Here is a 497500-nt window from a genome sequence, read left to right as displayed (position 1 = left end):
CTCAAACAAAGTCATTTTGGGGGTGAACTATCCCTTTAAGGAACAATCCTCACTCACAAAATAAATGCTCCGCTTTTTTAATTTACCGCAGCAGCAGTCAAACGGATATGTTTTCAGCTCCTCAGGCTTTCTTCAATGTTTGCACTTTGGATTGTTCTTCACAACTGTTATTATATGATCCTCAGTATTGTGTTGTGTCTGAATAATCCACATTTGGACCCATACTGTAGGTGAGACAGAAGGTTTTCTGCAAGCTCCAGCAAGCCTGGCAGAGTTACTATACAGTCTCTCTTGTTTAGAAGAGATTTCTGATATCAATAGGGACTTCCTGGTCAAATAAAGGACAGTGTCTTTGTCATGGGGACATATTTAATCCCAACAAAGACTTTATTTAGCAAAAAACATCAATAACAAAGCGTATGTGGGAGTTTAATACCAGCCTAGAAGTCAATGTATTGTATCTATAACCCCTCCAGATAATCCCAGGTATGCAATGACTTTATTGGAATTATTCATGTTCAGTCTCGTCATGTACAACTTGTGAACAAGTCAGGTGGATGTCCAAAACTGTTACTTTTCAGGAAATGGATCCAATGTCGTTATTATTTGGTTACAAACTCTTGTTAAAGGGATAGTTCACCCAAAACAAATATTTTTTTTCTATTGATTAGTCACCCCATGGAGATAGAAAAAAAGTCAATTTTGGGGGTGAACTATCCCTTTAATACTTTTTAATTGGTGCAATATTTCTAAAATCCACAGAAACACTTTCAACCTGGCATAGGCCTATACCTATTTTGGTAGGCCTGTTGTTATAGGCGAAAATGTTGAAACATTTTCTTTTCTTTTTGGTAAATGTTTTAAAAATAAAAGTTAAAATAGCATCTACAAGCTCTCAATGTGTTGTATTGTGACGCATTGTGAGCTTGTAGAGCGGCTATTTTTGCTACTTTTTCACGACAACGTCATACGACAAAGGACAAGGCCTTGTCTTAATTCTACTGGATCTCTTCTCCACTCGTCCCTCCCTAACATTTTAGTCTAGTTTTTATTTGTTGACGAAATAGGCTCTATGCACAGCAGCCATATTGGGAATGAATTGGGCGCCTTCCTTACTTCCTTCACAGGTGTTACCAATGATACTAATTAAGGCTCTGTTCCATTTAGTGTGGCACAGTGGTCTCTTATTTTCAAGGACCCACATAACTCTGAGAGTGTACAAATGGAACCATTTGGTTCCATTTGTACACTCTCAGAGTTACACACCCACCATAAGGTGCCATTTGGGAACCAAAATGGAGTGTTTCCAGTGAGCCAACATGCTCAATATCAGCACCCTGACCAGAATGGAACAGAGCCTTCATTAGTATCATTGGTAACACCTGTGAAGGAAGTAAGAAGAGGCCCAATATCTTTCCAATATGGCTGCTGTGCATAGAGCCTATTGTCACTATATTTAGTCATAGCTTTAAGTCATCTTATAGCCTACGTTTTTATTTAGACTTTATTTTGTTTTTGTCAGTCGAAAGTAGGTCTTCACATCACGTTGAGAACATTTCTGATAATCACGTGGCGGCGAATGCAACATGGAAGCGGTACGCCTCAGACTCAGACAGTTCCTTATAATGTGTATATGAGTTCAGACACTCAGAAGTATGAAAATTGCACGCTTTTATACTTCAAACAATGTTGTCCAAAATGACACACAATCCCATCCAGTTAATTGCTTCAGATGACTCGGCTAAAAGCACTTCACATCTATATACATCACGTTAATGAAAGTCCTGGCAGTACGAGTGTGACATCAGTATTTTATGTTAGGATGAGATGTTGCCACTTTGGTGCACTTTATACAACCAGAACCAGGATGACAGTGTCATCAATACAAGACATACAAAACACCCACAGACGTAAACGTATCAATACTGCAAATAGAATACTCTGTAACAAGTAAAAGTCCAGAATTCAAAATGTACTTGAGTAAAAGTACAAAAGTATTGGTATCAAAATATACTTAAAGTACAAAAGTAAAAGTACTCATTGTGCAGAATGTCCCATTTCACAAGTTCAAAATGTATAAACAATCGTTTTTAAAAAGTAGCCAATCTACAAGCTCACAATGTGTCACATCGCGACGCATTGTGAGCTTGTAGATTGGCTATTTTCAAATGGCAGAAATATATAAGGGCTGTGTATGATTGGTAATAATAATCAAAATCTACAAAAAAATAAAAAAATAATTGTAGTGGAGTAAACGTACACTATTTGCCTCGGATATGTAGTGAAGTAGAAGTAAAAGTATTGAAAATTGCATGAAATACTCCAGTAAAGCAAAAAATACCTCAAAATTGTGCTTAAGCACAGTGCTGGAGTAAATGTACTTAGTTACTTTACACCACTGCCTGTGAGGCACAATGCAGGTCAATAAGAATTGCATTTAGTAGTTTATGTCTTGTAACCAAACACCCCAGGTTTAGCTTCCGCCTTCGGTATAGGATTCATAGTCAGTGCAGAGCACTCCCAAGGTGCTGTTGAATCACTACTCACCAGATGTCTTACTTAAGTAAATGTATCAATACTGCAATGTAGAAGTACTCTGTTACAAGTCAAAGTCTGGAATAAAAATTTTACTTGACTAAAATTACAAAAGTATTGGTATCAAAATGTGCTTAAAGTAAAAAAAAAGTAAAAGTACTTAAATGTTTGAAAATAGCAGATCTACAAGCTCACAACGTGTCGCGAAGCGACGCGTTGTGAGCTTGTAGATCTGATATTTTCAAATAGCCTAGGTATAAAATAGGGCTAATGTATGTTTCATAATATAATAATGTAAATCTACAAAGTAACTAGTAACTAAAGTTTTCAAATAATTGTAGTGAAGTAAAAGTACAATATTTGCCTCTGAGATGCAGTGGAGTAGAGGTAAAAGTATTGGAAATTGGAAATACTCAAGTAAAGCACAAATACCCCAATATTGTACTCGAGTACATGTACTTAGTTACTTTCCACCACTGAGAATCAGCTTGCTTGCAGCCCTCGAGCATTTATAGTCAGTGCGGAGCACTCCCAAGGCGCTGTTTGAATCACTTCTCACTCAGTGTAACAACGACAGAAAGAGGCTTGTTTGACTCCACAACAACTGCTCCCTTGCAAATAAACAGTGATGGGTGTGTTGAAGAAGCGGCTGTGAATGCACTCGGTGGGAACTATTACCAGTATGGATTAGAGGAGTTGCTCGGGGAAAAAAAAGTATAGTGACAGGATTTTTAGGCAACGGCGTCGTTTTTTAGGGCGTTTAGCCCTTTAAGACCGGGAACGCATCTGTGTGCCGCGCTATGAGCTTGTAGATCTGCTCTTTTTTTGTTTTTATCGTGCAAATGTATGCAAATCTTTCAATATATATATATACATTGTTTTAAAAGCAAACATTTTTAACTAAAATCTTTGCTTCTGGGGGGTGCCTGGAACAAAATATATATCAGTGGTTCTTAAAACTTTTTCATGTCAAGGACCCCCAAAATTATATGTATTTGGCCGTGGACCCCATCTAAAAAATATAGTTCCAGGGACCCCCCCAGACGCAAAGATTTGAGTAACACATTTTCGCTTAAAAATATAAATATATTCAAAGATTTTCACAATTTTTCTAAAAATAGCAAATCTACAAGTTCATAGCGAATAGCCAAAGTATAAAATAATGGTTAAAGTGCTTTCCCGGTCTTAATGGGTTAAAAGTAATTCAGTGCGACAGGCGGGCGAGGTTTGTAAAAAATCACTAAAGCAAAAAAACAACCAACAAACGAAAGCATCAATTTGGGACGTGCATTGTTATTCTTGCCGAACGCAACGAGGCCTCGGCGAAGCACGTGAAATTGTGTCTTGTACCAGATGTCTGTTATTCTACTTGATGTCTCTATTGTGCTCGACGTCTAGTCTTGTACTCGGCAGTGAAAGAAATTCTGACACGGTGAAAAAAAGCGGTCTTCTTGACAAATTGAGGGCAGAGCTTAAAACAACCGAGACAACACGGAGAAAAAACAGACGAACTTCAAGGGAAATGGGAATCTTTCATACAAGAGGGGGAAAAAAACAACGCCCCCCATTCAAGGCATATTCTGAAAACACAGAAACTATGCTAGTAGACACAGGGACTGTGGTGGAAAAAGTACTCAAATGTTTTACTTAAGTATGAGTATCAATACTGCAATGTAGAAGTGCTCTAGTTACAAGTAGAAGTCCGGGATTAAAAATTTACTTGAGTCAAAGTACAAAAGTATTGGTATCAAAATGTACTTAAAGTACCAAAAGTAAAAGTACATTTTTTTTTAAAATAGCAGATCTACAAGCCCACAACGCGTCGCGATGCGACACGTTGTGAGCTTGTAGATCTGCTATTTTCAAATAGCCTAGGTATAAAATAGGGCTAAAGTGGTTAATGTATGTTTTATAATGTAATCATTCATATCGTTAAAGTAACTAGTAAAGTTTTCAAATAATTGTAGAAATAAAAGTATAGACAATTAGAAACACTTCAGTAAAGTAAAAGTACCTCAAAACTGTACTTAAGTACAGCACTTGAGTAAATGTACTTAGTTACTTTACACAACTGGACTAAGACCACCTGTACATTGAAAGGGAGCTGTTGGGTACGCTATTCTCCAGTTTCTTCCCAAACATTCCGGTTTAACCGCTCAGATCAGTTGCTTCTCACACTTTCTTTTGGAGTCTGGACCCCTAGATTATTTCAAGGACCACCCCCACCCACTCACAGCAATATATGATGTCTTTCATCCGGCACTGCTTGTGTTGCCTATTATTATAGACAGCCTTGGTGAGGTATATATTTTCCAGATGTCATAGTGAGCCACCTGAAGAGATCAATGCCACGCTCATTATGCTTTGAAACTCTCCTCAAAGTTATTGTGTTCTTCCAGGACACATGGCAGAATTGATGATGATCTGTTATATGTGGCAATGCAGAGGTCAATAATATGGCCATCAGTGGTGTAAATAACTGAGTATATTTACTTAAGTACCGTACTTCAGTACAATTACTAGTTACTTTGTAGATTGATTATTATTACAAAACATACATTAATCACTTCAACCCATATATAATACATTTCGGCCATTTGAAAATAGCAGATCTACGAGCTCGTAGATCTGCTATTTTCAAATGATTTGTATACATTTGAAAACTTGAACTACTTTTACTTTTGGTACTCTAAGTACATTTTGATGCCAATAGTTTTGTACTTTTACTCAAGTAGATTTTGAATTTCAGACTTTTACTTGTAAGAGAGCATTTCTATATTGCAGTATTGATACTTTTACTTAAGTCAAAAATGTGAGTACTTTTTCCACCACTGATAGTCATAGACTGTCATAGACCAAACCTTGAGGGATTTGTAGTCTCTGCTTAAAGGAGGAGTTCACCCCAAAAAATACTGTACTTATTTTCTATCAATTGCACACCCCATGAAGCCTTGAATTCATGGATTATTTTTTTGTTTTTGTGGCATTCCTAAGCCAACAATTGATGACCAGGTGTATTTCCGGTAGGAGACACAAATAATCTACTAATTTAAGATAAATTATTAGCTTAAAATAAGTCATGTTTTGGGTGAACTACTCCTTTAAAGTACTCTGCCTTCTTGGATGGGGTGGCTGTAGCTTTTCTCAGTATACCGAGTGCCTGATCATAGATTTATGAAGTATTGTTTATACATACTTTTGATACATTTAATGAAGGTATACTATATATATATATATATATATATATATATATATATATATATATATATATATATATATATATATATATATATATATATATACACACACACTATATGTGTTAAACCTTGTAAAAACATTTTCCATGGACCGCCTGTAACCGTGCCATGGTCCCACAAGCGGTCCGCGGACCGCCGGTTGAGAAACATCGGCTTATAGACTATGCTTTCATCTTCGGGCAATTTCAGAACAAAAACCTAACAGCCTAAAGCAAACAGCCAGCCCAGCCAGTGAGGCCGTGCTCAGAGATAACAAGCTGTTATTTCTGCAGAAGCACAAACACTGAATTGATTAATGCATTTCGACCGGGGGAACGCTTCTGTGTCATTTTAGATTGTAACCACTTTAAGCATTGTTTTATACTTTTGGCTATTCAAAAAAAGCAGATGTACAAGCTCATAGCGCGGCACTATGAGCTTGTAGATCTGCTATTTTTTTTTAAATCATGAAAATGTGTGAAAACCTTTGAATATATAATATAAAGTGAAATTTTTTTTTTACTAAAATCTTTGCTTCTTGGGATTCAACAAATGTCTTCTAAATCCTAAGAGTTTAAATATATATATATATATATATTGCTATAATATCAGCGGTTCTCAAACTTTTTAATGTCAAGGACCCCCAAAGTTATATGTATTTGGCCGCGGATCCCCATCTCAAAGTATGTTGTTCCAGGGACCCCCATGAAGCAAAGATTTGAGTTAAACATTTTCGCTTTAAAAATACATATATTCAAAGATTTACAAACATTTTCACGATTAAAAAAAAAATAGCAGATCTACAAGCTCGGTGCCGCGCTATGAGCTTGTATATCTGCCATTTTTGAATAGCCAAAGAAATCTTAGAATGACACAGCGTTCCCGGTCTTAAGGGAATAATCCATTTTGGTGGAATGACACACTTGTACAAAGCTGAACATGAAGTGTCTGAGAAAGTCTGTAACGAAGGAAAACAGTTCGATATAGATTAATGCAAGCACTGCTTCTCACCTCTGCCTGCGGAGTCATCTAATACACAGAGAAAGCTATCAACATGTCTTTTTCAGAAACCAGAAACCATTTTTACAGAAAATAGCAGATCTACAAGCTCGTAGTGTGGCACCGAGTGCCGCACCACAAGCTTGTAGATCCGCTATTTTTTTCTTTAAAAAAAAAAAAGTAATATTTTTTTTTAGCTAATCTTTGCATGTATATGTTTTTTAAAGCACTTTTTTTTCAACTCAAATCTTTGCTTCTGGGGGATTCTACAAATGTCTTCTAAATGTTGCTATCAGTGGTTCTCAAACTTTGTTCATGTCAAGGACCACCCAAAATGAAATGTATTCTCCGTGGACCCCCATCTCAAAATAATTTGTCCAGGGACCCCCCAGAAAAAGATTTGAGTTAAACATGTATATATATATATATATATATATATATATATATATATATATATATATATATATATATATATATATATATATATATACACATATATTGAAAGATTTGCACACATTTTCACTTTTTTCAAAAAATTGCTGATCTATATGCTCGTAGCGCGGCAATCGGTGCAGCGCTATGAGCTTGTAGATTTTTTTTATAGCCAAAGAAATCTAAAGTGACACAGATGCGTTCCCGGTCTTAACGGATTAATGACAACAAAAGTGCATTCACCAAACTCACGTCGAACACATTAAAAACTAGAAAATGTGCTCCTCGGAGCACAGGTCTCCGCCAGTACTGTTCCTGATTAATCCTGTCTTACCTCACTTCAAAAGATATAAATGATCTTTTGAAGTGACACACCTATTTATAGGACTCTATTTCATCATGCGTCTCGCTAGCCAATCAAAGCACACCCTTTCAACATATTATTGTCACGTGTCACGTGAAGCTTGACCAACGTTAGCTTGGTGGACACACGGAAGGACGAGAACGAAAACATAGTCTCCTAGCGGAGACAAAAAGAACCATTCACCACAAACAATACCGGCAACAGCAAAGAGCTAGAACTTAACGCTGTCACCAATTTGTCCATACATGGTATGTCTGGTTGAGGTTAGGTTTCTTATGCATGAATAAATCGGCACAGACTATTCGTGACATCACTATTATGTCACAAGTATAAATACAGTTGGTATATAATGTAAGGCACAAAGATTTCAATTAGACCTTCAATGTCAAATGTCCTGGTCTTGTTATCCATAAATTAGGGTTCCCCCTATCAGTATATCGAACAAAGTTCGATTCATTTAGCAAACCTTGCCAATGGAGTCCATTAAGAGTAGAGGTGGGCATAGATTAATTGTTTTAATCTAGATTAATCTATCTGCAATCCTGGAGTTAATCTAGATTAATCTAGATTAAAATGGCTCATTTGAAGTCTGCCGAAGGCATTCAAAATATGTGTGTTCTACCCAAATAATGACCAGAAGTAAGTCCTTACTTTTTCTTTCCTCCTTACGTTTCTCAGGCCAGGTGGCCCATTACACCATAAGCCCATCTCCCGTTTCCAAAATGCATCACAGACTGTTTGAAAAAGCTGTTTTGCTATAATAATTGGTAATGAAATATCAAAATAATGTTCAATAAGATGTACTTGTGTTTAATAAATTGTTTTTATTTATTCAGAACACAAATAATGTCACCAGCACAGTCAGTGAGAGTAGCTATGTGACATGGCTTGACTCAATCAGTCCAATCTCTACTTCTCCTTCTTCCACCAGTCACTCAGGCAGACCAGCTTGTTCACATTGGCTGGTGACAAACTAGCCCTCTTCTTCTGTACAATATGGCCTGATAAAGAGAACAGTCTCTCGCATGGGACAGTTGAGGCAGGGGTCCCCAAGTACTTCAGGGCAATGTGGGCCAGCTTACCATACACAGCAGTGTGGTCTGACCTTCAGTGGACACTGATCCAAGCTGGCACTTGGCTCTACCTTGTACCTCTCCACAGCATTTTGTACTGGTGTGTCGTCATCCGACTCCGACTCAGATCCGATCAGTAGAAGGGCTGTTCTCTTTTTAGGTGGCTCAGGGTTCTCCTCCCTCGGCGGCTGCGGAGCAGGTTCTTCTCCCTTCACCAACTCACTCAGTTTTACCCACACTGGCGCCCTCTCTTCTTTGGGCAGGCATTTGAGGCCTTTAAATCGTGGATCGACAGCAGTAGCCACCTTTGATGAACAAAAAAATAATATTAATTGATTGATGAAAAAAAAAAGTAACTTTGCAAATCCAACCACCATATTTCTTCATGACTCATTCATCTATCCATTGATCAATCTACTGGCTTAACAGTCTATAATGGTCAGACAATACAGTTATTTTCTGGTCAGTCTCACATACCTTCAGCCATTCCAGGTTTGTTTTCTCCCTCCGCTGGTTGAGATCCTTGGTGAAGGCATTCTTGAATCGCACGATGTAAGCAGGATCATCATCTGAGATCTTCATTGCGTGCTGGAGGTGGCGCAGGGCAGGTAGAACCACAGAGCAGGATACATACTTTTCCCCACCAAGGAGCTCAGTGATGTACCTACACACACACACACACACACACAAAATATGGCTAATTCATTTAACTCAGATTACACTTTTTTTAAGTTCTGAATCTCACACACACACACACACTCTCACACACAGGCCCCTTTTCCACCGGGGTTGAACCGGTTCAGGTCTTTAAAAAATAGCAGATATACAAGCTCATAGCATGGCACTCGGTGCTGCGCTATGAGTTTTTTTTTAAAGAACTGAACAGGTTCAACCTCGGTGGAAACATGGCCGGCCACACACACACACACACACACACACACACACACACACACACACACACACACACACACACACACACACACACACACACACACACACACACACACACACACACACACACACACACACCTTTTAACTAAGATTACACTTTTTTATGTTCTGACTTCTGAATCATTTACACATTTAAGGGCATGCATTTCTTAATTAAATACAAAGTGACTTTTCAAAGAAGTTGTATGCCAATTTAAGAACACTCTATCTTTGTAGACCATACCTGCATGGCTCCAGCAGTATCTCCAGCTTTGCCAACTTCTCATATTCAGCATCTGTTGGGAGGACCAGCTTGTGTTTCTGCTGGGCCAGCATTGCGTGCACTGGGAATCTGTTGCGCCTCAAACGCTTGATCATCTCGAGGGTGAAATTCCAACGTGTTGGAACATCTTGCACGAGTGACTCTGCCTCTTGTTGATTGGATGCTTGCTGGACATTCAGCTCATCTGAGTTGGCCGGACTGTGTTTGAAATGTCCGACCACTTTTCGACACTTGGCCAGGACACCATCAAAACCACTATCCCGAAGTGACATTACAATGGCCCTCTGTATAAGGTGCGCAACGCAGGGCATGTGCTCGAATGGCAGTATCCTCCCTGCTGCTATCATGTTGGGAGCGCTGTCTGTCCCAATGGTGGTGATTTTGTCGGTTATTCCCCACTGATTAGCGACGTCCAGAAACTGCCTGGCACACGCTTCTGCAAAGTGGCGCTCCTCTGTTTTAATCACACCTAAATTTAGGACAGAGAAAGTAGATCAGAATAAGTTCGCTAGTAGTAGTCAACTAAAAATCAGCAGGCTGGCAGGGGTCTTCAACGTTTTCAGACCAAGGACCCCCTAGCTGAGGGAGAGATAAAGCAGGGACCCCCACTATATCGTATACACTTGTGTTTCAAATTCAACATTTTTTGTTTACGTGGTCTGCTCTTTTCCCCCTCTACTACACCTATGCCTCTTTGCCAAAAATAGCAGATCTACAAGCTCACTGTGAGCTTGTAGATCTGCTATTTTTGGCTAAAGTTCTCCTCAGAAAAGTGATGCTAGGGTTCAAGTGGTTAAGGTAAAATAAGAAATCCTATCACAAAGATTTGGCGGACCCCCTGTAGTAACTCTGAGGACCCCCTAGGGGTCCCGGACCCCCTGTTGAAGACCCCTTGTCTACAGCAAACGTAGCTAATGTTGTTGGCCAGTGGTAAAATTAATCAATCGATCCCTGATAACGTTAGCTAAAGCTGTGTAAATGTTAACCAACTTCACCGTGGTAAATTAAATAAATTAAATGACATAAACGTACCCAAGGCGAACGAGTGAAGTTCCCAGCTGACATCGATGAAGTGTACAGTAACGCCTAGGTAGTTATCGTTGCTGACAGATGTCCAATGGTCCCCAGTCAGTGCTACACACGCCGCCCCGGCCAACTTCTCCTCTTTCACGGCTTTCTCTGTTGCGTGTTGGTCATGGATTCTCCTCATGATAGTTCGCCTCGCAGGTAGTTTGTAACACGGGTCGCCTGTTGCCGCCCGGAGAAGAAGCTCGAGTCCATCATCTTCCACCACGCTTATAGGCCGGCAAATGATTGCAATCCACTGGGCTAGGAGGTTAGTTAGCTTGGCTGATAAATCTGTGCTGATGGGCTTGCCTCGGTTGCACTCAAACATTGTAGTTTGACGAGCACTTTTCCCCGGTGCAGCAGTGCTTGGCCCGGCGGCGGCAGCACCTTCCTTGCTAAGATCAATTTGATGCTTTTTGCTTAGGTGATATTTCAGACTCGAGGAACTCCTACAGTAAGACATTTCAGCTTTGCACAAAGTGCAAATCACCTTGGTCTTGTCGAGGTTTCCATTGGGAAGCTTTTTGTAAATAAAATTGCCCTGAAGCAAACCCGGCTTCACACTGCTCACAGCGTCCTCCATTGTCACGCAGCTGATGTTTGTTATGGTAATTTTTCACCCATGACCCGCACCGCTCGGACTTGTTGTTGGAAATTTTGTACGCACATTCCCACCAGGCCGAGGAAGAAATGCCACCCTTTTCACATTGGTCTATTATAGCGCCACCAGCAGGTCTAATTTAGCAAAACACATTTTAGAACAAAATGCCTGAAAGCAGTGTCCGATTGCCGTGAAAGGACTAAGAAGAAATGGCACCCTTTTCACATTGGCCTATTATAGCGCCACCAGGAGGCCACAATAACGTACCTGACCTGGCGGAGACCTGTGCTCCAAGGAGCACTTTTTCTAGTTTTCCTTCAAGCCCCCCAGCTTACATTTGACAAAAGCTGAAACCTCCCCACACGCACGCGCATACTTTTTCAGACATGTTAGCCACAACAAGCTGATCTACAAGCTCATGAGTTATTTCAGTTAGATGTATGATACTGATTTATGTTTGGGACTTTGAGTGTTTTGTGTTTGCATCGTGTTGGATCTGTTATGTTCTTGTACCACTCCCTCTCCAAGGTGTAGCCCCACTCTGCCCTATGTTCTACCCAGTGGTGTAAAGTAACTAAGTACATTTACTCAAGTACTGTACTTGAGTACAATTTTGAGGAGTTTTTACTTTACTTGAGTTTTTCCCATTTTCAATATTTTTACCTCTACTCCACTACATCTCAGGGGCAAATATTGTACTTTTACTACACTACAATTATTTGACAGCTTTAGTTACTTTGCAGATTTAGATTATTATTACAGAACATACATTAACCATTTCAGCCCTACATTTCAGCCATTTGAAAATAGCTGATCTACAAGCTCACAATATGCGTCGCGATGCATACATTTGAGAAGAATAAGAACATTTGAGAAGAATGAAAAGTTGAAATGGGACGTTCTGCATCATGAGTACTTTTACTTTCGGTACTTTATGTACATTTTGATGGCAATACTTTTGTACTGTTTTACTCAAGTGCATTTTGAATTCCAGACTTTTACTTGTAACGGAGTACTTCTACATTGCAGTATTTTTCACAATATTGCTTTTCACAATATTTGCCTCCGAGATGTATTGGAGTAGAAGTAAAAGTATAGACAATTGGAAAAGCTCCAGTAAAGTAAAAGTACCTCAAAATTGTGCTTCAAGCACAGTACTTGAGTAAATGCACTTAGTTACTTTACACCACTGAACGGAAGAGCCTCCTGCTAAATTTAGGGCCTCTACTGTATCAAGCTATTCTGCGCTCAAATCACCGAGGTGGAGGATGCAATGCATGCTGCTCAGTTAGTGTTACATGGACAGATGCATTACCGACACTTGACTGACACCGTGCAGGCCTTTGTGAACAATACACTTCAGGCGGAATTCTCGGCCAGTAGTTTGCTCTCATCTACATAGTCTTAGGTCAGTGGTTCTCCATTTTTATTATATTTTTTTCATGGCAACCCATTAAGACCGGGAACGCATCTGTGTTATTTTAAGATTTCTTTGGCTATTCAAAAATAGCAGATCTACAAGGCACAGAGTGCCGCGCTATGAGCCTGTAGATCTGCTATTTATTTTTTTTAATTGTGAAAGTTTGTGCACATTTATTTATTTATATATTTTTTTGTTTGTTATTTAACTCAAATGTTTGCTTCTGGGGGATTCTACAAATGTCTTCTAAATCCTAACAGTTTTTTGAAAAAACTTATGTTGCTATGCTATAATATCAGTGGTTCTCAAACTGTTTTCATGTCAAGAACCCACAAAATTATGTATTTCGACACGGACCCCCATCTCAAAATGTGTTCCAGGGACCCCCCAGAAGCAAAGATTTTAATTGAAAATGAATATATATATTCAAAGATTTGCACACATTTTCAGATGTACAAGCTAATGGGTTAAGGACCCCCAGTTTGTCTTTCTTTGGGCTTTTTACCCCTTTTTTCTGCAATTGATTCCTCCCCACACACATTTATGAGTTGTCAGAGTGTGCAGTAACTACATTTTTGGAGGGTGCATTTCTCCTTTCCGACATGTCGCCTTTCCGACGTTGACGAACCCTATACCTAACCCTAACCCTTAAAGACTTAGTTAAACAGAATGTGAAATCATAAAGACCTTAAAATTAAAGAGTAACAGGATCCCAAAAATACTTTCTTTCAAAGGTAAGATGGCGAGAGCAAAAATTCCTTGCTCTGCCTTTTTCTGAAAGGGTGATCTTTCTAAAAAAGGCTTAGCACTGAAGTCCAACCCTAACCATTCCCTAACCCTAACCCTAACCGCACGCGGAAGCCACTAGTCGGAGTGGTGAGATGTCGGAATGGAGAGTGAACACCGTTTTTGGACACACCGACTTATTTGTGTATCCCAAAGGTCAAATTAGCCTTTTGTGATTTTGGGGGATAAACAATTACCTCAAGTCAAGAACAGATGTACAATTAGTGTAATATCACTTATATGCCGATATCTCATTTGGCTGACCAGTTGAATCACTTTTAAACACATTTTTTCAGTGTTTTTTTTTTCGTAGTTACTGCACTTTGGCTTTGTAGTTGTTTTAATAATTCGCACAGACATAACTCGATAAATCAGATACACAGCCATGCATATTGCAAACTTCAAAAATATAGCTAAGTGATGTGGATAAATAACCCATTTCTATCAGTGTGCACATAAAAGACAAAACGAGACACACTTCAAGGTATAGGTTGAATAACAGTGACGGAAGAAGTACTCATGCATGTTTTACTTAAGTAAAAGTATCAATACTGCAATGTAGATATACTCTGTTACGAGTAAGTCCCGTATTCAATATGTACCTAAGTACAAAATAATCGCCATCAAAATATACTTAATGTACCAAAAGTAAAAGTCATTTCACAAGTTCAAAATGTATTAAGAAAATATTTTGAAAATAGCAGATCTACAAGCTCACAACGCGTCGCAAAGCGACGCGTTGTGAGCTTGTAGATCTGGTATTTTCAAATAGACAAAGTATTTAGGGCTGAAATGGTTAGTGTATGTTTTGTAATAATAATTGATATACTAAAGTAATTAACATTTTCAAATAATTGTAGTAATTGTACAATAGTTGGAGTAAAAGTGCAATATTTGCCTCTGAGATGTAGTGGAGTAGAAGTAAGAGTATTGAAAATTGGAAATACTCAAGTAAAGTAAAAAATACCTCAAAATTGTACTTAAATACAGTACTTGAGTACCCGTACTTAGTTACTTTGCACCACTGTTGAATATGAAACCATATTATGCAGTATGGACATCTCAGACATGATCAAATGATTGCCCAGACCAGACACCGCTCTATTCCCAAACCTGTGAAAGGCTTTCAATTTCCTCAAAAACGATGAAGACTTTGACAAGAGAACAGAATGACAAGTGGTTCATAACAGCATACCTTTTCTTTACTTTATTATGGATCTTGCCGAAGCATGGCTATTCTTTCCTGGAGTTCATCACACCCCACAATACAAATCATACACATCCACATACTATTTCAATACAACAAACAGACCTATAAAAATTAGAATCTGCATCTGGTGCACTATAGAAAAGAACAACAACTTTCAGAGAATTTCAACTTTTTTAATTTTTAATTTCTTAACCCATTAAGACCGGGAACGCATACTGCTGAGTCATTTTAGAGTTTTAGCTACAACCATTATTTTATACTTACTTAATGGGTTAAAGGACGACTTCACCCATTTTCAACCTATCTTCATATAATAGGTCCTCACTAATGCTCATGATAAAATGATAAAAAATGTTCTACTTGGTCTGTGTCTCATAGGAGGGCTGTGTACAGTCCAGAAACCCGTCTACCAGTGACATCATCGTTAGGCAGGATTTTTTTTCCAAAAAGATTACAATTTTTTGATTCAGATTTGTATTAAAGGAGACATCCGTTCATTTTTAGTGTTATCTTTGATATGTGGCAAATCACTTACCAACGTAGAAATGCCCATTGAGTTACTCCACAAATCCCCCTGTAGACCCCCACCGTTGGCATAATACGAGGCGCGAAGATAGCCCAAATTGTTTCTGTTTTCTTCTTGTTTCTCTCCGAAACCTGGCAACCTGGTGTTGCCAGGCAGAGAAACAAGCAACGAGCGTTAGCGCGTTCTGTTATTAGCGGTTAGCTTGTCGGGACTATCATCGCCTGTAAGGGTCTCATGGGGCTCCACAATGAGTGCTAGGAGAAAAAAAACAGACTTTGCATTTGTTAAAATAGGCGAATTTGGGCTATCTTCGCGCCTCGTATTATGCCAACGGTGGGGGTCTAACTTTCCAGGAATACAAAGCCTGCAGTTTCTATTAGCTTGGATTCCCCATCGATGAGACACAGACTGATTAGAAAAATAATTGTACCATTTTATCATGAGCATTAGTGAGGACCAATTATATGAAGATAGGTTGAAAATGGGTGAAGTCGTCCTTTAATGAATAACCAAGGGTTTTATTTATTTTTATTTTTGTATGAGTTCTTTCTCCCCACCTCAAAAAACATCTTAAAGGGGAATACCTCTCATTTTCAACATTGAACTATGTCTTTAATACACCTTAGAGCTGTTGTGTGGAAATAAGAAAAAAGTATACCCCCCCTCCCCCTTCTATGTTGCCTAGAACTGGATAATTGATTGAGGTCATGTGATCAGTGACATACGCAGGGTGTACTTTTGACTCCACCCCCTCAGCCGGAAGTAAAGCCTGCGTATGTCACGGATCACAGCATAAAAATGCAAAGATATGCAAACATAAATAGGCTCTATGCACAGCAGCCATTTTGGGAATGAATTGGGCCCCTTCCTTACTTCCTTTACAGGTGTTACCAATGATACTAATTAAGGCTCTGTTCCATTTAGTGTGGCATAGTGGTTGTCTTATTTTCAAGGACCCCCATAACTCTGAGAGTGTACAAATGGTTCCATTTGTACACTCTCAGAGTTACACACCCACCATAAGGGGCCATTTGGGAACCAAAATGGAGTGTTTCTAGTGAGCCAACATGCAGATATCAGCTCCCTGACCAGAATGGAACAGAGCCTTCATTAGTATCATTGGTAACACCTGTGAAGGGAGTAAGAAGAGGCCCAATTTCTTTCCAATATGGCTGCTGTGCATAGACCCTATTAAGACATTCTCCATATTTCTGTCTATCAACTTTACAACCATAGATGTATTGTAGATGCACCACAGATGCACCATAGCACCTACTTTGTGTTTTATCTCATGGGGGCATGTTTACGTATACACTCCTGCATGTGATGCTAATGTTCTAAACCAGGGGTCTTCAACAAGGGGGTCCTTAGAGTTACTACAGAGAATCTTTGTGTGATTGCGGAACTTATTTTTTTTACTTTAACCCTTACATCACTGTTCTGAAGGGAACATTAGCCGAAAATATCAGATCTACAACTCAGTGAGCTTGTATTTACCGCAAAGACGGTTTGGTGTACAGGGGAAAAAAGAGCGGACCAAGTACAGAGCCAAAGGTCAAGTTTACTAAGTATTGAGGGTTTAAGTAGTTAAATGTCTGAAAATACACGTTAACATGAATCCAACATATTAATAGAAAAGATTATGGGTAAACAAACAAACAAAAAGTGTAATCGGCAACACAATTTTATACAGTATAGTGGGGTCCTTGGCCTGAAAAACATTGAAGACCCCTGTTCTAAACATCATCTACATACCTGCTACTACTGCATATGCTATCTGTAACAGTATGTAGTGTATCGGATACATCTTTGGATTATTGTCTCCGCCAGGCCAAAAGGCGTGGCGAGAGAGTATGTTTTGCACCCTGTCCGTCCGTCCGTCCGTCCGTCCGTGTGTGTATCTGTGTGTCCGTCCGTCTGTGAACAGCTAATCTCCTGTATCGTTGGCTTGATCGCAGTGAAACTGTGCGCACACACTCCCTGGATGCCAATTCAGAACCTCTGCCCCAAATGTTTCACAGGGCCTGTTATAGCGCCACCAGGAGGCCACTTTTTGCAAAACACATTTTGTGATAGTACTCCTACAGATGTTGGCCAAACGTCATGCAAATCGGTACACCTATAGTCATGTGATCAAGGCGGTTAGATTTTTCATATTCCATCCTGATTGGCTAAGATTGACATCTAAAGCTTGCAGGAATGCTGCAAATCATGAACCGATTGCGGTGAAACTTTGCACGCACATTTGCACTGCGTTGAGGAAAAAATGCCACCCTTTCCACATTGGCCTGTTATAGCGCCACCAGGAGGACACGATAACCTACCTGACCTGGCGGAGACCTGTGCTCCGAGGAGCACTTTTTCTAGTTTGACCTGTTTCTGTCATGATTTTGTATTTTCTCTCCTGCTCTCACTCTACCTCTCACAAAAACACTACAAAAACAAAATTATAATTTCACCCACATCTTTACACCAGTAAACCTGTGATGTGACAATAAAGGCTGATTCTGATTCTGTAATACCACAGACATTTCTGTTTTGTCCTAGCTGCCACTTTTGTCAGTTAGAAGCTCAGGATTCTGTTGTGTGCATCGCATTTGAGTCCAAAAACTAAAACTGGTCAAAATGACACTAGTTCATATGAGTTCCCTTTAGACAGCCATGGACGTCAGTAACTTACAAAAGGAGAGTGTCTAGTCTAACATTACAAGAGGAAATAATGGATTCACTTCAGCCGTTTCAATTGAAAGTGGTTCTTTCTGTCTGCAGTGCTTCTCCCTACAGTACATGGTTTGGTTGTTGATATTTCAGTTGAAAATCGAATTACTAGATAACTGTCCAAATGTCCTCAGACAAACAGATGGCAGTGTCATTAACCGTCATTGAATGGGGTGCAATACGTTAGTCCGACAGCGCATTCCTCCAACAGCGCAGTGCTCCGACAATAAAAAGTAAACCCGAACCAAACCCGCACCCTAACCCTAACCGCACGCGGATGCCACATAGTCGGAGAAAAGGTCTGTCGGATTAACGCATGCCTCCCCATTGAATGTTGGTATTCTAAAGCAATTGTGTTGTGTTGTGTTGTGTTGTGTTGTGTTGTGTTGTGTTGTGTTGTGTTGTGTTGTGTGATGTGATGTGACAATGAACCAAGTTTGTAGACAGTGACAAGCACAGGTATACATTTGAGCTGACAGAGAAAACAATGGTTAAATATCAAAATGGAGGAACTAGCCAGCCTATAGCGACTTTACACTTTGTACATTTGTAACTTTTGATGCAGAACTCGCTAGCCTCCTCCTGGAATGTAGACTTACTCTTTTACACAAAAAGGGTTATTAGTTTTAGTCACATTTTAGTCATTTCTATCTATCGTTTTAGTCTAGATTTAGTCTAGATTTTTTTTTTCTGTTTTACAAACTGTAGATTCAGCATATGGGGCTGTTTACCAGTGTTGCAATGTCTGCTTATAATAAGCGGCTTTGGGCTTATTTTGTGTAGTTGCTTATTATTACGGGGCCAGAGCTCAGCTCTGGACCTGTTTTGTTATTGGCAGTATTCTGTCACTTCTTCTTCTTCTTCTTCTGCCACTTTTCGCAGTTCTGGCTGAACCGTGCTGTCGCTTTTTACGAAACTCGGCCATATGGTAGATGGTCATGAAAAACGATCAAAAAATAATTCTCACAATCTTTCGTCAAAAGGTGGCGCTATAGCACTCAATTGAAAATGCCAACTTTGAACAGGTACAACTCATGCCCTGTTTGACCTACAGCCATGAAACTTGGATACACATGCGTCTCCTCATGCTGAACAACTTTCACCCTCTGACTTTGGACCTCTGACCTTTAGATCTCCCACCATTTTGAATTATATGAAAAACAGTCATTGGCTCCTAACTTCTGCATTTTTTCACTTATGGAAAATCCGCTCCCATCATTATGTCGGCAGAGGTCCAAAGTTCAAGTGTTAAACGTTTCGTGCAGATTGCTCCAAAATCCCAGGATTCCATAGATTTTAACTATTGCAGTTTTATGAAAATTATTCATCTGCGCCTAAAGCATACATGCAGACTCACATTTCTTTGAAACGTTGCAGAAATATACAGGGTCATTCCAAATATCACTGAAACCAATCTTACTCCAATTGGCCAAAGGGGGGCGCTATAGCAATTTTTTGAAAATGCAGACTTTAAACAGGCATAAGTCATGCCTCGTTTGGCCGAAAGTCGTGAAACTTGCTTACACATGTGCCTTGACTCATGAGGAACACACTTATCGATTTGACCATTAAGCTCCGCCCTTAGATTTTCCACAATTTTGAGCAGTTTGAAAAATACTTGTTTTTGCCAGTTCTGGCTTAGCCGTGCATACGCTTTTTACGAAACTCGGCCATATGGTAGATGCTCATGAAAAACTACCAAGAAATAATTCTCACACTCATTCGTCAAAGGGTGGCGCTATAGCACTCAATTGAAAGTGCCAACTTTGAACAGGTACAACTCATGCCCTGTTTGACCTACAACCATGAAACTTCGATACACACATGCGTGTCTTCATGCCCGACAACTTTCGTGGTCTGACTTTTGACCTCTGACCTTTAGATCGCCCACCATTTTGAATTATATGAAAAACAGTCATTGGCTCCTAACTTCTGCATTTTTTCACTTATGGAAAATCCGCTCCCATCATTACGTCGGCAGAGGTCCAAAGTTCAAGTGTTAAACTTTTCGTGCAGATTGCTCCAAAATCCCAGGATTCCATAGATTTTAACTATTGCAGTTTTATGAAAATTATTCATCTGCGCCTAAAACATACATGCAGACTCACATTTCTTTGAAACTTTGCAGAAATGTACAGGGTCATTCCAAATATCACTGAAACCAATCTCACTCCAATTGGCCAAAGGGGGGCGCTATAGCAATTTTTTGAAAATGCAAACTTTAAACAGGCAAAAGTCATGCCTCGTTTGGCCGAAAGTTGTGAAACTTACTTACACTTGTGCCTTGACTCATGAGGAACACATCTATCGCTTTGACCAGTAAGCTCCGCCCTTAGATTGTCCGCAATTTTGAGCAGTTTGAAAAACACTTAAACCCAGGATTTTTCAGCTATTTGCGTGAAACTGTATCATCTGTGTGATCTCCTTTGTCACGTGTCTAGCCTGTTGGTCCAATGGCTTCTCCCTTAAGCGAGAGCCTCACAACCACAAGGTTGCCAGTTCAAGCCTCACTTGATGCAGACTCATTTAAGTTGAATTGCAAAAAACATGACTATATCAATGAATACATGTGCAAAGATAACCTGAAATGCTTATTTGAGAGTACGTTTTTTCAATGTATGACGTACTTCATTGTAAAGGCAGCTGATCTACAATCTCACAACTTTTCAGATACCAACATTTTTTGAGCTTGTAGATCGGCCGCTTTCACTGGTTTCGGTTTCGAGGAGACACAGATACAATTTCTCTATTGGTAAATGGTTTGTGAACGAGTGATCTTAGTGTTGGCTTGGTTCATGACATAAGGCAAGAGTTTATGATCTTCAACAGACAACTTCAGCCTGGACAAAGCTATAGCAGTATAGTTAGTGTTGCAGCCTATTAGTCCGAAGGTTGAGAGTTCGATTCCTGTTAATGGCAATAGATTGAGATGTCCAATCAATCCATTCTGTTTCCATCTCTCTCTCTCATCAATCTGTTCCGTTTCCATGTCTCTCTTCAATCTATTCCGTTTCCATGGCTCTCTTTCTCTCGCTCTCTCTCTTCAATCTATTCCGTTTCCATGTCTCTCTCTCTCTCTCTCTCTCTCTCTCTCTCTCTCTCTCTCTCTCTCTCTCTCTCTCTCTCTCTCCAATCTATTCCGTCTCTCTCTCTCTCTCTCTCTCTCTCTCTCTCTCTCTCTCTCTCTCTCTCTCTCTCTCTCTCTCTCTCTCTCTCTCTCTCTCTCTCTCTCTCTCCTCTCTCTCTCTCTCTCTCTCTCTCTCTCTCTCTCTCTCTCTCTCTCTCCAGTTTCCATGTCTGTCTCTCTCTCTCTCTCCAGTTTCCATTACTGTCTGTCTGTCTCTCTCTCTCTCTCACTGGCCCCGTATTATCGCTGCTTGCAGCTATATTTGTGTTTGAATTTCTTTTGACTTTGTGTTTGTTTTTTTTGTTTATTTGTTTATTTTAATTGGCTTAGTTTTCACATTTTCTTTTTTATTGTATGGATTTGTCACGGGCAAGATTTAACACGGTCATAAAATAGTAAAAATATCAGAAACATGCAGACAACTTGTGCTGATGCAACACATTGTCAGCATGTAGATCTGATATTTTTGAAGATTTTTGGTAAAGACTTAAACTAAGGACATTTTCTCTAATAGATTTTAAGTTTTGTAAATAAATAAATACCCATGAAACCCTTCAACTGGTGCGTCACGTCATCAAACATCATTCTGATCAAAATGAACAGTTAGACAACATCCGTAATGTCTGCTGACCCGTCAACATTTTGAACCAATCACAATCTTAAGTGACATTATGTTGCCTTTTACAGAGAGGAAGTGTATAAGGTGTTATGAACATTTCCTACTTGTCAGTGACTGAACCAAACCTACACCGAGACACGACACATCTTCTCCTCAGACAGAACCCTATAAACAGGTAAGACTACATGAACTTAGAATGTAAAATATGGAAAAAGAACAGAACAGAATATTTAAATTCAACCTGGGTTGTGTGTGTTGTTTAAATTGTGATGGAGTTTAACTTATCATTATGTACATCAACTTAAAATGAATGATGTAGAAAGTACCTCAAATACAGCAACATATTCATTACTGTTAGGCATTTGTTTTGTATTACTTAAACATATTTTTTTAATGAAGAAACATCACAGTCCGTCGACATACAGACAACACAGGAAGTGTTGTCTGTGTGTCGACAGCCTGTGGTTTAGTAGAGATATATGCAGCTTATTGACAAGAGAAGGAAAGTGAGAATAATAAACTATGTCATGAAAAGTACTAATTTATCCAAAGATGCTGAACATATCCCATCTACAAAACACATTCTGTATAAATATATATCATAGACGATACAGAGTCACCTCCCTAACCACATGGTAGACTGGGATCCATTCACTTTACAGTTTGTATATCCTGTCTACACAGGATACGGACACAGTCTGTGTGTGTTCATGTATGTGTGTGTGGAAATGACAGGATACAGTAGGCGGACTGTAGATCAGATATGAACACTGAACATAGACTGTAAAATATGGACGTAGGCAAGGCAATGCATGATTATTTGTATAACATTTAAACAACATGGCAATTCAAAGTGTATAACATACAACATTAAGCATTAAGACATTAACACAGAGCTTTAAGAGAGTGCAAAAAGAACATGATGTTACATTTGAATATATTAATGAAAGAAATTATTTAATATTGAACAGGAGATCCAGTAGAACTAAAAGGCAAGTCATTTTATGTTTGGTTGCGCTGTGGTTTTGTGCTCTGAAAATAGCAGATCTGCATGCTCACAGCGCGTCTGTTTAAAGTTTGCATTTTCAAACGATTGCTAAAGCGCCCCCCTTTGGCCAATTGGAGTAAGATTATTTTCAGTGATATTTGGAATGACCCTGCAGTAATGTATTACTGCAAAGTTTCAAACAAATGTGAGCCTGCATGTATGTGTTAGGGGCAGATGAATAATTGTCATAAAACTGCAATCATCTGTTCATAAAAGCTTAATGTTTTCACTTTAAAAAATCTGCCATAATTCTGTCGGCATAGGTCTAAAGTACATGTGTAGAAATTTTCGTGCAGATTGCTCAAACATCCCAGGAGGAGTTTGATTTTAATTGCTTTTCATATAATTCAAAATGGTGGGAGATCTAAAGGTCAGAGGTCAAAAGTCAGACCGTGAAAGTTCGGCATGAGGAGACGCATGTGTGTATCGAAGTTTCATGTATGTAGGTCAAACAGGGCATGAGTTGTACCTGTTCAAAGTTGGCATTTTTCAATTGATTGCTTTAGCGCCACCCAATGGTTGTGAGTTTCGCGTCTTCACCGTTTTCCATGACCGTCTACCATATTGCAGAGTTTCGTAAAAAAGTGAAAGCAAGGTTAGGCCAGATCTGCGAAAACGGCGGAAGAATAATAGAAAAAGTGTAGAGATGCAATAAGGGTCCACGGCCCTAAGGCCATGGCCCCTTAATTACAACTAATTTAACAATAAAGCAAAAAAAAAAGCAAAAGCATAAAACAACATTAAAATAATAGCAAAAGGCAGTGAATCAGGCAATACAGTGAGGTCATGGATAACAACACAGAGATTTAAAAATCAACCAAAAAATCAACTAAAAGCAAGAGTAAAGAAGTAGGTCTTGAGCTGTGCTTTAAAGCTATCCACAGCGGCTGCCTGTCTTAGGTGTAATGGGAGTTTATTCCACGCTGTCGGTCCGTAGAAGCAGAATGCTGTTATTGTAGGCACCTCGAGCAGGTCAGCACTTGAAGACCCGAGGGGGGGCGGTTTGGAACATAATATAGGCAGGCAGTCATAGAGGTAGGAGGTGTCAGACCATTTAGAGCTTTATAAACTAGTAAAGCTGATAGGCAAGCTGTGTCAACAATCTTGGACCGTGTCAGCTGTGTGAGAGAGGCTGTGCGTGCAATTATACATGGCAGAGTCTGTTAGTGAATGTATTCATGGTGAAATGTAATGCTGAAATGAAATGTGATGAGTACAAGGAATGGAAATAACGTTAAGTGAGACACTTTTTTATGGGCCGGTGACAGTGCCCCTAAGGTGAAGCCTGTCCCGTTAACCCATTAAAACTGGGAAAGCATCTGTGTAACCACTTTAACCATTATTTTATACTTTGGCTACTCAAAAATAGCAGATCTACAAGCTATGAGCTTGTAGATCTGCTATTTTTGAAAAATCATTAAAAAGTTTGAAATCTCTGAATCTATATGTTAACTCAAATTGTTGGGCGTACCTGGAACTAAATATTTTGAGATGGAGTCCGTGGCCAAATACATAATAATTGTGGGTGATCCATGACATTAAAAAGTGTGAGCACCACTGATAATATAGCAACATAGGTTTTTCAGAAAACTGTTAGGATTTAGAAGACATTTGTAGAATCGTATCTCAGGTATTAATGGGTTAAGCCAGTGCCATACTATTTGTTGGAGCATTTTAAGGAGTAGTTCCCCCCATAAATTACTTATTTTCTATCAATTACACACACCATGAAACTTTGATTTGTTTTGTCACATTCCTGAGCCAATAATGTGATGACCGGGTCATCGATCAATACTCAATCAATACTTCGAGTCTCCTGCCGGTCATCAAATTATTGGCTTAGGAATGGGACATAAACTAAAAAAAACTCAATGAATTCAATGCTTCATGAGGTGTGTAATTGATAGAAAATACTTTTTTTTTGGGGGTGAAATACTCCTTTAATAACTCATAAACATTTGAACTGTGACCCTGACTAAATACACATCAAAACCACCAAAAGGTTTAGTGAAGTGTCCTCCTCAAAATGAGTGGAGTGAAAGTATGAAGTAGCATAGAAATACACAAGTAAAATGACAACTCAAAATTATACTCAAGTACAGTATTTGAGTAATTACTTTCCTTGGCTTGTTCCTAATTTACTTTCCTCACTGAATATTAACATGTTCCAAATAGTGTATCTGAAAAGACATGCTGTAATGACTAAATGAAGAAACCCAGCACCCGACCACCCTGCCAATTAAACTATTTATACCACTATTTATTGCCACTGGCATGGACATAAACCACGTAGCCAAGCAGTATCAAGTGAATGTTGGAAGTATAATTTTACAAGTTTATTTTTATGTGTACAACAAGAATTAAAGGACCTTGAAAGGCAACTCCTACTTTTACTTTCTGCATAGCATGCAATGAACACGTAATATAAGGCATGCTGAGATGGTTGCCACGCACCCATTGCAGAGGAGTTCAGCGTTCCATTTAGTGGTGAGTGAGACTTTATCTGTCCTTCATAGTCATATAAATGTTTTAGAGATGTTAGTTATTCATAGTCGTATAAATCTATCATGTTAGCTATTCATTTTTAAAATGACTCCGTACATAGTGCCACATAGCGACAGACATGATCCGAGGTTACAGACACTGAATAATGAGTGGACAGAATAATTTATGTTATATTGAACAATTTAAATGATTGATTGTGTATTATTGTATTTATAGTGATATGGTTTAGGTCAGATTGGAATCAACTTTTGTTCATTCATTTTTATTTAGACATTTCAATTATGTTATGATTATTTAAATAATAATTTACATTGTGTGTGTTTTTACCAGATACTTTCTTAATCTTAACCAAGTAATTATTTGGAAGAGTACTTTTACATCTACTAGAGTTATTATTCGTTTAAAGTAACAATATTTTTTACTCGAGTAGAGTTTGGCTAGACTGCCCACCTCTGAATGTACCCTTAATTCATACAATGGAATTAAAGAAGAAAGACATATAGCATTGCTTCAGTACAAATTAAAAAAGAAATCATGATTACAAATTGTATTAAATCATCAACTAATGTTAATGTCCTCAAAATGATGTGTTTTTTCCACTCTTAGGGGTTGCACTCAAGATTCTACTTCTACTGGTAGTGGGGAAAAGTGAGTGTTCATAATTTTTCTAATAAACCTACAATAAGCTATAACCATAAAAAATAGTCCTACAATGATCTGCTCAGATCTCAAGTCAGCAAAGGCATCAACACCATCTATTTGTCTGTCTACAGAAAGCCGCCACCATGAGTACGGACGCAGAGATGGAGCAGTATGGCAAGGCCGCCATTTATCTCCGTAAGCCAGAGAGGGAGAGAATGGAGGCTCAAGCTATGCCCTTTGATGCCAAAACTGCAGCATATGTGTCTGATGCTAAGGAGCTGTACCTCAAGTGTAAAATTATAAAGAAGGACGGTGACAAAGTCACTGTGGAAACACTCTTGGATAAAGTGGTAAGTAGAGGTGTATCTAAAATCAAATAGTGGAACAGTACAACTGTAATCACAATACATTCTGGAGTTGTGCTTTTTTTTCTTTTTTAGGAAAGAACTGTAAAGGAGTCTGAAGTCACCCCTATGAACCCTCCCAAGTATGACAAAATTGAGGACATGGCCATGATGACCCACCTCAGTGAAGCCACTGTCCTGTATAACCTCAAAGAGCGTTATGCAGCATGGATGATCTATGTAAGGTTTTCTACATACTGAGAACAGTACAGTATTGCACCTGTCGATAGCAAAGAAAGAAAAATACAGTGTACAAGTTATATCATCAAGTGAAAACCATAGAAAAACGAATGCAAACAAACTCTTCTGAAGTTAACTTGCTCATTAGTTGATGCCACTTGAAACTCGTGACTGTAATATCAGCTCTAGTGATCCGTTGTCCCAGATATGTGGCATGCTCAGTGCTATGTTGTATGATGTTAATGTTCTCTCTCTTCTCCCCTTCAGACCTATTCTGGCTTGTTTTGTGCAACTGTGAACCCCTACAAGTGGCTCCCAGTGTACGACCAGGAGGTTGTAAATGCCTACAGAGGCAAGAAGCGTATTGAGGCTCCACCCCACATCTTCTCTGTCTCTGACAACGCCTATCAGTTCATGCTGATGGGTACGTACTACTCAGGACAATGTCAAAACAATAATATAACTATAATGGTTTTGTGGTGTATCCATGACTGAAAGTTTGCTTTACATTTTACAGATAAAGAGAACCAGTCTGTCCTGATCACGTAAGTTTCCCATCTAGTAGGCTTTGAAAAAATAACATTGTACATCAATTCACTAACTGCATTTCTCTGAATATGTGTATTTATAACCAGTGGAGAATCCGGTGCTGGAAAGACTGTGAACACCAAGCGTGTCATCCAGTACTTTGCAACAGCTAGTTCTGGTGGAGAGAAATCGGCGGCCGATAGCGGTAAAATCAAGGTATATGTACAAGTTTTTAACTTCAACAAATACATGTTTTTGAACATAAACCATTTGTATGCAATATAGCAATTCAATTTAAAATAATTCTGACCAAATTTTCAATTGTCTAAAACATTCTAGGGGTCACTGGAGGATCAGATTATTGCTGCCAATCCCTTGCTGGAGTCCTATGGTAATGCCAAGACTGTGAGGAATGACAACTCCTCTCGCTTTGTAAGTATAAATAATGACACTATGAGAAAACCTGCAACAATTCCACAGTGTAGATGCAACTAATTGTGCTATATCAAACAGGGTAAATTCATCAGAATCCATTTCGGCACAACGGGTAAACTGGCCAGTGCTGATATTGAGACATGTAAGTATGAAGTTCTCAGATGATAAATTATACATTATACCTTCATTTGAGGATTACATTCTGAGTTATGTATAACCCATATAGATTATTATTGTTGTTGTTGTTATTATTATTATCATTATTATGAGTTATGTGCAACCCATATAGATCTGCTGGAGAAGTCCAGAGTGACCTACCAGCTTAGTGCAGAGAGAGGTTACCACATCTTTTTCCAGATGATGACCAACCACAAACCTGAGATTATTGGTAAGTGGAATTACTGATGATGCAGCGAGCAACATAAATGAATGAATAAAAACACATTTTCACCCTTTTTTAATCCCTTTTAAGAAATGTGTCTGATCACCTCCAACCCCTACGACTTCCCGTTGATCAGCATGGGTGTGATCACTGTGGCCAGCATTGATGACAAAGTGGAGCTGGACGCTACTGATGTCAGTGAACATTTTTGTTTCTTTCTAATACTCACTATAGTGTGAACTGCAGTCAGTTGCTCTGCAAAATGTATTTTATAAAGCAGTGGTCTCAAAGTTTTCAGGCCGTGACGCCCCAAACTAATCCTATTCGAACTGGGGACCCCCCCATCCTGACAAGCACTTGGAAATGTAGCAGTGGAGGCATTACATTTAGTTTGACTCGGTTCCACAGATAAATATTGTGCCGATCTACAGTACATGTTTTAATTTTTTTTACCTCTTTCTTAGGTAATATTCGACAATTTGGCCAATGTTTGACAATTTGAATAGTATAGTTTGTTCATTACTTTTGATGCAGTAATGGTCTTATTTGTTTTATTTCAACGTACTTATTGTATAGGTCTTAAAAGTCCTTAAATTGTCACTTTAGAAATGTGCAGATACCATGTATATACACTTATACTGTATGTTGGTTTGTTAACTGTTGAGTTGTACACAGTTCTAAATTATGCCTGCAATAATCTAATGCTTAATCTCAATCTTTTGAATACATCTCTGCTTATTGACATCAGGATGCTATTGACGTCCTGGGCTTCAACGCTGAGGAAAAACAGATGATCTACAAGTTCACCGGTGCAGTGATGCATCATGGTGTCATGAAGTTCAAACAGAAGCAGCGTGAAGAACAGGCAGAACCTGACGGCACGGAGGGTGAGCTAATCTTTATTATTATTATTATTATTATTACTATTATTATTATTATGTATCATTAACAAGGAGGGTTAGCTGCATCTACTAGCTGTATTTACTTACATTCTAAATGGACCAAGCTAAATATATTTTCAATATATTTCCATTATTATTATTGTCTCCGCCAGGCCGAAAGGCATGGCGAGAGAGTATGTTTTGCCCCTGTCCGTCCGTCCGTGTGTGTGTGTCCGTCCGTCCGTGTGTTCGTCTGTGAACAGCTAATCTCCGGCACCGTTGGCTTGATCGCAGCGAAACTGTGCACACACACTCCCTGGATGCCAATTCAGAACCTCTGCCTCAAATGTTTCACATGGGCCTGTTATAGCGCCACCAGGAGGCCGATTTGTGCAAAACATATTTTTTGACAGTACTCCTACAGATTTTGTCCAAAAAACACGCAAATCGGTACACATTATCTCTATAGTCATTAAACAAAACCAAATCATATTCCATCTTGATTGGCTAAAAATGGCTTCCAAAGTTTGCAGGAGTGCTCCGTTTTGAACTAAATGCCTCAAATCATGAACACGGCATGCAATTTCCTTGAAATTGTGCACGCATATTTCCACTATGCCGGGGAAGAAATGGCACTTGAAAATGTTCAAATCAGCCTCATGGTGGCGCTATAACAGGCCGATTCGTGTTTTTACCTATAACTGCACCGATCTGTGTAAAACTTTGTAAGCGCACTCCCTAGAGGTCAAGGAAAAACCTTTGCCCTGCATTTTTCACATCTGCCTTTTATAGCGCCACCAGGAGGCCGACTTATGTAAAACACATGTTTTGATATTAAGCCTAAATATTTTATGCAAATTTCACGCAAATCGGTACACATGATCTCCATAGTCATGTGATCAAGACGGATGTGTTTGATTTTTCATATTCCATCCTGATTGACATCTAAAGTTTGCAGTAGTGGCTTGTTTTGAACAAAATGCCGCAAATCATGAAAGCAGCATCCGATTGCGGCCAAACTTTGCACGCACAATCACACTATGTTGAGGAGCGCTATAACATTGGCCTGTTATAGCGCAGGTCTAATTTAGCAAAACGCATTTTTTGAACAAAATGCCTCAAATCATGAATGCAGTGTCCGATTGCCGTGCAAGGCCTAAGAAGAAATGGCACCCTTTTCACATTGGCCTATTATAGCGCCACCAGGAGGCCACAATAACCTACCTGACCTGGCGGAGACCTGTGCTCCGAGGAGCACTTTTTCTATTTTTTTTTCTATTTTACCGTTTACGGTGGCACGGTGGCGCAGTCGGTAGCGCAGTCGGTTGCGATGTCGCCTCACAGCGAGAAGGTCCTGGGTTCGATTCCCACTGTGGGCGCTGGGGGCATGTTCTCTCCTCCGCGTCATCAGTGCCCATACCCTAGGTGGGGTTGGCGAAAGGGCCTTTCTGTGTTGAGTTTGCATGTTCTCCCTGTGTCCCCTATGGTAAATAAATGTGTTCCTTCCGCGCGCTACACCCTTCCGGAGAAACTCCACACACGTCAGGTGATAAGAAGCGGCCTGCTCACTCCTCATGCATTGAAGGAAGCATGAGCTCAGTTCGGGGCTCTCCCCAAGCTGGCAGAGGGAGAGTAGCACCCAGGATTAAAGCTTAGGCAATTGGCACTGGGTAAAAGAATGGGTTACAAAAATCGTGGTATAAAAAACTATATATATATATATATATATATGTTATACTGTTTAGACTGATGATTATTTGGTTTACCTATGATCCTAGATTACTATCTCTATGCATTTGATGTATTAATTCGTGTTTACCTTGCTTACTGTATATCACACTCTGGATTAAGAGCCTAAATTGTAAATTGCAAATTGTATGAACATTTCAGAGGCTGACAAGATTTGCTACCTGTTGGGCATAAACTCAGCAGAGATGCTTAAGGCGTATTGCTACCCCAGAGTGAAAGTTGGAAACGAGTATGTCACTAAGGGACAGACTGTGCCACAGGTGAGTAAATTACATTATTGCCATGTTCTGATTTCATACGCACTTTATATTCTCAACACAGCATACCATTAGAACTCTAATATCTTTTTGAGTTGTGTCCAGACTGTCTTAAATCATCTTCTGTAAAAACACCCGGGACAGACTCTTCTCCCTTCTGGCTCCCAAACTGTGGAACAAACTCCCCATTGCAGAATCACTCCCAATCTTCTGCCGTAATCTGAAGACTCACCTCTTCAGACTCCATAGCCCGTAGAACTTACCGTAGAACTTGCCCTAGCCTTGATGACCTTGCAGGCTTATGCAAAGGCTAAATGTAATTTCGATGGCATGTTATGTAGACAGATGCCAGGTTAATCTGTAGACCTGGCATCCAAGTGTATTGTTTCAACGTGCAGATTATAGATTGTTTTAGATTATAATGTTTAGACTGATGATAGGTTCTTGGTTTACCTATGATCCTAGATAACTAATGCAATGCATTTGATGCATTACCTCGTGTTTTCCTTGCTTACTGTAAATCACTCTGGATTAAGAGCGTCTGCTAAATGCCCCTACTAATAACGTTCCTATTTCCATAGGTAATGAACTCAGTTGGTGCCTTGGCCAAGTCCATCTATGAGAAGGAGTTCTTCTGGATGGTCATTAGGATCAATGAGATGCTGGACACCAAGCAGCAGAGAAACTACTACATTGGTGTGCTGGACATCGCTGGTTTTGAAATCTTTGATGTAAGCATGGACTTGTTTTAAGTGGGAGACTTATTATTTTTGTCACAATTACACAATTACAAGAAATTGGGCTAATGATATTTCCACTCACAGTTCAACACCCTGGAGCAGCTGTGCATCAACTTCACCAATGAGAAACTGCAACAGTTTTTCAACCACACCATGTTTGTTCTGGAGCAAGAAGAGTACAAGAAGGAAGGAATTCCCTGGGATCTTATTGACTTCGGCATGGACTTGGCTGTCTGCATTGAGCTAATTGAGAAGGTATTATTATATTTTATTACACGGCTTGGTTGGATGCTTAATTCTGATTGGTCAATCACTGAATTCAACGGTGTGTTATTTCTGGATAATGACCGATGAGCTCAATAACAGACCGCTGTCTAATCAAAGGCTCAGAGCACCTGTGCTAGTTGATTTTGTGCACCTGCGCTAGTTGATTTTATGTAAACAAAACACAATGTCATTTACAGCTAAACATTGATCTCAAGTGAAGAAGCGAAGAAGCGAGAAATAGAAATAGTAACCGATTGAAATTTGATCAACACTTCCTTGTTTTCCGAGGTGACCGTGTCCGCACGGCGTAACACTTTTGGAACACTTTCATTACCGTAAACAAGGACATACTGTACTTTGTTTTCTTGTAACTTTTGGTACATTTATTAATTTATTTATTAAAGGAATTTCCCCACAGTTTTCTCACCTTTTCTATGATGTTATGATATCCTAGGATGAGTGGTACAGTAGAAAAATGTCATAACTCCATCCCGGGTCCGTCACAGCTAAAAACGCGCGCCTATGGCCGTTGCGCTAAATCGCATATTTGAATAGTTTTTTTGTTTGTTTTTTCTTTGGTGAGATCAGACGTTCATAGTGACAGAATACTATCCAACGTGACTGTCTTGAATGCGCCCCACCGAAATTCTCGCTAGACGTGAGAAATCTCGTTTCACTTTAAGTAGCCATTTAATTAGCGGGATGATTTATGTTGTCTAGAGGACGGGCGGGTGGACAGACTTCACAAATGTAACATGCGGAACAGCGAGGTGCACCATTGCCCTGATCCGCACCAAACGTGGCACCAACACCGGTCATGGGTCTGCCATCAGAGTAGACACAACAGGGACCACATGTGGCACCCAGTGGGTGCCACAGGCGCACCCTTAGCCTGCCCCCACCTATTGGCTGTACTTTAAACAGCATTAACTCCACTTCCCAGCTTGCTAAACGCCCCAAACTTGGTAGGTGCTCTTAGACGGTCCAATAAAGACAGGCTGTAATTAATTAATCCCTGCCCCCTCAGTGTTCCTATTGGCTGGGCTTTAAACAACAATTATTATTATTATTATACTATTATATATTATCATGGACTTGACTGTCTGCATTGAGCTGATTGAGAAGGTATACAATCATTATTATACTATTATATGTTATCATGGCCTTGGCTGTCTGCATTGAGCTGATTGAGAAGGTATACAATTAGTATTATACTATTATATATTATCATGGACTTGGCTGTCTGCATTGAGCTGATTGAGAAGTTATACAATTATTATTATATTATTATATATTATCATGGACTTTTTCTGCATTAAGCTCATTGAGAAGGTATTCAATTATGTTGTGCTTTAATGGACATGATGTTAATATAGTTTTTGTCATTGGCACTTCGTTTGTGGTGATTTGTCTCTTTTGTCTCCTTTACAAAGCCCTTGGGCATCTTCTCCATCCTTGAAGAGCAGTGCATGTTCCCAAAGTCTTCTGACAAAACCTTCGCCGAAAAGTTGCTTGACCAGCATCTTGGGAAGAACAAGGCCTTTGAGAAGCCCAAGCCGGCCAAAGGCAAGGGTGAGGCTCACTTCTCCCTGGTCCACTACGCTGGAACTGTGGACTACAGCATCACAGGCTGGCTTGAGAAGAACAAGGACCCCCTGAACGACTCAGTCATTCAGCTGTACCAAAAGTCTTCAGTTAAACTGCTGGCTGTGTTCTATCCACCTCCTGAGCCTGAAGGTATGTTTATTAATAATAATAATATGATATAATGTGTTCTATCCGCCTTCTGATTCTGAAGGTATGTGTATTAATGTTATAATATGATATAATGTGTTCTATCCTCCTCCTGAGTCTGAAGGTATGTTTATTAATATAATAATATGATATAATGTGTTCTATCCTCCTTCTGATTCTGAAGGTATGTGTATTAATGTTATAATATGATATAATGTGTTCTATCCTCCTCCTGAGTCTGAAGGTATGTTTATTAATATAATAATATGATATAATGTGTTCTATCCTCCTTCTGATTCTGAAGGTATGTGTATTAATGTAATAATATAATATAATGTGTTCTATCCCCCAACTGAGCCTAATACTAGAAACACTCCGAATTTTACAAGAAGGGAGGAATTTTCATTCTGGATATCAAAAAATATATGTCTGTTGACTTTAACAAATGAAGAAAAGGAGGGATGCGGGAGAAACTGTCCACTCATGATTCTAACCAATATAAACAGATAACACAAAGAAGGGCGGCAAGAAGAAGGGTGGTTCCATGCAGACTGTGTCTAGTGCTTTCAGGGTAAGAATATTTATTAATTATTATCAACATTATATTCCTGTAAAAAATAGGCATGATGAAAAGACATGCCTATTTTTTACAGGAATATAATGTTGGGGGGGAAAGTACAATATTGTCGTACTTTTTACTAAAAATAATTGTCTCAATAGGCGAACTTGGGGATGCTGATGACCAATCTGAGGAGCACTCATCCTCACTTTGTGCGTTGCCTGATTCCCAACGAGTCCAAGACTCCAGGTAAACACTGAAAATAAACATTTAAACAAATGATTGTGAGGTGGCCATCGTTGAATGCAACTTTGGCCAGTGTGTAATTATTTTGTCCTAATAATAATGAAGCAACATCTTTACAGGCCTGATGGAGAACTTCCTGGTCATCCACCAGCTGAGGTGTAACGGTGTGCTGGAGGGCATCAGGATTTGTACAAAGGGCTTCCCAAGCAGAATCCCCTATGCTGACTTCAAGCAGAGGTATTCATTCCCTTTTCCAGCAACTTTTAGTTCCACACCTATTAAAACAAAATGACCCACTTTTACAAAACAGGTACAAAGTACTGAATGTCAGCGCAAAATGACCTTGAACTTTAAAAAACAGGTACAAAGTACTGAATGCCAGCGCATGTCCCGATGGCGCGTTCATGGACAACAAGAAAGCCTCTGAGAAGCTTCTTGGGTCCATTGACGTACCTCATGATGAGTACAAGTTTGGACACACCAAGGTAAACACACTGTGAACCTGGTTTAACATTATCCAGGACTTAAAGTAGATTTTAAGGTTGTTTAGTTACAGTGTTGGTAACATTGTGTTCAGGTGTTCTTCAAAGCTGGTCTGCTGGGTGTCCTTGAGGAGATGCGAGATGAAAAGCTGTTTGCTCTGGTCACAATGACTCAGGCTCTCGGACGAGCTTACGTCATGAGGAAGGAGTTTGTCAAGATGATGGTTAGGAGGTAATATGAAAACATCAATTCAATATTAAGTAAAATTTGTAAGTAAACGTTGTCATTGCTGTTCAATAAAATACATGTAGAGTGTAAAATCACTATAATAAAATAGTAAAAATCGCCGAGCAAGCTTTTGATGACGGTGGCATGGACAAAAACTCCCCTTAAACAGGAGGAGAAACCTTGAGCAGAAACAGGCTCTAGGATGCCATCCGCATTTACCTTCCTGGGGGTTAACAACAATAATACCAACAGCAATAATAACGACAACAATAGTAACAGCTATGACACAATAATAGCAGCTATATTAACAGCCTGCAGTTGTATTACTGACACTGAAACTGTTTTCCACAGAGAGGCCATTTACACCATCCAGTTCAACGTGCGCTCATTCTGCAATGTGAAAAACTGGCCATGGATGGGGCTGTACTTCAAGATCAAGCCTCTCCTGCAGAGCGCTGAGACTGAGAAGGAGCTGCAGAACATGAAGGAGAACTATGAGAAGATGAAGACTGACCTGGCTGCTGCCCTGGCCACGAAGAAGACACTGGAAGAGAAACTGGTGGCTGTGGTGCAGGAGAAGAATAACCTTGCACAGTCAGCGGCATCAGTAAGTAGCTACAGTTGTACAGGAAATGTTGATAATATTTCATATTGTTCATCATCCTATCTTAAATCTTTTATCTAATGTAAAATGTAGATATAGACCATGGCAGAGAATACCGGGTGGTCGAATGGCAGTTGGCATCATTGTATAGCTACATGGGTACCAGCACAAAGGCCTGACCCAATTTGTCGTTCTTCTGTGGTGGAGGTTGAATCTGCATATGCCACTGCTCCTCACCCAGGCACTACTATAGTATATCATTTTGGAGGAGGTTGATAGCCTATAGCTTCTTCCTTGTCCTCACCTCCGCTACCGCCTCCGTACCGTCCAGGCTCTGACAATGATAGAGCCTGCCTTCTTCATCAGCTTGTTCAGTCAGTTAATCTCCCCTGTGTTAATTTAGCCCCCCCCCCCCCAGGAAGAAGCAGCTTCAAAACAAATCTCATATATCTCACCCAGAACAAATGCTGCAACAATTTCCCTCACTTATCTTTTTCATTGACAACCAGGGAGATGAAGCATTGAATGATGCTGAGGAGAGATGTGAGGGTCTTATTAAAAGTAAGATCCAGTTGGAGGCAAAGGTCAAAGAGACGACTGAGAGACTGGAGGACGAGGAGGAGATCAATGCTGAACTGACTGCCAAAAAGAGGAAGCTTGAAGATGAATGCTCTGAGCTCAAGAAGGACATTGATGACCTGGAGCTCACCCTGGCCAAAGTGGAGAAGGAGAAACACGCCACTGAAAACAAGGTTCAACATTATACATAGCCGTCTTATCAAGTTATAGAACAATAAAGATCCATTCATGATTATACACTCAAGCCGTCTTATCAAGTTATAGAACAATAATGAACCATTCATTCATGTTATTCAGGTGAAGAACCTGACTGAGGAGATGGCCTCTCAGGATGAAGGTCTTGCTAAGCTGACCAAGGAAAAGAAGGCCCTCCAAGAGGCACATCAGCAGACTCTTGATGACCTGCAGGCAGAGGAAGACAAAGTCAACACTCTGACCAAGGCCAAGACCAAGCTGGAGCAGCAAGTTGACGATGTGAGTTCATCAAGTCAATTGGATGTTTTGAAAGTATACGGTATGTCTATTTTTGTACTGAATACTAAGACAAATATATTGTTGTGCAGTTGGAGGGTTCTCTGGAGCAAGAGAAGAAGCTCCGCATGGACCTTGAGAGAGCCAAGAGAAAGCTTGAGGGTGATCTGAAACTGGCCCAGGAATCCATCATGGATCTGGAGAATGAGAAGCAGCAGTCTGATGAGAAGATTAAGAAGTAATGTGGACCACAATATGAATAATTGATATTGTTATTTTTATTCATATTATGTATTATTAATATTAAATGCCATGGATAAAAACTACCACTAAAATATGATTTACTGTATTCCACAGGAAGGACTTTGAAGTAAGCCAGCTTCTGAGTAAGATTGAGGATGAGCAATCTTTAGGAGCCCAGCTGCAGAAGAAGATCAAAGAACTCCAGGTATTTATTTTATTCATCTTCTTTAAAATCATTGATAATAAGTAAGTGTAAATTAGGATTTTAATATGTTCATTAATTTGAAAGGCTCGTATTGAAGAACTGGAGGAGGAGATCGAGGCAGAGCGTGCCGCTCGTGCCAAGGTTGAGAAGCAGAGAGCTGACCTCTCCAGGGAACTTGAGGAGATCAGCGAGAGGCTGGAGGAGGCCGGTGGAGCCACCTCTGCTCAGATCGAGATGAATAAGAAGCGTGAGGCTGAGTTCCAGAAGCTGCGTCGTGACCTCGAAGAGTCCACCCTGCAGCATGAAGCCACTGCTTCTGCTCTCCGAAAGAAACAGGCGGACAGCGTTGCAGAGCTAGGCGAGCAGATCGACAACCTCCAGCGTGTCAAGCAGAAACTGGAGAAGGAGAAGAGTGAATACAAGATGGAGATCGATGACCTGTCCAGCAACATGGAAGCTGTTGCTAAGGCAAAGGTAGAATAGAATGCTTGTGTGTAATTCTTTACAGATACAAGAATTACTAAAACAAGGGAATACATTGTAGTTCAATGATTGAATATGTCCAATGTTAATCAACAGGGAAATCTTGAGAAGATGTGCCGCACCCTTGAGGACCAACTCAGTGAAATCAAGGCCAAGAGTGATGAGAATGTTCGCCAGTTGAATGATATTGGAGCTCAGAGAGCAAGACTGCTGACGGAAAATGGTAAATGTTCATCGTTAAGTGTAGTAGCCTACATGGTTTGTCAATAGTACTTGAGCAAATTCCATAATTAGAGATAATGCTTTGATCAGCAGTCATCCCAGGACTTTAAGGAATATATATTCAACAAAGATTCTTTAAATGTTTAAAACTAATATTTCAATTTCTAACTAGGTGAGTTTGGTCGTCAACTTGAGGAGAAAGAAGGTCTCGTCTCTCAGCTCACCAGAGGCAAGCAGGCCTTCACCCAACAGATTGAGGAGTTGAAGAGACTCGTTGAAGAGGAGGTTAAGGTAAGGAACAGCTGCCTTTTTTTTTTACAAATAGGCTTATAGTTGTCTTTTTGTAATTGTATCCAGCTGACATTACTTTGGCATTTTTCTTTTGACAGGCAAAGAATGCCCTTGCCCATGCTGTGCAATCAGCTCGCCATGACTGTGACCTTCTGAGGGAGCAGTTTGAGGAGGAGCAGGAGGCCAAGGCCGAGCTGCAGCGTGGAATGTCCAAGGCCAACGCTGAGGTGTGTCAGTGGAGGAGCAAGTATGAGACTGATGCTGTCCAACGCACTGAGGAGCTGGAGGAAGCTAAGTAAGTGATCAGTGTTTTTACAACATCAGGTACCATTCACTATACAAAATATTGCTGACAATAATATGATTCCATTCAAAACTGATCAACAGGAAGAAGCTCGCCCAGCGTCTTCAGGAAGCTGAGGAGCAAATTGAGGCTGTGAATTCCAAGTGCGCCTCTCTGGAGAAAACCAAACAGAGACTCCAGGGTGAAGTGGAAGACCTCATGATTGATGTGGAGAGGGCCAATGGTTTGGCTGCCAACCTTGACAAGAAACAGAGAAACTTTGATAAGGTGCTTTGACATACATTATTTTAGAACAAAATCATTCTCGCCTTCTTAAACTGGGGTAAATGACACATTTCGTTACAAATGCTGTGCAGGTCTTGGCAGATTGGAAGCAGAAATATGAAGAGGGCCAGGCCGAGCTGGAGGGAGCTCAGAAAGAGGCTCGTTCTCTCAGCACTGAGATGTTTAAAATGAAGAATTCCTATGAGGAGTCTCTGGACCACCTGGAGACCATGAAGCGTGAGAACAAGAACCTGCAACGTGAGTTTTATTTTAGTTATTTTAATAACATCATAAATATTCAAGATCAGGCTACAACTTTATTCAAATGAAAATACAAATGCAAATAGTTTCTGATTTGTAAAGTTCCTCATTCATTATTTTCAATCAACTGCAGAGGAGATCTCAGACCTGACTGAACAGATTGGTGAGACTGGAAAGAGCATCCATGAGCTGGAGAAATCCAAGAAACAGACAGAGACAGAGAAGTCAGAGATCCAGACAGCCCTGGAGGAAGCTGAGGTAAAACTTTTACCAATTGTCTATATCTTAGATGTCTTTAAATAAGTTTTATATTATAAAAAGAGACTGTGTCTCAACGTGTAGCAGTATATGATCGATTTTACATTAAAAGGTTCTACAACCTTTTGATCCTGTATTACATTTTAGGGTACCCTGGAGCACGAGGAGTCCAAGATTCTTCGCGTCCAGCTGGAGCTCAACCAGATCAAGGGTGAGGTTGACAGGAAGCTCGCAGAGAAGGACGAAGAGATGGAGGGGATCAAGAGGAACAGCCAGAGGGTGATTGACTCCATGCAGGGCACTCTGGACTCTGAGGTCAGGAGCAGAAACGATGCCCTGAGAATCAAGAAGAAGATGGAGGGAGACCTGAACGAGATGGAGGTTCAGCTGAGCCATGCCAACCGCCAGGCTGCTGAGGCCCAGAAGCAGCTGAGGAACGTCCAGGGACAGCTTAAGGTGCAAAACATATTAGTTAGACACATATTCAAACAATGAAACTGCACTGAACAAGTCACAATCTGATGTTTCTCTCAACGTGACCACCTCAAATGTGATTTATTTAAGGATGCCCAACTGCACCTTGACGATGCTTGCAGAGGCCAAGAAGATTCGAAGGAGCAAGCTGGCATGGTGGAGCGTAGGAATGGCCTCATGGTTTCTGAGATCGAGGAGCTGAGAGTGGCTCTGGAACAGACAGAGAGAGGCCGCAAAGTGGCTGAACAAGAACTAGTGGATGCCAGTGAACGCGCTGGCCTGTTGCACTCCCAGGTAAGTCAATGGAAAAACTCTCAACATATTTAACATACAAGTCATTTATACTTGCATTGCTAAACTGAATCTTTATTTTAGAACACAAGCCTTCTGGGCACCAAGAAGAAACTTGAGAGTGACCTGATCCAGGTCCAAGGCGAAGTGGATGACAGTGTTCAAGAAGCAAGGAATGCTGAGGAGAAGGCAAAGAAAGCCATCACTGATGTAAGTTAGGATGACCACCCCTTATCCAATATACCAGGACAATTAGACATCCTTATGGCATGCTTAATATAAACATACAATACAATACAGCTCGCGCATGGCATGCACATGTTGAAAACCATTGCTCTATAATAGGCTACAACAATGCGGTACAATGAAGTATATTTTATCTTGTACAAACATACAAGAGAACTAAATGCTAAACTTGTCTTATTCAAACAGCCATGATGAAGATCATGGGGAATAAACTAAGGAACATTGCAATGTTCAGTCTTTATATCAGAAATGTGTGCTCAGGGAGACAAAGAACATTCTGAACCCAGCATTCTGAGTTGCTGGCTCAGGCAGATGGTTCAGATTGCTACAGTGCTAATCTCTTTAGAACACATTTTGCTCTGCGTTTGAATCTGTCGGTAGCCGTGTTGACAACCCGTGCACATTGGCTACAAGTGGCCGTGCCATCAGATCAGGAAGCAGGGCACGCTTTACCCAATCAAATGTAGTGGGCGGGATTTACGTGTGTGCCGTTCGTTCCCCACTGGAAACAAAGCGAAACTCATTTAACAATAGCGTCCTCGAAGCAGACGAAACCACGTAAAGTTAGTAACATTTTAAATTGCTCTTTCATCATAGAAACAAGTGGGCTTATAAACAAAACGATCCATGTTCTTTGGGAGAAATGGGGTTTGTGTTCCGTGGAGAAATATTGTTAGTGGGTATGAAAACATAGTCGCACCACTGGATATTTACCTGGTTTGTTTCCTTCCGGTCTTATGACACTAGTATCTGTTTATTACCTTATTATTACCAACATTTTAATGAGCTATTTTGTGAATGTATTTATTTTATTTTAGTATGATCTATGTACATTATTTGTATATTGTGATTTTCTTGTGTGTGATAAAGCAGCATAATACAATGAAGTACAATGAAGCATATTTTCTCCTGTGCAAACATTACTCTCCAGGCTGCTATGATGGCAGAGGAGCTTAAGAAGGAACAGGACACTAGTTCTCACCTGGAGAGGATGAAGAAGAACCTGGAGGTCACAGTCAAGGACCTGCAGCACCGCCTGGACGAGGCGGAGAACCTGGCTATGAAGGGAGGCAAGAAGCAGCTCCAGAAACTGGAGTCTAGGGTAAGATGTAGTTTACTTCAACACAGCTTATAGTCAATAAAATAATAAGAAATAATTTCATTGTGCATCATTCCATTGTAAAGGTGCGTGAACTGGAGGGAGAGGTTGAAGGAGCACAGAGAGGCGGAGCAGACGCTATTAAAGGTGTCCGCAAGTACGAGAGGAGAGTGAAGGAGCTGACATACCAGGTACTGTATGTTCATTTAAATAACCATCATGCCACTGATTGAATTAAAATAAATTGCTATAACTAATGTTATAAATTCACTTCAGACTGAAGAGGACAAGAAGAATCTTGGCAGGCTTCAGGATCTGGTAGACAAACTGCAGATGAAGGTGAAGGGCTACAAGAGGCAGGCTGAGGAAGCGGTAAGACAAATATACAGACAAATCTTTAGTTGTGGTTGCCATGGGCATAGTGTTGTTGTCATAGTTTAATTAATGGAATAATTAAAGGTACTAGACCATACCCGGTCGACGCATGCGTGGGGGAATATGCGCACATGATCTGGCAACCCGGGAGGCAGTTCGTCCCATAGCTGGGCAGCCCCGTAACCATGGCGACAGTGTTTTACACAAAAACGCTAATAAGAAGCTGAGATTTGATGAAATTGAAAAACGGGCTTCACAGTTAAGTTCAGATGGTAATGGTCAACGGCTGTGTACAATATCAGAGCAATTGGTCCAGCCACTGAGGAGAACCGGGTAGCTTCACCTACCACTACAAACAGACAGACAGACAGAGGTTACTAGAATTATAGTAGGATAATAGGAATCAGTTGTTAATATGACCAACAGCAGAGCATTTTTCAGTGTCCATCTTGCTGCTTTCCACAAGCGGAATAGTAATCTCTAGCTTGCCATGCTTCTGCAGTATAGCATGCACACGGCGGTACTGCAATACACTGCACACATGGGCGTTGTGGAAGCTCTGACCTTATACTGTAACATGGGTGCTGAAAGGAAAAGCATGCACATGCTGCAGACGCAGTGTTTCAGGCCTAATGGTAACATTTCCAAAATGGACTACAGAAAGCAATAGACTTTGTTTCCGATAATCTGCAATTTTTGGCTCGGGGTGCCAAACAAGAACAAGAAAACAGCCATGATTGTGCCATTCCAATGAGAACCTGTCAAGGCTCACTCATAAACATGCTACATATGCCATTGTATTTGCCACAACCACACATTACAATTTCCTGAAATTGTCTTGTTTGGACTACAATAGTAAGATGCTCTTTTCAAATATTGAGGCTTTGAACCATCTCTATCATATTGTAGGAGGAAGCAGCCAACACTCACCTGTCCAAGTGCAGAAAGGTTCAGAATGAGCTGGAGGAGGCTGAAGAGCGTGCTGACATCGCTGAAGGCCAGGTCAACAAGATGAGAGCTAAAAGTCGTGACTCCAAGGTAATACATGTTCAATATGAAGGTTCATTATGTTGATTATCTTTAACTAAGATTTAACTAAAGATTCATGTTGAATATCTAAAATTATATTCCTATTGTTACAGGGAAAAGACGCTGCTGAATAAGTTCTCCAATTCAAGTCACCGTACAAAGTCATAAAATATGACCGATTGTATTCAATAAAGGTGCATTCTTGTATTCTTGTGTTTCTTGTATTCACTACTTTGTCTTGTCATACTTATTTATTGTGAGGTTTGAATTCTGGGTCCAACTCACATGTCCACTATACCATTTTAAATAAATATGTATATTATCATCTGAATTGTTTAAAGCTGGGCCAGACTGAAGCCATTCTTTTTGGGTCCAGAATTAACCCCTGCAAGGCCAAAGACTTCACGGTCAAAGTGGTTGACAATTTTATCACAAGGAAAGAAGAAATTACCTACCTGAGTTGTATTTTATAAATCTTTCCAATGAAAAAATAGCAACAAAAGTAATCAGGAAAGTCAACCAAAGAACAAGAATTTTGAGTAGGATTTCTTTGTTGGTCAGTAGGAATACACTGAGGACACTAGCTGGAACACTCATCCAATGTCATTTTGACTGCATGCACCTCATGGTAGCATAGCACCACAAAAGGCATTACAAACAACGCTTCAAACCTTGCAAAACAAACTGGTCAAGTTACTATTTGGCCTCACACCTAGAACTCACCTAACCCCTGCTCATATATGCTAGGGTGGGATGGCTCAGGGTAGAGGACAGAGTACAGCAACTTGCAATGGGCCTGATCTTCAAGATACTCAAGTCTACAGATACACCCATGTATCTGTGAAACTATTTCAATAACGGAAAAGGCACACACAACACCAGAGGGAGCTCCACTGATCTGGTGTTGATGATTTCTCCATCAATATCATTGTATATTATTGTCTCCGCCAGTCCGAAAGGCAAGGCGAGAGAGTATGTTTTTCACCCTGTCCGTCCGTCCGTCCGTCCGTGTGTGTGTGTGTGTGTGTGTGTGTCCGTCAGTCTGTGATCAGCTAATCTCCAGCACCGTTGGCACGATCGCAGCGAAACTGTGCACACATGCCTAAATGTTTGAAATTGTTTATACACTAAGCTATCCCCGTCAGTCCCAAGTCCTGAGGGCTACAGTAGGTAGGCTAGTCGACTCTTAAGTCTACTACATTTATTTGGACTTATATTTTATATTTGAATCTCTTGGTTGTAATTGAGTTTCATGCCAGCTGTGCTGCTAAACACCTGAATTGCTATGTTGATGTGTTCCTTTACTATTATTGATATCCCTGCCTACATGCAGCACAGTGGCCAGAACTTAACGCGCCCCAGGACACACTGGGTAATCTTATATCATTTGACATAATACACTACAAGATTTTGTAGATCTGCTATTTCCGCAAAATCTTTGCCCATTCTCGCCTGACATGGCCTGAATATGAATGCTATATTCTGAATCATTCATCAGTGGAGATAGTTATGGGACAGGTTATTGCTACTACTGTCCTGCAACTCTACCAGTGATGAGGAGGGTTCAGCATTTATTTATTTATCTAAAAAGCCATTTTATAAACTATCCTCTCAGTCTTGCTTGGAATGTTGGTAGTATAGCTCCCCCTGCAGGTTACACAACTATGCGCACTAGGAGCCCAAGCTTATGCTGTATTTAGTTTTTTTGACACAAAGATATACAATAAGTTAATATTCTGGTGCTAGATTGCACCTTATATGTATGCCTATTGCCTACCTATATGTATGCCTATGCCTATTGCCTATCTTATATGTAGATATTGTTTGTACACTGTGCTATCTAGGTCAGTCCAAGTGCTAATGGCTAGGACAGACTGTGGCTGTGCTACATGTTTTACTTTTATATTTTATATTTATTTAAATCTTAGTTTTAAAACTTTTGTTTCATGATAACTGCAGTGCTGCTATGACACCTGCATTTCCCAAGTGGATAAAGACCCATCTATTAATGTCATAAACATTTGTTTATGTATTTTTATGATATCCCTGCCTACATGCAGCCCAGTGGCCAGAACTTAACGAACCCCATGGCATACTGGGCTACGAGTTGAACCCCTCAGAGCTGAGCCCCACTGAGGACAGTTGAACTGTAACCCATTCACACAACCCAGTCACAGAGGTGCTGCGGTATTAGGGGTAACCGTCTGTCTCTGTTCCCACCCTACTAGAGAGACTCATCTGGTATGCTTCCCTGATTGTCGTCTACATCAGCAAAAGGCTGGTACTGTGCCATTCGGTCCAGTTGGGGGACCACCTTGCAGCCCCCCACCAGCTGCACCCATTAGACCACGTCTAACCGTTTGTTCAGTACAGTACACGGCCCAGTCCACAGTGACGCCCCCTTTTTCCAGGAGGGAACACCCATACCCATGTCTGCAGAATCGAGTCCGTTCCCGCACATTGGAAATCATATAGGCCTGCTTCTGGCGGGCCCTGTACTCTGCAAGCAGTCCCTACATCAGTTCATGTGTCACCTGCAATATCTCACATAGCTGTGCAAAATATTCCAATCCAGCATCCCCCTTAGTTCTGGTTCAGGTGGTGGTCCGAACACAAGGACCACTGGGGTTCACAGCTATCCACCAAGCACTGGGATTGACTGTGTTGCCTGTTGTTCTTCTTGGTTCATTTGTCTCTCACTCATACAAATAGGCCTACAAGTAGTGAAATGTTGTCTCCACAGACTGCCAACAATAATGATAAATAACAGGATAATACTTTTATACTGCAGTCCAGTCCAATGTGAACACAGGACCAGGGGCAGGTGGAGGTCCCAGTCCTGCCAGCAGACAGTGAGGATGGTGAGTTGGGTAGCCAGGGTGAGGTTGACACACTCGACCAGCCTGACTGTCACTCTGGGGATGTAGGGGAGCGGTCCTTGTTTCCAGACATCCTGGAACCCCCCCAGCCTCGAAGTTGCACCCTGGTCGCTGTGGAGAGACAGAACTTCTCATCAACCAGTTTGTCCACCATGGTTTCCACAAACTGTTCTAGAACCATATGCCTTTGGCCACTTGCTGAAGTAGTCCATGGTGACAATGACGTAGTGGTCCCCATGGATTGTGACAGGAAATGGGTCCCAGGATGTCGGCCTTCACATCCTCCAGGGCAGCCCCTACCTGGTATTGTTAGCGGGGCATGTCAGTGTCTGTGGAGTGTGGAGCCTTAGCAACAGGTTGTTAGCAGCGCTGTTCTAGCTTAGCTTGCTCGCTAGGACAACACCAGCTCGTTAGCCTCCTCTGAGCCGGCGTCTGTACCACGAAGGACGAGACTATACGCCGACATCCAGCGTGAGAGCTCCTGGATGAAGAGCAACCGCGAAAAGATTCATCGGGTGCTTTGAGACAGATAAAACGTTTTCATAAGAGTATGTTGAACTGTTTATGATGTTTCCACTGTCTCTGTGCTTTATTTTGTTCCATTAAAAATTCCCAAAATACGTGTTGATAACCCCCCCTTATAAGCCCAAAGCGCTTGGACTGTCCCTTGGCGACTTTCCAAACGTTGCTGGGATAAATTCTAGACATGCTTGAATAAAATGCAGGTAATATAAACCTTACTAGCTGATCAGCTAATAGCTAAGAGCTACCTGTAGCTAGAATAAGCTAAGCTAGGCTAAGCTAAAAGCTAAACTACGCTAAGCTAAAAGCTAAACTAAGTAGCCCGGCCACGCCGGTTTCTACCCTCTGTCCACTAGGGGGCGCCAGAGCGTCACTGTGGGACGGAGGGTTCACAAACGACCGCCGGGTCAAGGGTCGGACCCAGAGACCCGCCGTGTTTACAATCTGTTGAGTACCGTGTCACGCCAGCCTCTGGAGGGCGACAGAGCGCTTCCTTCAGGGAAGGCGGCTCCGTCGCCTCCTCCATCCAGGCCAAGGGGCCTAGATAACTCAGTCACGTGAACCCCACGCGCCTACCGTCAGGACCAGCGCTACTTCTTCACTGTCCCTAACGGTGGATTAGGTGTCGACGTCACCTGTTTCCATGGAAACGGATGTCAACGTCTCTTCACTCCTGGTGAGTTAGCCGTCACCAGCTTTGGTACCTGCTAGGTTAGCATAGCCTCCAGTCAGGCTGCTGTTGTTTCACTTAGCGGCTAACTAGCCTCACTAACATCAACACAGTTAAAGAGCAGTGTTGTTTTGGTGCAACGCTTAGCCAGCCCCCCCTAAAAACAACGCCGCGGTGGCCATAGCTCGCCTTCGTTCTTAGCCAAACAGCTTCAGGTAGCAGCTAAAGGCTAAAAGCGACCTGTAGCTAGGCTAGACTAGGCTAGGCTGAGCTTACAAGCTAAGCTAGTTAGCCCTTTGTCTGCACTACCACGATGGAGGCTCCGGTTCATCGGGTGCTTTGAGACACACATAAAGGCTTTTCATAAGAGTATGTAAAACTGTTTATTTTGATTACAATGTCTCTGTGCTTTATTTTGTTCCATTAAAAATGCCCTAAGATACACAAGCACATTATCCAGCCCCGGTCAGGAGGTCACGACGCTAGGGGTCCCAGGGGGTCCCCGGGTCGATAGCCTCCTCTGAGCACATTGTGCTTTGAGACACACATAAAGGGTTTCCATAAGAGTATGTTAAACTGTTTATGTTGCTTTCACTGTCTATGTGCTTTATTTTGGTCCATTGAAAATGTCCTAAAATACACAAGCACATTATCCAGCCCCGGCCAGGAGGTCGCGACGCTCGGGGTCCCAGGGGGCCCCCGGGTGTCGATGGCCTCCTATGAGCCGTTGTGCCTGTCAGACCTGTTTTCACAGCATGGTAGACACTAACGGACGCCACAGTACGAGTCCACTGGACCGCGTGGCGACGTCATCGGTCCCAGTGTTATCAGTCCCGTGCACGTTGTCCACGGGACTGATAACAGCAGCGCCCCCTCCCGACTCGCTCGCTCGGTGAGCAGCTTTTGGGAGGGTTGCAATCCGAATCTGTTTACTTTCCCAGTACATGAGCGTTGCACTGTGTTTTTACTGGTTAAGCTCAATACAGCAGTAACACACTGTGGTTGTACTAATCAGCTCCCCTGAACAACAACAACAACACATTGTGGTTGCACTGGTGTGTTTTCCATATGCCTTGTGTTACTTCCTATGTCAGACGAGTGTTTCTCTCTCATGCGGAAGATAGAAGCAGCCTTGACTCTGAGAGAGGAGGTCTCTCTCCTGAGCAAGGCCGTCATCAGAGAAATATCTACGAATCAGAACCAACTGGGGTTTTTCTGTTCAATACTTTTTTCTGATAAGAAGAAAGGGGGGGGGGGGGGCGTACGGCCCTCTCTGAATCTGAAGGGCCTCGACAAGTGCCTAATGGGTTCCTTTTCAATGTTGACGACCGTGAAGCCGTTGCGAACGGTACGTCAGGGGCACTGGTGGACGGGCATCGACCTCTAGGTTGCTTGCCTCCACGTTCCAATCTGGCTTCCACACAGAAATTTCCTGCACTTCGGCTACAAAGGGGAAGTGTACGAGTACATGGTTCTCCCTTTTGGTATGTCGTTGAGCCCGCGGGTGTTCGTAAAGTGTACCAATGCGGCCATTGCTCCACTACGGAGACAGGGAATCCGTCTGTCGACCTACATCGACGTCTGGTTAATAGCCGCGGGCTCGGAGGGGGAGGTGGCGCGGCACACGGCCGTGGCCATCTCCCACCTGACGTCACTGGGTTTCACAATCAACGCCCAGAAGAGCGTTCTGGTTCCGTCCCAGCGGGCCACCTTCTTGGGGATCTCGCTGGACTCAAACACGCTCAGGGCACGCCTATCCAAGGAGAGGATAGACAGCGTTTTGGCTTTTGTGAGGTCTTTCCGCCAGGGGCGTCAAGTTACTTACAAACAATGCATTTAAGCGGTGGGTCTCATGGCTTCGGCCACTCACTTAATCCGCTAAGGCAGGCTCTACATGAGACCTGCTCAGAGGTGGCTGAGGGCTCTTCGGATCCCGCCCACCTCAGGTCGTCGCTCAGTGACGGTGTCTCCATGGTGCATGGAGGCTCTCAGACCATGGTCACGAGCAACCTTTCTGTCCCAGGGGGTCAGTATAGGAGCTGTGATTTCGTGGAAGGTCATCACCACGGACGCCAGTTTGGCAGGCTGGGGAGCCGTCCACGAGGGCAGATGGGCCAGGGGCGTGTGGAACCCGACGCTGCAGTCGGCCCACATCAATTACCTGGAGCTGCTGGCGGTTTTCCTCGCTCTCAAACATTTCGAGGCTCGGATCCTGGGTTGTCATGTCTCGATCAGAACGGGCAATATTACAACCATGAGTTATATCAACAAGCAGGGAGGCTTGACCTCCCTGGTGTTGGACGGTCTAACACGCAAGATGACGCTATGGTGCGACTCACGACTCGCATCCATACAGGCGTCTCATGTGCCGGGCCTCCAGAACCGCGGAGCGGACCTGCTGTCCAGAGGCGGTCTCCGGTACGGAGGGTGGTTTTTCAATCCGAAGGTGGCGGACCGAATCTGGTGCAGGTTCGACCGCCCCCAGATCGATTTGTTTGCTTCCGAAGAGAACGCGAAGTGTTCTCGTTTTTTCTCAGTGAAGGTGGGGGACCGCTCCATGGGCATGGACGCCTTGGCACACAGTTGGCCGAGCGAACTGCTTTATGCCTTCCCGCCAATGGAGTTGATCCTTCCTACGTTGGAGAGGGTCAGACTCCAGGGTTTGTCGGTGTTGCTGGTGGCCCCAGCGTGGGGCACGTGGAGATCGGAGATAACTCCGCTCCTTTAAGACGTGCCTCTGGCCCTCCCTGTCCTCGTGGTCCTGCTGCGGCAGGGAGGGGACGAGGTGTTCCACGGACACCCTCAGGACCTAGACCTGTGGGTTTGGCCCGTGAGAGGGTGAATTTGAGCTTGTGTGGCCTCCCCGCTGACGTGGTGGCTACCATTCAGGGCGCGAGGGCCGTGTCCACGAGGAATGCTTATGATGTTAGATGGAATATGTTCGCATCTTGGTGTCTGGAGCAGTCACCGGTGGTGATGGCTTTCCAGGGCTCGGTGTGTAGCATTCTCACTTTTCTACAAAAAGGTTAGATCGGGATTTATCCTTCTCAGCAGTAAAGGTGTATTTAGCGGCCATTTCGGCTTGCCACGAGGGGTTCGATGGCAAGACGGTGGGCCAGCATCCCTTAGTGCGCCGGTTGCGGCGCCAGGAGAGCTAGACCGGTTAACAGGCCGCTGTTCCCAGTCTGGGATCTGACGGTGGTGCTGGATGCACTATGCCGTCCCCCGTTCGAGCCGTTTGAGTCTGCAGATCTGAGGGTCGTTAGTCTCAAAACGGTCCTTTTGGTGGCCCTGTCTACGGCGAAACGGGTCAGTGACATGCACATGCTCTCGATGAGTCCAGAGTGCATGAAGTTTCTGAACAACGACAGGAGGGTTTTGCTTAAACCTAACCTGACGTTCGTTACGGAGACCGGGGGGGGTGGCCCCGGATCCGGTTGAGTTGGTGGTTTTTCATCCGCCTCCCTTCGTTTCGGCGGAGGATAGGCGGCTACTTCGTCTCTGTCCAGTGAGAGCCCTGAAGCTCTATTGTCAGAGGACGGCGGCCAATCGTTCATCGACGCAACTCTTTGTCTCTTTTGGCGTGGGGGTTCAGAGGAAGGCGGTCACCAAGGCGACGCTTTCTAGATGGATCTGAGATGCCATTAAGCTGGCTTATGTGAGTAGTGGTGTCCCAGTCCCGAGGGGTCTGAGGGCTCACTCTACTAGAGGCATGGCTACGTCCTGGGCTCTCTACAAGGGAGCTTCGATCCAGGAGATCTGTGCAGCCACAAATTGGTCGTCTCCATCGACTTTTGCGGTTTTCTACAGCCTGGACGTGGCGGCGTCATCCTTGGCGCGCGCGGTCCTAGGCGTAGCAGATGCCTCCAGGCCAGTGGAGGGAAGGGAGTAGGCTTGGGGCTTTTCTCCCTATCTCTCGACTTCCTCTGGGGTTTCCATGGGACTAGCTGGGCTGGCTCCCAGGAGATGGGGCCCTGTTCCTCATATTGAGTTATGAGGCAGGCCTGTGTCTGCCTGTTAGTAAATAGGCGGACTCTGGAGTCTGTCAGGGCCTAGTCTTTATTATCTATCCCGCGCCCCAGCCCGGTGGGTTGGGGGCGCCCGTGGGGCCGTAGGTCACGTCCGTATGGGCGGGACCTAGGGGCTGAGGGGCGTGCGGGCCTGTCAGGGTTGTGTGGCTCATTACCTCAAGGGGGGTTTATGAATCCCATAGTGAGTAGTAAACGGAAAACCGTGGTAAAACTAGAGGTTACGAATGTAACCCCGGTTTTAGTAGGTTTGGAGTTTACTACTCACCCGACACCCCTTTCTCACCCCTTTCTCATGCAGAGAGGAGAGAGGAGAATGTTAAGAGGAAGAGCCTATGTCACGTGGAGCCTTTGTACTCCAGGGTCTTCCGGACTCGTGAAATACCCTTAGCCAATCAGTAATTGGCATCGGGAGCGTGTGTGTTGCTCTGTGCATCGCCTGGGGGCGCTGATATCCCATAGTGAGTAGTAAACTCCAAACCTACTAAAACCGGGGTTACATTCGTAACCTCTAGTTTTTTCTTTTTCTTTTTTCTTCATCCCAAAAGTCCTCTGTAACCAAATGGACTCTGTGTTTACTTAACTATACAATCATAAGCAGCGAGCACCGCGGTGGGGGGACCCACCCAACCTGGGGGCCCCCACGGTGGGGAGACCCCGGCTGGGGGCCCCCACCTCGCGGTGGTCTTGAGGTGGGGGGACTGGACTGAATCATAGAGGACACAGTGTCTTTTAATTAAACAGGCGCCGGCACCACTGACGTCTCTATGAATTGAGTACAAGGACCCCATGTGAAACAAGCCATTATGCTTTCATGGGCTTTTTAATCCTATTTAGTTGACCTTGTATTTGAACTGTACTTTCATGTGTTTGCAAAATACTAAATCAAGTATTCTATCGATCAATCAATCAATCTTATTTTAATGACTTTATATACTGTGACTCCTCCCCCATGCATCCTAATTTACATGTTGATTATATTTTAATCTCAATCTGCAAAGTTATTAAAAGTAAAACATAATGTTTTTTAATCCTTATATACTGTAGATGTAAATGTCCTTCATCATTCTAGTGTAGATCAATGATGATCTTAATGTTTAAATGAAATATATTGTTACTTCTTACATTTAAAAGGATAGTTCAACCACACATTACTTTTTTTCCTATGTATTACACCCCCCATGGAGACTTGTATTCATGGAGATTGTTTTGTTTTTGTCTCATTCCTAAGACAATAATTTGGTGACCGGCGGCAGCTCTGGTAGGAGACACAAAGAGTCAACTTTGTGTCTCCTACCGGAGACATTAGCATCTTTCCACCGGTCATCAAATTATTGGCATAGGCATGAGACAAAAAACAAAAAAATCTCCATGAATGAAAGGCTTCATGGGGTGTGTAATGGATCGAAAATAAGTCCTTTTTTGGGTGAACTATCCCTTTAATGATGTTATATTGACACTGAAACATTATCATTGTCATCATTAGTTACGGGGCCAGGCTTCCAGCATGGACCCGTTTTGTTATTGGCATTATTACGGGGCCAGGCTTCCAGCATGGACCCGTTTTGTTATTGGCATTATTACGGGGCCAGGCTTCCAGCATGGACCCGTTTTGTTATTGGCATTATTACGGGGCCAGGCTTCCAGCATGGACCCGTTTTGTTATTGGCATTATTCCATTTCTTCTTCTTCTGCCACTTTTGGCAGTTCTGGCCGAACCGTGCATACGCTTTTTATGAAACTCGGCCATATGGATAGATGGTCATGAAAAACTATCAAAAAATAAATCTCACAATCTTTCGTCAAAAGGTGGCGCTATAGCACTCAATTGAAAAATGCCAACTTTGAACAGGTACAACTCATGCCCTGTTTGACCTACAGCCATGAAACTTCAATACACATATGCGTCTCCTCATGCTGAACAACTTTCACACCTTTAGATCTCCCACCATTTCGAATTTTATGAAAAACAGTTAAAACCTATCTCCTCCTGGGATTTTTGAGCAATCTGCACGAAACGTTTTACACATGAACTTTGGACCTATGTCGACAAACGTTTGCAGCGGATTTTCCATACGTGAAAAAATTAAGCTTTAATGAGCCAATGAATATTGCAGTTTTATGACAATTATTCATCTGCCCCTAACTAAGTGTTTATCAACCGCGGTAGATGGTACACTAAGTGTACCGCGGGTACTTGCGAGGTGTACCGTGAGCTTTGAAGAACGTGTGAAACCAGCCCCTCGAGAACAATGGCGCGTCCGTCAATCGATACGGCCATCATCCGTTTCACACACAGCCACGGCCGAGTCCATTCAGTGTAGGGACCATCACTCACAGGAATGCAAATATGTTGTCCTGTGCAGCCACTTCTAGGGTTGCCTGCAGCCTGCAGCCTGTGAGAGTGTGTGTGTGTGTGTGTGTGTGTGTGTGTGTGTGTGTGTGTGTGTGTGTGTGTGTGTGTGTGCGCACGCACGCTTGTTGTGCCTCGTATAAAAAAAAAAGAATCCAGCAAACAGCCCAAATAAAGTAGTCCATTGAAGTAGATAGGGACAACACTTATTGTCGAGGTAAGCACAACATTTTAGAGAGTTTAAAACTATCAATTCCCGCGGAGTTTGATGCTAGCAGTTAGCGCATGGCAATGACATATGGTACTTTTTTTGCCTTGAATATTCATGAAAGGCAGAGTGACATGGTTTGTTTTTTGCCTTGAAAGCAATGAAAGGCATACAATGTTGCTATACTCAGTGTGCCAAAATAGTATGGCTTTCATTCAGACAGTATATATTTGTAGGCCAAAGATGTATATATTTGTAATGGTCAAGGTTTCTTTATACCTGCCCAATAATCTGTGTGTATATATATATATATATATATATATATATATATATATATATATATATATATATATATATATATATTATATAATATAATATATATATATATATATATATATATATATATATATATATATATATATATATATATATATATATATATATATATATATACGCACCATATATCTAGGTGTACCCTGGGATATTTTGGCTAAGCCAGGTGTACCTTGGCACCAAAAAGGTTGATAAACACTGCCCTAACACATACATGCAGACTTACCATTCTTTGAAACTTTGCAGAAATGTAAAGGGCCATTCCAAATATCACTGAAACCAATCTTACTCCAATCGGTCAAACGGGGGCGCTATAGCAATTTTTTGAAAATGCAACTTTAAACAGGCAAAAGTCATGCCTCGTTTGGCCGACAGCCATTAGACCTGCTTACACATGTGCCTTGACTAATGAGGAACACATCTATCACGTTGACCAGTAAGCACCGCCCTTAGATTGTCCGCAATCTTGAGCAGTTTGAAAAACACTTAAACCCAGGATTTATCAGCTATTTGCGTGAAACTGTATCATCAGTGTGATCTCTTTTTTCAGAGGATTGTCTGTTGGTCAGATAGCTTCCCGCTTAAGTGTATGTCTCACAACCTCAAGGTCACAGGTTCAAGCCTCACTTGGTGCAGACTTCATCTAAGTTGCATTTCACACAACATGAGTATCAATGAATACATCTGCAATTGTTAAAGATAGCATGAAATACTTAATTGAGGGTTTTTTACATACTTCATTGTGAAAAAACTGAAAAAGCTGATCTACAATCTCACAACTTTTCAGATAGCAATGAGAGTATGTTTTTTCAATGTATAACATACTTCATTGTGAAAATAGCCTATGTACAATCTGACAACTTTTAATGGTTTGTGAGCTTGTAGATCAGCTACTTTCACTAGTTTTGGTTCTGAGGAGATGTACAATTTCTTCATTGGTAAATGGTTTGTGAACGAGTGATCTTAGTGTTAGTGAAACAGGGGCTTGGGTCATGACAGAAGGCAAGAGTTTGTGATCCTCAACAGACAATATCAGCCTGGACAAAGCTATAGCACTATAGGTAGTGTTGCAGCTACCTAAGAGTGCCTCATGACCGCAAGGTTGCCGGTTCAAGCCTCACTTGATGCAGACTCATTTAAGTTGAATTGCAAAAAACATGACTCAATCTATTCCGTTTCCATGGCTCTCTCTCTCTCTCTCTTCAATCTATGCCGTTTCCATGTCTTTCTCTTCAATCTATTCCGTCTCCATGTCTCTCTCTGTCTCTTCAATCTATTCCGTTTCTATCTTCAATCTATTCCGTTTCCATGTCTCTCTCTCTGTCTCTTCAATCTATTCCGTTTCTATCTATCTATCTCTCTCTCTCTCTCTCTCTCTCTATCTCTCTTTCCACGCCAGCGGGTAGCAAATGTGTCGATGAAATGAAATTTGTCCCTGAGCAAGACTCCTAACTCCTAATTGCTCACAGGCCCTCACTGGAAACAAGACCGCAAGGACTTTCATGAACTGACCTGTTAAAGGAATTATCATTTCTCTTTCTCTCTCCTGGCCCCGTATTATCGCTGCTTGCAGCTATATTTATGCTTATGTTTTTAAATGAGTGGTTCCCAAATGTTTTCACGTCGAGGACCCCCATAATATGCATTTGTCCACGGACCCCCATCTGAAAATATTTCGTGCCAGGGACCCTGTAAAAGAGTTTTGTTCTGATGAGGGCTAGGTGGACAGAATGGACAAACCAAATGTTCAATAATCTGGATTTATTTTCAATAAATGTTTCCAAAAATAATGTTAAAAACATTGTTTTAAAAAAATGCAATTAAAAAAATACAAAACGATAACTTACATGCTTTCAAGCAAGCAAGCAGTCTAGAGCGTACACTAGGCCTAATCTAACCTGGGCCTCTGCTTAGTGGCACCAAACATCTGTCTCAAAGGACAGGTACCCTCAATACCTTCACCTACATTGCTAGTGAAAAATCAGAGTATTTCCAATTTTCAGTACTTTTACTCTTACTCCACTACATCTCAGAGGCAAATATTGTACTTCTACTCCATTACAATTGTTTGAAAACTTTAGTTACTAGTTACTTTGCAAATATCAATTATTATATTATAAAACATACATTAACCACTTTAGACATATTTTATACATGGGCTATTTGAAAATAGCAGATCTACAAGCGTCGCATCGCGATGCGTTGTACCAATACTACCAATACTTTTGTACTCTGTTTACTCAAGTACATTTAGAAAAGAGTATTTCTATACTGCAGTATTGATACTTTTACTTAAGTAAAACATATGAGTGCTTTTTCCACCACTGAAAGTCAGCAAAGAAAACATTTCCCAAACCTTACAGAAATCACTATAATCCACAAGGTAAGTATTGCTCATGTTTTTAGCAACACAACTCTTTTCCTCCAGAATATATATTACACAGAGAAATACACACTCCCCTGGCAAGTGGTATGCCCCAATTACCAGACCCCTCTATATAAGGAGCACTGTGGTCATGTGGTACTCTTTTCAAATCCTCAGACCAGGAAGAGGACATGGCAAGTATGTGTGTTTGTTTAGGAATGATGATGAGCTTTAAACTGTTGAGATTAATAAAGTGGTTATGTTTCAACCAACCAATTGCATCTGTGTTGTTGTATGTAACAATGCAATGAATAAGAAATTATGTTGATGTATTGTACTGGGTCAAGACGTGATTACAAACTCCCTGATTACCATGTAGCTAGCATTGTAGCAACCACGTTTGGACCATGAGGCTGTAACAAAATGTCATGCTGAAATAAGTAGTATGATAAGAATGCATATGGTGAATGGAAGATAATATGTAATCATGAGAAATGTAATGGAACATGTGAGGCTATAACGGTAAAGTGGGAAAGGCAGTCTCTGTCTTTACCACAGACCCCCACACAAGCTGTGTTAAAATGTTTCAAACATTATTTTCTTTCCCAATATTTTTTTCCCCAATATTTTTTTTTAAATAGATCTACCAGCTCACAACGTGTCGCGATATGATGCGTTGAGCTTGTAGATCTGCTATTTTCAAATAGCCGATGTAAAGTGGTAGAACTTAGTTGCTTCTTTTGGGCTTGTTTTCATAGACCTTGGCCGCTTGTTTTTCTTGCAAAATCTGGCAACACACTGATTACCTGCACTATACACCTGCAGCCTACTGGGGAGGAAGTGACCAGATATTGGATGAAGCAGCAGAAATGGGCAATGGCACAACATAGGAGAAGAGCCAAGAATAAGGTGAATAGAGCAGGCTTCATGGTCCAGCATTCACAGAATATAGCTACACTAATCCACGGAGCGCTGCCCTGTAGGTGGCGCCACCATTGCTGCGGTGTCAGACTCAGTCAGCTGCTGCTCCTGCGAGTGCTGGAAAGTAACTAAGTAGGCTACATGTACTCAAGTACTTTACTTAAGTACAATTTTGAGGTATTTGTACTTTATTTGAGTATTACCAATTAAATTATTTCTTTTTACAAAATTGTCAATATATTTAGTCATAGTTTTAGTCATCATAGCTATCTTTTTATTTTGTTTTTATTGATTTTTCGCCAGTGAAAAAAGGTAGTCGGCAGATATTTTTTTGTCAGACAGCGAAATAAACACGGCCTGGAGATGTTTTTGGATGTCAAAAACAGCCAAACAAAACCAAATTAAACCAGGCTGCTGGGACTCGGTGTGTTCGAAAAAGATTCTCGGGGTAGTTTAATGTTTGTAAAGAGTAATATAGCACTTATCCTGTTGCAGCGCGCCGTATATTGATGCTGGGCACGCAGTCTGTGCTCTCAGGGGCATAGAGAGAAAGTAGCTTTTCCTAGAAGAGGCAGAGATTTTCGCTAAGATGCTATTGACAAGAGAGCCTTACTGGATCTATTCATTGAACGACCTTGGTCCTAATGGCTTTAATGTTTTTGATTGAAACAAATAACTTTTCTTTGGCATTTTACAGAGCTTATGGTCGAGCACAGTGGTTCTGAAACGGTTCCATTTCAAGGACCCCATAACTCTAAGAGTGTACAAAATGGTCCATTTGGTTCCATTTGTACTCTCAAGAGTTACAGCCCCGTAAGGGTCCATTTAGAACCCAAACCCCTCAAGGAACACTGACTTTAAGAACCACTGGTCTAGCACAATGTAGACAGGAGTCTTCACTCTATCTTGTCTCTGAACTTTTCATATACTTTAGCATTTAATACCCTATAGGGCATAGCTGTGGCGGCCATTTTCTGGTTCCACTTCAAAATAGTCAATGCATTTTTCCCATTGACATTTCCAAAAATATTTATATCAATTAATTTAAGCCTAGAATCAAGCCATCCATGGGGGTCCTGGTGAATCATGACCATAAAACATTTTTTTCTGTGATTGTATTTTATTTTATATTTAATGATATACTATATTTAATAAATACCCTTTGTTTTGCCTTTTTCAACAAAAAAAACAAAAACTGAATCAAACGTTTTATGGTCACGATTCACCAGGACCCTGCATGGCTTGATTCTAGGCTTAAATAAATTCATATAAATATTTTTGGAAATGTCAATGGGGAAAATGCATTGACTATTTTGGAGTGGAACCAGAAAATGGCCGCCACTGTTATGCCCTATAGGCCCGGAGGCGTCTGCTCTGCCGTCCGTCCGTCTGTCCGTCTAAACCTCAGTAAAACAAATACAAGAACCGCTGGGGCCGAGCGGTCCACCAAAAAAATGGGGGCGAGTGGGTGAGCGTTCCAGTTGCCTTCGAGACCCTCCGCTGTTTTCTGATTCTGTGATATTTGTAAGATGTTGTTTGATACATTTCATAATCTAAAATGCATGTTAAATGCACTGTTGAGTTGATGTTTAGTTGGCATATGGGTGAATGATTGACTGGTCCCTGAGGTGATGGTTGATTGAGGACACTCTTCCCCTGATACAACACACCTGTGTCATGACCCCTTTAACCAGTGGTGTAAAGTAACTAAGTACAAGTAATGTTGAGGTATTTTTTACTTTGCTGGACTATTTCCAATTGTCGGTACTTCTACTTCTACTCCACTACATCTCAGAGGCTAAACATAGGCTTTTTGAAAATAGCCGAGCTACAAGCTCACAATGCGTCGCAACGCGTTGTGAGCTTGTAGATCTGCTATTTTCAAACATTTCAGTACTTTTACCTTAAAGTACATTTTGATACCAATACTTTTGTTTCTACTCAAGCAAATTTTGAATTCCAGACTTTTACTCGTAACGGAGTATTTCCATATTGCAGTATTGATACTTTTACTTAAGTAAAATATCTGAGTACTTTCCCACCACTGCCTTTAACTGATTTAAAAACACACCTGTGTCCCTCCTGTCCCCTAGATATGACTGATGAAATGATATGTCCCTCAAACCCCTGAAGAAGACGTGTCATGTTGAAACATTGGTAGCTTTTATCAAAAAAATATCTTGCATTGTGGCTTCGACTGTGTGCCTGCCTTCCTTCATAATAAGAGCATAAACCAGCTAAAAGTGTTGGGTTCATTTCATTGGTGTAAAGTAACTAAGTACATTTACTCAAGTACTGTACTTAAGTTCATATGAGGTACTTTTATTTTACTGGAGTGTTTCCAATTTTCAATACTTTTACTTCTACTCCACTACATCTCAGGGGCAAATATAGTAGGCTACTTTTACTCCACTACAATTATTTTGAACTATTATTGTAACTTTAGTTACCAATTACTTTGTAGATTGATTTGATTATTATTACAAAACATACATTACCCACTTCAGCCGTAGGCCTATAGGCTATAGCCTACATTTCGGACATTTGATTATTCCGGACTTTTGCTTGTAACAGAGTATTTCTACTTTGCAGTATTGATACTTTTACTCAAGTAGCTAGTAGTAACACTGGTCTCTGAACACTCAATAAACTTCATCACGCGCACGTCCTTTGGCGCACGATCGACGCCACGCACGGCACGGACACGGCTTAGCCCCTACCGAACCTCTCCCTCCGCTGTATGGCTCCGAGATGAGGTTCCTCGTTTCCCGTTGCCGTTTGAGCAGGACATTGTCACACATTTTCCACGTTACATGTTTCTTACCCCTTTCTGCACATCGTATCCAAAAAGTAAAGCTTTTCCCCCATTCTCTCAGATGTTTTAACTTCTAGCGCACCATAAAATCTATCCAACGAGTTGAAAAAAGCGTTTAATTCGCCTCTCTCCTCAGCCGGTTACATGTTTTTAAGACATTGCGCAAGAGTTGCGCCCGTAGAGATAACATTACTGATTCCCCTACTGGTCAAATGTTGAATTGCATCCTCTAATGCAAAATATTATGGAACCGGATGAAGACCGAGGCAAATTAAATACTTTCTTCAACTCGTTGGATAGCTTTTATGGTGCGCTAGAACTTAAACCATCTGAGAGAGTGGCGGAAATGCTTTACTGTTTGGATACGATGTGCAGAAAGGGGTAAGAAACATGTAAAGTGGAAAATGTGCGATAATGTCCTGCTCAAACGGCAGAGGGAAACGAGGAACCTCATCTCGGAGCTATACAGCGGAGGGAGAGGTTCCGTAGGGGCTATATGCTGAACACTCAATAAACTTCATCACGCGCACGTCCTTGCAGAGCGCACGATCGACGCCACGCACGGACACGGCTGTGACGCACAGTCTCCCATCCAAACCCCCAAAACCTCGCCATTCACTTTGGGTCGCTTTGGAGAGACAGACCGAGTGGAATCCAGTGGATCATCATCATCCTCCTCCACCACCAAACAAACTAATCATATTCAGAGCGTGTTTTTCACACATTTTTAAACATCCCAATGAACGACGATCGCTTGTTTTAATAAAATTGCACTTATAGATCTAATAAACCCCAGTTAATCGCGTTGTTGGGAATGTAAAATTACGCACATTTTTCGTGCGTCCTCCTCGCGATCGTTCCGTTCTCAACCTTGGGACGTGTGATCGTGCTTGTTGCTGACCCCCCCCCCCCCCCCCCCCCAGAGCAGAGTGGATGGGACACAACATCAGGGACCACCTCAACATCATCAGCTCATCCCCGGACCCCGTCGGTATACGAGCTCTAGCTGGAGTGGAGTGGGACGATCTGGTCCACTGTGTCCAAAGCGGTGGATCGGCGGTCGGGACCCGTTTTTTTGGGTCGCGGAGCTAATGTTATGGGTCGCATGTCATTTCGATTTTGTTTTGAAATATAGGCTAAATATATTATTTCTAAAGATTGAAAAAAAGAACAGATCAGAATACAGAATAAATCACAACTTTTAATCAATTAAAAACAATTCCGACATGAACCAAATAAAATTATAATTACCATAAATGAAAAAAATAAAACGTTTATTATAGAAATAGCAGATCTGCAAGCTTGATCTGCTATTTTTGGAGACCAATAAGTGATCTATAGGCTATATTCTGTCCTATATCTACGGTTCAGTTAAACTGCAACTGCAGGCTGCGTGTAGAGAGAGAGAGTCGACGCGTTCTCTCTCTCCTCCCCAGCTGTTCCCACTGTGAGATCCAGTAGATCTCCACCTCCTCCTCCTGATCATAATTTCATTGTGTGTGTGGATCTAAACCGGACAGAATGCATCGCAAACTGCGGGCAGAGAATGCGCAACGGATCTGTACTCTGGAGATGATAAACAGCCTGGATGTTGGATTGTTCTTCTGAGACACCACCACTTTTTTTCCCAACCTTATATTCCTGTTATTATACCTCAAAGATGGTTTTAGCAGCTGTTCTCATCATGCTGTCCATGCTGGGTGAGTAATCTGACGTTTTTTTTAGCCTCTATGGCAGGGGTCTTCAACGTTTTCAGGCCAGGGACCCCCTAGTTCAGTGGTTCTCAAACTTTTTCGTGCCAAAGGACCCCCAAATAGACACTTATTAGACCGCGGGCCCCCATTTGAAAAGATAAGCCAGGGACCCCCATAATAGAAGATTTTTACGGCGCTCTAGCAGTGATTTCAACCATTTTAATTTCAAGGACCCCCAGTTTGGCATGCATTAGGCTACGGACCCCCTTTTAATGGCATTTCTATCTCTGGGACCCCAATTCATATCGTAAAATCAATGTTAATTTAACTCTGAGTGTACAAATGGAACCAAATGGACCCTAACGGGTCCATTTGGTTCCATTTGTACACTCTCAGAGTTACAGACCCATAAGGGTTCATTTGGTCCCTGTCCATCATTTAGCTGGGGACCCCCTGGAACCCCCTCAAGTACCCCTGGGGGTCCTCAGACCCCACTTTGAGAACCAATGCCCTAGCTGAGAGAGAGAGATGAAGCAGGGACCCCCTCTGTATTGTATAAAATTGTGTTTCAGATTATACCTTTTTTTAGGTTTACTTGGTCTGCTCTTTTTTTCCCTCACCTATACCTCTTTGCCAAAAATAGCAGATCTACAAGCTCACAACGCCTCGCAGAGAGCGAGGCGTTGTGAGCTTGTAGATCTGCTATTTTTGGCTAAAGTTCTCCTCAGGAAAAGGGATGCTAGGGTTCAAGTCGTGTAGGTAAAAAAAATAAATCCTCACACAAAGATTTGGCGGACCCCCCTGTAGTAACTCTGATGACCCCCTAGGGGTCCCGGACCCCCTGTTGAAGACCCCTGCTCTATGGTTTTAGCCTACTCATAATTATGTTGCATTATGTGTCAAAAACTGCTCTGATCCCTGGTCATGTACAGTTATAGTATAGGGATACAGGATAGGTGGGCACTATAGGAATATCTCTGTGTAAAATATGCTATTTTGTCCATAATGTTGAAAAATAAAATATTTGAAAAAAATGGTCTTAAGTAATGTAAAGCAGTGGTTAAAACTTTTTCATGTCAAGGACCTCCAATATTTTGTTCCCCCCAGAAGCAAAGATTTGAGTTACAAATGTTCGCTGTAAAAACATAGGCTATTCAAAGGTTTGCACACATTTTCATGATATATATATTTTTTTTATAGCAGATCTACAAGCTCATAGTGCGGCACTCGGCCACCCTGTGAGCTTGTAGATCTGCTATGTTTGAAAAGCCCAAAGTATAAAAGGTTAAAGTGGTTAAAATGATTGCGATGCTATATTAACAAAATTTGCTGGGGACCCCCTGGAACCCCATCGACCCCTGGGGGTCCCCTGACCCCACTTTGAGAACCAAGGATGTAAAGTATACATGATGTGGACATGCACGGTACATCATTATCAGACTTGATGTTATCCTTCAACTTCTTGTTTATGCCCCAAAATGACTGGATATACAGGTTTTGTAGCAAATTGTAGAAATATTAGACCTTAATTGTCGAATGTTTAAGCATGTTAATCATGTATACTTTTCTTAAGATTATTTTTCAATTATTTTTATTTTTTAAATTTTGGACAAAATAGTCAATTTTACATTGAGGTGCCGAGATGTCCCTAGTGCCCACCTATCATGTTACCAATATAACGTCTTTATTAATATGTAGATTAGGGCAATTTTGGCTACAAAATGTGCTTTGAGTGATTTGAATTTTAGTATGTATTTATGTTTTGCCAAAATTGCTCAAGGAGTTGACTGTGTGTGTGTGTGTGTGTGTGTGTGTGTGTGTGTGTGTGTGTGTGTGTGTGTGTGTGTGTGTGTGTGTGTGTGTGTGTGTGTGTGTGTGTGTGTGTGTGTGTATGGACCTAAAGTCAAAACAAAATATATATATAGGCTATCACTCGAAATTTTACATTTTGTGAATTTAATGAATTTCCTCATTGGTGTAAAGTAACTAAGTACTGTACATGTACTCAAGTACTGTACTTAAGTACAATGTTGAGGTATTTTTTTTTTTTACTTTACTGGAGTATTTCAAATTTTAAGTACTTTTACTTCTACTCCACTACATCTCAGAGTCAAATATTGTACTTTTACTCCACTACGATTATTTGAAAACTTGTTACTAGTTACTTTGCAGATTTAGACTATTATTACAAAACATACATTACCCACTCCAGCCCTATAATCATTTTGGCCATTTGAGAGTAGCAGATCTACAAGGTCACGAAGGTGCCACGGTGCGATGCATTGTGAGCTTGTAGATCTGCTATTTGCAAAAGATTTATACATTTGAAAACGTGTGAAATGGGTCATTCTGCATAATGAGTACTTTTACTTTTGATACTTTTAAGTACATTTTGATGCCAATACTGTACTTTTACTCAAGTACATTTTGAATTCTGGAGTTTCACTTGTAACGGAGTATTCCTGCATTGCAGTATTTATACTTTTACATATCCCTTTAAGACTGGGAACGCATCTGTGTCATTTTTAGATTTCTTTGGCTATTCAAAAATAGCAGATCTACAAGCTCATAGCGCGGCACCGAGTGCCGCGCTATGAGCTTGTAGATCTGCTGTTTTTGATAAATCTTGACAATTTGTGCAAATCTTTGAATATATATTATGTATCTTTTTTTAAAGCAAACATTTGTAACTAAAATGTTTGCTTCAGTATAACAGTTTCTTGAAAAACGTATGCTTCTATAGCAGTGGTTCTCAAGGACCCCCAAAATGATATGTATTTGGCAGCGGACCCCCATCTCAAAATGTTTTGTTCCAGGGACCCCCCCAGAAGCAAAAATTTGAGTTAAAAATGTTCGCTTTACATGATTTGACACATTTTCAAGATTTTGAGTGGTGCCAGCCACTCCTACACTTGACCGTGTGTGTGGTTCCGTCCGTCCGTTTGAGCGCGGCCTCAACAGCTGCAGCTGATTGCAACACAAGGATGCAACCAGTTACACTAATTTAAAGACACCACTCTCTTCACACTGGGTGTGATTTAAAAAAAAATAATAACAGAATGAATCTCCTTTATAGATTCAGCATCCACGCTAAAGGGTGCCGGTGGTGACGGAAGAACCACGGCCTCTCGCTCCTCGGCCCACCTCCCCGTCCCCCCGTCCCCAGCCCATCGCCTGGACTGTGTGAAGGCCAGCGAGCAGTGCCTGAAGGAGCCCGTCTGCTCCACCCGGTACCGCACCATGAGGCAGTGCGTGGCGGGCGGCGAGAGCGCGAACAACGGGACCGCCGTGACGGCGCCCGAGGCGCAGGGCGAGTGCCGGAGCGCCATCGACGCCATGAGGCAGAGCCCGCTCTACCACTGCCGGTGCAGGCGAGGCATGAAGAAGGAGAAGAACTGCCTGCGGATCTTCTGGAGCATCTTCCACAGCCTGCAAGGTATTATTAACAGAGTGGTGGATAGGCTCTATGCACAGCAACCATATTGGGCAGAAATTGGACCTCTGCCTTATTTCCTTCACAGGTGTTACCAATGATACTAATGAAGGCTCTGTTCCATTTAGTGTAGATAGTGGATAGTGGACAGTGGTTCTAATTTCTAGAACCCTCATAACTCTGAGAGTGTACAACATGGAACCAAATGGACCCTTACGGGTCCATTTGGTTCCATGTTGTACACTCTCAGAGTTACACACCCGTAAGGGGGCCGTTTGGAACCCCCCTCAAGTGTTCCCAGTGAGCCAACATACACAATGTCAGCACAGACTCTGTTTGACCAGAATGGAACAGAGCCTTAATTAGTATCATTGGTAACACCTGTGAAGGAAGTAAGAAGAGGCCCAATTTCTTTCCAATATGGCTGCTTTGCATAGAGCCTATTACCAGTGGTGTAAAGTAACTACTGTAGGTACGTTTACTCGAGTACCAGACGAAAGTACAGCTTTGAGGTGATTTTACTTTACTGGAGTATTTCCAATTTGTCTGTGCTTTTACTTCTACTCCACTACATCTCAGAGGCAAATGTTGTACTTTTACTCCACTACAATTATTTGAAAACTTTAGTTACTGGTTACTTTGCAGTTAAAATTATTAAACTATAAAACATACATTAACCATTTTAGCCTTTTATACCTACGCTATTTTCAAACATTTTTGAACTTTAACTTTTGGTACTTTAAGTATAAAAGTATTGGCATTAACATCTACTTAAAGTACCACAAGTAAAACTATTCTCATTGTGCAGAATGTCCCATTTCTTCACAAGTTTAAAATGTATAAAAAATATTTTGATAATAGCCGATCTACAAGCTCACATGTGACGCATTGTGAGCTTGTAGATGGGCTATTTTCAAATGGCAGAAATATATATATGAGTGGTTAATGTATGTGTTGTGATAATAACCTAAATCTGCAAAGTATCTAGGAACTAAAGATGTCTTGATACTGGAGTAAAAGTACAATACTTGCCTTTTGAGATGTAGTGGAGTAGAAGTAAAAGTATCGAACATTGGAAATACTGAAGAAAGTCAAAATACCTCAACATTGTACTCAAGTACACTACTTGAGTGAATGTACTTAGTTACTTTACACCACTGTAAGGGGGTCAATATTTATATCTGTACATTGTATTGTCGTGCAACTAAGTATTGATTAGGGGTTACATGTGTGTCTACTGTGTCTTGGTTGTGCTAGAATAATCCATACTTCACTAAACCAATACCAGGGATTAGATAGCCTACTTATTTTTTTTTAAAGAACAAAGAAAACAGGATTTTGACATGAAATAAAAAATGTAAGTTTATGAATAGCTTATTATGAATACAATGAAAAACATGTGTCGTACTGTAGATTATCTCGCCCCCTCACTCTGTGTCTATCTATCTATCTATCTATCTATCTATCTATCTATCTATCTATGTCTTTCTCTCTCTGCGCTAACTCTCTCTTTGACTCCCTTCCCCCGCCCCAACCCCCCTCTCTCTCGCTCTCTCTCACACTCACTCACTCACTCACTCACTCACTGTATCTATCTATTTATCTATGTCTCTCTCTCGCTGCGCTCTCTCTCTCTCTCTCACTCTCTGTATCTATCTATTTATCTATGTCTCTCTCTCTTTGACTCTCCCCCGCCCCTCTCTCTGTATATCTCTATGTCTCTCTCTCTCTCTCCCCCCCCCCTCCCACACACACACACACACACACACACACACACACGACCCGATGCCCACGTGTTATTGATTGATTGTCCACTGCTCATATCCAGGCAATGATCTGTTGGAGGAGTCACCCTATGAAGCGGTCAACAGCCGGCTGTCAGACATCTTGCACTTGGCTCCCATCATTTCTGGTAAGAGATCTAACGTCTCCTCAAAGATGCCTACATGCTCCAAATTAGGCTCTATGCACAGCAGCCATTATTGGAAAGACATTGGAGAAGACTTCCTTACTTCCTTCACAGGTGTTACCAATGATTCTATCTGATGAAGGCTCTGTTCCAGTTCGTGTAGCACAGTGGTTCTCAAACCCTTTATTTGCAAGGACCCCCATAACTCCGAGAGTGTACACTCTGAGTTACACACATTTTAAGGTGCCATTTGGAACCCCCTCAAGGAACCATGAGGGTCCCTGGACCACACTCTAAGACCCACTGGTGTAACAGAGTGTTTCCAGTGAGCCAACATGAACAATATCAGCACCTTTCACTCTGTTTGACCAGAATGGAACAGAGCCTTCATTAGTATCATTGGTAACACCTGTGAAGGAAGTGAGAAGAGGCCCAATGTCTCTCCAAAATCCCAAGTCATGACTTTCTTCTTATCACTTATCCACCAAACGTTTCTTACTGATAACTGAGGTGATTCCCCTCCCCCGCTCAGTAATATGATGGAATTAAAGGTAGGGTAAGTGATTGTCTTTGGTTAAAATACATGTTTTCGCGATTGTTAACACGGAACCCACATAGCCGGCGCCACTGCTCCAGGCCATGGAAAAGGCTTGTGGCGACGTCGGTGTTGAGGCCTGTCGGGGGGCGCCACTCGAGGCATTTCTTCCAACGCTGCTTGGACAGGGAAAACATTGCCTGTGATGTGGATGAGGCCCTCTGGCCAGACAGGAACCAGAGGCGTGATGCCTAAATCATGTAGGGCTTCATATTTCTGTGCTGTTTAATGTTTGACTATGAAACAAGTATAGGCCTACACTGAGTCATTTTACAAAAGGAGAAATGTCTCATTCTCCAGAGTCATTGTCATTCATATGGTGTGTTCCATTTCTATGATTGTCTTTTCAATTTTGCACTTCAGTGTGCTGTAAAATGCTTGGTAGTGTGCAGCAAATGCTTAGTTGTGTGTACTGTAATGAATGGTGTGTGTGTGTGCGTCATTTGAAAATATGGCTGTGTACCGAATGAAAACACAAGTTCCATTTTGTGAACAGATTTGATGGCAAAGAGTCATCTTGCGAAGGCAGTGTAGGGTTTAGCATTTTGTATGTGAGGTTTTCAGTTTTGTGTGTGCCGTTTTGAGAAAGCCGTTATTGTTTTGAGATAATTGTGAAACAACGTGAAAAAATGGTGACAAACTAAATAGCTCTATATTCTGATAGTACTCATTGCTATAGAGTGTTTGTTCAGTAACAGGAGTCTCCATGTCTCTCCCGCTCTTCATTAAACACTAAATGCATTTTCAGGTGGGGATACCAATGTTATCCAATCAGGATAGAGAACTCAGTCAGGATACAGATTAAACAAGTGAAATTGGAAGTGGTGACACAAACAAATTGGAAACTGGAACACTATGAAAATGAAGCTGATAAATGGGCACTCTCTCCTGATTGGCTGACATTTGCAACCCACCTGAAAATGTATTTTCCGTTTGTTAAAAAGCTGGAGAGACAGGGAGACTCCTGTGACTGAACAGACACACTATAGCAATCGAGCTTTAACCTTTTAACACAAAACGTTTTGTTTCAACCGAAACGTATCACTCACCCCTACCTTTAATGACACCTGTGTAGCTTGCTTTGTCCTGAGCAGTTTGTGTACATCTAGCGTGGATATTGTAATACCTGGATATCGGACATTTGGACATTTTGTCACAGAGGTGGGATGTGTTGCTATTCTTTGACAGTTTGTGTTTATGCATGGCCACTAGAAGCGGACAAATCCTTGCCTGCTTCCAATAGACCAATTATTTGTTTACCAACATTGAGACTGGACGCACAGGTGATTGTTTCATGCAATCAATTCTCAACCTGTTGTTTCGGGGTGCGCTGGTTTCAGCGCACCCCAACCCCCTCTTGTGTGTTGGCTAGTGCTGCGCACCCTAGCGAGACCTGACAGAATGGGTTCCATTTGCAACCGGTATGACGCTTGCAACCTTTGCGCTGGTTTCAGTTTATTCAACCTCCTCTCGTGTGTTGGCTAGTGAGGCGCGTCCTAGCGAGACATGCCATAATGGGTTTCATTTGGTGCCGGCCTGCACGCGCATACTGGTTCTTATCAGTTTGACGTCGTCTGTTAAGGGATCTATAGACGCCTTAACAGACAACGTCACACTGATAAGAACCAGAATGCGCGCGCAGGCCGGCACCAAATGAACCCCACCTCTCATAAGATGCAATGTAAAAGTGGTCACAGCCTCACGTGTAAAAATGCACCCCATCAAACTTTCAGATGTTGTTTTTCTCCCAGTGTGGAGGAAGAATGCTTAGGATTTTTACTGTGATCTCTCGCTCATGAAATATATATTTCTTGGTTTCTGTTGTGTGTAAACAATAATAGCAATTCAAAGCAGTTGTCCTCAAAACCCCGCCTCCAATGGCTGTAAAGTGTGTCTCTACCTTTGAAACATTACTGAGGTCTGCGGTTCTCAACCATAGGTCTGGGGACCAAGGATTTTACAGTGTATTGGTGATCGGAGTCCCACAGATTTAAAAAGAAGCTATCAAATGGGGGTCCGTGGCCTGATGCCTATCACACCGGGAGGGGTCCACAAATTTCAAAAGGTTGGAAAATCTCTGTGCTTAAGTGACCACATGTAGGTAGGTGCAAAAAAATGTGCTCGGTTCTGTCAGCGTTTTTTCCATTTTGTACTGCAGTCTGCAAGGTTTGTCAGCCCTCTCACAGCCCTCCATTACCGGTTCCCTAGCGCCTTTTTTTTATCTGCCGCTCTGACCTGCTCTCTCTATATATATATAAAACGCAGTCATTCAGTGCTGTTTCACTCTCAGCTCTCTCTCAAAGTGATAATGACAGGTTCTGACGCTTCTTTTTTTATTTATTTCTTTACCTAATGGCTAGTGTTACCGATGGGAGGAGTGCTCATTTCCGCCAGTATAGGACGGGGTTTTTGGGGGATCAGAGATGCTTTCATGAGCTGGTTGTCAATGAGCTTTCATTTTCGTGGGAGATGTCTGTTTTGTTTGTGGCTGTGGTACACACATTGTTTTTGAGTGGTGCTAGCCACTCCAAGGACTGACTTTGTGTGTGTGTCTGTCCGTATGTTTGAGCACGGCCTCAACAGCTGCGGCTGATTGCGACACAAAGATGCAACCAGTTACACTAATTATACACAAACAGGAGTGCAACGCACGCACGCATGCATGCATGCGAGCACACACACGTGCACGCACGCACGCACGCACGCACACACGTTTGAGTAAAAATACTTAAAATGAGTAAAAATACTTAGTAAAAATACGTAAAAGATGCTAAAATGGGTAAAAACACTTAAAAGTCAGTAAAAACATTTTAAAGTACTTAAAATGAGTACAAATACTTTAAAGTCATCAAAGTCTGTAAAAAGTGACTAATTTCAGTCAAAGCACTTGAAAGTTACTAAATGGAGTAAAAATACTTGCGCACGCACATTCACACACACTTTTTTACTAAATGATGAAAGATGTGAAAGGGGGCGGTAGAGACCGTATGGCAACCGGAAGGTTCCCAGAGCGGGAAAGCGTCTGTGTCATACATAGATTTTTTTTGGCTATTTTTTAAAGATCGTGAATATAAGTATTTTTAAAGCGAACATTTGTGACTCAAATATTTGCTTCTGGGGGATTCTACAAATGTCTTCTAAATCAGTTTTCTGGAAAGAAAAAAAACGTACGTTTCTACATCAGTGTTTCTCAAAACCCTTTTCCTGTCAAAGGCACTTCTAAAACAGTTTTCTGGAAAGAAAAAAAACGTACGTTTCTACATCAGTGTTTCTCAAAACCCTTTTCCTGTCAAAGGCACTTCTAAAACAGTTTTCTGGAAAGAAAAAAAACGTACGTTTCTACATCAGTGTTTCTCAAAACCCTTTTCCTGTCAAAGGCACCCAGAATGATATGTATTCGGCCACGGACCCCCATCTGAAAATATATTGTTCCAGGGACCCCCTAGAAGCAAAGATTTGAGTTAAAGCTTGAAAAAAGACAATATGTATATTCAAAGATTTGCTGTTGTTATGATGTTAACAATTTAAAAAAAAAAGCAGATATACAAGCTCATCTTGTAGATCTGCTATTTTTTGAATAGCCAAATAAATCTTAAAAATGACACAGATACGTTCCCGGTCTTAACGTGTTAATAATGGCTGCAGTGCTGTTGGCTGGGAGGTGCTCATTTCCGGCAGTATAGCACAGATTTGGGGATCAGATGTTTTCATGCGCTGGGTTTCAATGAGTTTGTGTATTTTTGTGAGGAGATGTCTGTGTTGTTTGTTGCTCGCTTGGAGCTGCGGCAGGGGCTATTCATCTTAACACATTCTTAGGTGTACAGGAAAAGAACAGGCCAGTGGAACTGTCTCTCCCTCTCTCTCTCTTCTTTCCCCCCCGACACGGTCGAGGCAGAAGGCCCCACCCCAGAGCCTAGGGTCTGCCTGACGTTTCTTCCAGTTAAGGGTCGAGTTTTTCGTTGCCACTGTCGCAAAATTGCTTGCTCAGGGTGGGACTGTCGGGTCTCTGCTCTACATGTAAAGTGTCTTGAGACAACTTGTTGTGATTTGACACTTTAATAAAATTGAATTGAATTGAATTGAACTATATTATTGTAGTGAGTTTTGACATTCTCGATCACAGGTTTTCAAGAGTGGGGGGGGTTGTGGTCCGTGGACCCCCAGCAGGCGCCTGGAGTCTCAATTGTAAAAGAGAGAGGGGAGCGGGTGGTGTGAAAAAAATAATTTCACACATTCAATTCAGTTAATAAGATGATTGTGTCAGTTTAACTCCTTCCAACCTGACGACCCTATTTTGTGAAAAAACAAATCCCAAACTGTCCAACATAAAAAAAGAAAAATCTAATATTATTGAAAATAAACAAGATCTACAAGCTCTCAACGTGCCCTGCTTCGAGCTTGCTATTTTACCTTTTGTATTTGTTTGTTTTACTCCCTTTTCTCCCCAATGTGGTCGTTATGCCAATGGATTCCTCCCCTCACACATTTGTGTGTCGTCACTGCTGTCGCATCGTTCGTATAGACTCTGGACAAAGCCAGGTGCACCGTGGGGGAATCGAACCCACCACCTCCGCGGTGGTGGGCAGCCACTTTAACGTAAAAAAAAACATAGCATAGCATACTAACATGCTAATACATGTCACCGACAAATACAAATAACTAGACGTACAAAGGAGAAGAAGGAAAAACGGCGGCAGTGAATGACACCTCCTGGGAATTCAAATCTACCTCCCCATGTTATTTTTTAAGGTCAGTTTTGAAAGAAACCGGTGATTCACACCCTTTAATAGATGATGTGAGGGCATTCCACATTATGATGGCAGAGTAGTAGAATGAGAATTGTTCCCATGTTTCCCCATTTGATACTACTTTAATATATACTTCATACACTGAAGTATAAAATACAGGGCTTACATTATGTGGTCCACAACTTGTGATGGACCACTTCTATTCCCTGCTGCCGAGCCATTTAAGTCGAAAGACCCATCGACTGTGGTGTCCTGCTACGTTTTCCATTTCTTATTGTCAATAAAGCGTAATGAAGAACGTCTGAAGCGGCGAAATGGAGTTCACGGCGGAGGCTGGCTGAACGGACCGTTGTCACGTTATTGTTACATTAACCCCTGAGCCGCCGAGCGTCTCACACACACCGTGCGGAAAATCATCAAGGTCGGGGGACATTCGTGCATTACTGCTACATTTAACCCCTGAGCAGTGGTGGAAAAAAGTACCAAAATGTTTTACTTAAGTAAAAGTATCAATACTGCAATGTAGAGATACTCTGTTACGAGTAAAAGTCCGGAATTCAACGTTTTCTTGAGTAAAAGAACAAAAGTATTGGTATCAAAATGTACTAAAAGTACCAAAAGTTAAGGTAATAAAATGTTTGAAAATAGCAGATCTACAAGTTCACAACGCGTCACGATGCGACGCGTTGTGAGCTTGTAGATCTGCTATTTTCAAATAGGTAGGTATAAAATAGGGCTGAAGTGGTTAAATGTATGTTTTATAATGTAATAATTTATATCTGAAAAGTAACTAGTACACTCTCAGAGTTACACACCTGTAAGGGGCCATTTGGAAGCCCATGAGGGTCCCTGGACCCCAACTGTAGACCCACTGGTGTAACAGAGTGTTTCCAGTGAGCCAACATGCACAATATCAGCACCCTGAGTCGGTTTGACAAGAATGGAACAGAGCCTTCTTTAGTATCATTGGTAACACCTGTGAATGTCTTCATAATATGGCTGCTGTGAATAGAGCCTATTTACCTGTTGCACCGCGGCCAGTGGGATGATGTTCACATTTTATTTTGCCGTTGTCGATAAAGGATGTAAGGCAGGGGTTTGACAAACGTTCGATGCCAAGGACACCTAAATTAGCCTGGCGTAGCTAGACTATATCACTGACTGAGTCCAATTTTTTTTTGCACTCGCAGATTCGTCTGGTCCCAGGCTACACCTAATTTTGAATTCCGGACTTTTACTTGTAACAGAGTACTTCGACATTGCAGTATCGATACTTTTACTTAAGTAAAACATTTTGAGTACTTCTTCCACCACTGGAGTTAAAGGAGCATTTCACCTCTGGAAGAACTTACAGTCACCCAATGTTAATAATATTTGTAGTAGATAACAGTAGCAAAATTTGAAATTTGCACCCTATGGCCGGAAACATAGAAGTCTGTGTGTTTGACTGGGGTTTGACTGGACTGCTGCATTACTACAATGACCATAATGCTTTGGGGCACTGCCCTTCCTTGTGGGGAGGGGAGGCTGCGTGGGGGTGTGGTCTACATTGTAGTCAGGAAATAAGGTGAGATAAAGAGACTATGAGTCAAATGACTCATAGTCTCTGAGGATATGGATACAAATCTAAAAATACAGATAAAACACAAAAAACACACCAGGATCATGTTTATGGGTCCTAGACATAGATAAAAATAGGGGTTTGATGCGAAATCGGCGAAATGTCCCTTTAAGTCAAACACCCCAAGAGTTAGAGAGTCTGCTAAAGCTGCTTCCGAAAACCACTGTGGGGTTACAGCGAGGTTAGTGGTGAGATTGGAGCTCTCTTGGGGTGAAACGGAGAATTCATTTTGTTTACAAGTCAGACAGTGGATAATTCAGCTGCCGGACAGCATTGGTAAACAAAATGTTTTTGAAGTCGCTCTGCCTTTTGCGAGTTTAATCTAGCTCCTGGGCTTTGATATCATGTGAGCCAGAATAAAGCTGTTTATGTTGAACAGAGGAACTCTGAACAGCAGAGTTGGTGTGAGGGTGTGTTATCATCAGCGGTGGAAGAAGTACAATACAGATTGGACAAAATTACATTTGATTTTATTCATAAAAAAGTGACATAGTGCCACTTTAACCCATTAAGACCTGAGGCTATTCTTAAAAATGTTTTCTAAATCCCAACATTTTTTTCAAGATTTTTCAGAAATAGCAGATCTACAAGCTCATAGCGCGGCACTCGGTGCTGCACTATGAGCTTGTATATCTGCTATTTTTGAATAGCCAGAGAAATCTAAAGTGACACAGATGCGTTCCAGGTCTTAATGGGTTAAAGACGGGGTGCCGTGATTTTCAGTGATTCACCCCCCTCCTAAAACATAATCATCAGGTATTATGGTTATACTAGGAGGAAGATTTCTTTCAAAAAGTGTACAGAAATTGATAAAATTATGTTTTATGTGGACACGCCTCCAGTTCATTAAGTATACCTGGTTCTCACCTTAGCACCTCCTCCACCACCCTAGCACCACCCACCTGTCCTAGTCCCTCCTCCTCCTCATGCCCACACCTGTTGTGTTATGATAATGAGGGGGAGGGTATGTTTTTACTATGTCACTAAAGCGCTGTTTCTCTATTGGCACGTTTGACCCTCAAGGTTTCAGCCTTCAGGTAGAAACTCAAAATAGTCAGAGAAGACATAAAACACCATAAAAACATCACCAGGGGGCTTAATGAAGTTATACCAACCTCATAGACACATGAAAAACAGAAAAAGTGCAAAACCATGGCACTACCTCTTTAAGTAAAGGTAGCAATACCACAATATAAAAATAGTAAGTATTGACATCAATGTATACTTGTAAAAGTACATTTTGTTTCCAATTTATATGTTTGAAAATGGCAGATATACAAGCTCGCAATGTGTCGCGACATGTTGTGAGCTTGTAGATCTGCAATTTTGTTGTACGTTTGAGGTCCCGGGGAGACACCACATGTCTCTTTTGGGTCTTAAAATGTAAAATAGCGGACAGTTCCTCGAGGCATCCATAATTCAGCACCACAGTGCTGGACAGCTCCTTAACTGATGCAGTTAGTTTGAGCTAAAGTCCATTATTGACAAGGGAGAGATTGATCAAGTGTTTTTTAATGTCACATGGATGGTAATAGTACAGCTGGCAGTAAACATGGCAGGCAGGACAATTCCTCTACTGTATGTCCAGCTTCCTCTACAGTGCAGATAAAAATAAACAAAAAATACAAATGATATAGAGCTGATATAGAGCAGTGGTTCTCAATCTTTTGAATTTAAAAGCTCATAGCGCGGCACTCTGTGCCGCGCTATGAGCTTGTAAATCTGCTATTTTTGAATAGCCAAAGAAATCCGATGCGTTCCCGGGCTTAATAGGTTAAGGCCTTTTGGATAGAACCTGTGCCTCAGGCTGATGGATCAGGACTTCGGTGTCTCCGGTGCCGTTTTTTACAGAGGATAATGGAGTGCGAGCGGTCTATTGTTGGTCGGGGGCGACTGAGACGAAATGTCGTGTTGGAAAAATGAGCGCTGTACAAGATCTAATGACTTTACTTTTTACTTCAAATCCCTATAGGGCGCGCACGCTGAGAATCGTCTTTATTCTCGCATAGTAGCAAAATAGCAGATCTACATAGCATAGCGCAGCACCGAGTGCCGCGCTATGAGCTTGTAGATCTGCTATTTTTGGAAAAATCGTGGAAAATTTGTGCAAATCTTTGAATATAAATATTATGTTTTAAAGCGATTTTTTTCCCAACAGGGGGTCCCTGGAACAACATATTTTGAGATGGGGGTCTGTGGCCCAAAACATATCATTTTGGGTGGTCCTTGACATGGAAAAGTTGGAGCACCGCTGATATAGCAACTGTTAAATTATGTATTTGGCCGCGGACCCCCATCTCAAAATGTTTTGTTCCAGGGACCCCCCCCAGAATCAAATGCCTTCTAGTTCTCAAACTTTTTTTGTGCCACAAGGACCCCCAATTTGATATATATTTGGCCGAGGATCCCCCATCTGAAAATTTACGCATTGTGAGCTTGTAGATCTGCTATTTCCAAAATATTTGTATACATTTGAATAGTTGTGAAATGGGACGTACTGCACAATGAGTACATTTTGAAGCCAATACTTTCATACTTTTACTCAACTACATTTTGAATTCTGGACTTTTACTTGTAATGGAGTGTTTCTACATTGCAGTGTTGATACTTTTACCTGTCCTAGTCCCTCCTCCTCATGCCCACACCTGTTGTGTTATGATAATGAGGGGGAGGGTATATTTTTTACTATGTCACTAAAGTGCTGTATCTCTATTGGCACGTTTGACCCTCAAGGTTTCAGCCTTCAGGAATAAACTCAAAATAGTCAGAGAAGACATAAAACACCATAAAAACACCACCAGGGGGCTTAATGAAGTTCTATCAACCTCATTACACACCTCATGAAGCCTTGAATTAATGGAGATTTTTTTTGTTTTTGTCGCATTCCTAAGCCAATAATTTGATGATCGGCGGAAAGATGCTAATGTATCCGGTAGGGGAGACAAAGGTGTCTCTTTGAGTCTCGTACTGGATAGACCACCGGTCATCAAATTATTAGCCTCGATCTCCAGGCTTTTATTTTTTTGTTTTGCTCAAAAATAAGAGCCTGGACCAGCCTGTTGACGTTCCTGGAATAGGAAGTGTTTAATTTCCCCGACCAACCAGAGTGCAGTGAGAGTCGCTCCAAATGTTGTGACGTCAGGGCTCTAAAAGCTGCACATTGGGGGAGGAGGAGGGGCATGGGGCGGGCCGGGGGCTGACAGACAGATCGGTGAACCAATGGGATCTCACAGAATTTTTCTCAGGTAGATTTTGAACCCGCCCCTCTAGACCAGATATCAGACACGCTAGGGCAGCCTATCAAATTATTGGCTTAGGAATGCGACAAAAACAAAAACAAAATCCATGAATTCAATGGTTTCATTTGGTGTGTAAATGATGGAAAATAAGTAATTTTTTGGGTGAACTACTCCTTTCAGATGTTAAACTCTCAGTGCTAAATGTGACCTGTTAAAAAAACTGAGCTGTGTGAATAAATACACAATCTCTATTACAATTCTAAACTACCTGAAAGTGCAATATGGCTCAAGTGCAACAACCGCATTGTCATACTGTATAGGTCCAATTACATTAGCCACAGACATGATGTGGCCATATATTAATAGTCCGGGCAATGTGATGTTCAGTAGATGGCAGCCAAGAAGAAAGTGCTGCATAGTATTTTTGTAGTGAGTGAATGCATGAATGAATGAATGAATGAATGAATGAATGCATTAATTAATTAATTAATTAATTAATTAATAAACACATGAATTAATTAATTAATTAATTAATTAATGGGAACATGGATCATGGACTGGATTTATAATGGGATTACTATTACACACTGTTGTAAAGTTACTGAGTGCATTTACTCAAGTGCTGTACAGTACTTAAGTACAATTTTGAGGTTTTTTTTTTTTTACTTTGCTCCAGTATTTCCAATTGTCAATACTTTTACTTCTACTCGACTACATCTCAGAGGAAAATATTGTATTTTCTACTCCACTACAATTATTTGACAGCTTTAGTTACTAGTTACTTTGCAGATTTAGATTATTATCGCAAAACATACATTAACCACTTCAGCCCTATATGTACATATTTCGGCCACTTGTAAATATCAGATCTACAAGCTCACAATGTGGTGGGATGTGACACACAGATTTGTAAACATTTTGAACTTTTGAAATGGGGCATTGTGCATAACGAGTACTTTTACTTCTGTACTTTAAGTATATTTTGATACCAATACTTTTGTACTTTCGCTCAAGTACATTTTGAATTCCGGACTTTTACCTGTAACATAATATTGCTGCATTGCAGTATTAATACTGGAGATTTTGGGTTTCAACAATATGGATGGGGGCCAATTCAACATCATGGCTACAAAAATATATTATTTCACAATCACGTGCACATTTTGACCCGCTTCTCTGAATCTAAAAAGCTCTAAATGATGTCCCAACTGTCCAGCAGATGAACTCTGCTGGACAGGATGAACTCGCCGAGCGGACGCTCGTGTCTGGATTTGGTACGATCACAGGGAGCTCAATTAAAAAAAGTCCATCATTGACAAGGGAGAGATTGATCAAGTGTTTTTTAATGTCACATGGATGGTAATAGTACAGCTGGCATTGTAAACATGGCAGGCCGGACAATTCCTCTACTGTATGTCCAGCTTCCTCTACAGTGCAGATAAAAATAAACAAAAAATACAAATGATATAGAGCTGATATAGAGCAGTGGTTCTCAATCTTTTGAATTTAAAAGCTCATAGCGCGGCACTCTGTGCCGCGCTATGAGCTTGTAAATCTGCTATTTTTGAATAGCCAAAGAAATCCGATGCGTTCCCGGGCTTAATAGGTTAAGGCCTTTTGGATAGAACCTGTGCCTCAGGCTGATGGATCAGGACTTCGGTGTCTCCGGTGCCGTTTTTTACAGAGGATAATGGAGTGCGAGCGGTCTATTGTTGGTCGGGGGCGACTGAGACGAAATGTCGTGTTGGAAAAATGAGCGCTGTACAAGATCTAATGACTTTACTTTTTACTTCAAATCCCTATAGGGCGCGCACGCTGAGAATCCTCTTTATTCTCGCATTGTAGCAAAATAGCAGATCTACATAGCATAGCGCAGCACCGAGTGCCGCGCTATGAGCTTGTAGATCTGCTATTTTTGGAAAAATCGTGGAAAATTTGTGCAAATCTTTGAATATATATATTATGTTTTAAAGCGATTTTTTTCCCAACTCCGATCTGTGCTTTAGGGGGTCCCTGGAACAACATATTTTGAGATGGGGGTCTGTGGCCCAAAACATATCATTTTGGGTGGTCCTTGACATGGAAAAGTTGGAGCACCGCTGATATAGCAACTGTTAGATTATGTATTTGGCCGCGGACCCCCATCTCAAAATGTTTTGTTCCAGGGACCCCCCCCAGAATCAAATGCCTTCTAGTTCTCAAACTTTTTTTGTGCCACAAGGACCCCCAATTTGATATATATTTGGCCGAGAATCCCCCATCTGAAAATTGACGCATTGTGAGCTTGTAGATCTGCTATTTCCAAAATATTTGTATACATTTGAATAGTTGTGAAATGGGACGTACTGCACAATGAGTACATTTTGAAGCCAATACTTTCATACTTTTACTCAACTACATTTTGAATTCTGGACTTTTACTTGTAATGGAGTGTTTCTACATTGCAGTGTTGATACTTCTACCTGTCCTAGTCCCTCCTCCTCCTCCTCATGCCCACACCTGTTGTGTTATGATAATGAGGGGGAGGGTATATTTTTACTATGTCACTAAAGTGCTGTATCTCTATTGGCACGTTTGACCCTCAAGGTTTCAGCCTTCAGGAAGAAACTCAAAATAGTCAGAGAAGACATAAAACACCATAAAAACACCACCAGGGGGCTTAATGAAGTTCTATCAACCTCATTACACACCTCATGAAGCCTTGAATTAATGGAGATTTTTTTTTGTTTTTGTCGCATTCCTAAGCCAATAATTTGATGATCGGCGGAAAGATGCTAATGTATCCGGTAGGGGAGACAAAGGTGTCTCTTTGAGTCTCGTACTGGATAGACCACCGGTCATCAAATTATTAGCCTCGATCTCCAGGCTTTTATTTTTTTGTTTTGCTCAAAAATAAGAGCCTGGACCAGCCTGTTGACGTTCCTGGAATAGGAAGTGTTTAATTTCCCCGACCAACCAGAGTGCAGTGAGAGTCGCTCCAAATGTTGTGACGTCAGGGCTCTAAAAGCTGCACATTGGGGGAGGAGGAGGGGCATGGGGCGGGCCGGGGGCTGACAGACAGATCGGTGAACCAATGGGATCTCACAGAATTTTTCTCAGGTAGATTTTGAACCCGCCCCTCTAGACCAGATATCAGACACGCTAGGGCAGCCTATCAAATTATTGGCTTAGGAATGCGACAAAAACAAAAACAAAATCCATGAATTCAATGGTTTCATTTGGTGTGTAATTGATGGAAAATAAGTATTTTTTTGGGTGAACTACTCCTTTAAGATGTTAAACTCTCAGTGCTAAATGTGACCTGTTAAAAAAACTGAGCTGCATGAATAAATACACAATCTCTATTACAATTCTAAACTACCTGAAAGTGCAATATGGCTCAAGTGCAACAACCGCATTGTCATACTGTATAGGTCCAATTACATTAGCCACAGACATGTGGCCATATTAATAGTCCGGGCAATGTGATGTTCAGTAGATGGCAGCCAAGAAGAAAGTGCTGCATAGTATTTTTGTAGTGAGTGAATGCATGAATGAATGAATGAATGCATGCATGCATGCATGCATTCATGAATTAATTAATTAATTAATTAATTAATAAACACATTAATTAATTAATGGGAACATGGATCATGGACTGGATTTATAATGGGATTAATATTACACACTGTTGTAAAGTTACTGAGTGCATTTACTCAAGTGCTGTACAGTACTTAAGTACAATTTTGAGGTATTTTTTTTTACTTTGCTCCAGTATTTCCAATTGTCAATACTTTTACTTCTACTCGACTACATCTCAGAGGAAAATATTGTATTTTCTACTCCACTACAATTATTTGACAGCTTTAGTTACGAGTTACTTTGCAGATTTAGATTATTATCGCAAAACATACATTAACCACTTCAGCCCTATATGTACATATTTCGGCCACTTGTAAATATCAGATCTACAAGCTCACAATGTGGTGGGATGTGACACACAGATTTGTAAACATTTTGAACTTTTGAAATGGGGCATTGTGCATAACGAGTACTTTTACTTCTGTACTTTAAGTATATTTTGATACCAATACTTGTGTACTTTCGCTCAAGTACATTTTGAATTCCGGACTTTTACCTGTAACATAGTATTGCTGCATTGCAGTATTAATACTTTTACTTAAGTCTCCATGTGGAGGAGATTTTGGGTTTCAACAATATGGATGGAGGCCAATTCAACATCATGGCTACAATTCAGAAAAAAATATATTATTTCACAATCACTTGCACATTTTGACCCGCTTCTCTGAATCTAAAAAGCTCTAAATGATGTCCCAACTGTCCAGCAGATAGGGAGTTGGATGAACTCGCCGAGCGGACGCTCGTGTCTGGATTTGGTACGATCACAGGGAGCTCAATTAAAAAACGGAGGCAATTAACCATCTGTCTTTCTGTGGAACAGGGGGGTTGTGTGACAAGAGCACTGGACTACTTGGGCCTACATTTCCCAGCATGCTCCTGGCCTCGCTCAATGACATACTGATGTCTTGGACATGATATGGGTGTGAGGCATAGGAACCATATAGTCTATATACTGTACTGTACATTGATATAATAACACCCAACCCCAACACATATCTTTTCTGTGGTGACTCAATTTCTCAGATATCGTGCACATTCTAGTTTGGGCAGTTGTAATTACACATTATTTACCATCCCCATGGCGCTATGAGTGCATTTATTTTAGACTTGTCCATTTTTGGCATTATTATAATTTAGGGGGACGTGGTAGCATTTTGATAGATTTTCAGCCATTTTTCCCCGCATTTTTTCAATTTCATGATCTATGTTTACATATGAGTATACTAAGGCACCAATACTTGTCTCAGATGTTAGGTATTATGTAGTTCTGACAGTTTGAGAGAGATTTGATGTTGCCAAAATGTATCCTACTATAATTCTAGTAACCGTCTTGAGTAGGTGAGTAGGTGAAGCGTAGGTGAGTAGGTGAAGCTACCCGGTTCTCCTCAGTGGCTGGACCAATTGCTCTGATTTTGCACACAGCCATTGACCATTACCATCTGAACTTAACTGTGAAGCCCGTTTTTCAATTTCATCAAATCTCAGCTTCTTATTAGCGTTTTTGTGTCAAACACTGTCGCCATGGTTACGGGCTGCCCAGCTATGGGACGAACTGCCTCCCGGGTTGCCAGATCATGTGCGCATATCCCCCCACGGATGTGTCGACCGGGTATGGTCTAGTATAACTAAATTTACAAGCAAAAACAGCAGCACAATATTTTTGGTATTCATACAATAAACTTAATGTTTTCGCAACATATACTGTGTCTTTTGCACTGGTCTTGGAAATGAGATTGCTTCCGCATTTTCTTCTTCGTTGGTCTAAACAATGACACCGTTGCCAGATTTTTGAGAGAGAAATAAGCAACCAGGTCAATGAAAACAAGCCCAAAGATTTAAGTGACTATTAGGCTACATGAGCACTCTAAACCTATATGCCTCGGATATTTGAAAATAGTAAATTTGGAAATAGCCGATCTACAAGCTCACAACAAAATAATAATAACAAATAAAATACCAATATTTGCAAGCAACTTTACAGAAAACGAGGTCGCTTATAATTAGTATACATGACAACACTCGTTAGAAACAAAGCGTGTTTCATGAAAATAGCAGATCTACAAGCTCACAACGCGTCGCCGCCTTGTGAGCTTGTAGATCTGCTATTTTTGATTGAATACTTTATTTAGAAAAGACATGAATGAAACAAAATGGACCCATTTGGGTATTTTTTTCATGTAAGCCAGTAGTGAAAAGGGCAAACTTGCATTTATGCATTAACAACTCAAGCCCTGTTTTAAACAGTGAAATTAAAAGACAAGTTGTGAGCTTCACTTTTATAAAGGCTAAATAATAATAATAATAACTTTAGTGTCAACTGTATTCTTGACTGGTTATGCAAGAATGCACTAGTACTTAGTGACCAAGTACTCCAGTTAATTGTGATGGAGAAAATAGATCTTTCAAATAGGCCAATTTGCAGGTGATCAGGTGCAGATGAATGTAACATTGTACCTTTGTTACCTACTGTATGTTTGCAAATGTTTGAGATGATGTTTTTGCACAAAGTTTTTTTTTAAATTTGCACAGTCAAGATTTTAGTCTGGTGGACCACCTTGATGTTCAGTGGCCGTGGTGTAAATATTTTCAAACATTTTAGTACTTTTACTTTTGGTACTATATGTACATTTTTATACCAATACTTTCGTACTTTTACTCAAGTCAATTTTGAATTCAGGACTTTTACTTGTAACAGAGTACTTTTACATTGCAGTATTGATACTTTTACTTAAGTACAACATTAGAGTACTTTTTCCACCAATGTTGATGTTTTTAACATGACTGCCCTGTTTGAAAATGAATGAATAAACACCAATAACCAAGGTTACTGTAGCAACATTTTTCATGTAAGGTATTATGCAAGTAGCAACTAAGTCACTTTGTGAGCTCCCTGGGAGCTGAACTCCAAGCTATCAAGTTTCAATGCACCCTTGGACAGCAGATGCCCCCCTCAGACCCCCACCTTTCAGCAATGCATGCTGGGATAGGTGTTAACATCTCACAGATCACAGAAGAGACACTTTGAGGCCTGTTTCCTCAGTTCAATGAATCTCACTGAATCTCTACAAGGCATCTTTCTATAAGCCATATCTCGAAAACTGGTGGGTCAAACTGCACGCAAGCAATATGTCAATTTGTAGCTATGATTCCCTGCTTTAATATGACATGAAAACGAACAAAAATGAAAAAGGCCGAGAAGACTTATCGTTTATCGTGGGGGGTCACATATTAATTTGATATAGCAATGTCACTGCAGTGCAAAGGTACCGTGTGAGCTAATATCCTAATATCCATTGTTCCCTGTCACAAGCAAAAGCTGTATATCTGTTAACATCTTTTAAAAAGTTGTTTTCATGCCCCTTTAAGAAACTGTAACAATGTGGAATCGAGTACTCCTACTTCTTGCCATGATTGATGTTGTCATTATATCCTCCACTGTAATGACCAAATATGGACATCCATGACATGACTTCCTCCCGTGATGGGAGCATAGTATAAAAGGAACGTGAAATATCTTTCACAGATCACATGAGCAATCATTAAGACCGGAGAACCAAAGTGCTCAAATAGCTGTCTTTGCAATTACATAGATAACATTTTAACATTTAAAGTGAATTCCCTGGACTCTGCATTCCTTTGTTTCCGAACCCTCAGCCTGAGTATTGGTAAAAGTTGTGAGCTGAAACCCCTGAAGTGAAGTGATCGCTGCAACACACGCTAGTGATCTAAATCCATTCCATCGTACAGTGAGTGGCAGGTGTGGGAATGCTGCGCTGGACAGTTCATCTGAAAGGAGGACGGAAGACGAACCATGTTGCTGTTGCAGTGGAGCACAAGGTGTACTCATTTGGAGGCTGCTCCAGCATGTCCTACATGGCCAAGTACCAGATTGAAGTGCACATCTTCCACACAGTGTCTTTGGACTGGATGAAGTTAACCCCAATGACATCTGGAAGAGGAGAACATCCCCCTGAGGTTCCCTCCAGGCGTGTTGGCCACACAGCCGTTCTGGTAGAAGACGTCATCTACATCTGGGGAGGGAATCCTTACTGCAACGCACTTTATGCATTTGATGTGGACACCCACAGATGGTTGAAGACCAAGGTTTCTGGGTCCGTTCCAGAGGGGAGGTGCTACCACTCAGCCTGTGTCTTGGGGAAGGCTGTGTACATCTCTGGAGGCATCAGCCAGAAGCAGACTATCACTAATGACATCTACAAGCTGGACACCACCACAATGGTCTGGTCTTCAATTAATGCCAAGGGCATTCCACCACATGGTTCACAATATCACTCTGCCAACATCATCGGGACAAAGATGTTTGTATTCGGTGGCGGGGGATGGTGGGAATGCTACAACAATATCAGAGTGTTTGACACAGAGACCAACTGCTGGCTGAGCACGTCTTCTGCACAGCTTCATTCACAGGATCAATGGCATCATTCAACATTTACCTACAATGGAGAGCTGTATATATTTGGTGGCAATAACACTACCCAGACCTTGAATGATCTGAATGATATGTGGAAATTCAACCCAGAGACCTTCCCCTGGAAGAAGGTTGAGCCCAAGGGGACACGCCAGGTTCTGTATGGGAGGGCTGGTATGTGCTGTTGCATGGTGGGAGATCGTATCATCCTCTATGGAGGATACAAACACATGTACTCCACACACTCTGATGACTTGTTGGTCTTAGACTTGAGTCCTAGTCTCAAGACGCTATGCAAGCTAGCAGTCATTCAGTGCGGTCTGGAGCAGTCGGAACTCCCACACGACGTCAGGTGGGAACTGGTGGCCATGACAACCAACAACAACAGACACAAGAGTTCCAGACAAAGGAACAAAAGAAAGAGAGAAAAATGATGCAAAGAATCAACAATCAAGAGGGTTTATGAACAAGTAGTGAAATGTTAGTGTGACAAGATCCTCAACACTGTGCTAACAACATAAATACAATATATCGTATCATACAGTATCATACAATATATATAAACTCCTAAAAGGTTTGGAAACATTATTTTGGTTGGTTATTTCTTCCCTTCAATAATTGTGTTTAATTGGAAAGCTTGATTAGTCACCAATACAACGAGGTACAACTTGTAACGATTGTGCATTCGTGGAATGAGCAACACAGCTAACCATGTGGGTATATTGCCCCCCAAAACAATTGCCAAATCCCCCAGTTGATCTATTGCAGGGTGCTGCTTTACAATGAAGCCAACATGTTCCTATACTATACTGAAGAAACCCTTAATATAAACCCCTGACCAAAAAGAAAGAATCAAAATACAATTTACAAACCTACTTACCTAAACCAATAAAAAACAGGAACAAACTAACCAAACAATAGTGATCTGCTATTTTTGAAAAATGGGTCCGCGGCCAAATACTGTACATATCATTTTGGGAGGTCCTTGTTGAAGTTTTAGAACCACTGATATTATAGCAACATGCGTTTTTTTTTTTAACTGTTAGAATTTAGAAGACATTTCTATAATCCCCCAGAAGCAAAGATTTGAGTTACAAATGTTTGCTTTAAAAATATATATTATTCAAAGATTGGACGATATTTCAAAACAAATTGTCATAATCATAGCTATTTAGATATTTGGCATACATATTAAGGAATGTTTTTTTTTTCCGCAGCCTCACAATTTGCAAGTAGAAAGTAAAAAAACAAGTGTTAAATTGAACGGCAAGTAGAACGTGGCATTTACTTGCCCGACGGTCAAGTGCCTCGGAGTCCTTAATGTCAACCCCTGCATTACTGATGATTACCATGATCTCATTGTGTAAATATTTTGTGAAATTGCCAGTTGTCATCCCCACAATATCGTCGCAATATAAATATTGAGGTGTTTGGTTGAACTTATCATTCTTGATTGTGTCCATATTCGCCCAGTCCTAAAGTGAACATGATTCTATATTTTAAATGCATATTTTCACTTTGTTAATGTTTGGTTTGTGTTTTTTAAAAGGATTTGGAGGGCAAAATAGGGTTGAAGTTTTACTCATATTATATTATGCACATTGATATTCATCTCGTCTTAGTGGCTGACCAGCGGTTGGGTCATTTTTGTCTTTTTTCAGAAGGTTATGTTAACAGACTGTGATGGTAATGTGTGTAGGCTTATTCCATTCTATATCTCTGTGTGGCACTGTGGTCAGCGCAGGAAAAATGAGACATGGAAGATATGACATAGTGAAGCAGACTCAACCACACTGTAAGGCATCCTCCTTTTTTTTGGTATGTGGTATGCATTAAGATTCTTTTATACTTCCTTGTGTGCCTGTGATGCGCGCCGAAAATAGCCAATCTACAAGCTAAGGCATTGTAAGTAGGGATGCAAATGATCGATTAATTCATTAATTGTCTCCGCCACGCCGAAAGGCATGGCGAGAGAGTATGTTTGCCAGACCCAGAGGGTCGGCCTATATGAGGCTTTGTCCCTATTTCGTCCATATATGGGGATACATGTCGGTCTATCTTTTGTCCCCCTTTCTCCATACATGGGCATAGAAGGGACCTCGCATGCCGTGACTTCGCATGACCCGTCACACGAAGTCCGGCCATTCAGATTTCAACCACTAGGGGTCTGGCAGTACCAGGTCTCCTGGTTCCCTTGTTTACCCCCTGTCCGTCCGTCCGTCCGTCCGTCTGTCCCCCTGATTTGAGAACAATGCACCCTTGGACAGCAGATGGCCCCCCTCAGACCCCCACCTTTCAGCAATGCATGCTGGGATAGGTGTTAACATCTCACAGATCACAGAAGAGACACTTTGAGGCCTGTTTCCTCAGTTCAATGAATCTCACTGAATCTCTACAAGGCATCTTTCTATAAGCCATATCTCGAAAACTGGTGGGTCAAACTGCACGCAAGCAATATGTCAATTTGTAGCTATGATTCCCTGCTTTAATATGACATGAAAACGAACAAAAATGAAAAAGGCAGAGAAGACTTATCGTTTATCGTGGGGGGTCACATATTAATTTGATATAGCAATGTCACTGCAGTGCAAAGGTACCGTGTGAGCTAATATCCTAATATCCATTGTTCCCTGTCACAAGCAACAGCTGTATATCTGTTAACATCTTTTAAAAAGTTGTTTTCATGCCCCATTAAGAAACTGTAACAATGTGGAATCGAGTACTCCTACTTCTTGCCATGATTGATGTTGTCATTATATCCTCCACTGTAATGACCAAATATGGACATCCATGACATGACTTCCTCCCGTGATGGGAGCATAGTATAAAAGGAACGTGAAATATCTTTCACAGATCACATGAGCAATCATTAAGACCGGAGAACCAAAGTGCTCAAATAGCTGTCTTTGCAATTACATAGATAACATTTTAACATTTAAAGTGAATTCCCTGGACTCTGCATTCCTTTGTTTCCACACTCTCAGACAGAGTATTGGTAAAAGTTGTGAGCTGAAACCCCTGAAGTGAAGTGATCGCTGCAACACACGCTATTGATCTAAATCCATTCCATCGTACAGTGAGTGGCAGGTGTGGGAATGCTGTGCTGGACAGTTCATCTGAAAGGAGGACGGAAGCCGAACCATGTTGCTGTTGCAGTGGAGCACAAGGTGTACTCATTTGGAGGCTGCTCCAACAAGTTCTACCTGGCCAAGTACCAGATTGAAGTGCACATCTTCCACACAGTGTCTTTGGACTGGATGAAGTTAACCCCAATGACATCTGGAAGAGGAGAACATCCCCCTGAGGTTCCCTCCATGCGTGTTGGCCACACAGCCGTTCTGGTAGAAGACGTCATCTACATCTGGGGAGGGAATCCTTACTGCAACGTACTTTATGCATTTGATGTGGACACCCACAGATGGTTGAAGACCAAGGTTTCTGGGTCCGTTCCAGAGGGGAGGTGCTACCACTCAGCCTGTGTCTTGGGGAAGGCTGTGTACATCTTTGGAGGCATCAGCCAGCAGCAGACTATCACTAATGACATCTACAAGCTGGACACCACCACAATGGTCTGGTCTTCAATTAATGCCAAGGGCATTCCACCACCGGCTTCACAATGTCACTCTGCCAATATCATCGGGACAAAGATGTTTGTATTCGGTGGCGGGGGATGGTGGGAATGCTACAACAATATCAGCGTGTTTGACATAGAGACCAACTGCTGGCTGAGCACGTCTTCTGCACAGCTTCATTCACAGGATCAATGGCATCATTCAACATTTACCTACAATGGAGAGCTGTATATATTTGGTGGCAATAACACTACCCAGACCTTGAATGATCTGAATGATATGTGGAAATTCAACCCAGAGACCTTCTCCTGGAAGAAGGTTGAGCCGAAGGGGAAACGCCCGGTTCTGTATGGGAGGGCTGGTATGTGCTGTTGCATGGTGGGAGATCGTATCATCCTCTATGGAGGATACAAACACATGTACTCCACACACTCTGATGACCTGTTGGTCTTCGACTTGAGTCCTAGTCTCAAGACGCTATGCAAGCTAGCAGTCATTCAGTATGGTCTGGAGCAGTCGGAACTCCCACACGACGTCAGGTGGGAACTGGTAGCCATGACAACCAACAACAACAGACAAAAGAGTTCCAGACAAAGGAACAAAAAGAAAAATTATGCAAAGAATCAACAATCAAGAGGGTTTATGAACAAGTAGTGAAATGTTAGTGTGACAAGATCCTCAACACTGTACTAACAACATAAATACAATATATCGTATCATACAGTATATCATACAATATATATAAACTCCTAAAAGGTTTGGAAACATTATTTTGGTTGGTTATTTCTTCCCTTCAATAATTGTGTTTAATTGGAAAGCTTGATTAGTCACCCATACAACGAGGTACAACTTGTAACGATTGTGCATTCGTGGAATGAGCAACACAGCTAACAATGTGGGTATAGTGCCCCCCAAAACAATTGCCAAATCCCCCAGTTGATCTATTGCAGGTTGCTGCTTTACAATGAAGCCAACATGTTCCTATACTACTGAAGAAACCCTTAATATAAACCTCTGACCAAAAAGAAAGAATCAAAATACAATTTACAAACCTACTTACCTAAACCAATAAAAAACAGGAACAAACTAACCAAACAATAGTGATCTGCTATTTTTGAAAAATGGGTCCACGGCCAAATACTGTATACAGTATATCATTTTGCGTGGTCCTTGTTGAAGTTTTAGAACCACTGATATTATAGCAACATGCGTTTTTTTTTAACTGTTAGGATTTAGAAGACATTTCTAGAATCCCCCAGAAGCAAAGATTTGTGTTACAAATGTTCGCTTTAAAAATACATATTCAAAGATTGCACGATTTTTCAAAACAAATTGTCATATTCATAGCTATTTAGATATTTGGCATACATATTACGGAACAACTCTTTTTTTTTTCGCAGCCTCACAATTTGCAAGTAGAAAGTAAAAAAATAAGTGTTAAATTGAACGACACAGACACACACACACACACACACACACACACACACACACACACACACACACACACACACACACACACACACACACACACACACACACACACACACCTCCCCTCTGCATTGCTCTATAGGGCATAGCAGTGGCGGACATTTTCTGGTTCCACTTCAAAATAGTCAATGCATTTTTCCCATTGACATTTCCAAACATATTTATATCAATTAATTTAAGCCTAGAATCAAGCCACCCAGGGTCCTGGTGAATCATGACCATTAAACATTTTTTTCTGTGTTTTTGCCTATAAGTGAGTTTTGGACACCGACCAAAACATTTGTATACCCCCTAACCCTTCCATTGTTAATGCAAATCGATACTTTTGCAAAGTCAGCCAATCACATTACAGCTAGTGTCATCACCACTAACTGTAATGTGATTGGCTGACTTTGCAAATTCAGGACTGTGATTGGCTAGCGAAACACATGACACATGTGCAGCCCTATGAATAGCAGTATGGACTTTAAAAAAAGTCTTTGATCCTTTTTTTAAAGTGAGTCATGTTGTGATGACCACACACCGCCCACTTCACACTGGGTGTGATTTTTTTAATTTTATATTTAATTATATGATATACTATATTTAATAAATACCCTTTGTTTTGCCGTTTTCAAAACAGTTTTTTCACAGAATCAAACGTTTTATGGTCATGATTCACCAGGACCCTGGATGGCTTGATTCTAGGCTTAAAATAATTGAAATATTTTTGGGAGTGTCAATGGGAAAAATGCATTGACTATTTTGATGTGGAACCAGAAAATGGCCGCCACTGCTATGCCCTATGGAGTGTGTCTCTTTTCTCTCCAAAAGCCCCTGAATAGGATGGAATATGATTTAGTATTACTGTTATTTACGGTAAGCTCACATTTCACACACACACACACACACACACACACACACACACACACACACACACACACACACACACACACACACACACACACACACACACACACACACCATACCTATAACTTTCATTAGCTTCACCAAAAAATCATTGTTTTTTTCTAAAAGTATTATTTTTTTCTTTTTTTTTTCAATTCATTGAAATTCGATCAATTTAATCAAGTAAACTAAGAACGGCAATTAATCGCTTATAGATTGATTGTTAACATCCCTAGTTGTGAGATTGTAGATCGGCTATGTTTGCCACAACGTATGAATCAAGTCTTTTGAGCCATGCTGTCGCCACGATGTCTGACTCCTCCTGTGCATTATGGTTTAGAATAGCATCTTTTACCACTCAAAAGGAATCCAGTAAGGCAGACCTCATTCTGACCACCTGATCAATGCTGTGACCTTCACTGTATCAAGACTAAAAACACAGAATAATGGCAGTTCATCGAGGCCAAGGGAGACGGCCTCATCCGCAGAGTGCTGAGAGTTGGTGTTGAAGGTCACACCTCTCAAAGGAGCACTTTAAGACACATTTTCCAACCTATGTTCATCTAATTGGTGAAAAATCACCTATCCAGAGACCACATGGGAAGATAAATGCAATTTCCCATAGAAATGAGGTGTCATTCCACTGCTGCAGTTTTCACATTTTTTTTTAATGCTACGTTGATGAATTGAATACATATGACCACAATGGAAACAAGTCCCCAGGACGTTTTTGTCTTGATCTTTTTGTTTTTGTGTTATCGTCTTTTAGCCTTAAAGGGATAGTTCACCCCCAAAATGGCTTTTTTCCTATGGATTAGTCACCCCATGGAGACTTGAATTCATGGATATTCTTTTATTTTTCCTAAGCCAATAATTTGATGACCAGCAGCGGTTCCGTTAGGAGACACAAAGAGTCTCCTTTGTGTCTCCTACCGGAACCGCTGCCTAACGGAACCGCTGGTCATCAAATTATTGGTTTAAGAAAAAAAAAAAAATCCATTAATTCAAGTCTCCATGGGGTGACTACTAGATTTTTTTTGGGGTGAACTATCTCTTTAATGTCTGACCATGCCACGCGCTGTTTCCATTTTTGACTGATAAAGTATTCAACCATTAAAAAAAAAGATACGGTTGAAAATGGGTGAAGTTAAATGACGTTTATGTGAACATGTAAACTGCGGTCAAAACCCGACAGTGTGGACCGTCGTTGTTCAAAATCTGAATCAACTCAGCGATAAGTTTGAAAACCCGCAACTCTTTCATCAAATCCAGCTCCTTGACAGCATAACGACTTGCAGAGCCCTTTTTGACCGGAGACTCGTCAAACTTAAACGCGAGCCGTTTCTCCTCTGCGTTCCGGGGCATCGTGATGATGTATCAGCCAAACTCCACGTCGGAGGAGAGAGCAAGACGGATAGCGATGCGGAGATGGTTATAGAGTAGCCTGGTTAATGTACATAGCAGTCAGTAAACAGCCCGAGGAGCTGTGAGGAGAAGAAGGGGGAAAAAAGGAAGAATATCCACTTAACGGGAAATATTATTCATAAATCCATTTGCCATAAGGTGACCTCGTTCCTGCTGTGTAACTAAGCCAGGCCTTGGGCAGAGTGTGCCAAGATAGCTCTGGTCCACAAGTTCACACAATAGAGCTAATTGGCTCAAATTGTTAAGACACGCCATTCTCCTCGGTTTAAATTGGAGATGTTTTGGTTCCTTCCAGTATTATTGGAATACAGAAATCCATTGTGTCGCGTTAATGTTTAGCGGTTCTTTATGGCGGTGGCTCTTCAACGTGGGGTCCGGGGACCCCCGGGGGGCCCTTTAGGGGGGTTCTAGGGGGTCCCCAAATTGTTAATATGGCATAAAAATCTGTATATACAATTATTTGAAAATAGCCGATCTACAAGCTCATAATTAATGTTTTTGAAACACTTTAACGACGCAAATATTGTATGGGGGGCACCTGGCACCAGTGGTTGAAAAAAAGTACTCAAATGTTTTACTTATGTATAAAAATGTCAAAAAATCGTTTGAAAATAGCAGATCTACAAGCTCACAATGTACATGGTGAGCATGTAGATCGGCTATTTTTAAACGGCCCAAATGTAGGGCTGAAGTCGTTAATGTTTGTTTTGTAATAATAATCAAAATCTACAAAGTAAGAGATGTAGTGGAGTTGAAGTAAAACTACAGAAAATTGGAAATACTCCTGTAAAGTAAAATTGTACTCAAGTACTGTACTTGAGTAAATGTACTAAAAGTTACTTTACACCACTACCTGGCACAATGATATGTTCAGCTGGGGGTCCGCAGCCAAATACATGTTAATTCCGGGGTCCCTGACAGGAAAATGTTTGATGGTATAACGATGAGTTGAAGGGACGTGTGCGTAAGAGTGCGTATACATCGACACACTTCAATCCTTCTGCTTCCTTCACAGATGTGACCTGATTAGGATTGATTTGAACAGTGCAGGAACAGATTGCCCACTCATATCAGATTTACAAATGGATGACTGAATTTCACGTGAGACGAGACAGTTAATCGAACGTATTGATTTAATTGATTCTAAAAAAACTAAAACAAAACAAAAAGATTATACCAACTTATTGATTTGAATAAATTATGCTTTTTTTTGGGGGGGGGGAATATAATGTATTTGTATCATTATAGGCGGGGAAAAAAAGAGAACAAGCTCCTGGTGGAGATTTGTTTTTTTAAATTAATGAAAAACACGCTTCTTGATTAGTTTTCCAATAAACAAGTTTTGTTTATTGGATTTTCCACAGAAGCATTCAACATAAAAAAGTTGGTACTTACAGTATACAGACACGTACAAGCTTCCTCCAGTGCAATCCATCAAATACAAAACATTACAGTAAACAGATATCGCCCCGAAAAAATATCGCCCAAAAAACTCAAAACATACAGGAAATTCTGGTTAAATTAAAAAATTCAATAAAAAAACTACAGATCAACACAAACAAAACAACATCATTCAAACCGTACATATCCATGACACATCTAAAATCCGCACAACAGCACAACACCTCACGTGTCACCAATCAGAGATGGATTCAAACTCTGGACGAACCGAAATAATGGACCCCATACCTTCCCAAACGTACTGGAGGAGCCACTTAATGAGCATCTAATCTTTTTTTCTAGTTTTAGACGGTGCAAGATGTCTCTTATCCAATGAGTGTGGGAGGGGGAAGTAGGTGATTTCCAATTAATCAAAATGAGTCTCCATAGCCAATCAGTGGCGACTGTTCAGCAAACGCTAAGGTATGGCAAGGTTAGGGTTGCCAACTCCTTGCCAATTAATTAAAATAAGGGACACCAATCCTGTGACCCGAAATGCATAGACAACTATGCATTATACCTATAACCATACTCAATAGGCTCTATGCACAGCAGCCATATTGGAAAGAAATTGTGCCTCTTCTTACTTCCACACAGTGGTTCTCAAACTTTTAATTTCAAGGACCCCCATAACTCTGAGAGAGTACAAATGGAACCAAACAGACACGTTTGGTTCCGACGACCGCAAGGGTCCATTTGGTTGCACACCTTTTAAAATGCACAACGGTACCCTGACTCTGTTTGACCAGAATGGAACAGAGCCTTCATTAGTATCATTGGTAACACCTGTGAAGGAAGTAAGAAGAGGCCCAATTTCTCTCCAAAATGGCTGCTGTGCATAGAGCCTATTGACGCCCCTGTAGCCAATAGAGTGACACAAGCCAAAACATCCTTTTCCAATTTAGAGAGCGAGGGCAGTGACGGGAAAACCCCACTGCCTCAAGGGCTCCACTCTTTGCCCCACTATCCCCGATATCAGGGGCAAAGGACACCCTCACTCTCACAGATCCGTGATTTCATACCCCCCACTTTTAGAAAAAAAAATAATAATAATAATAATAATAATAATATATCTTTTTTTTTGTGATAATAAATCGGTAAAATCAGGCAAAAATAAGAATTAAATAACCTAACCCTAAAACCGAAATAAAGTAACCAAAACATCGGAAAAAACAACCAAAATCCGCCCAAAAACATTTTTGAAAACTGAAAATGTGTTTACTTTTGACAGTTACAAATGTTCACTTGAAAAAATATATATATTCAAAGATTTGCACAAATTTTCAAGATTTTTCAAAAATAGCAGATCTACAAGCTCATAGCGCGGCACTTGGTGCCGCGCTATGAGCTTGTATATCTGCTATTTTTGAATATAAAATAAGGGGTATAGTCCACCACTCTGTGCCGCGCTATGAGCTTGTATATCTGCTATTTTTGAATATAAAATAAGGGGTATAGTCCACCGAAAGTCCATCCCCCCCACCTTCTGAGAGCCTGTGACGTCCCTGCTTGATATAGAATGAAAGACCGCTTCTTGATTATTTGATTAATCAAAAAAAAAAAAGCAATCCATAGAATAATCCCTTAAGAAAATAATCAATACATAGTATCAGCCCTAAGTACACCATGCTTGTCAATAACCGGCCCCTCCCTCCCTCGCCTCCCGCTGCGCTCCTATTGGCCCAGCACCTCTCCAGTGAACACAGTGTTTATAAGCTCATTAATCCAAAGCAGAAAGCCGTGTGACGCTCCGTCGTCCAATGGCCCGGCAGGAATAAATCCTCCAGGAAAAAAGGACTGTGGAATTAACCAATTTAGGCCCGGGAACGCATCTGTGTGTCATTTTTAGATTTCTTTGGGCTATTCAAAACTAGCAGATATACATATGAGCTTGTAGATCTGCTATTTTTGAAAAATCATGAAAATGTCTGCATATATTTGAATATATATATATTTTTTAAAGCGAACATTTGTAACTCAAATCTTTGCTTCTGGGGGTCCCTGGAACAACATATTTTGATGGGGGTCGGTGGCCAAAAACATAATATCATTTTGGGGGTCCTTGACATGAAAATGTTTTGTTCCAGGGACCCCCAGAAGCAAAGATTTGAGTAAAAAATGTTCGCTTTTAAAAATATATATATATTCAAAGAATTCCACACATTTTCACAGTATTTTTTTTTTATAGCAGATCTACAAGAGCTTGTAGATCTGCTATTTTTGAACAGCCAAAATGATAAAATAATGATTCTAGCTAAAAATCTAAAATTACACAGATAGGCTCCCGGTTTGAATGGGTTAAACGCTGCCTCATTTATAAATCAATGAACACGAAGGGCCTTGAGAGATGATGCAACACGACGACTCGACGCCGGGCCTGGGTTTCTGTGTTCATGTGGGCCAACGGAGCGCAGCGCGCGCGTGTGTGTGTGTGTGTGTGTGTGTGTGTGTGTGTGTGTGTGTGTGTGTGTGTGTGTGTGTGTGTGTGTGTGTGTGTGTGTGTGTGTGTGTGTGTGTGTGTGTGTGTGTGTGTGTGTGTGTGTGTGTGTGTGTGTGTGTGTGTGTGTGGCAGTGGTGTAAAGTAACTAAGTACATTTACTTAAGTACTGTACTTAAGTATAATTTTGAGGTATTTGTACTTTACTGGAGTATTTCCAATATCCAATAGTTTTACTACTACTCCACTACATCTCAGAGGCAAATATTGTACTTTTACTCCACTGCATTTACTTGAAAACTTTAGTTACTAGTTACTTTTCAGATATAAACTATGATATAACCCAGCAAGCACAGTCAGGACCCGGACCAATCAGTGACGTCTCGATTGGGGCTAGATCAAGTCAAACCAAGACAAGTCAGATCTGGCCCAGAATATCACCTGATTTCAACCAAAATTTATCCTGACCATAAAAACGTCACTTCCAGGACGTCATCTAAACACATTTCTCATCACCCAAACTTGCTGTCCAAATGTCCATGATGTCCCGGTGATGACGTCCTGTAAATGACGTAAAGATCATCCCCATATGGGCTGTGATCTGGCCTAGTCCTGAACGTCATCATGACGTCATTGTGCTTGCTGGGAATGAAACATACATTAACCACTTCAGCCCTATTTTATACCCAGGCTATTTGAAAACAGAAGATCTACAAGCTCACAACGCGTCGCATCGCGACGCGTTGTGAGCTTGTAGATCTGCTGTTTTCAAACATTTTAGTACTTTTATTTTTGGTACTTTAAGTACATTTTGATGCCAATACTTTTGTACTTTTACTCAAGTAAATTTTGAAATCAGGACTTTTACTTGTAACAGTACTTCTACATTGCAGTATTGATACTTTTACTTAAGTAAAACATTTGAGTACTTTTTCCACCACTGATGTGGGCCAACGTAGCGCAGCGGTGGGGAGTGTGTGTGTGTGTGTGTGTGTGTGTGTGTGTGTGTGTGTGTGTGTGTGTGTGTGTGTGTGTGTGTGTGTGTGTGTGTGTGTGTGTGTGTGTGTGTGTGTGTGTGTGTGTGTGTGTGTGTGTGTGTGGGTGGGTGGGTGGGTGGGTGGGTGGGTGGGTGGGTGGGTGGGTGGGGGTTGTACGTGACGTCCTTTATGCTTCTGAGAGTACACAGTGGTCCGCATGGCGCTGACCGCTATACCTTCCTCTGGGCTGGAAGAAGTATTTAGATGTGTTACTTAACCACTTAACCACATTAAGGCCATGGAAAGCATTTTTGCAAAACTTTTATATATATATATACTATTTTTAAAGCGAACATTTGTTACTCAAATCTTTACTACTGCGGGGGGGGGGGGGGGCAAGACATGTTCAGATGGGGGTCCGCGGCCAAATACAAACCAGAAAGAAACAGGATTGTGTCAAAGGTCATGTCTCACCTAGACACAGGATCTACAGTAAATGTCTCAATAGAAGAGCAGGGAGACAAAATACAACCACCCTGGTTACATATAAATAACATATTAGTAACACGCTCTACCATACAGATTGGACAACATTGCATTTTATTCATTAAAACAAAGTTGCATAGTGCCGTTTTAAGTAAAAGTAGCAATACCACAATACGAAAATACTCTCAAAGTCCTGTGTTAAAATGTTTACTTGAAAAAGTGCAAAAAGTCCTACAAATCTCAAAATGTGTCAAACATTTTTTGGGGAAAATGAAAACATTTAAATACAATAAAAAAATAAAAAATGAAAAAAGTTATCGAAAAAACACGGCCCCCTCACGTATTAGGAGGGCGGGGTGAGTCACCAGAACCAAGGACGGGTGTTTTTTATGAATCTAACATGTTAAAAATTGAGTTTGAAGTTATAATGGGTTTGTATAGGAAGGGGGCGTGTCTGATAAAATGAATATCAAATATCTAAATGCTGAATCAAGCAACTAAAAAACGGTCTGGGGGTTCACAAAATCCTGAGTAGATGATAAAATGACAAAAAGTTGTTTTGAAAGTGAAATATCCCTTTAAGTCAAAGTACTAAAGTATTAACATCCAAATATACTTAATGTACCAAAGGTTAAGAGTGTCAGTTTCAGAAACATGTGTCATTGGTACTGTCTGAAATGGAAATACTCACGTAAAGTAAAAGTAGGTTGAAATTGTACTTAAATAAAGTACTTGAGTACATGTACTTAGTTACTTTCCACAGTATTTATTGGACGGGTTGAAATAAAATTATTGGACGGGTTGAAATAAAATGCATCCATGTGTTTTAACCCATTAAAACCAGGAACGCATCCGTGTACCACTCCATATTTTATACTTTGGCTTTTCATAAATAGCAGATCTACAAGCTCATAGCGCGGCACCGGGTGCCGCGCTATGAGCTTGTAGATCTGCAATTTTGTTTTAAATCTTGAACATTTGTGCAAATATTTGAATATTTTTTCAAAGGGAACATTTTTGACTCAAATCTTTGTGCTTCTGGGGGTCTCTGGAACAACATATTTTAAGATGGGGGTCCGCGGCCAAATGCATACAAGTTTGGGGGTCCTTAACATGAAAAAGCACCACTGATATTATAGCAACACACGTTTTTCCAGAAAACGGTTAGGATTTAGAAAACATTTGTAGAATCCCCCAGAAGCAAGCATTTGAGTTACAAATGTTCTCTTTCAAAATATATATATTCAAAGATTTGCACACATTTTCACGATTTAAAACAAAAATAGCAGATCTACAAGCTCATAGCGCGGCACTCTGTGCCACGCTATGAGCTTGTAGGTATGCTATTTTTGAATAGCCAAAGACACAGATGCGTTTCCAGGATCGAAGGGGCTAAACCAGTGTTTGTTACGAGGGCCAGACGTTCCCTTATTGTCATGCAGACGTTGTTGTCGCCTCTCTGCTGTACTCTTGACTTTGATCCGTCGCACACGTTTCTGTTCTGCTCAATCTCTGCCTTTTTTTTACCTTCAAGGACCCTCTGTTTGATATCGTGGCTGTCGGGCAGAAACCACGTATCTCCATATTTTTGACTTTGTATGTCAGCGACAGCGGACGATATGCGTTAGACCGAGACCACCCCATGACAAGCACTTGGAATTGTAGGAGTTGACTCAGTTCCACAGATGCATGTTGCGAAAAACAGCCGAACTATACAAGCTCACAACGCATTCAGTGCTGGGCTGGAGCTCCGCCTCCGTTTAGGCCTGTCACATAATTGCATAATCGTCATTGATTGATTGATTGACTGACATTTTTATTAGGCAAAATAATGTAACACAACACAGTTACATATAATACTTTTGTCTAAAAGGTCCGACCAAAAAAGTCCTTTGGGACTTGTTTCAGTTGGGGTCCTTGAATTAATTTCATAGACATATATTGTAGCAACCAAACAGTTCAAAAATCAACATAAAAATACAGAGAAAAAATACCACTATGTACAAAAAAAAAGCATGAAAAATGAAAAATATATACAAAAAAAAGGGGAGGTGGTCGTCTGTCTACCGGGAAACTGGTACTACCTCCTCTTATGGCCTCCAGTAAGATGAGTTTTTAGGGCTGTTTTAAATGAGCCCAGCGAACTGCATTTTTTGAGGGATGGGGTTAGACTATTCCATACCTTGGTGGCCGTGCTGTAGAAGGAGAATTTGCCCATGTTTGTTTTATGGGTCATAATCGCTTCCACGTTGAAAAATGTTTGTACATTTTCCAACATTTTCCAAAAAGAGCCGGAATAGCAGATTTACAAGTTTACGGTGTGATTTTTTCTTTAAAGGGATAGTTCACCCCCAAAATTACTTTTTTCTATCGATTAGTCACCCCATGGAGACTTGAATTCATGGATATAATTTTTAGTTTTTGTCGCATTCCTAAGGCAATAATTTGATGACCGGCAGACGGTTCCGGTAGGAGACACAAAGAGTCTCCTTTGTGTCTCCTACCGGAACCGCTGCCTACCGGTCCGCTGGTCATCAAATTATTGGCTTATATCCATGAAATATCCATGAATTCAAGTCTCCATGGGGTGACTGATAGATAGAAAAAAAAAAGATTTTTTTGGGGTGAACTATCCCTTTAAGTATAAAAATATGAAATATGTCAGATATTATGTATTTGTATATAAGTTATAGTTATTTGTCATATCTGCCCTGTGCAATTTCTGATTACGAAGCCTGAAAGGCAAACAGAAATTACATTTGTGTACGTTCCAATGCCCACTGCCAAAAACACAATTACATTGTTAATCGCAATTGTTTGTGTGACAATTAATCGTCATTGTAATTATTTAATTTCGTAATCGTGACAGTCCCTGCCTGCAATGTGTATCACACTCACTGAACCGAAACACAGCATCGTTGACTGACTGGGTCAATCGGCTGAACGTCCCCTCAGGCTATGGCATCCAAACACCAGGCAGCTCACGTTGCGTCGCGCTCTCGAAATGTGCCTCACGTTTCAATAATGTATGTAACAGCTTTATTTGATTGACCAATGGCCCCAAACGTACGTTGATCTCCAGTGATTGGCAGTGGTGGAAAAAGTACTCAATTTCTTTACTTAAGTAAAAGTACCAATACTGCAATTTAGAAATACTCTGTTACAAGTAAAAGTCCAGAATTCCAAATTTGCTTGAGTAAAAGTACAAAAGTATTGGCATCAAAATGTACTTAAAGTACCAAAAGTAAAAGTACTAAAATATTTGAAAATAGCAGATCTACAAGCTCACAACGTGAGCTTGTAGATCGGCAATTTTCAAATAGCCTAGGTATAAAATAGGGCTAAAGTGGTTAATGTGTGTTTTATAATGTAATCATTTATATCTGCAAAGTAACTAGTAACTAAAGTTTTCAAATAATTGTAGTGGAGTAAAAGTACAATATTTGCCTCTGAGATGTAGTGGAGTAGAAGTAAAAGTATTGGAAATTGGAAATACTCAAGTAAAGTACAAATACCTCAAAATAGTACTTAAGTACAGTACTTAAGTAAATGTACTTAGTTACTTTACACCACTCTGTCTGTGTGTGTGTGTGTGTGTGTGTGTGTGTGTGTGTGTGTGTGTGTGTGTGTGTGTGTGTGTGTGTGTGTGTGTGTGTGTGTGTGTGTGTGTGTGTGTGTGTGTGTGTGTGTGTGTGTGTGTGTGTGTGTGTGTGTGCGCGCGCGCGCGCGGCAATGGCTGCCTTTTCATTTGTGTGGATCATAAGACACAGGAAGATGTGTTATGTGACAAAGGTTAATTATCATTTCAGTGCACAACATCAGTATCGACCAACAGTGTGATGTGAGAGTAGCCGACAATAGCCAACACCAGCTGCATCGCTGCCCTCCACACCCTCCCGTGTAGCATCAGCAGGGTCTTGAGCTCTTGCTGTTAGCGCCGCTAGCTGCGCCACAGTGTGTCTACGTGATACATGGGGGGCCCACGCCTTCACTTAAAAGGGGAATTTTGGACCACGGTTTTCTTACCTTTTCTATGATGTTATGATATCCTAGGATGAATGGTACAGTAGAAAAAAATCATAACTCCATCCCGGGTCCGCCACAGCTTAAAACGTGCGCCAATATTTGAATAGCTTTTCTTTTTTTCCCCCTTTTTTTTTAGAACTGACGTTCATAGTGACAGAACACTCTCTCTAGACGAGATTGAAATCTCGAGATTTCAATCTCATCTAGCGAGACTTTTTTTTTGCCAATAGGCCTTTTCTAGCGCAAGGCCTATTGGCGCACGTTTTAAGCTGTGGTGGACCCGTGATGGAGTTATGAAATGTTTCTACTGTACCATTCATCCTAAGATATCATAACATCCTAGAAAAGGTAAGAAAACCGTGGTCCAAAATTCCCCTTTAATGCGGCCCGCAGGTCAATATCAGAATACTGATATATTATTGATTTCAGCTGTTACAATTCCAAACATGCAAACATGACCCGCTTGAATTACTTCAGTCTATATTAGTAGCTTAACGACTAGTATTCAAATGATGTTGCCTGTTTTATGTCCAAGGTATTTGTACTTAAGTTCATAAAGTTAACATAAGTATAACTAAATGCATTTGAAATTCAATAAAACTGTTACTTTTCAGGATTCTAATTCAAAAATATATTTAAAAAAATCAGGAGTCCAATTCAAAAATAGCAAAAATAGCAGATCTACAAGCTCAAAACGCGTCGCAGTGCGACGCGTTTTGAGCTTGTAGATCGGCTATTTCTTTCGGCTGTATTCAAAAGAACCAGTGCTCTAGTATACCTGCGTTCTGAATGTGAGACGTGAGAGAAGCAGAACATCCTTCCCAGAGAGGAGTAGAGTTATGTGGCTCTGCTGTGAAGGTGAACATTAATTACATGCTCATTTCGCTGTCCCCTCAGCCATATTCTGCCTGTCCTTTTGTTGTCCGCAGATAAAGTGAGTTGCCCATAATTGTCGTGGCGTTGTTAAAGTGCATGTAATAACTCGGCGCAGGTTAAAAGATTAATGGCGCGTCGTTAAGGAGCGGCGCGGCTGTCGGCGTGCATAAAGTGCATTTTGATTGTTTGTTATTAGGACTTGACTTTTAACCCATTAAGACCGGGAACGCATCTGTGTCATTTCTTTGGCTATTCAAAAAAATAGCAGATATACAAGCTCATACCGCGGCACCGAGTGCCGCGCTATGAGCTTGTAGATCTGCAATGTTTGAAACATCGTGAAAATGTGTGCGAATCATTGAATATAAGCATTTTTTAAAGCGATTTTTTTTTTAAACTAAAATCTTTGTTTCTGGGGGGTGCCTGGAACAAAATATTTTGAGATGGGGGTCCACGGCTAAATACATATAATTTGGGGGGTCCTTGACCTGAAAAACGTTTGAGAACCATGCACTGATTATAGCGACATACATTTTTTTTTTTTTTTAAACAGAAGCAACGATTTGAGTTACAAATGTTCGCTTTAAAAATATATTTAAAGATTAGCAACATTTTTTCATGACATAAAAACATAAATAGCAGATCTACAAGCTCATAGCGCGGCACTCAGTGCCGCGCTATGAGCTTGTATATCTGCTATTTTTGAATAGCCAAAGAAATAAATACAAAATGACACAGGTGCGTTCCCGGTCTTAATTGGTTAATATCTCTCTGACGCTATGGTTTTTTCATGCTCGCTAAAGACTTGTTTACAAATATGCAAGTCGTGTATTAAAAGTTTTCGAACGTTATTTCTTTCTACATATAATGATGCATTTGAGTGCAGCGAAAGATAATATTTTTTTCCATTTAGCGTTCCAAGTGTATTGTGTGATATTGTATGCGTCTGAAACCCTGGCATTATGAGTGCCATATGCTTTACGACAGGCGGTTCACAAACATTTCAGCTTGAGACCCAAACGATAAATTTGGACCCGAACTTACGAAAATACATTATGAATTTAGTAGTTAAGCCCTGTTTAATGCAGCGTCGCGATGGCGCTTCGCAGCAAGAATGCATTATTAGCTGATGTACAAGCTCAGTGGGACCCAGTGCCTCTGTGCTTGGAATTCAGCATCAAGGGTTTATCTTCATTTTTGAGTGGTGCCAGCCACTCCTACACTTGACCGTGTGTGTGGGTCCGTCCGTCCGTCCGTTTGAGCACGGCCTCAACAGCTGCAGCTGATTGCAACACAAGGATGCAACCAGTTACACTAATTCAAAGGCACCACTCTCTTCACACTCGGTGTGATTTTTATTTTCAACGCACTTTACATTCTTGCAAATCTCAAAGTGCTACCGGGTTTAAAAACATGGCATAAAAACAGCATAGGCAACCAAACAATTACTTGGGACCCAACTAAGACAAAAAAGAGGCCCAAGAATAATTAAGAAAAGCTTTGTTAAAAAGGTAGGTTTTTAGTCCATTTTTTAAAAGCATCAGTGGACTGTGGTGCTCTCAGGTGTTTTGGGGGCTGTAGAGCAGAAGGCCCGGTTGCCCATCATGCGGAGCTGGTGTTGGTGACAAGGAGAAGGTTGGTGTTGGAAGAGCGGAGGCTTCGAGTGGCGGGTTTTGGGGCGAGGAGTTCTTTGAGGTGGGGGGACATGCACTGATGTAGCCTGGCATGGCCAGACTAATATCACAGCATAGATATTAGCCTGGAATCTCTGTGTGGAACCTGCATTTCCAAGGGGCAAATGCCCACATGGCTCCGCAAGGCTTACTACAAACTCACGACGCATCACAATGTGAGCTTGTAGAGCTGCTATTTTAGATTTTTGTTTCGAAAAATGTGGAATAATCTTGAAACAATAAATCTCATGGGGGTCCCTGGAACCAAATATTTTCCATCCAAGACAGTTTTTTTATTTCAAACATTTTTGTTGACAGGAAAATGTTTCCTTTTTAACGTGATTCAGCAAGACACAAGAAGAAGGCTTGGATTTCACTGAGTGAAACTTGTACTTTGCGATGAGAAATTGAATAGTCAGCTCAAGGGCAGTGGTTCTCAAACTATTTTTCATTTCGACGACCCCCAGTTTGCTGTGAAAGCACTGTTAATAACTCCACACGCACACACGCACACACGCACACACGCACACACACACACACACACACTCTCTTACACTCACATTCATAATCCCATTCTCTCCATGTATGCGTCAGTGACTGGAAAACAACAGCTTCTTCCAAGAACTGTGACAGCATTGGTGGACTCATAGCCTCATTCTTCCCCAAATACACATACTGTATTTGCGCACGCACGCACACACACGCGCACATACACACACACACACACACACACACACACACACACACACACACACACACACACACACACACACACACACACACACACACACACACACACACACACACACACACACACACACACACACACAGACAAACTCTGTTCTCTTTGTCTATGATGCCAAGTGCAATATCGTATCTAGTGGATGGTTCCCCGTTGTCTCCCCTTATTTTAAGATTGCAAGATTTGTATCCTAAAACTTTACTATGGTATGTATTATGGCTAGGTTTTTTTTAAGAACAGACTATGGTGGTGACTTAACTATGATGGACTAACAGTTTATGGCATAATGTTGCTCCATCTGTATTTCTTTGTTGATGCTGCTATTTGTTTTTAAGTGGGTGCATACATTTCTATCTCTGAGACTGGGACACCAATCTACACAGTAAAATCCTCAGAGTTAAAGGGATAGTTCACCCCAAAAAATCTTGTTTTCTATCGATTAGTCATGGAGACTTGAATTCATGGAGATTGTTTTGTTTTTGCCGCATTCCTAAGCCAATAATTTGATGACCATCGGACCGGGTATACAGGCAACGGTTCCGGTAGGAGACACAAAGGAGACTTTTTGTGTCTCCTACCGGAACCGCTGTCGGCCATCAAATTGTTGGCTTAGGAATGCGACAAAGACAAAAAAATATCCATGAATTCAAGTCTCCATAGGGTGACTAATCAATAGAAAAAAAAACATTTTGGGGGTGAACTATCCCTTTAATTCAATGGGTTCCATTTGAACACTCTCTGAACACTCTCTGAGTTACAGACCTGTACGGGTCCATTTGGTTCCATTTGAACCCTCTCTGAGTTATAGACCTGTACGGGTCCATTTGGTTCCATTTGGACACACTCTGAGTTACAGACCTGTACGGGTCCATTTGGGTTCCTATATACTTCCCATCTATTAACACATTGGCGGGGGACCCCCTGGAACCCACTCAAGGACCCCTCAAAGAACCACCGTTGACAGGAAATATCTCCTTATATTCTGAAATGCATATAGTCACTGGTCAGGCCGTTAACATTACACTAACTATTATGTTACACTTAGCCCACATGACATCTCACTCAATCATCTCCCAAACCCTGCTATCAATCTGTATCTGTGCCTTAATCCCAGCTAATGGGACGGCAGCTGCTTCAATTTTTATGTCATTGCGCCAACAATCAGTGTAATAATTACCCTTTCCCCCTGCTGTCTGCAAAACGAGCCAGCGCAACAGTTCATAACACGGACGTGTGTGTGTGTGTGTAACCTTTATTTAACCCTTTAAGACCGGGAACGCATTTGTGTCATTTTACGATTTATTTGGCTATTGAAAAAGAATAGCAGATCTACAAGCTCGTAGCTTGTAGATCTGCTATTTTTTTCTTCTTTTAATCGTGAAAATGTGTACAAATCTTTGAATGTAGTATGTATTTTTAAAGCGAACATTTGTAACTCAAATCTTTGCTTCTGGGGGGTCCCTGGAACGAAATATTTTGAGTTGGGGGTTGGCGGCCAAATACATATCATTTTGGGGGTCCTTGAAATGATTTTTTTTTTTACAGAAAACGGTTTATTATTTACTGTTTATTTATTTATAAGACATTTTTAGAAACGGTCTCAGGTCTTTAATGGGTTAAACCAGGGGAAAAAAAGGCCTGCTGGAAATATTACAATCTCTCTTTCAAGGCGAGGAGGCCCAGATATGGCTGAGCATTGAAAAAGTTACATTGACACACATTATGACCATGCAGTCAAAACAAACACATATCTACCTGTGTCCCTGTTATGCCATATGGAGATCCCTGACATCAGTATTAGGCCCATATATTGGAATGCTCAGATCTGCGTCATGACTGCACTTTGTGTTTACTACGGGTGGGACGATATATCTGTATCGCGATACTTCCTCCCGCAAATTATTTTATTATTTTTTCGTTTGTGATACGTTGTTTTTCCGACTCCGTACATATTATAGTGTTGTTTTTTTTTCTGTATTTGTGTGATGATTTTGAACTGTTTGGTGCTTTTTTTTATGTGTAGATGAATTGAATACAAGGACTATCGTGATATGTCGTTGGTGAAATTTCTTGCAATATATTGAATATCGTGGTATTGTTGTTATCGAGGGCCTAATATCGCCACAGATATCGTATCGTGAGATACCCATATCGTCCCACCCCTAGTGTTTACATGTACACCTCAGAATAGAGACCATCAGACAGTGTCTAATGGACCTTTTGGGGTCCAGGTAAATGAACAGAGTGAAAATGTCACCGTGTGCCGGTAATTATGATGAGCGCTTTCTACGCTGTGTGTAGACTAACATGCCAGCCATGAAATATGGACTCATTTCCCAGAAGCGGCTTGCATTGTACCGTGCGTGCGTGTGCGTGCGCATGTGCGTGCTTGTGAGGGCTACATTTTCCCACAAGTATACACCTGTTTCCTAGGCTGTGTGGGCATCACTTCCTGTCGATTTCATTGGATACCATTGGTCATCTGACCAGTTTCATTGGATTTCATTGGATCAAATCGACAGGAAGTGATGCACACACAGCCTAGGAAACAGGTGAATAGTGCGAGAAATACTGTAGCCATTGTGAGGACAAAGAGAAAACGGTTGTGTTATGTCTACAAATGTTTAGAGTTGGGTAGAGATTAGGGTTGGAGTTATGCACGCCGGTGTCATGCACAGAAAATAGATCTATGAGCTCAAGTGAGCTTGTCGATCGGCTCTCCTAGTAGTTATAGGATGGCTAAAATGCAGAGGACAAATTTCACACAAATTTCAAATATATGTGCTAAAGAAACAAAATTAGCAGGGACCAAATTATTTTTACTATTATTATTTGCGGCTTCAGGGCAGTGGTGGAAAGTAACTAAGTACATTTACTTAAATACGGGGTGCCGTGATTTTCAGTGACCCCCCCCCCCCCTTAAAACATAATCATCAGGTATTATGGTTATACTAGGAGGAAGATTTTTTTCAAAAAAGTGTACTGAAATTGTTAAAATTATGTTTTTATGACATGTCTACAAATGTTTAGAGTTGGGTAGAGATTAGGGTTGGAGTTATGCACGCCGGTGTCATGCACAGAAAATAGATCTATGAGCTCAAGTGAGCTTGTCGTTCATTAAGTATACCTGGTTCTCACCTTAGCACCTCCTCCACCACCTTAGCACCACCCACCTCTCCTAGTCCCTCCTCCTCCTCATGCCCACACCTGTTGTGTTATGATAATGAGGGGGAGGGTATGTTTTTACTCACTAAAGCGCTGTTCTTCTATTGGCACGTTTGACCCTCAAGGTTTCAGCCTCCAAGAAACTCCAAATAGTCAGAGAAGACATAAAACACCATAAAACACCACCAGGGGTCTTAATGAAGTTCTATCAACCTCATAGACACATGAAAAACAGAAAAAGTGCAAAACCATGGCACCACCTCTTTAAGTACTGTACAATTTTGAGTTACCTGTATGTGCACTTTACTGGAGTATTTCCAATTGTCAATACTTTTACTTCTACTCCACTACATCTCAGAGGCAAATATTGTGCTTTTACTCCACTACAATTATTTGAGAACTTTAGTTACTTGTTACTTTTAAAAACAAAATATTATTAGATAACATACATTAACCACTTCAACCCTATACATTTCGGCCATTTGCATGCGACGCATTGTGAGCTTGCAGATCGGCTATTTTCAAAAGATTTTTATACATTTGAAAACTTTCTGCATTATGAGTTCTTTCTACTTTTGGTACTTTAGGTATTAGGGTTGTCCGATATTGGCTTTTTTACCGATAACCGATATACCGATATTGTCCAACTCTTAATTACCGATACCGATATCAACCGATACCGATATATGCGGGGATTATTGTGATTAGGGTAAGCTCAAATTTCATTTCACACACACCATATACAGTAAGAACTCCTGTAACTTATTTATAAAGCAAAAAAAAAAAAAAAAAAAATATATATATATTTTTTTTTTCAAAAAACGATACCGATATTTTCCCGATATCAATTTTTATGCTAATATCGGCCGATAATATCGGGAGGCCGATAAAATCGGACATCCCTATTAGGTATATTTTGATACCAATACGTTTGCACTTTTATTCAAGTACATTTTGAACACCGGACTTTTACTTGTAACAAAGTGTTTCTACATTGCAGTATTGATACTTTTACTTAAGTAAAACATGTAAGTACTTTTTCCACCACTGCTTCCGGGTTAGGGTTAACAATTTCACAAATTGTTAAAAATGGCATTCATAAAACAGGCATCCCTCACAAGGGTAGTAATACAAACGCGTGTGCGAGCGTGTGTGTGTGTGTGTGGTGTATGTCAGTGTGTGTGTGCTGATAGAGGGAGATTGCTGGTAGACGACGGTGTTGGTAAAATCCCTCCGGGGTATTTTCACATTCAGGCTAACAACCCACTTTTCTATAATCCAACCCCATCGGTTCAGAAACAAGAGGCGAAAGTGTCGCCTCCCGTACATTCAAACCCCACCGCTGTCTCTCTCCCCTCTCTCTCCCAGAACAAACCCCCCAGTGTCACGTTGCAATACCTCCGCACCCCCCCCCCCCCCCGCCCTCCTCCCCCATCCCCCCCTGAAGCCAGGCCACCGGGCCAGGCTTTGATACCCAGGATAAGTGACAGGTGACAACAACAGGCAGACAAGCACCGCGGAATCTGACCCTGTGACCTGTAAAAATCGCCCCCGCGACACAAAAGACGGTTTCTGACAGGCCGACAAGGCAGCCCCGGGTAAAAATCCTGTGTTAAATACTGCAGTGCCACAAATCGGAAATAGCTGATCTACAAGCGCATCGCGACGCATCGTGAGCTTGTAGATCGGCTATTTTCAGTGTGCACGAAAAGACGAACGAACGAAAAGTACAAAAGTATTGGTATCAAAATGCACTTAAAGTACCAACAGTAGAAAGTACTCACTGTGCAGAATGTCCCATTTCACAAGTTTTCAAATGTATAAAATGTTTTTAAAAAAATGCTTTTGAAAATAGAAGATCTACAAGCTCACAATGCGTCGCATCGCGACGCATTGTGAGCTTGTAGATCGGCTATTTTCAAATGGCCAAAATGTATGTGGGGCTGAAGCGGTCAATGTATGTTTTGTAATAATAATCAAAATCTACAAAGTAACTAGCAACTAAAGTTTTCAAAAAAATTGTAGTGGAGTAAAAGTACAATATTTGCCTCTGAGATGTAGTGGAGTAGAAGTACAGAACATTAAGAAATACTTCAGTAAAGTAAAAAAAAAAAATCCTCAATCACTTGAGTAAATGTACTTAGTTACTTTCCACCACTGCTCGGACATAATGGGTCAGATGGGAATCCTAATCCTAAGAGGCTAATGATGTTGTCCTGAGGTGATGGGCCTTGCTAATACAGAGAATATGAGAAGCTTAAGGTCCTCTATTGTAATGTCCGCCACACTCATAAAACGTTGGTGAAACTCGAGTCGTGCGTCAAACTCTGCTTATTAGCAGTAATATACGTTCTTTCACAGGTATGCCTTGTGTCTCTGAGGGCTATAGGCCATTTACCACCAGTCCCCATGAATATTAGATGAAACATACTGTACTGTATGCTTGGATCAGATGCTTCATTGTTCCAGTATAGTTTAGTATAGTTTCAATGTACAGATGATTATGATAGTAATTGTTTAGGCTGATGCTAGCACCAGTGGAGTGCTTTGCTCCACTGGTGCCAAGTACTGTACTTAAGCACTTTTTTTTTTTTTTTTTTTTTACTTCTCTTGAGTATTTCCAATTTCCAATACTTTTACTTCTACTCCACTACATCTCAGAGGCAAATATTGTACTTTTACTCCACTACAATTATTTGAAAACTTTAGTTACTAGTTAGTTTGTAGATTTTGATTATTCTTACAAGACAGACATTAACCGCTTCAGCGCTATATACATTTCGGCCATTTGAAAATAGCAGATCTACAAGCAAACAATGAGCTTGTAGATCTGCTATTTTCAAAAGTTTGTATTCATTTTGTACTTTTGAACACTTATGAAATGGGACATTCTGCATAATGAGTACATTCTACTTTTGTACTTTTACTCAAGTAGATACATTTTGAATTCCGGATTTTTACTTGTAACAGAGTATTTCTACATTGTAGTGCTGATACTTTTACTTTAGTAAAACATGTTCGTACTTTTTCCACCGCTGCATGTTATGTTTGGATCAGATGCTATAGGCTCACTGTTTACCTGGAATCCAGTATAGTTTCAACGCACAGATGATTAATTTTGATAGTAATTGTTTAGACTGATGCACTACACTGTCACTCTGAATTTGATGGATGTGTTTACCTTGCTTACTGTAAGTGGCTCTGGTTAAGAGTGTCTGCTAAATGCCTAAATTGTAAATAATAAATTGATTATATCTTCGCTGTCAGTTGGAAACCATTCATGTCCAAAACTGTAACTTGAAGACAACTCTCCTACCCGGATACTACCGTCAGGACAAGGCGTGCTCTACTCAAGTGGATCTTGAGGAGTATAGTCTCTTGGGATTAACTGGGTGCAGATTCTTGGTAATACATAAAATAAAGGAACAGCCGCACTCTCTACAGCCGCAGTAGTCAGGTCTGTTCACCCTTAAAGAATAAATCAAGAATATAACTGAAGAGAGTGCGGATGTTCCTTTATTACAAAACTGTAACTTTTCAGGAAATGAAAATATTAAAAAAAACTAGGGCTGGGACTCGATTAAAAAAAAAATTGAATTAATTAGAGGCTTTGTAATTAATTAATCGCAATTAATTGCATTTTAATCGCATATCAATATTTGACCTGAGAACAGTGAAAAGGAATTTTTTCAAATGGATTTTGGTATACGTCTTTAAGTACATGCACTCAAGAACTGTACTTAAGTACAATTTTAGGGTATTTGCACTTGACTCTCGAGTACTTCCAATTTCTAATACTTTTACTTCTACTCCAGTATCTCCACTATATCTCAGAGGCAAATATTTTACTTTTACTCCACTACAATTATTTGAAAACTTTAGTTACGTAGATTTCGATTATTATTTATTATAAAACATACAGTAACCATGTAAAAATAGCAGATCTACAAGCGCAAGGCATTGTGAGCTTGTAGATCTGCTATTTTCCACCACTGGAGGCTGGTAGAGTGTGTTGTTGTTACTGTTGTTTTAGAGTAGTTTAATTCATTATTAATAAAAATCGCGCGCATGTGACCCGCACCGCATCGTGCACCCCCCCCAAAATGCGTTAATTTTTTTAACGCGATAATTTTTTTAGCGCGATAATTTTTCTGTAATTAATTGATCGATAAAGTCCCGGCCGTAAAAAAAACATGTGTTCCAATCAAGGGACCAGCTTCTGAGTTGTAAATCGAGGCTGTATAAGCGACAGTTCATATAAATGGCCTGTAGTCTGGCTGTTTCACCCCTGCTGGTATCAGGAATAATTAGGCTCCATTCAAGCGGATGGGTTTTCGCCGAACTTTAGACTTGATTTGATTACCTTAAAGGAGAATTTTGCCCTAAGCGTTTGTCGGACATGTCGGAAAGGCGAAATGCACCCTCTCTATCTCTGTCACATTTGTTTGGTGCAGCGCAAGCTGGAAACAGTTAGATCTTTGTGGCGGAGCACCTGGTTTTTGACAGTCCTGATTGAGTCTGACAACCCTGGTAATTTACGACCCGATGTTGAACCATTACCACGACCCCACACGACTGTGTTTTGGGGCGAGCTACGTCAGAGATCCCGCGGTGCCTGCAACTGCCATTAAACTGGAAGGGGAAATTAATCAAATTCATTTCAATCCAAAAGGCTTATAAATATTGAGGAAAACAAAGGACATTTTGACTATAATTTCAGTTCCTTTAAGTTTGTTTTGTAAACACACAATACAGTTTCAGTTAGTTATGTTTTTTTAATTCTAGTTTAAAAACAAAGTGTTTTCGTTTTTTTGTTCGTTTTCGTTCACAATAATAACCTTGATATAGATTATGTCCTTTCCTTCTTTACATAACCTTGTAGGAGTGAGGATAGTGAATAGCGTTGCTCACACATACCCGCGACTCATTGCAGTGGTTGTCACACGTTTGAATTTTGAGGAGAACCAGTTTGATATGCATTAGTCCACAGACCTTTTTCTGTTGTTGGTTGTCATGGCTACCAGTTCCCACCTCACATTGTGTGGGAGTTCCGACTGCTCCAGACCGTACTGAATGACTGCTAGCTTGCATAGCGTCTTGAGACTAGGACTCAAGTCTAAGACCAACAGGTCATCAGAGGGTGTGGCGTTCATGTGTTTGTATCCTCCATAGAGGATGATACGATCTCCCACCAGGCAACAGCACATACCAGCCCTCCCATACTGGCCCAGGCCTTTCCCCTTGGGCTCAACCTTCTTCCAGGAGAAGGTCTCTGGGTTGAATTTCCACATATCATTCAAGGTCTGGGAACTGTACCAGCCATCAAGTATGTACAGCTCTCCATTGTAGGTAAAGGCTGAATGACACCATCGTTTTCCTGGATGAGGCTGTGCAGAAGACGTGCTCAGCCAGCAGTTGGTCTCTGTGTCAAACACACTGATATTGTAGTGTCCCCGGCCCCCGAATACAAACATCTTTGTCCCGATGCTGTTGGTAGAGTGAAATTGTGAAGCAGGTGGTGGAATGCCCCTGGTGTTAATTGAAGACCAGACCATTGTGGTGGTGTCCAGCTTGTAGATGTCATTAGTGATAGTCTTCTGGCTTTTGCCTCCATAGATGTACACAACCTTCCCCAAGACACAGGCTGAGTGGTTGTACCTTCCCACTGGAACGGTCCCAGAAACCTTGGTCTTTAACCATCTGTGGGTGTCCACATCAAATGCATAAAGCACGTTGCAGTAAGGATTCCCTCCCCATATGTAGTTGACATCTTCTACCAGCACGGCTGTGTGGCCGACACATAGTCGTATTCATAGTCGTTTGAATACATTTTCTTTTAGTTTTAGTCCTATTTTAGTCACCTGACATGTTTTAGTTTTAGTCTAGTTTTAGTCAATTGTATTTTGGCGGGCCTCGATGGTGTCATAATTCCTGATTTATACTTATGCACTTCAGCCCTATTTAAACTTTGGCAATTTTAAAATAGCCGATCTACAAGCGAGCTCGTAGATCTGCTATTTTCAAAGGATTTTTATACTTTTTTTTTTACATTTGAAAACATTCAACAAAATGAGTAGTTTCTAATTTAGGTACTTTAAGTACGTTTTGATACCAATACTTTTGTACTTTTACTCAAGTGAATTTTACAACTTTTACTTGTAACAGAGTGTTTCTACATTGATACTATTGATACTTTTACTTAAGTAAAACAGTTGAGTCCTTTTTCCACCACTGCCATGCATTTTTCACTCCTTGTAGGAGTGAGGATAGTGAATAGCGTTGCACACACATACCGCAACTCATTGCAGTGGTTGTCACATGTTTTAATTTCAAGGAGAACCAGTTTGATATGCATTAGTCCACAGACCTTTTTTGTCTGTTGGTTGTCATGGCTACCAGTTCCCATCTTACATCGTGTGTGAGTTCCGACTGCTCCAGACCGTACTGAATGACTGCTACCTTGCATAGCGTCTTGAGACTAGGACTCAAGTCTAAGACCAACAGGTCATCAGAGGGTCTTTTTTTGTTTTCTCTTCTGTCTTTGTATCCTCCATAGAGGATGATACGATCTCCCACCATGCAACAGCACATACCAGCCCTCCCATACAGGCCCAGGCCTTTCCCCTTGGGCTCAACCTTCTTCCAGGAGAAGGTATCTGGGTTGAATTTCCACAGATCATTCAAGGTCTGGGTATTGTTATAGCCACCACATATGTACAGCTCTCTATTGTACGTAAAGGCTGAATGACACCATCGTTCTTCTGAATGAAGCTGTGCAGAAGACGTGCTCAGCCAGCAGTTGGTCTCTGTGTCAAACACACTGATATCGTTGAGTGCCTTACCCCCGAATACAAACATCTTTGTCCCGATGATGTTGGCAGAGTGATAATCTGAAGCAGGTGGTGGAATTCCCCTGGTGTTAATTGAAGACCAGACCATTGTGGTGGTGTCCAGCTTGTAGATGTCATTAGTGATAGTCTGCTGCTGGCTGTAGCCTCCATAGATGTACACAACCTTCCCCAAGACACAAGCTGAGTGTTCGCACCTCCCCTCTGGAACGGCCCCAGAAACCTTGGTCTTCAACCATCTGTGGGTGTCCACATCAAATGCATAAAGCATGTTGCAGTAAGGATACCCACCCCAGATGTAGATGACATCTTCTACCAGCACGGCTGTGTGGCCCCAGCTCCTGGAGGGAACCTCAGGGGGACGTTCTCCTCTTCCAGATGTCACTGGGGTTAACTTCATCCAGTCAAAAGACACTGTGTGGAAGATGTGCACTTCAATCTGGTACTTGTTGGCCATGTAGGACATGCTGGAGCAGCCTCCAAATGAGTACACCTTGTGCCCCACTGCAACAGCAACATGGTTCAGCTTCCGTCCTACTTTCAGATGAACTGTCCAACGCAGCATTCCCACACCTGCCACTCACTGTACGATGGAATGGATTTAGATCAATGGCGTGTGTTGTGGCGATAACTTCACTTCAGGGGTTTCAGCTCACAACTTTTACCAATACTCAGGCTGAGGGTGTGGAAACAAAGGAATGCAGAGTCCAGGGAATTCACTTTAAATGTTGTTATCTATGTGATTTCAAAGACAGCTATTTGAGCACTCTGGTTGTCCAGTCTTAACACTTGCTAATGTGATCTGTGAAAGATATTCCACGTTCCTTTTATACTATGCTTCCCGTGATGGGAGGAAGCCATATGTCATAGGATGTCATGGATGTCCATATTTGGTTATTACAGTGGAGGACATAATGTCATCAATTATGGCAAAAATTAGGAGTTGTCCATTCCACAAACGCCAAATTGTTACAGTTCCTTAAAGGAGCTTGAAAGCCATTGCTTGTGACAGGGAGCAATAATAGAAGTCAATTTCTTCATAGTTTTGTGCATTGGTAGTTTGCTAATTTTTTTGCCGTTTCCCTGCTCCTTGGTCGAAAATAGATATTGTGCGCAAGTCATTGGATATTATCTCAGGAAAGTTCAGGAAAAACAAAAGTGAGCAGCTACTTGAAAAGTGCAGAAAACTACGCAATATAGTTACTAAATTGATCAGAAATGCCAAAAATAATTTCTTAAGTGAGAACATTAAGGCAAACAAAAGCCACCCACAAAAACTGTGGGAGGCACTAAAACAATTAGGCTGCAACGGCAAAATTCAGACCAAATCTACAAACATATGCATTATCTCAAGTGGCTCGCTCATTACTGACAAGCAAGTGGTAGCTGACTGTTTCTTCACCACTGTTGCAACCCAGTTGGTAAGCAAACTCCCCCAGCATTCAGGTCTGTATGGCTCTGACCTCATCCAAGCTCACTATGACAAACTAGGGGCTAAAAAAGAGTCCTTCTCATTTAAACCTCTAATGACTGAAGACGTGCAAAACAAACTCATCGCCCTACAGCCAAACAAGGCCACCGGACTTGACAACATCCCCACCAGATTCCTCAGAGATGCAGCTGTCTCTATTGCTCCCATAGTAGCCCATATTACAAACTTATCCATCAGTCAGTGTCACGTCCCACAAGAATTCAAATTGGCAAGAGTAATCCCCCTATATAAAAAAGGAAGCAAATTAGATCCTGGCAACTACAGGCCTGTTCCCATCCTTTGTTCCATCTCAAAGGTCATAGAGTGATTCATCCTAGAACAAATCAACAGCTACCTCGGCGGGGTGCAATACGTTAGTCCTACAGCGCATTCCTCCGACAGCGCAGTGCTCCGACATTAAACAGTAAACCCGAACCAAACCCGCACCCTAACCCTAACCGCACGCGGATGCCACATAGTCGGAGAAAAGGTCTGTCGGATTAACGCATGCCTCCCCCTCGGCAAGCGTAAACTGTTGTTTGAATTCCAATCGGGCTTCAGAACATCCCAGTCCACTGACACATGCCTACTGTATTTGACCGACTACATCAAACGTGAGGTAGACTCGGGCAAATACTGCGGCATGGCCTTGCTGGACCTCCAAAAGGCGTTTGACACTGTAAACCACTCAATTCTACTTGATAAGCTGAGGGCGATTGGTTTTGATTGCACATCACTAAACTGGATGAGATCTTACTTGGAGGGTAGAGAACAAGTGGTTGACAAATACCTGACAGGTGAAAACATGACAACAAAGGTGGTCAAAAGAGTAAACCAGAGAACCAGATTTATGGGCAGAGTTTCCTCTTTTGTCAACCCTCAGGCCCTCAGGACCCACTCAGGGGCCCTGATTCAGACCCTTTTTGACTATGCTTGCTCCTCTTGGTACTCCAACACCTCAGTGTCACTGAAGACTAAGCTTCAAACCAACCAAAACAAACTGATTCGACTACTCCTCGGACTGGGACCCATAACCCACCTCGCTCCCACTCATTTTGCCAGCCTAGGCTGGCTCAGGTTGGAAGACAGGGTTAAACAACTAAAAATGGGACTGGTCTTCAAAATTGTAAATGCAGATTTGCCCGAAATGCCCCCTAAACCCGCATATCTGTCTAAATACCTCCAAAAAGTGAATGACACCCACAGTCACGAAACTAGAGGGAGCGTAAACAACAATCTGTTACCACCCACCCATAAAACAAACATGGGCAGATTCTCCTTCTACAGCACAGGCACCAAGGTATAAAATAGTCTAACCCCATCCTTCAAAAAATGCAGTTCGCTGGGCTCATTTAAAACAGCCCTAAAAACTCATCTTTCTGGAGGCCAAAAGAGGCAGTCGACCCCCCCCCCCCCTTTCTCTTTACATGTTTTTTTTAAGAGGGTTTAGGACCCATCCGTGGTGAAAGTTTTTCTTTCCGTCGTGAAAATTTGTCTTTCACTGTGACGCCATGCTGTGGAAAACACGCCCATAGGCTAATCTTTGCAGGACGTGCTGTGATTGGCTAGCGAGACACATGATGAAATTAACTTCAAACTTCGCAGACGCGCTGTGATTGGCTAGCGAGACGCATGATGAAATTAATAACAATGTAAAAAATGTAAGCACGTCACTTCGCAGGACGTGCTGTGATTGGCTACCGAGATGCATGATGAAATGAATAAAATAGCACCGCTCACTTCACACTGGGTGTGATTTTTTTAGCGGCGCCAGCCGCTCTATATCTGACTTAGTCCGTGTGCGTGTATGTCCGGGTGTATGTCCGTCCGTATGTCCGTCCGATTGGTAAAGCTTCACGTGACACGTGGCTGGGCTATAAACACATATTGATGATAACACGGGGCTCATCAAAGGCGCCGCTTCTTCACACAGGGTGTGATTTTTAGCGGCGCTAGCCGATCCTGCTCTATACCTGACTTTGTCCGTGTTCACCGTCAACGCTCTGATTGGTCAGACCCGTCAACGCTCTGGTTGGTCAGACCCGTCAACGCTCTGATTGGTCAGACCCGTCAACGCTCTGATTGGTCAGACCCGTCAACGCTCTGATTGGTCAGACCCGTCAACTCTCTGATTGGTCAGACCCGTCAACGCTCTGATTGGTCAGACCCGTCAACGCTCTGATTGGTCAGACCCGTCAACGCTCTGATTGGTCAGACCCGTCAACAAAGTGATTGGTCAAGCTTAACGTGACACGTGGCTATAAACACATTATAAACACATATCGATGACAAAATGTATCAAAGGCGCCGCTACCTTCACACTGGGTGTGATTTTTTTACATGCTTTTAGCTTTTTTCCTTTTTTTGAACATGGTGTTATTCTTTTCTGTAATTTTATGTTGATATTTGAACTGTTTGGTTGCTACTATATATGTCTATGAAATTAATACCAAGGACCCCAATGGAAACAAGTCTCCAAGAACTATTTTGGACGGTCCTTTTAGACAAAAGTATTATTATGTAATTGTGATGTTTTACATTATTTTTGCCTAATACAAATTTCAATCAATCAGTCAATCAAAGCTCACACGGTACCTTTGCCCCGTGGTGAGATAATTATGTAATTAATATTAATATGTTTTTATCGATACATTTCCTCTCAACTAAATTGCCAGTTAAAATTGTATTTTGGTGGTCCTCAATGGTGTCATAATTCCTGATTTATACTTAACCGTGTATCAAAAATAGAGTAATAAGTCCTTCCTATCGCTCACTCGCTCTTCAATCTCTGTGTGGAGAGGTTGGGAGGGGTTGGCCCTGATGGCCTCCAGTTTCCTGTGCAGTGGTGGAAAGTAACTAAGTACTCAAGTACTATACTTAAGTACAATTTTGAGGTATTTGTACTTTACTTCAGTATGTCCAATTTCCAATACTTTTACTTCTACTCCATTACAACTCAAAGGCAAATATTGTTATACTTTTACACCACTACAATTATTTGAAAATTCTTTTTTTTTTACCTTTTCAACTGGTCACAGAAAATGTATATCTGTTATGATCGCTCGTCCGACCGTTTGTAAACGCAAACGGTTTGTAAACACAAACGGTATCAGTGGGCGTCGCCCAGAGAAAAAACAATCCAACGGCGACCGCCCCTTGCCTTGTAACAGCATGTTGAAAATAGCATTTCTCGCGAAATGCAGGGCAAAAAAAGTAAACTCAGGAAAACGCTAAACAGGAAGTGGACGGCGGCGGAAATCTTCGGATGACGTGATTGCCGGATCCGTGTGAGTAGAGAATGAAAAGGGTCACTCGGGTGATAGAGAGCGGCGATAATGAGTACTTTTATTTTTGTACCTTAAGCATATTTTTTATACTTTTGTACTTTTACTCAAGTAAATTTTGAATTCCGGACTTTCACTTGTAAGGGTACGGTCCCAGCAAAATACGGTCGGCCGCTGTTAAACGCAGGTTGTGCGCGGCCATAGTTTTTTGCAGCCATGCAACAGCTACAACTAGTTGCTTTATCGCAATCACCATGTCGCTTCCTGAGTCTTGGGACGGTCCGCCTTTGACTCGCCCGATTGGACAGAGGAGGAAAATCAGCATAGCGCGCATAAACGCAAGATGTGCGCGGCACGCGGAAATATACACAAGAGCGCGAATCCATGCATTTACATTGACAAAGCATTGTCAGATTCCGTCCGAGAGGTAAAATAAAAGTGCGGTGGGACAGGCCAGGCTCATGTCTATTATTGTACTGTGCTGCTGTGTTGGTTCGAGTCGAATACAGAAGATACCATTCAAAGAAGAAGTGTAGCCCGCTCATTCCCACGGCACAGAAGGACTGGACAACGCTACCAAGCTATAGGAAATAAGGGTTACAATGTTTGTTTGGACACCTGAAATGCAAACGGACTGCATTACAAAGGACTCTTTTTGTTTTGGTGTGTAAACACTGTCCCATCATCAAATGGATATTGGTGCCAGCCGTGTCCTCTGATGAAGCCATAACTTCTGTGATTTCAGTCTGACACAGTGGTGGAAAAAATACTCAAATTCTTTACTTAAGTAAAAGTACCAATACTGCAATATAGACATACTCTGTTACAAGTAAAAGTCCAGAATTCAAAATGTACTTGAGTAAAAGTACAAAAGTATTGGCATCAAAATTTACTTAAAGGGCAAGACCACTTTGGTAGAGGTTTGGGTTGTGTATTTACCTTGCCATGATGTAACTTCAAAGGTGGACAAGAAATCAAAAATAATTGCTCCATTGATTCGAAATTGATAATTCAAAATATTCTCCTCATTGACTTACATTGTACGGTAAAACAGCTCTCAAAGTCACTCTTTTAGCACATAAACAAACACAAACAAAGTTGATTCAGACAATATAGAACATCACCAAACCCAGTACTGTTTGTTTTTTTAATAAAAATGTTAACTTCCTGTTGATTTTGCTCATCATATAGGAATACTGATATATTATTCATTTCAGCTGTTACAATTCCAAACATGCAAACATGACCCGCTTTAATTACTTCAGTCTACATTAGTAGCTTAATGACTATAAAAATTCTATTGTCTTTTTTATGTCCAATGTGTTTGTATTTACGTTCATAAAGTTGTCATAAGTATAACTAAATGCATTTGAAATTAAATACAAATTTTACTTTTCAGGATTCCAATTCAAAAATAGCACAAAAAAAATCTCAATTCCAATTCAAAAATAGCAAAAATAGCCGATCTCAAAACTCAAAACGCGTCGCACTGCGACGCGTTTTGAGTTTGTAGATCGGCTATTTTTGATTATTATTTTTTTGCTTGTAGATTGGCTATTTCTGGTACTTTTGTGTGACATAGAATGGCGAAGTATGGCATTCATTTACGAAAAAAGTTAAAATACGGAGATAAGACGTGTCTGCCCGACAGTGTACGCAATGTGGCCCTCTGGAGTGAGTGTGGAAATATAGTGGCTCTCTCCATCATCACCCCTGGTCTAGACTGCACCTCACAATCCCCTCTGGTGACGGCCCTTGTACTGACGCCCGTGTCGGCCTTCCGTTTCACAAGATAAATGGTTGTTTAAAGGGATAGTTCACCCCAATTTGTTTTTTTGTCATTAGTCATTTGTCACCGACTAGTCAGAGAGACTTGAATTCATGGATATATTTTTTCCATTCCTAAGCCAATAATTTGATGACCAGCAGTTCCGGTAGGAGACACAAAGGAGACTCTTTGTGTCTCCTACCGGAACCCACTGTTGGTCAATTGTTGGCTTAGGAATGTGACAAAAACAAACAAAAAAAATATCCATGAATTCAAGTCTCCATGGGGTGACTAATCGATAGAAAAAAGGTCATTTTGGGGTGAACTATGACTGATAGTTGATGATGGTTTAAAAGAAGTTTACAAGCAGGAATAGATTCAGGTTGGGGTTTAGGATTAGACATTTTAGAGGTTACCTTTAGAGGTTGGAGTTATGTCCAGTTTAAACTTGTCACGCACTGAGAATAGCTGATCCAAACTCACAACGTGTCGATGTGCCGCGCGTTGTGAGCTTGCTAGATCAGCTATTTTTAGGCTACTGACTTGGGGTTAAAGATTCATGAAATTGTCATCTAAAAAAAGTTTAGTAACACACAACACGTGTGGCGTGTGTGTGTGTGTGTGTGTGTGTGTGTGTGTGTGTGTGTGTGTGTGTGTGTGTGCGTGTGCGTGTGCGTGTGCGTGTGCGCGTGTGTGTGTGTGTGTTCCTGCCCTGGGCTATTGTGTATTATGTTGACACTTGACTTGACACATTGGTCTTACAGTACAGTATGTATACACACATATGTGTGCGTTTCTGTATGCAGCCAATGATATGCACACACACACACACACACACACACACACACACACACACACACACACACACACACACACACACACACACACACACACACACACACACACACACACACACACATACACACACACATACACACCAAAATGTTGAGGCCCTCACAAGTATAGTGATGCAAACATGTGTGTACACAGTAATTGAGTGTTTTTTTCTGCATATGCGTGCATATCCAGGCACAGATGATTTGTGTCACTCCCCCTCTGGCTGTGTGTGTGTGTGTGTGTGTGTGTGTGTGTGTGTGTGTGTGTGTGTGTGTGTGTGTGTGTGTGTGTGTGTGTGTCCTCCCATGTGTGGAGGTTAGACATGATGAGGACAAAACAGAAGGACAGCAGCCAGTCAGAGCCTCGAATAACACACTCACACTCTAACATACAGTACGGACACAAACGTTCATATTGTCCTCTTATCTCCATATTATAACTTTTTGGGCATGCTGATATGCCCATATATGGAGATCTCTGTATCCGTCAGTCCTCGTCCATGTGTATGCCCTTATATGGAGATATCTGATGTCATTGGAGCTGACTGATTTGTTGAGGTTAGACAACACACTCCATTGCGACGTGCGACGTAGGTGTGAGGGCCACGTAGCGGCCCCAACTCTAGATGTGAGGGCCTGGAACCAAGCCATGCAGTCCTCCTGGTGGACTCCTGGTGAATCAAGACCATAAAACACTTGATTCTGTGTCAAAAAACATTTGAATATTTAATTATATTATACTATAATAAATAAAACATGTTGCGGTTTAAATTTAGACCCTGAATTAGACTTGAATTTTTGACACTGAATCAAATCAAGTGTTATGGTCTTGATTCACCATGGAGCCTGGATGGCTTGGTTCCAGGCTTAAAATAATTTCCGGAAATCTCATTGGAAAGAATAAATGGGTTTTCTATCTGTGGCGCCACACAGCAGCCATATTGGAAAGAATTTAGGCATCTTCTTACTTCCCTCACAGGTGTTACTGATGATTCTAATGAAGGCTCTGTTCCATTCTGGTCAAACAGAGTCTGGGTGCTGATATTGTGCATGTTGGCTCACTGGAAACACTCTGTTACACCAGTGGGTCTCAACTTGGGGTCCAGGGACCCTCATGGTTCCTAGAGGAGGTTCAAAATAGCCTGTAACTCTGAGAGTGTACGGTCCATTTGGTTCCATTTGTACACTCTCAGAGTTATGGGGGTCCTTGAAATTAAAAGGTTTGAGAACCACTGTGCTACACTAAATGGAACAGAGCCTTCGAATCATTGGTAACACCTGTGAAGGAAGTACAGTAAGAAGAGGCCCAAATTCTTTACAATATGGCTGCTCTGCATAGAGCCCAGACAAGCTAGAGAATAGAGGTGGAACACTTGTTTTGAATTTGCATTTCCAATTTAGTACTCTCGTCCAGATGCGACTTACAAAAGTGCAAAGTCGGAGCAAGCGACCGGAGCATTTGTCAAGCGGTGACAGGATAAGTGTTGGGAGTAATTAGAGTGTGAGGGGAACAAGGAAAGAAAGGATAAACTACACAACTAGCGTCAGTCTGAGTGGATTAGGAGGCGGCGCTGACGCAGAGCTGTGTACAACATGGCAACCGGTGGTTGCTGCACTCTGAAAGGTCACTGTGTTTATACCTGAGGAGATGCAGGTGACATTTTGCATTCCTTTGTAGACTCATTTTCCACCAGTTTCGCCACCTATCAAGATCTCAGAAACAGTAATAGTAATAGTTTCCCAAACAGTGGGTCGGGACCCATTTTTTAAAACAAGTTTCATCAATTAAAAACAATTCCAGCATTTTTCAAAAGTATTTCATAAATAAAAAATCACACACAGTGTGAAGAGAGTGGTGCCTTTGAATTAGTGTAACTGGTTGCATCCTTGTGTTGCAATCAGCTGCAGGCTGCAGCTGTTGAGGCCGTGCTCAAACGGACGGACGGACGGACGGACGGACGGACGGACCCACACACACGGTCAAGTGTAGGAGTGGCAGGCACCACTAAAAAAAAAAAATCACACCCTGTGTGAAGGAAGCGGTGCCTTTGGGGCGGGCCTTAACTCATTTCAATGCGTCCCTATTGGTGGTCTGAGTCCACTTACCAAATTTGTACTTGGGAGCATGCTGCAAACTGGAATGATGGTTGTTTAAAGCCCAGCCAATGGGCAGACAGAGGGGGCGGGGCTTAAGTAATGACAGTTAGTCCCTATTGCTGGCTTTAGTCCATGTACAAAATTTGTACTCCATAGCATGCTGCGAACTTGAGTTATGGCTGTTTGAAGGCCAGCCAATGGGAAGACAGAGGGGGCGGGGCTTTAGCAATTCATGCTGGGCCCTATTGGTGGTCTAAGTCCACATACCAAATATGGACTTGGTGGCATGCTGCAAACTGGAGTTATAGCTGTTTAAAATCCCGTGCTCATCCCGTGCTCATACGGGCGCGGGGGGTCCCTGGACCCCTCTTTGATAACTTCATCAATTCATGCTCGTGCCTATTGGTGGTCTAAGTCCACATACCAAATGTGGACTTGGTGGCATGCTGCAAACTGGAGTTATAGCTGTTTAAAATCCCGTGCTCATCCCGTGCTCATACGGGCGCGGGGGGTCCCTGGACCCCTCTTTGATAACTTCATCAATTCATGCTCGTGCCTATTGGTGGTCTAAGTCCACATACCAAATGTGGATTTGGTGACATGCTGCAAACTGGAGTTATAGCTGTTTAAAATCCCGTGCTCATCCCGTGCTCATACGGGCGCTGGGGGTCCCTGGACCCCTTTTTGATAACGTCATCAATTCATGCTCGTCCCTATTGGTGGTCTAAGTCCACATACCAAATTTGGACTTGGTGGCATGCTGCAAACTGAAGTTATAGCTGTTTGCTTCTTTGCCGTGCTCATCCCGTGCTGAAACCGCCGGCCGGACGGACGGACGGACGGACGGACGGACATACAAAAGTCAAAAGCCACGTATAGAGCGGTTGGCACCGCTAATAAAACGAAGAAATAGTGAAAATAGCAGATCTGCAAGCTCACAACATGGTGCGAGGCGATGCGTTGTGAGATTCTAGAGTTGCTATTTTTCAGTAGTTTGGTCCCAGGCAAAATAATGTCTGATTTCAGTTTTTGGTCACAAGCTAAATAGTTTGGGAACCACTACTATAGTGAGTATTACATAGGATATCCCCCTTCAGCTCTACTTTTCAATGCAAATTATGAATGTCACAGGAGTGTTGTTCCAAATACTGTACATTTACTGCACTGCTTTGTTTTGTTTTTTTTGTTTTTTTCAGTACATTTACTCAAGTACTGTACTTAAGTACAATTTGAGGACAAATCACAACAAGTAAAACTTGTTGTGATTTGGCACTTTAATAAAATTGAATTGAATTGAATTGAAAATAGTTACTTAGATAGATTTGGATTGTTATTACAAAACATACATTAACCACTTCAGCCCTATACTTCAGCTATTTGAAAGTAGACGATGTACAAGCTCACAATCCGTCAAATTTTCACAAAAACAAAAAAAGAGCAGATCTATAGCCAAAGAAATCTAAAAATGTGATTTTTGAATAGCCAAAGAAATCTAAAAATGACACCGATGCTCTCCCCAGTCTTAATAAGTTAAAGGGATAGTTCACCCCCAAAAGATTTTTTTTTTTTTTTTACATTACATTACAGTCATTTAGCAGACGCTTTCATCCAAAGTGACTTACAATAGACAATAGTCACCCCATGGAGACTTGAATTCATGGATATTATTTTCTGTGCGTGTCGACCGCACAGGCCACATAATGTAACACTGACACTGACACCTCTCTCCACCTCTCCCTCCCTGTTAGGAGAGCCAGCGTCCAACAAGGAGAACAACTGTCTGAACGCGGCGAAGGCGTGCAACCTGAACGACACGTGCAAGAAGTACCGCTCCGCCTACATTAACCCCTGCACCACCCGGGTGTCTGCCTCCGAGGTCTGCAACAAACGCAAGTGCCACAAGGCCCTGCGACAGTTCTTTGACAAGGTAAACGCAGTGGTTATCCAACTTTGTCTGTGCCAAAGACCCCCAAAATGTATAGTTAGCACTTTACAATAATGACCCGTTATAAAGCATTTATAAACGTTTATAAGCAGTTTGTAGACTATTAACAAATCATTAACAAACTGTTTGTTGACATTCGTAAATGATTACTAAAACCTTTATAACTACAGTTACAAATCATTTATAAAGTATTAGTAAGTAGTGAACTATTCATGAATAAGCCATTTATATACATCTGTAAATGATTATTAAATCCTTTGTAATGACCCATTCTAAAGCATTTATAAACGTTTATAAGCAGTTTGTAGACTATTAACAAATCATTAACAACCTGTTTATTGACATTTGTAAATGCTTACTAAAACCTGTGAAGACAGTTCATCATTTACAATTGTGTGTTAATGTGTTTGTTCATGTTTAACATATGCTTTGTAAAACATTCCTAAAGTATCTATAAATCCTTAGTACATGTTAGTATGTGCCCTATAGTAAAGTGAAGACAGTTCATCATTTACAACTGTCTGTTAATGTGTTTGTTCATGTTTAACATTATGCTTTGTAAAACATTCCTAAAATATCTATAAATCCTTAGAATTATCTTTCATGTTTAATATCTGATTTGTAAGACATTCGTAAAGAGTACGTTGACCATTTGCAAACGTTATCATGGGCCTTGTTGTAAAGTGAAGACTATGCATTATTATTTCATGTTTAACAATGATTAGTAAAACATGTGACATCAAAAAGTGGCAGAAGTAACGTTATAAAGTATAAAAGTGTAAAACAATTTATTAAGATATAAAATGTAGCAACTCTTGGCCACAGCACACACACTGACATTTAAACAAAGACATTCATCACAACAGAATCACAGAGTAGCAGCTTGGAGCCTCTGCAGTCACCACCTCCCAGTGCAAGTTAGCTTTAGCTGCTAAGCTAAACTGCTAAGCATGGAGGACATTACTAGCCTACACATCAAAACAAACATTGTGGATACAAACAGCCACCATCAAAATACCCCCTGGTCATAATGCTACTTCATGTGTGTAAGATTAGCCATTTTATGTTACCTCGATCACCTGCAACAAGACACTTAAAACACATAAAACATGAATTAGACATATTTCTGTCCAGTCTGCAACTGCATCACTGTTCACTTCCTCCCTAGTAGGCTACTGCAGGTGTAATGCAGGTAATCAGTGTGTTGCCAGCAGTCATGCTATGCTCATTTGAGAAGTGGTTGCTCTCTATTTTAATGACGTGACGCGCACGTCGCTTAACACCTACAGTACAGGTCACACAATGGGCAATTGATATGCATATAGGCTAATTCCTATGTTAATGTACCTGGCGTGAGTCGGGAGCCTTTGTAAACTTTGATGAAGTGTGAATTTAAAGTAGTTTTAAATCTATGCGTGTGCCTGCACATCCCCCTGGCCAAATAAGTGGTTGCTCGGCGTGCAACCCCGTCCACTGAGCATTGCACCCCTGGTTGCCAGATTTTGCAAAAGAAACAAGCGGACAGGTCTATGAAAACAAGCCCAAAAGAAGCAACTAGGCTCAGGCCCATGATAACGTCTGCAAATGGTTTACATACTCTTTACGAATGTCTTACGCATCATTTGCTTAACATGAAAGATAATTCTAGTAATTGTTTGGTGTCTGCATTCATGAAAGCCAGGTAGTTTGCAACAGGTAAGGAGAAAGTCCACATTAACAGACAGTCATACATGATGAACTGTCTTCACTTTACTGTAGGGCACATAATAACATGTACAAAGGATTTATAGATATTTTAGGAATGTTTTACAAAGCATATGTTAAACATGAACAAACACATTAACAGACAGTTGTAAATGATGAACTGTCTTCACTTTACTATAGGGCACATAATAACATGTACTAAGGATTTATAGATACTTTAGGAATGTTTTAAAAAGCATATGTTAAACATGAACAAGCTACCAATAGCTTGTATATATTATGTAACATCAGTTACAAATGATTTAATAATCATTTACAGATGTATTATACATGGCTTATTCATGAATAGTTTTACTACTTACTAATACCTTTATAGATGATTTGTAACCGTAGTTATAAAGGTTTTAGTAATCATTTACGAATATCAACAAACAGGTTGTTAATGATTTGTTAATAGTCTACCAACTGCTTATAAACGTTTATAAATGCTTTAGAATGGGTCGTTACAAATGATTTAATAATCATTTACAGATGTATATAAATGGCTTATTCATGAATAGTTCACTACTTACTAATACTTTATAAATGATTTGTAACTGTAGTTATAAAGGTTTTAGTAATCATTTACAAATGTCAACAAACAGGTTGTTAATGATTTGTTAATAGTCTACAAACTGCTTATAAACGTTTATAAATGCTTTATAACGGGTCATTATTGTAAAGTGCTACCAATTTATTCGGGCCGCGGACACCCAAGTGTGTGTGTGTAACGCCCGGGATTGGAACACGGGTCTCCCGCGTCGAAAGCCAACATCTTAGCCATTAAACCAAAGGGAATTCATACGTTACCAAACATTTCCGATATTTTCAAAAGTAGCAGATGTACAAACTCTTTCGTGCCGCGCTGCGAGCTTTGCACATCTGCTATTTTTAAATAGCCAATGGATAAAGTGGTTAAAATGATTGTGATGCTATGTTAACTACTTTTGCTGGGGACCCCCCGGATCTACAAGCTCACGATCCCTTGCGCGTTGAGAGCTTGTAGATCAGCTATTTTCACAATATTTATCTGTGGAACAGAGTCAAACTAAATGTAATGCCTCAACTCCTACAATTCCAAGTGCTTGTCAGGGTGGGGGGGTGGGTCCCCAGTTCAAATGTGATTGTTTTTGGGGGGGGTCACAGCCAAGGGCCCAGCTTCCTGCTTTGAAATTCAGTCTATATGGGAAGTGACAGTTCATATGAATGGCCTGTAGTTTTGGTGTTTTACCCCTGCTGGTGTCAGAAAGAATTTCTCTCAATGCAAGTGGGTGGGTTTTTGACAAACTTTAGACTTGATTTTCTTACCTTAATAAACATTGTCATAAATACTATATGCTTCCAGTCGCTAGTTTAAAGTCTAAAATTGACGGGATGATTTGATTGACAAGGTGGTGGACAAGCTACCCAACCAATAGCATTCATTTAGCGATTGATTTCCGGTTGCTTTTTGGTATATATTACAGATGGCGGATTTGAAAAATAGGCTTCATTTACGGTCTGTAGAGTTCTGGGGGCGTCACTTTGTCCATTTCTTTTATACAGTCTATGGTCACAGCCTGAAAAGGTCGAGAACCACTGGCTTTGGTTGTGTGCGCACTGGCCGCCTTTTAAGAAGAAAAATCGCTACCTAGAGCTCTTTATTTTTCTTTTAAAGTAAGACATAAACTAAGAATTCTGTGGACTTGGCCCCAGTCTAGATCTTTGAAATGGTCAACTAAGTATAGGGTATAAGTGTTTATTTTTGTGTGTGTGTGTGTGTGTGTGTGTGTGTGTGTGTGTGTGTGTGTGTGTGTGTGTGTGTGTGTGTGTGTGTGTGTGTCTTTCCAGGTCCCTCCTAAACACAGCTACGGCATGCTGTTCTGCTCGTGTCCACCGGGGGACCTGTCGGCGTGCGCCGAGCGCAGGCGACAAACCATCGTCCCCATCTGCTCCTACGAGGACAAGGACACGCCCAACTGTATGACCGTGCAGAACTCATGCAAGACCAACTACATCTGCAGGTACACTCCCATAACTGTATGACTGTACTAGACCAACTACTTCTTCTGGTACACTCCTATAACTGTACTGTACTATGCTCCCCGTGATGGGAGGAAGTCATATGTCATAGGATGTCATGGATGTCCATATTTGGTCACTACAGTGTAGTTTGGTCACTACATGATGACATCATCAATCATGGCAAGAAGAAGGAGTACTAGCAATTATTCCACGGCCGCCAAATTGTTACAGTTCCTTAAAGGGGCATGAAAACAACTTTTTAAAAGATGTTAACAGATATACAGCCGTTGATTGTGACGGAGAACAATAATATAAGTACATTTCTATATACTTTTGTGCATTGGTAGTTTGCTGAAATGCGTTTGCTGTTTCCCTGCTCCTTGGTTGAAAATAAATATTTGACGCAACTCATTGGATATTAGCTCACACGGTGCCTTTGCCCCGTGGTGACATTGACATATTGAATTAATAATAATAATATTAATCTCTCTCTCTATCTCTTTCCACACAAGATCGTTAATGACATCTTGGTGTTTGGAAAGCAGTGTTAATTTTGACAGCAAATTTTGATTTATTTGTAGTCATAGTCTTTTGAACAACATTCCTTTTAGTTTTAGTCCTATTTTAGTCGCCTGAAATGTTTTAGTTTTAGTCTAGTTTTAGTCAACTAAATTGACAGCTGATTTAGTCGATTAAAATTGTATTTTGTCGGGCCTCAATGGTGTCATAATGCCTGATTTATACTTAGACATGTCAAAAATAGAGTAATAAGTCCTTCCTATCGCTCACTCGCTCTTCAATCTCCGTTTGGAGAGGTTGGGAGTGGTTGGCCCCTGATGGCCTCCAGCTTCCTCTGCAGTGGTGAAAAGTAACTAAGTACATGCACTCAAGTGCAATACTTAAGTACAATTTTGAGGTATTTTTTACTTCACTTGAGTATTTCTAATTTCCAATACTTTTACTTCTACTCCACTACATCTCAGAGTCAAATATTGTATTTTTACTCCACTACATTTATTTGAAAACTTTAGTTACTTTGTAGATTTTGATTATTATTAGAAAACATACATTAACCACTTCAGCCCTATACATTTTGGCTATTTGAAGATAGCAGATCTACAAGCTCACGCTTGTAGATCTGTTATTTTCAACAACAAATATATATGCATTTTTTTACATATTGAAACATTCTGCAAAATGAGCACTTTCTACTTTTGTTACTTTAAGTACATTTTGATACCAATACTTTTGTACTTTTAATGAAGTGAGTTTTGAATTCTGGATTTTTACTTGTAACCGAGTATATTTCTACATTGCAGTATTGATACTTTTACTTTAAATTGCACTTTTTCCACCACTGCTGTCTGCCATGCATTTCTATGGTACTGGTTGCTGCTGGTTGTCCCCAGATCTAAGCTTATACTCAGGGGTATCGAGCCTTCTCTGTGGCTGCCCCAAAGCTCTGCAATGAACTCGCCCTCCATGTCAAGCTGGCCCCCTCACAGTTTTTAAAACTCCTCTTAAAGGGATAGTTCACCCACAAATGTACTTTTTTTCCTATCAATTACACACCCCATGGAGACTTGAATTAATGGAGATTTTTTTGATGAGTGCCAGCGGCGGCTCCGGTAGGAGAGACACAAAGTGTCAACTTTGAGTCTCCTACCGGAGTCTCCTACCTGTCATCAAATTATTGGCTTAGGAATGCGACAAAAAAAAAAAAAACTCCATTCATTCAAGGCTTCATGGGGTGTGTATTTGATATAAAATAAGTCATTTTTGTGGTGAACAAACGAGTTGCAACTGAAACGAAGGTCATTTTGACTATAATTTCAGTTCATTTTAGTTAGTTTTGTAAACACACATTACAGTTTCAGTTAGTTATAATTTTGTTTATTATTCTAGTTTTTATCTAGTTCAGTTAACTGAAATGTTTTTACATTTTTGTTTTCGTTATTTCGTTCATTTTCGTTACTTTAACCTTGATATAGACGTCCTCTCCTTCTTTACATAACCTTGTAGGAGTGAGGATAGTCAACTTTAGCATCACACATTAGCATCTTTCCACCGGTCATCAAATTATTGGCTTAGGAATGTGACAACAACAAAAATATCTCCATGGCTTCATGGGGTGTGTAATTGATAGAAAATAAGTCATTGTTGGGGTGAACTATGCCTTTAAGGCCATTCCACACCAATGCAACTACTTAAAACTGCCATTTGGGGATAATGGTTGCAAATAGTTGCAAGGAGTTGCATTGGTGTGGACTGGCCTTAAAATTCCCAAGCTTTTACAGTTTGAGTTTTACTTTTATTTTATGAGTTTTATTTGTGTTTCATGAGCTCCTTCATGAGTTTATTTGTGTTTGTAATCTTTTTACTTATACGATTCTCTCTGCTTTATTGTGTTTCTTGAACTCTTATTTGTGTCTCTTCGACATTTTCTGTAAAGCACTTTGGTCAACTCTGTTGTTTTTAAATGTGCTCTATGAATAAAGTTGGATTGGATTGGTAAAGATGCACTGGTGCGCTCCTCTTCCCAAGCGCCCGAGCATAGCGCTTCAGTGCTCCCTGTTTTTTGGGGGAACGTAAACCTATGTTCCCTCAGCCCTATGTTCCCCGAAAACTAACACTAACCCCAACCCCAATCTGGGAACCCATTCCCTTTGTTTTTTGCCTCTGGGGGCGCCACCTCCTTTTTTGTGTAGAAACAGGAACTAGGGTTTGGCTCCTCCGCTTCTTAGTCCTTAGTCCACTTCCTCCCTGGGACTTCTTTATTCCTACTAACAAAGACACTACATGTTTAGGGCAATGGTGCTGAGAGATTCTGCTGTTAGCAGAACAGATTCTGCTGTTAGCAAAATCTGTCTCTGTCACATTTTTTTGGTGCAGCGCAAGCTGAAAACAGTTAGATCTTTGGAGCGGAGCGCCGGGTTTTTGACGGTTCTGATTGCGTCTGACAACACTCGTAATTTACGCCCCGATGTTGAACCGTTACCACGACCCCACACGACTGTTTTGGGGCGAGCTACGTCAGAGGACGTGCCTGCAACTGCCATAAAACTGCTAGGGGAAATGAATCGAATTCATTTCAATCCAAAAGGCTTATACATATTGAGAGAAACAAAAACAAAGGGCATTTTGACTATAATTTCAGTTTGTTTTAGTTAGTTTTGTAAGCACACAATACAGTTTCAGTTAGTTATCGTTTTTTGTATTATTATAGTTTTTATTTAGTTCAGTTAAGGAAAATGTTTTTTACATTTTAGTTTTCGTTATTTTCTTCGTTTTCGTTAACCATAACAACCTTGATATAGATGTGCTTTCCTTCTTTACATAACCTTGTAGGAGTGAGGATAGTGAATAGCGTTGCACACACATACCCGCAACTCATTGCAGTGGTTGTCACACGTTTTAATTTCAAGGAGAACCAGTTTGACATGCATTAGTCCACAGATCATTTTCTTTTGTTCTCTTGTATGGACCTTTTTTGTCTGTTGTTGTTGGTTGTCATGGCTACCAGTTCCCACCTGAGGTTGTTTGGGAGTTCCGACTGATCCAGACGGTACTGAATGACTTATAGCTTGCATAGCGTCTTGAGACTGGGACTCAAGTCTAAGACCAACAGGCCCTCGTCAGAGTGTGTGGGGTTCATGTGTTTGTATCCTCCATAGAGGATGATACGATCTCCCACCATGCAACAGCACATAACAGACCTCCAATACCTTCGGCTCCCCTTGGGTCTAACCTTCTTCCAGGAGAAGGTCTCTGGGTTGAATTTCCACAGATCAAATGTCTGTCCAGCGTTATAGCCACCAAGTATGTACAGCTCTCCATTGTAGGTAAAGGCTGAATGAAACCATCGTTCTCCTGCATGAAGCTGTGCAGAAGACGTGTTCAGCCAGCAGTTGGTCTCTGTGTCAAACACCCAGATATTGTTGTGTCCTCCCACGCCGAATACAAACATCTTCGTCCCGATGATGTTGGCAGAGTGACATACTGAAAAAAGTGGTGGAATTCCCCTGGCGTTAATTGAAGACCAGACCATTGTGGTGGTGTCCAGCTTGTAGATGTCATTAGGGATAGTCTGCTGCTGGCTGATGCCTCCATAGATGTACACAACCTTCCCCAAGACGCAGGCTGAGTGCTTGTACCTCCCCTCTGGAACGGCCCCAGAAACCTTGGTCTTCAGCCATCTGTGGGTGTCCACATCAAATGAATAAAGCACGTTGCAGAAAGGATACCCTCCCCAGATGTAGATGACATCTTCTACCAGCACGGCTGTGTGGCCCACAGGGTGACGTCCTCCTCTTCCAGATGTCACTGGGGGCATCCTCATCCAGTCCAAAGACACTGTGTTGAAGACGTACACTTCCATCTTGGCCATGTAGTACTTGTTGGGAGATTCTCCAAATGAGTACACCTTGTGCTCCACTGCAACAGCAACATGATTCATCTCCCGTCCTCCTTTCAGATGAACTGTCCAGCGCAGCATTCCCACACCTACCACTCACTGTACGATGGAATGGATTTAGATCAATGGGGTGTGTTGCAGCGATCACTTCACTTCAGGGGTTTCAGCTCACAACTTTTACCAATACTCAGGCTGAGGGTGTGGAAACAAAGGAATAAAAAGTCCAGGGAATTCACTTTAAATGTTGTTATCTATGTGATTTCAAAGACAGCTATTTGAGCGCTTTGGTTGTCAGGTCTTCACGATTGCTCATGTGATCTGTGAAAGATATTCCACGTTCCTTTTATACTATGCTCGCCGTGATGGGAGGAAGTCATATGTCATAGTATGTCATGGGATGTCCATATTTGGTCATTACAGTGGAGGACATAATGACATAATCAATTATGAAGAAAAAAACAAAGTCTTACGGTCATTACATACCGGCGATTATATTAAAAGACGCTTTTTCGCTTTGCTTTTTCGCTTTTTCGCTCCGTGGAAGCTTGCATTGACTTTATAAGGTTTTAAAAAAAAAAACATATTATTCGCAAAAAAAAACGCCCCCGGTGTGTAAGGAGCTTTAAGCTGCGTTCAGACCTAATAAAGCTGATAAAAAAAAAGCAGAAATCCATTTTGATTAGCTTTTTTTTATCAAACTGGGCGCGTCCAAGGTACCTGTCACTCAAGTCGCCGCTAGTATGCTTGTTTGAGCCGAGACAAAACGGGCTGTTTGAACAGATGCGCATTTTGAAGTCAAAAATGTAAAATAGCGGCTGTAGATGAGAAATACGTCTATATCTAGTAACTACATAACCTATTTATGGATTAAACATGTATAGAACGTTCATAATCAAGCTGCTACATAACTGAACGAGCCGTCCGCTCGGTACCACTGCCTGCTGTCCAGGTAGGCCGTCAGGGGAGACTCTCTCACCGCCAAGCAACACTGTCTCTCCCACAAGGCCCCACCGTTCTCCTTGGGGAGAAGAGTTCAGACCTCGGCGTGGGGGTGGTGAGCGGGTGGTTACACAATGTGCATTGTGTGCACACGCACACACACACACAAACACACACACAAACACGCGTGCGCGCGTGCACCCTGATATCTTTTGGCCATGCCAGGTGTGCCTTGGCACCAAAAAGGTTGGGAAACACCGCTATAGTTCATGTATAGTTCAAAGTAATAAACTCATTGAAGGCAGCACTTACTGCACCCTGTGTGATTTTTTTACAATAATAATGATATGCCAAAACATAAGGATGCCAGGTTGAAAGTGGATGAAAGCAAGTGATGATTTTGTGCAACATATTTAGTATTTTGGACTACCTCCTAACAGACAAGTCCTCACATCCCCCGTGTGATATTTGCTAAATATCATAACATTTTAGCATACATTGACTTGCCTTACTTATAGGCTACTGGATCTCTTCTCCATTAGCCCCTCCCTAACATTTTAGTCAAGTTGTTTTGACAAAATTGTCAATATAGTCATAGTTTTAGTCATCATAGCTTAGTTTTTGGTTTTCGTCAGTGAAAAAAAGGTAGTCGCCGAGAAAAATCGTCATAGTTTTATTCGACAAAATTAACACATTCACTGCCAGGGGTATTGACTAAACAGGCTGTAGCTTCTGACAGCAATTTTAAGCATTCTGACTAATCTTTCAAGAACCACAGAATATTTATCTCCAGTATGATCGATCCCCTGGTGGTTGCTAATCACGGAGGGTTTCACTGTTCTTCCGTGAAAACAAAAATCAAAAACATTTTGACCTCCCATTCGCTTGTTATACCCAGTTGAAAATAGCATGTTTTGCCAAAAATACATAGTAAAACACAGAAGCTGAGATACAGAATATTTCCCAAATACTTTAAACAGGAAGTGAATGGAGCAGTACATTTTTGGATCGCGTTCTCTCCTGGTTCAGTGTGAAAAACAGAGATCTCCGTCAATGGCAGTGAATGTGTTTTAACAATGGATCAGTCAGAATGCAGCTATAAGAAAATAAAAAGGCTTTTTTTGGATGATTTATCTCGCCAGCCGTCTGCGCTTGTGGAACACCCACCTTCAGCCACATGTGAACGTTGTTGTGCTACCAATAATTACATGCTGTTGAAATGCAAATTGGCGTTGAATTGTCCGCCAGAGCCCCTCATGGTAATTTCCAAAATAGATTTCCTCCGGCTTTTTATTGGGGGACGGAACGGCCTTAATCTGCACGTACTGCTGAAGAGATTATTATTTGAGACCCGGTCATTATAGAAGCTTTTACCGTGTGCGGTTTATTCTTTCAAGGCAAACCTCGCTGTGAGATCAATTTATGCACATTCTGAGTGGTTTACAGGTACACATACACAATTAATTGTTATTATTATTATTATACACGTGTCCACCCATGCAGATCCATTAAGGTTTCTAAAAGGTGGAGGAATATTTTCGTTTCTTTTGAGACAAAAGTGGTGTTATTTGCTGCGGCGTGCAATCTGAAATGGAATTGCGGCGAGCCCGTTGCGCAACGGCCTGTTTAGGTGCCACGGTTATTTTATTTTAAGTGTTTTTATCGTTTTGACGTTACGTTACATTACATTTTCTTTGTAAAACGGCATTTACATTTTTCAATTCTAGCTTTTGTTATTTCGGCAGTTTCAGTCAAAGTTATACTAGGTAACTTTAAAAAAAAAAAACTAAAGTTAACTTGTATATCTTTTGTGAGTGGCAAATGTTTCACAACCCACTCCATGAATTTCAACCCCGAAAGCCTTTTATAAATATATTTTCTATTGAAAGTGGACAGGGGATTTTTCCCCACGAAAATTACATCATGTGGCCCGGAAACGGAAATGCACCGGTTTCCTGTTCGGCCCGGAACTACCAAGCAATAACTAAAAGGAATTTTGCGATGTTTTTATGGAATTATTGGATTTGAAGATTGAGAAACAACAGCAAAAGAAAGCACAGCTCACTGTAACTAAAGCTCCACTGGCTAAGAGAAACGATCCGCTTTTTGAAACGCTTTTCTTCCGGTGAAAACAAATGGAATACTGGGTAATGCAGGAATAAACGGAAGACCTGCAGTGACGGTAATGACCAGCAGAGGTTGCTAAAAATCTTTTTTTCCACCTGCCTAATATGACTTTAACTATGATAACAGTCGTCTACAATTATTTTATTTATTTTGAGACAAAAGCGGTATTATTGCTGGGTTGTACAATCTGAAATGGAATCACGGTGAGCCCATTGCAACAGTGACCTGGTGGCTGCAGACTGCATATCATCTCTGTCGGATGGAAACCTCATAACGTCCAAAACTGTTACTTTTCAGGATTCAAATTCAAAAGTATCAAAAGTAGCAGATCCAGAAGCTCGGAACGCGTCGCGAACTTGTGGAGCTGCTACTTTTGATACTTTTGTGTGACGCTGTAGTATGGTCGATTAGGGCGTTAATTTACCAAAAAAAACACAAGTTAAAATATGGAGTTACGAGGTTTCTGCTCGACAGCAACGATATATGCTGTTTTACAATGATAACACCTACCAGTGTGTGTTTGTGGTGGAGATGGCACCACTCAAGTCAAGGTTCAAGGTATCTTCATTCGTACATCTTGCGTAGGGGGAGGGGTATATATAAGAGTAATTATTTTGTTCTGGTTTCCTCAGCAATTGTTTTGTTAGTTGTTTTTTTGCTTTTTACCCCTTTTTCTCTCCAATTTAGTCGTTATGCCAATTGATTCCTCCCCATATACCTTTTCGAGCCGCCACGATCATCCGTTCCATAGTTGTGGGCAGTTGAATGTAGGCTGTTTTTGCCAAAACACAACAGAAACAGGGGAAAAGTCATTCTTCCAGATCGAATTACAACAATCGAGAGAACGGTTTGTTTTGCGATCACCTGACCCGCTGCTTTTCTCCTTCACAGAGATCCAAACAGTGACCCATAGGCAAGCAAACAGCGCCATCTGGTGGAAAACCACTGAAAACACAAAATCTCGTCATTCTCGTCATTGACGGTGTGGGCCATAGCAAAATATGACGAGAAATCTCGTCATTGGCAGCCAAAGACTTAAAATATTTTGCTGGGGAGCCCCTGGAACCCCCTCAAGGACCCCTGGGGGTCCCCAGACCCCATTTTGAGAACCACTGAACCAAATGAACTAGGTTCACTTCCTGAAAATATTTCAAAAATCAAAAATAACAGATGCGTTGTGAGCTTGTAGAGCGGCTATTGTTGGTCCCCGGACCTCACTTTGAGAACCATCTGGAATAGGCTGTCTGTAGGAACTCTCCCATCCTCTTTTCAAAGTTTTAATTCGACAAATACTGGAGCCAGCACGCAGGAAGTTATAAATGATGTTTTCATTATCAAACTCTTGTTTATTATCCACTGAACAAGCTCAAAGGAAGAGAGAGAAACATTTATTTGACTCCAAAGAGAAAGAGGATGACTTCATTGTCCATTTGCACAAAGCTATTGGAATTTGTCTTTCTACAATGTACTCCACTCCACTCTCTCACTCGCACGCACGCACGCACGCACGCACGCACGCACGCACGCACGCACGCACGCACGCACGCACGCACGCACGCACGCACGCACGCACACACACACACACACACACACACACACACACACACACACACACACACACACACACACACACACACACACACACACACACACACACACACACACACACACACAGGGAACGTTGTCGTCATCCATTGGTTTTTACAGACCCGTTTTGAAGCCACTATTTCGGAGAATTCAACTATTAAAGGGATAGTTCACCCCAGAAAAATACTTTTTTTTTCTATCGATTTAGTCACCCCAGGTAGGCTTGAATTAATGGATATTTTTTTGTTTTTGTCACATTCCTAAGCCAATCATTTGATTGCTGCCGGTCATCAAATATTTGGCTTAGGAATTCGACAAAAACAAAAACAAATCATGAATTCAAGTCTCCATGGGGTGACTAAATTGGTAGAAAAAAAACGTCCTTTTGGGGGTGAACTATCCCATTGACCTGTGCCTCCTCTTTTTGTGCTGTGTTTTTAACTAACCTTACTGTAGGCCTGTGAGCTATGGGATACCTGAATATCCCTTCAGGGATTCATAAAGTATCTATCTATCTATCTATCTATCTATCTATCTATCTATCTATCTATCTATCTATCTACTGTATCTAGCTTTCAACCATCTTGTAATTTCCGGTCCCGGAAAAGTAACTGGAAACGTTATGCTTTTGTGTGGAAGGGCAGCGAGGGCGGGTCTTCACCGAGTAGAGCCAGTAGAAGCCCTAGAAGCATACCCTACTTTATCATCATTGTTTTAATTAATGGGACCATAATTGACAAAAACGCATATCATGGTAAGAATCTCTATGCACAGCAGACATTATTGGGAAGAAATTGGGCCTCTTCCTTACTTCCTTCACAGGTCTTACCAATTATTATACTAATAATTAAGGCTCTGTTCCATTTAGTTTGGCACAGTGGTTCTCAAACCTTTTAATTTCAAGGACCCCCATAACTCTGAGAGTGTACTAATGGGACCAAATATGGACCATTGCGGGTCCATATTTGGTTCCATATTTGGTCCCATTTGGAGAGTTGCACACCCGTAAGGGGCCATTTGGAACCCCCTCAAGGAACCATGAGGGTCCCTGGACCACACTTTGAGACCCACTGGTGTAGCAGAGTGTTTCCAGTGAGCCAACATGCACAATATCAGCACCCTGACTCTGTTTGACCAGAATGGAACAGAGCCTTCATTAGAATCATTGGTAACACCTGTGAAGAAAGTAAGGAAGGGGCCCAATTTCTTTCCAATATGGCTGCTGTGCATAGAGCCCATTGAAAGAAGAGGGAGTTGAGATGTTCCTGTTTTATCTTGTTTATACCCTAATTATCAACGATTTTACCTGGTGGGACCCCCTGGAACCCCCTCTCAAGGAGTCCTGGGGGTCCCCCTGGACCCCCATGTTTGGTAAGCCAAGTCATTTCTATTCTTTATGTTTTTTTTTTTCTATTTTAGGTCAAGACTTGCAGACTTTCTGAGCAACTGTCAACCGGAGAGTCGCTCCATATCAGGCTGTCTGAAAGACAGCTATGCTGACTGTCTGCTGGCTTACTCTGGACTCATTGGTAAGTTACCATTAAAAACTGTTCTCCTGTAGAGGCAAAAGACCCGTACCAAAGATTAATATTACCCAATTGGTCAATTAGTTCGATTTACTGTTTGCACCCCTAAATTCATCTTACCTGAGGCAAGCCTCTATTTGTGGCTAGCAAAATAAGACACATTATACACATCATTATGCTTTACATCGTGGATCGTCAACAGGGGGTCCTCAGAGTTACTACAGGGGGGCTGCTCAGTCTTTCTATGATAGGAACTTTTTCAGTTTTTTACATTAACTAATAACCTATATTTCGAGGAGAACTTTAGCCAAACATAGCCGATCTACAAGGTCACAATGCCTAGCCGCAAAGAAGTTTGGTGTAGAGGGAAACAAGAGCAGACTGAGTGAAAGGTCACGTTTACTAAGTATTGAGGGTTTAAGTGGTTAAATGTCTGAAAATACACATTAACATGAATCCAACAATAACTGATGATGGTGTTGTCAAACAAGTCTATCTATGGAAAGGTTTAATCTGCAACACAATTGTGTAGTAGCCCCCTACTACACAATTGTGTTGCAGATTAAACTTTTCCCTTCTTCATCTCTCTCTCAGCTAGGGGGTCCTTGGCCAGAAAAACACTTTGAAGACCCCTGCTTTATACATAATATAACTTCAAGTATCCCTGTGATTTTAGACTTACCTTAAAAGGAGAATTCCGGACTAGCCTTTTTCTTACCTTTATCTGATTATGTATTATTGTATCCTAGAACGAGTGGTAGTAGAACATTTTCATAACTTCAATCTGAGTCCACCGCAGCTAAAAACGTGAAAGATGGTCCTTCCACTAAATTGCGCATTTTTAACGCTTGAAAATTCATATGAATTCATATTGACAGAAAACTCTCCACAGTGTTTGTGTTAGATGCAAGATTTCACCCGTGATTTCATCCAAGTCCACTTGTAAACACTACGGCAGCCCATTTGGAATCAGATATAAAAAATGATAATACTTGATTTAGCGCAAGGACCATCCGCTCACGTTTTTAGCTGCGGTGGACTCGGGATGGAGTTATGAAAATGTTCTACTGTGCCACTCATTCTAGGATATAATAACATCAGATAACGGTAAGAAAAAGGCTAGTTCGGAATTCTCCTTTAAATTAACACGTTTCAAAAATAAACACACAACCATGATTTATTTCTCTCTCAAATTGTAGATGGGGAAATATGACTTGGCCTGTGTGTGCGCGTGTGCGTGTGCGTGTGCGTGTGTGTGTGTGTGTGTGTTATTAGAGATAGCGTGCACCTTTGACCTTAGCCTAGAGGAGGCCTTTATGACCACGGTCATTAAATACCAACCACTCCTACCTACCATCTCAGAGCTGTGTGCAGACCATTTGTTGTTATATTCGGCAGCCTGGGACATACCCACAGACTAGTTGTTTGAGGGCTTCAACAACTTAGGACGCCCAAAAAGGAGGCAAAAAGGCTGGCAAAGTATTGTGCTATCTCTGCTATAATTGGCAGCCGCCATATACGGGCGGAGACGCTGTTACTTATACCCATAGAGTACTGAGTGACATGCCTATTGTATCATGAAAACATATGACATGATTTTGTGAATGCAACCCTACTGCATCTGTAATATTTGTGTCCCTGTTTGTATTCTCCTTTATGTGGACAAATAAAATGGTTAAAGTGCATGTGTGTGTGGGGGGGGTTATTTAATCCCTGTATTTGTGTCATGGGTCAGACTTGCACATTGTCATTGGAAACCACACGAGGAATGCCACATCCGCGGCAGTGCTCTGGGCTCACGTTACGTGGGAATGTCTCTGTCTGTGTTGACGTGAGATTTGATTGAAAGCGCCGGTTTTATCGTCCTCAAACTAGGAGGCCCTTGGGGTGTTTGGGTGGCGCAGGTGTAAAGTTCCTGTCCCACCGCTGTGGAGAATGTGGTATGATTCTGTCACGGTGCCTTCGGCTTGACTCGGCGCTCCAGCAAACACAATAGGCTTTGGGCCTATTTTGATAACCAATCAGGGGTGTAAAGTAACTAAAGACATGTACTCAAGTACTGTACTTAAGTACAATTTTGAGGTATTTGTACTTTTACTTCTACTCCACTACATCTCGGATCCAAATATTGTACTTTTACTCCACAACATTTATTTGAAAACCCTTATTTACTAGTTACTTTGTAGATTTGTTTTACAAAACCTACATTAACCACTTCAGCTCTGTATACATTTCGGCCATTTGAAAATAGCCGATCTACAAGCTCACAATGCGTCGCATCGTGAGCTTGTAGAGCAGCTATTTTCAAAAGATTTTTATACGTTTGAAAACTTGAAATGGGACATTCTGCATAATGAGTACTTTTACCTTTGTACTTTTACTCAAGTGAATTTTGAATTCCGGACTTTTACTTGTAACAGAGTATTTCTACATTGCAGTATTGATACTTTTACTGAAGTAAAGCAATTGAGTACTTTTTTTCCACCCCCGGAACCAATATGTATTATGTTCTACACTTTGTTATGTTCCTCCAGGTACGGTGATCACCCCAAACTACGTGCGGGCCCCATCCATCCACGTGTCGCCCTGGTGCGACTGCAGCAGCGCCGGCAACAGCAAGGCCGAGTGCGACAAGTTCGCCGAGTTTTTCACCAACAACCGATGTCTGCGTGAGTCTCAACCCCCCTTTCATGGCTCTCGTTTGTAGAGAAAATATATGGTTTCATAACCTATTAACACATTGACTGCCAGAGTTTATTCATATTGCGTGTTTTTTTTGTTTTGTTATTTTGTTAATTAAATTAATTTAAGTTTGTCTGGCTGCGGTTTTAAACACATATGACAGATCGATCAGCAGAGAGCAGCAAATTGACACCTCGCTCGACCCCCCCCAAATAGGCTCAAACAGTCCATACGTCATAACCGGATGTGACGTTTTCGACAATCGCCAATCAGGCTTCAGACCGTTGTGATACACGACGACGATGACTGTTCGTCACCCAGACTGAAGAAAATAGAAGTGGATCTCTCCGTTTTTTATACCATGTGACAAACCGTGTTTTGGCCTAAAGAGTGCATTTTTCAAGCTAAAACCGGAAACCGGAAACGGAAATCGCTGAAATTGCTTCCGGGTGAAGCGGAGGTGAGTGGAAAACGAAACTGATCTCGGAATGTAAATAAAACAGCGTGATCGTCTATTAACCTAATTAAACAATAGGACGCAGATCTGCGTTCTAGATTATTCTGGCAGCCCACGGTTTTATTTAATAGGACGCAGATATGCGTCCATGGCAGCTTATGTGTTAAGACCTGAGGCCAATTATACAAATGCCTTCTAAATCAATAGTTCTCGCACTATCAATATCTTTCTAAAATGTAAAAAAAAAATAGCAGATGTACAAGCTCGCAGCCGAGCTCTTATATTTGCAAATGTTTTAACCCATTTTGGGGCGGGAACCCCTATTTGTAACTATACCTTTCAGCACGGGAACCCCTTTTGGGGTTCTTGTTGCTATGTACAATAGCAACATACATTTGTTGTTATTTCTTTAATAAATACTTTAAGTTTTTCAGAAAACTTCAGGTCGGGATTTAGAAGGCGTTTTTAGAATCGGCCTCTGCTCTAAACGCGTCTATGTCATTTTATAGATTTATTTGGCTATTCAAAAATAGCAGATATACAAGCTCATAGCGCAGCACCGAGTGCCTCGCTATGAGCTTGTAGATCTGCTATTTTGGGGGAAATTGTGGACAATTTGTGTAAATCTTTGAATATATATTTTTAAAAATTTAACTCAAATCTTTGCTTCTGGGGGATTCTACAAATGTCTTCTAAACCCTAACAGTTTTTTGAAAACACTTGTGTTTCTATAATATCAGTGGTTCTCAAACTTTGTTCATGTCAAGGACCCCCAATTTTTTCAAAAATAGCCAAATAAATCTTAAAATGACACCGATGCTTTCCCGGGTTTAGCGGGTTAATGTCGATGATTTATTCATATTCGTGTTGGTTTTTAAAAAGGAATTCTTGGCTCACATGAATTGTAAATATTATTCGATTGGATTAGATTTCACTTTATTGATCCCTGAGGGTATGAAATTCCAGGCCTAAATATTTAGAGAAATATAAGATAACTGTAAATATGATTCATTTATTTATTTGATGCTGTTTTTTTTTCTCTCCCCCCTTCACTTCCCCTCGTGCTCTCGGGGCTTGCATGCATAATTGAGATAATGAATGGATTGCTATATTAAAAACACATTAGAATATTGAACACAGACACTGTGGGGTATCTAAGGTTCACATGGTGTTCAAATACCCTTTTGATGTCACCAGTAGAGAGTGGTGGGTGGTAAATAACTACTTTACTTTATTTTATTAGTTTATTTCCGTGTTTTTTCAATAACTTTCCATTATTTTTTTTATTTTTGGGGGGGAAATGAAAAAAGGAATTGAAAAAACACGTCTCCTCACACATTAGAAGGACAATATCAATCTCCAGCACCAAGTACGGGTGTTTTCAATGAATCTCACGTGGCTATAATGGAGTTGGAAGTTACAATGGGTTTGTATATGAAAGGGGCGTGTTTGATCAAATGAATATCAAATGTCTAAAAACTGAATCAAGCAACTTAAAAACTGTCTGGGGTGCTCTTTTATGCCCGAGTAGACGTTAAAATTACCCCAAACATGTTTGAAAGTGAAATATCCCTTTAATGGGTTAAGTAAAAAAGTGTCTTCTTCCACCACTTGTACCATTGGCCCCGATTCATAAAGAGGGTCTAAATGAATAAATATGGTGTAAATAAAGTTCGTAAAGGAGGTCGTATTTTTGGTACTCACAAACGGACGTGCAATTCATAAAGGGGTTCGTATATGACAGAGACGTGCGTATGACCAGTGCGTATGACCAGGTGTGATGATTACTCTGGAAGGCTGCATCCAACAGCATCCAACTTCAACGTCACCGTGCTAAACAGTGTTGCCATGTCCGCTTATTATAAGCGAATTTGGGCTTATTTTTCTTTAAAGTTGCTTGTAAATATTGATAGCTGTGGGATGCGTTTATTTGGGCTTGCTTCACAATTGTTTAATTGTTTTAACCGATGGTTCTCAAATATTTCTATGTCATGGACGCCCAAGTTAATATGTATGCTAATTTATCCCTATAAGCCCCATCTGAAAATGTTTTGTGCCAGCTGGAGGCAGATTTGTGTTGTTAGAATGTTTAAAAAAATCTTCCAAATCTTCCACATTTTATTACACTTTTTTTTTTTTTACATAGCAGATCTACAAGCTCACAACGGTTTAATTAAAGTGCTTATAATGGCCTAAGTGCCAGTTGCTTCTTTTGGGCTTGTTTTCCTAGACCTGGTTGCTTATTTCTCTCACAACATCTGGCAACGCTGATGTGAGTTTGAAGTTCAACTCCGCCTCAGATGCGGTGTCGCATCGCCTTGACAACTTACTGTTCTGTCTGGAAGCGGATCACGTAATAAATGCTCTCATGTGTAATGAAAATAAAGAAGTTTACAAGGTTTAACCCCATTACCAAATAAAAGGCTAATAAAACGTGGAAAGGATATTATAAGCCTTTTCTAATGAACAGTGCGCACCTCACAAAAGATGATGTTGAAAATAAATCCAGGGCATACAAGTGGAACGCTTCTATCCGATTATGGACCAGAGCTTATTGATTAAATTAGTTAATTTTGGATATCACTGTCCTACGTCGGAATGGGGAATGGTTCTGGACACAGCTTTCATCCACTTTATTTTTCCTCATCAGATGGTAATATTTATTAGGCTGTTGTGTGTGGCGTTCATGTGATCAATATACAGTAGCCTACAGTAGGCTTTACAAATTAATACCGCGGCACGGACACTGATGCAAGTCAGTCCCTCCGCAGTTTCATTAAGGCATCATAGCCTATTTTCATTATTACGTGACACTTTGGCTGAGATGGCCCGCTGGCAAACCTAATAAAACCTAATAATTCAGCTCTAAATGCGACTCATAGCCTAGAAAATAAATAAAAAGCGGTGGAATCTACATCATGTCTATATTATTAGGCTACAAGCAATACATCGTTTGACATTTATTTTTCATTTTATATATATATATATGTGTTGACAAATGTTGGGCACATTTATATTTTATTTGAGGTTTGCTACTGTTGTAATTGATTTTGGCATGAAGAATAAAGCATTCTAAAGACATACGCACATTTCAGCCGTATGGTAAGACAGCCTCGGGGCTGACCTGAGAACGTGCGCACCTGACGCACAAAACACAGACCAAAAAATCTTTATGAATCCGACTGCAGGTGTAGGATTTGTCTTAAATGCCGGTACGTACAAAATATGGTCGTAAATCCCTTTATGAATCCGGCCCAATGCTCTTTAAAACAAAATAGTGTGACTTGCTCTATATCAAACACCTTTTATAAATTATCCTAAAAAATTGACTGACTGAATGACTGAAAATAGCAGATCACAGAAACGTATCTCCTATGTCATGTCTTAGTATTTTTTTTTTTTCATGTCTTAGTTCACTGTCTTAGCTTTTTATTTGTATCACCTACGGCTCGGTCGGCGGTGCCCCTCGTTGCTCAAGTCCGCCTCAGCCGACTCAGCGCCGTTCGAATTATGTACTGATAGGGACAGAATTATAACTTATTATCCAAGCCCCCCCCCCCCCCCCATATGGTGCAATCCCCCTGGAATTAAATGCAGTTCCGCATGCGTCACATCGGTGCGTTGCCAGGTTACGGCGATCCGGTAGGAAAGCGAGACTCGCGAGAAAAAGAGCCTTTGGGGGGGATGCACTGACAAACTGACACAGGTGAGGTGAAGGCTGAGGCCTTGCCTAGGTGAATATGCTGTCTGTTTGCTGCAGCCGTTTTTATCTTCATATAATTGGTCCTCACTAATGCTCTTTATAATATGGTACCATTTTTGTTTATTTTGTTCTGTGTCCCAGAGGAGGGTTGTGGACAGTTCAGAAACCTGGAAAGTTAGCAGGCTATAATAGAAGCCATTGTTCATGCATTAATAACAGATAAAATAACACATTTGAAATCTGGTTTGAGAAGGCCAAACCCACCTACCAATGATGTCACTGGTAGGCAGGCCTGTTGAAAATGGCTGGTTTTCATTTAAAAAGAAAAAAATCTGGAAAATCTGGACGGAAGTAACGTTTTTCGGGATGTTTTTCTGTTTAAATACAACCTGAGGATGCGGTGTCCTACTCCGAACTTCTTCAGGTGGCGGAGCCAGTACAGTCACTGCTGAGCCTTTTTCCACACGTGTGTGTTGTGTGTCTTCTATTTGAGGTCCTCCTCGATGTGTACTCCGAGGAACTTTAACTCGCTGACCCTTTCCACTACAGCGCCATCGATGGAGATAGGCACATGATCTCTCTGCAGCCCATCACTGTGGTGTCGTCTGCGTACTTTATGATGGTGTTGGAGTCATGTGTGGCTGTGCAGTCATACGTGTACAGGGAGTAGAGGAGAGGGATCAGCACACATCCCTGCTCCAGTGTTGAGGGTCAGGGGGTCAGATGAGATGTTGCCCATTCTCACCACCTGATGTTGGTTGGACAAGAAGTCCTGTATCCAGTCACACATGCTTGGGTGTAGCCCTAGGTCTCGGAGCTTTGTGTCGAGTTTTGCTGGGACAATGGTGTTGAATGCTTAGCTGTAGTCCACGAACAGCATTATGTACATATTTGTCCTCCAGCAGCTTGTTGTCTATGTGCGAGAAGACGGTGTGGAGAGCCATGGCAATAGTGTCATCGGTGGATCTATTTTTGCGGTATGAAAACTGCCACGGGTCCAGCGAGGTAGGTAGCGTGGAACTGATGTATTCCGTCACCAGCTTCTCAAAGCATTTGCTGACAATCGGGGTGAGAGCGACATGTCTCCAGTCATTCGGGCATGTCAACTTGGCCTTTTTGGGAATGGGCACAATGGTTGACATTTTGAACCCTCCAGGGACCACAGCCTGGGAGAGGGAGAGGTTAAAGATGTCAGCGAAAACACCCACCACGTGGTCTGCAAATGCCTTACGGACCCGGCCTTGAATCCCATCAGGTCCGGCCGCCTTGTGGATGTTGACCCGTGCGAAAGCTGTACGCACGTCTCGCTGACTACATCCAGAGTAAAGTCACTGTGTTGAAGACGTTCACATCAATCGGCACCATGGCATCGTCACTCCCAAAGGTGTAAACCTTGTGCTCCACTGCAACAGCAGTATAACAACATCCTTCTGGTCGTGCTACATGTACCGTCCAACGGAACATTTCTCACAACACAGATCACGTTGGATTTGTAAAGTTTTGCTCTGTAAAAAAATGTGTTCACAATAACTTGGCTCAGTGACACAAACACGACATGGTCCACAAAGACGATGGGTTGGGTTGGTCAAACAAGGAAGCTGCTTACTGTTGATCTCCCAAACTAGAAAATTGTTCAGCAGTGTCGACAGCTAACTGGCAGAGGAATGTGCTAGATACAGGCAGCTTTACTCATTGGTGAAAGTTTCTAAATGACCTTTTTGTTTATTCAACGTTTCATTTTAAAGGCCATGGTTATGATGACGACATTGTGATGTTGTTGCGTGATGATGTCATTATATAGAATACCCAATGACGTTACTCCAACTGACTGCCGCCTGGAACATGCCGTTAACCAAATTAACCCTGGGGGCGCCGATGGCCTCGTGGTTAAGGCGCATACCACATAAAGGCTCAAATGCTGCGCTCACACTGGCAGCTACTGTACACCGATTTAGGCTACCATTCGTTTTCAATGTAAGCCAGCGGCATGGAGATACATGGATACATCAGATGTTTGTAGCCGCTACAACAGCTACAAAGCTACAAAAAAAATTGAGCTGGTGTCAACTTCAGCTACAAAGATACAAAGCTACAAATATGCTAGCTTTGTATCTTTGTATCTTTAGTATCTGACAGTGTGAACCCAACGTAATGCAGCCTGACAGCAAGTCGCTGGTTCGATTCGAAGAAGTCGTGAAAATAGCCGATCTCCAAGCTCTTAACGCGTTGTGAGCTTGGACATCTGCTATTTTAGCTAGTTTGGGTCCCGGGAGACATCGCATTTCTCTTTTAGGTCTCGAGCTAAAACGTTTGGGAACCACTGGTCTACTGTATTTTAGGCATGTCATTTTAGGCAAAAAATTAGCACAAAAAACACTCCCCCCCCCCATCTCCACAAGCTCACAACGACAAATAGGCTCTATGCACAGCAGCCATATTGGAAAGACATTGGGCCTCTTGTTACTTCCTTCACAGGTGTTACCAATGATACTAATGAAGGCTCTGTTCCATTCTGGTCAGGGTGCTGATATCGTGCATGTTGGCTCACTAGAAACACTCCATTTTGGTTCCCAAATGGCCCCTTATGGTGGGTGTGTAACTCACTCTCTCATTTGTACACTCTCAGAGTTATGGGGGTCCTTGAAAATAAGACCACTATGCCACACTAAATGGAACAGAGCCTTAATTAGTATCATTGGTAACACCTGTGAGGGAAGTAAGGAAGGGGCCCAATTCATTCCCAATATGGCTGCTGTGCATAGAGCCTATTGTGAGCTTGTGGAGATTGGCTATTTTCGCTATTCGCCTTTCGACAAAGTATATATGGAGTATTTGGAGCTAAGTTGAATGTGTTTTTACATGTCTATAGCGAACCTCCATGAGTGAATATTGTGTGTGTGTGTGTGTGTGTGTGTGTGTGTGTGTGTGTGTGTGTGTGTGTGTGTGTGTGTGTGTGTGTGTGTGTGTGTGTGTGTGTGTGTGTGTGTGTGTGTGTGTGTGTGCGTGCGTGCGTGCGTGCGTGCGTGCGTGCGTGCGTGCGTGCGTGCGTGCGTGTTTGCAGGTAATGCCATCCAGGCCTTTGGTAACGGCACTGACGTAGGCGTGTGGCAGCCGCAGCCTCCCATCCAGCCCACGGTGCTGGAGCCCGGCACCGCTCAGAAGGGTCGAGACAGGACCAGCAAGACCCTGGACTCCTTCTCCAACAGCCTGGACGCGCAGGCCGACCCGCTCTACCACTTCTGTGGGAACTTACAGGTGAGGGTTTTACCACTTTAAATAACATTAAGTAGTTTTAACTAACTTTAAGTGACTTTAAAGGAATAGTTCACTCATTACTGAGTGCCGCACTATGAGCTTGTAGATCTGCTATTTTTAAAGTGAACATTTTTAACTCAAATCTTTGCTTCATGGGGGTCTGGAACGAAATATTTTGAGACGGGGGTCCGCGGCCAAATACATGTCAATTTGGGGGGTCCTTGACATGAAAAATTTTGAGCACCACTGATATTACAGCAACATACGTTTTTTTTTTTTAAACTGTTGGGATTTTAGAAGACATTTGTAGAATCCCCAGAAGCAAAGATTTGAGTAAAACATGTTTGCTTTAAAAAACATATATATTCAAAGATTTGCACACATTTTCACGATTATTCAAAGAAATCAAAGCAGATCTGGGCTGGGCCGCAGCGTGGCGGTCCAGGCAACCTAGGCTGCAACGCCAGCCCGACAGCGTGTCGCGGGTTCGACTCCCGATCCCGACGACCTTTGCTGCATGTCACCCCCCCATCTTTCTCCCCCCATTTCCTGTCAGCCTATCAATCAACCTATAGTATTCTATCAAAAAGGCAAAAAGCAAACAGATCTACAAGCTCATAGCGCCAAAGAAATCTAAAGAAATAGCACAGATGCTTTTCCCGGTCTTAATGGGTTAAAGTCATGATTTTGTAAAATGTATTTTACAGTAATATACTTGCATTCGCTTGCACAGTACAGTAAATGGCTTGTTTTCAATAGACTTTATGGCTTTAACCAAACACCCCCCCCCCCCCCCTGATAAATACAATAGGCTTTATATATTAGTTTTATTAAATGAAATGATATCACACTCTTTATAAGGAGGGCTATTTATCATATTGGCTTTTAATAGTGATAATATGATTTATCAGCGCAGAAGAGATTCTCCCAGGAAAAGGGGAGAGTGGCTAGAGAAGCCATTAATCATTCTTTCACTATCCAGGTCCAAGTATTTCTGGTCAGGAACCATTTTTGTGGGTTATTGTGTATTATGTCCCCCAAGTGCTCCGCAGTCGGTTTATCATTCCCCTGAACCCCATCTCCCTATCTGTGTGTGTGTGTGTGTGTGTGTGTGTGTGTGTGTGTGTGTGTGTGTGTGTGTGTGTGTGTGTGTGTGTGTGTGTGTGTGTGTGTGTGTGTGTGTGTGTGTGTGTGTGTGTGTGTGTGTGTGTGTGTGTGTGTGTGTGTGTGTGGTTTAAAGAGATGGTGGTGGGGGGAAAAACAATTTAATTCATTTAACTGTCACAAAGCTGATTGAACACAAGCACACACACACACACACACACACACACACACACACACACACACACACACACACACACAGAGCAGATCAATATGTGCGGTGCACATTGCTCTTAGCTGGGGAAAGGTGTGTGTGAAAGAGCGTATTATCATAAATTTCATTTGCCTCTCTGTACTCGGTGACTTTCTCACAATAAGTAAATGGAGCGTTCACAACTCACTGAGTTTGCCATCGAAGCCAAAGAGAAAAGGTTACCTTACTGTACACATTACTTTATCCTACGTAGCCACCATATAAAACAACCTCATGATTTATTTCTCTCTCTGCTTTCTTTCTTTCTCTCTGCTTCTTTCTTTCTTTCTTTCTTTCTTTCTTTCTTTCTTTCTTTCTTTCTTTCTTTCTTTCTTTCTTTCTTTCTTTCTCTCTTTCTTTCTTTCTTTCTTTCTATACCTTCCTTCCTTCCTAGGCCCAGAAACTGAAGTCCAATCAAACGGTGGACAGTGGTCTTTGTGTGGTAAGAGAATTCTTCTCTTATGATCATTTTCATTGTTCTTTTAGATTGTGTTGTTGGGTCTATTGATTTGTTGTTCTTTATTATGTACATTCTGTTATGTAAAATCTTTGTTTGCAACGTACAGTATACTACTGCTGATATATCTCTGGCATTCAAATGCGTAATGTCTCTCTGAAATATATATACAATCTTTCCCATCACAAAGTCATTATAAAGTAGACAGAAAATAGTAATGGAACAGGTTTGACAGATAATTCAGAACTCAATTTGCATCAACAGCAAACATACATATATTAATGAGTTTGAAATAATGCTGTATGGCGATTATGGGCAAAATCAAATAGCATTATCTCTGACCAAATGCCCTTATGTCGATATTATGATCTAGATCAGCTATTTTTTTATTTTTTTTACCATTTCTGCCAATTTTTGCAAGTGTAAAATAAGACTTAAGTGATTGAAACCATGCATAGACAAACCTGACAGTTTGCCATATAAAGACATTACGATATCCAAACTACGATACGACAATTTCGATATCTAGCCTCATATCACAATGTGAAATATCGATATATTTCCCAGGCCTACTTTCAAAGTGTGTTTACCTCAGACTCTGTATTTAAAACTAAACGTTGGCATCTTTTGCCTCCCTCAGGATCCTCAAGCGGACGATCCCAGTAATTCCAACAACCTGGCGAGGAATTCCCCAGCGGATCTCTTCTCTCTGCACTCCTCTACTCTGCTGTTGTCCCTGACCTTCACCGCAACGCCCATGCTATCATATCCTTAATTCAAATTCATTAATTAAACCAAAGCGCCCCTAATCTGGGGGCGCGGACATTCAGCAAAAACAACCGATCTACGAGCTCAAAGCGAGCTTTTGAGCTCGTAGCAGATCGGCTATTTTCGCGGAGGGATTTTGGTGTACAGGGAGAAAAGGAACGGACCGAGAACAGAGCCCTGGGGGAACCCCGGTCACAGCGTAATATAATAGGATTTTAAGATCCCTGGCCTTTGTAGATCTTTCCCACCACATCATGGATAATAAAAGAAATAAAAAACAACACCTCCACTTTTTACTCCCCGACAATGATTTGACTCATTTGAAATTCTTGGACATCCGCCTGACACCCTGGGATTTGGGGGGGGAAACGAGGCAGGCAAACGCAACGGCAAAGATAAGGGAGCCGGGAGAAGAAAAAAAAACACGGGAAGAGATGGCTCCAATTCAAGGATGCTTTTCTGTCGCCTCTCACAGGCTTAAACTATATCCGATCTGTTGCAGGCAGATTACACAGGAAGGAACCTTCAGAGATACAGACCCCTGCGAGGGCTTGGTTTCTTTTTTTTTCCTTGTGGAAAAGCGACTTTTGGGGGGAAACTTCTAAAGTCAACTCTGTAGGGAACTATTTGGAACGCTATTATGCTCTGGAGTTGACCTAAGCAGGGAAGCAAGGAATCTGCGGGGGAAACAATTTGATTCGTTGGAAGCGTATGAATATGTGCACATCTTGACTGCAAAGCAGTGCATCCGAATGCACATACAGTGGTAGAACCTTGATAATGTCAGGGGTGGTACCCCTCTGGTGCCCCTGTGGTACCACCTATTTTTGTGGTACCACGTTTTTCTATGTGGTGCCACTAGATGGAGGTAGAGAGCAACTAATGCCCAGACACAGGCATGTGGTACCACAGAGGGACTCTGTTATTACTGCCGTTATCAAGTGCTAACCACTGTACAGTATGTCTGCTGAACCTGTGTCCCGTCTGTAAATGATGCCTTCAGCTGATGAACCGAGCAGAGACTTTAAGCAAGGCACGATGGATCATTGACTCATGGATTATTTTATTGTTTTAACCCATTAAGACGGACCCCCCCCCCCCCCCCCCTCCATCTGAAAATGTTTTGTGCCAGGGACCCCGAGAAGAGGAGAAAAATGATTCAACATTTTTCAAACACTTTCAAGATTTTTCAAAAAAATGTTCAAAAATAGCAGATGTACAAGCTTGCAGCGCGGCACAAAGTGACGCGCTGCGAGCTTGTATATCTGCTATTTTTGAGAACTACTGTTCTAAACCACTGTTCTAAAGACACAGATGCTTTCCCAGTTTTAATGGGTTAAAGGTGCACTTCGCCCATTTTCAACCCATCTTCATATAATTGGTCCTCACCAATGCTCGATGGCACCATTTCTGTCTCGCTCTGTGTCTCGGAAAGAACAATGCAAGAACAATTGCTTTCTATTCCAGCACGCTAGCTTTCCAGGGAAGAGAAAGGCTGTAGTTTCTATTAGCTTGGAATCCCCAACGATGATGTCACTGGTAGGCAGGTTTCTGAACTGTCCAAAGAGACACAGAGTGAGTAGACAGAAATGGTGCCATCTTATAGTGAGGACCAATTATTAGAAGATACTATTATTGCAATATATACAACTATACAAAAAGTTATGAATTGTTGTTTTTATTTTCTATATTAGTACTTCATGCTCATTTCCAAATACGGCAGCAAATTCTATACCCTAAAAAACATCACTATACATTTTCAATATGAAAACAGGTGTGATTTAAAGGGATATTTAACTTTCAAACATGTTTGGGGTCATTTTAAACGTCTACTCAAGCTTTCAGGAGCACCCCAGACATGTTTTTATTTGCTTGATTCAGTATTTAGACATTTGATATTATTTTTATCAGACACGCCCCCTTCCTACAGTACACAAACCCATTGTAACTTCAAACTCCATTTTAACCATAATGGATTAATTGAAAACACCTGTCCTTGGTTCTGGTGACTGATATTGTCCTTCTAATGAATGAGGGGGCCGTGTTTTTTCAATTACTTTTTGCATTATTTTTTGGAGGGAAAATGACAAAATTAAATTAAATTAGTGACAAAAGTAATCGAAGAAACATGGCCCCCTCACGCATTAGAAGGACAATACCAGTCACCAGAACCAAGGACGGGTGTTTTCAATGACTCTCATGGTTAAAATGGAGTTTGATGTTACAATGGGTTTGTATAGGAAGAGGGCGTATCCAAAGAAATTAATATCAAATATCTCAATACTGAATCAAGCAACTTGAAAACTCTCTGGGATCCTCACAAAAGCCTGAGTAGACGTTAAAATGACCCCAAACACGTTTGAAAGTGAAATATCCCTTTAAGATTTTGACTATTCCATTGGCGTGTCTGGAGCACGTACAATGTTTGAAAAGCACTGCTGTGAGATATTTGCACTCATATCCTCAGCAAAGTAAAGATCTTTATCTCAAACCTACTGCTCCTCCGCCACACCCAGAAGAAAATGACTCTACAGTTGTGTTCAGTGAAAAGTAGCATTTACCCATTAGGACCCATTTTTGCTTTGGCTATTAAAAAATAGCAGATCTACAAGCTCATAACGCGGTACCGGGTGCCGCACTATGAGCTGGTAAATATGCAAATAAATGAATAAATCATGAAAATGTTTGCAAATCTTTGAATATATATATTTTTAAAGCGAACATTTTTTAACTCAAATCTTTGCTTCTCTGCTTCTTCTACAAAATGTCTTCTAAATCAGTGTTTTGAAAAAAACCTGTGTTGCTATAGTCAGTGGTTCTTTTTCATGTCAAGGACCCCCACAATTATATGTATTTGGCCGTGGACCCCCATCTCAAAATATTTTGTTCCAGGGACCCCCCAGAAGCAATGATTTGAGTTACAAATGTTTGCTTTATTTATCTTTTTTCCTTTTTCCACATCACCTCTTGAATAAATATGTTGTACATATGACTACATGTAGTGTACTATGCTCTATCATATAGTATGCTGTCTTTAGCTTGTAACATAATTGTCAATTGTGTTTTAATGAGAAAGTATAGTGTTGTCGCTGCTCTGTGCCGGCTTTCTCCAGTGTAACTACTGTATGATGTAATAACGTGATGTACAGTCAACGGGGTGATGGTTTCTTTTGTTATGTGATTATATTTTTGGTGGCATAATTCAGGGGTCTTCAACGGGGGGTCCGGGACCCCTAGGGGGTCCTCAGAGCTACTATAGGGGGTCCGCCAAATCTTTGTGTGATAGGATTTAGTTTTTTTTTACATTAAACCCTAGAATACCTTTTCTGAGGGGAACATTAGCCAAAAATAGCAGATCTACAAGCTCTCAACGCCTCGCGCTTTGGCAAAGAGGCTTATAGGTGTAGAGGGAAAAAAGCGCAGACTAAGTAAAAAAAACTTTAATCTGAAACACAATTTTATACAATATAGAGTAGGGGGTCCCTGCTTCATCTCTCTCTCAGCTAGGGGGTCCTTGGCCTGAAAACGTTGAAGACCCCTGGCATAATTAATAACGTTTTCACAAGCTGGAAACAGGATTTCCAACAAGCTTCTTTTTTTCTCTGCAAAAATAATCCAAGCGCTGAAAACATTGACGGCAAAGTCTTGACTAGGATTGGGTTTTTAGGATTTTAACAATAACGTTTACGGTCCAATTCTTTGACGATTCCCTTTAAAGATTCCTATATTTGACTAAATCAATATAATTTTGACCTTCATTATCATTTTTGATACAAAAAAACGAATTAAATCATACATAAGTTAATGCTAGCCTGGTTCCAGATAAATCTGTCATTGCAACAAAATAAATTGCACTTGGCAAAATCCAATCGCAATAGAGATTGGATTTCTCTCCCTCCAAAGTTGTGAGGGACCAATCAGGGTCCAGTATGCAAATATGGGGCGGGTTTATCACCAGAGGCTTTTTTTTAATTTGCCCCTCGGAAATGCAGAAATTCCAGGCTAACATCTACGCAGTGATATTAGTCTAGCCATGCCAGGCTACATTAATGCATACATACTGTATTATTGCAGTGGTTCTCAAAGTGAGGTTCCAAATGGACCTTTACAGGTCTGTAACTTTGAGAGTGTACAAAATGGTAAGGAACCATTAACTCCATTTGGTTCCATTTGTACACTCTTAGACCCTGTTTACACGACAACGGTCTCTACAGAAAACGGCAAAATAAAGTATCAGATTAGATGGCCGTTTAGACGGCAAGGTTTATCAGGGGTTGAAAACACAACAAAGTGAATACTCCTTCCAGAGTGGAAATCTTTGAAAACGCTGCGCCTAGCGTTTCTATGTATACGGAGCAAGACGGTGTTAGCCAGTGTTGCCAAATTCTGCGAGAGAAATAAGCAACCAGGTCTATGAAAACCCAAACGTAGCGACTATAGGCTATGGCAATTTGAAAATAGCCTATCTACAAGCTTGTAGATCTGCTATTTTCAAAAAAGAAAAAAGTAATCTTGAGAAGAGAAAGTAATAGGGGTAATTTTGGAACATTTTTTAAACATTTTAACTCTCTTACTGCCAGACTGGCTGCGTTTGCCCACTGCCAGCGATTTTTCGATTTTCTTACCTTTTCAAGTAGTCACAGAATATTTATCTCCAGTATGATCAATCCACTGATGGTTGCTAATCACGGAGGGTTTCACTGTGCTTACGCCAACAAAAAAAAAAAAGTCATTGCGACCTCCCGTTCGCTTTTATACGCCTTTGAAAATAGCATGTCTCTGCCAAAAATACATAGTAAAAAAAAAAGTACACAGGAGCAGAGATACAGCCCTTTTAAGTTATAAGTTAACCAAGAAGTGAATGGAGCAGCAAATCTTCGGTACCTCACGATATCTTGGGTTCTGAACGTTTTTCTCAAAAAGGTCGTCATAAGTCGTTCTTGGCAGCCAGGGCATTATGACGATGTCTCATCATAAGTCGTTCTTGGCAGTGAGAGAATTGTTAATAACACAAATTTTGTATGGGGGTCCCTGGCACACATTTTTTTCAGATGGGGGGGTCTGTGGACAAATCTTTTTTATTTTGACAGCAACTACACTTTAAAAACAAGCCCAAAGTCGCTTATAATAAGCAAACATGGCAACCAAACAAACATGTGTTACAAAGTAGGACGAAAGTTGTTCTACGCATGCGTGACTGGTCTATCTGGCAGTGCATTACCGCCACCTTGCCACCTGGCATGCACGCTGCAGCGTTTTCAATAACTGCTGCGTCTCCGCGTGAACTCAGGATTAGACAAATGAACGCAACGGCTCTTCGCCGTTTTCCCTAGAGACCGTTGTCGTCTAAACGTGGCCGCAGAGTTATGGCGGCCCTTGAAATTAAAAGGTTTGAGAACCACCGGTACTGTAATTGTATAGCAGACATGAAGTCCACATACTGTACCAGCTCTGACAGTGTGATAAAACCGAACTTAACTTAAAGGGGAAGACCACTCATTTTCAACATTGAATTTTTGGCTCCGCCCCCTCAGCCAAAAGTACACCCTGCGTATGTCACTTATCACATGACCTCAATCAATTATCCAGTTCTAGGCAACATAGAGGGGGGGGGGGGGCTTTTTTCTTATTTCCACACAACAGCTCTAAGGTGTATTAAAGACATAGTTCAATGTTGAAAATGAGTGGTCTTCCCCTTTAACCACTTTCAGCCTGGTGTCCCTATGTTGGGTTTGTCATTATAGGTAAACATATATAAAAGAAAAAGAAAACAAATCTATAATAGTGAAAATAGCAGGTCTATGTTGTGAGCTTGTAGATCTGCTATTTTCGCAATTCTTTGTAAGACAAATGGGGCTTAATTGGTTTCAAATCAGCTTTGTATTGCTGAAGAATGCTGGTAGGAGGGGAGACCTTTGTTAATCCTGTGGGGGACATTCTGTTTCAGCTTTAGCCAGCTGATGGCTAAAGCCAAGGTCATGATGAGAAGTGCTCAGGGGGGGGGGGGGAGCAGTTAGGGGTTAAGTGTCTTGCTCAAGGGGGCTTGGACACACAAACTGGGCGGACCAGGAGGTGAACCAACGACCTTGTGATTACAGCCTCTTTACCCACCATTGGTGGAAGAAGTACCTTTTTTTTTACTTAAGTAAAAGTACCAACAAGTAGAAATACTACATACTACAAGTAAAAGTCCTGTTATACAATTTGATGTTAAGTTTTACATTTTGTCAATCTTTGAAAAATGGACATACTCAAGTAAAGTACCTCAAAATTGTACTTAAGTACAGTACTTGAGTAACTGTACTTACTTTCCGCCACCGCCACCCACTGAGCTACGGCAGCCCTCAAAGCTTTAAATAGGCTCTACTCACAGCAGCCATATTATGAAGACATTCACAGGTGTTACCAATGATACTAATGAAGGCTATGTTCCATTCTTGGACAAACAGAGTCAGGGTGCTGATATTGTGCATGTTGGCTCACTGGAAACACTCTGCTACACCAGTGGGTCTACAGTTGGGGTCCAGGGACCCTCATGGGCTTCCAAATGGCCCCTTACAGGTGTGTACACTCTCAGAGTTATGGGGGTCGTGGAAACCACTGTGCTACACTAAATGGAACAGAGCCTTCATTAGTATCATTGTTAACACCTGTGAAGGAAGTGATAATAGGGCTGCTGTGCATAGAGCCTTTGTCTTTGGGAAGAGCCATTATGTGGTCGCCACCAAGTTCTTTCTAAATGTTAACCACTTGAACCCCAGTGTCCATGATCTGGGGGGAACATTAGCAAAAAAAAATAGCAGATCTACAAGCTCATGTGAGCTTGGAGATCGGCTATTTTTTTGTGAAGAGATTTGGTGTAGATCAAGTCCAGTTCTCTACTGACTACAGGGGTTTAAAGGAATATTTCACTTTCAAACACGTTTGTGTTCATTTTATGGTCTACTCAGGATTTTGTGAGCATTCCAGACAGTTTTTAAGTCGCTTGAGTCAGTATTTAGATATTTGATATTCATTTTATCAGACATGCCCCCTTCCTTTGTAAACCCATTGTAACTTCAAACTCCAGTTTAATCATGATAGATTCATAGAAAACACACGTCCTTGGTTCTGGTGACTGATATTGTCTTTCTATGCGTAAGGGGGCCGTGTTCTTTCATTTTTTTTATTTTTTTTGGGGGGGAAAATGTAAACATTTGATAATAATAAAATTGAATTAAATCAATGACAAACGTAATTGAAAAAACACGGCCCCATCACATATTAGAATGACAATATCTGTCACCAGAACCAAGGACGTGTGTTTTCAATCTAACATGGTTAAAATGGAGTTTGATCAAATTAATATCAAATATCTAAATACTGAATCAAGCAACTTAAAAACTGTCTGGGGTGCTCACAAAAGCCAGAGTAGAAGATAAAATGAGCCCAAACAAGTTTTGAAACAAGCTAAATATCCCTTAAGTGGTAAAGCAAGTCGGGAAAGAGACTTGGGGCCTGGCTAAAGAGACAGGGGTTTATGTGTAAAACAATGTGAACATGACTAATAGTGTTAAGTCAGAGAACATGCTAATTAATCAATAGATGAAAACGGCAAAGAAAATGTAAACATGGACCAAAGCTAGACACCCACTTTGGAGGAAGTGGCTGAAACGATACACTACACAATGTAAATGATAATATTTATGAACTTTTTTGAACATCCTAATTTATGAAAATGTGTAATGTGGTGTCTAATAAAAGTCCATGTACAGTCCTATTTGTATCTAAACTGGTCTTTCATTGGAAGAAAATGTATAACGACAGTTTGAAAACGTTTGATAGCATCACAAGAAGAAGTCGGCTATCGGCTACACACAACAAAAATTATTACAAAATAGTTAAGGATTTTACTGTATACATACTGTAGCTTCTTAAATTGTTATGTGTTCAAACAGAGTTGAGATTAAATATTTTGTTACGTCTTAGACAAGTACACAAGGGTACAATTATTTGGTTTAGATTCCTCAAGACTGTAGCATCAATAACATCAATAATAACAAAGACATAAATAATGATATACTATTGGCTGTACAACCCGCAGCATATTGTATGTAACATTACTGTAGTTATTATGATAAACGTTTTTTTCACGGTCTGGAATAAAATGTCACTCAGTGACTCAAAGATGTGCTTATTTATATACGCATTTAAGGCATTTACCAGAAGCCGTTTCTGGCCCTGATAATTCCCGGTTACGCCTAGTTTATTCTCTGCCGTATACGTCGGTGGCGCGCCGAAAGTAGCTGGTGTACAAGTTCACAACGCATCACGGATGACGCGTATAGGCTCTATGCACAGCAGCCATATTGTAAGACAATCCCAGGTGTTACCAATGATACTAATGAAGGCTCTGCTCCATTCTGGTCAGACAGAGTCAGGGTGCTGATACTGTGCATGGCTCACTGGAAACACTCCCAAATGGCCCTTTACGGGTGTGTAACTCTTGAGAGTTTACAAATGGAACCAAATGGACCCGTAAGGGTCCATTTGGTTCCATTTGTACACTCTCAGAGTTATGGGGGTTGTGGAAATTGAAAAATCTGAGAGCCACTGTGCTGCACTAAATGGAACAGAGCCTTCATTAGTATCATTGGTAACACCTGTGAAGGAAGTGATAAGTGGCTGCTGTGCATAGAGCCTATTGTGAGACACCATCGTGCGACGAAGCACAAATCAGGGTTTATCTCTGATTAAACCCTAGTGAGCGGGGCCTCCGGTTGAGCAGGACTGCGTTGTCGGGGATGAAACCTTGTAACTCCACACTTCAAACTTTTTAACGTTTTTCTGCAAATTAATTCCCTACTATGAAATGAATTCATACTACAGCGTCAAACAAAACGTAGCAAAAACAGCTGATCTACAAGCGTGTGTGGTGACGCAAAGCGTTGTGAGCTTGCGTTGTTGCGCACAAGCTTGCGCATGGAGGTGATGCAAAACACGTCACCTCCATGATGCACACATGATGGTCACATAGTTTTGGGGAGGGAGAGTGTGTTGCTTTTTTGGACATACAAGGTTTCCACCAGACAGTGACGTTAGGCGGCAGAGACAAAGGCAAGCGTTTATTGTCAGTCAGAGCACATCATCACACAGCGGTGACACTGCGGGGACAAGGACGATGGCCTTAGAGGACGGCGACGGACGGACGGGCGGACGGACGGTGGTGGGGGTGACGCGTCCGTTGTCTCACCCAGAATGTGACTTGTCTATTTTGGTGCGCCGGTGATGGAACGCTTGTCCTACACACACGGCTTAAGATTTATTAGATGTGTCACCGGAAAACGCAAACTGGATGAAAATTGCCACTTTTTTGTGTTATGCATACAGTGCCACTGTTTTCTAATGACCCAAAATAGGGGGGGGGGGGGGCACAGGTTTAAATGTTCCAAAAATACAATGGCAAGACATTTTGGGGCATGTCATTACTATTAGGCAGTTGCTGAACATAAAACATACATATGCCAGGCCTATGTGCTTAATTATACACGTTGTACGCTGCCACCCACTTTTAGCGCGATTATGAAGAGGATTTTAAGTCAAGACATGTATTACTCTAAATCAAGGGTCTTCAATGTTTTTCAAGCCAAGGACCCCTTAGCTTAGAGAGAGAGAGATGAAGCAGGGACCCCCACTACATATTGTATAGAAATTGTGTTGCAGATTCAACTTTTTCATACATTCAATATAGCTTCATAGACTGGCATCAGTGTGGTGTAAATGAATTAATGTTTGGTTGTTTACACAATTCTATTAATATGTTAATATGTACATTTAACCACTTAAATCCTCAATACTTAGTAAACTTGACCTTTGGCTCTGTACTTGGTCTGCCCTTTTTTCCTTCGACACCAAACCTACTTGCTGGAAATAGCCGATCTACGCACTGCGACGCGTTGTGTGGAATGTTAAGGTATATTGGCTTTCAAGTGAGCCGATACAGAAAAAAGGTTAACTCTATGAGAATAGACTCTATGCAAAGCAGCCATATTGGAAAGCAATTGAGCCTTCATTAGTATCATTGTTGGTAACACCTGTGAAGGAAGTAAGGAATAGGCCCATTTCTTTCCAAAATGGCTGCTGTGCATAGATTCACTTGGAAAAATAAGTTTGGCTCTTGCTGTCAAGCATAGATTTATTGTATTAATTTCTAATTATCCTACTCACAGTGTCAATACCTCTAACAGACCATAGAGATATTCAATTGACTTTTTGAATGTGTCATCAAATCAAGTAATTAAAATGACTGCTGCGTACTGGGGAGCTCAATAATTCACTCTTACAGTACTTAATGTGTCTCTAAATGTAATTATTAAGAATAAGATAACAGAGTGTCTGGAAATGGCAGAAAGTGAAATGGCTTGTGAGAGAAAAAAAATTGGGATTAAATCAAATTAAAACAAATTGGAAACCTAAAGAAAACGGGTATTAGGTTGAAGAAATATAAAAAAAGATTACTGAATTATTTTCCTTATCAATTGCTTATATTTTATGTGCCCTGAAAAGTGTGTGTGAGATCCAAAGGGCTCACATACAAACACTGCAACTGAGTAAAAGTAAAAAAAATACCACAATGTAGAAATATGTTACATAACGTCCCACTTTCAGAATGAGTAAAAGTACAAAAAGTATTGACATCAAAATATACACAATAGCATTATTGGATTATAATCGGTAAAGCATTGATGTGTTCATCACTTTAATTTTGTGTGAGTTTTGGATATAATCTGTAGGAGTAGCCTGGCTGTCATTAAAGGAGTAGTTCACCCAAAAAAAGATCATGATCCAAGGAATACAGGGCATGTGCTTTGACTATACAACCTACAGTACCGTTCAACAGTTATACATCAAAACGTGAAGTGGCCTATTGTATCAGCACCATGAGGCCAATTTGAACAGCAAAAAAAAAACTCCCATACCTACTGGGAGAAATACAACAATGTGCGAACACAGCAGCACGATTTGTGAACTGTTTCTGATAAAAGAAGGTTAGCCATTGGAATACAACTAGCCTGGTAAACCCTCCTCCGGAAATCTCATTTGTAATCCTGAAATAAATTACAAATGAGATTTCCGGAGGGAGGGTTTACCAGGCTACCCTAGACCTACTGCATATAAAACTATCTGTACCGAGTAGACCTCTAGACCTACTGCACATATAAACACTATCTGTACCGAGTAGACCTCTAGACCTACTGCACATATAAACACTATTCAATTCAATTCAATTTCAATTAAATTAAATTAAATTAAATTAAATTAAATTAAATTAAATTCAATTCAATTCAATTCAATTCAATTCAAAGGGCTTTATTGGCATGAGAAAACATACGTTTACATTGCCAAAGCAAAAAACACAATACAACAATATAGCACTATCTGTTCTGAGTAGACCTCTAGACCTACTGCACATATAAACACTATCTATACTGAATAGACCTCTAGACCTACTGCACATATAAACACTATCTATACTGAATAGACCTCTAGACCTACTGCACATATAAACACTATCTGTACTGAGTAGACCTCTAGACCTACTGCACATATAAACACTATCTGTACTGAGTAGACCTCTAGACCTACTGCACATATAGACCTCTAGACCTACTGCACATATAAACACTATCTTTACCAAGTAAACCTCTAGACCTACTGCAGATATAAACAGAGCTGCCACCTTTCAACGCATTTTAATTCTGAGGCCTTTTGTTGTTTACTATTTAAATAGTTTTGAGAAACTTTCGTTTCGGTAGTGACCCAATGGTGAAAAAATACATTTACTAAGTCCAGAGCTCGATGAATGTTAGGGACCCAAAAAAGTCACTACAAAGTACTACCAATCAACTCTAAATTGCCTGAAACGTACTCCTAACAGGTTTTCGGGGGGACGGTTTTGGCCTCCACACTTAGTGATTTTTTCGGATTTAACTTTCGTTTCGGTAGTGACCAACTTTCGTTTCGGTAGTGACCCAATGGTGAAAAAATACATTTACTAAGTCCAGAGCTCGATGAATGTTAGGGACCAAAAAAAGTCACTACAAAGTACTACCAATCAACTCTAAATTGCCTGAAACGTACTCCTAACAGTTTTTTGGGGGGACGATTTTGGACTCCACACTTAGTGATTTTTTCGGATTTAACTTTGGTTTCGGTAGTGACCAACTTTCGTTTCGGTAGTGACCCAATGGTGAAAAAATGTATTTACTAAGTCCAAAGCTCGATGAATGTTAGGGACCAAAAAAAGTCACTACAAAGTACTACCAATCAACTCTAAATTGCCTGAAACGTACTCCTAACAGGTTTTCGGGGGGACAATTTTGGCCTCCACACTTAGTGATTTTTTCGGATTTAACTTTAGTTTCGGTAGTGACCAACTTTCGTTTCGGTAGTGACCCAATGGTGAAAAAATACATTTACTAAGTCCAGAGCTCGATGAATGTTAGGGACCAAAAAAAGTCACTACAAAGTACTACCAATCAACTCTAAATTGCCTGAAACGTACTCCTAACAGGTTTTCGGGGGGGCGATTTTGGCCTCCACACTTAGCGATTTTTTCGGATTTAACTTTCGTTTCGGTAGTGACCAACTTTTGTTTCGGTAGTAGTGACCCAATGGTGAAAAAATACATTTACTAAGTCCAGAGCTCGATGAATGTTAGGGACCAAAAAAAGTCACTACAAAGTACTACCAATCAACTCTAAATTGCCTGAAACGTACTCCTAACAGTTTTTTGGGGGGACGATTTTGGCCTCCACACTTAGTGATTTTTTTGAATTTAACTTTCGTTTCGGTAGTGACCAACTTTCGTTTCGGTAGTGACCCAATGGTGAAAAAATAAATTTACTAAGTCCAGAGCTCGATGAATGTTAGGGACCAAAAAAAGTCACTACAAAGTACTACCAATCAACTCTAAATTGCCTGAAACGTACTCCTAACAGGTTTTCGGGGGGGCGATTTTGGCCTCCACACTTAGCGATTTTTTCGGATTTAACTTTCGTTTCGGTAGTGACCAACTTTTGTTTCGGTAGTAGTGACCCAATGGTGAAAAAATACATTTACTAAGTCCAGAGCTCGATGAATGTTAGGGACCAAAAAAAGTCACTACAAAGTACTACCAATCAACTCTAAATTGCCTGAAACGTACTCCTAACAGTTTTTTGGGGGGACGATTTTGGCCTCCACACTTAGTGATTTTTTTGAATTTAACTTTCGTTTCGGTAGTGACCAACTTTCGTTTCGGTAGTGACCCAATGGTGAAAAAATAAATGTACTAAGTCCAGAGCTCGATGAATGTTAGGGACCAAAAAAAGTCACTACAAAGTACTACCAATCAACTCTAAATTGCCTGAAACGTACTCCTAACAGTTTTTTGGGGGGACGATTTTGGACTCCACACTTAGTGATTTTTTCGGATTTAACTTTGGTTTCGGTAGTGACCAACTTTCGTTTCGGTAGTGACCCAATGGTGAAAAAATTAATTTACTAAGTCCAGAGCTCGATGAATGTTAGGGACCAAAAAAAGTCACTACAAAGTACTACCAATCAACTCTAAATTGCCTGAAACGTACTCCTAACAGGTTTTCGGGGGGACAATTTTGGCCTCCACACTTAGTGATTTTTTCAAATTTAACTTTCGTTTCGGTAGTGACCAACTTTCGTTTCGGTAGTGACCCAATGGTGAAAAAATACATTTACTAAGTCCAGAGCTCGATGAATGTTAGGGACCAAAAAAAGTCACTACAAAGTACTACCAATCAACTCTAAATTGCCTGAAACGTACTCCTAACAGGTTTTCGGGGGGGGCGATTTTGGCCTCCACACTTAGCGATTTTTTCGGATTTAACTTTCGTTTCGGTAGTGACCAACTTTTGTTTCGGTAGTAGTGACCCAATGGTGAAAAAATACATTTACTAAGTCCAGAGCTCGATGAATGTTAGGGACCAAAAAAAGTCACTACAAAGTACTACCAATACACTCTAAATTGCCTGAAACGTACTCCTAACAGTTTTTTGGGGGGACGATTTTGGCCTCCACACTTAGTGATTTTTTTGAATTTAACTTTCGTTTCGGTAGTGACCAACTTTCGTTTCGGTAGTGACCCAATGGTGAAAAAATAAATTTACTAAGTCCAGAGCTCGATGAATGTTAGGGACCAAAAAAAGTCACTACAAAGTACTACCAATCAACTCTAAATTGCCTGAAACGTACTCCTAACAGGTTTTCGGGGGGACGATTTTGGACTCCACACTTAGTGATTTTTTCGGATTTAACTTTCGTTTCGGTAGTGACCAACTTTCGTTTCGGTAGTGACCCAATGGTGAAAAAATACATTTACTAAGTCCAGAGCTCGATGAATGTTAGGGACCAAAAAAAGTCACTACAAAGTACTACCAATCAACTCTAAATTGCCTGAAACGTACCCCTAACAGGTTTTCGGGGGGACGATTTTGGCCTCCACACTTAGTGATTTTTTCGGATTTAACTCTCGTTTCGGTAGTGACCAACTTTTGTTTCGGTAGTGACCCAATGGTGAAAAAATACATTTACTAAGTCCAGAGCTCGATGAATGTTAGGGACCAAAAAAAGTCACTACAAAGTACTACCAATCAACTCTAAATTGCCTGAAACGTACTCCTAACAGGTTTTTGGGGGGACGATTTTGGCCTCCACACTTAGTGTTTTTTTTCGGATTTAACTTTCGTTTCGGTAGTGACCAACTTTTTTTTCGGTAGTGACCCAATGGTGAAAAAATACATTACATTAGGGTTAGGGCTAACCCTAACCCTTAATTTGCCTTTTTAAACCACACAACTCAGTAACAATACCTACTCCTCCCCCTACTCTGGGCCCTATTCCTACTCCTCCCCCTACTCTGGGCCCTATTCCTGCTCCTCCCCCTAATCCTCCCCCTACTCCTCCCACTACTCCCCGACTACTCTACACACCCTCTATCTATCTCAGTAACTGAGACCAAATTGGCCAGATTCGGTCTCAGTTACTAAGGTGGTGACGGGATTTGAACCAGGACACTCCTACAAGTTATTCTACGGATATCAGTCAATTTATCCGCTGCCCCAATTACCGGGGACTTAACGTTAGTGGGAATCGAACCGAGGATCGCTCGGTCCTGGGTTGAACTGCAACCCAGGACCCTCCTACAAGTTATTCTACGGATATCAGTCAATTTATCCGTTGCCCCAAGTTACCGGGGACACTTGACTCGAGTGGGAATCGAACCCACTCAAGTCAAGTCATGTTATTGGACAGACGCTCTACCAGTTGAGCTATGCTGTTGGCTGAGAGTTACAGGTTTCCTGGTGGTTTTAACTTGTTTTTCTAGAAGTTAGTCTGCAAAGGAATGCATCACTAAGGATATCAGTCAATTTATCCGTTGCCCCAAGTTACCGGGGACACTTGACTCGAGTGGGAATCGAACCCACTCAAGTCATGTCAAGTCATGTTATTGGACAGACGCTCTACCAGTTGAGCTATGCTGTTGGCTGAGAGTTACAGGTTTCCTGGTGGTTAATACTTGTTTTTCTAGAAGTTAGTCTGCAAAGGGAAGCATCACTAAGGATATCAGTTAATTTATCCGTTGCCCCAAGTTACCGGGGACACTTGACTCGAGTGGGAATCGAACCCACTCAAGTCAAGTCATGTTATTGGACAGACGCTCTACCAGTTGAGCTAAGCTGTTGGCTGAGAGTTACAGGTTTCCTGGTGGTTTTAACTTTTTTTTCTAGAAGTTAGTCTGCAAAGGGAAGCATCACAGTAAAGACACCAGTGGGATTTGAACTCATGGCCTCTGGATCATGAATGCTGCGTCTCAACCCATTGAGCTAACTGTTGGCCAAGAAATACAGCCTTCCTGGTGCTTTGACTTGAACAACAAACAAGACAAATACATTTATTTTTTCACCATTGTGTCACTACCGAAACGAAAGTTTGTCACTACCGAAACGAAAGTTAAATCCGAAAAAATCACTAAGTGTGGAGGCCAAAATCGTCCCCCCAAAAACCTGTTAGGAGTACGTTTCAGACAATTTAGAGTTGATTGGTAATTTTCATTTCGGTAAAATTTATTTTACCGAAACGAAAGTTACATCCGAAAAAATCACTAAGTGTGGAGGCCAAAATCGTCCCCCCAAAAACCTGTTAGGAGTACGTTTCAGGCAATTTAGAGTTGATTGGTAATTTTCGTTTCGATAAGATTTATTTTACCGAAACATTTCATATTTAGAAGTTACTTGAGAAACATATGAACTCTACATCAGTCATCATCTTGTCTTTTAACAGGTTTCCTCTTCCCTCTTATAACCACATCCACATCCTCCTCTTCCTCCTCTGCTTGGCTGGTCAGGTTGTAGTTGTCACATTCACAAGCTTTAACTAGAAGTTATACAATTCAACTGTAAACATTGATTCAACTATTTGTACTTGAATTATTGAGTAAATGATCCAAAAACAAAACCTGCCTGAAGTCATCTTTATCTTGACTAACTGGGACGTCAGCCAGTCCTCCTGGGGGTCCTTTCTCATCTTGTAAGTTGTGTTTGTTTGGCATTTGGCCATTTAATGGTTCCCTTACCCCTGTCGATCCAATTATTAGGAATTGTACCCTCTGTCTCCTTTCCATCCTCCAACCACACATCCCTGGCATACATGACCTGAAAAAGACAGCACAAACATGTTAGTGCAATATCAGAAAATAAATTATGTGAACCATAGTCAATAAATCACCGGGCAAGTGGTCATGTTAGTAGAGGGCAAAGAACTAGAGGCGGCCGGATTGAAAATGCTACGATTCTCATTAGAAGCAACATGGAGGGATGAGAACAGAAATGACTACATTTGAGTATAAGCCCAGGTTAGAAGGTTAGACGATAAAGCAAGAGAGGTGGATAAAGCGAGAGGTGAGGTAGAGATGGTTTATCTGCGGCGGAGGGAGAAGGATGCTGAAACGCAAGACAAATAGCAAATTTAGGGTGTGCTGAGAGAGACAAGCAGGTGATGATCGAGGAAGGTGCAGCCGTGATGGGAACTAGCTGAAAGAAAAAGAAAATGTAACCTTTAATATTGCTGTTCCAGACCATGGCGAAAGGGTATGAGGACATAACCACCAACGTTTCTTGTGGGAGGCAAGCCACCTTGCGGAACAGATCCGTTTCACGCAGTTGTCCATCTTTCATCCTACCCTGACTTGGCTTCCATTTCCTTGCTTGTTCTTTCACTGAAGTCCTGATTGTTTTTCTGGATATATGATATGATTGACAGCCGCAGCAGTGCAGCCAGTCTCATCCCTGACATTGTTGTCTCCTATCAAGGGACCATAGATGACCCACCCCAATAGGGTCCTCAAAGCATAGGTCCATGTGTTAACCACCTCCAAAGGTTCCAATAACTTTGAAGCATTTCTGCCGATCAGTAGGTCAACACCAGAGTCTATTTCTTGCAGTTTGATGTGTTTCAAATAAGGCCATGGTGACAAGCCCTGTTGTTTTTGGAATATTGTGTTTTGAGACAGGCATGGTTTTATGAGTGAACACATTAGGGAGTTGTATGAAATCATTTTTGTCCAACTTGGCTATTTCCAAACCTGAGATATGGTGACTGGTCTCAGGCTTCAGAATATTTGTTTTTTGTCCGGTAATGTTTAGCCTTCTCATTCGTTTCGGTAGTGACCGAATGGTGAAAAAATAAATGTACTAAGTCCAGAGCTCGATGAATGTTAGGGACAAAAAAAAGTCACTACAAAGTACTACCAATCAACTCTAAATTGCCTGAAACGTACTCCTAACAGGTTTTCGGGGGGACGATTTTGGCCTCCACACTTAGTGATTTTTTCGGATTTAACTTTAGTTTCGGTAGTGACCAACTTTTGTTTCGGTAGTAGTGACCCAATGGTGAAAAAATACATTTACTAAGTCCAGAGCTCGATGAATGTTAGGGACCAAAAAAAGTCACTACAAAGAACTACCAATCAACTCTAAATTGCCTGAAACGTGCTCCTAACAGGTTTTCGGGGGGACGATTTTGGCCTCCAAACTTATCGATTTTTTCGGATTTAACTTCAATTTCGGTAGTGACCAACTTTCGTTTCGGTAGTGACCCAATGGTGAAAAAATACATTTACTAAGTCCAGAGCTCGATGAATGTTAGGGACCAAAAAAAGTCACTACAAAGTACTACCAATCAACTCTAAATTGCCTGAAACGTACTCCTAACAGGTTTTCGGAGGGACTATTTTGGCCTCCACACTTAGTGATTTTTTCGGATTTAACTTTAGTTTCGGTAGTGACCAACTTTCGTTTCGGTAGTGACCCAATGGTGAACAAACAAATGTGCTAAGTCCAGAGCTCGATGAATGTTAGGGACCTACTGCACATATAAACACTATCTGTACTGAGTAGACCTCTAGACCTACTGCACATATAAACACTATCTGTACTGAATAGACCTCTAGACCTACTGCACATATAAACACTATCTGTACCGAGTAGACCTCTAGACCTACTGCACATACAAACAGAGCTGCCACCTTTCAACGCATTTTAAATCTGAGGCCTTTTGTTGTTTACTATTTAAATAGTTTTGAGAAAAATGCAGCTAATTGTCCCAAAAAGTGACTGCAAAATATTGCTACTATTTTGTTTCAAAAAGCTTTATGCCCTGTATATCTACATTGGTTCTCAAAGTGGGGTCCGGGGGTCCCTAGCAAAATGTGTTAAATCTGAGGCCTTTTTTGTTTACTATTTAAATAGTTTCGAGAAAAATGCAGCTAATTGTCCCAAAAAGTGACTGCAAAATATTGCTCCTATTCGTTTCAAAAAGCTTTATGCCCTGTATATCTATACAATTGGTTCTCAAAGTGGGGTCCGGGGGTCCAGGAGGTCCCCAGCAAAATGTGCTAATATAGCGTCACAATCTTTTTAACCATATTTTACACTTTGCTTTTCAAAAATAGCAGATATACAAGCTCATGGTGTGTCAAAATCCCTGGCACAAAATACTTTTGATAAAAAGTTTTGAGAACCACTGATCGATGCAACATGTATGCAACGACGCAATATGACATAGCTCTGTTTAAAAATATATATTTAATATTTAATATCATAATATTGTTTATATCCCTCAAACGTTTTTCAAAAGGTTTGAGCCTAAATCAAGCCTCAGATATACTCATTCCAACTAACTTCTCTCTGGCTTATAAAGCACTTTCGCCTGCAATAGGCCTATCACATTGTCCTTATTTGGCACGTGGCGCTATTGAGACAGTTTGTATGCATGTTATCTTCTAGCCTGGGACCAGACGAATCTGCGAGTGCAAAAAAAAATTGCACTCTGCGATTTGGGTCTGGCACCGCTCCATAGAGAATCCATTTCCTGCTCCAGAAGACGTGGGTGACCAATCAGGGCCCAGTATTCGAATATGGGAGACTGAAATTGGTAGTTGGTTGTAGGTCTAACCAATTGCGTCGAGGGCCATTGTTTTGACCCCCCCCCCCCCCCCCCCCCCCCCCCCCCCCCCCCCCCCCCCCGCCCCTTGGGTGAAAAAAACGTCCTCATGGAAGCACCAGACTCATATCCACACAGTGATAGTATGTCTACGCCAGGCTAGTTATCTCCTGGTTCTGTGTGGAAAAAAGTAAAAAACAAAATATATTTTTTAAATGTTGGAACTGAAAAACGGGAGGGATTATACAAAGTAGGTATCGCTTGTGACATCACGTGCGGGGGCAAATCAGTTGGCTTGTTTTGAGACCCATTTGCACAAAACCCCAGATTTGCTGTGAAAGCCTGATTGCACAAACTGGGGTATTTTTGGGGATAGAAGAGAGGTAGGGGAGACCAAAAACACACAAAAAAGAAGGAAAAGTAAAAATTCATGGTGTAGTCCCTTTAAAACATCGGGTGCCGATCACGGTCTGGACCGTGTTTTCACATAGTAGCGCTCTGGTGCCGAACACGGTCCGAACCGTGTTTGGTGTCTTTTTGTTTTTTTCGTTTTTTCCCATACGGGAGGGGCTGGAGCAGCTTTGGGATCACCCACGGTGAATCTGACAAGGATGGGCCAGATGCATCATCGTGTCAAAAAACATGGCGCACATCCGCTTCCGCTCTATTTCCTTCTCTAAAACCCCTATAACTCCGAAACCTTTCACGCTGGGGAAAACGACTCATTTTGTGTGCACGATCGCTCCGCCATTGTTACTCGCATGAGCGATGTTATCGTTCCAGGCGTTAGCCAGGACCATCGGCTAAAATGGAGACATGCTTTTTTTTCTCATGGAATGCACGTCGTGGGGTCTACAGTTTAAACAGCGCTGCGCAGCTCAACGGTGAGATTTCGGCACCGAACGTAATCTGTTAGTATAAAATGCTGGCACCCGATGTGTTAATACAATGGTGTACCCCCTCCAACTGTATATACTTTCCCCATTTTCTTAAATTGTTTTTATTATGTTTTTACACTTGACAATTGAATTATACATACAAACAAACACACAAACAACAAAGACATAATCTCTGGCCTTCGGTGATAATTACTGCTACATTCAATGGGACATAGCTGGCAGTGTTGGTATGAAAAACAGAGCCTTGTTTCTAAGGCGAGTTCTTTACAGTCTGAGCAAACCAGACTGTTTGTATTTAGTGAGACATTTTATATCGTGATGAATTTATAGTAGCCAGCACTACCAGTGGTGGAAAGTAACCAAGTACATTTACTAAGTATACTGTACTTAAGTACAATTTTGAGGTATTGTTACTTTACTGGAGTATTTCCTATTTTCAATACTTTTACTTCTACTCCACTACAATTATTTGAACACTTTAGTTACTAGTTACTTTGCAGATACTGTATAAATCATTATATTATAAAAGATACATTTTAGTACTTTTACTTCTGGTGCTTTAAGCATATTTTGATGCCAATACATTAGTACTTTTTCTCAAGTAACATTTTGAGCGCAGGCCGTTTACTTGTAGCAGAGTATTTTCATAGTGTGGCATTGCTACTTTTACTTAAGTAAAATATATCTGAGTACTTCTTCCACCACTGGACACTGCCCATAGATATTGTATACACGTAGATACGCTCATTGGCTGCCTCTGTTCTTTGTAGCGATGTGTTATCTCGGCCGCCATATTGATCCGGTCAAGCCATGCATCCTAATGCATTAGGAGTCTATGGAAGCAGATGATTAAAATAATGGCTGAATGCTCAACCAATTGTCACACACATTGGTTTGTTTACACACACATGCTCTGGTGCAGGAAACGGAGCAGAGTTTTATAAGCAGAAGGTCCTCGGTTCAAATCTTGGAACATTTTTTTACTCTGCATCTAAATGCTAAGCTATTAGCAGTGGCGGAAGAAGTACTCGGACATTTTACTTAAGTAAAAGTAGCAATACCGTAATACAAAAACACTCTGTTACAAGTAAAAGGCCTGTGTTCAAAATGTTACTTGAGTAAAAGTACAAAAGTGTTGGCATCAATATATATTTAAACTACCAAAAGCAAAAGTACTGTTTGAAAATAGCCGATCTACAAGCTCACAACGCGTTGTGAGCTTGTAGATCGGCTATTTTCAAATAGCCTATGTACAAAATAGGGCTAAAGTGGTTAATGTATGTTTTATAATATAATAATTGTAGTGGAGTAAAAGTACAATATTTGCCTCTGGGATGTAGTGGAGTAGAAGTAAACGTATTGAAAATTGGAAATACTCAAGTAAAGTAAAAAATACCTCGGTTGTACCTAAGTACAGTACTTGAGTAAATGTACTTAGTTACTTTACAACTCTAGCTCTTAGTTGTCATAATTATATTGTTTTCTTCTGTGGTGCATGAGAAAGGTCCATGCTTTGCAAACATAAGGTTATTGGTTGAAAACCCAGGAAGAGTTGTTATTTTTGTTTTGTTTCTCAAGTTTGTGCCAGGCTCTAATCTTTCTCTAAAAAGCGTGTGAGAGAATTAGTTAAGAATGAGCCATATCTTAGTGGCAAGATAAAGGATTTAGAAGGCAGGGACGTCTGAGTTCTAAACTCAGACTGAGAAGTCTCTTGGTTAAAAAAAGTGAGATTTTTTTTTTTTTTACCAAGTTCTAATCTTTCACTCATGAACATGCAATAGAACTAGTTGAGTATGAACGACAGTGGTATAGTGGGGAGACGAAGGCCTTCCAAAGATATGGTGTATTCAAAAGTCATGCTGAGAAGTCTCTGCCTTAAAGAAAAAATGCATACTTTTTTATTTTTCAAGTTTGTGCCTCGCTCTAATCTTTCACTGAAGAGCACACAATAATTGGTGGTTCAGTGGTAATGCCTAATACAGGGGTCTTCAACAGGGCGTCCGGGACCCCTAGGGGGTCCTCAGAGTTACTACAGGGGGTCCGCCAAATCTTTGTGTGATATGATTTTTCTTTTTTTTACCTTTACCACTTGAACCCTAGCATCGCTTTTATGAGGAGAACTTTAGCCAAAAATAGCTGATCTACAAGCTCACAACGCCTCGCGCTGCGAGGCGTTGTGAGCTTGTAGATCGGCTATTTTTGGCAAAGAGGTATACAGTAGGTGTAGAGGGAAAAAAGAACAGTAAACGTAAACAAAAAAAGTTGAATCTAAAACACAATTTTGTACAATATAGAGGGGGTCCCTGCTTCATCTCTCTCTCAGCTAGGGGGTCCCTGCTTCATCTCTCTCTCAGCTAGGGGGTCCTTGGCCTGAAAACGTTGAAGACCCCTGGCCTAATACATGCCTTGCATAAGATTGTGAGTTCAAAACTCAGACTGAGAAGTCTCTTGGTTATAAAAAATCACAACCTGTGTGAAGGAAGCGGTGCCTTTGGGGCGGGGCTTAACTCATTTCAGTTCGTCCCTATTGGTGGTCTGAGTCCACTTACCAAATGTTTACTTGGTAGCATGCTGCAAACTGGAATAATGGCTGTTTAAAGCCCAGCCAATGGGCATACAGAGGGGGCGGGGCTTAAGTAATTACAGTTTGTCCCTATTGGTGGTTTTAGTCCATGTCCAAAATTTGTACTCCGTAGCATGCTGCGAACTTGAGTTATGGCTGTTTAAAGGCCAGCCAATGGGAAGACAGAGGGGGCGGGGCTTGAGCAATTCATGCTCGGCCCGTATTGGTGGTCTAAGTCCACATACCAAATTTGGACTTGGTGGCATGCTGCAAACTGGAGTTATAGCTGTTTAAAATCCCGTGCTCATCCCGTGCTCATACGGGCGGACGTCCCTGGGGGTCCCTGGACCCCTCTTTGATAACCGGTGGCACGTGTGGCAAATGAGAGGAGAGATGGCATAGGCAATCTCCAAGTCTGTGTGTGTGTGTGTGTGTGTGTGTGTGTGTGTGTGTGTGTGTGTGTGTGTGTGTGTGTGTGTGTGTGTGTGTGTGTGTGTGTGTGTGTGTGTGTGTGTGTGTGTGTGTGTGCGTGTGTTTGTATGTGTTGCTTCTTTGCCGTGCTCATCCCAGGCTCATACACACAGACACACAGACACACAGACAGACACACACACAGACACCGAGTCAAAGCCACGTCAAGAGCGGTTGGCACCGCTAAAAAGATGAGTTTGTTATCCAAGTTTGTGCCTGGCTCTAATCTTTCACTGAAGAGCACACAATACTTGGTGGTTCAGTACTTGGTGGTTCAGTGGGTAATGCCTAATACATGCCTTGCATAAGATTGTGAGTTCAAAACTCGATTGAAACTTGGTTATAAAAAAGATGAGTTTGTTATCCAAGTTTGTGCCTGGCTCTAACCTTTCACTGAAGAGCGCGCAATAGAACGAGTTGAGTTTGAACCACGGTGGTGCACTGGTAAGATACTGCCTCGCAGAGCTGATACTGTGAGTTAAAATGTCAGACTGAGAAGACTAAGTCTAAGACCAGGTGGAGCCCATCGTTTGAAACAAGGCGTTTATTAATTTTTACAGGAAATTGTAACGCAGAAAGATAACAATAGCTCAAACCATTAATAGCCTCTCTATCTCTACTCCCTGGCAGTAGAAAAAAAAAACATTTTTGTAGCCGGTCTTTTGACATTTCATTTGGGCACCATTAGGCTGTCTGTTAAGTGTCAGAAAGCCTCGACATATTTTAGCGGTTGTCACTCAGGCTGACATTCCATCTCAGGGACCATTGACTGGTCCATTAGTCAAGGGCCATTTTCTTTCATCACCCACGCTGGGGGGTTCAACTCCAAGCCACAGAGACATGGACACACATGGAATTCCACCGCAAATGGCTTTTCCTTTCCATGGTCAATTGCTCTGACTCATGGCCACTGAGAAAAAAGACAAATAGGGCAGCCTTTGTTAACATGATGGACAATTAACGTAATCACTCTCTCTCTCTCTCTCTGGCATTGAATGGACTCTTCTCTCTACAGGAAGAGAACGGAACCTCGACGTTTGTGAACAGACTGGGGCAATTTCTCTGCTCTATTGTCAGGGTTTCACAAACCGTTTTCCGCTTAAGACCCAGTTGGTGTCTCTCCCCCGGGACTCAAACTTACAGAAGTACATTATGAAATAACATGTTAAACCCTAACCCCAACATTGTGAGCTTCTAGATATGCTATTTTCATGATATTTTATTTTTGATAGAATAATAAAAATGATAATGATAATAATAATAACTAGAAAGTACTGTTTGTGAAGAAACAGTGTGGGATCGATAAGAATGTTGATAGTATTGAGTATTGATAGTTTTATACGTGTTAAAGGTTTTAAAGTATTAGTAGTGTTAAAAGTTTAAGGTTTTAAAGGTTTTAGGTTCTAAAGGTGTTAAAGGTTTTAAATGTTAAAGGTTCTAAATGTCTTAAGGTTCTAAAGGTTTTAAAGGTTAAAGGTTCTAAAGGTTTTAAAGGTCTAAGGTTCAAAAGGTTTGAAATGTGTTTAAGGTTTTGAATGTGTTAAATGTTTTAAAGGTGTTAATGTATTAGTAGTGTTAAAAGTTGTGCTAGTATTGAAAGTGTTGACTAGTGTAAAATGTTATTCTTTTAGGGTAAAAAAACTGCATATATATATATATATGTTACAGGGAAATTGGCATTCGTTGGGAAATTGGAAAGGTATGCTCGTTTTTAGGCGCGGGGCTTCGGCGCGAGGCAGGGCTTTGATGCGAGGCGGAGGAGCGCTGAAAATAAAATGGATACTATGAGAGAAATATTCTATGACAGGTTGGATAATGAAACGGTTAGCCAAACTGAGCAGAGTAACGCTGTATTTTTAACTCGCGAGACGGTGATACTATTTATTGTCCATGACGGAGGCGCGCCGACTCCGCAGACCTTGAGACCGAGGAGGCGCGTCCGAGCGCCTCCAGGCGCGAGTGCCCAATGCAGCCGATGGTCTGCTAGTCGACTCAGCGCCGTCCGAGTTGTAAACCGATATGGGGAGAATAGATCTTTTCATGGGTTACTATCCACGACACTCTCTAATTAGTGTGCATACGTGTGTGCGTGTGTCTGTGTGTGGGGGGGGGGGGGGCTCTAGTGTGGATTGCACTGCCCTCTAGTGTTGGTTCTACAGAATTGCCTAGTAACAGGTGTGTTCATTACATAGACAGATTAACGCCACCAGTCGCAATCAAAGTGAATCGATAACAAAGGGGGAAGCGAAGGGGGTGAAAACGAGCGCTCCTTTTTCAATTTCACTGGTTTTCCAATTTCCCTGTAACATATATACACACACACACACACACACACACACACACACACACAAACACAGACACGGTGGACTAAAACATGGCAAGGCACCAACCTGCTCATCAGGAGCAGTTAGGATGTTCAGTGTGTTTGTTGCTCAAGGACACTTCAATACTAACGCAGGGGGAGCCCCGAGGATCTAACCGATCAAACCTTTCGATTCCAAGCGGCCGCTCCACCACCTCCTGAGCCACTGCCGCCCTACCTGTCAGCAGGGAGTTGTTGGGCGGGAGGATATATAGGACGATGGCTCCACGTCTTCCCGGTGGGGGGCTCCTCACTGGCAGGTGAGTCAGTAGGATACAACAGCCGTGACAACACACATGTGTGAGGGGAGGAATTAACCCATTAAGACCCGAGGCGATTCTTAAAAATGTTTTCTAAATCCTAAAAGTTTTTTGGAATTTAAAAAAATATATATTTTTCAAGATTTTTCAAAAATAGCAGATCTACAAGCTCATGGCGCGGCACTCGGTGCCGCGCCATGAGCTTGTATATCTGCTACTATTTTTGAATAGCCAATGAAATCTAAAGTGACACAGATGTTCCGGATCTTAATGGGTTAATTGGCATAAAGAGTAAATTGAGGAGAAAAAGGGGGATTCAACATGGTGTGGCTTGTAGATCTGTTACTTTTACACTCTTCACTATTGTACTACGAAGTAAGACATTAATTTATAATAAATAAAAAAAAAACATACAAAATTGAAATATGGAGATGCCAAGGTTTCTGCCCGACAACAACAATACCAGACTGTAGCAGCATGACTGTGCAAAAATAATAAAAATGACGGCTGGAACAGAATTAGATTTCGCTTTTTTCAAAATGGTGGAAGGGGACAGAGGCTATGCAAGATATTTTTATTTTATATTTTTATTTTTTTCTGGCATGTTTTCCAAGTTTTTAAAATACATTGAATATTACTGATATGATTTTTTTCTACTCTCATCTTTTTCCACATGTTACAGTGAGAGACTGATTCCCGTGTAATAACACTGTTACAGGCTTTACTTTATATATAAAAACAAAAACAACCTACAATAAAATAATAATAATAATAATAAACAATAGCTTGAATACTATCCTCATGAAATGCATCATCATTGAACACTTTTTTTTTTAACAGAGTAAGCAATGCCCATATAGTCCATAGAGATGCACAACTCAAAAACAATAAAAAATAAACAAAGAATACCTGGACATTGATTTTCTTTTTTTTTTCAGTCAAGGATAGTCAATTGAAACGTGGTTACTACACAGGAATCCATCAAATATCAAAACGAAAAAAAATTATAATACAGAAATGCTCTCTTACTGTAGTGTAAAAGATTTTTTTTCCGCGCCGACACTTTCCGCTTTCATATAATATCATATTGTGATAGTTAAACAGGTAACAAGGCCCGCAACAACAGAAATGATTAATCTTGTCTTGCCATATTCTGTGATATAAAACATGATCCAAATAAAAAGACGTTGAAATTAAAATAACCCAGCAGAAATTAAGAGCAACAAAAGAGATTCACATTGTTTGCCTCTGTAGGGTCCACTGCAGTCTCTATGTCTCTCTCTCTCTCTATTTTCATCTAGTTAGCATGGTGTAAAGCAGTGATTCGCAAACTTTTTCAAGTCAAGGACCCCCAAATTGATATGTATATGGCCACGGACCCCCTCATCTCAAAAGGTTTTGTGCCAGGGACCCCCCAGAAGAGAAGATTTATGTTAAAAAATATATATCAAAAGTTTTCCAATACTCAAGATTTTTTTTACAAAATGTTCAAAAATAGCAGATGTATTTTTTGAATATTTTTTGAATAGCCATTTTTGAATAGCCAACATATAAATGGATAAAGTGGTTGAAATGATTGTGACGCTATGTTATCTACTTTTGCTGGGGACCCCCTGGAACCCTCTGGACCCCCCCCCCCCAAGGACACCCAAATTGATATGTATTTGACCACGGACCCCCATCGGGAAAGACTCGGTGCCAGAAGCAAAGACTTCCGTTAAAAAGAGAGTTCTAAATTATTCCCCAAAAAAATAGCAGATCTAACAAGCTTGGAAATCGTCTATTTTTGAATAGTCGGAGTCTAAAATAGGGTTAAAGTGGTTAAACAGATTTTTTTGATGCTATATTTAACTAATATTACTGGGGACCCGCCTGAAACCTCTTCAAGGACCCCATGTTGAGAACCACTGGTTAAAAAAAAATAAAAAAGTTTAGACCAGTCTCTGTGGCTTCTGTTCTGAACCACTGGTTCCCAAACTATGGCTCAGGACCCATTTTTGGGTCACTGACCAATTTTTTATGGGTCACGAGTAAATATCATTTTTTTTCCCTACACTTTTTTTTAATAATTATTACTTCAAAATAGTTTCTAAAGGTTTTTTTTTTTCATTTTCAACAACCATAATGCCAAACATTTTCAAAATTTCAAACAAATAGTGATAATAGCCAAGATTGGTTATCTCAGTTTTGAAACGGGGCTTCACAACGTATATCTCTCGCGGAGGGAGACACCAAAGTTGGCGGTTTCGAGCTGAAAAGGTTTGGGGGGAACCACATCCGAACCTGACCCCCACAGCAAGTCAAAAACATCGCCTCTGAACCGGTCCATGATCCGAGTGGTTGGTAGCAGCGTGAGAAATAACACGAAAAAAATAAAATAAAATCACAAATCTGTACCGTACCATTATTTATATATATATATATATAAAAAAAATAAACAAAAAAAAAAAGACGCCACAACAACCGTTGCATTTGTAGAGTTGCTGTGATCCTCTGGGTTATACATAACTTACTATTGTACATCAGGGTCCACTGCCAATTCATTAAACAGCAAGGAACCTCAAGTTGCACCGTTTAAAGTGTCTCTTGTTTTCCCCTCTATGGATTTCGAAAGCTTCCGGGGCGCTTTTTAGGTTAAACCAGAGCCGACCGGTCCGATCCGGTCGCGTGTCCCCCACCGTAATTTGCCGTCTTTTGCCACAAACATTCAGCAACGGGGTTGCAAGTCATTGTTGCCTCCGCCGACTTTGTGTATACGTATGCACGGCACTCATATTGGAAAGAAATTGGGTCCCTTCCCCACTTCCTTCACAGGTGTTACCAATGATACTAATGAAGGCTCTGTTCCATTTAGTGTCCACAGTGGTTCTCAAACTTTTTGATTTCAAGGACCCTCATAACTCTGAGAGTGTACAAATGGAACCAAATGGACCCTTACGGGTCCATTTGGTTCCATTTGTAACACCTGTGAAGGAAGTAAGGAAGAGGCCCAATTTCTCTCCAATATGGCGGCTTGTGCGTAGAGCCAATTCCACCCGGAAAATACAGACTTTTTGCTTCAGCTTGGCTGGATGGAAAGGTATATGGTGGAAAGGTATATGCCACGGTACCGCGGAGGGTCCATACCATGGTATTGTATATACACAGGAGATTGTGGGGAAAGCTTTTTTTTCCTTTATTTTGATGGAGTTGGTGGGGTGGGGTGGGGGTGCTGGGGCAGAAAGACCTTGAAAATGCCTCCAACTGTAACTGTGATCTGTTCGCTGTTCCCTCGAAGGAAAAAACAAAGGCAGGAGTGATAATTCAGTTCATGCAGCGACAGTAGAGTTGTGTGACATGAAATAAAATGAAAAATCAAAGGCTTTAGCACCGTAGAACAGCATTAGTTGGCAACGTAAAAGTAGGTGAACACTCCCCCCACACACACACACACACACACACACACACACACACACACACACACACACACACACACACACACACACACACACACACACACACACACACACACACACACACACACACACACACACACGTTCGTTTTACTATACTTGTGATGACATCAGCATTTTTACAATCTTGTGCCATTTTTGTCCCTAAAAATGAAGCTGGAAATAGTTGATCTACAAGCAGCGAGCTTTTTTGATGTGTATGAAGTATGAATTTGTCATATTTCGAACTGCAAAAACAAAAATGTACCTCTAAATGTGTAATCCTAACCCCAACCTGAAACTTTTCCAATTGTAAGCCTAACAAAAAAATGTATCTTATTGTTTTTTAAACTATAAAGTTTTTTTTATTTATTTTTTTTATGGCTTTGTGAGTATATTTCTCAAATTCTATGATACTTGTGGAGACATTTGGACCCTCACAAGTATAGTAATACAAGAATGCACTCACTCACTCACACACAGCTCTGAGTGGCATGAAGGAGCTTATTCATTGGTCGGTTTCTCTCGCGCGCAGACTCCCGTTTTTTTTGCGGGGTCAGTGGTCGTGTCGAGGGGGGTTAATCCGCGGACTGCCGCCATTGGTTAACTAACGTTGACGTTTCCTCCCCAAAGTTCACAGGTCAGGAAGGAGAGGCTTTTTTTCCCCCAAGACGGCTTTACCCCCAGGCCGGGACGATGGATGAGAGGAGTAGTTTCGGGACCAAAAAAAGGGACATTTCTTTTTACCTCCACTGAGGTAAAATTGAAAAAAAAAAGAAGAAAAATAGATGGTGGCGGAGGTTGAGTGTTCGGTTTGTGAGCAAATTACGGCGGGGGGGGGGGGGGTGTCGTGGAAAGATGGCGAGGCAGGAACGCTTAAGGTTTCAGTCAACGGTGAAAACGTGGTTTAGTGGCAGCCGGATGGAACCAGTCTGCATTATGCCCAATCCGTACTTCGTTGCGCGATAAGTGTCGGGGCGACAACAGTCGACCCCGTCGTGAGCTCACGAATGTTCTCGGCCCCGTTCTCGCCCCCGTGTGCGACACCAAATCGCGACAGAGCATAAATTAAGGTCTTTTACGCCCTCTGGTCGCCCTTCCTTTTTGTCTTCCGTTCCGGGAACCCGCGGTGCAAAGTGGCAACAGTTCAGTCCCTTCCCCCACACAGCCACACACACACACACCAGCCCCATGGCAGGCAGGCAGGCGGTGGGGGGTGGAGAGGTTTGTGTGTGTCCGCTCAGACACAGGTGCCTTGGTGCGCCGGGGGGTGCGCCTTGCGGTTCTTCAGGCCCTGGGACTTGTCCTTGTAGTCCATGGGCTTCTGTTGTGACGTGTCTATCAGCGCACTGGCAATGGAGACTCCTGCAAGAGGGGGCGAAAAACACATAAGCGGGATGTGAGTACGTTTATCGAACTGTCGTTGCTGTCCCGCAGAAACCAGCTGACTCAATTTTTCATCTTTTCCCATAAATTAGTGCTATTGAACGCCCTTTACGTCTGTGTGTTGTTTAAGAAAATATTTAACCAATGAAGAGTATTAACACATTGGCTGCCATGGACGCAGATCTGCGTTCTTTTGCGTCCTTAGAGTGCACGCTGCCAAGAACGCAGATCTGCGTTCTTTAAAAAAAAATCATTTTTCAAAATAAGTTTTTTATTTTTAAATTTGACCCAAAGACCAAGGAGATATGATTTTTCGAAGATTTAGACTCCCATCCACTTCCTTGTTAACTTAAAACTTAAAAATTCTGTATCTCGGCTCCTGAGTACTTTTTCTTTTTCATTGAAAAAGTCTGGCAGTCTACTGTAGAAAAAAAAAAAAAAGATGGCAGCCAATGTGTTAAAAAGCGCTTCTGACAAAACCAGCTAACTCCATTGGATCCTCAAACTGTCTGCTAAACCAGCTAAAGTCCACCAAATGGGGGTGGAGTTAGCTGGTTTTGCTGACTCCAGGCTCCACCCCCTTTTGACCTCCAACCTCATTGTGAGCTTGGAGGTCCATTCAGCTGTTCTTATCAATGATGAACAAAACCTCCTAACTCCACTTTTTGTTTTGTTTTTGTCATTTCCTGAAAAATGAACATTAGTGTTAGCTGGTTTCTGCCCGAAAGCAGAGATATATACATTAATGATTATATCGTAAATAATAATCAATAATCTATTTTACAAAAAAAATATCAATTTGGGGGTGGGGGGAGTACATTTTGGTATTTCTTTCGAATAGTTGTTTTTTAATAGCAAAAATAGACAATCTACAAGCTCACAACATGTCTCTTGTAGATATGCTATTTTCACACACTATACAAAAACATACATTTGAATCTTTTCCGCTGATCCGGTGACATACAAATGTAACAAATTATTATCATTAAGAAAACAAGCTTCTAAATAATTTGATTAATCGAAAAATATTCACAAAGAAAATAACCAATAGTTATTTTCTTACTCGATCGGAGCAAACATAAATGATAAACTAGTTCAGCTACGTGTTTATTATGCTTGGTGTCTTGATGCACTTTGAATTGCCTTGTTGTTGAAATGTGCTATATAAAAACAAACTTGCTTTGCCAAAAGAGAAATCTGTTTGAGATAAAACATTTCCATAAACTTTTATATCTATCATCAGAGCACAGAAGGCCAACTAGGCCAAAAAAACATGAATTTATTTTGTTTGGCCAAAATAAACTGCTGAAATTGAGGCCAACAACGTTAGTTGGTGAGTGTTACCACACATCCTTGGATGTGCGTGTTTTTTTGTTGTTGCAATGTATAGTATTTATCCCCTTTAGACACCAACCGACAGTGGTGGAAAGTAACTAAGTACATGTACTCAAGTACTGTAATCACGTACAATTTTGACAAATGTTTTACTTTACTGGAGTATTTCCAATTTTCAATACTTTTACTTCTACACCACTACATTTCAGAGGCAAATATTGCACTTTTACTCCACTACAATTATTTGAAAACTTATAGTAGGGCAGTTTCGAGGCTCCGTGAGCACCCCAAAAACACATCTCTTAAACCTGTTTTTTTAGGACCCTAAAGGTGTCTAGTTATGATTTCTGCTTGTTGCCCATGTCAACTAATGTCCCATGGGGTTTATTTTTAACCCTTTCTGACACCTACCCCCAACCCAAACCATAACATGGAGATAACAGAGAATACCATAACTCTTGAAGTAAACAACATACAGCAACAAATGAACACATTTTTCTATATCATTTTGACCCAAGGAATTCATTAAAGTAGTTTTTATTAAGATTCAAACACATATTGACTCTATTTCAGGGCAGAAACAGCCAAAAACTAGCAGAAAATGTTGAAATCATAATGATCACACCTATATTTCTCTTTGTACTAAACTTTTAAGGTGTATTCTTTTTTACCATATGTTTTTTAGGACCTTTATGGTGTCTAGTTAAGATTTATTCTTGTTGCCCTGGTCAAATAATGGCCCATGGGGTTCATTTTAACCCTTTCTGACACCTATTGCCAATCAAACCATAAAATGGATATAACAGAAAATACCATAACTCTTGAAGTAAACAACCTACAGAGACAAATGAATACATTTTTCTATATCATTTGGACCCAAGGAATTCATTGAAGTGGTTAGTATTAAGATCCAAGCACATTTTGACTCTATTTCAGGACAGAAACAGCAAAAGATAGCAGAATATTTTGAAATCACATTTATATTTCTCTTTGTACTACATTTTAAGGTGTATTCTTTTCTACCATATGTCTTTTAGGACCCTAAAGGTGTCTAGTTAAGTTTTAATCTTGTTGCCCTGGTCAAATAAGGTCCCATGGGGTTTATTTTAACCCTTTGTTACACCTATTTCCAACCCGAACCATACAATGGAGACAATAGAAAATACCATAACTCTTGAAGTAAACATACATAGACAAATTAACACATTTCTATATATAATTTTGACCCAAGGAATTCATTAAAGTGGTTATTATTAAGATTCAAGCAGGTCTTGACTCTATTTCAGGGCAGAAACTGCAAAAAAACTAACAGAAAATGTTTAAATCACATCTATATTAATCCTTGTATTATATTAATACTTAAGGTGTATTCTACTTTACCCCATGTTTTTAGGACCCTTATGGTGTCTAGTTAAGATTTCTTCTTGTTGCCCAGGTCAACTAATGTCCCATGGGGTTCATTTGGTGACCATTTTAAATCGATGTCCACAGGAGTCGCGTTTTCATATCTGAACCAAGACAAATAAACCCACTTTTTCATAGAATGTTTACACCAGGAATCTAATGGAAAGGTCACTGACATGGTACAACCATTCTTTATTGGAGAAAAACACACAAATATCAAATTCTGGCTTATATCAAAACACAATTTCACTGATCAGTATCATCCATCTCATCATCAAACTCCTCCTCTTCCCTCACATCATCACTGATGACACCAGCAGCCAAGAGGTCAATGAGATATAGGGGCAGAATTGGCCCACAAGACCAGACAGGCTCCAAAATCCCTCCTTCTCTCTTCTGCCACCCCTGACCATCATCATAGGATTTAGGCCTCCAAAAGATTGGCTCAGCTGCTCGCTTGTAACAGGTCACTCTATAGTTCACCCACTGGATGTGGGGGATGAGTGGCATGGGGGCAAGCGAGCTGGTCCACGCCTCAGCCTCTACTGGGCGCAGTAGAGGCTGAGGCGTGGACTTTCTGAGAAATTCATAGTGCAAGGTCAAGCCACCAGGAAACCCCAGGACTTTAAGTTCTTTCTGGGCAATGCGGAAAATATGCGACAGCTCTGCCAGTTGATGCTCAAGGTCTGGGGGAGTAAGGAGGCAGCATCCCGGCTGGCAAAATGTGAAACAGCTGCTATCATCGTGGAAGGAACAGCTCATAAACTTGTGGCATTAGATTGAGAAGTGAGTTGATTGATCAATACCTATATAACTTTGGTGAGTTATTGTGTTAGCAGATTTGAATGATTGTTGGTGTTAATGACGACATCAACCTGCTCATCTACCTTGACACTGGCACAGGCAGGCACCGTCAGCTGGTAAATGTCACGGAGCTAGCAACCTCTCTTGGGCAGCCATACTGTAGCACCCTGCTTGGGTACCATACATGTATTCAGTGATCAGGGCTGTACTAGTTCCTTCAAGGGCAAGGTGGCACCACTCAAAAAGCTCCAGAAGAACCCCAAATTTCAAAAGGCTTTCAAGTTGGTGTATGATCATCCTAACAATATTTAATGATGATGATGATGATGATGACGATGATGATGATGATAAGAGGGAAGAGGTTGAGATGGATGATACCGATCAGTGACATTATGTTTTGATTATTCAAGAAAGTTATATTATGCCTAAATATAAGCCAGAATTTGATATTTGTGTGTTTTTCACCAATAAAGAATGGTTGGACCATGTCAGTGACCTTTCCATTAGGTTCCTGGTGTAATCATTCTATGAAAAAGTGGGTTTATTTGTCTTTGTACGTTGTCTGGTTCAGATATGAAAACGCCTCTCCTGTGGACATCGATTTAAAATGGTCACCAAATGAACCCCATGGGACATTAGTTGACCTGGGCAACAAGAAGAAATCTTAACTAGACACCATAAGGGTCCAAAAAAACATGGGGTAAAGTAGAATACACCTTAAATATTTAATACAAGGATTAATATAGATGTGATTTGAACATTTTCTGTTAGTTTTTTGCAGTTTCTGTCCTGAAATAGAGTCAAGACCTGCTTGAATCTTAATAATAACCACTTTAATGAATTCCTTGGGTCAAAATTATATATAGAAATGTGTTAATTTGTCTATGTATGTTTACTTCAAGAGTTAAGGTATTTTCTATTGTCTCCATTGTATGGTTCGGGTTGGGAATAGGTGTAACAAAGGGTTAAAATAAACCCCATGGAACCTTATTTGACCAGGGCAACAAGATTAAAACTTAACTAGACACCTTTAGGGTCCGAAAAGACATATGGTAAAAAAAGAACACACCTTAAAAATGTAGTAAAAAGAGAAATATAGATGTGATTTGAGTGTTTTCTGCTTGTTTTTGGCTGTTTATGTCCTGAAATAGAGTCAAGATGTGCTTGAATCTTTATAATAACCACTTCAATGAATTCCTTGGGTCAAAATGATATAAAAAAATGTGTTCATTTGTCGCTGTATGTTGTTTACTTCAAGAGTTATGGTATTTTCTGTTATCTCAATTTTATGGTTTGATTGGCAATAGGTGTCAGAAAGGGTTAAAATGAACCCCATGGGCCATTATTTGACCAGGGCAACAAGAATAAATCTTAACTAGACACCATAAAGGTCCTAAAAAACATATGGTAAAAAAGAATACACCTTAAAAGTTTAGTACAAAGAGAAATATAGATGTGATAATTGTGATTTGAACGTTTTCTGCTTGTTTTTGGCTGTTTATGTCCTGAAATAGAGTCAAGATGTGCTTGAATCTTTATAATAACCACTTTAATGCATTCCTTGGGTCAAAATGATATAGGAAAATGTGTTCATTTGTTGCTGTATGTTGTTTACTTCAAGAGTTATGGTATTCTCTGTTATCTTCATGTTATGGTTTGGGTTGGGGGTAGGTGTCAGAAAGGGTTAAAAATAAACCCCATGGGACATTAGTTGACATGGGCAACAAGCAGAAATCATAACTAGACACCTTTAGGGTCCTAAAAAAACAGGTTTAAGAGATGTGTTTTTGGGGTGCTCACGGAGCCTCGAAACTGCCCTACTATTAAGTTAATAGTTACTTTGCAGATTTTGATTATTATTATAAAACATATTTAACCACTCCAGCCCTATTTACATTTCGTCCATTTGAAAATAGCAGATCTACAAGCTGGAGCTTGTAGATCTGCTATTTTCAAAGGATTTTTATGAATTGTATACATTTGAAAACTTGTGAAACCAGACATTCTGCGTAATGAGTACTTTAAAATTGTGATACCATTAGTACATTTTGATATCAATACTTTTGTACTTTTACTCAAGTAAATTTTGAATTCCGAACGTTTACTTGTAACAGAGTATTTCTACATTGCAGTATTGGTACTTTTACTTGAGTAAAATATTTGAGTACTTTTTCCACCACTGCTACACTTGCTCGTGCGCGTGTGATCTTTTTGCTCTGAGAATCTTGGCAAGAAAACAAGTCACTTGATATACTGTAGCGAGTCAGAAGGCTTTTAGATGGCGGTGGCGATATGCTTGATATACTGTACAGTAAGTCAGGAGGCTTTTAGATGGTGATGCTGATATGTTTGAGTGCACTCGGAGGTATAATCTCTTCACATTGCACTCATGGCCAAGATCTAGAGAGTAAAAAAGTTAAAGTATGTAGCGTGTGGCCCATAGGTCAGGAGCATATTATCTCCTGTTTCTGTAGCGTGAGGCAGCTAGTATGTCACATGATGTACAAGTACACCCCCTGGACATGACACTATTCCCTATTGTGCCCATATATGAAACATATATAAAACCAGAGAGGGTCGTGTAAAACGTCTTGGCTTTGATGGAATCTTATATTAGGCGTGCTGTAGGTCTATTTGATGCAGAAACACAACATAATACGGTAGGCTCTATTCACAGCAGCCATATTATGAAGACATTCACAGGTGTTACCAATGATACTAATGAAGGCTCTGTTCCATTCTGGTCAAACAGAGTCAGGGTGCTGATATTGTGCATGTTGGCCCACTGGAAACACTCTGTTACACCAGTGGGTCTACAGTTGGGGTCCAGGGACCCTCATGGGCTTCCAAATGGCCCCTTACAGGTGTGTAATTCTGAGAGTGTACAAATGGAACCAAATGGACCCGTAAGGGTCCATTTGGTTCCATTTGTACACTCTCAGAGTTATGGGGGTCCTGGAAACCACTGTGCTAGACTAAATGGAACAGAGCCTTCATTAGTATCATTGGTAACACCTGGGAAGGAAGTGATAATATGGCTGCTGTGCATAGAGCCTATTGCCTTGATGCAAGTAACGTTAACGAGTGTCAACGAGCGTCAGCTGGACTGACACACACACCTCAGCTGTGCTGAACTGAAGGTGACTGGAGCCCTTGAATATGACTGAAGTAGGGGTGTGCCGATACACTAATTTCACGAAACGATACGATACGATATTTGGCTCACAACTTCGATACGATTTCGATACGATACGATACGCACTTTTTTTATTATGAAAATATATGGAGGAGAAAAAAAGAAAATGCAAACAAATAATTCTGTTTTTGCATTCTTCAGACATGCAAACTTGTAGCTTTTCAGCTACAATAGCCGTTTTGAATCCAAATAGTATGACACCTGACCCGAAAAAAAAAACATGTTGTCACTCTTTTCACTTCGGGGCCGTTTGCATGCCTGATTATTATGATTGTGTAAAAAAAAAAAAAAAAAAAAAAAAAAAAGATTTTTTTTTTCAAAAACGATATTTTTTTTCCCCAAAACGATACATATCGTCGCGAAAACGTATCGCGATATATCGCGGGACGATATATCGGCACACCCCTAGACTGAAGACATGCTTATGTTTACTGTGATTATGGTAAGCTTACATTTCATATCACAAACACCATAGAGTAAACACTCCTGTAACTTTAACCAGCAAAAAATATATATACATAGAAAAATTATAATAATTGGCCGATACCGATATAATTGTATTCCATTCTATAGTGTGTCTTACCAGACTGTCCAGGCGGTGGTAAACCGTTGGGTCCAGACGGCAGGCTCAAGAGGACAGTCAACACTGCAGCTTTCCCACTAGAACAGGGTTCCATTGCAATGGGTTTGGGCGGGCCCTGGAAACACAAGCACACATGCACAGAATATATTACATGTCTAGCATTGCTTATGTCTATTTATTACAAAACCTGCTACATGCTCTACAACCAGATGGTGTCTGAAGAGGAGCCCATGGATTCACTAAAAAGAATACCCTTTTATCTAGCCATCCATCGTATGTATCTATCTATCTATCTATATATCATTGTACAACAAATGATAATACAGGTTTAAGTGGTCAATCGCACTACGCAAAATTAATTTCAGCAAGGACTTATAAAGAATCCATCTAATCAGAGATCAATTTAGTCAATAGTAAGCAATCTACAGTATCATAATCGTTTTGTGTCGATTCATTGATCTACAAGGAAAAAAAATCACACCCAGTGTGAAGAGAGTGGTGCCTTTGAATTAGTGTAACTGGTTGCATCCTTATGTTGCAATCAGCTGCAGCTGTTGAGGCCGTGCTCAAACGGACGGACGGACGGACGGACGCACACACACGGTCAAGTGTAGGAGTGGCTGGCACCACTCAAAAATAACTTGCTTCTCGATTATTTGATTAACCTACATGAGCAAGATTAACTCGGTTATTGGTTCTAAAGATCGGTTTATATATATTTGGGTTGATTGCCCAGCACTATTTTGACCTTACCAAACATTACTAGTAAGGACTCCATGCTCCATCCTTACAGGACATGGTTGTACCAACTTCTCCAAAACAGGGCTGCCTATAAATTAGAAGTCTATTCTTTGTTACATAGAATTTGATATTATGCTATTTCGGTTGAACCCACTGAATAATTCATCGAGTTCATTGATAAAGATTTCCCCATGTTAAAAATGGATCACGTCTTATGTTTCTATGTGTGGCAATGCTATTTTTGTTTTTATAGGGTGCTTTCTTCTATGCCATCGGACATACCCTTTCACCCTCACACATCTAAAGATTGTAATAACCTTGTTTAAAAAATCAGAATACACGTGTTCCCTGTGTAACCACTTTATCCATATTTTACACGTTGGCTATACAAAAATAGCAGATCTACAAGCTCACTGAGTGCCGCACTATGAGCTTGTAGATCTGCAATTTTTAGAAATTTGTGCAAATCTTTGAATATATATCTTTTAAAGTGAGGTTTTTTTATTCAAATCTTTGCTTCATGGGGGTCCCTGGAACTAAATATTTTGAGATGGGGGTCCGTGGGCAAATACATATAATTTGGGGGGGTCCTTGACATGAAAAAGTTTGAGACATTTTTCTTGATTTTTCAAAAATAGCAGATCTACAAGCTCGTACCGCAGCACTCGGTGCCACGCAATGAGCTTGTAGATGCTATTTTTGAATAGCCAAAGAAATAAAAAAAAATCACAGAAACACAGATTATTTCCCGGTTAAATGGGTTGATACTAGCTGTCGATTCTATTTCCAAGTAACGGCACAAGCGTTCAAGCAGTTAGAAAGTAAGGCACCCCATTAACCCATTTAGACCTGGAACGCATCTGTGTCACTTTAGATTTCTTTGGCTATTCAAAAATAGCAGATCTACAAGCTCATAGCGCGGCACCGAGTGCCGCGCTATGAGCTTGTAGATCTGCTATTTTTGAAAAAAAAATGTTTTTTAAATGTTGTAGATTTCTTTCATTTTTTTTTTAGGATTTAGAAAACTTTAGAAATGTTTAAGAATCGCCTCAGGTCTTAAACGGGTTAATGGAACAATACTGGTATGAAAAGAGGAAGACATCACACTCCAGATGCCAACTTTCTGCCAAAGCCTTCATCTGTGTTCACAGTACTGAATCCACATGAAGTCTATTCAACTCAGCTGGCGTCCGGCACAAGCACTGGAGTGTGCGGTCATGTTGAACATCCAGTGGTGTAAAGTAACTAAGTGCATTTACTCAAGTACTGTACTTAAGTCAAATTTTGAGGTATTTTTTACTTTACTGGAGTATTTCCAATTTTCAGTACTTTCACTTCTACTCCACTACATCTCAGAGGCAAATATTCTACTTTTTACTCACTACAATTATTTGAACACTTTAGCTACTACTTTTTGGAAAGAACGGTTTGGAAATTGGAAACACTCAAGCGAAGTACAAATACCTCAACATTGTACTTAAGTAAATGTACTGTAGTTACTTTCCACCACTGTTGAGGACTACACCTCTAAGTTCGGCCGACCAGCTGCTACTGGCAGAGCCCATGGCCAGGAAAAAGACCAGAGATGGAGCCTTCGCTGTGCGGCTGCCCCGAGGGCTCTGGAATAGCCTGCCACTTAATATTAGTGCTTCCCAGTCCATTGACATTTTTAAATCATTATTGAAGACATATTTCTTTTCTCTGGCGAGATAAATCTGGCACTCCATAAGACCATAGATTCCACCTCACTGTTTTCTGCTGTGTGCATATTTAAAGGGATACTTCACCCCCAAAATGACTTTTTTTTTTATCGATTAGTCACCCCATGGAGACTTCAATTCATGGATATTTTTTTAGTTTTTGTCGCATTCCTAGGCCAATAATTTGATGACCAGCGGACCGGTAGGCACTGGTTCCGGTAGAAGACACAAAGGAGACTCAAAACAGAAACACAACATAATTGCCTTGATGCAAGAAACGTTAACGAGTGCCAACGAGCGTCAGCTGGACTGACACACACACCTCAGCTGGTTGGCTACGGCCATTTAAAACGTGCTCTATAAACACAATTTGAGTCGTATATCTGCTACTTTTGATACTTTTGTGTGATGCTACAGTATGATCAAGTAGGCCGTAAATTTTGGAAAACACAAAAAGTTTGAATATGCAGTTAAGAGGTTTCTGCGCGACAACAACGATATTTTCCCTTCACGGCCAGTGATCAAACATTAGAGCGGACGGACGACCGGCGCCGTCTTGTACTGAGCTGCAGACCAAATCTTTTTACAAGGGCGCACGAGTTAACATCAGACGCGTCAGCTGGCTCGGAGATAAACAGTGACTGCTGAACTGATTTGACCAGTGAGTCTGTCTGTCTGTCACACTATTTGGATCACCAGTAAAAATGCTACATCAGAGAAATGTTAGATGTCAAATATCTGACTGTGAGCCAGCAGTGAGTGTGTGTGTGTGTGTGTGTGTGTGTGTGTGTGTGTGTGTGTGTGTGTGTGTGTGTGTGTGTACACAGTATGAGGCCTCTAGTTTGAAATGTATCATCCTACATTTCGCAGATGCACGGTAGCAAAATGACAACTTGAGTTTGTACTCCCCAAGAGGCTGTAGTTACTTGAATGTATGCAACGTTTGTTTGGCATAAACACTTCACAAACATTAATGAATTTGAATTAGTTTGAAAGCTTTTTTATTTTATTTGTTGCTACTTTTAAGCCTGCAGCATACTACTGTATAAACAAAGCCAAACCCTTTTTTTGGCTTTGGCAGGGCTTCCTGAACCAAACAATCTTTTTGACTGTTTTACATTCGATGCAGCTCCACACTGGGTTCTGAACGTTAGACCTTCTGTGTACAGTGCTGGTACCTCAGACAAACTGTCCATGGTACGTTGCTGCCAAATTGCATAAATCCTACTATATAATAAGGAAACCTCTGTCATCAAAACCTGTCTGTTCTCCTCAGTGGCTTGAGCAATTGATCTGAACTTGCACACGGGCATTGACAATAGGGCATAGCAGTGGCAGCCATTTTCTGGTTCCACTTCAAAATAATCAATGCATTTTTCCCATTGACATTTCCAAAAATGTTTATATCAATTAATTTAAGCCTAGAATCAAGCCATCCAGGGTCCTGGTGAATCATGACCATAACATTTTTTTTTCTGTGATTTTATTTTAATTTATATTTAATTATATGATATACTATATTTAATAAATACCCTTTGTTTTGCCGTTTTCAATAAAGTTTTTTTCACAGAATCAAACGTTTTATGGTCATGATTCACCAGGACCCTGGATGGCTTTATTCTAGGCTTAAAATAATTGATATAAATATTTTTGGAAATGTCAATGGGAAAATGCATTGACTATTTTGAAGTGGAACCAAAAAATGGCCGCCACTGCTATGCCCTATTAGCATCTGCACACAACGCCTGTTTTTCACGTTCCCAAAATGTACATAGCTTAGCTCAGACAGCTTAAAGGAGGAGTTCATCCAAAAAATGACTTATTTATATCAATTACACACCCCATGAAGCCTTGATTTCATCGATTTATTTTTGTTTTTGTGGCAATCCTAAGACAATAATTTGATGACCGTGTGTATTTCCGGGAGGAGACACAAATAATCTACTTTGTGTCTCCTACCGGATACATTAGCCGGTAGGAGACGGGAATCAAATTATTAGCTTAGGAATGCGACAAAAACAAAAAAGAATCCATGGATTCAAGGCTTCATAGGGTGTGCAATTGATAGAAAAGAAGTCATTTTTTGGGTGAACTCCTCCTTAAGACAGACGTGTGGTGTGGCATATAGTCTTCAATGCAGCTGGTAATTACGTCGGCCCTTTGAAATGCCACAGCTCACAACTATCTTTCTTTTAGCAGCCGTACATCACGTTTTCGAGTACATATCATATTCATAAGTGTCTTCTCATGGGGGTGGGGTGCTGAAAGCACAGTTTAAATGTGTGTTTCATAGTGGACACAGCGATGTGAAGAACGTTTCATGGCAGATGAGAAAATGATATGCATTTAACAAGAATGTGAACATTATCTGAAGATCTACAAAGCTGTAGAATGTTGCCTTGTGACCTTTGTTTCATGTAAGTAACATAGCTTTATATCGATAGATGAGCTCATAGCCATATTCATATAGTTCAAATGACATAAGTTACATAATAAATAGGTTTACGGTAGGCTATCTCACTTTTGGAAACAAAGTAGCGACTATGTTGCCCAAGAGTTCAAAAAGAGAGCAAAGGTAAAGCATGGGTCTTCAACAGGGGGTCCGGGCCCCATAGGGAGTCCTCAGAGTCACTACAGAGGGAGCGCCAAATCTTTGTGTGATAGGAAATTACATTAAAGGGATAGTTCACCCCCAAAATGACTTTTTTTCCCCTATCGATTAGTGAAACCATGGAGACTTGAATTCATGGATATTGTTTTGTTTTTGTCGCATTCCTAAGTCGGCAGATGATCGGCAGAAAGAGTCTCCTTTGTGTCTCCTACCGGAACCACTGCCTACCGGTCCGCTGGTCATCAAATTATTGGCTTAGGAATGCAAAACAAAAAAAAAAAACAAAAAAAAAACAAAAAAATATCCATGAATTCAGGTCTCCATCTACTAATCGATAGGAAAAAAAAGTCATTTTGGGGGTGAACTATCCCTTTAACCCTAGCAAAATGTGCTGCAGATCTACAGGCACGAGGCGTTGGGAGCTTGTAGATCGGCTATTTTCCTCAAAGAGGTTTGGTGTAGAGGGAAAAAGGAGCAAACCAAAAGGTCAAAATTACTGAGGGCTTAAGTCGTTAAATGTCTGAAATAAACAAAAAAAAAAGATTTACACAACACTAATGTAATGAAGCTATCAATGAAATCTATCGAAAAGTTGAATCTGTACCACAATTGTATACGACACAGTGGGGGTCCCTGCTTTATGTCTCTATCAGCTAAGGGGTCCCTTGGGCTGAAACATGTTGAAGAACCCCTGCTCAAGGCTGGGAGAGATGGAGAACGTTACGGACCAGGACACAGCTCTGATCATCAGTAATCAGTAGTCAATAAACGGTTCATTTTTTTTTAGGGCACAGCTCTAATTTGTCCAGGAAGTGCATACATTAAGCGATGCACGCATCGTTGGCTCTGCTCACAAACCATCCTGACCTGTACACAATGACTTCTTCATCAATTTGTTTTTTTTCCCCAATTTGGGTTTGTTCTTCCTATTTAACCAATTCAATCCGGGAACGCAACTCTGTCATTTTAGATTTATTTGGCTATTTAAAAATAGCAGATCTACAAGCTGACAGCGCGGCACCGAGTGCCGCGCTGTCAGCTTGTAGATATGCTATTTTTTAAAGATATTTTCTTTTGCAAATCTTTGAATATGTTTATACAGTATATGTTTTTTGAAGCAAACATTTTTTACTGAATTCTTTACTTCTGAGGGATTCTACAAATGTCTTCTAAATCCTAACTGTTTAAAAATATATATATATTTTGCACTGTTTTAAAAAAAATAGCAGATCTACAAGCTCACAGTGCGGCGTGAGCTTGTAGATCTGCAATTTAAAAAAAATCTATTCTATGTCTTCTAAATCCTAACCGTTTTTTGAAAAAAGAATATGTTGCTATATCAGTGGTTTTAAAGCGTTTTCATGTCAAGGACCCCCAAAATGATATGTATTTGTCCGTGGACCCCCATTGCAAAATATTTTGTTCCAGGGACCCCCCAGAAGCAAATATTTGAGTTAAAAATGTTCGCTTTAAAATATATTTACATTTTTCTTCACAGAAGCACAGTGAAACCCTCCGTGATTAGCAGGGGATCGATCATACTGGAGATAAATATTCTGTGGTTCTTGAAAGATTAGTCAGAATGCTTAAAAATGCTGGCAGAAGCTACAGCCCGTTTTAGAAAACCCCTGGCAGTGAATGTGTTAAGACCTTTTTAATATCTCTAAAATGAAATAAATAAATAAAACTGATTAATTAAAACAAAACAAGACCATTACTGCGTCAACAGTAGCCAACAAACTATACTATAAAAAATGGTCAAACATTGGCCAAATATGTCAAATATTAACCACGAAAGAGAATAGCCAATCTACAAGCTCGGAGCGCGTCACGACGCGTGTTGGCAAAGATATTTGGTGTAAAGGGGAAACAAAGGAGCCCTGCGGGGTCAGTGATGTATAGAGGAGGGTTTAAATATCTATCATCTAAAACATAAATTCATATTTCATTTGAAATGGTTCGGGGTCATATAATGACAAACATGCCATCGTTACGGTAAAGAGACCGACACGACGACATGCCTGGGGCTCCGTGCATAAACCCCATCAGCAAACATAACCTTTAACTCTTTGACTGCCAGAGTATTTACACATCTACCCCCCTTCCCTGCCAGAGAATAACATTGCAAAAATAGGTAAACTGTGAATTTTGTCTCCGTTTATTTTTTAACATTGAAGTGAATGGAGCAGAAAATCTTCGTATCGCGTTATCTCCTGCTTCCTTTGTGATAAAAAAAAAATGTTTTTTGAAAAAAATAAATAAAAAAATAATAATAATAATAATAATTTTTAATTTTTTCAAAAATCTCGTCAATCTCGTCGACGGCTGGCTGAGCCATGCGGAGAAAAACGAGAAATCTCGTCAATGGCAGTCAAAGAGTTAACAGCGTCGCACATGCACAGGTAGTGATGTTCTGGGTGGGGGGGGGGACAGGGCGAGGGGGACATAATTAAATGTAGCGCGAAAAACACACGGAAGGACAATTACATCGCGGGGCCATTTGAAGAGCACCGAAGCGATCGCCGCTAATGAATAGCGATGGATAGAGCCCCCCCCCCCCCCCCCCCCCCACCCCCCCGCACTCACGGAAGTGTTAGCTAATGCAACTTACGATGCAAATTTGATTTCCGAGAGCGCGAGCTACGCACGCATGCATGCATGCACCGCTGGCCTGGAATGGACATTACCATGCTTCTGACTGTAAACATCTTTACTGCTGTCACAGGCAAATTATGTGGACACATGGACTCTGCTTTAGTTCAGACTACACACGGAAGACCTGCAAAGCTACATTAGCATGATAAATGTTAGTGAGTAGGAATAAATATACCATATATTTCATGTCAAAATTAAAAATTGCTGTTAAGTGATATCTTTCTTTTTTTTTTCTTTAAAACATTTTTTTTTTAATCCCACAATTTTCTAACCCATTTTTCACCCACTGCCAATTGCCTAAGCTTGCAATCCTGGGCGCTACTCTCCCTCTGCCGGCCTGGGGAGAGCCCCAAACTGAGCTCATGCTTCCTTCAGGTCAATGCATGAGGAGTGAGCGTGCCGCTTCTTATCACCTGACCCGGTAGGACGTAGCGCGTGGAAGTAACACGTTATTCCAACCAGTTCCTTTCCCCTTCATCGGGCACCCCGGCTGACCAGGGGGGAGGCGGTATAGAGACCAGGATTACTGCATGTTTTTTTTTGCGCGGGTAACTACCTACCCTAGGAGACACGGGGAGAACATATAAACTCCACACGGAAAGGCCCTTTCGCCAACCCCACCTAGGGTGTGGGAACCCCTAACTGATTCCGATTAGCAGGTTGGTTTCCTCCGCTGTCTGTCTGTGTGAATGTGATGCACATTGTCAAATAATTTGGATAAATGCTTAATACAAAAGTTCAGATACCTCCAAAAGCCCAACGCTAAAAAAAACTTTTGGATCATAAAACAATCATTTCTCCTGTGAGGACCAGGAACATTGTTGTCACCAGTGGTGGAAAAAAAGTACTCAATGTTTTTGTTACTTAAGTAAAAGTATCAATACTGCAATGCAGAAATACTTTGTTACAAGTAAAAGTCCGGAATTCAAAATACTGGAGTAAAGTACCAAAAGTAGAAAATATTCATTATGCAGAATGTCCCGTTTCACAAGTTTTCAATTGCATATAATGCATTAACATCATTTGAAAATAGCCGATCTACAAGCTCACAATGCGTCGCGATGCGACGCATTGTGAGCTTGTAGATCGGCTATTTTCAAATGGCCAAAAATATATATAGGGCTGAAGTGGTTAACGTATGTTTTGTAATGATAATCAAAATCTACAAAGTAACTAGTAACTATCGTTTTCAAATAATTGTAGTGGAGTAAAAGTACAATATTTGCCTCTGAGATGTAGTGGAGTAGAAGTAAAAAGTACCGAACATTGGAAATACTCCAGTAAAGTAAAGATAACTCAACATTGTCCTTAACACATCCACTGCCAGGCCCGTAGTCCTACGGGCCGTTAAATCCAACCGTTAACTGCCGTTCCCGTAGCCCGTAGTCCCGTAGTTTTCCCATGTTAAATCGTGCAGGTGCAGATTCCGGATTTTTTTTGCACTTCCGGTCTCGAAGTGGGCGGACCGGAAACGAAATAATACTGTTTCCGGTTTTTCTCCCGCCTCCGTTTCCTGTCTAGCGGTCAACTTTGGACGCCATTATCTCTGGCTTGTTGTTTTTCTCACCGCATCCACCATTTTAGCGTTTTCCTCTCGTTCTCCAGAATGCAGTGTCGGATCGCCGCACGGTTTTCAGCGTTTTGTTCGGTCGGGTCCCGTGTTTGTGTCGAACCAAATGAACGCGGATTTTAAACGGATTTAGCGGGGCCTATGACGGAATCAAAAAAACAAAAAAGGTAAGAAATTGCTTGGCACTACGATGGACGTTCTGAGATTAGCCGATGGCAGTCAATGTGTTAAGTACTAGCACTTGAGTAAACGTACTGTGTTAGTCACAATGTCTATTTCTCACATTGTGAGGATATTATTTGGCCCTCACACAAGTCTAGTAACACAGGCACACACAGTGCCGTTGACAGGTGTCATCCATCACACTAGCTGTCGGTTAGCGGGTCCATATGTCCAACGGGGGGGAACACATTGAATGGAGACATCTGTGTCATTCAGGCCCCGGTCCTGAGGTGTCTGCTCTTAACCCATTAAGGCCTGGAACGCATCTGTGTCACTTTTTGATTTGAGCTAAAAAAAAGCATTATTTTACATTTCGGAAAAATCGTGAAATTGTGTGCAAATCTTTGAATATTTATTCTTTTAAAGCGAACATTTTCATCTCAAATCTTTGCTTCTGGGGGGTCCCTGGAACAAACTATTTTGAGATGGGGGGTCGGCGGCCAAATACATATCATTTTGGGGGTCCATGACATGAAAAAGTTTGAGAACCACCGATATAGAAACATACGTTTTTCAGAAAAAATGTTGGGATTTAGAAGACATTTTTGTAGAATCGGCCTCAGGTCTTAATCGGTTAAATGGCTTCCTCATCTCACACCTGTGGACCTTCCTATTGTCTCTGTCGGAGGGGGGAAACCTTGTATTTCCAAAAAATGGTTCCTCTGTTTAGATTGAGGGGGGGATATCAGTCACCAGAGGGAACACGCCGGTTAAAATGGCTTCCTCATCTCACACCTGTGGACCTTCATGTCGTCTGTCGGGGGGGAAAACCTTGTTTGTCCAAAAATGGTTCCTTTGTTTAGATTGATATAGATAGATATTGATTGTTGATCCCACTCAATTTGTGGGGGTCACAAACCATGATTATTACTATTATCATCATTGTTTTCATTTTCTTTTTCTGGAGTGGCAAGGATGAAAGGGGTTTGTTTTGGTTTCCGGGGGCCGTTGCCATTGTTTACCGTAATAACAATAACTTATCGTGTCTATAATTTATTTTTCAGCCTCCTTGCGTTTCGGTGTTGATGTTGTGCATTAGCATTAACATTTTGCTCTGCCGGTATTATTCTGCAGCATTAGCTTAACGCGGCGGCGCAGAGCGCACAAACAGGAACGAGTGGCTTTAATTAGAAGCCACGCTTTCACCTTTTTAAGTGAAGTGGCTTTGAATGAACGAACACAAACGTCAGTGGATGCCGGAGAGGAAGCCATTAGGCTGTTTAACCCTTTGAGACCGGGAACGCATCTGGGTGTCATTTTTTAGATTTCTTTGGCTATTTAAAAAAAATAGCAGATATACAAGCTCTACGAGCTTGTAGATCTGCTATTTTTTTAATATATATTTTTTTAATTTTGAATATACTGTATATATATATTTTTTTTTAAAGCGAACATTTCTAACTCAAATCTTTGCTTCTGGGGGTCCCCCTGGAACAAAAACACTTTGAGATGGGGGTTCCACGGCCAAATAAATATAATTGCGGGGGTCCCTGAGAACCACTGATCAAAAAACTGTAGGATTTAGAAGACATTTGTAGAATCCCCCAGAAGCAAAAATGTGAGTTACAAATGTTTGCTTTAAAAAAAATATATATATTCAAAGATTTGCACAAATTGTCAGGATTTTTCAAAAAAATTGCAGATCTACAAGTTCATAGCGCGGCACTCGGTGCCGCGCTATGAGCTTGTATATGCGCAATTTTTTTAATAGCCAAATAAATCAAAAAATGACAGATGCGTTCCCGGTCTCAATGGGTTAAATAGCAGCTTGCTTGCTTGGTGGGGGGAGGAGGATGCGTGTATGCTCATATTGGAATCAGAGTGTGGTATGCCGCTAATTTATTCTACAAAAACAAACCCATTCAATAATTCCGGTTTCATCGCTGATTAGAGATTTGATGAAGTAATAAAATAGTGTACATTACGACAAAATGTGTGTTTTTAAGTGACACACATGAACCTGAATACCAATCTATTGGGTTAGCATATTTTCTACCCAAGTCTGACTTTGTCGTTTTGTTTTCCAGTTCAGGTTAAAAACTGTGGCAAAAAAACATGGCAGGCTGCATAAGACGGATAGCAGTGGTTGACTAACTTTTTCATGTCAAATACTCCCAAATTAATTTGGCTGCGGGATTAGATTCTTTTTGGATTTTCTTTTTTAGATGTTTTGAAAATAGTAGATATACATGATCCCAAACAAGTAACCAAAGCTGTCATATACGTGTAGAGTAGTACAATATTTGCCTCTGAGATGTAGTGATTAGCATTAAAAAAAATAAAAACATGGAAATACCCATGTAAATTAAATGCGCTTCAAAATTGTACTCAAGTACTCAAGTAAATGTACTCATTGTACTGTACTGTACTGTACTCAACCACCGTTGGTTGAATGTAAAACATGAATGTAATCAATGAATGTAAAAAACAACAACTTGTATCTCCAAAATATTTAAATGTTTTTATGTTTTTTTCGTAAATGAATGCCCTACTTCATCATACAAGAGTGTTGCACTAAAGTCGTGAAAATAGCAGATCTACAAGCTCACAACGGCCCGTTGTGAGCTTGTAGATCGGCTATTTTTGCTATTCACGTTTTTTGGGAAATGGACCAATAGCCACTACTTTAAATCTTTTTTTTTATTTTTTATTATGAAAAAAGGAAGTGTTTTTCCACCCGACAAACAACAACATGGACACAGGGCTGGCTTTGGTGTTGCGCCGGTCATTAGCATATGTTAAACAGCTTAAACGATGCCAGATGTCCGTCAATTAACCTTTATGAGAGGTAATTAGTTTCTTCATATAGTTGACCTTCAGCTGGTGGCTGCCAGGCCGGTCACACATGGGGTTCTCAGCCTGTGGGCCGGGGGCCCACTGGTGGGCCGCGAGGGTATTGCAAGTGGCCCCCCCCTCGAAATAATAGGCTCTATGCACAGCAGCCATATTATCACTTCCTTCACAGGTGTTACCAATGATACTAATGAAGGCTCTGTTCCATTTAGTCTAGCACAGTGGTTTTCACGACCCCCATAACTCTGAGAGTGTACAAATGGAACCAAATGGACCCGTAAGGGTCCATTTGGTTCCATTTGTACACTCTCAGAGTTACACACCTGTAAGGGGCCATTTGGAAGCCCATGAGGGTCCCTGGACCCTAACTGTAGACCCACTGGTGTAAAAGAGTGTTTCCAGTGAGCCAACATGCACAATATCAGCACCCTGACTCTGTTTGACCAGAATGGAACAGAGCCTTCATTAGTATCATTGGTAACACCTGTGAATGTCTTCATAATATGGCTACTGTGAATAGAGCCAATAGACCATATTCACACGGCGGCCATATTGGAATTTAACATTGAAAGTGCCGCCACCCGGGGTGGCTACTTTCATTGACTTCATAGAAACATGGCCGCCATGTGAATATGGTCTATTGGGGTAGGCCTATACTACGCACCGAGTGCAAAAATCATGAACAAGTTTGACAACCAATGACATATAGCAACATAAGTAAATAAATAAATAAAAAACTGTTAGGATTTGGAAGACATTTGTAGAATAGTTGAATTTGTAGACTTTGTAGAAACCTTTTCATGTCAAGGACATGTGAAAATCATTATGTGGCATTATGTGAAAATCTTTGAATATATATCTTTTTTTACTACTAACTACTTTTTTAAACTTGAGATGGGGGTCTGCGGCCAAATAAGGATAAGGATAAGGATAAATACATATAATTGTGGGGGACCTTGACTTGAAAAAAGTTTGAGAACCACTGATATTATAGCAACATGAAAACTGTTAGGATTTAGACATTTGTAGAATCCCCAGAAGCAAAGATTTGAGTTACAAAGTAAAAAAATATATATATTCGAAGATTTGCACAAATTCGGTGCCTCGCTATGAGCTTGTATATCTGCTATCTTTTTGAACGGCCAAATACATCTGAAAATGACACAGATGCTTTCCCAGTCTCGTATGAGCGAATAGGGGAAGGGGATCGACGTCACGTGATTCCTTAACAAAAGGTGCTTATTGGTCAAAAACCTGGATGTGTGTCTCAAAGAATGGCACAGTTTTTCAGTGGGTAAGTGCAATTGCTTTATTGCACTATAGGTATTATGAAGCGTTTTATGTAGTGTAGGTGTAATTTATTTACCCCCCCCCCCCCTCCGGCCGCCATATTTTGGGAATGTCGCTACAAACCACAAAATTTCACAAAATATTCAAACAATTTCAAAATTGTTAATTTTTTGTTTCCAAAAGTAAAAACAAAAAGATTGTAGATCGGCTATTTTCGCTATTAATCGCATGGCAAAGCATATAGGGGCCTAAGCGCTTAAAAGCACAAGCTATTTTTATGCACATGGGACAGGTCCAAACATGTATGTAAGCCGTTTACAAAACTGGAAAAACTGCACTGCCGTTTATGTGAGGTACCGTTGACCATGAGGTGTGTTCACTTCATTCACTGTGTCAGAATCCAGAGACACTCAGCGTGTAATTATAATAAATGCTCAACAGCCATGACAGTTGGAACATTAACTCTAGTCTGCACCTGCAAATATCACAACGTTATGTCACGGCCCAAAACACCATATAACTTGGTCTTGGAGCGTCTGTCTGTGCGGGAGACAGCAACTGTCTCCCGCAGATAAAAACAACATTTATTTTCGTGTATTCGAACAATTTGAGACAGACTCCAACAATTGCTATGCTCCTATATGTGCCTGAAATGCTCACTGTACTGTATCTAGCAGGAAAAAGGCCCTGGATGGCATCTATACACCAGAATGCTATGAATGAAAGCAGATCTACAAGCTCACGACTTGAGCTGATGAAGGGACTGTTGTCGACTCCTACTTATAAAAAGTGTTTGTGTGTGTCCTATGCCCTGCTCAGACTACTAGGTAATATGCGATATTTGGGGTTGGAAACGTCTCTCCCTACCCCAGCCCAGATCGGGCGTCAATATCGGGCAAGATTGTTAGTTGAGGGGTTCAACGATCCAATCTGGAGCCAATTTGCTCACAGACAAAAGCTCACAGACAAAATAGCAGATATACAAGCTCAGAGTGCCGCGCTATGAGCTTGTAGATTTGCTATTTTAGAAAAATCCTGAAAATGCGAATATATATAATGTAATATATATATACTGTATATATATACTGTATATATATATATATATATATATATATATATATATATATATATATATATATATATATATATATATTTTTTTTTTTTTTAAGCGAACATTTGTAACTCAAATCTTTGCTTCTGGGGGTCCCTGTTACAAAATATTTTGCGATGGGGGTCCGCGGTCAAATACATATCATTTTGGGGGTCCTTGACATGAAGTCTACAAATTCAAAAATTCTGCAAAATTAATGTCTTTTAATTCCTAACAGTTTTTTTTAACAAAATTATATTGATATATATCATTGGTCAAAGTTTTTCATGATTTTTCAAGATTTTTCAAAAATAGCAAAAATCTACAAGCTCATAGCATGGCTTTATTAACACACTTTCACTGTCTGATGATGACGACGACAGACCTGGAAATGACGTAATTTAAAACAATAAAAGCTCATTTACTTCCTGTTTATTTCCTGCAGGGAAATGGCTATATCTCTGCTAGATCTCCGTTCCTCTTGCTTTACGGCAAAAACAAGCCTCATTGAAAGGAGCCTATCTCCGTGAGGACGCCGGTCAAGGATGATATTCCATAATTCTTCTAAGGTACAGTAAAATCGCAGTTTTTGCTGTCTGCAGTGGCACACTAAATCAGTGGTTCTCAAACTTTTTCAGGTCAAGTACCCCTGTATTTGGCCGCGGACCCCCATCTGAAAAGATTTTGTGTCAAGGACCCCGTACAAGATTTGTGGTGTTAACTCATTGAGTGCCAGAATTGCCAGAATTATTTCAGAATGATGTTGTCCCAGTGGCAGCGTTTTTTTCACAGAAAACAAAAAGTGCTTAGGAAGCGAGATACAGCCTTTTTCAGTTCTAAGTTAAACAAGGAGTGGATGGAGCTGCAAATCTTCAGATGAGGATATCTTGGGTTCTGAACATGTCTTTTTTTTTTTTTTGATATTTTTTTCAAAAACACGTCAAACACGTCATTGGCACGTTGCTCAATGAGTTAAAAAATATGTAAAACATATTCAAACATTTTCAAATAATGTCAAGATTTTTTGAAAATAGCTGATGTAGGGCCCTGGTGGTCCCCGGACCCCACTTTGCGAACCCCTGCATTAGACCACGGACCACCATAACTCTGAGAGTGTACAAATGGGTCCATTTGGTTCCATTTGTACACTCTCAGAGTTACAGCAACATAAGGTTCCATTTGGTTCCTAACTATCCAACATTTATCTCCCTGGAACCCACTCAAGGACCCCTGGGGGTCCCCGGACCCCACTTTGAGAACCATGGCACTAAATTACACTATTACTCCGGCAGTCCAAGAGTTTAAGATACGCATAACTCCTGCAGTCTTGAACCCCAGACTATAGTGCGTAAAAAAAATAACACGGTAACTACTCACGTCAACTCCAGGGGGCGACGATGACAGCTCCGGCTGCTTGCCGCCGCCAGCGCCGGGAGCGCCGGCGTCCAGCGCCACGGCGACCGAGGCGAAGGGGCGGCTGGCCATCTGCTGACGCTCCCTCATGAGCTGCTGCGGAGACACAACGGGCCAGAGCAGGCGGAACGTGATGAGGAGGAACATGGGAGAGAAAGGGAAAAGCAAAAAAGAGAGAGCGGGACAATGAGGACAACATGCTGAGACAACGTGTCGGGATGCATTCAAGAGAAAAAAAAAAAACACACCTCCAGTGGTGGACGATGTATTATTTTTTTTTAAATTGAAATGAGCGATACCATAATGTTGAACTACCCTTCAAGACCGGGAACGCATCTGTGTAACCACTGTGTAACCATTATTGTTATACTTTGGCTATTCAAAAATAGCAGATCTACAAGCTCATAGCGCGGCACCGAGTGCCGCGCTATGAGCTTGTAGATCTGCTATTTTTGAAAAATCGTGACCATTTGTGCAAATCTTTGAATCTATATATATTTTAAAGCAAACTTTTTAAACTATTTAAAAAAATGTATATTTTGATATGGGGGTCCACGGCCAAATACATATCATTTTGGGGGGTCCTTGACATGAAAAAGTTTGAGAACCACTGACATAGCAACATATATATATATTTTTTTAAACTTTTAGGATTTAGAAGATATTTGTAGAATCTCCAGACGCAAAGATTTGAGTTACAAATGTTCAATTTAAAATATATATATATATATATATATATATTCAAAGATTTGCCCACATTTTCATGTTTTTTCAAAAAATAGCAGATCTACAAGCTCATAGGGCGGCACTCGGTGCCACGTACATCTGTAATTTGTTATAGACAAAGTATAACATAATTGTTTAAGTGGTTAAAATCTAAAGTGACAGATGTAAAAGAAGTCAAATAAAACTGTACATTAAAACCGTTTTATTTATTGGTCCTGTTTGCAGGACCAAAAATGTAGGATTGTTTGGATGTTTTTTATTGATTGTAAGGATGTTTTTATTGATAGTGGACCACAATGGAAACAAGTTGTCTTTTGTGTGTTCATCCCTGTTGGCGTTTTTATTGTTATCGTAATGCCAATAGCATGTTTCTATTCTACTCAACATTTTACTTGAGTAAATGTGCAAATGTATTGGCATCAAAATATACAACTTAAATAGTAAAACAATAGGGATTATAGGTTTATGTATGTTTTGCAATAATATTCCAAATCTTCAAAAATAACTAGCAACTAAAGTTGTCAAACACATGTAGAGGAATACAAACTATATATATATATATATATATATATATATATATATATATATATATATATATATATATATATATATATATATACTATATATAATACAAACTCTGAGAGGAAAATATCACCTTTCAGACATGTAGTGGAGTAGAAGTATAAAGTATCGCAAAAATGGAGGTACTCAAGTTTTCACTAAAAGTAACTCAAAAGTACAGTATTGAGTAAATGTACTTAAATTTACTATCCACCAGCGGACATGAGGACAAATGCGCAGAGACAACATGTCGGATACATTCAAGAGAAAAAAAACAGTGGCCAGGGCCCTTCCACACTCCTGTAATAAATCATAATAGTTAACCCATTTAGACCGGGAAAGAATCTGTGAAATTTTTAGATTTCTTTGGCTATTCGAAAATAGCAGATCTACAAGCTCATAGCGCGGCACCAAGTGCTTGTAGATCTGCTATTTTTGAATTCTAAATCCTAACAGTTTCCTGAAAAAACGTACGTTGGTATAATATCAGTGGTTCTCAAACTCTTTCATGACAAGGACCCCCAAAATTATATATATTTGGCCGCGGACCATCATCTCAAAATATGTTGTTCCAGGGACCCCCTCAGAAGCAAAGATTTGAGTTAAAATGTTCGCTTTAAAAATTATATATACTTAAATATTTGCCCAAAATAGCAGATCTAGAAGCTCATAGCGTGGCACTCGGTGCCGCGCTATGAGCTTGCATATCTGCTATTTTTGAATAGCCAAAGTATCAAATATTGATAGTGGTTACACAGATGCGTTCCCGGTTTAAATGGGTTAAATAAATAAAATAAAAATGACGCCTTTGGGGGGGGCGGGGGCGCGCATCTGTGCTTCCGAACGAACTCTCCTCTCAAGGGTGAATCGCCTAAACGCTTTTAACATACTTTCCCTAACAGCAGGGGGTTCATCGTTCTCTGCCAATTTAAAGTAAATAGAGTCGGGGACACATGAGGATACTACTTTAGCCCTCGGCGAAAAGAAAAAAAAAAACATCTGTAAAATCGGGTGGGCGACTTAGACTAGAGAAGGCTGTTGCTCGGCCATTATGTCTCTGCTGCGGCAGAATCAACAGGCTTCATTGAATTACTGGCTAATCAAAAAGTCAGAAAGAAAACGGGCTCCTGTCATTATGCGTATGACAAGCAATTATTCAGCCATTGATCCCCGGCCGTCATCAGCATTCCGGTGGTGGGGTTTAATTAACCACGCCGTTTGGGGCTTAAACCTTCCCCTCCTCCGCATTTTAACTAAGGCAGGGTTTTCTGAGAATTTAGACCACCCCCGCCTCTTTGGAGGAAAAAAAAGAAAATCTATAGGACATAACATTTCATTAGAACAGTGGTTCTAATGTGGGGTCAACAGAGTGGACCCTTACGGGTCTGTAACTCTGGGAGCGTATGAAAGGAACCAAATGGACCCTTACAGGTCTATAACTCTGAGCATACGAAAGGAACCAAATGGACCCTTACAGGTCTGTACCTCTGAGAGTGTATAAAATGGAACCAAATGGACCCTATACGGGTCTGTAACTCTGAGAGCAAATGGAACTAAATGGACCCTTACAGGTCCATAACTCTGAGCATACGAAAGGAACCAAATGGACCCTTACAGGTCTGTACCTCTGAGAGTGTATAAAATGGAACCAAATGGACCCTATACGGGTCTGTGACTCTGAGAGCGTACAGCTGGAACCTACAATGAGCTTGTAGATCTGCTATTTTTAAATTGGAATCCTGATTTTTTTTTGTGCTTTTTTTTATTTGAATCCCGAAAAGTATTTTTGTATTATTATTTTATTATATAGTATTAAATTAGTTATACGTATGTTCACTTTTTGAACTTAAACACAAATACATTGGACATAAAAAAGACAATAGAATTTTAATACTAGTCATTAAGCTACTAATATAGACTGAAGTCATTAAAGCGGGTCATATTTGCATGTTTGGAATTTGAAATCAATAATATATCAGTATTCCGATATTAACCTGCGGGCCGCATTAAGTGAAGGTGGGGGCCGCATGTGGCCCCCGGGCCGCCAGTTGCCTCTGGCAAGCCCAAGCAATACATAAAGTTGAGAATCGTTACATGAGAAGCATTTGATTGTAGAGTCGGAGAACGAGAGAGAGAGAAGAGTCCACGTGAGCGTGGGAGAGTGCACGTGAGCGTAGGAGAGTGCACGTGGGAGCAGGACAGGGCGAGTGAGCGAGCGAGAGAGAGAGAAAACAATAGCAGTGCTCATGTGCAGTAAATCTACACCCTCCGGCTATTTCAGTATGAACCTACAAATCAATACTAAATATCAATGCAGCTACATTGGGTGTGTATCCATGAGAATCCACAGCCTGGGGGGCGCACGCATTATGGGGGGGCTGCGTTAGTGTGACCCACATTACTCACACAAGAGACAAATTGATTTAGTCATTTCCACTTGTATGATTTGTGAGTTTATACTGCGTTCCGCGCTGTGCTGTCTGAAGATGACTCAGGCTGGCGGTACACTGTTGAAGGGATATTTCACTTGTTTTTGTTTTTTTTTGGCGTAATTTTTCCATCTACTCAGGCTTTTGGGAGCCCCCCCAGACAGTTTTTAAGTTGCTTGATTCAGTATTTAGATATTTGATATTTATTTTATCAGACACACCCATTGCAACTTCAAACTCCATTTTAACCATGTTAGATTAATCGAAAACACCCGTCCTTGGTTGTGGTGACTTATACTGCCCTCCTAATATGTGATGGGCCATGTTTATTTTATTAAATTTTTTTGTTGTATTTAATTTCCCCCCCAAAAAAATATAAAAAATACATGACAAAAATAATTGATAAAACACGCTCTCAAGAGTTCAATTATTGGTAAAGGTAGGGTAAGTGATTTGCTTTGGTTAAAGAGAGTGTTAAATAGCTCTATATTCTGATAGTACTCATTGCTATAGAGTGTTTGTTCAGTATTAGGAGTCTCCTTGTCTCTCCAGCTCTTTATTAACACATCGGGTGCCAGCATTTTTTTCATAACAACTTACCGTGGGTGCCAGCATTCTCCCCATTGACTGCGCTTTGCTGTTTGACGTGTCCGCGTGCGTTACAAGCAAATCCACGCAAAAAAAAGCATCGATTCATGTTCTGCCATGAGCCTGGCTACAGGCTGGAACCATAACATTCCCCTCGCGGGTTACAACGGGGGGGGATCGCGCATAGCGCATGACCGTTTTTCCCCACAGGAAACAGATTCGGAGATATAGGCGTTTCAAAGTAGGAAATAGACAGGAAGCGGATGGGGGGAAAAAAAGTGTTTCCGGTGAGCGATCTGGCACTTCCTTCGCAGGATTACAATGGGTGCTCCCAGAGCTGCTCTAGCCCCTGCTCTAGAAAAACGAAAAAAACAAAAAGACTGAAATCACGGTTCAGACCGTGTTCGGCACCGAAGCTTCGGAACCACCACTATGTAAACACACGGTTCAGACCGTGTTTGGCACCCGATGTGTTAAACAAAAAATGCATTTTCGTTTCAGTTCCAGTTTCATTTCCAATTTTATCCAACCAGGACAGAGAACTCAATCAGGATATAGATTAAACAAGTGAAATTGGAAGTGATGACACTAAGAAATGAGCAGACAAAATTGGAACTGGAACACTATACAAATTAAGCTGGGGGTACTTTCTCCTGATTGGCTGAGATTTTGACACCTACCGAAAAATGTATTTTCTGTTTATTAAAGAGCTGGAGAGACAGGGAGACATATGTTACTGAAAAAACACTCTATAGCAATGATTACTATCAGAATATAGTATTTTAACCTTTTAACAAAATACTTTTTGTTTTAACCAAAAACTATCACTTACCCTACCTTTAAACATCTGCATTAGACAACGTAAAAAAAAATGTTATTTTGATCCACGACAACAAAAAATTCTAAGTATTGGGTCTAAGAGTCTAAATCTCATCAAATGGTGGTCCGTGGCTCAAATACCGAATAAATAATGGACCTTGATATGAAAAGGGTTGAAAACCACTGCTCTACACCAAATCTCTTTGCCCCAAAAATGTGGTTTAAGTTCAAATTTGGCAACATCAAAATCAGGATCCTTTTGTGCCTGTTATAGGCACAGTGAGGGGCCTGAAATGGCCCCGTACTGGCCTCTTAATATTGGCTGAATGGTTCTCAACCAGTGGTCCGGGGACCACCAGTGGTCCTTGGGGGAGGTACCAGGGGGTCCCCAGCGAAATTAGCTAACACATTTTAAGCACTTAGCTTTGGCTCTTCAAAAATAGCAGATCTACAAGCTCATAGCGCGGCGAGTGCCGCGCTATGAGCTTGTAGATCTGCTATTTTCGGAAAATCTTGAAAATGTGTGCATATCTTTGAATATATATATACTTTTAAAGCGAACATTTTTAACTCAAATCGTTGCTTCTGGGGGTCCCTGGCACAAAACAATGTCAGATCGGGGTCCGTGGCCAAATCTATATCAATTTAGAGATCCTTGGCATAAAAAAAGGTTGAAAAACACTGCAAAATAGATAATTAACAGAAATACCTAAAAAAAAAAAAGTAAAAAAAAAAAGTAAAGGTGTAAAGTTACACGTGTAAGCACTACGGTGCGGTGGAGTCCAAATAGACTCAACTATGTTTTTCGTGACGCCAAGCTCGAGCAGAAAATGGCTTCTCTTGTTCCGCGGCCGATCGATACTGTAAAACAACGGGCAGCACACTTTTGATCAGCCACGTACCGCCTGATCAATACGTGAATGGGGTCCGCCATGTTGGTGCCAAGGACAGAGCTGATTGCTATTGGATTTGTGATGAGCTCAAGTGTGCAGCATTAAGCTCTAATTGTCTGGCAGATTAGCATGCCAAGCCTGTTGTAGCAACAAACGCACACGCAGCCACACACACACACACACACACACACACACACACACACACACACACACACACACACACACACACACGCAGTAGTCATAACGTATTCAGTGCTTCTCAAACTTTTTCATGTATTTGGCCACGGAAAATAGCAGAACTTTCAATAGGGCTGAAGTGGGTAATAATAATAATTGTAGTGGAGTAAATAGTCCATGAGCCAGACAAGATTTCATTATCGAAAGAGTGTGCAAAACCATACCTATATTAAATTGTTTATAGGGTCAATATAAGTAAATAAATATATGATAACCTTTCCACAGGAGTAGCTTTTTCATGGTTATCACACATTTTGTTATTTTCCCCATACGTACATGACAGGTGAAAAAATGACAAAATTTAAAAAAGATTTATCATAATGAAACTTCCTGAGTTGATTACTTACATGAAGACAATGATTTATCGTATTACAACTTTTCTGAAATTGTATATTTAAATATGCAAATTAGGCATGAGGAAAATATGCCCGAATTTGCATAACTTTACAGAATCAACATTGGAACATTGGACAAAGCCAGAGTCAACATTCTTATTTCATTTTGTTAAGATGTTGGAGTCAAAGGTTTTTAACGAGGGAATATTCAATATCTGGCTCAATTTTAGGGCTCTGGCTCAAGGACGAAATGCCTAATTTGCATATTTAAATGTACAATTTCAGAAAACTTGTAATACGATAAATCATTGTCATTTTTTTCACCTGTCATGTACGTATGGGGAAAATAACTAAATGTGTGATAAATATGAAAAAGCTGCTCCTATGGAAAGGTTATCATATATTTATATACTTATATTGACCCTATAAACAATGTAATATAGGTATGGTGTTGCCCACTATTTCGATAATCATTGCTCAATTTTGGGCCTCTGGCTCATGGACTAAAAAGCACAATATTTGCCTCTGAGATGTAGTGGAGTAGAAGTAAAAGTATTGAAATTTGGAAATACTCCAGTAAAATAAAAGTACCTCAAAATTGTACTTAAGCACAGTACTTGAGTACTTAGTCACTTTCCACCACTGGCTGAAATGCACGTTTTCCTGTTACTGTACATGTACCGTACACAGCACAGGGGTGGCTATAAAAAGGTATATGACTGCAAGTGGACTGGAGTCTTATTACTGCTTACAATTATACGCTTTGCTTTTACTGTTTGATAAGAGATACTGATAGCTCAGTGATGTGCCGCACTATAAGGATAAAATACATAATCGATGTGCATAAAACCACAGCTTCTTTCAATGCCATTGAAGTCTCATATTATCGTTGTCGGGCAAAAATCTTGTATCGCATACGTTTTTTTTTCTTTCCATAAATTAATGCCCTACCTTTAATTTATGATGTTGTGGAAAAGTAGCGGAAATAGCTGATCTACAAGCCCACAATGCGACGCATTGTGAGCTTGTAGATCGGCTATTTTCAAAAGATTTGTATACATTTGAAAACTTGTGAAATGGGACATTCTGCATAATGAGTACTTTTACTTTTGGCATTTTAAGTACAGTTTGATACCAACACTTTTGTACTTTTACTCAAGTACATTTAGAATTCCAGACTTTTACTTGCAACAGAGTATTTCTTCATTGCAAAATTGATACTTTTACTTAAGTAAAACATGAGTACTTCCACCACTGGTCAAGTGTGACTGTGAGTTTCATAAATATTAAACCAATGAAAAGTATTATTTTTTTCATTTTCTTAACAGCTTTTGGACAGTCGGTTTCCACCCGACAGAGCGACAAAAAAACAAAATAAGTGAGAATATGGAGATAGGTGGTTTCTACCCGACAACTACTATATAGTACTGTACCATAGCGCCACCTGCTGTGTGGAGGAACACCTCCTCTATATTTCACTGCAGCAACTGAGAATGCAGTCTGCCATTGCCTTCTCCTCCTCATCTTTGTATACGTGGGGGTTATTGAATTCAGTACGGGGACACTTTTAAAATGTTCCTTCTCTTCCACTTCATTAAAAATAGCATCGGGCTGGGAGTCGTATTTCAAGAAGCACTCGGATAGAATGCAGTCTGACGAGCAACATTCACCTCACCTTCATCTGTCTGGGACAATCTTTAATCAACTCAGAGCGGGAACGCACCCGTGTCATTTTAAGATTTGTTTGGCTATTGGAAAAATCTCGGCTCCTGAGCACTTTTTTTTTACTATGTATTTTTCAATGTTATGTTATTTTCAAAAGGCAGACAATTAATGTCAACAAGGTCCAATGACCTCGTTGACATTTGTGAAACCACACAGTGCAACCCTCAGTGATTAGCACCCATCAGGGGATCGATTATACTGGAGATAAATATTATGTGACTACTTGAACAAGGTAAAAGAAAATTAAAAAATTGCAATTAATTTTTTATGTCATTGGCACTGAATGAGTTGGACATGCCCAAATTAGGGATGTAGAAAAATGGAGGAAGTGCCAACCGGCTCAAAACATAACTTTTTTTGGTGGTAACAAACCCATTATCACCTTTGGAGCATATCCCAGTGGGCGGTCTCTATTTTTCTATTGTCGTTCACTTCCGCCTTGCACCTGTTTGTTTGTTTTTTTGGACGTGCGTGCTCGTCCATTTGCTGCAAATTAGTGATGTCACATTGAGCAGGTGCGGCTAATTTGTACCATTTGCGTCAGCTGAATAAATTACACTACACTATAATCGTATATCGAAACAAAGTTAATACATGGAGATGAAAGGTTTCTACCTGACAGCAACGATGTTAAACATACGTTTACAAACGCTGGGTGTATGTTTGTACAGGACATCTTTACCTTTCATGGCTCAGTCAGTGCTGTTAATGGTCTCTCTCCTGCTCATATAGAAGGCTTATAATAGCCCCCCGCTAGCCGCAGGGCTGCGGCAGATGGCTGCTTAATAACATATAGTGCTGTAATTGATGAGAACTTAAATGGTCCGCTCGGCTCTCTCTCTCGCTCGCTCGCTCGCCGCATTGGCCCCCGCTGTGTAAAAAGCACAGCCAGGCTCGTTAAGAGAGCTGCCGTTGCTTTTAAATGGACCAGGGGCTCGTTTGGAAAGCTTACCATTGCTTTTAAATGGACCCCGTACTCGTGCGAGTTGACCCTTTAAAGGTGGCCTGGCTTTAGCGGTGCATTTATACCGTGTTTTTTACCGAGCTTTAAGTGTTCGCACCTGCATCCCTCTGATGTGTCTAAAACCACTTTGAACCCCCACGATCCTATTAGGAAAAACGTCAAACATTACTATAGTGCTATGAAATGAACCGAGGTGTCCGTCCGTCCGTCTGTCGTCATCGCTTTCTTTCTCTTCAGTGGGTTGACCAATCGGACTTGCACATGAACATTGACCATATGTAGGGAGCGAGGAAGTCAAATTTCCACTTTTCCCAAATGTAACACTATTTATTATTAGCATTTTTGCCACACTCTGATCGGGCTGAAACCTTGCCCAGATTTGGAGTCATGTGTATGATGCGTCATAGAGATATGTCATAGATGACTATCGTAATAGTAACAGATGACCGATGACACGGGCTGGTCACATGAAGTCTGAGATCCGCATTCGAGCCACGCCGTTCCTATGTTGATTCTGAGATGCACATCATTTTATTTTTTCGCAAAGCAACACTTTGTGAGCTTGTAGATGGGCTATTTTCGCTTTTCGATGTATGCACTTAAAGGGATGTTTCACTTTTAGGGTTATGGAAAAATCACGGCCCCCTCACACATTAGAATGTCCTAATGCATGAGGGCGCTGTGATTTTTCCATTATTTTTTTCATTTATTTTGTTTATGTTTATTTGATTTGAGAGTGAAATATCCCTTTAAGAATAAGTGAATCGAGTGGAAAGGTACCATCCTTTTATCATGTATTCCTGTCACATGGAGAAGATCCTTGATATGACCAGACTGTCACACACACACACACACACACACACACACACACACACACACACACACACACACACACACACACACACACACACACACACACACACACACACACACACACACACACACACACACACACACACACACACACACACAGTCCTCAGCAGAATCTAGTAGAACATTATGCTTTGTCTGTTCTGTTTCGCTTGCACTCCTCTATCAACCTCATGTGAATGACGCCAATGAATAGCCATTGTCAAATGGTTCATTATATTCAAAGCTAAAGAGTTACTCCACAGCATTATCACTACTTGCTACTTTATCACAAACATGTTAGTTATTTAGGATTAATGCACCAGGACTCACAGAGAATAGCACCACTATTAACCCCTGAAGACCTGAAGCCGATTCTAGAAATGTCTTCTAAATCCCAACAGTATTCTGAAAATCATATGTTTCTATATCAGTGGTGCTCAAACTTTTTCATGTCAAGGACCCTCAAAATTATATATATTTGGCCGCGGACCCCATCTCAAAATATTTTGTTCCAGGGACCCCCAGAAGCAAAGATTTGAGTTACAATTGTTCGCTTTAAAAGAACTCAAAGATTTTCACACCAAAAATGGCAGATCTACAAGCTTGTGCCGTGCTATGAACTTGTATATCTGCTATTTCTTTTATAGCGGAAGTGTAAAATAATGCCTTTTTAGCACAAATCAAAAAATGACATAAGTTCCAGGTCTTAAAGGGTTAAGAGGAGATGTACTGTGGTAAATGATAGTCTACTGTAAGTAGACCCCAGCAAGATTTGGCAATATCCCTGTCATTCTGCCTAGAACCTGAGTCTATTTCTTTACAATACATGTCAAACAAGCCTCCGCGCACACAATAAAGCGCGCGAGCGACTTGTCCGCAAACAAGACATGTATCCAAGAGAGGGGGAGAGATGAAGAGGATAGTCTGTCGTTTATCAGCTCAATGACGTGTGTTTTCCCTCTACTCGCATATAGAGCTTTTTCACACCTGACGTGATAAACATCGTCGACGGGTCGAGGTTTATTTCCTGTTCCCGGTGTTTGTGACCAGCAGGAAACAACACAGGAAATGAACCCGGACCCACGCTGTTCCCATAGCAACTAAGACGCGTGTGCGTGCACACACACACACACACACACACACACACACACACACACACACACACACACACACACACACACACACACACACACACACACACACACACACACACACACACACACACACACACACACACACAGTCCCATCGGAAAAGTGTGTGCTATGAGACTTTCCTCAAATCTACAACAGTGGTTCTCAAACTTTTTCAAGTCAAGGACCCCCAAAATGATATATATATATGGAAAATTTGGCCGCGGAACCCCCATGTTGAAAGGTTTTGTGCCAGGGACCCCCAGAAGAGAGAGACTTATGTAAAAAAAAAAAATAATAATACACACATTTTCTCTTCTGGGGGTCCCTGGCACAAAACATTTGGGAGGAGAGGGGGGGGGGGTGTGTCCACCCCAAATACATATCATTTTGGGGGTCCTTGGCACACAAAAACTTACTGAATACACATTTGTAGAATCGGCCTCAGGCCTTAATGGGTTAAAATGTACTTGGCGCTCTTGGCTCTTGTCCAATGAGAGACAGGAACGAGTCGGGAGCGAGCGAGCGAGCGGTGGGTAAAGTTCAGGTCAAATCCATGTAATTGTTGCTTTGGCAGAATCACTCTCCAACGCCTCCCTGAGGGGAGCTCAAACCCAGCCATAAAAAAACAAAACAAAAAAAACAAAACAACAAACTACGCCTGGCTGAAATTGAGATTGATCTGCTCATTGATTTCTCCCACACTTTTTGTTTTCTCCCAAGCCTTGATTTTTTTTTTTACTCCAAATATCGTTGCTGTAGGGCAGAAAACAAGCACGCAACACTTGTGAGCTTGTAGACCAGCTATTGTCACTATATTTAAAAACATTTTGAAAGTGGAAAAAGGAGCACTATCTAACTTTCCTCTTCTACCCCAGATTTGAACCTGGTTTCCTTAATGCTGACATTATTACCATGGCGCTAATAAAGCTGGTCTAATTGCTCAGGGCAGTGGTTTTCAACCTTTTTTCATGCCAGGAACCCCCTAAATTGATATACATTTGGCCGCGGACCACCATTTGAAAATGTTTTGTGCCAGCGACCGCCAGAAGCAAAGATATCAATTAATTTTCGCTGTAAAAACATAAATAAATATTCAAAGATATGCGCACTTTTTCAAGGTTTAAAAAAAATAGCAGATCTACAAGTTCATAGCGCGGCTATGAGCTTGTATATCTGCTATTTTTGAATAGCCAAAGCCAAGCGGTGAAAATGATTGTGACGCTATGCTAACTCATTTCACTGGGGACCCCCTGGTACTCCCTCAAGGACCACTGGTGGTCCCCGGACCACTGGTTGAAAACCACTTGCTCAGGGGATGAATTGAATCTAGACCATCAGGTCAGAATTCAAACAGTTTTGGGCATACAAGGTTTCAACCCGACGGCGTCGATATGAAACTTGTTTATTTATGTATTCTGTACATCTTTTTTTGAGTGGTGCCAGCCACTCCTACACTTGACCGCGTGTGTGGGTCCGTCCGTCCGTCCGTTTGAGCACGGCCTCAACAGCTGCAGCTGATTGCAACACAAAGCAAAGCAAAGCAAAGTTTGTTGTTTACCCAGGGTGTCGGACTAAGCACGAAGCTTGTTTCCAGCCGGACCCTGCATGGAAGCCTTGCTCAAGGGCTATTCAGCGGTGATTCATGATTGATGTGATGAATTGGGGAATCGAACTAGGGACCTTCCGGTATCAAGGCCGCCCCTCTAACCACTAGGCCACCGCTGCCACTAACACACACAAGGATGCAACCAGTTACACTAATTCAAAGGCACCACTCTCGTCACACTGGGTGTGATTTTTGTCTAATAAACAGACAACACTATGGCTTTAGACTTGACCACCACGGGTCAAAGTAAGAGTGTTTAGCCTTTCTGAACAGATATATATAAGCTAGAGTCTAGCTTATATATCTGTCAGCGGTTCCCAAACTTTTTAGCTTGTGACCCAAAGGAGGAATTTGATATCTCCCGGAGCCCAAACTAGTGAAAAATGGCCGATCTACAAGCTCCCAAGCTTGTGGTCGCTTGTAGATCTGCTATTTTCTTTGTTTGTTTTTCTTATTTATGGAATTCCTTAGATTTATTTTGTTATTTGAAAAAATATATAATAATGATAAAAAATGATAAAATAATGATTAATTGTGCTTTAATAGACGAGCGCGCTGTTTTCTGTACATTTCGACATCAGGTGATCCCTTTCCACTGACTTCCCACTCACCCGGATGCAGAATTAAGGGGTTCCGTTTCCGGTTTTAGCTTGAAAAATGTGATTTTTAGGCACAATTGGGCAAAGCACGTTTTTTCACACGGTATAAAAAAACGAACGGAGAGCTCCGGTTACATTTTCTTTACTCTGGACGACAAACAGTTATCCTCGTTGTGTATACCAACGGTCTGAAACCCAATCATAAGCTAAGCTAAGATGGAAACTGCTGTATTTTATTGCGTCAACGTTTCAATCAAATCAGATCTTAATTAAAAAAAAGTGTTTCTTTTGAAGTGCATAGTCCTATTTATAGGTTGATTAATTTCATCATGTGTCTGTGTCTCGCTAGCCAATCACAGTGCTGAATAGAGTAAGCCAATAGATCAGCCAATCACAGTACAGCTAGGGGTGTACTAATGTATGAGCCAATCACAGTACAGCGAAGGGTGTACTAATGAGGTGTCCCAACCCCACTTATAGGGGCGGCACCGCCCAAAAACAGTGAGCTAAGACAAGAGGGCCTAGGGTAGGTTTGCTGAAACAAGGGGGAAGGGGAAAAACAGCTCGCAGCTTATTGTCATTTCTGGCACGACAACAAAAAAAAAAGCTTCAAAATTCAACAGCATCCATCCTGAATGTCAGATAGCGGCGAATGTTATTTATCATGCTGCTGGATTCATTTAAAGCAACATGCCACACCTCCAGTGGAGCGGGGAGAGGAAAAGGTGTGGGGAGGGGGGTAGGGGGATTCTGGCTCCCGTGCCCACCCGCCACGTGCATCTAAATCAGCGGTTCTCAAAGTAGGGGGGTCCCCGGGGGGTCCTTGAGGGGGTTTCCAGGGGGGTCCCCAGCTAAATTAGTTAATGTGCCGTTAGAATCAGTTCAACGACTTTAAGCCATTAACTCATTGAGTGCCATTAACGTGTTTGACGTGTTTTTTAAAAATTAGTAAAAAATAAAAAAAAAACATGTCCAGAACCCAAGATATCATCATCTGAAGATTTGCAGCTCCATCCACTCCTTGTTTAACTTAGAACTGAAAAAGGCTGTATCTCGCTTCCTAAGCACTTTTTGTTTTCTGTGAAAAAAACGCTGGCACTGGGACAACATCATTCTGAAATAATTCTGGCAATTCTGGCACTGAATGAAAGCTGGGAAATCTAGCAGATCTACCAGCTCACAGATCTGCTATTCTTTAAATGCTCTTTAAATATATACAAGGTTTCACGATTTTTCAAAAAATAGCAGATCTACAAGCTCATAGCGCGGCACTCGGTGACGCGCTATGAGCTTGTAGATCTGCTATTTGTAGATCTGCTATTTTCGCCAAAGGAATCTAAAAATGACACACAGATCCATGCGTTCCCGGCTCTCTCCAGCTCTTTAGTAAACAGAAAATACATTTTCAGTTCAGTATACCAGATATACATTTAATCCAGTCAGGAGAGAGAGAGAGAGAGAGAGAGAGAGAGCCCCACACATCCACTTTATCAGCTTCAATTTTACAATGTTCCAGCTCCAACTGTTTCCATCACTTCCAATTTTGATTGTCTATCCTATATCCTGTATGAGTTCTCTCCCCTGATTGGATGAAATTGGTGTCCCGTAAACCGTGACCCATTCAAAACCGGGAACGCATCTGCGTAACCACATGAACCATTATTTAATACTTTGGCTATTCAAAAATAGAGGATATTGTTGTTGTCGGGCAGAAACCAGCCAACTCCATTTTCACGCTTTTGCATTTTTTCCCCCCATAAATCAGTGCTATTGAACACCCTTTACGTCTGTGTGTTGGTTAAACAGATATTGAACCGATGAAACGTATTAAAAAGTGCTTCTGACAAAAGCAGCTAACTCCATTGGATCCTCAAACTTTCTGCTAAACCAACTCCATCAAAGGGAGGTGGAGTTTGATTCCAGGCTCCACCCCCTTTTGACCTTCAACGTCATTGTGAGCTTGGAGGTCCATTCAGCTGTTCTTATCAATGATGGACAAAACCTCCTAACTCCATTTTTTGTTTTGTTTTGGTCATTTCCTGAAAAATGTACATTTTGGAGTAGCCTGACACTCGGAGTAGCCTGACACTCGGAGTAGCCTGACACTCGGTGCCGCACTATAGATCTGCTATTTTTGAAAAATCGTGAACATGTGTGCAAATTAGGGGTGTGCCGATACACTAATTTCACCAAACGATACGATACGATATTTGGCCCACAACTTCGATACGATATCGATACGATACGCACTTTTTTTTATTATGAAAATATATGGGGGAGGAAAAAAAGGAAATGCAAACAAATAATTCTGTTTTTTCATTATTCAGACATGCAAACTTGTAGCTTTTCAGCTACAATAGCCATTTTGAATGCAAATAGGGCAATAGTGTGACACCTGACCCGAAAAAAAACCAACATGTTGTCACCCTTTTCACCTCGGGCTGTTTGCATGCCTGATTATAATGATTGTAAAAAGAAAAAAAAGAATTCAAAACGATATTTTTTTTTCCAAAACGATACATATCGTCACGAAAACGTATCGCGATATATCGTGGGACGATATATCGGCACACCCCTAGTGCAAATCTTTAAATATACACATTTTTTTCTCGCACTTTGCATCTGGAGGTCCCAGAACAAAAGCATTTTACAAACATTCGCTTAAAAATATATACAGTATATATATTCAAAAATGTTCACAAATATTCACAATAAAAAAAAAATAGCAGATCTACAAGCTCGTAGCGGTGGCGCGCTATGAGCTTGCATATATGCTATTTTTAAATAGCCCAAAGTATAAAATAATGGTTATCACCAAAAAAAAATCTAAAAATAACACAGTATGCGTTCCCGGGAATTGAATGGTTTTAAAGAACAGAGCTGCAAAAAAAAAAAAAATCACACCCAGTGTGAAGAGAGTGGTGCCTTTGAATTAGTGTAACTGGTTGCGTCCTTGTGTTGCAATCAGCTGCAGCTGTTGAGGCCGTGCTCAAACGGACGGACCCACACACACGGTCAAGTGTAGGAGTGGCTGGCACCACTCAAAAAGTCAATAGATCAAAGAACTGGGGGCCTATACTATTCAAAACTGCCCACTATTAAACTCATCCCATAGTTTACTCAGGAGGTTCATTTACTATAGATGAAAACTTGGGTACAAAGTAAAGAGGAACAAACAAAAACAAGGTGACATGAGGGATTCGTCCGTGCCAGGGGGGGAGGGGGTGTGCGGCGGGGTGTAATCTTATTACGGTCGATCGATGTAGAGCTTGATTGAGCTCTTCAAAGCGGCTGTGGTGGAGTGCTGCGAGGGCCCCCCTCAGCGCCGTTATATAGCTCCGACACAAGGACGTTTGGGAAAAATTAGCTCATTAGCGATATTACGCGCTCCTTGAACTTTTGGTACGTTAGCCCGTTCAATCCGGTGAACGCAGCGTCCGTGTCTATTTAGTTTTTTTTTTAGCTATTACCGTTATTGTATACGTTGGGCTATTCAAAGATAGCAGATATACAAGCTCATAGCGCGGCACCGAGTGCCGCACTATGAGCTTGTAGATCTGCTATTTTTGAAAAATCGTGAAATTTTGTGAAAATCTATGAACATATATAAGTTTTTTAAAGGGAATGTTTTTGACTCAAATCTTTGCTTCTGGGGGTCCCCTGGAACAAAATGTTTTCAGATGTGGGTGGTTGGCCAAATAGATATCATTTTGGGGGTCCTTGACATGAAACAGTTTGAGAACCATTGATATAGCAACATATGTTTTTTTTTTTTAAGAAAACTGTTAGTATTTAGAAGACATTTGTTGATGCCTTCCCGGATTAAATTGGTTAAGAAAATTGATTTAAAAAAACAAGACTATAGACAAACACTTTAGCTTCAGGACAATATAGATATATCGTTGCTGGGCAGAAACCATCTATCTCCATATTTGTGTTGTGTTTTTTTGGGTCAATTTATGCCCTTCTTGATCATACTACAGCGTCACACAAAAACAAAAGCATCGAAAGTACCAGATCCGCAAGCTTGTAGATCTAGTACTTTTGCCGTTTTTGAATTTTAACCCTGCAAAGTAACAGTTTTGGACGTATGAGGTTTTCACCCGGACAAAGATTAAATATATACTCCATTAACTCATTCACAGCCAGAAAATAAACATCGTCTATGGCCGACACTGCCGGAGATTTTCGAGTGATTTCACTAACCTTTGAAAAATCATAGAACGTTTTATTCTTCACAACGATCCACCCGCCGATTGCTTTAAAAGACGTAGGGGGGGGTCTCAGAGAATCGGAGAAAAATTGTGCCTCCACGATAATCCATTCCATAGATATGGGCAGTTGAATGAGGGGTGGTTTTCGCCCCAAAACATTCCTAAGACAATAGTTTGATGACTGGCGGAGTCTCAAAGAGTTGATCAAAATGATTGACTCAGGAATGCGACAAAAACACACAAATCTCCTTGAATTCAAGGCTTGTGTGTCATCGATAGAAAATGAGTCATTTTTTGGGTGAACTACTCCTTTAAGGCTAAAAGGATAACACAACGCTTTGTTTTCCATCGTGGTCCTATGTAATTCAACTCATTAACCTCTCCGACTGATTTATCCTTAGTTGCCTGTGTCACACACCAAAAATAGCAGATCTACAAGCCCACGGCGCACTGCAACGCGTTTATGCGCTTGTTAATCTACAATTGTGGGCGTTAGGGTTGGAAATGACAACGTTTTTTGTTGCCGTCTGACTTTGGCTATTCAAAAATAGCAGATCTACAAGCTCACAGCACACTGCAACGCTTGCTAATCTACTATTGTCGGCGTTAGGGTCCAAAATGACACAAAAATGTTTGTTGATATCCTCACAAGAATAGTAATACGAGTGTGTGCGACGCGTGCACGTGCACTTGTGTGTGTGTGTGTGTGTGTGTGTGTGTGTCTTGACATTGCTAAATGTCAGTGCCCGGCATCAGCCAGCCCTCACAGGTTGTCTTCAAAGCCATCAGACGCTCTGTGGCCTCTGGCTGACATTTACAACCAAAAAGGGGGTGTCTGCGTCTTTCTCATCCCTTTGTGCCCTCACAGCGTCCACGCCTTGTCACCTTGTAAAATGTTACAACTGTAATGGCGTGGCCCAAAATAGGGTGACCCATCAAAACCGGTGAGAATAGCAGATATATACACAAGCTCATACAGTAGCTAAGAGCTTGTGTATCTGCTATTTTTGAAAAATCATGAAAATGTGTGCAAATCTTTGGGGGAAAAAAAACTATATACATAGGAGAAAAAAAAAAAATATATAGACATTTTTAGCCTCAGGTCTAAATGGTTTAACCCATTAAGACCCAAAGCCGATTTCTACAAAATGTCTTCTAAATCCCGACAGTTTTCTGAAAAACCTACGTTTCTATATCAGTGGTGCTCAAACTTTTTCATGTCAAGGACCCCCAGCATGATATGCATTTGGCCGCGGACCCCCATCTCAAAATATGTTGTTCCAGGGACCCCCAGAAGCAAAGATTTGAGTTAAAAATGTTCGCTTTAAAACAATATTAATATATTAACTCATTGAGTGCCATTAACGTGTTTCACATGTTTTTGAAAAAAATAGAAACAAAATCTATTTGAATTAACCACTGAATCCCTGGTGATATCTTGGGTTCAATTTTTTTTTAACCTTTTTCTGTTGTTGTTGGTTGTCATGGCTACCAGTTCCCACCTGACATTGTGTGGGAGTTCCGACTGCTCCAGATCGTACTGAATGACTGCTAGCTTGCATAGCGTCTTGAGACTAGGACTCAAGTCTAAGACAAACAGGTCATCAGAGCCAGAGCGTATGAAGCCTCTTTTATTTTTGTATCCTCCATAGAGGATTATACGATCTCCCACCAGGCAACAGCACATACCAGCCCTCCCATACAGGCCCAGGCCTTTCCCCTTGGGCTCAACCTTCTTCCAGGAGAAGGTCTCTGGGTTGAATTTCCACGGATCATTCAAGGTCTGGGTACTGTACCAGCCACCAAGTATGTATAGCTCTCCATTGTAGGTAAAGGATGAATGACACCGTTTTCCTGGATGTAGCTGTGCAGAAGACGTGCTCAGCCAGCAGTTGGTCTCTGTGTCAAACACACTGATATTGTATTGACTCCAGCCCCCGAATACAAACATCTTTGTCCCGATGATGTTGGCAGAGTGAAATTGTGCAGCAGGTGGTAGAATGCCCCTGGCGTTAATTGAAGACCAGACCATTGTGGTGGTGTCCAGCTTGTAGATGTCATTAGTGATAGTCTGCTGGCTGGTGCCTCCATAGATGTACACAACCTTCCCCAAGACACAGGCTGAGTGGGCGTACCTTCCCACTGGAACGGCCCCAGAAATCTTGGGCTTCAACCATCTGTGGGTGTCGACATCAAATGCATAAAGCCTGTTGCAGTAAGGATGCCCTCCCCAGATGTAGATGACATATTCTACCAGCACGGCTGTGTGGCCCATACGCCTGGAGGGAACCTCAGGGGGACGTTCTCCTCTTTCAGATGTCACTGGGGTTAACTTCATCCAGTCCAAAGACACAGTGTTGAAGACATTCACGTCCATCTGGTACTTGTTGTACATGTAGGACTTGTTGGAGCATTCTCCAAATGAGTACACCTTGTGCTCCACTGCAACAGCAACATGGTCCGGCTTCCGTCCTCCTTTCAGATGAACTGTCCAGCGCAGCATTCCCACACCTGCCACTCACTGTACGATGGAATGGATTTAGATCAATGGCGTGTGTTTCGGCGATAACTTCACTTCCGGGGTTTCAGCTCACAACTTTTACCAATACTCAGGCTGAGGGTGTGGAAACAAAGGAATACAAAGTCCAGGGAATTCACTTTAAATGTTGTTATCTATGTGATTTCAAAAACGGCGATTCGGCACTCTGGCTGTCCGGCACTCTGGCTGTCAGGTCTTAACGATTGCTCATGTGATCTGTGAAATATATTCCACGTTCCTTTTATACTATGCTCCCCAAGATGGGAGGAAGTCATATGTCATAGGATATCATGGATGTCCATATTTGGTCATTACTGTGGAGGACATAATGACATCATCAATTATGGCAAGTACAGTACTAGCAATGATTCCACAAACGTCAAATTGTTACAATTCCTTAAAGGGGCATGAAAACCACTTTTTAAAAGATGTTAACAGATATACAGCTGTTGATTTGGACTGGGAACAATAATATAAGTCGATTTCTTCATAGGTTTGTGCATTGGTAGTTTGCTGCAATCTTTTGGCTGTTTCCCCTGCTCCTTGTTTGAAAATAAATATTTGGCGCAACCCATTGGATATTAGCTCACATGGTACCTTTGCCCCATGGTGACATTGACATTATGGAATTAATGTGAATATGTTTTTATCAATACACTTCCTGGTTCCAGCACAGTGCTGCTTCCTCTCTCTCCCTCCCCTCCCTCCCCCTCTCCCTCTCTCTCTCTCTCTCTCTCTCTCTCTCTCTCTAGTTTCCATGTCTCTCTCCAGTTTCCATTACTCTCTCTCTCCAGTTTCCATGTCTGTCTGTCTCTCTCTCTCTCACTGGCCCTGTATTATCGCTGCTTGCAGCTATATTGGTTTTTGTCACATTCACAAGCCAATAGATTGATGACTAGCGGACCGGTAGGCAGCGGTTCCGGTAGGAGACACAAAGGAGACTCTTTGTGTCTCCTACCGGAACCACTGCCGGTCATCAAATTATTGGCTTAGGAATGCGACAAAAACTAAAAACATATACATGAATTCAAGTCTCCATGGGGGTTCCCAACTAATCGATAGGAAACAAATCATTTTGGGGGTGAACTATCCCTTTAAAGATCTACTAAGGGGCCATTCGGTTTACCAACTCTCCGTCATTTAGCTGGGGACCACCTGGAACCCCCTCAAGGACCACTGGTTGAGTACCACCGCCCTACGAAACCAAGGCTGCTTTCCACCGCATCAGGCTCAATCAAAGACTTCTCTCTCCATGTCCAATCAATCAATCAAAGCCCAGACACACCTGAATCTTCTCAATCATCAGCAACGACGACGACAGAAGGATGAACGACCAGAGCCTTCAAAGCTATTTTTTTTTCCCACCCTTGAATGCAAAAAAAAAACGACTTTTCAATCACTTTAAATTGAAAGATAACGTTTTTTATTCATTTATTATTCATTATCATATAACGTCTCTGTTCGGGGGAAACCTCATATGTACAAAGCTGCAATTCAAAACTTACTTGAGTAAAAGTACAGAAGTATTGGTATCAAAACGTACTTAAAGTACCGAAAGTAAAAGTACTAGAATGTATGAAAATAGCAGATCTACAAGCTCACAACGCGTCGCGATGCGACGCGTTGAGGGCTTGTAGATCTGCTATTTTCAAATAGCTTAGGTATAAAATAGGGCTAAAGTGGTTAATGTATGTTTTATAATGTAATATATGTAAATCTGCAAAGCAACTAGTTACTACAGTTTTCAAATAACTGTAGTGGAGTAAAAGTACAATATTTGACGTAGTGGAGTAGAAATAAAAGTATAGACAATTGGAAATACTCTGGCAAAGTAAAAAGTACCTCACAATCGTACTTGAGTATAGTACACAAGTAAATGTACTTAGTTACTTCACACCACTGCTTTTGTGTGACTCCGTAGTGTGATCGATTAGGGCATTCATTTACGAAAAAATTAAGTTAAAATACGGAGATATAAGAGGTTTCTGCACGTCAACAACGATAATTATTTCCCATGCAGGCATCTGGACGGGCGAATGACAAAAACAGACGATGGGATTGCTATAGCGAGCTGCAGTGGGCACAAAAAGTGAGCGGAATTTTAATACGCAGAGGCCCATCTGCACGCATTAATCTTTATTGAACTATAATTTTTGCGGCTGGCCGGGACTCTGTGACACAGCAGCTATCAGTCATGTTTTATTTTCATATATCAATTAAGGAAAAACGGCCCTTTTTATGGTTACCAATGTCAAGGGGAAACGCATTGGCGGGAGCCGTCGTATTCGTGTTAGATGATTGCGGGTCATCAAAGGTGGACAGAGTACTGCGGCCCCCGGTACTTTGAATCAAAGTACGGATACTCAAATATAACTCAACTACAAGCAGTGGTGGAAAAAGTATTCACATTTTTTTAATTAAGTAAACGTATCAATACTGCAATGTAAAAAATACTCTGTTACAAGTACTGGTATCATAATATACTTAACGTAAAAAAACGTAAAAAATACTCATTATACAGAATGTCCCATTTCACAAGTTTTCAAATGTATAACATCTTTTGAAAATAGCAGATCTACAAGCTCACAATGCGTCGCGATGCGACTCATTGTGAGCTTGTAGATCTGCTATTTACAAATGGCCAAAAAGTATATAGGGTTGAAGTTAATGTATGTTTTGTAATAATAAACAAAACAAAAAAGTAACTAGTAACTAAAGTTTTTCAAATAATTGTAGTGGAGTAAAAGTACAATATTTTCCTCTCAGATGTAGTGGAGTAGAAGTAAAAGTACTAAAAATTGGAAATACTCCAGTAAAGAAAATTTGACTTAAGTACAGTACTCAGTACTAAGTAAATGTACTTAGTTACTTTCCACCACTGACTACACGTGAACGTTGCTTTTTTTTTAACTCGAGTTAAATGTACTTGAGTACAAATTCAAGTATCCAAATGTACACATTATAAAGCATATTTCCTTTTTAAAATCACTGCATTGCTGTGAAAAATTGCAACTTAGACTTTCCAGAAATGTAAAAGATATCAATACAAATGAAAATAGCAGACCTACAAGTCCCTGTGACATACAGTCCTAGCATCATGTCCAGGGGGTGTATTTGTATGTGTGTATGTTAGCCTCACGCTACATAAACAGGAGATAGGCTCCTGCCCTATGGGCCTCATGGCTCGGTAAGGCTTACTTACTTACATAGCTCATATCACGCCACTTTGCAGCGCGTTGAGAGCTGGTATATTATGTTTTCACTATAATAGGCTCTATGCACAGCAGCCATATTGGGAATGAATTGGGCCCCTTCCTTACAGTACTTCCTTCACAGGTGTTAACAATGATACTAATTAAGGCTCTGTTCCATTTAGTGTGGCATAGTGGTTCTCTTATTTTCAAGGACCCCCATAACTCTGAGAGTGTACAAATGGACCCGTAAGGGTCCATTTGGTTCCATTTGTACACTCTCAGAGTTACACACCCACCATAAGGGGCCATTTGGGAACGTTGAGAGAGTGTTTCTAGTGAGCCAACATGCACAATATCAGCACCCTGACCAGAATGGAACAGAGCCTTCATTAGTATCATTGGTAACACCTGTGAAGGAAGTAAGAAGAGGCCCAATTTCTTTCCAATATGGCTGCTGTGCATAGAGCCTATTGAAATAGGGCTTCAGTGGTCAATTCCTATAGTATTTTTCCCTTCCTAGAAATGTAGTTCAGCCAAAACGTATAATATTTATCTTTGAAATGTAGTGGAGTGAAAGGCATATGTATCCAAAAAATACAAATACTCAAATAAAGTATAGATAACTAACAATAAAAAAAAGTAATAAAGTGATGTTTCCATCACTGTGTGCACCCGCATTCAAGTTCAAATCGATGCTCGCAGCTATGGAGGGCCTCGTGACATCAACAGAAGTTAGAAGGATATTCGATTTGAGGAGATTGAAATGCTGATTGCGTTCACCTAAACTGGCAACCGCCCGCAGTGGTGTTGCTTAAGCCACTGAAGTGAATTAGCATAAATGTTAAGCTCTCGTTTCAATCTCCTGCCCCTCTAATCTTTCAACACTCAATCTCTTTTTTTATAGCATCCATTTCATCATACACCTGTACATATTCTATCCTCACTTTCTGGGGATAGAATATGTGCAGAATATGTCAGCACCACTGCCTTAAAAACGTGTAATGTTGTTGCTAGTAGGAATAAACACAGAAGCACCCGGGAGGTAGTGGACTTAGAAAGGGGAGGAGCCAAACCGAGTTCCTGTTTTACACAACAAAACAAGAAATGACAAAAGTCATAATATAGCCACTTGCGGCAGGATTTTTTTGCCCCAATCTGCAGCACAAAATGTAAAAGTGGTCTTTAAAATAAAATCTCCACAGAGGTTCATTGGTTGGCTACCAATATAAAGAAAGTGTGTGTGTGTGTGTGTGTGTGTGTGTGTGTGTGTGTGTGTGTGTGTGTGTGTGTGTGTGTGTGTGTGTGTGTGTGTGATTGTTTTCATAGACCCGATTACTTGTTTTTCGGATTGCCTGTTTCTCTCGCCAAACCTGGCAACATTTAGCGTCACAGAACCTGCGACGCTAAACGCTCTAATGTTTTTTATATAAGTGGTGGCAACATTTTGTGACACCACACAGGTCTTCCCAACAATAGCTAAGATTGAAGTCAGTGTGAACATGGCCAAATAATAACTTAATAGCCAAACTAGGTCTAATGAAGCACGCTAGCATTTAGGCTAACCCTCCTGCCTGAGGCTGCAGTAAAACGTGCACTGTCTGTGAATGAGGGGAGCGCAGCGGAGCACGTTTACTGCGGGGGGGCGGGCCGTCTCCCCATTCGTGTCGCCATTGGCTTAAAGGAGTGAAGGACAGCCAGGACAGCCAATGACACTTAGGTGTCACTCAGGTGTCGCTTAGGTGTCGACTAGGTCTTAGTCTGTCTGTAGAGCCGCCAGCTTTCAGCAAGCGGCTAAAAACAAACAGGAACCCTCAGAGGCAAAAACAAAGGAAAAACATACATATTTACGGGGCCAGAGCTCAGCTCTGTTTTGTTATTGGCGTCTTCTGCCACTTTTCGCAGTTCTGGCTGAACCGTGCTGTCGCTTTTTACGAAACTCGGCCATATGGTAGATGGTCATGAAAAACGATCAAAAAATAATTCTCACAATATTTCGTCAAAAGGTGGCGCTATAGCACTCAATTGAAAATGCCAACTTTGAACAGGTACAACTCATGCCCTGTTTGACCTACAGCCATGAACCTTGGATACACATATGCATCTCCTCATGCTGAACAACTTTCACCCTCTGACTTTTGACCTCTGACCTTTAGATCTCCCACCATTTTGAATTATATGAAAAACAGTCATTGGCTCCTAACTTCTGCATTTTTTCACTTATGGAAAATCCGCTCCCATCATTATGTCGGCAGAGGTCCAAAGTTCAAGTGTTAAACGTTTCGTGCAGATTGCTCCAAAATCCCAGGATTCCATAGATTTTAACTATTGCAGTTTTATGAAAATTATTCATCTGCGCCTAAAACATACATGCAGACTCACATTTCTTTGAAACGTTGCAGAAATGTACAGGGTCATTCCAAATATCACTGAAACCAATCTTACTCCAATTGGCCAAAGGGGGGCGCTATAGCAATTTTTTGAAAAGGCAGACTTTAAACAGGCATAAGTCATGCCTCGTTTGGCTGAAAGTCGTGAAACTTGCTTACACTTGTGCCTTGACTCATGAGGAACACATCTATCGCTTTGACCAGTAAGCTCCGCCCTTAGATTGTCCGCAACTTTGAGCAGTTTGAAAAACACTTAAACGCAGGATTTTTCATCTATTTGCGTGAAACTGTATCATCTGTGTGCTCTCCTTCTTCACAGTTCCTTGTCTGTTAGTCCAATGGCGTCTCCCTTAAATGAGTGCCTCACAATCTCAAGGTCGCCAGTTCAAGCCTCACTTGGTGCAGACTTCATTTAAGTTGAATTGCAAACAACATGACTGTATCAATGAATACATGTGCAAATGGTAAAAATAACCTGAAATGCTTATTTGAGAGTACGTTTTTTCAATATATGACATACTTCATTCTGAAAATAGCCCATCTACAATCTCAAAACTTTTCAGATAGCAAGGTGTTTCTGAGCTTGGAGATCGGCTGCTTTCACTGTTTTCGGTTGCGAGGAGACATACGATTCCTCTCTCTCTCTCTCTCTCTCCAGTGTCCATGTCTCTCTCTCTCTCTCTCTCTCTAGTATCCATGTCTCTCTCTCTCTAGTATCCATGTCTCTCTCTCTCTCTCTCTCTAGTATCCATGTCTCTCTCTCTCTAGTTTCCATGTCTGTCTGTCTGTCTGTCTCTCTCTCTCACTGGCCCCGTATTATCGCTATATTTTTCCTTTTTTTTCTAACAAAACTAAATGGGTTCCCAGATTGTTTGGAACATAATCTAAAATGTTTTCACTTAGACATGAATTGTCTTTTATCGTTTTTCTTTTTAAATTATTGTTTTTACTTGAGTATGAAGTGTATTAGACCAGCTGTTTGCAACCCTTTTCATATCAAAGACCATTATTTATTCGGCATTTGAGCCACGTACCACCATTTGATAAGATTTAGCCTCCCAGACCCAAAACGTAAGAATATTTTGTTATAGTTCGATACCATTTTGTCTACAATTCCATGCTGTGTTGATGTTGGTTCCAATAGGAGAGATAACAGGCAAACGTTGATCAAAATAGCAATTATCTAATTAACTCATTGAGTGCCAGAATTGCCATAATTATTTCTATATTATGTTGTCCCAGTGCCAGAGTTGTTTTCAAAGTAAAAAAAAAAGTGCTTAGGAAGCGAGATACAGCCTTTTTCAGTTATACGTTAAGTAATGCAGGTGTTAAACAATAATGTAACTCATGAGAGTGTAAAATGAAACCAAATGGACCCGCAAGGGTCCATTTGGTTTCATTTTACGCTCTCGAGATAAGGGTCCATTTAGTTACCAACTCTCCATCATTTAGCTGGGGACCACCTGGAACCCCCTCAAGGACCACCGGTGGTCCCCGGTCCACTGGTTGAGAACCACTGTCTCTTTTTTCAATTTCGATATCCTCTCAACATAACTCCTTTCCAAGTATATATAGTACCAGTCGAGGTAAAACGGGGTTGCGTTCAAGCTAGGACATGCATTAGTATCACGTTGTGCGATAGGAGATTTTGGGGACGGATTGTATCGATTGCTTTTGAGATCTTTGTACATCTCCGGTGTCGAAAGGGCCTCGGCTTTATCGGCCCGAGGGCGAAGTAATGAGTAATTGTTTCTATCTCCCCAAAGTATCCGCTCATAATATCATATCCCATTTCGTGGGGGGGGGGGGGAGGGGGCGGCCCCCGCATATCAGGTGTCAAGCCTATGTGTTTCGTTTGCCGTCAAGCGGGAAACCTTGTATCGCCATGTTTCGACTTCATTATCGTCTATGTCGGGTGGGAACCTAATATCTCCAAAACTGTTACTTCTCTAAATTCAAAAACATCAAAAGTAGCAGATCGACAAGCTAAACATGTGGCGCTTTTTGGTTTGGTTTTGTCTTAGTAAATTAATGGCTTAATTCATCACACAGCAGCGTCGCGCAAACGTAGCGAAAATAGCTGATCTACAAGCTAACGACGTCCTATTGCCTTGTGAGCTTCTAGATTGGCAATTTTTGAAGTTTGAAAGTAAAAGTGGTTACTGAAGTGTAAGTGTCCTGTGGGCTTTATAAGCATTAACCCATTAAGACCGGGGACGCATCTGTGTCATTTTAAGATTATTTTTTTTTTAAATCGTGGAAAATGTGTGCAAATCTTTGAATATATATATATATGTTTTAAAGCTAACATTTTTTACTACGATCTGTGCTTCTGGGGGTCCCTGGAACAACATATTTTGAGATGGGGGTCCGTGGCCAAATACAGATCATTTTGGGGGTCCTTGACATGGAAAAGTTGGAGCACCACTGATATAGCAACATACGGTTAGGATTTAGAAAACATATGTATTTGGCCGCGGACCCCCATCTCAAAAATGTTTTGTTCCAGGGACCCCCCAGAAGCAAAGATTTGAGTAAAATAAAACACATACTGTATATATAAATATATATATTCAAAGATTTGAGTAAAAAAAACACATATATATAAAATATATATATTCAAAGATTTGCAAAAATAATCGAGATTTTTCAAAAATAGCAGATCTACAAGCTCATAGCGCGGCACTCGGTGCCGCGCTATGAGCTTGTAGATCTGCTATTTTTGAATAGCCAAATGAATCTAAAATGACACAGGTGCGTTCCCGGTCTTAATGGGTTGAAGAGAGCTTGAAGAGAGCTTGGAAAAAGGGACGTTTGTTCCTTGGAAAAAGGGACGTTTTTTCCTTGGAAAAAGGGACGTTTTTTCCTTGGAAAAAGGGACGTTTTTTTTTGGACATACAAGGTTTTGCCACGGTGTGTTTGATGTGTTCAGGTGGGGGGACTTACTTCTCGGCGGCGTGACGCCCAGCAGGTCTGCTTGATCTTCCACACGACGGCGGCCACCAACAGCAGTGACAGGAAACAGCTGGAGAGGAAAGAGAGGAGAAAAAAAAAGCAAATCAAATATTTATGACGGTTCACTACTTCCCTATCGTTCTGGCTGCTCCCTACGCCGCCTACAGGCATAGAAGGTATAACGTACACACACCCAGAGAAAGTAAAAAGGTGTCAACGAACGGGTTCACTTCATTGTTCTGGTGTTCCTATAAGCCTACAGGCTACAGACGCTACGCACACAGAAAAATACAGGTGCCAACTAAAGTAAAAATGTTCTTCTTTTTTTCTTACTGGGGTAATTCCGACTTTCAATACTTGTTACTTCTACTCCACTAATGTTTTTGTGCCAAGGACCCCCAAATAGGCTCTATTCACAGCAGCCATATTATAAAGACATTCACAGGTGTTACCAATGATACTAATGAAGGCTCAATTCCATTCTGGTCAAACAGAGTCAGGGTGCTAATATTGTGCATGTTGGCCCCCTGGAAACACCAGTGAATCTACAGTTGGGGTCCAGGGACCCTCATGGGATTCCAAATGGCCCCTTACAGGTGTGTAACTCTGAGAGTAAGGGTCCATTTGGTTCCATTTGTACACTCAGAGTTATGGGGGTCGTGGAAACCACTGTGCTACACTAAATGGAACAGAGCCTTCAATAGTATCATTGGTAACACCTGTGAATGTCTTCATAACATGGCTGCTGTGAATAGAGCCTATTGATATGTATGTGGCCACGGACCCTCACCTGAACATATGTTGTGACTGGGACCCCCAGAAGCAAAGATTTGTGTTAAAAATCTTCGCCTTTTACAAAAGATATATTTAAAGATTTGCACACATTTTATGAGCTTGTACATGGATCTGCTATTTTTTAATAGCCAAGGTATAAAATATGGATAAAGGGGTTAAAATGACACTTTATTAACTCATTTAGCTGGGGACCCCCTGGTACCCCCCAAGGACCCCTGGGGGTCCCCGGACCCCACTTTGAGAACCAATGCACTACGTCTCATTTTGTTTTCCCTTTACTGGGGTATTTCCAACTTTCAGTACTTGTTACTTCTACTCCACTACGTCTCAAAGGCAAAGATTGTACTTTTTTTTACTTGAATTATTTGAAAACTGAAGTTTCTAGCCATTGTTACTTTGCCTACTTAGCCCATTAAGGCCTGGAACGCATCTGTGTCTGTGTATTTTTTTTCAAAAATCTGTTAGGATTTAGAAAACATTTTAAGAATCGGACTCAGGTCTTAATGGGTTAAATTATTAAATTACAAAATATGCATTAACCACTTCAGCCCTATTGTATACATACTGTAGGCTATTCAAAAATGGCTGATCTACAAGCTCTCAAGACACGTGTTGAGAGCTTTGAGATATGAAACATTGGAATATGTGTAGCGGATTCAAAAGTACAATATTTGCCTACTGTATATTTGATGTTGTGGATTAGAAGTATCAACTAATGACAAATGGAAACATTTAAGTCAAGTAAAAGTACCTCATAATTGTGCTTAAGTACAATACTGGAGTAAATGTACTTAGTTACTTTCCACCTAACCCTACAGGCAGAAAGGTAACAACACACAACCTCCGTGGTTGGCTTTTTTTTTCTGGACAATTTCAAAGCATCACAATTCATGTCAGAGCAACGTAGAGACTCTCTATGGACAAGGTGCTATAAGGTCACCAAGGAAATAAAACCATTAAGACCTGAGGCCGATTCTACAAATGCCTTCTAAATCGTTGGGTTCTCATTACCACTTATTACGCGGCTATTTATGTAATAAAGTAATTAATACATTGGCAAAAAAAATTGAACAGAACGATTTTAAGCCATTAAGACCTGGGACGTATCTGTGTCACTTTTTGATTCTAGCTAAAAAGCTAGAATCTGAGGCCCAGTAGGCCATCCCTGGTGACACAAGGTTAGAACAACAAGGCAGGCTGAGGCCCACAGTGAGGCTTTGAGGATGATGATGCTCACCTGAGTGAGAGTCAGAGTTGCATCGTTATTAATCAATTTTGTAGCAGATCTGATCACCTGCTGGTAGATCAGATCTGTGTCAACTGGTAAATGACAGACAGTGAGGAATGTGCACTGACTAACAGTTTTGTTATTAGTTATGTTTATGGTTTATGTACTTATTTCATTAAGTACTGTTGGTTGGTGCAATATGCAGGACAGTGAACTTAACATGTTGATGACGTTCTACATCTGATCTTTTCTTTCTGTATGTAGTGACCACATATCATTTTGTTAAAAACACATTTTTCCATTATTTTACACTTTGGCTATTCAAAAATAGCAGATCTACAAGCTTGTAGATGTGCTATTTTTGAAAAATCGAGAAAATGTGCACAGATTAATTTATATTCTTTTAAAGCGAACATTTTTAACACACATCTTTGCTTCTGGGGGGTCCCTGGAACAAAATATTTTGAGATGGGGGTCGGCGGCCAAAGGTAATTTCAGACGGCAAGCGGCCAACACGCCTATGTAAATCATTTTCAATGAGGCGTGGCGATTATTTGGTACGCCCGGAGAAGTTTAAGGGGGCGGTGAGGCAGGCGGGCGCGGTCCCGTAAAATTATCGCGCACGTGCTCGTTTCTGCGCACGCAATGCGCGGGCGGCAAGAGCTGGATTGTGGTGAGCTTCTCTTTTCCCCGCACCGGCGCAGGAGGACAAAACAACAACGATCGCGGCGCGATCACCGCTGATCCGAGCGGTAGCGTTCGCGTGGACCGCTTCCCGCCTGTCACAGCCTTAACAGTGCCGGAGATTAGCTGTACACAGACAGACGGACACACAGACACACACACGGACGGACGGACGGACGGACAGGGTCGAATACATAATCTCGGCCACACCTTCGTCATGGCGGAGACAATTAAATTAAATTGCTTGCTGTAAAATTTTGGGTAATTTCATTGATTTATGTATTAAGCAGCAGTGTAATACCTAAAACCACTGCAGGTGCACTAGTTATATTGCATCAACACACTCTACCATACAGATTGATTAAAATAATATTTTATTCATTCAAACAAGTCCCAGGTTATAGCTTTAAATATTGAAATATTCATTATGTTAATTGAAATACACAAGCACAGGGCTGGAACCTCTGCAATACTCAAACTCCTCTGTCGGCCCTTTTAACTTCTGCTTCAAAAAGGGTCGAATTTGTCAAATAATTACAGGAGATGATACTTTTCATTTCTCCATAGGCTGAGAATATCCAGCTGATTGCTTCAATTAATAGCCCGCTGGATAAATCATTTACCGAGGGAAATTCAGCACGATCCAAGCGCTCTGGCGCTAAAACTATGATTGATAGAGAGATCCTAGTTCATTATCCCAGTGACAGATACTATAGTTATGATTGTGACATGTTAAAGGTTCTATGACATTCATTTTCACTTTTTTTATTTGTAATGTTTTTTGGTTGTTTTTTTTTACCTCAATTACACCCAAAAAATCTGAACTTTGAACATTCAGTGGATTTTCTGTGGTCTGGGGTTTTCTGAATAATTAGGCTGAAAAGTAATCTGAGCATGGCCCTTGGGCAGTGAGGTCACAGCCGATTAATCCCGCCCACTCGCCTCCTCACCCCTCCCCTCCCCTATCCTTTCCTTTGGGCGGGGGGGGGGGGGGGGGGCGGAGCAGAGGCGATGATTGACAGGCAAAATCCCTCACCAGCGACACCCGCAGGCAAAGATTTCTTTTTTCATTGCAGTTGAAAAGGCTTTAGAAATGTGAGAAAAACACCTGTCATGGATCAATGGAGTGGATTTTTTTGTTAAAACTTTCTATACACGTTTGAAGGACCATGACAAAGACTTTTAATGTGTGGTAAAACTGAACGTCATGAAACCTTTAAAGCAACTTTCTGATAGCTACCCCTACCTCGTCTTATTCATGCTTTTAGAGATGAATAAGTAATAATTCTTGTAATAATTCTGTACAAGAGGCCCTTGATGTCGTGTGGACTAAGAAAGGGGAGGAGCCAAACTGTGTTCCTGTTTCTACACAAAAAATGAGGTGGTGCCCCCAGAGCACAGAACAAACAGACTTTCAAACGGCATGAAAGTTATGAGCTAATAGAGTCTGTCTGCTTGCTATGGGGATAAATTGAATCTTGACTGTCAGGTCACACTTTGTGTCAGATCCTGTGTCTAGGTGAGACATGACCTTTAATTGGCACGATGTCTCAATAGAAGAGCATAGAAGAGCAGAGACAAAATACAACCACCCCAGTTATATTGTATTAACATACTCTACCATACAGATTGTATAAGTTATATTGTATTAACATACTCTACCATACAGATTGTATAAGTTATATTGTATTAACATACTCTACCATACAGATTGTATAAGTTATATTGTATTAACATACTCTACCATACAGATTGTATAAGTTATATTGTATTAACATACTCTACTGTACATATTGGACAAAGTTGCATAGTGCCGCTTTAAAATATGTCCTATTGTAAAGACCAATATAGAGAACACATAGTGGGATATTGAAAATAATGCCAAAAGCCAAACAATATTGTCAAACGATATTTAAAAAAAACTGCAAGGATAAATAATTTAGCAAAAAAAAAAAAAAGAGAAAGATCATCATTCTCTCTCTCTGCCGTTTCCCCTTGAATCCTGATGTGAGACATTAGTGTGTGGAGGGAAAAATCACACAACTCAACTACTCTGACAGACACGCAAATAAATACAAGTAGAGAGAGAGAGAGAGAGAGAGAGAGAGAGAGAGAGAGAGCGCATCAATAATCCGTCTGTATGATAAACATCTTCCCAGGGTGAAATTAATTTCGGCGGCGTATAGCCCCAGACGATGGGCGGGCGGTTTTGTGCTTTCTAAATGATTTGCAAAAAAAAAAAAAACCCTGATGATTTTTTAGAGATAGCGGTGAATGAGGTTGGTGGGGGGTTGGAATGAGTTGATTATCGTGGCTGTCGGGCAAAAACCTCACATCTCCATGTTTCAAATTGTTACGTCTTTTTTTTTCTGGTAAATGAATGCCCTCCTGTCAGACAAAGGAAGCGAAAATAGACAATCTACAAGCTCACAACGCCTCGCATTGTGGGCTTGTAGATCGGCTATTTGCAATATATACTTTTTTTTTATATAATAAAAAAGGCAGTGGTGTAAAGTAACTAAGTGAATTTACTCAAGTACTGTACTTAAGTAACATTTTTAGGTATTTTTACTTTACTGGAGTATTTCCAATTTTCAGTACTTTTACTTTTACTCCACTATCTCTCAGAGGCAAATGTTATACTTTTACTCCACTCCAATTATTTGAAAACTTCAGTTACTAGTTACTTTGTAGATTTAGATTATTATTACAAAGTGCATTGACCATTTCGGCCATTTGAAAATAGCCGATCTACAAGCTCACAATGCGTCGCGAGTAAAACAGTACTTTTTCCACCACTGAAAAAAGGAAACAGTTGTGGACGTGCAAGGTTTCAAGCAGACACAGACGTTCTGTTGTTAACAGTAAACAGGTTCTGTATTGCTGGCTGCTGTCACTGCTGTTCACATAAAAAAAAAATCAGACCCTGTGTGAAGGTAGCGGCGCCTTTGATACATTTTGTCATCGATATGTGTTTATAATGTGTCACGTGAAGCTTGACCAATAACTTTGTTGACGGGTCTGACCAATCAGAACGTTGACGGGTCTGACCAATCAGAACGTTGACGGTGAACACGGACAAAGTCAGGTATAGAGCAGGATCCGCTCTATACCTAAAGGTATAGAGCGGCTAGTGCCGCTAAAAATAAGATATATAATGAAAATGAAGGGAAGGGAAATTCCACTTCTTCAAGGAGACACTGGCCCCAAGAGTTTTGGGCTATGGTATCCATTCACCGCTATCTCTAAAAAGCATCGTTTTTAGCGGTGCCAACCGCTCTACACTTGGCTTTGACTCCATGTCTGTGTGTCTGTGTGTCTGTGTGTCCGTCCGTATGAGCCCGGGATGAGCACGGCAAAGAAGCAACACATACAAACACACGCACACACACACACACACACACACACACACACACACACACACACACACACACACACACACACACACACACACACACACACACACACACACACACACGGACTTGGAGATTGCCTATGCCATCTCTCCTCTCATTGGCCACACGTGCCACTGGTTATCAAAGAGGGGTCCAGGGACCCCCAGCGTATGTTATGTCCGTCCGCCCGTATGAGCACGGGATGAGCACGGGATTTTAAACAGCTAGAACTCCAGTTTGCAGCATGCCACCAAGTCCAAATTTGGTATGTGGACTTAGACCACCAATACGGGACGAGCACGAATTGCTGAAGCCCCGCCCCCTCTGTCTTCCCATTGGCTGGCCTTTAACCAGCCATAACTCAAGTTCGCAGCATGCTACAGAGTACAACTTTTGTACATGGACTAAAACCACCAATAGGGACAAACTGTAATTACTTAAGCCCCGCCCCCTCTGTCTGCCCATTGGCTGGCCTTTAAACAGGCAGCATGCTACCAAGTACACATTTGGTAAGTGGACTCAGACCACCAATAGGGACGAACTGAAATGAGTTAAGCCCCTCCCCAAAGGCACCGCTTCCTTCACACAGGGTGTGATTTTTTGTTTTTTGTTTGCAAATCATTTAGAAAACACAACACAAACCTCTCTGAGAGTTAGACGCCACTGAAATGTATTTCACCCAGGGAAGATGTATTTAAAATATACATACACACAGTCCCTTGGTTGATGCATACTTAGTGTGTATGTATGTATGTACATTATGTACAGTGGTGTAAAGTAACTAAGTACATTTACTCAAGTACTGTACTTATGGGACAAACATATGGGCTTTCTATCTGTGGAACCACAACATGTGCGACACTGCTATGCCCCCATTAACTCATTGAGTGCCACAATCCGTCAAATCCGTCACGTGGCCTGACGCCCAGAGCGCCACAATCCGTCAAATCCGTCATAAAAAAAAAATCAAAATACGTTTTTTTTGGGGGGGGAAAAACATGTTCAGAACCCAAGATATGATGATTTGAAGATTTGCTGCTCCATCCACTCCTTGTTTAACCTATAACTTAAAAAGGCTGTATCTCACTTCCTAAGCACTTTTTTTTTACAATGAATTTTGGCTGTGGCACTCAGAGCCAAAATTCCATAAATAAGCTTGGCACTGAATGAGTTAAGGAAGTAAAGGAACAGACATGTGACAGATGGATATTAGTATGTGTGTATTGAGTCTCATAATGCTTCAACTTCCTAGAGGCTGTGTGGGGTGATCTAACACACTGTCACTGTCAGTTCACACACACACACACACACACACACACACACACACACACACACACACACACACACACACACACACACACACACACACACACACACACACACACACACACACACACACACACACACACACACACACACACACGCGCTATAGCATGTCCAGTGACAGTTGGAAAGGTTCACACCCCCTACTCTGAAACCATATTTTTATTCAGTGATATTTGTGTCAAAAAAGCCCCCTTTACAAGTCTGTGAGAACAGAAATAAAATACCATGCGATATATATGTATTAGGATCTTTAAAGCTGCAATCCACAACTTTATTTTGTGTGCGTAAAATATGTTTATTTTGGACATTTTGAACAATTTGTACTTTAACACATATGCTGCCAATCCCGAGATATCTCGGGACATTAAATCCACCCGTTACCTGCGGATACCGAGATATCTCGGGATCGTCTTTTTATGTGGTTTGATAACGAAAAAAAAATGTTTTGGTACCATCCTTGATTTTTTTTTTTTTCCCATGACGCTTCCGACCCATCCTAGGAGAAAATTTCCGACAACCGTTTCCGGTTCGTTTTTTATCTTGAAAAAACAGTTTTTCCCTGGTTTTGGCTAAAGATCATGGTTTTCACACGGTTTAAAAACGAATGGTAAGCTCCGGTTGTATTTTCTTTTCTTTGATCGACGAACGGTTATCCTCTTTGTGTTTAAAAACGATCTGATAGCCGATCGGAGGCTAAGCTAATCTAAGATGGCCGGTGGGGAAACGTCACAGCCACGTCACAGCCAAACGGATATGACGTTTGCAGCCTGTTTTAGCCGCTGATACCACAGAAGAAGAAAAAGAAAGAAAAGTGTAAACATTATGAGGGCTCGTACGTCCGTCGTTGCTGTTTATAAACACCATCCGATCGCGGATTTTAATGGATATAATTTTTTTGTGAACGGTTCAAAAGGCTATAAAACTCAAAAACGCTGGCAGTGGGTGACTACCTTATGAATAAACTCTGGCGGTGAATGTGTTAAGAGTGTGCTAATTAAAGGGATATTTCACTTTCAAACATGTGTGGGGTACTTTTAACGCATACTGAGGCTTTTAAGTGTAGCAGTAGTGGCTCAGAGCCTCTGCCGGATGACCTAAAGCCTAATATTGCCCCCCGGGCCAAGGGGGAATCCCCCCTGGAAGTGTTATTTGTATTCAAAGTACAGTTCTTACCTGAAGAACGTGACAAAGAACTGGACCAGGTCCATGATGCTGTTGTGTTGAGAGAAGGCAATCTGTAGGACAAACACAAACCATACACACATAATTATAAGATCTACAGAATTACAGGACAGACACAAGTTTTCTCTCTCTTTTCTTTCAAAATATTCACCCACACGGATCATTTATTTGTCACACTCCTAAAGACATTTAACCCATTAAGACCTGAGGCCGATTAAAAAGATGTTTTCTAAATCCTAATGCTTTAAAAAAAAAATATATATATATACAGTATATTCAAAGATTTGCGCATATTTTCACGATTTTTCAAAAATAGCCTAAAGAAATCTTAAAAATGACACAGACGCGTTCCCGGTCTTAATGGGTTAATTGTGATTAATAATCATGATTACAATACTAAAGTAATTGGTATAATCTGTTTTAGTCTCACAGTTCTACAGCCTTATACTTCATCACTTGATGAAAATAACTGATTGCTGTATAAATCATGTGTGTGGCCATTTCTAATTCTATATTCTCTGAAAAAGACATTGTAGGCTTGGTGTTTTGGTCACCTATGAAAGGAAAATTGGTAAATTATAATACAATTGCTTATAATAAACGCTTACATTTCATGCAATGTATATAGTAGGACTCAGGCTTTTCGGTTCAAATGGCGAGAGGGAGCGCAAACACTTTCTAAAATGGTCAAACATAGTATGGTACGACTACAGTACCATAAAATAAGGCTTTAGTGAACTATAAATACATATACATACATAGATAGATAGATCTATACAGAGAGAGAGAGAGAGAGAGAGAGAGAGAGAGAGAGAGAGAGAGAGAGAGAGAGAGAGAGAGAGAGAGAGGAAAAAAAAGGTTAAAGGACAAATGTCCTTCTAGTTCTATTCATCGAACCACTTTCAACCTGGTGTAACGCCGGGGATTCAAACCCGCATGGTCTCCCGCATGGAAAGCCAACATCTTATCCGCAAGGCTTAAAGATATATATGAGAGAGAGAGAGAGAGAGAGAGAGAGAGAGAGAGATAAAGAGAGAGAGAGAGAGAGAGAGAGATGAAGAGAGGGAGAGAGAGAGACACAGACAGACAGACAGACAGAGAGCGAGAGAGAGACAGACAGACAGAAAGCGAGAGAGATAAGGCGAAGGGTAAATGCTTGGCTTAAGCCCGGTGCGCTGACAGTGTGTTCCTTTGGAGTCCATCAGCGGCGTGGCGTTGAGGGGGTTAACGGGGCGCGGGGTGTTGATAGGTCAAGTCCGTGTTAAGAGCAGATTGGAGCAGCCAAAAGGTCAGCGGCCAGACTGTGGGGGGGGGGGGGGGGGGGTGCAGAAAGTGCTGCGACAGCTTCTGTTTGGTGGCAAGGATGGACGCAGCACTTAGCTGCGATGCCGCGCGCCATATCACAGAAAGAAACAGGCCAAACCGCTGTGTGTCTTACTGAAATGGACAGTCTCTCAATTACCCCCGGGGTCTTCAACAGGGGTCCGGGACCCCGAGGGGGTCATCAGAGTTACTATGATAGGATTTTTTTTATTTTTTTACATTAACCACTTGAACCCTAGCATCCCTATTCTGAGGGGAACCATTAGCCGAAAATTGCTATTTTCAGCAAAGATGACTACAAGAGGTGTAACGATGCAGTAACTGCATCGACGCATCGACTTTTATTTCAACGATCCAACTGCATCAATATGCAAAATCTTGTATCGTTTGACTTTGTATCAAATAATCGACTGTATCGATACTAGGTACTTGTGCGTTGTATTTAGCAATTATAACACATTGTCTGCCTAGAACGTTTTAAAACTTCCTTTCGAAAAGGACTTTTTAACCCTTTAAGACCTGGAACGCATCTGTGTCACTTTAGATTTCTTTGGCTATTAAAAAAATAGCAGATATACAAGCTCATAGCGCGGCACCGAGTGCCGTTTTTGATTTTATGATTTTTGTTAATTAGTAAGTCCCAAGAATTGTTTCTGGCCGATATTAATACTCATCAAAGAAAGACATACAAAAAAAATAGTTGAGACATTATTTTTTTCTTCCAGTGGTTCAAAACAGACAACTCTGTGACAAACCTACTGATATCCGTGAAATGCAAATGGCACCGACTCGTGCCCAAAGTTCTTACATGAGTACATGACCATGTGTAGTTCTTCCTCCTCGCTTATCGGCTATATATTTAGCCATTTCTGAAAATTGTTTGCAAGGTCTGTCTGTGGATTTTTACAAAATATTTAGCCATTGAAAAGTATTTTTATAACAAGAGCTTGTGACTAAATAACACCTACATTGGAGCCATTCGAATATTTGTTTTTCCATTTCCTGAGAAGCAACAGTTTCCGCCCCCGACGGCGCCGATAACCATCGGCAGTCTCGAATTCGGCTTCTCGACTATCACTATTCAGCTATCTCAACCAGATCTACCCCCACCCCCCCTCTCTCTCTCTCTCTCTCTCTCTCTCTCTCTCTAATGTAAACACAAGCCAACGACAGAGAGAGGCAGACCTGATCCCGTTACCGTGGCCCAGTTGGTTTAACCCATTAAGACCTGAGGCGATTCTTAACTCTCTCAGTGCCACACAACGAGATATCCCGAGTTTTTTTTTCTGAATGCCCTCAGTGCCAAGAACGAAAAATACATTTGTTTAAAAAAATAATTTAAATTTATTTATATTTTTAGGAAAAAAATGTTCAGAACCCAAGATATCATTATCTGAAGATTTGCAGCTCCATCCACTCCTTGTTTAACTTATAACTGAAAAAAGGCTGTATCTCGCTTCCTAAGCACTATTTTTTTTTGTTTGGAAAAAAAAAAATTGCTGGCACAGTATGGTGCCGCGCTACGAGCTTGTAGATCTGCTATTTTTGAATAGCCAAAGAAACCTTAAAATGACACACGTGCGTTTCCTTCCCGGCCTTAAAGGATTAAACCAGCCAGCCTTTTTAGTCCATTGGTAAATAATTGACTGTGGTGCTGCCAGGAAATCTAATAAAAAAACTATTACGGGGGCCGCCTCTGCAGATGGAACGACCCCGGAGATATCACCTCCTCCTGGGGTTGACTCATGTGCCAGTGTTGCCAGGTTGGCTTTTTGTAAGCGACTTTGGGCTGGTCGCTTGCAAATATTGGTAGTTTGCGGGGGTGCAGGTTTTTTTTTCACGTGCAGGGTTTTTTTTCACGTCGCGATGCGACGCGTTGTAAGCTTGTAGATCTGCTATTTTCACATAGCCTAGGTATAAAATAGGGCAGAAGTGGTTATTGTATGTTTTATAATATAATACTTTATATCTGCAAAGTAACTAAAGTTTTCAAATAATTGTAGTGGAGTAAAAGTACAATATTTGCCTCTGAGATGTAGTGGACTAGAAGTAAAAGTACAGAGAATTGGAAATACTCCAGTAAAGTAAAAAAAAAAACTAAACATTGTACTTAAGTACAGTACTTGAGTACATATACTTAGTTACTCAACACCACTGCTGATGGATATAGGTTTAAAGTGCTCATGTAGCCTATTAGTCACTTCTTTTGGGCTCGTTTTCCTAGACCTGGATGCTTGTTTCTCTCGCAGCATGTGGCAACACTGCTCATGTACCATGTGTGGGGAGGGGGGGGGGGGAGGGGGAAGCGTTAATAGAAACGAATGTGAGATCGATACCGGCCAGCGCCGGTCGTGTTGGCGTGAGCTATGTCGTACCATGGCCGCCATATGAAGATAATTACAATGGCGTTTTTTTCTCATTTTGTGCCACACTTTTCATTAGAGGTACAGTACATCTGAGGGCGTTGATAGGGACACTGTCTTTTAATGTACTGAAGCCTTCATGTTCCTCTGGGTTTAATACGGTATTACAGTCCAACTGAATGCTGGACAATTAACCAAAAATATATTGAAACCGATAATTAACCCATTATAGACCTGAGGTCGATTTAAAAAAACGGCTTCTAATACCTAACCTAAGAGAAAATATATATATGTTCTACTCATCGTGAGACATCGTTATCGAGGTATTCAACGTTAACGAATATCACATGCTTTCCTAATATCGTGCAGGCTTAATTTCTACATTGCAGTATTGGTACTTTTACTCAAGTAAAACATTTGAGTACTTTTTTTTCCAACACTGCGTATATCTACCCTACATGCAGGCACGGCTATCTCTACTACTCTGTGGGTATATGTGTGTGTGTGTGTGTGTGTGTGTGTGTGTGTGTGTGTGTGTGTGTGTGTGTGTGTGTGTGTGTGTGTGTGTGTGTGTGTGTGTGTGCGCGCGCGTGCGCACACACGTCCCTTCGCGCGCGTGCGTGCCTGTGTGCGTGCGCTACTGCTGGCATTGCATTAACCACTTGTGTGTATAGGGCTTAAACCAGTGGTTCTCAAACTTTTTCATGTCAAGGACCCCCAAATTGACACTTATTAGCCCGCAGACCCCCATTTCAAATGATATGCTAGGGACCCCCATAAGAGAAGATTTTTTACGGCTCTAGCAGTGATTCTCAACCATTTTAATTTCAAGGACCCCCAGTTTGACATGCATTAGGGCTACAGACCCCCCATTTAATGGCATTTCTATCACTTGGACCGCAATTTAAATTGTAAAATCTATGTCAATTTAACTCTGAGAGTGTACAAATGGAACCAAATGGACCCGTTAGGGTCCATTTGGTTCCATTTGTACACTCTCTGAGTTACAGACCCATAAGGGTCCATTTGGTGCCTAATCTATCATTTAGCTGGGGACCCCCTGGAACTCCCTCACGGACCCCTGGGGGTCCCCGGGCCCCACTTTGAGAACCAATGGCTTAACCAATTGAACCCTAGCATCCTTATCCTGGGGCATGTGATCATATTAGGCAAACACGTGGCTAAAATGGCCAATCTACAAGCTTGAAATAGCCAATCCACAAGCTTGTATGTATGGCTATTTTCAGCGAAGAGACTTGGCCTAGAGGTAAAAGAGCAAAAGAGCAACTATAGACGCCTGGAGGGACCCTGGTCAATGGATTATAAAGGGTTTAAAGTGGTTTAAAAAAAATCGGCAGCTCTCCCACAGAGGAGGGAGGATGCAGAAAAAAATGCCTGCCGGCTGCATGCGTCTGACCGGCGGTCCCCGATATGCTCCTGGATAACTGGAACTAGTTTACTGTAACAAGAGTTGTGGAGCTGTTAACCCATTACAGCCGGGGAACGCATCTGTGTAATCTGTTTATACTTTGGCTATTCAGAAATAGCAGATATACAAGCTCATAGCGTGGCACCTTGTAGATCTGCTATTTTTGAAAAGTCGTGAAAGTTTGTGCAAATCATTGTATATATATGTTTTTTTTTAAAGCAAACGTTTTTAACTCACATCTTTGCTTCTGGGGGGGTCCCTGGAACAATATATTTTAAGATGGGGGTCCGCGGTGAAATACATATCATTTTGAAGTGGTCCTTGACATGAACAAAGTTTGAGAACCACTGATTAATGCAACATAAGTACTATTAAAACAACTGTTGGGATTTAGAAGACATTTGTAGAATACCCAGAAGCAAAGATTTGAGTTAAAAATATATCGCTTTAAAAATATATATATATATTAAAAAGATTTGCAAACATTTTCACGATAAAAAAAAAATAGCAAATCTGCAAGCTCATAGCGCGGCACTCGGTGCCGCGCTATGAGCCTGTATATCTGCTATTTTTGAATAGCCAAAGGAATCTAAAAAAAAATTACACACAGATGCGTTCCCGGTCTTAATGGGTTAAGGCAGCGGTGTCAAACTCGCGGCCCGCGGGCGTTTTGCGGCCCACGGAAAGGTCCGTGGCGGCCCAGGAAATACTTTTAAAAATAGTAAATTGATACTACATCTAACAGACAGAGTCGCATTTTGCACTCACTTGCTGTGCGCGGCCAAGCAGCTCTCCCCCACACGCTGCTACTTGGCTGAGTACCTCTGATGGCCCTGCCATTGTCTCCCCAGCTGTGGAATGTTGTGGCTGATTGGCTCGTTAAGAGTCTATTCAACTACTAGTCGAGTAGTAATGGCTATAGGCTACTCTTTGATCCTCACACAGGAGTCAGCACAGCACGGACATGTATTCTCTCACTCACTCACTCACTCACACACACACACACACACACTCACACACACACACACACACACACACACACACACACACACACACACACACACACACACACACACACACACACACACACACACACACACACACACACACACACACACACACACACACACACACAAAACGTAGTGCAGTGTTATGAAAACTGAGTTTGTTCAAGCAAAGAGATGTCAGGTGTCTGGGAGCAGCAAGTGATTTAGATGAATTTTCATGCTGGCTACACCATGTAAATTTGATATTTTTGAAAATATAATAATGGTAATAGCCTAGGTAGTTTAAATGTATCAAAGCTGCTTCTTTTATTTCTCAGGAGCTTGCCCAGTGAAATCCTCATCAGTATTAATTGAACTCAGAGCGTATTTAAATTCAATCTGGGAAAGCATCTGTGTAATTTTAAGATTTATTTGGCTATTCAAAAATAGCAGATATACAAGCTCATAGTGCGGCACTATGAGCTTGTAGATCTGCTATTTTTGTAAATGTAAATAATTAAAGTAGCTAATCTTCATAAAACATGTTTTAAAGTGATATACTGTAGATAGCAGTGACTGAGATGTAGTGGAGTAGAAAGTTCTGGAAATTGGAAATACTCTAGTAAAGTAAAACTACATCAAATCTGTACTTAGGTACAGTACTTGAGTAAATGTAATTAGTTACTTTACACCACTGTTCTATAAATGTAATTATTTAACCACCCACACACATTACCAGGTATTGTTTAACTTCAAATTTAATTATTCTACTTAAAATGGTTTATAATAATTATAATAATAATAATAATAATAATAATAATAATAATAAGGGTAATTATTATTATTATTATTATTACCCTTATTATTATTATTATTGTTGTTACAAATTGCATTGTTTGTTTTCTGAGACAAGACAACAGATTGAAAAACAATGCTGTATAACTGAATGCGTGTGAGCGCGCATGTGCATCCGCAACTGGTTCCTGCCCACCTCAAGTCACCATTTGACCAATCTTGCCCGGACACCAAAATGAGTTTGACACCCCTGGGTTAAGGGATTTATTTTCATTTCCTCCTCCTCAACACTGCAGTGTTTACATTCCCCGGGAGAAAAAAATAACCCAGGAGTGAAATTCAACAAGAAAAAAAGCTGAATACGAGACAGCCTGGGAAGCAGGTGGTACCAGGGTTTGTCTCCTCTCAGGGTAACACACTGGAGACATTTAGCTCGGTGAGGTATGTCAAAGAGTCTATGACATATCTATGATGTATGACTCCATGTGTCAGTCGTCTATGACTTATGGTCTGTTTTTCCCATCTCCCCGTTAGTTCATAGGACCCCTGGCCCTCCTTGTATTGTTTTTAAAAAAAAATGCGTTTGCACTGTTGTGCTGTCTTTGTTTTTTTCCTGTGCTGTGAGTGTTTTTTCATCAAGCGGACCGCAACAGAAACAAGTTTCAGCTGTTTAGTGTTCATCCACACTTGCTTTTTTATCGTTGGATTTTATTCTATACTGTTAACACATTGGGTGCCAAAACCGTATATATACGGTTTTGGGAATACAACCATGGAGTGCCAAAACCATATATACACGGTTTTTAAAAAAACATATTTTTTGAAAAAAAAAAAAAAAAAAAAAACATTTTTTTTTTTTTTTTTCATTTTTTTTTGTTTCCTTCACAGCACCAGGAGATATCATTTTCCAAAGATTTAGACTCCAATCCACTTCCTGGTTAACTTATGACTTCAAAAGCCTGTATCCAGGCTCCTAAAAAATGGTTAAAAATCCTGGCACTCAACGTACATTTTTTTAATAAACCTCTGGCACCCCAAGTGTTAAAATAAATGTGTTTTTCTGCGTCAACGTGAAACAAAGTAATGCTTACAGAGTTGCAGCCTGCGGGCTATCAGTCTTAGATGTGTGCAAGTACTGTGTGTATTCTTATTAAAATTGTCGTCCTGCATTATGCAAGCACCAAATTTGTACACTCTTAGTTATGGGGGTCCTTGAAATTAAAACGTTTAAAAACTGCGGTGCTTTAGTTATTAAATAGTATAATTGGTAACACCTGTGAAGGTAGTAAGGACGAGGCCCATTTTCTTTCCAATATGGCCGCTGTGCATAGAGCCTATGTCCCTCACGGGATCAATAAAGGTTTTTATCTCATCTCAAGTTGGAGCTCAAACCAAACGGCTGCATTGGTATCCCACGTCAAACGGCTGTTACTGTCCTGAAGGCATCTATATCTTTAAGAATAATGTCCCGCGTTTTCCCCCTCCCCATCAATGTCAACATGGTGACCGCACATCACTCTCAAAATGTTATTTTATAGCAGTCGTCTTTGCCACGCAGCAGTGAGTGTGTGTGTGTGTGTGTGTGTGTGTGTGTGTGTGTGTGTGTGTGTGTGTGTGTGTGTGTGTGTGTGTGTGTGTGTGTGTGTGTGTGTGTGTGTGTGTGTGTGTGTGTGTGTGTGTGCGTCTTATTTTACGGCTCATGAGACTAAAGTATGGATGCGTTTTTTTCCAACCTGTCAGGGTTTCATCATTGTTTTTAACCCATTAAAACCGGGAACGCATCTGTGGTATCTGGGCTATTTTTGAAAAATCCAGAAAATGTGTGCAAATCGTTGAATATATGTATTTCTTTAAAGCGAACATTTTTAACTCAAATCTTTGCTTCTGGGGGATTCTACAAATGTCTTCTAAATCCTAACAGTTAAAAAAAACAAAAACAAAAAAAAACATGTTGCTATATATAGTGGTTCTCATACCTTTTCATCTCAAGGACCCCCAAAATGATATGTATTTGGCCACGGACCGCCCCATCTGAAAATATTTTGTTCCAGGGACCCCGAGAAGCAAAGATTTGAGTAAAATAAATATATATATTCAAAGATTTGCACACATTTTCACTACTTTTCTTTAAAAACATTGCAGATATACAAGCTCATAGCGCTATGAGCTTGTATATCTGCTATTTTTGAATAGCCAAAGAAATCTTAAAATGACACAGATGTGTTCCCGGTCTTAAAGGGTTAGCACAACTCCAGATAAGTGATAGCCGTGTCATGTGCTTGCAGGAATACTACAGTATAAATGGTGAAATGCTGATTTTCTTTCTGCCTGCTAAAATAAACACAGCTGTGTGCTTATGCAGGTTCATTACTGCATATTAATACTGTAATTATAATAAATGACATTCATACAATACTGTCTCTTTAATAATCATAAAATGTAGCCCGATTATGGATTCCAAGCCCCATTTCTCATTTAGTCGTAACCACTTAAACCCCATAAACTTTGTTGTAGTTTAAATCAAAAAATAGCCGATGTACAAGCTCAAAATCCACCGCAAGCAGCACAATGCATTGTGAGCTTGTACATACACATGCATATTTTATTAGATAGAAATGCAAAACAGCACGAGTAGCAATAGTCAAACACTTGGCCTAAAAAGATAACACCAAGAAAGACCTTGCGGTCTTGTTTCGATTGGAGTCCTATAAATAATGTTATTTTTGTGGAATCTTCACCCATTTTTCGTGAATGTTCGGTGTTCGCCTACTATGACATTCTCAAAATGTGGTTATCTGTACAAGTTGCAGTCAAAATGATACAACCCTCAGGTAGGTTTATTGGCCAACAAACTGTCAAGTGTTTGCAATAAACAAATCAGACAAGATTTGAAGAACAACAATTTGAAGAGCTCAACACAACTAGATATCACATCTGGGAAGTAAGGGGTCCCACGTTCAATTCCCGCCCCCCGCAATGTGTCGAGGTACCCCTGAGCAAGACACTTTGTAAGCCCTGAAAACTGCTGACAACTGAGTTTCCCCCGTAGGATGAAATAAGTCTAATTACGGGGCCAGAGCTCTGCTCTGGAACCGTATTGTTATTGGCAGTATTCTGTCACTTCTTCTTCTTCTGCCACTTTTCGCAGTTCTGGCTGAACCGTGCAGTCGCTTTTTACGAAACTCGGCCAGATGGTAGATGGTCATGAAAAACGATCAAGAAATAATTCTCACAATCTTTCGTCCAAAGGTGGCGCTATAGCACTCAATTGAAAATGGCAACTTTGAACAGGTACAACTCATGCCCTGTTTGACCTACAGCCATGAAACTTGGATACACATATGCGTCTCCTCATGCTGAACAACTTTCACCCTCTGACTTTTGACCTCTGACCTTTAGATCTCCCACCATTTTGAATTATATGAAAAACAGTCATTGGCTCCTAAATTCTGCATTTTTTCACTTATGGAAAATCCGTTGGAATTTTTTGTAGGCAGTGGTCCAAGGGCTAAACGTTTCGTGCAGATTGCTCAAAAATCCCAGGAGGAGATAGATTTTAACTATTACAGTTTAAAGAAAATTATTCATCTGTGCCTAAAACATACATGCAGACTCACATTTCTTTGAAACTTTACAGAAATGTACAAGGTCATTCCAAATATCACTGAAACCAATCTTACTCCAATTGGCCAAAAGGGGGCGCTATAGCAATTTTTTGAAAAGGCAGACTTTAAACAGGCATAAGTCATGCCTCGTTTGGCCGAAAGTCGTGAAACTTGCTTACACATGTGCCTTGACTCATGAGGAACACACGTATCGATTTGACCATTAAGCTCCGCCCTTAGATTTTCCGCAATTTTGAGCAGTTTGAAAAATACTTGTTTTTGCCAGTTCTGGCTCAACCGTGCATACGCTTTTTACGAAACTCGGCCATATGGTAGATGCTCATGAAAAACTACCAAGAAATAATTCTCACACTCATTCGTCAAAGGGTGGCGCTATAGCACTCAATTGAAAGTGCCAACTTTGAACAGGTACAACTCATGCCCTGTTTGACCTACAAACATGAAACTTCGATACACACATGCGTCTCTTCATGCCCGACAACTTTCGTGGTCTGACTTTTGACCTCTGACCTTTAGATCTCCCACCATTTTGAATTATATGAAAAACAGTCATTGGCTCCTAACTTCTGCATTTTTTCACTTATGGAAAATCCGTTGGAAATTTTTGTAGGCAGAGGTCCAAAGTTCAAGTGGTAAACGTTTCGTGCAGATTGCTCAAAAATCCCAGGAGGAGATAGATTTTAACTATTACAGTTTTATGAAAATTATTCATCTGTGCCTAAAACATACATGCAGACTCACATTTCTTTGAAACTTTGCAGAAATGTACAGGGTCAATCCAAATATCACTGAAACCAATCTTACTCCAATTGGCCAAAAGGGGGCGCTATAGCAATTTTTTGAAAATGCAGACTTTAAACAGGCATAAGTCATGCCTCGTTTGGCCGAAAGTCGTGAAACTTGCTTACACATGTGCCTTGACTCATGAGGAACACACGTATCGATTTGACCATTAAGCTCCGCCCTTAGATTGTCCGCAATTTTGAGCAGTTTGAAAAACACTTAAACCCAGGATTTTTCAGCTATTTGCGTGAAACTGTATCATCTGTGTGATCTCCTTTTTCACAGTTACTTGTCTGTTGGGCCAATGGCGTCTCCCTTAAATGAATGCCTCACAATCTCAAGGTCGCCAGTTCAAGCCTCACTTGATGTAGACTTAATTTAAGTTGAATTGCAAACAACATGACTGTATCAATGAATACATGTGCAAATGGTAAAGATAACCTGAAATGCTTATTTGAGAGTACGTTTTTTACGTATGACATACTTCATTCTGAAAATAGCTGATCTACAATCTCACAACTTTTCATGGTTTGTGAGCTTGTAGATCGGCTACTTTCATTAGTTTTGGTTCTGAGGAGATGTACAATTTCTTCATTGGTAAATGGCTTGTGAACGAGTGATCTTAGTGTTAGTGAAACAGGGGCTTGGTTCATGAAAGAAGGCAAGAGTTTATGATCTTCAACAGACAATATCAGCCTGGACAAAGCTATAGCACTATAGGTAGTGTTGCAGCCTATTAGTCTGAAGGTTGAGAGTTCGAATCCTGTTAATGGCAGTAGGTTGAGATGTCCAATCAAACCATTATGTTTCCATCTCTCTCTCTCATCAATCTATTGTTTCCATGTCACTCTCTCTCTCTTCAATCTATTCCGTTTCCATGTCTCTCTCTCTCTCTATTCACTGGCCCCGTATTATCGCTGCTTGCAGCTATATTACGAATTGTTTTTCGCTCCCTCTCAATTCAAGGCCAATCTTAGTTCTGGCTTAACTGTGCTGTCGCTTTTTACGAAACTCGGCCATATGGTAGACGGTCATGAAAAACGATCAAGAAATAATTCTCACAATCTTTCGTCAAAATGTGGGGCTATAGCACTCAATTGAAAATGCCAACTTTGAACAGGTACAACTCATGCCCTGTTTGACCTAGAGCAATAAAACTTCGATACACACATGCGTCTACTCATGATGAACAACTTTCACACTCTGACTTTTGACCTCTGACCTTTAGATCTCCCACCATTTTGAATTATATGAAAAACAGTCATTGGCTCCTAACTTCTGCATGTTTTCACTTATGGAAAATCCGTTGGAAATTTTTGTAGGCAGAGGTCCAAAGTTCAAGTGTTAAACGTTTCGTGCAGATTGCTCAAAAATCCCAGGAGGAGATAGATTTTAACTATTACAGTTTTATGAAAATTATTCATCTGTGCCTAAAACATACATGCAGACTCACATTTCTTTGAAACTTTGCAGAAATGTACAGGGTCATTCCAAATATCACTGAAACCAATCTTACTCCAATTGGCCAAAAGGGGACGCTATAGCAATTTTTTGAAAAGGCAGACTTTAAACAGGCATAAGTCATGCCTCGTTTGGCCGAAAGTCGTGAAACTTGCTTACACATGTGCCTTGACTCATGAGGAACACACGTATCGATTTGACCATTAAGCTCCGCCCTTAGATTTTCCGCAATTTTGAGCAGTTTGAAAAATACTTGTTTTTGCCAGTTCTGGCTTAACCGTGCATACGCTTTTTACGAAACTCGGCCATATGGTAGATGCTCATGAAAAACTACCAAGAAATAATTCTCACACTCATTCGTCAAAGGGTGGCGCTATAGCACTCAATTGAAAGTGCCAACTTTGAACAGGTACAACTCATGCCCTGTTTGACCTACAACCATGAAACTTCAATACACACATGCGTCTCTTCATGCCCGACAACTTTCGTGGTCTGACTTTTGACCTCTGACCTTTAGATCGCCCACCATTTTGAATTATATGAAAAACAGCCATTGGCTCATAACTTCTGCATTTTTTCACTTATGGAAAATCCGCCGCTTTTGTTTTGTCGGCAAAGGTCCTAAGTTCATGTGTAAAATGTTTTGTGCAGATTACTCAAAAATCCCAGGAGGAAATAGATTTTAAGTATTGCAGTTTTATGAAAATTATTCATCTGCCCCTAACACATACATGCAAGACTCACATTTCTTTGAAACGTTGCAGTAATGTAGAGAGTCATTCCAAATATCACTGAAACCAATCTCACTCCAATTGGCCAAAGGGGGGCGCAATAGCAATTTTTTGAAAATGCAAACTTTAAACGGGCAAAAGTCATGCCTCGTTTGGCCGAAAGTCGTGAAACTTGCTTACACTTGTGCCTTGACTCATGAGGAACACATCTATCGCTTTGACCAGTAAGCTCCGCCCTTAGATTGTCCGCAATTTTGAGCAGTTTGAAAAACACTTAAACCCAGGATTTTTCAGCTATTTGCGTGAAACTGTATCATCTGTGTGATCTCCTTTTTCACAGTTACTTGTCTGTTGGGCCAATGGCGTCTCCCTTAAATGAATGCCTCACAATCTCAAGGTCGCCAGTTCAAGCCTCACTTGATGCAGACTTAATTTAAGTTGAATTGCAAACAACATGACTGTATCAATGAATACATGTGCAAATGGTAAAGATAACCTGAAATGCTTATTTGAGAGTACGTTTTTTCAACGTGTGACATACTTCATTCTGAAAATAGCTGATCTACAATCTCACAACTTTTCATGGTTTGTGAGCTTGTAGATCGGCTACTTTCACTAGTTTTGGTTCTGAGGAGATGTACAATTTCTTCATTGGTAAATGGTTTGTGAACGAGTGATCTTAGTGTTAGTGAAACAGGGGCTTGGTTCATGAAAGAAGGCAAGAGTTTATGATCTTCAACAGACAATATCAGCCTGGACAAAGCTATAGCACTATAGGTAATGTTGCAGCCTATTAGTCTGAAGGTTGAGAGTTCGAATCCTGTTAATGGCAGTAGGTTGAGATGTCCAATCAAACCATTTTGTTTCCATCTCTCTCTCTCATCAATCTATTGTTTCCATGTCACTCTCTCTCTCTTCAATCTATTCCGTTTCCATGTCTCTCTCTCTCTCTCTATTCACTGGCCCCGTATTATCGCTGCTTGCAGCTATATTTACTATTATGATTCATTATTATTATTACAAGTGGTGCCTCCGAACTCAACACAAAATACCACTTCCAATGACTACTGCAGTCTATTTATTCAATTGTGTAACTCCTTCATGACAAGTGTCATTAATACTTAGTAGTACATGATGCCTAGCCTCCGGTTCACTAATACTCTAGGTATTGCGTTTTGCACCCAATTTCTTCAAATTCCACAAGAGATTTTGGTTCAAGTCAGGAGACTGTCCATTTGGACCTGCCATTGAGAACCGAGGTGGCTACAAGAAGAGGCAGAGGAAGAGGAAGAGGAAGAAGAAGAAGAAGAGCAACAAACAAGTTGTAGTGGTAGAAGTTCTCACCTGTATCTTGATAGGCCATGAGAAGTTGCTGACGTAGACGTAGAAGGTGATGTTGGGGTTGCTCCGGAAGGTGAACTTCTCGCAGGAGAAGCTCTCCTTGTACTCCTTGATGTTGGTCTTGGAGACGATGGGAACCTCCTCCCCCGAGATGGTTCCAGCTGCAGGAGAACATAAGGGTTCATTCTGAGCACATTATGACCGTGTTCTCCACACAGCAAAGCTCAGAGGGTTCTTTTTAAAGTGGTGGGTTCTGAAAGTCGAGACAACTCGAGAGTGTAAAAATCGGACCAAATGGATCCGTGATAACTCTGAGAGTGTACCAATGGAACCAAATAATAATAATAATAATAATACACTTTATTTATATACTGTAGCACCTTTCATGACATAAATGCAGCTCAAAGTGCTTTACAGAGCAAGAAAAACTAAAAGCAAAAAACAGAGATTCAGAGTTATGGAGATCCCTTGAAGTTAAAACATTTGAGAACCACCACTTTAAATGAACCCTCAGAGATGTACAGGTCCATTTGGTTCCATTGTCGGCATCTACAGTAGTACGGATGCCTCCTGTGCGTCTCTCCCTAGGGGGGTCCTCTGTGCACGTTCCACTGGGAGGAGACCCCCCTGGCAGACCAAGGACCAGATGGGGGGGGATTTTATCTCCACACTGGCCTTGGAACGCCTCGGAAACCCCCAGGAGGAAGTGGCTAATGTTGCCCGGGAAAGGGAAGTCCAGAGCTCTCTGCTGGATCTGTTGCCCCTGTGACCCGACTCCGGATAAGCGGTTGAAGATGGATGGATGAACAGTGATAGTCGCAGCTCTATAAGCTTGTACTGTATATCTGCTATTTTCATTCATTTTTAAGTGGTTAATTTATCATAGTTAGTTTTGGGAACCACTGATGCAGTATATTAAAGTTGATGCAATACTTTTTTTTATAATGAATTGTCTGCAATATTATAAATGTATAATGTATATTATTAATATGTTATCATAGATAATGATTACATTTAATAAGCCTTCAATGTCAATGTGATAAAGCCACATTAACGTGATATTCAGCATGAAATGGCTCCAAACGAAAAAGTCATACAAACCGCTGCGCAAATTATTATTTTTTTCCAACCAATTCAATATGGCCACGACTGAAATATCAATTTGAGATAGAGTGGCGTTTTAAAAGCACCACTCAATAATGCGCCGGAAAAAAGAAAGACGAGAGAACTCGAAGCATAACAAAAGGGCTGGCCCCTCATTGTCAAAGTCTATCGAAAACGTTTTCTTTTTTTTCAGGGCCATTTCTTATTCCCCCCCCCCCCTTTCAAGAACGAGAGAGTGGCTTCTCTCTCGACATCGACATTCCAACCCACGGCTACTGAAACAAAAGCAGCTGAAGATGACAGGCGGAGAGTGGGGCCCTACGTGAGCGCGTTTATCTTAATTGAAATCACTCTGCACGTCGTCGTCCCCCTTCCCCACTCCCCCCGCTCCCCCCCAGCCCCCCAAAGACACTGGGCTGCCTTGGACTTGTCGATTGTTGAAAGGGTCCCTCCGGTACCCCCCCCCCTCTCCCAGACTAAAAGTGTCTTTGTGGGCAAAAAAAATAAATAATAGAACCTGACCTGACTTCAAAATATTAACCCGTTTTAACCGGCGGGAAAAAATGTCAATGTCGTGCAGGGGAGGAGAGAGAGAGCGGCCTGACTTTTGGGAGGAAGAGAGTGTGTGTGTGTGTGTGTGTGTGTGTGTGTGTGTGTGTGTGTGTGTGTGTGTGTGTGTGTGTGTGTTGGGCGGGGATAAATAATAGACACGGGACAATGATTGCAGCGTCCTTGGGCCGCGGTTCCCCAAACTTTTCGGCTCAAGAGCAAAAAGGCACCCACACTTACACAAATACATAATTACATCACTATTTCAAGGATAATGAAAATAGCCGATCTGCTAGCTCGCAAAGCGCCGCGATGTGACACGTTGTGAGCTTGTAGATCAGCTATTTTAACTTTTTCTTCAATGCTTTTTTCTTTTTTTAATGCATTTTTAATGTTATTATTTTTTTTCCAGTACAATTTTTTTTGGGGGGGTGGGGATTTATGACAATATTTTTGAAATAATATTTTATAGTGGAATGTATGTTAACTTCATCTTATATGTGAAGTGTAAATCCAAATTACTGTTCAGGGTACTATGATGCAAACATCCCCGAGGTGAAAAGGGTGAAAACATTTTTCGGGGTCAGGTGTCACACAAATGCCCTATTTGGATTCAAAACGGCTGTTGTAGCTGAAAAGCTACAAGTTTGCATGTCTGTTTGAGACGCAAATGAAGATTGTCTACTGGTCAGCTCCCGGTACAACAGTACCAAACTGTGGTTGTACTGGTCAGCTCCCAGTAAACAACACATAATTAACCCATTAAAACCGGGATATCATTGGTGTCATTTTATCGGTGTCAAAAATAGAAGATCTACAAGCTCACAGCTGCGAGCTTGTACATCTGCTATTTCGGAGGGAGAGAAAAAAACGTAAAAATCTTGAAAGTGCGAGAGGAACTACTGATTTAGACGGCAGTTGTAGAATGGGCCTCAGGTCTTAATGGGGTTGAACCAACTAGGAGGAGGGAATGTATAAATCAAAAGAGTTACCGGTGGATCCCACAGACCAGGTGATGTTCAGGTTGAAGTTGTTGGACGCATTGATGGACATGTCCAAGTTCTTGTTGGCCTGTGAAAAGACAAACGACAAAACGACCCATGAGTTTCATTTAGCACAGAGGAAGAGGCTGTGAAGTCACTGACACACCAAAGCACTTTACAATGTTCATTACATTTCACCAATAGGCTCTATTCACAGCAGCCATATTGTGAAGACATTCACAGGTGTTGCCAATGATACTAATGAAGGCTCTGTTCCATTCTGGTCAAACAGAGTCAGGGTGCTGATATTGTGCATGTTGGCTCACTGGAAACACTCTGTTACACCAGTGGGTCTACAGTTGGGGTCCAGGGACCCTCATGGGCTTCCAAATGGCCCCTTACAGGTGTGTAACTCTGACAGTGTACAATGTTCTAAGTGATCCTGGGTGCTACACTCCCCTCACCAGCCTAGCGAGCCCAGGGCCGAGCTCATGCCTCCTTCAATGCATGAGAGCCAAGTGACCTTCTTGTCACCTGACAGGGGGGAGTTTCCCTGGTAGGACGTAGCGCGTGGAAGGAACACGTTATTCCAACCAGTTCCCTTCTCCTCCATCAGGCGCCCCGGCTGTCATGGGGGAGGCGGTATAGCGACCAGGATTACTACATGTTTTTGTGAGGGTATTAACTACCCTAGGAGACACGAGGAGAACATGCAAACTCCACACAGAGTAGAACCTTTCGCCAACCCCACCTAGGGTATGGGCACTGATGACACGGAGGAGAAGACACGTAGATAGAAATAGCAGATATGTGACTGGGTACAGTGCTTTATGCCGCATGTTGGCATTTTTCATTTTTTTACATATTATTAAAGTACAGAATATAGGCTTTCATATGATGTATCATTCATTGAAATCGGAACATATTTGAAGAAGATGTGTTCATTTGAATCTGGTTAACTGTAATAGTGCAAACTGAGATAATCCCTCCTAAAGAATTGTCACTTCAGAGGACCTCTCAGCTCCAGGTAATGGGCGTGAACAATGGGTAATTTATTCAGCCTAGCCACTCCTCTAATCACTCCCCCATTGACACCTTTCAGCTGTCCACTCTGTTTAGTGCCAGGGACCCCCATAGAGGATCTGTGTTCTAAAAAATAGGCATAAGTAATCATCATCATAATAGATTTAATAAAATATTTATTTAAAAATAGCAGATCTACAAGCTCACAATGCATGCTTGTAGATCGGCAATTTTCAAATAGCCAATGTAAGTCAATGTATTGATAAAATCCAGTTGCTGGTGTTGTTCTGTGAGAGAAAGCTATGAAGTATATGAAAACAAGCCCAAAAGAAACGACCAGTTTCACCACTTGAGCCATATTAAATCAGCTATTTTCAAAAAGAATCTTGAAAGCAAGCCCAAATAAGCAGTGGTGGAAAAAGTACTCAAATTCTCTACTTAAGTAAAAGTAACAATAATACTGCAATATAAAAAATACTCTGTTACAAGTAAAAGTCCAGAATTCAAAATGTACTTGAGTAAAAGTACAAAAGTATTGGTATCAAAATGTACTGAAAGTACCAAAAGTAAAAGTACTAAATATTTGAAAATAGCAGATCTACAAGCTCACAATGCGTCGCACCGCTTAAGTACAGTAGGCTACGTGAGTAAATGTACTTAGTTACTTTCCACCACTGCAAACAGCTTCACGTCGTCGTGACGTGACGTCTTTGTTGAACTGCAACATGGCGTTTGCACTTTGTTCATTTACAGCCTGTACATCTACATAAACGTTCGGATTTAAAATATAAAGTGCTTACATTATGGCCACGGATGTTACACTTGATTTCGGGTGGGTGTAAGTATCTGTACCTTCCGTATTGTTCAATAAAAGGCATTTTGATCCGATCGGCGGCCATTTTCTCATATAGTTATAATGTATCAGAGTGCAATACACCTCCCAACCGATGCGGTCGCGTAGTTGAAAGCAAATGGATAAAATGGCCACCGATCATATTAAAATGCTTTTTATTGAACAATACAGAAGATACGTGTACTTATGTGGGCCCGTACATAATTGTAACATCCGTGGCCATGGGTTAAGCACTTTATATTTGAAATCTGAACGTTTATGTAGATGTACGGACTGTAGTTCAGGCAAGACACTCGCCACTACGAGCTAACGAGGCTATGCTATCTAGCCTCGCTACACGTTGTGGAATACAAACGAACGTCGAGCGGCCTGTTTAGCTAAAAGGTTGGTATAGCTCAAAATGGGGGGGGGGGGGTCATCAAACAAACGGAGGAAAATGAATGAATAAGAATAATCCTTTCTGATGAGCAGATCAGAGCAACTTTCGCTATGCACCGTCCTAAAGTTAAACAACAACACCAGTGTTGCCAGATTCTATGAGAGAAATAAGCAACCAGGTCTAGGAAAAAAAGCCCAAAACAAGCGACTATGGGCCACATGAGCATTTTAACCCTCCTTATTGTATACATCAGCTATTTGAAAATAGCAGATCTACAAGCTCGACGCGTTGTGAGCTTGTAGATCAGCTATTTTCAAATATTTAGTACTTTTACTTTGGTACTTTAAGTACATTTTGATGCCAATACTTTTGTGCTTTTACTCAAGTAAATGTTGAATTCTGGACTTTTACTTGTAACAGTGTATTTTTATATTGCAGCATTGGTACTTTTACTTAAGTAGAGACTTTGAGTACTTTTTCCACCACTGGAGCTTATACTTATAGATCTGCTATTTTCAAATAAAATCTTGGGGGCTAACTTATAATAACAATACCTGGCAACACTGGCTCTTGCGCGCTCAGACCATCGGCTCAGGCAGTGAAACCGGAGTACAATGCCTAGCTAGCGACCAATCGAAACCACTATGCTAAATCTCGGCCAAGGGTCTCTCCACCCCCAAATACACAGACAAACTCGCAAAAAAGCAGCCTACTTTGCTATACTAATGTAACCATTTAAGGATTCTAAAACGACTAGCTTTTGCATTACAAGCCTTCTTCAACATTCGAACTGTGTTAATATGAAAAAAAACGAAAAACACAAAAAAAAAAAATCGATCTAAATGTTCCATTATCTACTGATTGTCACCTGGCGACATGAGGCACTTTTGACCAGTAGCAGTCACATATACAAGCTCATAGCACGGCACCGAGTGCCGCGCTATGAGCTTGTATATCTGCTATTTTTGAAAAATCGTGAAAAAAAAAATTGGTTTAAAAAATAAAAATAGGATTTAGAAGACATTTCTAGAATCGCCTCAGGTCTTAAAGGGTTAAGTGTTGCACCCCTACAGTGTATCAAAAGGATAGGTGTGGCGTGCGTTCATATTTAGTCACCTGTTCAGGTGAGGCCATGAAGTTGATGGCGGTGTAGTGGTGGTCGTCCTCCTGCACCAGGCTGAAGGTGAACTGGTAGTCGATCAGCAGGTTGTCTGCTCACAAACAGAAACGTTTCCAGTCAAAACATTTTTTCAAACATCATTGCTACAGCGTCACACAAAAGCATCAAAAGTAGCAGATCTGTGGGGGGGGGGGGGGGGGGCGTCCAGGCGCATACCACATAAGTATGCTGGTAGTCCAGCTTGACAGCGTGTCGCGGGTTCGACTCCCGATCCCCAACAACCTTTGCTGTGTGTCACCCCCCCATCTCTCTCCCCATTTCCTGTCAGCCTACTATCCTATCAATAAAGGCAGAAAAAAAAAAAACTCTCTCTCTCTCTCTCTCTCTCTCTCTCTCTCTCTCTCTCTCTCTCTCTCTCTCTCTCTCTCTCTCTCTCTCTCTCGGGGACCTTATTCTGTATTGCTACTTGACATGTTTAGAAACCTCAAATGCGGGGGGGGGGTGTAACAATGGCCGCTAAATATAGGGGATGAAATTCCCAAAGGGAGGGAGGGAGGGGGGGGGGGGGGGGGTATATACAGCATATTATATGACGGCGCTACGCTACCCGGCCGCTATCGACGAACGCCACGGTTGGCGTTCACCGCCGACGCGTGGCTCACGCTGATCAAGGACGCGGCGTGTCCCGGTCGGCGTGGCGTGGAGACGGCCTCACGCCACAAATGTGCGATATTTTGCTAGCTGGGTATAGGTAGCCTACATTATATTTTGCTTAATATAATGTTGACACTATGACGAACTCTTGTTTCCCCTATAACTCGGAGAGAGAGAGAGAGAGAGAGAGAGAGAGAGAGAGAGAGAGTACTTTTACTTTTGCACTTTTTACTCAAGTAACATTTTGAACACAGGCCTTTTACTTGCAACGGAGTATTTTTATATTGTGGTATTGCTACTTTTACTCAAGTAAATGATCTGAGTACTTCTTCCAACCACTGTTGTCTAATGTCTAAACCCCTCCCCGGGACAACGGTGGAGGGGTGGATTTTACACTTTGGCTATTCAAAAATAGCAGATATACATACTGAATGTCTTGACAACCAGCTAGTGTCCTCAGCCAGAGAGCCGTGTCTGTTTACGTGCACACACACACACACACACACACACACACACACACACACACACTTCTTTGGTTTCTTGACTGCACGTTGGCCTTTTTAAGACGACACTGATTGCACACGGGGAGAAAAAAAAAAGAAAGAAGTCTCGGGGCTTTGGAGAATGGAGATTAGCTCTAAATGAGTCTGCGGTCGGCTCGAGCGACACTCCACTAATTTGCTCCTCGAGGCACAGGCTCAATGGCTGTATATACCTGTGGAAGTGAATGAAAAGTCCTTGGACTGGATGGCTTTTTTTTTAACCCATTAAGACCGGGGAACGCATCTGTGTCATTTTTTTAGATTTGAGCTAAAAAAAAAAAGCATTCTTTTACACTTTGGCTATTCAAAAATAGTAAAAATGTGTGCGAATCTTTAAATATATATATATATTTTTTTAACTCAAATATTTACTTCTGGGGGATTCTACAAATGTCTTTTTTTAATATGTTGCTATATATATCAGTGGTTCTCAAAATTCTTCATGTCAAGGATCCCCAACATTATATGTATTTGGCCACGGACCCCCATCTGAAAATATTGTGTTCCAGGGACCCCCAGAAGCAAAGATTTCAGTTAAAAATGATCGCTTGAAAATAATATAAATATATTAATTTGCACACATTTTCTCGATTTTTCAAAAATAGCAGATCTACAAGCTCATAGCGCGGCACTCGGTGCCGCGCTATGAGCTTGTAGATCTGCTATTTTTGAATAACCAAAGAAATCTAAAAATGACACAGACGCTGTCCCGGTCTTAATGGCTTAAACGGCGGCGGGGGTCAGAGAGTCTACGATAACGGCGCTTATGAAAGCGGTAATGGCGGCGGATCACGTCCTACGTGTTTTGCGGGGATCAGTCGGAGGTTAAAATGACATTGTCTTTTGTCTCCCGCTCATTGAGATGGGAGGCATGGCAGCGGCGAGGCTTTCAGAGGGGACAAAAAAAAACGCCGGTGACAGGAGAACAGTCCGTGTCCCCCGTAGCAACAGGAGGTTTCACAACAATAAGGACAATTTTAGGACAATGACAATGAGGACTTTATTTTTTAAAAGAGTGAAGGAGGCTTTGAGAGTAGATGCACGTGTAGTAGCAATACATGTGGGTAAACGATTCAATTAGTGCTTGTTTTACATATGCGGTTTAGTTCTATTTAATTACATACTTTCTAAGCAAATTGGTTTTGATTTTAAGTTTGATTAGAAGGTTATTATCTGTGTTATATGTTATTTTACACTTATGTATTTCCATGTGTTGTTTTTCCACAAAAGGGAAATATGTGTTTTAAGAATTGCTTTTAAGTGCTATCCTCTGGATTGTTGATCGATTTTGTTTTGCCTCATGTTGTAAAAGAGACTTAAGTCCCAATGTGCTATTTGACTGGCTAAAGATACAAAAAAATGAATCCTAATCCTGACCAAATCAAAATTGACAAATTAATAACACTGCAACAAGTATGCACGCATTAAAAAATCCCTTTTAACAAGCTCACCACGCTTTGCAACGTGACGTGTTGCGAGATTGTTGATCTGCGATTTTTGGTGTTGAGAAAAAAACTAAAGAAAAAGCTAGAACTATGAACTGTGAGGCAACCTGGTCAAATATGGTTGTAGTGGGTTTAATGTGTTTATACTGTACCGTTGAAAACACATACTTAAGAGGGGGGGGGGGGGATTTGGAAACTAAGCGAACAAACAGACGAGCGGAGTCCTTCCACCCCTCCCTCCCATCTCCGTCATGAGCTCAATCACACAGTCCTGATGCACTTGACATTTTCACGAGTGTCATGTCGTCACCAAAGTTGGTGCCAAAGTTCACCATCTGCTCATGTGATGAGCAGGGGGAACGGGACAAGTTTGGAGAGAGAGAAAGAGAGAGAGAGGAGTATAGTAGTACATCCAATGACCATTGTGTTCGCATAGACGCCCGCCAAAGCCGGTAGCACCACGGTGGATTCGAACCCACAACCTCCGTGGTGGTGGGCAGTGGCAAGTGTGGGCAGTGGCAAGTGTGTGTGTGTGTGTGTGTGTGTGTGTGTGTGTGTGTGTGTGTGTGTGTGTGTGTGTGTGTGTGTGTGTGTGTGTGTGTGTGTGTGTGTGTGTCAGTGGTGTAAAGTAACTAAGTATATTTACTCAAGTTCTGTATAAGTCCACATAAGTCCCATCGCGACGCGTTGTGAGCTTGTAGATCGGCTATTTTCTAAAATATTAGTACTTTTACTTTTGTTACTTTAAGTACATTTTGATACAGATACTTTTGTACTTTTACTCAAGTAAATTTTGAATTCTTGTAACAGAGTACCTCTACATTGCAGTATTGATACTTTTACTTAAGTAAAACATTTGGGTACTTTTTCCACCACTGGTGTGTGTGTGGGTGTGGGTGTGTGTGTGTGTGTGTGTGTGTGTGTGTGTGTGTGTGTGTGTGTGTGTGTGTGTGTGTGTGTGTGTGTGTGTGTGTGTGTGCGTAACTCACAGTAACAGGTTCCTCGCAGGGGGTTTCCAAGGTAACGGTTCTCCGAGTCACACCTGCAACAGAAAACAAGAGGGAGAATTCAGAAACACAACATTATTAGAAACATTAGCATCACATGCAGGTGTGTACATGTTCTTTTAGGAACATGTGTGTGTGTGTGTCTTTAGACTTGCTCCGGCAAATCCTGGCCAATCAGCAAAACCGACGCCTGTTGATGTCACCATGTATGGCAAATTGGTTAATTCGAGAGAGCGAGCTCCCGTCCAAGGAGCTTTTAGCACATGATAACGGTCAAATCACACACCCCGGCAAACGAGAACGGGCCTCGCTCTTAATCAGCCGTATAAGGACCCGTGCCGCTATAAACGCAACGTGCCGGAGATTGTGCCCTCTTGACACCCAGCGGGTTGACGTTGCGACCGCGTCCACACATCCGTGCGCCAGCGTGATAAGCACAAAATAATAATGTGTTCTAATTAGCTTTTCATATAGCAACCAATTATCTGCTCTTAAGAGGCTCGGTGATGAGGCGCCCACGGGCGGTGGTCAGGAAGCTAATGCTAGCGCTATACCGTGAATGATAAGAGGGTTTCTTCACTATCAACGTGTCAGCTGTCAACGTGGTGGCACGTTTATGTGTGTCAAGTCTAGTCTCCCTGTACAGGATTGCCTTCCCTCATGTAGAGTACATTCATACTTCCTATCTGGAATTGACCTTGTGTGGTTTTTACCTGAAGTGGGTTTAGCTATGTGAAATATGTGTTTATCTTTCCTTCTTGCACAAACTGGTCTGTTGAACGTCTCTCTTGACTCAATTCCTACTTGTAATGGGGTGGCCAGCCAGCCAGTTCCATGTTCTATTTCACTCCAGGCTTTATATTTTCCTTCATATTTTCCTTTATATTTTCCTCGGTCGTCGGACGCATACAGAGTGCGCGACTAACAAAGGAGTGCAGTTTTCAGCAGTTAGGGGCTTACTAAGTGTATTGCTCAGGGACACCTCGACACAATGCTGGGGCCGGGAATCGAACGCGCGGATTAGGGTGACGTAAAAGGCCCATACGTGCATCTTTACTGTCCGTCTCCGATGTGCGGGCCGATTTACTAGAGGTTCGGGCCAGTATAAGGTGAACCTCTAGTAAATGAACCCATTAAGACCTGGAACACATCTGTGTCACTTTAGTGTTCTTTGGCTATTCAAAAATAGCGGATATACAAGCTCATAGCACGGCACCGAGTGCCGCGCTATGAGCTTGTAGATCCGCTATTTTAGAAAAATCTTAAAAACTTTTTTTTTTAGATTTTTTTCCAACAACTGTTTGATTTAGAAAACATTTTTAAGAATCGCCTCAGGTCTTAATGGGTTAAAAAAGAGCGTTGGAGAAAATACCGAAGCAGGAGCTTCCTTTTACAAAAGTAAAATACAGAATGACTGCGAGGGCTGCAGAGGAGGAAGCGTGGATCAAAGGGAAAACATGCCAGGAGTGTTGATGGAAGTAAACAGCTCAGAGAGGCATGGACGCAGGTGCCCGTGGCAAACGGCGCATGCAGCGTGCATGAGGCCATCCTTCCACCCGTGCGGAACACACACGCCCTGTGGGGCCCTTTCCTTATAATGTATTATTTTTTGCTTATCTGGGACCAGCACAAACATGGCCAGCAGATTCAGTATGGGTCTTGTACGGTAACGTTGTGTTCAAAAAATTGCATTTGTGTTATTTAAAAGGGGTGGTTCTCCAACAGTGGGTCGGGACGCCAATGGGGGTCCCCAGGTGATTTTGGGGTGGGGGGGGATGATTTGCTTTAATGTGCGACATTGTTTTCTCACTCAACAGTAAACAAACCGACATACAGTATAAGAGTATACACTATACAGGGTATCTGCACTGATATCTTGGTTTTATCTGAACGTTTTTTTTGCAAAAAAAAAATAATAATCATATTTTTTCAAAAACACGTCAAACATGTCATTGGCACCCAGCGCCATTGCGGTAAAACACGTGAAACACATCAATGGCACTCAGTGAGTTAAGTGTTGAGGTATTGTACTTTAATATAAGCAAATATTGTACTTTTACTCCACTACAATGTTTTGAAAACTTTAGTTACTAGTTACTTTTTAGAAAATAGCCGATCTACAAGCTCACAATGCGACGCATTGTGAGCTTACATTTTGAACTTGTGAAATGGGACATTATGCACAATGAGTACTTTTACTTTTGTACTTTGAGTATATTTTGATACCAATACTTTTCTACTTTAACTCACGTACATTTTGAATTCCGGACTTTCACTTGTAACACAGTAGTTCCACATCGCAGAATTGATACTTTTACTTAAGCAAAACATGCGAGTACTGTTTCCACCACTGCAAATGCACGTGCGCCCCCTGGTTCTCTTGCTAGTCTTGAGCTCGACCAGCAGTAAGCTTGTCAGCAGATCTCTGAGCTCTAGCTGGGGGTGTAGTGTTCCAGGAGCTCAGAGAGATACGGAGGGGCCAGCCCATTTAAAGATTTAAAAAAGCAAATAGCAGACCCTTAAAATCAATCCTAAAATTAACAGGGAGCCAGCGAAGTGAGGCCAAGACAGGGGGTTATGTGTTGACTTTTTTTTTAGTGCCAGTCAGCAGTGACGACTGTTCGATGCCGGTATATATAGGGAATTGCAGTAGTCACGTCTTGATGAAATGAAAGCATGGGATTGCGGTTTCTAACTTTAGCCGCGCTGCCCCGCAATGTCACCCTCTATGTTGACCGATCCAATGAAAGTGCTAATAGAGGAGGAGACTTTACAGTGTGAAGTGTTACGCTGAATGTACGACCGATTATACTTGTGTGCCTGTGTAGCTCATCAAAAACGGTGTCAAAACAGTGTCGAAACAGCGTCAAAACAGCGTCAAAAACAGCGTCAAAAACAGCGTCAAAAACAGTGTCAAAAACAGCGTCAAAAACAGTGTCAAAAACAGTGTCGAAACAGTGTTAAAACAGCGTCAAAACAGCGTCAAAAACAGTGTCAAAAACGGTGTAGAAACAGTGTCGAAACAGTGTCAAAAACAGTGTCAAAACAGTGTCGAAACAGCGTCAAAACAGTGTCAAAAACGCATCACATCAACAGTGTTTTGAGCTTGTAGACTGCTGATCAATCCTAAACTCACACCGCCAAGGATGTGTTTTGACGTGTACTGGTGTTGTCAGTGTTTATGCTAGATGGCGCTCTTCTCTAACCTATGAGTCACCATTTGACTCCCAGTGAAGGAGCAAATCACGCAGTCGCAAAAAAAACAATGGATTTGGAAAAAAAATATTTTTGTTGCTTTGAGTGCTTTCTTTTTCTTTTTTGGCGAAAACAACCTAAATTCAACTGCCAGTACTCTTTTTTTGTTCCCCGGTTCTACGAGACTTGGATACGTCTTTTAGATTGACCGGTGGATGGATCGTTGTGAAGCATAATATTCTATGATGTTTCAAAGGTTAGTGTAGGTGCCAAAATCCCCCAAAAAAACCTGGCTCTTTGTATACAGGACTAAAATCACACAGCTGCTCTAAATCCCTTGATTAAAGCAACAATTAAGCACAGTTGCATCAAAAACAGCTCTAACACTATCAAAATAGTTAACCAAACACTGTCAAACTATAAAGCCGTATTATTAAACAAGAATGACAAGTCATAATAATGCCGCATGCGGCAGGCTTTTTTGGCTCCAATCTTGTCAACAACACAACATTACCATTTTGTGTAAACAATTCACAGCAGTGAAATAAGTAGGTCTTTCACTTATGGCTCCAGAAGCATATTTACTGATATCCAGTATTTAGCTTATGTAGATTATCATTCAACTAAAATGTAACACGTTTTTGTCTCACAAGCCAAAGTCCTCTCCTACTGTACATTGTATTACTACTACTCCTTGGAAGTGAAAAACTCAGAATACATAACGCAGTGGTGGAAAGTAACCAAGTACATTTACTTAAGTACTGTACTTAAGTACAATTTTGAGGTATTTGTACTTCACTTGAGTATTTCTAATTTCCAATACTTTAACTCCTACTCCACTACATCTCAGAGGCAAATATTGTACTTTTACTCCACTACAATTATTTGAGAACTTTAGTGACTAGTTACTTTGCAGATATAAATTATAATATTATAAAACCTACATTAACCACTTTAGCCCTATTTTATACATAGGTAATTTGAAAATAGCCGATCTACAAGCTCACAACTCGCCGCGATGCGTTGTGAGCTTGTAGATCTGCTATTTTCAAACACAAGTACTTTTGGTACTTTACATTTTGATTCCAATACTTTTGTAGGCCTACTTTTATTCAAGTCAATTTTGAATTTGGTATTTTTACTTGTAACAGAGTACTTCTACATTGCAGTATTGATACTTTTATTAAGTACAACATTTGAGTACTTTTTCCACCACTGTACATAAGTGACAAAGATACAGTTCATAGTCGCTTCTTTTGTTTTGGGCTTGTTTTCATAGACAGGGTTGCTTATTTCTCTCACAAAACCTGGCAACACTGACCAGGAAGTCCTGTGCATCGTATTGTTTACATCAGATCACAGCATCCAACAGAAATAGTTTAATAATGATGGGAAAAATATAAGTTACACTTACAGAAACAAACATAGATAGGAGCAACACTACTACTACACTACTTGTGTCGCACCGAAAATAATGTTTTACCGCTACGCGCGACACGGCCGTTCGACAAACTTTAAATACTCGCAGCCGACCGAGGGACCTAACTCTATGAGAGGGACAGAGAGAGAGAGAGAGGGGGGGGGGGGGGGGGGCGCTGCCCTCTCGCTCCCTGTGGAGAGAGGCAGCCACTCTGGAGAGGAGGAGACAAGTCCCGCGGGTGCTCTGGGATTAATATTAATATTAAAATTATTTATTATGATAAAATTAAAAATTAAAAAATCGCGGCCTTTGCGATTAGCTAATCGCGTGGTTTCAAATCGCGATTTCGGTTTGAAAACGATTAATCGTTCAGCCTTAGCACAACACCAACAAAGATTAGTAGTAGTAGACCTGTATGTATGATGATCAATTATTATTCCAGACAGTGGTCTATCCAAGACGTTTTAAAACGTTTAAGAGCAGGTCTCAACCAGCTCCTCATGCGACTCTCTCTCTCTCTGTGAGTAGCGTAGACTAACAGCGAGGGGCTGTGCTGCTGCTGCTGCTGCTGCCACACAACGCCGTTTAACCGAGTTATACTTCTCCAGTACAACGGTGTCTAACCGAGTTATACTTCTCCACCAACGGTGTCTAACCGAGAGAGTCCATGCAGATCACAGCTGGCTGACAAATATTATATATTATCGGAGCTATTACCTAGTGCGTCCCATGGACGCAACGACGGTGTCATGAATGCGTCCTTTCGCAATATGGTGCGTCAGCGACGCAGGACGCAGGCCTACGAGCAGTTTGGCTAAAAACAGTTAGTAACATCATACAAGCATACAAGCTAACTATTAGCCAAATTCGGCTAGCGCTCAGACAAATCCACTGAGAGAGGCGTGTTTAGTCCCATAGCTTGGGAGGACGAGGGCGCCCATTGGCTTAAACGACAGCCAATCACGCAAAAAAAGTGTTTCAAACATGTCGGACATGGGTCGGGTTAGAGTCAGACTGAATATAGAGCCGCTATGCTTTCAGCATGCGGCTAAAAACACATAAATTATTCTCACAATTCACAGGGCATACATGTTCAGATATCTGCTCCCACATTTAGTGGAAACGCTCGGAATCGCTGGCAAGGTCGGCTCTGGACGATGTTTTACTCTGGCGGTTAATGAGTTAAAGATTGGTCTCCCTATCCATTTCAATTAGTCAGATTTGGTTCAGGAATGTGACAAGAACCTAAAAAAATCCATAGGGGGAGCAATTGATAGCAAATATCCTACTATAATTCTAGTAACCTCTGTGCGTTTGTAGTGGTGGTGGTGAAGCTACCCGGTTCTCCCCACTGGCTGGACCGATTGCTCTGATTTTGCACACAGCCATTGACCATTACCATCTGAACTTAACTGTGAAGCCCGTTTTTCAATTTCATCAAATCTCAGCTTCTTATTAGCGTTTTTGTGTCAAACACTGTCGCCATGGTTACGGGGCTGCCCAGCTATGGGACGAACTGCCTCCCGGGTTGCCAGATCATGTGCGCATATCCCCCCACGGATGCGTCGACCGGGTATGGTCTAGTTTAAAGTAATCCTTTACACGCATCGCCTAGCAACGAGAATGATGGAACACACTCATTTGTTTAATGAGGAAAAAGAAGTGATGGCTCTCTAGGTACATTTCAAACTTTGATCATTTGACCCATACGGGTCTGTAATTCTGAGAGTGTACAGATGGAACCAAATGGACCCTTACAGGTCTGTAACTCTGAGAGTGTACACATGGAACCAAATGGACCCTTACGGGTCTGTAACTCTGAGAGTGTACACATGGAACCAAATGGACCCTTACAGGTCCATTTGGTTCCATTTGTACACTCTCAGAGTTATGGGGGTCGTGGAAACCACTGTGCTACACTAAATGGAACAGAGCCTTCATTAGTATCATTGGTAACACCTGTGAATGTCTTCATAATATGGCTGCTGTGAATAGAGCCTATTACATTTGTACACTCTCAAGAGTTCAAATAAAACACTGAGGTATTATACGGTGTAGACTGGGGTTCCCAGAGATCAAACAGTTGTATCAAATGCCGGGGTTCCGTGGCCTACTAAGGCACATCAAACTGGGAGGGTCTTTGAAAAAGGTTGGAGAATCACTCCAAAAAAATAAATAAAGAGGACCTTCGTCCATCTCCTCTTCCTCCTCCAACCTCCGAACCGGCGTTTCTGCCGACGCGGCATATTCTCCCACGGCCAGCGCTCCCATCTATCTATTGGCGGGAATGGAATGGACACTTGAGTGTTTTTAATACCACTAATGGTGCAGGAGTTATGGAGGGGTCATCCGCTACCGTCAGCGTATGCAAGCGTGCACGGTGAGCACGCACGCTCCCCACACACACACGCGCGCGCTCCCCACACACACACACACAAACACAAACACGCTTCCCTGCCTCCCACTCCATGTACCAAGACCAAAAATACAGAGTCTGCAAATTCCACCACCGTGTGCGTGTGTGTGTGCGCGCGTGCGTGCATCACTGATGCAGCAGATATTCACATAGTCATAGCTGACCATCTCTAGATGTCCTGTTTTCTCCATTATTCACATGTTCAATTTATCTCTGTACTAATGCTTTTCCTGACAAAACTAGTACAGACTTGTTTGAGCTGGTTTTATCCGATCAACGGCCTACAGTATAGCATTTGTATTTATATTTTACTTAAGCTCACAAGTGCGCCTATAGACCTGCTTGTTTTGCCCCAGAATAGGGAGGCTGGGCTTCATACGAGTTAATTCGTCAAATTCTGCTATATATAAAAACACATCTCACATCTATACACATCATACACCCACATATTTATTTATTTACTTTTTAGTTTTTTCACACAGAACCAGAGATAACGCGATCCGAAGATTTACTGTTCCATTCACTTCCTGGTTTACTTATTACTAGGGCTGGGACTCGATTAAAAAAATTAATCTAATTAATTAGAGGCTTTGTAATTAATTAATCTAAATTATTTTAATCGCACATCAATATTTGACCTGAGAACAGTGAGAAAATGTGTTTTCAAATGGATTTTGGTAAACGTCTTTAAGTACATGTTCTCAAGTACTGCACTTAAGTACAATTTTGAGGTATTTTTACTTTACTCAAGTATTTCCAATTTCTAATACTTTTACTTCTACTCCACTACATCTCAGAGTCAAATACTGTATTACACTTATACTCCGCTAAAATTATTTGAAAAATGTAGTTACTAGTTACTTTGTAGATTTTGATTATTATTATTACAAAACATACAGTAACCACTTCAGCCCTATATCGGCCATTAGAAAATAGCCATCTACATGCATTGTGAGCTTGTAGATCTGCTATTTTCAAAAGATTTGAGTACTTTAACTGTTGGTACTTTAAATACATTTTGATACTTTTATACTTTTACTCAAGTACATTTTGAATTCCGGACTTTTAATTGTAACATAGTATTTCTACATTGCAGGTAGAGTGTGTTGTCACTGTTGTTTTATCGTCGTTTAATTAATTAATTAATAAAAATAATCCGCGCGCATGTGACCCGCACCGCATCGCCCCCCCCCCGCCTCTCCTCTCCCGCGGGGCGGGGGTTCGGGGGGGGCAGCCCAGCCAACATTATCAAGCAGGCTATCGGGTGCGCCGTCTTCATTCATGCTTTCATGCACTGCGTTGCCTGCGGTTTGTTGTTGTCTGAGACCAGACGAGACCCATGCATGTTGCTTGGTGCACCGGGACAAACGGTCCGTCTGAAACTCGTCCCGTGAGAAACGTTCCGCGGGCCAAAAATAAGTGCGATTAAAATGCGTTAATTTTTTTAACGCGATATTTTTTCTGTAATTAATTGATCGAAATTAACGCGATAAAGTCCCGGCCCTACTTATTACTTAAAAATACTGTAGCTCGGCTCCTGTGTACTTTAGAGAGAGCCACAGCATGTGAGTCATCAACGAAGCACGTAGCCCGCCCGCCCGCCCCGCCGCCCCTCATCACCTGTTTTTCCAAAGGCAATTGTCTTCCAGTGCCGAGGCACCCTTCACATTCATTAGTGCAGCCATTATTTTCGCTTCCTTAATGAGGGCACTTGTGGTGATGATGGTGGCAGTGCTCTGCGACCTTGTGTGCATGTGCTGAGAGTACCCTTGTGGTAAAAAAAAAGAAGGTCTTTTTGTTCTAAGGTTACACGGCTCTCTGTAATCCGGGGCGCCGTTGGCGTCCAGCGGGGTCGGTTAGTGATTGATTAACTACAGTGGTGGTCTAGTATTATGCCTCAAGTAAATACGGTACTCAAAGCATGAGCGCATTTCATTGCCAGGTATTAATTAAAAGGGATAGTTCACCCCCAAAATGACATTTTTTCTGTCTATTAGTCAACCCATTGAGACTTGAATTCATTTTGACGAATGGGTAAAAGCACTTTGAAAGGGGGTCGGAAAGACTAGAAAGGCGATAGGCCTATATAAACGCAGTGCATTTACCATAACGCTCCGCTTTCTGAAATAATATTTGACAGACCTCAGGAAGGACGCGAGTCATCATGAGCCAGTTTAAAACACACGCAGACAGAGGTCCGTCTTTGTGTGTGATTACTGGCCTCGCCTCTCCTCCGTGTATTCGAGCAGGATTTGGTTTCTGATTACCAGTTTAAAACGGGTAATCTCAGTAATTGGATCCACCTGGGGGTGGGGGGGAGAGGTGTTTCCCGGTGACATATTTCCGCGGGCGGACCGCGCCGTCGCCAGTAAATGGGAAATGACGAGAGGTCTCTCGGTGACCGGCGGCAGTGGTGGACTAAGTACATTCACTTGTGTAATGTGCTTAAGTACATTTTTTTGAGTATTTGTTTTTAGTTCTTTTGTGCTTTGTGCAAGACGATGACTTTCACTCCGCTACATGTGTAATAGAAATGTTGCACCTTTGACTCCACTACATTTCTAGGACCGAAACGCACACACTATATATATTTATGAATTGACCACGTAAGCCCTATAGAGCGTGCCAACGCGTCGTCACCACCGGGGGGGGCGCGGCATAGTAGCGCAGACATGTTTGTTTTGGGCAATGTTAAGTCAACCTGGTTTTTACCCCTCAAAGATGTCCGTTGCTACCAAAAGACACTTGTTGACGCCCCCTTCGGGATTTTTGGCACGCTCTATATCTTAACAGTTCTGAAAATCGACATCGTTATTTGTACTTTTGAATACTTTTCAGCATTCAAATTCAAAAACAGCAAAAGTAGCTCAAAACGCATCGCTTCACGACACGATTCAGGCTGGCAGATCTGCTACTTTTGATGCGTTTGTGTGACACTGTAGTATGATCAAGTAGGGAGTTAATTTTCTAAAAAAAAAAAAAAAGTTAGAATATGAAGATGAGAGATTTCTGGCCGACAACGACTAATAGATGTGTTATTTTAACCGAATGTTAACCCCGAAATACGGATGTTAGTTGTTAAAGTCTTAAAGATGCATTGCAGTGACATTTTCGGTCATTTTATTTTGAAGATTCAGTCTGAAACGTCGTCTCAACCTGGTCTCAACCAATCAGAAGGTCCCATCCCTTCAGGCTATGGGACTTGGCATCTCAATCACTTCAGCCGTGTGCAACACGGCTAGTGTTTGTTTACAAACACTAGTGAGAGGGACGGCCAGTGAAGCACGTTTGCTACTACTGTACGTGGCTCTAACCTATAATGTTTTCAGATACAAATTTTAGTGTGCAGATTACGTTTTTAATGAGTAATACACCGTCTGGATGTCATCTTGAATGAGATTCAAAACGGAGTAGCTCTGTAATTAAAATCAGCTGTGTTTGAAGAACGTGCAGCTATGGGAATCAAACAGGTGCATGTAATCAAGATTTATTTATATTCATGAAAGTTGTGTTATGTCATCACGCAACACGTTTTTGTTTACAGGAAGTAATTAAGATTGGCTTTTTAGGGACTTTTGATATAAAATACACAAGTTTTTTTTATTTTATTATTTTGGCATCTTTTGTTAGGTATGCCTATATGATGACCACGGATATGCTCTAAAAGTGTGAAAAACATATTTTTCATTTCACTACACCTTTAAATGCAGCCACTTCCAATATACAAGGAGGAATTATCCTTGTTTTATGTCAAAAACAAGCCAGCTCTTCCACGCACACACACCTGACGGACTATGGCAGCAAAACCGGGACAAATTGACCTGATTCAACAGATCAGAATGCAAGCCTTGGCGTTCAAAGACGCTCAAAAGTTCAACCATAATGTGTACTTTTGAAGCCATTAGCGCTGACCTTTCCCAGTGCAGGCGGTGGTCTATAATTACGTGCGTGGAGGGAGTGAGAGAGAGAGAGAGAGAGAGAGAGATGGAGGAAAATTTCCCAGAGCTCTAAAAGCCAACATTAAAATCATAGCACAAACGTGTAAATGAAGTGTTGCATTGCACCGGGTCAATATTTCTTCCAGGTTTGTTGATTAAAGGGCGTTTTTTTTTTTTTAGGCCTATGTATTGCTCATAACCCATGTAGATTTCCGGTTACGTCCCATAATGTTCAGTAATGTCTACGTTGCAGGCTTATTTTTATCCTTATCGTGTGCATCGCGTGTAGAGCCACACAAAATCAATCCGATACACAGAGTGGAATATATCATTGGTTCTCAAAGTGGGGTTCGGGGACCCCCAGGGGTCCTTGGGGACTTTGACTATTCAACAATATTAGATACACAAGCTCATGGCACAGAGTGCCGCGCTGCTATTTTTGAAAAACCTTGAACATGTTTGCACATCTTTGAATTTATATATATATATTTTTAAGCAAACATTTTAACTCAAATCTTTGCTTCTGAGGGTCCCTGGAACAAAACATTTTGAGATGGGGGGGTCCGCGGCCAAATACATATCATTTTGGGGGTCTTTGACATGAAAAAGTTGGAGAACCACTGGAATATATATATATAGTGGTCAGGTAAGGGCAGCAAACATGATACTTAGAGGCAGATCTTGAAACGATTGACTTTGTACTTTTGTATCAGTGCGTTTTTGATAGTGACTCCACGCACATCGTGCTGTTGCGAGGTTAGATTGGAAAGCGGGGGAACAGAGAGAACCGAGAAAAAAACGTTAAGGGAGGGCAAAGAGGTGAGCGGGGGAGAGAGAGAGAAAAAAGGACTTCCTTCAAAGCGGTGACATTTTCACAGTAATTGCGAATAAATCCAACAGGATCCCATGCTGGAAGATGACATGAATGACACGGGTCTATCAGGGGCGGCAGATGGAACGTCCACGCTAGCTGGTGGTGAACACCAAAGGGTACTTAGCGGCGGTGTAAAGTAACTAAGTACATGTACTCGAGTACTGTACTTAAGTACAATTTTGAGCTATTTGTACTTTACTTCAGTATTTCCAATACTTTTACTCGGCCATTTGAAAATAGCCGATCTACAAGCTTGTCGGCAAAACTACAAACTTTCATGAATATAAATAAATCTTGATTACATGCACCTGTTTGATTCCCATAGCTGCACGTTCTTCAAACACAGCTGATTTTAATTACAGAGCTACTCCGTTTTGAATCTCATTCAAGATGACATCCAGACGGTGTATTACTCATTAAAAACGTAATCTGCACACTAAAATTTGTATCTGAAAACATTATAGGTTAGAGCCACGTACAGTAGTAGCAAACGTGCTTCACTGGCCGTCCCTCTCACTAGTGTTTGTAAACAAACACTAGCCGTGTTGCACACGGCTGAAGTGATTGAGATGCCAAGTCCCATAGCCTGAAGGGATGGGACCTTCTGATTGGTTGAGACCAGGTTGAGACGACGTTTCAGACTGAATCTTCAAAATAAAATGACCGAAAATGTCACTGCAATGCATCTTTAAGACTTTAACAACTAACATCCGTATTTCGGGGTTAACATTCGGTTAAAATAACACATCTATTAGATGTAGAGGGAGGGGGTCCAGTGTAGACCCTTGGGGGACTGCAGTCAATGAATTCCATACTGTAATTTGTTTTTGTTTTTTTAGATCTATTTTTGGGCTTTTATACCTGTATTGATAGGACAGTAGGCATAAAGGAAACGGGGAGAGAGAGAGAGATGGGGAGTGACACGCAGCAAAGGCCGTCGGGATCGGGACTCAAACCCGCGACACACTGTCAGGCTACATTGAGCCTAAGTGCCCGGACCACTACGCCAGCGATCCGGGCCACACACTGTAATGTTTAACGGGACTTATTTTGTACTTTGCCGTATGATGGTGTCGCGTGGCGCAAGCTCACCATGTTTCACATTGTGATGTATCGTGAGCTTGTAAATCTGCAATTGTCATCATCTACTGTACGGTTCAGCTAGGAGGCAACCCTCGCCTGTGCAGGGGAGACAATGCACGTATGAACTTCAGGCAGGGCTAATTGTCAACCAGTAAGTTTAATTGCATTTTTTTATTTGTCAATCTTTTTATTTTTTTTATTTTTTTATATCAGTTGTTGGGACGGAAATTTCTGGGTAGGTTCCATACAGGTCTAGAGAAGTGTTTGTTTAAAATGACAGTTGTCTAGTTTATTCCTGCACACAAAACAGACTCTTAGGTGCAAGAAACTTTTCTTTTTTTACAAAAATTCAAGTGAACAATCTGCTCCGTTTCCCTTTAACCACTTGAACACCAGCATCCCTATTCTGCGGGGCACTCGGTGCCGCGTTATGAGCTTGTAGATCTGCTATTTTTGAATAGCCAAAGAAATCTTAAAATGACACAGATGCGTCGCCGGTCTTAATGGGTTGAAGAGCTGCTAATTTTTGTGGAAGAGATTTTGTGTAGATCAAAAAAGAGCGCACCAAGTACAGCACGAGTCAGCATAGAGGTTGTAAGTGCTTAAACTAGACAAAGGTGTTCAGTTTGCACGCTCTGTGTGTTTTCCAGTGAGGGTTTAGAATTATAATAATAATGATAATGAACTGTGTGCATGTCAGATGCAACAGCAGCAGAATCTCCGATTTTCAAACGAACCATCCTCCACCATCGTCTCCCCGCCCCCACGTGTGATCTGGGGGTTAGATTGGAGTGTGTGCACGTGACTGCCTACAGTACGTGCACATTAACCCTTTAAGACCGGGAACCCATCTGTGACATTTTTTTTCCCATTTCTTTGGCTATTCAAAAATCGTGGAAATGTGTGCAAATTTTTGAATATATATTTATATATATTTATTTTAAAGCGAACATGTGTAACTCAAATCTTTGTTTCTGGGGGATTCTTCATTTGTCTTCTAAATCCTAACAGTTTTTTGAAAACATGTTATGTTTCTATAATATCAGTGGTTCTCAAACTTTTTTCATGTCAAGGACCACCCAAAATGATATGTATTTGGCCGTGGACCCCCCCATCTCAAAACATGTTGTTCCAGGGACCACCCAGAAGCAAAGATTTGGTTAAGAAATATAAACATACATATTCAAAGATTTGCACACATTTTCACGATAAAAAAAAAAATAGCAGATCTACAAGCTCATAGCGCGGCACTCGGTGCCGCGCTATGAGCTTGTATATCTGCTATTTTCGAATAGCCAAAGTATAGAATAATGGTAAAAAGTGGTCACACAGATGCGTTCCCGGTCTTAAAGGGTTAAGGATTCACCGTAGGGTACCCGCGGCACATTTCTGCTACACCTGTATGTGTGTGCACACGTGTGAACGATACAGCGCGCATAGCGCTCGGTCGGCTCGATGTGCGCGTGCGCGTGCTGTGTAGACGTGCTGCATGTAGGTATGTACGTACGTGCGTGCGTGCGTGCGTGCGTGCCAGAGCACACTAGCAAAAGGTCTAAGTCAAGTGTAGATCAAATTAAGATAGACTACGGGGATTGCCTGGGGTTCAGGTGCGTGCGCACGTACCGGCAAGGTGCAGATTAAATTAAGATAGCATTCTGTACGGCTGCGCGCGGGAGTGTGTGCGTGTGCGTGTGCGTGTGTGTGTGTGTGTGTGTGTGTATGTGTGTGTGTGTTATTGTGTATGCGAGTGTTGTCTGACAATGCTGATAGGCTGGGGGGGGAAAAAGCAAGTGAGTGCTTGCTAGTGTTGTGCAGGTGTTTAGAAACCAATGGTGGCATTTGTACTCTGTGCTTTGGAGCGCAATTAACTACTTAAAAGGTAGGGAAGATAGGTTAAAATAAGTGTTAAATAGCTCTATATTCTGATAGTATTTTGATAGTCATTGCTATAGAGTGTTTGTTCAGTAAAAGGAGTGTGTGTGTCTGTGTGTGTGTGTGTGTGTGTGCGCATGTGCGCGTGCTCAGCCTTGAACAGTAACAAAAGATACAGGGTTTAAATGGTTAACCACTTGAACTCTAGCATCACTATTGGCGGAACATTCGCCGAAGGATTTGGCGATTTGGAGAGAGTTAGTGTAACGGGGGAAAAAGAGCTGACTAGGGGTCTTCTCGGGTTCCAACATGACCCAAATGGACCCGCGGAAATTGTACCCGGAGCCGACTGGACCCTGTCTATTAGAAATCTGAGGTTCGGACCCGAGCAGTACAGAGAGATGTCGGACCCGACCCGTCCAGACCCGGACAAAACCTGGGGCCCCGAAATGCCCAAATGCCAAAGTTGCTTGCCAAAAGGCTCTATGCACAGCAGCCATATTGGAGATCTTGCCTCTTCTTACTTCCTTCACAGGTGTTATCAATGATACTAATGAAGGCTCTGTTCCATTCTGGTCAAACAGAGTCAGGGTGCTGATATTGTGAATGTTGGCCCACTGGAAACACTCTGTTACACCAGTGGGTCTCAAATTGGGGACCAGGGACCCTCATGGTTCCTTGAGGGGGTTCCAAATGATATTAATATTCATGATAAACATGATAAAATGGATGTCAATTATGTGGGATGTGCAGCCATTTGATGTTTAACTTTAAGCTATTAATTGTGATGTTTTGGGACAAAGTGCCTCTCATTGAATCTCTTTCACCTTGCAACTCCAACTTTAGAACTTTCTTTTTGGGTGGCGTTGACGTCATTTTATTGAGATTACATAATAGTGAAAGTTTCCACAGTGCGTTGCAGGAGCTGGTGATGGTGGTGGCTTTCTGCACCAAGGACACACACACACACACACACACGCGCGTGCGCGCCAAGGGTAGACAGAGGCCATGCGTACAGACTGACAATCACTGTTTCCACTCCCAATTATTACCTACTTGGAAGATGAGCAAACGTCTGTGGTGGAAGAAGTACTCTGATTTCTTTTTTTACTTGAGTGCAAGTAGCAATACGAAAATATAAAAAAACTCTGCTACAAGTATGTACTGTATGTATTCCAAATGTGACTTGAGTTAAAGGTACAACAGTAGTAGCATCAAAACATACTTAAAGTAGCCAAAGTAAAACTTGTTTAAGTGTTTTTTTTTTTTCAATAGCAGACGTTCTACAAGCTCACAAGTTGTGAGCTTGTAGAACGTCTATTTTCGAATAGATTAAGCATGAAATATGGCTTACTTGGTTAATGCATGTCTTGTAATAATAAATCTAGATCTGTACAGAAACTTAGAAACAACATTTTCATGTAATCGTAGTGGAGTAAAAAGTGCCTAAAGTAAAAAGTGCAGGAGTAAAAATAACTGCCTCTGAGATTAGTAGAGAGCAGTAGAAGTATAAAGTATCAAAAGACTGGAATTGGAAATACTCAAGTAAAAGTGCATCAAAGTTGTAATTAAGTACAATACTTGAGTAAACGTACTTAGTTACTCTCCACCGCTGTGAGGAGGCATACGCAGTATAAACTATCGTCCTTGATGGGGGGGGGGGGGGGGGGTCATACGGTTTGTTCTGTTCTGCCACTGCTAGACCCAGGGAACCACAATTCTACATTAACCCATTAAGACCGGGGAACGCATCTGTGGGTCATTTTTAGATTTCTTTGGCTATTCAAAAATAGCAGATCTAGATCGGAGCTTGTAGATCTGCTATTCTTAAAAAATCGTGAAAATATGTTCAAATCTTTGAATATATTTTTAAAGCGAACATTTTTAACTCAAATCTTTGTTTCTGTATCCTAACAGTCTTTCGTTTTTTTTTATTTTTTTTTACTTATGTTGCTATAATATCAGTGGTTCTCAATGATATATGTATTTGTCCACGAAGCCCCTCAAAATATGTAGTTCCAGGGACCCCCAGAAGCAAATATTTGAGTTAAAAATGTATATATATACTGTATATATTCAAAGACTTGCACACATTTCCAATATTTCTTTTCAAAAACGGCAGATCTACAAGCTCATAGCATGGCACTCGGTGCCACGCTACGAGCTTGTAGATCTGCTATTTATGAATAGCCAAATAAATCAAAAAAAGACACAGACGCGTTCCCGGTCTGAATGGGTTAATTTTATTCAAGAGCAGTATAGATTGCATATAATTCCATCTCCATAATTATCTGTCCGTCTTGTCAAACCCTACATGGTAAAAATAGAACCTCTGTCACTTCCTGAGTGCTCCAAACCCCAACTTGTCAGTGGCCGGGTGACAGCCCAAGCCTGCCTTTATGACTGACGAAATCATCCGTCAGGGAGAGTTCAGTTGGGAACGTTGAAAGAACTTCTCCATTTCACTTCTTGGGCAGTCATTAAAAAACTTCTACAAAGTACTTGCAATAGCACCTCCATAAACTGTGTGTGTGTATAGGGTTATATACAGTATGCGGTGGATCTGAATCCTGAAATACTTGTAAATTATGTGTTTATATCCATCATTTGTGTACTACTGTAGCTGCGCTTTCAATATTCCTTAAAACTAGACCGATAACCTTCGGGTGCGGTCCTACTCGGGAACCACACATGAACGGGAACGATGTGAATCGGGAACGATGCGAATTGCCGCAATTATGAAAGGGCACCGGCCTACTCGAGGATGATGCAAGCCGGGAGGGAACGATGCAAGTACTTAACTCACTCAGCGCCATTGACGTGTAACACGTCCGTTTTTTTCCAAAGCCCAGAGCGCCATTGACGCGTACACGTCCAAACTGTGTTGTCAGTGTTTACCAACATATCGTTGCTGTCGGGCAGAAACCTTGCAAGTCCAAAACCGTTCCTTTTTTATTACTATTTTTTTTTTAATGTTAAAGTCGTGAAAATAGAAGATCTACAATCTCAATACGCGTTGCAACGCGCTTTGAGATACAGTGACACAGTGGTCATCACAGTGGGTGATTCACTTAAAGAAAACCATAAATGCGTTTTTTAAGTGCACAGTCCTATTCATAGGACTGCACATGTGTAATGTGTTTCACTAGCCAATCACAGTCCTGAATAGAGTCAACCAGTGTACAATGGTGGCCAATCACGGTGCAGGGTTAGGGGGGTACAATGGTGGCCAATCACAGCGCAGGGTTGGGGGGGGGTGCAATGGGTGGGGGTCCAAACCTCACATATAGGGGCGGTTGCACCGCCCCAAAAATCACACAGTGTGAAGTGAGCGGTGTTATTTAAGGTCATCACAGTGATGGAAGCTCACTTAAAAAAAAAAGATTTTTTTTTGACGTGCGTGGTGCTATTTATAGGTTATGAATTTCATCATGCGTCTCGCTAGCCAATCACAATACTGAGCAAAGGGTCAGAATACTTATCAGCCAATCACAGTACAGCGAAAGACACATTTTCACGACAGATGGGTCACTTATAGGAGCGGCTACACCGCTCAAAAATATGGAGATATGAGGTTTCTGACCCGCCGGAAACTATTATGCAACGTTATGTCCAGTATGTACACCGATATGTTGATTGTCTGCGTGGTGGTGTGTTCGCTGTGTGTTGTAGTGTGTGTTAGTGCGTGTTAATTTCATCTTCAGGTGTGTCGTGGTGTGTAAGTGCGTGTTAATTGTGTGTGCAGGTGTGTGTCGTGGTGTGTTAGTCCATGCTAATTGTGTGTGCTAGGTGTGTTATGGACACTCACAGCTGACACTGGTCTCCTTTGATGCCCTTGGTGGTGCAGAAACACTTGCCCGTCAACACCTGACACACGTTGGCATGGCCGTTACACTTACAGGCTGGAGAGAGAGAGAGACAGACACAATAAGTTAAACAGCTATTTATTGTTTATAAAATTATTAAATGGTTAAGTGGTTTAGTGCATTAAAACATGGGCACACGTTCTGGCATACAAAATGAGGCTTTGGCAATACTTCAAATTTCATTTCAACTGATGGCAGTAAACGGATATTTTCAATTAGTAATGCATACCAATGAATATACCTTAACGGTGTGTGTGTGTGTGTGTGTGTGTGTGTGTGTGTGTGTGTGTGTGTGTGTGTGTGTGTGTGTGTGTGTTCCATTTCCAATTAGTAGTTCAAGTTGTGAGTACACTGTGAGGCCAGGCTTTCCTGAGGCTGTACCAAAAGCCCTACAATTCCCACAATGCACGTCACAACAACACATACATAAAGACTAGAGCAGGGGTCTTCAACGTTTTCAGGCCAAGGACCCCCTAGCTGAGAGAGAGAGATGAAGCAGGGACCCCCTCTATATTGTATAATATTGTGTTTCAGATAAACTACTGCTGCTCTTTTTTCCCCTCGAAACCTATAACTCTTTGCCAAAAATAGCCGAGGCGTTGAGAGCTTGTAGATCTGCTATTTTTGGCTAAAGTCTTTGTGAGCGTGTACATTTTTGAAGAAAATAAAAAAAATGTAGCAAAATAACAATTCACAATGACTTGCCCAAAATGCCAGATTGAAAGTGGTAAAAAAAAAAAACGACAAAACAGTCAAATAATGCCTGTATGGATGTATCGGTTAAACCCATATGCTCTAATAAAAGACAGATGCCATTAGCAGCTCCCCAGTTTCACAACAGCTGACCTTTACAGGAGAGGTCAACGTAATCAGGGAATGAGAATGGATTATATGAGCCGAGTGTGTATCAGATGTAGTTTGATGTTATGTAAAAAATGATAATGCTGCTTACGACGTACGATGTGGAGAGATCTATGGTGGCCCGTAGAGTGTTGTAAAACTGTTTAAAACACAGCTTTCACACTATACTGTATGTCTCAACGCTGTCTCACTCCCAGCTTCCCTATTGTCTGTCTCTCCTACATTATTCCAGTAAGAGTTTAGTTCAGTGATTCTCAAATGTTTTAATTTCAAGGACCCCCAGTTTGGTATGCATTAGACCACGGTCCCCCCATTTGATATCCATTTGTATCTCTTGGACCCCCCCAATCTACACTGTATACAATCCTCAGTGTTTATTTAACTCTGAGAGTGAACAAATGGAACCAAATGGACCCGTAAGGGTCCATTTGGTTCCATTTGTTCACTCTCAGAGTTACATACCTGTAAGGGTTCATTTGGTTCCATTTGTACACTCTCAGAGTTACAGACCTGTAAGGGTCCATTTGGTTCCATTTGTAAACTCTAGAGTTACACACCCTTAAGGGTCCATTTGGTTCAATATGTACACTCTCAGAGTTACAGACCTGTAAGGGTCCATTTGGTTCCATTTGTACACTCTCAGAGTTAAAGACCTGAAATGGTCCATTTGGTTCCATATGTACACTCTCTGAGTTACAGAAGGGTCCATTTGGTTCCATGTGTACACTCTAAGAGTTACAGACCTGTAAGCGTCCATCTGTACACTCTCAGAGTTACATAAGGGTCCATCTATGTCCATGTGTACACTCTCATAGACCTCTAGTGGTCCCTGAACCCAATGTTGAGCAACAGCGCTTTAACATTTTCCATCAATTCTTCATGTGAAAACACGGCGGTTTAGTATGAATGGGACTCATTCATTTAAGACCAGGAACGCGTCTGTGTCACTTTGGATTTCTTTGGCTATTCAAAAATAGCAGATCTACAAGCTCATAGCGCGGCACCAAGTGCCGCGCTACGAGCTTGTAGATCTGCTATTTTTGAAAAATCTTGAAAAAAAAAAAAAGGATATTTTTTTCAAAAAACAGTAAGGATTTAGAAAACATTTTTAAGAATCGCCTCAGGTCATAAAGGGTTAAAGGATTCCTGTAAAGCCGAGACTGCTCTTAACGTCATGTCTCCCCAGACACTAAAGTGATCGCGTCTATAGGTTCACTTTACATGTAATGTATATTTGCATGTAATGTATAGAGCCCTGCGCATTACCGCGTCATATCAGTAACCACAGGTAGTGTCTGTGCGTGTGTGTGCGTGTGTGTGCGTGTGTGTGCGTGTGTGTGCGTGTGTGTGTGTGCGCGTGCTTGCATTGTTTTACTTAAGGCCACTACGTCCCCACAAGTATAGGATAAGTGGAGGAAAAAACGAAACCATGCGAGAACCATTTTCTTGGTTCTCACAACACAGAAATTGTTGTTTTATGGTGAACAAAAATACATTTAGAGGTTAGGTTTAAGGCTTAAGAGTTACGCCCTGATTTATACTTAGTAGTGTGCGGGTGTCATGCACAGAAAATAGCAGATCTACAAACTCAAGCTTGTAGATGTAGCTTTTTTCGGTTTGTGACACCCGCAAAAAAATGCCAAAACAAGGAAACTGTAAAAAATTCCATTTATAAAACTTCCGTTCTAAGATATTGACGTCCTCACAAGTATATTACTACCAATGTGTGTGTGTGTGTGTGTGTGTGTGTGTGTGTGTGTGTGTGTGTGTGTGTGTGTGTGTGTGTGTGTGTGTGTGTGTGTGTGTGTGTGTGTGTCCATTCAGTCGATGCCAGACAAAAGCTGCTCATTTCTCAGGAATGCTATTGATGTCATGAACCACATGGGAGGGTCCCAAGGTGGTACAGTAACAACCCCCCACCCCCCCTCCCCCTCTTAAATCCCCCCGAGACAATGAATGGACGCCAGCGCTATACCATTTCCTAATTCCCTGTCAGCCTGTCCAATTCCAAAAAAACGCATCCCCTCTGGGTGCGTGTGCGTTGGTGTGTGTGTGTGTGTGGGGGGTGGGGGTCCAATCTCAAAACACACCCTCTGGGGGCTTGGGGGTTGGGGGTGGTCCTTCTATGTTTCTGTCTGGCAGGGGGGGTGGGGGGTTGGGGGTCGCGGTGCGTGAAAAAGGTTAAAGCAAAGTCATGTGGAGGAGTTGAAGACGCTTATACCGATATACGACGGATGTGCTGTGACCCCTGGTGGTGGTGTTTGGTACTGTCGGCACCTATACAGTGACGAGCTCAGCTGTTAATGTTAAACTCTGAGAGTGTACAGAATGGAACCAAATGGACCCGTGAGGGTCCATTTGGTTCCATTCTGTACACTCTCAGAGTTACAGACTATTTGGAACCCCCTAAAGGAACCCATGGTTTTATTGGTTATAAAATAGCTGTAGTCAAGAGCTATTTTGGATGTGATAGTCTTATTGTTATGTTTTCACAATTAAAGTTTTAATTAAAAAAAAAACCTTACAATTTGCAAACGTGTCAGGTTTGCAAATTGAGTATCCACTATTTAGTGTGTGTATTTATTTAATTCCAGTTGCAGTGAGCTTTTGGGAAATGAAAACATGCCCGCTGAATTAACCGTGTCACATCTGAAAAGGTGCCGAGATGACATTTCCTTTTTGTGTCACACAGCATAGACCAATTATTTGTTTACCAACATTGAGACTGGATGCACAGGTGATTGTTTCACGCAATCAATTCCCAACCTGTTGTTTCGGGGTGCGCTGGTTTCAGCGCACCCCAACCCCCTCTTGTGTGTTGGCTAGTGAGGCGCGTCCTAGCGAGACCTGACAGAATGGGTTTCATTGCGCGCATACTGGTCGCACGCATACTGGTTCTTATCAGTGTGACGTAGTCTGTTAAGGGGTTAATAGCCACCTGCTTTACTTAAAACACACCGCAGCCCCCTGTTGGCTGTGGTGATACATTACTGCCTACGTGTACCAAACTATTTCATTACTACCGTTTACTGGATTTGTTTTTTATTTCAAGGACACCCTAGTTTGGTATGAATTATGCCACAGACGCCCCCCATAACTCTGAGAGTGTACAATTCGAACCAAATGGACCCATAAGGGTCCATTTGGTTCCATTTATACACTCTCTGCGATAAATCATTTAAATTTGTTTTCGGCATTGAACATTGGAAAATATAAATGAAAATTTACATTTCTGTCAGAAGTTGCACAGGGCAGATATGATAAATAATTAAAAAACGCAAAGAAATGACTGACATATTTACAGTGAGTACACTGTATATTAATTATGATTTATGTGGTGGTTTTACTTGCATAATATTTTGCGTGTGATTAAGCTCGGCTTAATAGCTAGCATGGTATAAGTACAGTTCTACGTTATCACCCATACCACACCTGTTTAGAGTCTGATAGATGCTTTAGTTTTATCTGCGGGTTCATATTTCTTATTAGCTTTTGGACATTAAGTACTGTCATATTTCACTTTCAAGGAGCTTCACGCTCACTGCGTTTTTTTTGCAGGTGCGCGCGTGTGCGCGATCCATGCAGATCGGAACCTTTTGCATTTGGTCTCTTCAAGGAATACTTGACTTTTTTTCCCTATTAATTACATGAAGCCTTGAATTCATGGAGATTTGTTTTGTTTTTGTCTTATTCCTTAGCCAATAATCTAATATTTGATTACACCACTGTGGTAGGAGACCAATGCAAAACTATATAAAATAATAACATAAAAGCCAGATTACTGATGATTCAGGTTCAAAGATAATGTTTTAAATATAGTATTGCTCTTGTTAAGATTGGTCTCCTATTAACTTTAATTGGTCAAAAATTGGCTCAGGAATGCGACAAAAAAAAAGAAAAAATCTCCATGAATGGTTTCCCACTGAAACCTTATTTGAGAAAATAACCCAGGTTTCGGACAACAGAGTCATACGATTAAGTATAAAATGGAGCAGCAGTGGGAAACTGAAGGTTCCCCGGCTTTGTTAGTGTCCAAGTGTCCTTGAGCAAGACACTGAACCCCTAATTGCTCCTGATGAGCAGGATGGTGTCTTGCATGGTTTCCTCTGCCATCAGTGTGTGAATGTGTGTGTGCTAATGGGTGAATGGCGCTACATAATTGCGCCATTTATAATAAAGCCTGGTAATATAGCCTGGGAATGGGACGTCTGGAAATGGTTACTTCCGCAACCTGACTCTGGATAAGGTGGGTGGGTGGGTGATTTTGACAACAAATTTAGATTTAGTCTTAACTCATTCAGTGCCACATGACATCTAAGATGTCCGTTTTTATCGCCATTGTTAAGCCCTGAGCGCCATGTGACGTCTAACTTTTTTTTTTTTTTAATAAAAAAAATTAAAATCTTTTTTTTTTGGGGGGGGGGGGGGGGGGGGGGGCGGGGGGGTGTTCTGAACCCAAGGCTGTATCTCGCTTCCTAAGCACTTTTTTTTACCTTGAAACAATCTCTGGCACTGGGACAACACAGCCAGAAATAAGTCTGGCACTGAATGAGTTAACTCTCTCAGTGCCAAAAACGAGTTATCCCGAGTTTAAAAAAAAAAATATTATTATTTTTATTATTGTTATTTTTTTTGGGGGAAAATAATTTTCAGAACCCAAGATATCGTGATCCGAAGATTTGCTGCTCCATTCACTTCTTGTTTAACTTATCATTATTTATTTTGTTTACTTTCAAAAAATTGCTGGCACAGCATGAACATATGTTTTTATTTCATTGGCACTGAGAGAGTTAAGTCTTAGTTTTAGTCATCATACCTTAGTTTTTATTTCGTTTTTATTTTGTTTTCGTCAGTGAAAAAAATGTGTCGACGGACATTTTTCAACATAGTTTTAGTCGACAAAATCAACACTGGTGGGTGGGTGGCGGAGGGAGATAGAGATGGATGTGTGTATGTATGTACAGACATTGTTTTTCCCCAGTGTGTCACTTCACCTTGACATTTGCCTCCGTTGGTGGGGTCTCCGTGGTAGCCAGGCATGCAGGTCTGACAGTGCGGGCCGGTGGTGAGGTTCCGGCACTGCTCGCACACACTGCCGTTCACACACGTACTGTGGCCGTTGCACTGGCACGCTGTGGACAACCAAACACATACACATAGCTCATGAAAATAAGATAAATATAAGATGAATACAAGTGTATGTCCAATAGGCTCTATGCACAGCAGCCATATTATCACTTCCTTCACAGGTGTTACCAATGATACTAATGAAGGCTCTGTTCCATTTAGTCTAGCGCAGTGGTTTCCACGACCCCCATAACTCTGAGAGTGTACAAATGGGGTCCATTTGGTTCCATTTGTACACTCTCAGAGTTACACATCTGTAAGGGGCCAATTTGAAAGCCCATGAGGGTCCCTGGACCCCAACTGTAGACCCACTGGTGTAACTGAGTGTTTCCAGTGGGCCAACATGCACAATATCAGCACCCTGACTCTCTTTGAGCAGAATGGAACAGAGCCTTCATTAGTATCATTGGTAACACCTGTGAATGTCTTCATAATATGGCTGCTGTGAATAGAGCCTATACGTCCTGGAGCAAAGCAATCTATTTTGGATGATGTTAAAGGCTTATTCTTTTTTTAAATGGCAAAATAGAAACAACTGTCTTCAACTGTCTTTAACAATAACGTTTTAATGGGATACACAATGTTTCCGACCGGAGACTTTCATCATCAAGGTCTCAGAAACGTTGTGTTTTCCCGTAAAACCGTATTTTTGTATTTGAAGACAGTTTGCGGGTGCCTTTCTTCTGCGGTCTTATCTTACACCCCTGTTGCTTTGTAGGTGTGTAGAAGTCTTGCCCGTTAATATAAATAAATACATATTGTACAAATAATGATTATGTTAATACGGGTGAAAGGGCAGAGCATAGAACAAAGCCATTTTATTTAGATAAAGGAGGAATTCCTGATCACATTCTTCTCTGGGGTGAATTGTAGGCCTATTTATGGCAAAACAAAAAGAGATAGTCGCAATTATTTTTTGCATAATCGTCATAATCATTTCCACGTAGAAAATCTTCATATATTTTCCAAAACAATTCTAAAATAGTGGAAATTATATTCATAAAAAAAAAAGTTAGTGAGGCTTTAACCACTTTCACAAAGAAATGGGGAAAAAAAATAATGTAAAGCTTCCGAATGCAATGCATTGTTTCGCTACGTGTGCGCGACACTGAGGTAGGACAAAATTGGGCATTCATTTACACAAAAAAACCCACAAAGAGTTGAAACATGGAGATACAAGGTTTCAGCACGACAGTGACATTATTATCATTGCAGCTGGGCATAAACTTTCGTGTTTTCTTTCGTAAAATGAACGCCCAACTTGAACACACAACAACGTCACACAAAAGCGTCTAAAGTAGCAGTTCCACAAGCTCGAAACGCGGCTCGAAGCGGCGCGTTTCGAGCTTGAGGATCTGCTACTTTGGATGTATTTTTTTGCTACTTTGTATGTTTTTTTGTTTATTTGAATCCTGAAAAAGTTAAATTGTTGGCCATAATGAGGTTTCCACCCAACAGAGACGATTATGATATAAAGAGACACCGTGAGCCGATCACGCTGAAAAGCTTGCTGTGGTTTCCGGGGCGGCGGCGGCAGGGTTATCAGCTTACACGCCGCGCGGCCGCATAGATCGCGGTTTTTGATAACGCATTGTGTGACTTAATCGCATATCTGCCCCATACTGTACTGAGTCAACAGGGAGGGATTGGGTTTCACCAAGGAGGGAGGAGGAGGCATCCATCCGCTCTAAGAGCATCTCTTTGAAATCGTCACTGTAGGGCAGAAACCTTGTATCTACCTATTTCAACTTTATATGTTTATTTTTTATTTATTTTTGTACATTAAAGCCCTACGTCTTCATTCGACAGTGTCACGCGAAAGTAGCGAACATAGCCGATCTACAAGGTCACACGCGTCGCCCAGCGACACGTTTTGAGCTTGTAGATCGGCTATTTTTGCTGTTTGCGAAGAATTGCGAAAGTAAAAGTGAGATTGTTGTGTGTCTGCGGGTTTTATGAATATTAAACCAATGGAAAGTATTAAAGCAACACTATGCAACTTGTTTTAAATTAATATAATGTAATTGTGTCCAATCTGTATGGTAGAGTTTGTTAATACAATATAACAATATTTGTTTGGTCTCCCTGCTCTTCCATTGAGACATTTAGATCGTGTCAAAGGTCATGTCTCACCTAGACACAGGATCTCTGACACAGGATTTTGACCTGATGGTCAAGATTCAATTTATCCCCTGAGCAAGCAGGCAGGCTCTATAAGCTCAATGGTAAAAAAAAATATGCAGCACTTGCACAGGAAACCGGGTTCAAATCCGGGTAAAAGAGAAATGTTACATAGTGCAGCTTTAACAAGAGCTGGTGACCAAATGATAACTACATTGGAAAACAGGTTTATTTTTTCCCATTCCCTGAGAAGTTACAGTTTTGGACATAAAAGGTTTCCACTCCGACAGCAACGGAATCTAAGACGTTACCATAGATATGTAACTAAAGCCCCGTCTCCCTGCATGCATGTCTGCCTGACGGCCTGTCTGTCTGTTTATCAATCTACATGTTCATGCGTGCTGTAAGCGTTCCCATGCAGACTGTATCATTGATACACTGTGTAAGTGTGACAGTGATCCACTTTCAGTGAGGACCACTTCCTCTACGAGAATTCCCACCGCGCTTTTTTAGCAATCAAACGAAACCAGATATCGCACTCGTAAAATAAAACTGAACAGCACAGTGTCGTACAATAGTTAATCAGACTAATTAATTTAATGTTTTTTATGTTAATCCAAAAATCTATTTGGGGGGAAAGTTTGATTAAATTTAATAGGTGTACTAGATTAGTAAATGTTTTAAATTCCTGTGCTTCACAATAAAAAAAAGATTTGAAACTAAATTGACAAAAAATAGCAGATCTGCAAGCCCCCAATCTATTGGGGGGGGGGGGGGGGGGGGGGGGGGCATTTTGATTAAATTTACTAGATTTACTAGATTGGTACATTGTTCAAATGTTGTGAGCTTGTAGATCGGCTATTTTCAGTAATGCTGCGTATAAAATGGAGCTAAAGTGGTCACAATAATCAATGTGTTGATTATACAAAAATAGAAAAAAAAAATGCTTCCATGTTTTTTCTTTTAACACATCGCGTGAGGTTTTAAAATAGGGTACATCCAGTGCCAGCATATCTTCCATCCACTTACGCTGATATGTTTCGTGCTGTAGAAGCCCCGACGCAGATGTAAACAAAGCTGCGTGCGACGGCGGAGGGTCCCGACTAACGCCTGGAACAATAATATTTTTAACGCGATCCTCCATTGCAGAGTGATCGCCGATCGAAAACGGCTAATTTCCACCACGTTAAAAAGAAATGGAGATATTAAGCTTTTAGTCAAGGAGTTAACATTGGAGCGGACGAACGGAAGCATTTTTGACATGGATCCACATCCGGCCTCTCCTTCTTAGAGACTCCTTGGATGATCCCAAAGTTTCGTTAGAGCGCCCCACGTGGGAAAAATATATATTTTTTAAAATGGGCCAAAAACGGTCCGGACCATTTATGACACATAACGCACAGCTTCTCAAAGATGGTCCGGAAAGTTTTTGGCACACAATGTGTTAATATGAAAACATTTTTTGGGTAAAAAAAAAACACACACTCAATTATTCAATTAATCAATGGTCTCTCTTACCAGGACAGTGGATGAAGGCCCACTCGTAGTTCTTGTCCTTGGGGCAGAGGCCCGGCTCCAGGCTCATGTCCTGGTACTGGCCCTGCTGCAGGCCCACCTTGGAGGGCCTCTTCATGGGCCCCCGGTACGAGCCCTCCATGCAGAGACCCCGGCCCGTGCTGCTGGGGTCCCCGCACCAGCCGCACTCCGGCTGCTCCAGGCACTGGCCGCACGTACGCAGGCCCGAGCAGTTCTGAGCTGTGAGGGGAGGAAAGAGAGAGAGAGAGTTGGAGACCGTTAACACCCATTAACACCTGAGGCTGATTCTACAAATGTCTTCTAAACCAGTGGTTCTCAAACTTTTTTCATGTCAAGGACCCCCAAATTTACACTTATTAGCTCGCGGACCCCTATTTGAAAAGATATGCCAGGGACCCCCATAAGAGAAGATTTTTTTTACGGCTCTAGCAGTGATTCTCAACCATTTTAATTTCAAGGACCCCCAGTTTGACATGCATTAGGGCTACGGACCCCCATTTAATGGCATTTCTATCACTTGGACCGCAATTTATATTGTAAAATTGATGTCAATTTAACTCTGAGAGTGTACATATGGAACCAAATGGACCCGTTAGGGTCCATTTGGTTCCATTTGTACACTCTCAGAGTTACAGACGCATAAGGGTCCATTTGGTGCCTAATCTATCATTTAGCTGGGGACCCCCTGGAACTCCTTCAAGGACCCCTGGGGGTCCCCGGACCCCACTTTGTGAACCAATGTTCTAAACAGTTTTCTGAAAAACCTAATGTTGCTGTATCGGTAGTTCTCAAAACGTTTTCATGTCAGGGTCACCCTCAAAATGATATGTATTTGGCCGTGGACCCCCATCTCAACATATGTTTTTTTTTCCAGGGGTCCCACAGAACCAAAGATATCAGTAAAAAAAAGTTTGCTTTGAAAAAATACTTATTCGAAGATTTGCACAAAAAAAAACGATTTTTCGTCACAAGCTTGTACATCTGCCATTTTTGAATAGCCAACTTATAAAATATGGATTGAAGTGGTTAAAATCTAAAATGACACGGATACTTTGCCGGTTTCAAGGGGTTAAGACAGTAGTTCTCAAACATTTTCATGTCAAGGACCCACAAATTGATATGTATTTGGCCGTAGACCTCCATCTGAAAAATATGTTGTGCCAGGGACCCCCATACAAGATTTGTGTTGCTAAAATGCTTGAAAAATATTCCAATTGTTTCAATTTTCTTCAAGATTTTTTGGGGAAATCGAAGATCCACAAGCTCACGACGTGTCGCGATGCGACACGTCGCAAGCTTGTAGATCTGCTATTTTCAAAAAGCCAATGTACTGTATATAGGGTTAAAGCAGTGAAACTTGATTTAGCTGGGGAAGCCCTGGAAACCCCCCTCAAGGACAGGATCTGCACAGTGCAGACAATTTACTTGATTTAAAAAAAAGACTTAGGAAGTAACAGTAGTTTTTTAAGTTTAATTCTGTAGTGATCTGTGAAGTAAGCCCACGGCTGTGTCGGCTCCGATTAATTTCGGTTTTGAAGTGAGGTTAACACGGTTATGGATCTGATAAGTGAGGTCCAAAAACTCATTTTGTCCAAAGCGACAGTGTGGGAAGGCTTGGAGCGTGCCTACACAGTACTATGCACTTCTCATAGCATCCTGGTGTCTGTCCCGTTCGGCATGAAGGACAGAGGCACGAGAGGTTACTGTGTACATTATCCGCAGCCTAAAGACATACCTAAAAACAGCCCTATACACGAATCCACGGAGCGCTGCCCTGTAGGTGGCGCCGCCATTGCTGCGGTGTCAGACTCAATCAGCTGCTGCTGCGCGGTGTCAGTCAGCTGCAGTCACTGACTGCTCACGTTACTCTTTTACCTGCTTTATACTAACTTCTACTAAGACTAACTTTACAAAGATGTAAAGAAAGTCGGGATGAACCTGTGTAGTTTATGGCTCCTCCAACAGCCAAGCAGGTAAAGAGTAACGTGAACAGACGGACAGAACCGCAGCAGCAGCTGACTGAGTTTGACACCGCAGCAATGGCGGCGCCACCTACAGGGCAGCGCTCCGTGGATTTGTGTATAGGCTCTATGCACAGCAGCCATAGTGTGAAGAAATTCCCAGGTGTTGCCAATGATACTAATGAAGGCTCTGTTCCATTCTCATGTTGTGCATGTTGGCTCACTGGAAACACTTTGCTGCACCAGTGGGTCTAAAATTGGGGTTCCAAATGGCCCCCTTACGGATGTGTAACTCTGAGAGTTATGGGGGTCGTGGAAATTTAAAAGTCTGAGAGCCACTGTGAAATGGAACAGAGCCTTCATAGGCATTTAGCAGATGCTCATTAACCAGTGTGACTTACAGTAAGCAAGGTAAAGACATACATCAAATGCAGAGAGACAGTGTAGTGCCTCAGTAATCTAGGATCACAGGTAAACCAAGAAAAGAACCTAGCATCAGTCTAAACAGTATAACATCAAGAAATGATGATCTGTACGTTGACTATATAAACAGTAGGATGACATTTTAATGACCTGATGAAGATCGAAACGTTGTCGTTTTTTGTTCTGTGCTTTGCAGGAAACGGCCTCGGATTAGTTTGGCTTGAACAGAGGCACAGAAGCCCTAACGTTTGTCTCTGGAAAAAAATAACATTTCCACCGCTGCAATGTGCTCTCATGTGAGCCGAGCGTCGGTGCTAAAACCTGTCAAGCAGGAATTGGGTTGAGGTTTTGAAAGCGATTGTTGAACTTGTTTCCAAAATATCAGCACTCCCGAATAGGCATTAACGATTCACTTAACAATTTTTCACGATTTCTTTAGCACAAAATGATAAGTTTTCATTCATTTAAAATATATATATATATTTTTTTAACAATACTGTGTTCTCTCTAATCCTCTTTTCAATACAGTAGCAATTGACTGAAAACCCTTTCTTACAAAGATCCACTATTCTATTTTTGGCTATTTTTTGCGTCGACAATTTAAATCGATTTAATGAAAAAATAATTGCATCAGTTTGATTGATTTTAATCGATTTACGATAAATTATTACACGCCTACTCCCAAAAGATGATAGAAATGCTAAGACTCTTTTAGCTCATGTTCACGTTTTTATCTTGCTAGTGCAGGCTGCTTCAGAGCCTCCATCAGAGCGCCATAAAAACACGATGGTACAAATCTATTGTTTATGTCGCATAAGAACAAGAATGAGGTTATGTTGCATACCCCCCCAACTGTTACAATACATTCACTAGTAGAGTAAAACCGCTTCGGAAAGATAGTGAGTGGCCAATGCATCACAGGCATAACGTACCATAAATATAGAACATATCCTTCATAGAGAAATATGAGATCATTACATCATCGCGGCATTATGCTCCACTGTGATATTGCTGCTATTGATTGGATATGCTTATGCACATTGCCTACACAGTTAGATATGTGCAGTATATTGTTGCTGTCGGGCAGAAACCTCTTATCTGAACCTCTTATTTGAATCCTGAAAAGTTACAGTTTTGGACATTATGATCGATTTTGACTCTCTTGGCCGCTTCAGGACTTCCTTGTTTCACATCTTGAAACTACCTGTTCATGCTTTTAACACTGCTTGTACTTACGCTTATTTCTGACTTTGATATAGGTCATAGTACTGCATTCTCGACGTCTTTGTTTAAAATGAGTTGAGGGATGGGGGTGTGGGTGGGAGAGGGTGAGCAAGCTATTTGTATCTCTACATGTGTGTTTTGCGTATTTGTATTGTATGTAAATGTTTTACGTATGTGCATAGGAACCCCCTGTAAAATGAGATGCTGCATCTCAAGGGGCTATCCTCTCAATACATTGATTTATAATGAGATTTATAAAAAATAATGCTAAAAGGATAAACCAGATAGGCTTGGTTTCCATTAAAGCTTATATAAGCGGTTTTCTGCTGACAAAAGCAGATCTTCCGGCGATTGCTTATTTTTATTTTATTATATTCAGACGGCTAACAATGCTCCCTAAAGACATTATGTGACACTTCTAGGGGCCGCAGTCTGCCTCCAAAACTATTCTGTTATCTGAGAGAAGCTCTGTCAGTAGCAGCTTATTGGTGCATGAACCGGCCGCCCCGGGGCTAAACGATTGGCCGACAGGTCTAACCAATCCGAACGAGAGGCACCCTGATCGGTCGCAAGTGGGCACATATTTCTAGACCAATCACAGAGCTTATCACAGATAATAAGTATAATAATAGTTTTGGAGGCAGTCTGTGGCCCCTAGAAGTGTCACAGAGACTAGATTTGTTTAGGGAGCATTGTTAGTGAAGTAGAAAACGACTTCACTACTATCAGCTTTAAGGTCCTGTGTATTCAATATATCTCTGCTGTCGGGGCAGAAACCAGCTAACTCCAAGGATAAAGGATAATTCCTTTTAACAGGTCGTTCATGAAAGTCCTTGCGGTCTTGTTTCCAATGAGAACCTGTGAGCAATTAGGGGTTAAGAGTCTTGCTCAGGGACAAATTTCATTTCATCGACACATATGCTGTGATGGCCTGGAATCGAACCTGGGGTAACCAGGGCCTCTGGCTCCCTAGGCGCGCTCACTAACCACTCAGCTATGGCCGCCCCTTTCCAAAATGTTCATTTTTCAGGAAATGGCAAAAACAAATCAAAAAGTGGAGTTAGGAGGTTTTGTTCATCATTGATAAGAACAGCTGAATGGACCTCCAAGCTCACAATGAGGTTGGAGGTCAAAAGGGGGTGGAGCCTGGAGTCAGCAAAACCAGCCAACTCCAGCCCCTTTGGTGGAGTTAGCTGGTTTAGCAGAACGTTTGAGGATCCAATGGAGTTGGTTTTGTCAGAAGTGCTTTTTAATACTTTATTGGTTTAATATTTTTTTTCCTCGATTGTGCAGGCTAGCATCCTGGATTTTGCAATGAAATATGCGGGGGTTTTAAATGATTTTATGAGGTGAAATTGCGGGAAGTTGCGAATATGCAAAATATGTGAAATATGCGAGAAATGTTGCGAAAAATGAGGAAATGTGTGGAATATACTCCGCAAATTTAACATATTATGCGGTGCTGTGCGAGGCGCCCTATAGGCTCTATGCACAGCAGCCATAGTGTGAAGAAATTCCCAGGTGTTGCCAATGATACTAATGAAGGCTCTGTTCCATTCTCATATTGTGCATGTTGGCTCACTGGAAACACTTTGCTGCACCAGTGGGTCTAAAATTGGGGTTCCAAATGGACCCGTAAGGGTCCATTTGTACACTCTCAGAGTTATGGGGGTCGTGGAAACCACTGTGCTACACTAAATGGAACAGAGCCTTCATTAGTATCATTGGTAACACCTGTGAAGGAAGTGACAATATGGCTGCTGTGCATAGAGCCTATGGGAAAAAAAAGTGGCCCCCCCGCATAATTATGCGCATAATCGCGTTTTTTTTTTTTTCGGAGGGTCTACGGTGAGTCGTCTTACCGACGCAGTCTCCGGTCTGCCACTCCAGACACTGTCCGTAGGGGAAGGAGATGATGTAGGCGGTGGAGTCCACGCAGCGCTGCGTGCTGCCGCACCACATGCACTCCATGGCCTGGCTGGTGCAGTTGGTGCAGCTGGTGTGCAGCGCGCACGGCTTCTTACAGGAGGGACGGCTGCTCTGGCTGGGACTCCCTGGAGAGGGGGAGGAGGAAGAGAGGAGACAAGGGGTTAAACTTCTCAGAGTCGCCACTAGGGCTGTGAATCGTCTGCTATCTCACGATTCGATTCAGATTCTTGGCGTCACGATTCGATTAAAAATCGATCAAAAAAAATGTTGACTGTTTTTGTCTGGGAGACAGTCATCTCGCTGTTGCCCCTTCTTCAGGAAAGCGGAAAATGAGATAACAGCCCAGTTAGACTCTTCACATATTAGAGTATGTCTGACATAAATGTCAGAGCTTAAATCGACATGTAAACATGAAATAAATGCATAAACATGTACAGTAGCTAAGATATAAGGTTAGAGTTAGCAACCGCTAATTCAAGTGGTGTTTTCTCTACTTAAGAGTTTTAACTTGACTTCAGTTCTATAAGCTGTAGTTTCAAAACTGTTCACTCAATCGTGTTAACCAATACATCATTATTTTGCTATGATTGCTTTCATATGACATGAAAAAATGCTAGATGACTGTCTCCCAGTCAAATTGTGTCACAAATGATTCCCAATCAGTTTAATCCAAATTATATTGTTTTCATCTTGACTTTAACAACCAAGTGTAGCCTAGTAGTTATTTCCGACAAAAAAAAAACAATACCAGAGAGGGTCGTGTAAAAATGATTGGCTTTGATGGAATCTTAGATTAGGAGTAGTTCTATTTGATGCAGAAACACAACATAATTGCTTCGATGCGAGTAACATTAACGGAATGTCATGACTGTGAGAACCCTGGTCTATCGAAGCATGTTGCACAGCGAAAATAGCCAATCTACAAGCTCTCAATGCGGTTGTCATTGTGTTGTTAACCCATTAAGACCTGGGACGCATCTGTGTCACTTTTTTGGTTTGGGCTAAAAAGCATTATTTTACACTTTGGCTATTCAAAAATAGCAGATCTACAAGCTCATAGCGCGGCACCGAGTGCCGCGCTACGAGCTTGTAGATCTGCTATTTTTGAGAAATCGTGAAAATGTGTGCAAATCTTTGAATACATGTATTTTTAAAGAGGACATTTGTAACTCAAATCTTTGCTTCTGAGGGTCCCTGGAACACAATATTTTGAGATGGGGTCCGCGGCCAAATATATATACATTTTGGGGTCCTTGACATGAAAAAGTTTGAAAACCACTGACATAGCAACATATGTTTTTTCAACAAAAAAAAAAGGGATTTAGAAGACATTTTGTAGAATCGGAACCTCAGCAGCCATATTATGAAGACATTCACAGGTGTTACCAATGATACTAATGAAGGCTCTGTTCCATTTAGTGTAGCACAGTGGTTTCCACGACCCCCATATTACAGGTGTGTAACTCACAGAGTTACACGCCATTTGGAAGCCCATGAGGGTCCCTGGACCCCAACTGTAGACCCACTGGTGTAACAGAGTGTTACCAGTGAGCCAACATGCACAATATCAGCACCCTGACTCTGTTTGACCAGAATGGAACAGAGCCTTCATTAGTATCATTGGTAACACCTGTGAATGTCTTCATAATATGGCTGCTGTGAATAGAGCCTATCTACTAGCCAAGCTCTCAATACGTGGTCATGTTGTTGTTGTTGCGGAGGAACTCACCGACGGCCTTCTCGCAGATGAGTCCGTGCGCGGTGGCCGTGCAGGGGTTGGCCCTCAGCCCCGTCACCTGGGGCTCCTCCAGGTAGGCACAGAAGCCGCTGTCGCTGGGCTCGCCGGGCAGCCAGCGCAGGCTGCTGTTGGTGAACGGGGACATGTCCTCCCAGCCCCAGTACGACACGTTGATCTTCCTCAGGCCCACCCAGGGGGACAGACGCTACAGAGAAGGGGGGGGGGGGGACACATAGGACAACGTCGGTCAACTAGGGCTGGGACTGACAACTATTCTATTGATTACTTCTTCGATTCACCAAATATTGGAGACGCACAGTTTTTTTATATCTCGCACGCGCGCACACACACACACACACACACACACACACACACACACACACACTCTACAACTCAACAGACACAGAGGGCCATACCCCTTAGGCCTACACTTTTTTTGGCATGCTTTACTGCTTTGAAAAACATTTTAACTATTTTTGGGCTTGCTTTCAAGGTTCTTTTTGAAAATAGCTGATATAATAGGACTCAAATGGTGAAAATGGTCTCTTCTTTTGGGCTTATTTTCATTGACCTGGTCGCTTTATTTCCCTCACAGAATCTGGCAACGCCGAAGCCAGCTCGGACCAAATCTTTACCCCCCTTCTGTCCCCCCTCTTCACTAGGCTACCCCGCGGCTCAACAGTCAGCCCAAAGACTGGACATGCTCGGTTTCTCATCGTCGGGTTCGATAGAGGTCCGTAACAGACGGACCCGGCGCTATCCGACAACAAGTCGTCGGCAGCAGACGCTTTCCAACGCCTCCCGCCGCCGAGTCGGGACTAAATCGGTGCGGTGGAGAGCTGCCTTTACACTATCTTAACACATCCACCGCCAAGGGCTAATCTCATAATGAACTCACCGGTGCCAAGGTTTTATTGTTGTTTTTTTCAAGTCGCCATAGGCCCCGTTAAAATCCTTTAGAATCCGCGATGGACTGTTTGTAAACAACCTGCACATGTTGCTTCGTCTTTTAGTCCAGACCGCGAGTCAAACGGAGCCGCCATGTTTGAGTTCTGACCGTTTATGTTAACATGGGAAATGCGAGGAGGAAAAACTACACAGGTTTTATAATGGTTTGAGTGTCCCACTTAGAATGGAGGCCGACGGGAAACAAAAAACGGGATATTACTTCCGGGTCACTTCCGGTGGTGTTACACTGAAAATGGTCCCCCTAGAAAATTCAAAAACATACAAAAAATCGAAAAAAAGGAAAAAACACCCGGACCGTAGGACTACGGTCTCGGCGCTTAACAGTTGGATTTAACGGACCGTAGGACTACGTTCTTGGCGGTTAATGTGTTAAAATGTTTTTTTTCAAAATAGGAAAAAAAGTTGTGGCTGAAAAGGTTTGGAAAAGCCCTGGTTGTAATGTGGTAGCTCCAGTAGTATGGCGGTGGTCCTTACCTGGTCTTGCAGCTGCAGCTTGCGCAGCTCCTCCAGCACAAAGTCCACCTGCTGCGTGGAGGTGAGCGAGGCGATGTTCCCGTTGAGGTTCTTGCAGTAGTGCTGCGCGTTGTCGTAGCTCTCCCTGCTGGCGTTGATGCGGAGACACGCCTCCTCCACCTGACTCCACCCCTCGCTGCACTGCTGGGCTAAACCAGGGTAAAAAACGCACACAATTTTGCAATGTAGGCATTTATTTAGCCAATCTGGGAAACCATTCGGTGCGGGGCACCACCAAATGTTTTGTGTAGAAACGGGAACTCGGTTTGGCTCCCGGATGCTTCTGCGTTTATTCCATAGGCGGTAAAAAAGAATGGACTTAAAGTGACACCCTTGGTTTCTCCAGACCTGTTTTGAAGCCTGTTTTTTTTTCAAATCCGTCATCTTTCTATATACGGTTCTGGAAATTAAAGGGATAGTTCACCCCCAAAAATACTTTTTTTCCCCCCATCGATTAGTGACCCCATGGAGACTTGAATTCATGGCTATTTTTTTGTTTTTGTCCTAAGCCAATAATGTGATGACCAGCAGCGGTTCCGGTAGGAGACACAAAGAGTCTCCTTAATTTGTGTCTCCTACTGGAACGATGTTTTTGGCCGCCGATCCCCATCAAAACATATTGTTCCAGGGAGCCCCCAAAAGCAAAGATTTGAGTAAAACAATTTGCTTAAAAAAATGTATTCAAAGATTTGCACAAATGTTCAAAATTCTTCAAAAATGGCAGATCTACTAGCTCGTAGTGCCGCGCTATGAGCTTGTGGATCTGCTATTTTTGTTCCTGGTAAACATGGTCAGGACCTTACAAAGCGCTGTCTCTGCAAATACCAAAGACCAGACTGTGCATCTGTCAGGACTTTGCCAAAACGAGTCTTTGCAAATAGGCTCTATTCACAGCAGCCATATTGTGAAGACATTCACAGGTGTTACCAATGATACTAATTAAGGCTCTGTTCCATTCTGGTCAAACAGAGTCAGGGTGCTGATATTGTGCATGTTGGCCCACTGGAAACACTCTGTTACACCAGTGGGTCTACAGTTGGGGTCCAGGGACCCTCATGGGCTTCCAAATGGCCCCTTACAGGTGTGTAACTCTGAGAGTGTACAAATGGAACCAAATGGACCCTTGCGGGTCCATTTGGTTCCATTTGTACACTCTCAGAGTTATGGGGGTCATGGAAACCACTGTGCTACACTAAATGGAACAGAGCCTTCATTAGTATCATTGGTAACACCTGTGAAGGAAGTGACAATATGGCTGCCTATAAGCCTATGCCAAACACTGTGGCATCGTTCACCAAGACTTCCACAGCAGTCTGGGTCAGACACGAGCCGCATGGAAAAAAAAAAAATGTCTTTTCCTTACAAAAGCCAACGTGCGTCTGGCATACAGATGCTCTTTACTGACACGCTTCAATCAGATAGCATCAGCTCTCCAGGGGGTTTCTCCACCGAATCCACTCTATTCTATTCTACTCTGTTGACTTTTTTATTCAGGGAAGATGTCAGAGCGGGCTTCTGTGACAGAGCTGTGATGGAAAACAGCCGACCGGAAGGAATCCTTTTTTTAGCTTCAAGATTGCAAATCGCAGAAGAAAGTCAACTTTGGAAAAAAAAAGTGGGATCTAAGCCAGTGGTTGTCAAAGTAAATGCATGATAAAATCGCATTTATAATGCATTATAATGCATGTGTAAGGCTTCAGAACAGTCGCTACAAATGTTTTTAAGTATGCAAAACGTCATATTACAGCTCAGTGGAACAGCACATTATTTTTTTACATTATTTTTTATCCCACGATTTTTGTAACCCTTTTTTCACCCGGTGCCAATTTTCTAAGTGATCCTGGGCACTACACTCCCCCCACCAGCCTAGGGAGCCCAGGGCCGAGCTCATGCCTCCTTCAATGCATGAGAGCCAACTGACCTTCTTGTCACCTGACAGGGGGGAGTTTCCCTGGTAGGACGTAGCGCGTGGAAGGAACACGTTATTCCAACCAGTTCCTTTCCCCTCCATCAGGCGCCCCGGCTGTCATGGGGGAGGCGGTATAGTGACCAGGATTACTACATGTTTTTGTGAGGGTATTAACTACCCTAGGAGACACAGGTAGAACATGCAAACTCCACACAGAGAGGCCCTTTCGCCAACCCCACCTAGGGTATGGGCGCTGATGACGCGGAGGAGAAGACGCGCCCACAGTGTCCCCGGCGGGAATCGAACCCAGGACTTCGAGCTGTGAGGCGACAGCGCTACCAACTGCGCCACCGTGCCCCCGGAACAGCAGATTATAACTACCATAAATTAGTCAGTTATAAAGTGTCTTATAATACAGTAATTGACTAAGATATGGTAGTTAGAATGTGCCGTTTCGCTGAGCGTATACTGCATTATGACCAGTCACTTTCAGGAACCAGTTAGGATTTAGAAGACATTTGTAGATGCGTATCCCGGATTAAAGGATAATTCCTTTTAACAGGTCGTTCATGAAAGTCCTTGCGGTCTTGTTTGCAATGAGAACCTGTGAGCAATTAGGGGTTAAGAGATGTAGTGGAGTAGAAGTAAAAGCATTGACATTTGGAAATACTCCAGAAAAGTAAAAGTACTCAAATGTTTGACTTAAGTACAGTACTTGAGTAAATGTACTTAAGTTACTTAACACCACCGATGAAGGTGAAATGAAGTAAATGAAATAGTAGTGTGGTCTCACCAGGCACGGCGTGGCACTCCGACTGGTTCTGGTCCCACTGGCAGTTGAGGTTGAGGGAGCAGCTCTTGCAGTTGGCCAGCTTGCTGCACACCTGCTCGTTCCTCACCGGACACTGGGTGAAGTTCTTCACGTTCTGCAGGGGAGAGAGGAGAGACATCAATCAACACCACGTCTAAAAGACCTGTCCTGTTTAGGCCCGACCTCCATTAGTCGAATAGTCGACTAATCAAGTGGTTCTCAACCAGTGGTCCCGGAGACCACCCCAGGTGGTCCGCAGCTAAATGATGGAGAGTTGGTAACCAAATGGACCCCTTATAGATCTTTAACTATTGAGAGTGTAAAATGAAACCAAATGGACCCGTAAGGGTCCAATAATTTAACTCTTAAGCCGTAATGGTACCACATCAGTCTTGGGTTCAAATGCCGAATAAATAATGGGCCTTGATATGAAAAGGGTTGAAAACCACTGGACTAATCGATCGAGGGAGTCTGATTCCACTGCCAATCCCTCAGTTGAATCAAGCAAAATCAAGCATGATTCGACTGAGAGATTTACCTAATTTGTTATATTAATTACCTAATAGTTTGCCAAAAATAGGATGTATATCATGATGTATTGGGAGAAACCAAGTAAGAATATGTTAAATCAGACAATAAGCACCCCCCACAGCCCAAATGGAAGGATCCGCTATTGCATTTGTATTTTATTTCTTTGCATGATTCGACTACTAGTCGACTATAGGCAACATTTGGCCAATCAGATTCGACTACATAAATTCTTAGTCGGGGACAGGGCTAGTCCTGTTACAACTTTCTACAGGACAGGAGACGCCAGCGCTACCTAAAGCCACGCGGCAGCGACATCTTCAGCATCCTTCTCCTAATGTAGGCCTACTATAATCCAACTATAATGTTGTAACAACACAATAAAAGGCCAGAAACAAATGACTTAAACAAAAAAAGAACATGTCCTGTACAACTTCCATGTTCTACAGGAAAGGAGACATCAGCCTCACGCCGTCACAGATTCAACAGGGATAACGGTCAGCATTCACTCACTAACATTGTGTGAGTGTGTGTGTGTGTGTGTGTGTGTGTGTGTGTGTGTGTGGTTAGAAAAAAAAGATAGGAAGCACCACAGTGCCATCCGGTGGCAGACTCACGGAGGTGCAGTTGCTGGAGGCGGAGAGGCACTTCTTGTCGTCGCACCACTGGCAGCCGTTGGTGTTGGACGTGCAGCTGGCACAGTCTGAGAAACGATAGCACCGCTCGTCCACCGTGGCTGAGAGAGAGAGAGACATAGTCTTTAGTTTGCATGTTGAAAAAGTGGGCTCTATGCTCAGCAGCCATATAGGCTCTATTCACAGCAGCCATATTATGAAGACATTCAAAGGTGTTACCAATGATACTAATGAAGGTTCAAATGGAACCAAATGGACCCATTACGGGTCCATTTGGTTCCATTTGTACACTCTCAGAGTTACACACACGTAAGGGGCCATTTGGAAGCCCATGAGGGTCCCTGGACCCCAACTGTAGACCCACTGGTGTAACAGAGTGTTTCCAGTGAGGCAACATGCACAATATCAGCACCCTGACTCTGTTTGACCAGAATGGAACAGAGTCTTCATTAGTATCATTGGTAACACCTGTGAATGTCTTCATAATATGGCTACTCTGAATAGAGCCTATTGACTTTCTCCATTTATATGGATCAAGTTAAACATTTTTTTACATAAATCTCTTGTGGGGGTCCCTGGCACAAATCCTTTTCAGATGGGGGTCCGCAACCAAAAACTGCATTATAGACCCGACCTTTAAGTTAAGTGTTTACCGAGGATTTTCTTTCTCTCACCAGCTTTAGCAGGACAGAAGTTTGCGGGTCCGAGGCCCTCGTCGGCCATGCTGGGCTCCCAGGGGCCGCAGCGGCCCTTGTTCCACACACAGCGGACCCCCGGGCCGGCCCCCGCGCAGCTCTCCGGCCCCAGGAAGGCGCGGCAGCTGGGGGGTCTGTAGACCAGCACGTCGTTCAACAGCATGCTGGAGAAACCCCCAAACACGTACATGGACCTAATAACAACCACAACAACACAGAGAGCAGGTTGAGGTTAGATATATACATACATATATGTAACGCCCGGGATTCGAACCCGGGTCTCCCACGTGGAAAGCCAACATCTTAACCATTAAGCCAAAGGGATATCCCTATCACTCGGGGGAGATATTAGACTGTCAGGCCATCAGGCTCGCCCCAAAACACACTCGCCCCCATTTTGTTCGCGGACGGCTCCCACCCAGCTGTTCTTGTATTTGTTTTACTGAGGTTAGGGTTAGGAATAAGGTTAGGTTTACACATAGTTTTATTGAGGTTACGTTTAGGGAAAAGGTTAGGTTGAGGCATAGTTTTACTGAGGTTACGTTTAGGGAAAAGGTTAGGTTTAGGCATAGTTTTACTGAGGTTATGTTTAGGGAAAAGGTTGGGTTTAGGCATAGTTTTACTGGGGTTACGTTTAGGGAATAGGTTAGGTTTAGGCATAGTTTTATTGAGGTTACGTTTAGGAATAAGGTTAGGTTTAGGCATAGTTTTATTGAGGTTACGTTCAGGAATAAGGTTAGGTTTAGGCATAGTTTTATTGAGGTTACGTTTAGGAATAAGGTTAGGTTTAGGCATAGTTTCCCTGAGGTTACGTTTAGGGATAAGGTTAGGTTTAGGCATAGTTTCCCTGAGGTTACGTTTAGGGATAAGGTTAGGTTTAGGCATAGTTTTCCTGAGGTTACGTTTAGGGATAAGGTTAGGTTTAGGCATAGTTTCCCTGAGGTTACGTTTAGGGATAAGGTTAGGTTTAGGCATAGTTTTACTGATGTTACGTTTAGGAATAATGTTAGGTTTAGGCATAGTTTTACTGAGGTTACGGTTAGGAATAAGGTTAGGTTTAGGCATAGTTTTACTGAAGTTACGGTTAGGAATAACGTTAGGTTTAGGCATAGTTTTACTGATGTTATGTTTAGGAATAATGTTAGGTTTAGGCATAGTTTTACTGAGGTTACGTTTAGGAATAATGTTAGGTTTAGGCATAGTTTTACTGAAGTTACGGTTAGGAATAACGTTAGGTTTAGGCATAGTTTTACTGAAGTTACGGTTAGGAATAACGTTAGGTTTAGGCATAGTTTTACTGAAGTTACGGTTAGGAATAACTGGTGGCGACCGTTCCGAGGTCACTGGGTTTGACCCGAGAGGGCATGTTTTGGGGCGAGCGTTCTTTTAATCATACAGATGCATCTTTATATCGTTGCTATCGGGCAGAAACCTCTTATCTCTATATGTTAACGCCCTACTTGATCATACAGCGTCACAAGTATATAATTAACCGGTCTATACTATAACTAAAGTATAGACCAGTGTCTGATTCGTGAAAGGCTGCGTAAAGCCTTGATTACAGGTGTATTAGATGGTGAATCCCATCTGTGTGTGTGTTTGTGTGTGTGTGTGTGTGTGTGTGTGTGTGTGTGTGTGTGTGTGTGTGTGTGTGTGTGTGTGTGTGTGTGTGTGTGTGTGTGCGTGCGTCCGTGTGTGGTACACGTATGTTTTGGGTGCACATGCAGGCAGAACTGACCCGTTGCTGACCACAGCGGAGTGTCCAAAGCGGTTGACATCTCGATGCAGGTCGGGTTTGGGCAGGAAATTCCACTCATCACACGCTGCAGGAAATAACAACACATTTATATACATGAATAAAGACAAGGTTTTTTTTTACCAACACAACTCATCTAACCACTCAAACACTCTAGACCAGAGGTTCTCAAACTTTTTCGTGCCAAGGACCCCCAAATTGATATGCATGTGGCCGTGGACCCCCCTGCTGAAAATATGTTGTGCCAGGGACCCCCAGAAGCAAAGATTTGTGTTTAAAATGTTCGCCTTTTTAAAAAAAGGTTTAAAGATTTGCACACATTTTCAAGATTTTTCAAAACATTTAGGAATAAGGTTAGGTTTAGGAATAGTTTTACTGAGGTTAAGTTTAGGAATAAGGTTAGGTTTAGGCATATTTTTTAGGCTATTTTTGAATAGCCAAAGTATAAAATATGGATAAAGGGGTTAAAATTGTTGTGACGCTTTATTAACACATTTTTCTGGGGACCCCCTGGTACCCCCTCAAGGTCCACGGAGCCCACTTTGAGAACCAATGCTCTAGACTTCGTAAACTGGACCTGGCTCTGTACTTGGGCCGTTTTTTTCCCATGTACACCAAATCTCGTTGTCATAAATAGCCCGTCTACAAGCTCACAACGTTGTGAGCTTGCAGATCTGCTATTTTAGTAAATACAAGTCCCCCACAACTTTGCCAAAAAGACAGGGGAAAAAAAACAGCCAATAAGAGCAGAGCTACAAGCTTGTAGATCGACTATTATTTGCCAAAGCCATTTGACAAAGACAGAGTCAAAGATTAAGTATTGAGGGTTTAAGTGGTTAAATGTCTGAAATGTCTAATAGAAAGGATAAGTCAACAAAACCAAAACGAAAAAAAGGAATTGACACAACACTGATGATATTTCTGTTAACCCATTAAGACCAGGAACGCATCTGTGTCACTTTTAGATTTCTTTAGGCTATTCAAAAATAGCAGATCTACAAGCTTGTAGCCAAGCTTGTAGATCTGCTATTTTTTGTAAAATCGTGAAAATTTGTGCAAATCTTTGAATATATATATATATTTTTTTTTTAAAGCGTTAGGATTTAGAATGTTAAGAAAAAATCGGCCTCAGGTCTTAATGGGTTAAACAGGTCAATGAAGCTATCTATGAAATCCAGTAAAAAGTTGCATCTGCAACACAATTTTATACAAAATGTAGGAGCAGATATACAAGCTAAAAAGCTTGTATATCTGCTACTTTTGATATGTTTGGGTCACGCTGTAGTAGGGCGTAAACACAAGTAGTTTAAATATTGAGATAAGAGGTTTCTGCCCGACAGCAACAAGACGTGAGCGTATCGAAGAGCGTTGTTGTTACCGATGTCGTAGGCCAGGAAGTCGGCGGAGAAGCACTTGGCTCCGTTGCTGAGGGACGTGTCGTTGTGGGTGTTCCCCCCGAACACCAGCAGGGTTCCACTGAGGAGGACCGCCGAGTGCAGGTACCGGGGGAACCCGCTCTCTCTGAGGATGGTCCTGGAACGAACGAACGCACACACACACACACACACACACACACACACACACACACACACACACACAAAGTGTCATGTTTGCATACTTATGGGAACATGTTGAAAAAAAGAGGCAGCGGCTGAACGGTGACTGAAGTGCTGCTAGAGCTGGGGTCTTCAACGTTTTCAGCCCAAGGACCCCCTAGCTGAGAGAGAGATGAAGCAGGGACCCCCTCTATATTGTATAAAATTGTGTTTCAGATTCAACTTTTTTTGTTTACGTGGTCTGCTCTTTTTTCCCTCTACACCGATAGCTCTTTGCCAAAAATAGCCGATCTACAAGCTCACAACGCCTCGCAGCGCGAGGCGTTGTGAGCTTGTAGATCGGCTATTTTTGGCTAAAGTGCTCCTCAGAAAAGGGATGATATAGAGTTCAAGTGGTTATGGTAAAAATATATATATATCACACAAAGATTTGGCGGACCCCCTGTAGTAACTCTGAGGACCCCCTAGGGGTCCCGGACCCCCTGTTGAAGACCCCTGTGCTAAAGTGTTTGAATTATTGGCTTAGGAAGGCTTCATGAGGTGTGTAACTGTTAACTCTTTCATTGCCAGACTTATTTCAGGCTGTGTCGTGCCAGGAAAATGGTGCATTTTTCCTCCGTTTGATTTTTAACATTGAAGTGAATGGAGCAGCATTTTTTTGATAGCGTTATCTCCTAGTTGCTTTGAGATAAACAAAAAAAAACAAGACCAAAAAAAATATATATATATTATTTTTATTTTTTATTTTTTTTAAATAATTTCCGTTTTTCCGTCATTGGCCATGATAACCATAGTACCATCGGACGGGAATTCCCGTTTTTGGCAGTCAAAGAGTTAAGAAAATAAGATTTGTTTTAGTGAACTACTCCTTCAACTCTTTGACTGCCATAGACGTGCTAGAGCGTCGAATAGGCTCTATTCACAGCAGCCATATTATGAAGACATTCACAGGTGTTACCAATGATACTAATGAAGGCTCTGTTCCATTCTGGTCAAACAGAGTCAGGGTGCTGATATTGTGCATGTTGGCTCACTGGAAACACTCTGTTACACCAGTGGGTCTACAGTTGGGGTCCAGGACCCTCATGGGCTTCCAAATGGCCCCTTACAGGTGTGTAACTCTGAGAGTGTACAAATTTGTACACTCTCAGAGTTATGGGGGTCGTGGGAGCCACTGTGCTAGACTAAATGGAACAGAGCCTTCATTACTATCATTGGTAACACCTGTGAAGGAAGTGATAATAGCTGCTGTGCATAGTGTCTATTCTGCCACGGCTCACCCTGCCAACGACGAGGAAGCGCATCCTTTTTTGTCTTTTTTTTTATTTTTAATTCCACCAGATGGCGCTCTTACCTAGACTATAGATGGTCCCTTCACGGCGAGCGAATGAGAGAAGCAGAAATGACGTCATTTTACAAAATAAAAGCTTGTTTTACTTCCTGTTTATTTCCTGCAGGGAAACGGCCATATCTCCGTCCCCCTCTTGCTTTATGGCAAAAACCGGGCTGATTGAAAACAGCTGTGCGTGCAATGGATCGCCGCAAGCAGATAATCATTTTTCCACAATACTACGGGAACCCCGTGCGTGTAACCAGCCGATCACGGAAGGTCACGGAAAATATTCTATGATTTGTCAAATGTACAGTAAAAATCGCTCTTTTTCTCTGGTAGTGGGGTGATATTATTACACTATCACTCTGCCAGTCAAAGAGTTAATGGGTTAAAAAAAGAAGCTGTGTGTGTGTGTGTGTGCGTGCGTGCGTGCGTTGTGTACCCACCAGGTGCGCGTGTTGACCTCGTAGCGGTAGAGGTCGTCCACCAGGCCGTACTTGTTGGCGGGCAGGGCCTTGTACCCTCCGTGGACGTACACGCTGCCGCTGGCGCTGTCGTAGGAGCTGGTGTGACCGTACCCGCCCTGTGCCACCGCGCCCCGCGTCTCTGGCATGGTCCACGTGTTCTGCCCTGAAGAGTTGACACACACACACACACACACACACACACACACACACACACACAGTTTCAACCAGTGCTAGAACGCACATTTACCCAGGTACTGTACTTAAAGAGATACTTCACCCCCAAAATTACTTTTTTTCTATTGATTAGTCACCCCATGGAGACTTGAATAAAACAATAATTTGATGACCGGCAGCGATTCCGGTAGGAGACAAAAAAGAGTCTCCTTTGTCTCCTACAGGAACCGCTGCCTACCGGTTCGCTGGTCTTAAAATTATTGGCTTAGGAATGCGACAAAAACAAAAGAATATCCATGAATTCAAGTCTCCATGGGGTGACTCGGTAGAAAAACATATTTTTTGGGGGGGTGAACTATCCCTTTACTGTAAGTACAATAGGCTCTATGCACAGCAGCCACATTGGAAAGACATTGGGCCTCTTCCTTACTTCCTTCACAGGTGTTACCAATGATACTAATGAAGGCTCTGTTCCATTCTGGTCAAACAGAGTCAGGGTGCTGATATTGTGCATTGTTGGCTCACTGGAAACAATTTTTCCACTACATTTCATAATGACAATTGCTACAATGGTCTTTTCTCTCACTGTGCCACAGAGCAACACTAAAACTGTGTGTGTGTGTGTGTGTGTGTGTGTGTGTGTGTGTGTGTGTGTGTGTGTGTGTGTGTGTGTGTGTGTGTGTGTGTGTGTGTGTGTGTGTGTGTGTGTGTGTGTGTGTGTGTGTGTGTGTGTGTGTGTGCGCGTGTGCGTGGGCGATACCTCCCCGATCACTCGCACACTGGCATAAGTGTGAGAGTTTTTTTCTTTTAAAATAAAAAAAGGTTTAGACAGTTAAATTAAGTTTACTCACATACGCAAATTACATCAAATTCATTCAAACTGATAACTCTGACTGGGGAGGGAATGTGGGAGATAGGTGGGTTATTGCTCTGAGTCTAATGATCATTACATCCAGATGTGAAAGAACATACTTCTAGAGAAGAAAAAAACAAATAAACGTTATGTATAGCCTATCAACATCATTTGGAAATATTTAATATATATATTATATTATTATATTAATATTTATTTATTTTCTTATTTAAAAAAAAAAGTAAACTAAAGTAACTAGTTACTTTCATAACGTAGTAACTAGTAAAGTAACTAGTTACTTTTTGGAGCAGTAACTAGTAACTATAACTAGTTAATTTGTAAAAGTAACTTGCCCAACACTGGTCAAATTCTACTTGTAACAGTATTTTGACATTGGTGGCATTGATACGTTTACTAAGTAAAACTTCATCAGTTCTTCCACCACGGTTGCTAACAACAACAACAATAACAATGGATACAAACATCATTATGGACATGTTTTTCTCTCATAGTTTATGTGGTTTCCCCGGACAACGGGACAAACAGGAAGCTCACACGTGTTGGAAACGTGCATGATGGCAGTGATTATTTTTTTACTGCCTGGAAACATTGATACATGACTTACTCATATTCTCATATTCTACTTATAGGTTACTCATATTATAACAAGAGCTGTATAATCAAGCATTTGTTCAAAACAAGCCTCTCCTGCAATATTTGGAAGCCAAATCTCAGCCAATCAGGGTGGGATATGAAAAATCGAACAGATCCGTGTTGATCATATGATTTTTTTCCAGGGACCCCCCCAGAAGCAAAGATTTGAAATAAAGATGTTTGCTTGTTGTTAACTTATCCCTTTAAAACCCTGTATCTCGGCTCCTGTGTACTTTTTTTTTAGTACTATGTATTTTTGGTGAAACATGCTATTTTCAACTGGCTGCAATTATGGAACGGATTACCACGATCGTATTATTATTATTTTTTTTTTATTCTATGAGACCCCTGTGTGTAATGAGGGGATCACCGTGAGGACGGTGATCACGGAAGATATTTTGTGACTACTTGAAAAGGTAAAAAAAAATGTTAAAACGCTGGCACTGGCTGTACCCTGTTTTAAAAAACCTCTGGCAAGGAATGTGTTAATGGATTAACCCATTAAGACCTGGAACTGTGTCATTTTTAGATTTGAGCTAAAAAGCATTATTTTACACTTTGGGCTATTCAAAAATAGCCCAGCCCAGCCCAGCCATAGCTCATAGCGCGGCACCGAGTGCCGCGCTATGAGCTTGTAGATCTGCTATTTTTGAAAAATCGTGAAAATGTGTACAAATCTTTGAATACATATATTTTTAAAGCGAACATTTTTAACTCAAATCTTTGCTTCTGGGGGTCCCTGGAACAACATATTTTGATGGGGGTCCGCGGCCAAATACATATCATTTTGGGGGTCCTTGACATGAAAAAGATTGAGCACCACTGATATAGAAACATAGGTTTTTCAGAATACTGTTGAGATTTAGGAGACATGTAGAATCGGCTTCAGGTCTTAATGGGTTAAAAAACCTCTGGCAAGGAATGTGTTAATGGATTAATGATGGGAGGGAACCAGGAAGTGAGTGTGTGGGGGGGTGTCTTACTGAGGTTGTACTCCTGCACGTTGCTGACATAGCTGTAGATGGGCGAGTAGCCGAAGATGACCACCATGACCGCCTCGCCGCCCTCCAGCACCACGCAGTGGGCCGTGTGGCCCTCCACGGCGTACACCTGGGCGGCCCCCCCCGCGCTGGGGCTACTCCCCGGGGGGGTCCCCCCGGGGACGGGGGTCCTCTGCTGCCACGTGCGGCTGGGCACGTTGAACGCCCACAGCTCGTCCGTCACGTTCCCCGAGCCGGCCTCCAGCTTCCCGCCGAACAAGAAGATGTCGTCCTGCCGGGGAGAGAGAGACACACACACACACGCACACGCACACACACACACACACACACACACACACACACACACACACACACACACAATTAGCTGTATTGTCAACAGTGATGGAAGAAAGTACTCACATTGAATTCATGGATATTTTTTGTTTTTGTTGCATTCCTAAGCCAATAATGTGATAACCAGCAGACCGGTAGGCAGCGGTTCCGGTAGGAGACACAAAGGAGACTCTTTGTGTCTCCTGCCGGAACCGCTGCCGGTCATCAAATTATTGCCTTATGAATGCGACAAAAACAAAAAATATCCATCAATTCAAGTCTCCATGGGGTGACTAATCGATAGAAAGAAAGTCATTTTAGGGGTGAACGATCCCTTTAAGAAAAAGTATCAATACTGCAATGTAGGAAAAGTCTGGTATTCAAAATTTGACCTTCAATGACCTTTGACACAATCGAAATGTCTCAATAGAAGAGCAGGGAGACTAAATACAACCATCCCAATTGTATATGTTATATTGGATTAACATAACATACAGATTGGACAAAATGACATTATATTCATAAATGTAAATGTTCTAAATGCTTACAAATCTTTTGAAAATAGCCAAACAATGCCAAACAATGAAGTGGTTAATGTATGTTTCGTAATAATAATCTTAATTGTCCAAGTGACTAGTAACGAAAGATGTAAAATTATTGTTTACACTATTGTTAGCACAAAAAAAAACATCACTTGCAAATCACATAGCCTGAGAAACAACTGTAGTTGAGACTAGGGCTGGACAATATGACTTCAAATTAATATAATTACAGATCTAGAAACTCTCAACGCTTTACTTGTCCAGAGATGACAGCTGTTTAACTGAAATGCAGACAGAGGATGCTATTACAGTCTATCGCCACAAGATGGCTGCACACTACAGGCCCTTGAGACGAGATGTAATCTAATGCAACTTGGGTCTGTTGTAATACATTTTATTTCTAATCACAGCTACTGGTGTGACATGTCACATGACACGGTTTTGCTGACAAACTGTCAAGATTTCATAAAACCGTATTAAACCATAAAACCACAACAAGTTGTTAATCATCTTCAAGAGTGTGAAATTCACTTGGTGCCCGAACCCATAGTTTGAGAACTTCCGTCTTACAGAGTCATGCCATGTTTAGACAACATGCTTTTAGAAAAGAGGGGGGAAAAGCATCACGACAACATTGGTTGGTAGCGTGATGTCGCAATCAAACCTGTACGGATGAGTGATTGATTGATTCTCTCTTTTTTTTGCGTCCCTGTCAATGTCAACCCCTACTGTTTGGCCTTGGAAGAAAGACATAACAACGTGTGTGTGTGTGTGTGTGTGTGTGTGTGTGTGTGTGTGTGTGTGTGTGTGTGTGTGTGTGTGTGTGTGTGTGTGTGTGTGTGTGTGTGTGTGTGTGTGTGTGTGTGTGTGTGTGTGTGTGTGTGTGTGTGTGTGTGTGTGTGTGTGTGTGTGTGTGTGTGTGTGTGCGTGTGTGCTCACCTGATAAGCAGCTAGGGAGTGTCCGTATCTTGGCAGAGGGCCACTGTTGATGGGAACGGTGTTCCACACCCCACTGTCCAGGTTGTAGCTGTGGAACAAACACACAAGTTTAACCATTGGCAGACATATTTTGGCCATGTCCTTACAGGCAAAGAATTCAACATTTTCAACATGTTCTGAAATAGGGAGAATAGCCGAGCTGAAAAAAAAAACATATGTTTAACAACTTTCAACATGGCATTGCTATTTTGGGCATGTCATTATAGGCAAATAAAATTGATAATTCGCAATATTCGACCTTACATTTCAAAGATAGTTTTTTCTTTCTGTAAGGTCAACAGCAAACCTGTTTTTGATATGCTAATTAGTGGTTGTGGCAAAATACTACATTATAAAAGTAAAGAAAAGGCCGCACACTCGTAGTCACGATGCAGGACTTATTGAAATGAAACCAACGTTTCGGCCTGGAAAGGTCTTCTTCAGGGAATAACGATACAATAGTACAATATAAAACAAGTCAAGAGACGTCACACGGAGGAGAATATGACGAGTGTGCAGGACGACTCGGAAGGCAAAAAGTTAAACGAGCTCGAAGCAGCTCTGTGCAAAAGAAACTGCAATCTGTGTTCAAGAGGATGGAGCTGTCAACAGCAGCTATATTACTGCCAGAGGTGGAAAGTAACTAAACACATTTACTCAAGTACTGCACTTAAGTATCATTTTTACTTTACCAGAGTTTTCAAAAATGTCAGTACTTTTACTTCAACTCCACTACATGTCAGAGGCAAACATTATACTTTTACTCCACTACAATTATTTGACAGCTTTAGCTACTAGTTACTTTATAGATTTTGATTATTACAAACCATATATCACCCACTTCAGCCCTGTATACATTTCAGCCATTTGAAAACAGCCAATATACAAGCTCACAATGCAACGCATTGTGAGCTTGTAGATCTGCCATTTTCAAAAGATATTTATACATTTGAAAAATTTGTGAAATGGGACATTCTGCATAATGAGTACTTTCTACTTCTGGTACTTTAACTATATTTTGATGCCAATACTTTTGTACTTTTACCCAAGTAAAAAAAGAATTCCGGACTTTTACTTGTAACAAAGTATGTTTACATTGCAGTATCGATCATTTTACTTAAGTAAAAAAATTTTTTTAACTTTTTCCACCACTGATTACTGCCAACTAAATATCTGCTGCATGGAAGCCATACTGAGATCCCTCTCAGGGGGGGTTTTCATCACAGCATGCATGAGCTGGGCTGTCTAGAGAAGAGACAGACCTCTGCTAAAAATCAGCCTGTCAAGAAACACTGTGGCAGAGACCATCAAGGAGACCTCGCAGGAGATTGGAACAGTCGACTGTGCGTCTGTGCGTGTCGCTCATGGGATTAATTACAAGAGTCTCAGGATGGTTTCCAAGTCCTCACTGAGCTCCAGAAGGTATTTTCGCTCTTTCACGCGCCGTCAGATCTGTCGGGGAGGGAACTCCGAATGGAACTAATTGACGTTCAGTGTACTGTAGCTCGGCTTTGAAACATCAGTTCGAGGCTGCTGTGTGCCTGGACTCTATTCTATCGTTACCTGGGGAACGATGCAGCGGTGGAAAGTAACTAAGTACATTTACTCAAGTACTCAATTACAATTTTCAGTACTTTTACTTCTACTCCACTACATCTCAAGAGGCAAATATTGTACTTTTACTGCACTACAATTATTTGAAAACTTTAGATACTAGTTACTTTGTGGATTTTGATTATTATTACAGAACATACATTAACCACATCAGCCCTATATACATTTCGGCCATTTGAAAATAGCACATCGCGACGCATTGTGACGCATTGTGAGCTTGTAGATCTGCTATTTTCAGAAGTGTTTATACATTTGAAAATGGGAAATGGGACATTCTGCATAATGAGAACTTTTTTTACTTTTGGTACTTTAATTTTTATACCAGTCCTGTATTTTGAATACAGGACTTTTACTTGTAACAGAGTATTTCTACATTGCCGTATTGATACTTTTACGTAAGTAAAAACCTTAGAGTACTTATTGCACCACTGGAACGATACACCCCAAGAGGACAGAGTTTGATCTCAGAGATCCTTTTGCACGTTTGGTAAATGAATCTCTATGGGGAGGCGTTCCCCATAATGAATGCCTGTGCGTAAACACGATCGCAGACAATGCCCTCCTTCAGCAATTCCCAAAAGGACCCCTAAATAGCCATAGCCAAACATAATAATAATAACTAATGTGAATAGCTAATATAGCCAGTCTTACAAGCAAGAGCTTGTAGATCTGCGTTTTTTTTGCAATTTTCTGAAAATCTCTAAACAACTTAAAAGCCTCAATTCTTTTTTTTCCTCTAAATTTGTATCCCTCTAAGTTCACAACCAGAGGGTCTACAGACAAGTTCTTTTCTATCTGGCAACCATTCATTACTTATTTTGAGAGTCTAACAGTGCTTCCAACAGGCTAAATTATTTTTTTCTCTTTGTTCTCTATTTACTATTATTTTTTGACCAAATAGGGATCTAGACCTCTATATGTCTGTGGTGAGATATGTGAATGGTAGACAGCGATTTATGATAGCATTCTGGGTTGCTTACAAGGGCGTGTGGCACGTTTGCATCTGATTAATTCATCTTGTGTGTGTATTTTTTGTTTTTGTCTGTCTTTTTTAAAAAACATTTTTTTCATTATTTTTTCCTACTTTTATTGTGAACTTTTCTTTTTAAATTATACCTATTATTTATTTTCTATTACATTTCATTGTCCATATCAAATTTTAAATCATGTTTTGGTGTTTTTGTCAGGTACATTTCTTTGTTCCACTGCATTTATTACAGAATTGTTTGTCTTTATTTTTTTTTTAAAGGAAAATGTGACAGCAATAACAATATGGGGGGAGGGATGGGAAAAGGGAGAAAATGGAAAAATACAAAATGTCTAACTGATTTCATGTAAAAACTGTGAAGCTAATAAAGATATTTGTTAAATTTGTATCCCTCGATTTTGTAACCCTTTTTTTCACCCGGTGCCAATTATCTAAGTGATCCTGGGCACTACACTCCTCCCGCCTTTCTAGGGAGCCCAGAGCCAAGCTCATGCCTCCTTCAATGCATGAGAGCCAACTGACCTTCTTGTCACCTGACAGGGGGGAGTTTCCCTGGTTGGACGTAGCGCGTGGAAGGAACACGTTATTCCAACCAGTTCCCTTCCCCTCCATCAGGCGCCCCGGCTGACCAGGGGGAGGCAGTATAGTGACCAGGATTACTACATGTTTTTTGTGAGGGTATTAACTACCCTAGGCACTACCTTAGACTCAATTCTTAGTTAACCAGCCCTGAGTTACAAATGTACTTGGTCTGCTATCGTTTCCTTCTACCCCTATGTCTTCTCCAGAAATAGGTCGATCTACAAGCTCACAACACGTCGCAATCGACTATCTCTGGCGAATGTTCAACCCCCAAATTATGGGAAGTTGGGGTTCAAGTGGCGCCCTGACGCCCCCCCCCCCCCCCCCACTTTGAAAACCCCAGTGTTTTCTGGGCCCCATGACTTACTTGAGGATCATCTGGAAGGAGCTGTAGTTGAAGGTGTAGCCCCCCACCACCCACATGATCTTGTCCTGGACCACCGTCCTGTGCGAGGCTCTGGCCAGGGACGTGCTGAAGGGCTTGACGCTGGGCAGCACCCAGAAGGACTCCGTGGACGGCACCGTGAGGGAGCAGTCTGGACCTGTGAAACGAGATGATAAATCAAATTATGAGATTACCCACATGCTGAGAAACGGAACGGCAAATAAGACAGCATGAAAGATATTCCACATTTTACCCATTAAAAGCAGTGGTCATGAGGTATTTTTTACTTTACTGGAGTATCTCCATTAGTTACTTTGCAGATATAAACTATTATATTATAAAACATACCACTTTAGCCCCATGTTATACAGAGGCTATTTGAAAATAGCCGATCTAAAAGCTCAAGTGAGTGTGTAGATCGTCTATTTTCAAACATTTTAGTACTTTTACTTTTGGTACTTCAATTATATTTTGATGCCAAAATGTTTGTACTTTTACGCAAGTAACATTTTGAACACAGGCCTTTTTACTTGTAACAGAGTATTTTTATATTGTGGTATTGGTACTTTTACTTAGTAAAATATCCGAGTACTTCTTCCACCACTGGTTAAAACAGGGATAGCATTTGTGTCATTTTAGATTTTAGTTTTCTGAAAAACGTATGTTGCTACATACACATACGTGTGTGTGTGTGTGTGTGTGTGTGTGTGTGTGTGTGTGTGTGTGTGTGTGTGTGTGTGTGTGTGTGTGTGTGTGTGTGTGTGTGTGTGTGTGTGTGTGTGTGTGTGTGTGTGTGTGTACCAATGCAAAAAAATCTAAAATGACACGCATGCTTTCCCGGTTTGAATGGACTGTTGCCCTGTCTAACTGTAGCGCACGACACGTGTGAGCACACACACACACACACACACACGCACACACACACAGTTAAAGGCAGCTGTGCATACACAAATCGCACAAAAACAGAAAAATAACCAGGTACAACATATGGGCACTTATTAGGGCAGGACCAACACACATACACACAGACACCCGACACTTTAGATTCATAATTAGACAGACAGACAAACAGACAGACAGACAGATAATTGCCACACATTAGCGCTCAATGGACCACAATGGAAATATGCTCTGAAGCTTTTTGGGGTGTTATCCTTTTGATAGATACATTCGAATTGAATATGCATTGTCATGTATATGCATTTCCGTCAATGAAAACATCAATCAGTCAATCATTCATTAGATAGGACCCGTGCCAACAGCACCTAACAAAGGCACCACAGACATTCAGCTCTTAAGAATATAGCAAAATTACCCACAGACATACACACACACACACACGTTTGTATTACTGCACTTGTGAGGATATCAACATTTTAGGATGACAAATATAAATTAAAAAAAAACAAGAAGCCAGAATGTGTGCATCTACAAGCTCATACAGCAAAGCGTGACAAAGGTGAGTAACTAAGCTTAAATCAAGCATATAATTGTAACCCCAACCCCTAAACCTCACCTCTAAATGCCTAATCCTAACCCCAACCTGAAGCCTAACTCTAAAACAACCAATTTGTCTTTTCAGGACCAGGAAAGCTTTCCTCACAATGGCTGCGTTTACATGGACAGGTTTATTCCACTTCAATTCGGAATGAATGCTCATTCAGAATAGAAATGCTCATGTAAACGCATCGGTATGGCTATACCGGTCTGATCCGAATGAAATTTCATTCGGGTTTGAAGGGCTGGTATATACCGATAGAATCGGGCTACATTGCCCATGTAAACGCACTGGTATCAGACTGGTATACATTTGTTCTTTTGCGCATGTGTCATTGTCTAGCGCGGTGCTTCTGGGTGGGGGGGGGGAGAGGCGCAAGCCATGTGGAGTCTGGCGCTCCAAGCCCAAGTCGCAGACGCGCGTAGTTCTCCGCCGACCGGCTCCTACTCCGGGTCAGCAGCAAATATAACAGGAGCTGATTTTGCTGCATTAAACTCATCAATAGCAGACCAATGGCCGTAGCCAGGATGCGGTGTGCTTCCATTATCAAACCTTCTCTCTACCTTCTCTCTCTTAACTTGTTTTATTGTCTCTCTTCTCTTCTTCCTCATTTACCTATATAGCTGGCAGCTTTGATTGATTGTGAGCTGTGGCTTGTTATTATTTCTCTCTGGCAGCCGTGACTTAGGCCTTGGCTAAACATACATGGATCTTTTACTAAACGGATATTTTAGTCCTCCGTTTTTAAAAAGAATCCCTGGCCACATGACAAAGATAAACAAAAATCCCTGTCCAAACGTAGACGCAGAAACGCATCGATCAGCTGCATGTTTCAATTTTATATCAGATTTTATATTTACATTTATTTTATAATTATATATATGAGGGGCCAAATACAAATACATTTGTAATCACATGTTAAGGCCCAATACTGCAATAGCTGCATTATTTTAATAGCATACGTGAACAGCATACGTGAACATAAACGAAAACAACATTATTAGGGCTCAGCTGCAGCGCAAACAGTAGCCATGGTTCACATGACGCTGTCGAGTCTCTGGTTTATAGTGGTGTTCGTTTTTTTTTTACATTGCCAACTCTCACATGTACATAAACGTTCAGATTTCAAATATAAAGTGCTTACCCCTGAGCCATGGATGTTACAAGGCAATCCGGACCGTGATAAGTACCCGTATCTCCTGTATTGTTCAATAAAAAGCATTTTAATCCCATCGCCGGCCATTTTCTTTTTCTGTTCTTTTATTTTGGTAATGTATCAGAGTGCAATACACCTTCCAACCATTGGTGTCGCATGGTTGAAAGCATCGGAGAAAATTTGGAGAAAATGGCCGACGATCGGATTAAAATGCTTTTTATTGAACAATACGGGAGATACGGGTACTTATCGCGGTCCGGATCGCCTTGTAACGTCCGTGGCTCAGGGGTAAGCACTTTATATTTGAAATCTGAACGTTTATGTACATGTGAGAGTTGGCAATGTAAAAACATCGAACACCACTATAAAGCAGGGACTCTCGGCACCGGGGCGATTGTGTTTTAGGACGACAGACCCCACATTCAATCTGTGTGCGCGCCGTGTGTTCTACTTGGCGCAGAGAAAGAGGGTTTTCGTCACACAGTGAATGAGCTACTTTTCCCACCACTGTCTTATTATTAAGTATGACATTATTTAGCCATAAATGAGCGTGCCTTGTTTCATGATTGATTGATGTACTTTATTTAGTAAGACATGAGAACAGTACATGACAGTACATAACAGTACATGGAAGTACAAATTCGCAATACAAGGTCTACTAAACTGGATAGCTCAGTTAAGCACGTAGCTTGTTTAGACTGTCATAGACTGTAAGTGTTGCTCTCTCTCTCTTCATTTATTATTATAATGACCATGAGCGGTCCGGTGTTTATGTATTATTGTATTATTTATTATTATAATGACCATGTGCGAATGCGCGATGACGTCATCGTTTCTCAAAATCTCCGGATTACATGTCCACACAGATCCACTGAAACGCATGTTTTGGAAAACCTTCACTTATTTATCCGTTTACAAAAATATCCGTTTTAGCGGCCAAAAACACTGTTTGCGTGTGGCTGAAAGGCCCAAACGCACACAAAAATGTGCGTTTAGAAAAAGATCCATGTACGTGTAGCCAAAATTGTTATTATTCATTACCAAGGCTGCCAGAGGTAATACATATGTTTACCTGTCCCCAACCCCCGTCCCCAACCTGGCCCGAAGCACTCTGCGCATGACCAGAGTTCTATTCCGAATGAATGCTTTGCTCATGTAAACGATTGAGGAACAGGAATACTTTTATTCAGGTGCCATGTAAACAGTTGGGTATACATTTCTATTCGGAATGATTTCATTCTGAATGAATAAATATTGTGCATGTAAACGCACCCAATGTCTATTTCTCAAATTCAACTATACTTGTGGGGCCATTCAGACCTCACATATATAGCAATAGGCTCTATGCACAGCAGCCATATTGTGAAGACATTCACAAACTCTGAGAGTTACACACCCGTAAAATGGAACCAAATGGACCCGAACGGGTCCATTTGGTTCCATTTGTACACTCTCAAGAGTTATGGGGGTCGTGGAAATTGAAATATCTGAACCATTGTGCTACACTAAATGGAACAGAGCCTTCATTAGTATCATTGGTAACACCTGTGAAGGAAGTGATAATATGGCTGCTGTGCATAGAGCCTATACCAGTACACACACACACACACAGGCGTTGCGTGCTACCTTGCCAGCTGTCGTTGCAGACACACAGCTTCTCCCCGGTGAGATCACAGTAGCCGTGGTCGGGGCTGCCGCAGTTGTTCCTGCAGTATGGGATGTCACACGCCTCGCCCTTCCAGTACTTGTCACACTCGCAGTACACCCGGCTGGCGATGGAGTTCCCCGTGGTGCACTTGCCGTGACCCGAGCAGTTGTTGGGACACGAGTTGATCCTAGAGAGAGAGAGAGAGACACACACAGACAGGGTTTTATTACTACACTTCTGAGGACATTAAAATTTTAGGACGGTGATTTCATCACATTTTATTAATTTCTAAAATGTATGATGATTTACAGTGTTGGGAAAGTTCACTTAAAATATGAACTAGTTCAAAGTTCAGTTCATAATTTTTAACTAAAGTTCATGGTTCAAAAAATGAACTAGTTCAGTTCTTTTTCGTTTTTCTCTCTCTCTCTCTCTCTCTCTCTCTCTCTCTCTCTCTCTCTCTCTCTCTCTCTCTCTCTCTCTCTCTCTCTCTCTCTCTCTCTCTCTCTCTCTCTCTCTCTCTCTCTCTCTCTCTCTCTCTCTCTCTCTCTCTCTCTCTCTCTCTCTCTCTCTCTCTCTCTCTCTCTCTCTCTCTCTCTCTCTATATATATATATATATATAAAATAAGGGTCTCTCTCTCAGCAAAGGGTTCCTTGACTTGAAAAACGTTAAATACCCAGGCCTGTGTTATTATATTATATGAATATAATCCAGGATTATGCCATTTGTAGCCATAATGTTTTAATAGCAGACCTAAAAGCTCACAATGAGTTGCATCCACGACGCATTGTGAGATTGTATATCTGCTATTTTAGGCACGGGACACCGTCGTGCTGCGAAGTGTAAATTAGGCTTTATCCCAGAGAGAACAGCTGCAGCAGAGAGAGAAAGAAAAGGCATCAATAGCGAAAAGTTGTGAAAAAGATGTTTTAAACACAAGCAGTACACCCGCCACCCGGCCCCGGCAACGTTGTTGTTGTTCGTGTGTGTGTGTGTGTGTGTGTGTGTGTGTGTAGCTAATACAGCGCAGAAGCTTTCTTTAATTACAAAATGATCTTGCGTCGGAGACTCTGCTAGAAGAACAAACAGCTGTGGGTTATTATCACTCAGCATGCTACAGTGACACAACAACTTATAAACGGACATTTATTTTATAAAGCTAAGTGTTGCTTCTCTTGCATTTTTAACCCGAGGGGCTATCTGTAATCACGAAGCTGCATAGATAGTAGTCTGTAGTCTGCACGTAGACTGAGTTCACTCCGCGCTGCGCACTGTGCGCAGAGGAATTGTTTTCTCTTTTTTGGCTGATGGTGCGTTCAAGACGCCTCGGAAACACAGAATAGGATGAAATACAACATGACAAACCGATGTAACCATGGAAATTTGGGACACTCTTGAACGAAGTTATACTGTGAGAGAACGCCGTTGACAAACGCCAGAATGAACGTGTTCACAATAACGTTCATCTAGTGGATATACAGTACGTTCAGTTCACGTTCGCGCAAAATATGAACGAGTTCATGAACGATCGTTCATTGAACGCGTTCAGGCACAACACTGATGATTCATATTTTATTTAGCTTTTTCATATTTGTTTTAACCCATTAACGCCTGAGGTTCCGATTCTACAAATGTCTTCTAAATCCTAACAGTTTTCTGAAAAACGTATGTTGCTTAAATCAGTGGCTCTCAAACTTTTTCATGTCAAAGACCTCCAAAATGATATGTATCCGGGGAGCCCCGTCTCGAAATGTTTTGTTCCAGGGACTCCCAGAAGCAAACATTCGAGTTAAAAATGTTTTATGCTTTAAAAACATATTATATTGAAAGATTTTCACGATTTTTCAAAAATAGCAGATCTACAAGCTCTATTTTTGATTTGCCAAAGTATAAAATAATGGTTTAAGTGGTTACACAGATGTGACAAGACAACAAAAAACAATACAAATATCCCACAAAAAATATATATTTATATAGCGCTTTTCTAAGATACCTACCTACATGTACCTACTAGTACAGATTTACTGACTTATTTTGAAAAGCAAAAGCAGATCCTGAAGCGGCAGCCAGGGAATTTAGTAAATTCACGCACCATTTTGTGATATAGAACTCTAATCCCAACCCTCTAAATCTAAAATCCAACCCCAACCTGAATTGTTTTGTAATTATAAACTCCCCAAATCTTTTTTTAACCGTAAAACAACCATTTATTTTGTAGATTGACTATTTTCGCTATTCCGCTAAAACAAAAATCGAAATATTTAAAATAAGTATCCAATGTGAGACAGCTAACATTACATGTTCCTCGTCCTTACTGTGAAAATTACAGTACAGGAAAAACGTTTCAAGTATGCTAACCTCCTGCATACAACATGGAAAATGACAGAGTGCCCATACAGTAGTAGCTGCCTACCATACAATTACCTAGCTATTTACTAAAGTATGTCCCCATACGTGTGCTTTTTATGACCGTTAATGTGCAAACTGCAAAATAAAGTGGATAACTTAGGGATTATATATGTATACACATTCAATATGGAATCGCAAGCATCTTTGCGAAAGGCAACAGCATTGCAGCCTTGACACCGAATTCAGGGGAATTACTTGTATAATGTATGTATTATTTAAATGTATATTCAAATGCAATTCCTAAGGTTATTGTACCAGTTTAACTACTTTCAACCTGGCATCCCTGTTTTGGCCATTTCATATTGTCGACATCTTTACATGGTTCTTCAGACATTTTCAAAATATTTCCCAAGCTGCAAAAATAGCAGATCTGCATGCTCAACGGATCGCACTACGACGTGTTTTGGGCTTGTAGATCGGCTATTTTTGCTACTTTTGCGTAACATAGAATGACGAAGTAGAACATTAATTACGAAAAAAAAGTTAAAATACAGAGATAAGAGGATTCTGTTCAGTATAATGCAATGTGGCCCTCTGGAGTGAGTGTGGAAATATAGTGTCCCTCTCCATCATCAAAGTTGCATCACCCCTGACATACAGCCAACCAGCTAAAATAGGAGATCTACAAGCTCACAACACGTCGCAGCGCGACGTGTTGTGAGCTTGTAGATCTGCTATTTTCTATATATACACCACAGAGCTATTTTCGGTGCACGGCGTGCTTCCATAGAATACATGCTTATGCTGGCTTCCATGGCATCCACACGCCTGAAATCAGTCGCATGGCGACTTGAGAACTTGAACCCATTGTACTCACGAGTAGAAGATGTCGAACCCGGTCAGGTTGTAGGCGGCGTCGCTGAAGAAGTGCAGCAGGGCGTAGCCTGAGGTGGTCTCCACCTCCGGGACCGTCTCGTTGCCCCTCACCTCCGGGACGATCACACCACTGCACACACACACCACAGAGTACTTTTACCCCAAAAATAGCAACTTTGAAAAAAAGTATACTTAGCCGCCTGCAGTTCACCTCTGGTAGGATCAGACCACAGACTGAACACACCACACAGAGTACTTCCACCCAACCATTACTTTGAAAAAGTACTTACCATGCAGTTCTCAGCTATGATCTAGCTAACTATGATTTTTTTTTACTTTTTTTATTACACAAATGTGACATCCTTTAAAGCATAAATCTCCTCTTTGGTCTTCCTCTAGGCCTCCTGCCTGGCAGCATCCTTCTACCGATATACTCACTATCCCTCCTCTGTACGTGTCCAAAACATCTCAGTCTGGCCTCTGTGGCTTTATTTCCAAAACATCCAACATGCTCTGATGTACTCGTTCCTGATCCTATCAGTCCTTGTTACTCCCAGTAGTCCAAGCCATATTTTGGTACCACCTAAGGTGACCGTAAAGTTTTTGTATTTTTGTCTTCCTACATGTCTCTAGTTTATATTTTGGTATGATAACCCTTCCAATCTTGTAGCTTAATGGCAGTTATCACTACCTACCGGCTAATGTATTCGGTAGGAGACACAAAGTAGAATCTTTGTGTCTCCTACCGGAAATACACCCGGGCATCAAATTATTGCACCAAAAAACAAAATATATCCATGTATTCAAGGCTTCATGGGGTGTGCAATTGATGGAAAATAAATATTTTTTTGGGTGAACTCCTCCTTTAAGTTTCCCAGGGGGACTCTCTACCCATTCAGCTATGACCACCCTAGACCGAAGGAGGGTCAACTTTTGCAAGCTTATGGAAAGCAGTCTTTTTGCAAACACCAAAAATCTTAGAAGTTATCAATTGCACACCCCATGAAGCCTTGAATACATGGATATATTTTGTTTTTTGTCGCAATAATTTGATGCCCGGGTGTATTTCCGGTAGGAGACACAAAGATTCTACTTTGTGTCTCCTACCGGATACATTAGCCGGTAGGTAGTGATAACTGCCATTAAGCTACAAGATTGGAAGGGTTATCATACCAAAATATAAACTAGAGACATGTAGGAAGACAAAAATACAAAAACTTTACGGTCACCTTAGGTGGTACCAATTTGTGAAAATATCAGTGTTGGCCCCTGGACTACAGAGAGAATCTCATCATTTCAGTCTCTGCTACCTCCAGCTCTGCCTCGCGTTATTATGAATCCCACGCCGCGTCCTGGATTTAGACCCGCCTTACGTGTCTGATTGGCTCCCCGGCAGGCATAGTTTTACTGAGGTTAGGGTTAGGGTTAGGGTTAGGTTTAGGCATAGTCTTACTGAGGTTAGGGTTAGGGTTAGGGTTAGGTTTAGGCATAGTTTTACTGAGGTTAGGGTTAGGGTTGAGGTTAGGTATAGGCATAGTAGCAAAAACGAGAACTGTCAATCACAGCGACTACTGACCAATCACAGCGCCCGCTCAGCGGGTTTGCCACGACGCGGTGTGGGAATCATAATAACGCCTCTGCCTCCTGTCTTTTCCTCAGTGCAACCGTCTTGTACACCCTTCCCTTTCATTCTTGCTGATACTTTCCTATCACACATGACACTTTTCTCCACCCGTTCCAACCTGCTTGCACTCGAACCTTCACCTCAGTCTCTCCCTCCTTACTGTCCAACCTAGCATACAACTCATCGTACACCCTTTGTTTGGCCTTTGCCACCTCTACCTTCACCTTACGCTGCATCTCCCTGTACTCTTGTCTATAGGCTCTATTCACAGCAGCCATATTATGAAGACATTCACAAGTGTTGCCAATGATACTAATGAAGGCTCTGTTCCATTCTGGTCAAACAGAGTCAGGGTGCTGATGTTGTGCATGTTGGCTCATTGGAAACACTCTGTTACACCAGTGGGTCTACAGTTGGGGTCCAGGACCCTCATGGGCTTCCAAATGGCCCCGTACAGGTGTGTAACTCTAGAGAGTGTACAAATGGAACCAAATGGACCCGTATTTGGTTCCATTTGGTTCCATTTGTACACTCTCAGAGTTATGGGGGTCGTGGAAACCACTGTGCTACACTAAATGTAACAGAGCCTTCATTAGTATCATTGGTAACACCTGTGAAGGAAGTGATAATATGGCTGCTGTGCTGTGCTATAGAGCCTATTCTCTTCAGTCCTCTCAGTGTCCCACCTCTTCTTAGCTAACCGCTTTCTCTGTATACAATCCTGCACTTCCTCATTCCACCACCAGGTCTCCTCATCTACTTTCTTTCAAGATGACACACCAAGTACTCTCCTACTGTCTCCCTGATCACCTGATTACAAGTATTTGAGATAACGGCAATTATTTTTTGCATAATCAACATAATTAGTTTCCATTCATATTGATGATCATCAGTATTGGTTTCCATTCATATTCATAATAATCAGAATTGTTTTCATTCATATTCATCAGAATTGTTTTCATTCATCTGTATCAAAATAGCCAATCTACAAGCTCACAACATGTTGCGATGTGTCTGTTGTGAGCTCGTAAATAGTCTATTTTTACATTTTTTTTTAAAGTTTGAAAGTATAAAATTATTAAATGCATGGCCTGATTTTGATTATTGGTACCAGTCATTGTCAGTGAAATCTTTGCATATTGAAGTTATTTGTCATACCTGACATGTGCCGTGTTTTGTTTACAAAGCCTAAAAGTCAAACATAAATGTAACTTTGATTCATATGTGTTCCAATGCTGAAACCACAATAACATTGTTAATCACTATTATGTGGACGACAATTAATAGTCATATTAGTCAACATGATCGTGACAACCCTAGACAAAATAGACAAACTGCACAGTCAGAAGCATGCAGCACGGAACGGAGAGATATTTCTAAATATTTAACAACAAACCGAGTCAGTCCTTCTGCTGGTAAACACAAGGCTGAGTGACTTTATGCTTGGCAATAAAGTTGTTTAATCAATATAGAGATGGCCCTTGAACTGAGAATTTTAAGTAATAGACAGACAGAGATCTCCATACTGTATATGGATCATAAAAAGGGACACAGACAGACAGACATCTTCATATATAGATCATAAAAGGCACGCATACATACAGTACATACATACATACATACATACATACATACATACATACATACATACAGACAGACAGACAGACAGATCTCCATAAAATGATAAAAGGGACACAGACAGACAGACAGACAAGAGGATTTACAAACAGTGGTGGATAAAGTACTCAGATATTTTACTTAAGTAAAAGTAGCAATACTGCAATGTAGAAATACTCTGTTACAAGTAAAAGTCCAGAATTCATAGTTTACTTGAGTAAAAGTACAACATTAGTGCTCAAAGTACCAAAAGTAAAAGTACTAAAATGTTTAAAAACAGCAGATCTACAAGCTTGCGACGCGTTGTGAGCTTGTAGACGGGCTATTTTCAAATAGCCTATGTATAAAATAGGGCTAAAGTGGTTAATGCATGTTTTATAATTGAAAAGTAACTAAAGTTTTCAAATAATCGTAGTGGAGTAAAAGTACAATATTTGCCTCTGAGATGTTGTGGAGTAGGAGTAAAAGTACAAAAAATTGGAACTTAAGTACAGTATTTGAGTACATGCACTTAGTTACTTTACACCACTGTATACAAATATAAATACATACAGACACAGACAGACAGTTATGATTAATCAGTGTCTTACCTGAAAACGGCCACCAGGGGGGCGTATACTGAGTCTCCATCGTAGATGTACATGTGGTCCCAGCTGCACTCTGTGGCAAAGTGGTTAAATCGCAGCCTCAGCACCGCATTTGGACTGCAGGAGGAAAGAACACACACAACAATTTGATTAGAAATATGTTCATCTCTGACATTGAGCTATGACCTTGACCTTTGACTGATTTGTGGAAGAATAGATGAATCAACAGCGCGGGTCTTAACTCTATCCCGTGGTATAAAGTAACTAAATACATTTACTCAAATGCTCAAGTACTGTCCTTAAGTACAATTTTGAGGTATTTTTACTTTACTGGAGTGTTACTCCAGTAAAGTACCTCCACTACATCTCTCCACTACATCTCTCCACTACATCTCAGAGGCATATATTGTACTTTTACTCCACTACAATTATTTGAAAACTTTAGTTACCAGTAGATTTTGATTATTATTACAAAACATACATTAACCACTTCAGCCCTATATACATTTCGGCCATTTGAAAATAGCAGATCTACAAGCTCAGAATGCGTCGCGATGCGACGCATTGTGAGCTTGTAGATCGGCTATTTTCAAATGTTTTTTATACATTTTGAACACTTGTGAAATGGGACATTCTGCATAATGAGTGCTTTCTACGTTTGGTACTTTAAGTACATTTTGATACCAATACTTTTGTACTTTTACTCAAGTACATTTTTAATTCCAGACTTTCTACATTGCAGTATTGATACTTTTACTTAAGTAAAAAATGTGAGTACTCTTTCCACCACTGACTCCAGAGTAAACAAGAACTCTAGTCTGGTAAACAAGGTGAAATAATCACATCAGTAGAGAGCAGAGAGAACAGCCAAGTGCCTCTTAAGAAACAAGGATACCAGGTAAACCATGAACTTAGGATCTGTCAAAACCAGTGGTTCTCAAGCTGGGGTCTGGTCCGGGGACCCCCAGGGGTACTTGAGGGGGTTCAAGGGGGTCCCCAACTAAATTAGTTAATATACAGGATCATCTAAAAAATAACTTACCAAAAAATAAATTTAAAATTGTCATATATTCTAGATTCATTGCACATAAAGTGAAATATTTCAAAGTTTCTGTTTTGTTTTAATCTTGATGATTACAGTATATAGGCGTATATGACGTTTTCCACGATATATATATTTATTTTTTAGATGATCCTGTAGCATTACAATAAGTTTAATCAGTTCTCATAGGCCAAATAACAGCTTTGGGTTGTTGGTTTTACTTATTTGTGACATATACATGAACACACACCCAGAATGTGCCATTAGGAGCAGTGTGTGCGTGTGGCCACATGAACCCTAACGTGGTTAATATGATTGTAATTCTATAATATTATTATTTTTTTGCTGGGGACCCCCTGGAACACCCCCCAAGGACCCCAGACCCGACTTTGACAACCAATGGTCTAAACTCTAAACAATATACTATAAAAAAATATATCGTTACAATGAAACTATAGGATACCAGGTAAACAATGAACCAAGCATCTTTCTAAAAAAGAATATGCTATCTAACTTTGTTGTACATTATGGTCAAGAAAAAGCAAATGCAAGTAACAAAAACATGAGAACAAAGGACAAAGATACGGTATGTCTGAATCATAGGGCTACATGGTTAACTGGCGGCCTGGGGGCCACATGCGGCCCCCACCTTCATTTAATGCGGCCTAAAGGTTATAATATCAGAATACTGATATATTATTGATTTCAGCTGTTCCAATTCCTAACAAGCAAACATGACTAGTATTAAAATGTTATCGTCTCTTTTATGTCCAAAGTATAACTAAACAAATTGTACTTTTCCAATACAAAATAAGCAAAAATAGACGATCTACACGCTCAAATGCTATTTTTGCTACTTTTGAGTGATATAGTAGAATAACAAAGTTAAAATATGTTAAAATATGGAGATAAGAGGTTTCTGCCCGGCAGCAACAATATGCAATGTGGCCCCCTGGAGTGAGTGTGGAAATATAGTGGCCCTCTCCATCATCAAAGTTGCATCACCCCTAATTTGAATGGTATCTTGGTTAAGATTTAATTTCATTATAGGCGAACGGTGAACGGTCTAAGGGGGGGGGGGGGGGGAGTGAAGCAGAGTCGCTCAGAGCCTCTACCTAAAGACTAAAAGCGTAATACGCCACCCCCCCCCCCGGCCAGTGGAGATTCCTCTTTAGGCTAGTGGATAAGATGCTTGGCTTTAGTGTACCTTCCCACGCAGGAGACCCGGGTTTTTAAATCCCGAGCGCTACATGCACATGCTGTTGTTCAAACCAAGCATCAGAATGGGGAAGAAAGGTGACTTAACACATTAACTCATTCTATGCCATTGACGTCACGTTTTTTATAAGCCCAGGGTGCCAATGACGTCGCCGACGTCATGAAAAATAAATAAAAAATGTTTTTTTACAATGTATTTTGGCAGTTTGGCACTCAGAGCCAAACTGCCAGAAATAAGTCAGGCACTGAGTGAGTTAATACGGGAACGCATCCGTGTCGTTTTTTTGATTTATTGGGCTATTCAAAAGTAGCAGATATACAAGCTCATAGCGTAGCAGATATACAAGCTAGGAGCTTGTATATCTGCTATTTTATTGAAAAATCTTCAAAATGTGTGCAAATATTTTAATATATATTAAAGAAAATTAAAGCGAACAATTGTAACTCAAATCTTTGCTTCTACAAATGTCTTCTAAATCCTAACAGTTTTCTGAAAAACTTATGTTTCTATGTCAGTGGTCCTCAAACTGTTTCATGTCAAGGACCCCCCCAAATGAGATGCATTTGGCCGCAGACCTACGCAGATCTACAAGCTATGAGCTTGTAGATCTGCTATATCTGAATAGCCCAAAGAAATCTAAAATGACAGATGCGTTCCCGGCTTTAATGGGTTAAGTGACTTTGAACGTGACATGGTTGTTGGTGCCAAACGGGCAAGTCTTGAGTATTTCAGAAACTGCTGAACTACTGGCATTTTCACGCACCAACCATCTCTAGAGTTTACAGAGCACGGTGCGAAAAAAGAGAGCAAAAAAAGTATCCTGTGAGCAGCAGTTTTGTGGGTGAAAATGCCTCGTTGATGCCAGAGGTCAGAAGAGAATGGTTCGAGCTGACAGAAAGGCAACAGTGACTCAAATAACCACTTGTTAAAACCAAGCAATACAGAAGAGTATCTCTGAACCCACAACAAGGTCAGCTAAGAACGGGAAACTGAGGATACAATTCACACAGTCTCACCAAAATTGGACAATAGAACAGTGGTTTTCCACCAGTGGTCCGGGGACCACCAGTGGTCCTTGAGGGGGTTCCAGGGGGTCCCCAGCCAAATTAATAGTTAGGAACCAAATTGACCCTTATGTGTCTGTAACTCTGAGTGTGTACAACGGGTCCATTTGGTTCCATTTGTACACTCTCAGAGTTAAATGAACACTAATCATGATGATACAGTGAAGATTGGGACCCCCAAGAAATCAAAATGGTTGAGTCCCTGGCATATCTTTTCAAATGGGGGTCCCTGGGCTAATATGTGTGAATTTGGGGGTCCTTGATGCGATAAAGGTTGAAAACCACTGCAATAGAAGATTGGGAAAGGCGTTGCTTGGTCAGGCGAGTCTCAATTTCTGCTGTAACATTCGGATGGTAGGGTCAGAATTTTGGCACTGTATCTACAACATGAAGGAATTGTATCAACGGTTCAGGCTGGTGGTGGGGGGTGTAATGGTGTGGGGGATATTTTCTTGGCAAACTTTGGGCCCCTTAGTACCATTTGAGCTCCTTGTTGAATCTATGGCACGAAGGATTAAAGGGATAGTTCACCCCCAAAATGTCTTTTTTTTTTCTCAATCAATTACACACGCCATGGAGCCTTGAATTCATGGAGATTTTGTTTGCTTTTGTCGCATTCCTACGCCAATAATTTGATGAGCGACGGCGGCTCCGGTAGGAGACTCAAAATGTCAACTTTGAGTCTCCTACTGGAGACATTAGCATCTTTCCGCCGGTCAACAAATTATTAACTTAGGAATGCAACAACAACAAAAAATCATCTCCATGAATTCAAGGCTTTATGGGGTGTAATTGATAGAAAATAAGTATTTTTTGGGGGTGAACTATCCCTTTAAGGCAGTTCTAAAGGCAGAAGGGGGTCCAATGAACAATACGGTACCAGCAAGGTGCCAGCAAGGTTTTTTAGCAAAAAATATTGATCATTCATTCACAGGAAACTCTAGATTCAGGATGAATTGTTCAGAGAGTGTCAAAAAGCAAGGTACAGCTTATTATCAAATTGTCAGATTTAAATGGAAGCACATATTCAAACCCCAACTGAGCAAGCATCCCAGGACTTTAAATAGTTCAGAACCAGACCTACTTCTACACTGCAGCAGTACAGATCTGCTGAGGCAGGCTATAATGACACCGTAGATGATGTCCAGATCAGTCTTCATTTTTATTCCATCAGACGACAGTGTGGGCTTGCCAAAAACAACAGATCTGCAAGCTACCAGTCAAGTTATTTTTGGGAAGCGCCATTGTCGCACTACAGAGCAGTGGTGGAAAAAAAGTACTCACATTTGTTACGTAAAAGTATCAATACTGCAATGTAGAAATACTCTGTTACAAGTAAAAGTCCGGAATTCAAAATTCAATTGAGTAAAACGTACAAAGGTATTGGCATCAACATGTACTTAAAAGTACAAAAGTAAAAGTGCTCATTATGCAGAATGTCCCATTTCACAAGTTAAAAAATGTATAAAAAATCTTTTGAAAATAGACGATCTACAAGCTCACAATGCGTCGTATGGCGACGCATTGTGAGCTTATAGAGCAGCTATTTTCAAATGGTCGAAGTGGTTAGTGTATAGTAAAAAAAAGTAACTAGTAACTAAATTTTTCAAATAATTGTAGTGGAATAAAAGTACAATATTTGCCTCCGAGATGTAGCGGAGTAAAAGTAAAAGTACTGAAAATTGGAAATACTCCAGTAAAGTAAAAAATACTTCAAAATTGTACTTAAGTACAGTACTTACTGTAAGTAAATTGACTTGGTTATTTTACACCACTGCTACAGAGTATGCATTACACTCCGCTTTAGGTATGCCACAGTTTATTTTACTTAGCAAAAAAGTGTACTTACTATCCTTCGATAAGCCAGGTGCATTTGGTCTTGTACTTATAGTTGATTGGCCCGTCCGTCAGGTACCCCGAGGGCTCCGTCAACCTGAAACGACAGCGTGATAAATATTTGCATGATCAGCTCAACAATGCATTGTAAGGATTACTAGCATGTGGATATGAGGATTGAATGAATGGTCATTTCTCATCAAAACAGTTTTTTGACTCCAAAGTTATCCAAGCCACACATAGCGTTGCAAGCAAGAGTCATAACCACAATAGTTTGACTGTGCTGCGACCCCGTCGAGTTGTTGTAACGATACAGTTATTATATTAGAATTGTGATCAAACTGTATGGCTTTGGCTTCAGTTCAGATGAATAACTTTTTAAGGGGAGAGTTGTTGAGCCAGTGGCAGTGCAACAGACTCTGCACGGATATCCTCACACATGATGAATGGCACAGGTTTTAAACCTACGACACGGGCTCAAATTCCCTGAAGGACATTTCCTTTCATTGTACAGTGTGCAGCCTACTGCAGCCTATATTGTAAATGCTGGCTCAAAAAACATGTTCTCATTTTTAAAAGGTAGATGAAGTGATATGTTTTTCACGAAAAGTGCTGTATTAAAAGGTTCAAGCACTATATTTTGATGGGAATCAAGTGTTTGTTCAGTAACGGGGGTCTCCTTGTCTCTCTTTAATAAACAAAAAAAATACATTTTCAGGTGGGTGGCCAAATTTCAGCCAATCAGGAGAGAGTACTCATGTATCAGCTGTGTATCAGTGTTCCAGTTCCAATTGTGCATGCTCATTTCTTTGTGTCCTCACTTCCAATATGGCCTTCGCACGTCGACGAGCGCGCCATGCCAGTTAGCAAGTTCTGGTTAGGGTTGGGATCCGGAACTGGAGGAATCATGTCTGCTATACAATAGGCTCTATGCACAGCAACCATATTGAGAATGAATTGGGCCCCTTCCTTACTTCCTTCACAGGTGTTACCAATGATACTAATTACGGCTCCGTTCCATTTAGTGTGGCATAGTGGTTGTCTTATTTTCTAGGACCCCGATAACTCTGAGAGTGTACAAATGGAACCATTTGGTTCCATTTGTACACTCTCAGAGTTACACAGCCACCATAAGGGGCCATTTGGGAACCAAAATGGAGTGTTTCTAGTGAGCCAACATGCACAATATCAGCACCCTGACCAGAATGGAACAGAGCCTTCATTAGTATCATTGGTAACACCTGTGAACGAAGTAAGAAGAGGCCCACTTTCTTTCCAATATGGCTGTTGTGCATAGAGCCTATTGTAATACCGGTGGTTCTCAAACTTGTTTAACCCATTAAGACCTGAGGCGATTCCTAAAATCTAAATCCTAACAATTTTTGGGGGAAAAAAAATTAAAAAATGTTTAAGATTTTTCAGAAATAGCAGATCTACAAGCTCATAGCGCGGCACTCGGTGCCGCGCTATGAGCTTGTATATCTGCTATTTTTGAATAGCCAAAGAAATCTAAAGTGACACAGATGCGTTCCAGGTCTTAATGGGTTAATTTCAAGCACCACCATAACTCTCGAGTGTACAAATGGAAGAATAAGTGAATTCATAGACAGTGATATTATTCTCCTCATAAAGTCTGACTGAAGAGTGGCCAGAGATATGCCATTTGGAGGTGTCAGCTTTGCTACATTACAGTTTAGCTGTAATGTATAGTAGCTTCTTCTGAACCGGTAAGTATCATACCCACAACAAATTATAATGTGTGAATAGCAAGAGGCAAGGACTGGCCACCACCGCAGAAGTTGTGGCTTCGAATCCCCCGTTGGTGTGTCCGGCTTTGTCGCGCGTCTACACGAACACAATTGTCCCGTGTTCGGGGGCAAGGGAAGCCGGGCGGGGAGGAGGGTGATACTGGTCATTGCATGTACTCCTACGGGCTGGGGCGGCACCTGTCAGCAGGGAGTGTTGGGCGGGAAGATTAGGACGAAGGCCCTATGTCCTCCCGGTAGGGGCTCCTCACTGGTCAGTACGATACAACAGCGCACACAAAAATGTGTGTGGGGGACGAATTAATTGGCATAATTACTAAATTGTGGAGAAAAAGGGGGTAAAAAAGGATTGGCTACTCTAAATTTAGAAAAAAGGGGAAAAAAAACAATAACGCCAAGGTGTTTAGCATTTAATTATATCTAGCAGCTCTCAACTATCTAAAAAAAATACAAAAGGGGAATGGGAACTCCCTCTTTATCTCTCTAACACACACACACACACAATTCCCTTTTAGATTGTTTAGTTTTCACATGGGTCATAGTCGGTGCTATTACGAAGACAGACATGTCACAAATTACAGAAGTTGAGTTCTCACATCGATGCTCAAAACAAGTACCAGCCACCTACAGCAACCTCTGTTGCTATGGCGACAGGGCAGTGAGACATCATCATGCGGTTACCGAGACATGTAGCAATCAGGAATGTTACTACAACAGTTCAATATCATACAGCATGATGCAGTATGGTGCGTCAGTGTAAGGGTAGTTTGAACTAATCGATTTAAAGCGATTGTAAAACAATAATCGAATAATCAAAAGCCACAGAGCATACATAGTACGAGAGCAGCGAGTGTGTAGAGTAGACCAGTGAATGAAAGCTCAAAGCTTTTTAACCCATTAAGACCTGAAGACGATTTCTACAAATGTCTTCTAAATCCCAACAGTATTCTGAAAACCCTATGTTTCTATATCAGTGGTGCTCAAATTCTTTCATGTCAAGGACCCCCAAAATGATGTGTATTTGGCCGCGGACCCCCATCTCAAAATATGTTGTTCCAGGGACCCCCAGAAGCAAAGATTTGAGTTAAAAATGTTCGCTCTAAAAGAATATAAATATATTAATTTGCACACATTTTCTCAATTTTTCAAAAATAGCAGATCTACAAGCTCGTAGCGCGGCACTCGGTGCCGCGCTATGAGCTTGTAGATCTGCTATTTTTGAATAGCCCAAAGTGTAAAATAATACTGCACCCTCAGAGTTACAGACCCTTAAGCGTCCATTTGGTTCCTGAGTATCAATCATTTACCGTAGCTAGGGAGCCCCTGGAACCCCCACAAGGACCGCCGGAGGTCTCTGAACCCCACGTTGAGAACCACTGGTATAGACCCTAGTAGGGGGGTAGGCATTCTTTTCGGGCCCAGGATCACTTAGCCCTTTTACAACAAGGCTGGCGAGATAATGTATTTGTTGATATTATACCGTTTAGACTGATGATGGGTTATTGGTTTACCTATGATCCTAGATTACTATTCATTTCTATGGATTTGATGTATTACCTAGTGTTTTCCTTGCTTACTGTAAATCGCTCTGGATTAAGCGTCTGATGAATTTCTAAATTGTATTAAAAAAATGAAAATAAAAAATGTTTACCTCTTATTTTAGGCTGCAAATACATGCATAGAATAAGACAATAATTTAATAATAATAGAGCGTAACAAAGATTAGTGACAATATGACACGACAGGATAAATATATTGCACTGCTATTCTGTGAAATAAATTGAAAATAATGCAAGCAGAGGTGGACAACGTTTTCGGGCACAGGCCGTCAAGATCGCCTAGTAGATCGGGGCGCTCGGGTGGCACAGGGGTAAAGTTATGGAGGGATTATTCAAGCCAACGGGGCTAGTTCTGAGGGCTTACTAGGGGCCATATATTGTTTTACATTAAATATAAATAAATATCAATAGCCAATATCAATGGGATTGGTACGTAAGATACTCAAAGGGACAGTGCAATGCACCCTATGCACAGCAGCCATATTGTGAAGACATTCACAGGTGTTGCCAATGATACTAATGAAGGCTCTGTTCCATTCTGGTCAAACAGAGTCAGGGTTGCTGATATTGTGCATGTTGGCCCACTGGAGACACTCTGCTACACCAGTGGGTCTACAGTTGGGGTCCAGGGACCCTCATGGGCTTCCAAATGGCCCCTTACAGGTGTGTAACTCTGAGAGTGTACAAATGGAACCAAATGGACCCTTATTTGTACACTCTCAGAGTTATGGGGGTCATGGAAACCACTGTGCCACACTAAATGGAACAGAGCCTTCATTAGTATCATTGGTAACACCTCTGAAGGAAGTGATAATATGGCTGCTGTGCATAGAGCCTATACACGAATCCACGGCGCGCTGCCCTGCGCGCAGCCATTGCTGCGGTCTGAACGCTACGCGGACGTAAGACCGCAGCAATGGCGGCGCGCAGGGCAGCGCGCCGTGGATTTGTGTATACCTGTCTAACTACTTCTCCAAAGTGAGTGACACCCTCATTCTACTACTCATCGTCCATTAAAGCATGTGAATCCTTTAATAGGGGAGTTAAGATATTAATTTCCATTGAAATGAGGGATCAGACACTGCCACCGTTTTCCTTGTTCTCCTCTGTTGATGATTGAATACATAAGGATCCCAATGGAAACAAGTCCTCAGGACTTTTTTGTGTTATATTTTAGCCTAAATGTCTTACTGTACCTTTGTGCTGTTTACATTGTTTGACTAATAAAGTATCCAATCTATATACTGTAGGTTAAGACTCTCATAGACATCTGACTAACAGGACTAATGTCTGACTAATAGAGCTGACAAGTATTTTATGATTTTGTTCATGATTTGTGTATGATTTCTTTACATGCAAATGAATATTATGTAAATACTGTAGGTTATAGGCCAGTGGCGTCGTTAGGGGGGGGGGCTTCGGTGGCTATAGCCACCAATGTTTTACCCAAAGCCACCAATAAAAAATAAAAAAATAAAAAATATATATTTTTATTTTATTTTTTTATTTTTGAATTATATATCTATCACCCTAACCTAACCCTACCCCTAACACCGAAATAAAGTAACAAAAAACGGGGGAAAAAGTACCCAAATCCGCGGAAAAAAACGCGTGCACGCGGGGGGGGGGGGGGGGGGAGCGTGCATGTGCCCGTTGCCTGCGGGGCTAAGCCCCCGATCTAGTAGAGACCTAGCGACGCGTCTGTTATAGGCTGCAAATCCTCTACAAAAAAAATGTCCACCAGTGATTTAACCCACATGTGCCTTATAACTCGAGTAATAGCATTTGTGTGCCCACCCGACTGCCCGTTCTTGGTAGAGAGGGGTTGGATCAGCCTGAAAGATAATTGACCCAGGCAGGGGGGCCTCCTGGAGTCTTAATCCGGCCCTGGGTAAAATACCTGCCCACCACCACGGAGTGAGTCTATGGGTTCAAATTATAGACCGTAAAGAAAAACATGCATACACCATTTGTTTCTATACACCGTAAACAAAGCCTATTTTTCAGCGATTTCAAGTCCGTCATCTTTCTATATCCGGTCCGAAATGCAACCGGAAATTAATTAATGGCTAATAGCTTGCAGCTTCACTCGGTAGAACCAGTGAAGCTGGTCTTCACTCCAGCTTCACTGTCTTCACTCGGTAGAACCAGTAGAAAACCTAGAAACATACCCTACTTTAACTAATTAAAACATTAATGAGACCATAATTTACTAAACGCATATCACGATTTAAAAAAAAGACTTTAAACTAGCCATTGAAAACAAAGTGTTTATGAAAAGGTTTACTAAGGTAATAAAATCAAGTGTTAAGTTCGCCCCAAAACCTCATTGACTTCTATTGAGATTATAATGTATTGCAAACGGTAGAAGGTGAAATGAAATAGGGACATCTAGGCCATTAATAGGAACAGCAGGCTGAACGAGAACCCGGAAGTGAGCTTCAATTCCAGCGGGTTGGCCGAGCATCTATATATGAACACATTTGGCCGTGTTTGGGGGAGGGAAGGGGGGGGTGGATATTTGTCACTGCGCGTTCTCCTACAGGTCGGGGGCGGAGCCTGTCAGCAGGGGCTACTGAGCGTAAGGTGTAGGACGGAGGCTCCGCGTCCTCCTCCCGGTGGGGGCTAGTCACTGGCAGGTGAGCCAGTAGGATGTACAACAGTGGCGGCAACACAAAAGAAATGCGTGGGGAGGAATTAATTGATATAATGACATAATTGGGGGGGAAAGCGGGGTAAAAAAAAGATAATTGGCTACTCTAAATAAATAATTTAATAATAATAATTAATATTAGTGTCTAGTAGTCTAGGGCAGTGGTTCTCAAACTTGTTTAAATGTCAAGGACTCCCCCATAACTCTGAGTGTACAAATGGAACCAAATGGACCCGTAAATGGGTCCATTTGGTTCCATTTGTACACCGTCAGAGTTACAGACCTGTATGGGTCCATTTGGTTCGGGTCCATTTGGTTCCTTTTGTATCTCTTTCTGTCTCTCCTCTGTCTCTGTCTCTGTCTCTCCCTCTCTCTCTCTTCTCCCCCCCCCCCCCCCCCGACACGGTCGAGGCAGAAGGCCCCCACCCTAGAACCTAGGGTCTGCCTGACGTTTCTTCCAGTTAAGAGTTTTTCGTTGCCACTGTCGCAAAATTGCTTGCTCAAGGTGGGACTGTCGGGTCTCTTCTCTACATGTAAAGTGTCTTGAGACAACTTGTTGTGATTTGACACTTTAATAAAATTGAATTGAAAAAATTGTCAGAGTTACAGACCTGTAAGGGTCCATTTGGAACCCCCTCAAGGAACCCTGAGGGTCCCTGGAGGACCCTACTTTTGCGAACCACCGGTCTAAAACGGCTTAGGGTGGAGGAGAGAGAGTTTCCCCATCTTTCGTTGCGTTTGCTTTTCAAGATCCTAAATGGCTTAGTTTCCAAATACTCGCTTAATTGTTTTGTCCAAGAGTGAGGGATGCTCATGGGCATTCAGCCAAGGGAGAGTTCTTTTTATCTGGAATGCTGTCAGCAGACAGTTTTCAATTAAACACTAATTGGACTTGGCTACATGTGGCTTTCTATCTCGTTGTGCCGTTTTTGTTAAAAGGTTAAAGCTCTATATTGTGATAGTAATCATTGCTAAAGAGTGTCTGTTCAGTAACAGGAGTCTCCCTGTCTCTCCAGCTCTTTAATAATCAGGGGGGAAAAAATCTGGTAGGTGACAAAATATTTTTTTGAGTGTTCCAGTTCCAGTTCCAATGTTGTCATCACTTCCAATTCCACTTGTTTACTCTGTATCCTGACTGGGAGACTCCTCTTACTGAACAAACACTCTATAGCAATGAGTACTATCACAATATAGAGCTATTTAACACTTATTTTACCTTTAAGTGGCGTGTCCTATGTGCATTGTTCTCAACTGTCTATATATGGTTGCTTGTATAGTCTGGTGGGTGTTGTTTGTCTCTTTGGTGGACCACAATGGTAGACACAAACGGCTTGTTTGTGTCTACTCCACATTGCCGCCTTCGAATGGCGACACTTGTTGTTGTTCTTAAATTGCTTGCCAATTAACTACAGTATATATTCCATCTGTGTACTTTACTTTGGTGTAGGAGGACATCCCACATGAACACAGGGACATGATGAATCATGCCAAACTCCAGTTCCACACAGAGAGGTCTCTGCTAGGTTTGAACCCAAGACCACCCCACCATGATGCATCTGTTGAAACTCTGGAGCCCATAACAACATATCACACATATAACACAGAGGATAATTCATCCCCCCAAATGGATAACATTACATTACACATGCCCACCTTCCTGGGCAATGCTGGAACTGGTCCCCAAGGGGTCCATTTGCTTGCATTTGTACAAGTTAAATGAATCATCGGTGAACACAGATCCAATATCCGACTAAAAAAAACCAAAAGTCCGGTAGCCCAACATTTCAGTAAGATGGGACATAATGTAGCACAACTCCGATATATCGGTATAGAGCATGTTCTTCTACCACGCAGAGGAGGTGATATGCATAACCTCCTGGACAGAAGAGAAGCATATTGGATCTACCAGTTAAGGACCCTACAGCCAGACGGCTTGAATGAAGATTATGAGCTATCAGCCTTCCTCTGATTTCCCATTTTAACACCCTGCATGTCCTTCCTTTTAGTACCCACCAGGCTGTACCCTCGTAGACTGAAAGAACGAGCCCAATCGATGGTCTTGAAGGGCGGAGCCAAACCCAGGCGCTGGATTCCAGCGCCTGGGTTTGGAGCACTCTGATTGGTTAGGAGATAACAAGGTCCTAAGACCAGCGTTCCTGCAAGGTTCTCCCAGGCTTTTTTTCTTTTGAAACAAAAGAAAAGGCATGGGTTTCCGAGGCTAGTACCCTCGTAACCCCCCATGGACTCCAAATCACCATGTGGAATGGTTGATTCACCACTCACTCCCTTCTACATCTAAAGTACTTATGGTCTAACGTATGTATTCTCCTTGTAACAGTCCTTTGAGTCTTTTTGATGTTATTACTATTACTATTATTGTTGAAAAACATAGTCAAGAATTCAACAGTGCTATTAAATTTGAAAACATGATTTCAGCTCTCTTCAGCACCCTTACATGTTTTAATTACAAGATCTAAAATATTACATTAAAAATTGCAAAACACTTTAAAAACATTGCAAAAAATTGTAAAACTTTTTTTTAAAACGATAAAAAAAAATAGATATTGAAATGTGATGGCTCCCTATTTCTCTGGAATATGTATTTTTCTTGTTTCTAGTAATGTGATTCACTGCTGGTGTATGTAATGTTCTACCTTGTCACATGACATAGCTCCACTGACTTAAAAGGAAGCTGATGACTAATTGTTACCACCTGATGATGGCCAAATGATGGCCGAAACGTTGTGTCGTGGATCCATGTGCATGTTTTAATTAATAAATAAGTGCACTGATGGAGCAAATGGCTGTGTGCGGTCCAACTTATTCTCTACAAGTTAAATGAACCCTTAACAACTGAGGATAGATAACATTACATTACGCCCACTTACTTGACAGTGCTGGCAATGGTTCCCCAAGGAGGGGTTCATTTGGTTAAATGTGTAACACTCTCAGAGAACGGAGGAGTAGGTGACATTATAAGCATATATGTAAGCCCTACTTACTTGAACCTGCTATGCAACAAAAATGTGTTATGGTAGTTGGCAGTTTTGACTACCAAAGGTAGTCAAAACTGCCCTAAAAAAAAGTACCTTCAGGTGGCTGCAATTCCAAACTGGCCCCTGTAAATGTCATAACCTAGCCTCCCCCCTTGAACTTTTTTACTGTACTGTATTGTACTGTATTTTTAGAGTAGGTGACATTATAAGCATATCTGTATGCCCACACTTACTTGAACCTTCCTTGGCAGTGCTGGCACTAGTTCCCCCAAGAAGGGTCCATTTGGTTAAAAGGTAGGGTAAGGGATAGTTTTTGGTTAAAACAAAAAGCTTTATATTAAAAGGTTAAAGCACTATATTCTACATATATAGTAATCATTGCTATAGAGTGTTTGTTCAGTAACAGGAGTCTCCATGTCTCTCCAGCTCTTTAATAAACAGAAAATACATTTTCAGGTAGGTGACAACATTTCAGCCAATCAGGAGAGTACCCATTTATCAGCTTCATTTATATAGTGTTCCAGTTCCAAATGTGTCTGCACATTCATTTGTGTCACAGCTTCCAATCGCACTTGTTTAATCTATATCCTGACTGAGTTCTATGTCCTGATTGGATACAATTGGTATCCTGACCTGAAAATGCATTTTCTGTTTATTAAAGAGCTGGAGAGACATGGAGACTCCTGTTACTGAACAAACACTCTATAGCAATGAGTACTATCAGAATATAGAGCTATTTAACCCTTATTTCGACCAAAGAAAATCATGTACCCTACCTTTAAATGTGTAACGCTCTCAGAGAACTGAGGAGTAGGTGACATTACATAAGTATATGTATGCCCACTTACTTAACCCTTCCTAGGGTCCATTTGGTTAAATGTGTTACACTCTCAGTAATCTCTCAAGAACAGATTCTGCTCTCCGCTTGAATCTGTCGGGGGGGTTCGTCATAACGTGTACGCACTGGCCTACAAGTGGGCGTGCCTTCAGATCAAGAAGCAGGCCGCGCTTTACCCAATCAAATGTAGTGGGCGGGATTTACTGTCTGTGCTCTCGCTTCCCACTGAAAACAAACCGAAACTCATTTAACAATAGCGTCCTCGGAGCAGACAAAACCACGGAAAGATATTCACATTTTAACTTGCTCTTTCATCATAGAAACAAGTGGGCTTATAACCAAAACTATCCATGTTTTCTGGGAGAAGTGGTGTTAGTGTTCCGTGTAGAAATATTGTTAGTGGGAATGAAAACATAAGCGCACCACCGGAAGTGGAGCGCTGAGGGCAGACCAAAAACCCTGGTTTCCTTGCGCACGGGTGCTAGGTTCAGCTCGTCCCAGAGCCAAGTGAAAGAGTAAAAAACAGCAGAGGGCGCCGTTTTTCCTTTTTATTTGGCGATGGGTTCCCAGATTGCACTCTCAGAGAACTGAGGAGTAGGTGACATTTTAAGCATAATGATTGCCCACACACACTTACTTGAACCTTCCTTGAAGGGTCCATTTGATTAAATGTGTAACACTCTGAGAGAACTGAGGAGACATCAGAAGTATATATTTAAGGCCACTTACTTGAACCTCCCTTGACAGTGCTGGCACTGGTCCCCGGCCCAGCCTCGGTCGCAGACGCACGATCCGTTCACGCACTTGCCGGAGAGGCAGCTCTTGTCGTCGCAGGAGCTCTGCTGCTTGCCGCTGGCCGGCGAGGACGCGTGCGAGGTGACGAGCACGAAGTAGAAGCACACGCACACGGCCAGGTATCTGTTGATCCCCCCCCGCAGGGATCCGGGACTCGAACCAGAGGAGCCGGATGATCCACCGGTACCACCAGACCCGATCATCATCTGCTGCTTGAAGAGGACCAGCTTCCCTTCTGATGATGATGATGGGTCCACCATCATGAAACTATAGCCTCTCCTGCTGGAACACGCTGAATCAAAGCCCCGTATCAAAGTATCAAAGTAGAAGTACTGAGATCTTTTTACTTAAGTACTTAAATGTAACAAATTACTTAAGTACTTAAATGTAACAAATACTCTGTTGCAAGAAGAAAAAAAAGGCCTGTGATCAAAGTGTTACTTGAGTGAAAGTATAAAAAGTATTGGCATCAAGATGTACTTAAAAGTACCAAAAGTAAAAGTACTCAAATGTTTGGAAAATAGCAGATCTGCAAGCTCACAAGGCGTCGCTTTGCGACGCCTTGTGAGCTTGTAGATCGGCTATTTTCAAGTAGCCTAGGTATGAAATAGGGCTGAAGTGGTTAATGTATGTTTTATAATGTAACAATGTATATCTGCTAAGTAACTAAAGTAATCAAATAATTATAGTGGGGGTAAAAGTACAATATTTTCCTCAGGGATGTAATGGAGTAAAAGTGAAAGTACTGAAAATTGGAAATACTCCAGTAAAGAAAAAAGCACCTCAAAATCGTACTTATAAAGCACAGCACTTGAGTAAATGTACTTAATTACTTTTTATACACCACTGATCATCAAAGGCCTTGTTCTGAAGCCTACCCCAGGTTATCTGCCCGCTAGATCCGTCGTCCTGGAGCCTGCTGCTGGTGTCCTGCATGTTGCATGCATTTTTAACCCAAAAAAACGCACATCCACCAGTCTAAACTGTTGTTTTTGGTGGGAAAACAAAAAAAAAAGACCATCTAAAGAACCTAGAAGTGGGTAAAAGCAGCCATCGTAGCCGATCGGGCTAGGATCCGATCCGATCCCCCAATGTTTTGGTTACAAATAGCTTATGATCCGGCTTCAGATCGCGTTTAAATCCATTAGATCCTATGATAGGAGGTGGTGGTCCGCTTTGGGCTGGTGGTCCCCGACTCCCCCCGGTTCCGATCGTCTTGATCGGGCTGTGAAAGCGAGTCAACACCGCGGCGATTCGTCTCCACCTCCTCCAGACTGCGTCTCACTACTAGCAGCAGCCATGTTTATCTTGGTAAACAATCCCCCCCCAAACTGCCAATGAGACCCCCCGATCACACACTAAAACTTGATCAGACGGGGATCGTTTGGCTACAATGTAAACCTAACGTCTAAGCTACAATGAATGTAACGGTTCTCACTGAGTGTCCGCGGCGTGAACAAAGGGCCGGGAAAAGGGAACTGTTTGTGTGGAGGAGGCTAGCTCTCTCTCTCTCTCCCCCCCAGTGGTAGGAGCTGTGTGTGCGTGTGTGTGTGTGTGTGTGTGTGTGTGTGTGTGTGTGTGTGTGTGGAGGAGGGCTGCCGCAGTCAACATGGATGTGAATAGGCCAGAGGTCTTCTTTTCGCAGATAAGTGAGGCTGGGACCGAGGTTACTTCAACAGGGGGTCCACGACCCCTAGGGGGTCCACGAAATTGTTGTTTTATTTAAAGAAATATATATATATATATTTTTTCTTCTCAAAAATGTCAATATGTCTTTAAACATAACATGACATATTTTAATAGCTTAGTATTGAATGCAAAATAACATGGTATGTTTATACATAGTTTGTAGAGAAAGAAAAGGTCTTTTGCACACCTACTGGGACAACCTGTGGGTAGGAGCAGGCTCCAGGCAACCATTTGTTCATGATGTTTATACATATAAAACACAATTGTATACATAAATATACGATATATGTGGTGGCCTACCCCCTACCCGCCGAGGTAGGGGGTCCCTGCTCCATCACCCCATCAGTTTGGGGGTCCCTGGCCTGAAAAGGTTGAAGACCCCTGGAATAGGCTCTATGCACAGCAGCCATAGTGTGAAGAAATTCCCAGGTGCTGCCAATGATACTAATGAAGGCTCTGTTCCATTCTCATATTATTGTGCATGTTGGCTCACTGGAAACACTTTGCTGCACCAGTGGGTCTAAAATTGGGGTTTCAAATGGCCCCCTTACGGATGTGTAACTCTGAGAGTGTACAAATGGAACCAAATGGACCCGTAAGGCCATTTGGTTCCATTTGTACACTCTCAGAGTTATGGGGGGTCGTGGAAATTTAAAAGTCTTGAGAATTACTGTGCTACATTAAATTGAACAGAGCCTTCATTAGTATCATTGGTAACACCTGTGAAGGAAGTGACAATATGGCTGCTGTGCATAGAGCCTATGAAACGAGGGGGGGGGGGGGGTTAATTGTAAGAGTTTATTATTCAAGTGTTAATCAACCCTTTTCATTTTAAGGACCCCCCCATACACACACAGTTTGATATGCAAATATGGGGAGCGGGGGTATGCATTAGGCCAGTGGTTCTTTTAAACTTTTTCAAGTCAAGGACCCCCCACCAAATTGATATGTATTTTAGTCGCCGACCCCCATCTGAAAAATTAAAAATTATTCAAAATGTTCCAAACATTTTCGATATTTGTATTTATTTTTTCTTCAAAAAAAAAAAAGCACGGCTCTGTGAACTTGTAGATCTGCCATTTTTTTTTAAATAGCCAACATATCAATGGAAAAGTGGTTAAAAATGATTGTGAACCACTTTTGCTGGAGCCCCCACCCCCAAGGACCCCTGGGGAGGACCAAAATTATTATCGTTATTATTATTATTATTATTTATTATTATTACTCACTATTTTGTATCCATTTAAGATACACTCGGCTAGAGCTCATGTACTCTGATGTCAGAACTATACTTTGAAAAACGTTTAAAACTATATGCCGAGTTAAGTCAAATAAAAGACAACGAAATGCTGAGCTAATTTACAGTTATTATATTATGTTGTTAAATGTAAGTGTGCCTGCCAGTTATGTCACTGGTAAAAAATATACCTTATGCTCCTCAGGTTGGAGAAAACTTTTCCCACGCATGCGTAGTGGAGAGGGTTTCTATTTAAAGAGACAGTGCCGGTATTCACATTTCATAGCATTGCATGCTGTGGAAAAAAGTACTGCTTTGTGAAAACTGTTAAAGGGTAAGACCACTTTGGTAGAGGTTTGGGTTGTGTAGTTTCCTTGCCATGATGTAACTCCAAAGGTGGGCAATAAATAAAAAATAATTGCTCCATTGATTAGAAATTGATAATTCAAAATATGCTCCTCATTGACTTACATTGTACGGTGAAACAGCTCTCAAAGTCACTCTTTTAGCACATAAATGAACCCAAACATAGCTGATTCAGACAATATAGAGCATCACCAAACCCAGTACTGTTTGTTTTTTTAATAAAAATGTCAACTTCCTGTTGATTTTACTATTTGAAGATCTGGATCCGGATCCGCCGATCCAGTCCGGGTTTTCTACTTATTAAAAATGGCAAAATCAACAGGAAGTTGACATTTTTTATAAAAAGAAAAACAGTACTGGGTTTGGTGATGTTCTATATTGTCTGAATCATCTTTATTTGCGTTCGTTTTTGTGCTAAAAGAGTGACTTTGAGAGCAGTTTTACTGTACAATGTAAGTCAATGAGGAGCATATTTTGAATTATCAATTTCTAATCAATGGAGCAATTATTTTGTATTTCTTGCCCACCTTTGGAGTTACATCATGGCAAGGTAACTACACAACCCAAACCTCTACCAAAGTGGTCTTGCCCTTTAAATGCCCTATTGAGAACTGTAATGAGGACGAATCTATTGAACACCTGCTTGTAGACTGTCAGAGGTCACAATACGTTTGGGGGAAAATGTCACAAATTTGGTTTAATGTAAATGTCACATAATCAGTGGTGGAAAAAGTTCATATGTTTTACTTAAGTTAAAGTATCAATACTGCAATGTAGAAATACTCTGCTACAAGTAAAATGCCTTTGTTCAAAATGTCACTTGAGTAAAAGTACAAAAGTATTGGCATCAAAATATACTTAAAGTACCAAAAGTAATAAAATGTTTGAAAATTGCAGATCTACAAGCTCACAATGTGTTGCGATCCGAAGCATTGTGAGCTTGTAGATCTGCTATTTTCAAATAGCCTACGTATAAAATAGGGCTAAAGTGGTTAATGTATGTTTTATAATATAATCATTTATATCTCGCTAAGTAACTCGTAACTAAAGTTTCCAAATAATTGTATATATAAAAATATAAAAGTACAATATTTGCTTCTGAGATGTAGTGGAGTAGAAGTAAAAGTATTGAACATTGGAAATATTCCAGTAAAGTAAAAGTACCTCAAAATTGTACTTAAATGCAGTACTTGAGTAAATGTACTAGTTACTTTACACCACTGCATGAAATGCTGCAATGTATGGGGTTCCATTGGTCTGTTGTGTGCACTGTGGTCAACCAACTATGGAACAACACTCAGGAGTCCATCTCTGGAGAGGTGGTCTTCAAACAAATTAAAACTGAACTATAAAGACACAATGTGAAGAAATCCCCAGGTGTCGCCAATGATACTAATGAAGGCTCTGTTCCATTCTCATATTGTGGATGTTGGCTCACTGCACTGGAAACACTTTGCTGCACCAGTGGGTCTAAAATTGGGGGTCCAAATGGCCCCTTACGGATGTGTAACTCTAAGGGTGTACAAATGGAACCAGATGGACCCGCAAGGGTCCATTTGGTTCCATTTGTACACTCTCAGAGTTATGGGGGTCGTGGAAATCTGAGGACTACTGTGCTACATTAAATTGAACAGAGCCTTCATTAGTAGGCCTATGCCAAATTGACACTAAAGAAATGTATTAAAAAAAACTATATTTGTGTATTGAAATGCTTATTAACATGTCATGTAAGTGACAATTTATTGTAAACCCTGAATAATTAAAAGAATATGTATATTTAAAAAGTATACTCACATGTCTTACTTAAGTAAAAGATACTACAATGTAGAAATGTACTTGAGTAAAAGTACAAAAGTATTGGTATCAAAATGTACTTAAGTACCAAAAGTAGAAAGTAAGTACTCATTATGCAGAATGTCCCATTTCAAAATGTACACAAATCTTTGGAAAATAGCAGATCTACAAGCTCACAACGCGTTGCATCACATTTCATTGACATGAAATGCATTTTATTGCGGATTTCAGAATCCGGATTTCAGGGGGGGGGGGGGGGGGGGTATCCAAATAGGGTTCGTCAACGTCGGAAAGGCGACATGTCGGAAAGGAGAAATGCACCCATAGAAAAGAACACTGGTTTAAGCCAATTTCCAGATTATTTTCATTTGGCATCATTCTATTTGAACAGGATCATCATAATACTGATTTTTGAAAAAACATTTCCATGATCAGATTGATATATTATACCCGTTCTGAGACATTTTTTTTAAAGATTCTGTCTGATCAAGTCTGGCAAACAGACAGATGTTTAGACTATAGTAGTTTAATAGATGTGTATAGTGCCACCTGTTGGTCAAATACAGTACTGTATAATAAGTGTTCCTCATTTACAAGGAAGGAAAAAGTACAAAAAAATCTTTACTTAAGTAAAAGTATCAATTCTGCTATATAGAAATACTCAGTTACAAGTAAAAGTCTGGAATTCAAAATTGACTTGAGTAAAAGTACAAAAGTAGCCTATTGGCATCAAAATTACCAAAAGTAAAAGTACTCATTATGCAGAATGTCCTATTTCACATGTGTTCAAAATGTATTGAAAATAGCAGATACAAGCTCACAACGCATCACAAAGCGACGTGTTGTGAGCTTGTAGATCTGCTATTTTCAAATAGCCTAAGTATATAGAAAAATTCCATGTTTTTTTTTTTACTTAAGTCCAGTACTTCAGTAAATGCACTTAGTTATTTTCCACCACTGTCTCTATCTAAGGTCTCAACGGACAAAGGTGGACTGGGACGCATAACTGTAAGAGTGGGCACTGTACACTCTCAGAGTTACACACCTGTAAGCGCCCATTTGGAAGCCCATGAGGGTCCCTGGACCCCAACTGTAGACCCACTGGTGTAGCAGAGTGTTTCCAGTGGGCCAACATGCACAATATCAGCACCCTGACCCTGTTTGACCAGAATGGAACAGAGCCTTCATTAGTATCATTGGTAACACCTGTGAATGTCTTCATAATAGGGCTGCTGTGAATAGAGCCTATCGGGCATAAATAAGAAGTTGAAGGGTTGAACCATGCATGTTCAAATCATGTAGGCTATAGGCTACTTTCCAAATGATTTAGTCATTTTACATTTGGAAAATGTTGTCAATTTAACATTCAGGTGCCCAGTGCCCACTCTTCCTGTATCCTTTCTATGAAGTGGGCGCAGGGGGAGGCGAGGGCATAATTGTCAGGTGGGCACTTTAACAAAGCATGGCCCTGTGCAAATCTGTATATTTACCGTGATATACCGACAGTTCTGAATTACATGAGCAGGCTTTTATTGTTTTGAGTACAGCTGCTTTAAGGCTCTATGACATAGATCTTCAAAAGGGGGCCCTGTTGAAGATCAGTTGGGGGTCCTCAGAGTTACTACAGGGCGTCGCCAAATATTTGTGTGATAGGAACCTCTTTTTTTGCCCTCCTACTATACAGCCGCTTGAACCCTAGCATCCCTATTCTAGGGGGAACATTAACAGAAAATAGCAGATCTACAAGCTCACAGTGCGACGCATAGGCTATTTTCGGCGAAGAGGTTTGGCGTAAAGGGGAAAAGAGCAGCTCAACTATATAAGTATTGAGGTTTAAAGACATGGTTAAATGTCTGAAAATACACATTAACATCTAAAGTAGGCTATTAAAGGTAGGGTAAGTGATATTTTTTGGATATTTCTTTTTTGTATTTGTTAAAAGGTTAAAGTAGGGCATACTATTTTCTGACAGTAATCATTGCTACAGAGCGTTTGTTCGGTCACAGGGGTCTCTCCAGCTCTTTATTAAACAGAATATACATTCATTTTCATGTAGGTGACACAATTTAAGCCAATCAGGAGAGAGCACTGAAAAATTATTTTCTGTTTAATAAAGAGCTGGAGAGTTTTACTGAACAAACATTCTATAGCAATGAGTACTATCAGAATATAGAGCTATTTAACACTTATTTTAACCAAAGTAAATCACTTACCCTACTTTAATAGAAAAAAATAATAATACTATTAAACATTAACAATAATGTGTAAACAAACAAACAAACCAAAACACTTTAATTTACACAATACTGATGATAGTGCTGTCAAAACAAAACTATGAAAACTATAAAATATTTTTCATAAGATTCATATAATCTGTAATATAGTATGCAGTGGGGGTCCCTGCTTCATCTCTCTCTCTCTCCGCTAAGCGGTCCTTGGCCTGAAAAAATGTTGAAGACCCCTGCTCTATGAACACACGTCTTATGGTTGTGGCATACAGTAGCTACGGTATATAGCTATGCTTTGATGAGAACTATTTGGCCTGGCCACCACTGTATACAGTAGCTATAGCTACCATATGCTCTTATGAGAACTACTTGAACACCACCCTGAGTGTTTAATGTAGGCCTACTTCTCCCATGAGCTCATGTAAATATGTTTCTATCTTTGTAATATAACCCATTAAGACCGGGAACGCATCTGTGTCATTTTCAGATTTATTTGGCAATTTAAAAAAAAAATGTCGATATCTCTGCTGTCCGGCAGAAACCAGCTAACTCCAAAATGTTCATTTTTCAGGAAATAAAAAAAACAAAAATGGAGTTAGGAGGTTTTGTTCATCATTGAAAAGAACAGGTGAATGGACCCCCTTTTGACCTCCAGGTTGGAGGTCAAAAGGGGGTGGAGCCTGGAGTCAGCAAAACCAGCTAACTCCACCCCCCTTTGCTGGAAGTAGCTGGTTTAGCAAAAATTTTGCGAGTTTGCTCGGATCCAATGGAGTTACCTGCTTTTGTCAGAAGCACTTTTTAATACTTTTCATTGGTTCAATGTTCAGTGTGTTTTTACCAACACACAGACGTAAAGGGTGTTCAATAGCACTGATTTATGGAAAAAAACTGCAAAAGCGGAAAAATGGAGTTAGCTGGTTCCTGCCGGACAGCAACGAATACAAGTTCATTGTGCTATGAGCTTGTAGATCTGCAATCTTTTAAAAAATCTTGAAGATTTGTGCACATCTTAAAGCCAACATTTGTAACTCAAATCTTTGTTTCTGGGGGTCCCTGGAACAAAACATTTTGAGATGGGGGTCCGCGGCCAAATACATATCACGAAAAGGCAGATCTACAAGCTTATAGCGCGGCACTCGGTACCACGCTATGAGCTTGTAGATCTGCTATTTTTGAATAGCCAAAGAAATCTTAAAATTACACAGATGCGTTCCCGGTCGTAATGGGATAAAGTAACTCTGACTCCATTCGCCTCGACATCCTGACTGATTGAGTGGTCTGTTAGTGCTTCTCAAACGTTTCCGTGTCAAGGACCCCCATTAGGCCGTGGATATTTCTGTCAAGCCCTGTCAAAAAAAAAAAAAGCTTTTCGATAATAGCAGATAAACTAGATCTGTTTCAGTGTCTGAGACATGCAAAATGTCAAAGATAGGAAATGGAAAGATCAGATTAAAGGAGTACACAGAGAAAAATGCTGGGTTATTTATCTACCTAGATGCTGGGTTATCAAATGGTTGACCCATTATGGGTTATGGCTGACCTATCATGGGTTATGGCTGACCAATCATGGGTTAACCATTATAAACCATAACCCATATGGGTAATTTTGTACAACCCATTGGGTGAGTCAACGTGGCTGACCCATGATGGGTTAACTATAACACATAATGGGTAATTTTGTACAACCCATTGGGTGAGTCAACCCATTTACTCAGTACATGGGTTATGGCTGACCCATCATGGGTTAACCATAACCCATAATGGGTAATTTTGTACAACCCATTGGCTGAGTCAACCCAAGTACTCACTATGGGTTGTTTTAAGACCATTGTGGGTTATTTGTGCACTGCAAAACCAGATGATGCTGGCTTGTTATCATAACTTTTCCTTTTTAATACAACAAAGGTTTGTGCGAAAAGTCGTTTTAACTTGAAATAATTAATTGATAACGTCTCAACTACATGGAAGTTGGCATAATTAAAATCGTACAGTATGTTCAGTCAAATTCTTCAGTGAGCCCACTCAAGTTGAGTCTTTTTTATTCCACTTCTGCTCACACAACACAGTCTCATTCCCAAGAAGTCTCATGTTGACATTTTGTGCAGAACTAGTACAATACGCACGGAATGTGTCTATATATCTTTTTTTTATTTTATTTGTATATTTGAGTGAATGAGTTGTGATGTATAACTTCCCTTCAATTCAGTCTAGTGTTGTGGTGGTCTAGCGGTATTGTTCCAGGACTGTAATTCTATCATCCAATGGGCTAGCTGGTTCGAATCTGGGATAATGCAAACATTTCAATATAATTGTATGTTTTGCCTTCTTGATTGTGTGTGTACCCTGAAGACTTCAGTTGGTTAAATGATCACTTATCTTGTGTATACTTAATTACAGATGCTCATAATATTATGGAGATAATAATTTTATATAATATTATAATAATTAATAATGCACAAAAACAAATTTCACCCACTTTTTTACTCTGCTACGACAAGCTCACAAGTGAACTTTGCTTACTTTGTTTTATTGGCTTAAGTCGGCTACTTTGCGGATGGAGTACCGTTTTTATTCAGTGTTCAATGTGTTCATAATATGTAGCCATACTGGTGACTGGTGGTAGATTAATACTCTTGTCTCTTGACAAGACTCAAGGTTGTACTTTATTGTTACATCTTGTGTACAGGTACATAAGAGTAAAACTTATTTTGGTTTGGCTTCCTTCAGACAATGTAGCAGCATAATAACAACAGCACCATCCCGGACTTGAACCGGTGACCCCATGGAGACTCACTTGGTGCAGAAGGCCTCAAATCGAAGCCTGCTCTATATTTTCATTTGCTTTTTTAAGATCACGCGCGGACCGTGCATGCCACCGGTTCGGGCCTGGTACCAACCGATTCGTATCGGTGGGTAGACTGACATATGTCAGAATTGTAAAGTTTTGTCAAATCGTCTTTAAGATAATCATAAATATGTATCTACAGGGAAAAGTAAGGGTCGAAAACCAAATCAAAAAACAGATTATTGATCAGCGCGTCGCCCTGAACGCGTCAATATAACTCTCCTCACACACAGACTTACCGTTCTCCAACCCTAATTCTTAATTGATTAGGGTTACAGGTTCGCTATCTCGTTTAATAACTCGGAAACGATAAGGAGTTGGATTCCGATTTTGAGATATGTTGTTCAGTTTTTTGAGACGAACAAGGGGATATCTTGTTTGTCCCGGTACAACACTCCTAAGTTGGCTTCCTCCACTTTCGGAAGGTACATAGGGGTATACAACCTAACACCATCCTGAAGGAAGATCTGAAATTTTGAAAAGTGTCGTACCAGGACATATAAGATATCCACTTGTTCGTCTCGAAAAACTGAACAACATATCTCGAAATTAGACCCCAAGTCCTTATCGTTGTCGAGTTATTGAGAGGGAAAGATTGTCAGCTTTGCAGTCTTTTTGCTGACCTTTGACCTTTTTCAGTGTCCTAAAAAATCAGGCCCGGTGCCATTAAATCCGGCTTACTCTCAATATGGATTGAGTGAAGTTTCAGATTTTTCAAAAATATCTGGAGCGATTAGTTCCAGAAAATGTGCTCGACGCCGCACGTTTAATTGAAATTTGACTGGAAGGGGTTCTGCACAAAATGTCAACATGTGACTTCTTGGGAATGAGACTGTGTTCACTCTAAAAATCACACCTGTGTGAACTGAGCAGTGCTTTAATTAAGTACTGTACTGTACTGTACTGTACTGTACTGTACTGTACTGTACTGTACTGTACTGTACTGTACTGTTACTGTAATGAACTGTATGTTACTGTACTGTAATGCATGCTACTCTACTTTACTGTACTGTACTGTACTGTACTGTAATGTATGATACAATACTGTACTGTAAGCTGGGCCCAGTTGTCCAAGTGCCCACGTTACCCTGGAGACATGATTCTCCACTTTGACCAATTTACATGAATTTTCGGCATATTCGTAAAATCAGCTTAAACAAATGTTGTTTTAGTATGTATGTGTTGATTTATATTAAATTTAAAACTACATATCTTATGTGCATTAAAATAATACTGTGGTATCACCACTTTTAGTAGGCTAAAACATCCTGAGAGTGAAGTGGGTATATAATATAATATAATTAATGGATCAAGGAATGTTCCTTTACTATTATAATTATTTATAAATTAAATGGCACACAACTATTTTCATTCAGAATCCTAAAAGTGTGGAATGCGCCCTCCACATCCGGTCAAATTCCTCCACACCCCGCCTCCCTCCAGTCCTCGTTCACTTCCTCCTTCCTCGCGCGCAGCGTCTCTACATACACAGGCTGGGAGCACGACCCATGCAGAGAGAGAGAGCCACAACGTTGGTGCGTCGCAATTTCCAAACAACGGCACGAAAGCAGAACTCCGTTCAAGGTAAAATAGTGTTTTATTTTAACTTTTTGCACTATATTATTGTCTCAACGTTTCTAGCATGCCTTTATGTCGTGTTAAACATGCAGAGCATGTGCTGCTGGCCTATGCTAGCCCATGCAGCTAAGCTAAGCTACTTTGGCTTTGAATTGTGTGGACTCAAATGTTTGGCGCGAGTACAATTGGCTCTTTTATACATTCTGAACTCTGGTCTGATCTCTAATTTCTATTATAAACACATCACGTTGCCGTTCAAGCATGCACAGTCTGCTGAGAGTGACAGGCCATGGCTACACAGCTAACTAGCTATGGCCACACAACAAAAGCATAGCCTAGTTGCTTTATATATTTATTGACGTGTAGACCAGGGGTCTTCAACAGGGGGTCCTCAGAGTTACTACAGGGGGTCCGCCAAATCTTTGTGATAAGATTTTTTTTTTTTTTACATTAACCACTTGAACCCTAGCATCACTTTTCTGAGGAGAACTTTAGCCAAAAATAGCAGATCTACAAGCTCACAATGCCTCTTGAGCTTGTAGATCTGCTATTTTTTGGCAAAGAGGTATAGGTGTAGAGGGAAAAAAGAGCAGGCCAAGTAAAAAAATAAATAATCTGAAACAATTTTATATAGAGGGGGTCCCTGCTTCATCTCTTTCTCAGCTAGGGGGTCCTTGGCCTGAAAACGTTGAAGACCCCTGGTGTATAGACTATATAATGCGTGCTGAACACATTGTCCTCTCAATGTGCCTACAAAATCTGGCTACTGAAATGTGGTATTGTAGTTTGTTGGGTGTTTGTGGCTTGTCTATGTGACTTCTGTACAAAAGCCTGTAGATCTGCTATTTTCACAATTTGTGCCTCTTTTATATTTTGATAATTTCGACAATGTTTTTTTGTATATAGTTGATTACTTTTGATGCTAAGTACTTAAATTATTACTTCAATGTCATCTGGGGACCCCTTCAAAATCACGAGGGGACCCCCCCCCCCCACAGTACACGAAAAATAATTGCCTGTACAGAATAGAAAGAATCAGATGTGTTTTTTTCTTTATTTGAAACTAGTGTTGATTTTGACAGCAGCATTTTGTTTAGTTTTAGGCATATTTTAGTCATCTTACTGTATTCTAACCCTGTCACTGCCTTGACTGTATAACCATTCTAACCCTTTCACTCTGTACTCTAGCACCATTCAAATCTACCCCATTATATTATTTCATTTGAGACATTATTGTATTAGGGTGGTGTTAACATTATTGTGGGAATTGTGGTTGAAGCATGGAACATAACATTTACTAAAGCTGTAAAAACAGTTTATCATTGCTGGTATTGCACTAAAATGCTCATTTGAATAGGCAATTGCTTGGGCAGCTAAATACTGTGAGAGGCACATGTTGTGAAATGCATCTGTCTCAGCTAAGGGGTCCCTGCTTCATCTCTCTCAGCTAAGGGATCCCTGCTTCATCTGTCTCTCAGCTAAGGGGTCCCTGCTTCATCTGTCTCTCAGCTAAGGGGTCCCTGCTTCATCTTTCTCTAGATTTCCATGTGTACACTCTGAGAGTTATAGAGCTGTAAGGGTCCATTTGGTTCATATTCATAGCACATAGTATTCTGCTGCTAGTTTGCTTTGCTTTTATGTTGATATCTGAACAGGTATAACACCAATTGTATTTCCTTTGTGTTTGTTTCAGATTGATGGACAACTTTGTCTTTGAAAAACTGACAGAGTGGCAGTTACCAGATCTGGTAGACATATTTAGAGGTACAATATGTTTCCCATCCACATACATTGCTGTCACACATTAATGGAGTTGACAACTGCTTTTTGTAATGTACCTCGACATTTGTATTGAGCATATACATTAACTGTGCTATAGTATTTGATTAACTGACAACAATTGACCAGCAGATGAACCCAGGTTGATTACGGTTAATATCATCTGTGTCAGTCAGAAATAGGATGCTGGTTGTCATTCAAACTGTTTGCTCAGCACCAAACATGGCTGCTGAGTTAATGGTCATGGTTTTTGTACTCCTCTAACACAGGGGTTCTCAACCTTTTCAGGCCCCCCCCAATTTTTTTTATAATATTTGAATTGTGGACCCCCCATTTGTTTGACTTCTTTACACGGATACATATTGTGAAAATAGACAATCTACAGGCTCATAATGCCTCGCAACAGTTTCACAATATGTGGGGGGTCCCGACCCACAGGTTGAGAACCACTGCTCTAACCAGTCATGTTGAGGACCAAAACCAGGTGATGAAATTTGTCTGATTAGCTTTGCTGAGGGTTATCATTTGCAGTAGAAGTAATTAATTCATTTAAATCATCTGTGTTGGTCCTCATCATCGCAGGTACTGTAGATGACTACACATGTACTCAATTTTTTTTTCTGTTCCTCTGTTGGAAAAATAATGTGTCTTTTTCTCTTTTTTTCAGATGAGGGGATTGATCAGGAAAGTTTCTTTCTGTTAGATGATTCCACCATCAAACAGCTGATCCCGAGAGCAGGCCCTAGGCTGAAGTTCTTAAAACAATTTAGAGAACTTGTAAGTAAATAGTTTATTTCGGGAAGATGGCATACACTTGCTTCAAATCCCAAGTTTTAACTTTACCTGAGAGCTAAAATATGACTTATAGTAGGGATATATTTGCTAGTTGTAAACCATGCTCAGATCAGCTACCATGGAGTAACATTTTAAGAGGCACCAGTGCAACAATCACTGGACGACTGACTGAAGTTAAGTTTGTTAGCCACACACCGGGTGATTTTTTTTTTTTGTCTTTTAAAAGTGGTTTATTAGTTACATGAAATCAACGCACTGGAACTACTTGATATGATGAATGGTTGTGCTATTTGTGTTTTACAGTCCTACGACGGAGACCAAAAAGGCCATGGCAGCAAGCATAATTCAGGCATTTCCCTGCTTGAAAGACTCATCAAGCACCAAGCAGTGGCAGCGTGAGTTTTTTCCCCTTTTTTTCGTGTTTAACCTTTTTTTTTGCTTTTCAATGTATTATTCATTTTGGTGACACCCCTAGTAAGCCCAATATATGCTCTGCTGTGATGTGTCGCTGATACTGAAAACTACAAGTCTACAAGCTCACAACATGTGGTCAGCCTGTAGGTCTGCAGTTCTCAGTAACGGACCGTTGAGAAGCATACATTGAGCTTAAAATGCTAAACCATTTAACAGACACAATACAGCTCACTCCTTTCAGAAAAACTACTGTGATGTGTGATTTTCACTGCTGTCATGCCCTTGGAAGCAGGGACAATAATTGGCCTTCTCTTGGGACAGACAAATGTGCAGAAAAACCCTGTTCTAATTCAAGGACATGCTGTCAAAAAATCGAAATGTGCCAAATCTCTATTCATTAAACATTTTGATTTCTTGGTAGGACATATGGTACACCCCAGTGCGGAAGGGGCATCCAGCCACTGGGTACCTGGAGGAAAGGCTGCGAAACGTCAGAAAGAAGCTGAAGTCAGCGCTGAGGGTGAATGGCCGAGCACCACAGCCAGCACCCGAGGATGGTCCTGTTAGAACAGCGGTCATACCAGGTCATTACTAAATGGAAAAATAGAAGGAAGTTCCAACAATGTGGCACATTTGCTTGCTTAAGTTTTCCCAAAACATAACATGCGCACGTTTAGAGAACACTGTTGCAGACAGAAAATCTGAGTAGAGCCTGATCTTAGTGAATGTGAGGAATTTTGGAACTACAGTAGCTTGTATGACCAGACACCACACAATAGCATTTATAGTTGTTTTAGAACTATTTTAACACTATTGCTGATAGGATGACTGATTACGCAAAACATCCATCTTTTAGTGACCGACAACATTTTGTTCTTTTTACAGAATGTAGTATATCAGACGAGCGGGCAGTACAGCTGAAGGAGTGGTTGAGAAGTAATTTGCGGTGTACAGGGCTAAGTGGATAAAGGACAACACCAGAGATCTGACTACCAGTCAGATTCTGGAACACTATCCTCACCTGACAACTAACGGCATGGTAAGAGGGAATATTGTACATGTGATGATTCATTGTTTATAATGTTTTGGTAGTGTGCCACATTTAATTTGACTTCAAATGTTTTCCATTTTATAGATCGCTCAGGACTTCCTTCTCTTACATGCGGACGCTGCGCCCAAACTCTACGAGACCTGGCTCCCAGTGTATGCAGAGAAGATCCTGCAGGTGGCACGACTGGAGCGGAAGTTACAGTTGCCGGTCGAAGGATTAACATTAGGTAAAATATTATTGAAATGGTTCTTTGTCAGTGGACAGTCCCTCTTGTGTCAAGAGTCCACAACTACGTTGACAGCCTCTTTGTGTGGGTGTGGCATGCACACAGCACACACTTTCAGGTACCCCAGGGTTTTCCTCTTCTCAGGTAGTGTCACCTTCAAATACCAGTGGGCACACCCCTTCCTCCTATAGCCTCGTCTAGACCAGGGTTTCTCAAAGTGGATTCCTGGGACTCTCTGGGTTACTTTAGTGGGGTCTACATTGACCCGTAAGTCTGTAACTGTGACAGTGTTACAAATGGAAACAAATGGACCCCAACTGGTCAATTATTTTCCATTTGTAAACTGTCATGGTTAGGCCAGCTTCTGGCCCAATGGTGGGAATAACTAAACTACAAACTAACCAGCTGCAGAGCCGCTGCACATAGCAGCATAGGTTACATTCTTGTTGGCTATTGAATGACACAATAAAGGATATGCCGTTCCACCTCGTATTGATACCTATGTCTTCCTACAGATGACATTGGGGATCTCGCCCTGCAGCAGCTGCCAGCTTTGCTCCCCCCAACGGCTTACAAAGTTGGACGTGGCCGTGGCAGTAAAACGGTGCGCCACACCATTGCAGAGTGCAAGAAGGCCTTCATCGATCATCAGCCTGTAAGTCCACCAGCACATCTAAAGGGAAACTTTCCATTTTATTTTAACATTAACATATACCTGTTGTGTAATTAATGAGTTTGTGTAAGTATTGAGTGTGTAATCTACAAAGCATATACAGCACACAGCGGGAGGACAAGAACACAGTAGGGCATTCACAACTACGACGCTTCACTAGTCGACGAGTAATCCTAAAAAGTTGACAAATAGTTGACTAGTCATCTAGATATGACCTCACCCCACCCGAAACAATAACATTGATTAATTCTTGTCAAAATGTCTCTGAAATAGGCTAACTACTACTCTTTGCTAGTTTAACATATTGCTTTACAAATACAGGTATAACAGGACAAGCTTATTCCTTCTGTTAATATACCTCCCGGTTTATCTAATAAGGCAGGGGTTTTCAACTGATTATGAGCCAGGGACCACCACCACCCTCCTCACTAAGAATAAACCTAGGGACCACCGTTGTGCTGCGAGGGGGATATAAGTTAACACTATATGCATTCTATGTCTATACAGTACATCTCTCACTGTTTCTCAACCAATGGACCACCAGTAGATAAGATTTAGCCTATCAGAGACAAAACTAAAGAACATTTTGTTATCGTTGGATACCATTTTGTCCACAATACTATGCTGTGTTGATGTTTGTACCATAGGAGTGACAAGACGCAAAATGAATATGTTTAACAATAAGTTAACTCTTATAATGTAACATGAAAACACATGGGCCCTTGACACCTTTTATTATTATTTTTTCTTTTAATTATACACTTATTTTTCTGTACTTTGTAGACATTTTGTCCTTACTCACTCTCACTTTTCTGTGTTTTTCAGCCTGGCACCAACATGGTGGAGTATCTCCAAGCAGCCAAGCTCAGCCAAACTGAACCCTACGTCCTGACACTTGGCAACACCCCTCAACAACCATCTCAGGTCTTCGCGATCATAGATGGACAGGCTTTGAAACAGGACAAACTTCTTCAGGCCGTCGCCGTCTGCTTCAAGGCCTACTACATTTTTGACATTGAGTACCCCAAAAGGTCCTACTCCTACAGAGTATTATCTATGTAATTCCACTACAAGAGTCCAACAAAATGGTTGAGTTTCTGCACACAAGAATTAAGGCTTGCCAGTAGAGCTCACACACACACCCCCCAACACATTACCCACCCAATCAACCCACGTACCCGTTAGTCATTGACGGCAGCCTTTTTAGCCAGGTGGCCATTGAGCTCAAATCTTTGCTTCTGGGGGGGGGGTCCCTGGAACAACATATTTTGAGATGGGGGGGGTCCGCGGCCAAATACGGTACATATAATTATGGGGGTCCTTGACTTGAAAAAGTGTGAGAACCACTGATATAGAAATCTTATCTCCATTCTGTTCTGTTGGCAGGACTGCCAAAAAGTAAAGTTGAGTAATTCTTTTGAAAATGAGTCGGTGCTGTTTGGATGTGAATGTGTTCTGAATGCAGTCGTTCCATTGCCAGCTATGGTATTTAAAAGGATGAACTTGAGTGTTTGTCTAAAAGCAGAAATGTTTGCACAAATTTCAGGATTTTTCAAAAATAGCAGATGTATATACTGTATGTGCTTCTGCTTGTATATTGTGCTTGTATATGAGCTTGTATATCTATCTTTGAATAGCAAACGTATAAAATGCTTTTTATCCCATGTCTAAAATGAGACCGATGCGTTCCAGGTCTTAATGGGTTAATAGAACGCAAATGTTTGATAATGTTTAAAGGTAATTTTTAATGCTTTTTAATATAAAATGACTAAAAGAATCCAGCATGGTTTGTGTTTATTGCATTATGCTTTGCATCACCAAATCTAGCATGTATTTTGTTATAGGTTTGTAGTTAAACTGTAGTTTAAAGTAACACATATATTGTTGAATAAACCCATAATTGTTTTATTTAACACATGATTTGGATAAAACCACCCAGAATGATACATAATTTGACCCACAATTAGGTTGAGTATATAATAAATAATAAGGGTTGAATTTACTCAGATGTAAAGTTAATTTAACCCAGACATGGGTAGAATATATAATAAATACTATGGGTTGCATTTACTCAGATGTAAAGTTAATTTAACCCAGACATGGGTAGAATATATAATAAATACTATGGGTTGCATTTACTCAGATGTAAAGTTAATTTAACCCAGACATGGGTAGAATATATAATAAATACTATGGGTTGCATTTACTCAGACATACAGTTAATTTAACCCAGACATGGGTAGAATATTTTAACTCATCCACTGGGTTAAAACGGACCAACCCATCTTGCTGGGTAAAATTAACTACTGCTGGGCCGGTGCTATAACTACCCAGGGGATGGGCTAAAAACAACCCAGAATGGGTTGTTTCTAACCCAGTGTTTTTCTCTGTGTAGTACGCCCAAAAAATTACTTATTTTCTATCAATCACATACTCCATGAAGCATTGAATTAATGGAGATTATTTAGTTTTTGTCGCATTCCTAAGCTAAAAAAATGTTGAATGATGAATTCAATACTTTATGGGGTGTGTAATTGATAGAAAATAAGTATTTTTTTGGGTGAACTACTCTTTAACTGTAGCAATGGAATGGAAATGGGATGCTGAAAACCAAAAAGTTTTTATTGTCACAAAACAGGTTTACAAAAACAAAAGGGGGGGGGGGGGGGGGTACTTTGTCATACAAGCTCCCAACATTTGCTGTTTCAAGAAAGGGGGGAAAGATGTATGTATTTGTCAAATTCCTAATATCAGAGTAATCATACATAAGTTGCATAACTTACACATAAGCATCAATTATACAAGTGCATAGTTAAAAAAAATAAAAAATAAAGAATAAAATCTAGAATAAAAAAATATAGTTATAGGCATTTAATAAGAGCACTGGTCCAGCCAGTACAGTATTTAGGTTATGTCCAACAGTAGCACAGCATGTACAGTATAGGCTATAACAGTGGTTCTCAACCTTTTCACGCGGCAACCCCCAAAATAATCATAACATTTGAACTGTGGACCCCCCACTCTGACAAGCACTTGGAATTGTAGGAGTTGAGACATTAGATTCAGTTCCCACAGATAAATATTGTGAAAATAGCCGATGTACAAGCTCACAACGCCTCGCGCTGCGAGGCGTTGTGAGCTTGTAGATCGGCTATATTTTTTTTTAGGTATTAAAAAGGTCTTAAAATTCCTTAAAGGGATAGTTCACCCCAAAAAAAATACTTTTTTCTATGGATTAGTCACCCCATGGAGACTTGAATTCATGGGTATTTTTTGTTTTTTGTTGCATTCCTAAGCCAATAATTTGATGACCTGCGGACCGGTAGGCACGGTTCCGGTAGGAGAAACAAAGGAGACTCTTGTGTCTCCTACCGGAAACCGCTGCCGGTCATCAAATTATTGGCTTAGGAATGCGACAAAAACTAAAAAATATCCATGAATTCAAGTGCCCACGGGGTGACTAATCGCTAAGAAATTAGAAAAAAAAATTGGGGGGTGAACTATGCCTTTAAATGGTCACTTAACTGTCATCTGGGGACTCCCCCAAAATCATAATTATGGGGACCCCCCTGGGGGGTGAGACTGGGCTACAACAGCATGTGCAGGAATGAAATGACTACATTAACAGATACAGCTTGTACCAAAATTCAAGAGAGCAAGCACATATGCAAGTCAGTGATTCTCAACCCTTTTAATTTCAAGGACCCCCAGTTTGATATGCAATAGGCTATGGACCCTCATTTGATACTTTTTTGTCTCCGCCAGAGGTGGAGAGTATGTTTTAGTTCCCGTCACGCTGTGTGTGTCCCCCCTAGCCAAGCTAACATTGGTCAAGCTTCACGTGACACGTGACAATATGTTGTCACCAATGCTTTTGATTGGCTAGCAAGACGCATGACGAAATAAAATCCTATAAATAGGTTGGTCACTTCCAAAAAACATTTATGTTTTTGGAAGTGAGGTAACATTGGTCAAGCTAACGGGATCAAGCTAACATTGGTCAAGTGACACGTGACAATATGTAATATAAATAGGTAAGACAGGATTAATCAGGAACAGTATACTGGCGGAGACCTGTGCTCAGAGGAGCACATTTTCTAGTTTTAAATAATTTATTGTATTTAAATCTCTGGGACACTGTAAAATCCACAGTGTTAACTTAACTCTGAGGTTATTTGGTTCCAGTAAATTGTACACTCACATACAGAGTGACAGACCCATAAGGGTCCATTTGGACCCCTGGTGGGAACCGGACCCAAAGATTGACAACCAGTGATGTAAGTAATCATGTCTGGTCTATTGAAGCATCATTAAAACAATATAAACTGGTATGCATGTCATAATTACATTACATTACATTACAGTCATTTAGCAGACGCTTTTATCCAAAGCGACTTACAGTAAGTGCATTCAACATAGGCAATGTAGCGTAGGCAAGAAAACTACTATCACCAGAAGTCTTAAGTGCATTCTCTTCTCAAGCAAGCAACTAAGAGTATACCTAGCGCAAAGGTAAACGTGCAATATACCAGCTACTGTAGCTGCTTTCTTAGACGGATGAGACAAAATAGGAAAATCAAATAACACACTATTATACCTGAGAGTGATAATTGCTTTTTCTTGGTTTTCTACATAATGATTGGTAAAATGTAGACAATCACTGAAAACATTTTTAGGCCTTTTTTATTTATTATTACATAATCTCTACTAACCCAATAGAACGCCGAGCTATTGCAATCAGTGACTAATAAAACCAGTTATGGACAAAGTACTCAACCCCAGTACTTGAGTCAAAGTACTGGAGTACTTGTTTTAAACAAACTACTTAATCAAAATAGTAGCTAGATGCTTTAAAAAAAATAGTTATGTATTCAAAAGAACCAATTACAAAGCACATTGTGTTTTTAATATCAACCAGCTGTATTGAAATTACAGCTGGTTGTAAGTTCACAAACCGTCTCAATGTGACACGTTGTGAGCTTGTAGATCAGCTAGTTTCGCTACTTTTGAAATAGGGCTTAAGTGGTTAATTCACAATGTAGCTTCCTAGAAATGTAGTGGAGTCCAAAGAACAACATTTGTCTTTGAAATGTACAGTAGTGGAGTGAAAGTCATAAGTACCAAAAAATACAAATAGCCTGCTCAAGTAAAGTACAGATACTCAGAAATTCACAAAATTCACTTTGGTATTTGTTATTGTTTTGTTAAAAGGGTTAAAGTACTATATTCTGATAGTAATCATTGCTACAGAGCGTTTGTTAGGTCACAGGGGTCTCTCCAGCTCTTTAGTAAACAGAATATAGCACAATTTCATGTAGGTGACAACATTTAAGCCAATCAGGAGAGAGCACTGAAAATGCATTGTTTTGTTTAATAAAGAGCTGGAGAGACATGGGAGACTCCTTTTACTGAACAAACACTCTATAGTAATGAGTACTAGCTGACTACGAGCTATTTAACACTTATTTTAACCAAAGTAAATCACTTACCCTACCTTTAAGTAGAGTAAGTAAATGTTGTTCCCTTTGGCCTATATATAGCTTTTAACCAAAAAGGTCACACATTGCTCGCCCGCAGAAAATCCCCACTCTCTCTGCTACCCGGCCAAATTTTGCGAAACGAAAAGGCATAGAGAAACGGGTCTATGACTAACCTGAACAAGGGGAAAATGTAAACCATCTTCACTTCGAACGTATCCATGAAGCACTCCAGCTTATACGCCACGTCGGGCCGCGACGTACGCAGCGAAGCCCCCACGATCCCCACCATGCCCACGACGTGGATGGGAACCCAGAGAACCACGAAGGTCACGATGATCCTGGAGATGAGCTGGCTCGTCCTCTCGCAGCCGGACAGAGATATCTCCTTCACCTTCCGGTGGAGGCAGAGGTAGAAGGACGTCATGACGGAGAACGGCACCACGAAGCCGAACAGCAGGTCCAGCACGGCGGCGGTCAGGGTTTCCCCTACCATCTGCGGCGGCCTGCTGCAGTCGAAGCGGCCGGCCTTAATCCGGCCGAAGGAGGCCACGGACGGCCAGGTCATGAGGCACGACACGGCCCAGAGTCCCGCGATCAGCGCCCTCTCGCCCTTGGCGCCCATCCGCGCCCACCGGCGGCGGTGGAGCACCGCCATGAAGCGCTGGACGCTCATCAGCGTGATGATGTAGAGGTTGGCGTAGTGGCTGCAGAAGGTGACGAAGGTGACGGCCTTGCAGAGGCCGTAGCTCAGGTCCCAGCGCCGCACCTTTGCATTACATTACATAACAGTCATTTAGCAGACACTTTTATCCAAAGCAACTTACAATAAGTGCATTCAACATACGTAGGCAAGAAAACTACTAATCACCAGAAGTCTTAAGTGCATTCTCTTCTAAAACAAGCGCTATGGTAAAAGTGCAATATATCAGCTACCTACTTTCTTTTTTCTTTTTTTTTTAAAAACGTTTTGTTTATTCGTTTTTGTTCTTTTACATACTCATAGGTAGTACAGACATTTACTGAAGCAAATAAGCAAATAAACAGAGTATCTCCAAACAGTGAAGAAAGTAATTAACAGCTACTGTACCTACTTTCTTAAACAGATGAGACCAATAGGGAAATCAAATGAGCAAGAGCCAAAACAAATCAAGTGTATCAAATAAACAAGACCCAATAAGACAAGAGCCCGTACAACTAATTGACAACAAGTAGGTAAGGCAAAGAGGAAAGGTAGTGTTTCCTGAAGAGGTGGGTTTTCAGCCTGCGGCGAAAGATGGGCAGTGACTCACCGAGTCGCCGATCCACACGGGCAGGACGGTCAGGCAGAGCAGGTCGCAGCAGACCAGGTTCAGCATCAGCAGGTGGGTGAAGTTGCTCGGATCCAGCCTGCGCAGCAGGAGCGCCAGCACGCCGACGTTTCCCAGAGTGCCCAGGGCGAAGAACAGGCCCAGGACGACCGCCGCGGTCAGGTTCGCGGCGCTCGGGGCGAACTCCTCGGAGGGCGAGGGCGGCGAAGCGAGGAGACGGGAGTCGTTGGAGGTGAAAAGCTCTTCCATTTTTTTTTGTTCTGGGACGAAAGGCTGATGTTTGATGGTGGTTGCAACAGCAAGGGGCGAGGACTGGGGAGTGATCTGGTGGCTTGCCTTGAGCGGAATGTGGTTTATATAGCGCGGCTGCCGGATAGAAACCTTGTATCTCCACGTTTCTTTTTTTTTCTTCTTTTTTTATGAATGCCCTACTTTGTCGTACAACAGTGTCGCTCAAAAGTGGTGAAAATAGCTGATCTACAAGCTCACAATGTTGCGTTGTGAGCTTGTAGATCTGCTGTTTTTGCTATATTTAACCCACTAAGTGACCCTGACCATGCATTTAGATTAGGTGAAAGTGAAGATTTGTATTTTATTTTATCGACCACTTGTTGAGAAACAGCGCAGTACGTATAATGACGCGTCAATGTCATCAGTTCCTGGGAAGTCTGATGTGAAGAACTTCCACAGAAATGGGAGTTAGAATCTCAAGGGAAACTGTACCAGATTGTCTGGTTGTGTCATTATTAGGAAATGTGCTCATAATCAATCGCATGTGTCAAAAATAGCAGATATAGAAGCTCATAGGACGGCACCGAGTGCCGCGCTATGAGCTTGTAGATCTGCTACTTTTTTTTTTAAATCATGAAAATGTGTGCAAATCTTTGAATATATATACTGTATATGTTTTAAAGGGAACATTTTTAACTCAAATCTTTGCTTCTGGGGGGTCCCTGGAACTAAATATTTTGAGATAGGGGTCCGCGGCCAGATACATATCATTTTGGGGGTCCTTGACATGAAGAGCCACTGATTATAAAGTACCAAAAGTAGAAGTACTAAAATGTTTGAAAATAGCAGATCTACAAGCTCACAACGCGTCGCGATGCGACGTGTTGTGAGCTTGTAGATCTGCTATTTTCAAATAACCTATGTATACAATAGGGCTAAAGTATGTTTCCATAATATTATAATTGATATCTGAAAAGTAACTAAGTTTTCAGATAATTGTAGTCGAGTAAAAAGTACAATATTCGCCTCTGAGATGTAGTGGAGTTGAAGTAAAAGTATTGGAAATTGGTAATCCTCGAGTAAAGTACAAATACCTCAAAATTGTACTTAAGTACAGTACTTGAGTAAATGCACTTACTTACTTTCCACCACTGCATACGGGACACAGTTTTTATTTTATCCCAGTTCCTGTTTTGAACATACAAGGTTTCCGCCCGACGACGACGAAAGCCACATTGAGTGATTTGGTGTCCTGCCATAAATGGACCGCGGTTTACACACGATAGCACATGTGTATAAGAATGACTCTAAATATAGACAGGAGAGAGGACAGACACGGGAAGTTGCACTTCCAAAGGGCTCTCAGGACTTGTCAAACTGTCTATTTGTTGAATTAATCTCATTAACCGTGGCAGGATTTTGAGCATGCATTTTAGGGCTCCAAAGTAACAGATCTGCAAGCTCACGATACGTTGCACCGCGATGGTTGCCGATTGAAATCAGTGGTGCAAAGTAACTAAGTGCATTTACGTACTGTACTTCAGTACAATGTTTAGGTATTTTTTACCTTACTGGAGCATTTCCAATTGTCAGTACTTTTACTTCTACTCCACTACACCTCAGAGGCAAATATTGTACTTTTCACTCCACTGCAATTATTACTTTAGCTACTAGTTAATTTGTCGATTTAGATTATTATTATTATTATAAAACATACATTACCCACTTCAACCCTATATATACATTTCGGCCATTTGAAAATAGCAGATCTACATGCTCACAAAGCGTTGTGTACATTTACTCAAGTGCTTGACTTAAGTACATTTATTTTTTAAATGTTTCTTTATACTTTGGCTATTTGAAAATAGCAGATCTACAAGCTCACAACGCATCACTTTGTGATACGTTGTGAGCTTGTAGATCTGCTATTTTCAATACATTTTGAACACTTGTGAAACGGGACATTCTGCATTACGAGTACTTTTATTTTGATACTTTCTCTAGTAACATTTCTACATTGCAGTACTGATACTTTTACGGAAGTAAAAAATGTGAGTACTTTTCCCACTACTGATTGAAATAACCTATAGGCTACAATACCTATTAATAATTAGCCCACAATGTATATGAGGATATTTTGTATTGACTTTCTTCCTTTCTCGTATCCATTCTTAGGACTACATTTTGTAACTGCAAATCGTAGCTTATATATGGAGAATCACTTCCTTCTTTGTTTGAAAAGTTTGGATTTGGCCTGCATGGCCTTTTAGATCAGTGGTTCTCAAACGTTTTCATATCAAGGACCCCCAAATTGATTATGTATCTGGCTGTGGACCCCCATTTGGAATGATTTTGTTCCAGGGACCTCCATACTATACGAGAACATTTTCACAACTTTTCAAAAATAGCAGATCTACAAGCTCACAACGCATTGGAACCCCCACCATGACTATTTTAATCACTATTTTAGACTGATTTGCATGGAAATATCCCCAAAGACTCTGGACTAAATATTCAGGTTTGTTGTGGTCATGTTAATTACAGTTTCACACCTCATTAAGATGCTGGTCAGACTTGACGAGTAGCACAAGTATCTTTTTTTATTTATTCTTTAAATTTAGGGTAGCCAATCATTTTTTACCCACCTTTTCTCCTAAATGTTGTTGTTAGACTATGTTAGAGTATGTTTTACCCTCTGTCTGTCTGTCCGTCCATCCGTCCGTCCATGTGTGTGTGTGTGTGTGTGTGTCCGTCCGTCTGTGAACAGCGAGAGTATGTTTTACCCTCTGTCCGTCCATGTGTGTGTGTGTGTGTGTGTGTGTGTGTGTGCGTGCGTGCGTGCGTGCGTGCGTGCGTGTGTGTGTGTGTGTGTGTGTGTCCGTCCGTCTGTGAACAGCTAATCTCCCACACCGTTGGCTTGATCGGAGCGAAACTGTGCACACACACTCTCTGGATGCCAATTCAGAACCTCTGCCCCAATTTCTTCACATGGGCCTGTTATAGTGCCACAAGGAGGCCGCTTTTTGCAAAACACATTTTTTCACAGTACTCCTACAGATTTTGTCCAAACATCACGCAAATCGGTAGTATCGGTACACAGTATCTCTATAGTCATTAAACGAAACGGGTCATTCCGATTTTTCATATTCCATCCTGATTGGCTAAAAATGGCTTCCAAAGTTTGCAGGAGTACTCCATTTTGAACAAAATGCCTCAAATCATGAACACAGCATGCAATTTCCCTGAAATTTTGCACGCACATTCCCACTATGCCGAGAAAGAAATGCCACTTAGGAGTAGGAGGTAGGCCCTCATGGTTCCTTGAGGGGGTTCCAAATGGCCCCTATGGGTGTGTAACTCTGAGAGTGTACAAATGGAACCAAATGGACCGGTCCATTTGGTTCCATTTGTACACTCTTAGAGTTATAGGGGTCCTTGAAATTAAAAAGTTTGAGAATCACTGTGCTACACGAAATGGAACAGAGCCTTCATTAATATCATTGATAACACCTGTGATAGAAGTAAGGAAGAGGCCCAATTTCCTTCCAGTATGACTGCTGTGTTCGCGTCGACTCCCAACAAAGGCGGATGCACCATGTTGGATTCTAACCCACAACCTCCATGGTGGGTGGTGGACAGGGGCTTTACCACTGCGCCACCCGAGCGCCGACACAATGAGGGTTTCAATGTTAACTGCCATATTTTGTTTTGTTAAAGGTGTATTTCACTTTGAAACACTTCTGGGGTCATTCTAACGTCTGCTCTGTCTTTTGTGTTTACCCTCAGACAGTTTTTAATTGCTCGATTCAATATTTAGACATTTGATATTCATTTTACCAGACACACCCCTTTCCTATTTACGCCCATTGAACTCCAAACGCCTGAAAACCAGAAAACACACATCCCTGTCTCTGGTGACTGATAACTGTCCTTATTACCTAATACATGAGGGGGGCATATTATTTGAATTACCTTTTTTTCTTTCATGAACAAAATTAATTCTCATATGTCCACATTAAGAGGAGCCAATGGGCTGCATGTAGCTAGCGTTATTAGTCAATAATAGGAAGGAAATCCATCAAAAGGCATTTATGACATAGATAGATTATTGATCCCCATGGTGAGAAATTCAGGTGATGGCACGTGGGCGGCAGTGGCTCAGGGGTAGAGTGGCCGGATGGAGACCATGAGGTTCCCAGTTCGATTCCGGGCTCCCCCAGAGTTAGTGTTGAAGTGTCCTTGAGCAAGACGCTGAACCCCAAATTGCTCCTGATGAGCAGGTCGGTGCCTTGCATGGTTTCCTCCGCCATCGGTGTATGAATGTGTGTGTGTGACTGGTGATCGTATGTGAATGTGGGAGGTGAGCACGCTAGCGTCGACTGTTTGCCGCCTCACCTCCAAATATATGTATGAATGAACCATTGTTAAGTGAGTACTTAGAAAAGTGCTATAAAAATGTAATTCATTATTATTATGGCAGCACTGCAGTAGGCATGAAACAGGATTGCAACCGAGATTCAGATAACAAAGCGAAAAAGACTAAAGACACTTGGACTGACTGACTGGGAAAGCATTGTATAGTACTATAAACAATTGCCAAACATAAGTATAAAGCACAAATATCACCAGAATATGAACATCATATCTATGTCAAAGAAAAAATAAATACTTGGTGTTTTTGATTAGAGTCTATGGGATAACTAGTTACAGTTTTGCTGTGATATATTGTATTTGGGCCTCCTGGCCATTATGTGTGTCCATATTAAGGACTGAACATACTGTAGGGTGAATAATCCTTCTGAACTCACACAATCATATTCAATGTTATAAATCTATTGTATCTATTGTATATCTAATCATGTCATATATCCATCTATATTCTGCCATCTTCATGTCCATGAATTCAAGGCTTCATGGGGTGTGTAATTGATAGAAAACAAGTACGTTTTGGGGTGAACTACTCCTTTAAAAGTAAACCACTAACTGTGTCCTCCTGACAACACACTAGATAAACAGTTCCGGACACAAACGTAAATACTCTTCTCACACGATGCAAACAAAACAAAGTCCATTAAATGAATCATATAAGAAATAAAGACAAAAAAAGGATAATAAATAATTACAAATGATCATGTCAGTTTAATCACCAACATACTGCCATCAAAACAGGAAGGAGCGCTGCGACAACAAATGCAGCACACAGTTAATATCAGTGGTGGAAAAAGTACTCAAATATTTTACTTAAGTAAAAGTGTGAATACTGCAATGTAGAAGTACTCTGTTACAAGTAAAAGCCTGGAATTCAAAATTGACTTGAGTAAAAGTACAAAAGTATTGGTATCAAAATGTACTTAAAGTATCAAAAGTAAAAGTGCTAAAATGTTTGAAAATAGCAGATCTACAAGCTCACAACGCGTTGCGATGCGTTGTAAGCTTGTAGATGTATAAAATAGGGCTAAAGTGGTTAATGCATGTTTTATAATGTAATAATTCATATCTGCATAGTAACTAAAGTTTTAAAATAATTGTAGTGGAGTACAAAGTACAATATTTGCCTCTGAGATGTAGTGGAGTAGAAGTAAAAGTATTGTACTGGACTCCTGTTTGTGCATTTTTGTAACCTGCAGGGGGAGCTATAATACCAACATTCCAAGCAGAACTGAGAGGAGTTTGTAAAACGGCTTTATAAACAAATAAATAAATGCTGAACCCTCCACACTGATAGAGCTGCAGGACAGTAGTAGCAATGACCTGTTCCATAACTATCTCCACTGATGAATGATTCAGAATATAGCATTCATAGTGAGGCCATGTCGGGCAATTTGGCAGAAATAGCAGATCAACAAAATCGTGTTAAGTGTATTATGTCAAATGATATAAGATTACCCAGTATGTCCTGGGGCGTGTTAAGTTCTGGCCACTGTGCTGCATGTAGGCAGGGATATGAATAGGAACACATCAAAAAAGCATTCATTACCTTGATAAGTCTTATATTGATCCCAGTGGGGAATTCAGGTGTTTAGCAGCACAGCTGGCATGAAACTCAATTACAACCAAGAGATTCAAATACAAAATATAAAAGTCCAAATAAATGTAGAAGACTTAAGAGTCGACTAGCCTACCTACTGTAGCCCTCAGGACTTGGGACTGACTGGGATAGCTAAGTATATAAACAATTTAAATCTAAAGGCATAAGTACAAGAAACAATGTATCACCAGAATATGAACAAACTGTATATCTATACGTCAAAGAACAAAACATACTGGGTGCTCTTGAATAGTGTGTGATAACTTGTTATAGTCCAGGTGGATGTGTGGTTCTCACAAAGTCAATATATAAGGTAGACGTCTTTGGTCTTTGCTGTAATATACTGATCTAATTAGGCCTCCTGGCCATTATGTGTGTATACAGTATAAGGAGGATTGAACCTAGGTTAAATCGGTCTAGCCACGCCCTGAGGAAGACCCACGCAAATCAAAAATTGCCGACCTTATATGGCTTTTAATATGTTTTAATTGTTAAATTATGCCCTAAAGACATTACATGCTTAATTTCAATGCATTAAATTAACTATATCCTCGGCTCATTGTGCTTAGAAGTTATTCTGAGGGCTTCTCTGTCTTCATATATCTATAGTATATGTACAGACTGTCAACAGTGGATGTTGGAGGGTGATGTATGTACAGTGTCAGCCTAAACAGTAGGTATATGGATCATATATTATGTACAGTCAATCAACAGTGAATATAATGAACAATATACAATCTATTGACAGTGAAACATGAAGAGCTGTTAACCTAAGCAGGCTCATACTTTAGTGTACATCCAGTAGTCTATGAGCACATGTACCAGGGAAGACACGGCTCATTAATGCAAAAAAAATAGTAATTCCTCTACCGAGGACTCAAATACCCGCTGAAGATGATGGTTGTACGGGGAGGTTTAACACCCCACATTCTAGAAGAATCTATTGCCCCAGTAGAGCTAGTATATAATTATATTTAAAAAGAGGTAGGTTAAGTGATATTTCTTTGTTAAATTAATCATTAAATACAAATAGCTCTATATTCTGATAGTAATCATTGCTACAGTATAGATTGTTTGTTCAGTAATAGTAGTCTCCCTGTCTCTCCAGCTCATTAGTAAACAGAAAATGCATTTCCAGGTCGGGATACCAATTTTATCCAATCGGGAGAGAGAACTCACACAGGATTGGTAAGAATGGCAAACCACCTGTAAATGTGTTTTCTGTTTATTAAAGAGCTGGAGAGACAGGGAACAAACAAACACTATAGCAATGGTTACAAGCAGAATATACACTAGTGTGTTAACGTTTTAACACAATGTTTTGTTTTAACCAAAACATATCATCTATCCTACCTAATATTCATCATCATCATCATCATCCTCATCATCATCACTGTCATCATCATCATCACTGTTTACATCATTCCTCAGCTTGAGAGGTAGGGGGTACCTAAAGGTAGCATTGCTGCAATCATCAGGCATCTGTCCCACAATTTCCCACGTGTCCATCTCTTCACAGTAGCGCTCAATGCTCAGGAGAGGCCTACAAGAAGAAAGACCAATAGCCATGAGAGAAATGTCTGGTGTGGTAAAGAACACATCTTTCCCCTGCATTCATGAAGCAGTAGTGTCTTACCTGAGGCTGCCGTCCAGCCCTCCTAGAACGTACATCTTTCCATCCAACACAACCACACTAGGCTGGTAGCGTTGCTCTTGCATGGGGGCACACATGGTCCACAGGTTGGTCTTGGGGTTGAAGAACTCCACCGTGTTTTCAATGACGAGAAAGGTCTCCTTTTCCGTTATATCAAAAAAATTCCGACCACCTATATAGATAAAGAATTAACAAAATAGTGACCATTTGTGGACTCTATTATGTGCCAAAAACTATGGTCAAGGTGAAGTGAGTTCATTTTGAAACTAAGATCATTGGCTGAAATATATTTCAAATTCAGTACTTAAGTACAATTTTGATGTAGGGCCTACTTTTAATTTACTTGAGTGTTTCCATGAAAAAAAAAAACACCTCAGAAGCCCTCGCAAGTAAGTATGGATCGTAGGACTATAATCTATATCTTTTTACTAATTTCGGGAGATTTACACGGGTAACATGGCACTGGTTCGACCTCCCATTAGTTCGACCTCCCATTGGTTCGACGTCTCTATAGTCAGACCGGGTCGTAGGCTACTATAGAGACGTCCTACAAGTCACAATAATCCGACATCTCTTTAGTTCGACCCATCAGACTTTCAGACTAAATAGAAGTCCTGCTGGTTCAACCTCCCGTTATTTCAACCACTGTCTGTATTCTGAATAAGGGGGAAAACTTAATTAACTAATAATTAATAATTATCATTATTATTATTATTAGTATTATTATTATAACCATGTTAATTGCCCGGAGTAGGCTACCCAACGCAAATCTTGCGGTATTTATTTGCGGTAAGACCCGCGGTCGGGAATAGGTGGTCAAAATAAAACCTATGGCCCCGCAAAATCTTGCATCCTACCACAATAAACCAGATATAGAGCTTATAGGCCTACTTCTAGCAAGACATGAATATGTCTACATGCAGGGGAGAACGTAATTTCCCATACTGTGCTGCTGCGGACAAGTTACAACGCAAGCGGTCTCTCTCTCTCTCTCTCTCTCTCTCTCTCTCTCTCTCTCTCTCTCTCTCTCTCTCTCTCTCTCTCTCTCTCTCTCTCTCTCTCTCTCTCTCTCTCTCTCTCTCTCTCTCTCTCTCTCTCTCTCTCTCTCTCTCTCTCTCTCTCTCTCTCTCTCTCTCTCTCTCTCTCTCTCTCTCTCTCTCTCTCTCTCTCTCTCTCTCTCTCTCTCTCTCTCTCTCTCTCTCTCTCTCTCTCTCTCTGCATTCACATACAATAGAAGATTGTATGCTCACAGTGTTTCAGCTACTGTAGGCATAGGCCTATCCATTGCACCAACTGACAGACAAGGACAAAACGATAATAATAATCCTTCAATATTATTATTATTATTACTAGGCGAGAGAGAGAGAGAGAGAGCCTAATAATAATAATAATATATAGCTATAATAACTCGTAGATATAAAACATTTAAAATCGATAAAATACATCTAGTCTAGATCTAAGGCTATAGCAAAGATGAATCTGACACATGCATAGTTTCAGTGTTAAAACGGTTAAAATCATTGCTGTCTGTGGTTCTATATGGGCTGTACAAATCATTTTGATAAATAATAGCTTGCAGCGTATTAAAGAAAAATAACTAGCCTATAAACTTCATTTTTGGAACCATGAACTTTAGTTCCAAACTTTGAATTATTAACTAAAAACTGAACTAGTTCATTTTGAAGTTTGTGACTGGGTTGGGGAATGAAATAAAATAGGCCTATTTATAAAAAATAACATTTTATTTTTTATTGTCTTCACGAATCAGCGTCTGGCGACCTGTCCGCTGTTTCCCTTGTTTATACTTTGCGCGGGGCGCACAAGCTCTGAACAGTCAGACATGCAGGTGGTTGTCTAGTTACAGCATGGCTCAGAAACTAATATTAGTGACATTCTGGAGCTGGACACCTTGGACATACATGCTCTGATGAGGGAATTCCTCACCATCACTCCAGAGCGCAAGAGCACATTGGGATAGTTTAATAGCATTTACTGTGTTGTGTGTTCTGATCATGGGCCACATGTGGCACAGCTGCTGCTATTATAGTGTTCTGACGGTCGGGTCGCTGTGCCACTGCAAATAACACCTCCAGGTCAAAAGTAGTTCCAGCGGTATGGTGGGCCTGTTTATACCCAAATGACAGCCGTCAGTCACAGCTGTCATTTGGGTATCAACAGCATCATTAGCTATAATAGGCGAGTGTTACAGATCTACAAGCTCACAGCAAAGGTGTTGCTGATCGCCGCGTTGTGAGCTTGTAGATCAGATAAACTCGGGGCGCGACACCACAATGGTAGCATGTGTGCGTTCATCGTATTCTTTATTATGGTGAAGAAATAGATGCTATTGAAGGATTATTATTATCGTTTTGTCCTTGTCTGTCAGTTGGTGCAATGGATAGGCCTATGGCTACAGTAGCTGAAACACTGTGAGCATACTCTTCTATTGTATGTGAATGCGCAAAATATGATAGCATAATAATAGTAATAATAATATAGGTCAGGTGGAGCCCACGGAACTCCCATGCGAGAGAGAGGGTCTATTTATTTCTGAGGAGGAGTTTCTCACAGATATAGGGAAAGTGTTTATATTGCAACGACTCACGGGACATATATTATGAAGGAATATTATATTGTGACACCATGACACGAGAGAGAGAGAGAGAGAGAGAGAGAGAGAGAGAGAGAGAGAGAGAGAGAGAGAGAGACCCCGTTTGCGTTGTAACTTGTGTTGTAACTAACACCGCTTATAAAGGTATATTGTAGCCTATTATATTATATTGTGACACCGTGACGAGCTGCACACACGTGCAGAGAGAGAGAGAGAGAACCACCTAACACCTAAAAGAAAGCGACCTAGATGCACTCCATAACAAAGCACTCACACACAGCGAAACTCTAGAGAGATGCCCCCTCAGCCAGCTGGCCATGGAACTCCGGGCACAAACACAAACAGAGCCACGAGATAGAAAACCCATCGGACCAAACACAATTATAAAACAGCAAAAGGAAAACTACCTGACACATTGGAAAGAAGCAACACAAAAGCAGAGTAAACTAGACTGCTATCTGGCCCTAAACAGAGAATACGCAGTGGCAGAATACCTGAGCACCGTGACCGACCCAAAACAAAGACAAATCTTAACTAGGTACAGACTCAGTGAGCACAGTCTTGAGATCGAGAAAGGTCGTCACAGGCAGACCTGTATCCCGAGAGAAGACAGACTATGCACCCACTGCACACAAAAGGAAGTGGAAACCGAGACACATACTTCCCACAGATTACAACCACACACAGAGATTTTGAAAATATGACCAATGACAAAAACTCCCATATCTGCTGGGCGAAGTACAACAATGTGCAAACACATCAGCAAGATTCGTGAGTTGCTGTGATAGGAGAAGGATATCGAACGGAACACAACCACCCTAAAGACTCATCATTGTGTATATTCCTGCACTATACCTGCACCCAGTGATCTTGGTACATAGAAATTGATCTATTGAAAATTCTGACTTTCAAACGTAATTTTTTTGTTTCGATTGTATTGCTGTATTGTTGTATTGTGCTTTTTGCTTTGGCAATGTAAACGTATGTTTTATTTTTCTTGAATTGAATTGAATTGAGAGAGAGAGAGAGACCGCTTGCGTTGTAACTTGTCCGCAGCAGCACAGTATGGGAAATTACGTTCTCCCCTGCATGTAGACATATTCATATCTTGCTAGAAGTAGGCCTATAAGCTCTATATCTGGTTTATTGTGGTAGGATGCAAGATTTTGCGGGGCCATAGGTTTTATTTTGACCACCTATTCCGATTACATGGTTATAATAATAATACTAATACTACTACTAATAATAATACTACTAATAATAATAATGATAATAATAAGTTTAATAAGTGTTCCCCCTTATTCATAATACAGACAGTGGTTGAAATAACAGGAGGTTGAACCAGCAGGACCTCCCTTTAGTCTGAAAGTTTGATGGGTCGAACTAAAGAGATGTCGGATTATTGTGACTTGTAGGACGTCTCTATAGTACGACCCGGTCTGAGGTCGAACTAATGGGAAGTCGAACCAGCGGGCAGCCCCCATTTACACGCATGCCCTGGTCCAGTTACCAGGCAAATCACCACTCTGCCAATGATGAACCAGACCAGTCCACAGAGCATCTATGCTAACTATGCTAGCACCTGTCTGCAATGTGCAACTGGTCCTGAAAATATACATTATTAACAGGGGTGCACATAACTTTTTTGGTCTAGTTCTCAGAAGAGCACCTGGGGATGTTACTTGGTGTGCATGGGGGGTGCTGCACGAGAAAAAATGACGCTTCACCGGCGCGTTTCAATGTTGTAGCGCCCTGCTTCTTTTCTTTTCTTTTCTTCACGCCATTTGGTGCCCCCCCCAAGGTTGGTGCCCTGTGCTGCGCTGCGTTTATCCGCCAGATGGGGACGTTCACGGCATATTTTGCACCATCACGGCATTCATCATCGGTGACGAGTGCCTGTAACACAGCCAGCAGCGTGCGAGACTGTGCGTCAGGATTCGAGGCCACACTCACACAATCACGTGCAGCATGCGTCCCCTCCCCCTCTGTCTAATGGCTGTGTATGGGGCCGACGCATGTTTTAGCGTGAGTGTGGCTACAGGAAGTAAATTCCTGTCCCAGCGGTCCCAGATGTTGGTACGCGAATGTGCTTCCCTTAGTCTGATGTGCCGCGCAGCATGCATTTTGACGACACATGCGCACCTGCGCACCAGTTATTAATTTAATTAAACCCTGATTATTAATACAAAATTACTACATTTAATCAAGTAAAACACTTAAGTACTTCTTCCACCACTAAGCGTTTAAGAACAAGTATGATACCTATAGCGTATATCTTTCCATTCAGAGTGCAGATAGCTGGATGATCACGTAGAATCTGCATAGGACTGACTTCTGTCCATACAGATGTTTCAGGGTTGTACTTGGCCACCTGGGGTGAGTTTGGCTTTCTAGGAGTTCCTAGGGACAAAAAGGACACGGAGTTGCAAATGCATCTCAAACCTGCACCTACTACATTAACTCATTCAGTGCCTGACTTATTTCTGGCAGTTTGGCTCTGAGTGCCAGAGCCAAAAATACACTGTACAAAAAAAGTGCTTAGGAAGCGAGATACAGCCTTTTTCAGTAAGATGTTAAACAAGAAGTGAATGGAGCAGTACATCTTCAAATCATGATATTGTAGTGAACCTGCACTATGAGTGACGTTGACAATGACGCGTGTCAATCACAGGCTGATGCCACGCACCTGATTGTGACTGACAGACGCTGATCAATCACGGCTGGACATGATTGTTCGGAGGGTGAAGGGACATTATAAAAAGGGTGAACTCAGAGGAGACAAGTGTGTCTGGAGAGCGGAGCTCGTTCAAGTTTAAAGGCGAAGCCAGCTTAGCTTCTGTCTTGCACTCACTGCGGGGGGGTGGTTGCTGCTTGCATGCCGGTTAGGGCTGCCGGCAGTGAAGATAGATAGGCGGGTTAGGGAGAGGTTGCTGTGCTAGGCAGGGCGAGATATTAGTATAGTGGGGACAAAATAGGAGTGCTTCATCCCGCTCTCCAGTTGTGCGAGTGGTCTCCTAAAGCCAACGGAGACTGCTCACGGCGTTGGACGGGCAAACTCACACAAAACTGTCAAAGTCTGCTGACCCAGCGCCAAAGCCCAGACCCCAGACCCTTTGGGGGTCTCCGATTCTTGGAAAGTAGTGGTAGTAGTTTTAGAGTTTAGTAAAATTGTATGGTTATGTCTATGTGTTTATGAATTTAGGCTCGAGCTGTTTTAATTAGGATTATCGTTTATATTTGAGTAAATGAATTGTAATGTGATTTGCCTATGGTATACCTATCAGTCTTTTATTAGTAATGTCTGCTTTAGTATAGTTACATAAAGTATCCTGTTAAATGTCCATTGGAAGTTCTGCCTCCATTATTAATGCTTATAGTAGAAATATTCTGTGGGCGGGCTCTTTACAATTCTCATACCTGAGAGACAAGGTTTATTACAATATCGGCGACGCCAATGGCACTGAATGAGTTAATGGTAGTAGTTACAACGGGTATGGTTGTTAAGATGTTATAAAAACAACATTGGCAACATGGAATTCACCGGCGTTCACCTCGTGCTGCCACCCGAACGCACGCACGCACGCACGCACGCACGCACGCCCCCCCCCCCCCCCCCCCAGTCTTTGGACATTTTCAGCAATTATGCTTGACATGCATTACAAAAAAAATAATAATAATGAAACCAGCAGGTGCATAAACCTGTTCCATACCAACAAAATAGAGCAGTCCATCCAGTGCCACCACTTTACAGCAATCAGAATCATAATAGGCTGCCACACCGACAGACTCCATGAGCTGCCAGGTGTTGGTGTTGGGGTCGTAGCGTTCCATTGAGTCTCTACTCTTCTCACTCCCCCAGCCACCTACTGCAAACACATATCCATCCAGCATCACCAGGCCTATGTTGGGTTGTGCAGGGAAAAACAATATGAATAAATCTGATCTTTAGAAGTGATTACCTAGGTCATGTGCACTATGCAGCCTCTCATTCAACTTTCATTTCAAATTGTAGTTCAACAATATGATGCTGTGCAATAATTACACATTCTCATAAACAATAAATGTGTTATATATTTTGGAAATCATGTTTGAAGAGCTAAATCCCCCTTGCCCTCAACATTATCCATACCCAATGATGTGCTGTCAGGAGTGGAAGTAGTATTATCTTACTGCTACTTGACCGCACCACTCCACTAATACAGGGACATTCACTGTGTATCATTAAATTACGTAAAATGTTATATTTAACAGTAGAAAGGAAGCCTTCTACAGCATTGTGAATACAGCTAGTTTTTAAAAGGATCCCTGGTTAATTAGTCAAATATGCCTTAATACATTATAATTGTTCTCTATAACTAAAATATCAAATTAAAAACACCTTAAATATGTTATTTGTTTTAGAAATGGTTAATCTTTCTAGTAATAGTGCAATAGTGGTACGCTACTGCCAGCGAAAACGAGCGATTTTTATCAACCTTTGAAAAATTATGGAATATTTTCTGTGAATGCTATCCGCACGGTGTTCCCCTCATTACACACACAGGGGTCTCATAGAACTTTCAAAAAGCTTTTTATTTTAATTTTATTTTCCCATTGTGCCTATGATATGCTCAAAAGGAGGACACCAGGGTTAATGTGGTTAAATTGAATGTCACAGTTTGACAATCTTACTGAAGCCCTTGCGTGCCACATTCATGGGAGCCATCTCCAACCAGGAGTTATGGTGAACATCATAGCGCCACATCTCTCTACGGTCTCTAAAGGAACCTTGGCCTCCGGCCAAATACAGAATAGAGCCTATGGTGGAAGAAGAGCAGAATTAAAACAATGAGATATGCCTTGATTGTTACATAAATATTAATACTCATACACAACTTGAAATGTCATCAAATAACTTCCATCTTCTTCATCTCTATAGTATTGTGATAGTTTACTTATCAAGACAAAAAAAAAAGAAATCACCAAAATAGTACCTGTGTGTCTACTGCCTGTTAATCATAATTACTAGCGTCCACCTCACACGTTACGTTGCACCAGGGCTCCAACTGTTATGGCCATATATGGAGATCTCTATACTGTCATTCCTTGTATGGGCATATATGGAGATCTCTGTATCTGTCAGTCGTTGTGTGTGGACAACAGGGCACGGTCAAACCTGAAGTTGTGTCTGTGACGTTATGTGTCCATGTCCACCATATAGTCCAGCTATAGATGCAGTACAGTGGTCTCATGTAACAATAGATGCAGTACAGTGGTATATATACACAATACAGTGGTCTCTAGATACAGTAAAGTGGTCTCATATAGCAATAGATACAGTACGGTGGTCTAGATACAGTACAGTGGTTTCTAGATACAGTACAGTGGTATCATACAGCTATAGATGCAGTCTCCTCTCCTAGAAGTGGTCTCCTTTTTACAATAGGCAGAAATTACATATTTGTACTGCATGCAAAACACTGCATGGTTCTTGCCCAAAACTGCATGAGATAGGCATACATTTGGCATGGCTGTACAGGGGAGGCTTGTAGGTATCCATGTAACCCATTTCCATTCACATATATTGAGGTGACAGCTCAAGGGACCATTTGGAAAATGGTGATGGTCGTTTTTCCCTCGCCAAAATGTTGTCTTAACTTTGAATCATTAGGTATTTAGCCCCCTTCCCGACAAGGTAGCATGACAAGGTTGGTTCCATTGGAAACCTGAGGTTGTCTGGAATCAAATGGTATCTCTATCTTTGGGCTCCGTCTAAATTTGAGCGTTCCACAGTCTCCGAAAGACAGTCTCGCCGGCGTTCCAGCCAGCCATCCCGCAGGTCTCATAGGGTTAATAAAACATTGAAAAAAACACACTTGGGACCACTTTTTTTCTTGGGATCATCAAAATCCCAATATTAGAGGTCCTATGGATGCCAAAAATCAAAACTAGAAAAGAAAATAAGCAGTCGCGCGTGGACCCCTCCTAGGGCCTCTACTAGTGGTTCTAGTTTTAATGGCTTGATAAATGAAACATCACAATAATACACCCAAGCACTGCTCTCTCCGTGCATCCCTCCTTGTCATCTTTTAGTTAGATGATATAGCTATACTACGCAGATGATTGTGATATTGCTGCTCACTTTTGTTTTAGAATAGTTTTTAGTAGAAATATTTTTACTAGTATCAAGGTTGCTTTTAAGGACTACATTGTTTTCTTCACACTCTAGTCTACTTATGCAACTATTTAGCCTACCCTGTTTGTTGACTAGGCATGGTGACATTTACTCTGATTTCACAGTTGTAAGTAGCTCTGGATAAAAGCATCTTCTAAATGTTTAAATTGGAAATTGTACCCTTCAAGAATTCCAATTGCCTTTCCAGCTCAACATTGCTACAGATAGTTTCAGAGGCCAGAGTAGTTTACAAGTTCATTGACTAGGACGGTAATCCTCACCTGACAATGACATAACCACAGCATGCCAGTCTACTATCAAGGGCAGACGTCCCAGAACCCTCCACTGACTGGTCAGGGGATCAAAGCTCTCAACTTTGATAAACTCCTTCTTCTTGGTCTCTCTTCCCACCGTTACAATCACTTCAACAAGCAGGGGAGAAGGATCAGGTCAGACAGTAGATTGAAGAGATGAAGGAGAAACCACATGAAAAGGGACCGGGCATGTTTCTGACCTTTGCATAGATGTTGAGTTTCACCTTTTAACCACCAAAATAGCAAAAGCAGCAGATCTACAAGCTCCACAATATGTCACAATGTGAGCTTGTAGATCTGCTATTTTTTCTATTAGTCATGACGAAATTAACTCAAAGAAAGAAAGCTCTGAAACTTAACTTCGTCGATTATTTCCCCCCTTCAATAATGCCAATTGGTATTGTATTTTAAATTACTTTAAATTAGATTAGTCACCTTTACAGCAAGGTATAACGTGTAAGGATCGTGCAATGGGCAACAAAGCTAAAACGTGTAGGTAGAGACCCCACCCCCAAATTTGCCAAAATCCCCCAATATGCTTCTGTTGGTAATTGCCAGAGATGGGCAGCATTATTTGGGACCATTTGCAAACTTAGGACCAAGTTCCGTGAAACTGATGAAGTCAAAGACAGACCGCAAAGTGGTCCCAAGAAGTCTGCTTCCTCACCCTTGCTTCACTGAGGAACCATAGGCAATTTTCCAGAGATTTACAGGAAAGATTTGCACAACGGTACCACAGGCAGATGTCTGTCGAAGTTGCAGGACCCATGCTTAGGCGCCACACTTAAGCCCTATATAAACAAAAAAAGTTCTGAAACATAACTTTGGTAGACTATTTCTCCCTTTCAATAATACCAATTAAGGGGTTACATACAGAATAGAGTTTAAGGTTCTCCTCCTCACATACAAGGCTCTCAATGGACAGGCACCAGTGTATCTCAAAGAACTCATCGAGCCCTATAAACCAGCCAGAACACCATTGCGTCCACAGTATGAAAAAATGCTTACGGCTCCAAGAAACCCCAAAAAAGCTAGAACAGGAGGCAGAGCATCTAAGTTTCAGGCACCTCAGCTGTGGAACCTTCTCCCAGTCTCAGTCCATGAAGCAGACACACTCTGTATATTTAAGACTAGATTAAAAAACTTTCTTTATCATAAAGCCTATAGCCGAATTGTATAGATGTAGACAGATGACAGGTGATTGTTGACCTACATTGTGAATTTTAATTGTATAGTGTTTCTCAGTACTCAGTCACCCTATAGTCATCCTCTCTCCCCTCTCCCTTCCCGTCCCGTCCCACCCCATCCCCCCTCTTCTCTCGTCCTCTCTCTTCTCGTCCTCCCTTTTGGTTGAGTGGGTTTGTGTCCCACTGGTGCAATTGTAATTAACACCGTACAGATTCACGCTCTAGTAAGGCCTGCCACTAATTCCACACCCGGGGAGCCGCTCCCCGGAATTTATTTTATCTCCCACATCGCAGTTCCATGGACTGTCACTACGGACCCCCAGCTGCAGATCAAGAGTGTGACTGCGGACCGGGCCTCTCCATGGAGCACAACCGTGGAGTCCTACTACATTACACTATACCACATTCTTATATTATACCATTATATACTGTATACACAATATTGTTGTACTATATTATATTATCATATACCATCTTACACTATTATATGTGCTACTATTGTTATTGTTACTACTTGTCTCTCTCTCCATCTCTCCTCTGTCTCTCCCTCTCTCTCTCTTCTTTCCCCCCCAACACGGTCGAGGCAGACGGCCCCCACCCTAGAGCCTAGGGTCTGCCTGATGTTCCTTCCAGTTAAGGGGGAGTTTTTCGTTGCCACTGTCGCAAAATTGCTTGCTCAGGGTGGGACTGTCGGATCTCTGCTCTACATGTAAAGTGTCTTGAGACAACTTGTACAGACAAGTTGTAAATGTCAATTAAGGTGGAATTGTAACATTTTTAAAATGAAATCATGATGAAATAACCATTAACTCTCTCAGTGCCACAACGAGTTATCCCAAGTTGTTTCTGAATGCCCTCAGTGCCAAGAACGAAAAATCCCGAGTTAAAAAAGATATTGTGATGCGAAGATTTGCTGCTCCATTCACTTCTTGTTTAACTCATTACTGAAAAAGGCTGTATCTCGGCTCCTGAGCATTTTTTTTAACTTAAAAAATAAATAAATTTGCTGGCACAGTATGAACATATTTTTTTATTTCATTGGCACTGAGAGAGTGAGAACACTGAATGGCAAACTGAAGTCATATTTTTATTGAGTCATATTTTATTTTATCTCCCCCTCTTTGACGCAAGTCTGAACCTATCCTTTCCAGTCTCCAACATCTTCTCCCCTCTGTCAAAGATTCCCAATAAGTCTGTCCCCTCGCCGATTACTCCTCTGGCTCAGCGAGTGGACCCTATCCGGGGGTCAAACAATAGGAAAAGCTCCACACCCGCCTCTCAGCGGGCTGTCGGTAGAAAACGCCCCGCAAGTCCCTCTCTCTCCATGGGCTCTCCACCATCGTCCCCGGCTCCTCCAGGGGATAAACGGCCGTGTCTTTCCACTCTGCAGCCTGTGGCTGACATTCCGCTCATTTCCAGCTCTACCGTTAAAATTGTTGCAAATCCTGTATCTGTTGTTGCACCAATTGAATCCATGGAATTTCAAATCGCCAATACTAATGTAGATACCTCCACTGCTACTGTTGTGGAGGTTAATGCTAACGCTAATGCTAATGCTAATGCTATTGCTAACACTAATGCCGGTACTGTGGCTAATGTTACTGCTAGGGGCTCCAGTGCTATCGCTAACCATGGTAGCGTGTTAGCCCGCTTCTCCAAAAAGCTGGCTTGTTATAATAACACCAAGCTCAACAGCAAGCCCGATATTTTAATAATAGGGGATTCTTTGGTTAGGCATTTAATCCTCCCAGGTGCGGTCACCTACTGTCTCTCTGGGGGAAAGATTACGGATCTGATTGCACTAATCCCAGCTGTTATTGATTTACATCCCACGGTCTCTATCATTATCACTCACGTGGCTACGAATGACGTCATGGCTAGACAGTCAACAAAGATGAGAACTGACATGGAACTGTTGTGCGCCACAGTGGACAGCCTTGGGAAGCGATGCATTGTGTCTGGACCCATTCCAACGCTCTCCATGAAATCGGAACACTTTAGCCGTCTTTTTAGTTTCCATCGGTGGCTGAAACATTTCTGCGATGCTTTAGGTTATGACTTCATATCCAACTATGATCACTTTTGGCGTATTGCTAATCTTTTTAAGAATGATGGAGTGCACCTAAACACTAAGGGCACTTTACAATTGCGTGTCAATTGTATAAAATACATTGCTTTTGCTTTTAATTGATATGTAGCACGGCACGATCCAACCTTTATACCTCCCTCTGCAGTTTCTAGTCCTAACCATGAGGATCCTGCCGTTTTATGTCATATCTCTGCCCCCCCGAAATCCACCTGTCTTTCACACTGTCAATCTCCATTCTTTCCCATGTCCATTCCTGTAGTTATTACTACTAGACAACCATCTAGTCACAGTAATCTTCACAGTGTGGTCTCCAATCTAATTGAAATTCCCCTGCAGCCATCTATCAACATTTCCATTCCCATTCCAGTCACACCATTTACCAAATTGACTTTTAAGAATCGAAAAGGGCTTGGGATAATACATCTCAATATTAGGAGTCTAGTGCACAACTTTGATTTTATAGTTTTACTGGTCAAACAGACTAACCCTGACATCCTGGTTTTAAGTGAAACTTGGCTCAAAAAGAGTACTTGTGACTCCAAAGTGGCTCTCTTAAATTATAATTTATTTAGAGCAGACAGACTTGGTAGATGCGGTGGGGTGTGTATCTACATAAAATCTAATCTCACTTCCACTGTTTTAAAATCTGTCTCTCATCCCAGGTGCTTTGAATGGCTTTCTGTAAAGGTTCAGTATGGAACATCTTCACTCATTGTTGTGGGTATCTACAGACCCCCGTCTGCAGCCCCAGGTACCATTGACACCCTTGCCAGCATGCTCTCCATGCACTCTGATGAGGAGCTTCTGGTTTTGGGGGACATAAACCAGAATTGGCTGGATATAGCTTCTGTGCACCTCAAGGAGGTTGCCAGTGACTTAACTTTATCACAGCTAGTCCTAGAAACCACTAGGCCAAATCTGCTTGATAGCACAAAATCTACCCTGATTGACCTTATTTTTACAAATAGAGCTGACAAGTTCTCTGCTTGTGGGGTCTTCGAGCTGGGTGTTAGCGACCACTGCCCAGTGGGATGCATAAGAGATGCCCGTTTGCTACGAACCAAATCGCAGGTCATCCTAAAGAGAAATTTTAAGCATTTTAATGAGGACGCATTCTTATCAGACATTTTAAATAGTAACCTATTTTTATCTTCCACTTTTACGGATGTTGATTTGGCACTAGATTTTTTCTCACTCACCTTTGTCTCTATTGTGGATGCTCATGCTCCATTTAAGAGGATGAGAATTAAAGATAAAGTTACCCCCTGGTTCTCACCTGCTCTAGCTGCTCTTTGAGAGGAACAGAGCTTGGTCGCGTGCTAGGCGCTCGGGAGACCAAGCTCATTGGGCCTGCTTTCGGCAAATTAGGAATAGGTGCACCTCCTCTCTGAGACAGGCTAAGTCAAACTATTTTTTAAATTTAATTACATGTGCACAGGGAAATCCAATAAAATTCTGGAAAGCAGTGAATTCACTCAATAATAACTCCTCTTCCACACTACCCGCGCAAGTCACTGTCAATAACTGTGTACTATCAGACTCCTTGGAAGTTTGTTCTGCTTTTAATTTGCATTTTGCAGATGCTGGGCACTTATTTAACAACACTTTCAATGGACCTCCACTCTCCACTAATGTTAGCAATTCTAGAAATAACACAACAGATCCGTTTTCCATTCAGCCCTTCTCTACCTCCGTTGTTTTGGAAGCTCTGCTTAAAATTAATCTTAAAACCTCGACTGGAGAGGATAAATTAGACCCATTCTTTTTATTAACAGCAGCACCTCTCATCGCACCACACATTACACATATCTTTAATCTTTCTGTCAGAACCAGTTGCTTCCCATATACCTGGAAACTAGCTCATATCCTGCCACTTCACAAAGGTGGAGATAAGCAAGATCTAAATAATTACAGACCAATATCAAAATTACCCTGTCTTGCGAAAATCTTGGAATCCCTTGTAAACTCACAGCTGAAATCATTTCTCTCACACTTCTCAATCTTAGATATAAATCAATCTGGTTTCAGAGCCAACCATAGCACTATAACAGCCGTTACTCTAGTCACCAACACCATTCTATCTGCACTGGACAATAAACTACATTGCACCGCGCTCTTTGTTGATTTATCCAAGGCTTTCGACACCGTCAACCACAATATACTACTACAGAAACTGCACAACATTGGGTTTAGCGAGTCAGCCTCCAACTGGTTTCAAAATTATCTACTGAATAGACACCAATCTGTCAAATCTGGGAGCACTCAGTCTGAGTTCCGTCCGGTCTCCATGGGTGTCCCCCAAGGCTCCATCTTAGGCCCCGTTCTTTTTACTTTATATATAAATAATATAATTTCTTCCCTTAATGACTGCTATGCACATCTTTATGCTGATGACACGGTCATATATTGTATTGCCAAGACAGCCCAGCTTGCCAATAGGAAGTTGCAGCTTGCCTTCAATGTCCTCCAGGAAGCCCTGGTTGAGCTTAGGCTGGTTTTGAATTCCAAGAAAACTAAGTTTATGATATTCACTAGGGCCAGAAACTCCAACCATGACAACTTAGACATAACCTCTTCGAGTGGCTCTTCAATTGAGAGAGTCTTAGAATATAAGTACCTTGGAATATGGCTCGATGAGAAATTATCATTTAAACTTCATGTAGACAACCTGGTCACAAAACTTAGACAAAAAATGGGCTTTCTTTATAGAAATAAAGCATGCTTTCCTATTTCGTGTAAAAAAAACATTATTGAAGCCACTTTTCTGTCTGTCCTGGATTATGGGGACACTATTTATAGGACTGCTGCGCCATCAGTTTTAAAGCGCCTTGATACAGTATACCACTCTGCCTTAAGATGGGTAACTGGTGACAGTTATGGCACCCATCACTGTACCCTTTATGGGAACGCTAGCTTATCCTCCCTCTCTGAGAGGCGTGATAAACACTGGTATCTCTTCATTTTTAAAGCAATCTCAGGTATGCTCCCGCCTTATATTTGTGGCATGTTGGAGCAGAACCCTAGCTCCTACCAGACCCGCTCAAGTGATTTCCTAACACTTAAGGTTCCATTTGCTCATACAGAGCTAGGCAAAGCAGCATTTTCTGTTAGTGCTCCATCTACTTGGAATGAGCTCCAGAAGTCCCTAAAAATTAGATCACTGCCTTCCTTGGGTCTATTTAGGGCAATGGTTTCCAACACTTTTATGTCAGACTGTAACTGCTTTAATTAATCTTCTTATGTATCTGTTTTAGTTCTGGTAAATATTTTGAGTATTTTTGAGTATTCTTTGTCTTCTGTTATTTAATTTAATAATATATTTGACATGGAATTGTATATTTGTGTCTCTGTGGATAAAATTGTTGTATCTCGGCTACATTGAAAATGAGGGTCTGCCCCTCAACTGTATTCCGAGTTGAAATAAAGGTTATGATGATGATGATGATGATATGGAGGCATTTCATAGTCAACCAGCATGCATGTGTTCAGCATGGTACCTGCTGTCCTGCGTGGGCGTGCTGTGTTACTGTAGGGCCGCTCCTTGGCCTCAGAGATGAACCTCTGGCAGCCCTGGTGTTCTTTCACCACATCCAGACACTCAACCACAGTGTGGAGGTAGGAGGGACTGATGAGAGGCAGACGGATTTGCTCTAACACCTTAAAGAACACATAGAACACTCATTATTTACTAATCCAGCTGGATATTGGGGGAACAACAGTATAAAAATTGGCAAATGAACGGCATTTATACATCGCCTTTCTTGTCTTTCTGACAATTCAGAATATACTACACCTTCACCCAGTCACACACACACACACACCGATTGGGGAGGAAATCATGCAACACAGCGACCTGCTCATTTAGGAGCAGATAGGGGTTCAGTTTATTTCTCAATAACACTTCGACACACAGTAGGGCCCGGGGATCGAACATGGAACCTTCGGATTTCAAGACGGCCGCTCTGACTCCTCCTGAGGCACTGCCGCCCCGCAGCATCATACATATTAACAGCATGTACAGGTACATGAGACATATAAATAGGAAGAAACTAAGAAAGGACTGACCTTTTCAAAGCTCTGCCTGTGGGTAGGACACTTGTCTAACCACAACATGGCGGCCTCAAACACAATGTCCTCCTTGGGTACATTGAGATGGTCACTGGCAAGAATCTCTGTCACTCTTTCCACAGAGAGAGAGATGAACTCTTCCTATTGATAGAAAAAAGACATTAGATTAGCTGATATGGAGACCCATATTTCATACTGAAGTAAACGTTTTCTCTGGAGTGCTCACTGGTGATAAATGGCTTGTTTAATGAAATGGATATGTAAATGGAGCTTATTAAGATATATCCAATAACTGACTGAATGTTTCTACCCAGGGCTGGGTGAGTTGTGATGGTGACAGGTTGAGTAATAGTAATGAAACAGACAAACAACTTGGTTAATATATGATCTCTCAATCACTGACCTGCTGGTAGATGACGCTGAAGTTCTCCAGAATGTGATCCATGCTGTGTTCCTCCAACGTTTCACAGGAGTGGTCTTCAGCACAGCAGTAAAACTCTACACAGTTATTTACATCTATGTGACGCATCATGTAGTCACAGCAGGCCACTCTAACAGCCGTGACATCCAACAAGTCTGAGGCAGCTAGCAGGTCCTAGACCAGATGAACAAAATGTCTTTATTAAGTACTGATGTTATGTAGGACAGAAATAGAGACAACTAGAAAAAGTGCTCCTCGGAGCACAGGTCTCCGCCAGGTCAGGTAGGTTATTGTGGGGCAGCAATGTTCGGAATTCGGCAATCAGGATGTAATATGAAAAATCGGACGGAACCATCTTGACCACTTGACTATAGAGATAATGGGTACCGATTTGCATGATGTTTGGACACAATTTGTAGGAGTAATATCAAAAAGAAAACTGTTGCAAAAAAATTGCCTCAAGGTGGCGCTATAATAGGGCAATGTTAAAATGGTGGCATTTGTTCCTCAACGTACTGCGAATGTGCGAGCAAAGTTTCACTGCAATCGGACGCTGCGTTCATGATTTGCGGCATTTTGTTGAAAACGGGCCACTCCTGCAAACTTTAGATGTAAATTTTAGTCAATCAGGATGGACTATGAAGCATATAACAGATCCTTCTTGATCACATGACTATAGAGATCATGTGTACCGATTTACGTGAAATTTGGATAAAATCTGAAGGCTTACGATCAAAAAAGGTGTTTTACATAAGTCGGCCTCCTGGTGGTGCTATAAAAGGCAGATGTGAAAAATGCAGGGCAAAGGTTTTTCCTTGGCCTCTAGAGAGTGTGCATACAAAGTTTTACACAGATCGGTACAGTTGTAGGCAAAATCACAAATCGGCCTGTTATAGCGCCACCATGAGGCTGATTGTAAAATTTTCAAGTAGCATTTCTTCCTTGACGTAGTGGGAATGTGCGTGCAAAATTTCACGGAAATTGCATGCTGTGATCATGATTTGAGGCATTTTGTTCAAAACGGAGCACTCCTGCAAACTTTAGAAGGCAATTTTAGTCAATCAGGAAGGAATATGAAAAATCTGAAAGACCCGTTTTGTTTAATGACTATAGAGATACTGTGTACCGATTTGTGTGCCGTTTGGACAAAATCTGTAGGAGTACTGTCAAGAAAAGTGTTTTGCACCAATCGGCCTCCTGGTGGCGCTATAACAGGCCCCTGTGAAAAATTTGGGGCAGAGGTTCTGCTCTGGTATCCAGGGACTGTGTGCGCGCAGTTTCGCTGCGAGCAAGCCAACGGTGCCGGAGATAAGCTGTACACAGACAGATCGAATGACGGACACACACACACACACACACACACACACACACACACACACACACACACACACACACACACACACACACACACACACACACACACACACACACACACACGGGGTAAAACATACTCTCTCGCCATGCCTTTTGGCCTGGCGGAGACAATGAATAAGGTTTATGATGATAATACATTACCTGCACATTTGCAGTGGAGATGGACACCTTTGAAGTGTAGGCATAGTTCACCAACAAACCAATAATCTGAGGTTCCACTCCACTCATGGTCACCCTTTCCTGTGTGGACTCCTTCATACCAGATGTAAACATGGCCTGTGCAGGTTGGAAAGGTGAATGGTTGGCTTGGAGTGCTCATGGTTTAGGCTTACATTGTTAATTGATTACTTCATTGGATATAGGCAGAGTTGGATGTCTAACCACACCCCTTAAAGGGCCACTTTTAACCCATTTAACATGTCTTCATATATTTGCTCCTCCTAAGGCTTATTAAAAGATGGTGTCATTTTTGTGTATTAGGTTAGTGTCTTAGAGGAGGGCTGTGGACAGTTCAGAAACCAGGCTACCATTGATATCATCAGTAAGCAGGTTTGGTCATTTCAAACCATGTTTATTTTTTTATTTTTTATTCACGCAAGAACAATGGCTTCTATTTCAGCATGGCAACTTTAGAGGAAGAGAAAGGCTGCATTATAGCTTTGAGTCCCATTTGATGACGTCACTGGTCGGCAGATTTCTGAACTGTCCAAAGCCTTCCCCTGAGACACAGAGTGAGTAGACAGAAATGGTGCCATTTTATAATGAGCAAGTGGGAACCAATCATATGAAGATAGGTTGAAAATGGGTGGACCTTTAACAACAGCAGGTCAATAAATGTGTGTATTTACCTCAAAGTAAGAGCTAAAGGAGGCCAGTACAGAACGATGGCAGGGGAACTCCTGTCCCTCACAGCACAGTATCACATCACACAAGACACTGTTGAGCCGCAGCCTGTTTAGGCCCTCTAACACCTTGTAGGGATGGTCGGGTTCTGCAAACATCTCAGTCTTCAGTGAGGGTAGAGGTACACTGGTGCTGTCCTCCTGAAATGCATCCAGAGCGGGTTTTAGGAATCAGACAAATAAATTAACAATTCATCTTTGAATAATGTTGCTGTGCTTCATGTGTCAACAGTCAACACACTGCAGCTTGTACACAACAATGCAGCCCTGAGCCCACCGAACAGCTATTTGAACACACACACAAAACTCACATTGTAAGAGTCTGCCTGTGGTGCCTGTGGTGATTCTCTCTGGCAGGCAGCATCCAGGATGTTGTCAGCCATGGCTGAGGTGAGGTGTGGTGGAGTGGGTCACGTCTGCAGAGAGAACACACAACATTACTGTTACATGTGGTTACACAGTCAAATCCTCACCGTTCATTTAACTCTGAGAGGGTAGACATGGAACCTTGATGGAATGAACATGATTCACCTTTCAAGTCTTTTTTTTATAATCGCCTTGATTAGTGATTGACTGACAGTGATTTAATAAAATTCAGGCTGAGCATAGTGAAATGAAGTTGTACCGTGGTCAGATGTGATGAAGGTACGAAGTTATTCTCACCACGTTTAAAATGCAAAGAAGCTTCTTGACCAGCTTATTATGTTGCCAATCTGATAATACTGAAGCTATATTTAATCAGGGGATATTTGTGGAGCATAAGTTATGTTCAAGAAAGCCCTGGTAGGGCTGCCAGGATTACAAATTTAAATTGACGATTAATTGTCACTCAAATAATTGCGATTAACGATTTAATTGTGTTTGGCGTTGAACATTGGAACATATGAATACAATAAAGAAATCTGTTTGCCTTTTAGGCATCATAATAAAAAATTGCACAGGGCAGATATGACAAATAACTTAAATACAAATAAGAAAGGATGAACATATTTAATATGTATTTCAATGTTATACATGTACGCAGAAATAGCTGATCTACAAGCTTACAACGTGTCGTAAGCTTGTAGATCAGCTATTTCTGCTTTTTTTGTATTTGAAAATGTGTGAACATTTTTCAACATGTAGACGATTATGACGATTATGCAAAAATAATTGCGGTTATCTTAAATAATTGCGATTAGACGTTTATGTAATAATTGTGACAGGCCTAAGCCCTGGCTCCTACACCCTGTTCAGTTACTGTAAAAAGCACTGGTAACTGGGAGTTTCCCAGTACAGCCAGTCTTCTACTGCCACAGGAGCAGTTATTAGGATTCTTTCTCTGGGTTACTTTGACAAATGAACATAAAAATGCTTCTCAATGAGTGCAAAGTAAGTATGTATTTTTTGGTGGAATTAAATAACATATCAGCCACACATGCTATACTCTTCTCTGGCTTCAAAGCTGTGGAATAAATGATATACTATGCAGATATACAGTCTGTTAATTACTTATTCACAATCCATGTTAATGTTCAGCTGGTTACAGTTATTTAGACAATATCTAAATAACATTCTTAGCATAATGTGGTCAAGCACACAAGCCCAGGATGTTATTCAGACGTTATAGTTTGAGACAGATCCTAGGTATGATGTTTACCTGGTATCCTAGTTTTACACATTATTAAATGTTTCCATGTAACCATGTCATTTACTCTGATGTTGCACTTGGAAGTCACTCTGGATCAATCTATTTGATTAACTTGTTTAATCTATATCCTGATTGAGTTCTCTATCCTGGTTGGATAAAATTGGAAATGAAAATGAAACTGAAACGAAAATGCATTTTCTGTTTAATAATGAGCTGGAGAGACAAGGAGACTCCTTTTACTGAACAAACACTCTGTAGCAATGAGTACTATCAGAATATAGAGCTATTTAACACTTATTTTAACCAAAGCAAATCACTTACCCTACCTTTAATTTCAAAAACAAAATAAAGATTGTCAATCATTCATTAATATGAAATATTTCACTCCACTTTGTTCTTCTTTTTTGCATACCACCAGCAGAGGGCGCTCGCGTACCACTGGCCACAGGTTGAGAACCACTGTCTAACATTCTTATATCAGCCTCAATCCAACTACAACTATAAACTATAGCACTCACAACACGCATATAAATGATACAAACACAACGTATTAAACACATATATTGTACTATCCTTAGATCAAGACTATAGTAAATGTATTTTATCGAGTCTGACTTTTACTTTCGTATCTACGAGTCTTAGCTCCACCCCCCCAGTTTACACTGGAATGTCACCAGTAAAGCCCGTATTTCTCTGAACATGTACAAATACAAAATATAAAGTGCTTACCCGCTTTCCCCAAATGTAAACTAGGTGTCCGCTGTGTTTGTGCAATATATTAGTCTATATTTTTAAATAAAGAACTGTTTTAATGCCGTCTATGGCCAATTCTGTCAGAATTCCCCAATGGGCGGTAGTGACGGAGCGCATCTGGTGAAAGCCGGAATTACACTCAATGTAAACAGGAAGTAAACGAGGGAGAAATGGCCTTTGGCCACAGACGGGATTAAAACACGTCTTTATTGAATAATATGGACTAATATATTGCACAAACACATCGTAACCCTAGTTAACATTTGGGGAAAGCGCCTTATATATTTTATATGTGTACATGTTCGGAGAAATACGGGCTTTACTGGTGAGATTCCAGGGCAGTTAGGGTAAAAGTAACAAACACATAAAAATACGCCTAAAACAAACATACCTCGGTGTCTGCGTACAAGGGAATGAGTCCAACCAACAGTCATACCAGACAGACACACACAAACAGAGATGGAATTAGTCCTTCAACAACTGTTCATTGAATAAAAGATGTAATTGTCACTTTTAGACGTTTTAAACTAGAGAACTCTACGGTTTTAAACTTCCAAACTTTCCTCCCGCTCCTCGTCTTCGGGGTGTGTAACCGCTAACTGTGTCCTCCTCCTGACAACAAACTGGATATACAGTTCCGCACACAAACATAAGTACTCTTCCCAGATGGTGCAAACAAAACGTCCATGAAATAAATCATACAAGTAATAAAGAAAATAAAACAACAATAATTACAAATATTATTATGGCAGTTAAATCTATTTATAATATTACCAATTGGCTATATTAAAACACAATAAAAGAGCAGGAATAGACGATACGGCAGTTGAAGATTAATAAAATACAATACAATAAAATAAAGAAGGAAAAAAAGCTAAATCAAATGACAGTCAATTCATTAATTGGCAATTAAAACGTGGATGTTTTCTCAATGTTATTGATGAGGTCAAGGTTTTTGGACTCCTGTGTGTGTATTTGTGTAACCTATAGAGACACACGGGCGGAAACGGAAAGCCTACAAATTCACGCCCACTTTTGAAACAGCGATGCTACTCGGGGTCCGTTAGAAAGATGAACTGCAGCTCTCAATGCAATCTTTATGAGAGGCATTGTAAAATACCGTCATTTCATTGGTTAACTACTGAGGCTGTAGTGACTTTTTTGATGTTCTAAAAAAGTGTCCCATTTGTTTGATTTGTCCTTTTAATGTCCCATATCTGTCATCTCGATATACTACCCACAATATACTATAATATACTCCATCAGTATGTCAAAACCGCTAGCATCGGAGATCTAGACTTTAAGTGGTCGCATGGTATATACGTCACAGACGCATCCCTTGAGGTTTTCAATACCCAGAAAACTGGCGAAAGTGGACGTTTTCAATATGTTTTGATCATTATCTCTGGAACAGAAGGTCCAATCTGCTCAGTTCAAAGGTTGTTGGGTGCGTGACTTTGAGGACATTAAGCACACAATGACACATTTTCGGGTTATTTTTTTTTTTTAGGGGAGGCGAGATCTTAGTTGGTCAGGCGACCGCCTGTCCTGCCTCTACAGTGTGGGTACACCACTGGTCGGCGCTCGGAGCTCGTAAAGACAGTGATGTCACTGAAATGCGACAACTTGTCTGTCTGCCGTCTACCCTCTGCTGTGTTAACATTATGGGTAACTCGTTAAAGTGGCAAATTAAATGTGAAACACATCAACTATTAAGAAAACAAGAAGATATGTTGACAAAGACACTCCATACATTTGGAAACATATTTTTATTTAAATCAATATCGTCTCCAGTTAATGCAGGATAATTTTAAAAGTAGGCTAATTCTCATATCCTCTCATAGGGAATGCATTGAGAGCTGCAGTTCGTCGTTCTAACGGACCTCGAGTAGCGGCGCTATCTCAAAAGTGGGCGTGAATTTGTAGGCCTTCCGTTTCCGTCCGTGTGTCTCTATATAACCAACATTCCAAGAATGCAAGGCTGAGGGGAGCTTCTATAAACAGCTTTATAAATAAATACAAATAAATGTTGAACCCTCCTCCCTGTTGGGTTTAGTGTTCATTGGACAATTTATCAGAGCCATTTAGAACATCTTTCTCTGCATGTATTCTGATTTAGCCTTCATGCTAAACAATTAATTGCGTCATAGAATGCTCTATGGAACATGTTATGCATTTTTCCTTCATGTAGAAGTACATGTTTTTAATTACACAGATAACTTTACTTTAGTTCATAGAAAACAATGCACATTTGGCTAAATCTATATATGAATCTATACAATGTTGTGACATCATGGTTTTCATATATGTAAATTCCTTCATTTTATGTCTAAAAAAAACATCATTCTTTATTCACATTCGTGGTTTCAACAACTATGCAAATACAAAGGGCCTTGTAGTTAGCATTAGTATTGGAGAGATGGTGATTCTATTAATTCAACTCATTGGTGTCTCTAGTGTAAAAAAACATCAAGTTACATTTCACAATACCCTGGTTCCACTCTATTGGGTATGTCATTACAGGTGAACATTTTCCAAATGTTTCTGTTAATATTCGATGGGATATATGTCCTCATTTGTATGCAATACTGTGTTCTATGATGTGCAATGTTATGCTTGTGCCACAGTGAGGCGTCAAGGTACAAGGTATAAGATGCATGCCTGCCTCCTATCACATCTCTATGATTACCACCTCTGTGTGGAGCAGTTCACTTCAGTGAAGGCTGTCACCGTGAGACTGATGAGTGCAGCCCTTCTAATAAAATATGCCAGGCTTGGCTAAATGGATTCATATCTCCGTGTTTTCTCCGAATGCAACGTTAAGCTGCAGAATTAAGCATAACTTAACAGTTTCAAAAAAATGTAAGATTTAAAAAATGTTTAGAAAATCTAAGCTCATAATAACGCCTCATCTACACGTTAAACTTAGATAGATTTGGCATCCTGTTATGACCCTAGGGTCATATTATGTATTTTCCTGTGTGTTCCCCCTCATTGGTGTGTTTGTGAATGAGTGGTGAGGAGTGAGTGATTTGTATACAGCTGCAGTGAATGGTGACTGAGTGAGTGGTGGCTGAGTGTCTGGCTGATTAATAGGTGGAGCCTGCTGATGATTGGCTCCTGTGACTAGGCTGGGGACTATAAAGATGGCTGTCCCCAGTCACTCAGATGTCTTCCTTCTAACCAGCCTTCAACCACATCAGTCATTTGTGTTTGATAGTGATTTTAGCTCTGTTAGTGTTTTAGTGTTGCCAGTTTTAACATGGGTTAGTTTACAGCTTTTAGGTATTGTAGGGGTTGGTGGCCTTTCTTTTGTTTATGTTTATGTGTGAAGTTAGGTAAGATCTATGATCTATTTCTGTTTGGTACAGGTAAGCATAGGCCTTTGTTTTGAGTTTGATTTGATGTACAAGGGCCCACCTTGAGGTAATTTACCCATGTTTTAATCGCTGTTTAATAAATCACTGTCCTTTGGACATTTAAACTTGTGTTGACTTGTGTTTTGGAGACTGGGAAGGAGGGAGTCCATTATGTGTTGCGACCATAGGCTCCCCTAGGCCGGGTCGTAACAGATTGGGGGCTCGTCTAAACTTTCCTCCCTTGTTTTTGGTAAGTTCACGGTCTTGTATTTCTGGTTGGCATTATTGTTTTTGTAGTGAAATAGATTTTTGATTTGGAACTTTGTAATATGCAAGTGTTGAGTAGTAAAATTAAGAGCGCTCATGATCAAGAAGCTGAGGGGAGAGGGGTTTATTGTATTTTCTCACAACCGAGGAAGGGAGGGGGGCAAAAGCTGAGGTGGAGCACATTGCCTGCCCTGCTTACAGTGCCTGGTGCATCCACTCCCAAAATAGTCCTCAATACACCATGGGATGTTGGCTGACCGTCAGGGTCAGGGAAATGGAGGTGGGAGATGGGGGGCCTTGCACTAGTGACAGCTTGAGCGCTGATATGCCACCCTAATGTTGCTCTGCAGTGATTGCAAGTGACACACAAACCCAGCGTGATCCCCATGAGAACTTCTAGTGAGCAAACAAATTATAGTCATTAAGGTTAAGAATACTGTTTGTATGAGTGTGCCAACCAGCAATATGGAGATTGTGAAATTATGTAATAGTTTTAGAGTTTTGGTGTGTAAATTAAGAACTTTAATAGTTGTGGTGTTTGTAGACACCAGTGATTTCATGTGTTTTGTAGAAGGTGTGATTTGTTTTGAGAAGATTCAGTGATTTTGTGGTTCTGTGTTGCATGTTAATTCAGCTATTAGGAAGAAGTCTAAGCGACATTAGGAGTGAGGGCAATTTGAGTGAGGTCTCTTGCAGACATTAGGAGGGAAGGAGTCTGGAGACAGGAAACGGAGGTCTCGGTAGAGATAGTAGTAGGGAAGAGGGAGTCTCAGTAGACAGGAAACGGAGGTCTCAGTAGAGATAGTAGTAGGGAAGAGGGAGTCTCAGTGGAGATATGAAACGGAGGTCTCAGTAGAGATAGTAGTGGGGAAGAGGGAGTCTCAGTAGACAGGAAACGGAGGTCTCCGTAGAGACAACAGTAGGGAAGAGGGAGTCTCTGGAGATATGGGAAAGGGGTCTCGGTGAGACATTAGAGATGGTTTTGGTGGGTAGATGGGAAGGAGTGAATTGAGCATGTTTTTTTTTGAGTTATGTAAAGTGGAATCAAACTTTTTTTTTTTTGTTTTAAATGATAAATGTTTGATCTTAGGGTGGAGGTGTTATGACCCTAGGGTCATATTATGTATTTTCCTGTGTGTTCCCCCTCATTGGTGTGTTTGTGAATGAGTGGTGAGGAGTGAGTGATTGTATACAGCTGGAGTGAATGGTGACTGAGTGAGTGGTGGCTGAGTGTCTGGCTGATTAATAGGTGGAGCCTGCTGATGATTGGCTCCTGTGACTAGGCTGGGGACTATAAAGATGGCTGTCCCCAATCACTCGGATGTCTTCCTTCTAACCAGCCTTCAACCACATCAGTCATTTGTGTTTGATAGTGATTTTAGCTTTGTTAGTGTTTTAGTGTTGCCAGTTTTAACATGGGTTAGTTTACAGCTTTTAGGGGTTGGTGGCCTTTCTTTTGTTTATGTTTATGTGTGAAGTTAGGTAAGATCTATGTATTTTTGTTTGGTACAGGTAAGCATAGGCCTTTTTTGTCTCCGCCAGGCCGAAAGGCATGGCGAGAGAGTATGTTTTACCCCCTGTCCGTCCGTCCGTGTGTCCGTGTGTCCGTGTGTCATTCGATCTGTCTGTGTACAGCTAATCTCCGGCACCGTTGGCTTGCTCGCAGCCAAACTGTGCACACACAGTCCCTGGATACCAGAGCAGAACCTCTGCCCCAATTTTTTCACAGGGGCCTGTTATAGCGCCACCAGGAGGCCGATTTGTGCAAAACACATTTTTTGACAGTACTCCTACAGATTTTGTCAAAAAATCCCACAAATCGGTACACAGTATCTCTACAGTCATTAAACGAAACGGGTCTTTCAGATTTCTCATATTCCATCCTGATTGGCTAAAAATGTCTTCCAAAGTTTGCAGGAGTGCTCCGTTTTGAACAAAATGCCTCAAATCATGAACACAGCATGCACTTTCCGAGAAATTTTGCAAGCACATTCCCATTAGGCCGAGGAAGAACTACCATTTGAACATTTTTAAATCAGCCTCATGGTGGCGCTATAACAGGCCGATTCGTGTTTTTACCTATAATTGCACCGATCTGTGTAAAACTTTGTATGCACACTCCCTATAGGTCAAGGAAAAACCTTTGCCCTGCATTTTTCACATTTGCCTTTTATAGCGCCACCAGGAGGCCGACTTGTGTAAAACACATTTTTTTATACTACTCCTTCCAATTGTATCCAAATTTCACGCAAATCGGTACACATGATCTCTATAGTCATGTGATCACGACGGATGTGTTTGATTTTTCATACTCCATACTGATTGGCTAAGATTGACATCTAAAGTTTGCATTATTGGCTTGTTTTGAACAAAATTCTGCAAATCATTAACGCACCGTCCAATTGCGCTCAAACTTTGCACGCACATTCACACTATGTTGAGGAACAAATGCCACCCTTTTAACATTGGCCTGTTATAGCGCCACCAACAGGTCTAATTCAGCAAAACACATGTTTTTGACAAAATGCCTCAAATCATGAATGCAGTCAGTGTCCGATTGTCGTGCAAGGCCTAAGAAGAAATGGCACCCTTTTCACGTTGGCCTATTATAGCGCCACCAGGAGGCCACAGTAGCCTACCTGACCTGGCGGAGACCTGTGCTCCGAGGAGCACTTTTTCTAGTTTGAGTTTGATTTGATGTACAAGGGCCCACCCTGAGGTAATTTACCCATGTTTTAATCGCCGTTTAATAAATCACTGTCCTTTGGACATTTAAACTTGTGTTGTGTTTTGGAGACTGGGAAGGAGGGAGTCCATTATGCGTTGCGACCATAGGCTCCTCTAGGCCGGGTCGTAACACATCCAAAGTATAAAATAGGGCATGAGTGGTTAAAATTTAAAAAAAAAAATACTGTGTGGCTCTGCAGGAGTACGAGTCGGGTCTGGTTTTATCTGTGTGTGTGTGTGTGTGTCTGTGTCTGTGTATCCAGAGATAATCTCACAAACTGCTGACTGATGAGCACCACATTTCTTGTGCACACTGCCAGTAGTTCCATAGAAGTACCTCCACTAAAGTCCATTGGTAACTATAGGGACAGAAAAGGTTACAGCTGGTCCATGACTCGGTGGGAGCGGCCTACTTCAGGGTCTCCAAAACCTTACAAGGGCTCCAGGTCCGGTTCTTTTGGCCAAACTGTTTGCTGGAAGTGGAGCTGTGAGTCCACACGTATGACCTGTTTTACCACCCAGAAAGGCTCCACACTCCACAGACACTGACATGCCCCGCTAACAATACCAGGTGGGGGCTGCCCTGGAGGATGTGAAGGCCGACATCCTGGGACCCATTTCCTGTCACAATCCATGGGGACCACTACGTCATTGTCACCATGGACTACTTCAGCAAGTGGCCAAAGGCATATGGTTCTAGAACAGTTTGTGGAGACCATGGTGGACAAACTGGTTGATGAGAAGTTCTGTCTCTCCACAGCGACCAGGGTGCAACTTCGAGGCTGGGGGGGTTCCAGGATGTCTGGAAACAAGGACCGCTCCCTTACATCCCCAGAGTGACAGTCAGGCTGGTCGAGTGTGTCAACCTCACCCTGGCTACCCAACTCACCATCCTCACTGTCTGCTGGCAGGACTGGGACCTCCACCTGCCCCTGGTCCTGTGTTCACATTGGACTGGACTGCAGTATAAAAGTATTATCCTGTTATTTATCATTATTGTTGGCAGTCTGTGGAGACAACATTTCACTACTTGTAGGCCTATTTGTATGAGTGAGAGACAAATGAACCAAGAAGAACAACAGGCAACACAGTCAATCCCAGTGCTTGGTGGATAGCTGTGAACCCCAGTGGTCCTTGTGTTCGGACCACCACCTGAACCAGAACTAAGGGGGATGCTGGATTGGAATATTTTGCACAGCTATGTGAGATATTGCAGGTGACACATGAACTGATGTAGGGACTGCTTGCAGAGTACAGGGCCCGCCAGAAGCAGGCCTATATGATTTCCAATGTGCGGGAACGGACTCGATTCTGCAGACCTGGGTATGGGTGTTCCCTCCTGGAAAAAGGGGGCGTCACTGTGGACTGGGCTGTGTACTGTACTGAACAAACGGTTAGACGTGGTCTAATGGGTGCAGCTGGTGGGGGGCTGCAAGGTGGTCCCCCAACTGGACCGAATGGCACAGTACCAGCCTTTTGCTGATGTAGACGACAATCAGGGAAGCATACCAGATGAGTCTCTCTAGTAGGGTGGGAACAGAGACAGACGGTTACCCCTAATACCGCAGCACCTCTGTGACTGGGTTGTGTGAATGGGTTACAGTTCAACTGTCCTCAGTGGGGCTCAGCTCTGAGAGGTTCAACTCGTAGCCCAGTATGCCATGGGGTTCGTTAAGTTCTGGCCACTGGGCTGCATGTAGGCAGGGATATCATAAAAATACATAAACAAATGTTTATGACATTAATAGATGGGTCTTTATCCACTTGGGAAATGCAGGTGTCATAGCAGCACTGCAGTTATCATGAAACAAAAGTTTTAAAACTAAGATTTAAATAAAGATAAAATATAAAAGTAAAACATGTAGCACAGCCACAGTCTGTTGGTCTGTCCTAGCCATTAGCACTTGGACTGACCTAGATAGCACAGTGTACAAACAATATCTACATATAAACATACCTAGGCAATAGGCATACATATAAGGTGCAATCTAGCACCAGAATATTAACTTATTGTATATCTTTGTGTCAAAAAAACTAAATACAGCATAAGCTTGGGCTCCTAGTGCGCATGGTTGTGTAACCTGCAGGGGGAGCTATACTACCAACATTCCAAGCAAGACTGAGAGGATAGTTTATAAAATGGCTTTTTAGATAAATAAATAAATGCTGAACCCTCCTCATCACTGGTAGAGCTGCAGGACAGTAGTAGCAATAACCTGTCCCATAACTATCTCCACTGATGAATGATTCAGAATATAGCATTCATATTCAGGCCATGTCAGGCGAGAATGGGCAAAGATTTTGCGGAAATAGCAGATCTACAAAATCTTGTAGTGTATTATGTCAAATGATATAAGATTACCCAGTGTGTCCTGGGGCGCGTTAAGTTCTGGCCACTGTGCTGCATGTAGGCAGGGATATCAATAATAGTAAAGGAACACATCAACATAGCATTCATTACCTTGATAAGTCTTTATTAATCCCAGAGGGGAATTCAGGTGTTTAGCAGCACAGCTGGCATGAAACTCAATTACAACCAAGAGATTCAAATATAAAATATAAGTCCAAATAAATGTAGTAGACTTAAGAGTCGACTAGCCTACCTACTGTAGCCCTCAGGACTTGGGACTGACGGGGATAGCTTAGTGTATAAACAATTTCAAACATTTAGGCATGTGTGCACAGTTTCGCTGCGATCGTGCCAACGGTGCTGGAGATTAGCTGATCACAGACTGACGGACACACATACACACACACACACACACACACACACACACACATACACACACACACACACACACACACACACACACACACACACACACACACACGGACGGACGGACGGACAGGGTGAAAAACATACTCTCTCGCCTTGCCTTTCGGCCTGGCGGAGACAATAATATACAATGATATTGATGGAGAAATCATCAACACCAGATCAGTGGAGCTCCCTCTGGTGTTGTGTATGCCTTTTCCGTTATTGAAATAGTTTCACAGATACATGGGTGTCTCTGTAGACTTGAGTATCTTGAAGATCAGGCCCATTGCAAGTTGCTGTACTCTGTCCTCTACCCTGAGCCATCCCACCCTAGCATATATGAGCAGGGGTTAGGTGAGTTCTAGGTGTGAGGCCAAATAGTAACTTGACCAGTTTGTTTTGCAAGGTTTGAAGCGTTGTTTGTAATGCCTTTTGTGGTGCTATGCTACCATGAGGTGCATGCAGTCAAAATGACATTGGATGAGTGTTCCAGCTAGTGTCCTCAGTGTATTCCTACTGACCAACAAAGAAATCCTACTCAAAATTCTTGTTCTTTGGTTGACTTTCCTGATTACTTTTGTTGCTATTTTTTCATTGGAAAGATTTATAAAATACAACTCAGGTAGGTAATTTCTTCTTTCCTTGTGATAAAATTGTCAACCACTTTGACCGTGAAGTCTTTGGCCTTGCAGGGGTTAATTCTGGACCCAAAAAGAATGGCTTCAGTCTGGCCCAGCTTTAAACAATTCAGATGATAATATACATATTTATTTAAAATGGTATAGTGGACATGTGAGTTGGACCCAGAATTCAAACCTCACAATAAATAAGTATGACAAGACAAAGTAATGAATACAAGAAACACAAGAATACAAGAATGCACCTTTATTGAATACAATAGGTCATATTTTATGACTTTGTACGGTGACTTGAATTGGAGAACTTATTCAGCAGCGTCTTTTCCCTGTAACAATAGGAATATAATTTTAGATATTCAACATGAATCTTTAGTTAAAGATAATCAACATAATGAACCTTCATATTGAACATGCATTACCTTGGAGTCACGACTTTTAGCTCTCATCTTGTTGACCTGGCCTTCAGCGATGTCAGCACGCTCTTCAGCCTCCTCCAGCTCATTCTGAACCTTTCTGCACTTGGACAGGTGAGTGTTGGCTGCTTCCTCCTACAATATGATAGAGATGGTTCAAAGCCTCAATATTTGAAAAGAGCATCTTACAATTATAGTCCAAACAAGACAATTTCAGGAAATTGTAATGTGTGGTTGTGGCAAATACAATGGCATATGTAGCATGTTTATGAGTGAGCCTTGACAGGTTCTCATTGGAATGGCACAATCATGGCTGTTTTCTTGTTCTTGTTTGGCACCCCGAGCCAAAAATTGCAGATTATCGGAAACAAAGTCTATTGCTTTCTGTAGTCCATTTTGGAAATGTTACCATTAGGCCTGAAACACTGCGTCTGCAGCATGTGCATGCTTTTCCTTTCAGCACCCATGTTACAGTATAAGGTCAGAGCTTCCACAAGGCCCATGTGTGCAGTGTATTGCAGTACCGCCGTGTGCATGCTATACTGCATAAGCATGGCAAGCTAGAGATTACTATTCCGCTTGTGGAAAGCAGCAAGATGGACACTGAAAAATGCTCTGCTGTTGGTCATATTAACAACTGATTCCTATTATACCTTTAATTATTCCATTAGTTAAACTATGACAACAACACTATGCCCATGGCAACCACAACTAAAGATTTGTCTGTATATTTGTCTTACCGCTTCCTCAGCCTGCCTCTTGTAGCCCTTCACCTTCATCTGCAGTTTGTCTACCAGATCCTGCAGCCTGCCAAGATTCTTCTTGTCCTCTTCAGTCTGAAGTGAATTTATAACATTAGTTATAGCAATTTATTTTAATTCAATCAGTGGCATGATGGTTATTTAAATGAACATGATATACAGTACCTGGTATGTCAGCTCCTTCACTCTCCTCTCGTACTTGCGGACACCTTTAATAGCGTCTGCTCCGCCTCTCTGTGCTCCTTCAACCTCTCCCTCCAGTTCACGCACCTTTACAATGGAATGATGCACAATGAAATTATTTCTTCTTATTTTATTGACTATAAGCTGTGTTGAAGTAAACTACATCTTACCCTAGACTCCAGTTTCTGGAGCTGCTTCTTGCCTCCCTTCATAGCCAGGTTCTCCGCCTCGTCCAGGCGGTGCTGCAGGTCCTTGACTGTGACCTCCAGGTTCTTCTTCATCCTCTCCAGGTGAGAACTAGTGTCCTGTTCCTTCTTAAGCTCCTCTGCCATCATAGCAGCCTGGAGAGTAATGTTTGTACAGGAGAAAATATGCTTCATTGTACTTCATTGTATTATGCTGCTTTATCACACACAAGAAAATCACAATATACAAATAATGTACATAGATTATACTAAAATAAAATAAATACATTCACAAAATAGCTCATTAAAATGTTGGTAATAATAAGGTAATAAACAGATACTAGTGTCATAAGACCGGAAGGAAACAAACCAGGTAAATATCCAGTGGTGCGACTATGTTTTCATACCCACTAACAATATTTCTCCACGGAACACAAACCCCTTTTCTCCCAAAGAACATGGATCGTTTTGTTTATAAGCCCACTTGTTTCTATGATGAAAGAGCAATTTAAAATGTTACTAACTTTACGTGGTTTCGTCTGCTTCGAGGACGCTATTGTTAAATGAGTTTCGCTTTGTTTCCAGTGGGGAACGAACGGCACACACGTAAATCCCGCCCACTACATTTGATTGGGTAAAGCGTGCCCTGCTTCCTGATCTGATGGCACGGCCACTTGTAGCCAATGTGCACGGGTTGTCAACACGGCTACCGACAGATTCAAACGCAGAGCAAAATCTGTTCTTAAGAGATTAGCACTGTAGCAATCTGAACCATCTGCCTGAGCCAGCACCTCAGAATGCTGGGTTCAGAATGTTCTTTGTCTCCCTGAGCACATATTTCTGATATAAAGACTGAACATAGCAATGTTCCTTAGTTTATTCCCTATGATCTTCATCATGGCTGTTTGAATAAGACAAGTTTAGCATTTAGTTCTCTTGTATCTATATATACAATTTGAATCCTGCGCCATGTCGGTTGTCTGTAACGTTGTATGTAGCCAGTGTGACGTCATATGACATCACGGTCGTGACATCACGATGAGACACGCCAGTGTGACGTAATCTCACGACAGCATGACATCACATCCTACCTATAAATAGGTAGGATGCACCAGATCGACGGCTTCCATCCTCAACACAACCCACGCCGATGACCCTTTACACAAATAAACTGCTAACTTCATCTCCTGCGATTTCAACTATCTTTTCACATTGTACACCACTGCACACTCCCCACAGGTCTGCCATACCAGGTCTGAGTAATCACAATGTGGGTTTTGGTCATTGGAGAGGTGATGCACGTCACCTCTTTCTGAAGTGGGTACTTTCAAAGCCTGCCGTGGATTTAGGAGAGCACAAAACTCTCTCTCACACTGTGAGGTGCCTGTAAGGTGGCACTGCAAAGTGAACGACGCGTCACGCTAGACGTTCGGGCCGCGTAGCGGCCCGAACTTCTAGTGTTTGTACAAGATAAAATATACTTCATTGTACCGCATTGTTGTAGCCTATTATAGAGCAATGGTTTTCAACATGTGCATGCCATGCGCGAGCTGTATTGTATTGTATGTTTATATTAAGCATGCCATAAGGATGTCTAATTGTCCTGGTATATTGGATAAGGGGTGGTCATCCTAACTTACATCAGTGATGGCTTTCTTTGCCTTCTCCTCAGCATTCCTTGCTTCATTTACACTGTCATCCACTTCGCCTTGGACCTGGATCAGGTCACTCTCAAGTTTCTTCTTGGTGCCCAGAAGGCTTGTGTTCTAAAATAAAGATTCAGTTTAGCAATGCAAGTCTAAATGACTTGTATGTTAAATATGTTGAGAGTTTTTCCATTGACTTACCTGGGAGTGCAACAGGCCAGCGCGTTCACTGGCATCCACTAGTTCTTGTTCAGCCACTTTGCGGCCTCTCTCTGTCTGTTCCAGAGCCACTCTCAGCTCCTCGATCTCAGAAACCATGAGGCCATTCCTGCGCTCCACCATGGCAGCTTGCTCCTTCGAATCTTCTTGGCCTCTGCAAGCATCGTCAAGGTGCAGTTGGGCATCCTTAAATAAATCACATTTGAGGTGGTCACGTTGAGAGAAACATCAGATTGTGACTTGTTCAGTGCAGTTTCATTGTTTGAATATGTGTCTAACTAATATGTTTTGCACCTTAAGCTGTCCCTGGACGTTCCTCAGCTGCTTCTGGGACTCAGCAGCCTGGCGGTTGGCATGGCTCAGCTGAACCTCCATCTCGTTCAGGTCTCCCTCCATCTTCTTCTTGATTCTCAGGGCATCGTTTCTGCTCCTGACCTCAGAGTCCAGAGTGCCCTGCATGGAGTCAATCACCCTCTGGCTGTTCCTCTTGATCCCCTCCATCTCTTCGTCCTTCTCTGCGAGCTTCCTGTCAACCTCACCCTTGATCTGGTTGAGCTCCAGCTGAACGCGAAGAATCTTGGACTCCTCGTGCTCCAGGGTACCCTAAAATGTAATACAGGATCAAAAAGTTGTAGAACCTTTTAATGTAACATCGATCATATACTGCTACACTGTTTGAATATTTTTTTTTATTTAACCAGTAAAAACACGTAGAGACACAGTCTCTTTTTATAATATAAAACTTATTTAAAGACATCTAAGATATAGACAATTTGTAAAAGTTTTACCTCAGCTTCCTCCAGGGCTGTCTGGATCTCTGACTTCTCTGTCTCTGTCTGTTTCTTGGATTTCTCCAGCTCATGGATGCTCTTTCCAGTCTCACCAATCTGTTCAGTCAGGTCTGAGATCTCCTCTGCAGTTGATTGAAAATAATGAATGAGGAACTTTACAAATCAGAAACTATTTGCATTTGTATTTTCATTTGAATAAAGTTGTAGCCTGATCTTGAATATTTATGATGTCATTAAAATAACTAAAATAAAACTCACGTTGCAGGTTCTTGTTCTCACGCTTCATGGTCTCCAGGTGGTCCAGAGACTCCTCATAGGAATTCTTCATTTTAAACATCTCAGTGCTGAGAGAACGAGCCTCTTTCTGAGCTCCCTCCAGCTCGGCCTGGCCCTCTTCATATTTCTGCTTCCAATCTGCCAAGACCTGCACAGCATTTGTAACGAAATGTGTCATTTACCCCAGTTTAAGAAGGCGAGAATGATTTTGTTCTAAAATAATGTATGTCAAAGCACCTTATCAAAGTTTCTCTGTTTCTTGTCAAGGTTGGCAGCCAAACCATTGGCCCTCTCCACATCAATCATGAGGTCTTCCACTTCACCCTGGAGTCTCTGTTTGGTTTTCTCCAGAGAGGCGCACTTGGAATTCACAGCCTCAATTTGCTCCTCAGCTTCCTGAAGACGCTGGGCGAGCTTCTTCCTGTTGATCAGTTTTGAATGGAATCATATTATTGTCAGCAATATTTTGTATAGTGAATGGTACCTGATGTTGTAAAAACATTGATCACTTACTTAGCTTCCTCCAGCTCCTCAGTGCGTTGGACAGCATCAGTCTCATACTTGCTCCTCCACTGACACACCTCAGCGTTGGCCTTGGACATTCCACGCTGCAGCTCGGCCTTGGCCTCCTGCTCCTCCTCAAACTGCTCCCTCAGAAGGTCACAGTCATGGCGAGCTGATTGCACAGCATGGGCAAGGGCATTCTTTGCCTGTCAAAAGAAAAATGCCAAAGTAATGTCAGCTGGATACAATTACAAAAAGACAACTATAAGCCTATTTGTAAAAAAAAAGGCAGCTGTTCCTTACCTTAACCTCCTCTTCAACGAGTCTCTTCAACTCCTCAATCTGTTGGGTGAAGGCCTGCTTGCCTCTGGTGAGCTGAGAGACGAGACCTTCTTTCTCCTCAAGTTGACGACCAAACTCACCTAGTTAGAAATTGAAATATTAGTTTTAAACATTTAAAGAATCTTTGTTGAATATATATTCCTTAAAGTCCTGGGATGACTGCTGATCAAAGCATTATCTCTAATTATGGAATTTGCTCAAGTACTATTGACAAACCATGTAGGCTACTACACTTAACGATGAACATTTACCATTTTCCGTCAGCAGTCTTGCTCTCTGAGCTCCAATATCATTCAACTGGCGAACATTCTCATCACTCTTGGCCTTGATTTCACTGAGTTGGTCCTCAAGGGTGCGGCACATCTTCTCAAGATTTCCCTGTTGATTAACATTGGACATATTCAATCATTGAACTACAATGTATTCCCTTGTTTTAGTAATTCTTGTATCTGTAAAGAATTACACACAAGCATTCTATTCTACCTTTGCCTTAGCAACAGCTTCCATGTTGCTGGACAGGTCATCGATCTCCATCTTGTATTCACTCTTCTCCTTCTCCAGTTTCTGCTTGACACGCTGGAGGTTGTCGATCTGCTCGCCTAGCTCTGCAACGCTGTCCGCCTGTTTCTTTCGGAGAGCAGAAGCAGTGGCTTCATGCTGCAGGGTGGACTCTTCAAGGTCACGACGCAGCTTCTGGAACTCAGCCTCACGCTTCTTATTCATCTCGATCTGAGCAGCGGTGGCTCCACCGGCCTCCTCCAGCCTCTCGCTGATCTCCTCAAGTTCCCTGGAGAGGTCAGCTCTCTGCTTCTCAACCTTGGCACGAGCGGCACGCTCTGCCTCGATCTCCTCCTCCAGTTCTTCAATACGAGCCTTTCAAATGAATGAACATATTAAAATCCTAATTTACACTTACTTATTATCAATGATTTTAAAGAAGATGAATAAAATAAATACCTGGAGTTCTTTGATCTTCTTCTGCAGCTGGGCTCCCAAAGATTGCTCATCCTCAATCTTACTCAGAAGCTGGCTTACTTCAAAGTCCTTCCTGTGGAATACAGTAAATCATATTTTAGTGGTAGTTTTTATCCATGGCATTTAATATTAATAATACATAATATGAATAAAAATAACAATATCAATTATTCATATTGTGGTCCACATTACTTCTTAATCTTCTCATCAGACTGCTGCTTGTCATTCTCCAGATCCATGATGGATTCCTGGGCCAGTTTCAGATCACCCTCAAGCTTTCTCTTGGCTCTCTCAAGGTCCATGCGGAGCTTCTTCTCTTGCTCCAGAGAACCCTCCAACTGCACAACAATATATTTGTCTTAGTATTCAGTACAATAATAGACATACCGTATACTTTCAAAACATCCAATTGACTTGATGAACTCACATCGTCAACTTGCTGCTCCAGCTTGGTCTTGGCCTTGGTCAGAGTGTTGACTTTGTCTTCCTCTGCCTGCAGGTCATCAAGAGTCTGCTGATGTGCCTCTTGGAGGGCCTTCTTTTCCTTGGTCAGCTTAGCAAGACCTTCATCCTGAGAGGCCATCTCCTCAGTCAGGTTCTTCACCTGATTAACATGAATGAATGGTTCATTATTGTTCTATAACTTGATAAGACGGCTTGAGTGTATAATCATGAATGGATCTTTATTGTTCTATAACTTGATAAGACGGCTATGTATAATGTTGAACCTTGTTTTCAGTGGCGTGTTTCTCCTTCTCCACTTTGGCCAGGGTGAGCTCCAGGTCATCAATGTCCTTCTTGAGCTCAGAGCATTCATCTTCGAGCTTCCTCTTCTTGGCAGTCAGTTCAGCATTGATCTCCTCCTCGTCCTCCAGTCTCTCAGTCGTCTCTTTGACCTTTGCCTCCAACTGGATCTTACTTTTAATAAGACCCTCACATCTCTCCTCAGCATCATTCAATGCTTCATCTCCCTGGTTGTCAATGAAAAAGATAAGTGAGGGAAATTGTTGCAGCATTTGTTCTGGGTGAGATATATGAGATTTGTTTTGAAGCTGCTTCTTCCTGGGGGGGGGGGGGGGGGGGGCTAAATTAACACAGGGGAGATTAACTGACTGAACAAGCTGATGAAGAAGGCAGGCTCTATCATTGTCAGAGCCTGGACGGTACGGAGGCGGTAGCGGAGGTGAGGACAAGGAAGAAGCTATAGGCTATCAACCTCCTCCAAAATGATATACTATAGTAGTGCCTGGGTGAGGAGCAGTGGCATATGCAGATTCAACCTCCACCACAGAAGAACGACAAATTGGGTCAGGCCTTTGTGCTGGTACCCATGTAGCTATACAATGATGCCAACTGCCATTCGACCACCCGGTATTCTCTGCCATGGTCTATATCTACATTTTACATTAGATAAAAGATTTAAGATAGGATGATGAACAATATGAAATATTATCAACATTTCCTGTACAACTGTAGCTACTTACTGATGCCGCTGACTGTGCAAGGTTATTCTTCTCCTGCACCACAGCCACCAGTTTCTCTTCCAGTGTCTTCTTCGTGGCCAGGGCAGCAGCCAGGTCAGTCTTCATCTTCTCATAGTTCTCCTTCATGTTCTGCAGCTCCTTCTCAGTCTCAGCGCTCTGCAGGAGAGGCTTGATCTTGAAGTACAGCCCCATCCATGGCCAGTTTTTCACATTGCAGAATGAGCGCACGTTGAACTGGATGGTGTAAATGGCCTCTCTGTGGAAAACAGTTTCAGTGTCAGTAATACAACTGCAGGCTGTTAATATAGCTGCTATTATTGTGTCATAGTTGTTACTATTGTTGTCGTTATTATTGCTGTTGGTATTATTGTTGTTAACCCCCGGGAAGGTAAATGCAGATGGCATCCTAGAGCCTGTTTCTGCTCAAGGTTTCTCCTCCTGTTTAAGGGGAGTTTTTGTCCATGCCACCGTCATCAAAAGCTTGCTCGGCGATTTTTACTATTTTATTATAGTGATTTTACACTCTACATGTATTTTATTGAACAGCAATGACAACGTTTACTTACAAATTTTACTTAATATTGAATTGATGTTTTCATATTACCTCCTAACCATCATCTTGACAAACTCCTTCCTCATGACGTAAGCTCGTCCGAGAGCCTGAGTCATTGTGACCAGAGCAAACAGCTTTTCATCTCGCATCTCCTCAAGGACACCCAGCAGACCAGCTTTGAAGAACACCTGAACACAATGTTACCAACACTGTAACTAAACAACCTTAAAATCTACTTTAAGTCCTCTCTGGATAATGTTAAACCAGGTTCACAGTGTGTTTACCTTGGTGTGTCCAAACTTGTACTCATCATGAGGTACGTCAATGGACCCAAGAAGCTTCTCAGAGGCTTTCTTGTTGTCCATGAACGCGCCATCGGGACATGCGCTGGCATTCAGTACTTTGTACCTGTTTTTTAAAGTTCAAGGTCATTTTGCGCTGACATTCAGTACTTTGTACCTGTTTTGTAAAAGTGGGTCATTTTGTTTTAATAGGTGTGGAACTAAAAGTTGCTGGAAAAAGGAATGAATACCTCTGCTTGAAGTCAGCATAGGGGATTCTGCTTGGGAAGCCCTTTGTACAAATCCTGATGCCCTCCAGCACACCGTTACACCTCAGCTGGTGGATGACCAGGAAGTTCTCCATCAGGCCTGTAAAGATGTTGCTTCATTATTATTAGGACAAAATAGTTACACACCAAAGTTGCATTCAACGATGGCCACCTCACAATCATTTGTTTAAATGTTTATTTTCAGTGTTTACCTGGAGTCTTGGACTCGTTGGGAATCAGGCAACGCACAAAGTGAGGATGAGTGCTCCTCAGATTGGTCATCAGCATCCCCAAGTTCGCCTATTGAGACAATTAGTTTTAGTAAAAAGTACGACAATATTGAACTTTCCCCCCCAACATTATATTCCTGTAAAAAATAGGCATGTCTTTTCATCATGCCTATTTTTTACAGGAATATAATGTTGATAATAATGAATAAATATTCTTACCCTGAAAGCACTAGACACAGTCTGCATGGAACCACCCTTCTTCTTGCCGCCCTTCTTTGTGTTATCTGTTTATATTGGTTAGAATCATGAGTGGACAGTTTCTCCCGCATCCCTCCTTTTCTTCATTTGTTAAAGTCAACAGACATATATTTTTTGATATCCAGAATGAAAATTCCTCCCTTCTTGTAAAATTCGGAGTGTTTCTAGAATTAGGCTCAGTTGGGGGATAGAACACATTATATTATATTATTACATTAATACACATACCTTCAGAATCAGAAGGAGGATAGAACACATTATATCATATTATTATATTAATAAACATACCTTCAGACTCAGGAGGAGGATAGAACACATTATATCATATTATACCATTAATACACATACCTTCAGAATCAGAAGGAGGATAGAACACATTATATCATATTATTATATTAATAAACATACCTTCAGGCTCAGGAGGTGGATAGAACACAGCCAGCAGTTTAACTGAAGACTTTTGGTACAGCTGAATGACTGAGTCGTTCAGGGGGTCCTTGTTCTTCTCAAGCCAGCCTGTGATGCTGTAGTCCACAGTTCCAGCGTAGTGGACCAGGGAGAAGTGAGCCTCACCCTTGCCTTTGGCCGGCTTGGGCTTCTCAAAGGCCTTGTTCTTCCCAAGATGCTGGTCAAGCAACTTTTCGGCGAAGGTCTTGTCAGAAGACTTTGGGAACATGCACTGCTCTTCAAGGATGGAGAAGATGCCCAGGGGCTTTGTAAAGGAGACAAAAGAGACAAATCACCACAAACGAAGTGCCAATGACAAAAACTATATTAACATCATGTCCATTAAAGCACAACATAATTGTATACCTTCTCAATTAGCTTAATGCAGACAGCCAAGTCCATGATAATATATAATAATATAATAATAATTGTATAACTTCTCAATGAGCTCAATGCAGACAGCCAAGTCCATGATAATATATAATAGTATAATACTAATTGTATACCTTCTCAATCAGCTCAATGCAGACAGCCAAGTCCATGATAACATATAATAGTATAATAATAATAATAATTGTTGTTTAAAGCCCAGCCAATAGGAACACTGAGGGGGCAGGGATTAAGTAATTACAGCCTGTCTTTATTGGACCGTCTAAGAGCACCTACCAAGTTTGGGGCGTTTAGCAAGCTGGGAAGTGGAGTTAATGCTGTTTAAAGTACAGCCAATAGGTGGGGGCAGGCTAAGGGTGCGCCTGTGGCACCCACTGGGTGCCACATGTGGTCCCTGTTGTGTCTATTCTGATGGCAGACCCATGACCAGTGTTGGTGCCAAGTTTGGTGCGGATCAGGGCAATGGTGCACCTCGCTGTTCCGCATGTTACATTTGTGAAGTCCGTCCACCCGCCCGTCCTCTAGACAACATAAATCATCCCGCTAATTAAATGGCTACTTAAAGTGAAACGAGATTTCTCACGTCTAGCGAGAATTTCGGTGGGGCGCATTCAAGACAGTCACGTTGGATAGTATTCTGTCACTATGAACGTCTGATCTCACCAAAGAAAAAACAAACAAAAAAAACTATTCAAATATGCGATTTAGCGCAACGCCCATAGGCGCGCGTTTTTAGCTGTGACGGACCCGGGATGGAGTTATGACATTTTTCTACTGTACCACTCATCCCAGGATATCATAACATCATAGAAAAGGTGAGAAAACTGTGGGGAAATTCCTTTAATAAATAAATTAATAAATTTACCAAAAGTTACAAGAAAACAAAGTATGTCCTTGTTTACGGTAATGAAAGTGTTCCAAAAGTGTTACGCCGTGCGGACACGGTCACCTCGGAAAACAAGGAAGTGTTGATCAAATTTCAATCGGTTACTGCATTTCTATTTCTCGCTTCTTCACTTGAGATCAATGTTTAGCTGTAAATGACATTGTGTGTTTGTTTACATAAAATCAACTAGCGCAGGTGCACAAAATCAACTAGCACAGGTGCTCTGAGCCTTTGATTAGACAGCGGTCTGTTATTGAGCTCATCGGTCATTATCCAGAAATAACACACCGTTGAATTCAGTGATTGACCAATCAGAATTAAGCATCCAACCAAGCCGTGTAATAAAATATAATAATACCTTCTCAATTAGCTCAATGCAGACAGCCAAGTCCATGCCGAAGTCAATAAGATCCCAGGGAATTCCTTCCTTCTTGTACTCTTCTTGCTCCAGAACAAACATGGTGTGGTTGAAAAACTGTTGCAGTTTCTCATTGGTGAAGTTGATGCACAGCTGCTCCAGGGTGTTGAACTGTGAGTGGAAATATCATTAGCCCAATTTCTTGTAATTGTGTAATTGTGACAAAAATAATAAGTCTCCCACTTAAAACAAGTCCATGCTTACATCAAAGATTTCAAAACCAGCGATGTCCAGCACACCAATGTAGTAGTTTCTCTGCTGCTTGGTGTCCAGCATCTCATTGATCCTAATGACCATCCAGAAGAACTCCTTCTCATAGATGGACTTGGCCAAGGCACCAACTGAGTTCATTACCTATGGAAATAGGAACGTTATTAGTAGGGGTGTGAATTACACAATTTACAATTTAGGCATTTAGCAGACGCTCTTAATCCAGAGTGATTTACAGTAAGCAAGGAAAACACGAGGTAATGCATCAAATGCATTGCATTAGTAATCTAGGATCATAGGTAAACCAAGAACCTATCATCAGTCTAAACATTATAATCTAAAACAATCTATAATCTGCACGTTGAAACAATACACTTGGATGCCAGGTCGTAACAGATTAACCTGGCATCTGTCTACATAACATGCCATCGAAATTACATTTAGCCTTTGCATAAGCCTGCAAGGTCATCAAGGCTAGGGCAAGTTCTACGGCAAGTTCTACGGGCTATGGAGTCTGAAGAGGTGAGTCTTCAGATTACGGCAGAAGATTGGGAGTGAGTCTGCAATGGGGAGTTTGTTCCACAGTTTGGGAGCCAGAAGGGAGAAGAGTCTGTCCCGGGTGTTTTTACAGAAGATGATTTAAGACAGTCTGGACACAACTCAAAAAGATATTAGAGTTCTAATGGTATGCTGTGTTGAGAATATAAAGTGCGTATGAAATCAGAACATGGCAATAATGTAATTTACTCACCTGTGGCACAGTCTGTCCCTTAGTGACATACTCGTTTCCAACTTTCACTCTGGGGTAGCAATACGCCTTAAGCATCTCTGCTGAGTTTATGCCCAACAGGTAGCAAATCTTGTCAGCCTCTGAAATGTTCATACAATTTGCAATTTACAATTTAGGCATTTAGCAGACGCTCTTAATCCAGAGTGTGATATACAGTAAGCAAGGTAAACACGAATTAATACATCAAATGCATAGAGATAGTAATCTAGGATCATAGGTAAACCAAATAATCATCAGTCTAAACAGTATAACATATATATATATATATATATATATATATATATATATATATATATATATATATATATATATATATATATATATATAGTTTTTTATACCACGATTTTTGTAACCCATTCTTTTACCCAGTGCCAATTGCCTAAGCTTTAATCCTGGGTGCTACTCTCCCTCTGCCAGCTTGGGGTGAGCCCCGAACTGAGCTCATGCTTCCTTCAATGCATGAGGAGTGAGCAGGCCGCTTCTTATCACCTGACGTGTGTGGAGTTTCTCCGGAAGGGTGTAGCGCGCGGAAGGAACACATTTATTTACCATAGGGGACACAGGGAGAACATGCAAACTCAACACAGAAAGGCCCTTTCGCCAACCCCACCTAGGGTATGGGCACTGATGACGCGGAGGAGAGAACATGCCCCCTGCGCCCACAGTGGGAATCGAACCCAGGACCATCTCGCTGTGAGGCGACATCGCAACCGACTGCGCTACCGACTGCGCCACCGTGCCACCGTAAACGGTAAAATAGAAAAAAAAATAGAAAAAGTGCTCCTCGGAGCACAGGTCTCCGCCAGGTCAGGTAGGTTATTGTGGCCTCCTGGTGGAGCTATAATAGGCCAATGTGAAAAGGGTGCCATTTCTTCTTAGGCCTTGCACGGCAATCGGACACTGCATTCATGATTTGAGGCATTTTGTTCAAAAAATGTGTCTTGCTAAATTAGACCTGCGCTATAACAGGCCAATGTTATAGCGCTCCTCAACATAGTGTGATTGTGCGTGCAAAGTTTGGCCGCAATCGGATGCTGCTTTCATGATTTGCGGCATTTTGTTCAAAACAAGCCACTACTGCAAACTTTAGATGTCAATCAGGATGGAATATGAAAAATCAAACACATCCGTCTTGATCACATGACTATAGAGATCATGTGTACCGATTTGCGTGAAATTTGCATAAAATATTTAGGCTTAATAGCAAAAAATGTGTTTTACATAAGTCGGCCTCCTGGTGGCGCTATAAAAGGCAGATGTGAAAAATGCAGGGCAAAGGTTTTTCCTTGACCTCTAGGGAGTGCGCTTACAAAGTTTTACACAGATCGGTGCAGTTATAGGTAAAAACACGAATCGGCCTGTTATAGCGCCACCATGAGGCTGATTTGAACATTTTCAAGTGCCATTTCTTCCCCGGCATAGTGGAAATATGCGTGCACAATTTCAAGGAAATTGCATGCCGTGTTCATGATTTGAGGCATTTAGTTCAAAACGGAGCACTCCTGCAAACTTTGGAAGCCATTTTTAGCCAATCAAGATGGCATATGATTTGGTTTTGTTTAATGACTATAGAGATAATGTGTACCGATTTGCGTGTTTTTTGGACAAAATCTGTAGGAGTACTGTCAAAAAATATGTTTTGCACAAATCGGCCTCCTGGTGGCGCTATAACAGGCCCATGTGAAACATTTGAGGCAGAGGTTCTGAATTGGCATCCAGGGAGTGTGTGTGCACAGTTTCGCTGCGATCAAGCCAACGGTGCCGGAGATTAGCTGTTCACAGACGAACACACGGACGGACGGACACACACACACACACACGGACGGACGGACAGGGGCAAAACATACTCTCTCGCCATGCCTTTCGGCCTGGCGGAGACAATAATAATAATGGAAATATATTGAAAATATATTTAGCTTGGTCCATTTAGAATGTAAGTAAATACAGCTAGTAGATGCAGCTAACCCTCCGTGTTAATGATACATAATAATAATAATAATAATAAAGATTAGCTCACCCTCCGTGCCGTCAGGTTCTGCCTGTTCTTCACGCTGCTTCTGTTTGAACTTCATGACACCATGATGCATCACTGCACCGGTGAACTTGTAGATCATCTGTTTTTCCTCAGCGTTGAAGCCCAGGACGTCAATAGCATCCTGATGTCAATAAGCAGAGATGTATTCAAAAGATTGAGATTAAGCATTAGATTATTGCAGACATAATTTAGAACTGTGTACAACTCAACAGTTAACAAACCAACATACAGTATAAGTGTATATACATGGTATCTGCACATTTCTAAAGTGACAATTTAAGGACTTTTAAGACCTATACAATAAGTACGTTGAAATAAAACAAATAAGACCATTACTGCATCAAAAGTAATCAACAAACTATACTATTCAAATTGTCAAACATTGGCCAAATTGTCGAATATTACCTAAGAAAGAGGTAAAAAAAATTAAAACATGTACTGTAGATCGGCACAATATTTATCTGTGGAACCGAGTCAATCTAAATGTAATGCCTCCACTGCTACATTTCCAAGTGCTTGTCAGGGTGGGGGGGTCCCCAGTTCGAATAGGATTAGTTTGGGGGGTCACGGCCTGAAAACTTTGAGACCACTGCTTTATAAAATACATTTTGCAGAGCAACTGACTGCAGTTCACACTATAGTGAGTATTAGAAAGAAACAAAAATGTTCACTGACATCAGTAGCGTCCAGCTCCACTTTGTCATCAATGCTGGCCACAGTGATCACACCCATGCTGATCAACGGGAAGTCGTAGGGGTTGGAGCTGATCAGACACATTTCTTAAAAGGGATTAAAAAAGGGTGAAAATGTGTTTTTATTCATTCATTTATGTTGCTCGCTGCATCATCAGTAATTCCACTTACCAATAATCTCAGGTTTGTGGTTGGTCATCATCTGGAAAAAGATGTGGTAACCTCTCTCTGCAGCAAGCTGGTAGGTCACTCTGGACTTCTCCAGCAGATCTATATGGGTTGCACATAACTCATAATAATGATAATAATAATAATAACAACAACAACAACAACAACAACAATAATAATCTATCTGGGTTATACATAACTCAGAATGTAATCCTCAAATGAAGGTATAATGTATAATTTATCATCTGTGAACTTCATACTTACATGTCTCAATATCAGCACTGGCCAGTTTACCCGTTGTGCCGAAATGGATTCTGATGAATTTACCCTGTTTGATATAGCACAATTAGTTGCATCTACACTGTGGAATTATTGCAGGTTTTCTCATAGTGTCATTATTTATACTTACAAAGCGAGAGGAGTTGTCATTCCTCACAGTCTTGGCATTACCATAGGACTCCAGCAAGGGATTGGCAGCAATAATCTGATCCTCCAGTGACCCCTAGAATGTTTTAGACAATTGAAAATTTGGTCAGAATTCTTTTAAATTGAATTGCTATATTGCATACAAATGGTTTATGTTCAAAAACATGTATTTGTTGAAGTTAAAAACTTGTACATATACCTTGATTTTACCGCTATCGGCCGCCGATTTCTCTCCACCAGAACTAGCTGTTGCAAAGTACTGGATGACACGCTTGGTGTTCACAGTCTTTCCAGCACCGGATTCTCCACTGGTTATAAATACACATATTCAGAGAAATGCAGTTAGTGAATTGATGTACAATGTTATTTTTTCAAAGCCTAGTAGATGGGAAACTTACGTGATCAGGACAGACTGGTTCTCTTTATCTGTAAAATGTAAAGCAAACTTTCAGTCATGGATACACCACAAAACCATTATAGTTATATTATTGTTTTTACATTGTCCTGAGTAGTACGTACCCATCAGCATGAACTGATAGGCGTTGTCAGAGACAGAGAAGATGTGGGGTGGAGCCTCAATACGCTTCTTGCCTCTGTAGGCATTTACAACGTCCTGGTCGTACACTGGGAGCCACTTGTAGGGGTTCACAGTTGCACAAAACAAGCCAGAGTAGGTCTGAAGGGGAGAAGAGAGAGAACATTAACATCATACAACATAGCACTGAGCATGCCACATATCTGGGACAACGGATCACTAGAGCTGATATTACAGTCACGGGTTTCAAGTGGCATCAACTAATGAGCAAGTTAACTTCAGAAGAGTTTGTTTGCATTCGTTTTTCTATGGTTTTCACTTGATGATATAACTTGTACACTGTATTTTTCTTTCTTTGCTATCGACAGGTGCAATACTGTACTGTTCTCAGTATGTAGAAAACCTTACATAGATCATCCATGCTGCATAACGCTCTTTGAGGTTATACAGGACAGTGGCTTCACTGAGGTGGGTCATCATGGCCATGTCCTCAATTTTGTCATACTTGGGAGGGTTCATAGGGGTGACTTCAGACTCCTTTACAGTTCTTTCCTAAAAAAGAAAAAAAAACACAACTCCAGAATGTATTGTGATTACAGTTGTACTGTTCCACTATTTGATTTTAGATACACCTCTACTTGCCACTTTATCCAAGAGTGTTTCCACAGTGACTTTGTCACCGTCCTTCTTTATAATTTTACACTTGAGGTACAGCTCCTTAGCATCAGACACATATGCTGCAGTTTTGGCATCAAAGGGCATAGCTTGAGCCTCCATTCTCTCCCTCTCTGGCTTACGGAGATAAATGGCGGCCTTGCCATACTGCTCCATCTCTGCGTCCGTACTCATGGTGGCGGCTTTCTGTAGACAGACAAATAGATGGTGTTGATGCCTTTGCTGACTTGAGATCTGAGCAGATCATTGTAGGACTATTTTTTATGGTTATAGCTTATTGTAGGCTTATTAGAAAAATTATGAACACTCACTTTTCCCCACTACCAGTAGAAGTAGAATCTTGAGTGCAACCCCTAAGAGTGGAAAAAACACATCATTTTGAGGACATTAACATTAGTTGATGATTTAATACAATTTGTAATCATGATTTTTTTAAATTTGTACTGAAGCAATGCTAGATGTCTTTCTTCTTTAATTCCATTGTATGAATTAAGGGTACATTCAGAGGTGGGCAGTCTAGCCAAACTCTACTCGAGTAAAAAATAGTTACTTTAAACGAATAATAACTCTAGTAGATGTAAAAGTACTCTTCCAAATAATTACTTGGTTAAGATTAAGAAAGTATCTGGTAAAAACACACACAATGTAAATTATTATTATTATCACTATAAATACAATAATACACAATCAATCATTTAAATTGTTCAATATAACATAAATTATTCTGTCCACTCGTTATTCAGTGTCTGTAACCTCGGATCATGTCTGTCGCTATGTGGCACTATGTACGGAGCCATTTTAAAAATGAATAGCTAACATGATAGATGTATTATTATTATTATTATTTTGACTATGACTAACATAACTAACATCTCTAAAACATTTATATGACTATGAAGGACAGATAAAGTCTCTCTCACCACTAAATGGAACACTGAACTCCTCTGCAATGGGTGCGTGTCAACCATCTCAGCATGCCTTATATTAGGTGTTCATTGCATGCTATGCAGAAAGTAAAAGTAGGAGTTGCCTTTCAAGGTCCTTCCATTCTTGTTGTACACATAAAAATAAACTTGTAAAATTATACTTCCAACATTCACTTGATACTGCTTGGCTACGTGGTTTATGTCCATGCCAGTGGCAATAAATGGTGGTATAAATAGTTTAATTGGCAGGGTGGTCGGGTGCTGGGTTTCTTCATTTAGTCATTACAGCATGTCTTTTCAGATACACTATTTGGAACATGTTAATATTCAGTGAGGAAAGTAAATAAGTAATTACTCAAATACTGTACTTGAGTATAATTTTGAGTTGTCATTTTACTTGTGTATTTCCATTATATGCTACTTCATACTTCCACTCCACTCATTTTGAGGAGGACACTTCACTAAACGTTTTGGTGGTTTTGATGTGTATTTAGTCAGGGTTCAAATGTTTATGAGTTGTTAAAGGAGTATTTCACCCCAAAAAAACGTATTTTCTATCAATTACACACCCCATGAAGCATTGAATTCATCATTTTTTAGTTTATGTCCCATTCCTAAGCCAATAATTTGATGACCGGCAGGAGACTCGAAGTATTGATTGAGTATTGATCGATGACCCGGTCATCACATTATTGGCTCAGGAATGTGACAAAACAAATCAAGGTTTCATGGTGTGTGTAATTGATAGAAAATAAGTAATGTATGGGGGGAACTACTCCTTAAAATGCTCCAACAAATAGTATGGCACTGGCTTAACGGGACAGGCTTCACCTTAGGGGCACTGTCACCGGCCCATAAAAAAGTGTCTCACTTAACGTTATTTCCATTCCTTGTACTCATCACATTTCATTTCAGCATTACATTTCACCATGAATACATTCACTAACAGACTCTGCCATGTATAATTGCACACACAGCCTCTCTCACACAGCTGACACGGTCCAAGATTGTTGACACAGCTTGCCTATCAGCTTTACTAGTTTATAAAGCTCTAATGGTCTGACACCCTCCTACCTCTATGACTGCCTGCCTATATTATGTTCCAAACCGCCCCCCTCGGGTCTTCAAATGCTGACCTGCTCGAGGTGCCTACAATAACAGCATTCTGCTTCTACGGACCGACAGCGTGGAATAAACTCCCATTACACCTAAGACAGGCAGCCGCTGTGGATAGCTTTAAAGCACAGCTCAAGACCGCTACTTCTTTACTCTTGCTTTTAGTAGATTTTTTGGTTGATTTTTAAATCTCTGTGTTGTTATCCATGACCTCACTGTATTGCCTGATTCACTGCCTTTTGCTATTATTAGTGTGGTTGCCCAACAGGGCAACCAGACTATAGATATCTTCACACTTTACTTATTAGTGTGGTTGCCCTAACAGGGCAACCAGACTATAGTACTCTATACACTTTATTCCACTTCAAGATAAACAATACTTTGCCGCGCATCTCCTCCCACAGTTTTTATCCCCCAATGTCGTGCCATATGTCAAAATGACCGTCTTGACCGGGAATCGTGCGCTTGTATTTTGCTAAGGGATTGGTTGTATAGTTTAATTGATATTAATTTATTAGTGCATTAAATTTCCCCATCCGCTTTAATGTAAAAGTGAAAAAACTCAAATTCAAGTATTTTTTTCTCAGAAACCGTAAGAGCTAGAGTTACTAGATTTGGAGGAAAGGTTCATAATATTGTCCGAAATTATTATAAAAATAATTAAACCAATCGGAATCATGGTGGCGCTATAACAGCCCCCTTTACGTTTTGGCCTATAACTTTTGAACCGTAGGTCGTAAAATCAAAAATTTTCATTACGCAACTTTCCATATAGGCCACGCCCATTTGCGTCTGGATAGATTTTCCGCCATTTTGAATTTTCTTCAAAACACACTTTTAGCTCCTCCTCCCATATATTTTGTCCAAATTTCACAAAAATCGGTACACATGATCTCTGGACCCATGCGATAATCTGGACCGGAACAGAATTTTGATAGTCCATACCGTTCGTCCGTAAATGGCTTCCAAAGTTAGCGGAAGGGGCCCGTTTTACAAAAAAGGCCACAAATCACGAACGAAACGTCCAGTCAATCCCAAATTTGAATCACATGTCAAGGGTGGTTTACTCAACAAATCCCCAAAAGCATTTCCACTTTGATCCATAGGGGGCGCCACAAATGCTCAAACTGTAACAGTTTGATGCAAAAACCTTATGTTGGGGGATCAATCCTCTCAAAATGAAACGCAGGTGATCTCAGGAGTTATGTGACAATGTAATTGGCGCAGCCTCTGATGGTATTCCTCCCAGCGTATTCCTCGAGTCCCGACGGCAGCGATCCGCGACTCGCGTCGGCGCAACCACACTCCGCAATTGCCCTGAATTGCGACGCGTCTAGTTTTAATGTTGTTTTATGCTTTTGCTTTTTTTTTTTGCTTTATTGTTAAATTAGTTGTAATTAAGGGGCCAAGGCCTTAGGGCCGTGGACCCTTATTGCATCTCTACACTTTTTCTATTATTCTTCCGCCGTTTTCGCAGATCTGGCCTAACCGTGCTTTCACTTTTTACGAAACTCTGCAATATGGTAGAGGGTCATGGAAAACGGTGAAGACGCGAAACTCACAACCATTGGGTGGCGCTAAAGCAATCAATTGAAAAATGCCAACTTTGAACAGGTACAACTCATGCCCTGTTTGACCTACAGACATGAAACTTCGATACACACATGCGTCTCCTCATGCCGAACTTTCACGGTCGGACTTTTGACCCCTGACCTTTAGATCTCCCACTATTTTGAATTATATGAAAAGCAATTAAAATCAAACTCCTCCTGGGATGTTTCAGCAATCTGCACGAAACTTTCTACACATGTACTTTAGACCTATGCCGACAGAATTATGGCAGATTTTTTTAAAGTGAAAACATTAAGCTTTTATGAACAGATGATTGCAGTTTTATGACAATTATTCATCTGCCCCTAACACATACATGCAGGCTCACATTTGTTTGAAACTTTGCAGTAATGTAGAGGGTCATTCCAAATATCACTGAAAATAATCTTACTCCAATTGGCCAAAGGGGGGCACTATAGCAATCTTTTGAAAATGCAAACTTTTTTTTAGGGGGCACGGTGGCACAGTCGGTAGTGCTGTCGCCTCACAGCTAGAAGGGCCTTTCTGTGTGGAGTTTGCATGTTCTCCCCGTGTCTCCTAGGGTAGGTACCCTCACAAAAAACATGCAGTAATTCTGGTCACACTGATGGATGGGAAGGGAACTGGTTGGAATAACGTGTTCCTTCCACGCGCTACGTCCAACCAGGGAAACTCTCCCCTGTCAGGTGACAAGAAGGTCAGTTGGCTCTCATGCATTGAAGGAGGCATGAGCTCGGCCCTGGCCTCCCTAGGTTGGCAGAGGTAAGGTAGTGCCCAGTATTACATAGACAATTGGCACTGGGTGTAAAAAATAGGGTTACAAAATCGTGGGATAAAAATGTAAGAAGAAAAAAAAGCAAACTTTAAACAGATATAAGTCATGCCTCGTTTGGCCGACAGCCATGAAACTTGCTTACACATGTGCCTTGACTCATGAGGAACACATCTATCACTTTTTTAAGCTCCGCCCTTAGATTTTCCGCCATATTGAGCAGTTTGAAAAACACTTAAACCCAGGATTTCTGAGCAATTTGAGTGAAACTGTGTCATCTGTGTCAGATCCTTTTTCACAATGTCAGGTCTGTTGGTCCAAAGGCTTCTCCCTACAGCATCTGCCTCGTAATCACAAGGTCGCCGGTTTAAGCCTCACCTCACGCAGACTTTATTTAAATTGCATTGCACACAACATGATTGTATGCGGGGGCTGGGGCGGGGACAGGTGGGTCTGCTGGGACATCAAGTGGGGCATAACTCACAGCTGTCCAGGAGGTGATGACACTGAGCAAAAACGAATCAAGTCTTATATATTGTGTGACTCTGGAACGGGATACTGCTATAGCCTGAAGCCATATAGTGGAGTAAGAGCTTCCCTTCGGGGGCGGCCATAGCTGAGCGGTTAGTGAGCCCGCCTAGGGAGCCAGAGGCCCTGGTTGCCCCAGGTTCGATTCCAGGCCATCCCAGCATATGTGTCGATGAAATGAAATTTGTCCCTGAGCAAGACTCTTAACCCCTAATTGCTCACAGGTTCTCATTGGAAACAAGACCGCAAGGACTTTCATGAACGACCTGTTAAAAGGAATTATTCTTATCCTTCCAGAAATTGTCACTTTCTTGCTGGATGGGCTTTTGGGTCATGGGTTCTGTTTGTTTATGGATAATTATTATAACTCTGTGTCTATGTACAAACTCCTTCTGAGTGAGAACATCCATGCCTGTGGTACCATGAGAAAAAAAGAGAGGGGAACCACTAGCCATGAGGGAGCTCACAATGTCCAGCCTGAAAGTAGGAGAACAAAAGATGATGCACAATGGCAGTGACGCTACTGGCATGGCGGGACAAACGCATCATTCGACTCATCACAACCTTCCACAAGGATGAGATGGAGATAGAGATGGTGAGGCAGAAGCACCACGGAGAGAAAGTGCCAAAGGAGAAGCCAGCCTGTGGCACTACAGCTGGGGGCCTGCCACCACGACCTGTGAATTATAGAAATACATAGTTACCATAAAATACATATTTTTTTATTTGTGTGGTACAGGTGTGATGAGCAGAACAGAAAAAGTCCTTACCTCTTCTTTTACGGTGTGGTACTGCGGTTGCATACAATGCTGCTGCCGCCTCCTCCTCCTCCTCCTCCTCCTCACCACCACCTGAGATCACAGTAAAACATAAGATAATGTGGTAAATATATGTCCCAAGCACCTTGTCTAAAAGGTGTAAGTGAGTGAGTGAGTGAATGAGTCAGTCAGTCAGTCAGTCAGTCAGAAAATGCCTGCAAGACTCTATTCACAGCATTAAGGAAACGTGGATATACAAGAACATTCCTCAGGAAATCATACAACACGTTCCAGGAAGTGAAGGTAAGGAATGAGAAACCCACACTAGCATTAGTAACTACATTTTCTAGCCAAAGTTTATTGGCAAACAGAGCCATCAAAATAAATTTTGAAAACAGGGGAGGAAACCTCCTACAGAACTTTAACATAATTTCGGCCTTCAGGAAAAACAAAAATCTGAAAGACTACTTGATCCACAGCAAATTGAGACCATGGAACCAAGTAGCACGGGCAAGGCCTAACTACTTTAGCCCGAAACAAACGGTTAAAAACAGGACAAACAAAAACATTATTAGCCTAAGACAGAACATCACATACAACACCAGAAATTGTGTTTATCTGATTACTTGCCAAGTGTGTGGATTGCAGTATGTAGGAGAGACAAGCAACTCCATAGCAAATAGAATAAGCCAACATAGATACAACATTAATAATGAAAAAGATACCCATTTATTAATTGTTCAACACTTTATGACACATGGGATTGATGCTATAAAAGTATGCGGCCTGGAATACAATGACCGCTGGACAATTGGACAGAGAAGATTCCATGAAAAACAATAGATTACAAGATTTAGCACAAAATATCCAGGGGGTTTAAACTTCTAAACTGCCCAACAGAACTGAAACTATCCACATATTCTTACTAACCTAAACAATGGAGTTGATCACCTACATCAACCACAGAGTTGAGTGGGAGATCTCATTGTTGAGTTAATGAGAATATCAATGAAGGCACATTGATACCAAGAGCCATCAACATTTGGACCATCAACAGGGAGCTAATTGTCTTCCAAATTGGAGGTGTGAACATCAGAACTGTGGATATGCTAACTGGATTCCAAGACTGTATCTTTTTAGCATCTATCCCTTAGTTATAAAATATAGTGTAAACACATCTTTAAATGGAATTAAGAAATAGTTTTAATCCGAGGGTATGCGGTTACCCTAACTCAGAGATTAGACGCCTCTGCCCTGCACAGTCTGATAGAAAGCACAAAGCTTTAATAAATAGTCTGCCTCATCCAGGCAGTTGGCCAGTAGTCACTTTGAGTGGCAGTTGGGACAAACGCAGTCAGTGGGGCAAACGCAGTCCGCACCAAAAATATTTACGATTCTGTCCCTATCGGTACATAACTCGGACGGCGGTGTTCCTTCCACGCGCTACGTCCAACAAGGGAAACTCCCCCCTGTCAGGTGAGAAGAAGGTCAGTTGGCTCTCATGCATTGAAGGAGGCATGAGCTCGGCCCTGACCTCCCTAGGCTGGTGGGGGGAGTGTAGCACCCAGGATCACTTAGCAAATTGGCACCGGGTGAAAAAAGGGTTACAAAATCGCGGGACAAAAATTATAGTTAAAAAAAAAAAAAAATGGTTTTAATCCGAGGGTATGCGGTTACCCTAACTCAGAGATTAGACGCCTCTGCCCTACACAGTCTGAGAGAAATCACAAAACCTTAATAACAGAAATAGTCTAGGTAAGCTTAATTAATTGCAAAACATGACACCCCTTATTCAAAACAGATGGCAAATGCATTCTTCTCTTTATAGGGCCTACACAGGTAATAAAATTACCTGTGAGACCTTTATGAATTGAACCTCACAGTCGTCAGACAGACAGACAGACAGACATACAGACAGACAGACAGACAGACAGACAGACACACACACACACACACAGAGCAATGTATAGTTTATGATGACACCAGTTCACTTTACATGTGATCACTACAACAAGTTGTCTCCTTACATCCTGTTTTGTACTGTATTGTCTGGTTGCTCTGTAATGATGTATAGACATAATTATATTCAACATAATATATATATATATATATATACTAGAGGTCCGGCCGCCCGTAGGCCCGCATATTGGGGTGCATATTGGGGTGTATATTGGGGCGCATGTATATTGGGGTACCAAAATCGTCGGATTAAAATTGCCCAAAAAAAAGAAAAGAAAAAGATTATATAACATTTTTTCCTGGGGGTCCGCGGACCCCCTGGGAGTGCTGGGACCCCCGGGGACCCCCGTGGAACATGGCGGACGTACCCCTTCGGCTGTTTTTTTTTTTTTCATGAACGTCCTTGCTTGTTTCTGTCGCTTGTTTTTGAAAACCTGGCATCCCGACTGGCATCCCGACTGACATCACTGACGTATCCTTGGTATTTGTACTTCCGGGTTGCATAATGATGACATCACTGTCGAATCCTTTGGTGTCATGAACCTAGCCTGGTGTGTTTACCAAATGCAGCAGGACAACGCGCTGTAGTGCGCCCGTCGCCGTTTATTTTTGTGTTTGGGATGTACATGGCACGTGAAGGACGGACATATTGTGATTGATAGAGACATGAGTGAAGTGAAAGTAACGGCCTGGGTGGAACAAAAGAGGTACGTAAGAAGGGGGGGGGGGTTGAAGCGAAGGACCTGCTTGTGTGTTGTTGTGGAGATGCTCAGAGTTCAATGGTGGCGCTTCGTGTTGTTTCGTCTAAAGCCGTCGCCGTTCGGTGTCGGTGGTGCGCACGGTAAACGGTACGAAACTGTTTCACCTTCCGTTTTGTCCGTAATGTGGTGAGTGGAATAAATTATGTTGCGACGTGGAAACTGTGTAGTGAGCAATGATAGGTGGCCTACGCCACCCGTAAATTCTGCGCACACGCCGTGGCTACTGTGTTGGCGAGATGTGGTGTGTCTGCGTTGTGTTTACTCGTCTACAGAGCTGTGGGTATAGCGTCGGGGGGGGGGGGGGGGGGGGGGGGGGCGGAAGTCACTCCTCGATTATATAAGTAGATATATAGAGAGAGAGAGATAGAAAAGCATTACCTTTCTCAAGACACACAGATGATCCTACTGCCCTTTTCGTGACCCATCTGTCCTCAAATTCTTCTTCATCTGAAACCAAATTGTATGTTGTTTACATGACATGCCCCTTAGTCGCCTTTGAAGATTTTGACAAACTAGACCATACCCGGTCGACGCATCCGTGGGGGGATATGCGCACATGATCTGGCAACCCGGGAGGCGACATTGTTTGACACATAAACGCTAATAAGAAGCTGAGATTTGATGAAATTGAAAAACGGGCTTCACAGTTAAGTTCAGATGGTAATGGTCAATGGCTGTGTGCAAAATCAGAGCAATTGGTCCAGCCACTGAGGAGAACCGGGTAGCTTCACCTACCACTACAGACAGACAGAGGTTACTAGAATTATAGTAGGATGACAGTGGATCAGAGGTGGGGGCTATAGTGCACCTGGCAGCCCACAAAACCAGATATACAAGTATATACTCTTCAGACATTTGAAAATAACATTAAAGGGACTTGAACATCGTTGTTGACATAGCCTTAGGATGACTCACAACAAAGGATTTGTTGTTATTTACATGACCTAACCTCTCTTCCCTTTGAAGTAGCCCCCCCTCCCACCCACCCAAAAAAGGAGCAGATCTACAAGTCTACTGCACCATAGTAAATTCATAAGCTTCATCATAATCAAATACATAGATCTATGATAAAATACATAATATTCATTCATTCATTGGCTGACAAGAGTGCAATACCACATACACTCTGTGTGTGTGTGTGTGTGTGTGTGTGTGTGTGTGTGTGTGTGTGTGTGTGTGTGTGTGTGTGTGTGTGAGAGACAGTCTGTCTGTCTGTCTGTCTGTCTGTCTGTCTGTCTCTCACACACACACACACACACACACACACACACACACACACACACACACACACACACACACACACACACACACACACAGTACCATAGTAAATTCATAAGCTTCATCATAATCAAATAAATCACATGCATAGACTCATGATAAAATACATAATATTCATTCATAATGAGGGTTATGGGGTAATACCGTAGCAATCCACAGGGCTACACTATTGTCCAATAAGGACACACACACACACACACACACACACACACACACACACACACACACACACACACACACACACACACACACATATATAAACTTTATATAAGTATATGTAATACTGTCTACATAAGGCAAGGTAAAACATGATAAATAAAAAAAGACACACGCATCGCGACGCATTGTGAGCTTGTACGCATACAAGCTCACAATGCGTCTCTTGATGAATAGCCGACCTAGGTCGGCTATATTCATCAAAATATGAAATAAAGCCATAACAATAGAAAAAAATTATATTGTGTTGAACTTACCACTGGTTACCAATGATCTCTGGCTTGGCTGCCAGCCAACAGACCCGGCCTCGTCGCTAAAATCTGAGCTCCCTTCCCCGTCGGAGGTGTCGACTGGGCGAACCGCTGCCTTCGTTCTCTCGCTCCGCCACACCGGGGCCCGGGTGTCGATTTCGGGTTCTGGTACGTCCTCCTCCGGAGGCTCCGGTACGTCCAGAACAGGTACTGGAACTAGTGATCGCTCGGGCGAAGTGAAGCAGCCCTTCACATCATGTTTCAAGTCCTCCAGTAGGCTACGTGCTCAGGTCCAGGGGGTAATGGCGGGGGTGATGACCGTGGAACTAGTGATCGCTGCGGCGCTATGAATGACATGCAATCCTCCATCTTCTTTTGGCGAGAATTGCTCGGTTGAACATGGGTCCTCTTGGGCCCAATATGTCGGGTCTTTTTGGTCCGTTTCCCTACCATCTTTTATTCTTTCTACTCTCTCACTCACCTAAAATATAAGGCACCTTGGCACCTCGCCTCTACCTCAAACCCTCCGACACTCCGGTCCACCTCCTCTCCTCTCCCTCAACTATCTGTAGCCTACACTAGAACTAAATATAAACCATAAACTAAATAAACTATGAACTAAACTCTACCTCAAATTACTCAAACTATAAATTAAACTAAACTAAACCTCAACAATTACTCACTTTCTCTCTCAATCGCTCCTCTGTCTGTCTGTCTTGCTCTGTCTCTCTCTCTCTCTCTCGGTGTCTCTCTCTTGGTGTTGTTTGTTTGAATGCGCAAGACGGCACACTGGGATTACAGGCTGCTTTGTACTCTTTGGTCTGATCATGTGACTTTTCGATCACATGACTTTTTTTTTGTATTTTTTTTTTTTAGAAGGATTATATTAAGACACCGGTTGCATAAGATTGCAATATAACTTAAACCACAAAAAATACATTAGAACGTAGATATGCGTTCTTGGCAGCCCACGGATTTATTTAATAGAACGCAGATCTGCGTCCATGGCAGCCAATGTGTTAAGCATTATAAATGTCATGATTTGTATTTTCAAAAACAATGTTTATCCTTTTTCTTTTTTCAGTTTGGTGAATCGTGCTCCCATGCGGCTGCTGTCCTATTCAAACTCGAGGCTTGTATTAGGTTACAATTAAACAAAGTGGCATGCCCAAGCCAGGCCTGTGAGTGGAATGGGGTGTATGTGAAGAAAATAGAGCCTACCCGTGTTGCAGAGACTACTTTCTACAAGCACAACACCTCAGAAAACAGGAAAAGAAAAGCCCCAATGCCCAAAGCCAGTACTTCACAGCAGCAGGTGTTTCTGAAAAGGCTGGCTGACAAAGCACCTGATGCTGTGGGTTTGAATAGCTTCAAAGACTTCTCCAAACCAGCTAAGAAGCCATGGTTCTTCAGCCAGCATGTAGTGACCGCAGATGAGGTAGAGGAGGTGAAGAGAGCAACCATCCTACAGGCGTCATGTGACCGGTGGCATGATGAGCGTGTTGGTCGCATTACAGCCTCCATAGTGCACCGTGTCCTGAGAACGTCTGCAAACCCTAACAAGACGTTTGTCAGTTAAATCTGTCAGCGAAGACACAAGCTGCTGGATAAGCCATGGCTTGATTGGGGGAGAAAGGATGAAAAAGAAGCCATTGAAACATATAGCCATGCTGTCGGAGGTGGAAGCTTAACAGACAACCTCTCCTTCAAAACACACATCACTGATGAAGTCAAAAATCAACATGTGAACCTGGTCATCAGCAAGGCTGGTTTCCGAATATGCCAGCCTATGCCATTCATGGGAGTGTCCTGTGATTGCTGTGGTGAGGGTGTGCTGGAAGCCAAATGTCCCTACAAATGGGCAACGACACCTGTTGGGTACCAGCAGTGGCCTGTGCAGAAAGGTGGACCCCTGGACAGTCTCTCCACTTTGAAGAGCAAACATAGCTACTACACACAGGCAAGTGTTTTAGTCCCCCCCATCCCCTGCACATACAGTTGTACATGTAAGTTTCAAGAGGCTTGCATTGCATGTAATTGTATATGTACCAAATATACCACACTAACCATGCAGTACAGGTCAAAGTGTCGAGGCCAAACTGAAAGGAAGCCCTGTTATTTACTGAAACATTACTTATTGCATGTACAATTTGTATTTATTTGTCAGGCCCAGATGCAGATGTTCGTCACCCAGCGGGCATATGCTGACTTCATAACATGGACTCCTCAGGACTGCGTGATATTCAGGGTCCCAAGAGATGAGGAGTTCATCAGTACTGCTGTCAGTGTGATGCAAACATTTTGGTCACAACATATTTCTCCCAAACTTCAGGAGCTGAAAGATGCACAGGTATGTGGTTTCATTTTCTATCAGTTTGCAAAAATGATAGCAATGTCATTATTACTGAAACAAACGTATTGTATTTGTAATTACATGATGGCTTGAATGCTTTGTGGAAGCACTGAAATGACTTTCAAATCAATGAAAGCATTTTGTGTTACATGATGGATCTTTTAAGCCATTAGGACCAGGAACTCCTCTGGGTCATGTTAAGATTTCTTTGGCAATTCAAGAAATAGCAGCTATACAAGCGGACAGATTTCATATTCAGGAAACCAGCCTTGCTGATGACCAGGTTCACATGTGGTTTGTTGACTTTATCAGTGATGTGTGTTTTGGAGGCCATTTTGTCAATGGCAACTTTTTCATGCTTTCTCCCCAGCAGATTTCACTGACACGTCTTATTAGTGTCACGGTTCGAGTCGGAATGTAGGACCCAAGTGCAGGAGAGAGACGGAGGCTGAAGTGAACGGTTTAAAGTATTTATTAACTAAAGACAGGAAAACAAACAAGGAACTGAACTCAAGATCTAACTACACGCAACACGAGATAATGAACAAGCAAGGACATGGTGCAAACACAGGCATTAAATAGACAGGGAAATAATAAGACACAGGTGAACTCAACAGACAATCAACACTGGGATAGGCTGAGGGACTAAGAAGACACAGGAGGAGAACATGACTAATCAACAGGGAGGCGAGACAAGACAGGTAACAGTAACTAAGCACAACAGGAAACAAGACTACAAAATAAGGTACAGAACAGCATGGCAAAAACAACAGAGTAACATAATAACAAGACTCTAGTCCAAGACCTTATAAGGGCAGGAAGGTTTACATAATAAAGTCAGAGTACAAGGCCCGAGGAGCGGACCGTGACAATTAGGGTTTGCAGAAGTTCTCAGGACACGGTGTGCTATGGCTGCAATGCGACCAACTGTCATGCCACCGGTCACATGATGCCTGTTGGATGGTTGCTCTCTCCACCTCCTCTACCTCATCTGTGGTCACTACATGCTGGCTGAAGAACCATGGCTTCTTAGCTGATTTGGAGAAGTCTTTGAAGCTATCCAAACTCACAGCATCGGGTGCTTTGTCAGCCAGCGTTTTCAGAAACACCTGCTGCTGTGAAGCGCTGGCTTTGGGCCTTTTCTTTTCCTGTTTACTGAGGCGCTGTGCTTGTAAAAAGTAGTCTATGCAAAAAGGGCAGGCTCTATCAGATAGAGCCTGCCCTTTTTGCATAGACTACTTTTTACACAGGGGTGGCAAACTCATTTTGGGGTGAGGGCCGGATTGGTCAAATGGCGACTTGATGGGGGCCGGAACCAGTTGCGGGCCCACATGCGCGCTCACACGCACTCAGACACTGCTACTAACTATGCATATCACTTTTTTTTTTAAATGTATTAAGAAGAATAGCTACTTTACTTATTGACATTAAAAACAAACAATGCAATTTGTAATAATAATAATAATAATAATAAACCATTTTAAGTTGAATAATTCAATTTGAAGTGGGTGGTTAAATAATTAGATTCATAGAACAACAGTGGTGTAAAGTAACTAATTACATTTACTCAAGTACTGTAAAGATTTGAGGTATTTTTTAATTTACTAGAGTATTTCCAGTACTTTTACTTCTACTTCACTACACCTGAGTCACTGCTATACAGTATATCCCCCCCCGGTGTGTGTGAAGAAGATAGAGTCTATCTTCTTCACACACACCCTATTCCACTCACAGGCCTGGCTTGTGCATGCCACTTTGCTACAAGCTTTTTTTAAAGCAAACATTGTTACTCAAATCTTTGCTTCTGGGGATTCTACAAATGTCTTCTAAATCCTAACAGTGTTTTTTTTTTCATGTCAAGGACCCCCAAAATGATATGTATTTGGCCGTAGTTTGGCAGAAGCACAGATTGGAGTTAAAAATGTTTGCTTTAAAACAAAAAAAGAAAAAGCAGAAAAAAAACGCAGATCTACAAGCTCATAGTGCGGCACTCAGTGCCGCGCTATGAGCTTGTATATGATGTATGAAATGTATGAAATTGAACAGAATAAGTAAACCTTAACATAATGAATGTACACATTTCTCGCAGTAAAGGTGGTGACACTGCCAGCTGCAGCGGTGGCACAGCGAACGGATGCCCAGCAGCAGAGCAGCACTGAAGTTTCAGAGACCTGGCGATCAACACATGGTACAGTCAGAATGAGTACTTTGTACAAACACAATTCCAAAAATGTTGGAATTCTGAATTTGATGCCATCAATACCTTTCGCAAAAGACACCTGGAATATTCCACAGGTTATTTGGAAACAAGTGATAGTGTCATGTTCCCGATAATTATCACATTTTATACTATTCGCATTTTCCACAATGTCCCAACCTTTTGGGAATTGGGCTTGTAGTTTAAATTCCAGGTGCATGCTTCTGCTGAAGCTGGGAATTTTGCCCAGATATTAAATTGCCACATTTAATATATACTTACATTAAGATTTAATCAGTGTACATGATGCTTCTAGACATGTTGACTAATGCCCCACAGACATGTACAATGCGGTCGATTAAAGCTTCTCCTCTCTCCTCTGTCAGTCTCTTCACCAGTCGCGGTGGAAGAGGACCATCCAGAATGTGGTACCGATTCTTCAAGACACCGATCACTCTCTCTGCAAATAACCAAAAATAAAGTGGGTAGGCACTAGAAACTGTAGTCTTCTATGTATCGTTACTTTCAGTTGGAAATGTCCAAAACCGTTTATTTTTCGCTATTATTTTAAAATAGTGAACATAGCCGATCTACTGCCCCACAGATGAAAGGTTCTTGCACTTTGTTTTAATGTTATATTGCACATTTGTTATGTTGCAGTGACAACTATTGTGACTAATTAGTTAGTTAACCTGACCCTGCCAGATGGGGGCGGTATTGAGTAACCAGGTTCCTCAAGACAGAACAATGTGTGGAGCAAGCGTCTTGGATCTGGCAGCGTCAGGTTATAGTTACTGTTGCTGCTAAAGTGTAGCCTGGTAAACCCTCCCTCCGGAAATCTCATTTCCATTTGATTTCTGGAAGGAGTCTGGTCTGAAACGCCTTTCTCCAATAATCGCTCTGCTCGCCGAGCCGACGAGCCTATCAGCGTCGTCGCTCATTGTTCTGTGATTGACAGCGACAGTTGGCCAATCAGGTGGCGAGTTCGAGTGAGCCCGAATGAACCCGAGTGCAGCCTGAGAGCCGCCGACAAAAGACGAACGGCAGCCATTGTTATTTGTGCGAGTGCCTTCACTTCTTACTTTCGGTTTTAAAACGCTCTCAAACTTCTTTTTTGAGGCACGGAATTTACTATTAACATATCGTTTGGATAGAATTTAGTTGTTTAACTTCATATATGTGGTCAATTAATCATGACAGAGCCTATTTAAAAATATAAATTTAGAGAACCGGCAGGGGCGGGGAGTGACACGCATGTATCCCAATAAGGCAACCTATTTTCGGCATGGCCGTCCCAAAAGTCCCGTTGCGTCACATAGTCTGGAGCTCGTCAAAATGAACTGCTCATTGGCTGAAGGGGAAAAACGATCATTGGTTGAAGGGGTTGTCAGTCAACGGTATTACTCCCGCCCAACTCCAGCCCACAGCGATTATTGCAGAAAGGCGTTTCAGACCAGACTCCTTCCAGAAATCAAATGGAAATGAGATTTCCGGAGGGAGGGTTTACCAGGCTAGCTAAAGTGTACTTGTCTATGCTGTTTATAACATTTACATTTATAAGCCTCATTGCACTATGTACCATTTTCTCCCAGCCCTTATTGTGCGATCCTGTTGTGTATACTGCTGTAGACACTGTTTGTTAATGTGCTTACAATAAAACTATTAACATCTAATGTCATTCCTTAAACATAAGGGACCAGTCGAAATTTACAGAAGGGGGGGTATGGAGGAAATATATGTGCCCTAATTTAAAATGCCATGACCCTCCCTCTGAATGGAAAAAAAAATCAATGACCCTCCCCAAGTGATTAAAAAAAAAAGAATGACCCTCCCCTAAAAATATCAATGACATTTACCTCAGTAAAATGATGTCTATTATACCCTAATCTTATTCCTAACCTTAACTTCGAGTAAATAAATTGACCGCAAGAAGTAACGTTGCATCGCGGAAAAGTACTGACTGGAGTGGGATTCGATCCCGCATACTACGGAGCGCACGGATCCACAGTCCGACGATTTACACAAAAGCTACACATCCTGATAGAAGGAACGAGTTTTCAGAAAGATTTGATTTTAGCACCGCCCGTCTGGGTTTTTCAAAGTAGCGCTCAGCACTGCTCGCGACGCATCATCAATATACCCAGGGGGCAAAACCCCCTTTTTTTTGGAAAGCTGCATTTGCTCTGCTATAAAAGGTTGGCCACCAGAAATAATATCTATGACCCCGTAGGATCACAACCTATATGGACAACCCGGTCAATTTTTTGCTGGAAATCCAATATGGCCGCCTCAATATTGGCCACTATCAGTACCCAGGGGCAAAGGGGGGTATGCTGCATTTGCCCTGCCATAAAAGGTTGGCCACCAGAAATAATATCTATGACCCAGTAGGATCACAACCTATATGGACAACCCGGTCAACTTGCTGCTGGAAATCCAATATGGCCGCCTCAATATTGGCCCCTATCAGAAAATAGCTTTGGCAATAACTTTTGAACCAGATGGGCTAGAAATAAAAACTTGGTGTCTATTTCATGGTTTCAGAGCATGAGAAACTCAATGGAATACTTATCTTTATGATTGGGTGTGTCTGGACCTTTAATTTGCATATTTCCAAGATGGACGCCACGCGAAAATGAGTTTTACTATGACTTTTACAGTGACAGCTGACTGTTATGGCAACAGAGATGGCAGTCCAGAGATGGCAGTCCTAAGAGAGCAGCTGCTGCTTTTTCAGGAATCATTGAATGGGCAACCAACTGCAGTCCTCTGGGAAACCTTCCTGGAGATGTCAGATATTCTCCAAAGGTTTATCTAGTACGATCGGGAAGGTGACTGGACAGGACATCTCTGTGAATCAGCAAGAATGCTACCCTACCTCACTGCAGCAGGCCACTACAAGTACGGGCAGCAATCTTTACCTCTGTATTTGGCTGAGATGAAGAAACTACCAGAAACAGCTTCAGAGGTACATGAAGCACTGATGGCAGGTGTATTTGTTGGCAGACGAGCAGATGGCAGCCACAACAGTGTTTCTCTTGACATGCTACTGGAGCAGACCTATAATGCCGATGCCAAGGAAGCAAGCAGTCTGGATGGCATTACACTCAGCCCTGCTGCCAGGACAAAATGGGTCTACACAAAACCACTCACTGCAGCTGTCTCTGCAGAGCTCAAGTCTATGCTCCACCTCCACTCCTCCAACCCACACCATGAGTCTGGTCAGAGTCGTGTAATCCGGGATGCAGCGATGGTAGTCAAGGTCATGGCAGCAGTGGAGACTAACCCATTTACAGTGAGCACATCATCCACGATCAACATATCTACAGGACAGTGTGCTGATTCCACAGTCAAGGACCACTTGATGAGTGTGAAAGAACTGGGTCTGAAGGCACTGTGTGAGTCATTGTCCAGTGAACAGAAGAAGACAAGCATAATGAAGCTTAACACTTCCCACACTCAAAACACAAAATCTAAAAAGTCTAAGGGGAAAACCTCAGCACCTGGCAAGAGCAATGAAATTACTGCCCTCCTGCGCATGACCCAAATCATAGCCAGTGGTGGAGAACTCAACCTTGTTGACTTTATAGGCAACCACGAGTGCAGTGGCTTCCCCCCTTCCCTCTTCCAGGAAGATGGCAGGATGAGAACAGGTACCAAGGCAAGCCTTGTGAAGGTCCTGAAAGAGGAGACCAAAGTTGCATGCATCCCTGACCTGCCTACAGAAGACAGAAAAACAGCAGTAGTTATTGATGCCATGTATGCCATACGCCATTGGTCGTTCCTGAAAGGTGAAGCATTTGGAACAATCGCTGAACGATACCAACGTCTGCTGTTGAATGATGTGCCTGCTGGCACAGAGATCATTCACTTCTGTTGTGACCGGTACAGTGGACCTAGTCTTAAGACAGCTGAGCAAGAACACAGATATGCTCGACCAAAACCTACCAAAGAATATGAAGTCAGTATGCGTTACACAGCTCCAGATCCTCAGGAGTTTTTTGCTGTGTCAGCTAACAAGGCAAACCTATTGAGTTTCCTCTGTGACGAATGGTGTGAAAATGAGAAACTTAAGTCGGCCCTTGGTCCAACACATCTTTACCTGGGTGGGTGGTTTAAAGAAGAGACAAGGAGTGTGGTGATCAAGGAGGGGTCTATTGAAGATGTCCCTGCACTAGAATCCACACAACAGGAAGCTGATACAAGAATAATACTCCACACCCTGTACAGTGTCCAGAATGACAAAGTTGACAGAGTTGTCATCCATGCCAATGACACAGACATCATCATCATGTGCCTTTACTATGCAGCAACCCATGTCAGATGCCTTCCAGAGCTGTGGGTGAGAACACAATTCATACCTTCCTATCCATCAAATGGTATCAGCACTGGGGCTTGCACAGTGTCGTGCCCTGCCCTTTATCCATAGTTTAAGTGGCAGAGATACCACCAGCTATCCCTTTTTCACTGGGAAGAAGGCATGGTTCAAGGCCAGCATGCGTCTGGATCTCCCTGCACTTGAGGAGTTTGGTGAAAACTCTTCTGATTCCCTCTCATATGACGTCATCAATCAGGCACGAGACCTCACAATTGCTGTATATACATCCAAAGCGGACCACCCGGAGGATTTTGACCTGAGTAAGCTTAGAGTGTACAAGTTCCTCAATAATAGATCAACCCTCTTAAAGCTGCTGCCCCCGACAGAGAATGCCTTTGACCTGCACCTGAGAAGAGCTGCTCTAGCAACCATAATAGATAAATGTGCACATATCGCCAAGCCGGATATTCCTTCTTTCACAGAGTATGGATGGTCTCTCAGTGCTAGCAATGCAGTCCCTCTTGCATCTACCGAGCCAGCCTTGCCTTTGTCAATGAACAAGGCAATATCATGCCTCTGTTCCTGTGCAAAGAAGGCAATTCCATGCTACTTAGGATGCCGTTGCCAGGTACTGGAGACACGATGCAGCAGGATCAGTGCAACACATGACAACAGTGACAGTGAATAGCATTGTACCATAGTATCATTGGCTTTAGAAGCAGGCAAGACAGCACCATAGAGGTCAAAATGAACCTTTTGTAGGCAACCTCAACTCCGCCTTTACTCTATTTGTCACTAAGTAGTCTATATTTTGTTATGTTACTTGAATGCATACCACTATGTTAATTTGTATAGCCCTAAAGTTGAAGTTTTTGGCAAGTCTTGGAGTGTGCATGTGTATGTTTATATTGTATTTAGTTTATTAAAATGATACATAAGATACATTGTGGGCTTTTTCTCCGATTTTTCTCTGCAATCATCCCCACAACTATAGATCTATAAATCAATACATCTGGGGGAAATGTAATACCATACATTATTTATGACTGCAGCCATATTGACAAAATAGAAATGAAAGCTCAAACTGACCAAATGTGTTCATATTGCTTAAAAAGCAGACTTTTTGCCATAACAGTAAGCTGTCACTGTAAAAGTCATAGTAAAACTCATTTTCGCGTGGCATCCATCTTGGAAATATGCAAATTAAAGGGCCAGACACACCCAATCATAAAGATAAGTATTCCATTGAGTTTCTCATGCTCTGAAACCATGAAATAGACACCAAGTTTTTATTTCTAGCCCATCTGGTTCAAAAGTTGTTGCCAAAGCTATTTTTTGATAGGGGCCAATATTGAGGCGGCCATATTGGATTTCCAGCAGCAAGTTGACCGGGTTGTCCATATAGGTTGTGATCCTACTGGGTCATAGATATTATTTCTGGTGGCCAACCTTTTATGGCAGGGCAAATGCAGCATACCCCCCTTTGCCCCTGGGTACTGATAGGGGCCAATATTGAGGCGGCCATATTGGATTTCCAGCAAAAAATTGACCGGGTTGTCCATATAGGTTGTGATCCTACGGGGTCATAGATATTATTTCTGGTGGCCAACCTTTTATAGCAGAGCAAATGCAGCATACCCCCCTTTGCCCCCTGGGTAATAGAGAACACTTGCTGTATAATATATCATATAGATATCATGCCCAACATGTATTGTATTGTGAAATTCTTGACACCCCTAACCCTCCCCATCAAATACAACATGACATTTAAAACTCATATGTCCAATGTTTTGCTTTTCACATTGATTAGAGAACCATGCACGTGCACACTATAGACATGAAAGGGGGCTTGAGCCCCTGCCCTTTTACCCCTTGGTAAAAAAGGTGCCCTCTCCAGACCATGAATGCAGCATTTATTATGGTGAAAAATAAATGGTGAAAAAAAAACGCAAATGCCCTACTCGAAGGCAGCATTCAAGGCTAAGAGATGTGCCCTTTCTTACTCTCTAAACGCCGCATCTCCAAGCTTGAGTAGGCTATACTAATCAAGCGCTGTGTCACGCACAGAATTATAGCCGATCTACAAGCTCACAATGCGTCCCAGCACCAAGCATTGTGAGCTTGTAGATCGTCTATTTTCGGTACGCGATACAGCGCGCAACGAAGTGTCCAATCGAAACCTATAACCCTGCCGGGCGCACGCACTCACTCACATGTCCATTGTCCATTCAACAAGAGCAGACTCACACAGAGAAGCGCAGACAATCAGTGATCCGTCTTATTTTGAGACAGATACAGTAGGTATTTGTGGATGAAAAATAATTACTGTTCATATCCTCTCGCTCTTTATCTAATATAGATTTTAAAAAAAACCTCGCAGATGTATTTTATCGATTTTAACATGTACGAGAGTCTTATCTACCTACCACCCCCCAGATTGCTGTGAAATGTCAGCTCCAAAGACCGTACTTCTCCCAACATGTACAAATGCTAAATGTTAACTCGGTGTAAGGCGTGTTTGTGCCATGTATTAGTCCATATCTTTCAATAAATAAGTGTTTTGATCCCGTCTGTGGCCAATTCTGTCGGAGGTTCCCAATGGGCGGTGGTGACGGGGCGCATCTGGTGAAATCCGGAATTACACTCAATGTAAACAGGAAGTAAAAGAGGGAGGAAAATGGCGTTCGGCCACAGACGGGAACAAAACACCTATTTATTGGAAAATATGGACTAATACATTACACAAATACAACGGACACCAAGCTAACATTTGGGGCAAGCGGGTAAGTACATTATATTTAGCATTTGTACATGTTTGGAGAAGTACGGGCTTTGGAGCTGACATTTCAGGGCAATCTGGGGGGGGGGTGGGGTGGTAGATACGACTCTCGTAGAGTTATAAAAGGATTTCAAAATCGATACAATCTGCGAGAGTCTTTATCTAAGGCTACTTAAATACTTAATATTTAGAACATTGCTGTAGTCAGTCTTGCTAAATGCACTGTAGACAGTAGTGGTAGCAGAATGGATTTTGCTTAATTGTTCAAACACGATCGTCAAGACGCTGAATAGATTTGACTGGGTCGTTCAAACTCGCAGTGCGTTGATGGCTTGTTAATGACTGTCATGGATTCTAAATAGACCACGGTGTTACTTGATTTGAATTCTTTGTATCATTTGAAATAGAGAGGGGTCATTGACCACTGTTTTGCTGTACTTAAAAGGTATATAAAAAACGGACTATTTCATCAATTCAAAATTGCATGACCCTCCCTTGGATTCAAAGTAAAATTAGCTGACCCTCCCTTAGACCAAAATTAAAAAGGCATGACCCTCCCCTATTTTCCTCCATACCCCCCCTTCTCTAAATTTCGACTGGTCCCTAATGTACATGTAATGGAGAACTGACTGCTGACGCAGTAATACTTACCAATAATAATAATAATAGTAATAATTAATACTTACCAATGTGAATTCTGACGTTTGAAGTCAAACGAGAATGTGCCACATCTTCTGCTGAGAGTTGTTTTCGTCCCCTTGTGAAAGATGGAGTTATTAGTTCTGCACCAAGAACTGCAAATTCATCCTTCAAAGTGAAGCCTCTGTCTGCAAGAATCTTAACAACACAACACATGTTACTGCACTGAATAAGAATAATCTTTATTGTGACATCACAGGTGTAAAACAGTGGGTGAAATTAGTTTCTGCGCAAGCTCCATCCTTTTTGTTTTTTTCCAGAAAGAAAGTAAAGAGGGGGGGGGGCAAAGATAATCCCAAGAAACAAAAATGTATCTACATATTTCCACATAGCATATCCATCCATGCAGTATGTACATGAGGTTTAGACAAAAGGTGCATGAGCATAGCAGCTAATATACTGTTGATGATATAGACATTAAGGTGCAATGTCTGTATCATGAACAGTATACTCAACATAATCAACAGTGTACATTAGATTAACAACATAGAAAGTTAAATTCTTCTTAATGTCTTACCTTATAGAAAGGATCAAAGGAGTAGCGCACATCCGACCTCTCTGAACACAGGTGCTGGCCGAAGTGAACTTAGATCAAATAACAAATAATAGAGCTGCACACTGTATTCTCTCTACTTGTATTTATTTTAACATCACGTTTCGAGCCCATGCTCTTCATCAGACTCTGATGAATGTTAATGATGTTAAAGTTAAATAAATACAACTAGAGCAAATAGAGTGTGCGGCTCTATTATTTGTTATGACATAAGCAAGATCAGTATTACTCAAAAAGTGAAGGAAATGCACTATAACTAACATTGATTGCTGTTAGAAGGAACCAATCTGACCTAGTTTTCAGCTTCAGAGTGTTCAATTCGAATCTCAAAGCAGTCAATGATGGAAGTCAGTCTAGGGTACTGCAGAAGAACTTGAGCTGGTATTGTGTTCCTGATACACTCTCTTTCAGGCCAGGCAATCAAAAACGCCAGTTTAGCGTACATTACATCCAGCCATCGGGAGAGCATTTATTTTTTATTTGTTTACCGTGTCTAATTTTAACATGTTAGAAATAAAGATTTTCATTCATTATGAAATATTTCACTCCACTTTTTCAGGTATCCCATGTTACCTGATGAAGGTCGTTTAGACCGAAACGTTGTAGCCTAATAAACTACTGCTGTAAGTGAAGACAGTGTGCGGGACTTCCATTTTTTTCTTGCTTCTCTATCTGCCATCTCGTTCCCTTCCACCCCCACATGAGCTGGTACCCATAGAAATCCTACTTTCCCTCCTGCCTTCTCAATTCTATAGGTGGACCAACAGCTCCACCATCAGGTCTGACCGGGCTCACAGCTTTCCTTCGTATACTCCTCCTCCTGACAATTAACAACACAACATCCATGTTCTGTTCTCTTGTCAACAATGATCCAAATGGAAAGTTTATTTCAACAGCTAGAATGTGACAGTTTGACATAGTTTGAGCACGTTTTTGGTGCGAGCCATAGTAGCCAATTAGAAATCATTAAAAAAATATCTTTAAAAAAAAAAGGCCAAGTGGCCTTGCCCCTAAAATGACGAAATTCCAGGCCTGGCCCTGAGTATAGTCTTTAATTAAACCCACTAGACTTGGATTTAGGCTACTTTGTATCTGCTTGATTTGATAGGCAAGATGTGTCAACAATCTTGGACCGTGTCAGCTGTGTGAGAGAGGCTGTGTGTGCAATTATACATGGCAGAGTCTGTTAGTGAATGTATTCATGGTGAAATGTAATGCTGAAATGAAATGTGATGAGTACAAGGAATGGAAATAACGTTAAGTGAGACACCTTTTTATGGGCCGGTGACAGTGCCCCTAAGGTGAAGCCTGTCCCGTTAAGCCAGTGCCATACTATTTGTTGGAGCATTTTAAGGAGTAGTTCCCCCCATAATGACTTATTTTCTATCAATTACACACCCCATGAAACCTTGATTTGTTTTGTCGCATTCCTGAGCCAATAATGTGATGACCGGGTCATCGATCAATACTCAATCAATACTTCGAGTCTCCTGCCGGTCATCAAATTATTGGCTTAGGAATGGGACATAAACTAAAAAAAACTCAATGAATTCAATGCTTCATGAGGTGTGTAATTGATAGAAAATACGTTTTTTTGGGGGTGAAATACTCCTTTAACAACTCATAAACATTTGAACTGTGACCCTGACTAAATACACATCAAAACCACCAAAAGGTTTAGTGAAGTGTCCTCCTCAAAATGAGTGGAGTGAAAGTATGAAGTAGCATAGAAATACACAAGTAAAATGACAACTCAAAATTATACTCAAGTACAGTATTTGAGTAATTACTTTCCTTGGCTTGTTCCTAATTTACTTTCCTCACTGAATATTGACATGTTCCAAATAGTGTATCTGAAAAGACATGCTGTAATGACTAAATGAAGAAACCCAGCACCCGACCACCCTGCCAATTAAACTATTTATACCACTATTTATTGCCACTGGCATGGACATAAACCACGTAGCCAAGCAGTATCAAGTGAATGTTGGAAGTATAATTTTACAAGTTTATTTTTATGTATACAACAAGAATTAAAGGACCTTGAAAGGCAACTCCTACTTTTACTTTCTGCATAGCATGCAATGAACACGTAATATAAGGCATGCTAAGATGGTTGCCACGCACCCATTGCAGAGGAGTTCAGCGTTCCATTTAGTGGTGAGTGAGACTTTATCTGTCCTTCATAGTCATATAAATGTTTTAGAGATGTTAGTTATTCATAGTCGTATAAATCTATCATGTTAGCTATTCATTTTTAAAATGACTCCGTACATAGTGCCACATAGCGACAGACATGATCCGAGGTTACAGACACTGAATAATGAGTGGACAGAATAATTTATGTTATATTGAACAATTTAAATGATTGATTGTGTATTATTGTATTTATAGTGATATGGTTTAGGTCAGATTGGAATCAACTTTTGTTCATTCATTTTTATTTAGACATTTCAATTATGTTATGATTATTTAAATAATAATTTACATTGTGTGTGTTTTTACCAGATACTTTCTTAATCTTAACCAAGTAATTATTTGGAAGAGTACTTTTACATCTACTAGAGTTATTATTCGTTTAAAGTAACAATATTTTTTACTCGAGTAGAGTTTGGCTAGACTGCCCACCTCTGAATGTACCCTTAATTCATACAATGGAATTAAAGAAGAAAGACATCTAGCATTGCTTCAGTACAAATTAAAAAAAATCATGATTACAAATTGTATTAAATCATCAACTAATGTTAATGTCCTCAAAACGATGTGTTTTTTCCACTCTTAGGGGTTGCACTCAAGATTCTACTTCTACTGGTAGTGGGGAAAAGTGAGTGTTCATAATTTTTCTAATAAACCTACAATAAGCTATAACCATAAAAAATAGTCCTACAATGATCTGCTCAGATCTCAAGTCAGCAAAGGCATCAACACCATCTATTTGTCTGTCTACAGAAAGCCGCCACCATGAGTACGGACGCAGAGATGGAGCAGTATGGCAAGGCCGCCATTTATCTCCGTAAGCCAGAGAGGGAGAGAATGGAGGCTCAAGCTATGCCCTTTGATGCCAAAACTGCAGCATATGTGTCTGATGCTAAGGAGCTGTACCTCAAGTGTAAAATTATAAAGAAGGACGGTGACAAAGTCACTGTGGAAACACTCTTGGATAAAGTGGTAAGTAGAGGTGTATCTAAAATCAAATAGTGGAACAGTACAACTGTAATCACAATACATTCTGGAGTTGTGCTTTTTTTTCTTTTTTAGGAAAGAACTGTAAAGGAGTCTGAAGTCACCCCTATGAACCCTCCCAAGTATGACAAAATTGAGGACATGGCCATGATGACCCACCTCAGTGAAGCCACTGTCCTGTATAACCTCAAAGAGCGTTATGCAGCATGGATGATCTATGTAAGGTTTTCTACATACTGAGAACAGTACAGTATTGCACCTGTCGATAGCAAAGAAAGAAAAATACAGTGTACAAGTTATATCATCAAGTGAAAACCATAGAAAAACGAATGCAAACAAACTCTTCTGAAGTTAACTTGCTCATTAGTTGATGCCACTTGAAACTCGTGACTGTAATATCAGCTCTAGTGATCCGTTGTCCCAGATATGTGGCATGCTCAGTGCTATATGTATGATGTTAATGTTCTCTCTCTTCTCCCCTTCAGACCTATTCTGGCTTGTTTTGTGCAACTGTGAACCCCTACAAGTGGCTCCCAGTGTACGACCAGGAGGTTGTAAATGCCTACAGAGGCAAGAAGCGTATTGAGGCTCCACCCCACATCTTCTCTGTCTCTGACAACGCCTATCAGTTCATGCTGATGGGTACGTACTACTCAGGACAATGTAAAAACAATAATATAACTATAATGGTTTTGTGGTGTATCCATGACTGAAAGTTTGCTTTACATTTTACAGATAAAGAGAACCAGTCTGTCCTGATCACGTAAGTTTACCATCTACTAGGCTTTGAAAAAATAACATTGTACATCAATTCACTAACTGCATTTCTCTGAATATGTGTATTTATAACCAGTGGAGAATCCGGTGCTGGAAAGACTGTGAACACCAAGCGTGTCATCCAGTACTTTGCAACAGCTAGTTCTGGTGGAGAGAAATCGGCGGCCGATAGCGGTAAAATCAAGGTATATGTACAAGTTTTTAACTTCAACAAATACATGTTTTTGAACATAAACCATTTGTATGCAATATAGCAATTCAATTTAAAAGAATTCTGACCAAATTTTCAATTGTCTAAAACATTCTAGGGGTCACTGGAGGATCAGATTATTGCTGCCAATCCCTTGCTGGAGTCCTATGGTAATGCCAAGACTGTGAGGAATGACAACTCCTCTCGCTTTGTAAGTATAAATAATGACACTATGAGAAAACCTGCAATAATTCCACAGTGTAGATGCAACTAATTGTGCTATATCAAACAGGGTAAATTCATCAGAATCCATTTCGGCACAACGGGTAAACTGGCCAGTGCTGATATTGAGACATGTAAGTATGAAGTTCACAGATGATAAATTATACATTATACCTTCATTTGAGGATTACATTCTGAGTTATGTATAACCCATATAGATTATTATTGTTGTTGTTGTTATTATTATTATCATTATTATGAGTTATGTGCAACCCATATAGATCTGCTGGAGAAGTCCAGAGTGACCTACCAGCTTAGTGCAGAGAGAGGTTACCACATCTTTTTCCAGATGATGACCAACCACAAACCTGAGATTATTGGTAAGTGGAATTACTGATGATGCAGCGAGCAACATAAATGAATGAATAAAAACACATTTTCACCTTTTTTAATCCCTTTTAAGAAATGTGTCTGATCACCTCCAACCCCTACGACTTCCCGTTGATCAGCATGGGTGTGATCACTGTGGCCAGCATTGATGACAAAGTGGAGCTGGACGCTACTGATGTCAGTGAACATTTTTGTTTCTTTCTAATACTCACTATAGTGTGAACTGCAGTCAGTTGCTCTGCAAAATGTATTTTATAAAGCAGTGGTCTCAAAGTTTTCAGGCCGTGACGCCCCAAACTAATCCTATTCGAACTGGGGACCCCCCCACCCTGACAAGCACTTGGAAATGTAGCAGTGGAGGCATTACATTTAGTTTGACTCGGTTCCACAGATAGATATTGTGCCGATCTACAGTACATGTTTTAATTTTTTTTACCTCTTTCTTAGGTAATATTCGACAATTTGGCCAATGTTTGACAATTTGAATAGTATAGTTTGTTGATTACTTTTGATGCAGTAATGGTCTTATTTGTTTTATTTCAACGTACTTATTGTATAGGTCTTAAAAGTCCTTAAATTGTCACTTTAGAAATGTGCAGATACCATGTATATACACTTATACTGTATGTTGGTTTGTTAACTGTTGAGTTGTACACAGTTCTAAATTATGTCTGCAATAATCTAATGCTTAATCTCAATCTTTTGAATACATCTCTGCTTATTGACATCAGGATGCTATTGACGTCCTGGGCTTCAACGCTGAGGAAAAACAGATGATCTACAAGTTCACCGGTGCAGTGATGCATCATGGTGTCATGAAGTTCAAACAGAAGCAGCGTGAAGAACAGGCAGAACCTGACGGCACGGAGGGTGAGCTAATCTTTATTATTATTATTATTATTAAGGTTTCGAGGCCAATAGGCTCGAAGCCTTATTACATCTGTAGGAATTCATGATCTTCCGCCGGTTTTGCCAGTTCTGGCCTAACCGCCTGGTCACTTCTTATGAAATTCGGCAATATGGTAGAGGGCTATGCCAAACGGCGAAAACCCGAAACTCACAACCATTGGCCAAAGGGTGGCGCTGTAGCACTCAATTGAAAATGCCAACTTTGAACAGGTACAGCTCATGCCCTGTTCGACCTACAGCCATGAAACTTCGATACACACATGCGTCTCCTCATGCCTAACAACTTTCACTGTTTGACTTTTGACCTCTGACCTTTAGATCTCCCACCATTTCGAATTCTATGAAAAGCAGTAAAAAGCAGTAAAAATGTCACTTCTCCTGGGATTTATGAGCAATCTGTACGAAACTGTATACACATGAACTTTGGACCAATGCCGACAGACGTAACTTAGCGGATTTTCCATAAGTGAAAACGTTAAGCTTTTATAAGCCAATGAAAATTGCAGCTTTTTTTAAATTATTCATCTGCCCCTAACACATACATGCAGACTCACATTTGTTTGACACTTTGCAATATTGTAGAGGGTCCTTCCAAGTATCACTGAAACCAATCTTACTCCAATTGGTCAAAGGGGGGCGCTATAGCAATTTTTTGAAAATGCAAACTTTAAACAGGCAAAAGTCATGCCTCGTTTGGCCGACAGCCGTTAAACCTGCTTACACATGTGCCTTGACTCATGAGGAACACATGTATCACTTTGACCAGTAAGCTCTGCCCTTAGATTGTCTGCAATTTTGAGCAGTTTGAAAAACATTTAAATCCAGGATTTCTGAGCAATTTGCATGAAACTGTGTCAAATACATGTTTGAGGCCCTTTTTCACAGGTTCAGGTGTGTTGGTTCAATAGCTTGATCGCTTAATCATCTGCCTTGAAACCATAGGGTAGCCGGTTCGAATCCCACCTCAGGTAGACTTAATTATAATTGCATTGCACACAACATGACTATATCAATGAATACATGTGCAATTGTTAAAGATGACGAGAAATGCATACTTGAAAGTAGTTATTTTCAATGTATGATGTACTTCATTCGCGCTTTTGTTTTGTTTTGTTGGATTCTCCCTTTTCACTGTCTAAGGCTGTGTATTGGATAGCTCCACCAGTAGAGTGTGAGTCTCATGTGCCGAAGGTCCCTGGTTCGAATCCCACTTATTACAGTTCACATTTAAATTGCATTGTACAAAACATGACCCTGTTAATTCAGACAAGTGCAATGTTTAGACAATAACACGAAATGCTTTTGAGAGTAGTTTTTTTTTATGTATGACATACTTTCTTGTGAAAATAGCTGATCTACAATCTCACACTGGAAGAACCTATAGGACGGAAAAACCTATAGATATCAACAGACACCATCAGGGAGGCCATATCTTTAGCTCAATGAGAAGAGAGGCAGCCTGTGAATCCATAGGTCGCTGGTTCAATCCCTGTCCCCAACAATGTGTTAAAGTGATCATTATTTGGAATTCTTTATTTTACAAATAGTGTTTCTTGAGGTTAGGTCGTTTTACTGAGGTTAAGGTCAGTCAGGGTGGGTATAGAAAAGAGCTATCTTTATTATTATTCTTCCGCCGTTTTTGCCAGTTCTGGCCTAACCGCGTGGTCACTTTTTATGAAATTCGGCAATATGGTAGAGGGCTATGCCAAACGGCGAAAACCCGAAACTCACAACCATTGGCCAAAGGGTGGCGCTGTAGCACTCAATTGAAAATGCCAACTTTGAACAGGTACAGCTCATGCCCTGTTCGACCTACAGCCATGAAACTTCGATACACACATGCGTCTCCTCATGCCTAACAACTTTCACTGTTTGACTTTTGACCTCTGACCTTTAGATCTCCCACCATTTCGAATTCTATGAAAAGCAGTAAAAAGCAGTAAAAATGTCACTTCTCCTGGGATTTATGAGCAATCTGTACGAAACTGTATACACATGAACTTTGGACCAATGCCGACAGACGTAACTTAGCGGATTTTCCATAAGTGAAAACGTTAAGCTTTTATAAGCCAATGAAAATTGCAGCTTTTTTTAAATTATTCATCTGCCCCTAACACATACATGCAGACTCACATTTGTTTGACACTTTGCAATATTGTAGAGGGTCCTTCCAAGTATCACTGAAACCAATCTTACTCCAATTGGTCAAAGGGGGGCGCTATAGCAATTTTTTGAAAATGCAAACTTTAAACAGGCAAAAGTCATGCCTCGTTTGGCCGACAGCCGTTAAACCTGCTTACACATGTGCCTTGACTCATGAGGAACACATGTATCACTTTGACCAGTAAGCTCTGCCCTTAGATTGTCTGCAATTTTGAGCAGTTTGAAAAACATTTAAATCCAGGATTTCTGAGCAATTTGCATGAAACTGTGTCAAATACATGTTTGAGGCCCTTTTTCACAGGTTCAGGTGTGTTGGTTCAATAGCTTGATTGCTTAATCATCTGCCTTGAAACCATAGGGTAGCCGGTTCGAATCCCACCTCAGGTAGACTTAATTATAATTGCATTGCACACAACATGACTATATCAATGAATACATGTGCAATTGTTAAAGATGACGAGAAATGCATACTTGAAAGTAGTTATTTTCAATGTATGATGTACTTCATTCGCGCTTTTGTTTTGTTTTGTTGGATTCTCCCTTTTCACTGTCTAAGGCTGTGTATTGGATAGCTCCACCAGTAGAGTGTGAGTCTCATGTGCCGAAGGTCCCTGGTTCGAATCCCACTTATTACAGTTCACATTTAAATTGCATTGTACAAAACATGACCCTGTTAATTCAGACAAGTGCAATGTTTAGACAATAACACGAAATGCTTTTGAGAGTAGTTTTTTTTTATGTATGACATACTTTCTTGTGAAAATAGCTGATCTACAATCTCACACTGGAAGAACCTATAGGACGGAAAAACCTATAGATATCAACAGACACCATCAGGGAGGCCATATCTTTAGCTCAATGAGAAGAGAGGCAGCCTGTGAATCCATAGGTCGCTGGTTCAATCCCTGTCCCCAACAATGTGTTAAAGTGATCATTATTTGGAATTCTTTATTTTACAAATAGTGTTTCTTGAGGTTAGGTCGTTTTACTGAGGTTAAGGTCAGTCAGGGTGGGTATAGAAAAGAGCTATCTTTATTATTATTCTTCTGCCGTTTTTGCCAGTTCTGGCCTAACCGCGTGGTCACTTTTTATGAAATTTGGCAATATGGTAGAGGGCTATGCCAAACGGCGAAAACCCGAAACTCACAACCATTGGCCAAAGGGTGGCGCTGTAGCACTCAATTGAAAATGCCAACTTTGAACAGGTACAGCTCATGCCCTGTTCGACCTACAGCCATGAAACTTCGATACACACATGCGTCTCCTCATGCCTAACAACTTTCACTGTTTGACTTTTGACCTCTGACCTTTAGATCTCCCACCATTTCGAATTCTATGAAAAGCAGTAAAAAGCAGTAAAAAGCCTACTCCTCCTGGGATTTATGAGCAATCTGTACGAAACTGTATACACATGAACTTTGGACCAATGCCGACAGACGTAACCAAGCGGATTTTCCATAAGTGAAAACGTTAAGCTTTTATAAGCCAATGAAAATTGCAGCTTTTTTTAAATTATTCATCTGCCCCTAACACATACATGCAGACTCACATTTGTTTGACACTTTGCAATATTGTAGAGGGTCCTTCCAAGTATCACTGAAACCAATCTTACTCCAATTGGTCAAAGGGGGGCGCTATAGCAATTTTTTGAAAATGCAAACTTTAAACAGGCAAAAGTCATGCCTCGTTTGGCCGACAGCCGTTAAACCTGCTTACACATGTGCCTTGACTCATGAGGAACACATGTATCACTTTGACCAGTAAGCTCTGCCCTTAGATTGTCTGCAATTTTGAGCAGTTTGAAAAACATTTAAATCCAGGATTTCTGAGCAATTTGCATGAAACTGTGTCAAATACATGTTTGAGGCCCTTTTTCACAGGTTCAGGTGTGTTGGTTCAATAGCTTGATCGCTTAATCATCTGCCTTGAAACCATAGGGTAGCCGGTTCGAATCCCACCTCAGGTAGACTTAATTATAATTGCATTGCACACAACATGACTATATCAATGAATACATGTGCAATTGTTAAAGATGACGAGAAATGCATACTTGAAAGTAGTTATTTTCAATTTAAGACTTACTTCATTCGCGCTTTTGTTTTGTTTTGTTGGATTCTCCCTTTTCACTGTCTAAGGCTGTGTATTGGATAGCTCCACCAGTAGAGTGTGAGTCTCATGTGCCGAAGGTCCCTGGTTCGAATCCCACTTATTACAGTTCACATTTAAATTGCATTGTACAAAACATGACCCTGTTAATTCAGACAAGTGCAATGTTTAGACAATAACACGAAATGCTTTTGAGAGTAGTTTTTTTTAATGTATGACATACTTTCTTGTGAAAATAGCCGATCTACAATCTCACACCTTTTTAGATAGCAACGCGTCGTGAGCTTGTAGATCGACTATTTTCCACTAGTTTCCATTCCGAAATATATTGAGCAGTTTGAAAAACATTTAAACCAAGGATTTCTGAGCAATTTGCGTGAAAGTGTGTCATGTGTGTGAACTCCCTTTTCACTAGTACAGGTCTGTTGGCCCAATGGCTTAATCATCTGCCTTGAAACCACAGGGTTCCTGGTTCGAATCCCACGTCATGTAGAATTCATTATAATTGCATTGCACACAACATGACTGTATCAATGAATGCATGTGCAATTGTTAACCAGTAAACTCCGCCCTTAGATTGTCTGCAATTTTGAGCAGTTTGAAAAACATTTAAATCCAGTATTTCTGAGCAATTTGCGTGAAAGTGTGTCATGTGTGTGAACTCCCTTTTCATCAGTTCGGGTCTGTTGGCCCAATGGCTTAATCATCTGCCTTGATACCAGAGCGTCGCCGGTTCAAATCTCACCTCATGCAGACCTCAACTCAATTGCATTGCACACAACATGACTGTATCAATGAATAAACATGCAATTGTTAAATGAAACGCTTATTGAGAGTAGTTGTTTTCAATGTATGATGTACTTCATTCCCTCTTTTGTTTTGTTTTGTTTTGTTGGATTCTCCCTTCTCACTGACCAAGGCTGTGGATTGAATAGCTTGATCAATACAGTGTTAGTCTCATGTGCCAAAGGTCCACGGCTCAAACCCCACTTGTCACAGTTTACATTTAAATTGCATTATGCAAAACATGACCCTGTTAATTCAGACATGTGCACTTTGCTCTCTCTCTCTCTCTCTCTCTCTCTCTCTCTCTCTCTCTCTCTCTCTCTCTCTCTCTCTCACTCTGTCACAGTCTGTCTGTCTGCCTGTCTGCCACTCTGTCACTGTCTGTCTGTCTGCCACTCTGTCACTGTCTGTCTGCCAGTCTGCCAGTCTGCCACTCTGTCACTCTGTCACTCTGTCACAGTCTGTCTGTCTGCCTGTCTGCCACTCTGTCACTGTCTGTCTGTCTGCCAGTCTGCCACTCTGTCACTGTCTGTCTGTCTGTCTGCCAGTCTGCCACTCTGTCACAGTCTGTCTGTCTGTCTGCCAGTCTGCCACTCTGTCACTGTCTGTCTGTCTGCCAGTCTGCCAGTCTGCCACAGTCTGTCTGTCTGCCAGTCTGCCACTCTGTCACTGTCTGTCTGTCTGCCAGTCTGCCACTCTGCCACTCTGTCACAGTCTGTCTGTTTGTCTGTCTGCCACTCTGTCACAGTCTGCCAGTCTGTCACAGTCTGCCAGTCTGCCACTCTGTCACTGTCTGTCTGTCTGTCTGCCAGTCTGCCAGTCTGCCACAGCCTGTCTGTCTGCCAGTCTGCCAGTCTGCCACAGTCTGTCTGTCTGCCAGTCTGCCAGTCTGCCACAGTCTGTCACAGTCTGCCAGTCTGCCAGTCTGCCACTCTGTCACAGTCTGCCAGTCTGCCACTCTGTCAAAGTCTGCCAGTCTGCCAGTCTGCCAGTCTGCCACTCTGTCAAAGTCTGCCAGTCTGCCAGTCTGCCACTCTTGTCACAGTCTGCCAGTCTGCCATTATTCTCGAAACCGCTAATTGCTGCTTGCAGCTATATTTACTATTATTATTATTATGTATCATTAACACGGAGGGTTCGCTGCATCTACTAGCTGTATTTACTTACATTCTAAATGGACCAAGCTAAATATATTTTCAATATATTTCCATTATTATTATTGTCTCCACCAGGCCGAAAGGCATGGTGAGAGAGTATGTTTTGCCCCTGTCCGTCCGTCCGTGTGTGTGTGTCCGTCCGTCCGTGTGTTCGTCTTTGAACAGCTAATCTCCGGCACCGTTGGCTTGATTGCAGCGAAACTGTGCACACACACTCCCTGGATGCCAATTCAGAACCTCTGCCTCAAATGTTTCACATGGGCCTGTTATAGCGCCACCAGGAGGCCGATTTGTGCAAAACATATTTTTTGACAGTACTCCTACAGATTTTGTCCAAAAAACACGCAAATCGGTACACATTATCTCTATAGTCATTAAACAAAACCAAATCATATTCCATCTTGATTGGCTAAAAATGGCTTCCAAAGTTTGCAGGAGTGCTCCGTTTTGAACTAAATGCCTCAAATCATGAACACGGCATGCAATTTCCTTGAAATTCTGCACGCATATTTCCACTATGCCGGGGAAGAAATGGCACTTGAAAATGTTCAAATCAGCCTCATGGTGGCGCTATAACAGGCCGATTCGTGTTTTTACCTATAACTGCACCGATCTGTGTAAAACTTTGTAAGCGCACTCCCTAGAGGTCAAGGAAAAACCTTTGCCCTGCATTTTTCACATCTGCCTTTTATAGCGCCACCAGGAGGCCGACTTATGTAAAACACATTTTTTGCTATTAAGCCTAAATATTTTATGCAAATTTCACGCAAATCGGTACACATGATCTCTATAGTCATGTGATCAAGACGGATGTGTTTGATTTTTCATATTCCATCCTGATTGACATCTAAAGTTTGCAGTAGTGGCTTGTTTTGAACAAAATGCCGCAAATCATGAAAGCAGCATCCGATTGCGGCCAAACTTTGCACGCACAATCACACTATGTTGAGGAGCGCTATAACATTGGCCTGTTATAGCGCAGGTCTAATTTAGCAAAACACATTTTTTGAACAAAATGCCTCAAATCATGAATGCAGTGTCCGATTGCCGTGCAAGGCCTAAGAAGAAATGGCACCCTTTTCACATTGGCCTATTATAGCGCCACCAGGAGGCCACAATAACCTACCTGACCTGGCGGAGACCTGTGCTCCGAGGAGCACTTTTTCTATTTTTTTTCCTATTTTACCGTTTACGGTGGCACGGTGGCGCAGTCGGTAGCGCAGTCGGTTGCGATGTCGCCTCACAGCGAGAAGGTCCTGGGTTCGATTCCCACTGTGGGCGCTGGGGGCATGTTCTCTCCTCCGCGTCATCAGTGCCCATACCCTAGGTGGGGTTGGCGAAAGGGCCTTTCTGTGTTGAGTTTGCATGTTCTCCCTGTGTCCCCTATGGTAAATAAATGTGTTCCTTCCGCGCGCTACACCCTTCCGGAGAAACTCCACCCACGTCAGGTGATAAGAAGCGGCCTGCTCACTCCTCATGCATTGAAGGAAGCATGAGCTCAGTTCGGGGCTCTCCCCAAGCTGGCAGAGGGAGAGTAGCACCCAGGATTAAAGCTTAGGCAATTGGCACTGGGTAAAAGAATGTGTTACAAAAATCGTGGTATAAAAAACTATATATATATATATATATATATATATATATATATGTTATACTGTTTAGACTGATGATTATTTTGATCCAGATCTAGATTACTATCTCTATGCATTTGATGTATTAATTCGTGTTTACCTTGCTTACTGTATATCACACTCTGGATTAAGAGCGTCTGCTAAATGCCTAAATTGTAAATTGCAAATTGTATGAATATTTCAGAGGCTGACAAGATTTGCTACCTGTTGGGCATAAACTCAGCAGAGATGCTTAAGGCGTATTGCTACCCCAGAGTGAAAGTTGGAAACGAGTATGTCACTAAGGGACAGACTGTGCCACAGGTGAGTAAATTACATTATTGCCATGTTCTGATTTCATACGCACTTTATATTCTCAACACAGCATACCATTAGAACTCTAATATATTTTTGAGTTGTGTCCAGACTGTCTTAAATCATCTTCTGTAAAAACACCCGGGACAGACTCTTCTCCCTTCTGGCTCCCAAACTGTGGAACAAACTCCCCATTGCAGACTCACTCCCAATCTTCTGCCGTAATCTGAAGACTCACCTCTTCAGACTCCATAGCCCGTAGAACTTGCCGTAGAACTTGCCCTAGCCTTGATGACCTTGCAGGCTTATGCAAAGGCTAAATGTAATTTCGATGGCATGTTATGTAGACAGATGCCAGGTTAATCTGTAGACCTGGCATCCAAGTGTATTGTTTCAACGTGCAGATTATAGATTGTTTTAGATTATAATGTTTAGACTGATGATAGGTTCTTGGTTTACCTATGATCCTAGATTACTAATGCAATGCATTTGATGCATTACCTCGTGTTTTCCTTGCTTACTGTAAATCACTCTGGATTAAGAGCGTCTGCTAAATGCCTAAATTGTAAATTGTGTAATTCACACCCCTACTAATAACGTTCCTATTTCCATAGGTAATGAACTCAGTTGGTGCCTTGGCCAAGTCCATCTATGAGAAGGAGTTCTTCTGGATGGTCATTAGGATCAATGAGATGCTGGACACCAAGCAGCAGAGAAACTACTACATTGGTGTACTGGACATCGCTGGTTTTGAAATCTTTGATGTAAGCATGGACTTGTTTTAAGTGGGAGACTTATTATTTTTGTCACAATTACACAATTACAAGAAATTGGGCTAATGATATTTCCACTCACAGTTCAACACCCTGGAGCAGCTGTGCATCAACTTCACCAATGAGAAACTGCAACAGTTTTTCAACCACACCATGTTTGTTCTGGAGCAAGAAGAGTACAAGAAGGAAGGAATTCCCTGGGATCTTATTGACTTCGGCATGGACTTGGCTGTCTGCATTGAGCTAATTGAGAAGGTATTATTATATTTTATTACACGGCTTGGTTGGATGCTTAATTCTGATTGGTCAATCACTGAATTCAACGGTGTGTTATTTCTGGATAATGACCGATGAGCTCAATAACAGACCGCTGTCTAATCAAAGGCTCAGAGCACCTGTGCTAGTTGATTTTGTGCACCTGCGCTAGTTGATTTTATGTAAACAAACACACAATGTCATTTAGAGCTAAACATTGATCTCAAGTGAAGAAGCGAAGAAGCGAGAAATAGAAATGCAGTAACCGATTGAAATTTGATCAACACTTCCTTGTTTTCCGAGGTGACCGTGTCCGCACGGCGTAACACTTTTGGAACACTTTCATTACCGTAAACAAGGACATACTTTGTTTTCTTGTAACTTTTGGTACATTTATTAATTTATTTATTAAAGGAATTTCCCCACAGTTTTCTCACCTTTTCTATGATGTTATGATATCCTAGGATGAGTGGTACAGTAGAAAAATGTCATAACTCCATCCCGGGTCCGTCACAGCTAAAAACGCACGCCTATGGGCGTTGCGCTAAATCGCATATTTGAATAGTTTTTTCTTTGGTGAGATCAGACGTTCATAGTGACAGAATACTATCCAACGTGACTGTCTTGAATGCGCCCCACCGAAATTCTCGCTAGACGTGAGAAATCTCGTTTCACTTTAAGTAGCCATTTAATTAGCGGGATGATTTATGTTGTCTAGAGGACGGGCGGGTGGACGGACTTCACAAATGTAACATGCGGAACAGCGAGGTGCACCATTGCCCTGATCCGCACCAAACTTGGCACCAACACTGGTCATGGGTCTGCCATCAGAATAGACACAACAGGGACCACATGTGGCACCCAGTGGGCACCCTTAGCCTGCCCCCACCTATTGGCTGTACTTTAAACAGCATTAACTCCACTTCCCAGCTTGCTAAACGCCCCAAACTTGGTAGGTGCTCTTAGACGGCCCAATAAAGACAGGCTGTAATTACTTAATCCCTGCCCCCTCAGTGTTCCTATTGGCTGGGCTTTAAACAACAATTATTATTACTTTCCGCAGGAGAGTTTTGTTTTCACTTTCTAAATATGACACACCGATTGGTCAAGCCTCACGTGACACGTGACAATACGGTGAAATATTGTATAAATACATGGCGTCACTTTGGCAGCGTCTTTGCCGCTGCCAAAGTGAGGTAAGACAGGAACCATCACGAAATGGCTGCATGGCTGATACATAATTGGCAAATAGGACAGATAGGACACTTATATAGACAGGAGGGATATGACACTTACACAGACGGATAGGACACTTATAGTACACAGACAGGACGGATAGGACACTTATACAGACAGGACGGATAGGACACTTATACAGACAGGACGGATAGGACACTTATACAGACAGGACGGATAGAACACTTACAGTATACAGACAGGACGGATAGGACACTTATACAGACAGGACGGATAGGACACCTACATAGACAGGAGGGATATGACACTTACACAGACAGGAGGGATAGGACACTTACAGTATACAGACAGGACGGATAGGACACTTACAGTATACAGACAGGACGGATAGGACACTTATACAGACAGGAGGGATAGGACACTTACACAGACAGGAGGGATAGGACACTTACATAGACAGGACGGATAGGACACTTATACAGACAGGACGGACTTATACACGGACAGGACGTGTATAAGTCCGGATAGGACACTTATACACGGATAGGACACTTATACACGGACAGGACGGACTTATACAGACAGGACGGATACAGGACGGCATAAGAAGTAGAATATTCCTAGAAGTAGAACACTCCCAACATTCCCAACACAAGTCTGCCGGCGGAGAGTTGTGCTCCGAGGAGCACTTTTTCTAGTTATTATTATTATACTATTATATATTATCATGGACTTGACTGTCTGCATTGAGCTGATTGAGAAGGTATACAATCATTATTATACTATTATATGTTATCATGGACTTGGCTGTCTGCATTGAGCTGATTGAGAAGGTATACAATTAGTATTATACTATTATATATTATCATGGACTTGGCTGTCTGCATTGAGCTGATTGAGAAGTTATACAATTATTATTATATTATTATATATTATCATGGACTTGGCTGTCTGCATTAAGCTCATTGAGAAGGTATACAATTATGTTGTGCTTTAATGGACATGATGTTAATATAGTTTTTGTCATTGGCACTTCGTTTGTGGTGATTTGTCTCTTTTGTCTCCTTTACAAAGCCCTTGGGCATCTTCTCCATCCTTGAAGAGCAGTGCATGTTCCCAAAGTCTTCTGACAAAACCTTCGCCGAAAAGTTGCTTGACCAGCATCTTGGGAAGAACAAGGCCTTTGAGAAGCCCAAGCCGGCCAAAGGCAAGGGTGAGGCTCACTTCTCCCTGGTCCACTACGCTGGAACTGTGGACTACAGCATCACAGGCTGGCTTGAGAAGAACAAGGACCCCCTGAACGACTCAGTCATTCAGCTGTACCAAAAGTCTTCAGTTAAACTGCTGGCTGTGTTCTATCCTCCTCCTGAGCCTGAAGGTATGTTTATTAATACAATAATATGATATAATGTGTTCTATCCTCCTTCTGATTCTGAAGGTATGTGTATTAATGTTATAATATGATATAATGTGTTCTATCCTCCTCCTGAGTCTGAAGGTATGTTTATTAATATAATAATATGATATAATGTGTTCTATCCTCCTTCTGATTCTGAAGGTATGTGTATTAATGTAATAATATAATATAATGTGTTCTATCCCCCAACTGAGCCTAATACTAGAAACACTTTACAAGAAGGGAGGAATTTTCATTCTGGATATCAAAAAATATATGTCTGTTGACTTTAACAAATGAAGAAAAGGAGGGATGCGGGAGAAACTGTCCACTCATGATTCTAACCAATATAAACAGATAACACAAAGAAGGGCGGCAAGAAGAAGGGTGGTTCCATGCAGACTGTGTCTAGTGCTTTCAGGGTAAGAATATTTATTCATTATTATCAACATTATATTCCTGTAAAAAATAGGCATGATGAAAAGACATGCCTATTTTTTACAGGAATATAATGTTGTCAATACTTTATTGTCGTACTTTTTACTAAAAGTAATTGTCTCAATAGGCGAACTTGGGGATGCTGATGACCAATCTGAGGAGCACTCATCCTCACTTTGTGCGTTGCCTGATTCCCAACGAGTCCAAGACTCCAGGTAAACACTGAAAATAAACATTTAAACAAATGATTGTGAGGTGGCCATCGTTGAATGCAACTTTGGCCAGTGTGTAACTATTTTGTCCTAATAATAATGAAGCAACATCTTTACAGGCCTGATGGAGAACTTCCTGGTCATCCACCAGCTGAGGTGTAACGGTGTGCTGGAGGGCATCAGGATTTGTACAAAGGGCTTCCCAAGCAGAATCCCCTATGCTGACTTCAAGCAGAGGTATTCATTCCTTTTTCCAGCAACTTTTAGTTCCACACCTATTAAAACAAAATGACCCACTTTTACAAAACAGGTACAAAGTACTGAATGTCAGCGCAAAATGACCTTGAACTTTAAAAAACAGGTACAAAGTACTGAATGCCAGCGCATGTCCCGATGGCGCTTTCATGGACAACAAGAAAGCCTCTGAGAAGCTTCTTGGGTCCATTGACGTACCTCATGATGAGTACAAGTTTGGACACACCAAGGTAAACACACTGTGAACCTGGTTTAACATTATCCAGGACTTAAAGTAGATTTTAAGGTTGTTTAGTTACAGTGTTGGTAACATTGTGTTCAGGTGTTCTTCAAAGCTGGTCTGCTGGGTGTCCTTGAGGAGATGCGAGATGAAAAGCTGTTTGCTCTGGTCACAATGACTCAGGCTCTCGGACGAGCTTACGTCATGAGGAAGGAGTTTGTCAAGATGATGGTTAGGAGGTAATATGAAAACATCAATTCAATATTAAGTAAAATGTGTAAGTAAACGTTGTCATTGCTGTTCAATAAAATACATGTAGAGTGTAAAATCACTATAATAAAATAGTAAAAATCGCAGAGCAAGCTTTTGATAACGGTGGCATGGACAAAAACTCCCCTTAAACAGGAGGAGAAACCTTGAGCAGAAACAGGCTCTATGATGCCATCTGCATTTACCTTCCTGGGGGTTAACAACAATAATACCAACAGCAATAATAACGACAACAATAGTAACAACTATGACACAATAATAGCAGCTATATTAACAGCCTGCAGTTGTATTACTGACACTGAAACTGTTTTCCACAGAGAGGCCATTTACACCATCCAGTTCAACGTGCGCTCATTCTGCAATGTGAAAAACTGGCCATGGATGGGGCTGTACTTCAAGATCAAGCCTCTCCTGCAGAGCGCTGAGACTGAGAAGGAGCTGCAGAACATGAAGGAGAACTATGAGAAGATGAAGACTGACCTGGCTGCTGCCCTGGCCACGAAGAAGACACTGGAAGAGAAACTGGTGGCTGTGGTGCAGGAGAAGAATAACCTTGCACAGTCAGCGGCATCAGTAAGTAGCTACAGTTGTACAGGAAATGTTGATAATATTTCATATTGTTCATCATCCTATCTTAAATCTTTTATCTAATGTAAAATGTAGATATAGACCATGGCAGAGAATACCGGGTGGTCGAATGGCAGTTGGCATCATTGTATAGCTACATGGGTACCAGCACAAAGGCCTGACCCAATTTGTCGTTCTTCTGTGGTGGAGGTTGAATCTGCATATGCCACTGCTCCTCACCCAGGCACTACTATAGTATATCATTTTGGAGGAGGTTGATAGCCTATAGCTTCTTCCTTGTCCTCACCTCCGCTACCGCCTCCGTACCGTCCAGGCTTTGACAATGATAGAGCCTGCCTTCTTCATCAGCTTGTTCAGTCAGTTAATCTCCCCTGTGTTTTAGCCCCCCCCCCAGGAAGAAGCAGCTTCAAAACAAATCTCATATATCTCACCCAGAACAAATGCTGCAACAATTTCCCTCACTTATCTTTTTCATTGACAACCAGGGAGATGAAGCATTGAATGATGCTGAGGAGAGATGTGAGGGTCTTATTAAAAGTAAGATCCAGTTGGAGGCAAAGGTCAAAGAGACGACTGAGAGACTGGAGGACGAGGAGGAGATCAATGCTGAACTGACTGCCAAGAAGAGGAAGCTTGAAGATGAATGCTCTGAGCTCAAGAAGGACATTGATGACCTGGAGCTCACCCTGGCCAAAGTGGAGAAGGAGAAACACGCCACTGAAAACAAGGTTCAACATTATACATAGCCGTCTTATCAAGTTATAGAACAATAAAGATCCATTCATGATTATACACTCAAGCCGTCTTATCAAGTTATAGAACAATAATGAACAATTCATTCATGTTATTCAGGTGAAGAACCTGACTGAGGAGATGGCCTCTCAGGATGAAGGTCTTGCTAAGCTGACCAAGGAAAAGAAGGCCCTCCAAGAGGCACATCAGCAGACTCTTGATGACCTGCAGGCAGAGGAAGACAAAGTCAACACTCTGACCAAGGCCAAGACCAAGCTGGAGCAGCAAGTTGACGATGTGAGTTCATCAAGTCAATTGGATGTTTTGAAAGTATACGGTATGTCTATTATTGTACTGAATACTAAGACAAATATATTGTTGTGCAGTTGGAGGGTTCTCTGGAGCAAGAGAAGAAGCTCCGCATGGACCTTGAGAGAGCCAAGAGAAAGCTTGAGGGTGATCTGAAACTGGCCCAGGAATCCATCATGGATCTGGAGAATGAGAAGCAGCAGTCTGATGAGAAGATTAAGAAGTAATGTGGACCACAATATGAATAATTGATATTGTTATTTTTATTCATATTATGTATTATTAATATTAAATGCCATGGATAAAAACTACCACTAAAATATGATTTACTGTATTCCACAGGAAGGACTTTGAAGTAAGCCAGCTTCTGAGTAAGATTGAGGATGAGCAATCTTTGGGAGCCCAGCTGCAGAAGAAGATCAAAGAACTCCAGGTATTTATTTTATTCAACTTCTTTAAAATCATTGATAATAAGTAAGTGTAAATTAGGATTTTAATATGTTCATTCATTTGAAAGGCTCGTATTGAAGAACTGGAGGAGGAGATCGAGGCAGAGCGTGCCGCTCGTGCCAAGGTTGAGAAGCAGAGAGCTGACCTCTCCAGGGAACTTGAGGAGATCAGCGAGAGGCTGGAGGAGGCCGGTGGAGCCACCGCTAGTCAGATTGAGATGAATAAGAAGCGTGAGGCTGAGTTCCAGAAGCTGCGTCGTGACCTCGAAGAGTCCACCCTGCAGCATGAAGCCACTGCTTCTGCTCTCCGAAAGAAACAGGCGGACAGCGTTGCAGAGCTAGGCGAGCAGATCGACAACCTCCAGCGTGTCAAGCAGAAACTGGAGAAGGAGAAGAGTGAATACAAGATGGAGATCGATGACCTGTCCAGCAACATGGAAGCTGTTGCTAAGGCAAAGGTAGAATAGAATGCTTGTGTGTAATTCTTTACAGATACAAGAATTACTAAAACAAGGGAATACATTGTAGTTCAATGATTGAATATGTCCAATGTTAATCAACAGGGAAATCTTGAGAAGATGTGCCGCACCCTTGAGGACCAACTCAGTGAAATCAAGGCCAAGAGTGATGAGAATGTTCGCCAGTTGAATGATATTGGAGCTCAGAGAGCAAGACTGCTGACGGAAAATGGTAAATGTTCATCGTTAAGTGTAGTAGCCTACATGGTTTGTCAATAGTACTTGAGCAAATTCCATAATTAGAGATAATGCTTTGATCAGCAGTCATCCCAGGACTTTAAGGAATATATATTCAACAAAGATTCTTTAAATGTTTAAAACTAATATTTCAATTTCTAACTAGGTGAGTTTGGTCGTCAACTTGAGGAGAAAGAAGGTCTCGTCTCTCAGCTCACCAGAGGCAAGCAGGCCTTCACCCAACAGATTGAGGAGTTGAAGAGACTCGTTGAAGAGGAGGTTAAGGTAAGGAACAGCTGCCTTTTTTTTTTTTTACAAATAGGCTTATAGTTGTCTTTTTGTAATTGTATCCAGCTGACATTACTTTGACATTTTTCTTTTGACAGGCAAAGAATGCCCTTGCCCATGCTGTGCAATCAGCTCGCCATGACTGTGACCTTCTGAGGGAGCAGTTTGAGGAGGAGCAGGAGGCCAAGGCCGAGCTGCAGCGTGGAATGTCCAAGGCCAACGCTGAGGTGTGTCAGTGGAGGAGCAAGTATGAGACTGATGCTGTCCAACGCACTGAGGAGCTGGAGGAAGCTAAGTAAGTGATCAGTGTTTTTACAACATCAGGTACCATTCACTATACAAAATATTGCTGACAATAATATGATTCCATTCAAAACTGATCAACAGGAAGAAGCTCGCCCAGCGTCTTCAGGAAGCTGAGGAGCAAATTGAGGCTGTGAATTCCAAGTGCGCCTCTCTGGAGAAAACCAAACAGAGACTCCAGGGTGAAGTGGAAGACCTCATGATTGATGTGGAGAGGGCCAATGGTTTGGCTGCCAACCTTGACAAGAAACAGAGAAACTTTGATAAGGTGCTTTGACATACATTATTTTAGAACAAAATCATTCTCGCCGCCTTAAACTGGGGTAAATGACACATTTCGTTACAAATGCTGTGCAGGTCTTGGCAGATTGGAAGCAGAAATATGAAGAGGGCCAGGCCGAGCTGGAGGGAGCTCAGAAAGAGGCTCGTTCTCTCAGCACTGAGATGTTTAAAATGAAGAATTCCTATGAGGAGTCTCTGGACCACCTGGAGACCATGAAGCGTGAGAACAAGAACCTGCAACGTGAGTTTTATTTTAGTTATTTTAATAACATCATAAATATTCAAGATCAGGCTACAACTTTATTCAAATGAAAATACAAATGCAAATAGTTTCTGATTTGTAAAGTTCCTCATTCATTATTTTCAATCAACTGCAGAGGAGATCTCAGACCTGACTGAACAGATTGGTGAGACTGGAAAGAGCATCCATGAGCTGGAGAAATCCAAGAAACAGACAGAGACAGAGAAGTCAGAGATCCAGACAGCCCTGGAGGAAGCTGAGGTAAAACTTTTACCAATTGTCTATATCTTAGATGTCTTTAAATAAGTTTTATATTATAAAAAGAGACTGTGTCTCAACATGTTTTTACTGGTTAAAAAAAAAAAAAAAAATCAAACAGTGTAGCAGTATATGATCGATGTTACATTAAAAGGTTCTACAACCTTTTGATCCTGTATTACATTTTAGGGTACCCTGGAGCACGAGGAGTCCAAGATTCTTCGCGTCCAGCTGGAGCTCAACCAGATCAAGGGTGAGGTTGACAGGAAGCTCGCAGAGAAGGACGAAGAGATGGAGGGGATCAAGAGGAACAGCCAGAGGGTGATTGACTCCATGCAGGGCACTCTGGACTCTGAGGTCAGGAGCAGAAACGATGCCCTGAGAATCAAGAAGAAGATGGAGGGAGACCTGAACGAGATGGAGGTTCAGCTGAGCCATGCCAACCGCCAGGCTGCTGAGTCCCAGAAGCAGCTGAGGAACGTCCAGGGACAGCTTAAGGTGCAAAACATATTAGTTAGACACATATTCAAACAATGAAACTGCACTGAACAAGTCACAATCTGATGTTTCTCTCAACGTGACCACCTCAAATGTGATTTATTTAAGGATGCCCAACTGCACCTTGACGATGCTTGCAGAGGCCAAGAAGATTCGAAGGAGCAAGCTGCCATGGTGGAGCGTAGGAATGGCCTCATGGTTTCTGAGATCGAGGAGCTGAGAGTGGCTCTGGAACAGACAGAGAGAGGCCGCAAAGTGGCTGAACAAGAACTAGTGGATGCCAGTGAACGCGCTGGCCTGTTGCACTCCCAGGTAAGTCAATGGAAAAACTATCAACATATTTAACATACAAGTCATTTATACTTGCATTGCTAAACCGAATCTTTATTTTAGAACACAAGCCTTCTGGGCACCAAGAAGAAACTTGAGAGTGACCTGATCCAGGTCCAAGGCGAAGTGGATGACAGTGTTCAAGAAGCAAGGAATGCTGAGGAGAAGGCAAAGAAAGCCATCACTGACGTAAGTTAGGATGACCACCCCTTATCCAATATACCAGGACAATTAGACATCCTTATGGCATGCTTAATATAAACATACAATACAATACAGCTCGCGCATGGCATGCACATGTTGAAAACCATTGCTCTATAATAGGCTACAACAATGCGGTACAATGAAGTATATTTTATCTTGTACAAACATACAAGAGAACTAAATGCTAAACTTGTCTTATTCAAACAGCCATGATGAAGATCATAGGGAATAAACTAAGGAACATTGCTATGTTCAGTCTTTATATCAGAAATATGTGCTCAGGGAGACAAAGAACATTCTGAACCCAGCATTCTGAGGTGCTGGCTCAGGCAGATGGTTCAGATTGCTACAGTGCTAATCTCTTAAGAACAGATTCTGCTCTGCGTTTGAATCTGTCGGTAGCCGTGTTGACAACCCGTGCACATTGGCTACAAGTGGCCGTGCCATCAGATCAGGAAGCAGGGCACGCTTTACCCAATCAAATGTAGTGGGCGGGATTTACGTGTGTGCCGTTCGTTCCCCACTGGAAACTCATTTAACAATAGCGTCCTCGAAGCAGACGAAACCACGTAAAGTTAGTAACATTTTAAATTGCTCTTTCATCATAGAAACAAGTGGGCTTATAAACAAAACGATCCATGTTCTTTGGGAGAAAAGGGGTTTGTGTTCCGTGGAGAAATATTGTTAGTGGGTATGAAAACATAGTCGCACCACTGGATATTTACCTGGTTTGTTTCCTTCCGGTCTTATGACACTAGTATCTGTTTATTACCTTATTATTACCAACATTTTAATGAGCTATTTTGTGAATGTATTTATTTTATTTTAGTATAATCTATGTACATTATTTGTATATTGTGATTTTCTTGTGTGTGATAAAGCAGCATAATACAATGAAGTACAATGAAGCATATTTTCTCCTGTACAAACATTACTCTCCAGGCTGCTATGATGGCAGAGGAGCTTAAGAAGGAGCAGGACACTAGTTCTCACCTGGAGAGGATGAAGAAGAACCTGGAGGTATCAGTCAAGGACCTGCAGCACCGCCTGGACGAGGCGGAGAACCTGGCTATGAAGGGAGGCAAGAAGCAGCTCCAGAAACTGGAGTCTAGGGTAAGATGTAGTTTACTTCAACACAGCTTATAGTCAATAAAATAAGAAGAAATAATTTCATTGTGCATCATTCCATTGTAAAGGTGCGTGAACTGGAGGGAGAGGTTGAAGGAGCACAGAGAGGCGGAGCAGACGCTATTAAAGGTGTCCGCAAGTACGAGAGGAGAGTGAAGGAGCTGACATACCAGGTACTGTATATCATGTTCATTTAAATAACCATCTGACTAAATGAATAGATTGCATGAACATACAACTAATGTTATAAATTCACTTCAGACTGAAGAGGACAAGAAGAATCTTGGCAGGCTTCAGGATCTGGTAGACAAACTGCAGATGAAGGTGAAGGGCTACAAGAGGCAGGCTGAGGAAGCGGTAAGACAAATATACATCTTTAGTTGTGGTCACCATGGGCATAGTGTTGTTGTCATAGTTTAACCAATAATTAAAGGTATAATAGGAATCAGTTATATAATGTCAATATGACCAACAGCAGAGCATTTTTCAGTGTCAATCTTGCTGCTTTCCACAAGCGGCACATGGAATCTCTAGCTTAACATGCTTCTGCAGTATGGCATGCACACAGCGGAACTGCAATGCACACTGCACACATGGGCGTGTAAGCTCTGACCTAAATGAAGGTAAATGGTAAATGTAAATGAAATCCACGATCATAACACCAGAGGCGAGGCAGCGGATCATGTTCAACGTATCATGTTCAACCCAGATTTGTCTCAACAAAGGGAATGAACTTGTTCTCATGCTATTCAACAAACATGTGGAGGTGTAAAGGAGTGTAAAAACCCTACTCACTTTTAAAACTGGCCTAAAGATACACCTTCAGGAGGCTGCAATTCGAAAATGGCCCCTGTCAAAGTCTTAACATACCCCCCCCCCCCCCCCCCCCCTCCCAGAACTTCTCTTGTACATATTTTTTACTTTACATACCAGTAACCTGTAAGCTGATTGTATGACGATCTGTAGTGTGAATATCTGTCTGTTTCTTATATGTCATCATGATTTGTGAGCGTGGGGGTCTAATTTTAAACAAGCTTAGTGCTTTATAAGCCTTCCAGTTTAGTAGACCTTGTATTGTGAATTTGTACTTCCATGTACTGTTGTTCTCATGTCTTACTAAATAAAGGACATCGATCAATCAAACCTTATATTGTAACATGGGTGCTGAAAGGAAAAGCAAGCTGCTCCACAATGCACCAATGCTGCAGACGCAGACAGTGTGTTTCAGGCATAATGGTAAAAGTACATTTCCAAAATGGACTACAGAAAGCAATAGATTTTGTTTCCTATAAGGTGCATTTTTTGGCTCGGGGTGCCGAACCAGAACAAGAAAACAGCTATGATTGTGCCTTTCCAATGAGAACCTGTCAAGGCTCACTCATAAACATGCTACATGGGCCACTGTATTAGCCACAACCGCACATTACAATTTCCTGAAATTGTCTTGTTTGGACTGTAATTGTAAAATGCTCTTTTCAAATATTGAGGCTTTGAACCATCTCTATCATATTGTAGGAGGAAGCAGCCAACACTCACCTGTCCAAGTGCAGAAAGGTTCAGAATGAGCTGGAGGAGGCTGAAGAGCGTGCTGACATCGCTGAAGGCCAGGTCAACAAGATGAGAGCTAAAAGTCGTGACTCCAAGGTAATACATCTTCAATATGAAGGTTCATTATGTTTACTATCTTTAACTGAGATTCAACTAAAGACTCACGTTGAATATCTAAATTTATATTCCTATTGTTACAGGGGAAAGACGCTGCTGAATAAGATCTCCGATTCAAGTCCCTGCATAAAGTCATAAAATATGACCCATTGTATTCAATAAAGGTGCATGGCAACAAAAGTATTTTGTTATTTCTTGTATTCATTACTTTGTCTTGTCAATACTTTTTATTGTGAGGTTTGAATTATGGGTCCAACTCACATGTCCACTATACCATTTTATAAACACAAACAAATAAATATGTATATTGTGGTGGACACCATAGAGTTACTGTAAGTGGACACTAGATGGAGGTTTCTCACCTCAGAATGGATTGGTGGGGTGGTAATGGGAGGAGATTGGGAGGTGATATGAGGAAGTGTGTGTCATGATGCATTTTGTTTAAGATCAGAGACTCCATACTCCGTCTGTTCGTCTCATTCTCACTAACTTCCACAGTGGTGACCCTGACGTTTGATTTAACATTAAAATGGTCGATAACGCAGAGCGTCTATTGTCCCTCAATGGATTGGGGGATGGTAAAGCCACAGTTCTGATGGAGAACATGCTGGCACTGCTCGGTGAAGGTGACGCTACGTTTATTTTTGTCCAACTTTTCCTGCGGCAACTCCCGACTCCAGTGCGCGGGTGCATTTCGCCTTTCCGACATGTCGCCTTTCCGACCTTAACGAACCCTATACCTAACCCTAACCCTAACCCTAACCGCACACGGAAGCCACTATAGTCGGAGTGGCGAGATGTCGGAATGGAAGGAGAACCCCCCAGTGCGCATGGCTCTGGCCAGCTCGCCTCTAGTGCGCACCAAGGATTACCGGGGATTAGCAGAGGAGGCGGACAGAATACTGCTGGCCTCCCACCAATACGTGGTGGATGCGGTGTCTGATCGAGTGTCTGATCGCAGGGATCAGACAAAGAGGGATGATAGTGGACTATGTTATTATCATCGCCTTTTTGGCACCAAGGCAAAGCGCTGCACTCCACCATGCTTGCTGTTTTGGTAACCAGGGAAACGCAAGAGCCGGCGGTCGTTAACGGGTATGAGCGCTGGCGTCATTAATGAGCTGCTGTTTATTGAGGACACGTCTTCTGGTAGGCGCCTGCTGGTGGATTCTGGCGCACAGCGGAGCATCCTGCCTGCATCTGCCGTGGACACCTTGGGGAACGGACATGGACCACCGCTAGATGCGGCTAATGGTACTTCCATCCGTACATTTGGTACCAGGTATGTGACCATGTGTTTCCATGGACATCAGTTTGGCTGGGACTTTATTATTGCCTCTGTATCGGTGCCTATACTGGGCGCGGATTTTTTGTGTGCTCACAGACTATTAGTGGACGTTGCGAACCGTCGGCTGATTGACTCTGTGTCTTTTGACACATACCCGTGCACACTGGGGGGGCCGGGGCCTCCTGCCCTTGCCAATATGCTCGACACGGGGGATATGTACCAGCGCCTCCTCGCAAGTTTCCCTGCTTTGACGGTCCCCGCTTTCTCTGCCTCAGTCGCCAAGTATGGAGTGGAACATTACATTACGACTGTGGAGGCGCCCGTTTACGCACGAGCGCGCCGCCTGGATGCTGCTAAGCTGACCATAGCCAGGGAGGAGTTCGCCACGATAGAGCGGCTCGGCATTGTGCGCCGATCTGACAGTCCTTGGGCCTCTCCTCTGCACATGGTCCCCAAGGCGGATGGGAAGTGGCGTCCATGTGGTGATTTCCGTCGCCCCAATAACATTACCGCGCATGACCGGTACCCAGTTCCACATATCCAAGATTTCTCTGTCCACCTGGCGGGGGCCACCATCTTTTCTCTCACCTCAGAATGGATTGGTGGGGTGGTAATGGGAGGAGATTGGGAGGTGATATGAGGAAGTGAATTACCTCTGTGTCATGATACATTTTGTTTGGAAGTAAAGATCAGAGACTCCATACTCCGTCTGTTCGTCTCATTCTCACTAACTTCCACAATATTACCTTAAAGACTGCGCTGGGTAAAACTGAATCTATTGTTTTTGGGTCCAGAATTAACCTCTGCAAGGCCAAAGTGGGTGACAATATTATCACAAGAAAAGAAGAAATGACCTACCTGAGAAAGGTAACTAGCTGGAGCACTCATGTAATTTTGACTATAATGCATCTCATAGTACTATAACTGTCAAGGCAGACAGTGAGTGAACCCAGATGCAGAACCCAGACCAAGGAGACGTAGATAAAGTAAACTGAAGAGTCTTTTATTCAAAAGTAACTTAAAGGCCAACTTGCAGGTTAAACCCTATTCTTCAATTATGTGTAGTTTACATCATTGGTATCTAATTTCATTATTTATTTTTTTCCATTTTACGCCGGAAATACCGCTCAGAAAGGATTAAAAGTGTCCACGCACGAAAAACATGTACGGAGCCTTTCAAAAAGCTTATCAGACGCTATCAGCGCCGTGACGTCACAGCAGGTTACTTTTCCCTACCTCTCATCCACTACACTGGAGTTTGACTTGCGCGGAAAGCCATTTCCTTGATCCAAAATGGACGCTTTACAGGACGATAATGGTTTTAATCGTCAGAGAGACTTTGATGGGCCAGCCCCATACAATTTCGAGCCTGTAAGACAGCCGAGAGCAGCAGCAGATGCAGATCCAGTCAGACCTCGATATCGCCAGGAGATGGAGGCATGGGGAAACAACAACATGTGGAGGATCGGCCAGACGTCATGGTAAACAAACGCCATTATCAACAGTATAGCCTAACGTTGCATTGTATCAATAACGTGCTGGAAAAAGTACTCACATGTATTAATTAGGTAAAAGTATCAATACTGCAATGCAGAAATACTCTGTTACAAGTCAAATGTACTTGAGTAAAAGTACAAAAGTACTGTCAAAATGTACTTGAAAGTACCAAAAGTAAAAGTACTCATGGTGCAGAATGTCCCATTTCACAAGAACAAAATGTTTTTGATAAATCGTTTGAAAATAGCAGATCTACAAGCTCACAAGTGCTTGTAGGGCTGACCTTTTCTTTTTTCTGTCTTTGAACTCAGGTGTCTGTGTGGAGAATGTCAACCCATGACCACTGGTATAGAGAGCGTGTGTTGCAGAGAGAGGCAGCCCTATTGGAAGCTTGTAGAGGATTTAGCACACAGACCTGAGAACATCCGGTGTCTAACACAGCATCCTGGATTTGAAGGTTGCTGTCTGAATCCTTTCGTGCTGCAGATAGCATATCTCGCCTTCCACCAGGAGCATGGAGCACTCACCCTCAGGACTTTTGAGTAAGTTGTACAATATTTTATGAAGTTTTATGACGCACCTGAAATGAACATGACCTGTATTTCATGCCTACTGCAGTGCTATGACACCTGAATTTCCCTTGCAGGATTAATAAAGCACAATCTATCTCTCTCTTCCAGCCAATACCGCTACACAGCATACAGACAGATGGTTCGCTGGGCTTATAGTAAACTTGGTCGCCACAGCAGGAGGGTCGTACCTGCCTGTGTAGTCCACGCCATCAGACAGACGTTTCCAGAGGCAGGTGGAAACTACAGAGGCTTCTCATGGCCAGACTTGAGCCAATAAAGTTATTGAACTGAATTGACAGCATTCATGTTTTTCTTCTTTAGATGCCAAAAACATTTGGTCACTATTGTCAAAGATATGATATACTATATGCCATCTGTGTTATCATTTATTACAGATTGACCATATGGATATAATACAATTGGACTTGCTATAGCATAACAAGTCATAAATAACCATGCAGGGTTTTGATTAAAAACACAATGATTTACTCATTTGCTTCTTACACAGTAAACGGTCATGTGTAGTATAGTCAACATTCAATCTTTTCTTCTACTTACAGACCAGGTTGTCAAAATGTAAATACATGTCATTGACAGATATCAAGAAGTAGCATTTATGTCAAAGTGCTTACCTAAAGAGCAGTTGCTTTCACAACACAATATCATCTGTTAATGTTATCAACATGGGAAGCCAAACGCAAGATATAGACTGAGTTGAAGAAAACATTTATCACAGACACACATTTGAAATATGTATTTATGTCCACATAAACATAAGTACAAGATGAGCAAAGGACATAAACACTCTGCCAATGCAGTCAGATAATGGGGAAACAGCCAGTTACAAAGTGCATGCACATGTAAGGCAGAGCATTGTTACATACAAAACAGAAGATGGCATACTTGTCGAACACAGCGGACAACAACAACGCCTCCTCCAAATTAAGCGGCTTCCTATAATAGCTGAGGGTGAGTGCTCCTGGCAGAAGGCGAGATGCTATCTGCAGCACGAAAGGATTCAGACAGGAACCTTCAAATCCAGGGTGTTGTTAGACAACGGATGGTCTCAGGTCTGGGTGCTAAATCAGATACTGGGGAAACAGCCAGTTCCAAAGTAAATCCTCTACTAGCTTCCAATATGGCTGTCTCTCTGCAACACACGCTCTCTATACCAGTGGTCATAGGTTGACATTCTCCACACAGACACCTGAGTTCAAAGACAGAAAACACCCTAATTGTTTAGCCCTCCTTTTGGAGAGGCCGGCCATTTGCAGGCCCCTCACAACCAACTTGTGCATGCGTCCTAGACTACCGAAGATAAAAAACAAAAGTTTACATCTGTAGCCTAGCTGAGAGATGGTCTGCTCTAGCCGATGATATTTTATCACTTTGGTTAGGAAGGCTTACTCTAAGCTGTAATCAAAAGTACAGCCGACCTCGAGACTGAACACCTCCCTATGGTTTTCATTAACAACAATGACATCAGGGGTGTTAGCTGAAATGTTAGAGAACACAGAATCATCGTTACGCAGGTTAAACATGCTCGGCTTCACAGTAGAATGCTTATACAGCATGATGGAGGACCTGAAAATAGAAGTGATATCTTTAGATATCAAATCCACTATTCTGTCATGCCTACTTATGTAGAGTCTCCTGTATACATGGCACCCATTTAAGATGTGGGACATGGTTTCAGCTATTTGTTCATGACCATGATGTATACAGTGAGGAGCATGGTTGCCTGGAAACCAGATGGAGAGGTTAAGTTTAGAAGGTAAAACCTGCAACCTCGCTTTCAGAGTAAAGACAACAATGCATTCCTCTAAAGCAACATGGTTTAGGCTTTTCCTGGAAATCTTTACTTCAAGTCACAAATAGTTTAACAATATTCAATAAAATAAGTACATCAACAGAGTACTAATGAAAACATGACAACAGTAGGGAAAAAATCCCCAAAAGCTATTTGGCTTGTACCGCCATTACTTTAGTGTAATGCCTCAATTATACCAATATACAGAAAAAACACCCTGCTCATCATCACTTCAATTCCAATTGCAAGAAAGATATCACACAACAGTCATAGAAAATGTGTAAAAAGTAGTTATTCCCATTTAGACAGCAAGATACAAGGGTCTTTTGCCCAAGGGATAAGAGCAACTTTATATTATTAGGAAGAAATTACCCTAGTTTAAAATTATATTGGCTCCTAGATGTTAGACTGGTCCAGATTGACTTTGGAGTGGAGGGGCCCAGCCTCTTCCTCCTGCCCTGAGGAAGTGATGATCACCATAGATGCTCAACTTCTCAGCGGGTACATATTGATCTACAGCAGTTGCCACAGTAGCACAGCAGATCCAGATCAGCACCAGTACAGACAGAATCAGAGTTGTGGTTAGAATCCAACCTGGGAGCCAGGGGTTCCTTGAGAGACAGCTGAAGATGTTGTAGTCGTCGTAGTTGATGGTGCGGTCTGCAAACATATCTCTCTCCCTCTCCTGGATGAAGCTGCGCTGGTAGTCTTTGTAAATTGGGCTGCTCAAACCGGGCAATGTCTCCTGTGGCTGTTCTTTGGCTTCTTTCTCTGGCTCAAACTGGGGAACAGACAGCAGAGCTAGCGATCCTGGTGGCCAGAAGAAAAGCGGGACTGTTGTGTCAGGTACTGGGTCACAGCTTCAGCCTTGTCGACCTGTTGGAAGGTTCTTGCAATGGGGGCAGGAGCAGCAGCAGCCAAACCTTCACTGACGGCTCTCAGGGCTGATGGACTTCTGGCATATTGGTCCTTCAAAGAGCCCATCAAATCAAATGCATAGTCTGAAGAGAAGAGAGCATTATATTGAAACACACTCATTATAAAAGTATAGCAGTATTTCCAAATATGCAAATTGTTGATAATTCCAAATAGTTATTGAACACACACCGTAAGATGGTTGGTCTTTGATGGGATGTACAACATGTTGCCCTTTACGGAACCTCGGGTAGGACACTGCGTAGCGTGGTTCTCCAGCACTAGTAGTGGCCACTGTTCTGTTCCCATTGAGGTTGTAATGCATAGCTGCTAAAAGGAGCCTATGGAAAGGACAAACATTTTATGAGAAATCATTTTATGAGAATTAATGTCAGAGATGAGGATGAAAACTGAAACGCTCACACACTGTGGGCTCCAGTTGTAAGAACTGTGCTGCTGTGATGTTTCGAGAGCCCGAAACATCACAGCAGCACTCAGGTGTAATAAAAGAAATCATACAACTGGAGCCTGCAGTGTGCAAGCGTTCTCGTTCAGTTTTCATGTTATATTGTTTTGCTTAGCACCTGCCTAAGTTTGGTTGTGGATTGCGCATGTCTCTCCTCCATTTAGAGATGAGGATGAAGGCACAGTTACCAAGGGTGCAAGTGCACACCAGTCCTTGCAAAGTGCCAGCCAACGAAATAAACACTGTGGGATAAGAGTCGCCACACCCTCGTAGCTGCCGATTGCAAAAACGTATTGTGTACACAGGAGTGTGCGGTGAGTCTTTATTCTACTGTAATGAGGATAAGATCTTTTCATTCAAAATACATTTACTTAATCATTCTGAAATGTCAATGTATTGAAATTTCTAATTTTACATTTTTACTGCCAAAACCAAATTATCTTACGACACTGATCCTCAATAGTCTGACTGTACCTGCTATGCATTCCAAGGAAGGAGAACCCTGTGTGCTTTGGGGCAAAGCGGATCATCAGGGAGTGGAACGCCTCGAGAAAGTAGGTTTGGTTCTGGGGAGATAGCTGCCGGACATCTTTGATGAACAGTTTTTGACTCACAAGAGCCTCCAGTTGAACAGCTGCTGATGAACCTGCACACATACAACATCAGCATCAACTGATTTTTCAATCTCTCTCTGATCATATGCTTTTTTGTGAATATTTGTGAAAGGTTATTCACATGGATATTCATTCAGACCATCAACACACTAACAGATCATGAAAAAGTGAACGTGTGCACATTCCTGAGCGATAGATACCTGGTTCAAGCCACTCCTTGTTTCTGCCCTCTCCTTCCAATGGCTCATGCTGACAGGCAGGGAATGCAGGAGTGTCATGCTCATGTATGTCTTGAGCATGATTGACCAGGCTTCTCCATTTTGCCTCCATCATGTCTGCATTGCCACTGGGAGTAGAACCGGCGGTCCAGTAGAGGTGGTTCACAAAAGACTGCTTCCAGAGCTTTATAACCTCACAGTCACGTTCTCTTGAAAGGGCATCCAGCTTCTTGCCTACGACTGTTAATGCACGCACACGCACACACGCACACACGCACACACACACACACACACACACACACACACACACACACACACACACACACACACACACACACAAACACACACTTTAAAATCGCACTGACAAAATTGAACTACTGTGATTGGTCTTGCCTTCCATGTAGCCATGCATTTTCAAGGACAAATACTTACATTTGGCAATATGCCAGATGTCAAAGAAGTGTTGTGTTCCTTCAGCGCACAGCACATCTCTCACCCATTTTGCTACCTGCAGAATTGGTTGAATTGTACAGATATATGGCAGAATTTATGAGTTAACCCTTCAAGTAAACTTGAAATGTATTCACATTCAAATATTTCTATTTCTAAAGTGAAAAAAATACAAAAAGTAATTTAACTATCACCACAGAGCCCCTCTCAGTTTCTTGACTACCACAAGTTGCCACATGAGACCCATTGTAACCAAATTGCCATCTTATAAACACAGGAGACTTTATTCAACAGCTTTCAGAGGTAAATATCCCCAATTCCACTGCCAACATTTATTTGGTTACCCTTGTCGTGGCCTCCCTTAGTTTACACCAATATCCCCCATGATTTTTTCTGCCAATTCAACTATCACCATAGAAAGTGTGTATGTGTGTGTGTGTGTGTGTGTGTGTGTGTGTGTGTGTGTGTGTGTGTGTGTGTGTGTGTGTGTGTGTGTGTGTCACTTGTACCTGGCGGTTTCTGTCGGTGACAAGGACTGCAACTTTCAAGTCCTGCTCCTTCAGTAACTTGATGCTGCGTTGCAGGCCCTCTATCTCACACCAGTTGCTGTTAGCAACTTCTGAACTCTGGATCACAATAGACAAACAAAAAACAAACCTAAACAAATGGGAATCACAAACACAAACAAAGTAGAATGTAGCCGCATAGATATGGCAGAAGGTACATGAGGCATGAGTAACAGACCTGTACAAGCTGAAGGTCAATGACTTTATTCAGCCGGTCCTCAATAAGGGAGTATGTCCCGTATTTGGCACAGTGCCCTGGACTGTCCGATCTGTAAAAAGCACAAGGCAAGAGCAAAATTATGGATAGATGCAAAATTGATAGATTATGGATAGATACAAATTATTAATGTTGTACTTATGTGTATATTCTAATGATGCATATAACAATGAGCAACCTGCAGTCTCCAGACAGAATCAATCCCCCTTCCATCTCCTTCAGCTCACTGAGGATATTGGCTTGCTGGCTCTGCCAGGCCTGGATGACGGTGGGAATGGTGTAGTAGCGCTGATGGCGGAAGTAGGTGTTCACGCTGGTGCACTGTAGGCCAAATAGCTGGAGCATCCTGAATGTCTGCTGGGGCATACACCCTGAAAAGTGTACAGCTCCACTCAGCTGCAGGTTGCACTCAGGCATGTTTCTATGCAGCATTGACTGGTTTCGCCAAACCCTCTTGAATCCACATGCTGAACAAACCTATGAAATATATTCAAATGATCAGTGGTGTACTGTCTGTGTGTACTTTCTTATGGCTGAGGAATAAAGTGAGAACGTTTTTGAAGAAGAAAAAAACATTCAGCATAAGACACTGGTTTTATGCTGAAATCAGATTGAAAGCACTAGCATAATGCAAAGTGATAACCCACTTCAAACTGCACTAAGATCAGACAAAACACATGAAGTCCACTATGCAAAGTGAATGCATGACATTGACGCATTCCAAGATGGGTACACGCCACCAGAGCTTTCTACAGGTGCAGGATAAAATCTTACCTGTTGGATTTTCACAAATGTCCCCTCCTGTCTCAGTATGCTGGCTTGCGTGGCCTCACAGCAGCTCGGGCAAGTGGCAAACAGCTCCATGAGTTGGCTGTGACACACTATATACTTATCGATATCGATATCACTGAGAAAAAATAAAGGAAAAAAAACAAAAGTTTGATTAAGACTGAACAGTCAGTATTGTGACATGAACAGATTAGTGTAACTGTGTAGTGTGTCTTACCAAGGGGCAGAGGATGCTTCAAGGTGTGGCGAGTCATCAGAGTTCTCAGAGAAGAGCTCGTCTTCAGCCTCTGGAACCCAATTGTCATCACCTTTCTTTGGTGCTGAAATGATTAGTCGGAACATCGATTAGTTCATCAACATAATTAACACATTCTGATTTTAAAAGCAATTAATATCATTCAATCGGTAGGGGAAAAAATAACGATTATAATTGGTTGCACGGCCCCTCACCTGACTGCTTGCTATCACTCTGCGAGATGGTGCATTGGCTTTGCATCGGACTGGCCTCAAAGCTTGAAATGTCTGTCTGTGTTTCCACAGACACCATTTGGGGGACTGCCTGTGTCCCTAAGGACAACATCTGGGGGATAACCTGGATGCCTGTAAAACAACAACAATTGATATAATTTAAGGGTAACCGTTCTCTATAAAAAGGCTGTGTTGGCTAAAACGTGCAAAGCAAATTAAAACCTACCCAAAGAACGGTGTGGTGGTCTCCGGTAGCTATACTGAGTTGCCTTGTGCGCTGATTCCCTGTGTGGCTCAGAGGGTGGAAGAGAGGGTTCAGATGATGGACCAGCTTCCTCCTCCTCCATCATCATAGGCTCCTCTGTCACGTCAGGAGTCGCAGAGTGGCTTTGAAGCGTCTGTTGTTAAAAAAAAAGGAGAATTCAGTGTTTGCAGTGTGTCACTAGTGGTTCTCATAGTGGGTTCCAGGAGGTACCCATTAAAATGAGAAAAAGTTTTATTTCACCATTATTATTAATTACACTTCCAACACCTAGACCGCAGGCAGGGCACGGACTAGCTCAGTAGTTCTCAACCTTTTCAAATATTGGAAATAATTGTATATCTTCAACCCCTACACTACAGTAACAGAACTAAGGGATGCTCATATGCAATCTACTTGATCTGATCATAACCTTGCTTTCAATGAATCAATCTCAGTCTGGCCTATGCTCTTACACAGTGGTAAAAAAAACATTTGCTGCCTGCTCCAAAGAAACACCATGAAAAACACTTATTACAGACTTTCCATACTTGTGTAGGAACCCTGATTGTACATGACAAGATAGTCTACAGTACAAAATATTTTCAAATGGGGTCTGCAGCCTAACATGTCATTGACATTACAATGAGAGCCACTGACTTAGGAAACAGCTTGCATTAGACAATGACATTCTTGTACCTCAAGCATTTGCATGTGGATAACAATTTGTAACATTTTAATTTGCACATGAAATAGATCACATACTACACATGATACTAAATGTACATAGGATATCAGACATTGAATAGCAGTGGTGTAAAGTAACTCAGTACATTTACTAAAGTACTGTACAAATAAAAATGTATGTAACAATGAGGTTTTTTTTACTTTACTGAAGTATTTCCAATTTTCAGTACTTTTACTTCTACTCCACTACACCTCAGAGGCAAATATTGTACTTTTACTCCACTAGAATTATTTGAAAACTTTAGTTACTAGTTACTTCATAGATTTAGATTATCATTATTACAAAACATACGCCACTTCACCCCTTTTTAAACTTTGATTATTTGAAAATAGCCGATCTACAAGCTCACAACTTGTGACCTTGTACTGAACTGTACTTCCCTGTGCTTGTTTTTGCAAACTGTAATAAAGTATTCAATCTATCAAAGGTTGATTGATTAATCTGCCATTTTATATCTATCTATCTATCTATCTATCTATCTATCTATCTATCTATCTATCTATCTATCTATCTATATATATATATATATATATATATATATTTTTTTTTTTAGAAATATGATAACGTCTGAAATGGGACATTCTGCATAATGTGTACTCTTACTTTTAGTACTTGTATAGTATAGTAAGTATATTTTGACGCCAATACTTTTGTTTTGATTTACTTGAGTAAAATCAAGTAAATTTGAATTACCGGACTTATACTTGTAACAGTATTTCTACATTGCAGTATTGATACTTTTACTTAGGTACAAAACTTCAGTACTTTTCCCACCACTGTTGAATAGCATTATAACTGCTCAGTTTCGCCTAGCTGAGGGCTCATATCACCAACATTTATACTTATAGTGTTCAGGGAAATGCTGGTAGCTTCTATCCTCCCCCTCCCTAGCCCTGAAACATGACTGTCATACCATGACAGTCATGGTGCCGAGTCCCCCCGGTTTATAGCGGTGTTCAATGTTTTTACATTGCCAACTCTCACATACATAAACGTTCAGATTTCAAATATAAAGTGCTTACCCCCGAGCCACGGATGTTACAAGGCGATCCGGACCGCGATAAGTACCCGTATCTCCCGTATTGTTCAATAAAAAGCATTTTAATCCCATCGCCGGCCATTTTTTTTATTTTTTTTTTGTAATGTATCAGAGTGTAATACACCTCCCAACCATTAGTGTCGCATGGTTGAAAGTATCGGAGACAATTTGGAGAAAATGGCCGGCGATCGGATTAAAATGCTTTTTATTGAACAATACGGGAGATACGGATACTTATCGCGGTCCGGGTCGCCTTGTAACATCCGTGGCTCCGGGGTAAGCACTTTATATTTGAAATCTGAGCGTGTATGTACATGTGAGAGAAAAATCGAACACCGCTACAAAGCAGGGGGACTCGGAACCATGACGCTTGTATACAAGGCTACCCCCTCCCCTTCTGTTTTGGCATCGCTACAGACTGCTTACCAGTGGTGTAAAGTAACTAAGTACATTTACTCAAGTACTGTACGCGTTGTGAGCTTGTAGATCGGCTATTTTCAAACATGTGCGTACTTTTACTCGCGGTGTACGGTTGGGCTCTCCCGTGTTGCCATCTCCCGTGTTGCCTGTCATGTGCGTGAAACAAGCGGTGGTGTTACCACATCAGAGCAAAACAACTAACCATCATCGGGTCCAAAACACGAGCAGGACGGGGACACACACATCACGGGGGTCCTGGGACCACCAGGGGGTCCGGGCACCACCAGGGGGTCCCGGGAACCCCGCGAAAACATTACAAACAACGTCATAAACAACAGTTCTGCGTGCGCCCCATGAGGTCTGTGTTGCCAAGTTTGGCGAGAGAAAAAAAGCAACCAGGTTTATGAAAACAAGCCCAAAATGAGCCCTTAGCCCGGCCCCCCCGGTGGTCCCCCGACCCCACTTCGGCAGTGGCACGTAGGTGTCTAACTCTAGAGGTTCATTTTGATACCAATACTTTTGTACTTGTACTCAAGTACATTTTTAATTCCGGACTTTTATTTGTAACAAGAATACTTTTTTTTTTACATTTGAGTACTTTTTCCACCGCTGCTACTTTTGATAGTCCTGCAAATCCTAACACATGTTAGCGTCAAAAAGATAGTTAGATCCACACTTACCCGAGACAAACCAAGTTTGTTTACTGCAGCAGCGGATCTTGCACCCACAGAAGCTTGTCCAGGCGACTGTATAGAAGGTACAGCACCTTCCGTAAGTCTCACCCGGTCCAAAGTCCGGAATCCCAGTCTATGAGAGATGAGATCCCCTTGAATGTAATCCTCCTCTTTGAAATGGGCCCCAAAGATGACAGAGTGTCGGTCTTTCACCGGCGACGCAGTAAAATCGGCCCTCTTCACCTGCACGAACCTCACCCATGATCTAAAGGCTGGCGTGTCTTTCTTTGGAAAAGCGTGCACTTTATGTCCAGAAAGGGTGGAATTGGTACACCCACCACACGCACAAATATTGACCATTCTTGTTGCAACTAAAGTCAGGCTACAGAAGAAAAATAGCAGATCTACAAGCTCACAACGTGTTGTCTCGGTGAGTAGTCAAAAAGTGCAAACGGGATGTAGAAGTAACAAGAGGGCCCTTTGCTTCCGCCACTACCTGCGTGTTTATCTCAGCGCCCCCTGCTGCCCTGATACCGGCTGTGACGTCATCATTACGCTGACACACGCACGCTATGAAACGCGGACCAAAACATGCGCGTGCATGAGGGTTGTGGTTGGGCGGACAAAATGTTCGATAAAAACGCTAAAACTGGGTCAATTTCGCTATTTTTTTTTCCTCTTCCTAAAAGTCACCTTTGCCCTAGTCAACATTGTGCATTGAACAAAAATACAACCTGCATGTGACCGGTGGCATGACAGTTGGTCGCATTGCAGCCATAGCACACCGTGTCCTGAGAACTTCTGCAAACCCTAATTGTCACGGTCCGCTCCTCGGGCCTTGTACTCTGACTTTATTATGTAGACCTTCCTGCCCTTATAAGGTCTTGGACTAGAGTCTTGTTATTATGTTACTCTGTTGTTTTTGCCATGCTGTTCTGTACCTTATTTTGTAGTCTTGTTTCCTGTTGTGCTTAGTTACTGTTACCTGTCTTGTCTCGCCTCCCTGTTGATTAGTCATGTTCTCCTCCTGTGTCTTCTTAGTCCCTCAGCCTATCCCAGTGTTGATTGTCTGTTGAGTTCACCTGTGTCTTATTATTTCCCTGTCTATTTAATGCCTGTGTTTGCGCCATGTCCTTGCTTGTTCATTATCTCATGTTGCGTGTAGTTAGATCTTGAGTTCAGTTCCTTGTTTGTTTTCCTGTCTTTAGTTAATAAATACTTTAAACCGTTCACTTCAGCCTCCGTCTCTCTCCTGCACTTGGGTCCTACATTCCGTCCTGACTCGAACCGTGACACTAATAAGACGTGTCAGTGAAATCTGCTGGGGAGAAAGCATGAAAAAGTTGCCATTGACAAAATGGCCTCCAAAACACACATCACTGATAAAGTCAACAAACCACATGTGAACCTGGTCATCAGCAAGGCTGGTTTCTGTTAACCTTAACTGAACCTTAACTCCATAAAAGTAAATCTAGATAAGGATAAGGTACCTGGTTCAGTGGTTCCATAGTGTGAGGAGTTAAGCCCTTGAAATAATCGCTACACAGGTGATTACAATTGTATGAATCGAAATGGTTTTATTACCCTTTAATCTAAGTTACAATTATGTATGAGCCTATTAACCAACCAGAATGAATTGTCATATACAAAAATAATACTCTACCAGCAGTTACAGTTCAATTCAGAGCTCTGAAGATACACTCCTCTCGAGCTAGTCGAGAAGTTTGTAATGCCCTAATATTATTTTCCAAGCGTTTATATGACTGGCATATAGATACTAAAACATTAATAAAAATCATCAACAGGAGTCGCTGTTGGTCCAACGTAGGGGATCGAGCAGGCGGCTCCCATCCCTTCTCGTGACCCATCGTTGGGGTGGGCAAGGACCCCCTCCCTGCTGTCTCACGGTCTCTCACGGCTGTCATGGGAGACGACCTTGGCTCCCTTCAGGGCTCCTGTGGACTGTATCTATCCTCCCTAAAACTCCTGCCTCGATAAGAGTTCTATGCAACTGTTATCTGGGTTTGGCTGAAGCACTGAGAATATATTTTAATTGTCTGTTTGCTTTAAACTGGCCTACTGACCTGTGATGTGCTAGCAGACATCCATTTTCACTCTAGCATTACAATATTAATATAAGATAGTTAAGACCACAAAACATTACTAACTTTATGAAATAATTTGAAGCACTATGACCATTAAAGTAATTTTGCCTGCAGTCAGTAAATCACTCTGCTCGAGGGGAGGGAGAGAGAGAGAGAGAGAGAGAGAGAGAGAGAGAGAGAGAGAGAGAGAGAGAGAGAGAGAGAGACTCTAATGTGATGACCTCATCTCCTGACACTAGAGTCTTGTCTGCTCAAATGAACAGGATAGCTGAGCTCAAAACAGTGTAAATATATATATATAATTTTGACAGCCCTATAGAATTTCCTTTCATTTCCTGAATATGAAATCTGTCCGCTTATATAGCTGCTATTTCTTGAATTGCCAAAGAAATCTTAACATGACCCAGAGGAGTTCCTGGTCCTAATGGCTTAAAAGATCCATCATGTAACACAAAATGCTTTCATTGATTTGAAAGTCATTTCAGTGCTTCCACAAAGCATTCAAGCCATCATGTAATTACGAATAAAATATGTTGGTTTCAGTAATAATGACATATTTGCTATCATTTTTGCAAACTGATAGAAAATGAAACCACATACCTGTGCATCTTTCAGCTCCTGAAGTTTGGGAGAAATATGTTGTGACCAAAATGTTTGCATCACACTGACAGCAGTACTGATGAACTCCTCATCTCTTGGGACCCTGAATATCACGCAGTCCTGAGGAGTCCATGTTATGAAGTCAGCATATGCCCGCTGGGTGACGAACATCTGCATCTGGGCCTGACAAATAAATACAAATTGTACATGCAATAAGTATGTTTCAGTAAATAACAGGGCTTCCTTTCAGTTTGGCCTCGACACTTTGACCTGTACTGCATGGTTAGTGTGGTATATTTGGTACATATACAATTACATGCAATGCAAGCCTCTTGAAACTTACATGTACAACTGTATGTGCAGGGGATGGGGGGGACTAAAACACTTGCCTGTGTGTTTGCTCTTCAAAGTGGAGAGACTGTCCAGGGGTCCACCTTTCTGCACAGGCC

At 41.3% G+C, this 497500-nt stretch overlaps 9 protein-coding genes across 11 annotated transcripts in view; 4 read left to right on the top strand and 5 right to left on the bottom strand.

Moving 5' to 3' along the window:
• Positions 1-25397: 25397 nt before the first annotated feature.
• Positions 25398-43101, top strand: LOC311060590 (myosin heavy chain, fast skeletal muscle-like). The gene is made up of 41 exons (XM_084078817.1): positions 25398-25462; positions 26087-26128; positions 26254-26472; positions 26563-26706; positions 26974-27130; positions 27224-27251; positions 27342-27450; positions 27574-27666; positions 27748-27811; positions 27959-28057; positions 28142-28245; positions 28800-28938; positions 30823-30941; positions 31520-31669; positions 31763-31933; positions 33379-33682; positions 34186-34250; positions 34400-34487; positions 34604-34721; positions 34846-34969; positions 35062-35198; positions 35547-35802; positions 36309-36551; positions 36676-36852; positions 36942-37087; positions 37207-37297; positions 37382-37771; positions 37877-38003; positions 38175-38293; positions 38392-38588; positions 38681-38864; positions 38954-39119; positions 39256-39380; positions 39528-39836; positions 39945-40148; positions 40230-40355; positions 41323-41493; positions 41577-41681; positions 41767-41862; positions 42775-42903; positions 43008-43101. The coding sequence occupies exons 3-41, from the start codon at positions 26266-26268 to the stop codon at positions 43026-43028; spliced, it is 5802 nt and encodes a 1933-aa protein (XP_083934943.1). The 5' UTR covers positions 25398-25462; positions 26087-26128; positions 26254-26265; the 3' UTR covers positions 43029-43101.
• Positions 43102-61648: 18547 nt separating this feature from the next.
• Positions 61649-153744, top strand: LOC311059617 (GDNF family receptor alpha-1-like; the record flags this gene model as incomplete). The annotated part of the gene is made up of 10 exons (XM_084077621.1): positions 61649-61688; positions 64759-65118; positions 66944-67027; positions 126525-126703; positions 130295-130467; positions 140955-141064; positions 143596-143730; positions 150965-151158; positions 152907-152954; positions 153610-153744. The coding sequence occupies 10 exons, from the start codon at positions 61649-61651 to the stop codon at positions 153742-153744; spliced, it is 1458 nt and encodes a 485-aa protein (XP_083933747.1).
• A 26965-nt stretch (positions 153745-180709) lies between these two features.
• atrnl1b (attractin-like 1b) lies at positions 180710-353269 on the bottom strand. 3 transcript variants are annotated; one of them, XM_084079482.1, is made up of 31 exons: positions 352719-353269; positions 351775-352119; positions 341247-341330; positions 336076-336189; positions 332246-332374; positions 328997-329205; positions 324699-324873; positions 321109-321196; positions 319298-319586; positions 316613-316796; positions 314656-314810; positions 313260-313344; positions 311501-311715; positions 310809-310927; positions 309646-309778; positions 306905-307092; positions 305453-305666; positions 303657-303848; positions 298169-298405; positions 294397-294534; positions 288484-288577; positions 269860-269912; positions 266226-266320; positions 262864-262942; positions 260222-260379; positions 245372-245433; positions 236762-236840; positions 207978-208109; positions 191929-192043; positions 183305-184585; positions 180710-183200 (listed from the first exon to the last, which is right to left on the bottom strand). In XM_084079482.1, exons 2-30 carry the CDS (start codon positions 352101-352103, stop codon positions 184461-184463), a joined length of 4269 nt encoding a protein of 1422 aa, XP_083935608.1. In that variant the 5' UTR covers positions 352104-352119; positions 352719-353269; the 3' UTR covers positions 180710-183200; positions 183305-184460. The 3 variants fall into 3 exon arrangements, with proteins under 3 accessions (XP_083935608.1, XP_083935610.1, XP_083935609.1); XM_084079484.1 differs by having other exon boundaries at positions 351775-352116; XM_084079483.1 differs by lacking the exon at positions 352719-353269 and having other exon boundaries at positions 351775-352243.
• Positions 353270-363479: 10210 nt separating this feature from the next.
• On the top strand, positions 363480-369767 carry LOC311060574 (uncharacterized protein). The gene is made up of 9 exons (XM_084078809.1): positions 363480-363583; positions 365271-365341; positions 366024-366133; positions 366455-366546; positions 366987-367149; positions 367451-367604; positions 367701-367842; positions 368358-368497; positions 369341-369767. The coding sequence occupies exons 6-9, from the start codon at positions 367602-367604 to the stop codon at positions 369575-369577; spliced, it is 522 nt and encodes a 173-aa protein (XP_083934935.1). The 5' UTR covers positions 363480-363583; positions 365271-365341; positions 366024-366133; positions 366455-366546; positions 366987-367149; positions 367451-367601; the 3' UTR covers positions 369578-369767.
• Positions 369768-373047: 3280 nt separating this feature from the next.
• On the bottom strand, positions 373048-375551 carry LOC311059616 (leukotriene B4 receptor 1-like; the record flags this gene model as incomplete). The annotated part of the gene is made up of 3 exons (XM_084077620.1): positions 373048-373063; positions 374169-374761; positions 375285-375551. 3 exons carry the CDS (start codon positions 375549-375551, stop codon positions 373048-373050), a joined length of 876 nt encoding a protein of 291 aa, XP_083933746.1.
• A 12154-nt stretch (positions 375552-387705) lies between these two features.
• Positions 387706-402718, bottom strand: LOC311059615 (kelch-like protein 21; the record flags this gene model as incomplete). Its single annotated transcript, XM_084077619.1, has 11 exons — positions 387706-387749; positions 388089-388226; positions 389606-389725; positions 390498-390623; positions 392262-392402; positions 399068-399227; positions 399636-399779; positions 400042-400233; positions 401575-401709; positions 402282-402476; positions 402647-402718. 11 exons carry the CDS (start codon positions 402716-402718, stop codon positions 387706-387708), a joined length of 1467 nt encoding a protein of 488 aa, XP_083933745.1.
• Positions 402719-414699: 11981 nt separating this feature from the next.
• LOC311060480 (myosin heavy chain, fast skeletal muscle-like) lies at positions 414700-431874 on the bottom strand. The gene is made up of 40 exons (XM_084078660.1): positions 431821-431874; positions 431480-431695; positions 431243-431386; positions 430819-430975; positions 430698-430725; positions 430499-430607; positions 430283-430375; positions 430138-430201; positions 429877-429975; positions 429689-429792; positions 428996-429134; positions 426940-427058; positions 426183-426332; positions 425919-426089; positions 424246-424549; positions 423799-423863; positions 423562-423649; positions 423332-423449; positions 423084-423207; positions 422851-422987; positions 422247-422502; positions 421491-421733; positions 421190-421366; positions 420955-421100; positions 420745-420835; positions 420271-420660; positions 420039-420165; positions 419749-419867; positions 419455-419651; positions 419179-419362; positions 418924-419089; positions 418663-418787; positions 418169-418477; positions 417857-418060; positions 417650-417775; positions 415995-416165; positions 415807-415911; positions 415621-415716; positions 414887-415015; positions 414700-414793 (listed from the first exon to the last, which is right to left on the bottom strand). The coding sequence occupies exons 2-40, from the start codon at positions 431681-431683 to the stop codon at positions 414773-414775; spliced, it is 5799 nt and encodes a 1932-aa protein (XP_083934786.1). The 5' UTR covers positions 431684-431695; positions 431821-431874; the 3' UTR covers positions 414700-414772.
• A 24823-nt stretch (positions 431875-456697) lies between these two features.
• Positions 456698-481535, top strand: LOC311060479 (myosin heavy chain, fast skeletal muscle-like). The gene is made up of 41 exons (XM_084078659.1): positions 456698-456723; positions 457346-457387; positions 457513-457731; positions 457822-457965; positions 458232-458388; positions 458482-458509; positions 458600-458708; positions 458832-458924; positions 459006-459069; positions 459217-459315; positions 459399-459502; positions 460057-460195; positions 468259-468377; positions 468983-469132; positions 469226-469396; positions 471668-471971; positions 472347-472411; positions 472555-472642; positions 472759-472876; positions 473001-473124; positions 473217-473353; positions 473702-473957; positions 474458-474700; positions 474825-475001; positions 475091-475236; positions 475356-475446; positions 475531-475920; positions 476026-476152; positions 476324-476442; positions 476544-476740; positions 476833-477016; positions 477106-477271; positions 477408-477532; positions 477719-478027; positions 478136-478339; positions 478421-478546; positions 479504-479674; positions 479758-479862; positions 479951-480046; positions 481205-481333; positions 481438-481535. The coding sequence occupies exons 3-41, from the start codon at positions 457525-457527 to the stop codon at positions 481456-481458; spliced, it is 5802 nt and encodes a 1933-aa protein (XP_083934785.1). The 5' UTR covers positions 456698-456723; positions 457346-457387; positions 457513-457524; the 3' UTR covers positions 481459-481535.
• An 8727-nt stretch (positions 481536-490262) lies between these two features.
• The window catches only part of LOC311059613 (uncharacterized protein), a gene marked incomplete at its 5' end in the record, with an annotated part of 7985 nt that continues 747 nt past the window's right edge, over positions 490263-497500 (bottom strand). Inside the window, 6 exons of the mRNA XM_084077617.1 lie at positions 490263-490444; positions 490974-491076; positions 491207-491356; positions 491451-491622; positions 494353-494631; positions 497052-497234. Coding sequence (XP_083933743.1) covers positions 490360-490444; positions 490974-491076; positions 491207-491356; positions 491451-491622; positions 494353-494631; positions 497052-497234 — 972 coding nt within the window. The 3' untranslated portion in view covers positions 490263-490359. The remainder of the gene's footprint in view (positions 490445-490973; positions 491077-491206; positions 491357-491450; positions 491623-494352; positions 494632-497051; positions 497235-497500) is intronic.

Source organism: Gymnoscopelus microlampas, assembly GCF_963454915.1.
Source record: "Gymnoscopelus microlampas genome assembly, chromosome: 14".
Lineage (NCBI taxonomy): Eukaryota > Metazoa > Chordata > Actinopteri > Myctophiformes > Myctophidae > Gymnoscopelus > Gymnoscopelus microlampas.
This window is presented reverse-complemented; position numbering and strand designations above follow the sequence as displayed.

Excerpts from the sequence above, each read along its gene's own strand:
- LOC311060574 (XM_084078809.1), top strand. Across the intron at positions 367,843-368,357 it reads GGTCGAAGGATTAACATTAG|ATGACATTGGGGATCTCGCC; the intron begins GTAAAATATTAT and ends GTCTTCCTACAG. Across the intron at positions 368,498-369,340 it reads CCTTCATCGATCATCAGCCT|CCTGGCACCAACATGGTGGA; the intron begins GTAAGTCCACCA and ends TGTGTTTTTCAG.
- LOC311060480 (XM_084078660.1), bottom strand. The coding sequence starts at position 431,683 with ATGAGTACGGACGCAGAGATGGAGCAGTATGGCAAGGCCGCCATTTAT. Across the intron at positions 422,503-422,850 it reads GTCAAGATGATGGTTAGGAG|AGAGGCCATTTACACCATCC; the intron begins GTAATATGAAAA and ends TGTTTTCCACAG. Across the intron at positions 415,717-415,806 it reads TGAAGGAGCTGACATACCAG|ACTGAAGAGGACAAGAAGAA; the intron begins GTACTGTATATC and ends AATTCACTTCAG.
- LOC311060479 (XM_084078659.1), top strand. The coding sequence starts at position 457,525 with ATGAGTACGGACGCAGAGATGGAGCAGTATGGCAAGGCCGCCATTTAT. Across the intron at positions 475,921-476,025 it reads AAGCTGTTGCTAAGGCAAAG|GGAAATCTTGAGAAGATGTG; the intron begins GTAGAATAGAAT and ends GTTAATCAACAG. Across the intron at positions 477,533-477,718 it reads CAGCCCTGGAGGAAGCTGAG|GGTACCCTGGAGCACGAGGA; the intron begins GTAAAACTTTTA and ends ATTACATTTTAG.
- atrnl1b (XM_084079482.1), bottom strand. The coding sequence starts at position 352,103 with ATGATGGTGGACCCATCATCATCATCAGAAGGGAAGCTGGTCCTCTTC. Across the intron at positions 303,849-305,452 it reads CATCTGCGAGAAGGCCGTCG|GGAGTCCCAGCCAGAGCAGC; the intron begins GTGAGTTCCTCC and ends CCCCCTCTCCAG. Across the intron at positions 260,380-262,863 it reads CTGGTCTGTGGGATCCACCG|CTGGAACCATCTCGGGGGAG; the intron begins GTAACTCTTTTG and ends GTTCTCCTGCAG.
- LOC311060590 (XM_084078817.1), top strand. The coding sequence starts at position 26,266 with ATGAGTACGGACGCAGAGATGGAGCAGTATGGCAAGGCCGCCATTTAT. Across the intron at positions 39,837-39,944 it reads ACGTCCAGGGACAGCTTAAG|GATGCCCAACTGCACCTTGA; the intron begins GTGCAAAACATA and ends GATTTATTTAAG. Across the intron at positions 41,494-41,576 it reads TCCAGAAACTGGAGTCTAGG|GTGCGTGAACTGGAGGGAGA; the intron begins GTAAGATGTAGT and ends TCCATTGTAAAG.